This window comes from Calliphora vicina, chromosome 4 (assembly GCF_958450345.1).
Source record: "Calliphora vicina chromosome 4, idCalVici1.1, whole genome shotgun sequence".
Taxonomy (NCBI): Eukaryota; Metazoa; Arthropoda; class Insecta; order Diptera; family Calliphoridae; genus Calliphora; species Calliphora vicina.
The window spans coordinates 38,335,926-38,835,500 of NC_088783.1; the positions used below are offsets into that span (position 1 = coordinate 38,335,926).

Below are 499,575 nucleotides of genomic sequence, written 5' to 3' on the forward strand. Positions count from 1 at the left end.
AGTTAAGAAAACTAGATCATTCCATCCAAAAATTAATATTTTATATGAAAAACTTGCAAATTTTTAAATCCTTCATATCTTCGTAAATAAGCTCTTTAATGAGAAAACTAGCTCAATAAACGAAAGTTGGATTTTGGCCATTCTCACCCTCCAGTTTGGTGAACATTAGTAAAAAAATCATCCTGAAAGCCCTCTGAAGTTTTGAGATGCATTTACAAGGGGAAAAAATGCGTTTTTTTCAGTTTTTGTAAAAATTTTGCCATTAAAAAAATACTTTTGCGATTTAATTTAAAATAATAGAATTTTGTACGTAATTGTCGTTCTAATGAGACATAAAAAATAGAAATTGGTCAAAAAATGTTAAAGTTATTAAAAATTCGCCAGGCCATTAATGTGTCTCAGGCAACTAGAATAAGAAAGGTAGGAACAAAATTAACATATTTTGATAAATATTAAAATTAAAGCTCATTTTTACTTAAAATTTGTCCATATTTACTTGTATATGAGTTTTTGTCTTCGTAGGATACCGGTAACCTATTCTTAGGTATGAACAAAACAGTACATTTTTTTTAACGGTAGTTTCAAAACTCCATTTTCAAATTTTTAAAAATTTTGTTAAACAAATTTCAGAATTTTTTGATCATCTCATTGGGATTTGTTAAGAATATAATAGGGAATAAAAATGTGAAAAAATTATGATAATAATATAAAAATATTAATATCTCTTAAAGTTTTTCCGTACCTGCGATTTAAATTTTGAAATTTTCGAGAAAAACCAATTGTTTGGCAATTTTTAGTCGAATGAGCTCTATTTCCTTACTCTTATGAATTTTAAGCAAAACTTATACAGAATATTATAGTCCAGATAATTCTAAATATACTCTGAAACTTTTACTAAAATCGGAAAACGTTAACCCTTAAATCGTGAAGGTCAAAAGTCAAATTTTTCAATATTTGGAATTTTTCATGGAGAGATAGCGAAATACTCATATTTTTATCCAAAAATAAATAAAACCTCACAATCACAAATAATGAGTTCAAGTTGTGATCACTCATATTTCCATCAAAAAGTCGATTTATATCAAAACCTCCAAAAATTTTAAATCCTACCTAGCTTTCTAAATTAGCATTTAACTGAGAAAATAAGCTCAATCTGTGAGCACTCATATATCCATTCAAAAATCTATATTTTCAATGAAAACTCAACAAATCTTGAAACGTGAAATATAAAAAATCGTTGATGAATATCTCCTCAACATGCCTATTTATTCACCATCCGTAAACAATTATCTAAGTTAAGATGTGATTAAATAGCCAACTTGCTATCATTTAAAATATGATTCTTACCCAATATTCATTGATACAGAAATATATCAACTCCGTCTGTTCGCTTAAAATTACGCAGGATATCTATTTAAAATACTTATCCAGTTATCGTTTATTTCAAAAACCTGTCAAGCAACAAAAAATCCAAAATTGTATTATTGGGCAATTACTGTTTTGTAAAGGTAAATGCATCGCTTAATGCAAAAAAAATTAAATACTGACCCATATTATGGTGAAGTAAAGCCAAGAAATCCGTGTTTAGTGCAGAACGCAGTAAAGTGATATGCTTTATACTACTTATGTAACTTATGTTGTTTGACTGGTTTTTCAAAAAAAAAATTACATCTGTCTTAGGTTTACAACTCGAACTTTCGTATCTATTGTCCGTCGATGGTTCCCAATTCACCGATTAGTCAGGTTTGTATGATTCAGTGGTCGGCAAAGAGATAGCATCGAGCTTGGATTATAATATCATGTCATGCACTTCCATAGTGTATTGATATATGACCAGCTGATTTTTATTTATTCACATGCGTGTTATTTACTTGTCAATAACCGATCATGTTTGGTCTGGTGGCTATTAAAGCCGAGCACTGATGTACAAATATTTATAAACTTCTCCCTTTGCAATTATTTTTAAATTATAAAATATAATAATTAATTAACTGCATTTACCACTTATTTACTACTATAGACACTTATCATCTGCTTATTTATATAAAGTTGTTTTTTATTATTCCTCATCTCCGTTAAAACAATGTTTCACACCATCCTTGTTAGCCTTTGGCCACTCAGACAGCCCGAGCACAGCTGTGAACAAATACACCCAACCCGCAGCAAACGACAATGAATACATACTCTCACATCCGCGATTTGCAAAAAAAAAAGGAAAAACGAAGCATAACATGAAACACAATATTCAATAACAACCACATTATCAAACGGAAATACAACAAATGTGCGGCATTATCAATATGGCCGACCAAATAACGGAAATTATAGGACTCCCACTCGAACAAACAAACAAATAAACATGCATGCAACATTCAAACATGCAAACATTCGATCGAACAAACAAACAAAACACTTTTGCATTTCCTGGCCAAAGGACGAAACGCAAAATACCAAAGCCAATGAGTAAGAGTTTGTAGGAGAAAGTGCATTAAATCTTAACAGTTTTTCAATTAAAATCATAAAAATACCAAATCGACATTTTGTTCAATGACCAGGGTAACACATATGTACATCCAGCCAGACTTTTACATCTACATACGTATTTATATTTTTGTAAACAGACAAGATTGGTGTGATGTTATTTGTGTATGAGAGGAATGTGTTGCTATTTTTCTTTATTTTTTTTTGTCGCAGCTGGAGCATTTAAATTGCAATTTTAACCCTCATGCACCATAAACTATTTTGGGGGCTGGAGTATGTAGCAAGTTGTGTCCATGTTGTTTTGTAAAAAATATGTATTTAAGCAAGAGCTACAATTTGGTGGGTATTATTATTTACATGTATGAAGACGTCTTAAACGATATTGGTAACTTTTTAAATACTATTTAGAATTCTGCTTGATTACAAGTTATTTCTTTTAGTACATTAGTTGCGTTACTATATAATTTGTGTAAAATCAGCCAGAGAACACAAAATTATATACTTAATTAATTTTGGTGCAGAGATTGAATTTATGTATATCATGTCACAAGTCAAAGTTATGGACAGTTTTCAAAGATTTTAAATAGCGCTGTTTACGAATATATAGCAGAGATTGGCTATTGAGTTTTCCGACATCAATTTTCATATTTTTTATCATATTTTAAACCATAGGGGAATTTTGTAGTCGACCAATCTTAACTTTATTATTCCTAGTTATTTACAATTGATTTTAAATTGTTTTACATGAGCGTGGTACAAGCAATTGTGTGCAGTTAGAATTTCAAGAATAATTTTATAAAATTTATGACTGCAATATTGGAAAAATACTACAGAATATATGGTAAATTGTTTAATATTAATTTCAATAATAATAGTCATAAATTTATAACCATGTCCCGGCAAATTGTAAAACACCAATTACTTAAAATCCTAGTTAAAAGCACCTTAGGAAAAATGGATTTTTTCCTGGTGCTTATTAGATGCAGTAATGTAATGGTATAAGCCAACAGTTGTAAGTTAGAAAAAAACTATGCCAAAACAGAGATAAGATCTAAGGATTTTAAAAACAATTATCACTCCTATTTCAAATCCAATCACATTAAAAATGCGTGATCTGGCAAGATTTCTAATTTGAATATACTCTCTAACAAAATCTCTTTAAAAGATCTGCTCTCTTAAACCAGCATCTAGTTACTCCAATTTATCGATTTGTTAAAACAAAACTATCACACACATTCCTATAGACAAGAATGCATGCAGACCAGGGATGGCAAAGTACTTTTTTTGATACAATTCGAGTACAATGGTACAACAATGACTCGTTGGTACAATTTTAAAATTATATTTCAACTTAAAAATAATAACTACAGTTCATTTCGTTCTGCTTTTATTTTATCTACTATTAGTTAAATTAAATAAAAGCTTTTAGATTTTTCATAAAAAAATCGATATTTGGTGGGAAAAATGAGTGATCATAGATTATTGTCCTATTTCATCTAGGACCTCTTGTTAACGATCTGTGATTTTAGATTTTTCATATAAAAATCGATATTTGGTGGGAAATATGAGCGATCACAGATTATCGTCCATTTTCTCCTGGGACCTCTTAATAAGGATCTATGAGTCATTTTAGATTTTTCATATAAAAATCGATATTTGGTGGGAAATATGAGTGATCACAGATTATTGTCCTATTTCATCTAGGACCTCTTGTTAACGATCTATGAGTGATTTAAAATTATTCATATAAAAATCAATATTTAATGGGAAATATCAGTGATCACAGATTATTGTCCTATTTCATCTAGGACCTCTTGTTAACGATCTATGAGTGATTTTAGATTTTTCATATAAAAATCGATATTTGGTGGGAAATATCAGTGATCACAGATTATCGTCCATTTTCTCCTATGACCTCTTAATAAGGATCTATGAGTGATTTTCGATTTTTCATATAAAAATCTATATTTGGTGGGAAATATGAGTGATCACAGATTATTGTCCATTTTCTTCTAGTACCTCTTAATAAGGATCTATGACTGATTTTATATTTTTCATATAAAAATCAATATTTGGTGGGAAATATGAGTTATCACAGATTATTGTGCTATTTCATCTAGGACCTCTTGTTAACGATCTATTATTGATTTTAGATTTTTCATATAAAAATCGATATTTGGTGGGAAATATGAGTGATCACATATTATCGTCTGTTTTCTTCTAGGACCTCTTGTTAACGATCTATGATTGATTTTAGATTTTTCATATAAAAATAGATATTATTGTCTGTTTTCTTCTAGGACCTCTTAATAAGGATCTATGAGTGATTTTAGATTTTTCATATAAAAATCGATATTTGGTGGGAAATATGAGTGATCACAGATAATCGTCTGTTTTCTTCTAGGACTTCTTAATAATGATCTATGAGTGATTTTAGATTTTTCATATAAAAATCGATATTTGGTGGGAAATATGAGTGATCACAGATTATCGTCCTATTTCATCTAGGACCTCTTGTTAACGATCTATTATTGATTTTAGATTTTTCATATAAAAATCGATATTTGGTGTGAAATATGAGTGATCACATATTATCGTCTGTTTTCTTCTAGGACCTCTAGATCGTTAACTATGATTGATTTTATATTTTTCATATAAAAATCGATATTTGGTGTGAAATATGAGTGATCACAGATTATCGTCCTATTTCATCTAGGACCTCTTGTTAACGATCTATTATTGATTTTAGATTTTTCATATAAAAATCGATATTTGGTGTGAAATATGAGTGATCACATATTATCGTCTGTTTTCTTCTAGGACCTCTTGTTAACGATCTATGATTGATTTTAGATTTTTCATATAAAAATAGATATTATTGTCTGTTTTCGTCTAGGACCTCTTTATAAGGATCTATGACTGATTTTATATTTTTCATATAAAAATCGATATTTGGTGGGAAATATGAGTGATCACAGATTATCGTCTGTTTTCTTCTAGGTCCTCTTAATGAGGATATATGAGTGATTTTAGATTTTTCATATAAAAATCGATATTTGGTGGAAAATATAAGTGATCACAGATTATTGTCCATTTTCTTCTAGTACCTCTTAATAAGGATCTACGAGTGATTTTAGATTTTTCATATAAAAATCGATATTTGGTGGGAAATATGTTTAATCACAGATTATTGTCCTATTTCATCTAGGACCTCTTGTTAACAATGTATGGTTGATTTTAGATTTTTCATATAAAAATCGATATTGGGTGGGAAATATGAGTGATCACAGATTATCGTCTGTTTTCTTCTAGGACCTCTTAATAAGGATCTATGAGTGATTTTAGATTTTTCATATAAAAATCGATATTTGGTGGGAAATATGAGTGATCACAGATTATTGTCCATTTTCTTCTAGGACCTCTTAATAAGGATCTATGACTGATTTTATATTTTTCATATAAAAATCGATATTTGGTGGGAAATATGAGTGATCACAGATTATCGTCCTATTTCATCGAGGACCTCTTGTTAGCGATCTATGGTTGATTTTAGATTTTTCATATAAAATCGATATTCGGTGGGAAATATGAGTGATCACAGATTATCGTCTGTTTTCGTCTAGGACCTTTTAATAAGGATCTACGAGTGATTAGATTTTTCATATAAAAATCGATATTTGGTGGGAAATATGAGTGATCACAAATTATTGTTCTATTTCATCTACGACCCCTCGTTAACGATCTATGGTTGATTTAAATTTTTCATATAAAAATCGATATTTGGTGGGAAATATGAGTGATCACAGATTATTGTCCTATTTCATCTAGGACCTCTTGTTAACGATCTATGATTGATTTTAGATTTTTCATACAAAAATCGATATTGGGTGGGAAATATGAGTGATCACAGATTATTGTCTGTTTTCGTCTATGACCTCTTAGTAAGGATCTACGAGTGATTTTGTGAGTGATCACAGATTATTTTTATTTTTCCTCTAGGACCTCTTAATAGGGATCTATGAGTGATTTTATAAGAAACATTTTGAGTATATTTTTTTATGTTTGAATATACTTTTTGAATACTTCAGAATTCAGTTTTTAATTTGTGGATGACGCTCCTTACATTTTATAAGAAATACTGCAGAACTACCTAGAACAGTTAAAAAAATTAAAATAAGACTAAAACTAGACAGTTGATAGATTTTTAATAATTGAAAAACTAAATATTTACTTTAAATTTTAAAAACAATAAACCCAAAGTATAAAATTATACTGCTTGTATTTTTTATTTTATATTGTTTATTTCCTTAGTCATACAGATTTGCATTAAAACCACCTTTTTTAAAATAGCATATCTCAAACAATTATTGTATACATAGGTATTACCCACATGGTTTTAAAATAGACTTATAGACTACACCATTTCCAATTGTATTTCAGAAGTTTCTAATTGTATTTCAGAAATTTCCAATTGAATTTCAGAAATTTCTAATTATATTTCAGAAAATTCCAATTCAATTTCAGAAATTTCCATTTATATTTCAGAAATTTCCATTTATATTTCAGAAATTTCCAATTATATTTCAGAAATTTCTAATTATATTTCAGAATTTTCTAATTATATTTCAGAATATTCCAATTATATTTCAGAACTTTCTAATTGTATTTCAGAATTTTCTAATTGTATTTCAGAAATTTCCATTTGTATTTCAGAATTTTTAATTTATATTTAAAATGTTTCTAATTGTATTTCAGAATTTTCCAATTGTATTTCAGAATTTTCTATTTGTATTTCAGAAATATCCATTGGTATTGCTATTAGAATTTTCTGAAATACAAATGGATATTTCTGAAATACAATTGGAAAATTCTGAAATACAATTGGAAACTTTTTAAGTATAAAATAAAAATTCTGAAATACAAATGGAAATTTCTGAAATACAATTGGAAAATTCTGAAATACAATTGGAAATTTCTGAAATACAATTAGAAATTTCTGAAATATAAATGGAAAATTCTGAAATATAATTAGAAAATTCTGAAATATAATTAGAAATTTCTGAAATATAATTGGAAATTTCTGAAATATAAATGGAAATTTCTGAAATTTAAATGGAAATTTCTGAAATTGAATTGGAATTTTCTGAAATATAATTAGAAATTTCTGAAATTCAATTGGAAATTTCTGAAATACAATTAGAAACTTCTGAAATACAATTGGAAATGGTGTAAATGAAAAACTAAATGAAAAACTAAAACGTAAATATATAAATCCATTTAAAACACAGATACATCATACAGTAATTCAAAAGTGTTCAAACAATAAGTTTGTTAAATATAAAATATTCAAAGGAATTTCAGTAATAAAGAAATCTTTTTCTTGAAGTGTGTACTTTTATTGGCTGCCTATCTAATCCTGGCTGCCAGAAATCTCAACAAATTTTGTTTTATATATGTAAATCTTTTATTAATTTAAAATTTGAATATGAATGATAAACTTTAGCTCCTATGATAATATACTCATGTTAAAAAATGGAATTGAAATAATTCCACTTTAGTTCCACTTACTGTTAATAAAATCCTCACAAAAAATAAAATTCCATTTGAACTGGCAACTCTGCTGTGTTTGCCAAATATTTTAGTTGTTACACGGTCTCCTCTAATAGAATATTAAATATAGTATTAGTGCTAAATAAAATATTAAATTAATAAAATTTTAAACAGCTTTTGACAATTTTAAGAAATTAGTGTTTTTATTAAAAGAAATCAGTTAAAAAGAAGCAAAATTACCAATGAGATGTGTGAGTATGCAATAATTAAATTTTTGTTGCATTTAACAGTATTTATTTGTTGTTGTTCGAAACGTGTGTGTCGCGTGATGCTGTGCTTTGAAATGTGTTGTTGTTGTTTGTTATTGTTATTGAAAAGCATGAATGAGAGAACGAGAGCAAAATCAAAATAGTAAAAGCAGAGCAAGAATAAAAGTAAATGAAGTGTTTTTGTTTTTTTCTACACAAACAAAATCATTGTTTTGATTTGAATATGGCAGCATACTAGAGTTGCCAATTCTCTAGCTAGTGTTAATAAAATGGAAATCGGTTCGGGTATTTAATTTAAAGATAATAATGTAATAAATACATACGAGTATTAAGGAAATGTGAATTATATTTTAGGTGAGTTTATTATTTAGAAATAATAATTTTTATTTACTGAATTGATTTTCTTAAATTTTGAAACATGTAATTTTTAACAGAATATTTTTAAAAATCTAAATAAATCGATTTTATGGCTAAAAGATTTTATAAAAATCTGGAACTCTACATAAAAAATATAAAATAAAATGTTTAGTCTAATTTTTCAATTTATTATTTATAGTTTTCATTAATATTAGTTATAGTTAATTGAGTTTCAGGTCAGTTTTAAAAAATAATACCTATTTGTTTTTTTAAGCCAATATTTGGCTACACCTTTGTATGTATAGAATTTTCGGGAAAAATTAATATTTTTTTACAGAATACTTTTTTCGATTTTTACTGTTTTAACTAGTTTTTTTCCGTTTTCGTACACAAAAAATATTAAAATCTAGCAGGCATTTCAAGAGAAAATATTTTTCTCTTTTACTAATAAATAGTAAAATAAAAAATAGTTTTGTTCTGAATTCAATTTGGAAAAAATAATACAATTTGATTTAATTTTTTTTAAAATATTGACAATAAAACAAAATTAGTTTGGATTTCGTTCATTATCTTTGCAGAGCTGTAAATGAATCATTAATTTTTGAATTAATTCGCGAATTATTCATTCACTGAATTAGACAATTTTTAATTAATTCTTTTCACACAAAAATTAAATTTGAGTCAATTCAAATGAATTTGGTAAAAATTCATTTCCAATTCAAATGATGATTAATTTCCAATTCGTTTCTAATTCAAATTAGTTTGTCAAAGTGAATTGCAATTCATTTCCAATTCATTTGAATTGAATTTATTTTGAATGAATTAGCAATTCATTTCCAACTCATTTGAATTGATTAAAATTTGAATTGATTTTGTAAGTAAATCTACAGTAATAACTGTCGTTTTGTTATTCAACTAATTTTTTATGTAAAGGATAGTAATGCTTGCTCTCATTTTGTATATCACCTAGTATAGTTCCAAAGACAAAAAATTCTAAGATTTGAAATTCCCATGATATACTGGAATTGTCAGCTAGCGACAGAATGAATAAGAATTGAATTATAAGGTATTGGTTATTTGCTAAAATAATCTTAAGTTTTTATTTTTCATAGCTCTTGAATTTGATTGATTGCTTGATTTGAATGCTATTCATTGTTCTAATTTATTTGAATAAATTTAAAATGACTTGTAATTCACTATAACAAATTCATTTGAATTGGTAACGAATAGCAATTCATTTTACAGATTCATTTGAATTGAAAACGAATTGCAACTCCTTTTTACAAATTAATTTGAATTGGAAATGAATTGAAATTCATTTCTGCCCAATTCGTTTGAATTAATTCAAATTTAATACAATTCCTTTTTGTTGTGAAAATAATTAATTCAAAATTTAGCTAATTCGTAACGAATTAAATTCAGAAAAGAATGCATTTGTAGCTCTGATCTATTGTTTTTATTGGGTGTATGAGTTAAAAATTCGGATTTTTTTTAAATTTTTAACTTTTTTTTTACACATTTGTACAATATAAATTTATTCAAAGTATTGGTCATTGTTAGCTATGACCTTTTCCCATCTTTCTGGCAAAATATGCATTCCGATCCAAAAGAGCTGCACATCTTTTGAGACCAAGATCTAATCAAGCCAATATCGGATACTTTGTTCCAAAGTGAAGCATATCCCAGAGAGAGGATGGTCTGGACTATAAAGCGGGTGAGGCAAAACTTCGCAACCACTTCATTCTAAATACTTTTTAACAGGTATTGTAACATGTGGAAGTGCGTTGTCATGATGGAATATTACGGTTTCATGTCAGATTTCAGCAGCTCATAATAGATACGACACTGCTGGTCCCACCAAATGTAAGTTATTAAAAACAAAACCCGCGTTCAAAAGATTTTACCTGAAGATGCTACACAAAGAAGTAGCGAAAATTAACTTATTTTGACTTAAATTTAATCGAAAGACACCTTCCATTAGTTGATGTTGATAGAGGACCACAGGTAGACATATATTCAGAGCTCATGTTGGTCTGGGAATTACTAAACAAATTTAAGTGTATGTAAATTTTTGGAATAAAGTTTTTGAAATTAAAAAAATTAATTAATTTTCTCCAGAATTTTGCGAAATTGTAAGATGAATAATGAGTATTCTCGATTCACCAACAAATGTGGAAATAATGGTTTTCTATCAAAAATATATTAACAATAAAATAATTAGTTTTTGGTACAATTATGTTAAAAAAGTACATTTATAAAGGCTGAGTGGTACAATTTGAAAATGTGATTTGCCATCCCTACTGCACACACAAGATCTATATTATTACGCTCTTCTCTTTTAATTTGTTTACATTTTCCTGCTCTTATCAACAGCAAAAAAGCTCATTAAATGCAATAAAAGAAAATTCCAACAACAACACTAACGAATAAGAAGGCAAAATACAAGAAGAAGAGGAAGAATACAACAAAAATACTTACTCCGTATTCGTGTTTAGTTTGTAAACAACTTTTGCGGTGTGATTACACAAATTACGGTTGTTTTGCGATCGGTGGCTTTCGATCGGTTATTAGTCGTACTGATTTTTCTTTATTTTATTTTTTTAATATTAAACGAGATCATTTGCAGCATCAAGTGTAAACGAACCAGAAACAAAATAATTTAGTATTTTTTCGGTTGGTTTTGTTTTTCTTACAAAAATTAATAGTGGGTGTAGTATAATTTTTGCATGAAATCTAACGGCGGATATGAAGCAATACGGTTGGTTGATGTAGAAATAATAAAATACTAATAGTATAAAATTAAAAGAAAAATTTAAAAAAAAAATATTTGAAAAATTAAAAAGGGAATTTAAGCGAAGTTTCCTAAACAAGAAAAGAACATTTTTTGGATCTTATTCTTATTGGTCTCTATGCAGAGAGTGTATGCAAGAGTGTTTGTTTATTAACCGTGAATTAAATTTGCTGTTGTTGTATGTGGATACTTGCATACTTCATGTGTTCAACAGCAACAAAAAACCAGCGATGATCTTGAATCTTATTATTCTTATTGTTGTTGCTGTGTTCTACTATACATTCATGCAACCAAGTGGAAAAGTGAGTGTTTAATTCAATTAACAAGTGCATTTTCATTATTAAATAAGAATATTTAATTTTTTATAAAAAAAAGAAATACAAGTAGACTTTAATTCAGTTACTGCAGCAGTGTGTTTATTATTTAATTAAATTAAAAAGAAATCAAAAGTATTTTTGTTTGAATTAACAATTGTATTTGGAAGCTGAACATTTGGATAATTGGATTATAATACAACAGATTGTCATAAATTTGGTAAGCATTTTGCTTGATATACGAGAAATTATTGTTGTATATTGAAATTACAAATTAAATCCAGAAATATCAGGGGCCGAATTACCGCACTCGTGATCGAATGAACTATCGTATCGAAAAATAATTTCGATATCGTAATTATAACAAAATGTACTAAATTTCATGCTCGATATCGAATGCCGTAATAAGAAAATTACGATCGATTTTACTCGATATCGAATGCGGTAATTCGGCCCCAGATCTGTCTGATATTTTCTAAAATGAATGTACAGATTTAGTAATTGAAGTACTCCTTTCGTTTGTGATAAAAATAGGTATATACAGAATATATGTATTTGTAGATATATTCTGGAAACTTAGGCAATTCTAGGATCACTAAGACGATTAGTATATATCATAAAAGAATGAACCTATCACATTGTTTGTAATGTACATTAGACATGCCCTTTATAGATCTGTCTTGGATGGGTATAATTTTGTTCTTTAGTATGTATTGGGTGCATGACTTAGAAATGTAGGATTTACATCTTTTGAGCGCGGTTTTTGTTTTTAATATCTTATACATATTTAATTTTGAAGGGAACATATCTGTCATTTATTCTCACTTAGTTATTAAACATTATAGTGTAAACAACAATGTTTTTTTTTGCTTCGAACATGTAGAATTTTGTTCCAACGAATCGTCCGTCATATGCGGGAAGTTTTAAATTACTTCTTTAATCTGAAAAGTGCAGCTGAAGCACACCGTTCGATAGATGGTTTGTGCGGTTCAGAAGAGGTGATTTTGACACGGAAGACAAAGATCGCCGAGGCCAGCCAAAAAAGTTTGAAGACCAAGAATTAGAGGCATTACTCCATGAAGATTGTTGTCAAACTCAACAAGAACTTGCAAAATCATTGGGAGCTACACAAGCAGCTATTCAAAACATTTGCGAGCAGCAGGGTTCATCCAAAAGCAGGGAAATTGGGTATCATACGAATTGAAGCCGAGAGACCTTGAATGACGAGTTTGCATGTTTGAAATGCTGTTTAAAAGCTACAAAAAGAAAACCATTTTTGCACCGAATCGTTACTTTCGTTTAATTCATAACCCGAAACGTAAGAGATCTTACGTGAAGCTCGGTCTTCCAGACTAAACGACACAAAATGTAATGCTCTGTATTTGGTGGAACCAATCCATTATGAATTGCTGAAATCTGAACCAACTATCACAGGGAACCTGTACCAAACACAATTGATTGATTCGTTTGAAGCGAGGTTTGGCCGAAAAAAGCCCAGAATATAGGTCAGTCATGAAACCGTAATATTCCATCATGACAACGCTCGATTACATGTTGCAATACCTGTTAAAAACTATTTAGAATGAAGTGGTTGCGAAGTTTTGCCTTATAGTCCAGACCTCGCCCCGTCCGAATGCTATTTGTTTCGATCGAATCAGAATGCACTCTCTGAGATACGCTTCACTTCAGAACGGAGTATGAACAGGCATGATTCGTTCTTGGCCTCAAAAGATGACGCGGAATCCATATGTTGCAGGAAAGATGGGAAAAGGTCATAGCTACCAATGAATAAATTTATTTACATATCGATGGCTTAATATAAAAAAGGCGTAACTCGATTTTTTGTTACTTTACAGGAGAAGGAAAAAACTTAATAAAATCCATCAAATTTTACACACAAAAAAAGTTTAAATGCAATTTTTAATAAGAAGAGACATCACATTTTATTTCTTATTTAAAATTTTTTTTTTTATTTTAATGAAGTTATTTAATATAATTCTTTTTTCATTGATATTTTTTAAAATAAAAAATTAGTTACGCCCAAGGTCTATTAATAGACCTTGGTTACGCCTTTTTTATATTAAGCCATCGATGTATTTATTGCAAATGTAATAACCAAACAATTTGAAAACTTTTATCTGGTGGCGAAAAAAATTCCCTAAGGAGTTTGGTGTCCAACTATATGCATGAAAGTAAAGTGGTGGCTCTAGATATTTCTAAGGCATTCGATAGGGTATGGCATGGTGCGCTCTTATCGAAACTTATTGCTTTTGGTGTCGGTAACGACTTCTCTCAATTTTTATCGAGCTTTCTCAGAGATCGAACTATTGTAGATGGGATCTCATCAAATGAGTTCATGATTAATTCAGGGGTACCGTAAGGCTCCGTTCATTCTCCTACTCTATTCCTTGGTTTTCTAAATGACCTTCTAATTCAAACTTCCAACCCTATCTATACTTTTGCAGATGACAGCAACATTTGCCATTCATATTCATTCAATTATAGGCCAAGCCTTTCGCTGATTGGGACAAGGAGCCAAAACATGAATGATAGATGAGGAGCAGCAGAACAAAAAGTACTTTTTTGAAAATATAAAAATTTTGGAAAATTGATTTCTTCTAGAAGATTTCAGCCAAAATATTATAAAAATACCATAAAATCAACTTGTAAAAAAATTCGAAAAAGTACCTTTTGTTCTGCGGCTCCTCAGATATACTTAACCAAAATCTTGTGACAATCTCTGAAAGGGGTTATGCGAACAGAGTCGATTTTAATGCACGTAAGACTCAATATTGTTTGCTAACACACAAACGCATGACACAACATGTTGCTTCATCTGTTTTTATGGGTGGTGTAAATATTAAGGAATCGGAAGCTCTCTATGTTCTAGGCATGAGTATTCAGTGTGATGTTCGCTGGACAAAACACATTTTTCAAGTGTCGAAAGAAGCATTCAAGTGCCTTCCTTGGTTTCCTAAGAAGGTGTAAAAAATACTTAACATCATCTGATCTCCTTACTATTTGCGCCACTTATCTCCGACCCAAAATGGAATACAACTCTGATGTATGGGCCGGTGCTTCGAAACCAATTTTGGAGTTACTCGACCGCGTACAGGAGAGGGCGAAGGTGCTTATCGGTGACAGTAGGATATCCAGCTGTATTGATTCTCTGGAGCATCGTCGCAATGTAGGTTATGTTTCACTGTTCTATCGATACTACAATGGAATGTGTTCTGATGAAATTAGGGTACTTGTTCCCGATACCCATAGTTTCTTACGAAATATGCGTTCATCAGCGGGGGCTCATCCATTCATGTTCGATTGGTCAGTGGATCGCATAACACACTACAGAGAAAATTCGTTCTTTAGACGTACCGTCGGATCCATCTTGTGCAATATATAACAGAACTATTGGAAGGAATGCTTTGATATTTAACAAGAATATGCGGAATAACAAGATTTACAAATGCCAAAAATTGGTTAATGGCAGGAAATTTTAAATTAATGTGTAATAATTACTACATATTTAAATCATATTTTTCAAGTGTTTTTTTCAACACTTTTTCCCTTGGGTGTCAATAGTTTTATCTGTTTCATTTCCTAAAATTAATCCTCTCATATACACATTCAATTACTTGCTCAACAAACAATTAATTTGAATAAATTCAATATGAATTTTCCAACTCACTAAACAAATTAACAACAAGTATCCATTGGTAATTATTGCACTTAAATACACTTGTTTATACTTAAAATAAAAATTGAAACAATGAAAGACAGAAGAAAAAAAGCAGAAAAACTGAAGAAAAAAAGTTCAAACTAATTAAGTGGCAAATTATTTATTATTCAAATAACGTAGAGAGTTTTGAATATAATTTTGTGAATCTAAAGTCAATGCACCCCTACACACCAGCTGTGTGCAGTGGCATGATACGAGTACGCTTTCGAGTATGTGCCTCAACTCCGACATTACAAGTGGTGGTGTGCAATAAGAAAAAGAAGACTGCAACAATAATTGTAGCATTAAAGACACACACATGAATACACATAACACAAATACTAAAATAGTGGAGAGGTTCATTATGGAACTATAATAATCGTCGTAGCCAGCCAGCATCATCGGTATTATTATTATCATTATCATAGTTATCCAGATTCACTTCCACATCATAGTCATCATAGTCATCATCATTATTATGATGAAGATTTTCTCAAATGATGATGTTGTTTAATAATCCATAAAAGTTCATGTGTGTTGCACAGAATATTTATACTGTATCTACTGTATGTACTTGAAAATATTTATGCTCTGCCTTCAAAGTGGTTTGTTGGTTGCATGCAACCATACGCACAGAAGCACTTTATACTGGACTAAATAATTATGATTACATTCTCAACTTAACTCAACTCAACTCGTCTCTTCTTGTGATGTTGTGTTTTGTTTTTTCTGATCTGCTTTCAAAAGATGAAAAGATGTTGGAGATTTAATTTCATTTTGTTTTTATTAAAATAAATTCTAAAGTGTTGATGTGTTTTGTTGCTTGCTCTTTATGCCCAGACATTGAAAATTTTCAAACACTAACTATATTGCTTGGGAGTGTTAAGAAAATCAAATTAAATTCCAAATCACTTGATGCAAACTTAATAATGATGATAATGAATAATTTCAGAGATAATTATCTCGTATTAATGTGTTTAGATAGATATTTAGAATAGATAGATATCAAAATATTGTATAACATTAGTGAAAATAAGCAAAATTATTGGAAAATAAATACAAAACAAAAAACTAGATGACTAATGGTTGGTGTTTTCATTGCAATACATTTCTTTAGAATTATAAGTTATATATGGAATTTTAAGTAAACGAGGGGAGGGGAGACAAGTGTGTTAATATAAATAATAATTGTATAATAATATGATAAACTAAAAATTTATGACATTAGCGCCTATTTTCCAGAAGTCTGGTTATATGTTAACTTGTAGTTTCGAGGATCGCTTGACCCATATTTTTCAAGAATTTTTCCATTAAAGTAAGAGTTTATTTCATTCTTGGGATTTTATATCCCAAATCGAGCAGCTATCTGATTTGTCATCTCCGAATTTAAGGAAATTTACATCAGTTATTATCAGGGAAACCTTTCTGGAAATATGCTCTAAAAAAAGCGTTTTAAGTGCTTTTACATAATTTTTAACCAAAAAATATACTTTTATTTAAAAAAAATCAATACAATTCATTTCTATAAAGGTAAAGTAACATAAAATAAACAAAACTAACATGAACTAGTACAACAAAAAATAAATACAACATAAAAACAATAAGCTATGAAAAGGCCTCGAGAGGTATTTTTTGATGATATTTTATATAAATATAAAGTCACTTCTTCAATTAAGGTATATTGCAATAAATTAAAAAATATTGACTTAAATTTTCAAATAAAAATCGTTGTCTATTGGATCTGAAAACATTTTTAGACATAGAAAATGTTCTTTCGACATCAACTGATGTAGGAGCAAATTTAAAAGACAATATTTCTTTAACACTTAGAACGGTTAAGTTTGAATTAGAACTAAAATTTGATATTTAGATGGCGCTATTATTAAAATATTGATTATTTTACATTAAAAAAAGCCATCTATTTTTCAATTTTGAATTTTAAACAAAGGAAGTAAAAACCTGTAACTCAACAGCGAAAAATAAGTAAGACAAAATTTGTTTTAGATAAAGTCGAAATATGCTATTAAACATTAAAATATGCTCTAAAAACGCAAAAATATGACATAAATATGCTCTTATAACAAATATATGCATTTAAGGGTAAAATATGCAAAAATATGCACTAGCAAATCGATGCCAAAATTTTTAAATAGTTCTGAAACGTGTAAATATCTTATCAATGTGCTCATTAGACTCACCAGAAAAGACATGCATTTGCATATTTTGGTTTCCCTGGTTATTATGTATTACAAGTGTTTATCAAACCAAAAATAAAATAAATTTGAATCCAAAGTTTTCTGTCTGCTTAGGGATGGATTCGTTCTCCTACATTCCGAAATTTTACATTTCGCTCCTTATTGTTTTAATAACCACTTGATTATCCATAAAAGTACGAATTGGAGTTACGTTTTCAACCATTTATTGGGTGTATGACTTAAAACAGCTTTTACTTTAATACTTTTGTACAATGTAAATTTATTCATTCAAGTATTGGCCATTGTTTGCCATGACATTTTCCCATCTTTCTTAGTCTCATATTTTGAGGCCAAGAACGAATCAAGCCAATATCGGATACTCTGTTCCAAAGTGAAGCGTATTCCAGAGAGAACGTTCCGCTCTATCAACGATTCAGGCGAAAATTCTCAACCAGTTCATTCTAAATAGGTTTTAACAGGTATTGCATACTGAGGTCGAGCGTTGTCATGATGGAAATCTAGGCGTTTTTCGGTCAATAATCGAATCATTTGTGTTCGGTAGATTTTTAGCAGCTCATAATAGATAGGACCATTTAGTTCCCACCAATTACTGAAAATTATCATGGATATTTGGATGATTGTCCGGGCTTCACATACGTTCTCTTATGCTTCGGGTTATTGTAACGGATTCATTCTTCATCGAAAGTAATAATTCGGTGCCAAAATGATTATCTTTCAAAATCATTTCGGACATGCAAAATCGTCTTTCAAGATCTCTCGGCTTCAGTTCGTATGATACGCAATTTCCCTGCTTTTGGATAAATTCTGCTGCTCGCACAGTTTTTACAAGCTGATGTTGAGTTTGACAACAATTATCATGGAGTAATGCTTGCAATTCTTGGTCTTCAAACTTTTTTTGATGGCTTGGCCGATATTTGTCTTCCATGTCAAAATCATCACTTCTGAAGCGCACTATGTAATAAACTTAATTTAGCAATGTTGTTTATTCGATATTCACCAGAGGTGAAAACCATCGTGTCTGGTCTAAGCATTTCAAATACTTTACAAGTACAGTATGCTCTATTTCCGCCTATCACGAAAGAATATTTACTAAATACTCAACGTTTTCTTGGCAAATAAATTAAGAAAAAGCGACCAAATTTAAACGACTATATCTGGATATAACACTCTTAGTTGTCTGCGGAAATCCCTAACAACATCTATCACATCGATCGCATGCCTTTTTGCCTCAAGTTCGTGTAGAAGGGTAGATGGGGGCTTATAATTAGCATGGACTAAGACGAACATGCCACTTAAATCTTCGAATCAGTGTAGTGGAGTTTAGGTTGACATTTCAGTAATTTAAGGGCTGCAAACTTGCTTATGTTCATTCGAATATATGGTCCGTATTTTTGATGAAAATTGTTCTAACGGTTCTATACACGGGTTTACTAATCTCTGAATGTGATGGCGAGACTTTCTTCTGAGTGACAATGAAATTTGACAATGAAATTTTACATAAAAACCAACATTATTTACTGAAATCTCGGAGATAGACGGTTAAATACTTCTGGCATCACAATTAAATATTTTTGTAACCCTTAAATCCATCAGATTTTGCTTCTATGTTTGTTCCCCAATTTAATGAAATGGTTATAAGGAAAGGTTTTGTACGAATGAGAAAGCGGAGATCTATTCTAAAGAGTTTAACGAATTATGTACTTCTCCAAAGTCATAGAATATTTAGTGAATCACATAGTATTAGATGAAGAGTCTTACTATTCAAAGATTTTATACGCAGTGATAATTACGATTAAGATGTGCTAATTATGACTATTTCACACGCATCAAAAGCTTCCTCTAAAACCGTAGTCAGTACAATTTATTTTTGATATCTAGAATAAAAAAATGTTCAATGGAAGCCAAATCTCTTAAAATCTGAAGGATCACTTTACCCGATTAGAGGCAGTTAGCATTGTAGGGTTGGAAAATGGTGTGTGTTTGTCGGAGGCTTGTCATTATTCTTTCAAAGTCTTATATTAAACAAATGGTGAAATACCATTCAAATTATTCTTTCTACATTGTTCTAGTCGTACATTCTTGTTTATGGAAACATCCAGAGTATTCAGCGGGAATCGATTCCTGCAACCCTCTGACGGATACATGATTGGTTCAGATACAATTTTCATCAAAATTTATTCGTATTTATTTGTATAAATTTCTCTCCTTAGGGCTAATTTGCATTCGTAAGTCATTATCATATACTTATCTTTTGAAGCACGGATATCAAAATATTTAAATTTTGAAAGTGAAAGCATCCATTAACTTTTACTCTAATCCGTATGACGATTTCCTACTTTCAGATCGATGCTTATTTGTCACAACATCCATTTTGGGTTACTTTTACGAATTACTAGCTCAAGCGAAATACGACCACTATTGAATTCGCATAACCAGCGAAACACTAATATTGAAGTAAATTACAATTCTATTAATTTAATCCACAACGAAAATCATACGGAATCGTCATATGAAAATGTCCATTAATATTGAAATCCAAGATCAAAAGAATTTCAATGTGCAGTGCAAAGCATAATGAATATCAAAGTGCTGTAGTTTTTTATTTATAACAATGTATATTCTAAAGTAGCTGTTAACAAAATTATCTGGCATCATTGCTCATAACTGTAATTGCAATAACGCCTCTTTTTCTTGTTTATTATTTAACTAACACTCTCTTAAAGTTAATTTCTCTTTGCCTGTATGCTCTTTAATTTGTGTTGCACTTTTTTTAAGAAGAAATAAAAACCTGCTTCATATCTTTATTATGTGTTTTTTAAAGTGTTTCTTTATTTATATTTCTTTTTAAATCTTTTTTGCCGGTTTCATGAATTGTACGTCTTTGTTTTTTTCTGTCTGTCTTTTGATTTTATGCACACAACATTTTGTCGGTTGTCCCAGTTCTTTGAGCTTAATTATGGCATAATTAATTTTCAAATTATGTATAAAAATCTATGTATGAATGTGTCTGTGTTTTTTGTACTTTAATTTAAAAACTGCTTGGTAAACTGGTTGAGTTTAGGTTGGGGAGGGAAATTTGACAATCGGAAAAATTGTAGCAATGGTTGTGGAAAATTGTGGGTACTTTTTTAGGTTTATTTATAGGTACGAGAGTACTAAAGTACAATTTACAAAATTGCTATTACTTTTTCCCATCTTTCTGGAAGAATAAGGACTACGAGCCAATAGAACTGCCAAGAACGAATCAAACCAATTTCGGATAATCTGTTTCAAATTGAGGAGTGTACCAGAGAGAGTTCTGCATGGATCGAAACAAATTGTAGTCGGACGGTGCAAGGTCTGGACTATTGGGCGAGTGAGACAAAACTTCCCAATCACTTCATTATAAATAATTTTTAACAGGTCAAGATGGTTTTATATTCTGGTCGATTTTCAGTCAATGCTCGCTTTAAACGAATCAGCTGCAACTCGTATTAGATAGGACCCTTTTGCTTCCACCATATACAGAGCATTACCTTAGCGCCATGGATATTTGTCTTTGGTGTCGATACGGCTGGTTGGTCGGGCTTCACATACGATCTCTTACTCTTCGGGTTATCGTAATGGATTAATTGTACTAAATTCCAATATGCAGCACCAAAAAAGTACCATTATACCATAATGATCATCTCTGACTTATGAATGTATTTGTGTGTCTGCGTTGGAAAGCTTGTTTAAGTGTGTGGGCTAAATATCAATGACAGGAAGAATGTTTTAAGTGCATTATTTCTTTGCTCACTTTTTTCACAAGTTCTCAATAAAAAGGTAAAAACAATTTAGCTTATAAAAGTCACTTCATTTAAACAAATTCTACAATTTGTTCTCTTTATTTTCTTAATTCAATAATTACAGTACATAATTGCCATTCCTTGCATTATAATACAATTTTAATTCCTCAGCATAATTGTCACAATCACTTGATATTAGAGATTTGAAATTGGCTTAAGCCACCAGTATTAAATTGTTTATTTCCCTCTCCAATTAAATGACACAGCTAATTGTTCTATAATGATTAAACTGGCTTTCTTTCTTTGTAATTGAAGTTACATACATCCCGCATTTGAAATCAATTGGAAAATTGTAAACACTTTCTACCACGATACATTGGCATTAGTATGTTAATTGTTTTTCTACAATATTTTCTTTAGAGTTATTTGGCTATGGCCAGCAAGTTGCTACAACATGTGTTGCTAATAAGCATGAGGCAAACATGTTCCGTTCCACACATCCATACGACTGTACAAATAAATGAGTTTCTTCAACTTCAACCCCATTTTTTTCGAATGATTTGAATTGGTAGAAAATTTTACAATTCTTGTTTTACGTACATATGTATTTAGTTTACTTTTTCTTTTTTGAAATTTCCATTTTATCTTCTGACTATTTGCTTGTGGAGAGCTCATATGAAAGTTCAATAAAAAATTTCTACTTTATAAAAATATTTATTAGAATCATTGTTTATTGTTGCAATGAGTTGCAAATATTCTCGATACATTTGCAACACACATGTGTTGTTGCTATTAATGGCGGATGTTTAAAGGTATTAAATTATTATTTAGATTGTAAAATGACAAAATATTAGCATTAATGATTAAGAAAGTAATACCAAAGTGAAGCGTATCGCAGAGAGAGTGTTCTGCATCGATCGAAACAAATAGTAGTCGGACGGGACAAGGCGGGTTAGCCAAAACATTGTTAGGATGTTTTGACTAACCCGCCTTCATTCTAAATAGTGTTTAACATTCTAAATAGTGTTTAATGCTTGTTTCAAACGAATCAGTTACAGGTTCCGTGTGATGGTCTGGTCAGATTTCAGCAGATCATAATAGATCCTCACACCAAATACAGAGAATTACCTTAGCAATATTCGGCTTTAGTGTCGATTCGACTGGTTGGACGGCTTTACATACGATATCTTACGCTAACTGGTCAAAAATATGAATCAATGCTTCACCAGTAAATGGATAACAACGAAAGACAAATGTTTGTTTAGTGATGGAATCTTTCAAACAGGAGTAATCATTAATAAACAATACATTGATAAAATATTCATTTATATAAGCTGCAGAACGGGGTAGACTAGATGATGCTGTGCTGAATCAGCCGCTCTTACTTATAATCCTGGATGTTTGATCTTTTACGGGAAGTTATTATTATTTCCACTTATCGATTTACTATCTAATGTTCCTGGACTTAGGATTGAAAGGCCTCCGACATAAAGTATTCATGTAGGTTTCCTGTGAAACTTCCGAATATCGCATGTTTATCAGTAACAGCGGATTAATAGTGTCATCAATATTGTATGCTTCTAAATTCAGTACCCCTCACTGCGAACAATAGCTTAAAACCAGTCTTCTTGAGTTCGACTCCACCGCCATATGGAATAATGAGTGACATGTTGATATCGCTATGTTCTTCAAACCAAATGACAGATCAATCATTAGTAGGATTCTGGAATTTCATATCTAAATTTCAACACGAGGTTTCATTGGAATTTTCTCACTAGGGATGAGTCAAAATATCATGTAATTAGCAAGAATTTGAAAAGAGAATACCGGTTTATCTCTCTGACTTTGGTTTGGATACGAGCTCGTTCAATTTTTATTTAGATGAAATTACTCTTGTAAGTTGCAAATTGGTGGCGTTTACAGGATCCTCCATATCCATGGTTAAGGAACCTGGATATAAAAGAGGAACTTTCCTTTGTCTGAGACCGATTAAGCTTAAACCTCGAAGAATAGATTTATAAAGAATGATTATGGATTCACGAGCGACATGATTTTGTAGCTCTGTTCTTAAGTCTGAATGATAGAACAGTCATCAGTAGGAATTCTAAAGTTTCATAGCCCATCCGTTACTAAATTTTAGCATGAGGCTTCATCGGGAATTCTTCGAGAACACAGGTTTAACTTACAGGAATTAAAGCTATCTAATTATACGAGATCGTTCAATTTATAGTCGATGGCAGACTATCGGCAGTTACAAATCCCATCCTTGTTAAAATAACGTCAGGTGTTTGCTGATGTAGTGTTCGAGCACCTTCCGGGTTTTGGTGATATATTTTCCTTTGTCTGAGACGGATTATGATTAAAATGTTCATTCCTTATGCATTGTATGTTTGTTACGGAATCCTTGTTCTAATGCTATTACGTTCTTCAAATACTCTATGAGGGATTTTGAACTGCACCATAAAGTATTACTTTTTATGATAGCTCTATCATTTGGCTGGTTTGGCTCTATTCTTACTATTATATTGGTCCACTAACGTCTCCTAACTAAACATCAGGAGGATTGCATTTGAAGAAAGATATAGGTATATCATTGAACATTTTATTTACACTTTCCCTTTAATAAAGAAAGAGAAGGCTTTCCTTTAAGATATCACTTCTACAATTTTGGATACAATATTTGGAAGGTGTCATACAGTGACGATGTAATTGAATTCAATAAACAAAAACACGAGAACGAATCAAGCCAATTTCGGATACTCTGTTCCAAAGTGAAGCGTATTTCAGAGAGAGCGTTTTTCGGCAAATGATGGTATGGCCACATTTCAGCAGCTCATAATAGATAGGATCCTTTTTCTCTCACCAAATACAGACACTGCCTTAGCGCCATGGATATTGGGCTTTGGTGTCAATTCGACTGTTGCATTATGGTAATGGATCGTATTTCAAGGTCTCTCAGCTTCAATTCGTATGGTAGCCAATTTCACTGCTTTTGAATCAATCCAGCTGCTCCCAATGACGTTTTGATTTTGCAAGCTCTTGTTGAGTTTGACAACATTTTTCACGGAGTAATGCCTCCAATTCTTGATCTTCAAACTTTTTTGTCTGACCTGGACGATCTCGTTTTTCGTTCATTTTCACTTCTGAACCGAACAAACCATCTATCGCACGTAGAAACCGATGAAACACATTTATCATAAGCTTCGGTGAGCAATCGGTGTGCTTCAGCGGCACTTTTTTATCAAATTAAAGAAGTAAAGCAAAAAGCCGTTTTGTTTACACTGTAATATTCAATAACTATGTGAGAATAAATGACAGATATGTACTCTTCAAAATGACATAAAAGTTAAAAATAATAACCGCGATCAGAAGATACTCTATATATTTTAAGACATACACCCAAAACAACATACGTAGAACCATGCTTCCAATCTTCTATGCCTTTCCATTTTAGTAGAAGGAATAATGGTGAAGATAATACATCATCTACATATATAATGTTACCTTACGTGGACTAGATACGGAGTTCCTGATAAATGTTTCTGTCTAAAAAAACAAGAAGAGTTTTGAGCTACTGACTTGCAAACACGATGATTTGGTCTTAAATTTAGAAAGAATTCAAATAAGATTCCTGAGATTCTATTTGAAAATAAAAGCTTTCTCAACAATTGGAAGAACATTTTAAATGCGATATCAAATTAAATAGCCATAATTTTTAAATCACTTAACTTTGTGTTTGCTGGATAGTGATTCGCCCATTTAGAATGTAGTCATTGTTTTCTTAGATTGCAAATAAATTTGAGAAAAAAAATGGATGTGAAAGGTTTTGACAATTGGTAAAATATGTTCTGCATGGTCTTAAGATCGATAATATTTAGGATAGTTAACAATAGTTGTACAACATTGTGGCATGATTATTTTATAGCAGTGAAATACTCAGAGATAGAATGAAGCCATTTTAGAAGCTATTGGATGCTTTGCTATTATACGGTACCTCAACAATAACATTTCTTTATTCAGTTTATACTGTGTTTTTGAAAGCTAACAAGCAACTATGAAGAAGCAACAAATAAGTTTTTTTATGAATTCACTCTTTTAAATTAGAAAATCTCATTCCTTGTAACCTGTTGGGGTTGTCTTGTACTTCGTGTATTGGCATCGATGAGTATGAAATAAAGCAACCCATACCAAAGTCATCTGTTTAATATGTGTCGCCGTCTTCTTGGTTTCGTCTTTGAAATTGTCTTCATATTGGACTCCCACCATGAATTTTGTTTTGGAAATATCTTGTGGCAAAAAAGATTGCAATAAAAACAACAACAGCAATATTAAAACCAAGAATAATTTCAAATGTACGTTGTAGCCAGTTTTTAAATAAATTTCGGTTACAACTTTTATATTTTGCATGTTTAGTTGCTGCAAAGTTGTTTTATATGCATTACATGTTGTTCTTATTGCGACTTTTTGGCTCTGGGTAGATTTGCAAAAGGAGTATCTATCTATCTGTGCGTGTGATTGAGAGAGAAGGGGCAAGTTTATATAAGTATTACAAGCAACCAACTTCAATAGTACATTTTCGGCATAACTTAGATACAATAACAGAATTTAAATTAAATAAAAAAAGGTGAGAAAAATATTTATTTGCTCTTAAAACAAAATACTTATATATTGGCTTCAAAATTTATATTTTGAATGCGTGGCAAATTGATATCATTTCTTTCACTTTAGCTTTTGCACAGTTACGTATGCAGACATCTACAGCATTTTTGGTTTGTAATGCTTTTCCTGCCATTCTCGTAGCAGAGATCATTGTATTCAGGTGTTGATTTAGTTAATGGTGATTTTACATGTGTGATATTTATTTATTTGTTTTGTTAGTTTGTTTATTCAGAGGTTGTTCCCCCGGTATATTTTAGTTTTTGTATTTCAGTTCTAATTTACTTTATAATTTTGTTTACTTCGTATTATTTTCCTTTTCTTTTTGTCTGTCTGCTTACCTTAATTATTGTGTAGTTTTAAAGTCTTTTAATGCTTAACTTCCTTTATACTGATGTACAAATGCATTGCACAGTGGCACAAGTTATCTCTCGTCTCACCAAAAAAATACTTTGTTTACCCTCAACACTTTTTACACAAATATTTCATCAACGTCGATATAAGAAATTTTAGTTTTTTATACTAAAAATCGATTTTTGGTATAAAATATGAGTGATAACAGATTGAGATTGTTTTACCTAAATTCGCTGTATTTATGAAGTTATTAACGATTTAAGATATTCGAGTTTTTTATATATAAAATAGTTTTGTTTAAAAAATTAAAAAAATATTTATTTTGTGTGGTTTTCCACACGAGGGTGAAATGAGGGTTAATTGAAGATCAAATGTACGTAAAAAAGAGGTTTTATTAATAACATTTCTCTGTGCTTTCTCATAGCTTTTCGAGATAACATTAAATTTTATGTAAAAAAAAAATTATACAAATTTCGAAATTTACGAAATATGACTACTGACCGCCTTCTATAAAAAATAAGCCACAGTGCATCGCTTGCATTTTATGTTCATTATTGTGTGAATTCTCAACTTGCAAATAAAGTACCTATTTAGCAGAAGCAGTGATTCATTTTATTTCTTTAGCGAAGCATTGACCATGAAACCAAACTAAAGATCCACACAAAAACATTTAATACTTCATTTTCAACAGCAACTACAACAACAACAAATACATACATTTAGATCTTATTGCATTTCTAAAGCTTTATTTGGTCTTCAGACTGGTAAAATAGTCAGTCAGTCGTTCGTAATAAAATGAGACATATAACTCAGATGTGCATAGAGAGATAAGCATACTTACATAAGTACTAGGGTATTCATTCGACTAATGATCGTTCGATTAATCGAATAATTTCTTACGAATAATTATTCGAACAATTTAAAAATGGCCATTTTCGAATAACGAATAATTCGAACAATTTTATGTAGAATAATCGAATAAAACGAATAAATGTTCATATATATTTAAATTTATTAAATTGCTTAAAATTTTTCATAATTCCAAATTTAAATAAGTAATAAGACTCACCAAAATTGTATTGTTTCTGAAATTCGACAAATAACTAAAGACAAAGGGACTTTCGGTCACTGTAGATGAGATAGCTCCTTCTATAAATATATAAATATTACTGCAAGAAGTTACAATTCTAAAAACAAATCTTTCAAAATGTTTAACTTAGGACTTGAACCAATGAAAATAAAAGGTACGGAATAAAATATTTATTATTTAGCTGGCGAAATATTAGAAGAATCGCAATTAATAATCAAAATTTTAACTTAGATTCAAGTGGAGTTGAATGTGATGGAGAATGTGATTTTGAAACGGTCGTCGAAAGTGATATTGAGGATGACATTTATAATGATTACATTGAAATAGATGAAGGCCATGATCTTAAAATATATGTATATAAGTGATGTTATTAACCGCATACGTAAGTGTTGCAAAATATTTAATAAATCGAATGATAAACACAAATATTGCAAACTAACGTTTTGTTGCAAGAAAAGCAAGGAGTTCGTCTTATACATGATGTTAAACATCGTTGGACATCTTTGTCTAACATGGTAATAAACTTTTTGCGTATTTGTAAATGCGTCAATCATGCACTGCCTGACTTAAAATTAGCCACGTTCACTGACAATGATATCAAACTTTGGACAGATTCCCTTTATTGTGTAATTCCCCAAGACCACTTTATTAAGCAAAGATTCGGCAACGTTGATAGAGCATGATGTATATGTTATAAATAATTTAGAAATAGTGAATAATTAATTTACTAAAGAATTAGTTACTCAATTTAAAATCGGAATTAATGAACGACATAAAAAAGTTCTTAATACGTTTATATTGTAGTTATTTGAATTCAGAATCATGCCAAAACGGAAACTAAAGTGTTTGCTAGTCAATTGTTTTGTAGATTGTTCGGGAGTTATTCTGATCAGAATATTTCTGTTGAAATTTAATGATGGACTTTGTTTTCGAATGTTTTTTAAAATTATCAATACTTGAATTGTTAACTTTAACGTTACTTTTTGTTTTTCTTTAACAATAAAATATAAAAAAACCGACATCAAAAATTCATTCTTTAATGTGTTAAAAAAAATTAAATTATTCGAACAATTCGACTAATTTTAAACGTGTGTTCGAATTATTCGAACAAGTTAAAATCTCTTATTCGAATTATTTGTTTTATTCGAACAAGAGAAAAATCGAATAATTCGAATACCCTAATAAGTACCCACATACAACATTTTGTTGCATTCTACTTATACAAACTGTATTTATTTATACAGGCTAAACTGTCAATGTTAGACCATCAAGTGTCAGAATTAACTTAAAGATATTCTTAATAATTGTAGTGTTCTGCCTCTGTTTGATAGAACTTTTACTGTTTGTCTATACCAGCAAATTCTTAACGAGATGACGAGATGATAAGAGTTGTGTGTGCATGTTTTTTTGAAGAAGTTCAAGATCTTTTGTTAGCATTTGGTAATATAAGGCTTTTAAAGAACAGTAAATTTAAGAAGATAACTACAATTTAATATGTATATTGATGAATCATTCGCCAAATTGTTTAACTACACTTTCAGTTTCGGTAAAAAATCAAATAAATTTTGAAAAGTATTCAAGCTTAGGTTAGGTGGATGGATGGATCTGGAGATTCCATACCAAATCCGTTAAGTTTCAATTCCCATAATACCCCATTTTGTAACACCATATACTCTAATCGATTTTTGGTAAAAAATATGAGTGATGATCACAGATTGAGATTGTTTTACTTTTAATCGTAGTAATAGTGAAGTTTTTAACGATTTAAATTTGAGTTTGTTATATTAAAAATCGATTTTTGGTAAAAAATATGAGTGATCACATTGAGCTTGTTTTTCCTGAATTCACAGTATTTGCGAAGTTATTAACAATGCAAGATATTTGAGTTTTTTTTATACTAAAAATCGATTTTTCGAAAAAAATATGAGTGATCACAGATTGAGCTTGTTTTTCCTTAAATCCTATTATTTGCGAAGTTATTAACGATTTAAGATATTTGAGTTTTTTATACTAAAAATCGATTTTTGGTGCAAAATATGAGTGATCACAGATTGAGCTTGTTTTTCCTTAAATCGTAGTATTTGCGAAGTTATTAACGATTTAAGATATTTGAGTTTTTTTATACTAAAAATCGATTTTTGGTATCAAATATGAGTGATCACAGATTGAGCTAGTTTTTGCTAAATTCGCAATATTTACGAAGTTATTAACGATATAAGATATTTGAGTTTGAGCAATATTTACGAAGTTATTAACGATTTAAGATATTTGAGTTTTTTATACTAAAAATCGATTTTTGGTGCAAAATATGAGTGATCACAGATTGAGCTTGTTTTTCCTTAAATCGTAGTATTTGCGAAGTTATTAACGATTTAAGATATTTGAGTTTTTTTATACTAAAAATCGATTTTTGGTGCAAAATACGAGTGATCACAGATTGAGCTTGTTTTTCCTTAAATCGTAGTATTTGCGAAGTTATTAACGATTTAAGATATTTGAGTTTTTTTATACTAAAAATCGATTTTTGGTATCAAAAATGAGTGATCACAGATTGAGCTAGTTTTTGCTAAATTCGCAATATTTACGAAGTTATTAACGATTTAAGATATATGAGTTTTTTATACTAAAAATCGATTTTTGGTGCAAAATACGAGTGATCACAGATTGAGCTTGTTTTTCTTAAATCGTAGTATTTGCGAAGTTATTAACGATTAAAGATATTTGAGTTTTTTTATACTAAAAATCGATTTTTGGTGCAAAATACGAGTGATCACAGATTGAGCTTGTTTTTCCTTAAATCGTAGTATTTGCGAAGTTATTGACGATTTAAGATATTTGAGTTTTTTATACTAAAAATCGATTTTTGGTGCAAAATACGAGTGATCACAGATTGAGCTTGTTTTTCCTTAAATCGTAGTATTTGCGAAGTTATTAACGATTAAAGATATTTGAGTTTTTTTATACTAAAAATCGATTTTTGGTGCAAAATACGAGTGATCACAGATTGAGCTTGTTTTTCCTTGAATCCTAGTATTTGCGAAGTTATTAACGATTTAAGATATTTGAGTTTTTTATACTAAAAATCGATTTTTGGTGCAAAATACGAGTGATCACAGATTGAGCTTGTTTTTCCTTAAATCCTTGTATTTGCGAAGTTATTGACGATTTAAGATATTTGAGTTTTTTATACTAAAAATCGATTTTTGGTGCAAAATACGAGTGATCACAGATTGAGCTTGTTTTTCCTTAAATGGTAGTATTTGCGAAGTTATTAACGATTTAAGATATTTGAGTTTTTTTATACTAAAAATCGAAATTAGGTACAAAATATGAATGATCACATATTGAGCTTGCTTTGCCTTAAATCTCTGTATTTAAAAAGTTATTAACAATTTGAGATATTTGAGTTTTTTATATTAAAAATCGATTTTTCGAATAAAATATGAGTGACCACTAATTGAGCTTGTTTTTCCTTAAATCGTAGTATTTGCGAAGTTATTAACGATTAAAGATATTTGAGTTTTTTATACTAAAAATCGATTTTTGGTGCAAAATACGAGTGATCACAGATTGAGCTTGTTTTTCCTTAAATCGTAGTATTTGCGAAGTTATTAACGATTAAAGATATTTGAGTTTTTTTATACTAAAAATCTATTTTTGGTGCAAAATACGAGTGATCACAGATTGAGCTTGTTTTTCCTTAAATCCTTGTATTTGCGAAGTTATTAACGATTTAAGATATTTAAGTTTTTTATACTAAAAATCGATTTTTGGTGCAAAATACGAGTGATCACAGATTGAGCTTGTTTTTCCTTAAATCCTAGTATTTGCGAAGTTATTAACGATTTAAGATATTTGAGTTTTTTATACTAAAAATCGATTTTTGGTATCAAATATGAGTGATCACAGATTGAGCTAGTTTTTACTAAATTCGCCATATTTACGAAGTTATTAACGATTTAAGATATTTGAGTTTTTTATACTAAAAATCGATTTTTCGAAAAAAATATGAGTGATCACAGATTGAATGATCACAGAATTTATTAACGATTTAAGATATTTGAGTTTTTTTATACTAAAAATCGAATTTAGGTACAAAATATAAATGATCACAGATTGGGCTAGCGTTTCCTTAAATCTCTGTATTTACAAAGTTATTAACAATTTTAGTTATTTGAGTTTTTTATACAAAAATCGATTTTTTGTTTGAAATATGAGTGATCACAGATTCACCTTATTTTCATTCAATTCATAGTATTTGTGAAGTTATTAACGATTTGAGTTATTTGTTTTTTTTTATACTAAAAATCGATTTTTGTTATAAAATATGAGAGATCACAAATTGATCAGGATTTAAGATATTTGAGTTTTTTATACTCAGTGTAGGGTATTATATGATAGGTCTTGACCGACTAAACTTTCTTACATGTTTTTTTTATATAAATAAATTGATTTCTGTATTTATTATATGCTTATATTTAACTACAGCATAACTTTATATATTTTCTGTATTTTCTTATACTTACAGTTTAAATATCAATTTAAATAACAAGCATCCCCATCAAAATCTCCAAGACTGTGAAGTAGTGTATTTATTTGATCCTTAAAGTATGCAACAATAAATGTGGTCATCATGACAACAGACGAAGTAATATTGAGGTGAGTTACGATTGAACACACTAATACTTAAACTAATCTTAAACACACACAGGCAAATACACCACCACCAAACAAACTTGCTTATTTTTGTATCGACTACAGAGTTTTGCTAAAAAATTAACAATTGAGAACTAACAAATGAAAATTTCTACAATACTAAAAAATTTAAGTAAATGCTTGAGCAACCACATAATATGCTACGAAAAAAGAAACATTAAATATTTAAGTTACAGACTTGAATAGAAAACTTTTTTTTACCGAAGTCTATAGTCAAATGATTTGAGCAAAGAAAATGAAAATTTAACTGTCTTAAAACAGGAGTTTGCCTCTCCTTCTCTTTTATAATTTAGCTTTGTTACAACAAATAAGTCTGCTACTTTAAGCATTGTACTGCTTGATTATTGAAGCAACGAGGCAGGCAAGAAAGATTCTTAGCAAGAACATGAATGAATCTTCTTTAACAAATTGAAAACGTTGTAACTGTGTTTTATTTATTTGGCTGACATTATCCTTGGCAAACCACAAATATGCAACTATGGCTGTAAAGAAAACTAAATGAGGAGGAGTATAACAAACCAACAAAAAATCTCATCTTTTTCAATTGCAACCACATGTTTTATAAGCATTCTGAAAACATGTCTTCTTTTCGTTGCTTTTCTACACTTTCTCTTCATGCTGTTTCAAACATTTCGCTGAACTAATACAAAAGCAAACAATTGTTTCCCTTTCCTTATTGTTGTCGTTGTTGCTGCTGCTGAGTGTAACCAAATACTGCTGATCTTTTGCTTGTTAAAGTTTTTTGTTTGCTGCTCTATTCTTCTTTAGTAAATTGCAACAATTTGTTAACCTGACATCATCATTGTCGTCGATACATGTAGCTCTTGTTGTTGTTGTTGTTGTTGTATTGTTTAGTGGCAGGATGTTTTTACCACTTTCTGCTTACCCGCTTTTAAGGCTGTTTAAACTTGTGCTTTCTTCGTTTTTACTTAAGTTACAGCCAATTTTTTGTTTTTTTTTCCGCCATCTTTTGTTGTTGAAATTATGTGTTGTGGTGTCAGTGCGGCATTATTTTCTTACTCTGCTGATGCTTCTTGTTCTTATTTAAACAATGCGTCAATTGGGGCGTGTTGCATACAAAATACATTTAATTTGCTGACATTAAACTGACAACATTGCTCGTGATGACAAATTTTCACTTGAATTCCTTTTTGCTACGATTTTAACGAATTTGTGTGCGTTTTTCTTTAGAAGTGTTGAGATTTAATAGATAAATGACATGATTAAAATCAGAATTCAGTTATAGTAAATGTTTTTCATGGATTGTTTTCATAAACCAACAAGTAAGAAGCTTAAATTGTTATTAATAGCCAGATGGTTAAAGTAATTTTAGTGTTGAAAGGCATGGTGACATACATTTGGAACAGGGGGATGAAGAGAATGAATTAATTAAAAGGAGTATTGGTACTTTATCGTCGATCATTTGCTTTTGGAGTATAATAGCAACTTTGAATTTCATGCTGGAGTAAAGAAATCTAATAAATTGTAATACGTGATCTTATGATCAGTTATCGATCCTATCTCATGCCCAGAAATTTGACAGTTTGCCTTTGAATTTGAAAGCTCATAATCGTGTTTTTGTTTTTATGACTGATTTTATATGATCAGTTATCGACATTTGAAAGCTCATTATCGTGTAATTATTTTTTGAAATATTGTAGGGATCTTCTAACCAAATTCTAAAAATCAATAATATGAAGGTTTTTTAAATTTATTTTAATTTTTAATTTATATTGTTCGCATTTGTTTGAAATGTGTTGATTTAACTTTGCTCTAACATAATTTTGCTTTGCTTCCATTACATTTTCAGGCGCGACAAAGCTGCTGAGAATGGTGAAGAGTTTCGTGAACCACCTCCTCGAATACGCGGTCAAAGTACATATCTGGCGGTAAGTTTTGCACAAACATAAATTATATAAACAAATAATTTAAATTCACTTTTATTACACCTCATCATCTTTAAAGAGAATAAAATATTCTCTAAAGACATTAAAGACAATATGTATACAAGTACATAGTCATATTAAAGCAGCCTGCCTGCTTGTCTGTATAAATTGTTTGAATTTTTTTTATAAAAATAAACAAAATTGTTTAAGAAGATTTATGGACTCGAAATTTTAATAGACATTGTAGCGAACAATTTAAAAAGCCTCCTCCACAACCACCTCCTCGTCAAGAGATGGCGGACAGCTACTTCAGGGTCGTTAGTAACGATTTCTGCTTTACCTTAAAGTGAGCAACATTTAGTGGACATTTTTGTAGATTTAAATAGTTGTAGACGCCATTGGCCATTGCTGTAGACGTCGACAATTGTTGCAACTAAAACATTTGAACAAAAATTTTTGCGTTGCTCGCTGTCATGTTTTGCTAAAGAGTCACTCGCCGCAGCTACTTAGAATTTCTCATGTTTGTTGAAATTAATCTTGTGGGACTTTAGGGGAGTCGGTGGAGTACTCGCTTTTATTTATTACGTTATTCTTTTAGTACTTTGATTATATGTATTTAAGCACTTGATTTCTTTATGTGTGCGTGTTTTTTTTTTCATACTTTACAATTTTGCAAAATTTAACTTTATTAAGATGTGAAAAATGTTTGTGCTGCTTTTAGCAATGAAAAAATTATTCAAATATAGTTGATTGTTGAAGCAGATGTGTGGAATATTATGTATGAATAGAGGGCCATAGATTTCTTTAAAGTAGGAATAGTATAGATGCTCTCTTACATCCCTTACATGTGGACTCGTATTGACTCTCGCCTATAGTGTAGATTAAGTCTCGACTGTAGTGTAGACTATAGTCTCAAATGTAGTGTAGACTATAGTCTTGACAGTATAGTCTCAACTGTAGGGTAGACTATGGCCTCGACTATACTCTCGACTATATTTTGATTTTAGTCTCGACTATACTTTGACTACAGTCTCGAATATATTTTGAATATAGTCTAGATTATAATTTGACTATAGTCTGACTATACTTTGATTATAGCCTCGACTATACTTTGATTATAGCCTCGACTATACTTTGACTATAGTCTGACTATACTTTGACTATAGCCTCGACTATACTTTGACTATAGTCTCGACTATACTTTGACTATAGTCTCGACTATAGTCTCGACTATAGTCTCGACTATAGTCTCGACTATACTTTGACTATAGCCTCGACTATACTTTGACTATAGCCTCGACTATACTTTGACTATAGCCTCGACTATACTTTGACTATAGTCTCGACTATACTTTGACTATAGTCTAGACTATACTTTGACTATAGTCTGACTATACTTTGACTATAGCCTCGACTATACTTTGACTATAGCCTCGACTATACTTTGACTATAGTATAACTATACTTTGACTATAGTCTGACTATAGCCTCGACTATACTTTGACTATAGTCTGATTATACTTTGACTATACTCTCGACTATACTTTGACTTTAGTCTCGATTATACTTTGACTATACTCTCGAATATATTTTGACTATAGTCTAGATTATAATTTGACTATAGTCTGACTATACATTGAATATAGCCTCGACTATACTTTGACTATAGTCTCGACTATACTTTGAATATAGTCTCGACTATACTTTGAATATAGTCTCGACTATACTTTGAATATAGTCTCGACTATACTTTGAATATAGTCTCGACTATACTTTGACTATAGTCTAGATTATAATTTGACTATAGCCTCGACTATACTTTGACTATAGTCTCGACTATACTTTGACTATAGTCTAGACTATACTTTGACTATAGTCTGACTATACTTTGACTATAGCCTCGACTATACTTTGACTATAGTCTAACTATACTTTGACTATAGTCTGACTATAGCCTCGACTATACTTTGACTATAGTCTGATTATACTTTGACTATACTCTCGACTATACTTTGACTTTAGTCTCGATTATACTTTGACTATACTCTCGAATATATTTTGACTATAGTCTAGATTATAATTTGACTATAGTCTGACTATACATTGACTATAGCCTCGACTATACTTTGACTATAGTCTCGACTATACTTTGAATATAGTCTCGACTATACTTTGAATATAGTCTCGACTATACTTTGAATATAGTCTCGACTATACTTTGACTATAGTCTAGATTATAATTTGACTATAGCCTCGACTATACTTTGACTAAAGCCTCGACTATACTTTGACTATAGTCTCGACTATACTTTGACTATAGTCTCGACTATACTTTGACTATAGTCTCGACTATACTTTGACTATAGTCTCGACTATACTTTGACTATAGTCTCGACTATACTTTGACTATAGTCTAGACTATACTTTGACTATAGTCTGACTATAGTCTCGACTATAGCCTCGACTATACTTTGACTATAGTCTGACTATAGCCTCGACTATATTTTGACTAAAGCCTCGACTATATTTTGACTATAGTCTCGACTATACTTTGACTTTGGTCTCGACTATACTTTGTTCTATAGTTTCGACTATACTTTGTTCTGTAGTTTCGACTATACTTTGTTCTATAGTTTCGACTATACTATTACTATAGTTTCGACTATACTTTGACTATAGTCTCGACTATACTTTGACTATAGTCTGGACTATAGTCTCGACTATACTTTGATTTTAGTCTCGACAAATACTTTGTGTATAGTCTCGACTGTATTGTTGACTATAGGTTTGACTGTAGTATAAACTCTAGTCTCGACTATAGTGTTAACTTTAGTCTCGTCTATAGTTTAGACTGGTGTGAGTGTTGTTTATAATTTCCTGCGTACCTTTTATTGGCCACTACTGCTAATTCATTTAAGTAACTTTTCTGTTCTTAATTTTCTATTTGAACTATAACAATCCATAAGAAAACCTAGAGCACGTAAACAACTCATAAAATAATAATTCATATTCAACAAAATGATAATACCACGCACAAATAAAGCAAATGCTAGGAAGCATCTGGAAACAAATCGTTGTAAAAATAACTGCAAGCTAAAAAACAAAACCCAAGTAATAAAATAATAGCAACCATATTAAAAAGCCTCCTAAAGGAATACATAGAGTTCATCTTTTACATTTCTTAATTTTACATTTTATTAGCATTTCGGTAGGATAACAAAAAAAAAACCCATCCATTCCATGTGATTACATTAGAAACTAATGAAAGCTAAATGCAACAAAAGAAGACAGGAAAAAAAACTTTACAAAATAAATGTAGAAAAATAAATATTAAAAAATACCTCTGGGCACAGTTAATATTCCAACTGATGATGATGATTGTTTATTTAAGAAGAGTAACCAACAATTTATGATGGCACAGGCTGAACCACAACCATGGAACATGCATCTTAGGCGTACTGAGGCTAATATGTTATGTTTGTTATTGTCCAACAACACAACAACTAACTTAGCAATTGGGCAATAAAGTTGCAAGAGCTGGACAGAAAAAGAAACAACGAAAACTGTCATTTATTTTCATAATTTTTCATATTAATTTGCGAAATCACCTTAGGGGGTCCAATGATCTTCTATTTACCAACGTTTCATATTGTTGTTGTTGTTACTTTGTTAAAATTTTGTATGCGAGAATTTAACTGACACTTGACTCTTGTCAAACAATTTAAACATTGTTTTCATATGTACGTGCAGCATGCATATTTTGTTTTGTATGCTAAAGATACAATTTGATTGGTCAAGAATTGAAAAGAATTCCAAAAAGCACACATGTTTCTTGGGTAGTTGGCCTCCACGGATTAAATAAGAAAAGAAGAGGAGGGATTGGAGGAGAGTTTGTGAACTAGATATTCTTTTTAATCTGATGATATTAATTTAGCTAATATTGGAATAAAAACTGCAAGCGACGTTTAGTGAGAGAGAGTTACAAAAGCTGGTTTATATTAAGATTTCTAATGAGATATAAGAACATTATTATTTTCGTCCTAATACTTTAAGCTACAGAAATTTAGCATTTATGGAATACGATTCTCACGGATATGCAAACAGGAACTTGATTTAAATGTTCTTACCTCTTACTTATGTCTTTCTTTAATCTTGAAATTGATTTTTCCAAAGACAACCAGTAAGTTCATCTTTTTCGTAAACAGTGCCGCTTACTTAGATAATATATAAGCTGCTGTCGTTCATTAACACCTGGCAATATCTTCAGTCTTGTTATTCTTAATATTTAATTGTCAAGTCACCATCACATTGAAACTCTTTAAATCATAGCAACATTTAAGATTCCTAAGGATTTTCACTATAGAAGAATATCCATCAGATCAGACATTGTAGCTAGCTCTATTATCATTTGTATTGACTATTGATATGAATGAGTCTTAATGCTTAAAAGCAAGTATTTAATCAGTTCTCAATCAAGGACCCACTTCCGAGTTTTGGAAAATATATTTAGCTTTTTCTCCTAAGTTCATACTATTGAAAGAAACACTTGAAAACACCAATTAACTTATTAGTATTTAAAGTATAATCGTGGATGGGGGATATCGTATCGTATAATTGAAAGAACTCCTATTATTCGACTTTTTAGTTTTTTTAATACAATCGAGGAATAAGTGTGCCAAAATCCTTTGAGTCTTAACTCTTCCTATGTCAAAGTTTTGAAAGATCCACCATGATTTTGAGTACTCCACTATGCATTGAGTTCTTAATTAAAATTGATATAGGAATTTGAGAGACCAATAGCGCTTTATTTCTAAGTTTTCAACTCTCTTTCAGGATAGAGGATTTTAGAAAAACTTTACACTTTTACTTCGTAGGTCCCATTTAAAAGACTGATTGAGAAATCAGTCTACTATACTTTGGCTTCGTTTTTAGGATATTTAAATGCTTGAGGAATCTACTTTGATATGAATTGTTTGTACGGTGGACGTTTGATGAAATTACTATGATTTGACTCCTTAGACATAAAAATATGGACAAGGATCAACCACTAAGTGTTGAATTCCTAGTTGTCTTCCTAGAAATCCACTATTATTCCAAAAACTGAGAGAATCATAATGCTTTGATTTCTTTGAGCTTAATTATAAATGCACTTTACTTTGGTTCATTAGTTCACAAAGAAAAGATATTCGCAGTGGCTACCGAACTTGTTGCCAATCGACTGATTTGGTTGCACACATAGAATATTTCGGTTCTAGCTACAGAAAATCAATTAATAAGGAAACATTTTGGTTGAAGTAATCAAACTTTTGTTATCTCTTCTAAAATTTTGTAGCCACAATTGTAAAATTCGGTCACCAAGGCTAAATCCTTCGATTGACAACAAATTCAGTAGCAACTACGAATCTGTTATCTCTTTATAACAATTTAACGATTGAAGAAAATTATTTGAACGTCCTATTTTTCGATATCCAAATATTGTCGAGATTAGGGAGACTAATATGGTAGTATTCTTTAATACTCAACTCACTTTTCAGGAATTTTAGACCTTTGTACTTTTCATTATACTTCAATTTACACTGCCGATAATGACCTTTCTTCGAACACAATCCACTATGGAGGATGGAGACCAATATTCTTTTACTTCCTACTTATAATTATGCTTTGTCATATACCTCGTCCAAAATCTTAAATATTCACTATACTTTTGCTTCATAGATTCCAAACTTTTGTAAATTACTGAGGAAGTCTTTAGAACTCAATTGTACTTTGATAAAATATACTTTGATTCCTTAGATCTTAAACTATGACTGGGGATCTACCACTACGGTTTGACATCCTTGTTGATGATATACTAAGCTTGAGCATTTCCACATTCGAAACTAATTAAGCAATATGCTTTAAATTCAAACTATGATCAAGGAATGATACATCAATGTTAAGAATCATCCAAGGATTAAGAAAATCCATGGATGAAGGAAATGAAGATGCCTGCGCTGATAACCAACATCCGGCTTGTGAAAGAATAATTTACTTAGCAAATATCTAAGAAGGGGAGAACTATTCTACTTTGACTTATTGGTATTTAAATCACAATATATAATGAATGAATCCACGATTCTTTGAATTAGTTAGGCATAACCCCCGCTCGATGATTATATATCTCAATATATTGGGTTGAAAACTATGCTTAGTTCTCAATTTAAAACGGAAAACTAACAGATGCGCTATGGTTTGAATTCTCTCCCTCAAGTCTCACTACATACATATAAAGCGGAATCTGGAAAAAAACTCAAAAAATCACACATAGGAGTAGGGATGCCAGATTCAGATTCGCAAATAGCTGGACATTTGGCTTTAAAAAGCTGGACAAATCAAAAAAAAAAACTGGACATTAAAAAAATTACTGAGAAAATTTTAATTTTGGTTTTGTGTAAATAATTTTTTTCAAATATATTTTTAACTATTGTAATCAAAATATATATGTATTACACTGTGAGACAGTGAAAAAAAAAACTTGGAAAACGACCTAACCTCTAATTCAGAAGTTATTCGAAAAAAAGTTTTCAGTGATGTTCGTCAACATAAAGAACAGTAACTCAATCAGTTTTTGTCCGATTTTAATTTTTTAATGGGTTTAGAAAAAACTAATTACACTTTAAAATGAATTTGATGCATACATTTTATGAAAGTTTAATTCATTGCCTATCCGTAACTGTTAAAAATTTGTTTCAAAATAACTCTTACTATTAACTATTACCTACTAAAAAAAACCTTAAAAAATAAAAGTTGAGAAAAGTTCATTTTTTTTACTTTTTTTTTGGAAATTTTTTTTCCTCATACCAAAAACTATCGAAATGGCACAATAATATCGATTGCAAAATCGAAAGAATTAAAAGTAATAAATTAAAATTAAATACTAAAAACACTGCCACTTTATTTCGTTTTTGAGCTAACGGATTTGGCCAATTCCAAACCTTTAGAGATTTGTAAACAATTTTGAAAATCTGTACAAGATTCCTCTAAATTTGTTCGTATTAATATTTCAGCTCAAACCAGGTCCAATGACATTCGGTTGCTTTCTTTAGTATAGAGATTGTTTAAAATAGCAAAAACTCTTTCACAAATAGCGTTGCTTACTGGTATTGAAAATACGAAACATACAACTTTTCTAAAATTCTCGAATTCATTATTTTCACCCTTGATAAATAAAATAGAACCATATCATTTGACAAATCTCTTGGTATTTGTTTATAAGCTTCACGAAGGAGCAGTACATGTTTTATCGTTAGAAAGTTTTTCAGATATTTCAAACATTTTGAAAATCTTCCCAAGAAAATAGGACATTTTATAAATTTAAAAATGCTAATTTTTAAAAAAGAGAAGTCATCACCAATGTCGTAACGATTTTCTTCCGTCTTAAAAGTTTTATATTCATTAAGCGAAATTTTTTTTCAAAATGCTGTTAACTTTGGTGCCAAAAAATGTGTTATGTATTCTAGATTTGAGGCTATTCATAAGTACGGTCATTAAATCGAGGAAATCTAAAACTATACAAGAGTCAGTTGAAAATTCCTGCATTAGGTTTTGCATAAAATATAAAAATGCTTCTGATAATCCTTCACGTTTATATTCTTCTTCATTGGCATCATTAGCAGAAATTCCATATGACACGTATTCCCATAGAACTTCTTAACATTTGTTTTGTTCCTTTCTTCAAAAAATACATACACGTTTTTGCATATGTTCTTACTGTGTACTAATTAATAATAAGTAAATTTTCATTTATGGATATTCAATTTTAGCTTGAAACTGGACAGGCATCAAAAAAGCTGGACAATCCAGCCAAGTCCAGCCCGGCTGGCAACCCTGCATGCGAGGGTCTTTTCAAGTTACAGTAGGGTCTAGATATATAAAAATCAATAATAAATAATGAAATATTTCTAAAAATTCCATTCCGTAAAAATTAAAAAAAAAGTATTTCGGCGGGTGCTGGTGGCTACAATTTTTTTACAAAGACATTCCCCAGAAGTTTCTTTAAATTATGTATATAGTCATTGGACGGGCTTCGAGGGTCTTTTTTTTGGCAAGCTAAATAACATTCTTAGAAAAAAAAAATATCAGAATATAGGAGAGGCGCATAAATAAAGGATATACATTTAATAAAAGCCTATATCAATGTTTATCTATGTTTTGAAGTATGAATTTCTATATGGTAAAACCATTTAGATATATCTAATTTAGTAAAGCACTAAAATATAAAAAAAATTAACGAAAATATGATTCAAAATCTGTTGAACTTCTGGCGCTTCTGTCGAGAAAAAGAAACGTCCAATTGAAAAACCCATTTGTATTGGAGGAGACCAGATTGTCAGTTTCCGAAAAAACTTAGTTTTTCCAAATTCTGAAGATACCGATTTTCATAATTTTGTCCACCTAGATTTTGATTGGAACCACAGTGCGATGTGTAAAAACAGATTTTGTGGATAAAAGAACAGAAATAAAAAAGTGGATATATGTATATGAAACTGGCTTCATCATTAGAAGTTGGCTTTGCATTATATATAAATTCAATCCTTATATCTGACTGGGGATGTGAAAGACTCTGCTGATTATATTTTATAATTTTGTCTAATTTCCCTGCCGGCTTTTTCGCATGCCGCTTAACGCATTCATTGTATTTATATAACTCCAACTCTAAATTGTTTACTGTATTTATCTCATCTTTAAGATTTATATAAAAATTGTTTTGGTTGCCGTTGTTTTACTTTTTTTGCTGCTGCTAACGCTGACGTTGCAGTTTGCATTGTTGCATAGTCTTGTATGGTGAGATGTAAACACGCTAATAAATTTATTACCACATGCAATGCTGCATTTTTTGCATCCAAATAATATTTTTTTTGCTGAACATATTCTTGATTTATTTTTTTTTTTTGTTTCATTTTACAGAAAAACTGAGAATTTAAATTATTTTGCATTTAAATTTTTAAAGATTGTCATTATCTTAAATATTGTCTTTAGTTTTATTTCTGTTACTTGTATATTGTCTTTATATGGCAGTGATGTATTTACCGCTGCAACGAGGCAAGTGTCACATTGTTGCAAACAGTGTACAAGTGTCAGTAGTGTGTTTTTTTGTTGTTGTCGCAAGTCTCATTCATCTTTTGCATTTTGTATGACATTCGTTCGGTCAATTTCATGCTGTCAAATATGTTGTATTTTAGATGTATTACAACAATAAGAACATTTTTTTGTTTTTGATTAACAAGTCCGAGTGGGAATTTCTGAAATTCTGCAAGTTAATTTTTTTTTCTCTGAAATTGAGTTGTGGCTTTGTTAGTCTTTCTTTTAACAGTGGGACTTATTTAACTGACTGCTTGCTATTAATTTTAACATCCTTAAAGCCGGTTTGAAGGTTTTAAATGAATTTTTAGTTAAATGAGTGTTTAAATGAACTAGTAGAAAACAAAATCTATTTTTAAAAAGTCAAATATAGTTTTTTTTTTGTTTTTGCTTAGTTTTTCTAGCTTAATGACCACATCCATCATCTAAGAGTTTAATTTTGCATCTCTGCAGTCGGCTTGGGTTTTTCAAAAGAATTTCAACTATAGTTTTTACAACTAAATAAATGACACATGAAAAATAATTTCTTAATTTTTTTAACATAATGCAGCATTTTAAACAAAATTGTATACTTCTAAATATGCCAGCATTTATACACGTACGTATTCATACAAAGATTTCGTAATTCATAAATATGTTTTTTGAATATATTTTTTTTAAGTTTTTTATATTTTTTTATTTTATGTTTATGTTTAACATTTAACATGCTAACAGCCAACAGAAAATTTTACAATTATTTAACACAAATGTGCTTGGAATCAGCAAACGAAACAAATGCAAAACTTCATTCAGCAAAAAACATCTATAGATTTTTTTTGTTTTGCTTCTAATGTTTAAAAAAAGGTCATTTTTATATTTGTTAAGAGTCATGATTTTTTTTACCTAGACTGTAAATATATAAAGGGGATTTAATGGTGAATTATGAAATGCTGTATTTGATTTTAAAAGTTCTTTAAATATAATTTTTTATGTTTCAATGCGAAAAATTGACTTTACTCAGAAACTGCATTGTTTTTCACAACAGATTTTAATGGCTTTGTATTCTCTTTCTAATAAGTTATAAATAATAAAAATCAGTTGAGAAATATTCAGATTATTACAAGTTTTCTGCGACTATTAAGTGGAGAATAAAGACGATATAAAATGTTCAGCAACATAGTGTAAAATTAGTTACAGCCGGACCACCGGCTCATTAAAACATCGGTTGTCAAGATAATAAAATTAAACAACATCGTGCTACTTTTCAAAGGTCAAAGGTCAATCTTTTGAATATTTGTGATATTTTGTAAAACTGTAGTGCAAATGCTATTCTGTATTTATCGAAACTCTCATATAAATTAGATATTTGAATTGAAGAGAAAATAAAAGTAACCCTTTAATACAACTGAGTTCAAAAACATCCATGAATAAATAAATAAATTTGAATTATCAAATATCCTTTTCAAAACTCCATAACGTAAAGTTTTCAAGTCCATTTTGCAAATATTAAAACAAGGAAGTGTGTTTTAAGAATTTTAACCATCAAACCTATAATCTGTCACCATTTCACAGAAGTCACAGGATCAAAATATTTTGTAAATAAAAATTTCACATTTATTATCGAAATTTTGAGTTTGAGCTAAGTGTTCTAAAATCTTAAAGCTGGGATTTCAAAATAGGCAACAGTTTCAGATACTATGATGTATTTCAAATCATTCATATTATTATTTTAAAAGCAAATGTGAATTCAAAAAAATGGAAAAATTTCGATTTGAATTTTCAAATGCGTATAACTCAATAACTATGTCACTATGTTTTTGTATAGGCCTAATCCAGGGCATTGAATTAAATTAAAATATTTGATTTTAGACTAACCATAAGAAAATTGCAAACGTTTAAAAAATGTTGCATTTCTGATATGGGAAACTTTGGGACCCACATCACCGCTCCTGAGGTGTAATTGGGGTCAGTGTTCAAAATATAAACTGAAATATTTCTTTACTACGACTAATTGAAATTTCATGTCAATCAGATCAGCCAGTTAGAAATGGCAGATTTATTTCCAAAATATTTTGATTCTGCCCCATTGTGCAGTGCATATTACAATGATGAAAATGCAACAACAAACATAGCTACAACAATATTCTTGCTTATACACATTACAACAACAAATTAATTAACCGTAACATGTTAAAAATTATTTTTATTAAAAACGTTTATCGAGGTTGTCTCGTAATACACCGATCAAAGCAAATTTGTTTACAGGTAGCCCTGTACAAGAAATACAACTCACCAAAAAACAACACGGATTTTGTTTTTGTACAATAAAAATATATCCTAGCTGTCAAACAGCTACAAAAAACGGCTGAATTCCAAAACAGGTATGAAAAATAAATAAAAAAAAGTGAAATTTACTTTCACGGAGTGCAGCAACGAATTTTAAAATGTTTATCTTTTATTTTGAAACATTTGTACAATATAAATTTATTCAAAGTATTTGCCATTACCTTTTTCTATCTTTCTGGCAACATATAGATTTCGATCCAAAAGAACTGTTCATCTTTTGAGACCAGGAACAAATCAAGCCAATATCGGATACTCTGTGCCAAAGTGAAGCGTATCCTAGAAAGAGCGTTCAGCATCAATCGAAACAAATAGTATCGGACGGGGTACGGTTTGGATTATAAGGCGGGTGAGGCAAAACTTACCAACCAATTCATTCTAAATAGTTTTTAACAGGTATTGCAACATGTGGCCTAGCGTTTTTATGATGGAATATTACGTATTCATGTCTGGCCGCCTATTCAGGGAATTTTTCTGCCAATTCTCGCTTCAAACGAATCAGTTGCGTTCGGTACAGGATCCCTGTGATAATATGGCCTGATTTTAGCAGCTCATAATAGGATAGATGGGACCCTTTTGGTACCCCCAATTACATAGCATTACTTCAGCGCCATGGATATTTGGCTTTGATGTGGATTCGGCTGGTTGGCCGAATCTGATCATCATTCCGCAAAAATCGTCTTTCAAGGTCTCTCGCCTGCAATTCGTATGTTACCCAATTTCCCTGCTTTTGGATGAATCCTGCTACTCGCAAACGTTTTGAAATTGCTGCTTGAGTAGCTTTCAATGATTTTGCAAGCTCTTGTTGAGTTTGACAATAATTTTCATAGAGTAATGCCTCCAATTCTGTCCTGGGCGATATTTGTCTTCTGTGTCAAAATCACCACTTCTAAACCGCACAAACCATCTCTTGCACATTGAAATCGATGGAACACATTCACCATAATCTTTGGTGAGCAATCTATCATTTATTCACTTTTCCATAGTTTTATAACAAACCAATGTTATCAAACTGTGACAGATAGAAGACAGAAAACATATTGATTGAATAAACCTATTGCACAGTAAATTGTCCAACGATTTCAAATATGCTACTCTTAACACAATCAGATTTTTGGTTCTGAAGATATAGCCCTTCAAAGTTGACTGATTTTCAGTTTTCAAAAAAACAGACAATTTTGAAGTAATTTGGTCCGCTTTCAGATACAATATGTCGAAAATTATGTAGCGGATGGTCATTATTTGTCTGTTGATAGATATAGATTTATTAAGAAAAGATTAAACAAAAATTGTACTGTTTGCTTTGTATTTGTCCAGGTAAATCGATATTTTCCAACTATCCATTTTTTCAATGTTTCTCAACTTTGATGGCAAATAAAAAAAAAACTATCAATTTCTATATTTGCCATATTTTCAAAATAAGTTCTTTGATTATTCATTTACCTAATGCAAAAATTTACAGCTGCCCGTCCTTGCCCCATTTTTTGCTAGAGGTAAAATTTTGAAAAAAGACATGGTTTCAAAAGTGAAAAAAAACCAACTAAAACATTTTTTTTTAAAAAAAATATTTTTTTAATTTTTTCTGGAATAATTTTAAATCATAAAAGCCTTTAAAAAGAAACATAAAAAATCAAAAATTTTAGAAAATATTTTATTTTACTTGCCATAAAATTGAAATTGATTTTTCCACAAATTTCAACTTTGCTAACCCATAAGTAGGCACCTGAAAGGCGAAGTATTTCGTTTCATAGGCTGATCAATTAACTATCATATTCCATTTAAATTTTTAATCATTTGGTTCAAAAGTTATGATTTTTGCAATGAGAAAACTCAAATGACGCCACTTTGCGTCGCTTTTTTTGAATTTTACACATAAGAGTGTTTTACACACACAGCTATAGTTAAATCTTAAAATTTCATTATAATATAGCCTGATTCGAAAGAATTAAAGGAGGAGAAAATCTATCCTATTTTGAATTCTTTGGTGCTGATCGAATTATTAATTATATTTTTTCATTACTTCTTTGGAAGTTAATATTTCGCTTTTCAAAATTGTTATTTGTTTTGTTGTTTCACTAAGTCTATTTCATGTAGAGTAGGGTACCTGAGAGACTCTAAGTCTCAGGTGTTTTATTATTTTATTTGGATTGTATTGATAGTTCAAATATATTTACGTTATTTTTAATAAGAAATACAAGATAAAGAATCGATTTTTTTTCTCTTTACTAAGTAAATATAAGTAAAACTGCAAAAACATATGGGAACATAGTTACTTCAGTTCATGTACAAAACCAAACATTTTACACCAAACCCAGTTTAATTTGAAAATTATGTTTTATGCAAATCTACATTTTTATTAAAAAAATAAAGAAAAACTAACTTAAAATCTACCACAACAAAAAAAAAAACGTGTGATTGCCAATTGAGCAGAAATAAAACGTCGATACATTACGTTTGCTTAAACATAAAAAAAAATATTGAAAGTTTTATAGCAGCAGCAAATTAATGAACAACAACAAATGAACATAAAGTGGATAAACTAAAGTTTGTAGTAATATAAAAAAAACATTTGAAACGTCTAAAAAATGAACGCAAAATTAGTTGGAGGCCTGTTGAGTGGCCGGTCATTGGGGTTTACAAAATGAAAAAGCGATTTTTCTTAACAATTTGTTGTTTGTTGTATTGAAAATTGAATTGAATTGAATATTTATTCATTCATTCATTCATTGTCTCATACGGTTGTTTTGTTCGATGCCTTTCCTTATCGCCATCGTTAAAAACGCTTAATTGTTCGATAAATGATTTTAATTAAAAAAACTAAAATCAATTCTAAATAAATCTAAAAAGCAAATCAACATTTACATAGCAAAACATTTGTTGGTTTGTGAGATGTTTGAATTGATATTGATTTCCAATTGAGATTAAACTTGTAAATTGTTAAGTGCTCTCGAAAAAAAAAACAAAATGACATTAACTGACAATCATTTATCAAGTTCAGGTGGATTTGCTATAGAAATTTGGCGGAGGTAATGACTTAAAATGTTAATATAATGACTCTCACCAATTATGATATCCAAAAAGTAAACAGCAGGATCCAACCAGATTCTTTGATGAGGTAATGGATGCGTCTCAGATTCATCCTTGATAACTCATCTAAACACAAGATGAAGGGGGTAAGAACTACTTACATGTAAGCATATTGAAGTCGTTAGCAGTAACAACGTCGCGTCGGTATCAAAGAAATATGGACCGATGACAGAGCCGACCCAAATTCTAGACCAAACTGTGACTTTTTCGGGATGCATTGTACGCTCTTGCGGATTGGTATCTTCTCAAATTCGACAATTTTGTTTATTGACGTTCCCATACATCCAGAAATGGGCCACATCGCTGAATATGATGTTTTAATGAAAATTTCGCTCAGTTTGCAACTGCTCCAAGGCTCATTTAGACGGTGTAACTCGGACAAGGATGTTGTTAAAAACAACTTCCAAAGAACCATAAATTGTGCTCTAATTCAATATTTTTTTTGAAGGGTCTGCCAAATATTCAAGTTTAAAGCTTAATTATCTTTATACCATATAGAATCTTAACATTTTAACAACCTTCTTTCTTCATTTATTCTATGCCCTTGCAATTTGCTATAAACGTGCTAATTTATTCCATAAATAAAGACTCAGTAACATTTTTTTCCTTGCCATTTCAATGTATTTAGTATCCAGTATTTAGTGTTAAATATTTACTTTGCATTATTGTTTAAATAAAATTGAAAACAAAAAATAATAAAACTAAAATTCAAACTAAAAGTAAAAGGCCAATAACTCCATGTTTTTTTTTTAATTTTTTCCAAAACACTTCTGACTTGAACAGTCTTTGCCAAAGGCAAGAAAAAACCTTCAGAAGTTCAGCCAAAGGGAGGGTATACTAGTAGATAACAACTACTGAAGGTGGCTTTAGACGATACTTGGCTGGATGAAAAGAAAATATATTGAAATTTCAACCACAAGGCAAAAGAAAACTATGACGAAAAGTCATTACATTTTACACGATCATTGTGAAGTAAATGACAATAGCTTGACAGATCTTATATTACTTGTATGACAATGTAAACTGCCCTTTACTTTACTTTACATTTGTTTGATTATAAACTTTAAACAGGCTGCTTGCTCTACACAACCAAGTACTACTAAGTTTACTATTTCTTTTTTTTTATTATTTCGTTGTAATGTTTAATTTGTAAGTTAGTTTGTTGCAACTACAATACAAATACAATACAATGTTATAGTGTTGGTAAAAGTGTTACATTCCTTTAAAGACAAGAAAATTCAGTGGAAGAAAAAACCAAACTGAATGATGGGTAGACAAGTTTTTCTTTTTAATATTTGTATAGACTAAATATTAGCAGCTGTTTAGTGTAGACATTTGTTAAGTAAATACTTACATATTGTATTTATATATTAGTTTTTTTTTAGAGAGCTTTTAAGGTACTTAAATACTTTAGTTAGATTAGGGAAGACAATATGCTTCCACAATTAGTGTAAGTGTATTTTGACACAAAAATCATTGTTTTCGATATTTTGTATAATGAATGGATTGATGATATTTGGAAGGTATAACTTTTTATCACAAATACATATTTTTTAATAACATCCATAGATTGTTAGATTGTATGGCTTAAAAAACTTCAAGCTATTATCCGATACCCCTGGAATCTTCTTTTTTGTAGAATCACATATGTAAAGTTTGGTTTTTGCTTATACCTCATCCACTTATGAAGAGATTTGGTTGATTTTCAATAACATTATCTTTCGAGAATGATAATTCAAATATATGGTACAATAAATGGGTCTGTTCCATTTGATTATTACACAGATTTGTAACTTGGGTTCTTACTCATTGAAAAATTTCCCGGAAATGGCGATAATTTTATTGAAAGTTTTCTTCTTAAAGTTACAGTATTAATATTCGTTGTTTCCAAACGATTGATTCCATTATAAAGGATCTTCTAATAGGAACTTTCGAAATTTGACAGTTAGTAGCGGTCATATTGTTGAAACTTCAACTGTCGAATTGGCTTTCATTTATTCAGTTTGTTTTGCCAAATCACCATTGACGGATATAGCGTTCAAACACATGTGCAATTGATAAAATTGTTTTCTTTTTTCAAAATAGGTGTTCGGTCAACTTTTCACGTTCTTCGCCCATTTTACGGTCGCCATAAACACCCACTGAGAGACTATTCCCGTATCTGCTAAATAATTTTATATCCACTGGTTCAGCAAACAATAAACCAACACCCGTACGACGACGAAACGAGATCTGCCGAAAACATCGCCCCTGTTAGTGAGAGTGTACAGGAGAATCTGAGGCAGTCGATTTTGCGTCGCTCTCAAGTACTCGACCTTTCGCAGACCACAACAATTTTGTGGCCGTGGCTTGGACCTCAACCCGAATTATCATAAAAACATCATCTTCAGTGATGGGCCTCCCATTTCTGGACGAATGAGTACGTCAACAAACAAAATTGCCAATTAGGAACGATTCCAATCCACATGAGCTCCTAGAGTCTGCACTGCATCCTGGAAAAGTCAGTAGGGTTTTCTTAAGTAACAGGTCGATGTAAATAATCCACAAACTACAGCGGCTCTCAAAGCCAACATAACCCATGCCATCGGTCAAATTCAGCTTGATTTGTACTCCAGATTCATGAAAAATTGAGGATTTTGAATGCGCTCTACCTAGCGCAGCCGCGTGGTTCCACTGATTGTTCCCTTTGTGTTACCTGAAAAGAAGAAAGTAAAGAAGAGAGCGAGAAGTCAAATAAGAGGGAGGCAATAAGTTAAGTAAGAGTAGAGTTTATAAATGAAATTATACATAGAAGTTAGATGAGAGAAGAATTCAAAGAGCGCAAACCTTCATACGACAGATACAGGGCCACTATGAGGTTCTATTTGCATGTCCGGTCTTATTAGCTACCTGTTTGTCCTAATAAAGGCATCTATGTACCTTAATTCCTACCCAGATAATTCGGAAAGGTTGCTAAAAGAGCGTTTCCGTAAAAATCTGGCATGCAGATCATGCAAGTAGTGTAAAATGGTCTCTTCCTCCTCCTCATTTTGACAACTGCAGAAATCATGGTGAGGCAGCCCAAGTGCATTGTCCGGTGATCATCGCCACCATATTGCTAAGTCATATTCGTAGATACGACGTGCGTTTACAGTCCAACGCAAGTTCTTTTAAGATTTTTATAAAAAAATAAAACTTTAATTTGGTTATGATATTTTATGTCGACTTGAGTTCTTTGTTACAAAATATCGTTGTATCGTTTCCAAGTTCATATAAAAATATTTTTTCTAAATTGACTCGAAACATTACTTGAAGTTAGAAATATTTGACGATTGAACATCTAAGTCGATCCAAATTCCACTTTGACTTCAAATTTAAGAATCAAAATCAATTTTAATTTCTCTTATACATTTAACGATCACATCTTAAAACAACTTCCAAATCATGCACCAACATCAAGAGTTTCAGATTCCTTAATATTTGCACCGCCAATTAATACAAATGAAGCAGCATGATCTCTTTTACATTTGTGTGTAAAAATAAACCATTAAATCTTCCACTCATCATTCTTGTTCCGCCATATTATTCTCCGAGAGTATTAAATGGCCTATAGTTTAGTGAAAGCGAATGGCAAATGTTGCTATCTTCCGCAAACGAATACTTAGGCTTCAAAGTTTAACATAGAAGATAATTTAAAAATTTGAAATTAAAAGAGAGAATGGAGCTTTGTTATAGTGCGATCTCTGCAAATGCTCGAAACAAATCAAGAGAAAAATTGTCACCAACACTAGAAATAAAATATTTCGATATTTAAAATATTTACTTATATGAATCGAATGCTTTAGATGTCATAATCCAATCTTTCTTGTAAGTAATCCGCCTTCATTATACTCACAAGATTTTTATAAATGTTAAAACTCCTTTTTTCCCTCCCAGTACAGAAACTTTTTGATATAAAACAACTTTTTAATTGATGAGAAATTATTGCGATAATTTCTTTAACCCATCCACTTATTGAACCATACACATTACATTGAACTTTTCAAATCGTTAGTGGCAGCAAGACAAATAATATTATTGTTGTCAGTGATAAATTCGCAGTAATTCCCTTTAAAAACAACATTATTAAAGTGTAATTAATCCAGACGATTAACAGCTGTATATTAATTTGATCTTCTCAACCTTAAAACATACAAATAATTGATCGTATCTCTAAAAATAAAACAGAAATTTAATTCTTGAAAATGTCGTTTATGTTGTTTTATTAAACATGATTGCAGCTAAATAACGGTCGCTCAACATAAATGAAAAGGCGATTAAATTGTACGGAGCTAAATTATGCGAGGGTGACAATTTTCATTAAGAAAATGGGGAAATGCTGACATTTCATATCTTACAAATATAACTACAATCCACAAATTCTGATTAGCATAGTTTGTAATGACTGCTACTTACACTCAGCATTTCTTGAAAGTTATTTAGTGGTAATAAGTGTCCAAAAATTCAAGAAATATTTAATTTTTTCTCCATTTGTTTAATAAAGTGCTGCCAACCGAAAAAAGAGAGCAGTTTGGCAGCACCTGACAATTTAGTGTAAGTAAAAATGGAGCACAATTTAAAAAATAGAGCTTTGATGATCGTTATAATCGCTGCATTTGGAGTTCATAATACCCACATATGCATCCACAACGTATCACTGTGGGTGCGAATTCTGGGCTGGAGGCATCATTGAAACATACTTCTAGTCGTGGAAAATTTCGACAAAAAAGTGAGAGTTAGAGAGAGATAGTAATGAGTTTTTCTAGAGTTGCTATATTACCAAGCATTTTGTTATGAATATCTCTCTAATAGTTTAGTTTATTTACTTTACATCTTTGATTGTTCTCCGAATTCTCGATTCCCAATTTACCGACCCTCGCATACAAATCGAAGAAACAATTGATGAGCAGAAATTAACAGCAATAAATACTTGTTGAATCAGTATAAATTTATTTCAAATGTTCAATGTATACCACGCCACATCTAAGTGCCACATAATGTACAAAACAACTTGCATTACTATTCTCCACAGCACAAAAAGTACGTAAATATGTACAAACATTGGAAATTTTTTATGTTTTTTCTCAATGATATTGTTCTTGCTCCCTACACACTCAATTTAAACCCACTTTTATCGCATTGTTTTCAATCCACTCGTACGAACAACAGGAACATGTGAATCCACAAGCAACAACCAGACATTTATGCGAATAGTTTTTTGTATTTATGCAACTTGCCACAACAATGGCAATGATACATGCATAAATGCACCATTTTACATCAATAACTGCAACAGCTATGGCAACAGCAACAGCAATTGTCTAAAAATAGCCCATCTATGTTGCTCTTAAGTTAATAACTGCCGGTATTCATAAAATAGTTACAGCCAGCCAGATGATGACTTACAGGCTGCCTATTTTGTTTTCTGTTCACTCACTCATTCTCCCTGTCTGTACATTCGTCTGGCATTTTAACTGACAGACATTCAAATAGAGTTTCATGCGTACATCACAGCACAAGAGTTTGAGCCAGGACTGTGCAATGTTTTCATTTTTAGAGACGTTTGATCCATAACACGTAACATTTTGATGGGTTTGTAAAATTTCGGGCATGTAGCGACATGCATAATCATGCTTGTGTTTTCCCATACCTGTACTGTGGTTAGTAGAGTCAGTAGTATATGCTCCAGCACTTGAAAATACGAGGGAGGGTCAATAACACCGTGAGTTTTTGAATTTTCGGCCTCTTAACTGAAAAAGCAATACTGGTCCTATTAACAGGCATCTGTCAGTTAACTCCCGTCAAAATTTGAACATGCTGCGCCATTTAGTTTGTGTTTAACAGCTATTCAGACTTTCGCGTGACTGGAGGAGAAATTGCAAAAAAGAACCATCAATCAAATAAACCTTAGCTTGAGAAATACTAAGAGAACTCAGCACCATAAATTTCAATTTCAAAAAAGTAGTTTACTGAATTTCGTTGTGCTCATACAAGCTCAGAAGATGCCAAACGTTCTGGAAGCCCGAAACCATTGAAAACTTTCACGATATGGTGTTGGCTGATGGGAATTGAAAGTGCGAGTGATTGTGGAAGCTATAGGCATCTAACATGGCTCAGTAATTTCAATTTTGAATGATCACTTGGGTATGAGAAAGCTTTCCAGAAGATTGGTGCCGGGTTTGCTCACAATCGATTGGGTTTGTGCTATCATGTGACAACTTCGTGCCGTTTCGTAACCTTGGACGAAACGTGGATCCACCACAATACATCAAAGACCAAACAGGAGTCAAAGCAGTATGTTTATCTGGGTGAATCGGTCATCAAATTCCTATTTTGATTATAACAAAACTTTAGAAACGTTGGGCAAAGTGTATAGAGCTCAAAGGAGACTATGTTCAAAAATTAAACAATTTTGTATCCCAAAAACCTGTGTTTCATTCAAAAACTAACGGACTTATTGAGCCCGCCCTCGTAATACATATATTTTGTGTTTATATTACAAATTCATTGCCTTGCAACTCCTCTGTATTTCGTTAAGAATAAGCCTACACCCTCTGAAGGAACATGACGGGAAATAAAACAAAAAATTAAAAAAAAATTGTTGCAACACCAAGACATTGGTGGTGATGTTGTTGCAGTTGTTGCACATGCTGCCACAATCTACAGACAGCCAAACAAAAACAAAAAAGGAACAAACGCAACACCAACAATTGTTTCATTGCATGTGTAGCTGTTGCATGTAGTGTATCAAACTGGTGTGTGTTTGTAAATGTGTGTTTAAACTAAAGACTTGACAGCACACAACAAACAACATTGATGCCATCAAACAGATCAAAATCAAGTGAAGCATGCAGCCGCAGCAACAACAACAACTTTCAGAATTCGCCCAAACTAGATAGATAGATAGAAAATTCACAGCTCACTGTTCTTCTGTTCATTAAACTGTATGTGCAACGTTGGTTGTTGCATTGCCTTCACCGCACTACAGCGAGATAAAACTGAGCACGACGACGACGAAAACAAACGCCGATGCTGTTGACTTGAGAATACTCGAGAAGTCGAGTGTTGCACATTGCAAATGCGTGGCAAATTTTGTGGCATAAATGTACTATATTAGGCATATAGTATATAAATTTTATATGCATGCAGTGAGTTTGTTGTTTTTGCTGTTGTTAGTGGTGCCACTAGTGCCACTATTCAAAGGTTCATGTGATTTTTTTGTGTCTGAAGTTGCGTGATGTTTGTGAGACTCTGTCTCAGCATGTCAACGTCTCTAAATCTAAAATCTAGTATTTGTTTTTTTTATATTTTTGATTTTCTTGCTTCATTTTATTGAAGCTATTCCATGTGCATTTTTCTCATCTCTTTATTGTCATATGTTTTTGATAATTTTATTGTCGATCATGAACTTGTAAAATTATTGCAGCCATAAAGTTATAAAATACAAGTAAATACATATACAGAACACTCGAAAAAATAATATAGTTATACATTTAATAGGAAAATGTTTGGATTTTTGCCAGTGCCATTAAGGGTTAATTTTCATTATTGTGCTGTTATTATAAATACTAGACTTCGTGTTATATTTTTCTTAAGTTTCATCAAAATCGGCTCTAAAATATATCTTTGGTATCTTTCCATGAGAAATTCCAAATATTGAAAATTTTGACCTTCACGATTTAAGGGTTTACGTTTTCCGATTTTGGTAAAACTTTCAGACTATATTAACAATTATCTGAATTATAATTGGAATTGGGCTCATTCACCAAAATATGGCCAAAAAATTAGCTTTTCTCGAAAATAGAAAAATTTAAATCGCAGGTACGGAAAACTATAGGAGGTATTGTCATACTTTTTTCATATTTTTATTTCCTACTAGTTGATCGCCCCGGCTTCGCCCGGTAGCATTTACTAATGTTAGTTCTTCAAGTTTCTCCAACCCACTCACACCAGCCTGTTCTTATTTAGTTGACTGGACTCACAAAAAAAAGAATTTCCGAGTTTTACCCGGAATTTTTGAATTTTTTCCTTTACAACCAGCCAAATCGCTCCAGCCGTTCTCACGTGATGACATTACATACATAGACCATTTAATTTTTATATATATTATATTTTCAATAAATTGTTTAACAAAATTTTTGAAAATTTGAAAATGGAGTTTTGAAACTGCCTATAAAAAATTTAATTTTGTCCTTCATACCTGCGAAGACAAAAACTCACATACAAGTAAATATGGATATATTTTAAGTAAAAATTAGATTTTATTTTAATATTTCTCAAAATATGTTAATTTTGTTCCCACATTTTTAATAACTTTAAAAATTTTTTACCAATTTCTGTTTTTTTGTCTCATTAGAACGACAATTACGTACACATTTCTATTCTTTTAAATTAAATTGCAAAAGTAATTTTTTAATGGCAAAATGTTTACAAAAACTGTAAATGCATCTCAAAACTTCACAGATTTTTTTATTTTTTTTTAACAATGTTCACCAAACTGGGGGGTGAGAATGGCCAAAATCCAACTTTCGTTTATTAGTAAGTAAGTAAACCACGTTTTGACCATAGTATTTATCAAGCTTAGCCTCTATATGAGTGATGTTTTTTTCGCAGAAAATTATGTTAATGAGCAGAGAAAATTCACTTTTTTACAATTTCGTCTCAAGTCACGAGGTAGTCTGCTATCAATGGCTGTCAAACACAAACTAAATAACACAATAATTCACACACTTAAATTACACATTATAATGTATTAAAATGCAGTTGATGATAACTATAACAGCGCCTATGATAAACTAATTGCCACTACAACCTCTGCCACTATTTATACACAGCGCCATCTTCCTTCTAGTAGCTGCATGCGTGATCTTAACGGACAAACTAGAATGTTCGAATTCTAAAGCTATTAGTAGCTTCAATGTTAATGTTAGCAGGTTAATTATTTAGTGTTGTCATACTACAGACAATGCTAATAACTGCATTGTGACATGACATGATGAATGTTGCAAGCAGCCATTAATACTATACTAAGATCTGTGAATAAGTAATGCTAAAAGTAGCGACAAAGACTACAAAATAACTTAGTTTTCAATATATTTGCTGGAAATATTTTTTGGGTGTATTTTGATGAGTTTTTGTTCACATCAAGATTTTGTGATGTCTTTGCATTTGAGTATGTAGTTTAGAACTAGTGATAAAGTTGAATGATCTATTAAACGAATTTTACGTTGACTAATTTAAAACTCGTTTGTCCTTGTGTATAATGAAATCATGTGCAGTAGCGAACAGGCAAATTAAATATGTCAAACGAAAATTGTTTTCCATGCATTTCAAATGCACAAAAAGCTTCTGCAGGCTTCTAAAAAATAATTGAAAGAGTGCTCGATAATATTAGCTTTACACTATCAGAGTTTCAACGAAGACTCCACAAACAAAGATTCACCTTCGTTCTATATTCAGTTGGCCATCTCAGCTGAGAAATCAAAAGGTATAGAATGATGTGTGATTCACTTAGCTATTCCTTATTTCTCCATGGACTACGTACTAGTTGATCGTATTTAAATAATTGAATTTGAGAAACCAAATGTCCATCATTTGACCGCTTTTAGACGGCCTTTGGTGTGAATGAATTGGAAAATCCTATGACATACGATTTTAGAAAAGCATTTCGTCACCTAAGTTTATAATAGATTCAGCACAAGCTAAACGTAAGAAAAAGTTCAAATCATTAAACAAGGTGTGCCGAAATATATCACCCTATCAGAAGAGAAAGTACTATCAACTCAAAGTCACTGCATAGTGCTCAAATTACGCCGAAGTTGCCATAGGGTGTTAGTTATTTAACTAGTAGTTGTTACCGCTCAATGATGAATTGTCGCTGGGTATGATGGCTTAATGTCTCGATTTAAAAGCTACAAACTTCTTTCTTTAGAGCTTTTTCAAGTCACGATAAGCTTATGATCGGTGATCATGGCTGTCTTATTTCCATGATCCGTTATATAACTCAATAAAACATATGACAACTTTTTTTGGACTAGAATGCGGCAACTATTTTCCAATATCGTTCAAAGGTTCCGAAGATTCTATCAAAAGGCATTAGGCACTTCAATATTCGTTCAAAATGATAAGACTCTGGAAGCTCACAAACTGAATATTGAAAAGAGCACGAGAACTTATCACAAAAAGTTGTAGCCAAAACGATTGAAAATACCACCGCCTACTGCCTATTATTTTGATTGAATTGAACATTTTGGAGTTGGCCAAAATATGGATCTGTCAGGAAGGCGGCATTCTGTGAACACCACAATAAACCTTCTGAATTAAAGGCCTCCGCCTATGCCAATATGCCACAAACGATCCATGTCCACCAGCTTGTTTTATTTTATTTCAACATTAAAACCTTTGGTAACCCATTTATTTGTATATAGATTTGATTTCATTATAAGATATAACTGAACAACATTGGGTGAGTGTTGGAGGGCTACATTGTATTAAAATTTAAAGATTTTGCAAAAATTGACATCTTCATTACACAATAATTACTATAAATGATTTATAAACTTAAACCTAAATTATAGTCTAAAAATATACAACAATTTAGCTCTTAAAAAAATCAACAAAGCTTTTTCTGCATTTTGTTGATTTAAAGATTGTAAAGATGTCGAAATAAATAAAATCCAACAACTTTATTTAATTGCAAATATATTTGTTTTTCGAAAATTGCAAACCTTTAGGGCCATAAATCAAAATTAAATTAAATAAAAAGAGTTAAACACTAAAACAATGTTTTTTTTTCGGTTGTTGACTGAGAGTGACTGCCATGACATTTTTACCATTAATGTTCATTTTCATCTACCCCTCTTTTATATAGAAAGAAATATAAGGCAATTATAAGATTATTCATCATCATCATCATGATGTTGATGATCATGAGCTTAAACGTTTTTACAGGAAGTCTGTGATCACAATTTGAGTTTTTAATTTTTTTGTTTTGTTTGTCTTCGTCTTCTTTTTCTAAACATTTAACTGTCGTTGGTACTCACTAGGAAAATAAGCCAATCAACTAAAGTTGAAAATAGTTTTTTTTTTCTTTCTGGCAACCAATTTAAACATCTACTTGTTGATGATGATTTTATTGTAGATTATAAATTGAAATGAAGTAGAGGAGAAATATGTTGTATATGTATTCTACTGCCATCATTATTCAATAAATAAAATGAAATTTAACAATTTAAATCATATATATTTTTACACAGTTTCCTTGATATAAAATGAATTCTTACATTTCATTTATTTCATAAAAATTAAAACTTAATGCGATCAGTTGCGATCTAAATAAGATCTTTGCCAAAATTTGTGATGTATGAATTAATATGTTTTATATTTGAAAGAGCAGGGATCTTGGAGTGTCTTGTTTGACTTTTCCCAAAACTAATTTATTTTTATAAAGATATCCAAGCATTCAAACCAAACCGATCTTGTCGGTTTTCGATTTTAGTCGATACCTATTTCTTTATGTAAACTAACAGTTTAGACAGGCAATTGACTTCAATATATTGCCCAGCTTGATGTAAAACAAATCCAAATATCCACTTAAAGTTGATCCACGTTTGTGATCGGCGATCATGGCTCTCATATTCTCATGATTCTACAGATCATATGACAAACTGTTTGTGGTTTAAAAGAATTGCAGCTATAAAAACAATAAACAGTGTATGTGACTTCTTCTAGCTACATAGATGCTACTCCCATAACACACAACAAATACCCACTGCCAAAACTCCCCACAAACTATAATTTATTTAACACAATGTCTATTTATTGCAAGAGCATTGTCGTCTCCTTCAATTCATCATTATTCATGTTGGCGCTAGTTTCTATGTTGTATGTAGTTGTTTTGTTTTAATCGTGTGGCCATTTTCAAAAGGTGTCGTCTTCCAAATCTTGATAAATTTTCATTGCATTATTTCGTTTAATTTTATTACGTTTCATGGTTAAATTTAGACAATTTCTGTGGCTGTTGTTTGTTATTGCCTGCAACATGTCTTGTGTCTTGTCGTCTGCTCGATTCTGCCAAAATAATAAATATTTCAATTAAAAAAACCCTCCTCTTTGGCTGGCTGGCCTGGCTGTTGGCGGTTCGTTTTTGTTTAATTTTTATTTTGAATGCAAAAATTTGTCAAAATATATTTTATTTATTCTTTAGCTGTTCGTTTATGTCGCGAGTTGTATATGCATTTTGATATTCCAATTTAATCCCAAATACATAATTTTTGTTCTTTGTTTTAATGCACTTCATTGGTACGAAACTTTATGAAATGACAATGACAGGTGGCTTGAGGTATGGAATTTTAAAAGAATATATTTATGCTTGGAGTTGATTTTATTAAATAGAGACCACCAAAGTTTGCTGGTTATGAGAGAGATGGAGGAGACATGAAGTATGAATTATTATGCATATAATTGCAATCTGGAACAATTAAAAATGATAGGAAAGGAGTAGATTTTTTTGAAGTTTTTAGCAATCTCTTAACATTTAAGTTTTTTTCCATAACATTTAAGGATAATATCGGCTCTTCTACATCATTTTCAATACTTCTGCCGAGAACAGTAGGAGTTCTAAGGAGAACTGATATTCTTTTTGAGAGCTTTCAGTGTCTGTGGCTTGTTCATATACAGATTCAAAAAAACAATTAAAGAAGTCTAGAACGATCGCCAAATCTAGACATTAGTCGACTCGGAAATGCATCTTTCAAAATGTTCACAGTTTCACGCCTATCGAATCCACAAGTTCCAATTCAATTTTAATTTTCGTGAATAAAAATTAGTTGATCATGATCCTGTATCGCTCACTAGTCTTTGTAACCGTTTTATCCAAAGCGCACAGTAGAGGAAAGTAAATAAATATGTTTTCTAAACAGATATTCTACTAGTCCAAATCATCCAGATTTGTTTTTTTTTAAATAGAAAGACATTTTTATGGTCCGTAAAGAAGACCAAAAATGTGATTTTTGGAATGGCAATGGAATGTGTTTAAGTTAACACACCGGAATGAAATATTCTGATAGACTTTATAATCCAAATACTTAGTTAATAAAAAAAATAAAATTTTTTTATAAAAATATTTTCCGAAAAGACACAACAAAATTCCAAAAATATTGGATGTATGACTTAAAAATGCTGGATTTTTTTCAACTCTTTAGCTTTTATTTTATAACATTTATACAATATAAATCTATTTAAATTATTGGCCATTGTTAGCTATGACCTTTTTCCGTCTTTCTGGCAACATTTGGATTTTGCGCCAAAAGAACTGCTCATCTTTTCAGGCCAAGAACGAATAAAGCCAATATCGGATACTCTATTCCAAAATGAAACAAATAGTAGTCGGATGGGGCAAGGTCTGAACTATAAAGTTTGATTCTAAATAGTTTTAACAGAGATTGCAATATGTGACCGAGTCAAGCATTGCACAGTGCGGCAGAATCAAAATTTTTTGGATATAAATCTGTCATTTCTAAACGGCTGGTCCGAGGAGTATTTGAATTTAAGTTATTAAAAAGGATCCTACAAATGCTCCAGGGTCGGTACTACGGGGGCTCAAAGTAAGGTACCTTCGACATATAAAATTTTTAAACACGTGCCATTTTTTTGTTTTCCATCCGATTTGAAAGATTTTTATATTTTTGGAAAGCGCCCGGTAAGGCATGTGCTATTTATCTCTTAATTTCCGAGTTATAGGTAGTTCAAAATTGAAGTTTTATATTTTTGCCATACCTTGGTCGGCGTTTTTAAAAATATAGGGCGTAATATTGGACCGAATGGACTGAATTTTTTGTTAGTTAGTCAACTAAATTACTAAAGTAAATATGGATCCAAAAATAAACGATTTTCATTTAAAATATTCAAAAAATAGTTGATTTTTGCTGTTTTTTGGGCGAAATGGTGACTTAACTCTTTTTTTTATTAAAAAAAAAACTTTCTTTAAGAACATATAACAATTTTATGTTTTTCTGTAAGATATCTTTACGGAGAACATTTTGGTATAAAAAACATGTCCTATTTTTTGAATATGTCTCCCTACGCCCTTCGGAATTTGACCTATTTTTTCTGAAAATTTCAACTTTGGGCCACATGTTCTAAAATCTCAAAGCTGGGATCAGAAAACGAAAAGCAGCTCTGGAAACGTTGATGTGTTCCGCAATTATCCCCAAAGTATTTTCCCAGCCCCGAATGAAATGTGGACCCCATTAGCAAAATTGTAAAAAATTCCATTTTTGGGATTTTCGCTACAATTTTTAGAAATGGCCTTTGACCTTTGATCAACCAGCCGAAAAAAAATTTCAAGCAATATCTCAATTAGATTCAAAAAATAGCCACTTTAAAATTCCGTCCTTCAAAAATATACCAATTTTTCATACTAAAAATTTATTACAAATTTCTTAATATTTTATTTAACAAGAAGTCAATGGTTCTTAATTAGTCATATATGAAATGAAAAAATGCAATATTTTTGAAGGACTGAATTTTAAAGTGGAATATTTATTAATCTAATTGAGATATTGCTTCAAATTTTTTTCGGCTGGTTGATCGAGCTTCACATACCATCACTTACGATTCGGGTTATCGTAATGGATCTTTTTTTTTTTTACAGCGTTCAAGCATCATTTCGAACATGCAAAATCGTCTTCAAGGTCTCTCGACTTCAATTCGTATGGTTCCCAATTTTCCAGCTTTTGGATGAATCCTGCTGCCCGCAAACATTTTGAAATTGTTGCTTGAGTAGGTTCCATGGGCAGCTGCTCCTCAAAGCAGCTCACTTGGGTCCATTCAAATCTGATCCCATTGTGATCTTGATTGAGTAGCTCCTAATGATTTTGCAAGCTCTTGTTGAGTTTTACAACAATCTTCATGGAGTAGTGCCTCCAATTCAAGGTCTTCAAATTGTTTTGGCCACTTCAGGAACACATTCACCATAAGCTTTTGTGAGCAATCGGTGTGCTTCAGCGGGACTTTTTTCTAAATTAAAGAAGTAAAACAAAACTTCCCACAATTTATGCATTGTTGGTACAAAAATCGACATTTTCGAAGCAAAAAAAAAACGTTGTTGTTTATAATATAATGCGCAATAACTAAGTGAGAATTAATGATTGATATGTACCTTTCAAAATGACATATAAGTTATTAACAACAAAAACCGCGTTCAAATGATACGCCACTAACGTAAATCCCGCATTTTCAAGTCAAACACCCCATAGTAATATGGGTGCCCCGATAGACTAGTCGATAGTGTGCTGGAATATTAATCTGAGGGTTGGGGGTTCGATTCCCGCCAGAGACTCTGGGTGCATCTGCAGACAAACAAAACGATTCGTAGTTTGTGTTTGTTTTTTTTTATGAAAATAGTGTCTCATTACTCATTCGTTTCGCCGTTTAAGTTGAGGATAGCGAATATTGTGCTTTCATTACTTCGTAAATATCAAACCATAACTAAAAGTTGTCGGCATTTTCAAAATTTATAGCAGTTACCGATGGGGTGCTTTGTGTTTAGGTCTCCTTGTACTTGATTCTAAAGAAAAATAAACCTTTTTAAAGGAGTTACAAAAAAACAATCCATAATTTTCTAATTTCCTAACTTCCTTAAAGAAAACAAATATTTCCTCAAAAAAAGCAAAGCTAAATCATTAGTCTTATTTATAAAGATTTCCTCGAGCCTATGACTTGCATATTTAAAATCATATTTCCTATTAAAATTTAACCATTAATCCTAAATTAAATCTTGATTATAAATTTCCTTATTTAATCCAGTTTAAATTTAAACCAAGAAAAAACATTAATTTTCCTTGATCATTTTTCTTTCCAAGAAAAGCCACATTTATTTATTTATATTAATCGTGAAATAGACCTAATTCTCACATTACAATCTCTCTATTTTTTTGTTGCTGTTTGTAGCTGTTAAGTTGTGGTTTTGCAGTTGGTTATTTAACTCCTCGAAATTTATGAATCTTTAGTTCAATATAAAAGATAAAAACTCTTTAAATGGCCATTTATCATCATAGTGTTGTGTGTTTTCTGGTTTCCTTAGAAAAGGCCAACACATTTTTTTTAATAAATTACGAAAACCTAAAAGCGAAGAAGCATATTAAAGAAAAAAGTTCAATTGAAGTGTTGAAATCCTAATGGTTATTTTATGGTTACAGCGTTACTTAACAAATAACCCAAAAAAAAAAAAAACTCAGACAGACATTCTTACTATTTATTTCTTAGTTCATTTGTATAAATAGTTGCAGTTTTATTTAGTTGTGTGTGTCTTTGAATTTAAATAAAAAAAAATTGTACTCGTTTTATGGCATTATGGTATTGTAATATTGAATTTGAATTTAAATCGAACGTTTAAGTTTAAATGCAATTACGAGCACTTTAGTCTGCTATAGACTGGCAATCAAGGTGCGTTTTAGGTTAAACCATAAATTATCACCTTTTGATCTCTTTAAACGATTTGCATTTGCAGTCATTACGAACGTATAAGTAGCAATTGGAGTTTGAAGTTGGAGTAGTTTTTTTTCTATTTTAAAAACAAATAAATATTATTAATTGTGGAGTAAAAAAGCAAGGCTTATTTGGTAAAATGGTTAATTCCATTTTTTAGATTTTTTTAATTTTAATGTAAAAAGCTCTTGATTAACTATTTTCATTCACATTGTATTTTCTTTACAAAATCTGGTTTAATAATTCTTTGATCACTTTTATCTTATTTGTGTTTTAAGCAGTTAACCTATTTGCCAAATGAGGCTTACATATAAAGAAAATTGTAATATTTATTATGTGGTTTTGCAAAACCACTTTTTATCTATTTCTTCACCAATTGAAATTTTAAAACCTTAACATATGTTTCATTAAGGTTCAAAATGTTATTTCTCTTGGGATTTGTCTTATCAGTTTTGAATGTGTTTCAGTATGTCTGCTTGCTTGTGTCTCTAAATCAGTAGTTATCAGTAGCAATGTTGCAACATGCACAGCAGTCTCCTTAAAGAGTTATAATAAACAATAACCAAATAAAAACACTGTATCTAAAATCAATATTTTCCAAAGAAAATTTAGTGCCTGTCTGTAATCAGTGGGATCACAGATTTCAACACTTCTTGTTAAGAGTGGCATTCTATTTTTTTTCTTTAGTGGTGTGTAATCTAAGTTTTAATAAAAGATAATGGTGTAAAAAGAAGGACAAAATTAGAAATTTTTCTTAAAATTGTGTGTGCCACAGAAAATGTATTAAATTATGATTATTTTGTGTAGAAAATTGAGGGTTATGATGGACCATTTCTTCCTAGATTATGTAATTAATATAGTAAAATCGACAAGAAGGAATTTGTTGTAAAACGAACTAGTCTAAATAAGAAAAGTTTGAATAACTTTTTTTAAGAAAACTTTGAATTTTTCTGGTAAATTTTAAATTTTTGTGAGAAAAGCCTAAAAGAACCATCTGTTTGAAATAGTTTTCTTATGAAAAATTTGTTTTTGTGAAACAAATTTTTTTAATTAAAAACAAGTTTTTATTTTATTAATACAACCATTTTAGGTAAAAAGCTTCGATTTTCTATATTTTTTTTGTTGAAATATGAGTTTTTTGAAAATACCTTTTTTCTAACAGAAAACTAGTTTTTTATTATTGATTTAAAAATGCGGCATTTACAATAGATGGCGTATCTTTTGAACGCGGTTTAAGTTTTTAATAACTTAGATGTCATTTTGAAAGGTACATATCTGTCATTTATTCTCACTTAGTTATTGAACATTATAGTGTAAACATCAAAAAGTTTTGATTCGAAAATGTCGAATTATTTGCCAACAAAACTTCACATGCGGGAAGTTTGGCTTTACTCTTTTAATTTGAAAAAAAAGTTGCGCTGATGTACACCGATTGCTGTTCAAGACTTATGGTGAATATAGGTGAGATATAGGCTGTAGAGTTCAGAATTGCTGATTTTGACAAAGATCGCCCAGGTCAACCAGAAAAGTTTGAAGACCAAGAATTGGTGGCATTACTCCATGAAAATTATTGTAAAATCAACAACAGATTGCATAACCATTGAAATCTGCTCAAGCAGCAATTTCAAAACGTTTGTTTGCGAGCAGCAAGATTCATCCAAAAGCAGAGAAAGTGGGTGCCATACGAATTGATGCCGAAATATCGAATCATTACTTGCGATGAAACATGGATCCATTACGATAACCCGAAGAGTAAGAGATCGTATGTGAAGCCCTGCTAACCAAACGAATTGAAACCAAAGCCAAATATACATGGCGCTAAGGTAATTCTCTATATTTGGTGGGAGCAAGAGGATTCTATCTAATATGAGATGCCGAAATCGGACCAGACCTAAACAGGGAACCTGTAATGAACGCAACTTTTTCGTTCTGGGACACGCTTCACTTTGGAACAGAGTATCCTATTTTGGCTTGATTCGTTCATGGCCTCAAAAGATGAGCAGTTCTTTTGGCTCGGAATCCATATGATGCCAGAATGATAGGAAAAGGTCATAGCTAACAATGGCCAATACTATAAATTTATATTGTACAAATGTTTAACCCCTCGGGGCACGGAAATACATCTTGGTTAGCTCCAGACCTTGGTGTTGTGCTTCGAGGGGAAATATGGAGCGAAACCGGGGATCCGAGGTGCACGGACCTCTTTCCTGGGTAGGATTTAATATTTTTAAATTCGCAGCTGACTTGAGTCTTATCAAGTAGCTCGGGGATCCTAGGCCCCAGGACTCCGGTCCTGTAGGATCGTTGGTGAGGTCACTTTGGGTGATGACGAGCTGGCTGTGGTTTAAAACCCAAAGCGGGTAGAGGTTGGTTAATGTCTGATGTTTGACCTTATGGCATATTTCGGACAACCAATCTACTAGGTGATGTTGCTGAGTACAACATAGCCATGTAGTAGTAAGGTTGGTTGGCTTGATTTGATTTGAGAAATGTATTGGATTGGGCTTCGTACGTGGTACATTGGCTATGGCTTGGCCTCAGGTCGTTGTTAGTGGAGCGTTATAGGCGCGCACTTTGACAGTAGCGGCTATCTTGTTGACTAGCTGAGCTATGAGATGGCAGGGATTAGATAGCCCGAGCTCTCGAGCAAGGTGCTTGTTCATTTATCCGTGCATTCAATGTACGAAAAGTTGTAAAATGTGTGTACATTAAGTCATGCATTGGCGGTGATAGACGCATTGACTTCTATCCGTTGTTGGGAGCACCGTGCGATGAGGCCCCCTGGGCAGGTACGCACGAAAATCCTGAACACACTTGTACAAATGTTTCATAATAAAAGCTGAAAATTTGAAAAATCTCGCATTTTTAAGTCATACCCCTCAATAGTTTTTGTAAAACGATTTTTTTTTTCGAAAACATGTTTTATTATATTAAAATACCCATCTAAGGGAAAAACCTTTGATTTTCTATGTTTTTTGCTGGAAGATGAGTTTTTGTTTTTATTAAATTTTATTTGGAAAAATCTTTTTAAAGAAGGTTTTTTTATAATAAAAATTACTTTTTTTTAGTAAAAAATGGTTTCAAAATCTTTCTTAATGAAAAAGTTTTAGTTTGCGTAAAGCGATTTTTAATGAAAAATAGTTTGTGAAAATGGAATGATTTATTATCGATAAAACTTTTTAGTAAAAAATGTGTTTTGTGAAAAAGTTTTTTAACTTTTTATTTAATAAAAACACTAGGGAAAAACTTGTTTAAGGAAAATATATTTTTTAAGTAAAAATGTATGTGAATGTCAAAATAAGGTGCTTTAACTAACAAATTATTTTTAAGAGAATTTGAGATTGGCAATTAGATCCTGCTCAATTTATTGTTCGGACTACTTAGAAGCGTAGTAGAAGTTCTATATTTATTATCATTTAGTTTGCCATGTGCCGAAACTCTTAAGTGATCGTTAACAAGTATTATTTAAAATATGTATCTCTATATCTCGATAATCAACTAGTTTTATGCTAACTCATCTAAAAACCCAGCCATATTCAAAATCTAATATTTTCTAAAACTAAAATATTATGTGATAACAATGTGATAATTGATGTTAAAAAAATGCATTTATCTTGCTTTGCATTTTATCTTTAAAAAAGACTGCCTATACAAAAAAACAATCTTACCACTACAAAAATTAACCAAAAAAAATAAATAAAATAAGTCTCAAATTTCTTTACTTTAAACTAAGACTTGAACTCTAATTGACTTTATTGTTCGGCCTCTTCTACATACTTTGCTGTTCCATAGTATTCCTTTTCCTACTCAGACACACACATGGCAACAATTACATCCTCAAATGCCAGTTAAACTAATTTCATTTAACAACCAATAAATTTCAGCATTGCAATGTAATTAATGCTCCGCAAACTGTAAGATAAAATCCAATTTTCAAACCTTCATTAGCACCCAAGATCATGCTCTTACACATAGAGTCACTTACTCACTCACTCACTTACTTACTGTTCTCGGTCGGTAAGAAAGAATAAAATACACCATCATCACCACCACCACTCTTCCGAAAAAGAATCAAATAAACAAACCAGAATCTACCTCAACATAAAAACCATTTGGATAAGAAGATACAACGACGACAATTGTCGTATATTTTTGTTGTTATTGTTGTTGGTTGTATCGTAATTTTAGTAGAGCGATACAAGATCGATGTGTATGTTTTTTTTTTTTCTTTTTTTTAAGATCATAGACAGTACAGAAGTGCTCAACCGGTTTGTTATAAGGCAAAGTTTTGAGGAAAAATTTGCACGAAAGTGAGTGAGTTTTGGGGGGATGAGGATGTCGACTATTTGATGAGCTATCCAAATTTTATTAGAAAATAATGGATTAAACTCTTACTTAGCACAATTACTTAGAAATATGAACTAAAATAAGTCATAATTTGGTATCACTAAAATAACTAGTTCTATTTAAAGGCTAAAGGTCTTAATATTTCCAAGTGGGAACTAACCATACGAAGAAATTTGGACATAATTTCTTGGTATAAAGCATACATGTCGATTGATTTAATTCGAGAACGTTACTATATTATTACGAATTTAATTATTATGAATCTATCCAAATTAACTCCAAACGAAATAATAGTCGAAAATACGATCACAATCTCAAAATGATCCAAAAATGCAAAAATTGATCGAGGCGTCATATTATGGATCTATACAAGTAAGACCTAAACGAAACAGCAGTAATCAACATAACAAAAAAAAAATTGATTTGCTCACGATTAAATTCTTAATAGTAAAAACCGAACATGACGAATGTTCATTCAATTACGAATGCAGCAATTCAACGTTTCAACGATTCGGTGACTATTAACCGAATGATGATGATAATGAAACATGACTGATGATCCCAATCCAACGAAGAGATAATCACATGATAAAATACAGAAAATTTATAAGTTATCGGAATAGTTTACTTTTGAGAATATTTTAACAAAATAGTTGTGATCACAGTGGTTATTTCAAGATGATCCGTAACGAGCTATAACAGCAAATGTTCCACTGTTTCTTTGTCAAAACCGGACATGTCGGCACCGCGGTGCACCGTTAGAGTAGCTCTAGAGAATTGTAAATATTGATATCCAACCAAACCAAACTTGTTGGAAACTAACGTTTAGTTTCCAATAAAGTCAGAGATGTAGCGATCGTTTAAAGACCATAAGTCTTTCACGTTATCATTGGAGTTATATCCATCGTTGTCTTGAATTTTGAAGCTTCATAGTGTTACTCATTGGAAAAGTAATAGATGTCTAAAAATGGATCTAATCTAATTATTTCTAAAACAATTTTTTTATTAAGATGATCTTAATCAAACAAACGGATTCTTTTACCTTAAAACACGTACTTAGCAGCAAGCAGAAAGAGCAAGGGACAGCATAATTCCAACCAAATTCACTCGTGTACTGATCGGTGAAAGAAATATTTTAGGTATAATTGGAGATTTATCTATTGTTTTCCTCCAGTTTGGAGACACGGGATGTTGAGGATTGGAAAAGTTATAGAATGTTAGAAATTCGTTGATTTTCTGATCTTAGAAAGTCCTTGAAGACTCGGAATAGTTTACTTTCCAGAATAGCAGTCTTCTTTCGGCGAAATGTCTATCAAACAAAGCATACGCGTGTATAAATTTAAATAAAATTTATAGCCTGTTTCACCATATCGAATGAAAGATTTCGTTCGTATTCTAAGTTAAAGAAAGCTGATTCGTTCACATAAATATTAAGTTGGGGGAACCAAAATCAGTCTCCTTTCGCTTAGAATGCGAAGGAAATCTTTCATTCGATATTGTGAAACAGGCTAAAAATTTTTCTTCCTAAGAAACATTCCATTTTATAAAAATCAAACAAAGTTGGCAAAGTCCCATTACAGTGACATAAAATGAATTGTAAATTTTCTATATAGATTACAGGAAAAGAGGTGTTCAGAATTAAGCATACAAGGTAACGGAACTGATCGTTTTTAACTTGGTAAAGTCCAGAACCAATCCTTGTATTTGTAACCAACTAAGAAGACTCACGACCTCCGGACAGATGTAGAGGAAGGCAAGAAAAATAACATCCAAAGCATTGTTTTCGTTATAATTGTGGATATAACTCCAGTTTCTTGACTTTTGAAGACAGGAAGTGTTGTATATTAGAAAGATTTGAAACATGAACTTTCAAAATCTTTGTATCTTTAAGACGTAGGTTAGGTATTCAGGCAGCCGTCCAAACCCTTTCGTTTCGTACAGCTCACTTGGGTACATTGCTTGTTCCTTTTGTGGTACCTGAGGAAATAGAAGAAAGAGAAAGAAAATAAGAGGGAAATCTGTAGGTTGAGTGATTGTAAAGTTAGCCAGAGAAGATATAGATAGAAGTTGGAGAAGTTAGAGGAGAGAAGAATTTAAGAATTCAAATATCGCAGACAATCATGCGACAGTTGCTGGGTCACTATAAGGTGCAATAAAAGCGGAGAGATTGCTACAGGATCGTTCGCCGGACAATTACAGAAGAAGCTTAAGATAGTCTCTTCTTCCTCTTTATTCTGGCAACTCCTGCAAAAGTCGTGGTGAGGCAGGCCAAGTCTTGCAGCATGGGATTATAAGATGTATGTTTACTATTGCATTAGTATCCTTAAGCAGGAATGGTTCCTTTCAAACTCATAAATAATATTGTTGACCAAAGTCTTCTCCATGTTCTAACTCGCCATTACAAAGAGTCAACATAAATTTAATTTACTTGAAAATTACATATGTAATCTGATCGAATTATAGTAATTCTCATATACATCTCAATAAGCACCAAAACCCAAACAATTCAAGTACTTGAACAATTTGTTGGATTTTGACTTGAATGCTAATGCAATGCTACATGTACTATGTTTTAAACTTGAAAAATATTTGAAAAATTTAATTATTTTTCAAACAAAAAATATGGCTTGAATTTATACAACTGTAATTCAATTGCTTGACTATAATTCATGGCTTGAATTACACTTGTTTTCCTCTTGAATTCCAGTAAAAATGCTTATTGGGATAGTTGTAAAAAATTCATTAACAAAAAGTTATATTTTCGTCAAAGCTGCTGAGCAGTTTAGGTTGAGCAGTTTACTATATATAAGTTATATTTCCGAAATATCGTGGCATATTCCTTGTCCCTGTTGTACTACTGTTAATAGTCTCTGTTTACAACATCATCCCTAAATCACACCGCTAAATACCAACAACGTAGACTCTTTTTGGTTCTGTTAATATTTCTGAAATCTGGAATTCCTCCCGATTTTTCAATCACAATCATCATCCGAAGAAGTCTATATGAGACGAATAAGAAACGAACACTATTGAAGATCATTCGAAGATCACACTATTTAGCTAGACTGAGAAAACAGATTAGCTGTTGAATTGGTCAGTGCTTATAATCGATATTCAAGTTGTTCCAAAATTGAAGTTAAGGTGTTATAAAATATATTGATTTATCTATTATAAAAAAAATTAATTAATGTTTATTTTTTTATTTTTTTGTTTGTCTGTGACTTATAGAAGCCTAAACTACTGGACCAACCCTCTTGAAATTTTGACTGTATGTTTCTCTATATCTGGAAAGAAGAGATAAATTTCAAGTGGGAGTTGCACTTCCTATACAAAGTAAATAGTTATTATAGAATATATGCAGACCTATAATTGTGTCTTTAAACTTTATACGAATCAATTTCTTATCAGTGCATGTAGTCTAACCAAAAATGGGGCGGATCCAAACAGAGCGTATCACACCTTCCATACAAAGTAAATAGTTATTTTCGAATATCTGGAGAACTATAATCGTAAAAGTATCTAAACTTTGTATGAATCAATTTCTTATCACTGTACGCAGTTTGGCAGAAAATGGGCGGGATTGAATTAGTGGGCGTGGCACCTATCATACCAAGTAAATAGTTATTTTCGTATATCTGGAGTACTATAATTGCGGAATTCTCAAACTTTACACGATTCAATTTCTTATCACTGCATGAGGTTTAAACAAAAATTGAAGTGGTCGGAAAATGGGGTGAATCGCCTACCATACAAAGTAAATAGTTGTTTCTAAAAATCTTGAGAACTATAATTGCAAGATTCTTCAAACTTTGTCCGAATAGCTCTCTTATAATTTTATATAGTTTGACGAAAAATGTACGAAAATCATTCGATTGACTTCAAATTCGGTTGACAAACCAGGCCTAAGTCCTGGATACAATTATTAACACTATGTTCCAATCTAGTCAAACAAAAATGGTTCTTGTGTTATGTAGATCTTTGATATATTCCGGGACAGGTTGAAATCATCAATGCAAATAACGTTACTTATTAAGGCGATGCCAGAACTCAATCTACACCAGAGTTATAATCTTTTCAGTCTGCCCATGGACATAACAACACATTGGATCTACTATAGGGTAACAGCAAACAAAACCAATTCGATAAAAATAAAACTTGAGTCAAAAATTAAACAAATTTTTTGTATTTGTTTTAAATTTCTTTGCTGTTCTTATCTGTGAGTGAGGTTTTCAAACTCAACACAACAAACACACAAGAGAATCCGAACGAATTCACCACTCACACAGATACGAAAACCGAAAACGAATTCAACACAGCCGGCGTTAAATGAAGATTGTCTTGTTGTTGTTGTTGTTTTTGCTGTTGTTCCCTGGTGTTGTTGTATGTATGTTTTGGACGTCTGGCTGGTTGGTTTGGTTGGGTTTGTTGATTTGTTTTGCTTGATTGTGTTTTCTGAAGGGGTCTCTCGCAACTCCGCGAATTGTTTGGGTCTGCTAAGTCAGTCGATCGCGACTTTAGCTCATGAAACGTAACGAATGCGCGCGTGTGTTTTAAACGACAGCAACGATCGCTTGTGAACATAAATTTTTGTTGTTATTTTGCTGTTTTTGTTTTAATAAAGGTATTTTGGGCGAATGATTAATTGTTTTTTTTTTATATCTCAACTCTCTGTAATTTTCGCATCTTATGGATACGCGTTTTTAAGCAAAAACTAAAGTGTGTTAATAAACAACAAAATTAAATGAAATATATTTTAAAGTGTATTTAAAAATAAATAAATAACAAACATGTATGCATGGGAATTTCTGCAACATGATGTAATTGGAATGCATAATGTTTTAGAAGTATGAGAAAAGTTTCAAATAAAAATCTATAAATAATTTTTATAAAGCAAAAAATATATAAAGAAAAGTGTTTAAAAAGAGAATCTTGTTTAGTAGAGTTCTTTATTGAAAATAGTTTTATGTATAAAAATCCTTAAATGGCCTGTACAAGTTTGTCGTTGTTGTTAACGTCATTGTGTGTTTATTGTTTTACGTATTCAATACATGGCTCAAACAAAAGTTGTAGGAAATAATAAAAAATAAAAGTAAAACGACAAAATAATACAAAAATAAAAAAAGAAAAAAAAAACATGGTCATGTACCATGATCTAACCATTTATGGTGGAATAATCTAAAACCCCGGTCAAAAAAAATACAAAATAAATGAAAAAAAGTTTCCATAGTTTCTAGCTAGTGTCTGTCGATGGGCTTGCTGTTGGCTGCCTGGCCGTTGTGTCTTTCATTTCCTTTGTGTCTTTTTGTATTCGTTCATGTGCGCGACTCCTGATACTCAAGTTCAAGTTCAACGCTTCAATTCGTTTTCAATGCCGGTGTCATTTATAGCTTTATTCTGTTTTTTTTTTTCATTTCATTTATTTCGCAATTTTTGTTTTACTTGTTTTTTTGTAAAATGTTTGAGTTTAATAAAGAGTTAACATGATGATTTATTTTATAATATTTATAGTGAAATTCTAGCCATTTTTTAATTGTACTTCTTACAGATCTGTATAATATTTTCTTAGAAATAATTGCTAGAATTATAGCGATCTCTTTGTCAGCAAAAAAAAAAATAAAAATAAAAAAATTGTTCGTTTGATGTTAAATGATGCTAAAAAATTGTTTGTGCTAAAAATACTCATGAAATTGTGTGTGAATTTACTGCTTATATAAAAATAAGAGAGTTTTACAATAAATTTTTATGAAATTATGTAGCGTCTTAATTGGTTTTTGAATTTCATTACGCTGAAGCAAATTAAAAAATAAGTTTTATCGTATGTAAGTGTAAGTGTTTTATTAATGTATTTGTACGAGTAATACAGTGCCGTAACGAGAGGAATATCTTTGGTTTAAATGAAGATTTATTTAGAGTTTTCTAAAGATACACATATATTAATTATATTGAGCTCATTTCGGGTGAATTCCTGTTATTTCTTCCTCTCTGAGGACATCTGAAGAAGTTAACCCAGAAACCAAAACCTTTGCAACTTCAAAGCTTCCGTATATCACCTATATAAGGTCTAGTTTAAGATGCATTTAATAAATCCAGTCATTCAAAATTAGTTCGGTTTTAATTGGCAAAGGAAGCAGCTCTTTGATTATGAAAAAGACAACTTCATCTTAAACAAGTAAGAGAGCTATATTCGGCTGTGCCGAATCTTATATACCCTTCACTAAATTATACTTCAAAATAAAAATTTTAAATATTTTTAGGTAAACAGAATTTATTTTTTTCCAAAGTTGTTTATTTTAATTTTTGGAAAAATAATTTTTTTGTATTTTTTTTTTTAATTTTTTTTAAAATTTTCAAATTTTTTTTTTTAAATTTCAAATTTTTTTTTTTAATATTTAGCGAAAAAAAACTTTTGGTGAAAAAAAATCGGGTTAAAAAATATTTTTTTCGATTTGATCCATTGTAGGTCCAACTTACTATGGTCTTATATACGTCATTCCAAAGGTCTTTGAAATATCTATCATTAGATATCCATATTTTCTATATTAATGACTTAGTAATTCACATACAGGTAAAAAAATAGGTAAAAAATCGACGTTGTCCTGGTTTTTTACATATACCTCAGCCATTTGTGGACCGATTTTCTCGATTTTAAATAGCAACAGACAGACAGACGGACATGGCTTAATCGACTCCGCTATTTCTAAGGATCCAGAATAGTAAAATTAATTTTTTTTACCTACCTTGGTCTCCTTTTTTGCTAATAATGTATGCAATTATTTCCCGATTTTCTTGAAATATTTTGTATTTTATTTAGTAACAAATTTCTTAATAATCGTAATAAAATTTTTTTAAAAATCTTTACTGAGTCAAAATTAATGTGCATTCAAATTAAAAAAAAATAAAAATAGTATTTTTTTTTTTCGAAAAAAGTACTTACTTGATTTTAAATTATACAGAAAATAAGAAAAAGTATTTACATTTTTCTGAAAGATAATATCTCAGGAAATATTATAAAAGCAAAATAATATCAAAATTCGTATTATTACGTCGTCAGAGCCTTCCGAAATAGACCTATTTTTTATGTAAATTTCAAATTTATACAATATTTTCTCTAATCGCATAGCTGCTTTCAAAAAATTAAGAACTATTTTGTATGTCCCAATATGTTGTTCAATATCGTGCAAAGGTATTTCATAGCCCCGATCTTGTTGCCTTCAATATATTCAAAAAGCTAAAAAAAATCCCAATTTTGGGATTTTTGAAAAGTTTTTTGGGAATTGTGGGATTTGTCGTTAATATTTTACAAATATCTTTTTCACTTTTGGATTTGGATCGAAAGTTTCTATATAAGTGTAAAATTTCATTAAAAATGATTCATAAACAAAAGTTTTATTGCATTTTGAAAATTAAAATTTTCCAAAAAAAATCAGCTAACATTTTTTATTACCATATTTTTGAAAAAAACTCTGCTATAATTTTTTGTAATCATAAAAATTTTGTACATTTTTGAAAAGAGGACATATTTTCCTACACTTTGATATATAATATGTCCGATAGGAAAATCGGTCTATTCGTTTAGAAGTTACAGATTTATTTCCACTTTTATCAGTTCCCCAACTGTGCCATTTTAGTTTATTATACCCTACACCACCATAGTGGGGAGGGTATAATGTATTTGTGCAGATGTTTGTAACGCCCAAAAATATAAGTCCAACACCCACCTTAAAGTATACCGATCGACTTAGAATCACTTTCTGAGTCGATTAAATGATGTCCGTCCGTCTGGCTGTCCATGTAAACCTTATGCGCAGAGTGCAGTTCGCAATTTTGAAGATATTTCTATTAAATTTGGTACATATTATTTTTTTGGCCCAAGGACCAAGTCTATTGAAACTGACTGAAATCGGCCCATTATTTCCCCTAGCCACCATACAAATGTCCTTCCGAAATTGGACTTTATCGGTCATAAATGTTTAATTTATATATGTATCTCCACAAATTCCGCTCCAAATAAGTTTTATATATACAAAATTCATGTCGCCAAATTTTGTTACAATCGATCCATAATTAGTCATAGCTCCCATATAGACCCGCTTCCGAAAATCACTTTAACGTGCATAAATCGCTTAAAAATGTTGGTATACACACAAAATTGAACATAGTAAACTTCCATATAGACATAAATCACACGACCTAATTTCATGGTGATCGGTCCATAATTGGTCATAGCTCCCATATAAGCCCCACTTCCGAAAATCTCTCAAAAATATAAATTATTGAAATTTTAAAAGAAAAATGTTTTTTCTCTTTTACTTAGTTGTTTTTGTATGACTATGGGAACAAATGTGTAAAATTTTATTAAAATTGTCTTTGGGCCTTATTTTCTAAATCTCGGCTCAAGTGATATTTTTATATCCCCTTATAACCAACTAGGTAACCAGCTCTATGTTCCCTCTAGGCTAATGAATAACATTACAAATCCAGGATTTATTTAACCGGAATAATTGAAATAAAAACTTATCATTATTGAGTAAATTAGATTAATGTGCTGTTTTTCGATAGCGAACGATTGCTTTGAGTGGACGTTTTACATGTATTTTGTTTTTGTTACAATAACAAAACACATGTTAAATTTCCACTCAAAGCACACGTTCGCTATCGAAAAACAGCACATAATATTCTCAAGGTGACTTTTTTATGAAATTGTTCACATACTCACTCGTATTTCCAAATTACATAAAATATTTTAAAGTTTTGATACTCAAATTAATAACCACTCTACCCGATAAAAAAATTTAATTCACAGAGTTGTTTGGACACATAAATTTTACACATTTGATGCTGATATCATTTTGTTTTCTGGACAGTGATGTCATTTCAAACAAAAACTTAATTAAGTGTTAATAACAAACAATTTCGATTTCATAAAAAACGGTTAAAAACCAAGATAGGAAATCCCTGCCAGATGCCACCACACTGTATTTATTTACTCCTCATGCATTTAAATAAATCCATCATTAAAAGAAAAGAGTTTAACGTAAAAGACAACGTCAAAGACATAGATACAAGTAGAAGAAAAAGAACGCCAACGCATTAAATAAACTAAAATTATGATAAACACGAATTATTTAGTTAAATAATAAAAAGAAATAAAACATTTAAGAAACAAAAACCAAGTAAAAAACATTTTGAAAAAAGCGCATCCAACGCAAAAATAAAATAAAAATTATTATTATGTGCAGCTTTGTATATAAAAACTTTTTAAATACAACATCGGCATAGAAAATGAGTTGAACAACAGAAAATTAAGAAGAAAAAAAATAAAATAAAATCAACATTTTATTATCATTATAATGATGATAATGATGATCATCATCATACAACATTTATATAAAACACGTTGAGTTATATTGAGTCTTCTTGCCTGGATCCAGAGTCTTACTACAAAGACAAAATAACTTCATTATTAGATTAATAAACATAATAATGATCATTATCAGTTTTATTTTAACGATCAAGAATATGAATTGAATAAAAAGTGCAAAATAAAAATGTATAAATACATGATCATGTGTGTAGTGAAGCGTCAAAACAAATACAAAAAGATCGTTAACTTATGAAAAAAACAAAAACAAAATAAACAAATTTCAAAAAAAAAAATAAAACAATAACAAAATAAAAACTGACATAAAATCATAAAAATATAGCAAGAAATTTATACAATTATAAATCAAACAAAGGATTTAAAAGAGTGAAACTAACTGGCTGGCTTCATTCAGTTCTCATAATTCTAATGAGAAAAAATTTAAAAAAAAATCTGTGTATAATTTAATTATTAATTTGCTAATAAAGTTGGGAAAAAATCATTGTTTAATTAATTGTTTAATAAATTCAATTTACATATTTACATTTATTAATATTGTTTTTTTTTGAACTTTTGCAAAAACAGAAACTTTGCAATTGAATTTTAAATATTTATTCAGCTGGAAAGTGTAGTAATTGAATTCAATAGTTTGTTTGAGTTATTTTTTATTTTTTTTTTGTAAAACTAATAGATAAAAAATTTAAAAAAAAAATTATGTTTAAATATGAATGTAAATAAACAAATAAGGAAATAAAAAATGGTGAGATACATTTTTGAAGTGACACTCTACTGTAAGTAGTGTTGCATTATTAGTGATGTTTTTGAAAGGCAAACAGGTAGATTTAAGGAAATATTGAATTTGTATATTGATTTTGTCATTCGGTTTGTAACACATCAAAATATTTATCGGGTCTGCGATTAGTATATATATTCTGGGTTCTCCTAATATTCTAAGAAGATCTAGCAATGTCCGTCCGTCTGTCTGTCTGTTGAAAGCACGATAGGCTTGATAATTTTGACAATTGAATATAAAATTTTCGTTATTGGTTGAAATTTAAATACAAAAATTATCTATTCAATAATTAATAATACTTGATTAAATTATAAAATAATTGAAACCAGTTCAATATGTGATAAATGTTTGAATTGAAATATATTTTTTTCTGTGTAAGGGCATAAGTAAACCCTTCTTTAGGCTTTTTCTACTTAAGAACTTTCCCTCTTGACTTAAAAATGCGTGATTTTTACAATTTTTTTTCATTTATTTTGATTTTTGATCATTTTGTAATTTTGCCAATAAAGTCCAAAAAATATTAGGAGTATGACTTAAAAAAGCGGTATTTTTTCAATTTTTTTTCATTTATTTTGAAACATTTGTACAGTATAAATTTACTGAATGAATTGGCCATTGTTAGGAATGAACTTTTCTCATCTTTCTTGTAACATATGGATTCCAAGCCAAAAGAACTGTTCATATTTTGAGACCAAGAACGAATCAATCCAATTTCGTATACTCTGTTCTAAAGTGAAGTGTAACTCAGAGCGAGTGTCGATCAAAACAAATAGTAGTCGGACGGGTCAAGGTCTGGACTTCCCAACCACTTCTTTCTAAATAAGTTTTTAACAGGTATAGCAACTTGTGGCCTAGTGGTGTCATGATGGAATATTACGGTTGCATGTCTGGGTGTTTTTCCGCAAATGCTCACTTCAAACCAATCAGTTATATTCGTTACAGGCTTCATGTGATGGACTGCTCCTTTTTTTGGCCCAACCAGCCGAATCGACACCAAAGCCAAATATCCTTGGCGCTAAGGTAATGTTCTGTATTTTGTGCGAGCAAAAGGGTCCTATCTATTATAAGCTGCTGAAAGCTGAGCAGACCATCACATGACACCTGTACCGAATGCAACTGATTAGTTTGAAAAGAGCATTTGCCGAAAAACAACCACAATATGCGACCAGACATGAAACCGTAATATTCCATTACGACAATAATCGGCTACAATTAAAAACAAGTACCATTAGCTCTCTCTTTTAAGTAGCTCAATACCATTAAACATCCCTTTTCTTGATTCTTATTTCAATGAGAACCCAGCTAACGTTTACATTTCTTACAGGTCTATAAAAAATATGTTTTAAAAAAAGTACCAAACTATACACCAATTTGGACATTTTCGAACTCGAGTTGCAAATAGTACCCTGTTTGTTAAGTTTTGGGTGACTGGAGCAATCAATTTTGAATAAAATTTATTTTCTCAGTTTTATCACTTTGTTGGTACTTTTTCCCATTGAGAAACTATGATAAAAGTCTGATTTCGATTTGAAATTACAGAATTCTATTTAAAAAAAGTTTCATTGTCAATCTTAATATGCTCATTTTATTTAAAAACTCGGTTTAAATGAACTTGTTTAATAAACTTTAAGTTTAAACTACAGTTTAAAGCATTTTTAAGGAAGTTTTTAATATTTAATAACCAAGTTGTCGCATAATGTATCACCTTATTAAAAAACGCTTTAAATATTAAAAACAGTGGCAAATCTCAGTTCTGTTTTGATCAAAAAACTTATTTGCTCAATTCAAAATCGGTGTTGTAACATTGTCATAAATATTTTTTCGAAACAAAAACAAAATATTAATAAAAAAAATTACGACATACAATGATACAACTTTACGATACACCAATTGTTAATTGGGCAATTATTTCACTAACATTTTCTTATGAGTGTCTCCTTTTAACAGACAAATCATCAAAATTAAAAAAAAAATGTTTAAAATTCAACCGAATTTCGATGTTTAAGTATATTTATATTTTGATTTTCTTTTTGCCATGCTTAATTTCAAACATAAACAATAAATAAAATAAAAATAAATAAAACGGGCAAATGCTCATTTCAAACCAATCAGTTGCTTTCGTTACAGGCTTCATGTGATGGTCTGATCCTTTTTCTCTCACCAAATACAGATCATTACCCTAGCGCCATGGATATTTGGCTTTGGTGTTGATTCGGCTGGTTGGCCGGTCTTCACATACGATCTCTTACGCTTCGAGTTATCGTAATGGATCCATTCTTCATCGCAAGTAAAGATTCCATGCAAACATGATTTTCTTTTATAATTTTCAAGCAGCATTTCAGACATACAAAATCGTCTTTCAAGGTCTCTGAGCTTCAATTCGTATTGTACCCAATTTCTCTGGTTTTGGATAATTTCTGATGATTGCAAATGTTTTGAAATAGCTGATTGAGTAGATACCACTGATACCAACAATCTTCATAGATTAATGCCACTTCTTGGTCTTTTTTGGCTGGCCTAGGAGATCTTTGTTTTCCGTTTCAAAATCATTTGAGGGCATGGTCATCTCACGTGGAGGTGATGTGAACTGGCCACAGAGATCGTGCGATTTGAGACCGTTAGAATTTTTATTGTGGGATTTTCTCTAGTTGCAGGTCTATGCGAATAAGTCACAAGACACAGTGACCCTCAAAGTCAACATAACTTATGTCATCGGTCAAATTCAGCCTGAGTTATGTGCTAGAGTCATGGAAAATTGGACAATTTGGATGCTCGCCACCCGGCGAAGCTGAGACGAACATTTGCCCGATATATTCCTTACATAATGGCATCGATAGGCATTTTAAACGAGTACAAAATTCGATGATACATATCTCATACACACTTTGATGTATTTAAATTTAAAGTTAATAAGAAATAACTTTTTCTGCGATACCGAATAGTTGCTCGCCATGCTACTGAGTGCAAAAAACTTGTCTTTGTAAATAAAGTTTTTCTGTGTGGGGGACTACGGCCGCTCTTAGGGACTTTCTTATTCTCCACAAAATTCAGATAACAGATAACTAAAAATCGCAGCTATCGTCGTATTACTACTTTAAATTTACAACGGTAAATTCGATAGAAGTTAAATTAAAACATAAATACTTAAATTATTTTTTAAATATCATGAACATTATGTCACTCAAAAAGTGTCATTATGTCCATGGACTTTACGACACTTTACACATGGACATTATGACACTACCAAAATGACATAATGTCCATGAACATAATGTCATCTTTTGGAGTGACATAATGTCCATGGACATTATGTCAATGGACACTGTGACATGCCACCTTTATAATCCCTATTTTCGAATATTTCCAAAAAGTGGAATAGAAAACACATTTCCAGAGATTGAGATCTGGTTATCGTTTTTAGTAACAATATACTTCCGTAACGATATCGTTCCGATATAAAATAACATGAGATTGAGAAAATGGAGCTCAAACTGTAAAGGCTGGTTTGGGCTAAAAACATAAATGTTTACCAATTACTGGACATTCATTCATTATTTCAAAATCTACTTAATGAAACATTTAAATATCTGGTGACGCAATTTTATTTATTGCCAAACAATAAAAATTAAACAAATGTATTTTATCACCAAAAACATACAATAGATTTTATTTTATTATACCCAACAAGTATTAATTTCCCAGATAAGAATACAAACAAATGCAAATTGTACTATTTTTTTTTGCATGATTGGTACCTACAAAAGAAATAACAAATTATATTCTAGTAGTTTCACATGAAAAAAAAAAAAAACAAAATCAAAACACAATAATAGATAAAAATTCGGTCAAGTACGTTACAGGTACAAACTAAAATAAATATTTAGTTCTCCGTAAATAAATATAGAATGACTGACTAAATGGATTCATTACGAATTCTTAAATTAGTACTCAAAATGACTAAAGAAAACCACAATTCCACAGAACGAACAAAGTGACTCAAAGCTTAATATAAATAAATAAAAATAAACTCCCGCAAAATTAGTGAATCTTATCGCTTGATAATGATACGAGCAGAAATAGAAATTTTGCCAACTTAATTTGTTTGTTTTACAACTTTTTTTTTTGCTTGGTTTTGGATTGTAAAACTAAAGAGAAAACCATCAAAATAAAAAGTTTAAGTTGAACGTAACGCACAAAACAAAAAAAAGAGCAACGTATTAAAAAAAATAAATACTTTTATAAGATAAGATTTTAAAAGCTAAAAGAGGTTATAAACAATAATTAAAAACAAAATTGTTTATGTTTGAAATTAAGCATGGCAAAAAGAAAATCAAAATAAAAATATACTTAAACATCGAAATTTGGTTGAATTTTAAACACTTTTTTTAATTTTGAGACACTCATAAGAAAATGTTAGTGAAATAATTGCCCAATTAACAATTGGTGTATCGTAAAGTTGTATCATTGTATGTCGTAATTTTTTTTATTAATATTTTGTTTTTGTTTCGAAAAATATTTTATGACAATGCTAAAACACCGATTGTGAATTGAGCAAATATGTTTTTTATCAAAACAGAACATAGATTTGCCACTGTTTTTAATATTTAAAGCATTTTTTAATAGGGTGATACATTATGCAACAACTTGGTTATTAAATATTAAAAACTTCCTTAACCCTAGAAAGATAATCGCGTAAAATTTACGCATACTCTTTCACAAAAATTGTGGGTAATTACTGAAGTTGTTCTTTTGTTTTTGTTTTTTCTGATAATAAATATATATAAACATATTTAGAAATCGTGTATTTTTACTTCAGATATATTGAAAAAAGTAATCCACATTAGTTTATTTTAAATTAATCAACAAAATGCCACAATTTATCTTTCTAGGGTTAAAAATGCTTTAAACTGTAGTTTAAACTTAAAGTTTATTAAAAAAGTACATTTAAACCGAGTTTTTAAATAAAATGAGCATATTAAGAATTTCAGAACTAATAACTACGTTTTTTTCACTTCCGATTGACAATGAAACTTTGTTTAACTAGAATTCTGTAATTTCAAATCGAAATCAGACTTTAATCATAGTTTTTCAATGGGAAAAAGTACCAACAAAGTGATAAAACTGGGAAAATAAATTGTATTCAAAATTGATTGCTCCAGTCACCCAAAACTTAACAAACAGGGTACAATTTGCAACTCGAGTTCGAAAATGTCCAAATTGCTATACAGTTGGGTACTTTTTTAAAACATATTTTTTATAGACCTGTAAGAAATGTAAACGTTAGATGGGTTCTCATTGAAATAAGAATCAAGAAAAGGAATGTTTAATGGTATTGAGGTACTTAAAAGAGAGAGCTAATGGTACTTGCTTTTAATTGTAATTTTTTATTTTTATATAATAATGAAGGTATACACATTAAAGTAGATAACTAAGATGATATTGAATGAGTGACAAAGGAGATCTATAAGGTAAAATTTCTTGAATGCTACTTTTTAAACATTTATTCAATCTTTCTGACAACATATGCATTCTGAGCCAACTTTTCGTCTTTTAAGGCCAAGAACAAATCAAGCCAATATCTGATACTCTGTTCCAAAGTGAAGCGTATCCCAAATAGAGTGTTCTGCAGCGCTGAAAACAAATATAATTCGGACGGGCCAAAGTCTGGACTATAAGGCTTGTAGCCAATTATTGTCGTAATGGAATATTATTATTATTGTGGGTGTTTTTCGGAAAATGCTCATTTCAAACTAATCAGTTGCGTTCGGTACAGGTTCCATGTGATGGTCTGCCCAGATTTTAGCAGCTCATAATAGATAGGACCCTTTTGCTCGCACCAAATACAGAGCATTACCTTAGCGCCATGGATATTTGGCTTTGGTGTCGATTCGACAGGTAGGCCGGGCTACACATACGATCTCTTACGCTTCAGGTTATCGTTATGAATCCATTTTTCGTCTCATGCAATGATTTGCTCCAAAAATGATTTTCTTTTAAAGCGTTTAAGCACCTTTTCGGCACCTTTTCAAGGTCTCTCGGCTTCAATTCGTGTGGTACTTAACTTCCCTGTTTTTTGATGAATCCTGCTGCTCGTAAACGTTTTGAAATTGCTGCTTGAGTAGCTCCGAATGATTTTGCAAGCTCTTGTTGAGTTTGGCTGTCCTGGGCGATCTTTGTCTTCTATGTCAAAATCAGCAATTCTAAACTGCATAATCCATCTATCGCATGTTGAAATGGAACACATTCTAAATTAAAGAATTAACGCAAAACTTCCCGCATATGACTCTTTGTTGGTATAAAAATTTACATTTTCGAAGCAAAAAAAAAACTTTGTTGTTTACACTATAAGTGAGAATTATAAATTCACTTTCGTTAGAATTGTATAAATAAGTTTGTCATTCCGTTTGTAATTTCCACAATATAATTTACGACCCTATAAAGTAAAGGATCCTTATAGATAGAGGAGTCGATTAAGCCATGTCCGTCTGTCTGTTGAAATCAATTTTCTGAAGACCCCAGATATCTTCGGGATCAAAATCTTCAATAATTCTGTCGGACATGCTTTCGAGAAGTTTCCTATTTGAAATCAGCAAAATCGGTGCACAAATGACTGAGATATGAGGAAAAAAACCAGACAACCTCGATTTTTGACCTATTTTTGACCTATATCTGGATTACTAAGTTATTAATATAGCCAATATGGATATCTAATGATAGAATTTCAAAGACCTTTGCAACGACGTACGACCATAGTAAGTTGGACCTACAATGGGTCAAAAACGGAAAAAATATTTTTTAAACCGATTTTATTTTACCAAAAAAAAAAATTAAAAAAACGAAAAAAAAAAAATTTTAAATTTAAAAAAAAAAAAAAATATTAATTTTTTTACCAAAAAAAAAATAAAAATTTTTAAATTTAAAAAAAATATATAAAATTTAAAAAAAAAATTTTTTAATTTTTGTACAAGAAAAAAATAAAAAAAAAATATAAAGTTTAAAAAAAAAAATTAAAATAACAATTCGAAAAAATATAGCTAGAATCTTAAAGTGGTTTATATTAAGCTTTATTAAACTAAGTTTAAATAATTCTCCCCTGAACTGAATCACATTTAATGTTGGTTTAAAAACCTAAAAAATTTATTTCCTTTCAACTTACTTTTTTTATTGTTTTATTTATTTTTGTTGTATTTTTTTTTTTGTACAAAATGACGTAAGTATTTCGCAAATTATTTAAAGCTAAAAAACATAAACTACAGCTTTTTCATTGCAAATTGTGCGAATATGATTAAAATCGATAAGAGTTGAAAACATTCATTCTAAAATCATCAACATTTCAAGTTAATTTGTTAAAAATAAATGAGTAGTTTTATATTTAATTGTTAAAAAGGTTTTAATTTTTTTTTATTGTTTAAACAATTTAATTTAACGTTAAAAATGTTGTTTTTGTCATGAAAAAAACTAAAAATTTTTGTTGCTCCACTTTAGCAGTTCATTTAATTTTTGTTTTGTTAAAAAATATTTAAGCAATTACAAACTTTTAAGTTGTTATTGGTGGATATTTTTTTAACAAAACTTCAATTGATTTTTGCTGTTTTGCTTTTCTTATAGAAAAATATATTGATTCAGTTTTTACAAATATGGTATTTGGTGACTGGGTGTCTGGTCAGTTGTTTAAATTTTTAAAACTACAACTAAAACAGCAATTTTTTACAACTTCAGAGTGCCAAACTAAAGTGTGCTAAAACACATGTTTCGAGTGCTCGTAACTCACTTGAACAATTGTACCAAGTTCATTTATCTATTTATGAAATTTATTATTATCTTTTTGTGTGTTGAAAATCGCTTAAAATAATTAAAATAATTGCTTATAATTCATGTCTCGTTTCATGTCAAGACATGAAAATGGCGTGCTTTACAAAACATTGTTTATTTTGTGTTTTCAGTTGAAATTTAGTTGTTTTGTCTTTCTAACACAAAAGCTGAGATAATTTCTAAATTATATAATTGTTTATTGTTTTAAATAGCTTAAAATTGATTGAAAAATAGCTTTTGTTTTAGAGTGGACAAAAAACAAAAAACTAAATAAATAATTAGCAAGTGGGTGTGTTAATAAGGTTAAATTGATAAAACTGGTATTTGGTATTTTTTGATAAGATTTTACAAATAATACTGCATATTTTCATATATAAAGTAGACGGCACTCATGGCTACCAGAGTCCGAACATAGTTGGTTGTTTACCTGTAACTAACACAAATGTCAACGACGTTCATACAAATTCTTAAATAAGGAACAAAAATCATAATCAGTTTGTATTTTTTCGATTACAATTTGAAATGGTGTAGTTAGCATGACATTTATTTACATAAATTGGTTATTATATCCACAAATTTGTTCAGAAAAGTACTTTAATTTTAAAAGTTTGAATATACTTATTATTTAAAAATACCTAGTACGAGTTTAAGTTATTGATTACATTTTTTATTGACTATTGTAATGATAAACTTTATTTATGTTAAATTTTTCATTAAATAAAAAGTAACAATTTACAAGTAAACCACGTTTTAAGGCGGATATCTATAAATAGCACAGGGCAACAAAATCGAAAACAATTTAGATGCTTTTTAAACCACTGCACAATTTTTCATGTATCGTTGTTCCAGTAGTACAAATAAAAAAAAAGAAAATTTAATTTCCATGGAAGTTTTTTTAAAAAAATTTTAAATAAAATTGTGATTTTTATTACACGTTTCTCTACATAATTAATAATTAAAAAAAATTAAGAGCGTAGCTGCATTTTCCAATGTTTTATGCCGTTTTAAAAAACAAAAATTTCGAAATTTTCCTAAAAAATATTTTTTTTTTTCTAAAAAAAAATTATATTTCTAAACCGACAGCGCAGATTAAAAAAATGTTAAGTCTGGCTTAAACGTAATTTTATTGCGCATTTTCGGTTTTTTCAGTTTATTCAATAAACTAAACCTTTTTTGAGTTACGCGAATATATGTTGTGCAACCTCCTCCATTTTCGAAATAACGGTATATCTCGAAAATACGTTCTAACCTAAAAAAACGGTTAGCACAACTGAATTCAGCGTAGTCGAATTAGTTTAACCCGCTGTGTCAATTTCATGCACAGTGTAATTACTGAAAAACGATTAGTCCGATATTATTAAAATAAACTTAGAAAAGAAAACATTTGTGAAAATGAGCGAATTCACTTAATTGTGTATAAATTCTAAAAGAATCAATCGATTTTTATGACCGATATCTCATTTTGTTGCTATTATATGTGGCTTTGGAATAAAGCATTAAACCGTTTTCGGTTTTTCATGATTTTTTTTTTAAATTTTGATATTTTTACGTAAAAAATTTATTTTTTGCTTCAATTTGTTATTATAACTCCGAAAATACTGAGCAGATTGAAACGCAATATATATAAGAAAATTTGTACATAGCATGGGGAAAATGTTTTCAAAATTCAATCAATCAAAATAAGAACATTAACTACTCAATTTTATGTATAACAAACAAAACACTAACATTTTGTGAAAATGAGCGAATTCACTTATTTGGGAATAAATTTGAAAAGGATCAATCGATTTTTATGATCGATATCCCATTTTATTCCTATTACTTGTGGCTTTGCGATAAAGCAATAAATCTGAATTTTTTTTGTCGCTTTCCATTTTTCATGATTTTCTTAAAACAAAAAATTGCTATTTTCACGTAAAAAATATATTTGTTGCCTCAATTTGTTATTATAACTCCGAAACTACTGAGCCGATTGAAACGCAATATATATGTGAAAATTTGTACATAGCATGGTGAAAATGTTTTCCAAATTCAGTTAATCGAAAGAAGAACATTAAGTATTAAATTTTATGTTTATTTAAGAAAACACAAAAATTTTGTGAAAATGAGCAAATTTACTTAATTGTGAATAAATTTGAAAAGAATCAATGGATTTTTACGATCGATATCTCATTTTGTTGCTATTAAATGTGGCTTTGTGATAAGACAATAAACCTGAACAATTTCTACCGTTTTCGATTTTTCATGATTTTTTTAATACAAAAAAAATTTTTATTTTCATGTAAAAAATATCTTTTTTGATTAATTTTGTTATTATAACTCCGAAACTACTTAAACGATTGAAAGGCAATATAAAAACGGATTAAAGGCCATATAAATCTCAACTACTTTATGTTAATTTCAATAACATCGGCCTAACTCTTTTTGAGTTATCATTAATTATGTGGAGAAACGTCTAACAAAATTTGTAATTTTATTTAAAATTTTTTTTTTAAAAAAATCTATCCATAGAATTGAAATTTTTACCATTTTTGTATTTAGGTAGCCATGATGCATCAAATCCATATAATGGTTAATCGAGCCTTTTTTATTGTTGACCTGTGTAGTTGAAGGAAGTGGAATTCGGAAAATAAATTTTCTCGCAAATTTCTGTCGTAGTAAAATAGAGCTTAGTCTAAGAGTAGATTTCACATTTCATTGATTTTTAATACCAATTGCAATTGAAAAAATGCAGTTAGAGTTTTACAATAATAATTCAATTATATTACATTATTTTGGAATCTTGTATTCCACACTTATACTGTGTGTCATTTTCAAAGAATTTTGAAAATATTGTTTTAAAATTCCTAACACAACTTTTAACTAAGTTTAATTGCTTACGTTTAAACCTCGCCCTTAAACTATAGATTACAAGTAAATTGTTAGAAACCACCATATAATTATGCAAAATAAAATAGTTGTGTGTTAGAAACATGATCATATTTTACTTTTTACTAATAAAAATTTCAAGTTCAAGACAACTGATTAATATTCGTTATCGCATTGCTTAGGTGTGTGAATTAAAATGCGATCAATGCACTTTATTGGCAAATAACTATGAGTAAATGAAAGAGTTTAAATCATTTACAACTAAATAACTGTGGGATGGCTCGTATAATATACAGAATATAAACATGAAACGCCCCATATTAAAAAAGAAACTAAATTAAAAGCGTCATAAATAAAACATTTAACAACATTTTACAATTACATTAAAATAAACGTTTTACAATTAAAAAAAAAACACTATACTACGAGTACAATAATAAAAATCAGGTCATTGACTTGGAAACACTAAAACGTTTTGTGTTGTTAATATAAAAAAAGCAACAGCAGAGAACTTTTTTTTTATAAACTGCAGCAAAACATGCATAAAAATGCAAAATAATTGTCAACACTTAATGGAAAACCTCAAAAGAAACAACAATTGAAATGTTAAAAAGCAAAAAAAAAAATTTAAAATTCAACAGATACAATACATTTAAAGAAAGTCCCCCCAAAAAAATAAACAGCAACCACAAGATACTTGAGCAACTAAATGAAATCCCGGTTTGAAAAAACCTTTTTTTGACAGTTTTTTTTCTTATTTTTTTGGCAGTTTTTGTATTTTTTTCAAGACAACCTTAAAAAAATGTTAAAATTCTGTAAAAGAAAAAAGAACCGTTTCGTCTTCTTCACCAAGGGCATTGACTTCGATTTGACATCTTTAGCCGTAAAAGTAGCTCCAAACACAGACACACAATTGAAAAGTTAAGTTTTTTAGTACTTTAAGTGAGTGACCAACAAGAAAAGTGTACAATTCTAAAACAATAAAAGCAACATCAACAACATGCAACAATTGTTTGGTAAAATCAAGTATGAATTGTTATTTTTTTTTCCTTTTTTTCCTGAACTTATTGCATCATGGCTTTGATGCTTCCTTGTTGCATAAATGTTTAAAGGTTTGTTCTTTTATATTCTCCTTAAGAGGCAAAGAAGGTATGTGGATTTTTTCCTTGAGTTTGCAACATATTAGATAACACTGGGCAACAAAGAAAAAAGGTTAAGAATTCAGAACTTTAAGAACTTTGATACTATTGAAAATTGTACAATTTGAGAATTAACCCTTCACCAAATTATACTTTAAAATAAAAATTAAAAAATATTTTTAGGTAAAAATCTATGTTAAATAGCAACCGAACCGGGTTTATAGCGGATATATTGATGTATGAATCATGTATGTTAGATATTTGGGAGCTACGGAATGTTGATTTCAACATACTGACGGCCATGGCTATAACGACTCCGCTATATATTTGTTGGGTCACAAATGGAAAAAAGTAGAAATAAACAATGTAGCGACTTATCGTGAAGAAAATGTAAAATTCGAATTCATTTTAAAATTTAAATTATATACACGCAGAGAAAAAATATAGTTGGGCATGGTTACTGTAACCATTTCAATATTGTTACAAGTTTTTTAACTATATTATAGTCACAGTAACCATTTACATGATTGTGGTAACCATAATATGGTTAATTTACGATTCACATGATTGTATCAACCATATATATGGTTACAGTAAACAAATATATGTTTGTGACACAAAACAAAAATTACGAAAATTATCTATTCAATAATTTTTGTATTTCAAATTCATCCAATAACGAAAATTGTATATTCAATTGTCAAAATAATCAAATTCAAAACTCAAAATTCAAAATTCAATAGAAAATATCAAGAAATTTTGTTTTTGACTTAATTATAAAATAATTGAAACCAGTTCAATATGTGACAAATATTTGAATTGAAACGGTTTAAGAAATAGTTTTATCTGTGTATATTACCTTCAGCTTTAGTTTGATTTAGAATTTCGTTAGCTGAAACTTTTCGTACTCCATTTGATTTTACTGAATTAGAATCTGAATTAGTATCAAGCTTATATTCGTCTAAAATTAAGCAACAATATGCATTAAAGGGTTAAGTCATACACCCAACATAATAGTTTATTTGGCCATCGAGTAATCCCCAGTAATTGAAAATAGCTGCTCTTATTTTCGATATTAAAACAGTATTAAGTAGAGGCCCCAACAAATTCGCCTTACTCCCATAAATCATCCCAATTTAATTTTTTATTCCAGCCAATAAAACCTTTGGGCCATTTCTTTCGTTTGCGTTATCTCTGCGGCCCAACAGCGGTGATTGTCAAAATGTTTATGCTAAATTATCATACGGCAACATGTATAATAATACCTACACATTTACAACACCATCATGTATTCCCGTTTGCCCCATTCTCTTGTCTAAACATTGTTGCAGCTTCAACAAGTGAAACATGCGTTTCTCCACAACTGAGCAAATGTATGCAATGAGCTGTAAGGCTTATAAAATCACTTTGTTGAAGTAGTAATGCAACAACAACAAAAAAAAAATTAAATAAATCTGGAAAAAATCACATGCTGCGTTAGTGCCCTACAGACCATTCACATGGACAGAGGAAACAGATTTGTAACTTTAAAGAAACTAAGTATTATATTATCTTAAGGTTCTTCCTTTGATTTTGCTTATGATTAATACTCATATTAAACCCTCTTTAAGGATTTTCCTCAGAACTTTTTTTTATAGTACTTTGAAGTTCAGGAGACTGTAAGAGAATTAGTCTCCAGAATACCAAAAACTTGTTACCACTGGTTACTTTACTAGTTACTTAAACATATGGTTTCCCAAATTTTAGTCATTTTACCAAATAATTAATAAATTGGGGACAAGAAAGTGGTCAATTGTATATTTCTTTAAATTGGGGAGAATAAAGTACCAATTCATGGCACTACATATTAGGGATCTATATTTGAAACAAAAAGTCGACTTTTCGAACTTTCGACTTTTGGTAATTTATTTATTATTAATTTTCGAGCTTTCGACTTTTTTTATTTAAATCGACTTTTTGAACTATCGTAATCGATTGTTCGACTTTTTTCAGCAAAAAGTCGATTGTTTGAACAATCGTTTTATAGAATCTTATAGATTGCAAATTACCGAAAGAACTGAAAGGTAATATATCTCTCTTGTAGTGTTTTCTTTAAGTCTGTTTGACTCCTTTTAAAATTTATTTTATTCATTTATTTCATTTACAAAGGTGTTGTTGCATTTTGATTTGTATCCCTGGGCATCACCACCACCTTTAACCTTCGCTTTACCAATACCCACCCGGGTGACCACATCGTTTTTATTGGTCTAATATTTTTTTTAATTTTGTTTCGATTTAAATGAAATTTATACTCACTGAACAAATTTTAAGGTTCTATAGAATTTAATAGAAACATTTTAAACTTTTTATAAGGTTTTTTAAATTTTTTAAAATTTCATTCGTCGCATATATTTATAAAAGTGTAGTGTCACCCGGGTGGGTATTGTTAAACCATGTATATAAAAAACCTTTGGTAAAGCGAAGGTTAAGTTAAACCAACATGTTTCTTTTAATATTTTATTATGTATTTTCACAAAAAAAGAAAAAACAAAAAGAAAGAGGAAAAGGGAGTTTAATGCCTCAAATTGAAGATGACAATATTTCACGTACAGGGATTAAAAATCCAAAAGAGTGTGTTTGTATGAGCGAGCATGTGTGAATAAAATTAATGGCTGCCTATATATGCGTTTTTGCTTGGCAAAAGTTCAATAACTTTGTGTCACAATTGATTTGTTTTTAGGGTTTGGTTTGTTTAATGGAAATAAATAAATAAATATGTGCATTGTATTCAATAAATACACAATTTGTACTAAACATTAAACATAACTTAGGTTTGAGATATTTAAAACATTTGTATTAAGGAAGATTACAATACATTTACACCTATTGCTCCATTATGGATCTAAGGGGCACAGCTCAAGCTGAGTTTCCAACCATCCCAAACTTGTTATGCAGTCATTATGCACTCTAATGCAATTGAATATAATCCATTTCCTCGCCAACGCGGGACAATCCTACATGAAGTATTAAACGTTTTACTCCTCATGCTTATCCCTGCAAATCTTATAGAACTCTAAATCTAAATCCATCCTAACACGCAAAAGGCTCAATGATACAGTGGATCTTTGTTATTCAAAGTTATGAGTTAAAGTATGGTCAAATTTAAGGTTATGAAGTAAATTGGTTGTCAAATGAAAGGAAAATTGCTAACATGAGATACCCATTAACTTTTCATTCACAATAGTAGGTTTTGTTCGTAACAGCTGTCTATTGTTTACAAAATTACATCCAAAAATTTCACAACATGAGGAATTTTTTCACGTGAACAAAGTTGATGAACGAAAAATGGGAAAAGTGAACATTTTTCATGTGGAATATTGATTCGCCATAGGGGTGAAAATGTCAAGAATCGAGCTGTCATCCTTTGACATTTATTTAGTACAAACTTTTGAAAGAAAAGTCAAAAAAAATTTTGATTTTGGAAAAAAAAATCAAAATTTTTTTTATTTTTTTTTCGAAAGATTGAAAAAATAGTTATCAAAGCTATTTGGGACACATTTTGCTAAGAACAATAAGTAATAAGTTACATGGATATGAAAAAATACATTTTAGGTCAAAATGTCAAATTTTGAACCTCTCTAACTCAGAGAGTTCTTGATCGATCTTGTTGAAAACTTGTGCCTGAATTACTATCCAATAGGACTAACCTTGGTGCAAATTTCATCGGAAGAAATCGATTTCAAAAGTTGTTTCGCTTGACATTAAATCCCCCATCTATATGTTCCTTTCACTTCTGGAGGGAGCTTAGGGCCATAGCAAGGTGGTTCCAATAATCCCGATCGATGCTTGATTTCGTTCCAGTTCATCCGCAATCTCGAAAGCTCTATTATTAGTTGTGGCTTCCATGTATGAGCTGGTCTTCCAACTCGTCTGCTTCTTTGCGGGTTCCGGTCTAAGCATTTCTTGTCAATGTCATCGTCTTTTTTTCAGAGGGTATGACCTTTACATTGGTGTCAATAAAACTGACCTTGTCCAAAAGTGTGTTGTATTGCCAATTTACTTTAACTTTAGTTAATCTCAAATTTGCCAACCCTTTAGTACACCTAAAAATCCTGCGAATTTTCGTAGTGATCCATCTCATATTTACACAATTTCTTTTCTATGCCATGGTCTATATTTCTAAGAGAGAAAAGTTATATCTACAAATTCCAAATCTAGTGCTTAGTCTGGCAAGCTCAATGACTATAAAATGCTTTTGTATATTCCTGTTCTCTGGTACTCTTCTCGTCAAACTGTAAGCAGTAGTCAAGTCCTGTTTTTGCTCTCAGGAGTGAGTATTTAAAAGTGGCAATGATGTTTAGATTCTCAGAATTAATAATCCCACAGTTGCATAAAAAACATTTAATTCCAGCCAGCCATAAGCAATTTCTGAATTATCGGAATTGAGATCACCATAATCCAAACGATCGTGCACCTTGAACCGATCAGTACAAAAGTTAACACACTTCCTTCAACAGCAATGCCATTTCTACTGGAATCCTAGGATGGTATAAATGTCTTATAGACACTTTCGTGTATCATGACAGGGGACAATGACACAGGTATTTCCACTCCAAAACTATGATTGTCACTGAAATTGACAATGATTCCAACTCTTTCCAATGGCACGGTTAAAGAGCGAATGCCGAATTCTTCAATCATACAGTTTGAAGTTCAACTTACTATCCAGAATGATAAGATATTTTTGATTCTGTTAGTAAAATTGATCTCTGTTTAGTTCAAAACAATGGATCGATTTCCGTTTTGCTGGAATTTCAGGCAAAGACTGCATTCTACTCCAAAACTCTGAGTGTCTCTGAATTTAACAATGGATTCTAACTCTTTCCAATGGCACGGTTAAAAATCGACTATTGTATTCTTTATTCGTATAGTTTGAAGTTCAACTTACTATCCAGAATGATAACCAGATATTTTTTATTCAGTTTAGTTCAAAATTGATCTCTGTTTAGTTAAAAACAATGGATCGATTTCCATTTTGCTGGAATTTCAGGCAAAGACTGCATTCCCCAGACGATTTTGGACAGACTGGAGTGATTTTGCTCATGTTTTCTCGATATTTAGGCAAAAGAAAGAGAATTTATAAAATCAGTTGAGATCAGTTTTAGTTGACCTCCTTCTAATATTTGCATTCTGATGCGGAGATTACAGATTCGTATAAATAGCATCGTAATACCTATCATTATCATTTCACTTAACTAGAATATACGATAACTTGAGACAGTTTCATTCAATTCTCAATAGCCGATGAGCTATAAAATCCCATTTAGTTGCGAGTTACGCTGGTGTTGACCAACCATCATTGAACGTTCCTTTTCTGATCATCAATATATTGATTTCAATATTTCAATAACATTCTAAATAGGAGTAAGACCAAGTAGGAGATGCAACTTGATATACTCTCTCGGTCTTTACTCTGTCCGCACGTTATTGAAAGTAGGGACAATGGAAACAATGACAGAAGCGTTTCAGTCGGCTACTAGTAGGGTTTGTAAGCCGATCATCCGCAGATGCAGGAGTAAGCATGTGGAATCCTAAGATATCACACGTTAGAAGGACATGTCTTAAACTATTCAACGAGGAAAAGAGTCTGGGAAACTGGCCGACATACAAGTCCTCATTGAATCACTTTAATAACCTTACGATGAACGCCAAAAGGCTAGCCTGGAGGGACTTCTGTAGCGGAATGGAAGGATCCTCTGAGACTAACCGATTACGTAAAATTCGATCAACTTCTCCAGTTGTACCAAGCTATATTCAGAAACCTTGTAGCAGATGGAATCTGAATAATAAGGAGACACTTGAGGTCCTACTTGACACTCATTTCCCAGGCTGCCTTCCAGCCACTGGTAAGACTGTGAATGGGGCTGCTGACTCTGTTGTACAGTGTGGGGTTCCTACAAGGAAAAATTTCCCAGGAAATCCCGGGAATATTTGTTAAGAAATTTTCGGTAAATTTTTTTCGGGATTTTTCGGGAATTTCTTTATACGTTTTCTTCTTAAATTTGCAATATTCTGATTTGTTATAATGGCCAAATTTTCTGCTAATCGAATGATTCCATTATATCTATAATGAAGCATTACGGTTGAAATAAACGAATTTTTGTCACTCAACTACAATTCTTCAGCCACAGCAGAGCAAAAAATTCCCTGTAATTCCCGGGAATGAAGAGCTTTTTAATTTCCTCCCGGGAAGTGAAAAAGTCCCTAGTTCCGTGTGTTATCTCTGTTCCAGTGAACAGGGAAAGAATCCAAGACTTGCTCAAGTAAACTTGACGTGTGTGAACCAGCACTTACAAAAGTATCAAACATTGAATACTGAACATTTCTAACAATGTTTTCTTCATATGGAAATAATATTTCTAACATATTAGCATAGATTTTGTTTGTTAAACCTATAAAAATCTCTTCACAATAAATAATTAGCAGTTAAATTCAAATAAAAATTTACAGCAAATTTAATGACCGTTAAAAATAATTTCATGTTCATAACAAAATCAACTACAAAATGAAACTAAATTATTTTAGTTATGACCCTGAGTTAACAACTATTTATTTAGTTTCTTTTTGTGCTAAATGTTGTTAATTTTAATATCCATACAAAAAGCCAACAAACTTCAACAGCAATTCAAAGTTAAAATGGAAAACATATAAAATATTGTATTTAAAATGGCAAATAAAACTAAAATAATTCAACCATTGAGCAGTAAAGCGTGAAAAATTCTTTTGAGCCAAATCAACTCATTCAGCGAACTATGAAATTAAATTTAACTAAAAAAAATCGAAAGTAGAAATTTTTGTTTGAAACTAAAATATTTGTTTAATGAAATATTAAAACCGTTACTAATACATATTTGAACAAGCTGTATTTGGCATAATTAAAAGAAATCCACTCTACACCCACTCACATTTTTAAAAATCTACTGAATTTCCATAAATTATTTGATTGTCTATCAATACTTGTATAAAACAACATAAAATAATCATTTAAAACTTGTTATTTTATCTTATAAATAGAAAAAATAAAGTTGATTTTCACACATTTTTAGGTTTTTTTTTCTCCAAAACGTTCGATCTACAACTTTATACTCGTGCAACTTCTCTGTAACTCTTTTGCTACAATATTTAGTTAGAAATTAACAAAATGTGGGGGCTTAAATAAGTATTTCGTAATTTGAATATTTTTCTCGTGTTGTTTATTTATCTATAAGATTTCTGTGGTATTTGTTAGTAACTTTAAACAAGATAAACATAAATATACAATATTTAAAATATTTTGTTTGTTTTGTTTATTCATTTGATAATGGCATAATTTAAAATCCATTTAATACGCTCTAAAACTAGTAGAAAATGTGTTTAAATATTTGTTAAATTTATTCAAATTGTTTTTGTTATCTAAAATCTTACACCAGTAATATTAATATTCTATGGTATAAAAAAGGTTCACATATGATAATAAATATTTGTTGATAAAATAGTTACCAACTTTAACTGAAAATTGAATATATTTTATGCAAAATTAATGAATGAGCTGCCTAATAATGAAAGCAAATAAACAATTAAACTGCTATTTTTTAGATATATTAATTAAAGCAAATATAATTATAATAATTTTATGTATAAACAAAACATTCCTCCATTTTTTTTTGTTTATTTTCCTAAACCCTGTAATAATTTGACTAAAATGTTGACAAATATTTTTATAGCGTGCTTTGAAGTAAAAAAATGTTCAATGTGCGAAAAAATTCCAAAGAATATTTTACAAAAATAAGTGACAATTTTGAGTAAGGGGTTTAGTTTTTTTCCAATCTATTGGTGTATGACTTAAAAATGCGGGATTTTCAATAGATGGCGTATCTTTTGAACGCGGTTTTTGTTTTTAATAACTTATGTGTCATTTTGAGGGGTACATATCTGTCATTTATTCCCACATAGTTATAGAACATTATAGTGTAAACAACAAAGTTGTTTTTGCTTCGAAAATGACAAATTTTGTACCAACAAAGCGTCATTTGCGAGAAGTTTTGCTTTACTTCTTTAATTTGAAAACAAAAACTGCTGAAGCGCACCGATTGCTCACCAAAGCTTATGGTGAATCCATCGGTTTCAACGTGCGAGAGATGTTTTGTGCTGTTCAGAAGTGGTAATTTTGATACGAAAGACGAAGATCGCCCAGGCCAGCAATCTTCATGCAGGCATTACTGCATGAAGATTGTTGTCAAACTCAACAAGAGTTTGTAAAATCATTGGGAGCTACTCAATTAGCAATTTCAAAACGTTTACAAGCATGAGGATTCATCCAAATGCTGGTAAATTGGGTACCATACGATTTAAAGCTGAGAGACCTTGAAAGACTATTTTGTATGTCTGAAATGCTGCTTCAAAGTTATAAAAGAAAATCATTTCCACACCAAATCATTTCTTGCGATTTAAAATGGATTCATTATGATAACCCGAAGCGTAAAAGATCGTATGTGAAGCCCGGCCAACCAGCCAAATCGACACCAATGCCAAATATTCATAGCGCTAAGGTAATTCGATGTATTTGTTGGGAGCAAAAGGGCCCTATATATTATAAGCTGCAGAAATCTGGCCAGACCATTATAGGGAACCTGTAGGAATGCAACTGATTCTTTTGAAGCGAGCATTGGCCGTAAAACGCCCAGAATATGTAGCCAGACTTGAAACCGTAATATTCCATCATGACTACGCTCAGCCACATGTTGCAATACCTGTTAAAAAGTATTTAGAATGAAGTGGTTGGGAAGTTTAGCCTCACCCGCTTTATAGACTATACCATGCGCCGTCCGACTACTATTTGTTGCGATCGATGTAGAACGCTCTCTGGGATACGCTTCACTTCAGAACAGAGTATTCGAAATTGGCTTGATTTGTTCTTGGCCTCAAAAGATGAGCAGTTCTTTTGGCTCGAAATCAATATGTTGCCAGATAGATGGGAAAAGGTCATAGCTAACAATGGCCAATACTTTGCATAAATTGTACAAATGATGCAAAATAAGAGCTAAAAATTTAAAAAAATTATGCATTTTCAAGTCATAACCCCAATATTAAACTGTATTCCGTTAGAAGATTTCCTGTTTTGAGATTTATTTGTTACATTTTAAGGGACCTGTGAAGACCCTAATAAAAATTGGTAGCCTACCTTGAAACTTTGTAATAATATCTTTAAGAAATATAAAAATATAAAAACTCACACATTCTTATAGATATTCGCTCGCGAGAATTATCCCCCTGATATTTAAAAAATACTGCATATTTAGACAAAATTTTAAAAATTGTAGATTCATAAAGCAAGCCTAGAGTAATAGCGGCTCTTCTGCCAAAAAAATTCATAATTTTCTTAATTTTAAAATTCAAATTCGATTATTTTTAGATTTGTAAATGCTATTGTTTTAAAACTTTTTCATATGATTTTTTTATTTTTTTTATTTTAAACAATACTACCTAGGAATATTTTAATGAAAGCGGTTATGAATTGACTTCAATATTTAGAAAATACTGGCCCTAGTAATGGTAAAATTTTGAAATTGTAATTTGCCTGAGGCTATAATTTGAGGGCCCCTCATGAGAGATCGAGACCGTCATCACCTCTGCTAAATTAGACATAAATTGCCATTAGAGAGACTTCACAATGAGGGACTTAATCGTAGTTTTTTAATTTTCCACATGATCGTAATTTCTAACTTTTACATAAAATAAAAGTTATCGATAGCTTTAATTTTCCATAGAAAAGTTATCGATAATTTAAATTTTCTATAGAAAAGTTATCGACAATTTAAATTTTCTAAAAAGTTATCGAAAACTTAAAGTTTTCATAGAAAATGTATCGATAACTTAATTCTCTATAGACAATTTATCGATAAGTTAATTATATATAGAAAATTAATCGTAAACTTTAATTTTCTAAAAAAAATTATCGATAACTTTAATTTTCCATAGAAAAGTTATCGATAACTTTAAATTTCTATAGAAAAGTTCGATAACTTTAAATTATGTTAGATAACTTTAATTTTTCATAGAAAAGTTATCAATAGCTTTAATTTTCTATAGAAAAGTTATCGATAACTTTAATTTTCTATAGAAAAGTTATCGATAACTTTAATTTTCTATAGAAAAGTTATCGATAACTTTAATTTTCTATAGAAAAGTTATCGATAACTTTAATTTTCTATAGAAAAGTTATCGATAACTTTAATTTTCTATAGAAAAGTTATCGATAACTTTAATTTTCTATAGAAAAGTTATCGATAACTTTAATTTTCTATAGAAAAGTTATCGATAACTTTAATTTTCTATAGAAAAGTTATCGATAACTTTAATTTTCTATAGAAAAGTTATCGATAACTTTAATTTTCTATAGAAAAGTTATCGATAACTTTAATTTTCTATAGAAAAGTTATCGATAACTTTAATTTTCTATAGAAAAGTTATCGATAACTTTAATTTTCTATAGAAAAGTTATCGATAACTTTAATTTTCTATAGAAAAGTTATCGATAACTTTAATTTTCTATAGAAAAGTTATCGATAACTTTAATTTTCTATAGAAAAGTTATCGATAACTTTAATTTTCTATAGAAAAGTTATCGATAACTTTAATTTTCTATAGAAAAGTTATCGATAACTTTAATTTTCTATAGAAAAGTTATCGATAACTTTAATTTTCTATAGAAAAGTTATCGATAATTTAAATTTTCTATAGAAAAGTTATCGATAATTTAAATTTTCTATAGAAAAGTTATCGATAACTTTAATTTTCTATAGAAAAGTTATCGATAACTTTAATTTTCTATAGAAAAGTTATCGATAACTTTAATTTTCTATGGAAAAGTTATCGATAACTTTAATTTTCTATAGAAAAGTTATCGATAACTTTAATTTTCTATAGAAAAGTTATCGATAACTTTAATTTTCTATAGAAAAGTTATCGATAACTTTAATTTTCTATAGAAAAGTTATCGATAACTTTAATTTTCTATAGAAAAGTTATCGATAACTTTAATTTTCTATAGAAAAGTTATCGATAACTTTAATTTTCTATAGAAAAGTTATCGATAACTTTAATTTTCTATAGAAAAGTTATCGATAACTTTAATTTTCTATAGAAAAGTTATCGATAATTTAAATTTTCTATAGAAAATTATCGATAATTTAAATTTTCTATAGAAAATTATCGATAATTTAAATTTTCTATAGAAAATTATCGATAATTTAAATTTTCTATAGAAAATTATCGATAATTTAAATTTTCTATAGAAAATTATCGATAATTTAAATTTTCTATAGAAAATTATCGATAACTATAGTTTTCTAAAGAAAATATTGGCTAATAAATGAAAGAGTATTTTTTTTTTACCATAACACCAGGTTTTGGTAATGTAAACAGTGTAAATATTTATTCTCGAATATCTGGAAAACTGAGATTGAGAGTTTTAAGCCTAGTATGAGTGAGCTTCAGTGATCATAATAGTTGATCTCTCCACATATGATGGCGTAGGTTATAAGCACTAGAAATTGTTTTAAATTATAAAATCTGAAAGTTTAACTAAATTATAATGAAATTAAATATTCAACATCTAGGAAATATTTAATTATCTAAATAAATATTTATTTAATCTTTATTTCGCAAATTAGATAAGGTGATATTTTCTAAAATTAGCTAATAATTTAAACAATAAAATAATTTGCCAAAATATGCCTTTATTTACACAAATGATTTACACAAACATCATAAATCAATCTTAAATAAAATAAGAAAAGAAACGACCCTGAAATCTTAAATCAACAACAGCACGAGTAAAACTAAAGCAGGCAGGCATATTAAAAAAAAGGTTAGAAATTTTGTATTACTGTTAACAAAAAGATTAAACAGATAATCCGACAAATTATAGATTGCTTTGATTTGATTAAAATCAATTTAGATAGTTTTTTTTCAAGATTCATTTAAGTATTAAGAAACCTAAATGAAGCGTAAAATATTAGATTTTTTAAACCTAAATATAACTATTCTACAAAAAAGGTATCTTAACATCTCTGTGGGATACTTGTTTGATGGTACCAGCTTTTTGTTTACAAAATTTTATGAAGAAAAAAATATGGTAATTTATTAAATCAAAACATATTTAACAGTTTAATTAAACACATTTGTACAATTTCCTTTTTATTTAACATAAATAATAACAAAACAAAAAATAATAAATAACAATAATGATTATTTCTTAAAAAAATAAAAATTATTACTTTCAATAAATAATTCCGTTTAAGACGATTTAATTATTGAGGAAAAACAAAAAAAAAATCAGTAAAAAGATTAATTCATAAAAAAACCAGGGGAGTAGTTTTTTTCTTGTATGAATAAAATCGATTTGTTTTAAGTTGATTTGGACAGCTGGTTGAGTGCATTTAAGTTTTTCAGTCAGAGTTGGAAAATAATGTATTAAGCAACGATAATTTAACAAATTTCCCTCAAATTATAACTACTTGACAACAGCATTTTTATACTCACCTTTGATGGTGAGTATAATAATGACGGATCGAAGGACCAAAATTAAACTGATTTTATTTTCAAGGTATTTAATGTAAACTCATGAAACCCATTAAAGCAAATCTTGCCACTTATTTTAAAGTTTTAAAATGGATATGCAATCGAACCAGTAGTTCAAAGGACACAGATTTTTTTCCACTATTTTTTCATGGTTCGAATGACCAAAATTTAAATATCTGGGTTACTTAGTAGTCAACTGATACCATTATTCACTGACCAATTCAGGAATCAATTTACTTCAATTTTGGTCCTTCGAACCAAATCACAGTGGGGCTTTGGTTAAGTTGTTTACTTTATTACTCTTTTACAACACTGACATATTAAAAACATCCATACACAACTCATAAATATGAATAAGTATTAAACGCAACACACAACCATTTCGTACGCAAGTAAATAAATATATTGAAAAATGTTATCGCCTTCATAAATATTAATTGATTTATTGAACTATAAGCTGCGGTGGTATGCAATCAATAAAACTGCTGCATATTTGTACAGCATTTCGTAGACAACAAGTTGTATGTTGTCGTTGGTTATTGGTCTTTTTGTTGTTCATATTTATTTACATGCAACAGCATTTTACACACACTTGCAGCCGATAATAGCCATCATCATCATAGCGACAATGATGGCATGATGCCACATTCATATCTTAATAACCCCCTCTCACGGAATTTATAACCATGAAGATGGTTTTGTTTCTTTCTTAATGCTGTTAAGCTATTTGGGAATTTTGTTGTAACATAACTATATATCTTTTTGTTAATATGACTTGGGTTTGACTGCAAACCATTCCATTCTATTTAAATGTATTAAGTCTGTATACCGGTTTTAATATTCATTATCGCCACTACTGTCGCCTTTGCATGTTTTAATTCTCAGAGAAAAAGGAAGAAAATTTAAACATTTTGTTGGATTTTTATGGCTATTTAGTCGGTAGACAGACACGCAGTTTTTATGTTGACAATTGTCAACATTATTATTATTTTATTTACTCCTCAACCAACTGATGGTTTCAAGTGGACACTACTGCAAATCATCATCATCATCTTCATAGTTATCGGCTACTGACAGCTACACGCACATACTTATAGATTGGAAAGGTATATTATTCTTTTAGTCATTTTTATATTTCAGTATTTATGAGTTTGAGTTTAAGAATACATAAGTATATTTAATGCATTTCCTATAATCATTAAATAAATATTAATCATCGTAAATACTTTAGTTTAATATTTAGTTACACTGCTAAAAAATTGTTATGTCTCTAAACCAATATAATGTAATACTACATTTTAGTTTATTTTTTATCATTAATAATTTCTTTCTTATCTATGTAGAAAATCTCTGGAAATTCTTTACAGTAGTTTAACTTGTTTTCAAGATCTTATGCATAAATATTAGCTTAATTACACTAATTTGTATGTATGTCAATTGATTAATTATAATATTTAGACTTGCTCAATTAAAATATGTAAATATGGTAGGTGGGACTATCATTTGACGTTATTTAGTTTAAACAACTGGGACGAAACTAAAAACATCGATAAAACAAATTAATTAACCTTCTGAATTCGATAAAATTTAATGTTTTTGAGAATTTCGAAATTAACATTAGTTTAGTTTTAATGGGTGGGTTCATAATAAAGTTCAGATTATTTAATAGATCTAAAGTGAAATTTTTAATAAAGTTAGATCTTTTTATTTGATATTGTAATCTTTGATGCCATATTAAACCTAATGATTTTAAAGTTTTTTTCTAGAAATCCATTTCTAATCAAAACATCAAAGGATATCTCAAAAAAGGTATCTTTTGTTTAAACGATTTTTCTTAAATATGACCCATTGTACGATTAAAAACGTATATACAATTCAAAATGGGACAATTGAGGGTTCTCAAAATAATTGAAATTTAGAGATATAATTGAAAAAAAAAATGTTTACAATATAAACTTAAAAATATGTTTATTAGAGTTAGTTTGTGAGCATTTCTGAAGGTTTTTGCGTAAATAAAAATAATGGCGTCTTTTTTTTTTGGAAAATTTTCACTCCTTGTGGTGGTTCAACGCACCTAAAGACGCAGATTTTGAGCACATAAAAACGGTTGAATACATTACAAATCTGATTTCACCAAAATAAAAAATTAATACAATTGAGGTTTTTTGAATCCTTAAAAATAGTTCCAAAAACCCACAACAGGTGGGCGCAAATCTCATAAAAAAATAAAAAAAAATTTTAGACTTCTTAAAAATGCACGATGAAAAAAAGGCACTTGAAGCTTAGCAAAACGGCACCAATATTTCTATTACAACCCGTTAAAAGTTATGTTTTTTTCGAAATATCAGTACATGGCATTAACATTTGAAAATATTTTCGGCCAAATTTTGATTTCAATAAATCGATGGTTGCGGTCGCCGTTTGACACGTAGCACAATCCTGTTGAAAATACATATCGGCCGGACCAATGTCATCCATATTTTCAAACAAAAGATCATTGATAATGTTACGGTAACTATCTCCATTGACCGTAACGCGAGCCGTAAACCGCTCCAAACGGTGCATTTTTCTGGATGTAATGAAGTCTCTAGGGTCTCATGTGGATTGGTCTCACATCATTTGCTTAATGTGTTCATCGCTGAACACAATTTTATGATAAAACATTCCGGTATAAATTGCGCGAAACAATGGTTGATTTTCAAAATAAAGTTGGATAATTTGGTAACGTTGTTCAATCATCGAACTATTCATGATGATTTGCCTGTGTGTACTAGGGTGGCCCTTAATAAACGAAAATTAGATGTTGGCCATTCTCACCCACCATCCTGAAAACAATTTTAGGTAAATCGGTTGGGGTTAAGATGTGCCGCAAGCCCTCTGAAGTTTTGAGATGCATTAACAAGGGGAAAAATAAATTTTTTTCAGTTTTTGTAAAAATTTTGCCATTAAAAAATTACTTTTGCACTTTAATTTAAAAGAATAGAAATGTGTAAAAACAGAAATTGGTCAAAAAATGTGAAAGTTATTAAAAATTCGCCAGGCCATTAACGTGTCTCAGGCAACTAGAACAAGAAATGGAGGAACAAAATTAACAATTTTAATAAATAAAAAAATAAAAGCTCATTTTACTTAAAATATATCCATATTTACTTGTATATGAGTTTTTGTCTTCGTAGGATACCGTTAACCTATTCGCAGGTATGACCAAAAAAAATTAAATTTTTTTAACGGCAGTTTCAAAACTCCATTTTCAAATTTTTAAAAATTTTGTTAAACAAATTTCAGACTTTTTTGATCATCTCATTGGGATTTATTGAGAATATAATAGGGAATAAAAATGTGAAAAAAATTATGAAAATATTTCTTATAGTTTGTTTTTCCATACCTGAGATTTAAATTTTAAATTTTCGAGAAAAACCAATTATTTGTCCATTTTTTAGCGAATGAGCTCTATTTCCTTACTGTTATAAATTTTAAGTAAAACCTATTCAGAATATTATAGTCCAGATAATTCTAAATATACTCTGAAAGTTTTACTAAAAGTGGAAAACGTTAAACCTTAAATCATGAAGGTAAAAAGTAAAATTTTTCAATATCCCAACCGAATTACCTAAAATTTTTTCAGGATGATTTTTTTTACTAATCTTCACCAAATTGGGGGGGGGTGAGAATGGCCAAAATCCACGACCCTAGTGTGTACTGATCATAAATTTCAAAAAGTAAGCGCAGCATGAATTAAAAGAAAAAAAATATTTTTTTTAAAAAAAAAAATAGGGTGAAAAAATATTTTTACCGATTTTGACTTTTTGTAGGTCTGACTTAATATGGCGTTACATACGTCGTTGCAAAGGTCTTTGGAATATCTATTATTATTGTCTACATATTGACTTATTAATCCAGATAAAGATCAAACATAGCTTAAAAATTGAGATTGTCCTGGTTTTTTCCTTATATCTCAGCCGATTTTCTCGATTTGAAATAGCAGCAGAACCGGGTCTAAATATATCGGATATATTGATGTATTAATCATGTTACAAGTTATTTTTGGGCAGTGTTGGGGGCAAATTGGGGATTTTATTTTGTAAATGAGGATAAATAATTGGGTTTGGGGATATGGGAACAGTTGGGGCAATATTGTATGTTTTGGGGATTTTTGGAATTTTTTTGGGAATTTTTATTTTTTCGTTTTAGTTTTCGTATTTACTGAATTGTTCTATTTAATTTAAGTAAGAGTTTATTTTAAAATCGAAAGAAAACATTGTTCCACCTGGGAAAGTGAAGATTGGTCTCAAGGTATTTCTTATGGAATAAAATCTGAAATTTAAATGTAGATAAGGAGGTATTATTTTTTGTAAAAAAGGTAACATTTTGCAATTAAGTTGAAATAATAATTTTATCTGCTGCTCATCCTTAAATATCTATTTATTTATGTCTATATCTTTTATTGTTATTTTCACTAAAGTGTCCATTTGTCTGCCAGTTACGTTACTTTATTATTCTTACTTCATACTTCTTTCTTCTTTGATATTGTCTTTCTAGTTATCTCTTCTACGTCTTTGCAAAGTCTTAAGGCAACTTAAGAAAATAAATAATAAAAAAAAAACGAAAACAAACTAAAAGTCTCAAATGAAATCGATAATATTGTTTTGTATTGTATTTATTTACCACATTTGTGGACAAATAAACATAAATAAACAATACTAATACTGAGATACAACATTTGTATTTATTTACCACATAAATACAGTCAGTTACTCAGTCAGTCACTCAGTCGCAAGTATATAAATTTCTTGAGATAAGAGCAGCAAAACAAAAATGAGATGAATGCGTACAAAAACAGAAAAAATAATCATAAAAAAATAAAATATGGTTTAAGGTCAATTTTATATACAATTTATGATTTTTTTCGCTACTTTTTTTCAAAAGAATTTTTATGAATATTAAATTATGAGTTGAGGTAGGTTTGTTATCATTTTAATGAAATTCACAAATGTGTCTATAAATTTCTATAGCCTTCACCCAGAAAAGAGGGATTTAAATATTGGAATAAGATTTAGATATTAATGAAGTGTGTCAAACTGAAATACAATTCAATCCAACTTCCGGAAAGTTGTGGCAAATCTAAGGAAATAAAACAGGTTAGAGGTGTATATTATAATCTGGAGTGGCTTTCTGTAGCTGCCACCCCCTATAAACGCATGATATTTGATCAGTTTTTTCAATGTTAGTTTGAATGGAAATTTTTAGGCCTTCCACTTGAATAAATATTTAAAGAAAATGCTTTATATTTACTGATGTATTTTTTAATTATAGATAAAAAGAAACTTGTAAAATAAAACAATTAAAACAAACTTTAATAATAAATAAAACCAAATGTGATTTAAACAAAATTGTGATAAATTTAAATAAAACAACAAAAAAAATATAAATAAATTCAAGCTGACATATTTTCCATAAAATGAATGAAAGTAAAATTTATAACAGAAAATCAATTAAAAAATAATTCAGTGTAAATAATTATTAAAAACCAAAATGATTATTCAATTAAAAATAGAAACAAAATTGTTATAAAAAAAAATACCCACAAAACAAGTGAAAATTGAAATAAGTAAATCCTTGTGGAAAGATTTCAAATTGAAATAAATGAAATGCAAACTGAGATTTAAACGTTCGTACATGTTAAAAACAAATTGAAATGAAAGTAATAGAAGAGATTGTGTGAACAACAACAGCAACTAACAACATTTCGCTACATGGACACTTTGCTAGAGCAAAAACCGAAAGAAAAATGATTTCAATTTGTAATCTTTAAATCATAAAAAAAATAAAGAAACCAAAACAGACAGTTTCCCAAACATTAATCCTTGGAATTCAACAGAAAAAAAAATTCAGAAAAAGAAACCAGCTTGTTTAACATCAGCTTATTTGAATATGAAATTCAATCATTTTTATGGATTAACTTGTATTAAAACTGACAGTAGCCGGAAAATATACTCCATACTCCCATGTTCACATGATGCATGTTGTACAAGTACTTAAAATACACCATCATCATCAACTACATCATACACTTACTGTACAGTATTGCTGCTGCAATGAAGTCGAAATAAAGTGAATGTATGGAATGGAATGGAACATTCAAAAACGGTGGCTAAATTAAATGTCAACAAGATATCATCTGGTCATTATTAATACCATTTGTTGTTGGAACTGTTGTCGACAAGTGGTGCTAAAGTCTCCTCACACTCTTCATTATTCTACGTTCATTTGGGTTGGCGCTAAAGAAAAGTGAAATTAGAAAAAATCTAAAAAAAAAACATATATAAAATTTCTGGGAATCAAGTGATTAAACAAACTGCCGCAAAATGGTGAATGCTGTTATGGATGCTATAGCGGTATGTTGAACAAAAATTCAATTAAATTTTTTAATCAAACTGTTTAAATTAGTTTTAGTTATTAAGTTAGTTTCTCTAGAAAAGGATTCAGAAAAAATTATAGTGATGGAAAACACTCACTTAAACACTTGAGTGATAAACATTTTATTATACACTTTCTAGGAAATTTAATTTGTATTTAAAATATTTTTCTATTCATTGATATTTTTCTATGAAAAAAGGTTAAGTTATCGATAATTGGACAAGTTATCTAGAATTTGTTTAAAGGAAATTTCCAATTTATAATTTTATCTAGAACTTGGCAAATGTTCTAGAGAAAATTCACAAGTTATCGATAAATTGAAAATTTTTCTAAAGAAAATTGACAAGTTATCGATAAATTGAAAATTTTTCTAAAGAAAATTCACCAGTTATCGATAAATTGAAAATTTTTCTAACGAAAATTCACCAGTTATCGATAACTTGAAAATGTTTTTAAAAAAAATTCACCAGTTATCGATAACATGAAAAAATTTCTAAATAAAATTCACTAGTTATCGATAACATGAAAAATTTTCTAAATAAAATTCACTAGTTATCGATAACATGAAAAATTTTCTAAAGAAAATTCACTAGTTATCGATAACATGAAAAATTTTCTAAAGAAAATTCACTAGTTATCGATAACATGAAAAATTTTCTAAAGAAAATTCACTAGTTATCGATAACATGAAAAATTTTCTAAAGAAAATTCCCAAGTTATCGATAACATGAAAAATTTTCTAAAGAAAATTCCCAAGTTATCGATAACATGAAAAATTTTCTAAAGAAAATTCCCAAGTTATCGATAACATGAAAAATTTTCTAAAGAAAATTCCCAAGTTATCGATAACATGAAAAATTTTCTAAAGAAAATTCCCAAGTTATCGATAACATGAAAAATTTTCTAAAGAAAATTCCCAAGTTATCGATAACATGAAAAATTTTCTAAAGAAAATTCCCAAGTTATCGATAACATGAAAAATTTTCTAAAGAAAATTCCCAAGTTATCGATAACATGAAAAATTTTCTAAAGAAAATTCCCAAGTTATCGATAACATGAAAAATTTTCTAAAGAAAATTCCCAAGTTATCGATAACTTGAAAAATTTTCTAAAGAAAATTCCCAAGTTATCGATAACTTGAAAAATTTTCTAAAGAAAATTCCCAAGTTATCGATAACTTGAAAAATTTTCTAAAGAAAATTCCCAAGTTATCGATAACTTAAAAAATTTTCTAAAGAAAATTCACAAGTTATCAATAACTTGAAAAATTTTCTAAAGAAAATTCACAAGTTATCGATAACTTGAAAAATTTTCTAAAGAAAATTCAAAAGTTATAGATAACTTGAAAAATTTTCTAAAGAAAATTCACAAGTTATAGATAACTTGAAAAATTTTCTAAAGAAAATTCACAAGTTATAGATAACTTGAAAAATTTTCTAAAGAAAATTCACAAGTTATAGATAACTTGAAAAATTTTCTAAAGAAAATTCACCAGTTATCAATAACATGAAAAATTTTCTAAAGAAAATTCTCCAGTTATCGATAACATGAACATTTTTCTAAAGAAAATTCTGCAGTTATCGATAACTTGGAGAAATTTCTAAAGAAAATTCCCAAGTTATCGATAACTTGGAGAAATTTCTAAAAAAAAATTCCCAAGTTATCGATAACTTGGAGAAATTTCTAAAAAAAAATTCCCAAGTTATCGATAACTTGGAGAAATTTCTAAAAAAAAATTCCCAAGTTATCGATAACTTGGAGAAATTTCTAAAAAAAAATTCCCAAGTTATCGATAACTTGGAGAAATTTCTAAAAAAAATTCCCAAGTTATCGATAACTTGGAGAAATTTCTAAAAAAAAAATTCCCAAGTTATCGATAACTTGGAGAAATTTCTAAAAAAAAATTCCCAAGTTATCGATAACTTGGAGAAATTTCTAAAAAAAAATTCCCAAGTTATCGATAACTTGGAGAAATTTCTAAAAAAAAATTCCCAAGTTATCGATAACTTGGAGAAATTTCTAAAAAAAAATTTCCAAGTTATCGATAACTTGGAGAAATTTTTTAAAAAAAAATTCCCAAGTTATCGATAACTTGAAAAATTTTCTAATGAAAATTCCCAAGTTATCGATAACTTGAAAAATTTTCTAATGAAAATTCCCAAGTTATCGATAACTTGAAAAATTTTCTAATGAAAATTCCCAAGTTATCGATAACTTGAAAAATTTTCTAATGAAAATTCCCAAGTTATCGATAACTTGAAAAATTTTCTAATGAAAATTCCCAAGTTATCGATAACTTGAAAAATTTTCTAATGAAAATTCCCAAGTTATCGATAACTTGAAAAATTTTCTAATGAAAATTCCCAAGTTATCGATAACTTGAAAAATTTTCTAATGAAAATTCCCAAGTTATCGATAACTTGAAAAATTTTCTAATGAAAATTCCCAAGTTATCGATAACTTGAAAAATTTTCTAATGAAAATTCCCAAGTTATCGATAACTTGAAAAATTTTCTAATGAAAATTCCCAAGTTATCGATAACTTGAAAAATTTTCTAATGAAAATTCCCAAGTTATCGATAACTTGAAAAATTTTCTAATGAAAATTCCCAAGTTATCGATAACTTGAAAAATTTTCTAATGAAAATTCCCAAGTTATCGATAACTTGAAAAATTTTCTAATGAAAATTCCCAAGTTATCGATAACTTGAAAAATTTTCTAATGAAAATTCCCAAGTTATCGATAACTTGAAAAATTTTCTAATGAAAATTCCCAAGTTATCGATAACTTGAAAAATTTTCTAATGAAAATTCCCAAGTTATCGATAACTTGAAAAATTTTCTAAAGAAAATTCCCAAGTTATCGATATTTTCTAAAGAAAATTCCCAAGTTATAATTTGGGAATTTTCTATGAAAACTTTTCTAGAGAAAATTCCCAAGTTATCGATAACTTGACAAATTTTCTAAAGAAAATTCCCAAGTTATCGATAACTTGAAAGATTTTCTAAAAAAATCACAAGTTATGGATAAATTGAACATTTCAAATGTTAGCGATTAATTGGAAAACTCGGAATTTGCTAGAGAAAATGTTCAATGTTATCCATAACATGGAAAATTTCTCTAGAAAATGTTTAGTGTACGCTAAAGAAAATTCACGTTGTCGATAATTTTCTAGAGCAAATTTACAAATTATCGATAACTTGGAAAGTTTCTTTAGATAATTTTCAATGTTATTGTGAATTTTCTATAGAAAATTTTGAGTTAACGTGAAATTGTTTCTCTAAAATTTTAAATGTTATCGATAACTTGTGAAATTTGTTAATTTATTGATTCTAAAGAACATTTGCTTCAGAAAGTGGCCAAGTTATCGATCCTTGTGATATTTTTTTCAGAAAATGCACATGTTATCGATAATTTTTAACTTTTCCCTTAAACATTTTTATTGATAAGAATTTTCACAATCGAATTTATTTATTGTAGGGTTATACCAAGTCACTTCCCTCCTCCTTCTATTACTAAATTGTCATCATTTTGTCAATGTGGCCACTGCAACGACTAAGAAAAACGTTCTTTATCGTTTATTTTAATGCGGTGTCGTAGTTTTTCGATTTGTCTCTATTGTTTGTGGCACCATAAATTTGTTTCTTTCTATTAAAATATTGTAGAAAAACCAAAAGAGAAGAAAACGGAACAACAAAAAAATCGTCAGATATCATTTCGTGATCATGTTTATGTTATTATGTCACTGCCTTCAAATTTAGCATTAAACGCCTTTATAAAGTACTGTAAAATTAGCACAAGGCGTGGGAGCCTCTACACTTTTTTCTTTATTTCCAATTTTTTTTTTTTAAATATATTTTTTTTGCACACTTTAAACGGGCTTTGTAGTAGATTGTGGTTGGTGGCTCGATTGGGTCTGGGTGTCTTTTTAATGCTGTATTAACTTTATCTGGTCTGTAACCAGCAGCTGCTGTATAGCAAAAAGTTGGTGGTTTTTTTAAATTTGTTTCGTGTAATATAAAAATGATACATTATATTTTTTGTTCAAGTTGTTGGATTTTTTTTTAATGTTTTATTTAGTTAGAGTTTATAGAAAATAATGTTGACTTTTACCAAATTATTAAAAAAAACTAATTGAAGAGACGGTCAACATTTTGCATAGAGGGGTGCCAAAATAGTAAACTTTACTTTTTCTTAATGATTTAAAAAATGTGTGTTTTATTGAGAAATATTAATTTTTTTTGGAAAATTTCCGTGTTATCGATAACTTCGAAAATTTTTTTATAAACAAATTCTTTGATACCGATTAATTTGATAACTTTCGTTAAAAAATATGCATTAGCGATAACTATAGGAACATATTTCCTACACAGAGAAAATAGATTCGTATTTGATGCCTTACCTTAGTGACCATATTTTACAGTTGTTGCTACAAAATTGTAGAAGGGGTAACAAAAGTTTGGTTGACTCAATCGAAATTCTTCTTTATCAACTGACTTTCAGTTGATAGAACCGAAAAATTCTGTGTGTTTAACCGAGTCATTCGATTGTCAACAAATTCGGTTGCTACTACGAATCTGTTTTCTGATTTATTTCTATAACTAATTCAAAGCTAAAAAATCGATAAGTTTTCTAAAATCGTGCCATTTTTTGGACCATTCAGTTCATTTATAAATATGTTGCCTTGCACGTGAGTGTATGTTAGTTTCATAATGCTATTTTTTCTATTAAAAAAAATCTCTTGTCATGGTTAAGAAGTAATAGATTTTATTTTCTATACATTTTTCATACATTCGCTTCATTTTATAGTTTTAATTTTATGTTGCTAAAAAAAACCCAAAAAAATAGAAACAAAATAAAATTTGCTACATGAATTTTTCAACGTTTATGAGTGAGTGCTACCTCAGAAGGTCTCTTTCATGTAGCAATATGTGGCAGCAGTTGATTTTGACTGTTTTTTTTATAATTTTTTTTTTTTTGTAGTTTTTAGCTGGTTTAATGTCAACATGGTATTTTAAACAAAAAATTCAAATTGGTGTAAAAATACGTATACATAAGAACTGTATTAGAGTTACGATGATGGAGCAAAAAAAAAACTACAGATTTCTTGAAAAGAAAAACATGTAGCTACAACGCATTTTAAGACAAGTGTTGTTTTCAAAAAAAAAAAACCAAAATTGTGGCAGTTTATTTTCAAAATTGTTTGGTTTTTTTACAATTTGCATGTAATAAGCTAAGAGCGTAATAAATGGCAGCAGCAGCATTTAACATAAACTTAAACTTTTCAACATTTGTACTTGTTGCATGTCTGTTTATGTCTTGCCGCTGCCGCGAAATGTTTGTTTCTCGTTTTTGTTACAATTTTAACGCTTCTGACATTCGACATGCCTTAAAACAAGCCCTGCACTAAAATTATTTCTTATTTTTCAAAAATATTAAATAATTTTAAACTTGTTTTGTTTTCCACAAAAGATCTGTTGATTAATTGGCTTTTTAATTATTGTTTTTTATGATTTTTGTTCAAGCTTAAATTGTACATTAAGCTGCATATTTTAGATTTGAATTTTGATTTATGATTCATTAATTTTACAATAATTTTATGAGTAGCCTCTTTTATCAGTCTTCGATGGCAAACTACTTAATTGTTGTCTTTGAAAACTGAATAATAAATTTACTTACCTCTTATTTCGAGTTAAATTGTTATGAATTGATTATAGTCAAGGATGATGTTGCAAATATGCACTCTTGAGTATTGACTTTCAAAAGAGTCTTTAAGTCAATGGTTTTTGTTGAAGTAAATGGTTGGATGAATAACTTTATTGTTAGAAACTTAATTGATAGTTATTTTAATGATTGCTTTTTTTAGAAAGATCATCAAGAATTCTAAATGAGTTCTAATGTTGAATAAAAAATCCTATAATTATATATAAGATATTCTCTAGTTTTGACAATTTCGACAATTTTCATAGAACATTTTTTAGTTATCGAAAATTTTCTGGATGAAATTCTTAAGGTTGGGATTATTTTGTAAATTTTCTAAATAAAGTACTAAGGTTATAGATAATTTTGAAAGTTTTCTAGAGAAAATTTGCAAAATATCGATAATTTGAAAGGTTTATTTCTACAGAAAATTCTCAAGTTATCGGAAATTTTGAAAATTTTCTTCAACAATTTTCCATTTTTTTAAAAAAATTATGTAACGATAAATTTGTGAAAATAAATTTCTAGTGGTTTTATTAGTTTTAAAAGCTGAAAATTTCATAAAATATTTTCTAGTTATCGAAAAATTTCTAAAGATAATTTTGAAATTGTCGATAGCTAATTCTCAAGTTATCGTAAGTTTTGAAAAATTTCTAAAGTAATCGATAATTTTGAAAATTTGTTCAGAAATTTCTTAAGTTATTGATAATTTTGAAGAGTGTCTAGAGGAAATTCTCAAGTTATCGATAATTTTAAAAATTTTCTATAAAAATTTCTCAAGTTGTCGATAATTTTGAAATTTTTATTCAAAAATATTCAAGTTATCAATAATTTTCTATAAAAAATTTTAAAATTATCGATAAATTTGTACAAATTTCTAGTTGTTTGTTAATTTTATATCGAAAATTTTAAAATTTCGATAATTTTAAATTGAAAATTTGAAGTTAGCGATAATTTATCTAGTTATCGAAAAATGTCTGAAGAAACATTTCAATTATTTATTGATCATTTTGAAAAATTTCTATATAAAATTCCGAAGTTATTGATAATTTTGAAAAATGTTTATGTTGTCATTGACCCTATATTATTTTTAAAATAGGCCCTTTTTAAATTTTTTTTTGTTCAAAAGAAAGCTTGGGTCTATTCCTTTAAGACCTATTTGGTTGCCTAGTGGGATGCGAATGTGATATATAGCAAAATAAATGTTTTGTTACTCAAGATATAAAATTTTTGTTTTTTTTTTTTGGCAAAATCGAACTTTTTTCCAAAATGGTACCTCTTTTTTAAATTTTTTTTACTCAAATGAAAGCTTAGGTCCATTCCTTTAAGAGCTTTTTGGTCTCTTAGTGGGATAGTATCAAAATAATTGTTTTAACACAAAAATTGTATGTCTTGAGTTACAAAATATTTATTTTGATAGATAGACCAAAAAGTTCTTAAAGGAATGGAACTAAGCTTTCATTTGAGTAAAAAAAAAAATTTAAAAAGAGGGCTCATTTTGGAAAATAGTTCGATTTTGCAAAAAAAAGTCAAAAATTGCATATTTTGAGTTACAAAACATTTATTTTGATAGATATCCCACTCGCATCCCACTAAGCGACTAAATAGGTCTTCAAGGAAAATATCTGAGCTTTCTGTTGAGCAAAAAAAAAAAATTAAAAAGAGGGCCCATTTCGAAAAAAAATTCAACAAAATTTTTGATTTTGCAAAAAATGTCAAAAATTGCATGTTTTGAGTTACAAAACATTTTTTTTGATAGATATCGAACTCGCATCCCACTAAGCGACCAAATAGGTCCTCACGGAAAATATCTAAGCTTTATATTAAGAAAAAAAAGGCCCATTTTGAAAAAAAGTCAAAAAAGTTTTTGATTTCGGGAAAAAAAATATTAAAATTTTTTTATTTTTAAATATTTTTTTTGAAAGATTAAACAAATAGCTATCTAAACTATTTGGGACACATTTTGCTAAGATTAATAGGTAATAAGTTACATGGATGAGAAAAATCACATGTTTGGAAAAAATGTCAAATTTAGACCCCCTCTAACTCCGAGAGTTCTTGACCAATGTTGTTGAAAAATTGTGTCTGAATTACTATCCATAGGACTAACCTTGGAGCAAATTTCATTCCGATCGGAAGACATCGATTTTAAAAGTTGGTTCACTTGATGTGAAATCCCCCATATACAAAATTTTCAATTTATAGATAATAAAATTTGTTTGTTATTGAAATTTTTTTAGAAAAAATTCTCAAATTATCCATAATTTTAAAATTTTTTTATAGAAAATGTTCAAGTTATCGATACTTTCTGTAGAAAATTTTCAAAATTATCGATAACTTGAAAAATGTCTCTAGAACTTTTCAAAATTATCGATAACTGGGGAACTTTCTGTAAAAAAATTTCAAAATTATCGATATCTTAAGAAATTTCTTTAGAAAAATTGCAAAATTGAGAATTTTTTCTAATAAAATTTCAATAATCAAAAAATTTTAAATAGGAAAAATTCCCAAATTATCGATAATTTAGAAAATTTTTAAATTATATAAAATTTCAATATTTGTCGATATAAAATTTCTATTGACAATTTTCAAATGATCGATAAATTACATTACTTTTTTTATGTTGTCGATAACTTGTATGTATGTATAATAATTCGATATTACCAATCACTTCAATTTTAATTTGCCTGCTGCATTTATTAACTTAACATTACACTTTCTCTAGCAATATGCACAAATAAATATTTCAACAAATTACGATAAATGTTACAAAATAAATACAAAGTGTTGCAGTTAGAGTGCACAGAGATTAAACACAACAATTTTTTCTATTTATTCATCCATCCATCCATAAGTCTGTCTGGCTGTCTCTATCTATCCAACAATAACCATTCATCTATTAACCATCTATTGCATGAACAAAATTCATAATTACAATTAAATATTGATTAAGCGCCGACATTGAAAAGTCAAATCAAAATTTATTAATAATAATTTTAAACTAAACAATATTGAAAAATGTGAGTTTGTGTTTTGTAGTGTGAAACCATAAATGATAACGGACACACGCACACTCCAAAGCCAGCGGCTATAAGTTTCCATAAAACTCTAAAATGCATCGGACGGAGCGGAGCGCCAGTCAAATTCATCACTGTGGTCAGTCACTTGCTTTAAAATTAAACAAATATGTAGTACATACAATACAATGTGTGTATAAATAAATATTTCTTGGGATTAACATAAAATTTAAATAAATTTTTCGTTAAGCTGAGAAATTTTTAAAGCAAAGCGTGAAAATTAAAGCAAAATATTTAAAAATACACAAACAAATATTTTTAGATGGACAGGAAGACAGACAATAAACTTTTCAAACGAAACTGTCAATTGCATTTCTTGTTTGTGTAAAGCTAAAAATTTAAAATTTAATATAAAAAAAAAATTAACAAAAAACACTGCTGTCAAATGGTTTATGAATAATTTAAGTACCCGGTTTAAAAAGTGATTATTTTATGACTGTCAGGGCATTCATTGAATTACAAAATTTTATTACGATTTCCAAAGTGCGAGTTTATTCTTGAGAAACTGTATTAGATGAATGGTTGGTTGGCAGCTGAGGTGGTGTGCTGGAGGTGTTGGTGCCTCAGTCATTGTTAAGCTTTCTTTATGTTCATTAATGATTTTGCTGGCGACAACTGCAATATTGAAAATGATGACGGCGTCGACGATGACGACTACTTGAAATAGTCAATTGGGAATTTTATTTTATATTTCTGTTGTCATTTGTTTATTTATGAGATTTCAATAGACTTTGCCAAAATGGGTTAAAGATAAGTCAACAGCAGATTAATACAAAATTTATTTACTTCTACTAAATACTTTCAAAACTCAATTGAAGCTTGTGGCTGGGAAGTATGAAGTAAAGTCTGCTTTTACACACAGCAAGTTTACTTGAAGCAAGTCTCTTCTATTATCTTTTAAACTTGCTCGACTGTTTACGCACAGCAAGTCTGTGTTCAATTTTGTATGTCAAAACCTAATAGACGCCATAGTGAAAATGAGAAAACAAAAGAGAATTGAAGAGACTTCCCAGTACAAGCTGGGAAGCATAGACAATAACTAGATAGGTAACTGAGAGCCAAAAACCTAAGTCTATTGTCAAAAACCTAACTCATGAGAATGTATTGCATGTATTTTGTTATTGTATCACCCGTATGTGTGAAAAGAGAGTAATTTTTCAATATATATTACTCTCTCCTTCCGTTCTATGTGTTTATTCTATGCTGGGAAGTCTCTTCTCTCTTTCTTCTTGCCTCTCTCTCCTATAAACTCTAGACTTGCGCACAGTGTTGCCAGACAAAGTTTACCTTATGTCCCCAATCTGAAAGTCGATGTCCCCAAAAAATCCCCATTTCAAAATTGAAATCCCCAATTTTGTCACCATAAAAAAAATTAAATTATATTGTTAATACTAAATTTTACTATGTTGAGTATAACAAACTAAAGTTGCAATCTGGCATAATAACATACGACAAGCATTTTTACATCTATTTACCTCATTGTCAGTTTTCAAAATGTTGATTCATCGATTTTGGACAAGATGTCATTTTACTTTGAAACCTGCCAAAGAATTCTTGATGTTTATCCGATTTTTGTATGAATTAGTTTTTATAACTCCTTGAGAAATCAAGAGCTTTATAATATTCGATTTTTTATTCCAGAAAAAGAAAGTATATTTTGTAAAAAATGGACAAAATAAGCCATAATTTCACCGCATCGGAAGTGGAATCCATTTAAGTATAATTTAAAAAAAGCACTGAAAAACTCATTGTCGTATTAAAATAGAACTTAAAGATAACACTCTGCTACAAAGTAAAACTTTTTGTCAGAACTTGAAAAGCGACCCAATGGTGGTTGTAGGCCTAGGTGAGGGAATACTAAAACCGTTTTCAATGATTTTGAAACTTCCTCAAAATTTTGAGTTATTTTGAAAAAACTGTTTTAAGTAGTACTTTAGTACCTCTAACTCACACATTTTGCATATTTTTTTCGTCGTTTTTCAAATTCAACAAAGTTGTTTTACTTTTTTTCTATGAAAACCTATTTTTTTACACAGTGTTTTAAAGACAATAGAATATATAGAAATAAACATTACTTGTCGAAATCGGTTTATATTTGCAAAAGTTATTAAACTTTTTCGAAAAAAGTTCCAAAGAAGGGTATATTGAGTTAGAGCTGATGTTTGCAACGTGTAAAAATATTGTCCCAATACCCACCTTAAAGTATACCAATATGTTCTGGATCACTTTCTGAGTCGATTTTGCGATGTCCGTCCGTCCATGTAAACCTTGTAATCAAACTACAGGTCGCAATTTCAAAGATAATTTGGTACAAGCTCTTGTATTGCCCCAAGGACGAAGCCTATTGAATTTGATTAGCATGGGTACATCATTTCTCATAGCCCCCATACGATTGCCCTATCTGAAAATAGTTAAGCTGTCATAAATATCTTAGTTATATAAATATAAAAAACAAATTCAGCAAAAATAAGTTTTATATATGCCGAACCTGCCTCACCAAATTTACCATATAATGCCCACTTCCGAAAATCATTTTAATGAGTATAGATTTCTTAAAAATATTTCAAACTCAAATAAAATTCAACACAAATAGTTTTCATATACATATACAGAAGACATGTTAAGAACTAAATTTTCTTTATACATAGCAATAAAAATGTATATCAATGCATTGGTATAAGCTTTCATTCAAAATAAGTATTGAAATGCTATTAAAATCAATTTTTTTTTTTAGATATTCTTAACAAAAACAATACTTATAACTTACAAATGTATCAAAAGATACACGGTATTTTAAAACGTAATCAGTTTTCTTTCCAAACCCATTGAAAAATATAAAGTCGGACAAAAACTGACTAAAGCTGGCCCACACGGAATGATTTGTTCGCCTGATTTGTGATTGAAAATTTTCAATTACTTGTGATTTTTATCGCGCACATCCCCATTAACAAGTAACAAGATGTCGAACACGAACAAATCATAATCACAAATCACGCGTGTGGCCAGCTTAAGTTACAGGTCGACGATAAGTTGACGAACATCATTGAAAACTTTTTTTTTAGAATAAATTCTGAATTTGAGGATGTTTCTGAAATTTTTTGACATTTTTTTAAATACGAAGTCAAAAATTGGCTCCTAGAGAATGATTCAGCTTTCAGTGTTTAGCAAGAATTTAAAACAATTTAATATCTGTGAACGTTTGATGAAATCCTTTTTTAATTTTTTTATTATCAAAGTAGTGTCCTGGAAACGAAAAATCTAAAATTTTTGTGTTTTTCATCAAATTCTGAAGAAATGAAAGAAATAAAATATGATTATTTAAACAAAATATAAAACCAAATAGATTAAAAATTGAAATGTTTGTCAATAAATAGCTCTTCTGTTTTATTACTGGGCCAAGTACTCTACATTGTGAATACCGCTAATGTCTAAAAATGTAAAATCCCCAAAAATGGATGTAAATCCCCAAATTTTGTTAAAATCCCCAAATCCCTCCCCACGAAATTCTGTCCCCAAAAAATCTTGAAATCCCCAAATTGGGGACAAATCCCCACATCTGGCTACACTGCTTGCGCAAGAAAACTTACCCTGTGTAAAAGCAGACAACGCGTTGTAAAGATGCAAAGAGAATTTCAAATTATTTGCTGAATATTTTTATCCAATACTGGCAACTTCTGCCTCCTTCGATCTAGTTGTGTTTTTGTACACAAACTTATTAAATAAAATTTGAAAAATAATTTATTGTCATTTGTGACTAGATAGCGTAATTCCTAAAAAAAATACATGTAGATATTTTCTAGCAAATTTATAAGATCCAAAACTAACTAGAAGCATTGAAATTTCGATTCTCAGGTCTACACCATTTCCAATTATATTTCAGAAACTTCTATTTGTATTTCAGAAAATTCTTAAATTCCAATGGACATTTCTGAAATGCAAATACAAAATTTAGAAATATATGAAAATGGAAATTTAGGAAATTTAATCGAAATTTCCAAGATCTTTCGAAACAAACCCTCTTGGGAATAATTCTACAACTAGAACATTCCTTAAAGATTTATTAAAATGGACAAGTTTAGAATTAGTTCCAGGGAATAGTTATAGAATTTCTATGGTTTCTTTATTTATTTTATAGAATTAACTTTCAATTATCAATGTATCAATTCATTTATTTACTGTTACTTTAGTTACAAAGATTTTAAGCGCGAAACAAATTGTCAGCTCTATCAAAGAAAATGACTTTCAAATCGATCCATAAATAACACAGATATATAAAATCCTACAATTTAACTTTTATTTTAATTATTTAAATCATTTTTCATAAAGAAACACAAATTTTCACCAAAACGGATTTTCATTAAAAACCGAAGTTTCGCAATTAAAAACAAGTAAGAAAGTACCATATAATACCCTACACTAAGGCCCTAATTTTGTAAATCACGTCACAAAGTGATATTTTTTATATGGAAAGCAAAAACAAAATTTCAAAAATTTTAAAAATTTGTTTTTGTTTTATGTTTGAAATTTTGTTTTTGCTTTCCATATAAATATCACTTTGGTGACGTAATTTACAAAATTAGGGCCTAAGTAAAAGAGCAAAAACATTTTTCTTTTAAAATTTCAATAATTTATATTTTTGAGTGATTTTCGGAAGTGCGCCTTATATGGGGGCTATGACCAATTATGAACCGATCACCATGAAATTAGGTCGTGTGATTTGTGTCTATATGAAAGTTTACTATGTTGAATTTTGTGAGTATACCAACATTTTTAAGCGATTTATGCACGTTAAAGTGATTTTCGGAAGCGGGTCTATATGGGAGCTATGACTAATTATGGACCGATCGCAACAAAATTTGGTGACCTGTATTTTGTATATATAAAACTTATTTGGAGCGCAATTTGTGGAGATACATTTATAAATTAAACATTTATGACCGATAAAGTCCAATTTCGGAAGGACATTTGTATGGGGGCTAGGTGAAATAATGGACCGATTTCTGGCAGTTTCAATAGGCTTGGTCCTTGGGCCGAACAAATAATATGTACCAAATTTGATCGAAATATCTTCAAAATTGCTACCTGTACTCAAGGTTTACATGGACAGCCAGCCAGCCGACCAGACGGACGGACAGACATCGTTTAATCGACTCAGAAAGTGATTCTAAGTTGATCGGTAAACTTTAAGGTGGGTGTTAGACTAATATTTTTGGGCGTTACAAACATCTGCACAAACGCACAATACCCACCCCACTATGGTGGCGTAGGGTATAACAAAACATATTTTTTCAAACAAAAATGGCGATATTTTATACACAATATTATACCCTTCACCTTCGTAGGAGGGGTATATATAAGTTTGTCATTCCGTTTATAATTTCCACAATATAATTTTCCGACCCTATAAAGTATATATATTCTGGATCCTTATAGATAGCGAAGTCGATTAAGCCATGTTCGTCTGTCTGTCTGTTGAAATCAACTTTCCGAAGCCCCCAAATAACTTATATACATTCATACATCAATATTTCCGGAATTCTTCCGGCTCGGTTGCTATTTAAAATCGAAAAATCGGTTCACAAATGGCTGAGATATATGGAAAAAACCAGGACAACCTTGATTTTTGACCTATATCTGGATTACTATGTCATTAATATAGACAATATGGATATCTAATGATAGATATTTCAAAGACATTTTTCAACAACGTATATAAGACCATAGTAAGTTGGACCTACAAGGGGTCAAAATCGGAAAAAATATTTTTTAACCCGAATTTTTTACCTTTTTTTTCGCTAAATATTTAAAAAAAATGAAAAAACAAAAAAAAATTTAAGGCCCTAATTTTGTAAATCACGTCACCAAAGTGATATTTATATGGAAAGCAAAAACAAAATTTCAAATTTTGTTCTGTTAAGAATTTGTATATAAAACAAAAACAAATTTTTAAAATTTTTGAAATTTTGTTTTTGCTTTTAATATAAATATCACTTTGTGAAGTGATTTTCAAAATTAGGGCCTAAAATTTAAAAAAAATATCAATTGTTATAATTGATATTCTCCTATTGATCGCAATTCTGATTGTTTTCTTTTGTTACTAAATTGCTGATGGTGAAAATTTTCTCAAAATAATAAATTCAGAATTTACAAAATATTTTTATAAATCTCTTCAAAATGATTTACCCATGAGAAAATATACATACATAGAGCGGAAACTAGCAAAAAACTCAAACAAAAAAATTACTCAAAAAAGTTACACATTGTTTTTGTTTTCACATTTTTTTTTACTAATACATTCTCACCACTTAGGTATTTGACAACTGAGTTAGGTCTTTGAAAGGACAGTTTCCCCTCTATGTATATTTTCTCTATGGATTTATCTATTTCAATTCCAATTTATGAGTGTTAAATATGAAGTTAAAACTGCAAAAAGCATTAAAGGCTTAAAATATGATCATGTTTATTAATGTAAACGTTAACAAATAGAGTTAAATTTCTTAAGAGAAAAAAAAAATGAAAACGTGATCATGTTTTAAAACAATAAAATTAATGTTGTAGTCACTCGTAGTCATTGTAATAAATTATTTTGTAACAAACTGTTTTAGATCAGATGTTTTTTCTAGAGTTTATATACAATAGCTTCAAGAGTGTCTAGTTAAATGTGCTAAAATTATAATAATTCAACATTAATAAAAAAATGAGGTAATATTGCTATTTAAAAACAAAAAAGAAAAAGTAAATAAATTTATGGTGGCATATTTTTGCAACTTTGAATGTTAAATACCAGGTGTGACATAAATTAAAAGTGTAGGGGAAAATGAAAAAAGTCAGCAGAGAGATCAATTTGTAACCATTAGAATTAAAATCATGAGATTAAAGGAAGATACATATTAAAGGGAGGACTTTTAATATGGTTAAACAAAAAATAAAATCATGTAAAATTACACAGGTCAACAGCAAAAAAGGCTTGACTAACCATTATATAGATTTGATGTATCATGGCTACCTAAGTACAAAAATGGTAAAATTTTTCAATTCTATAATTTTTTTTAAAATCATTTGAATAAAATTATAAATTAGACGTTTCTCCACATAATTAATGATTCCTGAAAAACGGTTAGTCCTATATTATTGGAGTTATAATAACAAATTGAAGCAAAAAATATATTTTTTACATGAAAATAGCAAATTTTTTAGCTTTAAAAAAATCATGAAAAATCGAAAACGGCAGAAATTGTTCAGGTTTATTATTTTATCTCAAAGCCACATATAATAGCAACAAAATGAGATATCGATCATAAAAATCGATTCATTCTTTTCGAATTTATTAACAATTAAGTGAATAACATCACAATATTTATATTGCAAAGTGAAATTTAAAGTCTTGATTTCGCCACTCAAATATTTTGAGTGAAAATTAAAGTGGATCTTGTGGAGATCCTTTTTAATTACTAATTCCTCAGTAAGGTTAGTTATTTGAAGGTTTCTTATGAAACTGCTGATCTTTTTCAAGCCTTATTTGAATCACTGCAGCCAACTCTCAACAAAAACCTTTTTTAATGCCACTTTCAACAAACAACAGTTTTAATTTTTTGTTTAGTTGTATTCATGTTTAAAATAAAACTAGAACATTACGCCTGCAGGTCTAAAGGATACAATCATTAAAATTGTCTAACAGACTACAACTAAAACCGTTATTTTAGATCCAATATTCAAACACACACTCACAGCCAGTCTTCCAGTTTTTTTTTTTACTTTGAACAAAACGGCAACAAAGATTGATCTTCAGCAAATCAACGACAGCAAAATGAAACAAAAACAAAGTAGCAAGTGGGAAAAAAACTGAACGTAGCCAGCCGAACATGACTGACATGCATGTTATAATTAATGGCAACATTTAAATATGGAAATTAGTCGTCGTTTAGGTAATAAACATAAACATGCCACAATAATAAACTGCAGCAGCAACATTAAACTGTATCAAATTTCTTGGTACTGAAAAAAAAAATGAAACAAACCAAACCCAATATAACTTGCAACAAACCACAGCAACTCATATTGCATGACAGTGAAGTTTCAAACAATAGTTGCAACAACTTTTAAAGACAGACAGACATACAAAAAGAAAAACACACTGACTGACAATGATGATACTGCTGATACTGATGAGGAGGATGACGAAGATGATGATGCTGACAATGATTGTAAAGGGGCACAAATAATTTAGTCATATTCTTGCATATGTTGCATGCAGCAACATAAGTGTGAAGTATTATTATATAGACACTGATAACAACATCTTATTGTTGCTGGCAAGATGCTGCAGCCGCTGCTTAAAAACCACTTTAAAGGAACTTGCAAACACTTTTGAATACTTTTTTTTTGTTGTAAATATTTTAACAAAGTTTGTGGGTTGGGTGTGTGTGTGTGTGTGTGTTTGAAAATTAAACTGTTAGTTGGTGCAACATCCAACGGCAATGATGGGTCGTTAAAGATAAAGAGTTAGTGAAATACTTGAAAATAAGCATTTTATTAGGCTGTATTTAAAAAAGAAACTTATTCACGTTTTTGTTTAATATTTTGGGGCATGATTTTGTAGTTTTTTTTGTTGCATTTAGTTTTGTTTATCAAATCTAATAAATAAACAGTTAATTCAGACGAAAATGATTGATTAAAACAAGGTCAAATGGCTTATGGTGGTGGCATAATGCATTAAAATGTGAGATTTTTTTAGTGATTGATTGTTGAAGACATGTGGAAACTTGAAAATATTTAAATACAATTAAGAAAATTTATTTTATGAGTTAAAAAACGAGGGATGCAAAGGTAATTTTGGTAATACAAATTGTAGTAGCCTTTTAAAAAAAATTTCTGAAAGAGTTCTGGAAACACTAGAACTTAAGTTTACAAAGTCTTGTAGAATGCATTCAGTGCTAGACTATAGGGATGAATAAAAAAATGTCGATCAAAATGAATGAATTTTTTATCAATAATATTTGGTATATAAAGAGTGAGCAAAAAAAACCTTATACTTGTATTAAGTTTTATAAAACTTAAACCGTTCAATATAAAAATTCACAAAAATACGTAAATTATTCAAAATTCAAGTTCATTAAAAATGAAAATATTGCCATATTATTCGGTATTTAAATATTTATCCACATTTTCCGGAAGTCCTCCAATTAAAGATGTTAAACTTAAGTGGACGAGGTGGCCCAGTCATGGCCTGGGATACCATTCATGTGTTTATTAAATCCTTTTTACCTTTCTTCAGCCGATGGACAATTGGGTGGATTTGACTCCAGTGGTACAAAATTTACATTATTGTTTGAATACCACTCAAGAGCCTTTTTTAGTAGCATGATGCAAAATCGGGCCACAAATATGATGACACTCTGTGCTGTTTTAAGAAAGGTAAAAGCCAGTTTTGTAGACACTCCGCAATATATACATATTTCTGTGTTTATCGTGTCTGATATCACAAATTATTGCCTTCTTTTGCCACAACTGCAAATGGTTTGCCACACAATAAACTTCTTGGGGAATTTTGTTTGTTTGAACATTATCTCGTCCATCAGTCATATAAAAATCTTGACCCGGAACTTGTGAAAAGTCTGATACTTAGTACATAAGCTTCATCATCCATCAGATAAAAGGTATATTTCTTTAAATAAAATTTTACCTCAGTTTATTCTTTCGTTCTTTATCTTCTAAGTTTCTGAACTAAACCCAGCATTAGCTTTGGCTCTGAATGCAAAAGAACTTTACGAGCTGCTTTTCTTATAGAAGTGTTCAGTGCTCTTTGACTTCTTTTGTCTTGCCAATATCTGTTAGACCTTTTTTCTTTTGATCCAGGTTTTCTGTGAATTCTTCCTTATACTTTTAAAACAGTGTGATGACGAACCTTCAGATTTTTTGCTATTTTGTTGAAACTCCATAATTGATTTTTTGGAAAATTTTTAAATATTTTTTCATGTACTTTTTTTCCGGCGACCATTTTCACCGAAATTACAGTTGTAAATGAATGATTTAGAAAGATAATATCTGACATATTTTTAAAAGCTAACATGATTCAGAAAATAATAACGAATTGATAAGCACTTGCCGAAGAACGTGTATTGCGTAAAAACCTACGGGTTTCGGTAACAAGTTCCCTAAATATTCGAGTTCAAGTTATTAAAATGGGTCCTACAGATAATCCAGAGGCGGCGTTAGGGAAGCTCAAAGTAGGGTACCTTCTACATGTAACATTTTTAAACACATGCCATTTTTTCCCATCCGATTTAAAAAATGCGTGTGCTAATTATCTCTTATATTTTCGAGTTATAGGCATTTGAAAATTGAAATATAAAAATGTTGCCGTACCTTGCTTTTTTAAAAATATTGAGCGTACTTTTGGACCGAATGGACTCGAATTTCTTTTGTTGGTTAGACAACTAAATTATGAATAACATATAAAAGATTTCAGAGCAATATCAATTATGGATCCAAAAATAAACAATTTCAATATAAACATTCAATAAATAGTAGATTTTTGCTGTTTTTTGGGCGAAAACTTATTTTTTATTAAAAACTAGTTGACCGCCCCTGCTTCGCCCGGTAGCATTTACTAATGTTAGTTCTTCAAGTTTCTCCAACCCACGCACACCAGCCTGTTCTTATTTATTTGCAATTAAAATATCTAAATTTGTATTGCATACTTTAGGGAGCTTTTTTATTACAGTTGACTGGACTCAAAAAAAAAAGAATTTTCGAGTTTTACCCGGAATTTTTGAATTTTTTTTCTTTACAAACCATCTCCTGAAAATTTCGAAACGAATAAAAAAAATTAGCCAAATCGCTCACGTGATGACATAACATACATGGACCATTTCAAAATTTGACCTATTTTTTTTACCAAAATTTCAACTTTGGTCTACATTCTAAAATCACAAAACTGGGTTCAGAAAATGGAAAGCAGCTTTGGAAACCCTGGTGAGTTCTCTATTTATACCCAAATTATTTTCCCAGACCGAAGGAAATGGACCGTTTGGGCTAAATTATATGAAATACCATTTTTGGAATTTTCGCTCAAATTTTTAGGAATTGCGGGATTCTCTTTGACCTTTTGACTAGTTTTTTTACACTTTGTTATTTAGAATGACAAATTTAAAAAAACTTTGAAAATTTCATTTAGTTTTGTTAATAAATAAAAAAAATTTAATAGGATTGCAAATATTAGGAACAATTTGATCCACATTTATTCCGTACTATTTTTTTTTTTGTTTAGATAAATAAATTTTTGGTATTACAAAAAAATTTCAAGTCAATATCTCAATTAGATTCAAAAATATGCCACTTTAAAACTCAGTCCCTTAAAAATATTGTACAATTTCTTCAGTTAAAAATCCTGTGTTTTAAAGAAAACGACTTTTAGGAAAATATATTGAAACTAGGGTACATAAGCATTACTATGAGGACAATATTGTGAAAATTAGATAAGCAGTTACAAAGTTATATACAATTGTATTTGAGCTTTATTATTCTTATATAAAATTTGAACTTTGAACATCAATAAAAAACAAACCAAAGCGAATTTAACCATAAATGAGGAGCCGCAGAACAAAACGTACTTTTTTGAATTTTTTTAAAAATTATTTTTTTGGTATTTTTAATATTTGGGTTGAAATCTTCTATAAAAAATCAATTTCCCAAAATTTTGAAATTTTAAAATTTGTTCTGCGGCTCCTAAAATAACCTGAGTACCAACTTTTAAGAAATTTGAATGGGTTTCGATGCCTTGTTGAAATTTTTAGTTCCCTCCCAATAATAAAACCCCACATTTTCTTTTCCATTAAACTTTATTCCAATTAAAGATCTACACCCTCATAAAACTTTTCCATTAGCTCATGATTCACTTTACCAAATTCCCATTTCATGCGAGGATTAGAATTATCACAAGCATTACCACGTACCGACATTTTGCCATTCTTTTCCACGGCCTCCAAACAATTCACACCCGCCTGACCATGAACCAGCCACTGGTGTTCCACATCATAAGCCCAAAATTGATTACCACCCATTTGATGGCAAGTCCACATCAATACTTGGACATTTGGTTTAACACTCTGGACATCTAGACAGAGAACATTGTCATGCAAACGTAACTCACGATTGGGGCTTAAGACCCAATACTGATTACTTTGTGGATGAGTTTTATTTTCAGCACAGTAGAATAGACCCACTTTACTATTACTTGCACCATTGAGGGTGTCGAGACAGTAATTGGGAAAGGCTTTACTTTGAATGGCCCCCGAAGCATAATTTTCCTTTTCTTTGGCTGGATAGTTGACTAGTAAATCGGGAGCAATTTCATCTAAATACCATTGGAATGATTTGCATTGCAAAGAGTCTCTTAAGGCTATTTGTTTAGATAAATCACCGGCATCTAAATTGTCATAAAGTGAGGGATTGCGCTCATAGAAATGGTATTTGTAGTCATCCATCCAGACCTCAGCAACACGTTTGTGATTCTAAAGGCAGAGAAAAATTAAGCATTTTTATATTCAAATTTTAAGAAAACACTTACCCTGGCCACGAAATTGTAATCCCTTGCACTGGGCCTGGTTTCCATGGGTCCACGAAATACATGACCTACCCGGGAGCAGGGCACATCAAATAACAAACCGCCGCACATCCAAATCTTAAAACTCAACTCATATTGTTCGGCTCCCCAAATATCCAAACCCTCATCATAGCCACCCAGCTGCCAGAAGAAGTCCCGATTTATGGCAAATAAACCACCCATCATAATGGGATTCGGATAAGGTTCTGTTTCATCAGCTGAAAATTCAGGCAACTGAGGCATTAACTTATAAATCATGTTCCAATCAAAAGCTCCTCTTAAAGCAGTCTTAACTGCTTCCGTATAGGCAAATGTGGAATGACTTATGACATCCACTATGGGAGAGGTGGCTATTTTGGGGTTGAGTGCAATTGGTTGCAGCAAAGGAGGCAACCAATTGTAGCCACATTCTATGTGAGAATCAAAGAACACCAAAACATCACTAGTGGCTTCGCGGGCCCCAGCCAAACGGGCTCCAATAAGACCCGTGCGTTCTTCTAAACGTACAATTTTCACCAAATTGCCAAAGTGTTGTGAGATAAACTGCTCGAGTTCTTCTTTCAAGTATTCACGATCACTGCAATCATCTACGATGACTATTTCTTTTAATAAGTCAGCTGGAGAACGTCTGACGATGCTGTAGAGCGTACGCAACAACACGGAAAAGTATTCATTGTAAAATGGTATGACTACGCTGACGGTGGGTAATTGGGCCAAATATGATTTTGATAAGCAGCTGTATGATAAGAAGAAAATGGTAAAACATTCAATGTTCAAACAAGTAGGTATCTGATAGATAGCAATGTGAAAGTCTAGCTAAAAATTTAGTTTTAAATAGCAAATGAATCTGCCTTCTGCCTTACCTCTCATCCCTAACATCCGCCACCGAACGATTAACCGAAATATAATCCGATAGCAAGCCATTGAAACCATTCTCCATAGACACCTTCTTTTCCATTTCTCTTAACGAATCATTGCTCAAATACGCCGGTGTACCTTGTTCTCCCAAACCAACACGTTGCAAGTCCCCCATCATCGCTTCAAAATCTTCCCAATCTCTAAATGGTCCTTCGGCTTTGGGCAACTCAAAATAAGTTTTATTTATTTGTAGCTTGTTTTCCTCGCGCATGCGATTCAAATCCAAATGTGTCCAATTTTTAGGTATTGGAAATCTTTTGGGATGAGGCTGTGGTGGTTTTGGCGGGCGATCTGTTGCCGCCTTGAAAGCATTTATAGTTGGTTCTGTTATATTGTCACCATTTGGATCTAAATGCTCTTCCCCGGTCAATGCTGGTTTTCTCAAATCCATTACTAAAACCCCAGTTAAAGCCACAAATAATGCTCCCAAAGCATAAAATATCGGTTTATGAGATGGACGTTTGGCCACGCGTCTTTTCATTTTCATTTATTTTTTTTTTAATATTATTCGGTATTTCTTAGGTTGTTTCAACAGAGACGTGTACTTTAAGACTGTTATGTTAAATTTTTTTAGTTTAATTGTATACATAACTATTGTTTTATTTTTGATTCTTTTTTTTGTTAATAATTTGTAATTATTTTAAAAGCATTTTGTTGTGTGTTTTAAGTGTATATTTATCTTTTTCTCTAAAATATTGTTCTAAAAAACAATGACGTCTTTATTGATTGATAACATGCTAGATACAATTATGTTAGACACTTGCATTGACATCATTTTCTTTATGATTTTGATACTGATAATAAATATAAGAGAATTCATTTCAATACTGAAATGTTGCAGGCACAGATTCGTTGTGAAAACCTAATACTGAGGCTTAATCAACAAAAATGTGCAATGTCAAATTACTTGATTTCAATTTATATATTTCTGGGTCATTTGACAATAGTTTGTTTGAGTCAATTGTTTACTTTATATATCGCATGTAATCGACAGAGTAGACACTTTAAACTTTTATTGTGATGCACTTTAGAAAGTAGATATTTTATCGACCTGAAGTAATCTTTTGGAGAGTCATTTGTCAGTAAGTGTCCAAAAAAAAGACCGTCGAAGCCCGTCCAATGACTACATACATCATTTAAAGAAACTTCTGGGGAATATCTTTATAAAAAAATTTTAGCCGCCAGCACCTGCCGAAATACTTTTTTTTTAATTTTTTATTTATTATTGATTTTTATATATTTAGACCCTTCTGTAACTTGAAATATAGTAAATACAGTTCCTTTTAAAAACTTAGTTTCAGAAACACATGAAAACGTATTTTTTTTATTAATGTTTTTTATATGTATGTATATCTAGACCCTACTTTAAAAAAAGTTTATATAGATCTTTTAAATTTTTTTTTGGAATCGGAGATACCAATTCTATATAAAAAGAGCGCCAAATAATTTTGTCCACCTAGATTTTGATTTGAAATCACAGTGCGAACGTTTATCGGCAAATGATTACTTCAAACGAATCAGTTGCATTCGGTACACGTTCTATGTGATGGTCTGGTCAGATTTCAGTAGCTCATAATATATAGGACCCTTTTGCTTCCACCAAATACAGAGCATTGCCTTAGCGCCATGGATATTTGACATTGGGGCTTCACGTACGATCCATTATTTATCGCAAATAATGATTCGCTGCAAAAATTGTTTTCTTTTATAGCGTTCAAACATCATTTCGGACAAAATAGTCTTTCAAGGTCTCTCGTCTTCAATTCGTATGGTACCCAATTTCCCTGCTGCTCGCAAACACTTTGAAATTGTTGCTGGAGTAGCTCCCAAAGATTTTGGAAGCTCTTCATGAAGTAATACCTCCAATTCTTGGTCTTCAAACTTTTTTGGCCGGTCTGGGCGATCTTTGTCTTCCGTGTCAAAATCAGCACTTTGATACCGATGGAGCATATTCACCATAAGTTTTGAAGACCAACCGGTGTGCTTCAGCCGCACTTTTGTTCAAATGGAAGAAGTGAAGCAAAACTTCCCACATATGACGCTTTTTGGATACAAAATTTTAAATTTTCGAAGCAAAAAAAAACTATTTGAATCCCCACTTTGAGATTTCTTAAAAAAAATTTGGGAATTTTCCTTTGGTCGATAATTTTAGTTTCTCTGCAAAATTTTTATTTTTTAAAGATTCTCAAATTTCAATAATGAAATTTCCACTTTGAAATTAATAGTTTAACCCCCATTTTCTCAATATCTGGTTATCGTTTTTCGTAACGATAAACCTCCAATTAAAATTTTTTTGTATGAGAACTGTCAGTTTATCGTCACGATAAAAAATAACCAGAGATTGAGAAAATGGTGGTAAGTGTAAATATTAATATCCCTGAAACATAATTTTTTATTTTCCTTTAGACGATAGTTTTAAATTTTACTGTAAATATTTCCCAATAACATTTTTGGAATTAAATAAAACAATATTTTTATTGTGCTTTTATCGTTAGTTTTGAACATAGAGAAATACACATAGAACGGAAACTAGAAAAAAAAGAATTACTCAAAACAATCACGCATACGCGTGTTGTTTTTTTTATTTTGTTACATAGTTTTTTTTTAATAAAACATTCTCACCAATTAGGTTTTTGTCAAGTGAGTTAGGTCTTTTACAGCAGAGTTTCCGATCTATGTATATTTATTTATGGTTTTAAATTCCATGTATCGTTTTAAAGATTCTTAAATATCAATATTAAAATCCCCTTTTACTTAATTTAATTTAAAATTTAATTAAAAACGAATCAGTTGAGATCCCGACATTTTAAGAATTTAATAAAAAAAAATAATTTTTATTTTCCTTTAACCAAGCATTTTAAATTTTATTGAAAAGTTTTCAAGATTACCAAACTTCAATATTCAATATTTGGGATTTTGTAAAAATTTTAAGGAATTTCCTTAAAGAAAAAACTGAAATTTCTTCGTTAATTGAAATCCCTATTTTGGGATTTCGTATAACATTTTAGGAATTCCGTGAAATCATATTTGTTTTATTTTCCTTTAATCAATACTTTATATGTAATTTCATTTTAATATTTATGCTTTTAAAGATTCCCAAACTTCAATATTGAAATCCCCACTTTAAGATTTTTTTAAAATTTTTTTAGAAATTGTCTTAAAAAACCTTAAATTTATTATTTTCGCCCATAATTTTGCATTTTTCTGAAAAAATTATGGTTTTAAAGAATCCCAAACTTTAATACTGAAATCCCCACTTTGGGATATTATAAAAATTTTAAGGAATTTCTTTACAAAATATAAAATTTGTGCTTTTATTCAATAATTTTAAATTTCACTTAAAAATTAATGGACTTTTAAGATTCCCAAATTCCAATATTGAAATCCCCACTTTGGGATTTTGTAAAAATTTTAAGGAATTTCATTAAAAATATAAAATTTGTTTGAAATGCTGAAATTTTTTAGTTTCCAAGAATGAAATCTTTCTAATTTCCAAAACAAAAATTTTCCCCAGTAACGAATTTTGAAAAACTTTTGTATAATTTTAATGATAACTTTAAAACATTTTTTCATTCATAAAATTTTTGTTTATTAAACGTGAATTAAAAGTCAACATTTTTCATTATCATTTTTCATTTGTTTTCATTACAGCTTTTAAGCTCTTTGGCAACTGATTTGGATATTATGCTAAATGACCTAAGGTCATCGCCGAGTTCACGTCTGAGTTCAAACTCACACCATTTGCATACACGTTCCACAGCCGGCTATACGCCATTTTCATTAAATATTGGCAACAGCAGCAGTAGCAGTCACAATACAACAACAAATCAAAGCAACAGCTATTTGCAAAATGCTGCAATACATAATAGTGCCACCAGTAATTATCCAGGGAGCAATGAACAAAAAATCAATAGAGATGAATTTGGAGGCAGTGAATGCAGCAGCAATGATTACAACGACTACAATGAGTATCGAACAAATCACAGGCAACTGCAACAGCAGGAGACACAACAGCAACAACAGCAGCTAAACAAAGATAATCAAACATCAGCATCATTATTAGTGACAGTGAAACAAGAAAAACTTAATCAAACTTTAAGTGCAAATTGTAATCAACAGCAACAACATTTCAATCAAAATCTAACAGACAATGGCAACTATAACAAGTGCCGGCAGCAGCAACAGCAACAACAACACAGATATAGTGATAGTAACAATAACAACAATAATGGTGTTGCCAGCACAAGTGTGGGGAAAAATAATACAACAACCGGAAGCCTTGCCAATAGCACGGATATAACAGCAACAACAACAAAAGCAACTACAACTAGTTGTACACCATCCTCGTCGTCGTCATCTTCTTCATTCCAGGGATTTTCAACAGATGTTACTCGCATTTCCAAACTACCATTGTATACGTATCAGCACAAACAATTGCAACAACCACAAACGTTGCACATCAAGTTGCTGCAACAACAACAGGCCACAAAAGCAATAGCCTCACAAATCACCACCACAACGTCGGTGGCGGCCTCAACGATGACGGTGACTACGCCAGATATACAACAAAATGTGGTCAATAAACGCACTACTACTGGCAAGATGAATGATGGTAACAGCTACAATAACTATGGCAAGAACAACAGCGGCTGTGGCAAGAAAAAAATTAATTGTGGAAATGCCACATCTAAAGCCGCATGCACTAGAACCACCACAACAAATCCATTAACGACCACTTCATCTTCATCTCTAGATTTTAGAATAAAATCAATAACATCATCATCAACATCCTCAGCAATATCAACAGCGGCTTCGACAGCCGCAACTGGTAATTCAACTCATATTTATAAAATCAATTCATCATCATCAGCCAGCAGCAGCAGCAACAGAAATACCAGTAGTAATACAACATGGTTGCAATCATCGTCAGCCTTAGCGTCATCATCATCAGCAGCCGCGGCTGCTTCATCATCAAGTTTTCTCAGGTGAGTAACAGAGCCTCAGCATTAATTGTATGTGTGTTTGATTTTTGTTTGTCATCATCCTCCTGTAATCGAGGCACATTGGCCATAATTTTTATGCTGCACATGCAATCATTGCATGAATGTTGATTGCAACAAATAGTTGAATTGATTTTGTGTTGTCTTTCCCGTAGTTGCAATTCATATCTAGTAATTGGGTTAATTTCATGCGCATCATTTCTTGGCACTTTTATCAATAATTATATGATGTTTGTTGATTCACTCATTCATTCACTCACTCACTCAGCCAGTCTATTTTAAATTGCTGCTGCTGTAGACTTTAGAAAATTGTCATTAAAGTGCCGTAACGTATAATTTGCAATATGTCGGTTGTAGTTTTTATAATTTACTTTCTTAACTTGTGGCAGCAACACCCGTAGTTTCAGTTAGTTTTGTTTTGTTTTTTGCTCTATGTGAGAAACATTTAACAAAATATTACACTTGACATAGAATTAAACGTATGTTGCAGCCAGAATTTTAATGTTGATCACAGTTACTAAATGCTTCTTTTAGATTTTGTGCAATAATGTCTTAAATTAAAGTTAATGGAGTTTGATTTTATGTTGTGATAAGTTAAAAAAATTAATTGTTAAATATACCCAACAAATATCTGGTAAAGAGGTGACATTACTGATTAACATACTTTTCAATATCTGCCACATACCAACTCTATTACTTAGAGATATTTTAGTAATGACTGCTTTATAATCGGATTTATAAATAATTGTACAATAAAAATTTATTCAAATTTTTGCATTTGTTAGCAATGACTTTTTTCCATCTTTCTGGCAACATATGGATTCCGAACCAAATTAACTGCTCATCTCTTGAGGCCAAGAACGAATCAAGCCAATATCGGATACTCTATTTCAAAGTGAAGCGTATCCAAGAGAGCGGCTTCTGCATCGATCGAAAGAAATATTAGTTGGCCGGCGCACGGTCTGGACTACAAACCGGGTGAAGCAAAACTTCCCACCAGTTCATTATAAAAACTTTTTAATAGGTATCGCAACATGTGACCGAGTGTTGTCATGATGGAGTATTACAGTTTCATGTCTGGCCGCATATTCTGGGTGTTTTTCGGCCTCTGCTCGCTTCAAAAGAATCTGTTCAATTCGGTACAGGTTCCCTGTTATGATCTGGCCAGATTTCAGCAGCTCATAATATAGATAGGTACCTTTTACAGCCACCAAATGCAGAGCATTTCCTTAGCGCCATAGATATTTGGCTTTGGTGTCGATTCGGCTAGTTGGCCGGTCTTCTCATAAGATCTATTACGCTTCGTATTATCATAATCGATCAATTTTTCATCGCCAGTACTGATTCTGTGCAAAAACAAATTATCTTTTATAGCGTTCAAGAATCATTTCGTATATCGACTTTCAGGTCTCTCAGCTTCAATTGGTACCGAATTTCCCTGCTTTTGGATGAATCCTGCTGCTTGCAAACGTTTTGAAATTGCTGCTTGCAATGATTTTGCAAGCTCTTGTTGAGTTTTACAACAATATTCCTAGAGTAATGCCTCCAATTCTTGACATTCACACTTTGTTGGCTGGTATGGGCAATCTTTGACTTCCGTGTCAAAATCACTACTTCTGAACCGCGCAAAGCATGTCCCGCACGTTGAAACCGATGGAACACATTCACCATAAACTTCGGTAAGCAATCGTTTTGCTTCGACGGCACTCTTTATACCCTACACCACCATAGTGGGAGTATCTACACAAATTTCGCTCCAAATAAGTTTTATATATACGGAATTTAAGTCACCTAATTTAATGATGATCGGTCCATAATTAGTCATAGCTCCCATATAAGGCCCTCTTCCAAGAATCACTTTATCGAGCATAAATCTCTTAAACTAAAAATTCTACAGAAATAACTTTCATATAGAAATAAATCACACGACCTGATATAATGGCGATCAGTCCATAATAATTCATAGCTCCCACATCATTCACAATCATTCAAATAAATTATTGAAATTTTGAAAGTAAAATGTTTTTGCGCATTATCTTAGTGTAGGGTTAAATTAAAGATGTAAAGCAAAACTTCCCGCATATGACGCTTTGTTGGTACAAAATTCGACTTTTTCGAAGCAAAAAAAAAAAACTTAAAAACCACGTTCAAAAGATACGCCATATATATTTTTGAGGGACCGACCACTAGCCCCCATTTCAACTACTGACCCATGTAAATACTAGAGTATCCAAACCGAAAACCGGCCAACCGGTTTTTTCGTCTTTGTAAAATCGACCTGTTTAAACCAATTTTTGTACCGGTTTTAATGAAATACTATTTTTGAAAAACTTTGATACCATTTTAAAAAATATTGTTTTATTTTATAGAATATTATAGCATTTGACAATATTTCGTAAAAGATATAAAATAACTGCATATAGATGAAGCCTTAAGAATCAAAAATGTTAAATTTCCAACGATTTAGTGCACAATTCCTAACATATTTTTTATTTATAAATAAATCTAAGTAAACCTTTTTCATATTGAATAAAAATTTAATATAACCCGGTTTTTTTAAGACAAAAACCGAAAACGTTTAACAGGTTTTTTAAAAGACAAAAATCAAAACCGATTTTTTCAAAACACACACTTTTTCGGTTAAACCGGAAACCGGTTTTTTGGACACTCTAGTAAATACAAATCAATTCAAAATCTCCTCAGCAAGATACCACTTCACTATGGTACATCCAATCGTATACGAGCGATCAAATTATTTCCAAAATAAAATGTTTCTAAAACACTGTGGGATTTAAATACAAAATGTCATATTTGTTATCTGGATCACATCTGTCGGTATAGCATTAGCTCTGAAGTCGAATATTTTAACTTAATAGTTGGTAAAATCATTAGATAAAACTTTGCCATTTCAACAAAAATAAATTAAAAAGTCTTTAAAGCAAAACCCGCTAATAGGGGAGTCAGACGGCATGTATTGCTTGTGTATTGGGACATGTATTCGATACATATAGAATTCCATGTGTATGTCAAAATTCACGTTATACTTACGATTCATAATTCCCATGTTCAAACGTACATATGTAATTGCATGTGACATAACCTCTATTACTTTATATGTTTGTTGTTTTTAACAATATATTTATTTAAAACATTTTTAAATCACAATATATATATTTAATGCAATGAAATTTATTTTGTTATGATTTTTCGTTACTCTTTTTTGTTTTTTTTTTTATTTTGTACTCACACAGTGTTGTATTTCAAAATACACACGAAAATAGAACATGCTCTAATTGCCAAAAATGTCACGAGTAATACACATGTATTTTACATACACAAAGTTTCATATGGATCACATGGTTGTATATGTTTACATATGGAAAAATGTCCCAATACATGGCACAAAACACTAGCAATACATGCCGTCTGACCCCCTTTAATCAAGAGACTGACAGAAATGGAACTTTTGGGTTATTGAAAAGCGATAAATTGGCAACGCTGGATATTGATGTGGGTGGATGTCAACAAATGGGAAACTGCTCCATTTTTGTGTACCCTCTAGTTTCGGTGATCACAATTGTCACCTAGATCGTGTGATTTAATACCACTAGAATTCTTTTTATGGGCTTATTTGAAGTCAAAGGTCTATGCCAACAAGCTCATAACTACTCGTGCATTGAAGGACTAAATTCAGGGTCGCTTCAACAGAATTGAAAGTATGTGTCAGTGAGGCCATGTAGGACATTTGACTGGTGTGTTATTCCATACATAACCCTATACTCTGTACTTTATAGCGGTATTCACAATGTAGAGTACTTGGCCTAGTAAAAAAGCAGAAGAGCTATTTATTGACAAACATTTCTGTTTCTAATGTATTTTGTTTTTAGTTTTTTGATATTGTGCTCTTTTACTACATTACCAGGCCAAGTACTCTACAATTGTGAATACCGCTTATGATTTAAAATATAAATAACAATTATAGAAAAAGATTGTTTTTATTTAATTAAAATCATGCGTAAATTTTGGGACACCCTTTTGCTATGAAGTTTAATATGACCATCATATGATGTATTTGCCTTTAAAATGAAAAATTTCCTTCCTATTAATTAAGTCTGACCCCAAAACGAATTTTGCCAAAACAATTAATCTATTCTCTGGTCAATATTATCTTTAAAAAACAAACAATACAAATCAAGAATCAATTCATTTCATTTAAAAAAACATATTTCTCTATTTACAATTTCTTTTATAATATAGGAATTATAAAAAACGTCTATTTTATTTATTTGGAAACAAAAGAATTTAGTACAATCTAAAATAACATTTCGTATTTTTGTAATTAATGTTTGTTATACCATGACCCACGGCCTCTCATTCTTGGTTTAACAATGTTGACACAACATGAACTTTTTAAATAAACTTTTGTTTCAAATAAAACATAAAAAAATGACAATTCCTTACTTTTTTTATAAAATTGGCAAAGGATAGATATGTAGGATGTGTGAGTGTATTTTTCTACATTTTTAAAAATGTATAACCACAGAATTCAATCAATAAACCACGTTTTCAACTGAACAATTCATTTGAGTTGTTTTTCTCAAATTTTATTGTCTCTTTATGAGTATTTACTATGTATGTATAACTGTGTGTGTGTCTGTTGAATTTCTAATACAAACACATGTTTAATGTTCAAATATCCTGGTTTTTTGGCGAGACTTTTACCTTGTTTTACCAGCAGCTCTCGGACATACATGCAGACAGGCATAAAGATACCCGAAACACACATGACCAACAAGTAATTGATGCTGACCCCAACAACCACAGCAACATCATCATTTTGTAACTCTTCATTTACTCTATGCTCCACCTCCTCCTACTCTAACTTATGTGGCTGTACTCTGCTGTAATTTGGCCATGAACCTGTAGTTTTCTAAATGTTTTTTTTTTTTGGAAACATGTTCAATTGGAAAAATGTTTACATGTATCTCACCTTCTAAACAGCAGGACTTTTAACCATATTTTTGTATCTTTATCTGTGTATTTAGTTATTTGAGTTTATGTGTGTGATGTTTTTTTTTTTTAAACATGTCTGCTGTATAGTTTTCTTCTAGAAAAAAAAAAAACTGTTCATAAAAAATTCATTTCAAACTACAAGTAATAAAACACTTCCTTTATAGCATTTTGGGTGGGGTTGGTAGGAAAGGAGCCGAAAATAAAAAAAGTGTGGTTTAACACGGAACTTAAATTAAGAAATAGTTATTGTATACATAGATAAGAAAGTTAAAAAGAATTTAAAGAAAATTTGGAAGGTTTTCCTGAAGAAACTTAATTAAGAAAGCTATCAATAATGTTTTTAAATGACAACTAAGCTTTTGGTATTATTTCATATTTGTACAAATCTTTTATATAAAAGAAGTAGTGAATTCTACCAACTGGAAAGTTGGTCTTGAACGTATTAATATTGTAGTAAAGTCCACTTGGCACCAGTGAGTATGACGACAAAATAATCGGCCTGTGACTCTACGACTAAACAATTCGTAACTCTTTTCGAAAAGAAAATGTTTCGAATTTGTATGCTTCATATATTGTCATTGAAATAATTACACAATAGCTCTCCTGAACTCCAGTCTACTATGGGCTCTGGTTTTGAGACACATAATGGTGGGTTCTGGCACCAATAGGGAAACAGAGTTTCATTGAGTAACATTAAATCCTTTTAACAACTGCCTGTCAGTCAGAAATCTCTGATATTAAACCTGTTGCTAACTAGTCTAATATTTTGATATATGAAAATCATCGGATAACAGGGCAATAGAAGATGTTTTTTCCATATCTAGCTTAAAAATTATAAAATTTGTTTAAGCAACATTACATTACATTCATTAATGGTACATTTTCTGTTTGTGCCGACCACTGGTCTAATGTGCAACGACTAATCTAGAGGCTGTCAGAATAGGAAAGAGGAGGAGATGTAGTAAATCAGTTTTATCCATGTCCCATATTTTCATTTCGCGTCCATTAAAAATTGTGCTTTCATCATTGGACTGTACTTCATTGATAACGAGGCTGATCAAACACTGTAAATTGTGCTCGATATCCCGACATGATAACAGAGTTCTTTCTGCCCAAATTGGATGATATTGATGAGGTGGACATGGGGTGTCAAAGAGATCGTGCTACAAGTCATAATATCTTTAAACAATTCAATCACTGCATGAGACATATCCTGGTCGTAAACTCTTTCGTATCGATGATCACAATTGGACTCCAAGATTGTGATTTAACATCTTTGGATTTCTTTGTATTGGGATATTTGAAGTCAAAAGTCTATGCGAACAAGTCCACAACCACGTGTAGATTGAAGCAGAAAACTCAATGTTACATCAACGAAATTTATGCAGAAAGATCATAAACAATTTCGAAAAATGAAAGCGTATGAGGCAGCAGAGTTGTGTAGGCCCTTTGACCAATGTGCTTCTTGGAACAGCACTCAGGGGAGACCCTTACTCATGCAAAGCATTGAGTTGGAACTAGGTTATGGGAGTGAAGAAAGAGAGAGTAGTGTTAGTAAATATTCGATTTTGACGAGAAAGACTTCAGCGAGAATTTTTTCCACATTTTTTTTATTTTTAGTTTTAAACGAATATAAACTGCGAAGATACATCCGGAGTCTTTGAGAATTGAACCGACAACTCCCAGATTGATATTCCAGCATACAATTGTCTAGACTATCAGGGCACATACGGACAGTACGACTAAAGAAAGAATTTTGTTTTACGGTCCACTGGCCAATTGACCACAAAATAATGAGTTCTTAATGAAAAAAGTATATTATGTAAAAATCTGCGGGTATCAGGAACAAGTCCCCTAATTACATCAGAACACATTCCATTCTCGTGCCGTTAGAACAGTAAAACGCAACTCATACTGTAACTGTTCTCTGCTTGAATGTTTCTTTCGGCACTTTAAAATGTATTGAGGGTCTAATTGAACAATAATTATTACATCCATGAATAAAGATAAAGCGATATGATCTGTCGTTCGTTTTTGTGTCAACATGCTACATTGAGTCTTTCGAGCATTGGAAGCGATTCTATTTGTACAATCCATTCAGGGATTGTCCCGATTAAGGGAATCATTCATGTTTAGTCTCATTGCCTCAATCTTCGACAGGCTTGGTCTTAGGGTGGCCCGATAGACTAGACCGTAGTATGCTGGACTGTCAATCTGGGGGTTGCGGGTTCGATTCTGCAGATAAGCAAAACGCTTCGCAGTTTGTGTTTGTTTTTAAAAAAAAACTGAATGAATATGTACACAGACAAGCAGATTCGTGATAGCAACCGAATGATTCTACCTTAGTGACCGAATTTTACAGTTGCGACTACAAAATTTTAGAAGGGACAACAAAAGATTGGTTGCTTCAACCGAAATTCTTCTTTATCAACTGATTTTTTGTTGATAGAACTGAATCATTCGATTGGTTGCGAATCGTTCGATTGGTGTGATCTCTGGGAAAGATCGATATAAATCTAGAGAAGTTATTGCCGTCACCAAAAGTAATAATTTTTAATAAAAGAGCACCACCATATCACACCCTATCGAACGCCTAGGAAATATGTAGAACTACCACTTTTCTTTTGCCAAAATAGTTAATGGAACAACACCATCTTCTTATAGGAATGCTAGCTAGTCTCCCACAGAGAGATACCCACACTGGCGGTCGTCAAGAAAATTGTTGGACTCCAAATATTTAATAAGCTGTTAGTTTATCATACTCTTCATAACTATGAAAAGTGCACAACAAATTGCTATTGAGCGGTAATTTTCAGGTAATTCTCCAGTTACATTAGCAACCTTCCCACATACTGGAAATTCGCCGGCACTACATAAAGTTTTGAAAAGGTTAACTATTGGACGAGCCAGCGTCGAAGATCACTGATTCAAGGCCATCACAGGTATCGTCTGGCCCAGGAGACTTATTTACGTTAAAATGCGAGATTATTATTGCTATAAAACATCCTTTTTCTATTTTCTATTAAAATTTAAAACTAAACAAACTAAATCTCACTCCAAAACAAATCCTTCACCACATTTCAAAATACATTTACTTAGACTTCAAGAACTTAAACCTTTTTGGAAATCATGTAGGATTTAAAATAATTATCACGAGGATACAAAACTAACATAAAGTTATTACACAAAGCAGACTTACTTCAAACTACTATTACTTCTAGTAACTAAATAAATGAGGTTTAAGTCTCAAGCTTTAACCAAAAACCACCATCTTAACATTCAACTAATTTTGTATATTTGCGCCAACAAATAAATTAATTAGATAGATTTTAGATGATGATTATATTAGAGATGATGATTATGAGTAGGTATGTAAAAGATAATGATGATGATGTTATAATAAAAATAATGACAACAATGTCGACGACAACCACAAGCCAAACAACACCTGTAGAAATCCTAATTAATCCTGGGGCAAAAGCACTTTGTGTTAATAATGAAAACAACAAGAGCAACGGTAAGGACTCATATACTTTTTGGTTATTTTTTGTAAATAATACAAAAAATACAAAAGCGTAGACAAGGCAAGGATTACAACTAATGACAGTCATAATGTTGAGCAGGATAATAGGAAAAAGCAAGAGTGTTTGCACTACTTGGCAATAAGGAATTATCAATACCCCTTCTATTTTACAACTATATTGACAGAAAGTTTCTAAAGAACCCCTTTTGGATACTGTACCCCATTAAATAGATAGTTACAGATCAATAAAATATAAATCATAATGTGCTCCCTAAAGTGGTGAACCTCCTTCAAGAGTTCGAACTTTATATTATGGTGAAATCGTATCAGTATTTAGTTCTTTTCCATACTAGCCCCCATATTCATAAATCATTTATAAATTTATCAAATGATTATAAAACAAAATTTTGTATGGAACTTTTGTTTTCTAAAAGTTAGATATATTTTTTTCATGTAAAGTTTAACAATTACATTTGCCTTTAGTGCCTTAATGTAGGGTATTAACAATACCAGCAAACAAACTTCACCACATACTCATGCTCCTGAACTGAATGAAAAATTAAGCAACTTGAGATAAACTAATTTTCAAAATGATCCAGTCAAACATAACTGTAACATACTCCCACAAATATAGAATAAATACTATATTCACAACAACAAATTGTAACCTCCCTAGCTTAAGTTAAAACCCCAAACTCTTTAAATCAACAGCAAAAACAGGCAGAAACCCTTTTTAACCCCCATGAAATACCAAAAGTGAAAGAAACAAGAAAAGTTCTTAATTTTTTTTAATGCGACCTTCAGAACAATATAAATATTAATTTTGTAATGGTGTTTGTACAGTAGTAGAGTAATAAATACACACCACCACAACCCAACCATAGAAAAAATTTTACACTTATGTATGTGTATGTATATGAGGAATGGGATCATTTAAATTAGTATGAGAATTTTTCACTTGTTAGGAAAATTGCCAAAATATTTTGGACATTAAATTTCACATATATGTATCAGAGAAACATTCGAGAGGACCCACTTGAGGGGTCGGTGGAAGCGGTGTAAAGTAGGACACCGCAGACAAAACTTTTTAAACCCTTGTTTATTTTCAGAGTTTCGTCCAAAGATTTTTATATATTTATAGAGACCATGATTAGGACTTGAAAAAGAGAAACAGCTATTTATCTCTTATAGTCACCAGGTTTTATCACAATTTCGGACCGTTTGAATAAATGTGTTTCCTTTTACACAACAAATAAAAAGGTTACAAAGCAATATCTTTTACCATTCCAAAAATCATCGATTTTAAAAAACTGTTACTAGTCTTTGCTTCCTATAAATAAGTCTATTATAATGTTTTTATATATTTTTTAAGGCATCTCAACAGGGATAGTTTTAACACAGAAAATACCTAAAATAGATTAATAGGGGTTTTTCTGGGTCCTTCCGAATTTAACCTGTTTTATATTGAACTTTTGAATTTAGTCTATGTGTTCCAAAATCTCAAAGCTAGGATTCCAAATCGGACAACAGTTTAAATTCTTTATGGCTTAAATTTTATAAATTGCGATAATTGGAATGTTTTATTTGTTTTACCAAAATTTGATATCTGCTTCAACATTTACATTTGTAAATGTTTGTCGGCATAACAAATTTCTTTGGGATATGTTAACGAACAACATTTTTATTGAATACGAGTTTGGATCAATAAGTCCTCGTCTATATTAATATCCGGGCTCTTAACTGAAAGGGCAGCACTGCTCCTGTCAACAGCAATCTTGTCAGTTGACTCCTGTCAAAATTTAAACAATCTGCGTCATTTACATAGTTTGAGTGTCACGGTCATTGATAGCAGTCTATCTCGTGACTTGAGGAGAAATTGGAAAAACATTTATTTCATGTGCTCTTTAAGCATTATTTTTACGGATTTTTTTTCATAATTATTTAAAATTTGAATTCCCTATTATATTCTCAATAAACCCCAATGACATGATCAAAAAATTCTGAAATTTGTTTAACAAAATTTTTAAAAATTTGAAAATGGAGTTTTGAAACTGCAATCAATTAGGTTAACGGTATCCTACGAAGACAAAAACTCATATACAAGTAAATATGGATATATTTTAAGTTAAAAATCCATTTTTTCCCCTTGTAAATGCATCTCAAAACTTCAGAAGGCTTGCCTTAACCCCAACGTGCCTTAACCCCAACCGATTTACCTAAAATTTTTTCAGGATGATTTTTTTACTAATGTTCACCAAACTGAGGGGTGAGAATGGCCGAAATCCAGCATTCGTTTATTAAGGGCCACCCTAGTACTCACATATGTAATGAGTACCCATTTGTGAATTATTCTAGGAAATGCTCCCTCTTCCGCCCTATTCTTCGGATTAGTGACTATTCCTTGTTTCCAAACCTGAAGAAATGTCTCGGCGGAAAAAGATTTGACTCCATGACTCGATAACCTCGACAAATCTTATTTTTTGGAAGAGATACAAAAATTGGACAAAGCGCATAGAACTCAAGGTAGACTATGTTGAAGAATAAAAAAAATTTTATCCAAAAACTTGTGTTTCGTATTTATTAATTTACTCCGAATACCACTAAAATTAAATCATTCCGATTACATGGAAAAATATTCAAATCAATATTTTGTACTAGTCCAAAAATAGCTCACTATAAAGTTGAGTATTACAGAAATTTTTAATTCGATAAATTTTTTGTTAAAAACCCATATACAAATCATTCTACCTGGAATAAATAAATGCAAATGTACAATAGTTTATTAGTTTTTTAAATATTTTATTGCAGAGTTTAATCCAAAAATGTGTCCAATTTTTAATAGGGATCCTTCACAGGTCCTTTAAAATAAAACATATTTTATGTTGAAATTTCGGATTTTTACTATTTGTAAAAATGTTGTCAAGCTATTGATCGGGAAAATTTGTGTTTGGAGAAGTAATTAAATTATTTAAATGTAGAATACTGTGAAATTACAAAATACTTATTCCAATGAAAAGTTTTTGTATAAAAGTGTTTTGTATAACAGTATTTTCTATAGAAAATTTAGTGCAAATTATCTATATAACAGTATATTCTATAGAAATTTGACTGTATAACAGCTGTTTCTATACAAATTTGTCTGTATAAAAGTTTTTTCTATCAAAAATATTCTGCATATCAGTTGTATAACAGTATTTTCTATAGAAACTTATCTGTATAACAGTATTTTCTATAGAAAATTGTCCGTATAAAAGTCCTTTCTATAGAAAATTGTATGCATAAAAGTTTTTTTTTATCAGAAATGTTCTGCATACACTACCATAGTGGGGAGGGTATTATGCGTTTGTGCAGATGTTTGTAACGCCCAAAAATATTAGTCTAACACCCACCTTAAAGTATACCGATCGACTTAGAATCACTTTCTGAGTCGATTAAACGATGTCCGTCTTGTTTGCTGGCTGGCTGGCTGTCCATGTAAACCTTTTGCGCAGAGTTCACGTCGCCATTTTGAAGATATTTCGATAAAGTTTGGTACATATTATTTTTTCGGCCCAAGGACCAAGCCTATTGAAACTGCTGAAATCAGTCCATTATTGAACTTTATCGGTCACAAATGTTAATTTATAAATGTATCTCCACAAATTGCGCTCCAAATAAGTTTTATATATACAACATTCATGTCACCAAATTTTGTTACGATCGGTCCATAATTAGTCATAGCTCACAAATAGACCCGCTTGCGAAAATCACTTTAACGTGCATAAATCGCTTAAAAATATTGATATACACATAAAATTCAACATAGTTAACTTTAATATAGACATAAATCACACGACCTAATTTCATGGTGATGGGTCCATAATTAGTCATAGCCCCCATATAAGGCCCACTTCCGAAAATCACTCAAAAATATAAATTATTGAAATTTTAAAAGAAAAATGTTTTTGCTCTTTTACTTAGTGTAGGGTATTAACTTTCTTACTTGTTTTTTATAGAAATTTGTCTGTATAACTGTATTTTTCATAGAAAATGTTTTGTATAACAGTATTTTCTATAGAAATGTTTCTATATATTCTCTATAGATAATGTTATGTTCTGTATAACAGTAGCTTCTATAGTAAATTGTATGTATAACAGTATTTTCTATACAAAATGATCTGTATAAAAATATTTCTTACAGAAAATTGTCTACAAAAAAGTTTTATCTATCAAAAAAGTTCTTCATAACAGTTGTATAAAAGAATTTTCTATAGAAAATTATCTGTATAACAGTATTTTTTATAGAACATTTTCTGTATAAAAGTCTTTTCTATAGAAAATTGTCTTTATAAAATTATTTCTATCAAAACATTTTCTGCTTAACAGTTTTTGCTATCAAATATTTTCTGTATAACTGTTTTTTCTATCAAGAAGTTTATGTATAATAGATGCTTTCTTTGCGCTCTGTTTTGCCATAACTCAGTCCTTACAGCTGTGTGCGAGTTCGAAAGAGTATCATATACCCGCAACATTTTACAAATGATGATGGTGAAAGGCTTCTTTGTAAATAAGTTGAATGTGTTAGGAAAATTTGTATATGGCGCCATTTATTAATGTCACGCAATATATTGTATATATGTAGTTGCTGTTGTTGTTGGTTTTACAGTTTTTTTTTGTTGCTTTTTGGTGAAGAACTTTAACACTCAACACTTCAACTGTTCATATAAGCGTCCGTTTCGGGTTGATATACTAACAAACCAAGCAGTAGTCGTACGTCGGATAATAAAATATAGGCTGACAGTATTTCATTAGACATGGCTTTCATACTAAAAAAACAGACAGACAGAAAGAAAGACGGACATACCAACATATGAAACAACATGTAAAACTCTAACTTTTTGTCTGTCTGTCTCTATACGTTTTACATTTGTCACGTTTGTCACTTTTCCTACTACTATTTTTTTGGGAAAATTTATGAGTATCACCAGCTAAATTTAATGCGTCAACTTGACGCTACCCAACGAGTGAAAAGAAAAATAACCGAAACTAAATTATAAACAAAATAAGCAAAAATATGTTTATTTTGTATATTGTATGTTTTTTTGGCATTAAGTAATCTTATAATTTACATGTTAAACAATGTATGTATAATTTGGGGTATATAACACCATCATGCATGTCAGCCTAAGTGTGGGTTTGCTTCATATAATTTTGTCTAGTTTGTCTTGGATCAAATGACATGATTATATCAACAATATCAACAACATATGGAGGGAATGATGAAAATATTTCTGTTTAACAAGCAGCCAATATAATTAGCCTTAATCTATGATGATGGGGTGAGAGAGAGTTCCATAAAGAAAACTTTGCTTAAGCAACAGGAAACGGAAATAAAGCTTTAAATCTTTATTTGTAAACGAAGAAACATCAAGTGATTAGTTCAGTTATATTGTCATATATTCTTTTGTACAAGTATTTCCTTGAGAATTATAAGTAATTTTGATTTTAACTTAAATTTCTTAAACAACGACACATACTTGTTCAATAACTTTGAAACATTTTCTAAAGAAAAGTTTAAAACTGAATATGTAAATTAAATTAAATTCTTTGTTGAAGAGTTAGATTGTTTCAATATAATGAATTTGTTTTGTCAGTAACTCTCCCAGTAAAAATGTTTGTTACCAAGTAATGCATTAAACACATTCAAGACAACGGGCTACACGACTACACGAACACAAATTCAGCTGGCTTCAGTTGTAGACGTGTGGCAACTACTGAATTATTTTAAGACAGCTACAAAGTAAACAGCTGATTTATAATTCAGTTGTGCCACGTTAATAAAAAAAAATAACCATACAAAATTCCAAAGTAATTAAGATTCAAACAATTATTTTGATTCCATTTATTTCATTATGGTTATCAGAAACTTCTCTTAATTAATTAAAAAAAAATATATATTTTTAAGCACTAATTTGATTTACATTTTTATTATATTAGCAACACTATTTCTGTTTTGTAGTTGACAAAAATAGAAATTAGCCTAATTCAGCTACATCGGCATGAGTAGTCGTCAAAATATATATATAATATATATAAATGTGTGTATTTTATTTTTGACAGATTGAAGTTGGTAGCCTGCTGTCTTGAATGTGTTTAATGCATAATGGATTAAAATGCACTGACTCTTCAGTACCTAAAAATTAGCATTTTATGTCTTTATTTTATCCCTATCAATAGACGCAACTACGTACGAGGACAATTAATGACTTAAATAAGCCATTACTTGTATGCCCTTTAAATAACTAGTTACATTAATAACTCATTGATAGTATGGAATTACAGATGTCGTTATGAGTAAAAACGGAGAGTTGGCTTAATTAAGATACAGAAAAGCTATATCGAAATACAATACGACGGGCTACTGGTATAAAGCTGCCTTCTTATTCGTAAAATATTTTTAACTAAATGAGAATTATATTGAGTTTTGCAATATTGCAGTCTGATTACAATTGGAACCCGACTGTCAGCATACCACAGCAAAAGAGAGCGCGACTGTCAAAATGTAGTTTGATTATAAAAAATACACAAAAACGTTAATTAATTTTTAAAAATATATCCCTAAATTTCAATTATTTTGAGAATTCTGAATTTTATATGTGTTTGGAAAATGCATCCTTTATGCAAGGACGATTTTCGGTTTTGATGAGTACCGGATTTCTAGATAAAAACTTTAAAATCTACAATTCATTAGCTACAATTCCCACTCTTCTATTAAATAATATGAATTTTGAACCTACTAAGGGGGTCAAAAAGTCCGTGCCTTTTTGAGTGAAACACACGTTTTGGATAAAAAATTATTTTGTTTTTCAACATGGTCTCCTTTGTCCGAAGTTTCTCCAAAAAATAAGATTTGTCGAGGTCATCAAAATAGGTAATTTTTATGAGAAGGTTTCATCGTTGGAGTCAAGCCACTTTCCGCCGAAACTTTTTTGCAGGTTTGGACACAAGAAATATCGGGAACAATCGGGGCCAAATCCAGATAATATGACTGCCGCATTTGCTCACGATTGTGAGCAAATGCGGCAGTCATATTGCGGAAAGCTTTCTCATACCGTAGTGATCATTCAAAATTGAAACCACTTAGACATGATTTTTTTTCAATTGTTTTTGGTGTAGAGACCTCAATGGGTCGTCCAGAACTTTCGGCATCTTCCGAGCTTGTAAACCACTTGTTTACCATTGAAATTGATGCTGTAGATATCCCATAATATTTATCAAGTTTTGCCTTTATTTGAGTGATGGTTTTTTTCCGCAGACGAAATTCACCTTTTTCCAATTTTTTCTCAAGTCACGAAGCAGTCTGCTATGAATAGCTGTCAAACACAAACTAAATGACACAGCTTATTCAATCAACTGATAGGAATGCCTGCTGACAAGAGCAGTGTTGCCCTTTAATTTAAAGGCCGGGAAATTCAAAATAGTTTGAAACATGGATGGTATTTTCACATACTTTTATGAATTTTAAATCGGCGTTTGTACTCTAGTGGCCAATGATCCTGCTAAAAATCATGAGAAGACAAATTCGTTGACACAACCGTATTCGAATTATTCAATTTTTTTTGAGATCTAGCAACAGAAAGACAGTTCGTAAAGATAAATTAAAATAATAAAAAATTATCACCGCATCTAAAATTTTACAGCCAAGACTGGAAATTCCGCTGCAAAGACTAAACTGTTTTCAAATGTATTCAATGTATGTTTATTACAATTTATTAATAAGATTTCTTTAACACAGAAATTCATTTTGCGCATGCACCCCAATTGTGTCACAAGATAAGTTGTATATTGATTTTGTCATTCAGTTTGTATCACTGAATATTTGTCCTAAATATTGAACTATTATTGGTTTAATGCAATCCATTAATAAAATAAGCATTCTAAATAGACAATATGGATATCTAATGATAGATATTTCAATGACCTTTGCAACAACGTATATAAGACCATAGTAAGTTGGACCTACAATGGGTCAAAATCGGAAAACCCGATTTTTTTTTCACCAAAAAAAAAATTGAAAAAACAAAATAAAAAATTTTAAAACTTAAAAAAAAAATAAAATTTAAATTTAAAAAATTTTAAAATAACAATTCCAAAAATTTTTTTTTTCAAAACTAAAAAAAACAACTTTGGAAAAAAAAATAAATTTTGTTTACCGAAAAATATTTAAAATTTGTATTTTGAAGTATAATTTGGTGAAGGGTATATAAGAATCGGCACAGCCGAATATAGCTCTGTTACTTGTTTATTTTATTCTATTTAAATTTGAACTACTAACCAATAATCCATTTGAGCACTCAAATTCAATAATAAATCGATACGTAACAATTGGGTTTATGGCCGTATTACAATTAACCAACAAAATATGAGCTTAAAATTCAAACCTAAAAACCTGATTAAAAGTAAAAAAAAAATATATTGACATAAAAAATACTCCATAGTAAACTTTAATAAAAACTATCTAGTTGCAGCAATAGCAAATGTATATACAGGCCACATAAACAGGGACTATGAGGCACTTACAAGTAATTTAAAGCACTCAGTGCTACATACATATTCATGGTATTCATTTACATGACATGAGCACAAGTGAGTGTTAATAAATCGTATTTAATTGATTGATAAAAATCGAGGAAATACCACATCACATGTATTACATTGTGTATTATTTGTTGTTGCTGTTGTCATTGTTGTAGTTGTTGTACTTTATATATGTATATGCAACAAATGCAACGCATTGCTGCCAGTTGAATGACTGAAAGACTTATTATTTGTTTCATGGCTAAATGGGGCGCATGTGCAGCATTAATAATTCTACATAAGTACGACCATGTACGTATGTGCCTCAGACACCTCATTCGCTCACTCATTCACTGTACAACTCGTACAATTGCCTTTTTTCGCTATAATAATTCCCAGGATTGAACTGAGTAATGAAATGGCTTGTATGTATGTTGCATTGGTCACTATAACATTCACCAGCAAAATATAGAGACAAGATCGATGGTGTTGCTCTGTGCACTGTTGCAAGTACTCGTAGCAAATGGCAAACAACATATAATTTTTCACTTAAACGTAATTACATGGTGGCATGCAAAATATTCACTAAATGACTGCTAAATAATCAAATTTAAAACTACGTACTTACGTTTTTTCCTACCACTACTACTTGACCATTATTTTAAACTATTTAAAATTAATAATAAATTTCCCAGTTGGACTTTGCTGTTGGGTTTCTTAAAGTAATTTTTCTTTCAGTGGTTACTACTGGCTGTCGAAGTGTATATTTATTTTGGTCCCCCTTAAATAATCGCTTGTTGTTTTTTTTTCAGTTTGAGTGTGGGTTTTTAAATTAAATTAAAATATAATTTATTTTAATTATTTTGTAAATTAATATTTATGTACGCTGGTAATAATGGCGAGATGCTGTTGTAAATACAATTTATTTTATACAAATTTATTTGAAACGGAAACATTTCCAGGTTTTTGTTTTGTTTTAACATAATATAATGAGGTAAAATAATTAATTTGCATTTATAGTGTTTCACTGAAAAGTAGAGCAGTAGTGTGATTATTAGTCGGATACAAATTTATATGGATAAAAATAAAATTTAAACTACCTAATGGAAAACCATCTAGTATTGGATACCTTAATTGTCAAGTGGTTTATCTCCCTAAAACACAAAATAGAAAAAAGTGAAACATAAGTTTGTCGTGATACTACCTTCCTCAATTTGAAAGAATCAGAAAAGTAATTTTAAGGAAAATTAATTCAGTGTTTAATACTTTGACATTTTACAACACTGTGCAATATTATGATCTGGAAGAAATTTGGTTGTTCCGAAAAGTTAGTTTAAAATGTGGTTATTGGATAAACTTTAAATAAATGGGCGATTTCATGTCAAGTGAACCAACTTTTGAAATCGATGTCTTCCGAACGGGATGAAATTAGGTTTCAAGGTTTTTCCTATTGGATAGTAATTCAGACACAATTTTTAGAGAACTCTCTGAGTTAAAGGGATTTAAAAGTTGACATTTTGGGCAAACAGATGTTTTTTCTCATCCATGTAACTTACTACCTATTATTTTTAGCAAAATGAGTCTCATTTAGTTTAGAAAGCTATTTCTTCAATCTTTGGAAAAAAACAAATTTTTTGATATTTTTTCCGAAATCAAAAATTTTTTTGAGTTTTTTTTCAAAATGGACCCTTTTTCTTTTCCTTGAAGACCTTTAGTTCGATATTATTAAAATAAAATTGAAATTTACATAGCCTTTAATCTCATAAGTTTGGGAGTTATAATAACAGATTGAAGCAAAAAATATATATTTTACGTGAAAATAGCAAATTTTTTTGTTTTAAAACATCATGAAAAATCGAAAACGGAAGAAATTGTTCAGATTTATTGCCATATCACAAAGCCACATGTAATGGAAACAAAATGAGATAACGATCATAAAAATCGATGGATTCTTTTCGAATTTATTCACAATTAATTGAATTCGCTCATTTTCACAAAATTTTAGTTTTTTGTGTGATATACATAAAATTGAGTAGTTAATGTTCTTTTTTCGATTGATTGAATTTTAAAAACATTTTCCCCATGCTATGTATAAATTTTCACATATATATTGCGTTTCAATCAGCTCAGTAGTTTCGGAGTTATAATAACAAATTGAAACAAAAAATATATTTTTTAGGTGAAAATAGCATTTTTTTTGTTTTAAAAAAATCATGAAAAATCGAAAACGGCAGAAATTGTTTAGATTTATTGCTTTATCGCAAAGCCACATGTAATATAAACAGAATGAGATATCGACCATAAAAATTTATTTAGTTTTTTTCGAATTTATTCACAATTAGGTGAATTTGCTCAATTTCACAAAATTTTAGTCTTTTGTTTGTTATACATAAAATTGAGTAATTAATGTTCTTCTTTCGATTGATTGAATTTTGAAAGCATTTTCCCCATGCTATGTACAAATTTTAATACATATACTGCTTTTCAATCGGCTCTGTAGTTTCGGCGTTATAATAACAAATTGAAGCAAAAAATATATAGTTTTTACGTGAAAATATAATTTTTTTTGTTTTAAAAAAATAAAAAATCGAAAACGGCAACAAATCTCAGATTTATTGCCTTATCGCAAAGCCACATGTAATGGGAACAAAATAAGATATCGTTCATAAAAATCGATGGATTCTTTTCGAATTTATTCACAATTAAGTGAATTCGCTCATTTTCTCAAAATCTTAGTTTTTTTTTTTGTCCTTAAAATTGAATACTTAATGTTCTTCTTTCGATTGATTAAATTTTGAAAATTGCGTTTGAAACGGCTCAGTAGTTTCGGAATTGTAATAACAAATTGAAGACAAAAATAAATTTCTTAGGTGAAAATAGCTAATTTGTTTTGTTTTAAAAAATCGAAATGGCAAAAATTGTTCAGTTTTATTACCTTATCGCAAAGCCACATGTAATAGGAACAAAATGAGATATCAATCATAGAAATCAATGGATTATTTTCGAATTTATTCACCATTAAGTGAATTCGCTCATTTTCACAAAATTTTAGTGTTTGATATACATATGTACATAAAATTGAATTCTTCTTTCGACATAAAATGCATATAGTACTCGGTGGTTCAAATTTTGCGGATATACAGTGAGCCTCAAAAGTGAGTAAACACCAAAAATTATTTGATTTTTTTTTAAGATAATTAAAGTCCTAAATTCTGTTCATAGATTCAAATTTAAAAGTTTCGGTTTGTGGGAGATTTAGTTGAATAATAGACTTGGTTCTGAAAAAAAGATTTAATTCGGAATATAATGATTTTTATGATCCGAAAAAAATCAAAAAATCACTGGTGTATACTTACTTCTGAGGCTGTGTGTATATTATTTTTTTTTAATTTTCGGGCAGATATCAGCATAATACCATGTATATTTGCTGTTGGTGTCGATTCGGCTTGTTGGCCGGGCTTCACATACGATATCTTACGCTTCGGGTTGCTGTAATAATTCCATTTTTCATCGCAAGTGCAAAAATTATTTTCTTTTATAGCGTTCAAGCATAATTTCGGACATACAAAGTCATCTTTCTAGGTCTCTCGGCTTTAATTCGTATGATACCCAATTTTCCCAATATTTAAATCAAATTTGCAAGGATTTACAAGATTTTCATGTCTGAGGTGCCGTACTTTAAGTTCCGAAAGCGCCGCTACTGATAGGTTTTCATGGTTCGTTGTCAAAAATATGACCTGAGTGGTCCGCTTAATTAATTCCACTGGAAACTGGTTATTTTATAGCAAAACCTATAAAATTATTAAAATGATGTGGCTTATTAACTTTAACAATATCTAATCATTTCAATATCTTGCAATGAACGTCCCAATTCTGGTTAGATTACATCTTAAATTTATTTTCCCCCATACAGGTTTACAGAATTCTTTCTGTGTCCATATAAACTGCTACCTAATAACTAAACCATTGAACCTCTCTAATTGCAAAAAAAAAACAAAACAAAATCTGTTAACAGCATTATGCAAAAAATATCAACAATAATGAGTAATATCTCGTTGAATTTTATAATTAAACCGGAAATCCTCACAACTACAAACGAATGAAAAAAACCATAGAAAAAAGTAAAATATGTTCACGTAAAAAATAACAGAGCATCTGGTCATAATTTTACAAACAATATTAAACCGATCTAGCAAAAAGTTGCCTGGTATCTAGTTAAACACGTATGTAAACTATATTTTACACTATTTTTTACATAGTGATTTTTTGTTGTTGTTATTGTAATTTATCCATTTTCCTAGATTAATACTTGTATAAAGAGTTGTTTCGGCGTCCAAGTAATTGATACTTTGGCCCAATAAGTGCAGTCATATTCACTTTTGTATAAAAAAAATAAATGTTTTTGCAGCAGTCTGTTGCTGATGCATGCGTCAATAAATTTGCTTTAGAGCTGGCTGGTCTGCACAATGTCTAATGAAAATACAAAATATTTATGTATATGAATGTAGTAAGTTATTTTGTATGGATTGGTTTGTCTGTTTATCAACATGTCATATGATACTTGAACATTCAGCAATACGAGAGTAATATTAACAGAAATTAGGTCAATAAATTATTATTAATTGTTGTTATGACCACATTACTTTGTTAATGGAGCATTTCTCATATTATTTATTCATGATTGGTTCCTTTTTTTATTTTTTGCTCTTTTAATTGTGACACAAATTAAAATATTTAATTGCGCTTGCAATTCTTTTAATTAATTGTAACATTATTTTTTAAAATTGTTTTTTTGTTATAGTATTGGCATAGCGGTGACCTATTTACAGAGACAGGGAAAAAGAGTGTATTTGAGAATTGTTCTTTTTACTGCAAACCCACTTTCGCTAAAAAAAAAATAAACAGAATATGATAAGCCCGACCTTGTGTTACCGTATATTTATTAAAAGTATACAATAATATAAGTAGAAATTAGCTCAATTTATAGATTACAAATCCTTCGATATTATTCTGCAGAATATAAAAAAGGTTTAAAACATTAGTGAAATTATAAACGAAGAGCTTTTAATCATTAATGGAAAATGTGAGTTTTTCTTTGTACAAATTAAGCTTTAGCATAATTTCTGGCCTACTTATATTGAAGGTTTTATCTTCTGTCTACTTGCAAAATTTCAGAGATTATTCTTTAAAAACAACCAAGATATTTAAAAAATAAAGTAATTGTCTCACACTGCGTATGATTAATATTAACAACGACTTATTTTAATGAATTTCTTATAATTACCACAGTTTTTAAACGATTGCAATGAATAAGGTCTCAAATTAAAGCCAATATTTTAGGGACTTAACCACACCAAAATAGAGATTTAAAAAAAAAAATTTTAACAAAATCTTAATTCGTAAAAAATATTTTTCTTTTAAATATTTTATTTCACATTGATTTTAATATTAATTTTAAAATGTGTGTTGTTTATTTCTAGTAAGTTAAAATTTTGATTTTTTTTATCGAACATATTTAACAATTAAAATGTTAGTTTCACACTGCGTATGATTAATATTAATAATGACTATTTTTAGAGAATTGCTTATAACCACTACAGTTTACAAACGATTTCAATGAATAAGGTATCAAACTACAAATTTAAAACTATAAATTTGTTTAACAATATCTATATTACAAAAAAAAATATTTTTATCTAAATATGTTTTAATATTTTCTACAAAATTTAAATTATTTACACCAAAACTTCTAATTCTAATAACAATTAAACCTTTCTACGCTCCACTACCTTATTATGTGTCTTGTCAATTTTAAGTAAGTTAAAACTTTTAATATTTTATTTATTTCTATATTTTTTTTGCGACGAGCTTAAGCTTATAAATGACCTAATTTTAATTAATTTGTTTTATTTATATTATTACTTTCCTGAATTTTAACTGCCATTTGCGGATACAACCAACTAGTGTTGAAAAGTCTAATCATGATATATCAATTTTTGCAAAAAATTAAAAATGTTGTGCATTTTTTGAAATTAAGTTTGAGCATAATTTTGTATCCTATTTTCAATACAGTTTTTATTATCTATCTTTATGCAAAGTTTCAGCCAAATGGCTTTAAAGATAACCAAGATATTTAAAAATTAAAATTTTTGTTTCACACTGCGTATGATTAATATTAATAAGGACTGTTTTTGGTAAATTGCTTATAATTTCTACAGTTTTTAAACGATTTCAACGACTAAGATTTCAAACTAAAGCTAATATTTAAGGCTTTTAACCTCACTAAACTAGACATTTAAAACAAATAATTTCTTAAACAGAAATTAAATGCAAAAAATATTTTTTTTACGATTTTTTTTTTATTAAAAACTCCTTATAAAAATTCATATATTTCTTATATAAAGTTTTCAATTTATGTGTAGTAAACTAATGGATATTGTCTTGCTCATAGTTAGCTGATATTTACTAATATGTATGAGAACTACCATCAAATTGATCTTTAAAACTTTGTTTCTTTCTGTAACTTAAAGATATTGTTAACAATTCTGAAATTCTCATCAATTCACTACGATTCCATTGTATTTTTATTTTCAAATCTCAAAGTTTTCAGTTTTAAACAAAATTTACAAATTTGTGTATCATGTGTCTCATGACAGTCAACATTTTGTATATGCCATGTTAGCGAAACTAAAAAGCTGGCAACAGAAATTTAAATTTAATTGCAACATTACGACATTTGACTTCTGACAATGTCTCAGGAGTGTAAAAAAGGCAGCAAGCAGCATGAAAGAAATTCAAAGTAGAAACAAAACAACACAGAAACAACAATTGAGACTATTATTACTCAACTAAGTATTTTTTTGGTTGAAAGGCTGACTGGCTGGCAGTTTGGTTGGTGTCGGTGGCACATTGAACCAAACACTGTGGTAATAACAGCAGCAGCAGCAGTAACAAATAAATAGTGTAAGAGTTGTTGTGCTGTTGCACATGCGCATACAAATAAATATGACAAATGTTTAAGCAGTTGTTTTACCTTCAATGTGGCAGTTGTATTTTTGTATTTGCAGTTTCGTTTTCATTTTTATTATTATTATTTTTCAGACAAAATGTTAAAAATACACATTCGCCGGTTTGGTTCCTCTGTTCAGGCTTCCGTCCGTCCGCCTGAGAGTGTGTCATTTTGTTTATGGTTGGATGGTATTGAGTTCCTTGACTATTTTGTTGCATGCTCCACAAAATTACAAAATATTTACTATAGATTTGATTTAAAGTTTTTGTTTGTTTGTTCACTTCGCAGCTAATAACAACAAATAGCAACAACAATATTTTATTTAAAAATAAAAACAACAAAAATGTTAATAGTTGTAGTTGCTGTTTCTCAAAATGTTTTGTTTGTTTATTATTGTTAAGCAAAACGAAAAATTTGCTTATTTGTGTCACTTGCAACTGTCAATTAGTGTCAAACTACCAATTTTATTGTCATTGCATGTTTGACAAGTGTAATAGTCACTCGTAGTAATAATAATAGAAACAAAATGTTTATGCTGTTTGTTGCTATTTTAGTTTCATTGCTGCTAGTTTAAGGCCTGAAAGTGAGTGGTAAAATATTTGTTATGCCACTAACAACAACAATACTAACAATATGTACTCGTAATTATGTGGCAAATAAATAATAATAATAATAAAAAACATCCAACCAATCAATTCACAAGTTTTAACAGTTGTTAACAAATTTTTAGTTTTTATGCCTCACTCGCTAATAAATGATTTCCTTTTATTTAAAACCATTTTTAAATAGTTGCAATTAATTATTTCGTTTATTTTTATATTTTTTTTTTTTGCTAACAATTTGTTTCCATATTATATTTTTGTTCATAAAATTAATTATTTAACGGCATATAAAGCCGTTATAGGGTGTCATGTATTTAAAGTTCGATGACCTTTTATGTTTGCAATTGTTTTTTTTTTTTTTGTTTTATTTGTGTTTGTCTGGTGTGTAATAAAATGCGTTGGCATCACTCTGCATTCTAAATTTACAAGATTGCGAAATGGCAACGCTTTAACAAAGAATAATTAAAAAAAAAACATTAAAGCTCAGTTATAGAAATAAATAATTTGAAGAGTTGCCTATTTATATTAAAACTATTTTCCTTCTTTCCCGTGCTAATGAAATTTTAAGTTAAATGCTTTTTACACTACAATATTTTGTATTATCATCAGGTTTTCATTCTTATGTTCGATTTCTGATATAGAGATTATCTGGAGGATAGGGCCAATTATGGACCAATCCACATAAATTTTGGTAGAAAGATTTAGGTTCACATAAAATTTGTTTATGTCCAATTTCATGACGATATTAATTATTATAAGACACTTATGAATGTTCAAGTCATTTTCTGAGAGCGACCTTGTATGGGGATTAGGGAGAAATGTTGACCGATTATCGAAATACTTTTTGGTATAAATTCAGAGTACTTTGAACTAATTTATGCAAAAATTTTACAGTATTTTCGCATAATCAACATATTGTTACGTTTTAACCTTTTTAAAACGCTGGTTTATTTCTTTTAAATAAACCAGATAATTTTGATTGCAAATAAAAGCCATTTAGTAGTTTGAAAATTGTAACAACTCTTTATTTATTTAAAATGTACAGCAACAGAATTAAATAGTCACTCAATGTTTTTTTTATACACGTTTATAAATTCGCAGAAATACAGACACATTTTATAATGTATACGAATTCACTTGAAAAACACAGCACTCAGTTGATGTTTATTCGAAAAGCGTCTCTGATAAACTCACTAACGACTGCAACCTCTGCCACTATTTATAACACTACCATCTGCACTCTAGATTGCTCTTTAACTGTCTATAGCTTTCTAATACATACGCCATCTGTGGTGTACTTTCTACAATGTTTTTTAACTGAATATTCGAATTCGAATATACGGTCGCAGCAAACAGCGTTGCCATACTTACGATCAATGGTCAACTGAAAGCTTTTATTCAATGTTAATAATGCCCACAGATATGTTACAGTTTGCTATTGCAGCACTGCTATTAAAAGTAGCATTATACTACTTTTAAATCAGCCGTTAAAATCGTTATATTTGAATTCAAGTACAATTTCGTAACAATATTTATGACTGCTCAAACAGTATTCCTGGAAATTTGTATGGGCCTATGTGAAATCATAGATCGGTATTGCCCATTTTGAATACCAAATACACTTTATTAACTGAGAGTGATTGTGGAAAATTTCAGACAGCTAGTTCCTTTCCTTTGGGCCCTATCGTGATTTCAACAGACAGACAGACGAACGGACATAGCTAAATCGTCTTATGGCGGTCTGCGACCAATAATGGACCGATCGCCATGAAATTATGTTGCGTGATTGCTTTCTATATGAAAAAAACGTTGTTGTTTACACTATAATGTTCAATAACTAAGTGAGAATAAATGACACCCTTCAAAATGACATATAAGTTATTAAAAACAAAAACCGCGTTCAAAAGATACGCCATCTATTGTAAAACCCCAATTTTTAAGAAATACACCTTAATGAAAAATCCCAAATGTTCCAAAATTTTTCCTTTGAAAAATTGTGTCAGTATACAAATAATTATTATATTCGTTATATCGAGCCCTTAGCGCCAAATTATCGTAAGCGACAAAACACAAATTTTACAGGAGAAGGTTTTTTCGATTATTTTGAAATTTATACATAAAATTAAAAATTTTATGATGCGATATAATATAATTTCGTTCATTCTATTTGTCTATTTTTCAAAAATATTTATAACTTTTGACAATTAAATTATTATCAGCAATTCCGCAAATCCCAAAAAATTTTTGAAAAATCCCAAAAATGGAAATTTTTAGTTTTTTGGATATAATATCCATACCATGGTCAGAGTTATCGGAACCCTTTACAAAATAATTAAAAGCATATTGGGCCATCTAAAATCGATTACCATATTTTGATATCGAATATGCGATTTGAGAATTTTTGCCCTAAATTTTAATTTTACATAAAAAAATAGGTGTTTTTTGAATGGACCTGGTCCATTTCGTTAAGAAAAATGTTTAATTTTTTTTCAATTAAAATATTTTATGAAAACTTAGCTTTCAAAAAGTATAAATTCCTTATACATCCTTTTAGAAATTTTTTGAGATAACTTAAAAAGAAAAAAAGTTATTTTTTCCCAAAAATTAGCGAAAAATCGGCTTTTTAAAATTTTTTAAATTAAAATGCATATAACTTTATACTTAGTCATTTTTTTAAACAGTTGTTTTTCTATTTGACATACACATATGTTGTTATTCTAATGATGGAAAACTGGAGAAAATCGGAATCAAAAAACTGAAGTAGGTTGGGTAAAAATGTTGAAAATTTAATTTTCAAATGCGAATATCTCCTAAGCTATAAGAGATAATTGATAACTACTTTTGTAGCGCTCGATGAAAAGATTTTATATATGTAATTTTTTTGAAATCGATACACAAACGAAGAAATATGATCGTTTTAAAAATGTATCATACCCGAGTTGTCCTACTTTGATGAACCTTGGTCGCGCCCTTCGTGGGCACAACACTTCTTCCTTGCGCATGTGAAATTTCATTCAAACCAATCTAACCATTTAGAAGTTACAGATTTATTTCCCTCTTTTTTTTCTATACCACTATGTGTCGCTTACGATAAAATTCGTTTACTGTAAAATGTAAACATTGACTTACGATAAAATCTTACCTCCTATAATTTTGAAGTTATAAACAATTTTGATATACTGTGAACGCTAAAACATCAGTCGGTCCATAACATTTTAATTTTTGCAATAAAAAAAAAAAAATTTTAAATGTCGCTTACGATAATTTGGCGATAAGGGCTGGATATAATTATAATTCGTAATCAGACCATTTATGAATAAAAAATCCCGGGAGTTTTTTCCCATTGAATTTGAAAAGGAAAAATGGGAAAAAGCAAAAAAACTCCCAGGGAATTTTTATTCATAATTGGGCTGAATATTAATCGCTTTAATGTCGATTTGTTTGTGACCCCTATAAAAATTATTTTTTCCTCGATTATTCAAATAAATTTTATTGGATTGACAATCCTAGTGGTGATACAATTTAAATAAAATAATCAGTGTCAATAAATGTAATAAATGTAATTGAAAGAAACTTTATTTTACTTATAATTTTATCGGATGCTGTAACATTAGATTTTAAAATATAAATAAAGCAATTAGATTGATAAATTTAAGTTATTTTAATGGTCTTTCAAAGTTCAATGCTTCTCCCAATTTCTCAAAATATCTGAAATTTACATAATTTGTCGGTTGTTGTTCCCACGTAATTATCCGGTATCTGCTGTTGTTATTTTTTCGTATAATTGAAGAACTTGGCATCTCTATATATTTTTATAATTTTGTATTTATATTTTTTGTTAATAAATTCAATTGCTTTATTATCTTTGTTTTACTTTTACAAGTTATGTGCTGGTGCAAAAGAGCCAACATGCAGTATTTTTGTACCCTACACCACCATAGTGGGGAGGTTATAATGCGTTTGTGCAGATGTTTGTAACGCCCAAAAATATTAGTCTAACACTCACCTTAAAGTATACCGATCGACTTAGAATCACTTTCTGAGTCGATTAAACGATGTCCGTCCGTCTGGCTGGTCGGCTGGCTGAAATTTGGTACATATTATTTTTTCGGCTCAAGGACCAAGCCTATTGAAACTGGCTGAAATCGGTCCATTATTTCACCTAGCCCCCATACAAATGTCCTCCCGAAATTGAACTCTATCGGTCATAAATATTTAATTTATAAATGCATCTCCACAAATTGCGCTCCAAATAAGTTTTATATATACAAAATTCATGTCACCAAATTTTGTTACGTTCGGTCCATAATTTGTCATAGCTCCCATATAGACCCGCTTCCGAAAATCACTTTAACATGCATAAATATCTTAAAAATGTTGGTATACACACAAAATTCAACATAGTTAACTTTAATATAGACGTAAATCACACGACCTAATTTCATGGTGATCGGTCCATAATTGGTCATAGCATTCCGAAAATCATTCAAAAATATAAATTATTGAAATTTTAAAAGAAAAATGTTTTTGCTTTTACTTAGTGTAGGGTATTATATGCTCGGGCTTGACCGACCATACTTTCTTACTTGTTTTAATATTTAGATGTTCGAGTCACTCTACAATTTGCTATTGAATGTAATATTAATCAACATGCTTAAATGTTTATCAAAACTTAATTAGTGGGCATAAATATTAGACATTAGTAGATTTGAATCTCAATTTACATACACAACTTGTCTCACAAATGCCTCACGAATCATTCGTTTCTAAATATCTAGCTAGACATATGTTAATAGTAAAGGAAACACACTTATGACAACAAAAAACACACCTAATGCACGAACTATTCGGTGTGGTTTCACAAATCGTCAATCATACACTAAATTTTAGTAGTGACTAAAACGACCAATAGCATCGGCTTTTTACATGTAAACAATGAAACCGACCACTACACATTGTGGCGTATTTAAAAACTTTCGAATCACCTGTGTTACATGAAAATGTAAGGCAACAAATATTCTTTTAATACCTACAACATTTTCAATTCTATTATTTTCAATTTTCCACAGCAATTTTTTCTCTACGCTTTTTCATAAAAGTTCATTGCATGGAGGTGTTGAATTCATACACAACTTTTTTTCATTCTTGTTTTATATAGTATTTTTTGTCGTCATGTAAACAGGCGTTTTATTGCTGCCAACGAGAGCAAATGAATAAAATAAAATAAAAGTAGAAGTAGATGGATAAAAAAAAAATTAGTTGCAAATAAAAATTTGCAACAAATAGAAACCGTAATAAAATAAATAATTTATACAAAATATAAATGAGCAACAATTGCTGCAAATTGCTCTGTGTAGCAACAGCAATAATTGTCTGCAACACACATCATAACACATGTTTGAATGTCACTTTTTAAACTCCACCTAAATCTGTCACATGTGGCAGGAAACTGTCAATAATAAGTATTGGAGCAACCAACAAAAAAATAAACAGATATGAAACTAGTGTAACTGTACAAAATTAGAAGGAAATTAAATGCGAACAAATAAGTTATGATTGTTAAAAGAAATTTATCTATTTCTGGTTACAACACCCTACTTAAAATTGGGAATTAGGCTTTTTCTTCTTCCTGGATTCACTACAGATATTAATTAAACAATGCTTTCCGATAGATTGACAGTAGCGTAGTAATTTATTAATCAATGGTTTGTAGGTTCAATTGCTACACAAAAAATTATATTTCAATTCAAACATTTATCCTATATTGAACTGGTTTCAATTATTTCATAATTAAATCAAGTAAAAAAACTAAATTTCTTGATATTTTCTATTGAATTTTGAGTTTTGAATTTGATTATTTTGACAATTGAATATACAATTTTCGTTATTGGTTGAATTTCAAATACAAAAATTATTGAATAGATAACACAGTACAACACATGATTTTGGGACTCAATTCTGACAATTGCACGTGAAAGTAACCCCAAAAATAAGAACTTCTGCATCATTAGTTTTGTCAAGTTGGCTGCCGTATTAATTTAATGGCCATACGAATTTTTTTTCCTCAAGGTGGATTTTTATCACTTTTTCTATATTTTAGCACGGTTATATCTCGTATACCGTACGGAATATCTCTTTTGTGGCTGAAGCAAAGCTGTAGATATTGAATAGTAGAAAAAAAGTACGGAACATACCTACCCGAAAAAGATGCATCCAGTGCCTTAAAAATCGCCAAAATGCCCATTTTTTAAATTTTTTAACAAATTTTTCAACTTTTCAATAATTTTTGTATTTGAAATTCAACCAATAACGAAAATTGTATATTCAGCTGTCAAAATAATCCAATTCAAAACTCAAAATTCAATAGAAAATATCAAGAAATTTAGTTTTTGAGCAAATGAATACTTGATTTAATTATGAAATAATTGAAACCAGTTCAATATGTGACAAATATTTGAATTGAAACGGTTTAAGAAATAGTTTTTTCTGTGTACCAGAGATCCTTGTATTTTACAGGTTTGTTCTAATTACACGGCCAACAAATTTTTAATCCTCAGATCAGAGTATACTTTTCTAAAGGTTTGATCTGCTCTGAATCCGAAACCTTATAAATTGCCCATCACATCAGGTTTTTGAGATATCCTCGTCTGAAGTTTAAAAAAACCCCGTTTTCGCCATATTCAAGACGTAATAACAGCGCGAATTCACCTTTATTTATAAAAATTTATTATGTCGTCTGAAAGTTCTACCAATTGACTTTCAAAATAAAGTTTTAACCTCTGTTATATTTTGTTCCTTCTTTGAAATATACTAACCTAAAGTTTGAACAAAAAAATTGGGTACCATACGAATTGAAACTGAGAGACCTTGAAAGAGGATTTCGACTGTCCGAAATGATGCTTGAACGTTATAAAAGAAAATCAGTTTTGCACCGAATCATTACATGTGATGAAAAATGGATTCATTACGCGAAGACCGTCCAACCAGCCGAATCGATACCAAAGTCAAATATCCAAAGTGCTAAAATAATGATCTGTATTTAGTGTGAGCAAAAGGGTCCTAAATATTATGAGCCGCTGAAATCTGACCAGACCAAACGCAACTGATTCGATTGAAGCGAGCATTGGCTCGCATTGGATTGAACGACCATAATATGCGGCCAGACATGAAACCGTAATATTGCATCATGACAACGCTCAGCCACATGTTGCAGTACCTGTTAAAAAGTATTTAGAATGAAGTGGTTTATAGTTCAGACCGTGCACCGTCCGACCACTATTTGTTTCGGTCGATGCAGTACGCTCTTTCTGGGATACGCTTCACTTTGGAACAGAGTATCCAATATTGGCTTGATTCGTTCTTAGCATCAAAAGATAATTAGTCCTTTTGGCTGGGAATCCATGTGTTGCCAGAAAGATGGGAAAAGATCATAGCTAACCGTTGCCAATATGTACTTTGAATTTTATATTGTACAAATGTTTCAAAATAAAAGATAAAAATTTTAAGAAATCCCTGCATTTTTAATTGAAACTTTTCAAGAACTATTTAAAAACTGGGTGATTTTCATACAAGTATTTTAAAATTGTTTCTGTATCAGGGCCTTAGGTTTTTGACAATTACGTCTCGTGTCTATGTTGCCCTATGGTTTCGACTTTTTTCAAATATTGTTCTCGACTTTTTAAGATGAACAGAATTTTCCAATGCGTAGAATTTGTTTTCAATTCAATAATTTATATAATTTTATTGACTTATAAAAAGAGTATTCTTTTTAAATTAAGATTTATAAACAAAGCTAGCCCGTAAATTTTAATTTCATTGGTGAATAAAATATATAAAAAAATAATAAATAAAGTCTTGTAAAAAAAATTCCCAACAGTAGCGCTCAACAAATTTGCTACTGCTACCATTTGTTTAAAAACTTTTTAAACTCATTCATTTAACCACAATATTTTGTCATTAACAAAACAATTTATTTAATAATAACAACATGTTTGTGAAAAAAATACAATTTTTTTTTGTAAATTATTTTGTATTCGAAATTAATAAATTGTATCGATAACATTGTCATTTACTTACAATTTATTAGCGCAGACACTGAATTGTGATCGGCATCCGAACACGCGTTTAATTGTTTAAATTTATTCAATTTATTTCAGTCATCATAACTTACAAACAAAAATACTCTAAAAAATTCATTCATTTATTGCGCAAAAATGGGATGTCATTCCCATTTTGGTTCGATTGAGGCTGGAAATTGGAAGATTGTGTGTTTTCAATTCATTCATTTAACGACATGATCAATCAAATACAAAATGTTGTAATTTTGTGTATGTTTTGCACACGATTGACTGAATTGTACAAAGTATTTAATGCGTAACCATAAAGTGTGTTTGACAAACTTGCTTTAATTGATCAATTGAGTTCAATTAATCGTAGAAGAAAATTGTTGCAAATTTTATTTATAAGGCTGTATCGGTTTTTGATCATGGGTGCTAAATTTAAGTTTGACAAACAGTAGCAAGATACAAAAATCTAGACATTGTTTAACTTACAGCAATTTCCACTGACCATTAAAAGTCTCAACAAAGAAAAAATATATAAAGATGCCTCCTAAAATAATGTACCTCTATGATTAAAATGCAAATTTATAAACAAATTTGGCCGGTTGTCCAATATTTTAATAAATAAAACAGTTCTAAACATTACGATCGTGTATTGAACATTTTATTTTTTTTTCAAAACACAAATTTCCATTTAGATACATCAATATATCGGGAATTCTCCCGGCTCGGTTGCTATTTAAAATCTAGAAAATCGGTCCACAAATGGCTGAGATATATGGGACAACCTCGATTTTTTGCCTATTTTTGATCTATATATGGATTACTAATTCATTAATATAGGCAATATGGATATCTAATGATAGAAATTTCAAAGTCTATTGCAACGATGTATATAAAACTATAGTAGTTTGGACCTACAATGGGTCAAAATCGGGAAAAATATTTTTTTGCCCGCATTTTGTTTTTTAAATAAAAAAATGTTTGTCATAAATTTTTTCTCACTAATAAATTAAAAATTTTTTATATTAAAAATTTTCAAAAAGAAGAAAAAAAAGTTTTTAAAAACTATTTTAAAAATTTTAATTTTGTTTACCTTAAAATATTAAAAATTTATATTTTAAAGTACAATGTGGTATAAGATTCGGAACAGCTTACTTGTTTTCATTGAAATTGATAACTTAAAATTTAAATTGAGAAAATACTAAAGTAAATTAAGAATTTAAATTTGAAATTGAAAGAATTGTAAATGAATGTAATAAATTTAAATTTTTTTATTTTAAAAATTAAAAAAAATTTTGAAAAAAAAAATAAAAAAATTGGTTTTTTTAAAAAAAAATTTTGTCATAAATTTTTTCTCACTAATAAATTTAAAATTTTTTATTTTAAAAATTAAAAAAAAAAATTTTCCAAAATTTTTTTTTTTTTTAAAAATTTTAAAAAACCAATTTAAAATTTTAAATTTTGTTTACCTTAAAACATTAAAAAATTGTATTTTAAAATACAATGTGGTATAAGATTCGGCACAGCTTACTTGTTCTCATTGAAATTGAGAAAATTTTATATGAAATTGAGAACTTAAAATTGAAATTGAGAAAATTCTAAAGTAAATTAAGAATTTAAATTAGAAATTGAGAGAATTGTAAATGGAATCAAAAATTTAAATTTTAAATTGAAAAAATTCAAAATAAAATAAAAAGTTTAAATTTTAAATTGAGAGAATATGAAATAAAATTGGGAATTTTAAATTCAAAATGATACTCAATATCATTTGAAATTGAGAGAATTCTAAATAATTGAGAATTTAAAATTGAAATTGAAAACCATAGAGATAATTAAAATTACTTGTTTTCACATAGTTTTATTTACTAATACACTTCGGTTTTTGACAACTGAGTTAGGTCTTCGATAGGAGAGTTTCAGCTCAATGTCTTTTTTTTAAAAAACCGAATTCTTAGAACAACAAAATACATGTTAATCAATTGATTTTGTTGTTGTGTCAGCTATAAAATTTGGTAGAGAGTAAACAGTTTTACTCTCAATTGCGCCTCTAGTTCTACTCTATGTTCTACCCTATGAATTTAAATTTTAAACTGAGAAAATTTCACATGAAATATTAAATTAAAAATTAAAGAAATTCTGAAATAAAGAATTTAAATTTTAAATTGAGATAATTCGAAATAAAATTGAGAATTTCAAATTGAAATTGAGAGAATTCCAAACGAAATAGGGAATTTAAAATTGAAATAATTCTTTAATTAAGAATTTAAATTAAGAGACATCGTATTTAAATTGAGAATTTCAAATAGAAATTGAGAAAATTCTAAATAAAGTTGGGAATTATATTTGGAAATTGCAAAAATTTAAAACGAAATTGAATATTTATTTAGCTATGACCAAAAAAAGCTACAATTTACTTGATTTGTAATATGTCATGGCGAGAACGGCATGACCTGACAATGTTCAGAGTGACACTTGGAATAATGTACTAACACAACAAGAACTAAGAATGTTTAACAGTGTAGTCGTATTTCACATTTCATTGACATTTACAAAAAGAAAGAAACTACTATATTTGTCAAGCAAGAAGCAAAAATTCATAAAGGACGAATAGCAACCAATTCTACAAAAACAATGAAACACGCAACATTCATAACATGCTAGTGTTTCATATTTTTTATCTTTTCGTACGGAGTATGTCCTTTTAATTTTTGTGCTAGTGGTTTGTATTGTTTGGCTCTGGGAAGGTAGTTACCTTTTCAGATGATTTCGCTGTGTGTGGGTCATATCATCAGCATTATCAGCAGCCATTGCCATAGTCCTTTGCCAAAACGTACTGTGTTTTTTTTTAACATGTCACTTGGGTTTCGTGTTAGCAGTTGCTGGTGTTGGCTACCGATGTCATGATGAGTTCGTTTATTTTGTGGGGTTTTGTAAAACAAAACACATTAATTGCTGTTCATAAATCAAAAGCATTGCCAGTAGTAGTAACTCCTGCTTCAAAATATTTATTCAATTTATGGTGTTATAAGAACATTTCAATAGAATATTTGAAATGACTTTAAAAGTGAAAGGAAGAAAGTTTTAAAAGAAACAAAATAATAATAAATACTACAATATAAGTATACATATATTTTCATTTCATAAATACTGAGTCTCCATAAAGAAAATTGTTTGCAAAGGACAACCACTCATAATGCGTAACACTGTGCTAAAATGTTTTTGAATTTTTTCTGGTTGCTTTGTGTCTGTGTTTTGGAATTTTTATGTTATTATGTTGGTAATACGGTAACCAAGGTATTTTCAAATATATGAGAGTCCTGTTGTTGGCATTGCCACATTGTTTTGTGGCTTTATACGTTCAGGATTTTTAGTTCCGCTTTAGTTGTCACAACAAAATGTTGGGAGAAGAAAAAAACACACTTTATATAGTATGTACTTTAGGGTGGTGCCAACTAAAATACAAGTTTCATCCATTCTAAGATTCCATTTCACAATATATTTGTCCTGGGTTCATTATTTGGTGAGCTGGACCAAGGTATGCAAATATCCTTTTTAAGGTTTTTATGATTTTTTTTTTGATATTGATAAAATTTACCTTTTTATCAGACACCAGGACAAAGAGTCCATATTCCCAAACTAAACTTTCATTTTAGTTGAGAATATGGAACCTTCTTTTTCCTCTTTACAAACGGGCCACCCTAATATCCATCCATATATTAGAATGTGTGTGTTTCCATATGGACATAATGGTTCATATTGCGGTACTATTTGCTTTGGGACCCACCACTACTAATGACTGAGGGTGAATGAAACCTCTGCCTGTTTGGCTTCCATAGTGTGTGTATGTCCTGTTCGGGATATGGTGACAACTGTAGCATTTGCTGCAAGTGCCAGTAGTAGTTAGTGGTGGTGGCAGTAGTGTGTGCGTTAGTTTGTCAGAGTGTAAAAATGTTGGTAATGATTTATATTGCATTTATTAAATGTTTTCAACAACAATTTTTTCCCACTTTTTCTACTTCTTTTTGTTGTATTATAAAACCAAGAATTTTTATAACCACCCATGTGGTAGAAGTAGACTTTCGTTGCATAAAAACTCACAACACACATTGAAAAATAATCATTTATGAGTACAATTTAAAGGTAATTTAAGGCCCGAGTAAATTATTTACGATGAAAATATAATTAAATATTTTAATTATTTATGTTGGACACATTTAAACGTCCGTACGGTCATATACACTTGCTGTGTGTGTACGTGTTTGTTTTTTTTTTTGTGGGATCAAGCAAAAAATATATGAAAAATATTTATGAAATAATAAATATTTAAGATTCCATACAAATAAATATATGAAAAGTTGAATGGGTGGAATGATGTGGTTTAAATTTAAGGAAATTCGTTAATTTTATTTAAGAGAAATACCAAAAATCTAGACTTTAACATACCAGGAATATTAAGGACTAGCTGACTCGGTGCGCTTCGCCCCCCAATTAAAAGAAAGAAATAGTACTATCAAGTCTCACTTTGTGAATCTAATTGTAAATGTCTAATTTCATATTTCTGGGTCTATTATTATAGAAAATGCAAAATGTGTTCCTAATTTTAAATTTTTAGATTTATTATTATAAAATATTCGTACCATTGCAATAAGGAAATAGTACCATTGATATCATTGAATAAAATAAAAAAAAAAAGTTATATTCACCCCTATCGCGAATCAATATTTCACATGGAATATTTTCCCTTTTCCTTTTTTCGTTCATCAACTTTGTTCACATGAAAAAATTCCCCTTGTTGTGAAATTTTTAGATGGAATTTTGTAAACATTAAACAGCTGTTACAAACAAAATCAACTATTGTGAATGTAAAGTTCATCGTGATATTCCCGATAGCAATTTTCCCTTCGAGGGAAATGAATATTTCAGATTACAAATGTTTCAATATTTTGCAAAAAAAAATCCTTTAATCTATTTTTAAACAAAGAAATAGTTAAACATTCTTTAAGTCGTTGTGGTAAACTATTAAATTCCAGACAACCGATATAATCTACTCTCTGTTTGGTGGTTTCCAAACGACATTTAGCAATTCTTAAATTTGAGTTATTTCTTGTATTGAAAACATTCTGATTTCTTAAAAAATCAATACTATGGTGACCAATTTTATGGAGCACTTTAAAAACGTACATTAATAATTGCAATTTATACATTCCATATATAGGTAAAACATTATGAGCGATATCTTTATACAGTGATAAGGTTGGATACATACGAGGAAGATTGAACACAGTTTTTAAAGCTTTCTTCTGTAGAATTTGTAAAGACTTTAATTCAGTGTTCTTTTTAAATCCGTAAATCATTATTAAGTAATTGAGATGGCTTTGAATTAATGTTTGAAAAATTATATATTTAGTTTTTCCATCAAGTGTGTATTTCATTTTAAATAAAATTCCAAGTGCAGGAGATATTTTGCTTTGTAGATGTTGAATGTTATGATGCCACGTTAAATTGTTTTGGTTATATACTCCCAAATATTTAACGGTCTCTACTTCCATAACTTCCTTACCATCTATAAAAATAATGTTGTTGTTGTTTCTATTTGCCTGCGGCCTGAATCTTATTAGCTTCGTTTTATCGGCATTTATTGTTTGTACTTTTATTCAACCTAGCAAACTCTGAAATTAAAGCTGCGTCCCGTTCAACAAAAGTTTTAAAAATTAAGTCCTCCTTGTAAGGGTAAAAAATGCACAAATCATCAGCGTACATAAACATCTTCCCGTTAAGACATAGATTATTTATATCGTTTAGATAAATAGAAAACAATAAAGGGCCTAAAACACTTCCTTGCGGCACACCATAATCAACATTACTCATCGAACTTCTACAAGCATTTATGTCGATAAGTGAAATAATTTAAAATGTTAAAAAAGTACCATTCGGAGAAAAGTACCAATTTCCCTTTTCTTCCTTGAACACCCCTCAATTTTGAAATTTAAATATATTCCATTTTACCAAAATTGTTTATGTCTCAAAATATTAAAATCTGTGTTAATGTGCCCAAGAATAAATATGTTTTAAAAAAAAGTACCAAACTGTTTACCCGGATTTGGCCCAATATACACCTTGGTGCTCGAGTTCCAAATAACACCAACGTTAAACGTTAAAAAAATTATCAAAATTGGCTTAATAATTTCAAATATAATGTATTTTCCCGATTTAATCCCCTTTTTCGTACCTTTTTTATCCCCATTGAGGTTGTAAAATTTTATTCAAATAAATTGCTGTAACGTGGTGGGAGCTCATAATAAAATATTCGTATGTCTATGTCAAATTATAGAAAAACATATTTTATGAAGAAGTACCAAAAATAAACACAATTTTTATCCCTTAAGGGTTCGAATTTCCAAAAAGTACCAAACTTATATTTTTTTATATTTTTTGATAAGTAAAGAATACGATTTAAGATTTGTTTCTATGTTTAATGGTTTAAAAGATACATGGGTTGCCAAAAAAGTACCAAAATACAGTTTTTACCCGTTTTCTCCCTAAAAGATTCGAATTTCGAAAAAGTACCAGACACCTGTCAGCTTATTTTTTAAATGGAGTAACATGCAAATTTAAGTTTTTTTGTATCTTTATTAGTTTTGAAGATATAAGGTTACCGAATTTACCCGTTTTTACCCTTTTTACCCCCTAAACGTTCGAATTTCCAAAAATCCCTTCTTAGTGGATCGTTTTGGGGAGGGAGGAACACACAGTTAAAATTTCATGATTCTAGCTTCACAACCACGATTGAATAAACAAAAACATTAAAAATAAACAAAAATAAAAAATTATAAAAAAAATTATAAAAAAAATTAAAAAATAAATAAAATAAAAAAAATTAAAAAATAAAAATAAATTTAAAAATTTTTTTCAAAATATTGGAATTTTTTTTAAAATTTTGTTTACCTAAAAATATTTAACATTTTTATATATATAGTTGTCTTAGCTGTTTTTATTAAATCTGGTTTTATCAGACTTTTCTTAAAATGTAGAGTATTCGGTTTTTAGATGACGGAGAACCATTTTAGAGCTCGGTAGCATCATAAATGAAAAAAGTATAGTTGTGCCGCTCTGAAATTTTGAAATTCAAAATTACAAACAAAATATATGCAAAATAAAACCTAATGTTCATAACTGCATGTTCTTATAAAAATCCAAATTAATTAGTTTCGAAAATTTGTATTGAAAACAAAAAGTAAATATTTTAATTTCTAGCTTTTCTTAAAACCAGATTAAGTTATTTCAATTAATTTGTTAGGTTAAGATATGTATGTGTTTGTTTTTAATTTGTACATGAAATCTCACGTAGTGTCAATGAAGTTTATGAAATCTACATAAAAAGATCTCTGGAAAATTATTAATCAAATATTTCTTAACACTACACCATTTCCAATTCTATTTCAAAAGTTTGTAATTTAATATCAGAAACTTCCAATTGAATTTCAAAAAAATCGAGTTAAATTTCAGGATTTTCTAATTGCATTTTCAAATTTTCAATTTATATTTCTGAAATTTTAAAATGTTTATCAGAATTTTCTATTTGTATTTCAGAAATTTATAATAGAAATACAAATGGAAATTGCTGAAATACAAATAGAAAATTCTGAAATACAATTTAAATTTTCTGAAATTTATTTGGAATTTTCTGAAATTCAATTAGAAATTTCTAAAATACAATTAGCTACTACTGAAATACAATTAGAACCCTCTAAAATACAATTGGAAATAGTGTAGTAATGGAAATTTATAAGCTGGTTGCTGAATATTTCCTTTAATCGAAATTACAAATAATTCAACCTAATTTCTCATAAAAAAAATACTTTTTTAAGTTATTTATTTAAATTTATTTTACTTGTATTCCCAGCTTTATATTCAAATCCATATCTAAGCTGTTATTTGATTTACAGCATTAAAACTGATTAAAAATTTTAAAGACACGAATTTTTTGTAAAAAAAAAAACTAAAAACCAATTTTTTTAATTACGTAAAATTATTAACACAATAATAATGTGTGACAAAAAATATTAAACAAAATATAAATTCATAATTAAAACAAGTGCAAAATAGTTTCTCAAACTAAAATGAGACTTTCGCACAGTTTGAATACATCATGAACATTAAAGTGAAGTGGGTTTTTTATTTCAGATTTGTGGCTAGATTTTGGCAATTTAGTCGCCAGTCTTGTTATAACTATGGTTTTCCATATTAAAAATGTTCATGTAGGTTGTCACAGCAATGTCGATTTGATTAATGATAATCCCAGGCGAGTGCAACTATTTAAAAAGATACAAGAACCCAACAAATGAAACTTTAGAGGAGACACAGACAGATAGTTATAGAGATAGACGTATATAGATGGTTGGACTCAGTAGGGAGGGGGTATGAGCAGCACAGTATGAATTAAAGATAAAATTTTAAAATCATATAAAAATAGTTTAGTTGGTTTTAGTGTTTTATTTTTATTTCTTTAATTTTTTATTTTAACATTAATTTCAAAATGACACCCAATATTAATGTTATGTAAAATATTTATAATTTCAAATAAAATTACCACAACTCTTGTAAGTTTTCCCAATTTGTTGTTGGCTCCATGAAAGCAAAAATTTAAATTGTTATTTATTTTAGCATAAATATTGTTAGCAGAAAATGAAAGAACATTAAAAAAGTAGCCAGCCATTGAAACCCTTATTCAATCAATAAGCAATAAGGTAACAAACACACAAAATAATCTTGTAGAATACCTTAAAAAAGCCATAAAATCAATTTGTAAACTCACCCTTGCCTGGTATGACGACTATCAATACTTAACCAAAAAAAAAAAAAATTGAAAAGCAAGAGACAAACACCAACCCAATATTTAGGGCCATTAAATTTAATACATTTAAGCCTTAATAAAATCCACCTCCTTGACAATCATGTGCTTTTTTCTCTGCTTGGTTTCTGGCCTTCAACAAGACATTTTATGAGCCCACAAGGGTCACATTAGAAGTCAATGTTTAGACAAAAAATAAATAGAAAAGGAAAAAACTGTTAAAGGAAATCAACTAACAACAGGTACAATTTGTAAAAGATTTTCACTCTCATCACCCTCCCCTTACTTTTACACCCAAACATACAACATAAATACACAAAAGGCAACCGGAAAACTGCAATCGTGACAATAGAAAACTTTTCACCATTAAATTTTGTTGTAACAAAACAACAATAAAAAAACGAAAAATCACTATTACAACAACAAAAAACATAGAGAAAAGAACAAAAAAATGCGAAACTAAATAAAAGAAATCTAATCCATTACTCAACCCCAAAACAACTATTACAACAAAACAAACTGTGATAAAAAACAATCACACCAACAACAACAATATTAACAGTAGTTGCCAGCTTAAATCGTTTACATGTTTGAATTTATGTCTCTTCTAATAGTGGAGTTTTATTTAAAGCTGTTAAACAACGAACGGCTCGGAAACGGAAGGAAAATTGCAATTCAAAAGGCGAAATGAGAAAAACAAATTGCTTCAACATTTGTATCCCCACTAAAGTTTTTTTTGCGTGTTATAGACTTATTTCATGTTAGCGAACTATTTTCTAAGTGCCCTATACAGGGTCACACCGAACAACTTTTACCAAACTATGTATTTTAAAATAAAACAAATCTATGTATTAAATATAATGATTTGAAATGAGATTGAAGGCAGTAAAATATGTCTAAGCACTCTACTTAAGGAATTAGTTAAAATAATAAATGTTTTAGATTTTGCAATAAAATTGGCCATTTGTATATATGTATGACGATCGATCCACAACAGTTCTGTGACCGAACAATAGAAATTAATATTTCTTAAGCTATTCTATACATAAATACATATATTGTACTTTGGGAAGATATATACGAAAAACTCCGTGCCTTTTTGAATAAAACATAGGTTTTAGGATAAAAAATTATTTTTGTTTTCAACATATTTTCCTTTGAGTGCATAGCAGAGCTGTAAATAAATCATTCATGCACTGAATTCTGTTAAAATAAAAAATTAATTAAATGAAATTTGAGTCAATTCAAATTAATTTTGTAGAAATTAATTCCAATTCAAATGAATTTGTAGAAGTCAAAGTGAATTACAATTCATTTGAATTGAATTGATTTTGAATGAATTCAAATGAATTAGAAAAACGAATTAGCAATTTATTTCCAACTCATTTGAATTGATTTATTTTGTAAGTAAATCTACAGTCAGCAATTTCATAAATTATTAATTCCTTCTTGAATATCAAAAGTGTTTTGCCGTTTAGCGTATTCTAAAATAAATAGATATGCTCTTGAATTTGATTGTTTGCAACTCATTTTTGATTTCATTCATTTAAATTGCATTCATTGCTCTAATTCATTTGAATGCAATCAAAATCAATTCAATTCAAACGAATTGTAATTCAATTTAACAAATTCATTTTAATTGAAAACGAATTGAACTATTTTTACAAAAAACTTGATTTGAATTGGAAATTAATTGAAATCCATTTCTGCCTAATTCGTTTAAATTGATTCAAATTTAATTCAATTCTTTTTTGTTGTGAAAAGAATTAATTCAAAATTTAACTAATTCGTAACGAATTAAAATAAAAAAATAATGATTCATTTACAGATCTGCTGCATAGAACATTGTTCAACAATTCTCCAATTTGTGTATCCTTTCCAAGGTCATGAAATAGGTATTTTTTATGAGATAACCCAAAAAAATGTTATCGTAAGTAACACAACATTTGCCATCGCGTGGTGCTAGGGCCAAAATTTGGTTATAGCCCTAATTACACAGCCTTTTTCAAATAGGTTCTACTAGAACAAACTCGAGCATTCGTGGAAAATTATTTGGCTGACAAATGTAGAAGAAACGAATTAGACAAAACTGTGACACGAAGGGGTATTATTCGTTGCAATATCAAAGGTGTTAAATGAATAGGAAATAGGGTGGCCCTGTTTTTTCACTTTTTGGAATTTCGAATGCCGTTTTAATAAACAAAAATTTCTAAATTATAATTTTTTTTTTTCCTAAAAACAATTTATATTCCTGAAACGACTACGCAGATTAAAAAAAAGTGTCAGTCTTATTTAAAGGTAATTTTATTATAAATTAATTTTACATATGTGCTTAATATTAGTTTGAACAGTATTTCTGACTTCTTCTTAATATCGGTTAAATAATATGTCCAAACATATTCAGCCCTATCGGCAATAAAATGTGAAATTTTGTTCCCATGAAATATCCATTTCCCTCGAATGCAAAATTGCTATTGTGATATTCCCATGAACTTTTCATTCACAATAGTTAATTTTGTTCGTAACAGCTGTTTATTTTTTACAAAATTCCATCTAAAAATTGCACAACAAGGGGAATTTTTTCACGTTAACAAAGTTTATGAACGATAAAAGGAAAAGGGAAAATATTTCATGTGGAATTAATCAGCAGTGCATAATAGCTACAACCGTTAGAAATTAATTTTTAATACTCGAACACAATTTTCTGAACTTTCGTTTATCAAATTTTTAAAAATGTATAATTTTGGATTTAAGATATGCATGAAATCATAGAGAAAACTAGAAATACATAGATCGAAAATTGAAAAAATTTACTCAAAAAATCACACAGTTGTTCAATTCACAACTGACGTTGTACAGTCGTATGAGTTATAAGTCGTCTGAATCTACAATAGTTGTACAAATGTTGTTGATAATTTCTATATAAATATTTTGTACAACACCTACAACATTTCTACATATGTTTTTCGAATGTTGTATGAAAATTTAAGTGTTACCAAAAGTTCATATTTATACATAATCAAAAAAATTTGTTAATTTTGGTGTAAAATAACAACCAAACGGTAACACTGAAATCAGTTGATTTATTTAATTTATGAAAAACCATAATTTGTTTTAAAAATTTGTCAATTGTTTGCATTTTTACACAATTCAGTCAGACATTAGTTTGATATTGTTCGCTGCACTATTAATTTTACATATTAATAGACTATGGAATGTTTTGTTCTGATCTGTTTCTTTTGGCATCTTCAAGGCTTGACAAGGTAACATACGATTTTGCTAAATCTGTGTTTACAACCACAATAGTTGTATCATACAACGTACAACATACAACTACATTGTGAATTGGACAAGTGTTTCCGATCTATGTTTATTTATATATGCATGAAATTTTATGAATTTTTTGCTATCGAATTTTAATTGCTAAACAATTCTTATATTTTACATTTAACTTTTAATTTTTTAAATTTGTTTCAAATAAAATGCGCAACCTCTAAACGTTATCGGATTTTGCTCAAATTATCTGCATTTGATTTTGAGATGACGGAGAACAAGTTTAGTCGAAAATTCGAACGTGTTATTTTCAGTTTTCAGTCCAATTTTCTCATGATAACTAAGATTACCTGTAAATATTATTATAAAAACCTAGTATTTTGTCCATTTTTCCATAACACTACTCTTAAATTCCAATTTTTTAAGCTTTCACTAACAATTATTTTTCAAACTTCCATATATATTCTACTCTTTTATTTTTATTAGTTAAGGACACCCAAAATTCGTCTTAACTCAATACTACCACTTTCTGGCTTTATACTTCTATCTTTTCTATTTTAGTTTATTTTCCTGTCACTTTTTTCTTTAGTAAGTAAGCAAGTAAAATGTTATTGGAAAAACATTTTTATGACCACACAAATGCTTTAAATATTGCAAAAGGAGGTAGTAAAAAACATAAAAATTTGGGGGGGATTATTTTTATTTAACTCGTATAAATTGTTTGTTCCTGCTGTGGAAATCAAGTGTGTAAATTAGTTTTTACTGGTAGCACGTGACAGTGAAAGTTTCACTTTTTTGGGAGAGACATAGAAATAAGGATCAACAGTTTATTAAGACAAGCTGAAATAAAAAAAAAAATAGAAGAAAAAACTTAAGAAAAATGTAAATTTTTAAAAGGTAATTTGAGCAAAAGTTTTTAAAGTACAAATATTTGTTAGAGTATACAAATAATATAAAAGAGACATGATTAATTAATTACATAAATTATTAATTTTTCCAATATTTAATATAATAATATAATATAATGAAAAAGCTCCTTAATTAAATGTATAAAATGTTACCAAAGTTGTTTTTCTTTCTTTTCTAATAAAACATATTTGGAAAGCACCTGCATATTAAATTTATAAAAATATTTAAAAAAATGTTTCTCTAAATTTTGTGAAACTCTTTCTCATGGGCTTTTGTGCAGTCATTAGTTAATGCGACTTTTTTGTTCTGATTATGGCCCTAAGTATATGAAACAATTATCTAAATTAATTCAATTTAATTGAAAGAAGATATACGTTAAAAATATCAAGCATTTAATGTTGGTTTCTATGACTCATCATATCAAATCAATAATTTTACGCCTAAAAGTATGTCATTTAATTTAAAATTCATAAAAAACTTAAATTTGACTCATCATCCACATTCTGATAACATCATCCACTTAAAAACAACAAACAATATTTTATTATATAAACTCCTTAAAATATGCTACAAAAATAATAATATTTTATGCTTTCTATATAAAATACTTTAAAAACCAACACAAATATATTTTTTTATGCTTTCATCTCTGTTTTTAAATATTCAATGACTTTATTATGCTGATTTTGAGATTTTTGTTTATTTTCTTCCTCTTTTTATTGGTCTAGAATGGTGACAATTCTAACAGATTTTATTTTGTGTTATTTCTGCCATATTTTTTCTTGATTTTGGTTTTTATTTCTGTTTGTTTTGTATAATTTTTTGTTTGAGCTTGTTTTATTTGCCCAAAAATAAATATAAATATAAAAGAATAGCAGTATAATTTAGCTATTTACATAGTTACACATAAAATATAAATAAATATTTTCATAAATACTTTGTGGTCCAAAAAAGCAGCCATTGAAATGAAAAAAAAGAATAAATTTGGCAAAAAAAAAGAACAAAAAAAACAAAAATGTCACATTTAAAATAAAGAAAGGAACATGTAAACAAAGGATCTTATAACCAGGCATCCTACTGTTTCTTCAAAAATAAAAGTTTTTTTTGTGCTGGTTTTTTGTTTTGTTTTATATATATTTCATTTCCATAAAAAAGAGGTTCATTTAAGTTTCTTTTTTATGCTTTAATAAGCAAAAAAAAGGTTTTTTTTTAAAGTGTGTGGCTAGCGATTGTTCGTTTAACATTTGAAAAACTGTCAAAATTTATGTATTTTAAGCAAGAAAATTGGCCATTCAACACCATTTCAAAAATTGTCATAAAAAAGTTTTCTTTTCTTCACTTGTTTTGTTTTGTAAGGGGGAGAAATGTAAATACACATAGCTATTTATGTAGATTTTATGTTAAAAATATGTTTATAAATATTAAAACAGTTTTGTGACTGGATTCATTTAAAATTCTTAAATTTTTTAAATGTTTTACTAACAATTTTATGTTTCTTTTCATTTTAGGTGAGTGCTTTTTAAAGATGTTTTGAATTAATGTAAGTAAAATGCTAAAATTAGTTCGAAAAATCAAAAATATTCAAAACCCCAGCAATTGAAAATTTAAAATAACTTGTTGAATTTTCCATGTACTTATTTCATTCTTCATGTTGCTTGTAATTTAAATTGAATATGCTATTTAAATAAACCCTTTTTGAAGGGTTTATTATGCTCTATACAAAGGCAGAAGAAGTCCATTATCAAAAAAAATAGTTTATAATTTGGCAATTTTCCACATATTAAACTTTAAATAAAAATAAAACCCCTTTTCTGTAACAATTTCTTTTGTTAAACATATATAGAGAGAAAATACTTTAAATAAATGACCAAAAAAATCAAGTTTTGCCCACTTCATTCAGTAACCCAATGATGTCAAGTGTCCATCTTAAAATAACTAAAATTCTGGCAAATACAAACATAATACTTCAAGACCCATACCCTCTATTACTTGCTAACTGTTGGGGTAGATTCGCTTAAACATTTGGAAACTTATCAAAATAACGATTACTGTTTATTTAGTTTAACAATTCACCCCATTAAGAATTGGCTGGGGTTTTATTTATAAGCAGAAAAAGAAAATAGAAAATATCAAAACAGACAGCAACTCTCTTTCAATGTACTAATTAAGTAATTGGTTTTTCTAATTTTTGCTGGTCATCTTTGAATTCAATGTAAAGAGTGGGTGACTGGTTGCGTAAGACTTTTCCAAAACTTATCAAAATGTGAAGCGTTGCTTTAATTTGTAGCAATAGAAACAAATACTTTCTGGATACTTGTATTAACTATTAGATAAAACTTAAGCTTTAAGTACATACAAATATTTGTTGTCTTTATTGTTTTAATCGTTATTTATGCCACATTCCAACCATCCAACCACTATCGCCGTTCATGCCTTAGTAATTAACTTTAGGCCTCATTTGATTAGAAAAAGTTTTTGCTTAAGAGTCGTTAAATATTGATAAGATTTCTGGCTGTTAAGCTTGTGCTAAACGTTTCTCATTATGGATAATTAGATTGAAATAAAGTTATTGTATAATTTTACTATAAAGATACTTAAATAGAAACAAATACTTTTGGGAGATTTCCTCAGAATCAAAGGTAGATCTGTGTATTAATACAGGTTAAATGTCTTCCATATAAAATTCAATATAAAAACTAAAGAGTTTTGTGAACAACGCATTTTTAAACTTTGGCGTATACTTTATATTAATCCAACATTTGCTTGTTTTAAATTGTAAATTTACTTCTCCAACACTTTTTAATACTTCACTAGGTTTATAACATTTATTTATTTATTTACAAAAACGAACCAAAATAAACATTTACCCAAAACGTGAGTTGAAATACTAAAAATAAGTAAAAAAAAAACTAAATTCAATGTCTTTAAGACACCCACAAACTCTACCTCTACAACTCTGCTAAAACATGCAATGGTGTATGTTAAAAAACGATAAATTGTTTGGGAAATTGAATAGATTAGCACTTCAGGGATGTTAAATATTAAATAAAGAACGAAGATAGATAAAAACAAATATAAAATTTCAAAGTGATATAAATAAATTAGAAACCAGCAAATAATTTAAAAATAAAAAAGTCTTAAGTGGTTAAAGGTAAACTTCCCAAAAAAAATACCAAAAATTAATATCCAAATCTTTCGAGACTGAACAAAACTGGTTAAGAAAGATAGTTTTAGTTATCTCTTAAGAAAACATTTTATATAATTTTAAATCGTATTAATTTACCAATATACAAAATTTACTTAAAAAAAATTCGAATTTTTTTTTTTTTTTTTGAAATTATATTTTGTTAAAAAATTTTATTAATTTAAATGGCTAGTTTTATGGCATTAAAAACCTTTAGTATTGGCTTTAATATTAGACCTCATTCATTTGAATCGCTTAACAACTATTGTAATTATAAGCAATTTACCAATAAAAGTCATTATTAATATTAATCATACGCAGTGTGAAACAAAAATTTTAATTTTGAAATATCATGTCTGAAATTCTAAACTTAGACACATGATTTAATGTTTAATTAAATTAGGCTAGAAACTATGCCAAGGCTTAATTTTTACAAAGAAATTAGAACAGTACACCTTTATAATAAATACACAGAAAAAACAGATTCGTGATAGCAACCGAATTTGTTGCTAATCGAATGATTCTATCTTAGTGACCGAATTTTACAGTTGTGGCTACAATATTTTGGAACGGGTAACTAAAGTTTGGTTGCCTCAACTGAAATTCTTCTTTATCAACTGACTTTCTGTTGTTAGAACTGAAAAATTCTATGTGTGCAACCGAATGAATTTTGATTTACTCTCTGAGGCAAAGTTGTAGTAGCCCTTGTCATAAAAAAGTGTGAACATATAAAATCAAAAAAACTTCATCTACAAAATCAAAATCGCCAAAAAATTTAAAAACTTCAATTAAACATACCAGGGTGACCCAATAAGTCCGAGACTTTTTAAATTTCCCGGCTCTTAACTAAAAAGGGCAACACTGCTCCTGCCAACAGGCATCTGTCAGGTTACTCCTGTCAAAATTTGAACAAGTTCCGTCATTTATTTTGAGTTTGACAGCCATTGATAGCAGACTACCACGTGACTTGAAATGAAATTGGAAAAAAGTGAATTTCGTGTGGTCACTATGCATTATTTATTAAAAAACACCACCACTAAAATAAAGTCTAAGCTTGATAAATACTATCGAACTCTGTCCTATCAATTTCAATGAATGCCAAAGGTTCTGGACGGCCAGTTGATATCCGAAACAATTGAACAAAATCACGATATGGAGTTGGCCGATCGGAGATTGCAAGTGTGAGAGATTGTGTAAGCCATAGGGATCTCAAATGGCTCATTGGTTTCAATTTTGAATGATCACTTGGATATGAGAAAGCTTTCCGCAAGATGGCTGCCGCTTTTGCTCACAATCGGGTGCACAAAAGGGTAAACACATGAATGAGGCTACGAAATGCTCCCTCTTCAACCCTATTATTTTCAAACCTGAAGAAATGTTTCGGTGGAAAGAGATTTAACTCCAACGGTGAAATAAACAATACCTATTTTGATGACCTCGACAAATCTTATTTTTGGGAAGGGATACAAAAAGTTGGAGAAACGTTCACAAAGTCCATAGAGCTCAAAGGAAACTATGTTGAAAAAAACCTAATGGCAGTTAAAAGTTAGATATAAAAATAATTGATTCAATTTAGTTTCATCATGAAAAAAAGATACTTGATATTGACAAAATCACATGTTAAAGTTTTAAAAATTTAAATTTTGAAGCAAATGTCTTAATTTTTGACGAATATTAAAAAAAAAAAATAGTAAAAAATATTTATTTTTTTGTGATTTTGTTAAACTTTTTTGTTTGAAATTTCTGTTGTAGTGAGATTAAAAGCCTTAACTATTGGCTTTAATTTGAGACCTCAGTTATTAAAATCGTTTAAATACTGTAGAATTTATAGGCAATTTATCTAAAAAAGGCATTATTAATATTAATCATACGCAGTGAGAAACAAAAATTTAAATTTTTAAATATCTTGGTTAGTTTTACAGCCAAATGTATAAAATTTAGCATGTAGATAGACGATAAAGAGTTGTATAAAACTTGATTATAAATTAACCTAAATCTTAATTTCTACAAAGAAAAAACTCAATTTTTCTATGAATGATTTATTAATATATTTTGATTTTACCAGACAATAAAAATTTATTTAGGTTTTCACTAATATTTTAACACGTTTTTTAAATTCTCCAGAATATTTAATATAAAATAAAGCTCTTTAAATCAAATGATTTGTAATATAAAAAATAATATAAGACTCAAATTTCGAGAAAACAAAACGATTTAATCAATTAGAATAATTAAAATTGTTATTGAATTATTTATTGAGTATTATTTCAAAAGCCCTATGAATTTTAATTTTTTAAAACCACTACATTTAATCACTTAGCTATAAATTCTTGTTCACCTGATACTCATTACAATAAAACAGGCAATCATTAATAATAAAACTTTTGCTTTTTATACAAAAAACATCCTGTTTGATATAAAATTCCGGAATTACAAATTATGATTCCACCACTAAAATTTGCAGAAAAAATTCATATATTTGTTTTTTTAATTTTTAAGACTACTAAAATTTATGTTTTTAGAAAAAAGTTTTCTTTTTCACTTTGCATTAACCACATGTTATAATTTCAAACACAAAAAAGAAACACCCATTCACCCACATGCACAAATACATAAATAAATTTAAATGAGCATGTGTGTGTGTGAATTGGATAAAGTTTTTGAAAAGTAACTGGCGCTAAAAACCATGCTAAACATAAAATAAAAATTTAATCCTCTTAGAAAACTCTAATGGAATTTATGTGTTTTAATCCACATACATCTACACTCACTCACTCACACACATATGCAGACACTATGAGGAGATGTGTGTGTCAAAATGGGAAATACATTTGGGGTTCTCACAAATTGTGATGTTTCACAGAATGTTAAAGAATGACTTCATTATTTATCCAGTTAAAACTTTAATTTTGATATTCTACACTACACATTTTTTAGTAACTTTACCTTCCTATAATTATCTTGTATTGATTCTATAACAACTTCTGGGTAATGCGTTAAGTAATTCTAATTCAATTTGAATCCTAACTAAGGCATTTTATATAACTTTGCAATGTGTTTGTATTTCTGTATCTTTTCGTATGGATTGCCAAATCTTCGGAGCCAACAGTTTTCCTCGTGTGTGTGCGTAGATCACTTACCAGTCAACATTTGGAAAGTTAAATTAGAATGTGTGAAATTTTTAACATTTTGTAAAAATTATCATATTTCAACCAAAGTTAAAACCAATACATTAAGTTAATTCCTACTACGCTATAGATAATTTATTAAGGAAAGTTTCTGCACGTAAAAATAAAAATTTTCATTAAATTCACTCCTTCACTTCTCTGCTTTTTCCCCGAAAGGGGAATATATATTTATTTTACTTCCACTTTTCTGTTGTAGCTCTTGTACAATTGTACAACTAAATATGCAATGGTGAATTAGCAAAATTGCTACTCTAAAGCGTGTTTGTTATTTAAACATAAATTTTAATGTTGGTTTTTATTTGATGAAAAACTGTAGAAGGGGCTGGTTGTATAAAAACATTTTCATTTTAAAATGAATACCAACAATTTTTGGGGCAAAAATGCGAACAAATTTATTTTTAGTTTTTATGCAAAAAAAAATAAAAGCTTTTAACATTATTTAAGATTATGATTCATGTGTGATGTTAAAAGATTAAAAAGATGAACTTTAAACAAGAATTATACATTTAGTTGTCAATATGTACGTGCAGAAACAAGCCCACACACGCAATGGGTTTTGCGAAGCTGGCAATGAGATTAACAGATTAGAGAGTAAAACTAGCAGTGAATGATACTAATTGAAAAATTCCATCAATCCAAGTATGTGATTATAAAAATGTCGTAATAACAAATATCCAATATTTCACAGTGAGTAGAATCCAAATATTTTCGAAATAAATGTGTCAATTCTTACGGGCTGTTTTGCTTGGTCATTGCTTCAACTTAAAGTTGGAAAAAATTCCCAAAATTGGGATATTTTATAATTTTTGCCGTAAAGTCGAAATTTTGTTTAGGAGTGGTAAAACTATCTCTATTCCTTAAGAAACTTTTAGATAATAAAGAGTAATGAAGATTTTCCGACCGAAAAAAAAAGAAAATTCAACAATTCGCCAACTTAGTGAGCAAACGTGCTAAGTCCATTTAGAATAAGTTAAACTGTGGTATGATCAAAATTGAGATATTATTATCTCATTCAAATGGAAAAATAATACAAACAAGCAGAGTACGGAAATAAACAAATCGAAACGTTTGCTATCGTTTGTTTTGTTCTTTTCAGTGAGTAAAACAAAAACCAAACATAAACAATGAGAATGATTGTGCTATTTTGTTTTGTATTGTTTTTTCTCGTGAGCGCAAACTGTACATTAATATAAACATACGCAGCTAGAAAAGAAAAGAGTAAGAACAATATAGAAACATTCTGATAAAAAACGTTTAACAAACGTTTGGTAATTGATTTACTCTTTATAATAGAGAACACAGTACAAAAAAAAAACAAAACGAATAAAAATACGTTTCTCTATCTGTTTTGTACTCAAATGTACGATTGTAACGGTAAATTAAATAATGCAGATGAGTGGAAAGCCAATCGTTTTGTTTTCTCTCTTTGTCACTTGAAAAGTTTTTGTTTTGTTTTTGCTCATGTACAATACAATTTAAAATTTTCGATTTGTTTTGTACATTTTGCAAACGTTTGCGAAATGTTTTGTTTGTTTTCATACTCTGCAAACAAGTATTTGACTGCATTAACAGATTTCAAAACTATTTATTGGTACGACTTAAAAATGCGGGATTTACAATAGATGGCGTATCCTTTGAACGCTTTTTTTGTTTTTAATAACTTATATCTCATTTCGATGGATAAATATCTGTAATATATTCTAACTTAGTTATTGCACATTATAGTGTGCAGAACGAAGTTTTTTGCTTCGAAAATGTAGCATAATATGCGGGAAGTTTTGCATTACTTCTTTAATTTGAAAAAAAAGTGCCGCTGAAGCACTCTGATTACTCATAGAAACTTATGGTTTGTGCGGTTCAGAAATGATGATTTTTGAGACGGATGACGAAGATCGCCCATGCCAGCCAAAAATTGTTAAGACCAATAATTGGAAGTATTACTCCATGAATATTGTTGTAAAATTTAACAAGAGCTTGCCAAATCATTGGGAGCTACTCAAGCAGCAATTTAGAAACGTTTGCAAGCAGCAGGATTCATCCAAAAAAACAGCGAAATTGGGTACCATACGAATTGAAAAAGACCAAATGATGCTTGAACGCTGTAAAAGAAAATCATTTTTGCACTGAATCATCATTTGCGATGAAAACTGGATCCATTACAATAACCCAAAGCGTATGTGAAGCCCGGCCAACCAGAATCTACACCAAAGCCAAATATCCATTTCGCTAATGCTCTGTATTTGGGAGCAAAAGGATCCTATATATTATGAGCTGCTGAAATCTGACCAGACCATCGCAGGGAACCTGTACCGAACGCAACTTATTCGTTTGAAGTGAGCATTGACTGAAAAACGCTCAGAATATGCGAACAGAAATGAAATCGTAAAAAGTTTATACACCATTTCCAATTATATATCCGAAATTTCCAATTGAATTTCAGAAATTTAAAATTATAATTCAGAATTTTCCATTTATATTTCAGAATTTTCCAATTATATTTTAGAAATTTCCAATTATATTTCAGAAACTTCTAATTGAATTTCAGAATATTCCATTTATATTTCATAATTTTCCATTTATATTTGAATTTTTAATTAATACTTAAAAAGTTTCTAATTGTATTTCAAAATTTTCCAATTGTATTTCAGAAATTTCTATTTGTAATTCAGAAATTTCTATTGTTCTATTTTCTGAAATACAAATGGAAATTTCTGAAATACAATTTGAAAATTCTAAAATATAATTGGAATATTCTGAAATTTCTGAAATATAATTGGAAATTTCTGAACTTCAATTGGAATTTTCTGAAATATAATTAGAAATTTCTGAAATACAAATAAAAATTTCTGAAATACAATTGGAAATGGTGTAGAATTGCTGGGAAGTTTTTTATAGTCAAGACCTTGCCCCGCCCGACTACTAATTGTTACGATCGATGCAGAACGCTGTCTCTGAGACGCGCTTCACTTTGGAACAGAGTTTCCGATATTGGCTTGATTCGTGCTTGGCCTCAAAAAATGAGAACGTTTTTTGTGTCTCCTGTAAAATAAATCAAATTTTTTACACGATTGTTTTGGACTTGAAAAATATGTATATTGCTTTAAAACATGCTTATCTAAAAAGAAATATTTATACAAATCTGTCGTAAATTGTGTCCTATATTTTGAAAATAATAATTTTGAAATTACGGTCAATGGCGTTCGCCAAAACTGAATGAACTACCTCAGTAATATGTCAAAAAATGTATCCATTTAAAAGAAACTTTTGTAATTGTGTTATCACGAGAAATCACCCAGAAGAATCTCCTCGAACATGCGAATTTACACTTTTGGATTTACTGTTATCGGGCTATGTTAAGTCCTTAGTTTATGCCAATAAATAGAGTAATGTTAAAAGCGCTCTGGAATAATATTCAACGCAAAATTGTCACCGATCCGGTAGATATGTGTGAAAAAGTGGTGAAGAATTTGCTCAAAAGCTCGATCGCTACAAACGAGATTGCGGTGCTCATATGAACTAGATCGAACTCCTTGTTTAAATTTAACAGGCGTTCTAAATTTCAGCCCGATATAACAATTAAATAATCTGTATTTTATTTAAATAAACATTTTTATGGAAAAAATAAGTACCATTAAATTCCCTCTTGTGGGTTTTTAATATACTCATCATTCGTAGTTCATTAATTAAGAAACATATGTCTCTAATTGCACTGATTAAGAAAAAGATACTCCCCTTCATATCCCCCTAAATATCTATAATAGTATGAGTTAAAAAAAATAAATTCATGTGTCTGAATCAATTTATGAGCAACTTAGAGGAAAACAAGCTAATTATAGATAAGAAAAAGGAATATATATATTCTATATTTGAGAAATATAAACATATGCGAATTTTCAAATTCATTTAAATTTGAACATTTAGCTTATTAACGTTTTTTCGATGCTTAGATTGCAAAATTTTAATCCGAAACAGCTCAAGAAACGATATGTATCCGGTTTGAAATGAGAATCGTTCGAATTTATATCAATTATTTATTAATATTTCGAATCAAATTACTCAATAACTCTCTGGTTACAACGAATTTCTCTGATCCTTTGTTTACTACTACTTTTCTACCCCCTACTGTTGGCTCCCTACAAAACATGTTTGTATTAATTTTTCATGCCATAACTAATTAAAACCTCACAAATCAAGACAATAAAAATTTGTTTGTTGTATAGACATACAAGTATTTTCATTTTCTTTTTAATAAATTTTTTATTTCTTTTTATTGGTTGTCATTTTTTTTTTTTTTTTGCAACAAACAAAACCCATCCTACCATCATTTCGCTTTCAATATTTTACAAGTACGTAACAACGTATTTCATTTATAAGTAAATTGTTGTTATTAGTGTCGTAAAACTACTTAATGACCATAAGAAATTGTTGCCGTCATGTGTTGCTTTGGTCTGAATTTACTGTGACCAGCCACTAAGTTTTCCTTGGTTCAATAACCACAATTTACCCAAGTCGTGGAAAGAAGTGGACAAGAAAAACGACGCCACTTGTGGCTGCCTGCCTGCCTGCCTGCCTGCTTGGGTGACAAACCATTTAGTTAATTTCGTTTTAGGTGAATCAACTTTTGTCAAGCAGTGGTCAGTCAGCTAGTACGTACTTGCTATTGAAATGCAATGAAATATAAATAAATTAAAAATTTTATAATAATAAAAACGAATATTGCATGTGAAAGAGCCTAAGAAAGCAGAAAATTTTTAATTTAAAATGTAATATAGTGGGGGAAATTTAAATAGGGGCATCAACTGAATTATGAACATTTATAAGAAAACAAAATTATTGATTGAGTTGCAATGACATCAGGATTGCGCATAAATAACATATTTATTCATGGACCAATACGGCATGTTTACAATACCAAACAAACATTTTCAACATGGAGTATTTGTGTAAAATTTCAGCTTATATGTCATTTTGAAGGGTTCAGATCTGTGATATTTTCTCAGTTAATTATTGAACATTATACTGCAAACAACAAAGTTTTTTTTTGCTTCGAAAATGTCATAAGCGTCATATGCAGGAAGCTTTGCTTAACTTCTTTAATTTAAAACAAGTAAGACAGCTATATTCGGCTGTGCCGAATCTTTTAAAAATTTTAAATATTTTTAGATAAACAAAATTTTTTTTGTTTCAAAGTTGTTTTTTCCATTTGTTTGTTTTTAAAATTTTTTTTTTTTAATTTTCGTTTTTTTTTGTTTTTTAAATTTTTTTATTTTTAATATTTAGCGAAAAAAAACTTTTGGTGAAAAAAAAAATTCGGGTTAAAATATATTTTTTCCGATTTTGACCCATTGTAGGTCAAACTTACTGTGGTCTTATATACGTCGTTGAAAGGTCTTTGAAATATCTATCATTAGATATCCATATTGTGTATTCTACTGACTTAGTTAGTAATCCCGATATAGGCCAAAAATAGGTCAAAAATCTAGGTTATCATGGTTTTTTCCTTATATCTTAGCCATTTGTGAACCGATTTTCTCGAGTCGGAGCCGAAAAAATTCCGAAGATATTGAGGTATGAATCGTGTATGTAAATTATTTGGGGGCTTCGGAAAGTTGATTTCAATCGTCTCCGCTATCTATATCCAGAATATATATACTTTATAGGGTCAGAAAATTATATTGTGGAAATTACAAACGGAATGACGAACTTATATATACCCTTCTCACGAAGGTGAAGATTATAAAAAGTGCCGCTGAAGCACACCGATTACTAACCGAAGCTTATGGTGAGTGTGTTTCATCGGTTTCAACGTCCGAGAGTTGTGCTATTCAGAAGTAGTGATTTTGATACGGAAGATAAAGATCGTCCAAGCCAAAAAAGTTTGAAGAGCAATAATTGGAGACATTGCTCCATGAATATTGTTGTCAAACTCAACATGAACTTGGAAAATCATTGGGAGCTACTCAAGCAGCAATTTCAAAATGTTTGCGAGCACAAGGATTCATCCAAAAGCAGGGAGATTGGATACCATACGAACTGAAGCCGAGAGTCCTTGAAAGACGATTTTGCATGTCCGAAATGATGCTTGACCGCTACAAAAGAAAATAAATTTTGCACCGAATCATTACTTGTGATGACACGAAGCGTAAGAGATCATATTCGAATCCCGTTCAAACCGCCGAATCGATATCAAAGCCAAATATCCATGGCTCTAAGGAAATACTCTGTATTTGGTGGGAGCAAACGCTTCCTATCTATTATGAGCTGCTTAAATCTGACCAGACCATCACAGGGAACATGTACAGAACGCAACTGATTTCGTTTAAAGCGAGTATTGGCCGAGAAACGACCATAATATGCGGCCAGATATGGAACTGAAATATTCCATCATGACAATGCTCGGCCACATTATGCAATACCTGTTAAAAAGTACACAGAGAAAACAGATTCGTGATAGCAACCGAATTTGTAGCCAATCGAATTTTCTACCTTAGTGACCGAATTTTACAGTTGTGGCTACAAAATTTTAAAAGGGCTAACAAGAGTTTTGTTACTTTAACCGCAATTCTTCTTTGTCAACTGACTTTCTGTTAATAGAACCGAAAAAGTCTATGTGTGCAACCGAATCATTCGATTGGCAACAAATTCGGTTGCTATCACGAATCTGTTTTCTCTGTGTAGTTAGAATGAAGTGGTTGGGAAGTTTTGCCAGACCTGGCCCCCTCCGACTAATATTTGATTCGATACAGATACGCTTCACTTCAGAACAGAGTATCCGAAATTGGCTGGCTTCGTTCTTGGTCTCAAGAGATAAGCATTTATTTTGGCTCGGTAACGGTAGTTGAGCTGAAAGTGTATTTTAGGGATAACAGTAGCTTAGCTGTAACGGGCTTGTTTGCTGAATATTTGCCATCAAAACTGATTTCATGAAAATCTAAAAATTCATATTTATAAGAAATTATGCTGCCCTTTAACAAATTCCAGTTAGTGTCATTTAATCATAAGTCAACATTGACCACTGTTAACCAACCATTAACTTTTGCTGCACTTCATACACAATTTAATACCGCAAAAAACTTTTGTAAATAAATAAATTCGTCATAAATAAATATTTAACGAAATTTATTTATAAAATAAATTCACTATGATAAATATTTGTATCTTGTGTGTCTTTCATACCTGACCTGATGTTAATTTTTGTTGCATTGTTTTCATGTCATGTTTTATTTGCAATTGTTGTAGTTTTGTTAAGTCTTCCATGACCAAAATAAAAATATATTTCCCCTACCTTTTGGAATGTTTCTTTTTTGCAAGTTTAACATTTTTATAAAAGTGACATTTTTTCCTTATTGTCATTGTTGTTTTTGAAGTTGTTGCTGCTTATCTGACTTTATAATTTTGTTGTCTTGTTTTTGTTGTTTCTTTTCCGTTGATTTCATTGTCGTTGATAAAAATGTCCACCTCTTTTATGGTCGCGGTCTGCTGTGAATTTGTTCATTCCTTAACATGGGTTTTTTTGAAGTTGTAATTTTTTTTTTTCTTCATTTACAATATTTTTAGAAAAAATAAAGTGAAATATTTTGCTGTTGCTGTTTTTTTGTATGTTTTATTTGGTCTTGCTACACATAAGTTGTTTTTGTTGTTTGTACATCTACGCATTTGTCTAGAGTCTTGTCGGATTGTTTTACTTGCACCACATATTTAATAACGATTGTTGTTTTCATTGGTTTTTGTCTACTATAGATTTGCTACAAATATATATTTCGCCGAATACTGCACTGTCATGTTGAGGTTGTTTAGTTTTTTTTTCAGCCCCACTAGTGGGTTTTTAGAATAGAAGTTACATTTATGAAAAGGAATTTTTGAAATGGGTTTACAAGGAACTCTAAAAAAAGTTTCATTAAGTATCTCTTTGACCGATTTTTACCTTATTCAGGAACATACATACTGCAACTTATGGTTTTATATTCAAGAATTTAAAAAAAAAAATCAAAAAAGTTTCACTAACTGGAGGAAAAGGTACCACCGATTGCATATGTACTTAAATTTGTGATTTTAGATTCATTAATAAAAATAATAAAAAAATTCCATTAAATTTTTTCAATTTATTTAATATGTTTATACTAAAAAGTAATGGTTTAGATTTTTCTCTATTTTTCATAAGTTCTCACAAAAAACATGATACAATAATTGTATAAGGTAGAATCACTAGGGAGAGTTTTCAATATTTAGCCCTATAATGTCAAACTTTAATTTTGATTTTTTTCATATTTTCTTTTGTTTGACGTTACAAGAATTGTATAATTGAGAATTTATTTTCTACTGGGTGTACCTTATATTGTTGTATCATGACAAAAAATATATACATACTTATCACATTGGGATTCACAACTGCAGGCGTATCTTTTAAACGCAGTTTTTGTCTTTTATAACGTACATGCCATTTTGAAGGGTACATACATATCTGTAATTTATTCTCACTTAGTTATTGAACAACAAAGCGTCATATGCCGGAAGTTCTGCTTTATTTCTTAAATTTGAAAAAAGTGCCCTGAAGCATACCGATTGTTTGCCGAAAGTTATGGTGAGTGTGTTCCATCGGTTTCAGGATTCATCCAAAAGCAGGCAAATTTGGTACTTGCAAGTAGATTTTGCATGTCCAAAATGCTGCTGGATCGCTATATAATAAAATAATTTTTGCACTGATTACTTTCGATGAAAAAGGGATCCATTACGCCTGGCCAACAAGCCGAATTGACACCAAATCCAAATATCCATGACAACGCTCGGCCACATGTTGCAATATCTGTTAAAAATTATTTAGAATGAAGTGGTTGCGAAGTTTTGCCTCACCAGCTTTATAGTCCAGACCTTGCCCCGTCCGACTACGTTTTGTTTCGTTCGATGCAGAACGGTCTCTCTGGGATACGCTTCACTTTGGAACAGAGTATCCTATATTGGCTTGATACGCTCTTGGCTTCAAAAGAAGAGTAGTTATTTTGGCTCGGAATCCATGTGTTGCAAAAAAATTAATAAATTTATATTGTACAAATGTTTCAAAATAAAAGCCAACAATTTTAAAAAATCCCGATTATATCGAGTCCTTAGCGCCAAATTATCGTAAGCGACAAAACACAAATTTTACAGGAGAAGTTTTTTTTTGATTATTTTGAAATTTATACATAGAATTAAAAATGTTATGATGCGATATAATATAATTTCGTTCAAGCTATTTGTCTATTTTTCAAAAATATTGATAACTTTTGACAATTAAAAATCCATGGAATACTTTATAGAAAAATATGACAATAAATGTTTTTTATTGAATTTTTGCATAGATACAAATTTTTCGAATTGAAATTAAACTTTTATTTATAAATAGTTTTTAATGAAATTTCACAATTATGTAGATTTTTCTATTTAAAATGGAAAAATAAAAACGAATTTTGAAATTTATTATCAGCAATCCCGCAATTCCCAAAAAAGTGTTGAAAATTTCCAAAAATGTTTGAAAGGACCTGGTCCCCTCTGTAACAACAATTTTTGAAAGGACCTGGTCCCCTCTGTAACAACAATTTTGAAATTTGTTTTCCTTTAAAATATTTTATGAAAACTTAGAAAGTAGAAAATCCTCTTAGAAATTTTTTGCGATAACTTAAAAAGAAAAAAAGTTCTTTTTTCCCAAAAAATTAGAGAAAAATCAAACCAAGAAATAATATCGTTTAAAAAATGTAACATACTTTGAGGGCCCTTGATCGCGCCCCTGGTGGGCCCATGAGGTCCATATTCAAAACTTAAAGTCGGCAACACTTCTTCTTTGCGCGTGAGAAATTTCATTTAAACCAATCTAACCATTTAGAAGTTACAGATTTATTTCCCTATTTTTTTCTATACAACTGTGTGTCGCTTACGATAAAATTAGTTTACTGTAAAATATATACATTGACTTACGATAAAATCTTACCCCCTATATTTTTGATGTTTTTAACAATTTTGATATTCTGAGAACGCTAAAACATCAGTCGGTCCATAAAATTTTAATTTCTGCAATAAAACAAAAATTTTAAAAATGTCGCTTTCGATAATTTGGCGCTAAGGGCTCGATATATCCATTAGATTATTCATACGACTTCTAGAAGATTGCGCTGTGTATATAAATAGTAACACCGAGTTGTGATTGAGTCAGTGTATCATAGACGCTGTTAGAGTTAAAATCAACCGTATTACCAGTGTGTGTTTAAAGTGTGTACATTAAAAGAGAGTGGTTATTTGAAGTGTAAATACTGAGTTCTTACAATTTTAAAACTACTTAGCGCTTTTACTTTCAATTACAAATAAGGAATAGGAACTACAGATTTTAAAAGTTAAACACGTAAAAATATAACAATATAAAATTTCGAATATTTTCTGCAAATTTCGGTTCCGATTATCGGTTATAGCTAAATTTTCAATTGTTTAGTCAAAATTGTTGTTGGAAAACTCTCAGATAAAGTATATAACTAAAAACAAAGATGATTCTTCTAGAAGAATGCAACCATCTAATCATGTATTGGAATATTCTCTCCCTTTTTCGATATTTTATCCCCTATCTCGTCTATAGAGACCACAGCCAATATGGCTTTATCCATCAGACCATTCGGGAGAATATTGCCTGCTTAAGTATTGCAGCAGATCGCTCGTTTGAACATTCAATCAGTTTTACACTGCTGTAATATTATCCCATCGATTCATTGAAGATACAGCGAGGGACCTCCTTGATAACTCTGGGGAACACTCCCATCAGCAGCCTTCGCAGTAAGTCCCAATTTATATGGTAAATGCAGCAGTCAGATTCACTTTGATCACTAAAAGCACGACCCTGAATTTTTTTATAAACTATTACATACCACTTTTATTTATTGACTGAATTATCTAGTCTATATTAGCGTGCATTTAAAAAATAATTTATAAATTACTTTACCACTAATTTCTTGCTAATTATCTTTAATTAAATTAATCAACAAATAAAAGTATTTAAAGAAAAGCTTTCTATTTTATCACAATAAAGATTTTATATACTGACATGTACATAGACTAAAAGTAATTGCAATTATTTTTAGATATTTAAGTTTATTTAGCACCATCAAGCGATTTAATCTTAACAAGATCTACAACAAAACTACTAAATTATACTTAGACAGAGACTGAGAGACAGACATACAACTGACAGCAACACAAAAAGACGGAAGGAAGAATAAGTAAATTAATGAATGAATGAATGGAAAATAACAAAACAAAGTAACAAGAGGCAAGCAGACCCATTAACCCACAATTCCATAAAATACTAAAACTACTCACATATTTACTGCTAATACTCTGGTATGTATTTACAAAACATTAACTAAGACTCTTTTGGATTTTTTTCCTAAAAAATTATATTTTAAAAAAACTATAACTATTCGTAGCTACACCATATAAATTTGCTGTGGCATTAAAATTAGTGTTTACTGAAGCATTTTCTTGAAACATGCACACGGTGGCAGTGTTTAAATTTAGTATAATTCTTTTTTCTTTTTTACATTTTTTAATTTTCCCTACATTTTTTCTTAATGTTGACATTAGTTTTGTCGGCCTACAATGAAATCTACTCCTACTGAAAGAAGAAGTCTCCTCAACTGCCGTTTTTTTGTTATTACTTAGTTGTGTAAATACACAGACTGATGGACGGACTTACATTCTTACATCTTCCATTAATATATATTTTAGTTCTTGCTTTCTTTTAATTTGACCAAATTTCCGCATTGTTGTGTTTGCCAAAATTATTTGGAAAAAGAAAATTTGTATTTTCTTTTGTGGTTCATTAGAAAGACACTAGCTATAGTTTAACGTGCTGGAATTTTTATAGTTGAACACTTAAAATAATAAAAATTACCAGCATAATAATAATAAAATCGTTTGTTTATTGTTTTAGAATAATTTGTGTAATGCAACATTATAATTGCAATTTTTAAAATAAGAAACATTTATTCAGTTTCGTTTGAAATAATAAAAGAGACTGCCTCAGTGCAACACATATTGGAATTGGATAGATTCGATGCTCTTAAACGTCTTTATCTACGTGGAGCCAAAGATTCCTGGTTTATTATGAATATAATCGTTCTGTATTATCCTTCGGATTCGGAGACCCTGCCGACCGTCTATTCACATGTTGCAATTTACAACATTTCCTTGTCATAGAAAGATCTTCTTAAAGCTGTAATTGAATTTTTAATGTCTTTCTCTAAATGTTGCCATGAAGAACTCCTGGCGTTATTATTTTTAATGATCGTAATCGTTCCAGGTTACTCTCAGAATTCTGAAACACTTCTTGGCAAACAAGTAGAATAATTGAATTGAAGCTCATTCAACGTTTTTTCCTAAATGGCGTCAAGAAAGCTTGGTTCATTATGACCATAATCGTTCGGGATTATCCTTAGAATTCCGAATGGTTTCCAATATTCCATTCGATTTGTATGGCTTGTCAGGCTCCAGGACAGTGGATCCAGGTCAGCGATACAGATACTACATCCAGTATAGCTTCATCAAACGGGTTATACAGCTGACTTATTGTCTGCTTATTTAGCGATGTAGATTGCTCATTTACACAGTTAATAATTTTAACATGGCCGCGATTCTTCATGGAAACTCTCGGAAACACTTTAGCTTATCGGCACCATATTCCAATCTGTATGAGATATGATGTACTTTTGCCACTACTCTGAGCGATGCAATTTATAATATTTCATTGTCATTGTTTTGGTAAACACATAGAAATTTCGACATGAAGATTAGGGTGGCCCTTAATAAACGAAAGTTGGATTTTGGCCATTCTCACCCCCCAGTTTGGTCAACATTAGTAAAAAAATCATCCTTAGGTAAATCGGTTGGGGTTAAGACGTGCCGCAAGCCCTCTGAAGTTTTGAGATGCATTTACAAGGGGAAAAAATTCATTTTTTTCAGTTTTTGTAAAAATTTTGCCATTAAAAAATTACTTTTGTAATTCAATTTAAAAGAATCGAAATGTGTACGTAATTGTCGTTCTAATGAGACATAAAAAACAGAAATCGGTTAAAAAATTTTAAAGTTATTAAAAATTCGCCTGGCCATTAACGTGTCTCAGGCCACTAGAACAACAAATGTTGGAACAAAATTAACATATTTTGAGAAATATTAAAATAAAAGCTCATTTTTACTTAAAATATGTCCATATTTACTTGTATATGAGTTTTTGTCTTCGTAGGATACCGTTAACCTATTCTTAGGTATGAACAAAAAAAAATAATTTTTTTAACGGCAGTTTCAAAACTCCATTTTCAAATTTTTAAAAATTTTGTTAAACAAATTTCAGAATTTTTTGATCATCTCATTGGGATTTATTAAGAGTATAATAGGGAATTAAATCGTGAAAAAATTATGAAAATATCTCTTATAGTTTTTCCGTACCTGCGATTTAAATTTTGAAATTTTCGAGAAAAACCAATTATTTGGCAATTTTTAGGCCAATGAGCTCTATTTTCTTACTCTTATGAATTTTAAGCAAAACTTAATTAGAATATTATAGTCCAGATAATTCTAAATATACTCTGAAACTTTTACTAAAATCAAAAAACGTTAACCCTTAAATCGTGAAGGTCAAAGGTCAAATTTTTCAATATTTGGAATTTCTCTTGGAAAGATTTTGAAATGTTCGAAATGTTGTATATTTTTGGGCCGATTTTGATGAAATTTAACAAAAATATAACACAAAGCCTAGTATTTACAAAAGCAGCAGAAAAATTAAAATTAACCCTATATAGCACTTGGTGTTAAAATGACCCCAAACTTCTAAAACCATAAAAAATTATGATTTTAAAAGTTTGGTGTCATTTTAACCCCAAGTGCCATTAAACGTTAATTTCCATTCTTGTGCTGTTATTATAAACCCTAGAGTTTATGTTATATTTTTGTTAAATTTCATCAAAATCGGCCCAAAAATATACAACATTTCGATCATTTCGAAATCTTTCCAAGAGAAATTCCAAATATTGAAAAATTTTACCTTTGACCTTCACGATTTAAGGGTTAACGTCTTCCGATTTTAGTAGAAGTTTCAGAGTATATTTTGAATTATCTGGACTATAATATTCTGAATAGGTTTTACTTAAAATTCATAAGAGTAAGGAAATAGAGCTCATTGGCCTAAAAATTGCCAAATAATTGGTTTTTCTCGAAAATTTCAAAATTTAAATCGCAGGTACGGAAAAACTATAAGAGATATTTTCATAATTTTTTCACATTTTTATTCCCTATTATACTCTTAATAAATCCCAATGAGATGATCAAAAAATTCTGAAATTTGTTTAACAAAATTTTTAAAAATTTGAAAATGGAGTTTTGAAACTGCCGTTAAAAAAATTAAATTTTTTTATTCATACCTAAGAATAGGTTAACGGTATCCTACGAAGACAAAAACTCATATACAAGTAAATATGGACATATTTTAAGTAAAAATGAGCTTTTATTTTAATATTTCTCAAAATATGTTAATTTTGTTCCTACATTTCATGTTCTAGTGGCCTGAGACACGTTAATGGCCTGGCGAATTTTTAATAACTTTAACATTTTTTGACCGATTTCTGTTTTTTATGTCTCATTAGAACGACAATTACGTACACATTTCGATTCTTTTAAATTAAATTACAAAAGTAATTTTTTAATGGCAAAATTTTTACAAAAACTGAAAAAAATGCATTTTTCCCCTTGTAAATGCATCTCAAAACTTCAGAGGGCTTGCGGCACGTCTTAACCCCAACCGATTTACCTAAAATTTTTTCAGGATGATTTTTTTGCTAATGTTCACCAAACTGGAGGGTGAGAATGGCCAAAATCCAACTTTCGTTTATTAAGGGCCACCCTAATGAAGATGTTGTTTTCCTTAGTGGATCCAAGGATACCTGGTTTATTAGAACCGTAATAGTTCTGGATTATCATTCGGACTCCTGCAACCATCCAATATTGTGTAGGAATGTAAGACGTTTCAAAATTTTCTATGAATTGGTACAGGTACAACATGCAGTATATCTTCATCAAACAGGTCTTTCAGACCTGTTCAAATAATTTTCCAAAGTGGATCCAAGGACACCAGGTTTATTAGAACCGTAATAGTTCTGGATTATATTTGGGACTCATCCAATATTCTGTAGAAATGTAAGGCCTTCCAAAAATTGTGTCTTATTTGGAAGGTCTGTCCGGTACAGAGGCAACATCCATTATATCTTCATCCAATAGGCCGTTCAGTAACTGCACGCAGAGAAAAAATATAGTTGGGCATGGTTACTGTAACCATTTCAATATTGTTACAAGTTTTTTAACTATATTATGGTCACAGTAACCATTTACATGATTGTGGTAACCATAATATGGTTAATTTACGATTCACATGATTGTATCAACCATATTTATGATGAATAATTTTATGGACCGCTTTGGCTGCTTTTCAATAGGGTATCGGATAGTTTCGGAAAACATATTTCAACCATCACATGGATAGGAGGTTTGAGAAAAGACCAACAAATATGTAAAAAAAAATCGATATAGTCTTTTTATTTATAAATCGAGAATATATCTAACATATAGGTACCACATGTTCGCATATCGTTATATCATTCATTCTCGATCATTCTGATTAAAAAAATCGATCTTGTGCCATTTAGACTTTATAATCATTTGAAACTTAAATTTCGAAAAAAAAAAAAAAAAAAATTATTTTTGGAAGGAGTTGCAAAATTTTTCTTAAACCACCTTAAAACGAAACGCCTCTGCTTTTGCAAAACCCAAAAAAAAAATCCAACACACATCAAGAATTTTTATAATTCACCAATGTTCCTTTAATAAAACAACATAATTGTGAATTACAACAGATGAACAAAAAAATTGTATACAAAAATAGCAAAATACTCAAGAAATAAAAAAAACAGTGGGACTTTTGAAAGCCAAATACTACAAATTCATGAAATGAAACGCAAAATATTTCATCCACGTTCCAAAAAAAACAGGCAAACCGGCTTTTTGCAAAATAATTATGGGCAAATGAAGAAGAGTTTTTCATGATAAAACGCACAAAAACAGAAAAAAGAAATTACAAGCACTCAAATACGCATTTTATAATAATAAAAACAACAACCACATTAATAAAATAATAAAAAAACGACACAAAACAAAAATAATCGCGATCATCGTAATAAAACAGCAGCTACATGAATCATGTAAGAAAACTATCAGCAGCAATAGCAACTTTTCAAGAAAAATCCATCCATATAAAAGTAAAATTAAAGCTCACAGATACACACAAACACACTCATAGACATTATTGGATGGCCAATATCCATGTGAATAAAAACGATCAGTAAACAAAACACAAACAAATGAATCAAACAATAACAACATAAAAACTAAACAATGGACGGATAATAAAAACAACAATATTAACAACAGAAATAAGCGAAAAACTCTCTCGACCACAATATGGGCGAAGAAAACTAACGATGACGACGACGACAAAGACAGCGAAGACGATGATGACGAAGTTTGCTAAAGACGAAATTTGCACAGTGGTGCAGATAGAAAAATTAATAGTTTTAATTAGGAAAGTGCGATTTATCAAATAATTAAACATTTTGATTAATAAATATACTGATTAAACAAATCTATTATTAATCAACTAATTTGATTTTTAAAATTTCAATATTTTTGTTCAGAAAAATTAAAAAGAAAAAAATATAAAATAAAACTACACACAATTTTAATAACTTATTTGAAATCAATATTTATGAACTTTTAACAATCAAAATAATAAGTATTCAATTAATTATGAAGACTGTAAATCTGAATCGATTAATCGCTCATTCCTAGTAATAGTATTATAACTGCAGCGATCGTTCCAAAATTTGGAATATTAATAAAGAAGTAGTTAAGCTATCGCAATAGTATTTGGTAGATGACACTTTTTAAAACTAGTCGGATTCCAGCCAGAGGAATCAGATCCTGTTGATGAAGGACAAAGTTCTGAAAACCTTGCTACAATATTTTGGAATATTCTTTTTTTAAGCACTTTAATTTAAAAAAAAAATGAGAAAACAAAACTTAACTCCTTCTATTTATTTAAAATTTTTACCGATCGCAGTTTGAAACAGTTACAATTTACTTTCCTATAAATCCAAACCACTGTTACACCAAAGAAAATATTAAAGTGTGCGCGAGTACGAAAACGGCCGCCAAATCCAGTCATGGCTGGCAAATGCACAAGTTTACACTACTACTATCTTAAAGCACTTGCTCGAGTGTGAGTGTATGTATATGGTGGTATCCAATGGAACCTACTACTTACGACTGACTGACTACTACTCGCTCGTACATACAATTCAGCTGGATCATTTTAAAGATTTAGTCGCCGAATTACTTTCAAACCGAACGAATGCGTCGCCGTCGTTGCTGTCGTATCTAAAGTTTTATTATAAATATTTTTTTTAACAAATAAATACAAAAGAATTATAATAATAACAACAACAACAAAAAATAGCGCAATTGTATTCTTTAGAATTGTATACGAGTGATCACTAACAAAAAAAAAAAAGAAGTAAAAGAATTAGCTGAAGAAAAAGAAAATAGATAATTAAATAGATTTCTAACAAACAAACGTGAAAATATCTTAAACGGTAGTAGTTAAAGTTGTTTTTCTCATTTTCAACAAGAATTTTGTTGTTTATTGTGTTTTTGGTATGAGATACAAGATCGTTTTATTCGCACTATGGCTGGAGAGATGGACAAGTGACCATAATAATTGGAAAAACTAGCAAATGTGTTATTGTTAAACGTGATGGTATTTATTAATGTGGATTATGAGGAAATATGCAGACAGTTGGAAAGAAACATTTTTTTCCAGATTTAAAAAAAAAATAATTTAATAAAAGTTTCAAAAAATTAAAATTGTATTTTTAAGACCCATTTACGCAGCTGTTTTTCAACAAACTACTTTAGTTTACAAGATTATGGAAATATTAGCGCCGATTTCGCATTATGTTTCTCTTACATCTGATCTTCAGTTAGAAAAGCATTAACAAATGTATTTAAAGTGGGATTGTGCTGGGAAAGTAAAATGGAAGAGAACTAGTTATGAATTAGTTCTTCTTTGGAAGTGGGAACCAATTCAATTTCATTCAGGTTAAGTTTTCGCAATTTTTAACCAAAAGCAATTACATCATTTGGATGAACATTTGTTAGACTGTGTTAGTTTCGTAGACTGGTTCTTCAGATGTAAAAACAATTTCGAGTTCTAAGAGCAAATGAACTTGTTCTGATATTTTTTTTTTGTTATTGTTTAAAATTCATATTTTCTACAATTGGGCAAGTTCTGTAATATGTCCTCATTTCACAATTTTGATAAAAATGTCCAGACAAAATTTTCAACAATAATTTCTCAGCATAAATTATTCGTTTCATGTAAATCATCCCATAGTCTAAATTAGCAAAAAAATTTGATAAGTTTGATTGTAGTCTATTTCCAGAGAAGAATGAAACAACACACGATATCCATATTGCAAGTTTTTATTCAGATTATAGAAACACAGACCATTTAGGTGCAATATTTTGTACCTGAAATAATAGGCAATCGATTTTAAAACTATCGTCTTTAACACTAATCAGACTTTTGAAATTAATACTTCATTAACACTATCGGCTTTAACCCTCTAATGCCCAAGTATACCCAAGGCACTCATCGTAAAAATGCCAATAAATGCAAATAAGTATAACTGATTTTGTATTTCAAAAACTCATGTAACAGTTGCTAAAGTGAAATATTTTAGTTTGAAGTGAAATATCAATTGTATTTGCATTAATTGGCATTTTGCGATGAGTTTCTTGAGGCATACTTAAGCATTAGAGGGTTAACACTAATCAGACTTTTAAAATGTTTGAAATTAATACTCCATTAACCAATAGCATCAAATTTCAACATTAGATTTAAGTCTATTAACAGGGAAGGTCTAAATAAACCCTCTTAAATGGTTTCCATATTGCTGCATTTGTGACCAACTGATCTTACAAAAATACTCCTTTTTGTGCTATGAAATTCTGGGTAAGAGCTTGATATGAGACTAGAAATCCAGTCCACATAGGAACAAGAGTTTGTACCGGTAATATTAGGCAACTGATTACGTTTTATACAAATTGTTACGTTTTTACCTTTTAAAAACGGTGGTTTATTTCTTTTAAATAAACCAGATACTTTTGATTGCAAAAAAAAATACTAGAGCTTTCAATGTTAATGTTAGTAGCTTAAACATTTAGTGTTGCCATTCTTACAAACAACATTTAGAAGCATCTACCGATGGACATGTTTATGTTGCAGGCAGTCGTTACAGACCGTTAAATTCAAATCGGATCATGTGTACAGATCGATGCTACACCGGTGGAAGAACAATTTCCATTTGTATTTAAATTTGTTAATGATTTATATAACATTGTGATCGGCAGTTTGTTGGACCCTTTATTTAGGCTTTTTAGTCCTCTGTGTTTGATTCGGAATAGCCAAGTGCTATTCAGTTAGCCAAGTGCTAATGAATTCTAAGTGATGACTTTTGAAATTAATCTTCAGTTTATAAATTTGAGTTCATTGACACCTGTGCAACAAAATATTGTCTCCATATGATGCAGAAAAAATAACTTTCGTAGCCAACATGTTCGTTTTTATAGACATGAATGTTTAGGGTTTTTATACCCTTCACCATGAGTGGCAAGGGTATATATAAGTTTGTCATTCCTTTTGTAATTTCAAAATTTTTCATTTGCTAATACACAAAGTATATGTATATTAGAGTGCTCCAAAAAAATAAAATTGCGAATTTTGACCGTCCCCCCCTCTAGAATTGTTCTATGTATTGTAGAAACACATTGTGTAAAATATTAGGATGATAGGATAACGTTAACTGGTGGCGCAACGACGCTGAAGTTTTGAGGTGCATTTACAAGGGGAAAATATGAAATTTTTTCAGTTTTTGTAAAAATTTTGCCATTAAATAATGACTTTTACAATTTAATTTAAAAGAATCGAAATGTGCACGTAATTGTCGTTATAATAAGATATAAAGGACAAAAATTGGTGAAAAAATGTTAAAGTTATTAAAAAATCGCCAGGCCATTAACGTGTCTCAGGCCACTAGAACAAGAAATTTATGAACAAAATTAACATATTTTGAGAAATATTAAAATAAAAGCTTATTTTTACTTAAAATATATCCATATTTACTTGTATATGAGTTTTTGTCCTCGTAGGATACCGTTAACCTATTCGCAGGTATGACCAAAAATATTAAATTTTTTTAACGGCAGTTTCAAAACTCCAATTTCAAATTTTTAAAAATTTTGTTATACAAATTTCAGAATTTTTTGATCATCGCATGGGGATTTATTGACAACATAATAGGGAATAAAAATGTGAAAAAAGTATGTCAATACCTCCTATAGTTTTTCCGTACCTGCGATATAAATTTTGTGATTTTCAAGAAAAACTAATTTTTTGGCCATATTTTGGGGAATGACCAGAATTTCCTTACTGTAATGATTTTTAAGTAAAAGCTATTCAAAATAATATAGTCTAGGAAATACTAAATATAGTCTGAAAGTTTTACTAAAATCGGAAAACTTTAACCCTTAAATCGTGAAGGTCAAAGGTAAATTTTTTCAATATTTGGAATTTCTCATGGAAAGATAGCGTAATATTATATATTTTTGGGCCGATTTTGATGAAACTTAAGAAAAATATAAAATGAAGTCTAGTATTCACAATAACAGTACAAAAATGGAAATTAACCCTTAATAGCACTTGGGCTCCAAATGACCCTCATCTTTTAAAATCACGAAAAACACATTCATTTTGATCCCAAGTACTCTTAAGGGTTAATTTCCAGTTTTGAACTGTTATTGGGAATACTAGACTTCATTTCATATTTTTCTTAAGTTTCATCAAAATCGGCCCAAAAATATATAATATTTCGCTATCTTTCCATGAGAAATTCCAAATATTGAAAAAATTTACCTTTGACCTTCACGATTTAAGGGTTAAAGTTTTCCGATTTTAGTAAAACTTTCAGACTATATTTAAAATTACCTGGACTATATTATTCTGAATAGCTTTTACTTAAAAATCATTACAGTAAGGAAATTCTGGTCATTCCTCAAAATATGGCCAAAAAATTAGTTTTTCTTGAAAATCACAAAATTTATATCGCAGGTACGGAAAAACTATAGGAGATATTGACATACTTTTTTTCACATTTTTATTCCCTATTATGTTGTCAATAAATCCCCATGTGATGATCAAAAAATTCTGAAATTTGTTTAACAAAATTTTTAAAAATTTGAAATTGGAGTTTTGAAACTGCCGTTAAAAAAATTTAATATTTTTGGTCATACCTGCGAATAGGTTAACGGTATCCTACGAGGACAAAAACTCATATACAAGTAAATATGGATATATTTTAAGTAAAAATAAGCTTTTATTTTAATATTTTTCAAAATATGTTAATTTTGTTCATAAATTTCTTGTTCTAGTGGCCTGAGATACGTTAATGGCCTGGAGATTTTTTAATAACTTTAACATTTTTTCACCAATTTTTGTCTTTTATATCTTATTATAATGACAATTACGTACACATTTCGATTCTTTTAAATTAAATTGTAAAAGTCATTATTTAATGGCAAAATGTTTACAAAAACTGAAAAAATTGCATATTTTCCCCTTGTAAATGCACCTCAAAACTTCAGCGTCGTTGCGCCACCAGTTAACGTTATCCTATCATCCTAATATTTTACACAACGTGTTTCTACAATACAGAGAACAATTCTAGAGGGGGGGACGGCCTGTACCTAGAAAGTTTTTTTCGTCCATACAATCTTGGAGCACTCTAATGTATATATTCTGGATTGTTATAGATAGCGAAGTCGATATAGCCATGTCCGTCTGTCTGTCTATATGTTAAAATCATCTTTCCATAGCCCCCAAATAACTTGCATATATGATTCATACATTAAAATCGACAAAATCGGCTCACAAATGGCTGAGATATAAGGAAATAACAGGGACAACTTCGATTTTTGGCCCTTTTTTGATCTATATCTGGATTACTAAGTCATTAATATAGACATTATGGATATCAATTGATAGATATTTCCAAGTCCATTGCAATGATGTATATAAAGCTATAGTAAGTTGGACCTACAACGGGTCAAAATCGGGAAAAAATATTTTTTAACTAGAATTTTTTTTCATCAAACTATTTTTTTTGTCATAAATTATTTTTTCAATTTTTTTTTTTGAAATAAAAATTCTAGTTAAAAAATATTTTTCCCGATTTTGACCCATTGTAGGTCCTACTTACTATAGCTTTATATACATCATTGCAATGGACTTTGAAATATCTATCAATTGATATCCATAATGTCTATATTAATGACTTAGTAATCCATGTTTACCTAAAAATATTTAAAAAAAATTATTTTACAGTATAATTTGGAGAAGGGTATATAAGATTCTGCACAGCCGAATATAGCAGCTTTCTTAAGCTACGTATACACGGTTGTCATATTCTTACAATATTGTCAGAAAATGTTCAATAAATGGTTAACACCCATATGTTTCAACATAAGTTCTCATGGTTGTGTTAACCATTTTATGTGCATGTTCTGACAATATTGTAAGAATATGACAACCGTGTATACGTAGCTTTACTTGTTAATTTCAAAATTTTTCATTTCACGTCTCTGCAAAAAATTTTAATCAAAATACCTATTAATATTTTCAAAACAACAAAACTTAATAAAAATTCTATAAAATATAGTAATTTTTGAATTAATTAATTAAATTCACTATAACATTAAAGGATTTATTAAATTGTACGTAATTAAAATTCACCACCACTTGTCCATCTCTGACCAAATCATTAAAATATGACAACCACAAAAATACTAAAATGCAAGAATAAACAACAACAACAAACTACTACACAGCTTACTCCTGTGATTCATTGCAAATTTATTCGGGAATATTTTACGATTTCTCTCCCATTATTCACTCTCTGTGATTAAGCCACACACAAACAAACATATATGCACAAATGAAATGACCGATTGTTTTGATTTTTACAACGGTACTCAATAAAATGTGATACGAAAAGAAAACAAAGCATAAAAATAAAATTCACCAAAGAATTTGCAAAACAACTCAGTATTAAGGCTAAATAAATGATAAATTGAAGTTTATTTGCAAACAAAACAAAAAATAAATAAATTTATTAAGTTTTCAAGTGTTAAATGTGCTAATAAAGTGTTAATAATGTTCATTAATTAAACAACAACAAACAAACGTACAAAAATATTATATAAATTTATGTTAATAGCAAAAAAATTTGCAGCAGAATTGTGAAGTTTTTGAAACGTGTAATGAAATAAATTTTGCAAAGAAAATCATAAAAAAATAATCACTAAAATAAAGATTAATTTATAATCAAGCATATTTTACATTTAAAGTTTTATTAACTAAAGAAAATAATAATTTTATTATCAAAAAAATCAGTTTTTTTAATGTGCTTGAAACCATGAAAGAAAATTGGCCACAACCTAGATATTTTTTATTAAGACATAAAAGTGTCTGTAGAAATAATAAAAAATTAAATATTAAATAAAAATGTTGTTTGCATATTCATTCAAATTTTTTTGTGTAATGTTTATTGTTTAACTGTGCTATTAATTTATTTTTGGTGTCACTTTGAAACCCTTCAACATTTTTCAAGATACCAAGAACATGTGTCATTTTTGAAACTAAAATAGTACAAAATAATTTATTCGAAAAAGTGTGTAAGACTGTATTTACCACAAACTTTGCTGGTTCATTTATCACTTTTTACTTAAATTTTATTTTTACATTTAAAATACCCATTTTTTTCTACTAAAATCAATTTAAAAGAAATGTTTACATTCACAAGTGTTTTAATTGTTATTAAAAATATATATGTATATTTTTGCAGTTTTATCGCAAACATAATAATTAAGCAATCGTTTTTATTTGATTAATAATGAGTGTTTTATTTTAAAAGAAATGTTTATCAATTTGAGTGATTAAATCGAAATAAATATATTGTACAAAACGAGAAAAATATAGATATAGAGTGTTTTAAAACATTTTAAATTTGCTGCAGTATTTTATATGGAATTTTATAAAATAATGACGACGACCACCAGTCTGGGACGTAATTTTTTCGAAAAATTATTTAGTTTTCGGTATGTATGACATGTGTTTCTTATTTATTTTAAATTGCACATTTAAACATCATTAAAATAAGATTTAGTGGCTAATATGGCTTTTGAAACTAATCAGTGAAGAAACAAACTATTAAACTAATCAAATAGAAACACAATTGCAGCGGGGCGTTTTTATGTTTTAAATAATATTAGCGGTAAGAGCAAAATATGCACAATTATAGAGAAAGTCTTTAATTGGTTGTAAAATTAAAAATTTTAAGCTTATGGAAAATCCGGTAACCAGTTAAAAGATCGGAAAAAGCGGTTTTTAATGAAATTTTTTTTTGTTGAAATAAGTGTATTTTACCCCATACATATAAATATGTGGTGATTAGATTAATAATTTTGCGTGAATAATTGAAATAGTTCCAATACAAGATCTACTCCCGAAAATAAGTCAAACGATCAATTTACAAAAACATTCAAAATCTCTTTGACAAATATTGATATGTATGTAAAATTCGATACAAATAAATAAGACGAATCCGCTATTCATTGGTGGCAAAGCATCAATATTCGGCCGAAACAAACCGATTGCTTTCCAAGGAACTACATATGTATATCACGTATAATTTAATTTTCTTTTTATACCCTACACCATGAGTGGCAAGGGTATATACCAGTTTGCCATTCCGTTTGTAATTTCTACATTTTTCATTTCCGACCCTATAAAGTATATATTCTGGATCCTTATAGATAGCGGAGTCGATTAATCCATGTAAGTCTGTCTGTCCGTCTGTCTGTTGAAATCAATTTTCTGAAGACCCTGATACCTTCGGGATCCAATAATCTTCAATAATTCTGTCAGACATGCTTTCGAGAAGTTTGCTAATTAAAATCAGCAAAATCGGTCCACAAATGGCTGAGATATGAGGAAAAAAACAGGACAACCTCGATTTTTGACCTATATCTGGATTACTCAGTCATTAATATGGACAATATGGATATCTAATGATAGATATTTCAAAGACCTTTGCAACGACGTATATAAGACCAAATAAAATATTTTTTAACCCGAATTTTTTTTCACAATAAAAAAAAATTAAAAAACAAAAAAATTTTCAAATTTAAAAAAAAAAATTAAATTTTAAAAGAACAATTCGAAATTTTTTTTTACAAAAAATGAAAAAAACCGCAAAAAAAAATAAATTTTGTTCACCTAAAAATATTTAAAAATTTTATTTTGAAGTACAATTTGGTGAAGGGTATATAAGATTCGGCACAGCCGAATATAGCTCACTTACTTGTTTTTAGAGGTACAGTACCCACTCTTATTAACATTTTGAATCTTCGTCTTAAATAATCCTTATTACAAATGTAACGGGAAAATATGTCACGTTATAAATGTCTCGTGCTAAAACATACCAAGCCTGATGTCTGATTATTTCTTAACCTAAAGTTATACTGTCTGTTAAAATGATTTTTGTATGACAACTGTCTCTATATCTTTAAGTTAAAAAATAACTAGACATTGTGAAATTATTCTAATTTAGTTTACAAAAATCGATTTAAACAATTATGTTGCAATTCGAATATTTTTGAATTTTTCTAGATGCAGTCGAAAACGAGTTCTATATTTTGTCGCGTTCTGGACCCCATGTTTATTGCTAATATATTGAAAGCAACAAAACCACAAAATCTATTTTATGCGCTTAAATAAAGCTAATAAAATAAGTACTATCCGAAACATGACATAAAATGTTTAGATTGCCTTATTTTTATGGACCGCGTAAATGTATACCAAGTAGTGTAAGTCCTTTTTTGGGACTATTTCCTGCTACTGTGTTTTGTAGTGTACTTTTTAATTATTTGTATTATTTTAGCTCTATCAATCGATTTATAGCTTGTATTGCCACAACAATTGAAATGATTTAAAAATGATTTAATAATTTATTGAAAAAATAAATTTTAGTATAACTTTTATGCAATTGAATAAAAGAAGTGTTTCCAAATTAACCAACCAGATTTTCTGATGAAAGAATTGATGAGTCTCAGCTTCATCCATGATAACTCATCTAAACACGAGAGGAAAGGGATTCCAAGAATATGTTTTCTCAAGGTTAGAGCCGGACAATAGCTGTCTTCGTTTCGACAGCTTTTACAGTAGTCGTTATGCCGTAGGCACAATCTTCTAGGATGTGTGGATTCATTAGTCCACCTGTTCTGTACAGTATCATGTCTCTCAGTTTCTGCTATACAACCATCATACATTTTGCAAGGGAAATGGCTGAAAAGGGATTAATCGCCTCCACAGCTATATTCGTTTCACTTCTGGCCAATTCGTCTGTAATACAATTACCCTGATTTCCATCGTGTCCAGGGACACATATAAGCGTTATCCTAGATTGTATCGCTATCTCATTTAGGGATACCCGGCATTCCTCGGTTTACCTAGATGTAGGGAAGATACCAGCTATTTCGTTATCGGCAGCCTTGCTATCAGTAAATATACAGATATCTCCAGATATTCGATAATACCTCAGTCAGTTGGATGCACGTTTTATGTCGGTAATTTCCGCCTGAAGAGCAGTGCACGATCAATTTTACTCGATATCGAATACGGTAATTCGGCCCCTGTATTTTCCTTAAAAGCTGACTTAACACATGTGCATACTAAGCCAGCGACAGTATTGCCTTTATTTTGAAATCAATGATCGGGAAAAAAGGAAATTGTCTTTATTTTTTAAATACACATAAATAATTTTCAGGAACTAATTAAGATTCGCAGCATTTAATATCAATTTTATTTATATTTTTCATTATAAACGTCTATTATAAACATAATTGCTATTGCATTTATAAAATCTCACAATATTTCAAGTTAATATTTTATGCTTTACTGCATTGGTAGTAATCAATCAGTTTTATATGTTTGTTTTGTTTTTGTTTTTTTACTTTAAATAATTACAAAATATTACTTGTAACTTTATAAATTATTTTTTATTTATTTATTATTCATCGTTGAACTTCTTGCAAAATTTACTTACATCACGTAATTTATTATTTTGTGATAATCGCAAAGAGATTGTGTTTTGTTTTCACAATTTCTATTGCAGATTGCTACAAAAATAGCAAATATATCTTGTTTATTGTACATATTTATATTTATATGTTTTCCTTTATCATTTAAATGCATTATGAGTATGTGAATTTCTTTAATATTTGCAAAATACATAGTGGCAGGCATGTGATAAATAAATAAAGGCGCAAATTTAGTAGGGATAACCACATAAAAGAGCATAAATACTTCGGAATAATAATAATAATAATTAGAGATGAATAACTGTGAAATTATAGAAAAAGTTTACACTTATTGAAACATATTAAAATACATTGTGTAGAAGCGTATATTTACAGCATAATACGCTTTTACACAATAAATGCTTAAATTACTACACAAATTGCTAGAAAAACAGTCAACTACTTGATATTTTATGTATGACTGCATCAAGTAGTTTTGTAACGTAGTTAATTATTACGCTGCAGTTGCGTACTTTTGTAAAATAACGCGTTTTTAACGTAAGAAAGCAAAATAAATAATGTTACTTTCAGTTTTTCTGCTCTCTACAGAGAATCTTTAATGATTAAAGCTGTTGCAAAATGTATGTTTATACCTTGAGGGAATACCCCTAATATCTCTTCATATAATTTATACGTTTTTATAATGAAATTTTTAATTTTTACAAAACACCATTGTATAAATCATACAGACAGCTAACAGGCTGGCACTTTGCACACATTTTACACAAAACTTGCTCTACGACGTGTAATGAAGGATGAACTATGAAAATGAAAATTACACATTTTCTTTTTGATAATGATACATGTAACAGTGTACACAATGTACATTGGTGCAGTGTAGTGTAGTGCAGTGCTTTACACTTTTCACCACTTCACACCATCTTATAAAATATTGTAAAGTATTGTTAAGACACGTATAGTAATTATATGCATATTTTCATGTTAAAATTAACTACAATACTTGCAGCAATTACAATAAAAATTTATATATTGTCTATATTGCATAATAATTGAATTGTGCAACACCTACAATCTACTCCTCTGAATGAATGGAGCCATACGTATGAATACAAATAAGTACTTGAATTTGTTAGTATTTAACTTAGTCTTTCATTTACTCATTATATTGTGTGTGCTGTTTTTTTTTATTTTTTTGTTTCTTAATAATACTAAATAATTATTACTTACTTATAAAATTAAAAATTTATACAAATGATTGTCTGTATGATTATGAGAATTTCAGTTTTCATACATATGAGTTTTATTTGCTTTCTCAAAAAATGTTGGTAACTAACTAATTTTCATGTAAACTAGGTTTAAGATAAATTTGATTGTTAACAAATATTTTAAATTATATGTATGTTTAAAATGTATGAAATTATATAATTATGAACATATTTTTTTTAACAAAGTAGTTAAAATAAATTACATTTAATTATACGAATATATTTTATTAACACAATTTAACAAAAAATTAAAATTTATTATTAAATTACAATTAGTTTCTTTAAACAATAGTAATTTGCTTTGTTTATACCCTCCACCATGAGTTGCAAAGGTGTATATAAGTTTGTCATTCCGTTTGTAATTTCTACATTTTTTATTTGCGACCCCATAAAGTATATATTACCGATCGTTTTAGATAGCGGAGTTGATATAACCATGTCCGCCTGTCCGTCTGTATGTTGAAATCAACTTACATACATGATTCATTCATCAATATATTCAATAAAGAGCCCGTTCGGTTGCTATTTAAAATCGATTAGACCCAAAAATGTCTGAGATATAAGCAAAAAACCTCCACTACCTCGATTTCTGACCACTCTTTTACCTATATCTGGATTTTAATATAGATAATATAATAATTGGATATCTAATGATGTATATTTCAAAAACCTTTGTAACGACGTATATAACGCCACAGTAATTCAGACTTGCAATGGGTTAAAATCGGAAACAATATTTTTTAACCCATATTTTTCATCAAACCTATTTTTGTCCTCTCTAATAAAACTTTTTCATCAAAAAACATATTTTCCAAAAATAAAAAAAAAATCCTACAAAATTTAAGAAATAAATTTTTTTTTTTAATTTTTTTCCAAACAAATTTTTTTTACCGCAAAATATTTTCAATAATTGTTTTGAATTATACTTTGGTGAAGGGTATATAAGATTCGGCACAGCCAAATATAGCTCTCTTACTTGTTTTGAATGCAACTGTTTTTAGAATTGCTTTAGTATTTTGTAGCATAACTATTAATTAACAATGTGTCAATTATTTTCCATACTACTTAATTGAATTTCTATTCATTATTTCAAATAAAGTTGTTTTAAATAAAGAAGTGCTAGTTCCAAACGGGGAAGGTATGCTAAGCGCCATAAATATGTCTTCTAATACATACGCTTAATTTTTTTTTTTTTTGAAAATCTCATGATATTATGTCGGTAAACTTCTGGAATTTCCTTATAAGATTTCAAATTATTTCAGAACAGACGTGAAACCCATTTTTTTCCAATCGAATGATTCAATTATATAGCGTTTTTGGGTTTTTACAGAAAAGACATTTGAATTTTTCAGCCACAATATATAAATTCGAGACTGAGTCATTCGATTATAAACAAATGAATTGTGTGTATTTCTACTTAATACAAATTGAAATTTTAAGCTCTTTGCTTCCAAACTCTACTTCCACTGATCTTCGGCAGGATATTGCATTTGGCAATATCTGGTATGGCCAATCCACTTTCATTTTCTTCTCTGATTTCTATATCTGTTGGTTTCGTTTTCCACCTTTACAGCAGGTCTTGAATACTTATACACATACAAAATTGTAGACTTTTGGAGATTGAGTTAGACTTCATTTAACCCTTTTATGCAATATTCGAATTTTGTCGGATTCTGCCAAGATTCTCTGTACTCTTATGGAATATTTAGAATTGTTTAAGTTCTGTTTAAGCTGTTGCTAGAAGCTCCAATAATACAGGGCAAGGTCTGGACTGCAAGGCAAAACTTCTCAACCACTTCATTAAAAAAAAGGTTTGTAACAGGTATTGCAACATGTGGCTGAGTGTTGTCATGGTGGAATATTACGATTTCATGTATGGCCGCATATTCCAGGAGTTTTTAGGCACCCACCAAATACAGATAATTACCTTAGCGCGATGGATATTTGGCTTTGGTGTGGATTCGGATGGTTGGCCGGGCTCCACATTCGAACTCTTACACTTCGGGTTATCGTAAAGGATTAATTTTTCATCACAAGTAATGATTCGGTAAAAAATTATTTTCTTTTATATCGTTCAAACTTAATTTCGGACAAGCTAAATCGTCTTTCAAGGTCTCTCGGCTTCAATTCGTATGGTACCCAATTTCCGTGATGCACGTTTTTGCAAGCTCTTGTTGAATTTGAAAACAATCTTCATGGAGTAATACCACCAATTCTTGGTCTTCAAAATTTTTAGGCAGGCCTGTTTGATATTTTTCTTCCGTGTCAAAATCACCACTTCTGAAGAGCACAAACCATCTCTCCCACTTTGAAACCGATAGAATTAAAGAAGTAAAGCAAAACTTCCCGCATATGAAGCTTTGTTGGAACAAAATTCGAGATTTTCGAAGCAAAAAGACCCAATAATAAAACAATTGAATTTTGAGCAATTAAAAGTACGATAATGAAAAGATCGGTTAAATACCGCTTTTGTATTACAAACCATTAAGTCCCAAAAAGACACTATGTACTGAGGATGATCTGTAATCACTTGCTAAATACATCGTGAGGTTTTGTCATCTCGAATGTGGAAAATTGTAGAATTATGAACGAAGTTTTTACAAATCATAAAAATATTCGCTCAAAACTTGTTTAAAAACTCTATTGTAGTTTTTGAACCAATTATTTAACTCCAACTAAATCAGTTTTGTTATTACCATATTAAAAATTATTCCAGACATTTTTTAACCTAGTAAAGCCAGGATATAATCGACTATATTTCAGAATGAACGATAATAAACTACAAATGGTCATATACCTTCGCCTCTTGCTAATGTCTTCTTCGTTATTGATAATGTCCATTATGAATTTCAAGGGATAATTTTCAAAAACTGTCAATAAGTTTAGTTTAAAATACGACATGAACGAACTTGTTGATTGTTAGGTGACAGCTGACTAAGGCAAAACGAATCAAGAAATAAAGGCAAAGAATACAACGCTGAAAAATATCGTAAACTTCGTCTAACTCAATCACAGTAAAAACAGAAATAATATTAAAGAAAGCATTGTTAATAAAAGTCCTTTATTCTATTTCTGTAAACTGAATAATTCTGAATAATTCTTGAAAGTAGGAATCAAAGAATCGCGAGATTATTATGAAATTATTGAAAAACAAATAGTACGATTGTAAAAATTGCTCCCTCACTGTTCTGTATTTACATATTATCATTGATATATTTCCTTTAGAGTACCTTCCCTTTCCCCTTACAATAGATTCTATTGTCACCCAGTAAAAGCTGTCAACAATACAATATTAGAACATTACAATTCGACACATCTTCTCATTATGAAACGCATCGAAGCATTTAAATGCAACAAAAGCTATTTCAGCCAAAAGAATCACATTGTATTATTTTGTAGCTAGTGGGATTGTTCGAAATGTGTTCAGTTCTATTCTTTTCTATTCAACAAACTCATTTTAGGCGACGACACAAAAAGCAAATGTATTAGAATATTTCAGTTTTCACTATGGCTTGAAGCAAAAAATCTACAAGAAAACAGAATTTATTGTAATTTTCTTTTAGATTTTTTAGTTTTTCAATTTCCATTTCAAGTACATAATTTTTTTTTATTCACATGCAACAAAACTTTCCTTTTGTGTGATGGATGGATAGTGGCAGTGAAGTGTGGTAATGTGCAACAACAAATGTTTTCATATTGTTGTGTTGTTTGTTAAATTGTGAATTTTTTTTCATGGGTTTGTATGATGATCATTTTTATCGCTGTGTTTGCTAGTTGCAAGTAGATCTTTTAATTTGGCTTTGCTTTTGTAGGTTCTGTAGATTTTTAGCTGCATGTGGTTGATTATTTGAATTTATTATTATTATTTTTTTTTTAATTTAATAAAAAGAAAAACAAAATTATATGGTAATTTTCTATAGAAAGTTTTGTTCTAAAAACATATATATTTTTTTGCAATTATATGCAAATTTCTTGGGCATTTTTTATAAGAAAAAAAGATATGAAAATGTTTGTAGAAGAAAATTAAAAGGATTTGAAAGTTTTGCGGAAATAGCTAGTAATTTAAGAAATTAATAATATCAGAATTAAATTGTTAAGCGCTTATAAAGAAAACTTTTGCCAGCCTCTGATTTACTATTGGAAACCTAATATATTTCTATACTACAACATGCTTAAATTTCACCAAATATATGAAAATATCTTCAGGTTTCTTATATGAGAGTAAATGAAGAAATCACCACGAAACTATTATTAGCAAAAGATGAATAATTTACATTAAATTTCAAATCCACATTTTTACTAATTGCTCTCCCCATTCAATTTCGTATGCATAGCTGTCACAATTCATTTACATTATATTTCTAAATATACTATGTATTTCTAAATTAAACCAATTTCCGCATAATTTCTATAATCCATCTTAATTTGCAGCAACTTAAATATTTTCCTCCCAATATGTCACATCTATGAATGTGAATTTAATGGATGCTGCACTTACTTGCTGTTGCATTTCGAAATATGTAGACAAAAAAAATAACAAAATTTGCCTCAAATTACTTTTTTTGTCATCAATAATATGAACAAATTCTGTGTGTCAGATAAGTGTCAGCAACATTTTGCCAAATCTGCACTTAAAACAAAAATATCAGTATTTACGAGGTGACCGTAAAGACGAAAAATAAAATGAAGCAACCGAATAATGAGAAACATGCATTTGCTTGCAACAAAAACAGCAGCAAAAACAAATGTTATTAAATACTACACTTCCTGCTACTGGCGCAAGAATGTTTCTGAAAAGTGCCATTAAATTTTGTGAAGGAAAACTGGGAAGAGGCCAGTATATCGATGGAGACAATTTGTGGAATGTTCTTAAGACTTCTATGGGGGGAATTATTTGTCTCATTTAGAAAGTTATTTATGATCTACATTGTGATTATGAGATTGAAAAATAAAAATCGCCAAAAAAAATTCTTTGTCAGTGTGTCGTAAAATGTGCCAGTGCAAATCGTCAACGACATTTTCGAGCAAGTGTCGGCTTTCAAATTTGGTTATGGACGTTTCCATAGGAAGGTCAACCTGTACCGAAAATGTAAATGTTAATAAACGAATGATTTTTTCAAAAATTTTGTTAAAACATTTTTATAATATGTATTTGCTGCTAATTTTGGCCTGAAAATTTAAAATACAAATCCAAAAGAATTGGGGATATATTGATTTTGTATGTAACACATCGAAATATTCATCACAGACACTAATTCTAAGACGATCTAGCCATATCGAGCCCTTAGCGCCAAATTATCGTAAGCGACAAAACACAAATTTTACAGGAGAAGGTTTTTTTTGATTATTTTGAAATTTATACGTAGAATTAAAAATGTTATGATGCGATATAATATAATTTCGTTCAGGCTATTTGTCTATTTTTCAAAAATATTCATAACTTTTGAAAATGAAAAATTTTTAAAAATTCAAATGCATATAACTTTGGACTTAGTCATTATTTTTAAACAATTCTTTTTCCATTTTACACATACAGGAAAACTGGAGAAAATCGGAAAATATTTGGATACGCTGTTATCAAAAAACTGGAGTAGGGTGGTTAAAAATGTTGAAAATTTAATATTCAAATGCGAATATCTCCTAAGCTATAATAAATAATTATAGTGCTCGATGAGAAGATTCTATATGTATAATTTTTTGAAATCGGAACTCAAACCAAGAAATAATATCGTTTTAAAAATGTAACATACAATCTAACCATTTATAAGTTACATATATATTTCCCTCTTTTTTTCTATACCACTGTGTGTCGCTTACGATAAAATTAGTTTACTGTAAAATATAAACATTGACTTACGATAAAATCTGATGTTATTTCTGATGTTATTAACAGTTTTGATATTCTGAGAACGCTAAAACATCAATCGGCCCATAAAATTTTAATTTCTGCAATAAAACAAAAATTTTAAAAATATCGCTTAGGATAATTTGGCGCTAAGGGATCGATATGTTCGTCCGTCTGTCGAAAGGAGCTTACTTGCTGAAATTTTCCACAAAAACTCTCTGTGGATAAGGTATTGAAAATGGGCAATATCAGTAGATGATTTCATCTAGCCCCCATACAAATGTCCCCCGAAATACTGTTTGAGCAGTCAAAAATATTTTGATTATGCGGCAATCCTAATAAAATTTTGCACACATTATTCCTAAGTACTCTGAAATTATACTGTAAAGTATGGCGAAAAGCGGGCAACATTTGTCTCTAGTTCCCATACAAGATCCCCCTCAGAAAATGATTTGAACATTATAATAATCAATATCATGATGAAATTGGACATAAACAAGTTTTATATGAACCTAATTATTTCAACCAACTTTGTGAGGATTGGTCCATAATTAACCCTCCCCCCACATAACCCCTATATTAGAAACATTTTTTATTGTCTCATATTGATGGTGGGTAGGTATACAGCCGAATGTAACACTTTTACTTGTTCTCGTTAGTATTTATAGTTTACATATCTCATGAAATATTTCTATTAGAAACAATAAATAAGCAGAAAAAGATTTTGTTTATTTTATAATGTCGCGTTCTTGTACGTAAGTCATATTTTGTTATCAGTTAATCGTGATTGTTTTAATCAATTGTCTGAAATTGCTATTACAGACCTAAAACAGTGATTTTATTTAAAAGAAGTGGCTGAAGGAAAAAGAGAAGAGTCAGTGTTATACCTGTGAACCGTGCAAACTGTGGCAAAGGCTGAAAATGCATTACCACTGGTTTTAATTAAAGAGTTAAAGTTATTGAAGTACTATATAAAAAGTATGTCAAATAAAAAGTTTTTGTTGAAATTACTTACCTTATTACAAAATGGGTAGGGTAAATATGGCGCGTGCTAAATCATACTAAAGGTTATAAACAATACCAAGGATAGCTGCCGTTATACCTAAGATAGCGTTTTAGCTTGACTTTCGTTACTGCTAAGCTACCGTTACCGAAATAACTGCTGTTACTTACTGTTACTGAAATAATCGTAAATAGCGTTAATTTTTAATACCGTTACCACTATTTTATAAATAATTTTAAATTATGAAGAAACGGAATTTACAATAGATGGCGTATCTTCAGAATGCGGTTTTTGTTTTTAATAACATATATGTCATACATATCTGTCATTTATTCTCACTTAGTTATTGAACATTATAGTGGAATTTTGTACCAACAAAGCGTCATATGCTAGAAGTTTTGCTTTTCTTCTTTAATTTGAAAAAAAATTGCCGCTGAATTGAAGCACACCGATTTTTCACCAAAGCTTATAGTGATTGTGAGAGACGGTTTGATCGGTTGAGAAGTGGTGATTTTGACACGGAAGACAAAGATCGCCCAGGCCAGCCAAAAACGTTTGAATACCAAGAATTTGAGGCATTACTACTTGAAGATTGTTTTCAAACTCAGCAAGAACTTGCAAGATAAACTTCAAGTTGGAACAAAGTATCCGATATTGGCTTGATTCGTTGTTGGTCTCAAAATCTGAGCAGTTTTTTTGTACAAATGTTTCAAAATAAAAGCTAAAAATTTAAAAAAAATACCACATACCTCACCCATGGGGTTACCCCCATTATCAACATGTACGCAGAGAGAAAACTGATTCGTGATAGCAACTGAATTTGTTACCAATCGAATGATTCTACCTTAGTGACCGAATTTTACAACTGTAGGTACAACATTTTGAAAAGGGTAACAAAAGTTTGGTTGCCTCAACTAAAATTCTTCTTTATCAACTGACTTTTATTGATATAATCAAAAAATTCTATTTGTGCAACCGAATCATTCGATTGGCAACAAATTTGGTTGCTACTACGAATCTGTTTTCTCTGTGTAGTTATGTTTTAACCTGCTTGATCTAACAAATCACTTGTAAGACCAAACAACATCAAACAAATTTGTGCTAAAAAAAGTGGTAACTTTTTTTTGAGTAAATATTTGCCATGTGTGACCATAACTTTAGACTCTGTCATTTCGTTTGTTGAAAGACTGCTCCATTATGAAAATGTTCTCATTTGCACAGACAAAACATATTCATAATAGTAACCAAATTTGTTGCCAATCGAATGATTCTGCCGTAGTGACCGAAAAATTCTATGTGTGCAACCGAATCATTATATTGACAACAAATTCGATTGCTATTATACATGCATACTGACAAAGAAGTGCTTTTGATTTCCGGTTGCTTTTCTGCTTGAGTACCGCCGAAGTAGATGTCCTGTATGTCTTTTGTAATCCCGAAATCCCAAGTCATTCTTAATGTAATACTTTTGACATTACTTCTGCCAGTCTTCATGCTACATTAAAGTTCGGTATTGAATATTTCTCTATTCCATGATTTTAAATAACGCAAGCCAAAAACTTTTACTGTGCAAATGAAGTACATATAAATATGTATGGGAGGTGTCACGCCCACTAATCCAATCCCACCCATTTACAGTCAAATTATGTAAAATTATAAAATTTGTATTTTTTGTACTGAATAAGTTAAGGCTATTTTAAATTATTTAACCGTAGCGAGCAGAAAGGGTATTTGAAGGGAAAAGTTAGACAACCTTGGTTTTATGATGTGGTTCTCTTATTTTGAATATGAAATATTTTTTGTTATAGTTATTTAAAATAAATTCTGTTCATATTTTATTGGTTTCAAAACACAGTCACTGTTTGTATCACAAACAAGACCATTTTATTTTTATAACAAAAACTGTGTGTTCCATATACAAAATGTAATTTTAAACAAATATGTTTTTTAGATTTTTTTTGTAAATTTTTTTCGCAATGCTTGACTTATTTGATGAAGATGATGATGATACATAAAATTTCTTGGAACTACTTTAGGTTGTTTGTTGATATTTTTGGTTTATTTTTATTTTTAAATTACTCTTTTTGGTTTACAAAAAGAACAAATTGTAATAAATTAAACAAAAAGTAATCAACATGTTGCCAAAAACTGCTGAAAGTACTAAATAAAAATATAAAGTTTAAAACTAAAAAATGTACACAAAATGTTCATCAAATTTGTGTGTTCTGTTTTAATAGTCATAATTAAACTATAAAACAACTAGAAAACATTTGTAGTGGAAAAAAACACCTTAGTCTAATTGTTTTAATTAAAAATAATAAGTTTTTGTTGGGAAATATAAAACAATTACTTTTTTATGGCCAAACCCTGCAATTAAAAGAGTTTAAAGCTTGTTCTTCTTCCTTCTTTATTTTGACCATTTTGTTACTCTGGATATTTAGTTCAAAACAAAAAAGTTCGGTTATAACAACAACAAAAACAATTGTAAACAATTTGAATTCATACATTTTATGACTGGATATTATCGTTGTTGGCTTTTTGTTGTTTTAATGTTGGTTTTCATCTAAATTCATTATTTTATTTTGTTCCGTCGTCTATATAGATGAGAGTAAGTTTGTTAGAACAATAGCTAGAGAGACGGACAGACAGACGGACAGATAGTCTGTCAGAAATTTTTGCTAATAAAATTTATCTTCCTGGTTTTTATATGTTTGTTGTTATGGCTGTATTTTTGTTTAAAAGTAGAGTTATAATTACTTGGGGATGAGCTGGTTTTTGCAATTATAATTTTGTTCTTTACTTCTTTTCCTCTCATTATTTTTGGTGTAGTTTTTTTTTATTTTGGTTTCAGTATTACATTCTGTTTGTGTTCTTGTATCTGTTTCGACAGTTAATAATTATTTTTTATGATTATTATTTAGCGAGAGATGCTACGGATGTTGATAATAAGTTTAAGTTTTTGAACTTTGACGTTGGTAAGAGTCTAATAATTGTTAATTTCTATTATTGTTCTGAAACTTATAAATGGGTAACAAAAGTTGCAAAAGGTTTTATATTTTTAGTATGTTTGTAGTTTGTTCTTAAGATCATAAATATTTATAGAGGCTGTAGTAGGAAGTTAGATAATAAAATAAAAGTGGGCACACTTTCATATATCTTTTGACTTAAATTAAAAATAATTTTGTTGCGAATTAAGGTTCTTTAATTTTATGTTTTTTGAACTAACATTTGTAAACATATTAAGAAAAATGTTTCATAATAATGTCAAAATTATGACATTTTTGTTAGATATATAAAAAAAAATGTGTGAAACTTTTTTTAAAAATTCTATTTTTGCATATTTGGAATTTTTCTTTAAAATACAGCGAATTATTATGTGTATTTTATTGCTGGATTTTGATAAAACTTCAGAAAAGTCTGTCTCTGGATTTACGAATTATAGTGGAAAGAAAAATATTGCAATTAACCCTTTTAAGACTATGGAACCAAAATGGTCCAAAAAGTTTGCACTAAACTCCATTTCCAATAAGACAAATTCATTATCTTATTCAAAGGCTTTTATTTTAATAGCATTTATTAATTGCTCAATTAACTCATAACGGAATAAATTCATAAAAAGTCCCAAAAATTCAAGTACTTGAACATTTTGTTGGAATTTTACTTGAATTCAAATGTAATAAAGAATGTTTTAAACTTGAAAAATATTTGAAAAAATTAAATATTTTCAAACAAAAAACATATGGCTTGAATTTATATTTCCTTTTTACTGGAAAATGCTATTGAAATAATACTATGTTCAGACATGCACCTTAATTGCGCAATTAGGAACATTTACGCAATTAAGGCCTTATGAGCTCAATTTATCATACAAGAACTCAATTAATAAATTGCGCAATTAATACTTAATTGTATCATAAAGTGTAATAAAACTATTGCTTGACTATAATTCAAGGTTTGAATTAAACTTGCTTTCCACTTGAATTCCAGTAAAAATGCTTGTATTTTTAAAACTAAACAGAAATATTTCACGATCCAAATAAGGAAATCTTGGCTAAACGCGACAAAACTCAGAAAAATTAAACATTTTCCGAATGAGATAATAATTTTTTAAAACAATTTTTTTAAACTAGAGTGAAGTAATGTTGGTGGTTGTCATGTTAAAATATTGTGTTTTTATACAATCTTTAGAATGATTTCGCACGCGACATGTTTTTAATTCACGTTTTCTAATAAGGATTACTTCAAGTAAGTTCAACAAAAGTGGGTTTATGACTTAAAAATGTAGATTTTTTTTAATGTTTAGCTTTTATTTTGAAACATTTGTTCAAAATAAATTTATTCAAAGTATTGGCCATTGTTAGCTATGGCTAGGGTTTTTAATTTCCCGACCTTTTTTGATTCCCGGGAATCGGTAAATTTTTTCCTACATTCCCGGGTACCCGGCTATTCCCGAAATATATAATTATACTGTAAATTAGGAATATTATAGCCAAATTCATATAAAAACTTAGTGTTATAATTATTAAATAACAGAGCTTCGAATTAATTAATAAAATTTGAGCTTAATTCACTAAAATCTTAATCCGTAATTAAAAAATGTCAGCCTTTCATTCCATAAAGCCATTCCTAATATTTAATTTTTTAGATTCATTCCAAAGCCTTTGTTTAAACTGAATTAATTTTAAGGTTAATTAATAACAGAATTTATTCAAACTTTGCATGATTAAATTTTTGTTAAATCAAATCATTTACAAAATTAATTGAAAAAATTGTCTTTTTGTACTAGATTTTAATTGAAGAAAAATTTAATCCATTAATAAATTTTTGAAGCTATTTTGTTATGGATTTGAAGAAGAAATTTAAAGAAATTAGAATGATTCAATAAGAAATAAATTCTATAAATAATGAATTCTCTTTTTAAATTTTCACGAAAAACCCCAAATAAATAATAATAATAATAAGCGGTATATTATTGCCAAAATATAAGCGAAAAACTTTTCACTGTTTTTTGGTGAAAAAAACAGAGTTCTAACTTGTTTTCTATATATTTTCGTCAGTTTATAATTCTCGGGATTCCCGACTAAAAATCCCGGGAATCGGGTAGTGAAAAATTGGCAAAAGTCCCGGGAAATTTGTACCGGGAATTCTCGGGATAAAAACCCTAGCTATGACCTTTTTCCATCTTTCTGGCAACATATGGATTCCAAGCCAAAAGAACTGCTCATCTCTGTTCTAAAGTGAACCGTATACCAGAAAGAGCGTTCAGCATCGATTGAAACAAAGTCGGATGGGGCAATGTCTGGACTATAACGCGAGTGAATCAAAACTTCCCAACCAATTCATTCTAGCTACTTTTTAGAAGGTATTGCTTACTGTGGCTGAGCGTTGTCATGATGTTAATAGTCTGGGTCTTTTTCGGCAAATGCTCGCTTCGAAAGAATGAGTTGTATTCGGTACAGGTTACCTCTGTATTTACTCCCACCAAATACAGAGTATTACCTTAGCACAGGCATGGATCCACAGGAAGGGAAAAAAGAAAATTTCCCTGTCCAAAACTATTATTTTTATAACAAGAAATATAATTTTTATATACAAAACAGGAAAGATATTGTAAACATTTTTCCATTTCCCTCTAAACCATTGAGTCAGATCCGCGCCTGCCTTAGCGCCATTGATATTTGGCATTGGTGTCGATTCGGCTGGTTGGCCGGGCTTCACATACGATCTCTTACCCTTAAGGTTATCATAATGAATTCATTTGTCATCGCAAGTGATGATACGGTGCAAAAATTATTTTCTTTTAAATACTTTTCCAGCAGTATTTCGGACATGCAAAATCGTATTTCAAGGTCTCTTGGCGTCAATTCGTATGGTAACCAATTTCCCTGTATTTGGATGAATCCTGTTGTTTTAAAATTGCTGCTTGAGTAGCTCCCAATGATTTTACAAGCTCTTGTTGAGTTTGCATAAATAATGCCTTCATTTCGTGGTCTTCCAACTTTTTTGGCTGGCTTGGAAATCTTTGTCATTCGTATCAAAATCACCACTTTTAAACCAATGGTGATCTATCGGTGTACTTCAGCAGTATTTTTTTAAATTTAGGGAGTAAAGCTAAACTTCCCGCATATGACGCTTTTTTGGTACAAAATTCGATATTGCAATTACTTAGTGAGAATAAATGACAGGTATGTACCCTTTAAAATTACATATAAGTTATTTAAAACAAAAATCGAGTTCAAAAGCTACACCATCTATTGTAAAACCAACATTTTTAAGTCATGCACCCAATATATAAACAGTATTTCAATGTTTTTCATTCTTTTTACAAACTTTATTGGCTGTTTTAATTTTTCCCAAGTATCGCATTGTTGCTTATGAAAACGTTTGTTTTTGACTTACGATTGCGAACGCGACACACATGGAAAATCAAAATATTTTTTTTTTTATTTAAAGTCTCTAAATATGAATTATATTTTTAGCTTTCAAGTTAATTTTGTCATTATAATTAGCTAAAAATTCATTATATTATAAAAATGTTTAACTATAGTGTTAGAGAAAGTCATTTTTGGATTAATATTTAAATTTTTAGTTCCGGTGAAGCTTTCTATTAAAATGCCCTAACGACAAACACCGCACTTTTATTCGATTTGATGCCATTACTATTCCTGAGACTTTTGGCTGTTGAATTCCATTTAATTGTGAGCTTTTCTATATATGGCCCTGGTATTCTTGTCTTCTTTGATGTTTATTTTATAATTGACCAATATTCTTCTAAATATTGCAATTTTGAACAATAGAATTGTTTTCATTTGTTACAAAATCGCTTTTGTTGTCTCCATACATCAGCATGTCCTTTTCATAATGACAACTGAATACATCTGGTTAAAAAAGAGATCTGCTGGATGGTTTTGCTGATTATTTTGGTTTTCTATTCCTAACTTACGAGTTCGCTGTTTGACATTCTGAATAATATTTTGTGATTGCTTGATTCAATATGCCAGTAAAAAAAATAGGATGAAAGTATTGAAATCCTTGGAACTAAAATGTTAATATGTATTTTCAATTCACTAATTAACTTGATAAAATTGACATTGATTTCATTTTTTATATTTTTTTATGTAAAAAATATACAAACATTTTTTAAAAACAAAAAAGTATAAATAACCTCCTTAAAATTAATAAAACTTTTACTTTCTGCTCTGCTGCTGCTGCATTTACTCCAGAGAATGGCTTTTGTTGTAAACAACAATAACCAACATTTTAAAAATTTGTTTGCTAACAAGCTATAAAGTTTTAATTTTCCAAATTTTTTCCATTTTAGTTTGAAGGGAGAAAATTTAAAATGGTTTTAAACAAACAATATAAAAGCAAAAATAAACAAATTTGTTTATTTTGTAGCCGAAAAAATAGCTTTACATACAACGGAAACGGAAGTTTTAAAACAAGTTCGTACAACAAAACAGCACAACAACAACAAAAACTGTAAAACAAGTTTCTTCAAACTCCACTGAGACAAGGTGGAGTTCATAATGTAGTTACTAAGGACATAGACAAAAACAAAACAAGTCTAAGTATAAGGAAAGTTGTTGTTTAGAATAAAGAAAAGAAGAGAAAGAGCTAAAAATATATTTAGAGAGTAAGGAGAGTTTAGAATGTCTACAAATATTTTGATTAGAGTACAAGTGTTTTGTTTACAACCTGAAAATTGCCAAAGGGATTTAAATTCCATTATTACCTACACAACAACAAAAATAAAACTAAGTTTTTTAATACTAAAGGAATTTCACAAGAAATATATCTGTGTTGTTATTAAATATCTTTTTTGTTTGTTACTATAAAATAGTTGAAAAACTAATTTCATAATTTCATCATGATATAATTAAATAATTCTTTGAACTTTGTTTTTTTTAAAAAAAAAGCTCCAAAAATTATTAAAAATATTAAATCCCTCCCTTTTGCTGTAATTTATCTATATGTTGTTGCTATTGTTTGTTTATGGCTTGTGGTGTTTCATTTGAAAAGTTTGTTGAAGAAAAAAAAAAACTCCAATGTATGGCTCCACATTGAATTGTAGAAATTGTATGTTTTTTTGCTGTTTCTTTTTTATTATTTTGTTTACTTTTGCTGCTCTGCTGCTGTATGATGACTTTATGTTTCTCTGGAGGCAAATTCATTATTCTTTTAATTTTAACTAGAAATATTTATGCAAAATATATGTGAGAAAAATATTAATTACCCTGAAACAAAATACATACATATTGTTATACTTTAAAATAGCGCTCAGTTGCGCCAAGAATGTCTTAATTCAAAAAAATATAGTTTTTAATAAAATAGCTTTATTACAAAATACGTATTCTTTAATCCATCAAGGGCCAGATTATCTTAGTGGTAAAAAAGAACAATTTATAGAAATTATCTTATTTTAGATTATTGGGCTAAAAATAAAAACATATAATTTGTTTTCTTGCTCTTAGTTACTTTTAATGTCATTTGGTCTGTAATATTCATTTTTACATATTTAAATCATGATTGCATACATCTAATGAAATCTTTCTATCGACAACAAATTTATGAAATAAAAGTAGGAGAGCTATATTCGGCTGTACCGAATCTTTTATACCCTTCACCAAATTATATGTTAAAATAAAAATTTTAAATATTTTCAGGTTAAGAAAATTAAAAAAAAAAAATCTAATTTTTTTAAAAATTTATTAGTAAAAAAAAATTATAACAAAAACTTTTTTTCTTTTAAATTAGTGAAAAAGAAAAAAAATTGTTAGTGACAAAATTTTTTAAAAAAAATATTTTTCCCGATTTTGACCCAAAAGTCTTCAAAATATCTATATATATATCCATATAATCAATAGTAATGTCTTAGTAAAGATATAGATCATATCTCAGCCATTTGTGAACGCTTTTTCGATTTTAAATAGCAACCGAACCGGGTTTATATCGGATATATTTATGTATAAATCATGTATTTAAGTTATTTGGGGGCTACGACAAGTTGATTTTAACATACAGACGGACATGGCTATATAGACTCCGCTATCTATAACGATCCAGAATACTTATGTATATATACCCTTGCCACTCACGGTGAAGTTTATAAAAGCATAGAGAAATAAACACTCGATTACGGGTAAACTTTTCATTTGATTTTTTTCGTGTTCTAATGTCGCGTTCTTGCACCTAAATCATCATTTGTTATCAGTGTTCCGCAACCGCTGAAAATATTAATTCAAATCAAAATTTATTTATACGAATCTTTTTTTTTGAAATTACTTGAACTAATCACATTATTCTACTTCAGTTTAAAATAAATCGCTTTAAAAAATTATGTTCCAATTCTACGATTTCAGTTATATTTTTTGTCGCGTTCTTGATCCAATCTAATATATTAGAAACTACAATGCGACAATACCTACATTTGCACCTCACACAGAGTAACTAAAATACTAGAGTTGGGTTGTTTATGAACGAACAAGTTCAATTGAACAATTCAGTCAAATGAACAATGTGAAGTTGTTCAATATCTTGTTATTTTTATTCACTTTATTCCTTTTGGACATCTGTCATAACCAGGGACATAACTGTTATAACCAATATTGGAAAAAATACTGAAATAATTGTTTATCAAACATTTTTGAAAAATGGTCTCTGAATAACAGTTAAAAATAACCAATATTATTTTGGTCTTTGATAACCATTATAAACGATTTTTATTTTATTTGGTCTTCAATAACCATTATGAAAGATTTTTATATTTTTAGGTCTTTAATAACCATTATAAAATAATTTTATTTTTTGAGGTCTTTGATAACTATTATTAAAGATTTTTATTTTTTTGGTCTTCCGTAAACATTATGAGTACCAACAAAGTTTTTTGGTTGCATGGACCTGGTTTTCTTGTATTTTAAAATAGAGAAAGATAAATTGGTTCAGAATTTCATAAGAATCAAGAATATTTATGATTATAAACAGTTTTCTTTTAAAATGTGCAATATGTGGGAGCTATTACTAATTATGACCAATCGGCATAAAATTAAGTGACATGTCTTCTGTATATATGAAACTTATTTGTGCTATATTTTATTTGAATACCAACTTTTTTAAGAAATCTATACTCGTTAAAATGGTTTTCGGAAGTGCGCCTTGTATGGGAGCTATTATGGACCAATCGTCACAAAATTTAGCAGTGAGAGTTCGACTTATATAAAACTTATTTGTGCCGAATTTGGTTTGGATATCTATATAACTAAGATATTTATGAGGGATTATCTATTTTCAGATAGGACAATCGTATGGGGGCTAGGAGAAATAATAGACCGATTCTAACCAAATTCAATAGACTTCGTCCTTGGGCACTATACTATGGTGGTGTACGGTATAAATATTTGTAATGGCTGCAGTCTATCGAAGGCCAAAAAAATAAAAATCTTTCATAATGATTATTGAAGACCAAAAAAAATAAAGATCTTTAATAATGGTTATCAAAGACCTAAAAAAATTAAAATTTTTCATAATGGTTATAAGGAGTGAGATCGAAAAATTCTTAACATACATATATGTTTATAAAAAAGAAACCACTAAACTTACAGCTTTAATTTTTTTTTTATTTGATTGAAATTATTATTACAATTTACAAAAAAATTTATTTTTATAGTTTTAATCACTAGTGATGAAATTTTGAACCTTTTTCGGAAACCCTTCCATTAACGTTTTTATAGTGCTTTCTGTCACTTTGCTCGAACATGTAGTCCATCTCCGTTTAAAATCTACCACACTTTTGGACACCTTTTTTGTACTCTTCAATTCTCTTTTAACAAGAGCCCAATATCTCTCCACTGGCCTTAGCTCCGGGCAGTTTGGAGGATTTGCCTCTCTTGGTACAAATACCACATTATTGTTCTTGTACCACTCAAGGGCTTGTTTGCCATAGTGACAGGATGCCAAGTCAGGCCAAAAATAAGTGGACACATTATGAAGTCTTATGAATGGAAGCAGCCTTTTTTGTAAACATTCCTTGATGTAAATTTCGGTATTTATAGAGCCCGTTGTAACAAATGAGTGGCTTCTTTTGCCGCAACTGCATATTGCTTGCCATACCAAGAACTTTCTGGGAAATTTTGTCTGCTTTTGGGTCCTAAACTTTTCTTCAACATTCCCTCGAGCATCAGCAACATAAAATTTTTGACCTGGAAGTTGCGAAAAATCTGCCAGAACATACGTTTCGTCATCCATTATGCAGCAAGAATATTTTTTTATAAAACTTGACTTCAATTTCCGTGCTCTGTTTTTGGCCTCTAAATTTTTAGTAGCGTTCCTGTCAGGAACTTTTTGAGCCTTGTATGTTTTTAAACCTGCATTAGCTTTAACTTTTCGTACCAAATAGTCCGAGCACTGAGCTAACCGGGCTGCTTTCCTACCGGATGTGTTGGGAGCTCTTTTGAAAATGCGTTCTATTTTTTTGGCTTTAGAAACATCATGTGGACCATTCCTTCTACCTGAACCAGGTTTTCTATCAACTGACAAGTTCTCCCGGTACTGTTTAATAACATTGGAAACAGTTTGACGGCAGACCTTTGTATGCTTGGCCAACTTTTTGTAAGACCAAGTTGGGTTTTGTTGAAAATATTTAATAATTTCAGTACGCACTTTTTTCTGGTCACTCATTTTAATCAGATTAACAAAAAAATTAATATAATTGACATTACACATAATAACTGACATGTTTTTCAAAGGTAACTTGATCAAAAAAAAATTCAAATAATACTTGGGTTAAAAAATGTAATGAAAAACGTGTGTTAAGAATTTTTCGATCTCACTCCTTAATAGACAAAAATTTGTTTGAGTTATTTATAATTGTTATTACGGGACCTATTTTTTTGCTGTTATTTTTTCTATAACCAATTGCTTATTTAAAAAAATAACAGTTATTTCGGGTCCCTGGTCATAACTGTATATGTTTGAAACTTATGTTTTGAAAATGCTTTTAAATGGGATTTATGTTGTTTGAATTTTATATAATTCCTTCTTCTTTTATTTATTATTAAAATCAAATTTATTTTTCCAAAAGCAGAAGTGTCCTGTTCGTTTCACTTTGTTCAGTCAAACACTACAGAATAGAAGTGAACAACTGAACAAAAAGAACGAACTTGTTCATTTATTTGTTCTGAACAAAACCGACCAATCAGTAAAAAGAACGATTATGCCCAACTCTATAAAATACTGTCAAAAACGGCAAGAAGAATTAAAATATTAAGACTTCTTAATTTGTTCACTTCAAAGGCGCATTGACCGTGCAAATGCACTTAACGATTTTACAATATTTTTATTTTATTAGGAACTTCAAAAGTAAAATGATAAATGAACTTTTTAAAGAATTTAAAATCATATTCATATATAAATATTTATTCTGAAACAACTATTCGTCATCATACACTCTTTCTACGATGCATTCTGCTTCCATGGTAGGTCATTGAAAAATATTCCCATAGAACTTTTCATATCCAACCAAGTAGGGTAAATCTTTTATTTTTTTCATATTTATTGAGACCTACAATATTTATGAAAAAATAGATAAGGGTATAGTAAAACATAGTGACTTCTTTATGCACTAAACATGGATTTCTCCGCTTTGCTTCCCCATAAAACGGGGTCAGTATTTATTGTTTTTTTTTTTTAATTAAATGTTGCATTTACTTCTACAAACCCGTAATCACCCAATAACTCAATTTTGGATTTTTTGTTGCTTAACTGGTTTTTGAAATAAAAAATTCAATTGATTTTTCCCTGTAATTTTATTAAGTTTAAATTAGTGAAGGCTGGGATTTCGATTCAAATGTATGTCCAAATTTAATTTTAATAAAACAAGTTCATAATATTATAACCCTGATTACAAACAACATATGAAACATTTGTCAAAGGTCAAAAGTTTGAGCTGATTTTAATTTTCAAATTAAATAAATATGGTAGTAGTATAATTGTATTATATTTGTGTAAAATAACATTCTGATTAATAGTAATTGCTGCCCGTTGATAAACAGCTTCTGTTTCCATATTTTCTCGTTAACTATTAAGTTTATTTAAAAATATATTGCACATTTCAACTGTTTACAAATGTACATTGATACAAACGTTTTAGATTAATGAAATGTAAATGCAAATGGAAATATAAAAATGACGTTTTTATAGCCAGCCGTTTGTTGTAAAAACGTTTGCATATACAATTTATTCACTTTGATTTGACATGAGTTTAATCAGACAATTTCATTAACAACAATTGATTGTGTATGTAAATAAATAACTGGGTACTACATACTAAGTACATATTTGCCAATAATTGTTAGTTAAATGAGTCAGATTCTAGGGAAATAATACAATATAAGAAAATTGAATGAACACAACATATGATAATGATAGTAAATTAAATGGAATTGTAAACCAATGTCAAGTGTTCCTCATTAGATTAACACAATTTCTATAAAAAGGGGTATGTATATGGGGGATTTCATGTCAAGTGTACCAACTTTTGAAATCGATGTCTTTCCATCGGGTAGAAATTTGCACCAAGGTTAGTTCTATTGAATAGTAATTCAGATACAATTTTTCAATAAGATCGGTCGAGAACTGTCTGAGTTAGAGGGGTCAAATTTGACATTTTGTCCAAGCAGGTATTTTTTCTTATCCATGTAACTTATTATATATTGTTCTAAGCAAAATATGTCCCAAATAGTTTAGATAGCTCTTTCTTCAATTTTTCAAAAAAAAAAATATTAAAAAAAAATTTCATATTTTTTTCAGAAATCAAAAACTTTTTTGACTTTTTTTTAAAATGGATCTTTTTTTTCTTAAAATAAAGCTTAGATATTTTCCTTGAAGACATATTTGGTCGCTTAGTGGGATGCGAGTGGGATATCTATCAAAATAAATATTTTGTTATTCAAGAAATAGAAATTTTGAATTTTTTTTGCAAAATCGAATTTTTTTCCAATATGGACCCTTTTTTAAATTTTTTTGCTCAAAGGAAAGCTTAGATCTTTTCCTTTAAGACCTATTTGGTCGCATAGTGGGATGCGAGTGGGATATCTTGATGCAAATTTCATCCCGATCGGAAGACATCGATTTCAAAAGTTGGTTGACTTGACATGAAATGCCCCATATATTTGATTAATACAAACTTGAATTATGAATAAATGGCATTACTAAGCACAGAAAACAGATTCGTAGCAGCAACAGAATTTGTTGCCAATCGAATGATTCTAGCTTACTAACCGAATTTTACAGTTGTGACTACAACATTTAAGAAGCGTTAACAAAACTTTGGTTGTTTCAACCGAAATTCTTCTTTATCAACTGGCTTTAATTTGATAGAACCGAAAAATTCTATGTGAGCAACCGAATCTGTTTTCTCTATTTATATATTAAATCTCTCAAACTAAAATTGATCTTATAGGAATTTAAATAATCCCAAATATTATGATATGTATGTACTGGTACATATACACAAATTGAAACAATTTAATGCTATTTTTATATCTTCGTCTACTGAAATGTTTATTTTTAGTATTCTATTCTTAATTTTATTGCAAACAATTAAAACAGAATTTTATTTTCTTTATTTTTCTTCTCTTTTCATTTGATTGCCTTTAATCAATTTATTTATTTTTATTGTTTCTTTGTATCTTTCTAGGTAAGTGTGGCTATCCATGAAAACAAAAAAATACAAAATTGTTTGGGATTTTTATGATCTAATTGCACGTAAGTTGAAATACGCTCAAATAACAAATGAAAAAAAACAACTTGTTGCCAATGAATTTTATAGCAACAAGTACAAAATAAATATCTTCAATTTTTTGTTAGCTGTAATTAAAAATAAAATGCACTCAATTAAATGTTTCAAAATAAATAGATTTCAAAGCAATAAAATGAAAAACAAAGTCAAAGTCAATTGAAAATGACACAAAGAAGTAAGTTGTTGTTATTTAGAACCCCCTGTCACATTCTAATGCACCCCAGAGACACCAAACTGGTGGTGATATTAAATCTCAAAAAAAAAAAAAAGAATTCCCAGGAATAAACTGCTAAAACAGCAAACTGCCCTAAAAATGTGCAAGCAACCGTTCAACAATGAATACTACAAGTATCGAATTGTCTGTCATCCACGCATATTTATGGCTCAATGACATGACATGTAACATATTTTGCGTGTCACTTGACTATTTCAATGTTTTTTTTTTCATTTGCGAATTTTTATGTCACCAATTGTCTGTCAAGCCATACAATGTGAAAAATTAAAACAACAAAATTATGAACTCACTCGGGTAGTAGGTGAAATTTCAATACTTTGTTTTTTGTTTTCTTTATAAAATAATTTTTTTGTTTGCAATTTGAATTGTTGATGAAAATTATGTGTGTAGAAAGTTAATTGAATTTCGTGTTGGAAAATCATTTATTAACTTACGGAAATGACTTGAAAAAATTATGAAGCTTAACATTTTAATGGCTGCAGAAAAACAAATAGCGCATTTACACGTTCATATTATTCGCTAGTTTTACTAATAGTAAAAAAAAATAAGTATTAACTGGGCTAATTGAATGTTGTGTTAATTGCTTTTGATTTTTATTAATTATATATGAGTTTTATATTTGTTTCTTTTAACCATATTTTAATGCCATTGAACAGTTAGTTTTTAATATTAAATAAATTGCAGCTGCAGCAATTGTTTTCACAAAATTTTATTTGGATTTTTAAACAGCCATAGGTGGGAGTCATATTTACGAGGGCTACACTAGTCATAATTAAAAAAAGAATTTTCATATCACATCGATATTATAATGAAATCATAACGTCATACAAAGGCATTTTTAACACATGAATCACACCATATACATATGAGAGTAATGGCTCTAAATAGTAGAACTGCATACTACGATATCCTTTTTAAACAACTTTAAAATTTCAGGTATAATATTTTTACTTGCAATTATGATTGAATCCGCACAAAATTCGTAGGTGTGATTTACTTGTATATAAAACTTATTTGTTTAAAAATTTGTCTGGATATTTAAAAAATTATCTTGATGACCAATAAAGTCCCATTTCGAGAGCAATCGAGTCAGTAAGTTGACTCGATCGGTATACTTTGCGGTGGGTGTTCGACTAATATTTTTGGGCGTTACAAACACCAGCACAAACGCATAATACCCTCCCCACATAGTAATATAGTGTAGATCGATGCCTTAATATAAAAAGGCCTTAACTCGTGCTATTTTAAGTCGATATTTTTATCAAAACAAACGAAAATCTGGACTTACAAAAAAAACACGAGTTAGGGCCTTTTTCTATTAAGGCATCGAGATGTATCATAATGACACGGCCTGGACTATAAAGCTGGTGAGGCAAAACTTCCCAACCACTCCATTCTAAATAGTTTTTAATAGGTATTGCAACGTGTGTCAGAGTCATGATGGAATATTACGGTTTCATGTTGGCCCCATATTATGGGCTCAGTAGCTCATAATAGATAGGACCCTTTTGCTACCACCAAATACAGAGCATTACCTGAATATTTGGCTTTGGTGTCGATCCGGCTGGTTGGCCGGCCTTTAGGTACGATCTCTTGCGCTTCGGGTTATCGTAATGAATCCATTTTTCATCGCAAGTAATGATTCGGAGCAAAAATTATTTTCTTTTATAGCGTTCAATCATCAAAGTCTCTCGGCTTCAGTTCGTATGGTACCCAATTTTCCTGCTTTTGAATGAATACGGTTGCTCGCAAACGTTTTGAAATTACTGCTTGAGTAGCTCCCAATGATTCTGCAAGCTCTTGTTGAGTTTTACGATAATCTCCATGGAGTAATACTTCCAATTCTTGGTCTTCAAACTTTTTTGGCTGACCTGGGCGATCTTCGTCTTCCGTCTCAAAATCATCATTTCTGAACCGCACAAACCATCTCTCGCACGTTGAAACTGATGGGAAACATTTACCATAGGCTTTGGTGAGTAATCGGTGTGCTTCAGCTGCACTTTTTTCAAGTTAAAGAAGTAAATCAAAACTTCTCGCATATGACGTTTTGTTGGTTGGTACAAATTTGACATTTACGAAGCAAAAAAAAAAAAAAATGTTGTTGTTGTTTACACTATAATGTTTAATAAGTAAGTGGGAATAAATCCACCTATTGTAAATCCAGCATTTATAAGTCATACATAGAATAGCTCAAGTATAAGTAAAAAAGTAAGATGGCTATATTCGGATGTGGCGAATCGTATATACTCTTCACCAAATTATACTTTAAAATACAAATTTAAAATTTAATTTTTTTTAAAAAATTTAAAAAAAAATTTCGAAATTATTTTAAAATTTTTTTCAAAATTTTTTTTTAAATTTATTAGTGAAAAAATTTATGACAAACAAATTTTTTGGTGAAAAAAATTTTTTTTTTCAGTTTTTTCATTTTTAGGAAGAAATTTTTCGAATAGTTTTTAACATTTTTTTTAAATTTTCTTTTTTTAGTTTTTTTAAATTTTGTTTTAATATTTAGCGAAAAAAAAAACTTTTGATGAAAAAAAATCGGGTTAAAAAATTTTTTTTCCGATTTTGACCCATTGTAGGTCCAACTTACTATGGTCTTATATACACGTCGTGGCAAAGGCCTCTGAAATATCTATCATTAGATATCCATAGTGTCTATATTAATAACTGAGTAATTCAGATATAGGCCAAAAATAGGTCAAAAATCGAGGTTGTTCTGGTTTTTTCCTCATATCTCAACCATTTGTTGACCGATTTTGCTGATTTTAAATAGCAAACTTCTCGAATGCATGTCTGACAGAATTATTGAAGATTTGGATCCCGAAGATATCTGGGGTCTTCAGAAAATTAATTTCAACAGACAGACACGTACATGTCTTAATCGACTCCGCTAGCTATAAGGATCCAGAATATATATACTTTATAGGGTCGGAAATGAAAAATGTAAAAATTACAAACGGAATGACAAACTTATATATACCCTTCTCACGAAGGTGAAGGGTATAAAAATAGACCAGAAATTGAGGTTGTCGCGGATTTTTCCTTATATATCAGCCATTTGTGGGCAGATTTTCTCGATTTAAAAAAGCAACCGAGCCGGGAGAATTTCCGATATATTAATGTATCAGTCATGTTTGTAAGTTATTTGGGGGCTACGGAAAGTAACAGACGGACATGGCTATATCAACTTCGCTATCTATAACGATCCAAAATATACATATATATATATACTTTGTCTGACAGGGGTCGCAAATGAAAAATTTAGAAATTACAAATGGAATGACAAACTCATGGTGAAGGGAATAAAAAAGAAGAAACTAAATTTTTACTTAATTTGAAATTTAAAGCAAAAGAAGATTATGAGATGAAAAACTAAAAATGCAATTTGACTACATGAAGTTTGTAGTTTCAAACGTATATGGATATTATCATGTGTTGGAAATTGTTTCCACATAACTTTCTAAGTTATTAATACAAAAATCGTTTAAATAACAGGTCATCTCCGTTTTTATGATTAGATATTAAAAAAGAAAACAATCTCAACAAAAAAATTTTGTATTGTCTACTTTTAACTCACAATGTTTAACAAAAAACTAGAGCATAGTTTTAGCTGCTTCAAGAAAAAAATAACTTATACTAATTTATAAATACCACACACATTCCCAACTATACTTTCCCATTGTTGTTATAGCTGTTGCAAACAAGTGCGACTAATGCCCCCTAAAGAAATGGAGTATTTTGTTACAATTATTCTACATGCATTATTTTCTAGTTTTGTTTAACTTTACAAGCTGTAAATGTGTGACTATTTTTCTGCTGCTATCAAAAGAAATCATACAACAACACCCTTAATGTATGCTACATTGTTTTTTTTTTCATTATTTTTCTTTTCTGTATTATTTAGTGTTTTTATAAATCCAAACATATTTCATGGCTCTGACTGTATTCATTGTATTCATGTTTTCTAATCATGAAAATGTACTTTTTTGCTTTATTTTTTCTACCACACTCTTTTTACAATTTTTTGCTAGATTTTTTCATTATTTCTTTCTTTCTTTGTTTGGTTGATTGTGGCAAAAATGAGAAAAATCACATTCATTCTTATGTGATTAGTATTTGTATTTAATGAATTAATATACAGTTTTCATACACGTATCATCTCGTTTTATGAATAATGACAGTCTTTGTTGTATTGCAGTATTTATCATACAAATTTTTTTTATGAATTTCGAATATATGTATGTATTTATTACTGGATAAAATATTGGATTAATAAAATAATAATTTTGTGACAGTTTTTATTTTGAGTAATATCGAATTATTGTTAAATTGTTTATGTACATAAGCATATGTTTTGGGGGTTTATCACAATTTATTGCGATAATTACAGTATTAATGTTATTATATTTGATATTTCTACATATATTATTAATTCGCTTATTTTGAAAATGTATTCGATTGAGTTGACGGTATAAAAAAATCTATAATATTTTCATTTATGCTTATAGATCGAAACTACTGCCATAACTAAAAATCTAATCTTAACTTTTTCATATTTCAGTATAAAATGTGACTAAGTCAAAACCATTGACTTGTTGTTGAATAAGAAAATTTATCAAAAAAAAATCTGAAAATGTGCAATATTTTTGAAAGACTGAGTTTTAAAAGTGGCATATTTTTTAATCTAATTGAGATATTGACTTGAAATTTTTTTTGTCAGACCAAAAACTAACTTATCTAAACAAAAATAATTAGTTCGGAATAAACGTGGATCAAATTGGTCCTAATATTTTGCAATCCTATTAACATTTTTATATAAATTTTAGTTTTAGAAACTCAATAAATATGTAATAAAAAATTTATTTATTAACAAAACTCAATGAAATTTTCAACATTTTTTAAATTTGTTATTCTAAATAACAAAGTACAAAAAAACTTGTCAAAAGATCAAAGGGAATCATGCAATTCCTAAAAATTGGAGCGAAAATCCCAAAAATTGTATTTTTTACAATTTTGCTCATAGGACATGTGGCCCAATGTTGAAATATTCGTAAAGATACCTTACAGAAAAACATAAATTTGTTATATATCTTAAGGAACGTTTTTTTTTTAATAAAAGCAAAAAATAGCAAAAATCTACTATTTTTTGAATTTTTAAATTGAAAATCGTTTATTGTTGGATCCATAATTGATATTGCTCTGAAATATTTTGTATATTATAATTTAGTTGGGTAACTAACAAAAAAAAATCGGTCCAAAATTACTATTTTTAAAAAAGCGAACCAAGGTATGGCAAAATTTAAAAATTTAAATTTTGAAATACCTATAACTCGAAATTTATAAGAGATAAATAGCACAAGCAAGTTGAGCGCTTTCCAAAATATAAAAATTCGGATGGGAAACAAAAAAATGGCATGTGTTTAAAAATTTTACATGTCGAAGGTACCATACTTTGAGCCCCTATAGCGCCGCCCCTTGAGCATTTATAGGGTATAATAATAACTCGAATACTCCTTGGTTAAACCCACGTCAAATTTTATCCCGATGGGAGCAGCCGTTTAGAAATGCTTGATTTATTTCCAAAAACATTTTGAATCTGCCCCACTGTGTATTGGATCGGTATAGATAGCGGAGTTAATATAATTATGTCAGTCTGTATGTTGAAACTTTCCGAAGCCACCAAATAACTTACAAACATGATTGATACATAAATATATCGGAAATTCTCCCGGATCGGTTGCGCTTTAAAATCGACAAACAAATGGCCGAGATATGTATAAGAAAAAAAAACCGGGACAACCTCTATTTTTGGCCTATTTTTGTCATTAATATAGACAATATGGATATCAAAAGATAGATATTTCAAAGTCCACTTCAACGATCTATATACGGCAGGTTGGACCTACAATGGGTCAATATCGGAAAAAATATTTTTTAATCCGAATTTTTTTTTTAACCAAAAAAAATTTTTTTCATAATTTTTTTTTTCAATAATAAATTAATTTTTTTTCTAAAAATTAAAAAAAAAAATTTGGAAACAATTTGAAAAAAAAATTTGTATTTTAAAGTATAATTTGGTAAAAGAGTACATAAGTATTGCTCTCTTACTTGTTTTTGCCAATTTCTATACCTCTTCATCTTAGTCGTCTTCTCAGTTGCTTTATTATTTACTCAACCTTTTTAATTCTTCGCGAGTACCCCATTGTGGCTACCATTCTTCTTTCGGCGCACGTTTTACCCATCTAAATATACATGTTAAAATAATAAAAACTTTTGTTTTTGAAGAAAGATAGTGAACGTACTTTTTATAGTTAAAGATTGAAAATTTTGTTTTCAACTTAAAGCTTGTGTATTGTTAAATTATAGATTGAAATTATTAAATATTCGCTCGAAAATATTCACGTTTTTATTCTGTATTAATTAGAAAAAGTTTATAATAATTGTCAATTATAGTCGACTAATAATCGTAATTCAATTTTATTCGAATATGTCTACGATTATTCCAACGAATATTGTTGTTATTAGATTAATTTTAAAAAAAAAACAGAATTGTTTGCTTTTTTAATATTTCCTGCACTTTTAGTGTACGAAAATTATTTTGGAAGTGTATTTTCCGCTAAAAATAAATAGCTATTTAAAGCGTTAAGAAAGCTCGTTCAGTATACAAATTTACTTGTATCTTTTTCCTAAAACTACCTGTAAAAGTATCTTAAAAATAAACAAACCAAAAGATACTCACAACAATAAAGCTTTCACTCAAAAGCTTTAACAATGTGGAACATAAACAAAAAGCCGGCAATAACACAAGCAAGCACACAATAAACAAACGTGGAATGTGTATTTAAACAAAAGTTTTAAACAAATTGTGGATTTTAAAAGAAAATCATTTTAATAAGAATGTTACATGAAATTCTTAGAAAACAACAAGAAATTCCAATTCAAATTTAACGTATTTTTTTCAACAAAATTTAATTGTTAATTAATATGCATGAATAAATATTAAACAAAATTTAGCTTTAATGTATAAATCATACAATAAAAATAAAAACCAAGCCTTTTTTTGTATCTGGGAAATACATGAGAAAACATTGCATATAAGAGAGTGTGTATAACTATTTGCTATGAATTTCGAGATCATTTTATAGTTTTGTATCCGTGATTAAATTCTTGGTTGTTGTAGTTGTTTGTATCTCAAATGATTAGTTCAATATGTCTGTCTGTTTGTTTATTTGTTTTGATACTTTTGTTGTTATTATAAATTTATAAAGAGCAGCAGCAAGAAAACAATAACAACAACCACAATACTCATACCATATGTTTTGTAATTTTCACTTATGAGTTGTAGAATTTTATAGTGCGGTTGTATGGCTGGTTAGTTGTTTACTGTTTTTTTTTTTGTATCCATCAGTATGTTTGTTTGTATTAAATTTATCTTATAGTTTGTCATGATACTGATGTTGTTTTAATGGATCGGTTTTGTTTTTGCCTGTGCCTGCCTTGTCTTGTCTCTTTTACAAGTAGCATGTATATTTATTCGTTTGTTCGTGTGCGAGTAAAAATGAGTGACTTGTCTTGTTTTACTTTTCTTTTTTTTTGCCTTTTACTCAGTCCACGTCCATTATTTGCCCTGATGAAGATGCGTCATAATAATTTCTTTTGAAGTATTTCATATAGACTTTTTCATATTGTAACTGACAGATACAATCTCAAATATTCACACAAATACAGGTTCTATAGTACATTCATACAAACATAGTGTGCAAAGTGTTTATTTTTAAAAACAAAGAAGTTGTAGTTGTAAAATCAAAAGAGAAAAACGTTTAACAAAATGTAAACATGTAAAGTGTAAAGTGAGATGGATTAATTTGAGGATTTCTGCAAGTATCTAGAAGTATGTTTGCATATGGAACAATTTTTTTTTTTGCTTAAAACATAAATACATATTTTTGACATTAATTTGTATAGAAAATTTATGAGTTTATTTGTTTTCTTTTATTTTTGTTGGTTTTACATTCAACATATTTTTAATGGATTTTGCAAATTTGTTAAATGATCAACAAATTTAGGGTAATTTGAGGTTATTTGAGGAAAAAAGAATACTTTTTGCAATTCTTAAAATGTATAAAAAGTACTTTTTGCTGAACCATCAGACATACATATTTTTAAATTGTGATAAATCACACATCAATATGCAACACATAATTAAAAACAGGATACAGATTCAAAAATAAAATTGCCAGTGTGAGATTTTAAGCATAAATATGAATATTATCCGTTGGCAACGCTGCACAATAATGGGGTCGACCAAAAAACATGTGTTGATAAATCTGAATCTTCTAAACTACTGATCCGATTGGAAATTAAATGAAATGATATATGATATATGAATTTATATATAGAACGTATGGAAGAAAAAAAGATGATTACCTATTTCACTAATGGCATTTTATGACTTAAAAATGCGTGATTTACAACAGATGGCGTATCTTTTGAACCCTGTTTTCGTATTAAATAACTTATATGTCATTTATTCTCACTTAATTATGGAACATTATAATGTAAAGAACAAAGTTTTTTTTTGCTTCGAAAATGTCGAATTTCCGTCCAACAAAGAGTCATATACGGGAAGTTTTGCTTTAGTTCTTTAATTTGGCAAAAAAAGTGCCGCTGAAGCACACCAAAGCTTTTGGTAAATGTGTTTCAACGTGTGAGTTGGGTTTTTAATTTCCCGACCTTTTTTGAATCCCGAAAATCGGGAAATTTTTTTCTACATTCCCGGATACCCGGCTGTTCCCGAAATATATAATGATATTGTAAATTATTAATATTATAGCCAAATTTCATATAAAAACTTAGTGTTATAATTATTAAATATCAGAGCTTTGAATTAATTAATAAAATTTTAGCTTAATTCACTAAAATCTTAAATGTCAGCCTTTCATTCCATAACTCCATTCCTAATATTTAATTTTTTAGATTCATTCCAAAGCCTTTGTTTAAACTGAATTAATTTTAAAGTTAACAGAATTTATTTAAACTTTGAATGACAAAATTTTTGTTAAATCAAATCATTTACAAAATTAATTGAAAGAATTGTCTTAGAGCCAGTTTTTGACTTCGTATTTAAATATGAATTATATTTAAGTTCTATTTAAATACGAAAATGAGTTTCTCAGTGCTTTTTTAAATGATACTTAAATGGCCAACGTTGGCCATTTAAATTCTATTTAAGTTTCATAAACTACCATATGTTTTTGACAGCTGACTTTTGTTGTTTGGTTTTTTTTCACTCTATTGTAGTGAAAAAAAACCAAACAACAGCGTCTTGCTAAAAACAGCGTCTTGCTAAAACTACAATTCCGATGCGGGGCAATTGGAGTTTCTTTTGAGCATGTTCCTACCAACAATTTTATTGTTTAATAAGCTTTTATTTCTTATTGGGCAAAATGTATCAATTTTTGTTTTGGTTGAACAGCTGTTTTAAGCAAAACTATCGATAAATTTTTGATATTTAGTAGTGCTTTTATCTTATTTAAATAAGACAAATTATGTAGCACTGAAAAACTCAAACTGTATTTAAATACAACTTAATTTTAAGTTAAAATTAACTAAATACGTATTTAAATAACAAGTCAAAAACTGGGCATTAAACCTTTTTGTACTAGATTTTAATTGAAGAAAAATTTAATCATTTAATAAATTTTTAAATATATTTTGTTATGGATTTGAAGAAGAAATTTAAAGAAATTAGAATCATTCAATAAGGAATAAATTCTATAAATAATGAATTCTCTTTTTAAATTTGCATACGAAAAACCCCAAATAAATAATAATAATAATAATAAGCGGTCTATTATTGCCAAGATATAAGCAAAAAACTGTAAAAAACTTTTCACTGTTTTTTGGTGAAAAAAATAGAGTTCTAACTTGTTATACCCTACACCACCATAGTGGGGAGGGTATTATGCGTTTGTGCAGATGTTTGTAACGCCCAAAAATATTAGTCTAACACCCACCTTAAAGTATACCGATCGACTTAGAATCACTTTCTGAAGCGATGTCCGTCCGTCTGGTCGGCTGGCTGGCAGGCTGGCTGGCTGTCCATGTAAACCTTGTGCGCAGAGTACAGGTCGCAATTTTGAAGATATTTGGATAAAATTTGGTACATATTATTTTTTCGGCTCAAGGACCAAGCCTATTGGATATCTCCACAAATTCCGCTCCAAACAAGTTTTATATACACAAAATTCATGTCACTAAATTTTGTTACGATCGGTCCATAATTAGTCATAGCTCCCATATAGACCCGCTTCCGAAAATCAGTTTAACGTGCATAAATCGCTTAAAAATGTTGGTAAACACACAAAATTCAACATAGTTAACTTTAATATAGACATAAATCACACGACCTAATTTCATGGTGATCGGTCCATAATTGGTCGTAGCCCCCATATAACCACACTTCCGAAAATCACTCAAAAATATAAATTATTGAAATTTTAAAAGAAAATTTTTTGCTTTTTTACTTAGTGTAGGGTATTATATGGTCGGGCTTGGCCGACCATACTTTCTTACTTGTTTTCTATGTATTTTCGTCAGTTTTTAATTCCCGGGATTCCCGACTAAAAATCCCGGGAATCGTGTAGTGAAAAATTGGCCAAATTCCAGGGAAATTTGTACCTGGAATTCCCGGGATAAAAACCCTACGTGCGAGAGATGGTTTGTACGGTTTACAAGTGGTGATTTTGACACGGAAGACAAAGATCGCCCAGGTCAGCCAAAAAGGTTTGAAGACCAAGAATTGGAGGCATTACTCCATGAAAATTGTTGTCAAACTCAACAAGATCTTGCAAAATCATTGGGAGCTACTCAAGCAGCAAATTCAAAACGTTTGCAAGCAGCAGGTTTCATCCAAAAGCAGAGAAATTTGGTACCATACGAATTGAAGTCGAGCGACCTTGTGAGATGTTTGAACACTTTGAACACTACAAAAGAAAATCATTTTTGCACCTAATCATTAATTACGATGAAAAATGGATCCATTACGATAACCCGAAGCTTAAGAGATCGGACATATGAGGAGCCGCTGAACAAAAGGTACTTTTTAGAAAATTAAAAATTTTGGGAAATTGATTTTTTCTAAAAGATTTCAACCCTAATATTATAAAAATACCAAAAAATCAATTTGTAAAAAAAATCAAAAAAGTACCTTTTGTTCTGCGGCTTCTCATATGAGAATTCTGGCCAACCAGCCGAATCCACACCAAATATCCATGACGCTAAAGTAATTCTCAGTATTTGGTGGTTGCAAACGGGTCCTATCTATTATGAGCTGCTCAAAATATGGCCAGACTATTGATTCGTTTGAAGCGAGCATTTGGCCGAAAAACGACCAGAATATTCGGCCAGACATGAAACCGCAATACTCCATCATGACAATGCTAGGCCACATGTTGCAATACCTGTTAAAAACTCTTTAGGAAGAAGTGGTTGGAAAGTTTTTCCTCAACTGTCTTATAGTCCAGACCTTGCCCCATCCGACTTCATTTGTTTCGATCGATGCAGAACGCTCTCTGTGGGTTACGCTTCACCTTAAAATAGAGTATTCGAAATTGGCTTGATTGGTTCATGGCCTCAAAAGATGAGCAGTTCTTTTGGCTCCGGATCCATATGTTGCCAGAAAGATATCAAAAAGTCATAGCTAACAATGGACAATACTTTGAATAAATGTATATTGTACAATAGGGATATAACTATTGGCCTTTTTTGCAAATATGCAAATTGGTATAGCATAGGCGAATAGAGCATTACAAAATATGAAAAATTCATTAAATATTTTCAATTATTTTGAAATACAATATAATTTATTTTAATAATAATTGCGGACATACTTCAAAATATAATTTTTCAAATAAGGGAAGTATCCCTCACATTTGCAAAAAAAAAATTTGTTATATAATTTTTCAGAAAAAAAAAATATTGGTTTATTTTAGAAATAGGTGTTGGTGCGTGATGTTTCTGATTCCATATGACCTAAAAAATGATTTTCATTACTTATACAACATTGGCCATCATGTGGTGGTATGCCAAAAATTTCGCCAAAATCAGTTATATCCCTATTGTACAAATGCTTCAAAATGATAGCTAAAAATTTAAAAAAATCGCGCATTTTTAATTCATACTCTCAATAAATATTCAAATATTCATTGTATCTAAGGAATGATTTTAGAATCTATTATAACACAATTTTTATATTTTTTCATAAACTTTCGTGTTAAGTAAACCCACCTTTTACTCAAACTCATTTTAAAAGAATATCCCTAATAGCGTTTTTGTATAAATATGATTAAATGCAAGCCTTTTTACAAATATGACCCAGTTTCATTACGAGCAATTCCAAAACTATAAATAATAAGTCTTATTTAAATGAATAAAAAAAAACTGGCACAATTTTTGAAAAAGCAAAAATATTTATATGAATTTTTATATGATTTTCCAAACCATTAAATATCACAACGTTTTGCTGGCTGTCTGTCACACCCACCACACAACTATAATAATTGGGATAAATGAACAAAACTCAGCAACAACAAGAACAACAACAAATAAATTAAAAACGACAAAAACAAATGGAAATCGAATCAAACCAAATAAATATTGCCAACACATGTTGCTTCTAAAGTGACTGACTACACAACAACTCAAATGAAATTATACAATAAACAAAAATATTTTGCAAAAAGTAATAAAAAAAAAAGTTTCAAATGCATTAATTTTCAATTCAGTTTTCAAAACAAATACTTGTTTGAGAATACAAAAAACAGCAGCCACTTTATAATAAAAACATATTCGTACATTTGAATCTTTAAGATTAAAGACTCAAAAGAGGCAGAAAAAAAGAAAATAAGAAAAAACTAATTAACCCAAGTGAACTTTTCAACTTCTTATGATTAGTCTGTCAGTCAGTCAGCCCGGCAGGCAGTTTGTCGTTCTGCCTGTTTTATACCAGTAAAACTAAACAAATATGTATTAAAACTTCACAAACTGAGTTTGATGGTTTTCTTTATGTTTTCTTATTAAACATACAAAAGTATTTGAATGTTGACTGCTGGCAAAAGCAAAGTATTGACACTGTTGTACTCTAATCGTCAGCCAGTCAGTCAGTCATTCTCACTCTTGACGGTCTGTTATAGTCATTTAAACATTTGAATACACAAATCATCAAACTTTCAATCATTCATAATAATGATGATGTCTCTGTTTCTCTTTAGACCCTGTAGGGGAATTTATTTTATTTCATTCTACTTTTACTTTCTTCTTTAGAAGCTGTTTTTTATTATTTCTATTTGTTTTGTTTGAATTCATTTTTAATTATAGCATTTTTGAAATTTGTTCAAAAAATTTTAATTTGTAAATAAACAAAACATTGAATTAAGTTGCTAAAAGTGTAAAAGAGAAATGATACTCTTCTTTGTCTGCTGGATTTGAATTGCAAATAAATTATTAAATTCTATAGCATGAGAGACAATTTCCTGATAAAAGTATTGTGAGTGGTAAATTAAGGAGTGGACACAGGAATGTCAATTTAGCAGTTTTGAAGACCGAAATTAAATGTAAAGGATATTAATACCAAAATTGTATTATAAATAGATAAGAAGATTTTAACTGAACCAACAGTTACTGTCCCAACTTTCTTTGTGAACGTCTCACAATGGGGTCAATCGGAAGAAGTGTTAGAGGAGAACATATTCTTTAAGAAAATTAAATTTGTGACCAATCTGTTAAAATATAGGGTACGATTTACTTGTATAAATATAAACAGATTTCAATGGTATCACAATAATTTTCAAAATTTTAAAATAATGTTATATTTTTAATGAGTAGTAGAAAAATAATTTTGAAAAAATTAATTTTATTATAATTATCATGGTATTGATAAAATAAAAGCTATTGAAAATTTTACTATTTTTAAAAAATCAGTTTGAAAGTTGAATGTCTATAAGTATTGTTTAACATTTTAAAAATGGTGGTTAATTTCCTTTAGAGGAACCGGATTCTTTCAAATGGCAAATATAAGCGTCAAAAATTAAACAAAATAAAGTCAATGTAAATATAAAAATTTAAATATAAATATCTTGAAGAAATATCTTTACTTTCCTTTTTGCTTTATAACAAATGAATAGTCTATCCGTGATATCGGGCGCAAGACTTTGTGACCTTGGCGTCGATCTCATTAAGTGATGTACCACTTAAACCTCTCAGTTGATGTTGAACTTTTCAACGAATTTTCAAAAGCTGTGGAATCAAACTTCAATCAAATATGGGCATTTTCATATATAAGTTTACCGGGATTCAAAATTCAAATTCAAATTATTTTTTTAACATTACATTAAAATTGTACATTATATTGTAATATAATGAATTTTCAGCTAATATTAGTTGTTATAATGAGAAAATTTGCCTAAAGACTTTAAGTGTGTATATGTATCTACTGGGTGGTTTTAAAAAATCGATGGCGGATTTTTTTGGGGGGCACCCCCCTAAAATGTTTCATTTTGTTAGATATTAAGATTGCCAAAGTCTGAGCATGATTGAAAGATGTTAACACGTGCCACTGGGGCCTCAAAGTTTTGAAAATCTCGATTTTTTGGCAGTTTGGCGACTTGTTTTTGTTGCTCATCCTTTTTAAGTAATTGGTTGTAATCTGTGATGAGCTTGACTCCTCGCTATTGTGTAGAATGTAAAATATTGTAAACAGTATGGCCTTTAATTTGTATTAATGTATTACACGGGCAAATAGCTTTCGCCGTTCCAGAGATATGGGTCGCCGAAGTCGCCAAACTGCCAAAAAATCGAGATTTCAAAACTTTGAGGCCCCAGTGTCACGGGTTAACATCTTCCAATTGTGCTCAAACTTTGGCTATCCTTAAATCTGACAGAAAGAAACATTTTAGGGTGGTGCCCCCAAACAAATTCTAAAATTTTTTTTTACCCTATGAGATAAAACCACCCTAATACCTGACATTAAAAAAATTAACGCTATACCGTAGCAAACATATTTAAATGAAATGGGATTACAAAGTACAAGTATTTGTCCATAATATGCAATAATAATACAAATAACGCATCTTCGCATTTTTTTTTAACCATATGTGATAAAATCTACTTTTGACGTTTTCTCTATAGTACTCATATTTATTGTTTACATATTTATTAATGATCGCATACATCTTCTGAAATCTTTCGTTGAACAACTTATTATTACATGTTCCAATGTCGGTACCATACTCATCGTTTGTTATCAGTACTCCGTGATTGTTCTAATCAAGTGACAAAATATAGTTACTGCTACAATAATCACCCTAAACAATTAAATTTGATTTTCAAAGTGTGTTTCGTTCGCTATTGTATTTGTAGATTTTTCGAAAAACGAATACTATTTTCATTAACCCGATTAACACGAAGTCTTGTTATGCCTTAACTAATAGTTATATTGTCGGTTAAAATTATTTTTGTATGAAAACTGTCAGTATAACTATTAGTTAAAACATAACCAGACTTCGTGTTACTGGGGGTAAATCCTATTTTTCTAATGTGCTAAATTCGCAATTTAAATATTTTTGAAAAATTCACGGAAATTTATTGTTAGAGGATAAGGTAGTTCTAATTCGCATTTCACTGGTTGATTAGATCAGATCTTCAGGAATCCTTAAAATTATACACCGAGTGAGAATGACAAAGTTTCTAGCTTCATTTGTCAAAGATTTTAAAAAAATATTAACAATATTATTTTAAGATATATAATGTTCACGTTCCAATGTGGCTTTTGAAACATCGTTTGTTATCCACGATCGTTCTAATTAAGTGGTTTAATATATATTTTCAGAATGTGTCGCGTTCGCTATCGTAAGTGTTTTTCAAAAACAATTTTTTTATTATTATTTTAACATGCATATTTAAAAGGTTAAATTCACATTATTCAACTTTAGTTAATAAAAGCCAATTCTATGTTCCAATTCGCTAATTTTTTTCTGTTTTCTAGATTTAGTCGATAACGAATTCTATTTTTTAGCGTTCAGGAAGCTAATATTTTGGAAACAACAAAATCTTTTACAATTAAAATAGTGCTACTAAAATGCTTTCCTTATGATTTCCTTATTTTTTCGTAATAATGTCGCGTTCTAGACAGTGAAAATGTGCATTATTCAAAATCTCATATTAACAATGTCATTCAGTTAGAAAACATATCGTTTTGAATAAAACGTGCAAAACTATACATAAAATATGCAGAAAAAACCTTTTATATCATGCTACAAAATAGTTTAACTCTTTTCCAGAACAACAAAACAATGAGAATATTCATGCTCTATGCATAAATTCAATCTCACAGATACGAATACTCAACTTACAATCCACAACACTGAAAGAGGAAAAAAAATAATCAAAACAAAATAAGAAAAAAATTACGAGACTTGAAAATTTCATAAAAACAAACACAAACACACACGATTTCAACCACCATGTGAGGTTTTTGGTTGAGTTTTTTGTAAATTTGCTCCACAAATTCCGTACTATAAGATACAATACAAAACGTACGTACTCTCCCCGGCATTCAGACAAACCAAGTGGAAAGAAACGAGAAAATTTTGTGTAAAATACACCACCACCACTAGCCAGCCATGGATGGATGGATGATTGGAACGGCAGCATGTGCAAAGTTGCCTTTTAGTTTCTCTGTTTTTTTTTTTTTTTTTTCATTTTCGGTTTTATTTTGTATTTCTATGTTTTTATACCAAACAGCAGAAAAGTATCGTAAGTTAAATTTAGTTGCGTTTTAGAATCCACACCGTGCGGTTGCTTTTCAAGCGGAACGTTTTGTTCGTGGCTCGATTTCTTTACTTATATTTATGTGTCTAGCAATTGTATCCAAGAGATATTTTATTACAAAAAATGAAAAAAAATTAAAGTATAAAAAACACAACAAATAAGTGCAAGCTTTTAAATGAAAATTGCAGCAAAAATTTAAAGTGTTTTCAACTTTATAAAAAATTTAAAAATAAAAGTGAAAAACTAATTGAATAATATACAAAATTAAAATAAATAAAAGTATTTATTTCAAAATTTTATGCTGAGTGTTGTTTATGTGTGCGTTTTTTCATACTCATTACATTCGAACGGAAATTGCAAATCAAACAAAATATAAAAAAGAGTTTTATTTATTTAAAACTTTAAGTTTAAATTAAGCTAAACAACAAAAAGTTTTCATACATACACAAAATAAATATTTGAGTGTGCCAAAAAACGAGAAAAAATAAATAAATAAAAATACAAAATAAATAAATACAACAACAAAAATAAAAATAAAATAAATAAATACGACAGCAACAACAACATAAATTGTGTTTCTTAAAAAAAATTTGTGTGAGTAACAACAACAACAACGTAAAGAATATTGTGTTATTGCTACGACTGCCCCTTCACAGAGCTGAAAAGGAATTAATTCATTAATATTTTAAAGTCATTAGTGCATTAATAAAATAAATATAAAATAAATATTCAGTTTTTCTTTATACTTAATTCATGAAAAATTAATTTTAACAATCGATTATTGTTAAAATATTCCGATATTTCCTTTGAAAACCAAAAAATTCCCATAGACTTTTTCTTAAATGTTTGCAAACTTAACGTAGTTTATTTTGAGAGTATAATTCCTCAGTATAGAAATTCCCATAGACTATTTCTTAAAAAACCAAGAATTGTTACCGAATGATAAAATGTCTCGGATGAAATGTTTATTCAATTTCAAAATTGCAATCTATTTTGAACTAAAGATTATTGCATTTTATTTAACATCAGTTTAATTTTATTTTTTCAATACAATCCAAAATTTTTACTTCAACTGTTGGTTTATTGAAAATCTTGTTTTAAATCTTCCAAATACACAAATGAAGATCTCTTTCCATTTTTAATATGTTATGAGGAACTTATCATCCGTTATATATGAATTTTAATGGAAACATTTGATCATTAGTTATATCCAATTTTCAATTTCGAATTTTGACTATTTCATAATCTAACAAAGTTTCTAAACCTTTCTTTTCTTCTTATGTTCCTATAGAAATTATGAAAAACATAGAACGTTAGTTGTTAACATAACAAATTTTTTAAAGGATAAAATAATGAAAAACTTTAAAATGTATTGTATACTATCCCCCCTGTAACAGAATTCGATTCCGATCGTAAGTTGAAGTAATTCCGTATTTTACTTCTTCAGAGATAATAAAACGAAAATTTATTTCAGAATGAATCCAGTTCAGTTTTCTAAATGGAATTGACCATTGTTTTAATGTACAAATCAAAATCGGGAAAACATAATTATTAAATCATTTGAAATTACCAAATTCAATCGGAATCTAAAGAAGCTAAAACAAAATCGATAGGAATAATAACTTGGGAATTGAAACCATGTGTGACAGTCCTCTATATTGTCTTTTAAATACTCCATTCACTTCAAACTAGGGAATTTCAAAACAACACACTTCATTCGTAAAAAATCTCATTGATAAATTCAATTGAAATTTAGTTTCTAAATAAATATTAAGCACTTTCTAGTACATTTGGTGGTATATTAGTCCCAAATAATTAGCATTAGTGTAATTTTTAATAAATTAAGTGCTTCAAGTCTCTTCCAGCAACTGAATTGTGAGAGCTCTCATTTTTGTTAAAGAAAATATTCCGTATTTTTTTCGCAGTTTTTATACCCTTCACCTTCGTGAGAAGGGTATATATAAGTATGTCATTCCGTTTGTAATTTCCACAATATAATTTTCCGACCCTATAAAGTATATATATTCTGGATCCTTATATATAGCGGATTCGATTAAGCCATGTACGTCTGTCTGTTGAAATCAATTTTCTGAAGACCCCAGATATCTTCGGGATCCAAATCTTCAATAATTCTGTCAAACATGCTTTCGGAAAGTTTTCTATTTAGTAAGCATGTAAGTTGGACCTATAATGAGTCAAAATCGGAAAAAATATTTTTAACCCGAATTTTTTTTTTCACCAAAAAAGATTTAAAAAACAAAAAATTTTAAAATAACAATTCGAAAAATTTTTTTTTTCAAAGATATGAAATAAACAATTTTGGAAAAAAAAAATTTTTTGTTTACCTAAAAATATTTAAAATTTGTATTTTGAAGTATAATTTGGTGAAGATTCGGCACAGCCGAATATAGCTCTCTTATTTTTTTCATTATTTCTCCAGTCTTCTCACAAATAAATTGTGGTATTCCAATTAGCATTAGTAGTTCTATAATGCTTTTGAATTCTTTATCGAAGTAATTACTTATTTAATTGTTAAATTTGTTTTTAATTAAAATCCATTTGAAAAGCGTTTTTTACATAATTTTTATTCATTCTTTTTTAAAAGGTTAAAATAATAAGTGTGCACTAAATGTTTTCAAATTGAATTCAGAAATGATCATTTACTACAAAATTTTTCATTGAAGTTTATAAAATTCCTTGTGAAATTGAGAATTTCCATTTTAAGTTATTAAATTGAAATTGCAATAATTTCAAATAAAATGGAAAATTTCAAATTTTAATCAAGAGAGTTACAAATTATATTAAGCAAATTCGAAATAATTAGTTATTTCTGAATTTCAATTGTAATTTTTTTCAATTTTAAATGGAATTTCTCAATTTTAAATTGATATTCTTAATTTAATTTGGATTTTTTCAATTTCAACTTCATATTCTCAATTTCATTAGAAAAAATTTCCAATTAAAATTAGAAATTAGCAATTTAATTTGGAATTTTTTCAATAACAAATATAATATTCTCAATTTCAATTAAGAATTATGTAGTTGAATGAACTCTATTTCAGAGAATTCTCAATTCAATTCTCAAAATCAAAGTAAATTTGAATTCCTTTGTATTCCATAAAATCATTAATTACGAATTAAGTCGCAATTTTAATTCTTAACTACTTCAAACCGATTGAATTCATTCTTCTTCTTAAGCATTAATACCATATTGAATCAACTAATTTTTCTTTAATTCAAATCAATTTAACGTTTTCTTTTTGTTTAATTTTCTGATTTTATTAAAAAAATATAAACTATCACTTGATGGCGGGATTTAGAAAATAAGGCTTAAAATGTTTTCAGTTTCGATTAGATTTGAATAAACAAAAAATTAAGCCCCTAATTTTATAAGTCACGTCACCAAAGTGATATTTATGTGAATAGCAAAAACAAAATTTTAAAAATTTCTTTTTGTTTTATATACAAAATTATGAAAATCTTGAATTTTGGTGCAGTTGTTCGGTTCAGAATTTGTATATAAAACAAAAACAATTTTTTAAAATTTTTCAAAATTTTGTTTGTGGGAATTTTCCAAATGAAATTGAGAATATGAAATTGAAATTAAAAAAAAATCCAAATTAAATTGAGAATATCAATATGAAGTTCAGAAATTCTATTTAAAATTTAGAAAATTATAATTGAAATTGAGGAATTCAAAATTATAGAAATTCTACTAAAATATGTAAAACTTTTTGAAGCTAAAAAAATTGAGGATCTCTTTTCCTAAATCCCGTCGTCAAATGATAGTTTATATGGAAAACAAACAAAAAATCAAAAATTTCTAAATTAATTTTTGAGTAATGGTTTTATGGAATGAAATCAGGTCATTTTAATTAATGTTTAAATTAAGATTTATGTGTACAAATTGAAAAACTAATTCAAATCTCTGATCACGAGCGATAGTAAACTTCACTGTATCCAAAAAAATCTTTCTGTTCTATTGAAGTACAACTAATTCTAACTAATAATATTGCCTATCTTTCAATATCAGGTCAGATCTCGCTAACAGCCTATTTGCAAAAAATTTTACAAACATTGTTCCGAATCGAATAAATTTCAAATAACAGCGAATCACTGTTGACCTGGATGACGTTTAACACCGAAGCGTGCTTGAATTAAGACCATAACTTAAATGGTAAAACATGTTTATGACTTAAGTATTTGCATCTTTGGTTTTTGAAAGTTGTGTAAAAAAATAAAAATATTGTTATATAAAATATTTAAAAATTTATTGGTAAATATTTTTTCTTAAGATGCTGGGAAAATAATATTTTTCATTTAGTTGTTAAATTACAATTTTAAATGTAATTTATTTATTTGGGTATTCCCAATAGCAAAATATTTAAATTAAATTATAGACAAATAACATAGGAAATTCCTAATAAATAAAAGAAAAACTGAATATTTAAAATGTAATTAAACCAAATTCGCTTTAAAAGAAAACTCCATTTAGAGAATTAATTCCTTTTCTAACTCTGCAAACTCCAATCCGTTATACAGCTCTCCTCGCTACTTACTCTATGTGTATTTTGTTGTTTTTATTATTTACTTTATATTACAACAACAGTGTGTGTGTGAGTATTTATAAAAACGTAGTGGGGAAGTGGGGTAAGGAGAGGAGTCAAAGTATTGCATTGCAATAAATATTTAATAACAAAACAAAAACAACAACATATCTACATATATGTATAAACATTGCTAGTATGAATGTATTGTAGTTGTAGCAGTACTCGTAGTTGTTGTTATTAAAAATATATATGTATGTAGTATATGAGTGTAGAGATTTTAAAATGACGTCTGCCAAACAAACAATTAAAATACAAACAACAAAAACAACAATACTATGTTTTATTTTGTTGTTGTGAACATAAATACTATTTGTTATTGACCGTACAGACCGTTTGTGCAATGCAATTGTATTTTAATTGCGTAAATGTTTTTGAAAAAATTCAACAAATGATTTTTTTTTATAAATAAATTGACTTTTATTATTATAATTTTTTTAATAATAATACAATAATAGACAATTTCTTTCTGTATTTAATTCTTGTTTAAAGTTAAACAAAAATTGCTTAATTTATTTGTAAAAGTAATTTAATATTTTTTAATACATATTTATTATGTATTCATATGGATTGGACTATGAATAATTTTTGTAAAAACAAAAACATAAAAAATCACATACCTATTTGGCTTTTTGTTTTGTTTATTTCTTAGAAATTGAAATGAATTTGCAAAAAAAAACGAAATAATAAAAAAAACTAAACATGAAATGAAAAAAGCAAAACAAAAAATGAGTCATTGAACTAGACGTTCGCTGGGGTCTAATAAATACAGCATAATATTATAACCATAAACATAAAATAAAGTAATTTTAGCCATAAAAAATTGGTTTTATTAAAAACGCATTACAATTTTCACATTTGAATTGTAATTGTTAGTTGCAATGAAGTAAAGTGAATTAAATTAAAAACTTAAAAAATTAAAAAAAAAAAAATATAGGTATTTTTGAAAATGATTTTTTCTACAAAATTTTTTCTTGTAAAAATGTTGTTAGATTTTATTCAAAATCTAAATATTTTGTTACTCACTGTAAAATAATTTCTAAAAGTTGAAAAAAAGAAAAATAAACAAAAACTAAAAAATGAAAATCAACAGCTAAAGGGGGAAAATCTAGAAAAAAGTATTAGAAATTAAACAAATAGAAAAATCATACTCTTCAAAAGAAAAAGTTACGGTCTGTGATTTTTTATGTTTTGAGAACAAGAACAAATTTTTGAAAAAAACAAGAATAAATACAGAAAAAAATTATAAAATATAAATAAAACTCATACAAAGTCTACAAAAATCAAAATAAACAAAAAAAAAGAAAAATTAATTACAATAACTAAAAAATATCATTATGTGTTTTATATAAAAAAAATAATAAACAAATCGTCATGAAATTATTTACTTTTAAATAATTAACAAACTTATTGTGTTGGAAATGTGTATATAAAAAATTTTTACACGAAATAAAATAAATAGCACTAATTCCCCGTAATAGCGGTATGATTTCTGTTTAATTTTGTTCATTTGAAATTATTTTTTTTACCCATTTTATTTCTTTTTGTATCACACACAAATCTTAGAGCTTTTTTAAGAACTAAACATAAAAAACTGGCAATCGTTTATAAATCTTTGAAGTAATTTTAAATTGTATCTTTAATACGCATTTAATGATGTCATCTAAAAACCATTATTATTGCTTGTCTTGCTGCTCGGCTCTCTTCTGTAGATACTGGTGCCGAATGGAACTACAAAGTTTCATATTTATTTATGCTTGATTACCCATTAAATTGTTACAACATTTTCTGATTTTTTTTGTGTTTCTTCTATTTTCTATTTATACAATATGTCTGTGTCTATATTTGTATTTGTAAATCGAAATATTGATAAGTTTCTGATGGTAGATGTCAGCACAGTGATGTGGAATAAGAATAATTTGGGACAAAAAGTTCAAATTAAATGTTCTTAGTGATAATATAAAGTAAACTTACTGCTCAATTCTTCCTAGAAAATAAAATGATATGTTTCTGAGAATGATTTCCTAGAGATAAACATGATCAGTCAATGATCAATCTTCATTAAGACACAATTTATCATTTACTGCTCAATTTTCCCTTAAAAAATATGTTTCTTAACTGTTTTTGATACATTTTCCATGGCGAAAACCACGATCAGTTTCTGATTAATTTTTCTACAAAAAGATGATATTTTTCTAATAAATTTTCAATAAAGAATAATATCAGATTCTGATAAATAAAACACGATCGGGTTCTGATCAGTTATTCCTAAAGAATAAATGTGCAGTTTCTGATAAATTTTTCCCCAAAAATTAAACTTTTTTATCTATTTTTTATAGAAAAAAACAGGTCAAAAAATATTTTATTTTACAATTTTCTTTTTTATATTAAAACTTTTCGGAATTGGGGGACCTGAATAAATATTATAAGTTTTTGATCGATTTGTCTTTAAAAAAATTTTTCCTACAGAAAAACATGATCTGATCTAGTTTTTTTTTTTAAGAAAAATCTTGATCAGTTTCTAATCTAACTTTTCCTAAGAAAAACTTGATCAGTTTCTGATAAAATTTTTCGTAAAAAAACTGATCTTATTTTCTTAAAGAAATAAATTGAGCAGTTTTTTATAAATTTTTCTTAAAAAAAAAATATGATCAATATCTGATCTAATTTTTCCTGTTTCTGATAAAAATTTTCCTAAAAAAAAATGATCAGTTTCTGACAAAATTTTTTCTATTGAAAAAAACTGATCTAGTTTTTCGTATTGCAAAAATACCTGATCCGTTGATAAAATTTTATCTATAGAAAAAAAACTGATTCGTTTCTGATCAAACTATTTCTAAAAAAATATGATCTTATTTTCTTAAAGAAATAAATTCATCAGTTTTTTTATAAATTTTTCTTAAAAAAAACATGATCAATAACTGATCTAATTTTTCCTGAAGAAAAGTCTTAATTAATTTCTGATTAGTTTCTGATAAAAATTTTTCTAAAAAAACGTTCAGTTTCGACAAAATTTTTCCTATAGAAAAAAATGATCAGTTTACTAATCACCTGTTTCCTATGTTAAAAAAAAAACCGATCATTTTATGCTCAAATTATTTCGTATTGCAAAAATACCTGATCAGTTTTATTTTCCTTAAGAAAAAAACTGATCAGTTTCCGATAAAAGATTTCCTATAGAAAAAATAATTGATCAGTTTTGGATAAAATAGAAAAAAAAAATAATAATATTCCTAAAGAAAAAACTGTATAGTTTCCGATTAAATTCTTCCGAAAAATAAAGACTGATCAGTTTCTGATCCAAGTTTTACAAAAAAATACTATCAATTACTGATCAAATAGTTCCTAAGAAAACACTGATCAGTTTCTGATTAAGCTTTTCCTTAACAATAAACAAAATAATAAATTTCTTATCAAATTTGAAAAATAATGAAATTTTTCTATCTAAATAACAACATTCAAATACATGTTTCCTAATAACAATTTAGATAGGATTTTGTTACATTTTCCAAACAGAATTCTTTAAAATTCTTAAACATTATGAGGCAATAAAACATGTTTAAGGCTCTGGTAAGAAAAATTGCCACCTTTTGCACCAAATTAATAAATATTTGTGAACTTTGATCACACTTTCATTGCTTACCATGGAAAACCAATTAATCACAATTTAACTAAAAGTGACAACTTTACGACGACGTCTACCCCAGTTAAACCCATTTATCGAATACAAATAAACTATTTTCTTTGTTTACGTAGTAGATACCAACATTACAGTGGACACAAAAACCTAAATACCTCACTATAGTTTTGAAATTGTCACTAAAGAGATAGATAAAAAAAATTATTAAATTATTTGTGTTTGTGCTGTTGAATTTTACCTCAAATTGCCTTTTCATGTGTATGGTTGGAGATAAGAACTACACAGCAAATTAGTTGCAGTTAAAACCAAAATGAAATTGTATAAAAATAAGGTAGATTAGAACATAATGGTAAATACGTGTGGTACAAGCCTTAAAAACACTCTCAACAATTGAAATTATATTGATAACGTTGGTTTTTTGTTTTCGCTAGAACGGCTAAATTGACAATAATCGATAGCTGGTGTTTTGTGAATTGGAAACGAGACAAAATTGTCTTATATTAATAGCAAAATGATTATGAAATGCGTAAGAGTTTTTTTGATTTTAAGTGGAGAATTGTTAAACAGTGGGCTTTGCAAATAAATATGGTATAAATAAATAATTGATTTGCGTTTTAGGGTACAGTGAACTTTGTTTCTCTCCTGATAAAATTATTGTGCTTTATTATAAGAATCTTAAGGATTTTACCTTCAGTATCACCTCTTTACCACACAAGTTACTGCTTAGAATATTCTTTTTACCAAACATATTCAAACATATTCCTAAAAGCTCAGAGGAATTTACACTTCCCGTAACCAAATTATTTACTCTTTATTCCCTTATTATCCTTTTAACATTTCAAAAAAACATCAACCAAACTTCACTTAATGTATGTATATGCCTTAATAATCATTTTACCATAATAAGATTATTTCCTGGGTTTTTTTATGAAGAATCTAATGAGCCTTCATAATTTCCATATAAATTTTGATTATTACCAAGACTTTTCTACAAAAGAACACGAAGTAAATGAATTACACATTTTTTTCTTTGCTAATTTTTCCTCAATATTCACACAGGCTTAACAATTGAGATACATCAACCCAAAAGGGAAGTGTTAGAGAGTGAGTGTTAAATCGAAAGGGCGTAAAGAGTGTGGGGTGGTTGTGTTTTTTTCCTTGTGACATTAACAATTTTTGTTATACTTCATTAAATTTTATTAGTCATAAAAAGCAGTATTGTAGAAATGGCATAAATTATTCTATTACCCGAAGAAAACTGGAAATAGAAATATCAAAATAATTATTAAGAAATAACATATTTATTTTTGTTTTTTTTATGTTTGTAATTTACATATATGCAAATATGTTATTTTATTTATTTTGATTTGTAAATTTAAGTAGTTTTTTTTTCAATTATTTTAATCGTTAAATACTGCTATCACTGTCAAAATATTAATGATGAGTTAATGATATTCTTGATAATATTATTTCATAATATTTATACCTGTATGGTCGTCGTGTTCATGTGTGTGAGCGGTTTTTTGTTTAATAAAATTCATTAAAAATTTATACACATCATTATTTAAACTACTTGTCTGCACGTATTAAAAGCACTTTTAATAGTGGCAACTTCCCAACGTTGTTGAAAAAATAAATGTTCAAATAAATAAACAATGATGGTGTGGAATACAGTGGGTGTAAAGATTGTAAAAGTAAATCCCATCGGTATAAGTACTTACTGGTAATGATCTTGAATACTATTCTAAATAAAACTGAAACCAGAACCTAAGAAGAATACCGACGATGGTCGTAGCGTAACAATAAATGGATCCCTAATTAAAAACCAAAATATCTCCCAATAAAATGTCTAATCAAATTTTTCCTTAAGAGAAATACTGATCAATTTCTGATCAAATATTTAAAATAATTAGATATTTTCTATAAAAAGAATAAATTCAGATTCTGTCTGTGTTCATAAAAATATTTAAATATTTATTTTTTTTTTTAAATTTAAAAAACTTTTTTTTTTGCGGAAAAAATATTGTTAGTTCAAATTTTTTTTTTTAAAAAAATCGGATTAAAAAATATTTTTCACGATTTTGACCCTCTGTAGGTCCGAATTACTATAGCGTTATATACGTCTTTGGAAAGGTCTTTGAAGTGTCTGTCATTAAACGCAGAGAAAAAATATAATTGGGCATGGTTACTGTAACCATTTAAATAGTGTTACAAGATTTTTAACAATATTATAGTCACAGTAACCATTTACATGATTGTGGTAACCATAATAAGGTTAGATTACGATTCATGATTATATCAACCATATATATGGTTACAGTAAACAAATATATGTTTGTGGCAACCATATTTATGATGAATAATTTTATCATATGTTGTTCTTAGATTATGATAAGCCTTAAGCCGAGAGCACCATAATATGATAAGTCTTTCATCATATGAATGGTTGTCACAAACATATATTTGTTTACTGTAACCATATATATGGTTGATACAATCATGTGAATCGTAAATTAACCATATTATGGTTACCACAATCATGTAGATGGTTACTGTGACTATAATATAGATATAAAACTTGTAACAATATTGAAATGGTTACAGTAACCATGCCCAACTATATTTTTTCTCTGCGTGTAGAAATCCATATTGTATATATTATTATAGTAATCCAGATATGAATACAAAAATCGAGGTAGTCGTGGTATTTTGCATATATGTATCTCAGATATTTGTGGGTCGATTTTCTTGATTTTAAACCGAACCGTTACTATAGCGGAAATATTGATATCCGAGCCATATACGTATGTAGGTTATTTGGGGGCTACGGAAAATTGATTTCAACATACAGACGGACAAAGCTATATCGATTCGCTATCTATAACGATCTAGAATATATACACTTTATATACACAAATGAAAAATGTAGAAATTACAAACGGAAAGACAAACTTATATATTCTCCTGCCACTCAAAGTTGAGTGTTATTTTAACTCCAAGTGCCATTAAGGGTTAATATCCATTTTGTGCTGTTATAACAAATACTAGACTTCATGTTATATTTTTCTTAAGTTTCATCAAAATCGGCCAAAAAATATATAACATTTCGCTATCTTTACATTAAAAATTCCAAATATTTACCTTTGACCTTCACGATGTAACATTGTCCGCCTTTAGTAAAACTTTCAGAGTATATTTAGAACTATCTGGCCTATAATATTCTGTATAGGTCATTGGTAGGCAAAAAGAAGCATTTAAAGAATAAAATATCCACAACAACATCAAGAAACTGAATGAAATTTGTGTATTTTTACGCTCTATTACGCTCTTTTATTCACATTCGGGTTGTTTTACGAAAATCATCGTAACCTGAACAATATGAACGCCTACCATGGGTATAGGTTTTAGTTAAAATTCATAACAGTAAGGAAATTCGTATCATTCGCCAAAATATGGCCAACAAATTAGTTTTTCCCGAAAATCGCAAAATTTAAATCGCAGGTACGGAAAATCTGTATTAGGTATTGTCATCTTTTTTTTTATATTTTTATTTCCTATTATGTTCACAATAAATGCAATGATCAAAAAATGATCAAAAAATTCTGAAATTTGTTTAACAAAATTTTTAAAAATTTGAAAATGGAGTTTTGAAACTGCAGTAACTATTTTAAGTAAAAATTTTAAGTAAAAATGAGCTTTTATTTTAATATTTCTCAAAATATGTTAGTTTTATTCCTATATTTCTTGTTCTAGTGGCCTGAGACACGTTAATGGCCTGCGGAATTTTTAATAACTTTAAAATTTTTTAACCAATTTTTGTCTTTTATATCTCATTACAAAGAAAATTATGTACACATTTCGATTCTTTCATATTAAATTGGAAAACACTTTTACTGTTTTCACGAACTTTAACCCTCGTGCCAATTTTTAACCGATCGAGCTCAAAATTTTGTAACATTTTTTTTTATCCTAACCTCACACAAAACTGCATTCGTTTTTGAAACAGATGAGTTTTCAATTTTTCTGAATTTTATCCGAAAGAACTTATTTGAGCTACTGAAAGAAAAATCTTACCTATGAAATTTTAAAGGCAATATCTTCATCTATAATATGGAATCAAAATAGACCTTATGTATTGGTCAATTATGTGTGTAAACTTTAACAAAGTTTTGCATTTTTTTCATAATTCTGAAAAAGAGTTAAATGCCATCATTAGGTAATGTTAGCAAAAGTCAAAAAGTCTCCTTTTTATAGAACATCATTCCATAATACATCTACACAAAAAATTGCTTTGCTTTCCTCTGATTTCCTTTATATAACTTACACATTTGCCACGTTGAGCCATTTAAACATTTCCATGAATATCCTTTCACGATTTAATTTCTTGATATATTGCAAAATTTCACAAAATGTGTAACTTTAAGCACATATTGATATCTCGGTAATCTAAAATTTACTTTTATCTGTTTATAAAGTTCATCTTTTAGCCCACTGTTCTTTCATGCAAGTCTGAAAGATTAAGAATTTTCTGCTATGTTACGAAATCAAGACATTATAAATATTTATAATTACAATTACTTTGCGATTATTATTTTTATTATTTCTATAATTTCAGAAGCACTCAGAACATGTCATGAATTTTGATTACAATAATTTTTTTGTTCATTTCAAAACCATCATATTCTTAGACAACTCATACATAATGATGACTTTATATGGTGGACTTGTTAAATGCCTTAATAAGAAATCAAAAGGCAGCGGCAATAGCCCAGGAAAAGTGTGTGGGACTCAAACTCACATATTAACACGTGTGCAAGCAAAACCCAGTAAATATCTGCCGACAAAAAGTAAAAAATCTTTTATGAAAAGTAGAGAACGTAATTACAAATGATTCTTAAAATATATGAGTCAGGAAAACTGGTAAAAACAAAGTTGTTTATAATAATTTTTTGTATAAGGTTTATGTGTTTTGGCAAACGGAAGTTGCTCCCAAATAACAAAAACATAAAACTTTATCAGTTTATTATCTGTGAATCTTCTGCCACGTCTTCCTCTGCTTTTTTGTTGTTTGCTTTGCCTAGGCTTAGGGCCTAATGAAGTAAGAAAATCTTACTCAGCATGATGTCTTTTAGAAAAATACCCATATGTATCATAAATTAAAAAACCTCCAACATAAATTCAATACAACAATTATTTAAGAAACCAAAAAAAAAGGAAATAAAATTTCTTATAACTTTGAATGTATGTATATCAAGTTTTCAATAAATTTCGTAGGTTTTTTTTGTCAGTTGTGTTTAAGATTTATTAAGCCTTTAAATTTATAATATCAATTTATGTTTTAGGCCAATTTAGCTTACAACTAAACAACAAACAACAATTTTAACACCCACTGAAACCCAAACAAACGCCTTAAACCAACTAACCAACCAACAACCAGTCAGTCAGTCAGCCAAACCAACATTAAAAAACATAAACTATCTACTCCACACATACGAAACGAATACATACAAATAATAAATTAAATAAAAAGTTATTTTATTATGGAAATAAATTAACAAAAATGTTTTTTTTTTTTTGGATGAAAAAAAGCGTAGTTATTTATTTAAGAGTTGGCGTGATTTGTTTACAAAACATGCATAAATCTAATGAGAAGCATTGATTTAAACGCCAACTTATTAATTTTCAAACAAAATACATACATTTTACCAATCAATTTAATAAGCCAAAATTTTGGGTAATAAAATCTATTGAAAATCCTACAGAATTTCAATATAAAAAGAAAATTTTCCGAGTGGGCAGATTTCTCATACTTTCATTTGAAGGTTTTTTAGGTTTAAAAATAAAAAAAATTTAATAATTTTATTTAAAGTGGCAGTAACTATGTATTATAAAGTTCTTAATATTTAATTTACTCATAAATAACGGCTATTAATTTGTAGTATGTAAATGAATTTGTATGTAAATGTATGAGCGGGTTATCTTCACGTAAATCCATTCAATACATTCAATGTTAATCAAACCGGTTGTTTTTCTTTTTTGAGTGCTGTTATTTTGATTTTCCTTCATACATAGACCGACACTCAAACTGACTGACTGATAGACAGACAGACATACAATTTTATTGATTGCGTTTAAAGTCAATCTAATGAATGCAGTCATGCATGCATGTCTACATGCATCAACTTAAACTGTGTGTTATAAACAGTTTTGTTGCTTATATATATACGAGCGACCGAGTATTAGAGATGAAACACCTTGAGAGAGTCAATACTGCAACCATTTTTAAATAAATATTAACTTTGAATTTTGTTGATTTTTTTTATTAATTTGACAGATGTCAATATTGGCTTGATAATGAGGGGGAATGAAATTTTTTTTTAATAAACTTATGTTAATTATTGTTTTATATTGTAGAATGTTTCGGAGTTTTTGAAAGGTGGCAGATCATATTACTTGATAGTTATGTAGAAATATTAAAGAGGAGAAACTTTATTAACATTGAATATGTAAAACAATTAGAAAGATTCAAATAAATATTAAATAAAAGTTTTTGTGAATATGTAACTGAATATATGTGTCAATTAAACCAGCTGGAAATTGTTTATGTTTCTGCTTAATTTCCCACATACTTTGACCCACAAGAAAAAAGATTTGTCAACATTTTTGATTTAAAGAGTGTTGGGTATAGTAAGAATATGAAATGTGGTCTATATGGATTTATTTTGTCCAGTTAATTTTTGTAATTTTCTATATACTTCGTTGACTTTCATGTTTTTTTCGGGTATATAACCGATCATGTTCACCCCCGGATCACTGGTCAATCGTAATTTGTAATGCAACTATTTTACATTGAGAAAAATGCAGATGCAAATTTGACAGTCGAGAGGAGAAACTTTATTTAAAAATGAATATGTTAAAAAGTATCTGTAGAAAGATTAAGCTAGGAGTTCAATTTGAAAATTTCGTAACTTTTTGAATAAAATATTGGGTGTATGACTTAAAAATGCGATTAAAATTTATTAAAATTTTTAGCTTTTATTTTTAAATTTATTCAAAGCATTGCCCATTGTTAGCTATGACCTTTTCCCATATTTCTGGCAACATATGGATTCCGAGTCAAAATAACTGCTCATCGGATACTATGTTCCAAAGTGAAGGATATCCCAGAGAGATCGTTCTGCATTGATAGAAACAAATATTAGTCGGAAGGGGCACGGTCTGGACTATAAAGTGGGTGAGGCAAAACTTCCCAACCACTGCATTCTAACGAATCAGTTGCGTTCGCTTCAAAAGTATCAGTTGCGTTCGTTACGGGTTCCCTATAATGGTCTGGTCAGATTTCATCAGCTCATAATAGATAGGACTTTTGATCCCACCAAATACAGAGCCATGTATATTTGGCTTTAGAGTCGCTTCGGCAGGTTGGCTGGGCTTCACATACGATTTCTTATGCTTCGGGTTATTTTAATGAATCCATTTATCATCGCAGGTAATGATTCGGTGCATAAATGATTTTTCTTTTATAGCGTTCAAGCAACATTTCGGACATTTTGTCTTTCAAGGTCTCTCGGCTTCAATTCGTATGATACCCAATTTCCCTTTTTTGGATGAATCCTGCTGCTCGCTAATGTTTTGAAATTGCTGATTGAGTAGCAGATCCCAATGATTTTGCTAGCTTTTGTTGAGTTTTACAACAATTTTAATTCTAGGTCTTCAAACTTTTTTGGTAATTTTGCTGGCAGCCCAAAGAAGCATTTTATTTCATAACATAGTCTTCATTTATGACTTTACATTAAGTCCTTTGTTTTTCCAATTTTTGTTATTCCTTTCAACTAAGAGGTTTTCTCAAAATATTTAAAATAGGTAATCTAAATGTAATATTTAAATTACTCCCTATTAATTTCTTTAGGTAAAAGGCGCTAAGGGATATAACTGGAGAAAACGGAAAAGTTACCAGTTACAAGTCCAATTTATGGTTTTTAGCATTGGCCACCTTAAGGACTTGGATTATCCGGTTATCCAATATCTGAACCTCTCTTGTTATGGTACAACCCCGACGAAATTCAGTTAATCACTTTTTACCATTGAAATAGATGGTGGAGAGTCCCCTAACTTTCGATGATGGCGTTTTTTTAATCAGGAATGCATTTGTATATAAACTAGTGTTCGGCATAAATCCACATTTGTTCTATATTGTAATCTGATCAGATATTGATTGTATTTTTTTTTCTCTTATATGATAATTTGTAAGAACATTGTTGATATTCCTATTGTTTAAAGAATTTTCACGCAGGGAAAATATGTACATGTTTACCATAATGATTTCAACATTTCTAAAATCTTTTTAACAATATTATGGTTACTGTAATTATGTTTATGATTGTGGTAACCATAATATGTTTATGTTACCATTCAAATGATTGTAGCAATCATTGTAATTAATTATATGTTTGTGGCAAACATTTTTATGATGTAATTATTCACCTTATTGTGTTGTTCTCTGATTATGGTTATGGAACAATTATATAATGATAAATCATAAACATGATTGCCGTAAACATACATATATTTATTTACTACAACTATATATATGATGGCTACAGTCAATGGTAACATACAGGTGAGTGGTAATATAAACATATTATGGTTATCGCAATCATATAAATAATTACAGTGACATAAGATTGTTGAAAAACTTCTAAAAATGTTTAAATTGTTATAGTAAACAAGTTCAACTATATTTTTTCTGTGGGTGTAATTTCTCTTCGTAAAGTAACACGTAAAGTCTTATCGTTCAAAGCTATTTTTACTAATTTACATTAAATTCAAATTATTTGCTCCTAAAAAGTTTCATTCAATTTCCTTCAATTATATATAATACCCTTAATCTCTCATAATATTGCTTTAACAATCTCTTTTAAGTACTTTTTCAATACATAAATTTTGCTTAACCATCCAGATATAGTATGAAAATATAACAAAATATGAAAAAAAAGAAAAGTTCATAAGTTTTCATATTTTCATAATAAACAATGGCCAACATTGTTTAAATTATAATGAAACTTTTTTTCTAAACGAAACCTCATTTATGTGGGTAATGTTTATGTCAAGATAAAAAAACCAACTAAATTTTAAGCCAAAACATATGTTAAGGCGGTTTCTTTTAAAGTTTTTTTTTCGAGTTTTTTTGAATGTCTTATTAATTTCCAACAAAAATTAAATGAAGCAAACACCCTGTATTTTATATAGATAACCACAGAAAAACTGCACCTAAATTTGGTTACATAAAACTAAACATAAATGCATTAAACAACAACAACAAAATGGCTTAAACTGTGGTCAGTATTATGTTTAAGGAAAAAATAAAAAATATGTGAACACATCCATACATGAACTCTCACTCTACTGAAAATGGCGAACATAAGATAATTATGAATTTATTTATCTTTTTTTTTTAATACATGCATATCTATTTATCTACTAGTTAATCCTCTCAAGAGCTGCCAAGAGTTGAAAGAACTCATTTGTTGTGTTTTTAAGCTTTAGCATTTGTTTAACATCATTATATTTTAAGAGACTTTTGTATGTTTTATTATTTCTGTTTAATATTTGTTTAAGCCAAAAATGAATTTTCAATATACAAAATATTTTCGCGTTGGGAATTATGGCAGATTTTAGTTTTACTTTTATGGCCATTTTTATTGAATTTCAATATTGCAATGTTATTTTTAAATGTGGGATTATAGAAACAAATTGCAGCCAGTCGTTTGTCTGTTTATTGCATTCAGGTCTTTAGTGTATAAAGCCTGCCAGCATGCAGTATAAGTGCTTAAATGAAGTTTACAGTAAGGCGAAGGAATGCAAAGTTATTAAAATTAGCATAGGTTTTTTATTTGTCAGTTGGACCAATAAAAATTGCATTTACTTTTATAATTTTAGTTTTATACTACAGTTGAATGTCGAGATTTATATGCCAGCGCCATCTTCAGACAATTTCCAGAAAGATCTAGCACTGATTTACCACATATTAGTGGTATTCATAACATATTAAATGTTCTGGTATTATTATTGGTAAACATTTTTTTGACATTGCCTCTGGTTAACAGACATTGCCCCATATTTTAAAATCTTTTGATTTAATGACTTCACTCCTTTTCCTCTCTGTTAACACTTCTGATCACAGTATATTAAAGCACTCGTTGTGGTTTGCCTTATATAGAGTTGCAAGAACAAAAAAAAATATTATTTGTACTTGTACAAGGTTATCTGCCTTGCCAAAGTTTTATGTAAATCTTGATTTGAATTGAAAACAATTTGTAATTGAGAATTTAAAGCAGCATAAAAAAGATCTTATAAATACTAAATAAGTTACGTAAAAGAACTTAAAGAATACGTAAATGGCAAATTCTTAATTCAAGGGAAATTTTAAAGGTTAATAAAATAAACCATTCCAAAACAGTAAATGTTTACATAAATAATTTCAAATAAAATCGAAAGTATTAAGAATAAAACATCAAAAACACATTTTCAAATACAATTTGACTAAAGCTTTATTAGTGAAATAATTCATGCTATATTGCTACATGCTACTCAAACGATGTTTTGTGGATTGATATGTCATCTCTATGTTATGTCATTGCAATGCAAACAAATTGTTGTGCTGTGTCATAAAAAATTGGGTAGAATTCTTTATGACATAAGCATTTTTACAGGAATTCAAGTTGAAAGCAAGTGTAATTCAAGCCTTGTAATTCCATCCTTGACTTTATATCAATAGCATTCTCCAGTAAAAATTAAACATAAATTCAAAGCATACATATGTATTTTGTTTACAAAATATTTAATTTTTTCTAATATTTTTCAAGTTAAATTCCAACAAAATGTTCTTGCTTTAAAGCTCAGTAACATGTATTGTAGTTGGCATGTGTCGCACCTTCACTAACCTTTTATTAGCAAAAATGTATAGAATGTCATCTAGATAACTGTGTTTCAGTGGAATTCAGGAAACTATTAACAAATGATCCGTTGTTTTCTATTATTTCTTTTTCTTTAATATTTATATGACGACTTTTTATTTAGCTATTGCTAATTTCTTATAAACTTTCATTTGAATACTTTCGATGAAAAGTATTTCAAAAGAAAGAATTCTTTAAATGTAATTGAAAACCACGTACTCATGGTCAGCAGCATGATCTCAATTTTCTAATTGCATGCATCTAATAAATAATACAATTACATAAAATCATCTTACAGAACATTTAACTAGTCGATGATAAATTATAAAAAGCACGTATTTTTTCTTCGTTCTATTGTTAAAAATGTGGCACAATTTATTTGACTTATCTTCGGTATAGCCTTTCCATGCCATGTGGAACATGACATGGCCTGACAATGTTTGGAGCTAAAATTTTTGATTTTAATTCTTGAAAATACATGCTAGTCTTAGGCTCAAGTCGGAACATTAGGTTCAGTTCAATTGCGGCCTTTAAAAACCGGTTTCTGTTGGATCCTACTTAATAATATTGGGAGTATGACTTGAAAAGGCGGTATTTTTTAAAATTTTTAGCTTTTATTTTGAAACATTTGTGCAATACAAATTTATCTAAAGTATTGGCCACTGTTAACTATGATCTTTTCCCATCTTTCTGGCAACATTTGGATTCCGAGCTAAAAGAACTGCTCATCTTTTGAGGCCAAGAACGATTCAAGCCAATATCGGATACTCTGTTCCAAAGTGAAGTGCATCCAAGAGAGAGCGTTATGCATCGAACGAAATAAATTGTAGTAGGACGGGACAAGGTCTGAACTATTAGGCGGGTTAGGCTAAACTTCCCAACCACTTCATTATAAATAGTTTTTAACAGGTATTTCATAATGTAGCCGAGTGTTGTCATGATGGAATATTACGGTTTCATGTCATTGCATTGGCCGTTTTTCGGCAAATGCTCGCTTCAACCGAACAGGGTTCATTTTTGTAACACGAGCTCCCACCAAATACAAAGCATTACCTTCGGCTGGATGACCGGGCTTCACGTGCAGTATCTTGCGCTTCGGTTTATCGTAATGAATCCATTTTTCATCGCAAATAATGATTCGGTCAAAACTTATTTTCTTTTATAGCGTTCCAACATTATTTCGGACATGCAAATCGTCTTTCAAGGCCTCTCGATTCAATTCGTGTGGTACTCAATTTCCCTACTTTTGCTGCTCGAAAACGTTACGCATAATCACACACATTTTAAAAAGCATAGAACGTGTTTAAACATGACCATGCATTGTTGTTTTTTCTTAAATATATACTTCTTTAAACCCCTAAAGTAAAATTTTACCTAAGGATTCATTTGAAACCCAAAGCAAATACAATTATTTTTGAAAAAATAAACTCTACTCTGTGAAAGAAAATATTTTACATAAATTTCATTTTAAACACTCATAATTTTGCGCAACAAAAATTACGAAAATCATGCCACTATTTTGTTTCGTATTTCTTGCATTTTGCTCATAAAACGCAAAATGTTGTCTTGTACGTGACTTGCCACAAGTTGCATAAGCTTATAGATGATGATGATGGTAAGGCGATTTTTTCGAAAGGCATTCTGTAATTTTTTTTTTACAGACAGCAACCATTGAACCATCTCTAGTGTTACTGGCTGGTAGATGCCTGCAAATAAAGAAAATTAATACAATTTTAGAGCAGGAAATACTTTAACACTGCCTGGCTGGCTGCTGCAGCCAGTATCTTCTTTAAGATCTGCATGCTTTTGTAGTCGTTGTTGCAATTGTGAGCACGATTTTAAAAGAAGAATCTGTTCTAAGGTCGTATTTAAAGTATAAAAAATAACAGAAAATAGTAGCCGAAAAGAATTTAAAGAAAACCCTATAAAAACATGACTTTTTTGTGTATAGGATCGGATCAACTTGAATGGAGCTTAAAAGAAAAACTGGTCTTAAAGTTTGTTTTTCTTGTCGTTTTTTTTTTTTTTTGTTTCGTTACCATGATGACCATTTTATTCATTTATTTCTTTACGTGTTACGTTTGTTTTTCTTTCCTCTTTCACTTCGCACTGTAACGGTAACTGTAGTTTCCTGTTTCTTACAACTTGTGCTGCTACTGCTGCAGCCACATTTGCAACCCATCCATCTGTATGAAGATGGTGCAGTCCAAAAAAAAGAAACAAGAAACACACCAGTGCAGTGGCATGGCTCGTTAAACTTTTTACTGTGTTCAGCGCGTGTTACAATTTCTCTGCTGCTTTTTTTCTTTAATATTTTTGGAATGTTTCTCTTTTTTGTAATACTTTTTCTTATGGGTAGTATTATGTTTTTTGAAGTATTTTCTTATTTAAAACATTCTTACTACTTTCTGAATCGATAAACACTCGCTCCAACTGGTTGTACGTAGATGAAAATAAAACTTTAAAGAGAAAATGAAACAACCAGAATAAAGTAAATTTTATAAAGTATTTTTTAACCAGTATGTGGCTTTAATACATTTAAACCTGTTTATTTATTCAGTTTTACCATAAAAAAACACACCGCTCAAGTTTTTTTCTTCTTTCAATTCGAATAAATAAATAAATGAAACCATTCAACCACCTACAATTTCTCTGTTTTTATTTTCAAAACGTGAAAAATTACTACAACATTTTGTTTACATTAAATGCAGTTTTTAGACCCACATCTAAATTAACCAATTTGACCTGATTTGTTGCTGCACATTTAGAAAAAAATACAATAAGAAACAACAAATATTCAAACGTCTATAAAAAATTAACACCTTAGTACTTGCATATTTGTTTGGTTTTTTTTATAAATACAGTCATTCATTTATTTATTCATTCAGAAGAAAAATATATGCATTGATAGTCAGCCAATTCATTTAAAATAAATTTAATTCAAATTTGCATTTTAAATGAACGTGTAAATACTACAAACAGTGATGTGTAATTAAATAGCATTTAAAAGATTATATCACAAAGTAAACTGATACTAATTAATATTAACCCAACACACGGTCTATTATTGCATCCAAATTAGTTTACTCGTCCCCAGGATATAGCGTTCTGAAACAATCCCCCATTATTTCATTTATAAATTTGATTATATACCCACAACCTGGCAACCCTAACAAAAAAATGTTCATGGACATTCCTACAATTTTTTTCCCCAATTCAGCAGTTACAGATAGCCCATTATACATTTGTATTTATTTTGATTTAATTACTATTTAATACAAGTTAGCTATGTTACGGTAACCTGCCAATTTGGTGTCGTAGTTCAGGAGTTTTTACATACTACTCTGACAAATTTAATATCCTAAAACTCCAAATTTCTGCACACTCCTGGAACTCATGCTTCTTAAAAGGTTTAATATCCCCGGAGTTATTAAATTGTATGTTACCCCCAGAATATTTGAATATTTATCCTATGGCAACCCTGGAAAATAAAATTTTTCGATAGATCAATATGTTCCCCAGTCATAGCCTATGATTTCACCCAAATCAGTCCACTGGTTTCAGATATAAACAATCCCGCAAATGTATTTCTTTATAAATTTGAAGATTTATCCTGGCAACCATGGAAATTTAATATTTTGAAAGCTCACTTTGTATCCTATACGCGAACACAAGTTCCATGAAATTTGGTGCCCTAGTTCAGGAGATATGATCCATTACACATTTTCATATCGTTTACCTCTTATTTTATTACAGAAGACATGGCAACTCTGGCAAATAAAATTTCCTAAATCTCCAAATTTCTGCACACCCCTGGACCTATCGTGCTTCTTAAAAGGTCCAATAGTTTTCGCGTTATTAGAACGTTATTTTACCCCTGGATTAATTTGAAAAATTACCCTATACCCATAACCTGGCAACCCTGGAAAATAAAATTTTTCGATAGATTAATATGTCGCCTAGTCATAGCCTATAATTTCATCCAAATTGGTCACTGTTTCTCGAGATATAAGAGTTTTAAAAAAGCCCGCATTTTTGTCTCCTTTTTAAATTTTAAAATTTCTTCTATACCCACAACCTGGCAAGCATGACAATTTAAATATTTCGAAATGTCACTATGTATTCTATACACGAACACAAGTTCCATGAAATTCGGTGCAATAGTTCAGGAGATATGGTCCATTACACATTTTCATATGGTTTTCACCTTATTTTATTACAGACGACATGGCAACTCTGGCAAATAAAATTTTCTAAATCTCCATATTTCTGCACATTCCTGGACCTATCATGCCTCGTGAAAGGTCCAATATTCCCGGTTTTACTAGAAGTTTATATTACCCCAGGATTGATTGGAATATTTGTCTTATTTCCTGGCAACCCTGGAAAATAAAGTTTTTCGATAGATCAATATGCCCCCTAGCCATAGCCTATGATTTCATCTAAATTGGTCTACTGGTTCCCGAGATACAACAGTTTTAAACAATTCCGAATTTTTGTATATTTATAAATTTTAAAATTTATCCTATAACCACAACCTGGCAACCATGGAAATTTAAATATTTTGAAAGCTCACTTTGTATCCTATATGCGAAAACAAGTTCCATGAAATTTGGTGCCCTAGTTAAGGAGATATGGCCCATTACATATTTTCATATGGTTTTCGCCTTATTTTATTACAGACGACATGGCAACTCTGGCAAATAAAATTTCCTGAATCTCCAAATTTCTGCACACCCCTGAACCTATCATCCTTCTTAATAGGTCCAATAGTTCCGGAGTTATTAGATGTTTACATTACCCCGGGTTTAATTTGAATATTTACCCTATGCCCATAACCTGGCAACCCTGGAAAATAAAATTTTTCGATAGATCAATATGTCCCCTATCCATAGCCTAAGATTTCTTCCAAATCGGTCCACTGGTTCCCGAGATATAGCGGTTTAAAACAATCCCGCAATTTAGCTGATTTACGTAGCATGGCAACCCTGGAGAGACCTGGTGACAGCGCCATCTATTGAGCGACATGATTTTTTATCGACCACCAAAAAATTGGCCGCCCAACAGATGGCGCTGTTATTAGGCCGAAAAAAGGCATTGCCATCAGCGATCAAATGCAAATTTCTTTTGAGGCATTGCCAGATCAAAATTGGCATATTAACTGCATTTGTAACGACTTTTCGTAATTCAAATGGGAATTTAATGCTTTTAGGTGGTAAATGAAGGATTTTTAAAAGGTTTTTTGGGGATTTTTAAAGTATTATAAAGGGAATTTAAGTATTTTCAAGGGTTTTTCAATAAAAGGCTTATTATTATATTAAATAAATAAAACACTTATTTTGAATGAATATTAAGTAATTTATTGTTATATTTTCTGTATTTTACAGGTTTTAATTGACTTTTAAAGAGTTTTCTGGCTGTATATAATTTGCTTAGTTGATGTTGATGTTAGTGTTTAAGCTGCTGCAGTTTTGAAGTAATGAATCCTTTAAGCCTTTATTTGAAGCTGCATATTTCCTTAAACTGTTTTTAAACGGCTTTGAAGGAACCTGTAAAGAAAAATATAGATTTTATTGTAGCTTTTTTATAGAATATAAGAAAGTAGTTTTGTAAAATAATTAATTATAATATTTATAATAGTTTTAAATGTTAAAGAAGTTTGAAATAAAAATATTTATCCCCTGTTCTGTAAAGTGAAACCTAGTAGCGTTTTCTTTTTTAAAAAGAATTCACATATTGTGGTGTTTAGTAAATCGAATCCACATGATTTTTTCGTTTTAGTTTTGAGTAAACAAACCTGTCTCAATGTATAAAATCGAGCTATTTGATAAATATTTATTTGTCAATTATTCGATTTTGAAAATGGGCCGTTTTCGAAATCACTCTATTTACAGAACAGGGGCGTTAATTATGATAAGAGACAGATTTTGTGTTAATAAAATTATGTATTTTAGTGTGAAAATTATGGTTTTTTATTTAAATGAAACATAGGAGAATTATATTGTTTACTAGCTTCGTTCGCGCAGAAAACACTCCTAAGGAAATACCTAACGGTTGAAACTATTTATCAGTTTTTCCAATTAAAATGCCTATTTTATATACCATAATTTTGAAGGAGAGCAGATTTTTTATATAAATATTTATTTTGTTTAGAAGAAGTACCAAAAATCAGTTAAATTTTGTTTTCTTATTAGGCCACAACATTTGAGATGTTACTAAAAAGAGATCAATTCGATTTTAATTTTATTTCTATCTTTAATACTTCAGAAAATAAATTAGATTAACAAAATTACCAAAATTAGATTTGTACCCGTTTTACCCTTTAAAAGTACAATTATCAAAAAAGTATAACACACGTTATTTTGCTTCTAGAATTTGGATTCCATCTGTCTAAATTTCGGAGATATTAGGTTACAGATTTTAATAGTTTTTACCCTTTTAACGATGGAATTTCATAAAAGAAATCCTTCTTAGTGGATCTGCTCATGGAAACAGGTATCTGTGCACCGATTTTCAAGTCTCTAGCTTAAGGCCTGATTCAGAAAAACGAAAGAAAAATAATTTTAATTTTTTTTTTTTGAAAATCACTCAGTTTTTAAATAATTATTGAGTGTTTTTCATAAAAAAAATTTAAAATTTGTTTTTTTATCGTGTTTCTGAATCAGTCTCTTAAGACGTTTGGACTGGGCGTTGATGAGTCAGAGATTGAGTGATTGAGTAAATCAGGCTTGTATATTTATATATATACTATATAGATTATTTCCAATAAATTTGAGCTATTTCCCTAACTACCACTGTAGTATATTTCTTTCAATGCGCCTGTGGTCTTACTAAAATCTGAAAATATACAATTGACTGTCGATTTTATTTAAAAATAGTCTACATATTTCTATTGTTATGTCTTGTTTCTTGCGTTTCTTGCATCTAATTATATTTCTATGCAATATTCGACACCTCTCCTCATGGCTTCTTTCGCACACACCTTCCTTTCCCCATCTCTTTCAGTGTCTACCAAGGAAAGCCCTTCAAGTTTATGGCTTCTGAATGAAGTTGTTGAGCGTTTTAGTTTTATTAATGTTCCGTTTGAAAATGTTGTTTTAATTTTCATGTGTTTTTTTTTTCTTATTTGTCGAATTGGGAGAAAAAATTACTTTTCTACGTGATGTTTAAGTAGAAAAATGTTGAATGTTTATTTATTTTAGTGTGTGTATTTAAAAATAAATACGAATAGATAGAAATACTAATTCAAATACATGGAATTAATTCGAACCATATTAAGTTTAAAAAGAACTACACCAAAGGGGAGGAAAGTTTAATGACGATGAACCGATAAAAAGAGGTCTTAAATAATTAAACATCTGTTTAAGGTGGCGTTTCGGAGCGTTTAAGGTGGCAAATAATGGTGGTGGTAGTCGGGTATTAAGTTTAAAGTAAGTAAAGAAAATTCTTAGGAGAATTTATAGAATTTTAGGTGGGTACTTACACAAGTTGTTAGCAAGTTTATGTTGTAGAAATAAAATTGTTCAAATAAGTATAATTCAGTCAATAGATTTTAATGTTTAAATTACAGGAAGAGAATTAAACATAAATTTTATGTTAAGCACTTAAGTATCGTAGATGATTTGTTAAGTTTTCATAAAAATGAAAAGCAAACAGCTGTTTTATGTGTTTGCCAGCGATAATAGAAATATAAGTATTGAGGACCCCTAAAAGATGCTGTCATCGTCTCTTAAAGAATGGGTTGAAGGTTCGATTCCCAAATCCCTATAATAAGTTAACAAAAAGAACATTTCAGGATTGTATAAGACCGCTTTTTTAATTGGTTTGTTACCCATATTTTGATGCAATACAAAATCAATTTATCTTTATCTTTTTTTTTAAGTAATTATACAAAATTAACAAATGTTTTTCAGTGACAACAACTCAAACAAAACAATTTGATTTTTCTTATATTTACAATACGAAAACAAGCATCCATTTACAATTATTTGTACTTTTACAACGCTTTTAAACAAATACATACTTTGTGTTTTATAATCACTCCGCATTTATGGCATACAAGTATTTTTTCACTTGTTGTGTTGTTTTTTTTTTATCAATTTCAAAAATTTAATTTCAAAGCACAAGTGCATGAAACTAATATTGAAAGCACTCGAAATGATAAAGAAAACTAACAACTTCAAATTGTAATAATGTTGATTATAAATGGAAACCAAAATACTAGTTGTGGTCGTTTTTTTTTACACAATTTATTTCTTTAAGTTTTTCTGTAAATAAGTAGTATTACTTGGGTTTGCAAAAAAAACTGAGAAAAAATTACTAGATTTACAACTTTTCTTTTATTTCAAGCCTTTGCAAAGAAAAAATCATAGAAAATATACAAAGAAAAATTCACTAAACGTAACGAGGAAAAAATCAGCTAGAGCAATAAATAACAAAGAAAAAGTTGTATGCTGGTAGCAGCAGCACGGGCAAGTGTTGTTGAAATCCCAACAAAATGTTTAAACAGCAAGTTTTAATAATTTCACGGCACCTTTACAAAAAAAAAAATACGAGAAAATACAAAAATACATTTTGGTCCTTCGATTCAGAATCCAGTGAGTCCGCTCTTATAACCATCAGGGACAGAACGATATAGACTATTCGGATGTACACAACACGAAAGTGAATGAATATCGTCAATATCATAATCAGAAAATTCGGTTTATGCAACATTACAATGCTAAACATTTACTAATGTTGCATGCTCACTTTAATGCCGAATACTGCTTTAGAATCAAACATTTTTAGAAAAAAAAAACATTTTTTTTTGGAAATTAATTTTTATTAATGTTAAATGTTTGAAATTTTGCATATAGAAAGTCAGCAAAAACTTAAATATTTAAAATTTTTAGAAAATTTAAAAAAAAATATTTTTCAAAAAATTAATATTTTTGTGAAAACGTAGATTTTGTTTAAACGTTTTTTTTAAATGGCTGATTTAGTGAAGTTAAAAGCCTTGGCTTTAATTTGACACCTCAATCTTTGCAATCGTTTGAAAACTCTAGTAGTTATGAGCAATTCAACAAAAACATTCATTATTAATATTAATCATACGCACTGTGGAACGAAAAATTTTAATTATTAATTATATCGGTTATTTTTAAAGACAAATATCTGAAATTTTGCAAATGGTTAGACAATAAATACTTCAATAAAAATAAGCTATAAACTAATGGCGTTTTCTTTTATGACACAAAATGTTGCCAACATATTTTGTACCATTTCTTAAAGATTACCCATACCCTCATAATGTTTTACATTTTTAACGATACAATAGAACAAAAACCACTACCATTTATGCAATTTTCTTTTATGTATCTTCTAAATGTTGTAAAACTATACATTTTGCTGTTTAAAAAGTGCTGCATTTCTAACCCTTTGATAAAATTGAGGGTGAAACGTGTTGCATATCTTCGGGGTTTTAGGGCAACATTATTTGAAAAGAACACGTTATACCATTACTAAACTACATTTTTTTTTAGAAAAGAACACAGAAAAGGGTAAAAGGCAGAATAAAGGCACCATTTATGACAGAAAAGAAAACGCCATAAGCTAAAGCTTAAATTTTATAAAGAAAAGACTCAATTTCTATGAACGATTTATTAATATTTTTTCTATATGAGGTTCATCATTAGATTTTTCGACATTAATGTCATGTATCAGTTAAAAGTAATTAGTTCATTAATATGCTTAAGTTTATCGCGAAAAATTATAAAAATCAATAAAAAAAATTAAAGAACTATGCATTTCCTAACTTATCAACCTTTAACAACAATCCAAATCAATCAAATTTGTGGGCGTGAAAATCTTATGAATTCTACCCCCATAAAACAAATTAAATAAATATTAAATAACGAACACATTTCTTAACATTTTGTAAAACTTGGCCGATTGTGTGTAAAAAACACAACCCACAATCAAAATTTTACTGCCACAAACAAACCCATTCATTTTACAAAAGTGTGAGTTTTTTTTTTAAATAATTTATAGAGAAAGATAGAAATGTTTAGCTACGCACCCCACAAATTGTTTTTAGTTATTGTTTCGCATTAGTGCACACATTAATAAGTTGGCATTTGTTTTAATTTTTTGAAAACTTAATGAATCTAGGAAAAACAAAATAAAAAATGTAGAATAATACACTCATCGCCAGCAACATGAAATTGATTAATAACCCGTTCACACTGCGTTTAAATTACAGGCTGTAACTTATTAGCGAAATCTAAATGAATCGTTCCAGTGATTTTTAACATTATGTTGAATAATTCAAAAATAAAATTTTACTGACTAGTAAATTTATTTATTTATATTGCTTTGAAATTTAAAAAAGTTATTGAACATACATTATTTGTAATAGAAAAAACAAAAAAAAATCAAAATGTGATTTAAATTACGAAAACTGTATTTTCAATAATTTTTTTTTTAATAAAGTTCAACCAATTACGATACAATATAGTTTTTTTCTGTAAAGCAACAAACCATAGAGAAATATATAGAGAGCGGAAACTCTCTTGTCAAAGACCTAACTCAGTTGTCAAAAACATAAGTGGTGAGAATGTATTAGTAAAACAATCTATGTGAAAACAAAAACAACACTCGTATGTGTTTATTTTAAGTATTATTTTTTTTGGTTTAGGTTTTTTTCTAGTTTCCACTCTATGTTTATTCATCTTTGGAACAAAGCATAGAGAAATACACATAGAGCGTTAAACTAAAAAAAAAACTCAAACAAAAATACTCTCAAAAAATCACTCATATTGAGTGTTGTTTTTAATTTCGCATATTTTTTTTAATAATTTATTCTTACCACTTAGATTTTTGACAACTGAGTTAGGTCTTTGACAGAAGAGTTTCCCATCTATATGTATTTATCAATGGAACAAACCATATCATCCATAAAGCAATTTTCACTCATGAAAAAAAACTAAATCTTAACTTGTCCATTAATTTTGCGTAGCAGCCTGTTGTAGGGTCTCATTTTTATCACACACTTCACTTTATTTTCTAGTCGTGAGCAGCAACAACAACAAAATACAAGAACTGAAAAATATATGCGTCTATATGTCTGGCTACTTGAACGTTTAAACTGTCATAGAGTTGTCATTATACATATATTGTTGCTGTTGCTTTAGAAATATTGTTGTCATTTTTGCTGTTGCTGCCGCTGAATGTGAACTGTTTAAATAAATTTCATTTTATTTTTTTATTTTATGATAATTATTGCAACATTTGTATTCTTTGCTTAACTTTTGCTTATTGCTGCTTGACTTTTTTTATTTATTTGTTTAAGGTTTTTTTATCAACAAAAAATTATTTTTTTTAGAATGTCAACTTTTTTTGTATGGTTTTACTCAAAGAGGTGTTGCTAATGATGAGTCAGTTAATGTGCATGAGTACCGTCGTGTTGTTGAGTAAGAGACAATGTATAGAAAATATCGAAAATAAACACAAAATATAATAGAAAACAACAATGAAATTAAAAATTCATTAGAATAAAATATTGGGAAATTAATGATTTGAATAAAAATTTTAAATTAAATGAATTTCTTTAGTTTTTAATTAATAGTTTTAATTGCTTAATTTAATTAATGATATTCAATGAGCCTTCCACGTCATATGCGGGAAGTTTTGCTTTATTTCTTTAATTTGAAAAAAGTGGAACTGAAGCACTCCGATTGCTCACCAAAGCTTATGGTGAATGTGTTACATCGATTTCAACGTTCGAGAGATGGTTTGTGCGGTTGACAAGTGGGGATTTTGACACGGGAGACAAAGATCGCCCAGCCCAGCCAACAAAATTTTAAAGACCAAGAATTGGAAGCATTACTCCATGAAAATTGGTGTAAAACTCAACAAGAGAGAGGATTCATCAAAAATCAGGGAAATTGTTAACCATACGAGTTGAAGTCGAGAGACCTTGAAAAACGATTTTGCATGTCCGAAATGATGTTTGAACAGATCCATTATCCATAAGTGATCGTATGTGAAGCCCGGCCAACCAGCCAAATCGTCACCAAAACCAAATATTCATGGCGCTAAGGTAATGCTCTGTATTTGGTGGGACCAAAAGGGTCCTATCTATTATAAACTGCTGAAATCTGACCAGACCATCACAGGGAACCTGTACCGAACACAATTAATTCGTTTGAAGCGAGCATTGGCCGAAAAACTCCCAGAATATGCGACCAGGGATGAAACCGCAATATTCCATTATGACAACGCTCGGTCACATGTTGCAATAACTGTTAAAAACTATTTAGAAAGAAGTGGTTGGGAAGTATTGCCTCACCCGCTTTATACTGCAGACCTTGCGTCGTACGACTACTATTTGTTTCAATCGATGTAGAACGCACTATCTGCGATACGCTTCTCTTCAGAACAGAGTATCCGAAATTGGTTGGATTCGTTCTTGGCCACAACAAGTAAGACAGCTATATTCGGCTGTACTGAATTTTATATACCCTTCACCAAATTATACTTCAAAAAAAAATTTAAAATTTGTTTGGGTAAACAAAATTTTTATTTTTTTTCCTAAGTTGTTTTTTTAATTTTTTTTTAAAAAAAATTGTCGATTTTTTTTTAAAAATTTAAAAAAATTTTTTTTTGGTTTTTTCTATTTTTTTTATTATTTAGCGAAAAAAAACTTTTGGTGAAAAAAAAAATTTCGGGTTAAAAAATATTTTTCCGATTTTGACCAATTGTAGGTCCAACTTACTATGATCTTATATACGTCATTGTAAAGGTCTTTGAAATAGCTATCATTAGATATTCATATTGTCTATATTAATGACTTAGTAATCCAGATATATGTCAAAAAATAGATAAAAAATCGGGGTTGTCCTGGTTTTTTCCTTATATCTCAGCCATTTGTGGAACGATTTTTTAAATAACAACTGAGCCGGAAGAATTCCGGAGATATTGATGTTTGAATCGTGTATGTAAGTTATTTGTGGGCTTCGCAAAGATGATTTCAACATACAGACAGACGGACATGGCTTAATCGACTCCGCTATCTATAAGGATCCAGAATATATATACTTTATAGGGTCGGAAATGAAAAATGTAGAAATAACAAACGGAATGACAAACTTATATATACCCTTCTCACGAAGGTGAAGGGTATAAAAAATGGGCAGTTATTTTGGCGAGGAATCCATATGTTGCCAGCAACAATTGCCAAAGTTTCATCTATCTGGAAATCTAACGAAATTTTCTTCTAGCAGTTTTGTTTCGAAAAGCTATAGAGAATTGTTTCTTCTCTTCATATCATATTTCAAAACCTTTTAGCTAATGTTTATACGTAGCTCAATGCCTGATCAGTCATGTTCATTACAACTGCTTTCTTTGTACATCATACAAATTTTCCTGTCAGATCATATCTTTTGCACAAACCATTTATCTTTTTCCATTTTGCCCGGCTGATTTTTTTCGCCGTTTCTTTTTCTGTTGTTGTTCTTCATTATTTCAACCACAAATATTTCAATCATCTTTTACGAACATCCCGTAATCTTGCATCACACAAATAATTGCTGCTGTTTGTTAAACTGAATGCAGTAGAAAAAACAAACCCAAAAAAAATAAAATAAAAAAAAATATATCTACATTTCACATCATTCATTGTATGAGGAAGAATCCTAAATAGTTTTTGAATGATTGCCATTCACTTTGTGTTGCAAGTAGATATTATATTTTTAAAAAAACTTTTTTTGACATGTGTTCTAGTATTTCTTTTTTTTAGAAGTAGAGTTGAAAGAAACTTTATCTTGAGTTGTTGGAAAAAGTATATATTTTTTTTAAAAAAGAGCTCGTTTGTTTGGTAAATCTTTGTATAAAAAAACAAAGTAGGATAAATGTTCCGTTTTTTTATTTTTTGATATGAAAGACAGACAAGACAGTAGTAGTTAGTGGAGTGATTTGTAATCTGATAGTATTGATTTGAAGAAAGGAAGCAATGAGGTAGAAAAAACTATATTTAACCACAGGCTGTAGTTGAAAATTAGGAGTATAGAAGGAAAAAAGAACGCAAATAAAAAACAGGTGTTATTTAAGAAACTAAGCAAATAATTTATTTGCAAAACCCAAAAATTAAATAAAAGAAACTAGTTACTTATTATAATATTTAATGAATCTCTTATATATTTTTCATGTAATTAAAATCACAAACCTGACTATCAAATACGATTTTTTAAGTTTCCCAAAATCCCTTAATTAACACAAATCGTTAAGTGAACTCTATTTTTATTTTTTATTTAAAAAGTAATTAAATTCTTATGTGGCAAGTATATAATACTCATTTACATAGAATATCGTAAAAAAACGAACATATTTAAAAGTCTATAAAAAATGCTGCTGAATAATGTCAAAACATGAAATGGGATTAGCTGGTTGCCCGTAATACTCCTCGTAATAATAATCCAGCCAAGAAGTGTGTGGTAAATAAAACAAAAGTGGGGTGATGAAACATTGAAAACCATAAAAATCAAATGGTTGCTAAAAACAAATATGTATGAGAAAAAGAATACTTGAAAATACATAAAAGGCGATTTTTATGAGGTTTTAAAATATAAAAAATACACACACGAATACAATTTGTATTCAAGAAGGTGTTGCCAGATGTAATTTGAAGGTAAATGGTGTTTTTTAAGCCCGATAAAACTTACGAAAGGGTAACGCTCAGTCAAATCATTATGTATAGTTTGAAGCTTAAACAACGCTACCAAATTATCCAAATTTACTTAAAAAATCAGTCATCTATTCGCCCAACTTATAGACGACTCTTTTATCGCAAAATTATGTTCAGCCATGAGGATAATTTTTGGCTTAAAATAAATTACAGCATATGGAGTGTCAACAATCCATTGCAGTCTCCATTACACCCAGAAAAATTCACAGTTTGGTGCGGTTTACACGCTGGTAGCATCATCGGACATTATATCTTCCAAAAATGAAGGCGGAGCTTGCTTTACGGTCTAAAGAGATCATTACCGCACCATGATCAATAACTTTTTTATTTAAAAAAATGGATGACATTTATCGATTTATTGAAATCTAAATATGGATATAACTTGATTTCGAGATAGAGGGAGATCTCGAGGGAGATATGACACCGCTCCATTACTTCCTGTGGATCCACGTGAATTCACTGGTTTATGACACTTTGGAGGTCAACAGTGTTCGTGTTATTCGTGAAATACGGCCAGCAATGCTGGAAAAAGTGGTCCAAATTGGACGTCCAGAATGCGATTCATTAAGAACAGCTGCGGTGGCCATATGCCCTAAATAATTTTCAAATGTTGATTTTTCGAAAAAAAAAAATTTTTTTGGATTGAAATTTAATTTTGTGTTATTTCAAGTTTTATCGGGCTAAAAAACACATAATAGGTCATTGATATTTTTAAAAAACGTGTTTCGCCTTATAAAGTAACGGTAACGCTAATTTTAATATTTCGGTAACTGTCTTTTAGCTGTAACGATATGTTGGCTTATTTCGAAAACGGTATTTCAGCGTTAACGGTATTTGCTGGTTTTTCGGTAACGGTTCTTAATAATAACATTAATTTCATCCTGAACTTTCAACAATTTAAAAGAATTTGGACAATGGTGATATTTAATTATATTTAGAGGTTGATCTAGAAACACTACCGGAAAACCATTTTCAAAAATCAAAAAAATTATTTGTTAACAGTGATTTTCATACAAAAATTAAAAAATTGGTTTCCAGTAGTGTTTCTTAATCAGGCTCTAAATACAATAAAATACCAAATTTAAGGGCCCGTTTCTGAATCAGTTAAATTTTGAACCACAGTGTAACGGTAGCTTAACGTTAACGTTAGTCAATATTGCTTATTTCCATAAAATAATACAAAAAGAGGTTAAAGGGCAAATCGTTTGTCAATAACAACTTACCTTAAATTAATTAATATTAAACAGCTTTAATTTCCAACTAGAGTTTGAATACTGAAACAAAAATAGAAAAGAATTACAGTTTAATAAATATATAAACATTTGCTAGCTAAAATAGTTACATATATTTAAGTATATAGATTTTAAAACAACATTAAAAATATGGCAACTTATCTAACCTCCGTTTTCTTTTATCATTATTCTCCTCACAAAGAATCTCGACTTGCAATCCTTTAATGTCAAATTAACAGAGAACAAAAGAGCACGAACATAGAGATTTAAAAAAACAGGGTTGCAGTTTCAATTTCATAAAATGTTAAAAAAAACAAAAGAAGGATTAAGAAACACAAAAAATACAATAGTACCAAGTAATTTTTAAATACTTTATTGTTAAATAAAACTTGCTGCATAAAAAGGACATCACAAATATGAATAACTTTAAAGGACATGAACTAGTATTTACAAATCCACATGCATGTAAAATAAATCCCCACACTTGTCAAAATATAATTGCCGGATTTCCGTTGCTCTTTTTTTGTATACAATATAATATTTTTGCCTTATTTTGCATAAATTCTACTACATTAATTTGTTAAACGGTAAATATGAGTAATTTTTCTCTCCTCTCTACATCACTCTACATAGTCCTGCAACAATGTCCTTGATATTAAAAAAAAAAACATAATAATTTATTATAAATGTGCGTGATTCAGCATGTGTAACACGTTTTACTTTAATACTCGTGCTTATATACAAAAATACGAAAATAAAAGAATGAAAGAGATTTTGTTTTGGAAAAGAAAACGTGAATCAAATTACATGACCGTTTATTTCAAGTTTTTTTTGTGTGTTTGTGTAATGTAACTGACCATTTGGCCTTTAATGTAGTATGAATGAGGGAGTATATTAAAGCTGGCAAGCCGACCCCTTGGAGGGCAGAAATAAGAAACCAAAATATCATGATACCTTAAATAAACTTCTACAGCTGTAGGACTTGAACTTTATGTTTTCGTGGTGAATGTAGGAAATTATACTCAGGAAGATAATAATAAAAACATTGAAATAAAACATACAAATATATTATAAAGTTTCAATAATTTATCAGCCCAATTATGAATAAAAATTCCCCGGGAGTTTTTTCCCTTTTCTTATTTTCAACATTGAATAGGAAAATGGGAAAAGGGATAAAACTCCCGGGGAAGTTTTATTCATAATTGTACTGTTTATGAAAATTGGTACATTTTAGAATTGTCACATAGAGACAATTCTGACGAAATCGAACTGACGCTTCAGTGACGTTTCGTTTTGAATATTCTAAAAGTGGTCATAAATTAGTTAATTCGTTTTATCAGTAATTTTTAATCAGTAAAATTAAATGACAAATTATCAACATTTTATCACAATCAATAGATCAGTTAAATCAAATGTCCTCTTTTGATATGAAATTGAACTACAGATTTCAAATAACAGACACACACTTTTCGCAGGTTATATATTATTGCAATCTACAGAATCTTATTTTTTGCATTTTTCAAATAATGATAAGTACGTTTAAAGTATACTTATTAATATTGTCATGACTGCTAAAACTATATGAAACTATTTACTGGACTGAACGAGCTTATAAATACATACATCAATTTGAGGGTGATTCTAATAAAAGAATTCACATGAAAACTAAAATGCAAGAAAAAAATATTAAAGTTTTATGTGAATACACCGTTTCCTTTTGCAAGTTAAATGTGTGGATTCCATTTAAAAGTTTATATTTTGGTATTTATTTTTAAAACATGTAAAAGCCATGGTCGCGCAAACTTTCGATGGAGCTAATCAAACATTTAAAAATAGAAAATTAAACGGTATGAAGTGTACCAGCTATTTAGACAGGATTTCAAATTGAAAATTATTTGAAATTAAAAACTTTGTCAAATGTCAAACGTTTGAAAATGATTTGGTAAACATTTGAGAATTATAGACTTCTCAACAAAAGCTATGGTAAATATTTTTATTGTCAAATCGAAGGTTTGTCAAAGATTCAAAAAATTTTTACATTGTCAAATGTCAAACATTTTGTCGATACTTTCTCAAACATTTCTATTGTTACGAAATTGCACTATCAATTCTAATTTATTGGTCTGTAATGGCTGCTTGAAATATTCATTATGTTTTATGTGCAATCAAAGAATACGGTTTATTAAAAGGAAATAAACCACCGTTTTTAAAAGGTAAAAACGCTAATGCGAATGTGGAATATTTTTATGTGCTGTTTTTCTATATCGAACGAGTACTTTGAGTGGAAATTTAACATGTGTTTTGTTATTGTAACAAAAACAAAATACATGTAAAACGTCCACTCAAAACGCTCATTCGCTATAGAAAAAACAGCACATTAATGTTTTATTTAAAAATGTATAGGAAATTGTGTAATTTTCTTTGGTGAAACTTCTACCGTAAAACTTCTACCCAGCATGTGCGTGATTTACCCACCAATTCTTTTATACAAATTTATTTTTTTACACTATTTTTTGAATGAAATTCAGTTCACACGTTTCATTATTTCCAACGATTTGCTTCATTCCTCACAACAAAGCCATACACACTATTTCAACCCCATTTAGAGTTTTAGTGGACTCTAACATACACCAAAATATTCACAATGTACTCGTACAATTGGTTTGTATAAAGTTAACAACCATTTGTGCAACAACATGACATTAAATCAGAGTTCTTGACATTTGCTGAACACACTAACAAATTTTTATTTTTCTCAACTTCTTTACAATTTTCCAAAAAAAATACGAACTAAACTAAATAAAATATTACTTTTAACGATTGAAAATCTATTTTCCCAAAAGTTTTTCCTTTTCAAACAATTGTTAGTATGAGTTTTTTTTATCAAATGTTCTATGTTAGAGTATCTATGTAAGTATGACAGAATAATAAATATGTATGGATGGATGGATGGGGATTGTAATATTTTGCAACTGTTTCTATGCGATAATTTGCTCTACTGCTTTTTAATAACTGGGTGTGGTTTGCTGTTTTGTTTGTTTGGCTTGGTTCTATTCGGTTCTGTTTCAATTCAATTCATTTGATTTGGTTGAGTTCTGATTGTTATACTATGTACTTGCTACTGTATATTTTTGCAAGAATGTGTGTCTGTTTTTAGTGGATAATTTTATAATGCCTTAATCATCTTATTGACACGCTGTTTATGGAATGATTTACTATATGACAATGGTTGGGTTACATACATTCGTATATGTGTAAAAAACTGTCGTGTGTGTGTAATATGTACAATATTATGAAAATTTGATGGGTATATTTGTAAATTTTACACATGACTGTTTTAGAGGATTATAAATTTATATGGAAATTAGATAAATAAACATTTTGAGGAATTTATTTAATGAAATTTTTCGTTATGGGTAATTGCTGGGGGGTAAATATTTTATAAAGTTTAAAAAATATTATTAGAATTACCCCCATTAACACGAAGTCTGGTTAAGCCATAACTAATAGTTATACTGTCGGTTAAAATTATTTTTGTATGATAACTGTCAGTATAACTATTAGTTAAAACATAACCAGACTTCGTGTTAATGGGGGTTAAACATGCAAAGTTAAAGAATTTAAAAAAAAAACATACTTAGAACTGTTTAGTCAACATAAAATTTCCAAAAATTGCTTTCTAAAAATGAAATTTACAATTTTATTATGGGATTGAAAGAAGACTTTCAATATTCTGAAATCCGTAAAATCCGACATCAACTGCTCGGCCCATTTTGGAAAAAAAGTTCGATTTTGGAAAAAAAAAGTCAATAATTGTATGTCTCGAGTTACAAAATATTTTGATAGATATCCCACTCGCATCCCACTAAAGCATTATTTTGAGAAAAAACTAATTACAAAAAAAGGGCCCATCTTGAAAAAAAGTTCGATTTTGCAACAAAAAAGTCAATAATTGTATGTCTTGAGTTACAAAATATTTATTTTGATAGATATGCCACTCGCATCCCACTAAACGACCAAATCGGTTTTCTTTTGAGCAAAAAACCTTTTTTGCATTTTGAAAAAAAAGCTCGATTTTACAAAACAAAAAGTCAAAAATTGTATGTCTTGAGTTACATCACATTTATTTTGATAGATATCCCACTCGCATCCCACTTAGCGACCAAAAACCTCTTATAGAAATGGACCTAAGCTTTCTTTTGAGCAAAAAAAAAATTAAAAAAAGAGCCCATTTGAAAAAAAGTTAGATTTCGAAAGAAAGAAAGAAAAAAGTCAAAAATTTGATGTCTTGAGTTACAAAATATTCATTCCACTAAGCAACTAAAAGGGTATTCAAGTAAAATATGTATCTAAGATTTCTTTTGAGCAAAAAAAAGTCAAAAATTTTATGTTTTGAGTTACAAAGCATTTAATTTGATAGATATCCAACTCTCTAAATGACCATATAGGTCTTCGAGGTAAATATCTTTTATCTTTCTTTTAAAAAAAGGACACATTTTAAAAAAAATAAAAAAAAATGTCAACATTTTTTTATTTTTTTTTAATTTTTTTTCGAAAGATTGAAGAAATAGCTATCTAAACTATTTGGGACACATTTTGCTAAGAAAAATAGGTAATAAGTTACATGGATGAGAAAAAACACATGCTTGGCCAAAATGTCTAATTTTGACCCCTCTAACTCCCGATCGGAAGACATTGACTTCAAAAGTTGGTTCACTTGACATGAAATCCCCCATATATATAGCAAAAAATCAGTCTGAGTTTTCAAATTTATCCTGTTGCATAGAATATTAGTATTTTTTTGAAAGCATCAAATGAGTCGAGGGAATAATACGGAACTTTTGAATATGAAATAGTATAAACAAATATGATCGCAACAACTTCTCCATTCCTGAAAAAAACATTTCTGAAATCTTAAACATTTGAGAACGGATTACTACCAAATCCATAATTTTATAAAATTAATTCCATGAAATATTAAGCATTTGAGAACGATTAGTTTAACACTTGAATATAATAGCAATCTCAACAAAAATATTTGATCTATATTTGAGAAATACTCTTTGTCTCAACTTCTTCTCTAATGTATTTAAAATTTGATTTGTAAAGAAAGGGATGTAAATTAGTTCATATTGTTTAAAATGCTAAGAATAATTTGAGATTATTATTTGATATCGAAATGAGCAACTACAATGATTTCTAGTGCTGTTTTTTAAATCAACTTCGAATTAAAATTAAATTCAAACCTTTTTTAAGTTTGAGGAACCTTTGTATAAACCAAACTTATATAAAATAAATTTGAACATTGTAGTTTCAATTCGTAAGTATTTGTCAGAGCTGTAAATGAATCATTCTTTTTTGATTTTAATTCATTATGAATTAGCTAAATTTTGAATTAATTCATTGAATTGAAAAAATGAATTGAATGAAATTTGAATCAATTCAAACGAATTAGGCAGAAATGAATTTCAATTCATTTCCAATTCAAATGAATTTGTAAAAATGAGTTGCAATTCATTTACAATTCATTTGAATTGAATTGATTTTGAATTAATTCAAATGAATTAGAAAAAAGAATTAGCAATTCAAATGAATGATTCAAAAATGAGTTGCAATCAATCAAATTCAAGAGCAGATCTCTAGGGGGAATGAAAGATTTCTCCTACCAAAATGAAAATTTCCAGTACAAAAATTTAAAAGCCTTGTCCTGTATACGCGCCTGATCAATGAAAACATGGTGTTTGCAGTTTATTTCTTCAAGAAGAACTGATTTTTATTTTGAAATACGCTGAACGACATAACATATTTAATATTCAAGAAGCAATTAATAATTTTTGAAATTTTGTGACCCACGACCACCCAACAACAAACTTTTTGCTAATATTTATATTATATTTATTTCAAAAAAATAAAACTATCTTCCAAAAATAATCAAAAATCAGGAAAAATAACAATGTATGTAGTTCAAAACACAATTGAGTTTCATAAATAAGGCTAATTAGATTTAATTAGAATACTTCATTCACCTTAAACAACAATAGCTTTTCAAAATTATCATCTGAAAGAGATCCACGTTTAGGGATGTTTAGAATAGAGGCGTACGAAAATAATCTTTCAATACCAGCTGACGATGGTAACGGCGCATTATATTTAAAGGAAGACTCTTTAACCGTCGATTAATTATACTGCATACTTAATGACATTGAAGAATCTGCTAAATATGCTGCGAATTTCGCGTCGGAGTTGCAAATGAATTGCTAATTTTTTTTCTAATTCGTTTGAATTAATTCAAAATCTTGTTCAATTCAAATGAATTGTAAATGAATTGAATTAATTCAAAATCAATTCAATTCATTTGAATTGGAAACGAATTGCAATTCATTTTTACCAAATTCATTTGAATTAATTCAAAATCAATTCAATTCATTTGAATTGGAAACGAATTGCAATTCATTTTTACCAAATTCATTTGAATTGACTCAAATTTCATTCAATTCATTTTTTTGTGTGAATGATTCGCGAATTAATTCAAAAATGAGTGATTCATTTACAGCTCTGGTATTTGTATAGCAACTTATTTTATGTATTCTGGATTTTATGACACTGACAATTTTATAAAAAAAAAAACTAAAAATTTTAACTTTTATTTGTGAAATTTTTTATTATTTTTTTTAAATTTTGAATATTTTATCATTAACAAAAAATTGTTTGGTCTTCAAAATTTGTTATCTAAGAGTATTGGAAATGATTCGGCATCAAATTCAGATATTTGGTATTTTTTTATTTTTCAAATCAATATTTGTTATTAAATTTAAAAAAATTCTTTATTATTTTTTGAAAACTAAAGATTTTAAAATTTGTTTTTTATTAATTTATCTGGTTTGCTCTCTAAACAGCCACTTTTTAAAATTGGTTCTCCTTCATACCCTGTCTTCAAAAAATTCCTAACATTTCAACCCTTTTATTCCAATATAATTTACTACTGCCTTTTTACCTCCGTCTCCACTTTAGACCATGATTTATGCCTTAAAGAGGATTTTTTTTAGCCATGTAGACTTTAAAATTAAGAATAAAATATTGTAAACACAACAAAAATAAAACAACAAATTCTTTATTTTTATATTTGTGTGTAAAACAAACCAGCAAATAAAATAAACAAGGCAAAGTCCTTTACAAAAAGGACATTTCAGTTGAAACTCGCTAGTATTTGTATGACTTTAAAAAGCCTTCCCCTTTAACATTTTAAAGCAACAAGGGTTTGTTACAACTAATATGTTGAAACATCTACCAGTTGTCATTGAAATCTATACAGAAATTGCAGAAAAAAAATATTAACAGCCAAGGTTAGTTAAAGAGCACCAGGTTTTGATTTGTACAATTTCTGTATATATTCAAGATTTTATATCTTCAAAACTAAAAATTCCATTAAAACTTTAGGTTTTTAAGTAATTGTCGCAATCAATTGTTTTAGTATTAAGAAAGCCTGTGCTACTTTTTTAACTTAGACTGTAATCTCACATAAATATTTATATGCTTTTCCCTTTTAATGTTTTGACAATTTTTAGCACATTTGTCATTAACATTAGCTCTTTCAATGGCTATACATTTCAGACGTTTCATTTGGTTTTTTTTTTCAATTTTCTAATTTAATCATAAATTATGACTCTGGCACGTGTAACAACCCACCATCATCCAAACAGCCAAAAACAACCAGCCGCACATTTAAGAGCAATTGAGTATCAAAACCCAAGCCCACAATTGTTTTACACACATTAGAAAAACAAAAAAAGAATTATTTTTAAACAAAAATTAGTTCATAAAATGAAATTTGTTGGTGTGTATGATGTTTTAGGGGTTAAATTAAACTCACACTAATTTCGAAAACAAAAAAAAAAACATACAAACCCCAACCATATTCTCTGTTGTATATTAAGTAGGGTTCGGGGTAGAAAGAGTTTTATTGAAAAAAAATCTATTTTAAAAATTCCAATTGTTTAACAGCATTTTGCTTAACTGTCAAATATGACAATGTTCACACTTTGTTATTTTTAAAATTAAATTGGAAAAAATATGAAAATAATTTTTTTATTTAGGGTCTTAAATCCTTCGTCAATAACTTGTAATGAGTATTTAATTGATTTTCGATGGAACACTTAAATTGAACAGATTGTCACTGAAATAAGGTTTTTTTTCTTGATTATTCATAATTTTACAGCATTAGTAAAAGATGTTTTAAAATAAAACATGTTGGGGCATAAATTTAAAGTTTTGAAAAAAAGCTAAATGAAAAATTTGCCAGTAAACTTTTAATAACGTTAATTTTTTATTTAAAGAAATCTTCTCAAATGTCAAATAATTTAAAATAGCGTGTCTTCTGTTTAGATTTGAAAAACATTTGAGATTTATGTTTGATTTCAAACGTTTAAATTAATTTGGTATTTTTATAAATCTTTTTTTATAAGTTTGTCATTCCGTTTGTAATTCCTACATTTTTCATTTGCGACCCCACAAAGTATATATATTCAGGATCGTTATAGACAGCGGAGTCGATATAGACAAGTCCATCTTTCCGTCTGTATGTTGAAATCAAATAACTTACATGATTGATATATACGCTATAGTCCACTTAGATTGCTATTTAATATCACGACTTTTTCACACAAATGTTTTTCATCAAAAATTTGTCCTACAAATTTATTTTCATCAAAATTTGTTAGTAACAAAAATTAAAAAAAAAATTCTAAACATTTTTTTTTCATCCCAGTTTTTTTTCTCCAAAAATTGTTTTCAATATTTTTCTTAAAGTATACTTTGGTGAAAGATAAGATTCGGCACAGCCGACTTTATATTACATTTTGTAAACATAAAATTAATATCAAATTGAGAATTACTTGAAATCAAACTCTTTCGCAAATGTTAAAAGATAATTTAGAATAGTTTAAGAATGATTTGCTGAATGATTCTCTGAACTCAAATTGATATTATATCAAGAATTTAATAAACAAATTAAGGGTTTCTGTTTAGTTTTGGAAAACCTTTGAAAATTATGTTTGATATTATTTTAAGAGTTATTTAAATACATTTTCAATCCCTTATAAAAAAACTTCCTAAAATTTTAATGAATTGAGAACGTTTTACTATAAATTTCAACATGTTTTAATACTAAACACTTGAGAATAATAAACTCTATTCGAGAAATACTTTTTTTCTCAAATGTATTTTAAAATATGATTTATATATACAAATTTTAGAAAATAATTCAAGTATTATTTTTCCAACCAACTCAATATTATATGCAAAATTCAAACATCTATTTAAGTTTGAGAAACCTTTGAGAATTACGTTTGATATCAAATGAAAATATCATCACGTCTTCAACGATTGTTGGGATTTTGTTCGAAAAGTTAGATAAAATAAGTTTAAATGTTTTTTTTCTTAATTTTTTGTATAGCAAAATTAAGAATGATTTGTGTTATTCTAAATTAAATATATTGATATTATATCATGAAATTAAGAAAAAATGGAGAGTGTAATTCAAACTTCTGTTTAGGTTTGATAAGTTTAATTTTTTTGCATTTAAATCGATATTAACTATTTGCTCCATACTAAGCATTTTAAAAGTTTAATAATAAAAGTGTTATTAAATACCATTTTATTATTAAATTTCCTATAAATAGTCACGATAGTTAATTTCCCTTAAAACAATAAATAAAGTATGCATGTAATTGAACTAATATTTTTTTTCTTTTGAAAACCAATTTAATTAATAGAACATGTCCATGTAATTGAACTAAAAATAAAAAATAAAAACAATTGTTAAAAATAATTGCATTATTACATATTGTTAAGGCTATTAAAACTAATTGTTGTATTCAATATCATGTTGGAGTTTATTTAAATAAACCAAAAATGGTATTAAACAAAAAGTACAACTCACGAATCTATAATTTAATATAATTTACTTGCCAGTTTTGGTATTGGATGTAAAAACAAAATGCAATTTATGTAATTAACAAATTTTGTTTTCAGCTATTGCAAATGAGATAATAAATGCAACATTGTTTAGCAAAAAGGAAAATAATATGATTGCAATTTGATAATAAATGAATTGGAAAATTAGATAAAAGTTCAAATTAGTTTCACATTAACTTTTTTGTTTTAAATATTAAATTTCATAAAAGTTGTTTAATACTAGGAAAATATATTCACTACAACTTTCATCAGCATTCTTGGTGTTTTTTTGGGTTAAAATGCAAACATTTCAAGCTCTATTCTCGTACTAGTCAGATTTATAGGTTTTGGTCTAGGCTGAATTAATCAGAAAAACAAGAAAACATATTGAAGTTCTAACAAAAATCGCAAAAAAGTCGAAACCTCAATATTTTGTTTTAACCTTCGATTTTTTAAAAGTCGAACTGTCGACTTTTTTAAATTTTTGAATAGTCAACTTTTGGACTTTTTCTTTTTAGGAAAAGTCAGTTTTTTGTCATACATTAATATAAACAGATATGATTACTAGATTTATTGATGAGAAAAACCCATTTTTTTTAATTTTTACAACTCAACTTTTTTCAGTTCGACAACTTTTTTGGGAAAACGTAATCGATTGTTCGACTTTATTCCGAACAAAAAGTCGATTTCAACTTTTTCAACAATCGACTTATAGAAACCTAGAACGAACCTATTATGTATTGAGTAACAGAATTTGGGTAGAAGATAGATAGCTATGAAATTGGAAAGAAAATTTATTAATTTTTGTTTTTATTAAAGACAAAGTTGTTAATATATTTAATTGTTTTTAATAATTTAATAGTCTAGTCATTTTCATACAACTTTCTTTATAAATCTCCTAAACAAATTCAAGTTTACTTCAAACAATTTCAAAATAACTCTGCAAATTCAATTCAAGTTTAAATGCTTTCGTTCACTGAACCATATTATTACAATATTTATTTTCAATATGTATTATTAATTTTACATACAAAACAACATAATTGTACACAATACTGATGCATTGTGGTTGTGTAAAAAAATTGTACAAAAACATATTTATTTGTAAATAAAACAATTTAAAAATTTTAAAAAATACACACAACTAACTGACTGGCGCCAAATATTTGTTTGCCTTAATTTTAGCCATTGAACCACACGCTGTTTGCATACTTAATTAGCTTGGTTCGTTACAAATATGAAAGAAATAAAAATAAATTAAATGATCATTAAATTGTTGAAAGAATCTTAATGTTTTGTAAACTTTTAAGTTGTAGACTCCTTTCCCATTTGTATTAAAGGGAAAATTTATTGTCATAATGAAAATGTTTAAGACAAGGTCATATATTTATGAAAGCTGTCACAGGGTACAGTTAAATGAAATAGTATTCGTTCAATTACTTATTAAAAGTCAGTTTACATTGTCCCAGATTTGTCAAAAACTATATGTAGAAGATTTCGATTGGGAAATTAATAATGAAACCATCTGATTTGAGAGAAAATTCGAATGAAAATTTTAGATCGGATGCATTTGTATGCAATCAAAGCAAAATGCTAAGAGCAGTTATTATTATACCCTTCACCATGAATGGCAGGAGCAGGCACGGCTCCAGGTCAACCATTTAGGGTGGGAAATTAAGTAACATTTATTTTACATTTTCTTATACCGGGACAACATCGATTTTTTCCCTATATTTGATCTATATCTGGATTACTAAGTCATTAATATAGACAATATGGATATCTAATGATAGATATTTCAAAGTCCATTGCAACGATGTATATAAGGCTATAGTAAGGTCCAAATGGTTCAAAATCTGAAAAAATATTTTTTAACTCGATTTTTTTTTATCAAAATTTTTTATTTTTTTTAATAAATTCGTTTTTCAAAATTTTTTTTTTTAAAAATTAAAAAAAACCTTTTTAAAAAAATTAAAAAACAATTTGGAAAAAATTTTAAAGACAATTTAAAAAGGTCCAAATGGTTCAAAATCCGAAATAATATTTTTAACTCGAATTTTTTTTTTAATAAATTCGTTATCCATAAATTATTTTTTTAAAAATTAAAAAAAAAACCTTTTAAAAAAATTAAAAAACAATTTGGAAAAAAATTTAAAGACAATTTAAAAAAAAAAAAAAAAATTTAAGTATAACTTGGTAAATATAGCTCTCTTACTTGTTTATATTAAAACTTTTTGGGATTCAGTTGTCAAAATCGGGAAAAATATTTTTGAACCACAGCTTAGAGGGCAAAGAAACTAAGTCCCTTTTTAAATATTTAACTGGGAAGCTAAAAACACTATGTTTGGTTTTCAAAATTTGTTTAAATTGTTAATGCATTTTTCCCCTATTTGTGTTAAAGTTTCGAATAAAAAAAGTTGTGCATTTGAGACCTCTCGCATTTACCTATTAGCATGCCAGTTTTAAAGTTTAACAACAATTTCTATAAACTATAATTATTTTATTTACTTTTTTGTCTAAAATATTCATACAGCAGCAAAATAAATAAATCTCCATTAATTGTATAAAAAAAAAACGGAAAAAATTACATAAAATTGTTTTCTCCCATAATTACTTGTATTTGTGGTATATTTTTGGTCGATTTCATATAAACGAGTAAATATTAGATGTCTAAACAATTATTGGCTAAAAAATCGAAAGTGATTAATGGTTAAACATTTTCACAACAGCAGCAGCAAGACAGACAGACATTTAACAGATCATTAAAAAAGATATTAGAAACAGAAAGAGAAGAGAGGGAAAACACTGGAAAGCCAACTAACAATATCAACAATAATTGGTATTTAAACAAAAAGAGAAATAAATAAATACTACAATTTACACAAAAACTTAGAGGACAAATAAATAATAAAAAAAATAATAATAATGAAAAAGTGAATGACCAGATTGTTTAAACTAAATAAAATAAATTGAAATCAAATAAGTATTTTTGAAATTTCTTTATATACATGATTACATCAAATCTTTATAAAATGTCTTACGCATTATATTTTTTGCTCATTAAACAAAATTTAATTTTCCTTAGAAATTATAATTTTTTTTTAATATTTATGTAATTGTTAGTTTTTAAATGAATACATTTTTAATGGTTATTTAATATAATTTTAAATGGAATTTAATAGATATGAAATATACTTAGCATATTAAAGTGATGATGACAATATTGTCATAAATGACAAATGTTGTCATGTGTTTTTTTTAAGATGAATGTTATTAAAATAAAATTTTAATATTAAGAGATATTAAATGTTTTTGTTACGATTATTACTTTGTTCAGACGTGATTTGCAAATATGATTTTCGTTTTATTTTGGAAAGTATTAGAAAAGAAATGTCATTAAATTTTATGAATTATTGCACATATTGCAAAGAGTTTTTGATAGATATTAAAAATAGAAATTGTTAGCAAATTGTAAAGTACATATTATTTGTTTGTTTAAAAAATTTCTTAATTGAAAAGGATTTTTAAGACGAAACATACACAGCTTAAAATAAGTGTTTAAATTTTTGGGGCTTAACCCTTTCGGGACGAAGTTTTATTTTGAGAACCAAAATACATATGTTCTGAATACTCAGAAATCCTGAAATCATCCTTTTATCCTGGGACATATAATCCCAATCAATCAATGTTCTTGATGGGTGATTCGAAATTAAAAAATGAATAAAACATCAGAATATTATTAAATTTAGATGAAAGTACACATTTATTTGCTTATTTATATTTTAATAAATGTAATTGGGGATTTAATTTGCAGAATGGTCCAAAACACTTGTAAAGCAAAGAGTTGTTGCAGCCTGAGCATATCATCTTTGTATACTTTTCGATACCAAGTGAAGACCAGATGCATACTGGTCAAATAAAAAAAAAGAAATGGGGAAAGTCGGGAAATATTTGGACCATCTGATTTCAAAAAAGTGGAGCAAGATGGGTAAAAATGTTGAAAATTTAATTTTCAAATACCAATATCTCCTAAGCTATAAAAGATAATTGATAGATACGATGAAGTTTTATATAGTGTTAGACTAGGAGATTTTTTATATGTAAATTTTTTGAAATCGGAATCCAAGCGATGAAATAGAATCTTTCTAAAAATATAAAATACCCGAGGTGACCTAATTTGGGATCCTCTGCCTGCGCCCCTGGTGGGTCCATGATGTTCAAACTCAAAACTTGAAAAATAATTGCCTCTGATTATTTAATAACAAATAATCTATAAACAGTTATGATGTCACTGTAAAGAAGAATAAAGAAAAAGTTCCAATAATTACCCAATTTGTATTCTCATTCACTTAGAACTCATTCACTTTGCTCTATTTCATATTTCTAGATATATTATTGTAAAAAATTCAAAAAGTACCATTAGAAGAACGAAAAAATACCATTTGTTCTCCCTATGTTTGATTCTAACTTCACTCTGAGGCACATCAGCTAATTTATATATCGATAAGTTTAATAATTTATAATTCAAATCTTTATTCAAAATTTAAAAAAGTTTCAAACTGTTCCGGATTTGTCTACAATATATTTGAGTTTTTTATACTAAAAATAAATTTTTGGTGTAAAATATGACTGATCATAGATAAAATCACAGTATTTACAAATTAATTTACGATTTAAGATATTTTTGGTATGAAATATGAATGAATAAAAGTGGAATTTGGATTGAATTTTTCTACACGTTTACGTTTGCGGGAACCAATGTTTAAAATTTTATCAAAATTGGATTCATAATTTCGAATAAAATAAAATTTATAGGAAAACATGTTTTTATGAAAAAAGTACCAACATTTTTCGAATTTCCAAAAAGTACCAAACTTATATTTGTTATTTTTTTATAAGTACAGAATATTATTTGATATTGATTTCTATGTTTATTGGTTTAAAACAAGTTTTTACCCGTTTTCTCTCCTAAAAGGTTCGAATTTTCTAAGTAGATAAAGTTGCAATTTAAATAATTATTGGATCTATATTAGTTTAGAAGATATAAGGTTACGGAATTTACCCGTTGTTACTCCCTACACGGACGACTTTCCAAAAATCCCTTCTTACTGGATCTACACTGGGGAAGGGGAACGTATAGTCCAAATTTCATCTGCCATTTTCACGATGTCTGCATTTAAATTTATACACAAAATTTTCTGTTATGTTTTTTTAAACTCACTCAAATTTATTCAGTAAATTGTAAACTTATGGTTTACAAAATGTATTATGGAAAAAAATCCTATAATCAAAACATAAATATTTAAAGCCTCTCGAATATTTACTACGAACCTTGAGCTCTTCACTTACTACATAAAATATATGTATATAAATCGAAAGAAGAAAAAATCACCACCCTCATTACTGCCACAATATGTCAACTGACAATTCAGTGCAATTCCCCCAAAGAAAAATGTTTGTCTTTACATTAAAAGAAGGGTGACTTTTTTTTAACATTCCAATATTTACAAATTTTTTCCAATTGTTTTTTTTTTTTGTTTTATTTTCCTTACATTTGTGGAAGTGCATACGAATGGCACAGACCACAAATAATAAGATAGAGAAAAAAACAGTAGAAATATTATTTAATATTCATCAAACATAAATAATAAGCGATCAAATTTGACACCTCCTCTGTGCGATATGAAAACTCATAAAACAGCAACAAAAAAAATATCAATTTCAATATGAACAACAATAACAACAGCTACACAAAATACTTGTACTTGAACATGTGTGGTGAGTTGAGTATTTCTCTCTATCTTTCGCTAACACAATAAGTTTTTTTGAAATTAAATATTCAAAAATATGAAAATAAATACGTTTTGAAATTTATACGAATTGTTACTTAAAGCAAGGGCAGTGGAGTGGGAGGGGGCAAAATTTACATTAAATATTATAAATACACCATAAAAAAAGTAAATATAATGCCATAAAACGAAATTAAATAAATATGAAATGTGACATAAACGATGAAATGAAATAAATGCAAAATGATTGACAAGTGTTAAAAAATTCAATAAGTTTGTTTTATTATGAATGAAGCCTTAGTAAATATGTAAATAAATTTATACAAAATAAACAATAATTAAAAATGACTAACTGCATAAGGAAATAAAACACATAATGATATTTTAGCACAAAATAATGTACTAAAGTAAAAAAAAAATAAAAATATTTTAAAATAAATTTTCAGATCCTTCAAGAAATATAAAAAAATTTTGGAAAAAGTATATCAAAAAAAAGACTATAAAAATGCTTAATTAAATAAATAAGAAAATAAAAAACAAAAATACAACAAACCACAAAAATGTCTACCGATATTTTAAATGATTCCCTAAACTCTCGCATTACTGCCACCACTAACAGCAGCAGCAAGAGTAACAGCACACAAATCAGTAATGACTGCCTAAACGATAACTCCAAAGTTGAAGTTATTGTTATGGGCAAATCGGACAAAACTTTAACAAAAAACATAGATGCCAAAGATGATTCCCTAAGAAAACGCACCTCCCTTATCATAGTACCCCAAAAGGACTCACCCGATGACGACTACGAGGTTTCCATAACACACAACATGAGTTCTTCCACCATCGACAATGAAAACTGCAATGAACTTATTACCGATGATAGTAAGACCCTGGAGAAATCATCTAACAAATCGTTAGAATCTTCAATCTGTTCCAATCACTCTTGTACCGATGAAGAGGATTTAAATGAACATGATAAATCAAAACTAAAATCAAATAATCGCAATTCTATGGCCAGTGTTGATAGCTGTGTGTCTCGCTCCAACAGTTCAGCTACCACAACATCCTCAACAACTTCTTCGAAGTCCAGCTCCTCGGGAGATGATGTCATACTCGATGATGACTATCAAGATTTGGAAAATGGCAATATTATTGATGATTTGGAGGCGGACAGAAAGAATTGTGTTTCAAATGCCTCTTCCTGCATAGATGACTATTCTCTAAGACAAAAGTATGAGAACTATGTAAATGCTAAAACACAGCAAGATGCAGCGAATGGTGGAGGTAATTCCACTGATGCCGATGAGGGTAATATTGATGATGGTGAGGAGGATGAGGACGAAGAGGATGATGATGATGAGGCTGTGGTGCGTGAGCATAATGAGGGTTTAGATGATGTGGATGCTCAACCACGTAGTTTACCACCATGTGATGCTTTGTTAAGTCCTCAAGAGGCTCCCATGGGTAGACGGTATGCTGAAGTAGCTCAATTTAAGGGTAACAAACGGTAAGTTTATTTAAATTTAACAAAAGAATACAACAACAAAAATCATATAAAAGTTTGTTTTTGAAATTAATGAAAAGAATATTGCAGAGAATTTCTAAAGGGAAATATAATTTTAGAAATGGGAAAATTTAAAAAATAAAAAAAATTACAATTAATGTAATGAGACCAAAAAATCCAGAATTCTGAAATCTTTATATTTGTATTTAACTTTTTGATTTTTTTCTTACCCCCATTAACACGAAGTCTGGTTATGCCTTAACTAATAGTTATACTGTCGGTTAAAATTATTTTTGTATGAAAACTGTCAGTATAACTATTAGTTAACATATAACCAGACTTCGTGTTACTGGGGTTAGACTTTAATATAATTTACATTTCATGTTCAAAATATATAATACTTTGAAAAGAAACATTAACGTTAAAATCCACTCACAAAGTCGCCTACAACCATAGAGAATAGACATAGAGCGGAAACTCTCCTATCAAATATCTAACTCAGTTGTCAAAAACCTAAGTGGTGAGAATGTATTAGTAGAAAAATCTATGTGAAAACAAAAACAAACTCGTATGTGTAATTATTTTGAGTAATTTTTCTAGTTTCCGCTCTATGTTTCTCTATGCCTACAACTTTTAATCCATACTAATTGTTTTTATTAAAAATGTGCAATTTTTTCAAGTTTTTAGGTTTTATTTGTACAATATAAATTTATTCAAAATATTGGCCATTGTTAGCTATGATCTTTTCCCATCTTTCTGACAATATATGGATTCTGAGTGAAAATAACTGCTAATCTTTTGAGGCCATGAACGAATCAAGCCAATTTCAAATACTCTGTTCTGAAGCGTATCCCATAGAGAGCCTTCTGCATCGATCGAAACACATAGTAGTCGGCCTTGCTTCAGAAGAATCAGTTGCGTTCGGTACCGGTTCCCTGTGATGGTATGGCCAGATTTCAGCAGCTCATAGGGCCCTTTTGCTTCCATAAAATTCAGAGAATTCACGTACGATCACTTATGCTTCGGGTTATCATAATGTATCCATTTTTCATCGCAAGTAATGATTCGGTGCAAACATTATTTTCTTTTATAGCGTTCAAACATCATTTCAGACATGTAAAATCGTCTTTCAATGTCTCTCAGCTTCAATTGCTATGGTACCCAACTTCCCTGCTTTAGGATGAATCCAGCTGCTTGCAAAAGTTTTAAAATTGATTAAGTAGCACCCAATAATTTTGCAAGCTCTGGTTGAGTTTGACAACAATCTTCATGGAGTAATACCTCCAATTCTAAGTCTTCAAAATTTGTTTGACTGGCCTGGGCGATCTTTGTCTTCCGTGTGAAAATCACCATTTCTGAGCAGCTCAAACCATCTCTCGGATATCGACACCGATGGAAAACATTCAGCAAAAGCTTCAAATTAAAGAAGTAAAGCAAAACTTCCCGCATATGATGCTATGTTTCTACAAAATTCGAAATTTTGGAAGCAAAAATAAACGTTGTTGTTTACGCTATAATATTCAATAACTAAATGAGAATTAATGATAGATATGTACCCTTCAAAATGACATATAAGTTATTAAAAACTAAAACCGCGTTCAAAAAATATGCCATCTATCGTAAAGTCATACGCCCGATAATTTATTCTGAAGCTACACGCAGAGAAAAAATATAGTTGGGCATGGTTACTGTAACCATTTCAATATTGTTACAAGTTTTTTAACTATATTATAGTCACAGTAACCATTTACATGATTGTGGTAACCATAATATGGTTAATTTACGATTCACATGATTGTATCAACCATATATATGGTTACAGTAAACACATATATGTTTGTGACATCCATTCATATGATGAAGGACTATGTTGCTCTCAGCTTAAAGCTTATCATAATCTGAGAACAACATATTAAAAATTATTCATCATAAATATGGTTGCCACAAACATATATTTGTTTACTGTAACCATATATATGGTTGATACAATCATGTGAAACATAAATTAACCATATTACGGTTACCACAATCATGTAAATAGTTACTGTGACTATAATATTGTTAAAAATCTTGTAACACTATTTAAATGGTTACAGTAACCATGCCCAACTATATTTTTTCTCTGCGTGTAGATTTATTTGGTTTAATTTCGTATAAACATTTAAATCTAAACATGTCAGCATCTTTTTCGTATAAAGAATCCATGGGTAATTTTCGAGTATTCAAACTTCCATATCATATATCAGAATTCGCATTTAGTTTAAAATATTTTACGCACAAGTAGTCATGTTTTTCCTGTCGACTTACTGCCTGTTTATAGAACACAATCGAGTAAGTAGAACGAACATTTATGTGTTTTGTTATTGTAACAAGTTAAGTTTTTAATTTGTTGTTCAGTTTCTCGATTGTGTTAAATAATACGGCTGTGGAGTCCAACTAATATTGGGTTTTGGATTCGACCAAAAATCGGCCTATTGACCGAATACTTTTATTAAGATCATAGAATTAAAAAATATATATTTCTTACTCGTAAATGAACTATTATCAAATTTTTGATTTTTTAGTTCCACTTTTTTAATTTCAAAGTGGAATTTTGGTTTTGTTAAAGATGAATATTTTTAATAGCTAATAAATAAGCTATTATTATAAAACTTCTAGACAATGTTGATAATTGCTAGTTTAGAGCTTAATTTCACTTAAATTTTTAAAATTCCTTAAACATTTGCTCTCTTTAGTAACAAAAATCGATTAACCTCTCTTGCCCCTCCAAAACAATTTCCTTACAAGCCTTTCATCTCATTTGTATCAGCTAAAACTTTTAAATTATTAATAATTCAATTATATTTTAAACGAAGAGACAGACAACAGCATCAAAACATCAAGCCAAGTACACAATCACTCATTAACCAAACAGAGCAAAAAGCATATAGAACATGAAGACATTTACAACATGTTTAACATTTCTAACACGGCTAATTGACATGGCTGACAATATAGGCCACATTGTATAAAACTGTAGAATAAAACTTTGTAACAAACTTAATAATGTTTAAAAGAGACAGACAACAATAATGATGTTAAATTAAAATAAAAATGAAATAATTGTAAATGAAATAGAATGGAATCTAAAAAAGAAACGTACAATAAACTTTTATGTTTAATTAATGTAGTTGAGCTTTAAAGAGCATTAACCAAAAAAACAATAATGTTACTCTATAAAAAGCCAGAAGACACAAACAAAGTGATGATGCCGGAATGGGGGAGGTAGATTTTTTAATGGTGCAAAACACAGAGAGGGTAGTTTTGTGGAGGTTTTACAGATACACCTAGAGAAAAAATGTAGTTGTGCATGTTTACTGTAACCATTTCAACATGTTTACCAGTTTTTTTTTAAATATTATAGTCACAGTAAATATTTTTATGATTGTGGTAACCATAATATGGTCGCAGTAAATAAGTATATGTTTGTGACAACCATTTTTATGATGAATCATTATAACATAATATGTTATTCTCTGATTGTGGTACCCAAAAGCCGAGAGCAACATAATATGATATACTTGTATTGATATATATGATTGATACAATCATGTGAATCGTATATTAACAATATTATGGTTACCACAATCATATAAATAATTACTGAGACTATAATATTGTTAAAAAACTAGTAAACATGTTGAAATGGTTACAGTAAACATGTACAACTATATTTTTTCTCTGTGTGTAGAGAGTGAAATGGGGGTTTTGTGTTATTTTGATAACACGGAAACTGTATTATAATTATTTAACAAAATACGTGTCTAAAACTTTATTTAGGGCAACAAGTTGTATGTATGGTTTCCTTTTTTCTGTATATTTTTTTAGTATTTTTACATGTTTTCAACCTTAAATGATGTCGCATTTAATTATAGAGTTTTTTAGGTTTTTTTTTTAAATTAATGAGATTTGTTGCTGTTTTAATGTAGTGGTATGTTTGGGGTGGTTAGAGTTCAATTAAAGTATATAAAGGCAATTAATTAAAGAAATAATTTCATATTAATTGTTATATATAGAGAAAATTTACCATGTCACATACAAATCGTAATTCATTGTGTCAACTAAAGTTGATTTTATTGAAATGAGTTTATAATTTATGTATTAGTAGAGTAACCTAGTAAATTATCTAAATATCAGACATCTACAAAAATTACAAAAGCATTAAATGTGTCATAAATACAACAGTTTTATGAAACTGTGATTTACTACACTCCAGCGAACTTACAATGAAAACAAACATAGTTAACATATCTTGTAAATATGCAAGAATGACAGATTAGTGTTTTCAACTAAAAAATACATGATTAAATGAATTGACAGGAATTTAAACTCAAAACTAAATTTTGTAGTAAATATTAGCCAAATTCATTCAAGGCTGTCGCCTTGACTTTTAAATTCATTTCAGTGCAAACAAAAACTTAAAATTTGGACAAAAAAACTTTGATCAAAGAACTGTTTGCATAATATTTCCAAATAATGTGACACAGCTCCACAAATAGTTCAAACGTTAAATTTATGATTTAATCAAAGATATACAAATTCCTTAACTGTTTTCAGAACTAGTTCCATATCTGATAACTTCAAACAGAAATCACCAATACACGAACTAGTCCTTGTGCTAATTCTAAGAAGGTTAGCTTCACTTTAACAAGTTTGGATGTTGACAAGACGAGCTACAACCCTTGATTAATAAACTGGTGACAAATCCGTTCTGCAGCACTAGTTCTTAACTGCTTCTCAGAACTAATGAAAAAACTAATTAAAATTTGGAAAAACAAATTGTTAAAGAATTGTTTGCACAACCATTCCAAATAGTCTGCTAGTGCTGCAATTTTACTAAACCAAATTTTATGATTCAATCAAAGAAATTATAAAAAATTACTGAACTGCTTGCAGAACTAGTTCTATACCTAATCTCAAACTGAAATCATTAAAAAAAGGACTAAGTCTTGAACTAATCCTCTGAATGTGTGTTTGTTTTCTTCGAAATATTTCCGATGATGACGAGGAGAAAAAAATCATTGATTAAAGAACTGATGGCAGAATAATTCTGCAGAACTAGTTCTAAAGGGGACAATTTCACACAAAAACCTCAGTGCAAAAATACATTGACTACTGGCTGTAACTAGTTCTAAAACTACACCATTTCCAATTGTATTTCAGAATTTTCTAATTGTATTTCAGAAATTTTTAATTGTATTTCAGAATTTTCCAATTGTATTTCAGAAATTTCCAATAGTATTTCAGAAATTTCCATTTGTATTTCAGAAAATTCTAATAGCAATACCAATGGAAATTTCTGAAATACAAATAGAAATTTCTGAAAAACAATTGGAAAATTCTGAAATATAATTAGAAACTTTTTAAGAATAATTTAAAAATTCTGTAATATAAATGGAAAATTCTGAAATATTCTGAATTTCAATTAGAAAATTCTGAAATATAATTGGAAATTTCTAAAATACAATTGGAAATGGTATAGTACAGTTTCGCCTGTATTGTTACAATTAATGCTTTATTTGGTTTAAAACATTTCTTTTTACTTGGTATTACTTAATTATTTTCAAACCACTTCAATTCTCCTTTCAATACCTACATATTTATTATTTCCAATGACTGTGTAAAAATTTCTTTAAGACTTTTTTTTTCTTTTATTTATAAACAAACACATTAATATTTATGTACCACGTGGAAGAGTTCACACATTTCATTTCGAAAATTGTCACACATTTTTAGTACTAAAAGAAGAGCTATTTTCGTTTTTATGGTAAATTTTGAAATTCAAGTATTTATTTAAAAAAAGTCACCAAAAACAAACACACTCATAAAAATATCTAGCTGAAGGTCATTGATTCTTACACAAAATCCGCTTGTATTTACGAAATGTGACAAGAAGAAACTTTAAAATATTGGGTGATTATTGGAAATTATGAAAGCAAGATTTGTTAAGAATTATTGTATGTGTAGTATTCGGAAAAAAAGAAATATTATTGCATGAGTTTTGGTAAATTATGAACAAAATTATTAAAAAATCGTAAAAAAGTTCTTCCAAATAAAATTAAAATATTATTTATTGTGGCTTAGATATTTTAATAATTTATTTGGAAAACTGAAATTATAAGAGAATAGAAATTTTAATTTTTAGGGCATTAGTTTTGAAATATGAGATTTGTAAGACGCATTTTAGTCGTAACTATAATTCAATGATAATCTTCATTTCAATATTTAATAGTCAAACATTTGACACATAAACGTAGCCGCTATATTAAACAAATATTTACTTGATCTTAAATGACGTTTATAAGAGAAAACAAAGCCAAACAATACAATAATGATCTTATATTGTCATATTCTCTAAAATTACTCTTTATTTAAATAAATATTTCTTCAAAGAAAAGAGAAATGCTTTTTTCTAAATTATTTCAACAAATGTGAACGTATTTTCAATATTATTTTGTATTACCTTATTAGACTTAATCTTGCCTTCCTCGAATTGCTACCGCCCATTACAGTTTACAGTTATACAGATATTATGCAAGTATTTGAAAAATATTTATTTTTTTCTCATAGAACTATTTATTTGTACAAGTCAAATGAAATTGAAAAAAAAAAACATACAAAAATGCAATAACAGCCATAAATAATTTTATTTTGCAGTTCATAAAACTAAATAACTAAATATGTAAATTTGTCTAACACAATTTACAAGTCTACTACAAGTTCTTTTTTTTTAAAAAAAACGTCCATCCCGTCTCATAAAAATTCTTAAACATACTTAATTTTTGTATAAATTTGTTTTTGTTCTTTATTGGAAACAACAAAATGGTTTTTTACGATGATTATTTTGTTTATTTGTTGTAATTTTTATGAATTTTACGCCAACAAGTTGCTTGAAAAAATAACAACTAAAAAAAAATAAATAAATTTTATTTTTATGCATCAGATGTGACCCACATTTGTTGCATTTTTTTTTGTTGTACGCCTCTGCGTGTTGTAGTATTTATTGTTTTTATTTTTTCGTATTTTACTTCGATTTTCTTTTTATTAACACCCTATTAAATAAAAATTATAAAGTAGATGTTTCTTTAGTTTTGTGACAGTGTGAAATGTAAGTATTAACTTAAATTCTGCATTAAATTAATGGAAATAAATTTTCAGAAAAAAACAGTTATTGATTCCAAATTGAATCTTATTTGTACATTCACGATTAAGTCAAAGAACTGATAAAAATTGCTTAACCATGTCTGACAATTTCAAATAGAAATCAATAATAAAAAAGTAACTACTCCTTGAACTACATATAAGAAGGTGTGTTTGTTTCCTTAGAACTAATTCCGATGACGAACTAAAATCATTGATTGAGGTAGAAACAGTTCTCAAGATACAAATTTTAAAACAAAAACCTCAAATCAGCCAAACTAGATCGACTACTGGCTGTAAATAATTCTTGAACTTGTTTCAGTTAATTCTTTATTTTTATTTAAAATATTTAATTTCCACCAATAGCAGAACTTATTTTCAAACCAATTTGTTTAATTAATCATTATAATTTTGATTTATTTAAATAAATTTCTTATTAAAGAGTGCTACGATAAAAAAATTAACTTGTAAAATAGTTTAATAAATCGTGATTTATTTAGAGTTTTGATCACGCTGATCACGACTGTCATCTTATTTTTATTCAGTATTTTTTGACAATTCATCATGGAAAGACTCACACTTCAGCAAAGTCTACTATTATTTCAGCTGTATTATAAAAATCAGGGTTCTGTGAGACATGTTTTTCGTGCACCACGATCATTTTGGTGAGCAGCTGATCGTAAAATATCACTAATCTCGATTTTTTCTTTGGAATTGTGTGAAGTCAAAGATTTTCATCGATAACTCAGCTACATGCAGAGAAAAAATATTGTTTGGCATGGTAACTGTAACCATTTACATGATTATGGTAACCATAAAATGGTTAATTTACGATTCACATGATTGTATCAACCATATATATGGTTACAGTAAACAAATATATGTTTGTGACAACCATTCATATGATGAAGGACTTATCATATTATGGTGCTCTCGGATTATCATAATCTGAGAACAACATATTATGATAAAATTATTCATCATAAATATGGTTGCCACAAACATATATTTGTTTACTGTAACCATATATATGGTTGATACAATCATGTGAATCGTAAATTAACCATATTATGGTTACCACAATCATGTAAATGGTTACTGTGACTATAATATAGTTAAAAAACTTGTAACAATATTTAAATGGTTACAGTAACCATGCCCAATTATATTTTTTCTCTGCGTGTACGATTCAAGACTTCGAAGCTAAAATTACAGAAAAAGTGATGGAAATTTGGACATACCGAACGAATTTCCTCCATCATAGTCACCATTTAAAAGATGAGTAAGGGAGAATTAACAGTTTAATATCAACTCTAATTTGATTTATTATGGTAACGCACAGTGGGGCAGAATCAAAATTGTTTGGAAATAAATCTGGCATTTCTAAACGGTACATCCGATCGGGATAAAATTTGACATTGGGTGTAGCCAAGGGTTATTTGAGTTTAAGTTATTAAAAAAGGCCCTACAAATAACCCAGGGGCGGCGATATGGGAGCTTAAATTAGGGTACCTTCGACATTTAAAATCTTTAAACACGTGCATTTTTTTTGTTTTACATCCGATTTCAAAGAGTTATGGATTTCAAAATTTAAATTTTAAAATTTTGCTATACCTTGGTTCGCTTTTTTAAAAATATAGGTCGGACTTTTGGACCGAATGGACTCGATTTTTTTTTGTTGGTTAGACAACTAAATTGCGAATAACACACAAAAGATTTCAGAGCAATATCAAAAACTAGTTAATTTTTGCTGTTTTTTGGCCGAAAAGGTGACTTAACTCTTTTTTTATTAAAAATAAACATTATTTAAGAACATAGAACAATTTTATGTTTTTCTATAAGGTATCTTTACGAAGAATATTTTGGCATAAAAAACATGTTCTATTTGTAATCCTATTAAAATTTTTATACAAATTTTAGTTTTAGAATCTCAATAAATATTGATACGTTTTATCTTTTACAAAACGTTTGGTTTATTTCCTTTAAATAAACCGGATACTTTTGATTGCAAATAAAAGCCGTTTATTAGTTTGAAAATTGTAACAACTCTTTATTTATTTAAAATGTACAACAACAGAATTAAATAGTCACTCAATGTTTTTTTATACACGTTTATAAATTCTCAGAAATACAGACAATTTATAATGTATACGAATTCCCTTGAAAAATACAGCACACTTTAAGGCACTCAGTTGATGTTTATTCAAATAGCGTCTCTGATAAACTGACTCACTACTGCAACCTCTGCCACTATTTAATCTGCACTCTAGATTGTTCTTTAACTGTCAAAATTCGAATATTCTAGATCTTACTAATACATACGCCATCTGTGGTGTACTTTCTACAATGTTCTTTAACTGAATATTCGAATTCGAATACAGCGTTGCCAACTTACGATCAAATCAACTGAAAGCTTTTATTTAATAATGCCCACAGATATGTTACAGTTTGCTATTACAGCACTGTTATTTGAAAGCATTATGCTACTTTTAAATCAGCCCTTAAAATCGTTATATTTGAATTCAAGTACAATTTCGTAACAATATGTAATATGTAATAAAATCTTTATTTATTAACAAAACTCAATGAAATTTTCAACGTTTTTTAAAGTTATCATTCTAAATAACAAAATGTAAAAAAAAAACTTGTCAAAGAGGCAAAGGAAATGCCGCAATTCCTAAAAATTGGAGCGAAAATCCCAAAAATGGTATTTTTTACAATTTTGCCCATGGGGTCCACATTTCCTTCTGGGCTGGGAAAATACTTTGGGGATAAATAAGGAACACAGCAAGGTTTCTAAAACTGCTTCCCGTTTTTTATCCCAGCTTAAGAATTTTAGAACATGTGGCCTAAAGTTGAAATTTTGATATAAAAATAGGTAAAAAACATTCCGCACGTGTTAAAAAATTTTACATATCGAAGGCCTCCCCTGGATCAGTTGTAGGGCCCATTTTAATAACTTAAACTCGAATATTACTTGGTTACGCCCATGTTAAATTTTATACTGATCGGATGAGCCGTTTAAAAATGCCAGATTTATTTCCAAAAAATTTTGATTCTGCCCCACTGTGTAACGGTGTTTTAGGGAAAACGATTTTTTCACTAGATGTGTTTTAGCGGTAACGGTATTTACTATTACTAGGATCGCCTGGTGGCCAAAATTCGACCAGTTTTAGATAAAAAACCTTTTAAACCATATCGACCCCTTTGCGCGAAATTAGAAATTTAGTAATAATAACGATCTCCTGTTAAATTTGGTTTTGTAACATACGATAATTTCACGCAAAGGGGTCGATATATGTTTCAACAATATTGGTGGACATAACATAACATACATAAAAGTGTACCACACAAAAACGTGTGGCCTATTTATATATAAGATTTCGGTGAACTTCTATAGATTTCAGTAAGCTGAATTAAGGATTATGTTTAATGAAAGGTATTTAAAAGGTAACTAAATTTTCAATTATTTTGGTAACGACAGTTCAGCGGTAACGGTAATTACAGTTATTTCGGTAACGATATTTTAGCAGTAACGTTATTCGAACTGAAAAGATAGCCTAAGTTGATTAATATTATTTAAATTAGATACATTTCATTAATTAATTATAATTTCAGTAAAATTTATTTCAAATATCGTTCATAAGCTGTTTTAAAAAGTCTTCGGTGACATTTCTAGACCAGCTGTTTATTTATTTTCGAAATTTCGAATGGTTAAATATATTGCAGCTCTAAGTAATTTAGATCTTGCAGTTTAAAATGCAGAGCACTAATAATTCGTTTTCGTCCGTATTTTCTATGATGTATTGCTTTTTTCCATTTCAACTTAATGGCTGCCATGTTCGTTTGTTGATGCGTCTTTTTTATGTTTTTCTTATACTTTTTATTCTAAAAATTTTTCGAAATTACATACAATATAATAATGACTTGAAGAAAGAAAATTAAATACAATTTGCGGTTTATTGGCATAATAAATGAAGAATGAATGCACAATTATTTATGAGCCATTATAGTGTAAAACAATTTTCTTAGTATTTTTTTGCCATTTAATAGAAAATAAGCATTTTAAACATTTATATGTTTATGAGTTTTTATGAGTTTTAAAGGGGATTTTAAACACATTTCCATATACATATTTTGCATTTTTATTTATGTTGTCTTCTCTACATTTCAAAATGCATTTAGGTATTTTTTTTATTATTATTATTTCTATAAATTTGTGTTTAACATACATATTTTCTATTTGTATTTATAAAACTATAAAATTTATGTTTATGTGCAGAGAAATACAGTTTATTTTATAATTTTTTAAATAAACTTTTAATTAACTTGCTGACTGCTGGCTGCAGCGTTTGCCAGTCTTCGTGAGGGAATGTTTGCTGAAGTTGTAGAAATGAGTTTTTATTGGTTTTTTTATGAATTTGAAAAATAATGTGGAAAAAATTTAGTACAACTTCCTAGTTTTATGTTTACTGTAATTACAGGTTGTAAAATGTTGTAAATTATGATATAATAAAGTGACACACAAATTGTTATGTATTCTTCTATGTAATTATATATGGTGCAATTTTATGTTCGAATTTTGATTATTTAACTGTTTGGAAAATTTTACTCAAAAAATCGTATATAAAGAAATATAGACAATTTAAAAACAAACTAAAATATTGTGCTCTACAAATTCCTAATATTAAAAAAATTACACATTTTGCTTTAACAAATGTTTCCCAAAACATGCTTTACCCAATAAAACTGAAACAATCTCAAATTCATTGCCACTGAATGATTAGATTTTGATTTAATGCAAAATTAATAGCTTCTAATGTAATTTATGACAATGAACTTTCAAATTAAAAATCTCTTTTTTTCATTTATCTTATATTTTATAAAAAATACATACATATTTGAAAGAGTACATGTTTGAATTATAGACAAGTCAACCCTCATAGCAAAAAAATGTATTAAAAATTTGACATAAAAATCATTAATCATGTTAAAGTCTGTTTTGCTCTCGATTAAATTGAAGTTTAAATGTCAAATTGAAATATGTCACAAATTATACACTTGACATATGATCCACATACCAAAAAAAATAAAACAAGCAACATAAATATTTTAAGAGATTTGGGTGTAATAATAAAAAATTTAAACAGAAATCATAAATTATATTACATAAAATACAATAAATTAACAAATCATTTATTTGGATAATAGAGTGCCCTGTAGGACGAAATTTTATAGGAATGTCACTCAAAAAATTAGTATGAATATGATGAATAGGAGAAAAGGAAGTTCTCTACCCAATATTAAAATCTCAATATCAATATACTTTGAATAATACTTTTTATAAAAAAAAAAATTGTATGGACATTTTATTTTATATAACCTTTTATAAAATTAAAAACTGATTATGAATCAAATGGTAATTATTTCAGTCAAATTTATTTCAAATACCGTCCATGAACAGTTTTGAAAAGTTTTGGGAGACATTTCCAGAGCAGCTGTTTATTTATTTTCAAAAATTTTAATGGTTTTGATCACTGTTACAGTTTGGTGGCATTAACTTTGCTCCATAAAAAGATATTTTGTATATAAAAGTCAAGGTTAGCTACCGTTACCGCTAAGCTACCATTGACCAAAATAACTGCAATTATCGTTACAATTTTTTTTATTTCAATACTTGACTATATTGAAATCTACAGAATTTAAATTAAAATTTATAATAAAATACCGCCTTTGTCAACTTATTTTTAATTTTTATTAAAAACTAGTTGACCGCCCGGTAGCATTTACTAATGTTAGTTCGTCAAGTTTCTCCAACCCTGCCTGTTCTTATTTATTTGCAAATAAAATATCTAAATTTGGTCTACATACTTTAGGGGCTTTTTTATTACAATTGACTGGACTCAAAAAATCCGGTTTTAGTCGTAATTTTTTAATTTTACTTCTTTACAAACCATCTCCTGAAAATTTCGAATCGAATAAAAACAAGTAAGAGATCTATATTCGGCTGTGCCGAATCTTATATAATACCCTTCACCAAATTATACTTTAAATTAAATTTTTTTAAATATTTTTAGGTAAACAAAATTTAATTTTTTCTTAATTGTTTTTAAAATTTTTTTTATTTTTTTTAAAAAAAAAGTTTTTTCTAATTTTTTTTTTTTTTTAAAAAATTTATGACAAAAAAATTTTTTGATGAAAAAAAATTCGGACTAAAAAATATTTTTTCCGATTTTGACCCATTGTAAGTCCAACTTACTATAGCCTTATCTACATCGTTGCAATGGGCTTTGAAATATCTATCATTAGATATCCATATTGTCAATGACTTAGTAATCCATATATAGATCAAAAATAGGTCAAAAATCGAGGCTGTCCCGGGTTTTTGCTCATATCTCCGTCATTTATGGACCGATTTTACTGATTTTAAATAGCAAACTTCTCGAAAGCATGTCTGACAGAATTGTTGAAGATTTGGATCCCGAAGATATCTGGGGTCTTCAGAAAATTGATTTCAACATACAGACGGACAGACAGACGGACATGGCTTAATCGACTCCGTTATCTATAAGGATCCAGAATATATATACATTATAGGGTCGGAAATGAAAAATGTAGAAATGTAGGTGAAGGGTATAAAAAATCTGCCAAATCGCTCCAGCCGTTCTCACGTGATGTTACATACATGGACCATTTCATATATAGATTTAATTCAGTAAGAAATATTCGAAATTAATTTTCATTAAAATAATGAAATAAATGAAAAATAATTTTTTTGGGTAATTTTTAGTAATAATTTAACTCGGGATAAAAATATCGTTACCGAAATAACAACAAATACCGTTGCCGAAATAACCAGTTAATCTAAATTAGCCTTACTGTTTCGAATCGGTAGCCAATCTTCATAAAAGTACAACAAAATATTTGTTTCCATTTTGGTTGTAAAAAGTTTTATTGTGTTAAAAAACGGTTATTTCATGAAAAAAATTTTCTTTGGTGAAAAACTGTTTTTTGTATGTAAATAAACGATTTAAGACCTCCGACATTTATGGGCCGATTTTGTTAATTTGGATTGGTTCTTTCGAAAATTATTCTTTGATGAAAATCCGGGTTTTTCGTTGAAAATAAATTTTTGTTAACAACTAGTTTTCTTCGGTTGAAAAACGGTTTGATGGTAAAAAAAAGTTTTTGGTGAAAAAACGGTTATTGGGTGGAAAACGTTTTCTTTGGAGAGAAAAAGTTTTTAAGTGAAAATTAGTTTGAAGCGTTTCTTTTATAAAAAGCGGTTTGAAGTGAAAATATTGTTTTTAGATGGAAAACTCGTTCTTTGTTTTTAGGTGAAAAATAACGGTTATTTGTTGAAAAACTGGTTGTTAGGAGAAATATTTATTGTTACAAAAATGCAAACTCAGTTATACGTCGTCCCTTTAAGGTCCAATGTTGATGGGTCCATATTTTATACATATAGGCTTTAAAAATCGTTACAATCAGGATAAGAAATACTTAAATCAAAACTAGATTAAGACGGAATTTATAGCGATTTATGTATATTCTTATACAATAAAACAATAGTGTATAAGCATATACAACATTATTTTTTATTGCATAATAAGAATCTACATAACTGATTCTATATGTGTTCAAAATTTTATGAAATTCTATTTCCACAAAGTGGGTCAAAAGATCAATTGAAATATTACTTTTGTTCTAGATGTCTACTAACACAAAAATGTTAAACTCAATTATTTCGAAATGGCAAACAAAATATACACTATGGCTTTATTAAGGGGACGATATTATATATATTTCTTATATATTTTTTAAGTATATATTCTGTTTTGTTTTTATTTGTTTAAAATAACTTCAATAATTAATTTTACAAATTTTTCGGTGACCTATTTCTATTAAAAAATGTTGATTGTGTTGGCCACTGTCTTCATTATCCAGTATATGGCTATTATCCAATACCTTTAAATTGGTTGTAGATCTGGGCAATTTGATTGGGTAAAGGCTTGACTTAGAAATGAAAGCAAATCATTTGAAGATAATCTTTAGTGGAAGAATTTGTATCACAAAATATGCATCTCAGTTGACCCGGCAATAATATTTTAGGTAACTTAGAAGTTGAAGGATTTTTTAATCCTGATTAATACTGTTCTGGACTATCTCATAATAAAACTACAGCCCAGGACCTGTGCCAAGTCTAAAATGATCAAACTTATTTACTACTTGAAATGCTTATACCTTTTTGCCCTTAACATTCTTTAAAGGCGTTTATATCTGAACGTTGTGACCATTTTGGAAACATATTTCCATTAAAATGTGTAAATAAGTTAAATTCGGTTGATTTTAAATACTTAAATTGAAATGTGTGGGGTGTTTTTCTCTCCCTTGTGAACTAAGACACAAACTGATTTCAAAAACTCGAATGAGTATTAATTCTGTCATATTTCTCAAATATTATATTATACCATTAAAATGTGTGTTACACTTTTTATGGAAACAATCCTTAGACTCTTAAAAATCACTATTACTTTGCCTTGAGCTTAAAAATACATTTCAATCCTCTTAAAACTTTGTTTCCATACTACTCTTAGGTCGTTTGCCCTAAAAATAAGAAAAACTTTTATTTTTAACATCAATTAATAATTAAATTCGATTTTTGTTATAAAACAACTAAACAAAAAAAGCACTACAAAAAGCTTTACAAATAAACAAATTTCCCAAACAACATCCAAAAACAAATTTTAAAAGCAAAAACTCTGTTAAAAATAGCCTGAAGCTAGTAAAACCGCCCAAAAATAAATTGAAATAAGTTTTTTTTTTCGTTTGCAAAAAAGAAAATCCTCAAAATTTGTTGTAAATAAGTTTCATTTTATTTTTGCTGCTTGGCCATTCAAAAAAAAAACTTTTAAAATAATTTGAAGAGTTGTGTAAAAGCAAAAAATAAACAACAAAGTTAATGAAAATGCAATTGACATTAATTGAATTTTTGCGTTTTGTTTTTCTTTTTGCATTTAATTTAAGCGCACTTTGCTTGCAATTACTTGAAATAGACATGCATCTAAAATCTAGTATTTTTTTGTATTTTTGCTTACAAACAAAAGTGTACTTGCACTTTTTTTCTGAGAATTTGAATTTTTATTCAAACAGAATTTAATGTAAAAAAAAAAAGAAATAAGGTTAAGGATTTTGTTCTTTTATAAACTTGAACAAAGTAAACAAAAAATTTGGTTGGTAAATAAGATGAACTAAAAAAAGTTTTAGTTCTATAGAAATGGGAAAACAAAACGGAGAATAGAAAAAATAAATTGAACAAAAGTATTTGCTTTTCAATTTAATGTAAAAATACATACGTACATATTTTATTTAAATATTAATGTGTTTTCTATCACAGTTTTTCAATCAAAATACAAATAATGGAAATAAATTTTTTTTTTAAGAAAAAGTTTTTGCTTTACAGTGGCATCGGCTATAATTTTCTGTAAAATTAAAAGAAAAACAAGTAAGAAAGTACGATCGGTCAAGCCCGACCATATAATAACCTACACTAAGTAAAAGAGCAAAAACATTTTTCTTTTAAAATTTCAATAATTTATACTTTTGAGTGAGTTTCGGAAGTGGGCCTTATATGGGGGCTATGCACCGATCACCATGAAATTAGGTCGTGTGATTTATGACTAAATTAAAGTTAACTATGTTGAATTTTGTGTGTATACCAACATTTTTAAGCGATTTATGCACGTTAAAGTGATTTTCGGAAGCGGGTCTATATGGGAGCTATGACTAATTATGGACCGATCGTAACAAAATTTGGTGACATGAATTTTGTGTATATAAAACTTATTTGGAGCGGAATTTGTGGAGATACATATATAATTTAAACATTTATGACCGATAAAGTCCAATTTTGGAAGGACATTTGTATGGGGGCTAGGTGAAATAATGGACCGATTTCAGCCAGTTTCAATAGGCTTGGTCCTTGAGCCGAAAAAATAATATGTACCAAATTTCATCGAAATATCTTCAAAATTGCAACCTGTACTCTGCACACAAGGTTTACATGGACAGCCAGCCAGCCGACCAGACGGACGACGGACGACGGACGGACATCGTTTAATCGACTCAGAAAGTGATTCTAAGTCGATCGGTATACTTTAAGGTGGGTGTTAGACTAATATTTTTGGGCGTTACAAACATCTGCACAAACGTATTATACCCTCCCCACTATGGTGGTGTAGGGTATAATTAATAAACTTACATTTATTATTTATTAAATTAACTATGTCAATGTCAATTATTCTTATAATTTTACGATCCTGACAGATTTTACTCAAGTTCACCCAAATTGAATTTATTTCTATGAAAACTGGTACATTTTCTGCTGCTGTAGTACTTTCTTTTATGATGGGTTCCATTGTATTTATAACTTTCCTTTATTCTTTTAAACAATAAAATCTGTATGACTTACATGCATTTTATATGTTTTACTTTTAAAATATTTGTTTGCAAAACAATTTTTTTTATTCCTGATAAAATGTATTTTTGAATATTAAAACTTTGTTTTGACAAATTTGTTTTTTTTTTCTTCTGCATATTCGTATTAAAAGTTTTTCAGACGTTTTCTGTTTAAACAGGATTGAAAGTCAAAGTTGAATATAAGAAAGTAAGAAAGACATCATGTCGATTATTATTATAATAACAAATGTGTCTTCAGTATAATGTTTTAGGTAAATAATGGAAAAAAATAAGAAAAACAATTTTACAATTTTCTTGTTTATATGTTAGCTTAAGTAAATAATGGGAGTAGTTAAACTTTGTTTGATTAACTTAAGTTAAATGACAGTTTAACTAAACTCGGTTTAACTATTACGTATTTTCTTAAAGCATTTCAAAACAATATAGTTCACGCATTAGTCGCTCTGGTGGACTTGCCACCAGATCTTTACAAAATACATGTGATTTTCAAAATTCACTATCCTATAGAAATGTTTATTTTCATTTCCATTAAACCTATTTTCCTCCATGTTATAAACAAAATCAAAAAGTCATTGTAATACAAAAGAAAATAAATAAATTGCAATACTTAGCAAATAATTATAAGCTAAAAACTCCCTTGAATTTAAATTGTTTTAAATCATACCAAACAATCATTAACTTTTTGCATAATTACTGAAAACAATAAAAAAAAACATACACAAATCAAAAGTTTATTGCCACTTAAAGAAAAAAAGAAAATGAAATTGAAATTAAGCAACGTTAAACAGGGGCTTAACTCACAAACAGGCAAAAAAGCATAAGTTGCTCAATTAAACTTCAAATAAAACATGATGATGATGGAAAAAAGCAGCAACAGCAGAAAACTTTGTTTAATTAACATAAAACATGCAAAAACATGGAAACACATGAAGTTTCCTTAAAAATGTTTTAAAAAGAAATAACAACAAGTGTTTTTCCAAAAAAAACTTATTAAATTTTAATTAATATTGAAATATTTATTAATTTTTCTTGAATTTCTTTTAATTTCTAGATCCTCCGATTCCTCTACAATAACGGCAACATCAGCCACAACAATTGCCACACATCACACAGCAACAGGAGCTTTGTTGCATCAACAGCAACAAAATCAATTTCAAACAAATTTAACAAATAGTACAGCGACTTCATCATCAACAACAACAGCCTCCTCCTTAAATAATCATCATCATAACAACAACAATAATAGCAACAACAACAACATAAGCAGCAGCAGCTTAAACAACCATCAACGTCTACCATTTTGTGGTTTAGATTCCATTAAAGGAAGTGACAATAATGGTGGTGATGGAATTGCTGGTGGCAGCGGCTGCTTGATGGGTGGTGGCGGCGGAGGCGGCAAAACAAATTTAAGTTTCGATTTAAACGGCAGCATTAGCTCTCATACACACATGGGTATGCACACAATGATTCACGGTGGCATGCCCCTCGATAATGCTTCGGAACAGTTTCATTCGTTGGATGCCAATGATAGTTCATGCTGTGGCGATGGACAATTTGAAGATGATATGCAGGCGTTATTGCCAAAATGTTCACGTCTATCGAGAGATGAATTAAGTCAGGTAGGTGAATGAAATAAGATGATTTTAGTGAAACAACAAACGTATTCAAAGCTGTTTTACTGTTTATTAAAGTGGCACCAACAAAACTTTTTGGTTGTCTAACTGGCCGGGTAACTTATCATAATTTTAAATATATTTTTTCCATACAAAAAAAATATATTTAAACATTGATTGGCCTTAACTATGTTTAAAATTATGATAAGTTACCCGGCCTAAAAGGAAGATTTAGTTTTGTTAGAAATTTAATTTTGTTTAATTATGTCTGTATTAAAGTAAAATGTATACAAACATATTCCTTGTTTAATATTTAATTTGTACATGTTTATAAAAGAAAACTTAACCTAAATTCGTAAAATTAACTCATTTAAGGGTCATCAAAAATTAATAAAAAAAAATTCGGATTTATCTAAAATAGTCTAAAAAGGCAAACACGATTATAGAAAAAAAATATTTTTGAGAGAAAAGGAAAATAAAGGAATTTAGGTATTTAAGTGAAGTTATCAACCAATTGATTAAACAAGACCTATAAAAGTTCCGAATTTGATTATAATTTCTTTAAAATATCTCCAATCCTCACGAATTATTTCCAAAATAAAAAAATTCTAAATTACTTTGTGATGTACAGTGGTTAAGGTTAGTATGGAATATTCAAAGATTTTAGGTTAGGTTCCATACGCAGCCACTTTTCAAGCAGTTCAATCAGGATACTTATTCGACATCCATTGTTTCCTAGGTGAATCAATGGTTGCGTCTCAGATTCATCCTTGATAACTCATCTTAACACGAAAGGAAAGGGGTTAAAATGATAATAAAGTATTTTTTGCTTCGAAAATGTCGAATTTTGTGCCAACAAGGCGTAATAAGCTGGAAGTTTTGCTTTTCTTTCATAATTTTAAAAAAAATTACCGCTGAGGCACACCGATTGCATACCAAATATTATGGTGAATGTGCTCCATTGGTTTCAACGTGTGAGGGACAATGATCGGCCAGGCCATGGAGTTCAAGCATTGGAGACATTACTTCAAGAATATTGTTGTAAAACTCAACAAGAGCTTACAAAATCATTTGGAGCTACTAAAGCAGCAATTTCTTAACGTTTGCGAGCAGCACGATTCATCCAAAAGCAGGGAAATTTGACCTTGAAGGACGAGAGACCTTGAAGGACGATTTTCCATGTCCGAAATTAAGCTTAAAGCTTGCGATGAAAAATTATTCTATTACTATAGCCCTAAGCGTAAGAGTTCGTATTTGAAGTCAGGAGAACCAGTCGAATCGACACCAAAGCAAAATATCCATAGCGCTAAGGTAATTCTATGTATTTGGTGGGAGTAAAAGGGTCCTATCCTATTATATTATGAGCTGCTGAATTCTGACCAGACCATCACAGGGAATTTGAACCGTTGCCAACTGATTCGTTTAAAGTGAGCTTTGGCCGAAAAACGCCCAGAAAATTCCAGGTTATGAACACCACTTACAGAAACAGACTAATGTTATAAAACAATCCAACAAATACAAATTGATATAGAGGAACTGATATAGAGGAACTGAAAAATACAGATATTTATCAACCTATAAAGAATCCATTTCATTTATAAATGGTGTATTTGAATATTTCAGTTCTTTAATACCAACATAAACTCATACACATACAGAAGTTCTTTTACTCATAAAATTAAAAAAATAAGGAAAGAATATACTCTTTTTTACAACAATTTAAACAACTGGTTCATAAAATAAACAGTTTATTCATAAAACTCAATACTAGAACACTCTACTATGTCTTTATCTTCATTTCACTACCATTTTTTCTTCTATTTTATGCTCCATAACTGGCTAAACACAAGTGAAGAAATAGGAAATGCGTGAAGGTGTGTGTAAATACATCAAAGCCGGGTATAACGAATGTATAATATCAAGCGTTTTCATTTATTCTTGGTATTTTTTTAAAATTTCAGAACGCTTACTTATTTTTATTCCACTGTTTATTGTCATACTTAATTTAAAAAAAATATTACAATTTTGTATTTCATTCTAAAATAAATTTTCAAAATCCTAAAACTCTCTTCTATTTGCCATACTTGAAAACACTTCAATTACAAAATTTTCCATCCTATAATCTTAAAAGAAGAGGATGGAAAGACGATTACCTCTTACTATTCCCTATATCGTAGTAAAGAAAAATATGTTCTTTATTATTCATATAAGATATTCGTATTCGTTATACCAAGCTTTTTCTGTACTTCTTCCTTGAAGTTGAGGTATTTGTTTTGCGAAATTACTCATAAGCCAATGTAAATAACAAAACAATGAAGACAAATGTGTTTGTATGAAGTCTAAGAGAGTATCTCCGGTTGTGTGAGTGCGATTTATATGTAAATATAACAACAATAAAATGGGAGGAAAAGCGTTGCATACTTTTAGAGAGGTCTTAAGCTAAATAAGGAATATTATTTTAAATTTATTTACCTTGAGGGAAAATGATAAAGTTGTTGTTTTTTATAACATTTTCTTCATTTCATAAAACACAACAAATTGGGTTTTCTGTAAAGAGAAAATAAAGAAATATTTGTTGAGTAACAGAAATTAAATTAGTTTTTAAAGTTGTTATTTTTACATTTTTGCAGCAAATGAAATGAATTGTATAAAATTTACTAAAACATAAAAGTTAAAATAATGAAAATTCTCGATTTTTGAGTATTAAATAAAAAAATATCCAGGATAGCTTTTGAAGTTATTTGATATGCATAAAAATTAATCAAAAGTTTATTGATATGCAAACATCGCTATATATTTCTCATTAGTATTTACACAAGACTTGCATACACTTTTTTTGCTGCAAAATTTCACATGGTTCTGAACTATTTTATAGATGATCCTGCCATTGCAACTAGGTCACAATAAAATAAAGGCCATACAACAGGCACCAGTACTAAAGGAAGAGTATGAAGGGCCATTCCAATTAATATGTTTATTTTTTTTTCGTTTTTTAATGATAAAAATTAAATTTTGTTAGATAAATCACTATTTTCGACTATTGCCTGAAGTAGGGTACCCGTTTATATTGGTTTAAAAATTTGTTAGAAAATCTTTGAGAAATATTACAAAAAATTAGGCTCCATTATTGTAAAAATTTTGACATTTTTCAAACTCATTTCAAAATTTTGACTTTGATTATTTTTGACGACTAGGTGGATTGAGATATTGCCAAAAAACATTTTAAATGTTATTTTAAAATTTATTAGAAATAAAGATATTTGAAGATATTTGCGAATAACAAAATAATGTCAAGGTAAAAAACGAAAATTTTAAAAATCAATCTTAAATATCTTTTAAACTATAAGACATAATTTACTGAAATAAACAAACATTTTATTACCATGTCGCTTACTTTATAACTATGTTTCAAATATGCCCATAGTTGTACAAGCTGAACAAAGTTTTCCTAACCCGAGGTGGTCGTGTTCCAACTGGGTGGTCTCAAAAGCCTATGTTTCATTTCAATCGGACGGGTTGTATAGAAAATTCAGATTTGTTACCACATATTTTAATCGACCCACTGTGTAACAGTTGTAGCAGACGAGTATGTATTTCATTCTGTTTATAATGTATTTCATTGAATATAAAATATTCAGAAATATTTTTTCCAATATTTTCTTTAATTTCATTCAATTTAAATGAATTGAAGCCCTATTAAGTTAGTTTATTTAGAACCTAGTTTTTATATTGTAAATTTACCAAAAATCCAATCCCTTATAATAAACCAAATTCATCTCACTCTATTATTTTCACTTTATTTAAAAAAATAAGAACAAAAAAATCTCATGATGAATGCAGAAAATACTATGTATAAAAAGCATTATAACAAATAAACAAAAAGTGAAAAAAGTACCAGCCGACAATTACATTTTTCATGCATCAACACATTGCAACTGAAATAAATATGTTGGTAACACTTTTGCTACCAAAAAACAAAACAAAATATGTACAAAAAAAGTTAAATTTAATAACGAATGATAAAGTATGCAGACTGGAATTTCTACAACAAATCCATACAATCAAACACATTAGGAAGCACCAAAAAGAGTTTACTATTTGAAGCTGACTTAAAAGGTTAAACTAATACCAAACAAGTTTCAATAAAATAAGTTTACATTCAAAATAAAATTAAAAAAAAAATTACCTAAAACCTTAAACTATTTTTTCGGAGACCCTCCTAATAAACCTGAATCTATTCACGTACATTGCAAGAGTTTTATATATGAACATAATAAATAAAATGTGTAAATATGAATAAAAATAAAATAAAATACATATTCAAGGAGACGTATCACAAAAAAAAAGTACAAAATCATACCACATTCAACAATGTCATGAAGCCTTTTGGCAATATTTTTGCTGTTTTTCTCTCTATAGCCAAGTACAATATAAATATAAAAAAAAATATTTCAAGAACTTTTCCCTTTTTTAATAAAATTCGTTTGGGTTTTTTTTGTAGCTTTTTATTTCCACTCAACACGAATATGTTTGTGTGTGTGTCATTTTATTTGATTTATTTCATGCAGTGCAAATTACTTTAAATTTGATTTTCCTGCTGCATACTTTTGGGTGTTCGCTTTTTATTTTATACATTCATTCTTACATATGAATGGCTTTTGTTTTGTATAGTTAAGTGTGTAAGTTTGCTTACAATTACATTAATACATATTCTAGGATTTTTTAAGGATTTATTTATATGTTTTCTTTTCTTTTTTCAATACGCGTAAATAAATTTTAAGTATATATACTTTTGGTCTTATTTTTTTCTGATTTTTTACCTTATATTTTGTGTATATTTTTTTCTATAGAATTTATTTCTTGAGATTTATTTGCTTTTAAAATTTTCAACAAGGTAATTTAACGTATTGAAGCATCTATAACAAATCTTCGTATAATTCTCACACACACACTCTCACATACATTGTTGTGATGTAATGTGGGAGTGTAAGTGTGTAAAATCTATTACATCTACTTTTATTTGTGGCGGAGTTTAAAGGAGTGCATTCTTTCTATAAAATAAATAATTTCAAGTAATTGATAAAAACATATTAAAGGATTTTAGAAAATGAAATGTGTTAGAATACAGTTTCGACACCCTCTAGTTAAGAAAACTTTGTTCAGCTTGTAACTAGTTCAAATATGGACAAAATTAAGTACAAACTTTCCAAAACGTAATTTGTTCATGTGGAAGAAAATTAAAATATTTCTTTACAAGTGGTACAATGTTAACATTTGTAAAATCTAGCACCACAAAACCTTTATTTTGGCTTGACTGCCATCGGGTGGACTGCTATTTTTTTTGTTAGTTAGAAAACTAAATTACCATTAATATACAAAAGATTTCAGAGCAATATCAATTATGGATCCAAAAATAAACCATTTTCAATATAAAAATTCAAAAAATATTATATTTTTGCATTTTTATTAAACAAAAAAAAACTTTCTTTAAGAACATATAAGAATTTTATGTTTTTCTGTCTATTTTTCGAATACGTCGATTCTACGCCCTTCAGAATTTAACCTATTTTTTCCAATTCCAATTCCCAAAACTGGGATCAGAAAACGGAAAGCAGCTTTGGAAACCTTGATGTGTTCCCTATTTATCTCCAAAGTATTATTTTGGGCAAAATTTAAAAAAATAAAATTTTTGAGATTTTCGCTCCAATTTTTAAAAATTGCGGGATTCCCTTTGACCTTTAGACAAGCTTTTTTATACTTTGTTATTTAGAATGGCAAATTTAAAAAACGTTGACGATTTCATTGAGTTTTGTTAATAAATAAATATTTTATTACATATTTATTGAGTTTCTAAAACTAAAATTTGTATACAAATTTTAATTGGATTGCAGAAAATTAGGAACAATTTGATTCGAATTTCTTTTTCTTTAGATAAGTTAATTTTTGGTGTTAAAAAAAATTTAAGTCAATATCTCGATTAGATGCAAAAATATGCCACTTTAAAACTCAGTCCTTCAAAAATATTGGACTTTTTCATATGTCAAATTTTATACCGATCGGAATAAATTTTGATTCTGCCCCACTGTGCTCACGTTTGAATGGTGGAATCAACGAAATCGTTTTTGTATCAAAATACAACAATCCACTTAATGGTCAAGAATGGCGACCAATAGAAGGATATTGGTCAATTAGAAAAGGACTTTAACTAAGAGAGGAATGGAATATTTAAAAAGAAAGTGGACTTTGATAGACAAATTGGGACGAATATTCATTTATTCTTATTAAAACAGTTTCTGTACAAGTTTTATTATATCAATTTAATTCTTTTAAATGCCCTTTTCACATGTGTGCATTAGAGTGACAGCCGATTTTTTTTTTTTAGATTTCAAAGAGTGCCGGGTGGAATATTGTGACACTAGGCCTAAATGTTAAGTGCTGAAAATTTGAGCCAAATCGGGCAACGATTTCTGGACGCGCATCGAGGTCAAAGTTCAGATATATGCAAAATTTTACTGTTAATATGGAATAAATAGGTGAAACTCGTTAACTTTCTGCATTGTTTTCTAGAAATATGTAGATTTATTTATATTAATGAATATAACATTAAAAAAAAGTTTTGGAAATTAACCATGTATCTCCTTTGGTTCAAAATGACCCAAAAACTGTATTATCGCCAAAATTAGAGAAAAATGCAAATTTTTCAGTTTTTGAAAAAAATTTGCTACTAAATAAATACTTTTGCAATTGAATGCAAAAGAATCGAAATGCGTACGTAATTATCGTTGTAATGAGATATAAATGACAAAATTTGATTAAAAAATGTTAAAGTTATTACAAATTCGCCAGACCATTACCGTGTTTCAGACCACTTGAACAAAAAATTTAGAAAAAAAATTTAGATATTTCGAGAAAAATTAAAATAAAAGCTCATTTTTACTTAAAATATGTCCATATTTACTTGTATATGAGTTTTTGTCTTCGTAGGATACCGTTAACCTATTCGCAGGTATGGCCAAAAAAAATAATTTTTTTTAACGGCTGTTTCAAAACTCTATTTTCAAATTTTTAAAAATTTTGTTAAACAAATTTCAGATTTTTTCGATCATCACATTGGGGTTTATTGACTTCAAAATAGGGAATAAAAATATGAAAAAATTATGTCAATACCTCTTACAGTTTTTCCGTACCTGCGATTTAAATTTTGCGTTTTTCAAGAAAAACTAATTTTTTGTCCATATTTAGGCGAATGAGTCCAATTTCCTTACTGTTATAAATTTTAAGTAAAACCTATTCACAATATTATAGTCCTTGTAATTTTAAATATGTTCTGAAAGTTTTACTAAAATCGGAAAACGATAACCTTTGAATCGTGAAGGTCAAAGGTCAAATTTTTCAATATTTGGAATTTCTAATGAAAAGATAGCGAAATGTTACATATTTTTGGGCCGATTTTCATGAAACTTGAGGAAAATATAACATAAAGTCCAGAATTTAAAATAACAGCACAAAAATGGAAATTAACCCTTAGCAGCACTTGGGTCCAAATTATTCTCAACTTTTAAAATCAAGAAAAACACAACCATTTTGACCCCAAGTCCTCTTAAAGGTTAAAATTCATTTTTGCACTGTTGTTGTAAATGCTAGACCCCAATATATATTTTCCTCAAGTTTCATGAAAATCGGCCCAAAAATATGTAACATTTCGCTATCTTTTCGTTAGAAATTCCAAATATTGAAAAATTTGGCCTTTGACCTTCACGATTCAAAGGTTATCGTTTTCCGATTTTAGTAAAACTTTCAGAACATATTTAAAATTACAAGGACTATAATATTATGAATAGGTTTTACTTAAAATTTTAACAGTAAGGAAATTGGACTCATTCGCCTAAATATGGACAAAAAATTAGTTTTTCTTGAAAAACGCAAAATTTCAATCGCAGGTACGGACAAACTGTAAGAGGTATTGACATAATTTTTTCATATTTTTATTCCCTATTTTGATCTCAATAAACCCCAATGTGATGATCGAAAAAATCTGAAATTTGTTTAACAAAATTTTTAAAAATTTGAAAATGGAGTTTTGAAACAGCCGTTAAAAAAAATTATTTTTTTTGGCCATACCTGCGAATAGGTTAACGATATCCTACGAAGACAAAAACTCATATACAAGTAAATATGGACATATTTTAAGTAAAAATGAGCTTTTATTTTAATTTTTCTCGAAATATCTAAATTTTTTTTCTAAATTTTTTGTTCAAGTGGTCTGAAACACGGTAATGGTCTGGCGAATTTGTAATAACTTTAACATTTTTTAATCAAATTTTGTCATTTATATCTCATTACAACGATAATTACGTACATATTTCGATTCTTTTGCATTCAATTGCAAAAGTATTTATTTAGTAGCAAATTTTTTTCAAAAACTGAAAAATTTGCATTTTTCTCTAATTTTGGCGATAATACAGTTTTTGGGTCATTTTGAACCAAAGGAGATACAGGGTTAATTTCCAAAACTTTTTTTTAATGTAATATTCATTAATATAAATAAATCTACATATTTCTAGAAAACAATGCAGAAAGTTAACGAGTTTCACCTATTTATTCCATATTAACAGTAAAATTTTGCATATATCTGAACTTTGACCTCGATGCGCGTCCAGAAATCGTTGCCCGATTTGGCTCAAATTTTCAGCACTTAACATTTAGGCCTAGTGTCACAATATTCCACCCGGCACTCTTCAAAATTTTAACAAAAATTTTTTTCCATACAACTGATTGTCACTCTAGTGTGCATACACCTACATTAAAAAGCAATAATAGAAAAATGTGTGTGCGTATGAGTAGGATATTTGTAACATTTATAAGTTTAAGTGCATCCCTTGAGGTTTTATTTATTTGCGTTTCACATGTCGTCTGAGTTGGTTTCAATGCTGCGAACATACATATATCGAAACAATCCCACATACGTTGACGACAATTTACTCTTCCTTGCTCTCACAGCATAAAATTTTGTTTGAAAACATGTTGTATTTTATGCCCTCCAGAATTTTTTTTTGCATTTCCTGGTAGTCGCTCACTCCTTTCCAGCCAAGCAGAAACACACACACATACTCTAGTTATATTTATAACACATATCCCCGTTATTTATAGGGCTAGAGGAGGAAATCTTGTCTGTTTTTCGGTTATTATTACCCACTTGTGTCTGTTGCCAATACCACCACACACTTTAATAGTCTTATAAATTGTATGTATGAGTATATGTTTGTAGGTATGTGTGTATCTGTGTTTCATGTCATGATATGTGTAATTTATTTGTAACATGTGCGTAAGTAGCATTTATACTCGTATTTACATCTGTTTGTTTGTTTGTTTGATTCTCTGCATAAATTTGTTACTATTTTTTTGTAAGGCTGAAAATTCCTTACATTGATTTCTATTATTTTACACTGTTAGATGTTTTTTATTACAAATTAGGGTGGTTTTCCAAATGTATTTGTCAAAAAATCTATTTTTATTGGTTTCCCAAATAAAATATTACAATTTAAAATAAGCAGCAAAAAAAAATCGATTTCAAATAAAGATAAAAGTAGAAAATTGAATTCAGCATTAAAAAAAAAATAAAAAAGAAACATTGATTGGTAGAATTTTTAAAGTTTAATAAAAACACCAGGGACCGTAACGGTTATAAGTGATATCAAACAAAGTTATTTTAAAACTGTTATTTTGTGACTTTAAAAATTATTCCACGTAAAAAAAAAATTCGCATGAAACTCATCATTTAAGGAGTTTTATTTTTCCTGTCAGAAAAAAAAAATCATTTGAGGAGTTTTATTTTTCTCGTCAGAAAATAAAACTCATTTTAAGTAAATTGACACCTAAAGCTTGCCGCTGGTCAGATCATTACAATTTATAAAGCACCTTGCATTGCAATTGAATAAATTTTCATTAAAATAAAATCAAGTGGGATTTTAATTTATTATTGTTTCATTCAATAAAGAAAAATACTGAAAAAATAAAGGAAATACTGAAATTAAGTAGAAAATATACGAAAAGAGTTTTATTTTATGACGGAAACAATAAAACTCCTCAAATGATTTTTTAAAGGAAAAATAAAACTCCTTAAATAAGTTTATTTGTATGACGACTATTTAAAACTCCTTTTCAAGAGTTTCATGCAAACTTTTATTTTTACGTTGAAAAATAACTGTTAAATGTGGAGTTGAGATTATTTTTTTTAATAGCACCATAGACTTTGAAAGAGCACGTTGAGCACGAATCTATTGGTATATAACAGTATAGGTCTCCGCTGACTCTAACATAGAGAGCTTTTGTTTTAAATTTTTGCTGGATAACCGTTATTTACGGTCCCTGAAAATCACTGAAAATAGATTTTCTTATTAAAGAAAAGTACAGCATTTGTCTAAAAATTTTATATTTCTTAAGTGAAATATAGAAAAGTTTGCTCTTATGGGAAATATGATTAATTTAAAGCATAATTTAAAACAAGTATACGCCCCAGAAAACTTCATTTTAATACCCCCATTAAGTATACGAGCTGCTGCACCACAAAATACCACACAGTGGGATCGATCGGCAAAAAGTGGGAATAAATCTGTATCTTCGAAGCTACCAGTCCGACCAGTGTTTAGAAGATACCGATTTATTACCGCTTCCTATCGAACTACCCCTCTGTGGAACAGTTCATTCAACTTCCATATGAATATGCAAAGCATACAACTACTCTATATGACAAATAATCATGTCAAGCATGACTTGCAAAAATATCCCCTTTTTTGAAAAATTTTCAATAGCCAACAAACAAATAAAACCATTTATCAAAATTTAACACACACATACTATAAACTCTCCTACAAAAGCTTAGAAACAATAAATATTTTGGGTTTGTATTGCGAGTGCATAGCCTTTTGAAAACTCGCAAGATATTTTAATTAAATATGCAGAAATTACAAAATCAGCAACAATGGCAATAACAATTAAGTACTACAAACAATACGAAAACGAATACAATCTAAAATGATTATAATGTCTATCTACTACACCCTAAAAACAACAAGTTTTTAACACTCACTTTTGATTTCCTTCATTGCCTGACACAACACCACAATAGCAATGAAGCAAAATGTGGTATTTTGTATTCATTCGTTCGTTCATTTTGCATGACACTTTAGTAATTTACAAAATATGTATCAGAATCTAAAGAAGCAACCATTTTTCCTATTTGCATAACTAATTATCTACTAAATTGATTTGTCAAATTGTTTGGTGCCACATGCAACATTGTTTAAGTTCACATTTAGGTTGGCTGTGATGATATTAAGACAGCAAAAACACACGCAGAGGTTTAATTGGGAGTCCCCTATGCCCGACTGTGTGTTGTCTCTGTCAAATTCAGCAAAATTTTCCCATTACGCTGTAATGAAAGTATTTAAGTGAGTATTTAAATTAACTTTTTTTTTTGTCATCTTCATGTACATTTATATGTTTGTGTTTAATAGTAAAGGAATTCCTTTTTGTTGTTTGTTTGTTTCCTTTATTTAAGTATGATAAATGTTGTACGTGTTTGGGAAATTACAGCATTATGTCAACCAGTCTATAGTTTCTCACTCAAACAACAGTGTGTCAAAAGATTAATTGAAATTGTTGTAGGATGTTTGAAATTTTTTTCTAAAAAAAATAAAGACGAACGGACGTGTGACAGAGTCCATTTCAAAGTTTTTTTGCTTTATTAAAATATTTAACTTTTTTGCCACGTGATTTCATTAACGTTAATAGTAGACCATTCTGGGAATCATATTGAAGAAATGTCAAGAAAGTGTGTAAATAAGTTTTGATAAAATTGACAAGTTGTTGTTTAAGAAAGAAACGTGTAAACGGTTTTATGGGAATGCAAACATAACTGTTGTATTTGGAATAATAATAGCAATAATTATTACATTTTGAAACTCTACTCTACATAGAATAGAGTAAACTCGACTGTACTCTAAACAAACTAAAGTAAACTCTAGACAGTAAACTCTAGCAAACCCTACTCTAGACAATCTAGACTAGAGTAAACCCTACTCTAGACTAACTAGACTAGAGTAAACTCTACACTAGACAGTCAAGTATATACTAGTCTAAACAATACTAGAGTAAACTCTAATCTAGATAGTCTAGGCTAGAGTAAACTCTAATCTAGATAGTCTAGGCTAGAGTAAACTCTAATCTAGATAGTCTAGGCTAGAGTAAACTCTAATCTAGATAGTCTAGGCTAGAGTAAACTCTACTCTAGATAGTCTATACTAGAGTAAACTCTACTCTGACAGTCTAGACTAGAGTAAACTCTACTCTAGACAGTCTAGACTAGAGTAAACTCTACTCTAGACAGTCTAGACTAGAGTAAACTCTACTCTAGACAGTCTAGACTAAACTCTACTCTATATAGTCTAGGCTAGAGTAAACTCTACTCTAGACAGTCTAGACTAGAGTAAACTCTACTCTAGACAGTCTAGACTAGAGTAAACTCTACTCTAGACAGTCTAGACTAGAGTAAACTCTACTCTAGACAGTCTAGAGAAAACTCTACTCTAGACAGTCTAGACTAGAGTAAACTCTACTCTAGACAGTCTAGACTAGAGTAAACTCTACTCTAGACAGTCTAGAGAAAACTCTACTCTAGACAGTCTAGACATTAGTAAACTCTACTCTAGACAGTCTAGGCATTAGTAAACTCTACTCTAGACAGTCTAGACATTAGTAAACTCTACTCTAGACAGTCTAGACTAGAGTAAACTCCACTCTAGACAGTCTAGACTAGAGTAAACTCTACTCTATACAGTCTAGACTAGAGTAAACTCTACTCTATACAGTCTAGACTAGAGTAAACTCTACTCTATACAGTCTAGATCAGAGTAAACTCTACTCTAGATTAAACTCTACTCCAGTAAATTAGAGTAAACTCTACTCTATACAGTCTAGACTAGAGTAAACTCTACTCTATACAGTCTAGACTAGAGTAAACTCTACTCTATACAGTCTAGACTAGAGTAAACTCTACTCTATACAGTCTAGACTAGAGTAAACTCTACTCTATACAGTCTAGACTAGAGTAAACTCTACTCTATACAGTCTAGATCAGAGTAAACTCTACTCTAGATTAAACTCTACTCCAGTAAATTAGAGTAAACTCTACTCTAGTCTAGTAAACTAGAGTAAACTCTACTCTAGTAAACTCTACTCTAGACAGATTAAACTAAAGTAACCTCTACTCTAGTAAAATAGAGTAAACTCTACTCTAGTAAACTATAGTAAACTAGAGTAAACTCCACTCTAGTAAACTAGAGTAAACTCCACTCTAGTAAACTAGAGTAAACTCTACTCTAGTAAACTAAATTAAACTCTACTCTAGTAAACTAGAGTAAACTCAAAACAAACTAGAGTAAACTCCACTCTAGTAAACTCTACTCTATTAAACTTTACTACAGACAAACTAGAGTAAACTCTACTCTAGTAAACTCCACTATAGTAAACTAGAGTAAACTCCACTATAGTAAACTCCACTCTAGTAAACTATAGTAAACTATAGTAAACTCTGCTCTAGACAAACTAGAGTAAACTCTGCTCTAGACAAACTAGAGTAAACTCTACTCTAGACAGTCTAGATTAGAGTAAAATCTACTCTAGATAGATCAGAATAAACTCTACTCGTTTCTTAATTCAATTAACAGACAATCTATTCATGTTAGCTCACTTGTCTAGCAATAAATTTAAAAACATTCAGATATCAAGACACATAAATCACCAGATCGATTTCTTTTCACTCTTGAATTTACTTATAACAAATTTGAACTTAAATACCACATAAATTGCAGCATGTTTTAATGAAATTGTATAATAATATTCCACAAAACAAAAAAACAATTTACATTTACATAAAATTAACAAGACAAGCAAAAAAATAAAAGACACAAAAATATATGTGTCTTTCAGAAAACATAAAATAAACATCCTTAAAAGCATCATCATCATTTGAAATGTAAATAAACATTTAAATTTGCATAAAACAAAACAAGACAAGACACCTTGAATAAAAACTAAAGACCACAACCCAGTGAAAAAACAACATAACCAGCTATATACGTAAAATATTAAATTTTATGCAAATCTAAAAGACAACTACAGGGAAAAGGGACACACAAAAAATCAATATGTGAACAAAACAACATTTAAATTCAATGTTTAAAACATTTACAAAATTCTGTTTGTTTTTGGAGAATTGGTATTAGAAGCAGTAAAAGAAGGAGAAATAACAAGTAAGTTACAATTGATAGTAGAGGTAGCAAACGGAGGTACCAACTGCTGAAATTGTCAAGCACAAGGCAAGAGAAGACACAATGAAAAAATATTTTTACTTCTCAAATACACTTTAACTAAATTGTCTATAAACAACAAGAAGAAATATACAGAAAAAATATACAAATGTATTAAATAAGCAGCTATAAACCTGTTCAGGATAAAGGACATAAGAAACACAATTACATAAACAAATATATTCACATATTACACCATTTCCAATAGTATTTCTGAAAATTCCAATTGAATTTCAGAATTTTCCAATTGTATTTCAGAAATTTCAATTTGTATTTCAGAATTTTTAATTTATACATAAAAAGTTTCTAATTGTATTCCAGAATTTTCCTATTGTTTTTCAGAAATTTCTATTTGTATTTCAGAAATTTTCATTTGTATTGCTATTAGAATTTTTGTGAAATACAAATGTAAATTGTATTTCACAGATTATTACAGATATGAAACAAATGACAGTTGTCAAAAGAGTTTTCAATGTTGTGATTTGAAGATCGAGAGAAAAATACCATTTTCAATAGGCAACCAGTGTGAAATATATTTGTCCCTCTTTTCAAAACACAACCATTTTGACATTTTCTTTTGTTATTTTACTATTGAAACCAGCTGATTCATATCAGTATAATTTGTGCTTTTTATGTATAAATTAAAAATTCAATACAAATGGAAATTTCTGAAATACAATTGGAAAATTCTAAAATACAATTAGAAATTTCTGAATTACAAATAGAAATTTCTGAAATATAATTGAAATATTCTGAAATATCATTGGAAATTTCCGAAATTCAATTGGAAATTTTAGAAATATAATTAGAAATTTCTGAAATAGAATTGGAAATGGTGTATTAGGTATAATAGACTGTACCTTATTTGGCGCTTTTCCAATCTTCGATGCCTCCAACAATTTGTTATCCGCCATCTAAAAACCAACGTTATCCGATTTCATTCAAATTTCCAGCCTTTGGTTTTTAGGTGGAGGAGTAGAATTTAAAAAATTAGGAGTATCGAAAATAAAAAACGTGCAAAATAAGGGCCAACCTAATGCAGAACATACAACAAGAATTAGCAAACCAAAATAACCGGAAACTAAACTAAAAACCACACAAATATACAGACAAACTGCAACAATAAAGATGGCTTAAGTATAGCATGGTGGTGACAACAACTACTACATTCAAACATACACACACTCACACTATTAGCAAAAAGGATATGGAATATTGTAAAACAATATTAAACAGTAACAGCCACTACTACATTAAAACATAAATGCTTGAGAATACAAGTAAAATATTATACAAGTGTGAGTCTAATACTGTTGTATTTATTATAATAGAAGAAATAGAAATAGAATACAACCAGACATGTTGGTTTCTAGTTTTGGCAATGGTATGCTTGTGTTCCAAACCATATAGATTTCATTTCCATATGTACGTCTGTAAACATGTCTGCATATGTGTACAAATCGACAAAGCAACAGGAAACCCAATACTTTTTCTATGGTCCTTTGAACATCTTTTGTTGTTGTTTATTAAAAAGTCATGCTCACACTTGCTCTCTTAATATTAAATACTAAAGGATTTATATATGTAAAAAAAACTAGCATATTGCTTAAAGTAACATGAAACCATATTCTTCATCATCACCGCATCAACATCTCCTTTAAATTTCTATTTGTGTTTCTGTTTTATTTTTCTATTAAAGGCTACAAGACACATGTAATACTGTTGATAGTTTTTCAGTTGACTCATTTGGGAAAAGGAAATAGTAACGCATGTCTGTCTGTCTAACTTTAGATGTCACTCAGTGTCAACTTCAATATTTATAAAATATTTATAAGAACCCAACAAAAAAAAAACATAAAATAAAAATATACAACATCAAAGGAGTAAACTCCAGACAAAGTTTAATGTAAACAAAAGGACAATATCTACTAAGTTTGGGAAAAATGAGATTAGAAGTGTGTTTTATTTATGTGGACAATAGCAACGGTTTTAGTGTCCTTATTTTAAGATACACACAATTAAGACTTTAATGTATTTGACAGATAACTATAAACACTAAACACTATTATCTTTGTATAGCAATATTTAGTATTAATTTGTTGTCTATAATTAAACAGTTTAATTATAGAATTAAGTTTGTTAAGTTTTTATAGCTTAAATATTTAAAAATAAACTAACAGATTTACTCATAATAAGTAAGTAAGAGTGTTATGTTCGGCTGTGCCGAATCTTGTATATTTTTCTGATATAGGGGTTATATGGGGGGTAGGGTCAATTATAGACCGACCCTCACAAAAGATGATAGAAAGTTTTAGGTTCATATATCAAGTCATTTGCCGAGGGCGAGCTAGGGACAAATGTTGCCAGATTTTCGTCATACTTAACAGTATAATTTCAGAGTACTTAGCACTAATTTGTGCAATATTTTATCAGAATTGCCGCAAAATCAACATATTTATGACTGTTCAAACTGTATTCCGGGGGGACACTTGTATTGGGGCTTGGTGAAATCATGAACCGATATTGCCCATTTTTAATACCAAACAAACCTTATCAACAAGGAGTATTTGTGGAAATATCGTGTTTTCAACGGACAGACAGACTGACGGACATAGCTAAATCATATTAAAATCTTAGGAGAGCCCAGAATAAATATACTAATGTAGGTATTCGATACATATTTTCATGTGTTACAAACGGAAGGACAAAAAAAGTATCAAATATATGGGGGATTTCATGTCAAGCGAATCAACTTTTGAAATCAATGTCTTCCGGCAAATTTTCAACAAGATCGGTCGAAAACTCTCTGAGTTAGTGGGAGTCAAATTTTGACATTTTGGCCAAACATTGTTCTTAGCAAAATGTGTCCCAAATAGTTTTTCAAATTTTCAAATTAAATCTTTGTTTTAGATTTCCATAGAGTTTCTTAGACAATCTTAATCAATTGATTCAATTTTAAACTGTCTAATACTTCAATTTTTTTTAGTAATTATTAGGATTCAGAAAGTCAAAGAATTCATGTGCCCAATCAGTAGGGAGAGGATGTTCTGCATAAATTTCTCTAAATGATTCTATTCTACATGTAGATTTAAAAACCATTTTTTTATCGTGTTTAATTTTTTGGTGAAAAAATTTAAATGGATTTTGGAGCATTCATCATGTATTTAGGTTAACATCTAAATAAATTCGGCTTCAAAAATTTAAATAGAATTATCAAAAAGCCTTACAATAGTTGAATGATTTTTTTTATTTAAGGCTGTGGCGATTATCATTGGGACTCATTGTGCTGGACTATCAATCTGAGAGTTGCGAGTTCGATTCCTGCCAGAGACTCTGGCTGTATCAGCAGACAAGCAAAACGCTTCGCATTGCTTCCTCTATCTATCTAATATCTTCGTTAGAATTTGTGTAAATCTATCAACGAACAATGAATGCGAGGTTTTCAATGGATCTTAATATTCTGAACATTTGTTTAATTTTATATTAATGGTAAACTGTCAATGCCCAACTATAACTGTCTAAAGCAAACTTAAGTTTTTTTTTATATTTTGAAAATGTATCCAAAATTTTGTTAAGAAATTGTCCATAATAAATAAAATTTTGAAATGTTATTTAAATTGTTTACGTATTTTTTATTATTTGTTAAATGTTGATATTTGTGTTTTTGTATTTTTTTAATTTAATTCAAATATACGGAAATTAAGCTCCTTTAAATCCACGAAAATTCAATGAAGATAAGGCGATTATGGGTATTCTAATTTTTTCTTTAAGTATCTTAGGCCAATTATCATTGGACACTGAAAAATAGTAAAATATAGAGATGAAAAATTACAATGCAAACAATAAAATTATATTAAGAAAACAAAATAATTTAAAAAAAAGAAAATTTGCAACAAAAATATGCAGTTATGAGCTAAATATGCCAAAATATGTTATTAAAAGCAAAATATGCTGTAAAGAGCAAAATATGCATTAACAAATCGATGGCAAAATTCTTAAAATTGTCTGAAACGGATAAATAACTAACTCATATGTTTATACGAAGCACAGCACAAAATATGATATTGCATACTTTTGGTTGCCCTGGTAATAAGTTACATGGATCAGAAAAAACACCTGTTTGTACAAAATGTCAAATTTTGACCTCCTCTAACTCAGAGAGTTCTCGACCGATCTTGTTGAAAAATTATGACTGAATCTATGCAATAGGACTATCCTTGGTGCTAATTTCATCCCGATCGGAAGACATTGATTTCAAAAGTTGACACAAAATCCCCCACATATATAAACAGGTTGAGCTAGAAGGCTAAGATCACACAGTATGATCAGTTGACAATATGTTGGAAGAGATTTCACAGTATCATAGTTCTTCTATATAATTTTTTATTTCAGTTAAATTTAAAAAATGCATCAAATTCGTAAAAACATTAGAAATCCCAAACACACTAAAATCATGAATCATATTGGTGATTTCAATCAATAACAAAAGACTTTTTCAAAAATACCCCCATTATTTAATTAAATGCTCATTTATCTCAGTCTCTAACAAATTCATTTAAATTTAAATTAAAATAAATTTTCCTCAGCAACAACAATTGCTATAGAAATTTTACCTTTAAAAAAATCTCTAGACACTACAATGTACACTACACGTATCTACAATATATATATTTATATATCAATTCAGCTAGCATGCATGTGCCTGGCTGATCGTGTTTATTGGAAAGTTTTCAAGTGTCATGCTGGTGTCTGTTACAGTTTAAAATTTCATGGTCAGGGTTGTGCCAAAAAAAGAAATTCTATGAAAGTACTAATACTAAAAAAAATACTATAAAAATAACTATACATGAATAAATAAATACTCGTATAAGAAAGACAAACAATAAAAAGTTTACAAGTGCAACAGACTGTTGCAAAGAAGCAATTTAGGAATTTGTTTCTGTTTTATACTCCCTTTCTCGGCGCTCTTAATCTTGAAAATAAAGTAATTTCGCTTTTGCACTTACGTTTTTTACATATAAAAACGAGAAAAATGCTAAGAAAAGAAAGGTTTTGGGAAACTACATATATGTAGATATTTGTAAGATGCTGTTGTTATTTCTAGAGAAGAAGAGTAGTTTTCCAATTTAGTAACAACAAATAAGCAAGTAACAAGTTACAAGTGAAATGTTATCTGTAACATAAACTATTATAGTCGCAAATAAAAGTTGTTGTTACTGTTGATATGTCGTCGTCTGCTGCTTCCTTCTCACTGTTTTATTGTTTTCCTTTGGCTGTTAATGTTGTTGTCACATGTTGTCTGTTGCTGTAAAATATTTAGTACTTTGGTTATGGCCACCAACATGTCGCATTGCGCACCTAATTCTTTTTTTCCTCTGCTTTTTTTCCTCTACAGAGCGTTTCTATTCAAACCATAATTCTATGAAAATGAAATTCCCACAAAAACCATGGCATTCATTTGTTGTTGGTTTTCATAGTTCGTGCGTGTCTCTTCTTCTTCTGCTGCTTGATAAATGTTGTACTTGTGCCACTGGGGAAAATTGTTCTTTAAATATTTTATAACGGTGAAATTTTCCAACTGCAGTTGTTTTTATGAATGTATGTGTTTCAGTGTTTTAGCGCCTAGCACGCGCCTTCGTCTCTAGGGTATTGCTATAATGTTGCTGATGTGTAGCATACATATTTTCAGTTGCACAGTGGGTAGGCTAACAAATATTTTCTCCAACAAAAATTTATTTTTACGTTTTTTCTTGGATTATTTTAAATTGCAATTAAAAGCAACACCATTTTAAACAAGTTAGAGAGCCATATTCGGCTGTACCGAATCTTCAAAATAAAAATATTAAATATTTTTAGGTAAACAAAATTAATTTTTTTTCTAAAGATGCTTTTTAATTTTTTGGAAAAAAAAATTTCTTCGAATTGTTTTTAAATTTTTTTTTTTAAATTTTAAAAATTGTTTTTTGTTTTTGTTGTTTTTTAAATATTTAACGAAAAAAAACTTTTGGTGAAAAAAAAATGGGTTAAAAAATATTTTTTCCTATTCTGACCCATTGTAGGTCCAACTTACTATGGTCTTATATACGTCATTGCAATGAAATATCTATGATTAGATATCCATATTGTCTATATTATTGACTTACTAATCCAGATATAGGTAAAAAAAATAGGTAAAAAATCGAGGTTGTCCTGTGGACCATTTGTGGAACGATTTTCTCGATTTTAAACAGCGACCGAGATATTCCGGAGATATTGATGTATGAATCGTGTATGTAAGTTATTTGGGGGCTTCGGAAAGTTGATTTGAACAGACAGACAGACAGACAGACGGACATGGCTTAATCGACTCCGCTATCTAAGGATCCATAATATACATATATACTTTATAGGGTCGGAAATGAAAAATGTAGAAATAACAAACGGAATGACAAACTTATATATACCCTTCTCACGTAGGTGAAGGGTATAAAAACACACTTATATTACACCATTTAAAAATACACTGGTAATACGGTTAATGTAAACTCAAACAGTGCTTACGATATACTGACCCCTCAGCAACTCGCAGTTACTATTTATATACCCATCGCCATCTTCTAGTAAATTCTAGAATTATCTATTTCCTGCTTCATACTTGTTATCAACATTGTTTATATAACGGTATTATATTGGTAACTGTATTTCAGCGGTAACGCTAATTGTAGTCATTTAGGTAACGGTAGCTTAGAGCTGACGGTAGTTGAGCTATAAGGATATTTTAGGGGTAATGATATCTTAGCGGCAACGGGTATTATATAAATTTGTGTTACGAGTCACACTTCATTCCCTATTATTTATTTGTTTCAAATGTTTGAAATTTTTATTTCACATTTCCTTTTAATTTGTCTCACTGTATGTTCACCTAATGTTTTATTAAAATTCTAATATTGTATCATGTTTCGTTGCATTGCGTTACAAATTTCTATTGATCAACCAACCAACATGACTAGTTATAAAAAAGCACCTTGTTCTCGTAAGCTTGTGAATTTTTTAACAGTTTCACAAGTGCAGCTAGTAAAAAATGTATATGTATTGTAGTTAGTAGAAAAATTATTTTATTACAACAGCATTTTAAATTATTACATTGCAAGTTACAACACAATGTTTCAAAAAGGCAGCAAAGAACAACCTTAAAAGTATTAAAAAAAATGTCTATAGAATCATGTGTAAATTTTCCAGAACCTTTCTGAACATTTTCTTTTCATGTCCTTTTATAAAGGGAGTACCAAAATTGTTTCAAAATTTCTATTAAATCGAAAATATAGTTTATCTATTGTTATTTTTTTGGAAAATAGCCTCCACGGCTTGTCGAAATTTGTCATGATCATGATGTGTCCGAATTTCGTTGATATAGCTTTGAGTTTCCTTCAAATACATCAAGGTGAAAATATGCTTCGCTTGGGAACTTTCCTTATTTTTTTAACAATGAAAAGGTGTTGTTCTCTCATTTATATATGCATTATTACTAACCCAAAACTGGCAGCTGTCAAACTGTTTTTTTTATACCCTTCACAATATAATTTTCCGACCCTATAAATTATATATAATTTATAGGGTCTGTCTGTTGAAATCAATTTTCTGAAGACCCCAGATATCTTCGGGATCCAAATCTTAAATAATTCTGTCAGACATGCTTTCGAGAAGTTTCCTATTTAAAATCAGCAAAATCGGTCCACAAATGGCTGAGATATGAGGAAAAAACCAGGACAACCTCGATTTTGTACCTATTTTTGACCTATATCTGGATTACTAAGTCATAAATATAGACAATATGGATATCTAATGATAGATATTTCAAAGACCTTTGGACTTACAATGGGTCAAAATCGGAAAAAATATTTTTTAACCCGAATTTTTTTTTTCGCCAAAAATTTTTTTTTTTTTAAATTAAAAAAAAATGTAAAATTTAAATTTTTTTTTTTTAAATTTAAAAAGTTTAAAAAAAAATATAAAATAACAATTGGAAAAAATTTTTGTTTACCTAAAAATATTTAAAATTTGTATTTTGAAGTATAATTTGGTGAAGGGTATATAAGATAAGAATATTGCTCACTTACTTGATTTTTTGTTTTTGGTTGACAAATTTACTGTACTGTATGTCATCAAATTCAAATCTTACATGAACATTCATCATGTTTATAAACATTTCCATCAGTAGAAACTTCTACTTATCAACAATCATTTGATCATTCTGGAAATAGAACATTCTAGTTTTGTCCGTTAGATAATTCATGAAACTAATTGAAGATGGCACTGTGTATATAAATAGTAATAGCGAGTTGCAGAGCGGAGTCAGTATAATGTAGACGCTGTTAGAGTTAACATCAACCGTATTACCGTTAATTTAATTAAATAAAGAGTTGTTGCAATTTTTAAACAATTGACAGCTTTCATTTGAAATTCAAAGAATATGGTTTATTTATAAGAGAAATAAACCACCGTTTTTAAAAGGTAAAAATGTAACAATACTTTTAAATAAGTTTTTTTTCATGTTCAGTGAAAAAGCCAGAATTGTGTCGAACAATCGATTAAGTCAAAGAGTCGACTATATGAAAAAAATCGAGTAATCCAAAAAGTATTTTTTTTTTTGGAAAAATTTAAAATTAAAAGTCCCAACAATCGATTTAGTTATCTAAAAAAAAGTCGGATAAGTCTTTTATTTTTTATTTTTGTTGTAAAAATTTAAGAATTATGTTATCACAAAAAAGTGTACTAACTAAAAAAATTTGGAATATTCGAAAAAAATATTTTATTACTTAAATTTTTTGTTGTAACAATTTAAAAAAAATCAGGAAAAAGTGGAACAATTGATTAAGTAATGCCAAAAAAGTTTATATTCGACAATATATAGTCGAAAAAGTTGACTATTCAGAAATCGCAAAAAGCCGATTCAAATATAGAAAGTCCTTAGTCCCATACAACGTCTCTCTCAGAAAATGACTTGAACACTCATAATTGTCTTATAGTAAATAATATTGTGATGAAATTGGACATAAACAAGTTTTATATGTACCTAAATCATACTACCAACTTTTGTGTGGATCTGAAGACATAGTTTGCCACCAACATTATATCATGTTAAATAGGAAAAATTGTCAGTTACGATGAATTTTTTTCTAAATCTGTATTTAATCTATATTTAAATTTCTTGGCCCCTTAATTCCTTCAACATTTCCCCTCCCTGTCCTAGACACATGTGTATGAATTTGTGCATTTGGCAACAAAAAACCACAACAGATTTTGTCATGTTCATTGTACTGATTCTCAGACAGTCTCAACAGCAAAATATTTTTATGTAGAAATCAACCAAAACCACACATAAACATGAGGATATGTTTGTAGTAAATGCCAGGAATATAAAAATGTTTGCTCTATAACTCGTAAACCACAAAATGCTAAAAAGAAATAAAAATTACAAAAAAAAAACTAAACAGCACTTGAAAATGGCACGAGATTTTGGAATGGAAAAATTTTACACATGGTCCTTCGTTTACACTAAGGAGCCATAAAATGGCCAACAAAATAGTTTTGGAATGACCACAATCAAGCAGCAGCATATGAAGAGTAAAAGTATGAAAATACACATGATATGAACACTCCATGGGTGGTTAAAAGTTATTAAATATAAAAATACATTTCCATAAAATAAAGTTAAAAATATATTAAAGATTTCTTAAGACTTAATTATGAATAAAATAAAGAGATTATTATAGTTTAAGAAAGAAGCAAACAATATTAAATATTTTTAATTACTTACAAGCTATCTTTACTCTTTATTTAACATATTAAAAACTTGGTTTATAAGTTTGAAAACTAACAAACAATTTTCATATCCTTTTTAACAAAAGGAAGTAATTTGAAAACTTTTAAGAAAGCATCTTAAAACTCAAAATTAAGCCTAGACGGAAACGTATGTTTCCATTAAAATTCATTATTTCAATTTTCTTTGCAAATAAATAAATCATGTCAATTCAAAAAGAAAAAATAAAACCAAAACAAATGCAGCATTTAAACACATCCTTTTCAAGGATACACAATAAATATAGAATGAATTTAATTGTACAATTTTATGATTTACTGCACTCAAACACATTCATTCATTCACTCCCGCCAGCTCTTAACTATCTGCCCTGTAAAACAACTAACGTCAACTCTTAAAACCAAAGGAAAGAGAGAAAAATGCTTCAACAAATACTGGCTGCATGTTTGTATATCAAACAGCTGTTATAGCCAAGTTTATTGATTTTTGTTTAAAGCAAATATTTTCAATATCATGAAGAAACCCTTATGTTTCCCTACATAAACTTTTATTTATGAATATTCAACAGTATTAAAACGATAAAAGTGTCTGTGAAAAAATTAAAAAAAAACAAAGTTTTATGCAGGAGTTAAACACATTTTTTAAACGGGGCTGTAGGAGTCTTTTTTTGTATGAAGTAGTAATACTTTTTAAGTGTTTTGTTGTTTGTTTTTTTTTACAACTTTATAACTGACAAATTTGTATTGATTGTGTTAAAGGAGAGAATAAAAAAACACAAAAGTGTTGTAGACAAAAGACAGCAGCAGTTTATTTAGCAATACTTGTATTGCAGTAAGCAACATATGTTGCATGTAATAACGTCATCAGCATCATCATTATTCTTTGTAAATTTTTTTTAGTTGTATTAACCCCTGCATTAATTCACCACATTTACAATAATGGTTTATTAAACAGTATTCCCAGTAAAATGTTGCATTATCTAACATAAAATGGTTATAAAACGTTACCACTTATAAAGGGTGTCTCGAGATTTAGACAAGATTTTAGTTAAATGGAAGACACAGTTTTATTATACCCTTCATCTTCGTGAGAAGGGTATATATAAGTTTGTCAATCCGTTTGTAATTTCTACATTTTTCATTTCCGACCCTATAAAGTATAAAGTATGGATCCATATAGGCAGCGGAGTCTATTAAGCCATGTCCATCTGTCTGTTGAAATCAACTTTCCGAAACCAACAAATAACTTACATACACGAATCATACATCAATGTCTTCGGAATTCTTCCGTCTCGGTTGCTATTTGAAATCGAGAAAATCCGTCCACAAATGGCTGAGATACATATAAGGAAAAAACCAGGACAACCTCGATTTTTTACCTATATCAATATGGATATCTAATGATAGAAATTTCAAAGACCTTTGCAATAACGTATATAAGACCATAAGTAAGTTGGACCTACATTGGGTCAAAATCGGGAAAAATATTTTTTAACCCCAATTTTTTTTTTCACCAAAAGTTTTTTTTTACTAAATTTTAAATTTTTTTTTTAAAATTTAAAAAAAAAATTAAAATTTATAAAATTAAAAAAAAAACAAGTAAGAGAGCTATATTCGGCAGTGCCGAATCTTATATACCCTTCACCAAATTATACTTTAAAATAAATTTGTTTAAATATTTTTAGGTAAACAAAATTAATTTTTTTTTTTAATTTATTTAAAAAAAAGTTTTTTCCAAATTTTTTTTTAAGTTTTTTTTTTTGAAAAAAATGTATGACAAAAAACATTTTTTGATGAAAAAAAAATTCGGGTTAAAAATTATTTTTCCCGATTTTGACCCATTGTAGGTCCAACTTACTATAGCCTTATCTACATCGTTGCAATATCTATCATTAGATATCCATATTGTCTATATTAATGACTTAGTAATCCAGATATAGATCAAAAATCGAGGTTGTCCCGGTTTTTTGCTCATATCTCCGTTATTTATGGACCGATTTTGTTGATTTTAAATAGCAAACTTCTCGAAAGCATGTCTGACAGAATTATTAAGATTTGGATCCCGAAGATATCTGGGGTCTTCAGAAAATTTATTTCAACAGACAGACGGACGGACATGGCTTAATCGACTCCGCTATCTATAAGGATCCAGAATATATATACTTTTTAGGGTCGGAAATGAAAAATGTAGAAATTACAAACGGAATGACAAACTTATATATACCCTTAAAAATTTAAAAATACAATTCGAAAATTTTTTTTCCAAAAAATTAAAAAACAACTGGAAAAAAATAAATTTTTATTACTTAAGAATATTTAAAATTTTTATTTTGAAGTATAATTTGGTGATAGGTATATAGATTCGGCACAGCCAAATATAGCTTTATTACTAGTTCTTTATTAGATTTTTTTTCATAGAATTAAAAAGTACTCAGGATAAGGTTATTTATAGAAAAGCACAACGAGCAAATGACGTCATCGATTTTTTGGGTACTTTTTTTGACCGAAAATTCGTTGAATTAATGAACGGGTTGTTGTGGGCTTAGACTTGAATGGTGTTGAATCACACTATCTAGGGAACCAATACTAATAACCGAAACGATATAGCAGTAAATGTCTCATCAGTTAAGGATTAAAATTTGCATCAATTGCTTGACCAGCCTCATTTTCGAATATACAGTCCAATCCGAACTAAACCGAAATTTTTTATCGATTTAAAAATTTAATATTTTTCATTTTTAAATCCAGTTCTTATCAAATATTTAACATTTTTAACAAAATCTTTGAGAAAAATAGTCAAAATCTAGCAATTTTTCCAACTCAAATCAAAATTTTGACTTTAATTATTTTTCACAACTAGGCGTTTAGAGTTATTGCCAACAAAAAAAACTTTTTACTTGTTTTTTTTATTCATTGAAACTTGGCTGGTCGGGGCGATCTTTGTCTTCCGTGTCAATATCACCACTACTGAAACAAAAAAAAAATATCTCTCGTACGTTGAAAACGATCGAACACATTCACCATAAGCTTCGGTGAACAATCGGAGTGCTTCAACGACACTTTTTTTCAAATTAAAGAAGTAAAGCAAAACTTCCCGCATATGACGCTTCGTTGGTACAAAATTGACATATTTGAACCAAAAAAAGCGTTGTTGTTTACACTACAATGTTCAATTACTAAGTGAGAATAAATGACAGATATTTACCCTTCAAAATGACATATAAGTTATTAAAAGCAATAAACGAGTTCAAAAAATATGCCAAATATTGCAAATCCCGCATTTTTAAGTCATACACCCTAATAAGAAGATAGCAATATGTGTATATGAAGTTCAGATTACATTTTACAAGCGAATTCGATTTTATATTTTTCGTAAAATGTGATCGTGTAAAGGAATTTTTCCGGGCACTTGTTTGTGATATTTTTTTATTGGTTTGAAAGGAAATGTGTACTGTGGGTGTGTTTAATAAAACTTTTAATTTTAATATCTAAATAAGACATTTTTAATTTGTCTCTGACATATGCATAAATTTTCGTGTCTTTTAAGCATAAATAAATTATTTTTTCCCATGAAATTTATCAATTTATTAATATTTTTTTCTATTTTTATCATTACAGGTGAGGTTTCCTAAAAAATATCAAAAAATCTACTTATACCAAATAAAAATACAAGTGAGTTGTTTTAAATTATTAAAAAAATACAACTTTAATAAGTCTGTAATAGCTTTTCCTTAATATTTCAAATAATTTAAATAAATCCTTTTGTTTGCCAACGACAAGGATATAATTTGATCATAACATTTATTTTTATTTACCATTTGTTTACTTTAATGTACTTTGCAAATACCAGCCATCAATTGTGGTTAAACACTTGAGATCCTGGTAAATAAAAACATTTGCCGTAGAAAAAAAACTGAAAAAAAAAACTAGAAAGTAAATTCTATCTAAACACTTTCTTTAATAATATGTAAATATTATAAGAACGTTTATATGTAAATACGAATACAATACAATGGCAGGAAAAACAACCCCATTTCAATTTGAAAATTTTATAAAAATAAAAAGTATTTTGGGGAAATCTTTACTGACATTTGCAGTGGCTCAAACAAAAATAAACAAAATCTGTTATAAGACCAAGAAGTAAATGAAAAATAAATACACAAATTTCAAATAAATAATCATACAGATGCATTCAAGCATTTTAAATAATAAAATCATAATAATATAAATACCAACTACTAAAGACTACTCTACTCCATGTGATTACTGCTGTTGATGACATATACGAGGTTTAAGCTAAATAATTTGAGGAACTCTCTAAGGAAAATACAATATTTTCTGGAAAATTGTTTTAAATTATTTAAGGCTCTTTTTTCTTATATAACCTCTAACCAATCTCGTGTTTTTTTAAGTTATGTTGAAATAATATGTTTATTATGAGTTTCCTCATGTAATAATATCAATACTTTTGGGGTTGTTTGCTTTAAATCAATTTCCTGTTCTTCTTTTTTTTATTAAAAAATTTATTTGTATTTTAAATTTGTATAGCAGTCGGCTTTTTACGCTTTTTTTATTTCAAAATTAATATTTGTAAGGAATTTTTCCTTTCCATTTCATTTTGTTTAACCACTTTATTTGTTTTCTTTTTGCCATATAAGAGACTATTATTTATATATCTGCCTTTTATATAATCTTTATTATCCTATTGCATTTTCCTGGAGTTTCTTGCTGTGTCTAATACTTTAGATAATTTGAATAAGGCAAACACATTTGTTTCTAACAGAAGAAACAAATGAAGCTAAACGCTAGTATTTAACTATCAGTTCAGTAACAATGTGTTAAGCAAAATATTGTTACGTTTTTACCTTTTAAAAATGGTGGTTTATTTCCTCTAAATAAGTGGTAAATAAAAGCGATCAGTAGTTTCAAAAATATTTTTATTTAAATTAACACAGCTATTTAAATAGTCACTCCCTTTTAATACACATCCTTTAAAAACAGACTTTATAATTTACAAAAATACACTGGTAAAACAGTTGATGTTAAATATAACAGCGCCTATGACACACTGTTTCATTCACAACTCACTGTTACTATTTATATACACAACGACATCTTCTAGAAGTCTCACTGAGAAAAACTAGAATGTTCTATTTCCACAATGATCACCTGGAGCTTTTAAAAGCTTAAATGTTAATAATAGCAGCCACTCTTATAAACAATGTTAACAACAGCGTTTTATCAATATTGTTGATAAGTAGAAGTTTCTACTGGTGGAAATTTTGATAAATTCAAATTGATAATTGATAAATATAATTTGACAACAACTATAAAAACTTTAAATTTTGGTTAAAAAGTCTATAGATTTTCAGACAAAATCATTACTTCACATTTTTTTTAAAAAAAATTAGAACAACATTTACAATTTCGTTCTGGATGCTGCAAAAATAATCCAACCTATTTTTACTCAAATACCTTGTAGTGTTTCACAAAGGTTTCTTTATTACACAAACTCCTTTTCTTGCACTTAACATTGAATTTAATTTTGATTTGTAGTTTTATTCCTCCTTCATCTTAAAATTCTTCTTACACATAATTTCATTCTACTTGTCTTACAAATAAATTTGAATACGAGTTTTTCTACACGCAGTTTTTCCTTCGTACTCGTTCACTTATAAGAGATTCACAAATACTTAAACTTTAAGACATGGAGGGATTATATTTTATATTTTATGGTTATAATGTTAAAAATCCTTAAAACAATATTTTTTCCTTTATGATTTATGTTGTGTTTTAAGTAAAACTTTACATTTGTTAAGTTAAAGAATAAGATGTCTTAAATATTTGTACATACTTACATACATTATGGGATGTCTGTCTTATGTGCTGGATTGTGTATGTCTGCAAATATATAAGCAAATGGGAATGGGAAATATAAGTAAAATGTAGAAAAAGTGTGGGAATTTATATGAATCATCATGAAGATTAATTATATTACTTAAAAGGCCTTTAAATATAAGTATGTATTTAATTATTTAAAAATATTTTAAATGAATCAATTTTCTTTTTAAAGTAATTGAATATTATGTTAAATTTAAAAATATTGTTACGTTTCTACCTTTTAAAATCGGTGGTTTATTTCCTTTAAATTAACCGGATACTTTTGATTGCAAATAAAAGCAGTTTAGTAGTTTAAAATTGTAACAACTCTTTATTCAAATGTACAACAACAGTTTAAACATTCTATTTTAATACATCAACTTATAACACAGTTGATATTAACATTTGATGTTAACTCTAACATAGCCTATGATAAACTGAATAACTACTGCAACCGCCTCCACTATTTATACACAGTGCCATCTTCATTCGAGTAGCCTCATGATTGTTCTTAACGAACAAAACTGGAATATTCGAATTCTAGATCTTTCAATGTTAATGTTAACGAAACCACTAAACATACAGTTTACAAAAAATATTATTTTTATAGTTCTAATCAATAGTGATGAATTTATGAACCTTTTCCAGAAACCCTTCCATTAAGGTCTTATAGTGATATCTGTCACTTTGTTCGAACAAGTAGTCCATCTCCGTTTAAAATCTAACACACTTTTGGACAAATTTTTTGCGTTCTTCAATTCTCCAATTTGGAGAATTTGCCTCTCTTGGTACAAATATCACATTATTGTTCATGTACCACTCAAGACATTGCTTAACATAGTGATAGCATGCCAAATCAGGTCAAACATAAGTGGACATATTAAGAAGTCTTATGAATGGAAGCATTCTCTTTTGTAAACTTTCCTTGATGTAAATTTCGGTATTTATAGAGCCCTTTGTTGTAACAAATGTTTGGCTTCTTTTGTCGCAACTGCATATTGCTTGCCATACCAAGATCTTTTTGGGAAAATTTTCTGCTAAACTTTTCTACAACATTCCTTCAAGCATCAGCAACATAAAAATATTGAACCGGTAACTGCGAAAAATTTTCCAGAACATATGTACGTTTCGTCATCCATTATGCAGAAGGTATATTTTTTGTATAAAATATGACTTCAATTTCCGTGCACTGTCTTTGGTCTCTAAATTTATAATAGAGTTCTGTCAGGAACTTTTTGAGCCTTGTATGTTTTTAAACCTGCATTGGCTTTAACTGTTCGTACCGAATAGTCCGAGTACTGTGCTAACCGGGCTGCTTTCCTACCGCATGTGTTGGGAGCTCTTTTGAAAATGCTTGCTATTTATTGGCATCATGTGGATCATTCCTTCTACCTGAACCGGGTTTTCTATACCGATACTGTTTAATGACATAGGAATCAGTTTCACGGCAGTTTCACGGCAGTGTTTGTCCAACTTTTTGTAGGACCAAGATGGGTTTTGTTGAAAATATTTAATAATTTTAGTACGAACTTTTAATCATTTTAATCAGATTAACAACAAATTGACATTAAACATAATAACTGACATATTTTTCAAAGGTAACTCGATCAAAAAGAAATCAAATAATACTTGGGATAAAAGTTTTAACGAAACACGTGTGTTATGGTTTTTTCGATCGCACTTCTTATATGACTTAAAAATGCTAGATTTTAGCTTTTATTTTGAAACATTTGTTCCATATAAATTTATTCAAAGTATTTGCCATTATTAGCTCTGAGCTTTTCCCATCTTTCTGGCAACATATGGATTCCGAGCCAAAAAAAAACTGATCATCTTTTGAGGCCAAGAACGAATCAAGCCAATATCGGATACTTTGTTTAAAAGTGAAGCGTATACCAGATAGAGCGTTCTGTATCGATCGAAACAAATAGTATTCGAAAGGGGCAAAGTCTGGACTATAAGGCGGGTGAATCAAAATTTCCCAACCACTTAATTCTAAATAGTTTTTAACAGGAATTGCATAATGTGGCCGAGAGTTGTCATGATGGAATATTACGGTTTCATGTCAGGCCCCATATTCTGGTCGTTTGTCGGTAAAAGGTCGCTCAAACGTATCATTGCGTTCGGTATAGGTTCCCTGTAATGGTCAGATCAGACTTCAGCAGCTCATGATAGATTGAACCCTTTTGCTTCCAACAAACACAGACCTTAGGGCCATGAATATTTCGCTTTAGTGTCGATTCGGCTAGTTGGCCGGGCTTCTCGTACGATCTATTATGCTTCGGGTTATCGTAACGGATCCATTTCTCATCGTAATAATGATTCTGTGCTAAAATTATTTTTCTTTTACAGTGTTCAAACATAATTTCGGACGTTCAAAATCGTCTTTCAAGGTCTCTCGGCTTCAATTCGTTTAGTCTCTAATTTCCCTGATTTTTGATGAATCCTGCTGCTCGCAAACGTCTTGAAATTGCTGCTTGAGTAGCCCCAAATGACTTTGAAAGCTCTTTTTGAGTTTGACAACAATCTTCATGAAGTAATGCCTCCAAATCTTGGTCTCCAAACTTTTTTGGCTGGCCTGGGTAATCTTTGTCTTCCCTGTCAAAATCACCACTTCTCAATCGAACAAACCATCCTTCGCACGTTGCAACCGATGGAACACATTCACCATTAGCTTTGGCGAGCAATAGGTGTGTTTCAGCGGTCTTTTATTTTTTGCTTCAAAGAAGTAAAAATAAATTTCCCCCATATGACGCTATGTTGGCACAAAATTCGACAGTTTCTAAGCAAAGAAATGTTTTGAAATTGCTGATTGAGTAGCTCCCAACGATTTTGAAAGCTCTTGTTGAGTTTGACTACAATCTTCACGGAGTAATGCTTCCAATTCTTGGTCTCCAAACTTTTTTGGCTGGCTAAGGCGATCTTTGTATTCCCAGTCAAAATCAGCACTTCTGAATCGAACTAACCATCTCTCGCACGTTGAAACCGATGGAACACATTCACCATAAGCTTTGGTGAGCAATTGCTGTGCTTCAGCGGCACTTTTTTTAGTTAAAGAAGTTAAGCAAAACTTCCCGCATATGACACTTAGTGGGTATAAAGTGGGTAGCAAAAAAAAAACTTTGTTGTTAAGTCATACACCCAATAATTATTACCATATTTATGTTATCTGTTCTGTTTGTTATTACAAAAATTTTGCACTATCAAACAAATATTTGCTGAATTAATATTTACATATCAAATAAATACTTAATAAAATCATCCTTAATGAATTATATATAGAAATATTATGTGTTAAATTTAAATAAATTTATTTTCATTTAAATAATTTCCATTATTCAAACATTTCCTCTGTACTAATTCAACAAATAGACATGCTACCAACTTAATTAGTAAGGAAATCCGTTTTTAGTAAAAATAGCAGCAATAGAACTCTGTAAATGTATTAAAAAAAAAGAAAACTAAAACAAAATCCTTTCAACCAACATTAAATGTTGCTGATGGCAACCTCTTATTTGTTAAATTAAAAAGTACAGGAAACAACAAACCCAACTCTGGAATACAACAAAATTACAACAGCAACAAACGTAATGAAATAAACAATTCCACTGACATAAACAAAAACGAACAACAACAATAACATAAAAATAAGGATGAATAAAAAGAAGGAATAACATGGGTTACTAAGCCAACCGCACTCATCATTACAATTCAACTGTAAAGCAAAACTGTTGATGGCTCTAACTTAGGATACGAAATTTAAGGATGATGAGTGTTGCTGATGATAAGTCTGAAAATGATGGCGACGATGATGATGATGATGTTGCTATTAGCAAGCAACATTTGATGCATTTCATGTGCAAATAAAAACCCTTGCTTTATTTGAAAATTGTTTTTTTGTAATATTTATTTTTAGTTCATTGAAGCGTTTATTTTCAAACAAATCAAAAGGATTTTTAATCAAAATTTTGTTAACTAGATTTCAGCTGTACACTTTTAATAAACCTAATTACAGAGTTTGAGTCAATAAACTTTGTTAAATTAAAGTCATTTTGTTAGCAAGTTGCTACTAGGGTGTGTTAATAAAAATTAACTATTTAGCTTTAGTGCAAGCAGTTTCAGTAATGTTTTTGTTTAAAAATTTACACAGACTAAGATTAGTCTAACACCATTTCAAAAAAAAAAAACAAGAAAGAGAGCTATATTCGGCTGTGCCGAATCTTATATACCATTCACAAATTATACTTCAAAATACAAATTTTTAATATTTTTAGGTAAACAAAATTTTTTTTATTCCAAAGTTGTTTTTTCATTTTTTGGAAATTTTTTTTTTCGAATTGTTATTTTAATTTTTAAATTTTTTTTTAAATTTTAAAAAAAATTTTTGATTTTAAAATTTTTTTTTTCTTTGATAAAAAAAATTCGGGTTAAAAAATATTTTTTCCGATTTTGACCCGTTGTAGGTCCAACTTACTATGGTCTTATATACGTCGTTGCAAAGGTCTTTGAAATATCTATCATTAGATATCCATATTGTCTATATTAATGACTTAGTAATCCAGATATTGGTCCTGGTTTTTTCCTTATATCTCAGCCATTTGTGTACCGATTTTGCTGATTTTAAATAGCAAATTTCTCGAAAGCATGTCTGACAGAATTATTGAAGATTTGGATCCCGAAAATATCTGGGGTCTTCAGAAAATTGATTTCAACAGACAGACGGACATGGCTTAATCGACTACGCTATATATATAAGGATCCAGAATATACATATATACTTTATAGGCTCGGAAAATTATATTGTGGAAATTACAAACGGAATGACAAACTTATATATACCCTTCTCACGATGGTGAAGGGTATAAAAACAAGGAAGAGTGCAAAATCTGGTATACCCACGATGCACAGTGGTTCAGAAACGTATTTTTTTGGCAATAATTCGGTATCTCGGGAACTATTAGAGATATTATTACGAATTCACATGATTGGAGCTGAGGTGTTTTCGAGTTGATTTGCAGTTGTTCAGCTTCCTAGGGGTAATGGGGGCCAGAACGTGGCCCCTCAAATTTTGTCACCTCTGGTATTAAATTTTTAAAAAAATCGCCAAAAATCCATTTATGATCCGAATGAGCTGAAATTTAAAATATAAATAGTCCTTGAGAAGATCTACTAAAAATACGCTTACACATGTAGGTTATCTCTATTAGTTGAAGAGATATTTAGGTTTATTGAAAAAATTCTAAATAAAATACAAACAACTTGCTAAGAGTCATGTCGTCCCTATAAAAACTTGCACTCATCCAAATTTGGAACATTTAAAAAGTCCGTATTTTTTACGTTTTTTTACCAAAAAAGTGCCTATATTTTTTCTTTTGTAGAATAAAATTTTCTTCGGAACTATATACAATTTGTATATGATCCGAAAAGAGAACTTAATGGAAAAGCGTGTAAACTAAAATTTGGCTCACTTAAACGGACATAACACTCCCTAGAACTATCCAAACTTGGCCAAATTAAAAAAAAAAAATTTTGGTTTGAGTAAAAAATTTTAAAAAGGCAAAGCATCGATCCTCGAAATAGCCCCCTATTTGTATACTTGCAAAGTTTTTTTTACTATCACACGGTAAATAACGTCGCAGTAGGCAGTTTTCTAAAAAAAAACTGAGTTTTTGGAACACATTTTCCCCGTTTCAGGAATTTCGGTATTTGAAAATAAAAAATGTCAAAAATTATAATGCCATTGATTTAAGGACATTTGAGTCTATATCAGTTCCAAATTTTGTTATGATATCTTTAACCGTTTAAATTTTACATTAATTCAAATTTTATATTTTTCTTCATGGAAAATCACCATATTATAATTTTTTTTAGTTTTTACATTTTCTAACTTTGGATGCATGTTACTTTTTATAGGGATGATATAACTGCCTCCAAGTTGTTTTTATTTTATTTAGAATTTTATCGCCAATATGGCTGATGCTGTTAAAAAAATTTCGACCCTCCCTTGGCCCGCCATATCTAAAAAACCAAAACAAGATCGAGCAAAATTAAAAAAAATAAATCAATAAACCTAAATATATCTTAAACTAATATAGATAACCTACAAATCTAAGCGTATTTTTAGTAGATCTTCTCAAGTACTATTTATATTTTAAATTTCAGCTTATTCGGATCATAAATGGATTTTTGGCGATTTTTTTAAAAATTTGAGACCCGAGGTGACCAAGTTTGAGGGGCCACGTACTGGCCCCCATTACCCGTAGGAAGTTGAACAACTACGAATCAACTCGAAAACACCTCAGCTCCAACCATGTGAAATTTCGTAATAATATATCCAATAGTTCCCGAGATACCGAATTATTTTTTTAAAAAAAGCTGTTATTGCATGCGCAATAACATGCTTGTGAAGCAAATTTTTCCTAACTTTTTCTTGGTTTTTTGTACCGGAATTGCTTAGGGGTAAAAACGGGCAGCTGAATTTTTAATAAATCGTTAGCTGAGACTTCAGGCTTTAATTCGATATAAGTCTCGGGCTAGAGGTCGTTGGAGATCAATAGGCACAATCCATAGAAGTTGTAGAAAATAAATATTTTTGGACAATTTATAGTAGTAAAATTTTTTTTTTTAATTTTCAAAATTTTTTTTATTTGCATATATATCATTTATAACATCCAATTCTATAAAAAAAAATCATTATAGTGTCATTACAAGAATATTTTAACAGCATGAAGCGATAAAAGGTAGCATATATAATACGGTCATTTCAAACGCATTCACTTAGGTCACCTTTGAATGTCTGTGGACAAAAAAGTAATAAAGATATAAGCCTAATATTTTTGGTACATGATAATTAGATTGTGAAAAAATCAGGTAGATCAGAAGACATGAAAAAAATTAATTAATGCCGCCCTTGAACCAGTGTGCGATATTGCCCATTTCCAATACCAATCAAACCTCATCAACAGAAAGTTGGAAAGAAGCCAGATAGCCGCTTTCCTTTGGGCCCTATCGTGCTTTCATATAAAAGATAGACGGGCGGACATAGCTAGATCGGCTTAGAATCTTATGAGGATCCAGGATATAGATCTTTCTTTTTTGATGGTGGGTATAAAAATTTGTGAAGCAAAGTGTTAATTTTTGAAAATATCTATGTAAAATCTGCTTCTAAATGTTATTAAATTTGGCTCAAATTCCCTGCTTTTGGTTTTTAGATGCAGGAGAACAATTTTTGAGCTTTTCGAATATCCGGAAAAAAGCGGAAAACAAGAACCACTCTAAATATACATTAGTATTATGTCTATTAACATATTACCTCTATTATTTTCAATCGGAAATGGTGTTCTTAAAATCCTGCATCCTGTCTTCTTTAAAACCTTCTTTTCCATGTGTAAACATTTTGTCATGTCACTTCCAACAGCTGTTACAATAAACTCTGATTAGTGAGTTTAACATTTTAGTTTATTACATAAGTAAGTATTTAACACTGTTTGTGCTGTTGTTTTAACACAATTTTTCTTAGATTTACTCTGTTCTCTTGATATTTTGTAAACTATTCCTTTTTTCTCTACATCCTTGCTTACTTGCCAAAGTATTTAATCTTGTCATGCCAAAAAAAAAAATAGAAAAAAAAAATGAAAATGTCCAAATTTTCTGTCACTAACATTTGTGTCCTGTCTGTCAGTCTGCTTCTACTCGGTCATCGGCCATTTATTCTTCAATGTGTCTTTATTTTTGTAGTTTTGTCTCCATTTCTACTGTGATTTTCTTGCCCTGTGTTTGTTTGTTGTTTTGGCCTCCCCAAAAATAGAGTCCCCTTTTCCAGTTTTGAATTGCTCTGTTAGCTGTTGGGAAATGGAATAATAAATGTTTTTTAACATGAACCAAATTAAATCATGATATTTGTCTTTTCTTCCCAGCTAAATTCGTTTAGGGATGCTTTGTGAAATCAAAGCAAAAGAAAATTTAATTTCAAATTACATTTAAAATGCATAGAAATTAGTCAATTGTGCATTTGGAAATAAGAGAGATTTTCCAATGAATATACTAAAGTCTGGCATATTTAATAAATATGTTTAAAGGACTAGCTAAAACGTACTACAAATTTACCAACTTAAGTGTCGAAAAAGCATTACAACTCATAATTTTTATAAATATGGTACGATTTGGTGGGATTTTCAATGCAATTAAACAATCCATCAAAGAAGCCCACTGACCACTCCTCCACATTTAAAAAGGGGATAACATCATGGAAAAGGTCAGGCATCCCGCCACCCCCTAGGAGAAAAACTGGTAACAATCAAAGATCAGCAAAGTTCCACACCACTACACCAAATACACAGAGGGCGTTGTTTCTAGGCAACGACAGATGGCAGTCCCATTATCCTAGACCAGCTACAGCAGACCAATCATCTACTTAGCTGGAACAACAACCGTTTAAACTGATACAAAAAATAACAATGGATCTCCAATAATTAGGACAGTGCAATCTACATGGGAAATACGCGAAAAAACAAACTGCAACAATTCGTATAAGATGGAGATGGTTTGTGAAAGCCAAATGGGGTAAACGAGAAAAAAATGGTATTGAGGTTCCTTTGAAAACTATTTATATGAACCTAAATATTTCTAAAATTTTTTGTGAGGAACGGTCTATAATTGACAATATGGGGGGTATGACTTAAAAATGCGGGATTTTTTAACATTATTAGCTTTTATTTTGAAACATTTGTACAAAATAAATTTATTCAAAGTATTGGCCATTGTTAGCTATGACCTTTTACCATCTTTCTGTCAACATATGGATTTCGAGCCAAAAGAACTGCTTATCTTTTGAGGCCAAGAACGAATCAAGCCAATGTCGGAAACTCTGCTCTAAGGTGAAGTGTATCCCAGAAAGAACGTTCTACAACGATCGCAGCAAATAGTATTCGGACGGGGCAAGGTCTGGACTATAAGGATGGTGAGGCAAAACTTCCCAACCACATCATTCTAAATAGTTTTTAACAGGTATGGCAAAATGTGGCCGAGCGTTGTCATGATGGAATATTACGGTTTCATATTCTGGGAGCCAATCCTCGCTACAACCAAATCAGTTGCGTTCGTTACAGGTTCCCTGTGATGGTCTGGTCAGATTTCTGCAGCTCATAATAGATACGACCCTTTTGGTCTCACCAAATACAACTGGTTGGTTGGGCTTCATATTCGATCTCTTACTCTTCGGGTTATCGTAATGGATCCATTTTTCATCGCAAGTAATGATTTGATGTAAAAATAATGTTCTTTTATAGCGTTGAAGCAGAATATCAAACATACAAAATCGTCTTTCAAGGTATCTCAGCTTCAAATCGTATGGTACCCAATTTGCCTAATTTTGGATGAATCCTGCTGCTTGCAAACGATTTGAAATTGCTGATTGAGTAGCTCCCAATAATTTTGCAAGCTCTTATTGAGTTTGACAACAATCTTCATGGAGTAATGCCTCCAATTCTTGGTCTTTAAACTTTTTCGGCTGGCCTGGGCGATCTTTGTTTTCCGTGTCAAGATCACCACTTCTGAACAGCACTAACAATGCAATTATTGTGGGGACTTTTTTTTGTAAACAAACATAAACTGCGAAGCCCTTTGACTTGTCTGCAGATGTACCCAAACTCTCAGATTCAAAGTCCACCAGAGTATCATCTAGTCTTTTGTTGGTTGACTTGGTCGATGTTTGTCTTCCATATCAAAATCACCACTTCTGAACAGCACTAACTATGCAATTAGTATGTGGACTTTGTTTTTTTTAAACGAACATAAACTGCGAAGCCCTTTGGCTTGTCTGCAGATACACCCAGAGTCTTTGTGGGAAATCGAACCCACAACCTTCAGATTCAAAGTCTAGCACAGTATCGCCTAGTCTATCGGGGCAGCCAAACTTGTATTTTTCTATAACTTATGGGTAGAAGAAATTATTAACCAGACTACTTAAATATCTACAAACTTTGTGAATATAAATATTTTAAAATCTAAATTACAAAGCACTATAATAGTTCACAGAACATTTCACCAACAACAGGAAATGCCATTGAATTATATTCTCCCTAGCCATCTAAATTTTACACGTATGACTGACTGACTACACACCCGATAAATACAGTTGAAAAGAAAAAGTTTGGGTTTGTGGCATCTAAAAAATAAACAAAACTGATCAACAAACAAAAACTTTTCCTTTCAACCCAATATTTAGCACTTAGCAGAGATAAGCAATGAAAACCCAGTCAGTCGCATAAATAAAAGAAAATTCTAGGATAATAGTGACAGAGAGAGAGAAAAGGACGAAGACTGCGACAAAAAAGTAAAAGTAAAAGTTAAAATGCAGTCAAAAATCAATAAAAACGCCGGCCGGCATAAAAACGTTAAAACTACAAACTCATGCTTTAGAGAACAAACTAGACACTTTTAAAAAAGAAAATATCATAAACAACCACACAATACTTAAGAGTCAGTTAAGGATTTACAGAAAAAAGAACTGAAATCTAAATTTCACAACATTTTTGGTTTGAACTCATGTTGGTGTTTTTGTTAACTGGTGATTTACGATTTATTTCTCTGTGCAGCCACATAAATATTGCAAAAAAAAGGAAACAAAATAATAAACAAGAGAAAAAATCGCTAAACAAGTGAATTTGTTAAGTGTAAATAACTGAAGATGAATTTAGTATTCCTTCCTTCACACCAAGGATACGAATACATTTTGTTACTTGCAAATAAATACCAACATCCATATGAGTGTAAAATTCTACAGCTTCTTTTGTTGTGTTGAGTAAGTGTGTTTTTGATAGAATAGAATATTTTGTCTGTGTCACTGTCATTATGTCCTGCAGGCAAACATCCTTGTTTTCGTGAGTTCCCTTTCAAGTGCATTTTAACATTCTATTTTTTATACATCTTCATCTTTCCTACTGGTTTTTCATTTCTTTGTTACTCTGTAAGCATTTTCAGCTTCCTTTTTCTATTTTACACCATGATTGTTTGTTCATAAACCCGTATTGCTGACATCTTGAAGTGAATGAAGTCTATTTTATGTTCACCAAAGTTTTAATATGCTTAAAGCTTTGCTCTATTCTATCTTCATATATTTTTTATAGAGAAGGCGTTAGAAACGCCCTTTTCTAAATTTTCTATTTGTTGGTAGTCTGTCTACCCAAACATTTTTCAAGTAATTCACAGGCGTTTCCCTTCATGCATTTGTCGTCTTTTGGCTCTTTATTTCATAAAGTGCAAAAAAAAGACAAAAAAACCGAACCTGCAGAAATAAACGGAAATTTAGTTGTGTTTTGTACGTTAGCAGTTTGAACTTGAAATGTAATGGAATACAGGAAAAAATTGTGTTGTTGTCTATTTGAGTTTTTAGTGCGTGTTTAATTGAAAGGAAAACATTCCTTTCGTTGCGTTTCAAAACCGGAAAAAAAAAACGAAAAGTTGCAGACAATTTTATTCAATTAATGTTAGAATTGTGTGGAAATTAATTTGATTTTAACAAACACTTAGAGTATTTGAATGATTTTTAATGAATTTGAAAAATAGAATAAGAAGACATAAAGGTGGGGTAAATAGAAATACAGTGGAAACATTACATAAAATCACTGTTATTTATCTAGTTTCAACGTTTTTTGTGCATATAAATTTTGAATAGTTGGTTTTCCACCTCGTCCAGACAACATTTGTAATAGGAGAGTCATACTTTCCAAAATGCGTACGACCATACAGTGTCCATACCTATCAGAAGTCTAATAGATTTGCATTCAAAGGAATGATAGTCTTGTCCCGGATCAGTAATGGCCAAAGAAGCTCGGATATTCCTCAAGTGATAATCAAAGACTATCCTATTAATTACATAATTTTCTTAATAACTTTTGTTCAAAAATAAACTGTTTCTGGAACAATCTGCAGATAATTCAATTTAACAAATGCCCTCATATCCATCTGGACCAGAGAAAGAAAATATTTCGTCTTCAGTGTATACGAACTGATTGCCTGCGTTACGTAAGACTGTCTACTTTGAAGCAAATGGTGGTCATCTCCAGACCAAGTTCCCCAATTCATTTAGCAGCTGGATTAACAACCGTCTTAAAATCCACGCCCATACAACTGCTGAAGTAGCTACAACGTAGGAAACCCGTAGCTTTCTGAATAAAATATTTTTGGTCGTAAGCGATAATAGTTCAGTTCCTTTCCAGAGTTGTTAAGTTCCACACAAGCTTGAATATTCCGCAAGTGCTAATCGAAGACTATCTGTGTTCCGTCTCCCAATTCATCGATCCTACTCGATAATCCAACTAACGGGATTTGAATCTTCTTCCATACTACAGTTTTGTTCAAAAGCTAAATGTTTCTGTCACAATTTTCAGACATTTCAATTAACCAAATGCTTTCATATCCATCTGAACTAGATAATCCATGCGGTCGAGTAAACATTTCGACTTCAGTATATATAAACATTTCGGAAGACTGTTCACTCAAATGGTCTTCATCTCAAGACAAAGTTCCCGATTCGTTAAGCAGCTGGATCAACCGTGATAGAATCATCTTCAAACCATTAGTGAAGACTAAGATCTCGTTGTCACGTTTCACAATTAGATCTTCGCTCCAAGTTTCAACCGGCCAAAGATTTTCAACTTAGGGATAGCCCTATTAACTAGTTGTTTTTTTACCTGCGAAGAACTTATAATGACAGTGAACCTGTTACAACAACAGCAATTAAGATCTCGTTATCCCAGTAGCACGTGGATATCAAGCATTCTTTCTAGTGTTTTCAGTAAAAATGGTGACGTACCAATTACTTATAAATGTAGCTTGATTTCTGACTACTGCTAAAGATTCTAAACAACCATGGCATGATGGCACAATCTTCTAATATCAATTGTTACAGCAATGCTGGAAATTTGCCATCTGACTCTACAGAATTATAATTCACAATTTGAATTCCACATTTTTATGGATTTCGGAGGCTATAGGTTGTTTTGATTTGATCATATTTCTTTCAATCCCGAAACTTTCAATAAGTAGTTCCTATAATTCAGTACTATTTTCTGTAATATTATCAATTAGTGTCATCAGGAAACCTGGCGTACCAATACCTATAGATATTACCTTTCGTGGACCTTAAAACTCCCATGATTCCCTATTCATCCTTTCAGTTACACTTTTGGAAGTATGTTCCACGTTTGTGTTGGTAATCACGGTAGCTCTTTTGTTTCCTCTCAGTACTGTTGAAAAGTTCCCTTTATCCTTTCTTAGATACATCAGTGTTGGAATTGACTATGGCTGTTGAAACTATTTGCAGTGGTAGATTAGAAAGAGTCTCTTAGATCAGTAATACTATCTGTAAAACTACAATCTGGTGTCATTCGGAACCCTGGCGTATCAAGATCTTTAAATAGTTCCTTTTGTGGGCCTTAAGTCTCCATTGTACTTTTTAAAACTCCCATGATTCCCTCGTCATCCTTTCAGTAATTCTTTTACAAGTATGTTTCAAGTTTGGATAGGTAATCGTTCTAGCTCTGTAAGTCTTGATTCCACACTGTACTGTTGAAAAGTTTCATGTATTCTTCCCTTAGCTACATCAGTGTTGGAATTGACTAGGGCTGTTGAAGTAGTTTGCAGTGGAAGCTTAGAAAAACTACCCTATGGTATTATCAGAAATCCTGGCGTATCAAGGTCTTTAGATAGTACCTTCCGTAGACGTTGTACTTTGAAAAGTTTCCTTTGTTCTTCCCTTAGCTACATCAGTCTTAATAATTCACTGGGGCTTCTGATGTAGTAGCTTAGAAAGTGTCTCTTAGATCAATATACTTTCTGTAAAGCTACCTTCTGGTATCATCATGAACTCAAGCGTATCGTGATCTTCAGATAGTACCTTCCGAAAACCTGAAGTCTCCATTGTACTTTTTAAATCTCGCATTATCCTACTAGTCACACCTTTAAAAGTGAGTTTCAAGTTTCTGACGATAATCCTCCTAGCTGCGCAAGGCTTAATTCCTTGTAACACAGTAGAAAGTTTTATTTATTCTTCTCTTAGCTACATCAGTGTTGAAATTGACTATGGCGGTTAAAGTAGTTTGCAGTGGTAGCTTACAAAGCGTCTCTTAGATCAGTACCACTTTACGTAAAGCGACCTTCTGGTGTCATCAGGAACCCTGATGTATCACGATCTTTTGATAGTATCATCCGAAGACCTGAAGCATTCATTGTACTTTTTAAATCTCCCATGATCCTACTAGTCACACTTTTGAAAGTAAGTTTCAAGTTTGTTACGATAATCCTCCTTTCCTTAGCTACATCAGTCTTGAAATTATTTAGGACTGTTGAAGAAGTTTGCCGTAGTAGTTTAGAAATCGTCCCTACTAGTTATCATAAGTTCAACTATCTGTAATATTACCACCAGGTTTCCTAATGACACCTGGTGGTAATATGATATTTATATAATTCCTTTTGTCGACCAGAAGACCATTGTACTTTTTCAAGTTCCCATGATTCACTTATTATCCTTCTAGTATTAAAACTGTGACGACAAACGTCCTAGATATTCCTAGCTCTGTGAGTCATGCTTCTATTTAACACAGTTGATAAATTTACTTTATTCTTCCCTTAGCTACTTCAGTACTGATATTCTTTAGGGATATTGAAAAAGTTTGCAGTGGATTTCCCTAGGATTTCTTATGCGATTGTCATGTCTAGTATGAATATAATCCTATTATGATGTCAAAATTGGAAATATTTATGTGTTTTCCCTTAGATTTAGCATCCTGGCCGTTTCACATATTATGAATCAGATTCAGATAATTTTATGAAGATATTCCATTCATTTTATAAATTCTCAATTTCTTAATATTCTAGAGACATTTCAATTATTTTATTACCTATTGCATTTCCATTACATTAAAACTATAAAAAATTTAACAAAAGTATGTCAGTTTCAAATAAGATTTCTTTTAATACAGTCTCAGTGAGCTTCTACAAAATAAAAACTAAAATATTTAAGTACAATTGAAAAATGTACATTATTTTTAAGTACGAGTATATAAAAGTATCATATATCCGGTCTACTATATACTAAACACATGCACTTATATAAGAAAAATATTATTTTTTTCTTCATTTTATTTCAAGAAAATCAAAATGACAAAAACCATTAGGAGAAAGAAGCAAAATATGAAATAAATGATGAAAAATCACTTGTTTCAAAAACAACAACGAAAAAGCTTTTACAATAAAATCTTCAACTCAAATATACTCACTCTTACATTAAATAAATCATAATGTATGTGAATGTTAGTTAAAACGTCTTTAAACATCAAAATCTCTCAATTCAGGATCATAGGACTCGTTATAATGGTTTCTTTCTGCTTTATGTTGCTTTTTGTAAGAGCTAAGGAAAAACAATTTGAAAAGTGTGTCTGGCATCAAAATGAAACAACAATAATTCGCCTGCCATAAAGCTTAAAATGTGGAAAAATATAAAATAACAAAAATCATGATGCTGATAATTTTTGATGACTTTCAAACACACAACTAGTCGTTGTCGCTTTTGAGAGATTTTTTTAAATCATCAAAAAGCAACACGCCTTTTTTGAGTTGTTAATGCAAAATTTTCTTTTTGTTTAAAAAATTTTGTATTTATTTATCCAGTCTTGTTAAATACACAATATTTTTTTCTTTTTTTCCTTCTTTAAATGGTATTTGTTTCAGAGCTGGTATTATTTTACATCAAACAAATAAACAAACAAACTGCTCGAAACCTAAAAATGCACAGACAGAGGATTACCTTGGCATTTATGTACGAATATGAGTACAAGTTTGTTTCTATGTCGGTCTGTCTCTTTATCTATCTTATTTTATTGTCTGTCGGTCTGCCTGCCTGCCTGCCTGCCTGTTTTTTATGTTGTTTACGAGAGTTTTTCAACGTTGAAATATTTAAACAAATGGCTGATTTTTATGCTGAGTTTTTTTTTCCAACTGTTTTGCTAATAGAACCTGCTATTTAATAAGAACATTAGAATAAACAATACTTAAGGTGTAATACACTCAACTTTGCTCTTCTTAGCTTACAAAGGGTAACCACAAGTCATTAGTTTTTTAAGAGAAGAATCTGGGAAAAGAAAAAACTTAAAAATTTAAAACTGATTAAAAGGTTTTAACCATAAGAGGATTAATGTTGAAGGATTTTGTTTATAAGCTCTATAAAAATCGGGTCAAACCGAAAAGCTGTTTAAAATTGTAGGCATTACCCTTTAAATTATTATAATGGATAGCACTGATGAAAAAGTATAATATCGAATTGGTTTTGAGCTCTTAAGGAGATAGTAACTTCTTTACATTGTCTCCAAATTCGCTTAAATTATAGTCATTTTGGTAGCTTATGTTTTGTCGATCACTTTACAACCAGACCTTTTAATATCCACCATCAAAATTATTGATTTTGTCATTCCTCATAAGATTCTAAAACGATCTAGCTATGTCCCTCCTTCTGCCCATCTTTCTGTTGGAAACACGATACTTTAATTTACGATTCACATGATTTTATCAACAATATATATGGTTGCAGTAAACAAGTATATGTTTGTGACAACCATTTTTATAATGAAGAATTTACCATATTATGTTGTTCTCGGCTTTTGGATACCATAATCTGAGAACAACATATTATGTTATCATAATCATTATACAAATGGTTGTCACAAAAATATACTTGTTTACTGCTACAATATATGTATATGATTGATACAATCATGTGAATCGTAAATTAACCATATTATTGTTACCTCAACCCTATAAATAATTACTGTGACAATAATATTGTTAAAAAACTTGTAAAAATGTTAAAATGGTTACAGTAAACATGCTCAACTATATTTTTTTCTCTGGGTGTTTATAACATACAAATGCGGGATTCACAACAGATATGATAAGATATGCCATTCTTTTGAAGGTTACATATCTGTCATATCTTCTCACTTAGTTATTGAACATTATTGTGAAAACAACAATGTTCGAGAATATCGAATGTTGTGCCAACAAACCGTCATTTTAAAACCAGTGCCTTGGTTTGTGCGTTTCAGAGTGGTAATTTCGACACGGAAGACAAATATCGCCCAGACCAGCAAAAAAAGTTTTAAGTCCAAGAATTGGAGAGCTTGTAAAATCGTTGGGAGCTACTAATCAGCAATTTCAAAACATTTTCAAGCAGCAGGATTCGTCCACTAGCAGGGAAATTGGGTACCATACGAATTGAAGCTGAGAGACCTTGAAAGACGATTTTTTATGTCTGAAATGTTGCTTCAACGCTATAAAAGTAAATCATTTTAGCACCGAATAAAAATTAATCAATTACGATAACCGAAGCGTAAGAGATCGTATCCAAATATCCATTGCGCTAATGTAATTCTCTGTATTTGGTGGCAGCAAAAATGTCCTATATTTTATGAGCTACTGAAATCTGACCAGACCATCACATTTAACCTGTAACGAACGCAACTAGGCCACATGTTTCAATACCTTTTAAAATTTATTTAAGGACTGAGATCGAAAAAATCTTAACATACATATATGTTAAAAACCTATTTTGTGCTACACTATTCTCTTTTAACAAGATCCCAATATCTCTCCACTAGCCTTAGCTCCAGGCAGTTTCGAGGATTTGCATATCGTGGTACAAATACCACATTAATGTTCATATACCACTCACGACCTTGCTTACTATGGTCACAGAATGCCAAATCAGGCCAAAAATAAGTGTACGCATTAAGAAGTACATCCTCTTTTGTAAACATTCCTTGATGTAAATTTCGGTATTTTTAGAGCCCTTTTTTATGTCCTAAACTATTCTACAACATTCCCTCGAGCATCAGCAACATAAAAATATTGACCCGGAAGCTGCAAAAAAATCCAGAACATACGTTTCGTCATCCATTATGCAGCAGGTATATTTATACCCTACTCCACCATAGTGGAGTAATACCGATCGACTTAGAATCACTTTCTGAGTCGATTAGATGATGTCCGTCCGTCTGGCTGTCCATGTAAACCTTGTGCGCAGAGTACAGGTCGCAATTTTGAAGATATTTCGATCAAATTTGGTACATATTATTTTTTCGGCTCAAAGATGAAACCTATTGAAACTGGCTGAAATCGGTCCATTATTTCACCTAGCCCCCATACAAATGACCTTCCGAAATTGGACTTTATCGGCCATAAATTTTTAATTTATAAATGTATCTCCACAAATTCCGCTCCAAATAAGTTTTATATATACAAAATTCATGTCACCAAATTTTGTTACGATCGGTCCATAATTAGTCATAGCTTCCATATAGACCTGGTTCCGATAAATCGCTTAAAAATGCACACAAAATTCAACTTTCATATAGACATAAATCACACGACCTAATTTCATGGTGATCGGTCCATAATTGGTCATAGCTCCCATATAAGGCCCACTTCCGAAAATCACTCAAAAATATAAATTACTGAAATTTTAAAAGAAACATTTTTTTGCTCTTTTACTTATTGTAGGGTATTATATGGTCGGGCTTGACCGACCATACTTTCTTACTTGTTTTTTATAAAATTTGACTTCAATTTCCGTATACTGCCTTTGGCCTCTAAATTTTTAGCAGAGTTCCTGTCAGGAATTTTTTGGGCCCTGTATGTTTTTAAACCTGCATTGGCTTTAAGTTCTTGCCCGAATACTAAGCTAACCGGACTGCTTTCCTACCGCATGTGTTAGGTGCTCTTTGGAAAATTCTTGCTATTTATTGGCTTTAGAAACATTATGTGGACCATTCCTTCTATCTGAACCAGGTTTTCTATCAACGGACAAGTTCTCCCGATATTGTTTAATAACATTGGAATCAGTTTGACGGCAGACCTTTGATAGTTTGACCAACTTTTTGTAGGACCAAGTTGGGTTTTGTTGAAATTATTTAATAATTTTAGTACGCACTTTTTAACAACAAATTAACATAATTGACATTAAACATAATAACTGATATGATTTACAAAGGTAACTTAATCAAAAAAAAATACTTGGGTTAAAAGTTTTAATGAAAAACGTGTGTTAAGAATTTTTCGATATCAGTCCTTATTTAATTTACAATGAATTCTTTAATGGAGTGGTTTTAATTTTATTTTGAAAATTAAGATTTTAGATTCAACAATTAATTTCCTTCAGTTGCTTACAGATATTGTAGAAATGATTTTTAGGGTGTTCACATTAAAACTAAATGATTTGATCTGTTTATTTGATTATATCAATAACCTGCCACAGAGTTCCCAAAATGAGTCAATTTAATATGTTAAAGTGTCATGTTTCTTTCATATCAACTGTTAGAATTAGAACCGGTTCTTATACCAATGAACCAATCACGCGACCAGTTCTGTAGCAGTTCCCTTCCCTCTGTGGAAGTCTTCCTTCATATTTGTTTACACTTGAGTGTTTAAGTAACAAGCTAAGGAAATGTCATAAGTGTGTCAGTCATTTTTATACCCTTCACCTTTGTGAGAAGGGTATATATAAGTTTGTCATTCCGTTCGTAATTTCTACATTTTTCATTTCCGAACCTATAAAGTATATATATTCTGGATACTTATAGATAGCGGAGTCGATTAAGCCATGTCCGTCTGTCTGTCTGTTGAAATCAATTTTCTGAAGACCCCTGATATCTTCGGGATCCAAATCTTCAATAATTCTGTCAGACATGATTTCGAGAAGTTTGCTATTTAAAATCAAATGGCTGAGATATGAGGAAAAAACCAGGACAACCTCGATTTTTGACCTATATCTGGATTACTAAGTCATTAATATAGACAATATGGATATCTAATGATAGATATTTCAAAGACCTTTGCAACGACGTATATTGTAGGTCCAACTTACTATGGTTTTAGTAAGTTGGACCTACAATGGGTCAAAATCGGAAAAAATATTTTTTAACCAGAATTTTTTTTTTCAACAAAAAAAATTTTAAAATTTTTTAAAATTTAAAAAAAAAAATTTTAAATTTAAAAAAAAAAATTTAAAATATTTAAATTTTTTATTTGGAAGTATAATTTAATGAAGGGTATATAAGATTCGGCACAGCCGAATATAGATCTCTTACTTGTTTATATTGATATTTTGCCAAAACTATGATAAGCTCTGTTGGTATTATAACAGTTTATACAAATCTGTTTATAAAAGTTTTGAATTACAGAATAATTTCAACCTTCAAAACCACCCTTATTAGCAATAAATTTCACTTGGCATGGCAACTCTTCACCTACATTTCATTGTATTATTTTAAAACCAAAAAAAAATATAAAAACATTTGAATCCCACCAGACATTGTGGCATCAAACGGAAATGCATACTTTTTCCAGCAAAAGCTAAAGGAGTTCATATTTCAACGACTCACACAAAATAAATGTTAACAAAAAAAACTCTCACTTTAAACAAAACAAAAATTATGAAAATATGCAAATTTTTACAGCAAAAAAAATATATTTTCATATTTTATGATACAATAAATAAAATAATATACATTTTATTTAGAAAAAAAAAATAGCAAGAAAGAAATTTAAAAACCAAAACACCAGCATTTTTCAACCTAGAGATTACCCTCGTATATTTAACATAGATAAACCATACAAATGTCATTTTGTTGTCACTAACATTTAAAGTCTAGCTTTTTATATGATATATTTATTCTGCTCAGTGAAAATGGGAAAAAAAGAAGAAAATGTTGGTGGTTGTCGTCTTCTCAATAGCTTTAAGCCATGAAGCACTTTTTCTTTCCACTAATAACGTCACTGTCACACTGCTTCTTATTATTTATTTTATTTGTTGTATGTTGCCCTCCATCGTGTAGATTTGTTGATGTTTAGGTTGTTTTTTTTTGGTTTGGTTTGTTGCTGTTGTTGATTGTTTTTTTGCGAATGCAAAAAGTCATAAATATTTTGCACGCTTCAATTGACACGCGTTTGGTGTAAACAATTTCATGTTGTTGACAAAATATCTAGAATTTGCTTTTTATATTTTATTTTTTTTGTTCGCAGAAGGCCTGGAGAGATTGAGCACAATTACACAGGGATGGATGAGTCAGTGATATTAAACATTAATGCTTCAAACACGTAGACTACACAGCCTACCGTTGGCGGCAATCGTCGCTACTTAATTATAATGAAAATGACAGCAACATCGTAGTCAGCTGACATTGAAGTTTGACGTTTCGATTCATATTTTTATAGTCGCCTACGAAAATAGAAATTAGCTTAAGTTGGCCACAGCGGCAAAAGGTCGAGTAGCTGTGATGGCGTCAAAATAATTGTCGTCATATAATCGTGTTTATTTTAATTTTGACAGACTGTGGTCGGTAGCCTGCTGTAGCCTATGTGTTAAAACGTAACACTACAAGTGTCTCAAAACCCAAAGCATGATAAAATATTTGACGGGAAAACGGAACCACTATTTTCAAACAATGTTTATTGGATCTTAGATGAATTTTATAAGGGCGAATTTTATACAAACAGTAAATAATGATATTATATTGAGACATTATCTAAACTGAAGCTCATTTATTGAAAAAAACTTTGGTTCAATTGAAAGAGAAATGTAGATTTTTTAGTTGTAACGCTTTTTCATCAAATATTTCGACAATGTGAACGTACCTTAAGTATTTCTGTTAAAATGAGCCTGAGTTTTTAAAGGTTCTTAAAATATTTTGTAACTTAGTAACTAACGAATCTCTAAGTACTTCAAAAAGTACCTTTTACCTCGATAAATAAATTAATGTTTTCCGTAAAACATCGTAGTTTAAAATTTTGTTTCATTTAATTCCCATCCCTGCTTATACCGCTCGACTATGAAGTGTGAGAATATGTCTTTCCTATCCATCTAATAAGAGTGGGTGTGTTTGTTTTTAAGCATTTTGGCATTGAGTTTCGTACGAAATACAACTGACTGCGGGTATCAAAAGCCAACGTTAAAATATCTTTTTGATGATGTTTAATGATAAAATAACAGAAATCATAAAAAAAAATATCTATTTCATTTTTATCTGCATTAAAGCGCTAGAGGTAGTGAGTGAGGATACAGTAATTTGCATAAACAATTTAAAAGAATTTAAAGAAACAATTTATGAGCTAAATATTTCAACTAATATAAATACATACTTTAAATACGTTTAGCGATTTAAAATCATTTAAAGTTCATATGAAATGTAGACAAAGTTTACTTTCTTAAAATTAAGCTCTAAAAGTAGCTTTATAAATATATTCCCCATGCATATTCGAGATGCTTTTTGCATATTTGTTTGCTTATTTTTTCATTTTTTAAGCATTTTTGATTGCTTATTTATAAACAACGGTTACGGTAATTATTTGCATCCAATGCAAATCGCCCTTTGTAAAATAATGATTTAAAATGCTACTGTGTAAGAAGTGAATTGGCACAATATTAGCATATTAACTCATTACTTGGCAATGAATGTTCTTACTGGGGGTTGGATTTGAATAGAGAACTTCGACATTTTTCTAGATCGAGATATATTTGAGAAACAGTATTAAAATCTGCCTACCGCAATTTTTTAACTGTCTGTTGCTCGATATCGAAAAAAATGTTGGTCTAATTTTACCGTTCGTAACATTGCGCGAACAGTTACGAAACCATTAACTTAGGATCGTTTAACCGAGGTCAACTCTGTTTCTTAGACAATATCAATATCATGGAGAAAATCAAAACTTATTTACTCTGGAGATGAAAACCTTACTTTAATCAAAAGTGCAAAATAGCAATCACGTCCAAAGAGGAAGCATTTAGAATCTGGCGTAATAATAAAAAAATATTCGTGTGTCAATGTGCTAAGTCGTGAAAAATATCTTCTCAAGCTGCGTATTCGAGCTAAAGTTCTTACTGCTCCCCGTGGCAGTGAATAATTCCTGTAACTTTTTTATAGAATAAATTATAGTATTTGCAAATAACTCGAACTTCCCAGAAAGCCCCAGCTCGAAAGAGTATCAGTAACTATGCCAAATATATTCTTTCGTGATCTCGTATTTAAATCAGTTCTACAGGATCTCAACATAAGCTGGGTTAAGCAGTGATTTTCTACGCTAGATCATCCATCATGCGGGTGAATTTTCTCTATGTTGAATGCTAATGTAACGCCAATTCCTAAAAAGAGAGAAGCTAACAACACTGAAATTTATCACCCAATAGCAATTTTCTCTGCATTTGTTAAAATTATGGAATGAATGGTATATTTTTGTGAAATATTTGAAGTCAAACAATTCACTTAGCGAACACCAGTTTGGCTTTTGTAGGGACGCATTTTAGCAGTCCATTCACCGTAAAGCGCTGACTTTAGATGTGTCCAAGGCGTTCGATAGAGTCTGGTCTAGTGCACATGTATTGAAACTTATTGATTTTCGTGTTGGTTATAATTTCTCTCGATTTATATCAAGCTACTCAGATATCACATTGTAGAAGTTGTTATAGATCAAATCTGGAACTACAGATCATGTTAGATGGCATAAATATTAAAGAATCGGAATCTATTGATGCGCTGGACATGAGAATATTCAGCAGTTGAATCAGGCATCACTAGTCGAAAGAAGCATTCAAGTGTCTCTTTGTAGGAAATAATTCACTCAACAACCTATAGCCAACCGAAAATGGAATACAACTCTCATTCATGGTAGGGCCTTTGAAGTATACAGCCCAATTATGCATAAAAATTCCTCGGGTGTTTTTTCACTTTTCTTATTTTTAACATTGAATTTGAATAGGAAAAATGGGAAATGGGAAAAAACACTCGGGAAATTTTTATTCATAATTGGGCTGATAGTTTGGCGTTGCTCGACCGCGTACAGGAGAATGTGCTAATCGGTGATACTGATTAAATAGAGTATCGTCACAATGTGGGTTGTATTTCACTGTTCTATATACAATGGAATATATTCTGTTTTAATTAGGGATCCCAATACCTTCAGTTTTAACGATCATCCATCCATTCCACTGTGGTTCCAAATCAAAATCTAGGTGGACAAAATTATTTGGCGCTCTTTTTATATAGAATTGGTATCTCCGATTCCAAAAAAAAATATTTAAAAGATCAATATAAACTTTTTTTAAAGTTACAGTAGGGTCTAGATATACATAATAAAAAATTAAAAAAAATACGTTTTCATGTCTTTCTGAAACTAAATTTTTAAAAAGATCTGTATTTACTATATTTCAAGTTACAGTAGGGTCTAGATATATAAAAATCAACAATAAATAAAAAAATATTTCTAAAAATTCCATTCCGTAAAAATTAAAAAATATAGTCATTGGACGGGCTTCGACGGTATTTTTTTGGCAAACTATATAACATTCTTAAAAAATAATATCAGTATATTTTAGAACCAAGTATAAAGGACTATAACAGGAAAATGGAGAGGCCCATAAATATAAGATATACATTTAATAAAAGCCTATATCAATGTTTATCTATGTTTTGAAGTATGAATTTCTATATGGTAAAACCATTGAGATATATCTAATTTAGTAAAGCAGTACAATATTAAAAAAAATTAACAAAAATATGATTCAAACTTTGCTGAACTTCTGGCGCTTCTGTCGAGAAAACGAAATGTTCAATTGAAAAACCTATTTGTATTGGAGAAGAGCAGATTGTCAGCTTCCAAAAAAACTTAGTTTTTCCAAATTCTGAAGATACCGATTTTCACAATTTTGTCCACATAGATTTTGATTTGGAACCACAGTGCATTCGTAGTCGCTTGGATAGTGGATCGCTCACACACAATACTGGGGAAATTCGTTCCTTAGCAGTTCCGTTAGTACGTGGAATAAACTTCCTGCATAAGTCTTTGCTGAGGCTTATCTACCCCATGATGAAAAAATCTTTTTTTTTGCTGAAGCAATATTTCTGTGATTCTCAAAAATAGTTTTTTTATCAAATTATGAAGAAACGTTAAAATGCAAATACAGACATAAATCCATTTATATAAACAATTTTATAATTTTTGAATTTGTTTTTTTCATTTAGAATCTTCCTAGTTTCTTCTTTACACATGAAAAATAAAATTTTTGGAATTCTATATCGAAATGATATAGAACAGTTTATATATATAATCGTTTATTAGATCTCTTACGATTTAAAATGTAAGACTTTAAATAAAGTTTGGGTTTCTATAATTCTCATTCGCTTTATAGTTTTATTTGTATTTATCAATAATATTTAAATTGAGAATTTAGCACATTAAAACCAAACCCTATTAAAATTAAATTTTGTATTCATTGGATCATAAATATGGTTGGATCATAATATGATTACTTCAGAACATATTATGATTAAGCATGACAATGATATAACGGCTATATTTGATCATAATATGATACTAATAATGATCATAATTGGGGTATTCACATGGTCTGCTATTTGGTCATATTGTTATAATGTCCTAATATATTATGATAGTTTAACCTTCGCTTTACCAAATATTTTTTATGTACATGGTTTACCAATACCCACCCGGGTGACACTACACTTCTATAAATATATGCGACGAACGAAATTTTAAAAAATTGAAAAAACCTTATAAAAAGTTTAAAATGGTTCTATTAAATTCTATAGAACTCTAAAAGTTGTTCAGTGAGTACAAATTTCATTTAAAACGAAACAAAATTAAAAAAAATATTAAACCAATAAAATCGATGTGGTAACCTGGGTGGGTATTGGTAAAGCAAAGGTTAAACAAAGTTTTGTTGTGTTTCAAACAAAAAATTTCTAAACTAATAAGACTATTTGAACTATGTTTATTGTTTTGTCATAAAATAATACTTTTTTTGTTTAAACCACAACAACAACTATTATAATATATTAGGACATTATGACAATATGAGTAATAGCAGACCGTGTGAATACCCCCAATATGTTGATAATTTTACCACAACCATTTTGTTTCTCTGCATTTTGGTACCTATTTAAGAACAATAAAACATTTGTTTAAGCCCTTATCATAGTTTTAAGGTGGCAAAATAAATAGCGAAAGAGTAGAATATTATTTTTTGTGTAATTTTTTTAATATGACCTCTAAAAATTCCCCATTGAAATACCCCCTTATAATGCTTGTTAGACTGTAATAAAGGCTTTTATGTCAAAACACCGAAAAAAACACAAAAGTATAATTGGCAGCAGCTGTGTGAACATAACAAAAATTAGTGAAAATGACAGTGACTACAAACATAAAAAACCTCATGCTAAAACACTAAAGAAAAGTTTAGCAAAAAAAAAAAATACAATTGGCAAACTTTTCAACACAGAAATATTTACATCCTCCCAAAAAAAGGAACACAAAATAAAATCCTTTTTAAACATGCTAACAATGTACCAGTAGAAAGTCAAAAAATTTATATATTTAAGCAGAATTTATAAGCCGCTTTACAAAGTTTCATTTAAAAATTATATAAAGCGAGAAAGTGTTTAACTGATTGTTAATAAATTTAAAATTTTTGTTTCTTTTTATTTTTCTATATATTTTTAGTCCCGTACATCTCTGGTGTCTAGTTCAGATGGTGGCATATTGGCTGAGGGTGAAACCTCAAGTGAAACGTCACGGGGTTCGGATGATTCACCACCATGCGATTTAAGTCTGGTCGAACGTTTGCTGTTGACACATCCAGTGTGGTTTTTACCCGGCATTCAACGTTCTGGAGCTGTGCATTTTTTGCAAGGCAAAGAGGAGGGGGTAAGTCAAAACAATATTTAAAATAAGCTGATATATTTTTGCTTAACTGAAATTAATTAGCAAACTTTTTTTTAGAGCAACCAAAAATTTCTTTGTTAAATATGTTAACAAAAGGCATTTTTTAACATGTCACAAAAATTTATTAGAGTTTTTGTGTTTGGCAAATTTTAGTAAAATTCATGTAGGTTAGAAACCATTAGAGTTACGGTGTTAGCAACTTCAAAGGCAGGTTTTTTTTAATTAGAGATATTTATAATTCTCACTTTAAACATTTTGGAAAAATTTTTATATGAAAAAAATGAAGTGAGTGGATTTAATAAACTAGGGTTTTAGTTTGTGGTTAAAAATGTTTATAGAATAACTAAACATTTCTACATTTATATGGATAGCAGTCTCTGTAATAAGTGCCTAGTAGTCCACTTTCTTTATAGAATCCAAATAGATGGAATCGTTGAAGTTTCCATTTCAAAATTCTATGTCTTATGGGATAATGTTCTGTTTGTGCCCGCCACCAGAGACTTGCGCCGACTAAATTTCACACGGCAGCGGCTGACTCCCAAAAATTATCGGCGGCGGATCAAAGCCGTCTGTCAACCGACTAAAGAATAACTACTCAAATTCTAAAAAACTAAAAATTTGAAAAGTGAAAATTTTATGAAATTATTATTGAACTTTTTTCAAAACGGCGGCTATTTTCAAGCCGACTTAAGCCGAACAAATTTTCGGCGGCGGCGGTTTTTAAAATTTATCAGCAGCTCGACAGCCATTTGGCGCCCTTTGGCTGCCCACCACTGATCTACATATTGTCCTGTAGTATATATTTTTTGTGTAATTAATACATAAATTATTTGATTTAATTTTATTCCATATTGTATTTCAATTAATTATAAGTGATATAAATATTACGTTAAACAAAATTTATAATAAAAAACACCCAAAAGAATAACAGAAAAGAGAGTTTGTTTGTCATTTTTGTGGTCAACCACAAATTGCATTTAATTACAAACACAAAATAACAGAAAAACTGTAAAGAAAAAAATTAAATTATATAATTTTATATCGTTTTAAATATAAATCTCATGTGTTTTTAATTTATATTTTTCATTCATTCGCTTTTTGCTAATAAATTACATGGGAATTGTACAAAAATACATTTGCTTATTGTCACATACATTTGCAGTAACGTCTGTAACTCGTATACATTTATAGAATTAATTTTATTAAATTCGATTGCATTAATTATGCAAATTTGTAATTCATGTTCAACAACATTTGAATAAAACGCCTGCAATCGTCATTCATAGCCCAGCCAGCCACATTCGGCACATATGTGGGCTGGCTGGCTTGTTCATCTGCATTTAAATTGAAAATAAGGAAAAAAAATATTATATTTGAATTCTATTGAACATGTTGATAATGGGGAATATGTATGGAATTTTAAAGTATGGTAGGAATTTCATTTGAAATAATTGATATGTGAAAAACATACATAGTTGTCGTAGTATCGTAATAAATCATAATGCAATGCCTGTTGTTTAAATATAAAAACATTTCTACTTTATTTTAATTGAAAACATATTTATTTTATTAAAATTTAATTATCTGAAACTAATACAAAAAACTCAAAGCTAATTGCATTTAATTTTAACTAATTGTTTGTGGACAAATTGCCGAGACTGCATATTGAACATAATAATAAAATAAAATTTATTAAAAAAAAGGCCTTTAAATAATAAAATTATCTAACTATTGGCGACAAGTGCCAGTCAGGTCATGCTATGCTCTTCCAACACACTCGGCATGACATAACACGGAAATGCCGGACATATAAACAAAGTAAATACCTAAAAATTCTATTCAAATACATATTCAGAAATCTTCGATAATTATGTTTGATATTGTTAATTGTAAACTTGTTTAACATGGCGGAAAGTGTAAGAGCAAACATTGTCAAGCCATGCTGTACTCTTCAAACACACCAGACATAACATAGGAAGGAAATTTTCATGGGTCATCATTGCCTAGATACATGACATGTATGACACATTTTTTCTTTCATATCAACCTAAAATTCAATTCAAATGTGAAATTCATACTTATGTTTAGAAACCTTTGAGAATATATGTGAATCTGATGAAATAACATTATTTTTCAAATGTTTGACTTTCTATTTGTTAGCTTTTGATGATTGTAACTTATTTCGTTCCATTTTAAAGCGTTTTTATGAAAATTATGAATAAGTAGTTAATGTAACTAATTAATTTAATCAAATAAATGTTACACCCTTTCACATCTACCTAGTCTTTTTTTATCGTATTCACAAATTGCTGTAAATTTTTGCTGATTGAACAAATTTCCATAAAGTCTAATTTATACCTACTTGTATTATATTGTTTCGGTTTATTTGTACTGTTGGCAGTATTTACACAATTTGCAATCAATTAACATAAAATTGCTATTGTAATTGTTTTTGGGGTAAATAACTTTACAAATCTGTGTTCAACACCGAACCACACAAACAAAAGCATAATGTAACGTAAATTAAGGCGACAGTGTAGTGACAGTGAGGTAGAAAAGTTGTGAAAATCAGGGAAAAAAATTAAAAAACATATGCACAGAAAGGTCCTTCGGGACCAAAAAATAAGTAGCAAACTGCAGAAAGCAAAAATGTCGTGGAAGACTGAAAAGGTCGCGTGATAGAATGAAAAATTATGCTAAATAATGAACTGTCGAATTAATAAATGTAAATACAAAGCTTTTGGTATTTAATGCAATTGAAATTATTTGAACTAAATAATTTGTATTACAAACGTGACGCGTAATAAATATCGCATGCCAAATCTAAATACTAAAGGTTGTACGAATGCAAATACATTTAAATATGACAACTATCAATCAATATTTTAGAAAAAAATCTCATTTTTTTTTTAATTCAATCTAAAAATAATTATATTTTTCGTCGCGTTCTTGATCCAATGTTTATTGCAAATATATTGGAAACAACAAAACTTGCCTATAGATTTCTTTACATTTTTTACTTCAAAGGCGTTCTTGACCCTGGAAGTGCCCATATTTGAATACAGGAAGAAATTTCTATATTCATTAACTTATTTTACATTCTCAAAAGGAACACATTTCCTTTTGAGAATTGACATCCAAAATAATTAGACACTGGTCGTTCATAGTTTGATTTTTGTTATGAAAACTAATAAAAAAACATCTAAAAAACGAATTAATTTTTTGTTTGTCACGTTCTTGATCCCATGTTAATTACTTATACATATATTCGTAAGTAATTAGATTTATTTCACTTAAAATGCCTACGAATGTTGGGTTTTTGGCCTTGGAAATGCCCAAATTTAAAAAATTTCATATAAAATGATAAGTGGATGTTTTAACCTATTGCTTAACTTTATCTATATTAAGATCATTCTTTATTAATAAAAATCTGTGACCAATATTTAAAAAAAAAATTTCCTTTTTGGAATTGACATCTTAGAAGTGTTTAGACTTTGTTTTTTGTTCTTTATCTATTCCCGTACGTACGAATGTCACGTTATTGGCCCTATATTTTAATACAGGAAGAAATTTTAAAAATTCCATATAAAATGACAAGTGATTATTTTAACTTATTCTTTAGTTTATATCACATTCAGCCCAATTATGAATAAAAATTCCCCGGGAGTTTTTCCCCTTTTCTCATTTTTCCTATTCAAATCCAATGGGAAAAAACCCCCGGGGAACAAACTCCCACGGAATTTTTTATTCATAATTGGGCTGAATATGTTCTTTCTTTATTAATAAAAAAAAACTGTGAATTCCGATTTTCAGATTTTGCATTTTTTTATATGCAGCTGAAAACGTATTCAATTTTTTGTCGCGTTCTTTATCCCATTATTATTGATAATAAACAACAAAACTTGCCTTTATACATATTTCTTTATTTTGTTCAAATTAAAGACGTATGAATGTCGCGTTCTTGGCCAGGTAAATAAAGAAAGAAATTTTAAAAATCTTCTATAAAATTACAAGTGGATATTGAAACATATTCTTTAATCTATTTTTTTACCTTTTAAGAATTTACATCCAAAAAATGTAGGCACTGGCCGATTACAGTTCGTTTTTTGTTACAAAAAACACTATAAGTGTCCTACGTTTGGTATGAGTAATATTGATCTAAATAATAATTTGAGGATTTCTCAAGAGTGCGAACTGATTGACGAAATATTGAGAAAACCATTTATTTTGGAACTTTTTTCAAATATTTCATTTATGCAACATTCCCTGAAAGCTAGTTAACTTTTATATGCCACTGTAGAATAAAAAAATAAACAATTACAAAATCCAAAGACAGATTCGGAACAAAAGCTTTATAAAATAAACCCACTAATGCTCACATACATACGCACTAAAACCCATACATACTCAACAAAAACAATTACAATAGGTGCGTGTTCGCAAATGATTGAAACTCAGCCATACTAGTGTTTATAAACCGGTTAACCGGTTAATCGAAAAACCGGTTTTTCTTCGAAATTTCGGTTTTTTGCGAACCGGTTTTTAAAATGTTGATTTTCGGTTAACCGGTTTATCCGGTTTTTATCACTCGGTTAACCGGTTTTTAAAATTTAGGTTTAAAATTAAGAAATCTCATGGTTTTGTGTATTTTTTATATTCATTGTACAAACATTATTGGTCTGATTTGAAACCTAAACTGCTGATTTACAATATAAACCTATTTAGATTGATATTTTTAAGAAGTAAAATGATTCTAAATAGTAGAGGACGATGAGTTTACTTAAAAGCTTGAGTTTACGATGAGTTTACATAATCAAACTATAAAAATTAAATTCCGCAGAATTCTAGAAGTTAAGCAAAATCTTAATAATGATTCATTATAAACTTAGTGATGATTTTACCAAACGTCAAGTTGAATTTGATGTGCATACTTTCTTTCAATCAATTTGACTTCATTAGTGTGTTTTGTTCTTAAAATTTTATTTTATTATTCATTTCGTTAGCTTAGTGTACAAAGTCCTTTTCAGAAATAACAACATTCCAAAATCCATAATTTGAAATATTTTGAAATCTGATTCCATATCAGAAAAATTTAATGAATAAACCAATAATTAAAACCAGGGACGGAATATAACTGTTATTTTTTTATTTCAGATAAAAAGGTTACGAGGAAATTCCTTTTATTTAATATTGGGAATTTTTAACCATTATCATTGCATATATATTATTTTGGTTATCGTAACCAATTAAAGTAAGAAATATTTTTTTTTGGTTATAAGTAACCATTATATCAACCAAAAACTAAAAATTCAAGAAAATATCTCTCCACAAATGTATAATAATAAATAAAACAATCGACAATATATTAAAAACCATTATTTGACTCATAATACAATAATTAAGCAGTGGTGTAGTCAGCACAACAGTTGACTAGCAGCCGGAAGGTTGTTAGTTCAAACCGCAGCCACGAACTTCCATTTTTTGTAAATATGTACATAATTCTAAACAAATAACTCTCGAACAAAAACAAGTACTTTATTTAATTGTCAAATTCCCCTTATTTTTCGGCTTATTTAATATTTATGAATTAATTTTTTATTATTATAACCAAAAAAAAATAATTTTTTTTGTAATGGTTATTTCTAACCAAAAAAACTTTTTGTTTGTTATAATGGTTATTTGAAACTAAAAAATCTTTTTGGTTGATATAATGGTTACTTATAACCAAAAAAAAAATATTTCTTAATTTAATTGGTTACGATAACCAAAATAAAATATATCTTATAAAAATGGTTAGTTATAACCATTTTATAAATTCATCAATATAAATGGTTAAAAATGATTTTTTTGTCGTTTATCTTATAATTGTTACGTCCCTGATTAAAACAAGTATATTATATATTTAGTAACATATTTATACTCAATTCCATTTGACTGACATAATAATTTTGAAATTTTTACAAAATAAAATGGACTTAGCACTTTTGTATATTCATAGGTATTTAATATTAACCATTCCTGACTACTAAAAACTACAAATTTTAAAGCTGTATATACTTTATTGGACATTTTATGTTTTCTACATATATATGACGGTTAACCGGTTTAACCGGTTTTTTCGATGTCGGTTAACCGAAAAACCGGTTTTCTAAAAAAGCCCAATTTTCGGTTAACCGACAAACCGGTTTTTTAAAAAGTCGGTTTTTTATAAACACTAAGCCATACACAGTCAAGCAAACATGGAGTAATTTTAAGGAATGTCTGTACAAGAACATGTGTGTAGTAGGGTGGCCCCAAGGTCTAAAATGGTTCTATGTCATCTAAAAATCCTGACAATTTAAGCAAAATCGGATGACGTTTTTTAGAGGTTGCACATGTTATTTGAAATTTCGAGTTTAGAATCAAAGTGCCAATATCTAAATCAGAAATTAAAAAAAATATTTTTTTTAAATTTATTAATGAAAAAAATTTTATGGCAAACAATTTTTTTAAAAATTTATTTTTTATTTTTAAATTTTTTTTTTATATCCATATTGTCTATATTAATACTTAGTAATCCAGATACAGATCAAAAATAGGTCACAAATCAAGGTTATCCTGATTTTTTCCTTTTGTCTCAGCCATTTGTGGGCCGATTATGAAGATGCATGAAATATGTATGTAAGTTGTTTCGGGAATACATGGTTTTTAAACGAAACTTAACAAATTTAAAAAATTGTTTTCGATTCTGATAAATGCTAAATGTGGATTAAACGTTATAATTTTAGCAATTGTATCTATATTATAGGTTAGCATGGGGACCGATTTTAAATTAGAGAACTTAAAGAAAATTTAGTTTTTGGTCACAAATATATCAAAATTATTTCTTTGAAAAATATTTCGTAAATATTTCCAAAAGTGGAAAATATGGTCCACCCTAGTGTGTGGGTATGAATGTATTGTTATTACTTGTATGTAAACGAATAGAGCTCAGAAAACAATAGAGCCAACCAATGAATAGGAAGAGATGAAGAGCAAAAAGGGTACTGAATATTGTAAATAGAGAAAAACCAGATTCATTAACGCATACCGCAAAGCTTTAACGAGTTGCAATGAATACCATGGAAAGTAAATATGGAAAAACGTGGTGAGCAGTTAGGGTAGGGAAGAGAGAAAAGGCAAATATGCAACGAAAAAAACACTAAATGAGAAAATACTGCAAACAGCAAAAAAAAAAAAAAAACAAAATCAAACATAGGGGAAAGCCTTTAGAGTAGAAAATAGAGCGGTTAAGGAATTTATTAGGAGTATTCATATGTGAGTGAACTGAGTGCTAAATAAGTACTTAAGTAGATATTTTGACAAGCTCTTGCCAGACGACACTAACTGTTAAGTGGCTCTGCAATAACTTCCTTCTCTTAAGTTAAATAAATACTTCCCTAAATGTAATGTAAACAAAATCAAACTAACTACACTTTAGTTGCCTTAGAGAAACTAAGGTAATTGTTTACTTTAGTTAGAATACCTGGGATGAGTAAAGTAACCAATTCACTACTCTTTGCATTACAAAGTATTCATATGTGTCAAATGATCCAGAAATATATAAATTAGAGTCTGGTAATTAACTAGATTATGGCAAAAATTACTGTGTAAAAGGAAAACTATTAAAACTGAAGGATTATTTAATATATATATCCAACAAAATAATATAAATATTTTGATATTGACTTGTTTACATTGCTGTGAATACCCTTAATATGTGTTAAATTATTTGCATACCATAGATATGACTGCATTGTAATTTATCTTTGTGGCAAAAAAAATGTTCATTCAATACTCGTTTTTTTCCATAGATAACGAAAATCATTCTTCTAGGGTGTTTTGGAAAACAAAATTGTTGAAATAATGAAAAGGCGAAAAAACTAGCAATACCAAATGAAAATAACACAGGAAATAGCGAAAAAAAGTGGAACGTTATTTTTTTTCACATTTTAGTATAGAATTTGAAAAGTTTAAAATTTGTTTTCAAATAGTAATAGATTACGAAATAAAACCCAAGCAAAAGTAGTGGAATTTCTGAAAAAAACTGAGAAATAATGAGTAACAGCATCGCAAGCAATTAATTTTAAATTGAGTTGTCATAAAATTAATTCTTTATCGATTCCAAGTCATAGAAACGGAATTTGTACTCATAGCAATAATTTTATTGATGTTCTTTTTATGTATTACCAAAAATATATAATTTTATATTCAGCTCTATTTGGGAAAATAATCACCTTTTTTGCGCGGCTAAAAGTTCCAGTTTTTATAAATGATTGATTGGTTTATTAGATTGATTCGATCGTATATATAGATTTTCTCCGTTCTGGCAACAGAAAATCAGTTTGCAAACATGCCTAACGATTGAAGCATCCACCTCATCTAAAATTTTATAGCCACAACTCGAAAATTTGGGCATTAAAACTAAATAATTCGCTTCGCAATAATAGTTTCAACAATATGTTTCCAAAGCAGCCACAAAACTCATTAAAGTCTTGGTGATTAAGAGTTAACTTGGAACTTGTCGTTGCCAATATATTAGCAATAAAGTGTGATGAAGAATGCGACAATATATAGAACTGCATCTAGATTGATACGCTAAATCATTGCTATTGTTATGTTTATAACATTCAAAGTTCATTAAGTTTTAAATGTGCATTTCTACGGTAAAGAACGGGACATTTCTATGCCTTTGAAGAATAAAAAATAAATCACAAGAATTTGCAAAAAGTAGGTTTTGTTGTTTCAGCATATTATCAATAAACTGCGATCAAGAAAAAATTGAACTGCATCTAGAAAAATGCAAAATATTGCAAATTGGAACTAAAATATATGGCTTTGTATACACAGAAAGAATTAAATTTCTGATTCAATCAGACAAAATTTTGTTTGAATTAGGGGACCTATCACAAAATTTGTAAATTCAAACAAGAAATTTTGCAAAAATTTGATTGAAAAAAAAACAATATTTTTTCAATTAAAAAAAGTATGATATTAAATAAAAAAGTTGTTTGAATTTACAACAGAAATTCTTTCTGTGTATTGATCGTCAACATGTTGCAATATTTCCATTCATTTTATACAGCCTTTAACAGGATTTTGCACGCGACAAATTTTTCCGTCAGATTTGTAATAACAATTAGTTTAAATAATTTCTACACAGAGAAAAGAGATTCTTGGTAGCAACTGAATTTATTGTCAATTGAATGTTTCTACCATAGTTACCGAATTATTTTTAGGTGTAATGCTCAAATTTCTCTTTTTCATAGCGTCTTCTCATCTGATTTATCGCAATAAAAGCATTTGTTGTTGAAAGAGGATACACTTACGATAGCGAACGCGACACATTTTTAATATCAAAATAAAAATATTGTTTGATTTTTATACACAATAACTTTATTAGTTAACACCACAAAATTTTGATTTTAATTAAAAATTTCATTCACTTGATTGAAACGATCGTGGCGTACTGATACCACCAAGTGATGATTTAGGTACAAGAAAGCGACATTAGAAAAGCTTTGTTTGACATATGAAAGTTAAAAAAAATGAGTAAAAAATAAAGACAATTTTTATCATATACTTTTCACCAAAATGTTATCAGAAAAATATTAAAAATCATTTTTGATAAAAAAAAATAATGAACAATTTTTTTTACAATAATTTTTGTGAAAAAATTTGGAGTAAAATCAAAATTCTGGAGGAAAAAAAATTAAATGAATAAATTTAGGTAGCTGTTTTTGGCTTATAACTCAGCCATTTGTTGGCCGATTTTCCCGAATTTAAATAGCAACCTAAGTTTGACTATAGTGGATATATGTATTTATGTATCAATCCAGTATGAAAGTTATTTGGGGACTTCGGAAAGTTGATTTCAACATACATAGACTCCGATATCTTTAACGATCCAGAATATATATACTTTATGCATGAAAAATGTGGAAACTTACATCTAAGCCATTGGCATTCATGGTAAAGGGTATAAAAATTATTAAATATTAATATACAATAATTTTGTGGGTGTTCTTATTGTTTATATGTAAAAAGCCGATTGTAATCTGCTTCTAAGGGTATGACTGATAATAATTGGTGTATTAGGTGTGTTTCTTTTAAATGAGACATTAATTCACCATGATTTCAAACGAATAGCTAGTAATGTTTAAATTTTCTATTAAACATCAATTGAAATGTACAAAAATCAACATGTCTAGCATTTTAAAAACATTTTTTTGAAACAAATTGTTTAAACACTTTTAGTTTAATAAAGAACGAATCAAAACTGAATTTTAATTTTTCCAAAAAAAAAAAATATAAAACCAAAAGCATAATGAAAAAAAAAATCCCACTAAGAAATCCTCTTAACCTTTAAAACAAAAAACCCCCAAATGGAAAGAAAATTCTAAAGGAAACCAAACAAAAAAACCTAAGATGAGATTATGAAAAAAATGCACTACAAACTCAATCTCATGCTTAAACTCGTAAACGGCAGCGAAACAATGATGATTTTCTAAATGCAAGGCCACAAAACCATATGCGGTCGAATTGTGTAGAGTAAACTAAGGACTAAAGACTAAAAACTCCCTCTATTATGTTATTTTTATAATGAAAACATACTACTGAAGCTACTAAAAGAAAAAAAGGCAAAACCCTTGAGGGAAGAAAAGGGATTCTATTGCTAGATTTTGTAGAAAGAAAAAATTGCCAACCAAATTAAAGCTGATGATGGTGGAATTGTAAGTTTTGTAAAGCAAAGAAATTGTATTACAAGAATCCAGTAGACTTTGCACAGCTGAACATTTGGTTTTTTCAAAGCATAATTTTCACAAGGCAGCAACAATTTAAACAAAGAATATAAAGAAAATAGAAAACGGAATTGTTCCCTGGAATAAACTGAAAATAGAAAGTGTCCCGCTGAGCATTATTTCAATGTTTCAACATCTTTATGAAAGGTTGTCATGTTACATCAAATATATGTTTTTTTTCCTTTAGTTTTTTTCCAAGTATTGGGATTTTTTTCTATTTTTTTTCTATTATTTTCTTGTGTTCTTTTTCTACCAACATAATAAAGCTCATTTTACCAATTTGAATAAAATATGAGATTTTTATTATTGGCGCAATGTAAACTAATGGCATCCAATGGGATCATAATGAGGATACAAAAATTATCCAGTAACCCAAGTATATAGAGAAGAACAGCAACTTTGATATGCAAATAGAAAAACAAACAAAAAAAATGGTTGGGAATTTTATTAAGAGTGTATTAACACTAAGTGGGGAATATTGTGGCGTGGCAATATATAAATGCATGAATAAATAGGGTCATATTTATTGTGTAATACAGAATAAACACAACCAAAAAGTTTCACATTACAAAACCTTTAAAAAGAATATTTTTTCACCAAAACTTTTCTTTAAATATATACAATATTTAAATTATTAAAGAATTTAAATTGTTTTACTAATTTTTCTAATAAACTAACTTCAATTTACCTTTAATGCAAATAAATCAATTAGCAAAACATAAATGTTGTCTACAACTCCCTTATTCACATCTGTGGTCAACTATGGACATTAGGATAGCCCTTATTTTGTTCTCGATTAGACGCTTATTTACAAAGTTATTGAGGATTTTGGATTTTAAAGTTTTTTCATATGAAAAATTAACGAAATATGAGTCATCACAGATGGAGCTCTTTTTCTCGTTTAAACACTTATAGACAAAGATATTAAGGATTTAAGGTTTTTGAGTTTTTTGAGTTTTTTCATATGAAAAATCGATTTTTGGTACGAAATATGAGTGATCACAGATGGAGCTCCTTTTCTCGTTTAAACGCTTGTAGACAAAGTTATTAAGGATTTTAGGTTTTTGAGTTTTTTCAAATGAAAAATCAATTTTTGGTACGAAATTTGAGTGATCACAGATGGAGCTCCTTTTCTTATAGACAAAGATATTAAGGATTTTAGGTCTTTGAGTTTTTTCAAATGAAAAATCAATTTTTGGTACGAAATTTGAGTGATCACAGATGGAGCTCCTTTTCTCGATTAAACGCTTATAGACAAAGATATTAAAGATTTTAGGTTTTTGACTTTTTTCATATCAAAAATCGATTTTTGGTACGAAATATGAGTGATCACAGATGGAGCTCCTTTTCTCGTTTAAACGCTTGTAGACAAAGTTATTAAGGATTTTAGGTTTTTGAGTTTTTTCATATGAAAAATCGATTTTTGGTACAAAATATGAAAAATCGATTTTAGGCCAGAAATATGAGTGATCACAGATGGAGCTCCTTTTCTCGAATAAACGCTTATAGACAAAGTTATTAAGGATTTTAGATTTTTGAAGTTTTTCATATGAAAAATCAATGGAGCTCCTTTTCTCGTTTAAACGCGTATAGACAAAGTTATTAAGGATTTTAGGTTTTTGAGTTTATTCATATGAAAATTCGATTTTTGGTACGAAATACGAGTGATCACAGATGGAGCTCCTTTTCTCGAATAAACGCTTATAGACAAAGATATTAAGGATTTTAGGTTTTTGAGTTTTTTCAAATGAAAAATCAATTTTTGGTAAGAAATTTGAGTGATCACAGATGGAGCTCCTTTTCTCGATTAAACGCTTATAGACAAAGATATTAAGGATTTTAGGTTTTTGAGTTTTTTCAAATGAAAAATTAATTTTTGGTACGAAATTTGAGTGATCACAGATGGAGCTCCTTTTCTCGAATAAACGCTTATAGACAAAGATATTAAGGATTTTAGGTTTTTGAGTTTTTTCAAATGAAAAATCAATTTTTGGTAAGAAATTTGAGTGATCACAGATGGAGCTCCTTTTCTCGAATAAACGCTTATAGACAAAGATATTAAAGATTTTAGGTTTTTGACTTTTTTCATATGAAAAATCGATATTTGGTAAGAAATATGAGTGATCACAGATGGAGCTCCTTTTCTCGATTAAACGCTTATATACAAAGATATTAAGAATTTTAGGTTTTTAAAGTTTTTCAAATTAAAAATCGATTTTTTGTACGAAATATGGGTGATCACAGATCGAGCTCCTTTTCTCGTTTAAACGCTTATAGACAAAGTTAGTAAGGATTTTAGATTTTTGAGTTTTTTCATATGAAAAATCGATTTTTTTACGAAATATGGGTGATCACAGATGGAGCTCCTTTTCTCGATTAAACGCTTATAGACAAAGATATTAAAGATTTTAGGTTTTTGACTTTTTTCATATGAAAAATCGATTTTTGGTAAGAAATATGGGTGATCACAGATGGAGCTCCTTTTTTCGATTAAACGCTTATAGACAAAGTTATTACGGATTTTAAGTTTTTGAAGTTTTTCACATTATAAATCGCTTTTTGGCACGAAGTACGAGTGATCACAGATGGAGCTCCTTTTCTCGTTTAAACGCTTATAGACAAAGTTAGTAAGGATTTTAGGTTTTGAAGATTTTCACATTAAAAATCTATTTTTGGTACGAAATACGAGTGATCACAGATGGATCTCCTTTTCTCGATTAAACGCTTATAGACAAAGTTAGTAAGGATTTTAGATTTTTGAAGTTTTTCATATGAAAAATCGATATTTGGTAAGAAATATGAGTGATCACAGATGGAGCTGCTTTTCTCGATTAAACGCTTATATACAAAGATATTAAGAATTTTAGGTTTTTAAAGTTTTTCAAATTAAAAATCAATTTTTGGTACGAAATATGGGTGATCACAGATGGAGCTCCTTTTCTCGATTAAACGCTTATTTACAAAGTTATTAAGGATTTTGAGTTTTTTCATATGAAAAATCGATTTTTGGTACGAAATATGAGTGATCACAGATGGAGCTCCTTTTCTCGTTTAAACGCTTATAGACAAAGTTAGTAAGGATTTTAGGTTTTGAAGATTTTCACATTAAAAATCTATTTTTGGTACGAAATACGAGTGATCACAGATGGATCTCCTTTTCTCGATTAAACGCTTATAGACAAAGTTAGTAAGGATTTTAGATTTTTGAAGTTTTTCATATGAAAAATCGATTTTTGGTACGAAATTTGAGTGATCACAGATGGAGCTCCTTTTCTCGATTAAATGCTTATAGACAAAGATATTAAGGATTTTAGGTTTTTGAGTTTTTTCAAATGAAAAATCAATTTTTGGTACGAAATTTGAGTGATCACATATGGATCTCCTTTTCTCGATTAAACGCTTATAGACAAAGTTATTAAGGATTTTAGATTTTTGAAGTTTTTCATATGAAAAATCGATTTTTGGTACGAAATATGAGTAATCACAGATGGAGCTCCTTTTCTTGATTAAACGCTTATTTACAAAGTTATTAAGGATTTTAGATTTTTGAAATTTTTCATATAAATCGAAATATTTTTAAATATTGACTCTTTGAAGTGGCAAAACTCGAAACTTCAAATAAAATGTTCAAACTATAAACATGATTTTGCTGAAAGTTTCATTATTTCGTTTTTAGACGACGAAGAACAAATTATGACCTTGTAAACATTGAAAATTTTAAGAATTTACAAATAAGGCCCAACCTAATATTCACAGTAAAATCGCTTTTACATTAATGACCAACAACGTTCACATGTATTTAGTGAAAGAAATGCATGAATCAGTCAGTCACTAAATGGACATTAAAAATGTGAGTAAAACAGCTGCTGCTAATTACATTTTGTGGTGAACAAACACAACAAATAAACCTGGAATCCTAGACGAGCTGTAAAATATGCAACACATACATGATTTACGTTTAAAATTCAGTTGGAAAAAAACAGGAACATGGATTTTAGCAGGTTATAAACACCATTATAAAGACTTTATACAAATGCCAACATCAAGCGTCGTGCATTATTTAATATTTAATGATAAATAAATTGATGTAAAAATAAAACCTCCCCCACACCACTGTTAACTACCAATAGTCCGTCTCTTATAGAGGACAACCACAATCAAACTCTCTCTTTATGAAAATAAAAAAAACGTTAAATTGCTCTACCTCCCTTCTCTTTTTCTGTACTTAACCATTATGTGTATTGCAGCTAGGTCTTTATCTTGTACATCAATATGTTATATTTATCGGTTTTATTTTAATTTTTTTCTGTATATTTTGTGCACAAATTTCGATGATGGATGATTGGAGACCAGGTTTGACGTTAAACATGTGCTGTCCAGACTGTATTATAACAAACAATAACAACATCAATTACCGTACCAGTCATTCACTGATTCTTTGGGTCCACACTTCTCTAGTGGTCTATCCCATTGAAACCACCCTTAAATGTAAATCTTTTCGCTTTTTTTTAGTTTTTATACCACATATATTGGCTATGCGTTTAGTAAGCTTGAGGTAGAGGGGGTTAACAAGCATAGAAATTAATTGTCCGTACAACATTGATTTTGCATTCAACCGCAAAAAAATACAAAATAGAATAAAGGCATTAGTATACGTACTCGTCTACATGTGTTATGGAATGTGTTGTTATTGTAGCATCTTCCTATTTTTACAACATGTGGCGCCACTCACTCAAGTTCTTGTGCTTTTAATCTGCCTCTCCCTCCAAGTTTGTCTCTTTTTTTTTTGCTGTTCTGATGAACAGATTCATCTTTGTTTTTTTGTTTGCGTTTTTGTTTTAAAAACAACAATGATTGATTTTTAATTATCGCATATTTTTCCAATTGTAATTAAATACTTGTGTGTGTTCTTTTTTTTTGTTTGTCCTGTGGTATGTGCTATTCTGTTCTGTTCCCCCAACCCACAATTTGTTTTATCGTATGGTATTTCATATTGATTGAGAGTCTTTTTTGCTGTTTACAAACCAACCACCCTCTCATTCCCATTTGTCATGTCTTAATGACATTTAACGACAGAGATTATTGTTGTGATGGCCATTACGAAGGTAATCAAATGCTTAAATAATTATTTTGTTTATTGATTACTTACAGCATAGTTTGCGTAATTTAATATATACAGGATTTATTGCATACTTTAAGGATTAATTTAATAACCCAGGTAACTTTCCTATAAATTATGTAGCACTATTGTATTGGAAATAGAAAAATACAGTATCTGGTTGAAAATAAAGGGAATGAAAAATAAAAATTGGACTCTACAGTATTTATGCTTAACAAGGTTGCGACAATTTTGGAAACCAAATTTCGTAAAATAATTGCAGAGCTTTATAATTACCAGATTGTTCCGAAGTTTGTAGCTCAACCATTACAATCAAAATGAAGTTTTTCTGTTTGCACTTTTCTGCGCGGAGGTCCAGACGAAAATATCACGAAATTACAAAAGCCTACGCCAGGTCAAATTCCAAAAGAATTATCTATTAACAGGGTATATCATAGGCCACATCATCTATAGGTGTAAAAATGAATTTTGTTTTAATATTTTTTTTATTAAAGGCCTCTACAACTTCAATTGCATTTGTGTTGTGAAGTTTGCAAACTACTCTTCGTTTCGACTTGCTCTATAAAGAGCCAACTGAAAGTTTTGTATTTAATTTACTATCGAGTATGAGAGATATCGAGGGTCCTTTTATCAGTTTTATATGGAGAACAATACCAAGAAATTGCGAAGGTCTTCGATAGAGCAACGAAACCAAAACACCTATCAAAAGACCTCTACTAGTTTAAACCCGATAGTATACAAATCTTTGAGTATTTTCTAAAATGAAACAACTACTTCAAGTATTATAAATACTATGTTGTCCATTCGACTGCAAATTTGTACAGTTTTGGAATTGGTTCTCATTCTGCCTTGTCTCTTCCTGGATGCAAAATAAAAAAAACTCTCGAGAAATATTTAATTTAGTGTCAATGTATAGAACATTGAAGCTACAAAAAAACTGCAATATGATCATGACTGCAAAATTGTAAAGTTTTTGATATGCTTTTCATTGCGCCTTGTCGATTTCTGGATGTAGTATTTCCACTGGGTTAAGGAGGCCCCAGATAATAGACTACAACTTTACGACTTATATATCCAAGTTGAAGATCTTCAAATGATCTTAAATTTGTTATTGTAATGCTTATTAAAGAGGTAGCGAAGATCAATGAAAATATTTTTTTTTCAAATCTCAGAAGCTGAGCTGATCCAAGAGAAAATTCAGTTGAACTTGACATTTGACTCTACTAATGCTTTCGAAACTAATCTCGTTTGGAAATGAATGCACGAGTTTTGTATGGAGTTTCCTTCCTGGACGTTAAAGGACTGCAAGTTAAAACATGTCAATGCTGCCAAGTCCCAAAGTTTTTGAAGTATTTTCAAAGAACAACAACACAAAGCTACGAAACCTCAACACCAATCAAAAGGCCTCTGCTAATTTAAACCCGATAGTATACAAATCTCTGAGTATTTTTTAAATTTAAACTGTAACTTCAAGTGGCATGTCCACACGACTTCAAAGTTATTTAGTTTTGGAACTGGTCTTGCCTCTTCCTGAATGCAAAACTAATTGCTTCGAAACTAATATCGTTTGGAAATGAATGCTCGAGTTTTTTTATGGAGTTTCCATCGTGAACGTTAAGGGACTGCAAGTTTAAACATGACACTGTTGCCGAGTCCAAAAGTCTTTGAAATATTTTCAAATGTTTTTTTATTAAGCTGCAGGGAAAGCGGAAACAAGATCACACAACTTTGCGATCACATCAACTCATAAATTAAGCAGTCTTATCGTTTAGCAAACTGGAAGGATGTTTTCTGAAAAAAAGTCATATTAAAATTCGGTGTTCCCTTGACTTGACCTTTCTTTCACATTCTCTCCTTTAATTTTCATGAAGGATTTATTGGGAATCACTTCGAATTCAATAGAGCCTATCCTTCTAAGAACAAACTCTCGAGATTAAATACGACAACTCACTTAACCATGACGCCGTGGCGATATTTGAATTGAACCAGATTAATTTTAATACGTTTTAAACTCAGTGTTGTTTATTGATCATATTGAGCAATATACGATATCAAGTCCTTTCGCACATATCAAACGTTTGAGAAAAAGTTAATTTAGGAATAAAAGTTTTTTCAACAAAAAGGGATTATTAATTTAAAAGCTTATTCTCAATTGGAAAAATACCTTAATTCTTAAATTTTTCTCAACATTTGTTTCACTTTACAATTATGTAGAAATTTATTGAAAAAATACTATTTTTCAAATGTTATTTCAAATACAATTAAATATTTGTTTTGAGATTGACTTGACAAATAGCTCTTTTGATACAATTTATTAATTATTTTAATTCAAATCAGGTTTTTTGTTTTTTTAGGTTTAAGAAACCTCTTAAATTCAATAGAAATAACATAAATTCTCAAAGGTTTTTCAAACACAAAGTCAAGCCAGAATATCAAAGGTTTCTCAAACCTAAAAGAAACTGAAAAAATGATTTGAATAAAAATTATTAATTAATTATTTCAAAAAAGCTATTTGTCAATTTGATATCAAAAGTTATTCTCAAGTCAATCTCAAAGCTACATTTTAAGTTATTTTATGAAATGGAAATAACATACATTTTCAAAGGTTTGACTTTGTCTTTGTTGGTTAGGAGCCGGAATACAATGCAACACTAGTTTCAATCGAAATATTTTGTAAATTACAAATCCTATTCGAAATTAGTATAAAAACTCGCTACAAACATTCAAACTGCCTGCAAGTTTTAATTTGGATATGCTAAACCTTGTACACAGAAGGGTGATGGATCTTAAGTGAATTTTAGATATTTCCGGTACTATTGATGTTCTAGAACATTGTGTGTATGATTTTAGTACGTAAGATTTTCAGTGCTGATAAGAGGCCGTCAAACTTGAAAGATTTGTTGATATCCGTAAGAAAATAATTCATCAATTCAAAAATTATTGACTTGGACAATTATATAGAAATTTATTGTGCTAAAAATTATATTTAAAAAACAGTTTATTAAAGACTATATTTTAAAATTTTTGCCCAAAATATTTAAAACTTAAATTTAGTTGTAAGTAAATTAACTAAAAACTAAAAACAAACATAAACATAAATAGAAAACCCTCAACACAAGTGCAAAAATAAACAAAAATCCTTTCAAACGATTAAACACATCAAACATGAATTTGGTGAAATACAACTACCCAGGCCAGGACAAAACCACAATAATACAATAAACACATTTAAACAAAATAAAACACTTGCACAATTTTTTTAAACAAAATATGTAATTTAAAAAAAGGCAGCAGGAGTAAGGCAGTCAGATCCTTTGTGTAACTTTTACCACAAAAAAAGCAGTGAAAACATAAAAGCATATTTTGTGCAAAAACATAAAGTTATGCAGACATATAGAGAAATATTTATGTGTGTAAAGTCACAGACACAACAGACATATAAAAATAAACAAAAACAACAACTACAACACATGAAAATAATAAAAAATGTCATCAGCAACAAAAGGCCGTTTTGTGAAATCATCTATCAGTGGCCAACCATCATCATCATAGGCCATCAACAGCAACATTGGCAATAGTCATCATCACATCATGTTGTTTGCCCCCTTTTTGCACCCACTACTGCTCTCCACACTTAAGCAACCTCTGTAATACCACGACCACTGGCAGCAGCAGCTGTAGTAGCTATAGCAACAACAACAGCAATGTATTTTAATAGTCAACAACAACATAGAGACAGACAGTTTTATGTTGCTGATAAGCTGCGTTTACAACCCAAGCATGCAATATTTATGTTTGTGTTTGCATGTGTCAAACAATAAATAAAACATTATGTGGGGGTTATTTCATGTTGAAAGGAGCATGAATTTAAATTGAAATTGCATAAACTTACAGATATCTAGAAGTTTTTGGACTTGGTTTGGCTTTATTTCTCAAAAAACAGAAGACACTTAAAATATCATGATTATTAAATAAATTTAAATTTATTTGTGGGGAGTATCACATCAAGATTACTATGACTTTAAAACAGCAAAGCTGTAAGATCATTTTGAGGAAAATTTCGAAAAATCTCAGCTTTATCGATCTTTTTTAAAACATTTTCCAAAAATAATTATTTTTCCAATCAAAATTGATATGAAATTGAGTATGGTATTCAATCAAAACCTTTATCAAATGTCAAACGTTTGAGAACGATTTGATAATAATAAATAGCCGGGTTTGCTACGAGGGTGCTCTTAACTGGAAAGGCAACACTTCTCCTTTCATATTTCAGTTGACTCCTGTCAAAATTTGGAAAAGCTGCGTCATTTAGTTTGTGTTTGACAGCCATTGCTAGCAGACTACCTCGTGACTTGAGCAGCAATTTGAAAAAGTGAATTTCATGTGCTCACTATGCATTATTTGTTGCGGATAAACACCATCACTCAAACCAAGGCTAAGCTTGGTAATTTATATGGAAACTCCGCACCCTCAATTTCAATGGTAAAAAAGTGGTTTACTGAATTTTGTTGTGGCCGCACAAGCACGAAAGATGCCGAACGTTCTGGACACCCAGTTGAGGTCTCTACACCCGAAACAATTTAAAAAAAAAATCATGATATGGTATGTACAGTTTCCATGGCAAAAATCCATGAATTAGACTACGAAATAGCCCCGAGTGACTATTTCTTGTTTTCATATTTTGAAAACTAAAATAATTTTTTATCAAAAAAACCTGTGTTTCATTTATAAAGGCACGACCTGTTTGATCCATATTAGTATGTTAAAATTCAATTTTCTGCAATTTTTCAAAAATTTATTTTCAAATTATCCTCAAATGTGAAGTTCAAACCCAAATTACCCCTTACGTTTGATATTAAGTATAAATACTTAATAACACTTTTCAAACATTAGACTTTCAATTTTTTTTTAAATTTATAATATCCTGTTGATTTTGGTTTGAAAAACCTTTGAGAATTGCCTTTGATATGAAATATCACAATTTTTCAAACATTTAACTTTCTGTGTATTGGGATCTATGACGTCTGGCTGGCTGATGAAATCTAAAGCCGTTAATAATTATTTTTATGGTATGTCAATCCGACATTGTAACAATTTCATCATATATAAGCCTTTGGTAGAATTTTATTTTTCATGTTATAGCTTTACAATCACTGCTCCCTTACTCAATCCACCATAAACAAAATTGTTATTGTTGTGGTTGTCTCAGTTTTATGAAATATTTTGTTAATGAAATATTTATCAACAACATGAAATTTCAAACCCCTACCCAAAAACAGCTGCATCCAAAAATTCAAACATCATTCAATAGAAACCTTTCAATCTAACTAATGGACACCCAAGAGCTGTCATAACAAACATTGACATTAGTTGCATTTATCAAACTCCAACTCCAACTTTTTTGCTCCCAATCTTTCCATTAGCTTGCTGCTGGTGATATTTTTATGTCATAAACTTAATAATGTCACTAACATTTTTATTATATTTTGTATTTTACCCCTAGTATGTGTCTGTTTAAATTGTGTGTATAAAATTTTTATTTTGTTAGAGTACTTTAATATTTATTGACATAATAATCAGGGTATAAAAACATAGCTGTCTGCTGTTTAAACGTAATATTATTATTTCTTTTATTTTCATTTTAACAGGTTAATAAAAAAACCAACTCCTCTGAGTTTATTGTTAAGTTATGGCCATTTTTTCAGGGAGTTGTTAAAACTGAAAAGTTATTATTCATAAAATCTGATGCGTTTAATGCGTTCTGAGTCACAATTGTCAATTGGTCCCAGTTGTGTCAATTTGCGGAGTTGAAATTTTTATTGTGTAAAATTGTATTGTAAAAAAGTTACGAGAAAAGAGAGTTTTTTGCAGTTTTTTTATATACATATATTATCAGGGGTATTTTCTTTTTTAGTGCTCTACAGAATTAGCTTTTTTAGTTCAGGACAGTTCAACAAATATAGGACAGCCAGTAAACAAAAATTAATGGAAAAGAAACTAATCAAAATTGTATACGTTTCCTCAATTTAATGTAGAATCCCTTTGAAGTAATATTGTTCTCTCAATTTAATGTAAAATATTATTCTCAACTCATTCTCAAACCTAAAGACAATTTTAAAAATAAAATTTTTTTTTAAGAAATTTGAAAATTGTAATCAAATTTCAAACATTATTCTCGAACCCTAAACAATTTTACGTTTGAGAAAATGTTATTTTCTCCATTTATTATCAAAGTTTCTCAATTCATACTCAAACCAAAAATTTTATTTCATTTTTAGAAATAGTGTTTGAAATAGTTTTCCAATTTGATGTAAAATATTATTCTCAAATCGTTCTCAAACCTCACGAAAACTCTGAAATGTTAATATTATCATTTCATATCAAACATAATTCTCATAAGGTTTCTCAAAACCTAAACATAGTATAATTTTCACGTTTGAGAAAAATTATTTTTTTTAATTTAAATATAAACTGTTATTCTCAATCAAAAATTAAAATTTTAATTTAAAGAAGATATAAAACAATGGTATTTTCTCAATTTGATACCATTTCAAATTATTCTCAAACTAAAAAAAAAACATTTGAAAATTGTTGTTAAATTTTAAGTTAAATAGTATTCTCAAATTATTCTCATGCCAAACCTAATATTTATATTATATATATAATTATAAATAAATAATTATGTTATTTTAATGTGATATCAAATATAATTCTCAAACCCTAAACAGAGGTATAAATTTTACGTTTGAGAACATTTTATTATCTCAATTTAATATGAAATATTCTCAATACATACTCAAACCAAAAATTACATTAAATTTTTAGAAATATTGGATGAAATAGCTTTTCAATTTGATGGAAAATATTATTCTCAACTAGTTCTCAAACCTAACGAAATCTGAAATGTTGTTACTAGCATTTGATATCAAACGTCTGAGAAAAGAATTATTAAAATTAAATTTGTACCAAATATTATCTTAAACAGAGGTAAAAATTTCACGTTTGAGAAAAATTATTTTTTTTAATTTATATATCAAAATATATTCTCTTATTTTGGGAAATATAGTTTAAAAAGTGGTATTTTCTCAATTTAATGTAAAATATTTTTCTCAAATAACTCTCAAACCTAACAACAACTCAGAAACCATGTTATTTTCATTTAATATTAAATATAATTCTCAAAAGGTTTCTCAAATCCTAAACAATGGATGAATTTAATGTTTGAGAAAAGAGTTATTCTCAAATCCTTCTCGAAATTTTCTCAAACTTAAAGTAATTTTAATAATTTTATTTTAAAACCGTTTCTTTATTTCGAACAACCACAAATTGTATCATAAATAATTATTTATGTTCCTCATTTATCAATCCATATTTGAAAAATATCTGAGAATATGTTTTAACCTTTACCAATACCCACAACTTCGTTTTTATTGGTTTAATATTTTTTTAATTTTGTTTTGATTTAAATGAAATTTATACTCACTGAACAACTTTTAGAGTTCTATAGAATTTAATATAAACATTTTAAACTTTTTATAAGGTTTTTTAAAATTTCATTCGTCGCATATATTTATAGAAGTGCAGTACCACCCGGTTGGGTATTGGTAAACCACGTACATAAAAAAACCTTTGGTAAAGCGAAAGTTAAGAACAATTTGAGAATATTCCTCAAATATTCTTTTTTGGTTGAGAAGACTATTAAACTCAAATGTTTATCAAGTCGGTATCAAACGTTTGCCATTTAGGAAAGCCTTTGTTTGTCATATTGATATACTGATTATCAATATGACAAACAAAGGAAAATAGCTACGTTGAGTCACAACTCAAAACCGAATCACCAAAGAAAAAAACAAAACTTTCAAAACAATTTCTTCATTGTCTGGTGAGATGACTTAGGAAAAACAAGTAATAATGATAAAAATACAAGTTCATAAACTTCGATCAAATAAAATAACAAGACGAATCATTTCAAAATGAATCTGCATTTACTCCAACCATATGTCTATATCTCAAATCTATTCAAATTTGTTTGACATCCGGAATGATCTACATTTGTTTAAATTTGACAACTCCACAACTAAAATTCTGAAAGCTTAACACAATTTATATTAACTTTCAAAACTTGTGCAAATCATCTGCCCACTGTCTTTAAATATTTGACTAACAATCCGCATTTAATTTCCATTCAAAAACTATAATCACAATTGTTGATACCAACTCTTTTTTTAAAAAATAACAGTTTTTCAAACAACTTTAGCAAACAATGCTTCAAACGTCAATTTCCGTTAGCGGAGATTGAGTTGAGGCAAATGCTTAAAAAACAGACAACAAACACATTTCCGAAATAATTATAATCATCATCAGCCACATCAAGCTCATAAACAAACTTTAATTCTTCAATTCAAAAACAAACTTTAAAGGAACACAGAAAAAAATTGCAATCGCCTGCAGTTAATTTTGCATAAATACAGACAGCAAAAATACTTTATAATGTACTGTAAGTGCAGCAAACAAATGCAAAACCTATAAAACTGAACCCATACTCCAATATTCCTTCTCAAGAGTTAGACGAACAACAAACAAACAAACAATATTCAATCTTAAAACACTAACATGACAGCTCTGTAACTAACTGTCAGTTATGATTATAATGTTGCCATTTGTGCAACCACACAGTTGTAAGGAGGCATCGTTTGAAGGCGATGGAGTCTTAGTAGTACAGAGGGTAGTTATCGGCAGCTGTTTGAAGCATCTCATTTTAAAGTTAAAGTTATGAACTCTTTGTTGTTGCCCACCTAGTTTCCACAAAGTGCTGTCGGCTATTTGACTAAACAACATCAAATGACGTTTTTTTTTTGTGTTGCTGATGGTTTCGGTTCCTGTTGTTGAGGAAAATAAACTTTGAGCATTATAGACATGCAGTCGTATGGGAATATTGTGAATGTTTTATACTTTATCATCGTGTACTACTACTATTTCTGTAGCAATTCATATTTTTATTTTAGTTAAGGACATTGATGTTTGTTTATGTTGGTTTTTCGATAAAGCAACATTTTCGTTTCTTTTCGATGTCTTTTTTGTGAAGCAACACAAACTTACTTCATGTTTTATGAGAGTTTCAATAGGAAACCCAATTGGAAATTGAGAGGCAAGTCTTTAGTTTGAAGAGTTTTAAGTAAGGATTTTTTTTTCTAAAGGAACGGTTGTTTTTATACTATTTTCTAAAGGAACGGTTCCTTTTTCACTATTTGCAAAAGAAACCGATCCTTTTTTAATATTTTCCTAAAGTAAACGAGTCTTTTTTCAATATTTTCTTATGAAACCGATACTTTTTTTAATTTTTTTCCTAAAGTAACCGATTCTTTTACCACTATTTTCTTAAAAAACCGATTCTTTTTGTCACTTTTTTCTAAAAAATTCGGTTCTTTTATAAAGGAACCGATTATTTTTCCAATATTTTCTAAAAAACCCGGTTCTTTTTTCACTATTTTCTAAAAAATCCGGATCTTTTTCCACCATTTTCTAAAAAAACCCGGTTCTTTTTCAATATTTTCTAAAAACCCAGTTCATTTTTCACTACTTTCTAAAGAAATCGATTCTTTTTTCACTATTTTCTAAAAAACACGGATATTTTTCCACCATTTTCTAAAAAACCCAGTTCTTTTTTCACTATTTTCTAAAGGAACCGATTCTTTTTTCACTAATTTCTAAAAACCCGGATCTTTTTTTTCACTATTTTCTAAAGAAATCAATTCTTTTTTTATTATTTTCTAAAAAAAAACCCGGATATTTTTCCACCATTTTCTAAAAAACCCAGTTCTTTTTTCAGTATTTTCTAAAAAATCCGGATCTTTTTACACCATTTTCTAAAAAACCCGGTTCTTTTTTCAATATTTTCTAAAAACCCAATTCATTTTTCACTACTTTCTAAAGAAATCGATTCTTTTTTCAATATTTTCTAAAAAACCCAGTTCTTTTTTCAATATTTTCTAAAGGAACCTATTCTTTTTTCACTAATTTCTAAAAACACTATTTTATCCACTATTTTCTTAAGAAACCTATTCTTTTTTCACAATTTTCTAACATAAAAAAACAGGATCTTTTTTCAATATTCTCTAAAGAAATCGATTATTTTTTTCTAAAATACACGGTTCTCTTTCTACTATTTTCTAAAGCAACCGATTATTTTTTCGCTATTTTCTAAAAACCCGGTTCTTTTCCACTATTTTCTTAAGAAACCGATTCTTTTTTTCACAATTTTCCAAAAAACCCGGTTCTTTTTCACAATTTTCTAAAAAAATCCGGTTCTTTTTCCACTATTTTCTAAAGAAATTGATTCTTTTTCCACTATTTTCTAAAGAAACCGATTCATTTCTTAATATTAGCTGAAAAACCCGATTCTTTTTTCACAATTTACCAAAAAACCCGGTTCTTTTTTCACTATTTTCTAAACAAATCGATTCTTTTTGCACTATTTTCTAAAAACCCAGTTCTTTTTCCACTATTTTCTAAAGAAACCGATTTTTTTTAATATTTGCCGAAAAACCCGATTAATTTTTCCACAAATTTTTAAAAGAACCTGTTCTTTTTTATTTTGTTTCACTTTTTTTATGAGAATCGTTTATTTTTTCACTATTTTTCAAAAGTGCTATTGACCAGAGATTTCTTTACGCAGATTAAATGAAAAAGTCCGAGGTATTCTCAGAGTTCTCAGAATGGTAACTGTGGATAAACAATCATCATGTCACATATCATTATCTCAAAAATTTCCAACTGGATTAAAACTATGTATGTTCATTTTCCCATCGATGATTTTCCTGCTACTTTTGTATAGCAAGTATATACAATAGTTTTTGCTATTTCCTTGTGCTATTTTATAAATTTTCGTTTTTAGTTTATGAATAAATGAACAAAAACTCTTTTGTTTAGTTAACAACATTTCTTTAAGGTAAAAATAACTATAAAAACTAAACAGTTCTCGAAAAGTGGAACATCTAGTTCGGGTCATTAGACTTTCAATAGAGTTGTTTTTCAAATGCTAAAATCTAAATAGAAAAAGAACATACACACACAGAAAAAACTAACATTTGTTTAGAGGTTTTTGTTCTATTGTGTTGAGTTGTGGTTTTAAAAAATGTTCTGGAATCCATATGTAAGAATCACTTGTAGGTGGTAGACGTTGAGAGCTGCCGTCTTAAATGGTTTCCTATATCCGTTGCTCGGTTGACTTAAAGTAGTGGTTTTTAAAATGGTTTTTTACTTTAGTGCTTTTAAAGTGTTTAAGTGCAAGCATACTTTTAGGCTGTTTTAGATAAAAGTTGTTAACAATAGTGTTAAATGTAATAAATAATACTAAGTAATACTTTTTTAGAACTTTTATATAAAATAGAATACATATATTTAATTTTAGCCAAATTTAGCTTATCTTTCTCATTAAACCATTTAATTTAAAAAAATCATTAACATATTTCTAGTTGCTTAAATATCTTAACTTAATTATAAAACATACCTTAAGGCTGACCTCCCTTCACCTTACTCAAGCTTATCTTTGTCTTTAACCTTAAATTTTCCTTTGATATTTAATGAAATTCAAATGTTAAATAAAAGTATTTCTTCTTTGTTGTTTAAGTAACTTTTACTAGAGGTAATTAACAAAATAAGTTGCTGTTGCATATATTCATCAGGTTTTATGTTCACTCAACATTATTTGTAAACAAAGTAAATAAAGGAAAACCTTTACGAGCCACTGTTTTAAGAGGTATTAGTCTAATAGGCTTATCTACTTAACAGCAGACATATTGTGGTAAAATAACCAAAACCAAAGAAGACAAATATAAAAGCAAACATTGGAAAAACATTAATATTTGAAAAATAATGAAAAATTGGTAATTTTTTAACAAAAAAAAAAATATAGGAAACCTCTTTAGTAATGGCAGTGGGGTAAATTATTAATTAAAAATAAAAATTAACCAGAGAAAGGGCAATAATATTTGTTGTATATTACAATAACAGAAATGTTGGAAAACGGAATTGTAATAGATTTAAAATATTAAAAAATATTAAATAACTGTTTACAATTAGGGTTCTATTAATTGACTTTCGAACAACCGCACAACCATTATCTCAAAAAGTCAAAAAGTCGACTTACTGAAAAAAGTCGTAAACTTGTTAAAAAAAAATCGAATATGCCAGATTGTTCCAAAATGATTTAACTTTTAATATATGATTTTTAGACAAAAACTTTTAATAATATAATATGGAATAACCTTTTTTTCACCGATTCTTTTTTTCACTATTTTCTAAGCCGATTCCTAAAAGTAAAGTTTCTTTTTGCAATATTTTCTAAAATAACACTCTGCTACAAAATAACACTTTTTGTCAGAACTTGAAAAGCGACCTAATGGAGGTTGTAGGCCTATGTGAGGACATACTGAAACCAATTTCAAAGATTTTAAAACACCCTCAAAATTTTGAGTTATTTTGAGAAAACTGTTCTCACACATTTTTAGACCGATTTAAAAATTTTAAACAACCATGGGAAGGTAAAGAATTTGGCTTTCATAAAATGTATGCATACAATATGTATTCCAAGAAATTGTATAAGTTTTTATAAAAAGTTCCGATTGCATTCTTATTTTTTTTTTGCGTAATTTTAAATTTTTTTTCTATGAAACCATATTTCTTTTTGCACAGAATTTTAAAGAAAATTTCATGTAGACAAAAACGAGACATTAGCTCTGTTCAATAACTATATTATATTTCAAATGTTTTGTATTATTGTTTATTTATTTACAATTTTATTTTTGTGGTGAAAAAATGTCAAAAAAGAATTATCAATAAAATTGAAGAAAATGTGAGTATTTATACATTTTAAAAGGAATAAAATAAGAAAATTGTGTGTATAAAACAATTGTTACTGGAAAAGCGTTCATTTTTACTATTATTGAGAATTTAAGAGAGTAATTTTGTAAATTTTGATTTTATTCTCTCGTTGCAAGTATTTACTGGGAAGTAAATGAACAGACCTATTATTTGTTAAAATCGGTTTATACTTGCAAAAGTTAATAAATTTTTTCGAAAAATGTTCGACAAAATTTACCTTGTAAATTAAAACTTTTACAAATATTTTTTTTTGTATAGTTTTTTGTTTTTTTTTTTATTCATATGGGCTGGAGGAGAAAATACGAAAAAACGATTTAATGAAAAGTTGAATAACTTTTACAATTTTACTCCGATTTGAATAATTAAACCCACGTTTTGTTAAGAACTAAATTTTCTTTATATATTGGTATAAATTTGTATAAGCTTCTATATCCAAATAAGCAATGAAAAGCGACTAAACTCAAAAAAGTTGATACATTTTGTTTTTCTTTTAGATATTCTTAACAAAAAGAATAGTTATAACTTATAAATTTGTAAAAAAAATGCACGTCATTTTAAAACTCGTTAAAAAATTTAAAGTCGGACAAAAACTGACTGAGTTACAGATCGATAAGTTGACGAACATCACGGAAAACGGTTTTTTCAGAATAACTTCTGAATTTTAGGGTGTTTCTGAAATTGTTTGACACAATTTTTAATGTACTCAGCAAGCCCTATAACCCACGCTAGGTCGGTTTCCAAGTTTTTTTCCATCGTAGCTACACGGTGCTACGATCGGTTATTTTTTCAGTATTTTCTAAAAGAACTACTTTTACTGCAAAAATAAAAAAAAAATAGTTTTTAATAAATCTGGTAATCACATATATATTTACATTAAATTAGGATTTAAAAAAGTCGTAAAGTCGACTATTAAAAATCGAAGAAAGTTTTTTTATTTATTACCAAATAATGATGTTTCAACAGTCAATTATTCTAAAAATTATATGAGTCGAAATGTGGACTATTCAAAAGTCGCTTAAAAGAAGTTGTGATTATATGAAATTATTGGATGTATGACTTAAAAATGCGGGATTTTTCAAATTTTTAGCATTTATTTTGAAACATTTGTACAATATAAATGTATCCAAAGTATTGGCCATTGTTAGCTATGATATTTTCCCATCTTTCTGGCAACATTTGGATTGCGAGCCAAAAGAACTACTCATCATTTGAGGCCAAGAACGAATCAAGCCAATTTTCGATACTCTGTTCCAAAGTGAAGCGTATACCAGAGAGAGCGTTCTGCATCGATCGAAATGGTCTGGACTAGCAGCTCATAATAGATAGGACATTCTATGGCTGGGTGTGTGAGCCAATATAATTCTTTAAATATGTTTTTCATTTGAGAATTTTTTTTACCAAAATAATGTAATATTTATTGAAGCATTAACATTACATTATTTTCAATTAACTTAACTGCTCTTTAAATCTTTTAAATACTTCAAATTTATCATAAAATACTTTTACGAAAATCAAGTATTTGTGATAAATATTTTAAATATATATATAACTCTTCATTTAAAATTGAGTAAAATAAAATAAGTTTCAGGCCTTTAGCCACAATTACTATTGTTTGATTGTTGTGCAAATACATGTTGTACATATATAAATTCCATGTAAAATTCCATATCATCAAGCTGACGCAGACATCCAGAAAAATATTTAAAATATTCAAAAAACGCATTGATTGTATTGATTATAAATTTTACTCGTATCGTCATAGACAATCAAATATTAAAGTTTGGAAAATTTGTATAAATGTGTAAGAGAAAGAGCGATTTAAATGAAAATCCTTAAGGCTATAAATTTACACACAGACTTATTATAAATTTCAACATCCATACACACATACATATGTAAATATGTTTGTAGTATTGAGAAGTTATCAAAAGAACACAACCATAGATTTCCGCTTTAATAAATTTTACAATGTTATAAATGTATACTCATACATTCCACACACTTATATAAATAGATACCCTGCAGTTTCAAAACTTCTGACAACTGACTTACAATAAACATTACGTGGAAGTAATTTAGTAATGACTGTGAGTATTAAATTATTTAATAAGAATCTGAATGAGTGGATATATAAAGACCACTGAACGAATTTATTATGAATTAGCACTAGATACTCAAGGTAATGCAGGTAGTAACTGCATGTTAAAATCTTTGATAAAATAAGCAAATATAAAGTTGATACAAAATGAAAATATATCTATCTCTCCAAAACACTATTATAGTTTTAAATTGTCACAACATTCACCAACAAATTGATTGGCAAATAGTTATTCAGAAGGTGTGAAATGATCTCTTCACAATAACAATAAATTTGCCAGTAAATAGCCTTATAAGTATATTTTTGAGTAACTATTGGTAATTCCAAACTTAATCCTCAACTCAGAACTAGTTCCCTGAACTGCAGGGTCTGTAATGGTCTCCCTATATATAGTGTGATTGAATGCATGTGCTGGAGAAACTGTGAGAGTGAACAAGAGTGTAATGAAATAATAATATAGAGTTGTATCTATTGGCATCTTGTATGCAGACAACGAACTATGGCTGCAAGCATTAAACAAATATATAGACTCATTTTATTTTTATTCTTTTACTCTCTTTCTAGTTTTTGGTTTCCTGTAGTAAATTTAACTAGTTGTATGGCATTTTAAAGCGAAAATTGTTAGGATCAATGTTGCAATTGTGTGGCATCAATTGCATTCATTTGGAAGTAATAGAATTGTGGTAAATATAGGGATTTGCAAACTAAATTTTAAAAAGAGCATGTAGAGTATTAGTTTGCTTTTAGAGAATGTAATGTAAATATTAAAGCCTTAAAATAGGCAGTAAATTTGTTACTATACAACAGGGATGTAATATTTAATATTCGATACTATTTCATATTCAAAAATGCCGTAGTACTCTCGCGACTTATTTTATATTTTTAAACTATTTATATTTTAAGAAGAGGACAAATTTACACTTTCTTTTATATTAGAAATGATTTATGGCCAAAGTATTTTCTATAGAAAGTCTTGTATATTGCAGTATTCTCTATAAAAAATAGTTTTTAGAAAATACTCTTTTTTTCTAAATATAAAATATCTTGTTTATAACAGTATTTTCTATAGAAATATTTTGTATAACAGTATTTCAAGTAAATTTTTAAACAATCATGTAAAGGCGAGAAATTGTGCTTCCTAACCAAATATAAATCGTTTTATCTGCAACAAATATTGTGAGTTATTTCACAAATAATATGTTAATATTTTGATTTTTTCTTATTTTTCGACTTTGACTTCTTTTCTTTATAAATGTTTATATGAAAGCATATATTAAATATATTTAATATCTGAAGACAGTTTTGTCCTGAATACAACAGTGTTTTAGTTTTTCAAATCGGTTGAAAATTGTAGCATCTGTTTGACTTTATCTTCACATCGAACTTAAAATTAATATTTCTTATCGCCGCCTAAAACTATACTATGGAAAGTACAGAATGTTGAAAACTTCATAGCTACACAATAAAAATCATACATACTTTGTAAAAACTTTCACAATCTTCAAGCTATTTTAATAAAATATGTCTTGTTTAATTCAAAATAAAATACTCGTTAAAAATATTGAAATGTTTTATTTACTGAAAAGGAAAATCTTCAAAAACTGGCACCAAAAACAATAAAAATTAACAACAAAAATTAAAATATCAAGTGTTCATAAACCATTTAAATATAAATGAAAAGCTAATACCAAGAAAGTGCCTGGTATTAGCTGTTCATACCCAGGATATGAAAAACTAGAACTTTATCAACTCTTTCTATACACTTAACTTAACTCTTTCTATAATATTTAAGCAAATTTAAAACCAAAATGAAATATAAAATTAATTTTAAAATACCCTTTGGCTGTAACACAAAAAAAAACAACAACCAACTGTGATTGCTAAATAATGTAATGGAGTAAATTTTGTAGCAATTCCTTTATTAAGAAAAAATTTAACATTCATTTAACACACATACCAACAAAAAAAAACAGCAACGTCGAGTAGTTTGGCAAATCTGTAAATTTGTATTTTGAATTTATGCAAATTCTAGAGCTGGTACGAATTTTAAACCCAAAAAAAACTTACAAACAAACATGAACACAAAACACAGTTTGAATGTATGGACATTTTACTACAAGTACTTTCCATGCATGAATGAATAATTTTGACAGTTTACTATATAGACAACAACAATATTTGCATTTACCAAAAAAAAATATTTTTTTCTTTTACTACTTCTGTCCTTCTCATTTGCACAAATAAAATTTTTAAAAATGAAAAATAAAAAAATTTCAATACTAAAGCACTATTTAACATTTTCCATATTCAGTTAACGTTTCCGTTTTGTTTTGTTGCATGATTTTTGTTTTCTCGTTTTAAATAATGTTCGGAATTTGAATAGTATTCTGAAGTAAATTTTCATATAGAAAAATTCAAATTGTTTAAAATTCAAAACATGCTGCAAATGAGAGCATTATTAAATCACGAGTGTGTAGGAGTGAAAAAACAGATTGCTAAAAAAATAAGGTTAAATCCTTGAAAATATGTTTTTTTCTATCTCTTTAACAGTTTTCCTTGTCAAAAAAATCCTTGCTTGGTTAAGGAAATCCTTTTGTTCTTTTTGCAAAGTAACGGAAGTGTTTGTTAAATTACTTGCTATGGTGTCTACTTTGGCAATTTCTTCGTTGAGGTTCTTTTTGCTGTCAAAGGGTAGCATAGCATTATTGAGTGACATCACTTGGTAACCACTTGCTGGTATGTTGTGACACTTTTTGACATTTTGAAGTGTTTGGTCAAAAAATAACAGCTCTTGATAACATTATAATGTGTGTAGGGTTCATAAGGTCACGGAAGCAAATTGATTGATACGTAATTAAGTATTTATAATTGGTGGATGAAGGACAGTATATTAAAAGAAATATTCAATAATTTGTACAATAATATGACAGACTTATGTACTAAAATAATTAAACGAATAACAAGACAGTGAAAAACTTGTGTATAACAGTTTTTTCTATAGAAAATTGTTTCTATAACAGTATTTTCTGCGGGAAATCTTGACAAACTTTTTTATAGAAAAAACTGTTATACACACATTTTTCAAGAGAAAGAACTGTTATACACAAATGTGTCTATTTATCCGAAGTAAGAACTGTCATACACAGAAAAAACACAAATGTTTCTATAGAAAAAACTGTTATACACAAATGTTTCTAAAGAAAAAACTTTTATACACAAATGTTTCTATAGAAAAAACTTTTATACACAAATGTTTCTATAGAAAAAACTTTTATACACAAATGTTTCTATAGAAAAAAATGTTATACACAAATGTTTCTATAGAAAAAAATGTTATACACAAATGTTTCTATAGAAAAAAATGTTATACACAAATGTTTCTATAGAAAAAATGTTATACACAAATGTTTTTATAGATAAAACTGTTATACACAAATGTTTCTATAGAAAAAACTGTTATACACATATTTTTCTATAGAAAAAACTGTTATACACATATTTTTCTATAGAAAAAACTGTTATACACATATTTTTCTATAGAAAAAACTGTTATACACATATTTTTCTATAGAAAAAACTGTTATACACATATTTTTCTATAGAAAAAACTGTTATACACATATTTTTCTATAGAAAAAACTGTTATACACATATTTTTCTATAGAAAAAACTGTTATACACATATTTTTCTATAGAAAAAACTGTTATACACATATTTTTCTATAGAAAAAACTGTTATACACATATTTTTCTATAGAAAAAACTGTTATACACATATTTTTCTATAGAAAAAACTGTTATACACATATTTTTCTATAGAAAAAACTTATACACATATTTTTCTATAGAAAAAACTGTTATACACATATTTTTCTATAGAAAAAACTGTTATACACATATTTTTCTATAGAAAAAACTGTTATACACATATTTTTCTATAGAAAAAACTGTTATACACATATTTTTCTATAGAAAAAACTGTTATACACATATTTTTCTATAGAAAAAACTGTTATTCACATATTTTTCTATAGAAAAAACTGTTATTCACATATTTTTCTATAGAAAAAACTGTTATTCACATATTTTTCTATAGAAAAAACTGTTATACACATATTTTTCTATAGAAAAAACTGTTATACACATATTTTTCTATAGAAAAAACTGTTATACACATATTTTTCTATAGAAAAAACTGTTATACACATATTTTTCTATAGAAAAACCAGTTATACACATATTTTTCTATAGAAAAAACTGTAATACACAAATTTTATTTTAGAAAAAAGTTATTTAAAACAGTTTGAAAATATAAAATTAGCCACGTGAAATAGTATCAACAAAATACGATCGTATCTACTTTTCCATGCATTATTTCAACTGACACCACGGTTCATTGGATCGTATACTTAATATTTATTTAACTCACATTTCTTTTGGTAAAAACTGAAGTAAACTTTTAGGAGCTTTATTTAATTGTTTCAACAAATTGTCGCCAAGCACTCAAGCAATTAAATTAATTAATACAATAATTCAAGAAAATATATTCAAATAATATAATATATAATTAAAATAAATATATATAAAAGAACTTACCACATTTTCTTGGTTTTATTAGCCTTATTTATACCTGCAAATAAATACAATGTTTATTAAAAAATAAATTAAAATCAAATACGTAAAATATAACGCCATAAAAAATAAAACCTAAATTCATAATTGTATAGGTATTAAATTTGTTACATAGTAATTTAATTTCAACTTTCAATAGACAAAATAATTTAAAATTCTTTTAACAAACTACATTAGTTTGTCACATTTAGCTCAACACATTTGTATTGCAAATTGATTTCAAAAATATATTTTCAATATTCCATTGTATTCATACTTCTTATCGCTTTGTAAACAGCCACCTCCCTCTCAGTTAAAACCGAACAGAATTCGATCATTATTCATTGCAAAGAATTTTTGCAATTGTAATGCATAAATAAATTCAGAAACTTTAAAAGAACAGTACAGAAAACAATACAAATTCATTTAAGTTGTTCGTATGTACAAATTGTGTATTGTTTGAATATGAATTTTTGAATGTATTCAAACGATATGAGAAAATTAGTAAGGCTGTTCATAGTATAAAATGCAAAAAATAAATACAGAAAATCGGTTTCGGTATACTCGAAATATGCAAATTTAAACTTTTGTTAAACTATTTTAAAACTCTTTACTTAGAACTGTGATTAGTACAACTGTTTGTATTCGTGCATAAATTTTCATTTAAGCACATAACGAACAATTTGCAAGTATCTGCATGATGACTGTAAACAAAGCAGCAAAAAAATCCAAAGTTTTTTTTTTGTTGTCATCTATATTTTAACAATCTACTCAATGCAGTAAAAGGACAAGAAAATCATGGATGTATATAAAAACTATTAGGGTAAGCACAATAAGAAAATTGAAGAAAACATTAGATTTTTTTCAAAACAAACAGTAATTTTTAAAAAATTATTAAAATTTTCTATTTAACAACAATATAAGTCATAATATAATAATATAAATAAAATGTCTATAAGTATTTAAATTTTAAAAAATATTTATCCTTTAAATAAGCACCAGCTTAATATGGAAGCATATTCCTAGACTTCGAAACAGTTGTGACCAAACGACAAAAAAAATTATAAACGAAACAAAAAATACAATACAAAAACTGTTAAAATGGTAACAGCCAACCCAACCAAATGAGGGTCTTAAATGACTGTATTTTGTGTGAATACGGGCATAAAAGAAACATACTGTATGAATATTATGGTCAACATTTGGTTAAACCATTTATAACAAATGATTGTTTGTTGTCTTTCACAAAAATGTCTTTAATACGATGAACAGTCATTATAAACAGTAAGGAGTAGAAATATGGTAACGAAACATTTACATATTTGCAATTTTTTGACATAAGGGTTTAATATTTATGTTGTATATAATTTTAATCATTTTTAAAATATGTGAAGTCGATATAACCATGTCCGTCTGTCGGTCTGTATGTTGAAATCAACTTTCCGTAGCCCCCAAATAACTTACAAACATGATTGATACATCAATATATCGGAAAATCCTTCCGAGAAAATCGGCCCACAAATCGCCACCGGGACAACCTCTATTTTTGATATAAATCGGGATTACTAAGTCATTAATATATAAACAATATAGATATCTGATGATAAAGATTTCAAAGTCCATTACAACGATGTACATATATTAGGCTATAGTAATGTGGACCTACATATAGAAAATATTGTGTATAACAGTTTTTTCTATAGAAAATATTGTGTATAACAGTTTGTTCTATAGAAAATATTGTGTATAACAGTTTTTTCTATAGAAAATATTGTGTATAACAGTTTTTTCTATAGAAAATATTGTGTACAACAGTTTTTTCTATAGAAAATATTGTGTACAACAGTTTTTTCTATAGAAAATATTGTGTACAACAGTTTTTTCTATAGAAAATATTGTGTACAACAGTTTTTTCTATAGAAAATATTGTGTACAACAGTTTTTTCTATAGAAAATATTGTGTACAACAGTTTTTTCTATAGAAAATATTGTGTATAACAGTTTTTTCTATAGAAAATATTGTGTATAACAGTTTTTTCTATAGAAAATATTGTGTATAACAGTTTTTTCTATAGAAAATATTGTGTACAACAGTTTTTTCTATAGAAAATATTGTGTATAACAGTTTTTTCTATAGAAAATATTGTGTACAACAGTTTTTTCTATAGAAAATATTGTGTACAACAGTTTTTTCTATAGAAAATATTGTGTACAACAGTTTTTTCTATAGAAAATATTGTGTATAACAGTTTTTTCTATAGAAAATATTGTGTATAACAGTTTTTTCTATAGAAAATATTGTGTATAACAGTTTTTTCTATAGAAAATATTGTGTATAACAGTTTTTTCTATAGAAAATATTGTGTATAAAAGTTTTCTCTGTAGAAAATATTGTGTATAAAAGTTTTCTCTGTAGAAAATATTGTGTATAACAGTTTTTTCTGTAGAAAATATTGTGTATAACAGTTTTCTCTGTAGAAAATATTGTGTATAACAGTTTTCTCTGTAGAAAATATTGTGTATAACAGTTTTTCTTTAGAAAATATTGTGTATAACAGTTTTTTCCATAGAAAATATTGTGTATAACAGTTTTTTCCATAGAAAATATTGTGTATAACAGTTTTTTCCATAGAAAATATTGTGTATAACAGTTTTTCCAATAAAAAATATTGTGTATAACAGTTTTTCTATAGAAAATATTGTGTATAACAGTTTTTTCTATAGAAAATATTGTGTATAACAGTTTTTTCTATAGAAAATATTGTGTATAACAGTTTTTTCTATAGAAAATATTGTGTATAACAGTTTGTCCTATTGAAAATTGTTTGTGATCTGCGCTTTTCAATATTTCAACTGAATACACTGTTCATGGGAACGTATACTTAATATTTATTTGCTTCATATTACTTTTGATACAAATTGAAGTAGACTTTTAGGGGCTTTATTTAAATGTTTCTTAAAATTGTTGCGAAACTATAGAATTAAAGGAAAATTAAGACGAATAAGCAATAATTCTTCAAAATATTATATCAAATTAATAATAAATAACTGTGTATAACAGATTTTCTATAGAAAAAGTTTTGTGTACAAATTTTTTCTGCAGAAAACAGTTTTTCTATAGAAAGTTTTATTCAAACATGTTTCTATTGAAATTTGTGTGTATAACAGTTTTTTCTGTAGAAATTTTTATGTATAACAGTTTTTTATAGAAAAGTTTGTATATATTGTGTTTCTTCTATAGAAATGTTTGTATGTAACAGTTTTTTCTATAGACAATTTTGTGTATAGCAGACTGAAAATTAAATATGAGAAGTATGGGGTTAAATAAAATATATAAATATGGTAGCGAAACATTTAATTGAAACTAATTGTCAAACAAGGCGTACTATTTATGCAGAGTAAATTTCAATGAGTTTCAGAATGTGTTTTTTTTTTAAATTGGCTGTATTGCCGAACGATCGACGTGGTGCGAAAAACTTCTTGGACTTAAGTGCCACAGACATACATTTTATTTGGATGATTATTTGATCACAAGATTTATCAGAGCCTCATTCCAGAATCCTGCTATTTGAATCTCCACCTCTGTTTATTGTAACAAATTGTCTTGTTTATATTGTTGTTGTTGTTTTATCTGTAGCAGTCATGTTCACATTCACTGTGGCAACTCAAATTGGCAGTCATATGCAAACTGTCAATATGTGCTTCAATGTGGTAGGGGCATATGGTGTCAGTCATATGTATGTGTTGACTCTACAATGTGTTGAGTAGAGGTTTAATTTTCGAAATTTATGCTAAAATGCCTTTGGAGGCGCATTAATCTGAAATTAATGGTTTATATTTTGTTTAATTTATATGTACTTTTATATGTACAGTTAATTGTTGGTCAGAGGTTGTCTAGTAAATATTGAAATATCTATTGTTTACCAGAGCTGTAAATGAATCATTCTTTTTTGATTTTAATTCATTATGAATTAGCTAAATTTTGAATTAATTCATTGAATTGAAAAAATGAATTGAATGGAATTTGAATCAATTCAAACGAATTAGGCAGAAATGAATTTCAATTCATTTCCAATTCAAATGAATTTGTAAAAATGAGTTGCAATTCATTTACAATTCATTTGAATTGAATTGATTTTGAATTAATTCAAATGAATTAGAAAAAAGAATTAGCAATTCAAATGAATGATTCAAAAATGAGTTGCAATCAATCAAATTCAAGAGCAGATCTCTAGGGGGAATGAAAGATTTCTCCTACCAAAATGTAATTGAAAAGCCTTGTCCTGTATACCCGCCTGATCAATGAAAACATGGTGTTTGGAGTTTGTTTCTTCAAGAAGAACTGATTTTTATTTTGAAATACGCTGAACGACAAAACATATTTAATATTCAAGAAGCAATTAATAATTTTTGAAATTTTGTGACCCACGACCACCCAACAACAAACTTTTTGCTAATATTTATATTATATTTATTTCAAAAAAATGAAACTATCTTCCAAAAATAATCAAAAATCAGGAAAAATAACAATGTATGTAGTTCAAAACACAATTGAGTTTCATAAATAAGGCTAATTAGATTTAATTAGAATGCATCATTCACCTTAAACAACTTTCAACACCAGCTGAAGATGGTAACGGCGCATTATATTTAAAGGAAGACTTTTTAACCGTCGATTAATTATACTGGATACTTAATGACATTGAAGAATCTGCTAAATATGCTGCGAATTTCGCGTCGGAGTTGGAAGTGAATTGCTATTTTTTTTCTAATTCGTTTGAATTAATACAAAATCACTTCAATTCAAATGAATTGTAAATGAATTGAATTAATTCAAAATCAATTCAATTCATTTGAATTGGAAACGAATTGCAATTCATTTTTAACAAATTCATTTGAATTAATTCAAAATCAATTCAATTCATTTGAATTGGAAACGAATTGCAATTCATTTTTACCAATTCCATTTGAATTGACTCAAATTTCATTCAATTCATTTTTTTGTGTGAATGATTCGCGAATTAATTCAAAAATGAGTGATTCATTTACAGCTCTGTTGTTTACACAATCATTATTATATTTGCTGGCTTCTAACAAACAATATAAAACATACATATAGTATAAACAAAAGCCATCTACAAAGACTTATCTTGTTACAAACAAGCAAATTATTTTGGCAAATTTCATACACACATGAATGTATGTAGGTATGTTTATTTAGTTTTCTGTTTAAATTGTTTATATTGTAATTAATTTAACGGATATTATGGGAGTCTTGATGATCATATTTTATAAATTTAATGAGTTTTGTTGTTGATGCTGCTGTTCAGTGATGTGTAATTTACCTCCGGTTTAACAGATACCAAACGGATATTGTTACCAACACTACCACATACACCCAGCTTTTGTTTATTCTTGTTTAGCCCAGCAGTTAAGCAAGTAGTCAATGTATCCCTTAAATACAGTAATTGTCACAAATTTCTTATCTTATCAAGTATGTGCTCTTTCTAGAGCAGATAGAAGACAATTGGTTACTTTATACATCCCAAGTAATCTAGAGTGAAGACAATTGTCACTTAATTGTCTCTAAGTAATCTGGAGTGTAGTCACTTTAAATGTTTTGTGAGTAATACGTACAAACTAGTTTTATACAAATTGTGGTGATATAATTCTCATAGAGTTTATTTTAATTTTAGCTTTAGTCACTTTTGTGTCTCTTAGTATCCTACAGTGAAGTCACTTTAAACGTTTATTTTGTACTGCACTTTGGAAAGCAATCTATTGGAGAGTTGTCAGAGGAAGGTTTGTTAACAAGCAATCCTTTATTAGACTGTCTATGATATGTCTTTTTAGCTGACTATTTGAGGTCGATTAGCACCCGTACATGTTAAAATAACTAGTTATGTAGCTGCTCAAGTAACCAGGTTGGTAGCTAGTTGACTACTTTGAACCAGCTATCAGACAATCTTATTGTAATCAAAAAGGGTAAATTGATCCCCTGCTTAGGACATGCTCATGTTAAAATAACTAGTAGCTAGTTCCCACCCTATATGATGGGAAAAATCTCTAGTTCGGGGATGTCTCCTAGAACTGCTGGGATATTAGTGCATGTGTGTTGGTCTACGAAGGTGGGTGTAATTTTGTGCGTACATGTTTGTATGCATGTGAGCTGGTCAAAGTCATTAATTTTTCAAAATAACAATAATAGAATTTAATTTATGTGCCATAAATTTAAACTCAATATTGTTTTTGTACACAATTTTAGCACTTAATTTTTATGTTATTGATTCGCATAAATATGGTTTTAATAAATTTAATCTTTATTAAAAAATTAATTTAAAAGCATTAAAAATCTTGTTTATATTTTCCATTTTCCACAAATCAACAAAGAGCCCAGTTACAAAGAAGCAAAATATTTAAGGAGTAAAAATCTTACCATTAGCTATTTTTCAAAATGCAATTTACTTTACTTTCCATTCCAAAGACTCGTTTAAATGGCAGTTGTGTTTGCAAAATTCAATTTATGAAGTATATTTTCTATAAGTTTATGGCTTTTAGTATTGATATGATATTATACGGTATGAGAAAATTGCAAAAAAGTCTTTTTTGTATACAAACTATTAAGTATATTTTCTGCCTTAAGGCTTAATGTATTCGGTATACTTGGATGATAAAGTTATAAAATAAGATTTAAACTCAATTGTTAGTAGTTTTTCTTATGAAATGTTATTATGCTACTGTCACTAAAGGGTATTGAAGTTATTATATATTGCTCATACGTCTGGTGGCATGTATATGAAAACTAAATTAATATTAATCATACGTCTGGGGTGACAAAAAATAAATATATTGGAATAGAAGCAAAAATAGAGTTTTATGATTTTTGCAAATATTTAATAAAATTTACACATTTGGATATCAATTTTTTTACAAAAAAGGGTCAACTTAATTGTAAGTATTGTGTGAAAATTATAAATTGGTATTTCAATGTGTTCTCAGTTTAGGTGAGGAGGATACAGTCTGGATATCTCAAGTCTAAGCCACATTGAGACTATTGTGTAATTTATTCAATTAAACGTTCGACGTTTAGAAACATGGGCCCTAATTTTGTAAATCACGTCACCAAATTGATATTTATGTGGAAATCAAAAACAAAATTTCATAAATTTTAAAAATTTGCAAATCAATTCCTGAATTTTGGTGCGTTTGTTCTGTTCAAAATTTGTATATAAAACAAAAACAAATTTTTAAAATTTTGTTTTTGCTTTCAACATAAATAGCACTTTAGTGATTTGATTTACAAAATTAGGGTCTTGGTCTCTTCAACAAAGCTTCTAGGGACCCCTAGTTAAGGTTGTTGAAGAGGAATATGTCTGGTATAAGGGCCCTCCCGAAGTGTCTGGATTTAATTCTGGAAAAAGCAGGACGGGCGCAGAGAATATGGTCAAAGGTTTCGCTATATTCCTCACATGTCCTACATTCATTAGATTCTGCGCAGAGCATTTGATATAGTGGTGCTCTTAAACCAGAGTTTCCCCTAAAAATGCGTACCACCCCACTAATCTCGAATTTACTCATTTTGAGCAGGTCCCTCGTCCTATCATCTTTCGGATTTTGTTGGCCCCGCCCAATGTTTCTTTAGACCAAAGAGTCACATGAGCTTCTCTTTTAAATTTTACCAATTTCGCTCTTGTTGCCCTTAACGATATCGCATAGACCAAATTTGTCTCAACAAGTTCTATTGCTCTGATGGCAAGAACATTAAATGTGTTTTGATCAGTGTTAAAAAAAACTAGACTACAAGTAGCAGTAGCAACGAAAAAACACAAGTAGTCTAGTTAAAAAATTAATAAAAACTCGGAGTCAATAATTACTACTACTACTGCTACCTTCACATTTTGGTAGCAGTAGTTGTAGCAGTACTAATAAAAGACAAATTTAAAAGTAGCAGAGTAATTTATTTTCTATTGCTACCTTAAAAAAGAAAAAGTTTTGATGTAGCAGTCATTAGTTTTTTATTAATTCTGCTACTTTTAAAATTTAGTAGTAATAGAAGTGGCAGCTAAGTAGCAGTTGAGGTAGCAATAAAATAAGTCAAAAATAAAAATCTTCAGCCAAAAAATTATATTATGTGTTGTTGTTGTGAATGTATATTTGTGTATGTTGGTCGTGTTGTAAACAAAAGTTCGGCTTTTTTGTTGTACACACAGAAAACACGATCTTTCTGTTAGCAACACGAACATCTGAGACGAATAAAATCGAATAATTCTTTCAAACTCTCTCAAAACAAAAACAACACACAGTGTTTAATTCTGTCAATTTTGGTGTTATGACTGAAGATTTTCTTTTTTGACTACTTTTATTGCTACCTTAACTGCTGCATCAACTGCTACTTTACTGCTACCTTAAAAATTAAAACTCGATATAGAGCAGTAGCAATGATTTGTATTTTTATGCTACTACTCCATTTACAATTCATGTTTTATTACTACTGCTCTGTTAAGAGTTTTATATTTTGAAGGCAGCAGTAGTTTTAAAAAAACAAGAAAACGAAAAAAGACAAATGCTACTGCTACCACTACATACACTTTTTTGAAGCAGTAGTTGTAGCAACAGTTAAAAATTTGTTAGTTAACGTAGCTTTTTAAACACTGTTTTTGATGTTATTGTAATTTTTCTATAACAACTGACACAATTTTCAATCAAAAGTAGGTAATTTAAGATATTTTAGTACATTTATAGTCTAGTCAAATGATGGATTTAATGGGAAATGAAATAAAAATGGACATAATCTAGTGTTTTATATATAAACTCTAAATTAATATTAATCATTCGTCTAGGATGACAAAAGCAGCAATATACTTAGTGAATTCACAAGGTATCCATCCTATCATTTCATATTTTCAAATTGTTCTAATATTTCACAATGGTTTAAAAGTGTTTTTATTGCCTATATACTAAATGTCTAATCCTCTCAATACACTGTTCAACAAATTAAGACTTTTTGATTGGAACAGAATAGCGACACTATAATAATGAAAGGACATGTTGAGTAGATCTTATTTGTGAAATAAACTTATACTATAGCTGGTCTGAGTTTTTTTTTGTGGAGAATATTCTTATTGTCAGAGGTATATTGTGGCTTTTTATGGGAATCATTTTTGTGGAAGATCTTAACCCTCTCTTTATGGGTCAATTTGTCCATTTTTCGAAAAAATCAAAAATTCGAGAAAACCAAAAAAAGTCCTTTCAAAAAGGACTTTTAAGGACTAAAATATTCTACGAACATTTTTGGCGGAGAATTTCAGTGGGGGTCATCAAAGACACCAATGTTGCAAATAAAGCTCTTTACGCTTAATTATCAAAATTGAAGGCCAATTTATACAAAAAATTACTATAATGTAAATTTAAATTCGAGATAAATAAAACATAACAGGAAAGTTTCAGTTCAATCACGATTCAAAAAATCGTTTTTGAAAATCTTTCATTTTTGAAATTGCTCGATTTAGAGAACCGGGGGGATGTTAATGCTAAGCTGAATATTTATTTCATTTAGTTGCAAATGACCAAATTTAACCTTAAACTTGACAAAATAAACAAAAACTATTTTAGTCAAATGCATAAATATTATTTATTGAATGATTTCATAACAACTTACAATCCAATATCTATTGCATTTAAATCTCAATAATCAAATTCTACATATTGTGGCCTTCAAAATAAACATTTTGCAATACAAATTTTTTTTTAAATAAACAAAACTCTCTTACAAATATCATATTGACCAAACAAACCATCTAAAAACTAAATTTATGCATAAAATTCATATGAATTGGCCCTTACTACAAGTATTGCAAGTTATTTGAAATGATTTCAATAAATTTTCTTAACAAACATAAATTTTCACATTATTGCAGCAGAGTTCTTTCATACTTATAGTCTAAGTATAAGGTCTGCATACAATAAATTCCAGTCAAATTGTATTTAAAGTAAACATATTCTGGCATTTAGTACTTACATATTTGCATATGAGTCTTTTCTAAATGCATATGCCTGTTTAAATGCTGATAATTTGTAGACTCCATAATTAAAAGCTATAAAATATGTAAACATTTTTAAGGTGGACATCATTATTTGCAGTTGAATAAAAGAAACATTTTTAAATAAACATCCTAGACTTAGAAATATGCAAAATAAAATGAATTAATGAATTTATATGTGTACACGCAGAGAAAAAATATAGTTGGGCATGGTTACTGTAACCATTTCAATATTGTTACAAGTTTTTTAACTATATTATAGTCACAGTAACCATTTACATGATTGTGGTAACCATAATATGGTTAATTTAGGATTCTCATGATTGTATCAACCATATATATGGTTACAGTAAACAAATATACATATGTTTGTGACAACCATTCATATGATGAAGGACTTATCATATTATGTTGCTCTCGGCTTAAAGCTTATCATAATCTGAGAAAGATTATACCACAACGATTTCAACATGTTTACAAGCTTTTTAACAATATTATGGTCACTGTAATTATGTATATGCATACGTTAACCATTCACATGATTGTAGCAATCTATATATATAAAAGAGTAACGTTACTGACTGACCGACTGATTCATCATCGCACAGCCCAAACGACTGAAGCTATAATCATGAAATTTTAACTGTGGGTTCCTCCCTTCCCAAAACGATCCACTAAAGCTGAAACGAACTTTAGCTTTAGAAACGTAGCTTTAGAAGGGATTTTTGGAAATTCGAACGTTTAGGGAGTAAAAAAAGGGTAAATTCGGTAACCTTATATCTTCAAAACTAATAAAGATACAAAAAAACTTAAAATTGCATGTTACTCCATTTAAAAAATAAGCTGACAGGTGTTTCGTACTTTTTCGAAATTCGAACCTTTTAGGGGAGAAAACGGGTAAAAACTGTATTTTGGTACTTTTTGGCACCCTATGTATCTTTTAAATCAATAAATATAGAAACAAAATTTAAATCGTATTCTTTACATATCAAAAAATAAAAAATATAAGTTTGGTACTTTTTATAAATTCGAACCTCTAAGGGATAAAAATTGTGTTTATTTTTGGTACTTTTTCAAATATGTTTTTCTATAATTTGAAATAGACATACGAATATTTTATTATGAGCACCCACCACGATACAGAAATTTATTTGAATACAATTTTACCACCGCAATGGGTATAAAAAAGGTACCAAAAAGGGGATAAAATCGGGAAAATACATTTTATTTGAAATTATTAAGCCAATTTTTATAATTTTTTTTAACATTGGTTCCTGGATTCATACAAAAATTAACTAACAGGGTGTTATTTGGAACTCGAGTGCCAAGGGCCAAATCCGGGTAAACAGTTTGGTAGTTTTTTTAAAACATATTTTATCATTAACACAGATTTTAATCGTTTGAAGCCTGTGTATAGCATAAACAATAATGGCAAAATGGAATATTTTGAAATTTAAATTTTGAGGCTTGTTGAAGGAGGAAAAGGGAAAATTGTGCTTTTCTCCTAATGGTACTTTTTTAATATTTTAAATTATTTCACTTATCGAGATTAAAGTCAGCTGATATGTATCTGAGTGAAGTTAGTGTTAGGAATAGAGGATAATATTTAGGTACCAAAATGTGAGAACTGAACTATAGGTACTTTTTTATACCCTTCACCATGAGTTGCAAGGGTATATATAAGTTTGTCATTCCGTTTGTAATTTCCACATTTTTCATTTGCGACCCCATAAAGTATATATATTCTGGATCGTTATAGATAGCGGAATCGATATAGCCATGTCCGTCTGTGTGTTGAAATCAACTTTCCGAAGCCCCCAAATAACTTACATACACGATTCATACATCAATATCTCCGAAATTCTTCCGGCTCGGTCGCTATTTAAAATCGAGAAAATCGGTCCACAAATGGCTGAGATGTAAGGATAAAACTAAGACAACCTCAATTTTTTACCTATTTTTGACCTATATCTGGATTACTAAGTCATTAATATAGACAATATGGATATCTAATCATAGATATTTCAAAGCCCTTTGCAATGGCGTATATAAGACCATAGTAAGTTGGACATACAATGGGTCAAAATCGGAAAAAAATATTTTTTAACCCAAATTTGTTTTCATCAAAATTGTTTTTTTGTCATACATTTTTTTCCCAAAAAATCAATTATTAAAATTTAAAAAAAAAATTTTAAAAAAACTTTTTTTAAAAAAAATTAAAAAAAAATTTTTAAAACATAAAAAAAAAAAATTTTGATATTGTTTAAATAAAAATATTTAAGAAATATAAAAATATATTATTTGGTGAAGGGTACATAAGATTCGGCACAGCCGAATATAGCTCTCTTATTTGTTGTTCTTCTAATGGTACTTTTTGAATTTTCTATAACAATGAACTTAGAAACATGAAATTAAGCATATATGGTCCTATGTGACTGGGAATTCTAGGGGTAGACTTTTTGGTACTTTTTCTTTATTCGAATGGTACTTTTTGTAATTTCTTCACCAATGAACCTAAAAACGTGAAATTAAGCTTATATGAACCGGAGTGAGTGGGAATCCACAAATGGCTGCTTTTTGGTACTTTTTCTTTATTCTAATGGTACTTTTTGAATTTTCTGTAATAATGGACCTAGAAATATGAAATTAAGCAAATATGGTCCTAAGTGAATAAGAATTATAGGGGGAGACTTTTTGGTACTTTTATTTATTCGAATGGTACTTTTTTGAATTTTCTATAACAATGAACCTAGAAACATGAAATAAAGCTTGTCATATATATGATTGTAGTTGGCTCTATGAACTTATTCAATAAACATTTAGAAAAGCCTGTAAACAACTTTAATTGTTTATCTTTATTTATTATTAAATATTGTCCCAATAAATTACATTACAACAATTCCTTAATTTCTACCATTATCTCCTAATGAAATTTGTTATTATCCTCATTTATTGAGCTAAAACATACGGCCACAGAAGATTGAATTGTTTCTGGTTTGTTTTATGTTTTTGATTTTTAACATCCGTTTTTTTTCTAGTTTTTAAACAAAGACATACTATTTCTAGAGCTCTTTATTTCATTACCAAGACCATTTAAGACGTTTTGCAATTTTCTTTTTAGTTTTTTTTGTTTATGACTTAAAACAAATTGCATTTCCGGCAAAATATTCTTTATTTACAGACAATACAAAAAAAATGTCATTTGAACAAATACCATTTCGAAAAAAAATGTAGTAAATTTCCAGAGAAATAAAGCAAACCAAAATATCGTTAACGGAAATTAAATCAAGGATAGACGGTCATACTTCATGACAAGGAATTTAATTTTTGTTCTTTTTTTTCTGTTAACATTTTTTAACAATCTGTTTTAGTTGTTTGCTATGTCCCTGCTTCGATCTTTTTTTTTCTTCTAATAAAATCACATTCCAATAGATTGCATTTTATAAAGTTGCCAAAATGAGCACAAAAAAATTTAACGAATATATTCGAATAGAGTTTGAAATAAAAGCCAATTTTACACGTACAACACATTTGCCAGAAAACGACGACCATGTTAAATAGATACTGGCACAAGAACGAACAAGTATTATACTGAAATAAAATAAGTACATACATATAAATTTATGGGTATAACAGGAATGGCAAACTAAAGTTATAAAAAAGGTACTAAACCGCTTTAAATAAGGTACTTTTTTTTGCCTGAAAATATAGTTGATAAATTAACATAACGAAGAAATATATAACGGCAGAAATATGACCAAAAAACAACTTCTAGAAGATTTTATTATTGTAGTTTTAAGTTAAGGTAAGCTGGTATGTCAAAATAATGTTACGAATTTGCATTAGCGATTTGAATTTAACAGTCTGTAACGACTGCCTGCTACATTAATCATGTTTATAAACATGTCGATCAGTAGAAGCTTCTACTTATCAACAATGTTGATAGCATGCAGTTATTAGCATTGTTGGTAAGTATTTCAAGCTGCTAGCATTAACATTGATAGCTCAGGAATATCCATTAAGAACAATCATGAGGCTACTCGAATGAAGATGGCACTAAGTAGTGTATGCAGTTCAGTAGTTAGTTTAGTTTTATAGAGTGAATGTTTAAATTGTTGAGTAAATTAAAATAACTAAAGAGTTGTTACAATTTATAAACTACTAAGCAGTTCAGTAGTTTATAAATTGTAACATAATTGTAATCAAAAGTATCCGCTTTATTTAAAGGTAATAAACCACCATTTTTAAAAGGTAAAAACGTAACAATACGAATTAAAAACATTGCTATACAAAATCTTGTGTGTAACATTATTTCCCATAGAAAATCGTGTTTATATTTAATTGTATTTTCTACAGAGAACCTTTTATATTACTGACTATATAACTTAGAAATGCGTGATTTTTTCAATTTTGTAGCTTTTATTTTGAAACATTTGTACAATATAAATTTATTCAAAGTATTGGCCAATGTTAGCTATGACTTTTTACCATCTTTCTGGCAACATATGGATTCCGAGCCAAAATAACTGATCATCTTTTGAGACCAACAACGAATCAAACCAATTTCGGATACTCTGTTCTGAACTGAAGCGTATCCCAGAGAGAGCATTTAGTACAGGTTCCCTATGAATATCTGGTCAGATTTAAGCAGCTCATAATAGATAGGACCATTTTGCTGCCACCAAATACAGAGAATTACCGTAGCGCCATGGATATTTGGCTTTGGTGTCGATTCGACTGGTTGGCCGGGCTTCATGTACGATCTATTACGCTTCGGGTTATCGTAATGGATCCATGTTTCATCGCAAGTAATGATTCGGTGCAAAAATCAATGTCAAATTTAATGTATCGTATATTACCCAATTTTCCTGCTTTTGAATGAATCCTGCTGCTCGCAAACATTTTGAAATTGCTTATGGTGTAGCTCCCAATGATTTTGCAAGCTTTTGATGAATTTTACAACAATCTTCATGGAGTAATGCCTCCAATTCTTGCTCTTTAAACTTGTTTGGCTGGCCTGAGCGATCTTGGTCTTCCGTGTCAATATCACCACTTCTAAACCTCACAAACCATCTCTCGCACATTGAAACCGATGGAACACATTAACCTTGTTTAGCAATCGTTGTGCTTCAGCGGATCTTTTTTTTAATTAAAGAAGTTAAGCAAAACTTCCCCCATATGATGCTTTGTTGGCACAAAATTCCACATTTTTGAATCGAAAATCAGAAAAAAGTACTATTTTCCGAACAGAAATTTAATTTTCCATCTCTGCTGTGTATCTATTTGCTACACTCATTTTCTAACTTTATTTTATGCTACTCTATTCTACCATAATCAAATCATTATGACCTTTATAGAGTTGTTATGTGTGGAGAATATAACATTATTTACTCTACTCTACGTTATGTTATGTTCTAGTCTGTGCTGGATTTTTAACAAAATAATAAAAATGAAAGGGGATTTAACGTGTGAGCATATATGAGTAATAAAAATAAATTTTTATTTAATTTTGAACATGAATGAATTTTTTTCCTATATATATTGCAGATTAGATGCTTATGATTTAATAATATCATTACACTTTTAAAGAATTTACAATAAAAATTAAATCTTTAGAATAAAATATAAGTTTTTGCGAAAAAAAAACATTTTATAAATTAAATGAGCTAATTGTATTCTGGCTCAAGTTAAACTCTTTTTGTAATGTAAAGAATATCAGAGTAAAAAAGTAATGCATACTTTAATGCTTACTTTACTCAAAGAATTGTTGTTGCCTATCCTTAAGGTATGCTATTGTTATTGTCAATGAATTCTATAGAATTTTCTTATCAGCATAGAACAAAAGTAATTACAAGGGAAAAATTACAAAATTATTAATTGTATGTCAACATATAATAATTATAATTTCCAAATTAAATAAAAGACATCATATTAATTGAAATCTCAACAAACTCTTAAAAACTTCTACAAAAACACTTCAAAGTACAGAAACAATTATAAATTTTGGTTAAAATATGTTAAAAACATTTAAACAACCCAGCTGTTCTGGCTAAGTGTCCCGAACTAGTGATTGGTGTCACCACTGGTTACAGAATAAGCTAAGTGACTAGTTATTTTAGTATGTGCGTGTCATTTGAAGTCATTGACCCTTCATAAATTACAATGACTCAATTCTGCATTACATAAGTACACACAGAAACAATTCTATCTAATAGACTATTAATGGTGATTAAAATAACTAATTTCTTAAGTACTGTACAAAAAAGTTTAAATTGACTACACCCTAGATTACTTAGGCACACTAAAGAGACAATTGACTTCACTCTAGATTACCTGGGCTGTATAAAGTACCCAATTGACTTCTTTCCACAGTACAAAGACCACATATGTAGTTACATGACAAATTACCCAAAAATATATAAATTGGAGTCAGCTAAATAATTACACATTAAAAAGAATTGTGGTGTAAAAGGGATCCATGACTTGTTTAGAAGAACTGCTGAGGACAGCCTCTTGTCCTAGCTAGCACCTGGCATAAACATGTCAACAGTTTTACAATGATCAGTTGTTATACCCTTCACCTTCGTGAGAAGGGTATATATAAGTTTGTCATTCCGTTTGTAATTTCCACAATATAATTTTCCGACCCTATAAAATATATATATTTTGGATCCTTATAGACAGCGAAGTCGATTAAGCCATGTCCGTCTGTCTGTTGAAATCAATTTTCTGAAGACCCCAGATATCTTCGGGATCCAAATCTTCAATAATTCTGTCAGACATGCTTTCGAGAAGTTTCCTATTTAAAATCAGCAAAATCGGTCCACAAATGGCTGAGATATGAGGAAAAAACCAGGACAACCTAGATTTTTGACCTATATCTGGATTATTAAGACATGAATATAGACAATATGGATATCTAATTATAGATATTTCAAAGACCTTTGCAACGACGTATATAAGACCATAGTAAATTGTACCTACAATGGGTCAAAATATATCTTTTATCCCGAATTTTTTTTTCACCAAAAAAAAAATTGAAAAAACAAAAATAAATTTAAAAAAAAAATTTTGGAATTTAAAAAAATTTAAATTTAAAAAAAAAATTAAAAACAATTCGAAATTTTTTTCCAAAAAATTAAAAAAAAACAACTTTGAAAAAAAAATAAATTTTGTTTACCTAAAAATATTTAAAAAATAAGTATAATTTGGTAAAGAGTATTCGGCACAGCCAAATATAGCTCTCTTACTTGTTTAAATTTCAATTCAAAACAACAAGAGCAAAGCAATCATTTAAATTATTGAACAAGTATGTATTTAATGCTTAAGTATATAAATCATTATTTTATTTTATTTATCAGAAAAAGGACACTTTCTTTTAACAATATTTTCTTGCAAAAGCGATTAAATTATTGTCTATAAATGACTTGTAATAAGATATTTGAATAAAAGCTAAAAACACATACAACCACTTACACTTCAGTGTCTGTAAAGTTTTTAATATGCAAAATTTTTCACAATCAAAAGTTAAAATTCAAAAGCAACTAACGAAAAAAATGTATATATATTGAAAGCTGTAGACGAAAATGTATCTGAAAAAAATGTAGAAAATTTTATAGCTGAAGATGCTAAACGACAGACAGACTTCAAGTATTTGTTGCTTTAACGACAGACACTTTTTAAACATTAATTTTATTTTTTATAATTTTCTTCTTTCATTCTTGTGCAAAAAAATGTATCAAGTATTTAATACAAACGAAAAAAATAAGAAAGAATGAAAGCATACACGTATCAGGGGAACAAGTCTCGACCGGAAAACAAAACATAACAAAAGCTAAGACCTTTTATTGTTGCCGCTGCTGCTTTGGTGCTTTTAAGGGCAGCAGAGCCCCCAAAGCTGTGGCAGGCGGGGTCAGTCTTGGTATGCGTAAGAGACATTAAGTAATTTATGGACAAAATGGTGATAAATTTATGAGCAAATCTTTAACGCTACATTTAACGTTTGTTTTCGCCGTCATACATGAGGAGGAACAAATATATTACTATACATAATTGCATAATAGAGTGTGAATAAGATAAAAATAGAGAGAATAGACAGTTTGGAAAAAATTAATAAGTCTTAGAGGGCTATTTTTGCTACTTAATACTATTTTACATAAAAATTTGCCAGATTAAAAACACAAATAAATGAATAATTTAAATGATCTGAAAAGAAGAAAATAAAATTTTAATTAAATCATATTTTTCCTTTCTTTACAGAACTTCATTGTACGAGGTTCCAGTCAACCAAACACAATGGCAGTATCGGTGCGTTTGCCACCAGACTCTGGGCCCTACATAGAACACTATCTCATACAGTCTAATGAAGGCATTTTGTGCTTGGAAAGTTCTCGTTTTAAATTCGATTCCATACCCTCGTTAATAGCCCATTATGCCCAGTGTTGTGATGAATTACCCGTACAATTGGTTTTACCAAGAGCCTTGCGCGAAGCCAAAAATCGTCAGCAGCTGTCATCGTTGGCGCTGTTGGGTCAAGAGTTTTGGCGTTATCCTATGTCGAGTCCCAAGCAAAACGAACAAGAGGCTAATTTCTTAGATGCCAAATCACCAAATTCCATGACCGAAACAAGTGGTTTGGGCACCACCATTTTTAGTAATTCCGGCAATTCGAATTCTGGCGGCAATATGCAGTCGCACAGTAATAAACTATTTAGTCCCATTACCAATGTAACTGGCCTATTTAGCCCCGGCACTCCTTCGGATACAACCAGCAGCATGAGTTCCTTCACCACCAGTGGCGGTCAACACATGCAACTAATGTCTCCCGAATCGGTGGATTCGGTTATTTTAACCATGTCTCCCGTGGAAATGAACAATCAGCGTAATGGTGTTTTAGGTTTAGGTGGCAATCCCACAGATATTATTAATACTTCAACAAATAATTTAAGTACTTTTAAGTCCAGCATAACGACACAACAAAATAATTTTAAAAATTCTACAAAAAATATCATTGAGCAGGAGATAAGAACACAAAGGCCCAAACCGCCAAACACTTTAAATTTGGATCTAAGAAAACCGCCAGCTCCTCCTCTACGCTGGTCCAAACCTCTATCACCCAACAGTCCCCTGCCGCCAGATGTAAGTGCAGCCAATAATTTCACCGTTACTACAACTGTTACATTTTCGGTGGATAATCCCACGACACCACAATTTGTGGAAGTAACCACTCCAGCAGCTAATAATGCTTTAACCTCGGTCATGAACTCCAACACCACGTTTCAGACCTTTTCGAAACGTCTCTCGCCCGAGGGAGAATGTAAAGACACGTTATCCTCACAAGGCTCATCGACCGGCAGTCGACATTGGCAATCTCACAGCAGCAAGGATTCCACAAATAGTCAACGCAAAATATTGTCACCCTGTACACCAACTGGCAATATTAGTGGTAAATCGCGCAAGTCTAAATTGCGCAAAGAATCGAAACACTATCAGGAATCGGATATTTTGGAGAGTCCTGAAATCTATTGTCGCAGCACTTTACATGATAAGATCAGTGATTATGAGGATTTATGGTCACATGATCCTAGCGACAGAACTGGATTGCTGACCAGTTTTAAGCCGCCAGATGGTCAGCAAGGAAAGCGACCAGATCTTTTGGCTGAAACACGTAAGTTTTAAGAACAATTTAAATTTTTATTTAAAAGAAACAACTACTTCAATAATTCCAAATTTGTTTGCAATTATTAAAAGTTGTTCAGCAATTTTGTCAACAAAGCAATCTTTTGCTGTTCTTATTGTTACACTTTAATCTAATCACCTTATTTTTTTTCCTTCCAGCCACAATTACCTCTTCCTCTACCAACATGAATGTAGCAACAACACCTGCCGTTTTAACTTGCCCGTCTCTGACAACAACTGCCTCGGATTCTCTCAATACAAACGAGACTACATCTGATACTCAACAATTGCTCAAATTTTCCGAAGAGTCTAAACCTCGCTCTAGAGCTGGTCTTATCTTGCCAGGCCTAATGAGTCAATCGCTATCCGAGGATCCCGTTTTCAAGGGGGAAACTACCGAGGGAGATACCACACCAACCGCTCAAACACCAGTGTCGCGTAGCAAACAAGGCAGCCCCTTCTATGCTGAACCCGCAGATGCTCTAAAACAAGCTGGCATTACCACGGCCAGCATTTTGAGACGTTCACAACGTGGTCCCCTACTACCCGCTAATCATCGCCATTCAGAGCCTCCTAAAGGAGGTTTTGTACGTACACCCATGTGTCCTCTGTTGCAGCCAGCGGAAATCGAAAAAATTGCCGGCAGTCTAGATGAGTTGAAAAAGAAACAACAGCAATCTCAATTGGCCCAGCCACAACAGCAGCCCACAAAGCGAGCCAGAGGACGTTTCGAACAATGGCAGCTTGATAGTAGTTGGGAGTTTATGGGTAAAGCTGATGAAAATGAAGCCGACTACTATGGTGATTATGATTCGGCGGATCAGTGGAAAGAGGGCGGCAATACAAAAGACAATCATAATAAGGAAAATTCTTTAAATCGTGAAGCCAACAAAGAAAATAAACAAAAACCTTTGACAATACATCAGATTATAGCAAAACGTTTGCCAGATCTTAATTTACCCGAACTGGTGAGATGTTCAACTCCGCCACAGCAACAACAACAGCAGCATCAAGCTACTCAACAATCACATCCAAATTCCCACAAGCAATCCAATGAATACAACGGCAGTCAAAAATCTTTTGATGGTCCCACTAACACTTGCAGACTCTCTTCGTACGACAATGTCGAGCGTAATTATGCTCTCAGCCAGTGTTTCTTCAATGGCTTGGACTCGGCTCAATCAGATGATGGTACGGTATTCTCAGAACCTTGGGATTCATCACAGTGGGATTCATTTATACCTCAGGACGGTAAGTAGTACTCAGTAATCAAAGCAACTATGTTTATATTATGTTAATTTTATCGCTTGTTTTAGATACGACCATTAATTCCGATACCATACACTTGTCTAAATGTCGTCCTGCTTTGTCAGAAGATGATACGATTATCGAAGAATTAAGTACCAAAGATTTAAATAATCAAGATACATTAAAACCGAAAAAGTCGAGTGGTAAACATGCTACAATTTTAAGAAATCCCAGTATACGCGATAGAGAAATTTTATGTAAGTAGTATTAAATTAAGGTTATTTTGATGAAGTACAAATTATTGAAGAATATTTGTTTAAACTAAAATTGGAATGAAAGGACTTGGATTAATTGTTCTCCGTAATTCGAAAGATTTCGAGGGAATCTGTAAACTATTTGTGGAAAATGTAGGGACGAACATTTATATCCTGATCGTTGATACAAATTGATTTATTTTTACTTTCAAAATACTGATTGATCTGTTTTTAAAGGGGGAAAACTTAGTAATCACTGTGTAACTAATGGATTTAAAAACAATGAAAAATTATTTTTTGGGATTTGTAATTATTTCACATCTTGAATGTACTTCTTCTAATGTTTCTCTAACATTTTAAAATTGTGATTATATTCAAAACTTGTATTTCTTGTCTCTATGTATTTTCTTTATAAAAGTTTTGGTTTCTGTATTCGGACAAAATTTGTCCTAACCCGAAACCGAATATTCGATTGGACTCTATTAGTTTGTAATGTAAAGAGCATCACCTTTCTATAGTAATATAACATCAGAATCATCTTAGTTTCTCGGAGCGGGATCATTTAGAAAAACTTCATGGTGGATGATCTTCTTACAGGATCCACTACATCTGAAATGTGTTTGAATTTCGCTAGTCTCAATTAATTTCAAATACTACTGTAACACCAAAGAATTGACTAGATTGGTATAGATGGATGGCGGGTCTTAATGCAGGAGAACTAGGCTAATCAATTGGGAGTTCCATGTTCATATTGATGTTTATGATTACAATACACTGTTTGATTTGGAACTGGACATGCACTCCAGAATATGATCTTCTTAGAGTTTACTACCTTATTGAATCCACAATATCTGTCAATGATCTCTTGTAAAATTAAACATTGTTTAAACACCGAAGAATTTACTAATCCAAGTTGAAACAGCAGGGTCTAAATTTAAGATAGAAAATCTAATAATCTACTCCTCCGAATCATTACTGTCAGTATTTAAGAGCGTTTGTGATTACAGGACGTCTTCAAGACATCCTCAATGATAGGTGTATGACAATATATATTCATCGACGACATATGAGTGACAGCCAGAACAAATCGTCAAAGACTTTTTCGAACAAATTCAAGACAATATCGCACTACTTTTCGTCAACATTCAAGTCCATAGGGTACCACTAGAAGCGCAACTTAGAGTAAGCTGAGAGTAAAATAAATACTCTCTTCACACGTACTTGTGATATGTGAATTCAACATACTTGTGAGAAAATTAAACACATAAAAATACTTGAAATTTTAACTTCGATATTCCGATTAAATAGAGACCGAACCACTTTATTACACTTCTGCACAATATTTGGCAATTTTTTTGAATACTTTGCAGGACACTTTTATTTCCACAACACATTAATTTTGTTCAAATGAAAAAAAATATTTTTATTAATTTTTGACACTTAATTTTATTTGTGGTGGAATTTAATTTATAGAATTTAGAGTTTCAATTTTTGGCATTGAAAATAGAAGAAAATTTAAATAAATTAAAATTTAAACATTTTTATACAACTCTGTGTGTCTGGTGAAAATTAAAAAGGCACCAATACAATATCAAAACTATCTACTAATACATTCTCACGACTTAGGTTTTTGACAACAGACTTAGGTTTTCTCCCTCTCAGCAACGCTTCTATGGATATATTATTCCATGATTCAAGTCATTGTCTATCATCTTGTCATCAATTGTCTTTGATATAAAACATGTCTTACATATATCGTCAAAGACAATATCGTCTACGACGATGTTTCCAACAAATGGCTGAGATTTAAGGAAAACCCGGTTTTTGGCCTATTTTATCTATATCTGGATTTCTGTCATTAATATTTACAATATGGATATCTAATGGTATATATTTCAAAGTCCATTGCAACGATGTATATAAGTAAGTTGGAAATACAATGGATCAAAATCGGGAAAAATATTTTTTAACCGGAATTTTTTTTTAACAAAAAAAATTGTTTGTCATACATTTTTTTCACTAATAAATTTAAAAAAAAAATTTAAAAACTATTTCGAAAAAAAATTTAAAAGAATTTTTTAATTTTGTTTATCTAAAAATATTTAAAATTTATATTTTAAAGTATAATTTGGTGAAGGGTATATAAGATTCGGCACAGCCGAACATAGCTCTCTTACTTGTTATTATTATATTCAGCCCAATTATGAATAAAAAATTCCGCGGGAGTTTGTTCCCCGGGAGTTTTTTCCCATTGAATTTGAATAGGAAAAATGAGAAAAGGGAAAAAACTCCCGCGGAATTTTTATTCATAATTGGGCTGATTATGTAGAGAAACGTCATGATATTGTTAAAGATTTCCATCCTATCGGTTCCACCACATCTTGTAAACTTAAACATTGGCACAATACCAAGTTGAGACAGTAGGGCAGAATCTTAAGCGTATGAAATATTTCTTCTTCTTTATTTACTCATCCGTTATTCGGATATTAATGATCGTACAATTCAATGTTTATAAATATACATATCTATACACTTTATATTTTGATGTTATGCTAAAATGGTCAGCTCTCGGTTCTTTGCGGCGTGTAGGAGAGTATTTACATCGCTATATCCTGTCCAGTCCTGAATTTTTTTCAGCTATGATGTTTCTTTTCTGCCTCTACCACGTCTTCCTTCAATATTTCCTTTAAGTATTCGCTGTAAAATGTTGCATTTATTGTTCCTTAATATGTGTCCTAAGTATGAAGTTTCCGTTTTATTATAGTTGATATTAGTTGTCGATCGACATTCATCCTTCTTAATACATCATCATTTGAGGCTCTGGTAGTCCATGGTATTTTCAGAACTCGACGGTATATCCACAGTTCGAAGGCCTCCAATTTCCTTTCTTCTGAGGCTTTACTGACATTATTTGTGATATCCAGGTCCTAAATGTTAATTATGATTACTTCCCAACGTTTTTCTCTAAACCAAGGATCATCATTATTGAATGATATAGCCTACCAGTTGCCAACTGTAATACTATTTTGGAAACGGACAACGTAACTTTAGTTCGGTTGCCATCCACAATAGACACATTAAACATTGGCGCAATATCAAGTTGGGACAGTAGGAGTATGAGATATTCTAGCTCGATTTCTGGGTACCACAATGGTTCATAAAATCTAAGTTTTTAAGATGAGATTCAAGTAGATTTTTCTAGATATCTTCATTCAATTGTTCACGTCAAAGTTGTATGTAGTAAAATCAAAACCGTTAACATTGCGGATTTTAAGTCCTGATGTGATATTCAAAGATCCTATTCTATTTCTGTATCATTGGCACTTCTTCGGCCACATTTTAGATTACCAATTGTTTACAAAACAACTTTTAAACGAAAACTGACTCTGAATTCATTTTGATATTTTCATCATTATAACCAAGGCATATTTAAACCAGATGGCAGTGTTATTATTAGCGAGGCCTCAAGCACTACGACCCATAGGATATTTTGTGCAGCAGACGGCAGTGTTACGCCAGCTGGCTATTTTTTTGCTCTAATCATGTTATGCCTTTTGAAATGTCAAAAACTTGTTTACAAAAATTGTTAAATTTGTTAAAAGATTAACAAGATTATTTTATATTTAAAAAGTGAGTTTTGTCACCGCTTTATGTAATTTTAAAGAGAGCGTTTTTGTGATTTTTTTTATTACAATAGAAGGAATTATACAAACAAAAATTACTGTTGTTCTTGTATTGTGTAGTTATGCTGCCACCTGGATAATACATCTTGATTATAACCACAGAATAAGATAAACATAGAAAGAAGCATGACTGAAAGACAAAAACCTTAGGTATGTTGTCAAAAAAAAATAAGTCTTGAAAAACACATAGAACTGAAGGAGAGAGAAATACTCCTTCCGTTCTATGTAGTTTTCTATGCCTATGACTATTAACCAAAATATCATGACATTATTTTCTTTGTTATAATTGAAACAATAAGGCTGTGCTGCTCACAATAATTCTGATGTCATACGAACATATTCTGCCAAATTATGAATAAAAATTCCCCGGGAGTTGTTTCCCTTTTCTTATTTTTAACATTAAATTTGAATAGGAAAAATGGGAAAAGGGGAAAAAACTCCCGGGGAATTTTTATACATAATTGGGCTGATTTTATTATAAAGTCTATTAACTAAGAAGAACTAAGAATCCTGAATTTATAAAAACAGAAATCCTTTTCCGCTTATATTACATTTTATGCAACTTGTATGACAAACCAAAGGAAGGAAGTAAATAATTTTAAATAGTTTTTTTTTATAATGGGAAAAACCAATTCCGTTTGCTCAAAGTCCATTGCATAAATTATGCATTTAAAACCCCCTTCTTCTCTATCTATATCTCTCTCCCTGGCCCCTACAGCCAACTAAGTAAAATACTTACAAAAAAGCACCGCTTAATTCATTATCAATTCGTTCATATGTCTCATAAAGAGATGACGTAATTTGAATGCACAATTTCATATTCAATTGCAAGTGTTTATTAGTTTTTAATTAATTGATAGAGGAACATTGACATGATAATTTATTTAATTTATAAAAACAACAACAAAAAAAGGCAGATGTTTCTGACACTCACACACTTTTGATCACTGATTACAGTTATGTTATTATTATGTACTGGATTGTGAGAGAAAAAGAGAGGAATATAAGAGAGAACTTATAGATTAACATAAATATGTAGCATGATTTGAAATTACAAGCATGACTTGCCAAAGACATTGAAAATTAAAAATTCAAGTACGGCCGTCTCAGCATGATAATCCAACATAATGAAAATGAAATGAAACATATTAAATAGTTTTATGAATTACAAATCAGAAAAGTGCCAAAATTTGGTAGGAATAATTTTGGAATGGGGTTGCTAAAATGGCTATATAATCCAGGGATTAAGAGAAAATTGTTTTCCAATTACGATTTATATATGATTCATTTAGTAACTTAACATAAATATTGCAAATTTAACAAAAATTGGCTCAATAAATTAGAGATTTAATATCTGAATGTTATCGGATACTCAATGATATTTAAACTAATTTGAACAAACTATTTAAACAGAATAAATACAAAGAACGGAAGTAGAGAGAAAAAAAATTAAACAAAATTACTCTCATTTCACACATATAGACAATATAATAACAAAATAAATGGCAATACATTCTCAGGAATTTGGTTTTTGACAATAGACTTAGGTTTTTCTAGTTGTCATCTTTAAATATTTAGGCATTATCAAATTCTATGTATTTACATGTTTTAATTTTGAGTTTAATTCGTAGGATTTCCTTTAATATAAATAAAACTTATAACCTTAAACATATTAAATTTAACTTCATATAAAGACAATAATCGCAAATGAAAATGTCCTCTTTATAAAGTAAATTGTCGAAATAATCAATAATAAATATAAGAATATTAAATATATTTAATGGATGAAAGTAAATATTTACTATTTGTGTAAAACAAAACAGATCATGTGATCAGTCTTCAACTATAGTTCTCAAAAACACAAAAAAATCTCGTGTTTGCATTTACTTATTTATAAACATTGATATTTTTAAAATCAATTTCATTATAATCAATGTAAATTTCAAATGTAAATTTACATATGTGCGTGTGAGTAAACCAAAAATTCTATGACATCTTTTTCAACATGATAGTGTAAACAAAGAAGCAAATTGAAAAGTATCAAAACAATTTCCGTTTTTAATAAATGTAATTTAATACACTTAGAAGAATTTCTCAAACTATTAGGTGATTCAAAATTTAAAATTTTTAAATGTAAACAACAACAATTATTAATATATGATTTTATTAATCAACAACAATAAATAAAAAACATCAAAACAACACGTTTTTAATAATATTATTTTACGTAATGTTTTTTTTTACATTTTACACTGTGAAAAAAAGTAATTGAGTTGTTAATTCTAGGAAGTTGTTATAAATTTCACTTAGCAGGTGAATTTTTACCTGCCACCAACCTTTGACCTTGGCGGCTTCAAATCAGCAATAGTTCCGATATGTAATACAAAAATATTGTGGTTTATTAGTACTTTAGTACTACTACCTACTGACATCCTTTCTTATTATCAGTTGTTCACACAGGCACAAAGTCAACAGTACAGTGAAAGATTTATATCTGGCCTGTAATTCACAGGACAGACTTTGTACTAATATTTTGTGTCACTCAGTATTGTAAACTTAAGGTAGCTAACCTTAAGAATTTTGATTCGGTCGGTTAAAATTATTTTTGTATGAAAACTCTCAATTTAACTATTAGTTAACACATAACCCGACTTCGTGTTACTGGGGCTAAAAGGATAAACATTTACAATTACACTAACTGTAATTATTTCGGCTATATTGTTGTTGGTTCACTTCGGTAACTAGAACGCATACACTAAACTATTACTCGTTTCAGTTTGGCATTGAGACCAATTTGATGAAATTTTCACTTTTAGAACTAGTTCTATATAAGTTTTGCGGATCCAGTACATGTTATTTGGGACCAATTCTTTAATCAATGATTTTGATTCGAAAATTATACTCATGGAACTAGTTCTAGAGAAGCTTTACAGGGATAACCCAACTTTTTAGAAACCAGTTAAAGAAATTTCAAAAAGTTTGCAAATAGCAGTATTCATCTAAAAGCAGGGAAAATGGGTACCATACGAATTAAAGCTGAGAGGCCTTGAAACGGTAAATGATTTTCAACAGCACGCTATAAAAGAAAATCATTTTTGCACCGAATCATTACTGGCAATTAAAAATGGATCCATTACGACACCCGTTTGTGATCGTTTGTGAAGCTCGGGCAACCAGCCAATTCGCTCTGTATTTGGTGGAACCAATAGAGTCCTATCTATTATGAGTGAACACTATGAACTGCTCGATATCGAGGCTCACTTGGCCCATTCATGGGTCAATGACCCTCATGGGGCTATTACGGGCTAAGTTGCGTGCTCTGATTTCAGTACTTACTGGGCACTGCTTGATTGGTGCGCATGCTAGGATACTGAACACTCCATATAACGACTTCTGTAGAAGTTGACATGATTAAGACGAGGAGGAAACTGTGGAACATCTCCCATCGGGGGTTTGGACTGCGATAATAGGCAGTCATTTTTTGCACGGCCTAGCTGATCTATCTACTGCGGATGTCAGGAAGATATATTCGTTCATTCGTGCTTCTGGTTGGTTCGGCACTGAACACAATTCCGACATTTGAGGATCGGATATGGTTCCGATAGAGATCTAAACGAGATTTTCATGAAATTAATTATTTAGAACAAATAATAATTTTTAGTTTTTGTTCGCACCCCCAACTACGATAACGATGTTAGATCTTGTAGCGCCAACCTTGAAAGTCATTGTTTCAGGATGTAGTTAACAGACGAGCTGCATTTAGAAATTAAGAAGCCCGAGTTTTTGAGGCAACTCTGAAGTGTGTGAAAATCCATTGCAACCACAATGATTTTAAGATTTCAAGGAAGAGGGGGGATTGTTCCATATTTTTCGTCGATAAAAATTATCACCATGTTAGACTCACTGAAGTTCGAAATCGTTCTGTGATGGAAGACTTTTATGGACCATGTAATTTCGAAAAATCAATGACTACCACGCTCATTAAATTTAATGATTTTGGCGAGAATAAGATATTAACATTTGTGATATGTGTTTCCAAGAATATGATAACACAATTGATATATTAAAGGGGAAGTTCAGTGATCGTGCAATCTCGAGGAATGGTATCATCGAATGTCACCTTGTTCATAGGATATAACGCCGTTGCAATTATTTGTATGAGGCTACATTAAGTTATTGGTTTATGCTAACAAGCCATCAATATTCATTGGGAATTCGTAATTTACAACCAAATTATAATACAAAGCATTGATCGTAGCAAATGTACTCGCTGCGATCATATGAACGATTGAACCATACTGGAATTGGTCGTTTCCGTCTTGAAATACTATTTTTGGCTAGAATAACATAATATTAACATTTGTGTTGTGTTTATCCAAGAAAATTATTGATCTATTATTGATCTAAGTTCGGTGATCGTGTAATATCAAGGAATGCTACCTTGCTCATTTTAGGGGTAACGTTAAGTTATTGATTTATGCCAACAACTTTAAAGAAGCTCGGGATTAATATCGAATTTAAACGGGAATATACAATACTACAATGAATTGATCATAGCCAATGTAATCATGGTGATCATATGAACAATAACGGTTTTCATACTTATGTATTTCATACTGAAGTGTAACAAAAGCGCAAATTTTCGATTATGATCGTGGCAGATCACTTATGACTATTTAGATGAAGAAAGCTAGATAACTGGGAATTAATACATACAATTATGGGAACAATTAGTTATCTATATGAAAACAAGGAACATAAGAAAATAAACTCATTTTAAGCGATTAAGGAATCATATCGGAAAGGGACATTTAACAAAAATTAAACCAAAAAAACTTATATCTGGCTGCCTTTCTAAACTAAAAGCTGCAGACACTAAAATGATACGAATAAGCTGATCATATCGGAAACTCAGATCTATATTTAACAGTTTATCTAATACATAGTAACCTTTTCTCTCCATGTACCAGCGCATGTACAAGTATTTTTCTGTTTATTTTTCTCAACTTACGCACCCTGACCTAAAATTAGAATTTTTTTCAATTACTGCAAAAAGAAATAGAAATTATTACGCACATGATTGATTAATTTTTAAAAATTACAGCAACAACAACAAATTTATTGATTAAACTCAAAATAATTACAAAGTTTTATTTTATTTTACTATTTGCCAGAGAGAACTGATTGAATTTTGGATTTATTTATTTAAAATGTTCTATTGTGTCGTCCGTCTGTCTAACACTGATAAGTAAGTGTAAATTTGTTTGTAATACAATTTTTTGCCTTTAAATTGATCGTGTGCCGTAATAAATAAAAGGCAGAGCAGTAACAAGCAAGCAGCACGAGCATGTTGTAAAGCAATTCGACTTTAGTACTATTTTGCTTTGATTTTTTATTTATTTTCTTTCAATATTTCATTCTAATCAGCGTTTTATCAATAGTTAGAGAGAAGACTACTGTATACTACATACAGCGACAATTAATAAGACTAAAGCATGAATAATAGTTTATTGCGTCGCAAAATTACTTTGTTGTAGTTGGTCGTACTCGTAACTATTTGAAGTTTATTTCTTTTACAATTCTTTATGCTTTATGAGTTTCTTTTTTGTTCGTCCACATTCCTTGTGAGCTGGTTTCATCTGTGCATTGCTGTCGTATCGTTGTAGAAACGTTTTGTGTGTTAAGGCAAAACTATAATTAGGTCCATAAAGTTCACATAGATTGAAATTCTGCAATGACTAAACCGCTGCAAACTAGTTTCACGCATTTTATTTTATTTTATTGTACTCGTATTTGATAAAGGCACTTTTACTGTTTGACTAAATGATTCTGCCAGCTGCCGCCCGCTGCCTGGTCTGGCCTGTTTGTGTATATTTGCTCTGAAAACCATACACAGTCATTTACATGGATGTTTTGGTTTAAATATTTAATCTAATTTTATTTTATGTATTGTAGCTTCTATAATAATATTCTTGTATGCTTAGAATATTGTTTGATTTGTCTACATTTGGAGGATTTATGTATATATGTATGCAAGTTATTTAAAGAGTATTCAATAAAAGATGGGGAGAGAGATCACTGATCATGAACCAACTATTTCGATTGATTTGATCGTTGATTTGAGCTAAATTAAAAAATTCAATATTTTGTACGCTCTTTTAGTTCAGTAGTTCGAATTATTGTTAAGGGATTGTGCCAAAGAGAGCTGTTAAAAGATTTTCGAAATTCTTTATCATCAATCGAATCGCTTCTGACTGTATCGATCACACAGACATTTGATAAACATACGTCAAGCTTCATTATCAGCATGAAATACTCATTTAATAAGAACTTTCAAAGAATCCCCGATTTAGTTTTATTTGAAAGATTCAATTGTTGGAATTCTTTTGTCATTTAATTCGATGGTCAAAACAATACTGAAGGTTGAGAATTTTGATTCAGAAATTCAGATCATACTATGATCAAACAGCATCAGTACTTCCTCCAAATCTATTTTGCAATAGAAAGAACATGTTGGTGCTTTGCATTATTAATAATAAATCTCCTCATTTCCGAGTCCGTGTAATTCTTTTTCCATTTCTTTAAATCCCATATTCAAAACGCAACTGAGGTTTTAGAATTTTTTCCAAATACGACATTTATGCTCATTGGTTCAGAAATTTTACCAAAACTCAGATCATACTATGATCAGTAATTGCTCCAAATCTATTTTGCTAATCCTTCCTAAACTAGAAAAAACATGTTGATGCTTTGCATTATTAATAATAAATCTCTAGATTTATAATAATTTTATATTTCTGTGCTAAAATTTCACTCACAATCGATCAATTTGACATTATATCACGAATATATGATTCGTGATCAAATGTTTGTATGTCATACTTCAAATTATAGCTGCTATTTCTGCTATTCCTTTTAATATCTTAATAGATGTCTTGGCTTTTAATAGTCTCATTAATTTGTTTTCTTAAAATCTTGTTTAAAGTTCTTTGTTGTCATTATATGAAATTAAACACACTAGTTAAACACCAATTTTATTTAAATTTATATTTGAATTGTAGCAAATATTTGTATTTACTTAATTAGATAAAAAAAACAAAACTATAAAAATGTATTACAAGGGTACACGATTAGAAACATTCGCAATTTATTATAACATTCAAGTTAAATAATTATGAATGTACGAATATTTACAAAGTCAATGGACGGAGGCAAAACCGTTGCCATGTAAAAATGCCATTGTTTTTAATCTAAAACATTTTAAAAAACATGTGTGTGCTTATAACACTATAATAGATTTGAAGATAATATAAACTATTTCCCTATTTGGCAAACATTTTAAATTTCAGATAGAAATAATTAAATAATATTGTGTGCTACGCTAAATTATGTTTTTTAAATCCCCTCTCATCTTCTTGTATTCTGTATGCAAACCATTTAGTTATAATCATGTATTAAAGACTCAAACCGCATAGTTAATAAGAGACGATCGTTTTTTTAAATTGGTTTAAACTTTCTTTTAGTCGAATAATTATTCTAGCATGTTATTTATAGTAATTTCATTATTGAGATTTAGATTAGTTTTATGGAATACGAAACTTTAGAATATGAATTTTGTATTACATGAATTGAATAATCTCTCCCTATCCTGAAAAATAGTTTTCTCGATTTGAAAACATTTGTAAGCTTCAACAATATTTGAACGATCGTATAAGTATAACGTTTCCATAGCCTTGGAAAAAGAACGTCTTGTCGATTAGGTACGGTTCCACATGAATATAAGATATCTTTTTTATAGAGCCATCTTTTCAAGGTTGGGAACAATTGGTGCTCGGCAGAAGCCAGGCTACAGTGATTAAATTTAACTATGGAACTAGATATCTTTATATGAATACCCCTAGCACGCTTATAACTATCTATTCTTTGGGGCCAATTTTCCACCACTGTTCGACATATTTTGACCGGTACGTTGCCAATTTTGGATTCAATATTATTCATGAATTCCAATTAAGTTATTGGCTTGTCGACAATAAACATACGACGTTATCAGATTTAGAAGAAATAAAATGGTATTAAATCTATTGAGCGAGGTGGATATTCGACCGGACAATTTCTCAATGATAGATCAATTGTGGCACAATCTTGTTAAAACCAGATATCACTGATGTATAGTATTCCAATATGGAATGACAGAAAACGTCTTTTGAAGCACATCTGATTTGAGCATGAAGATAATATTTCGATGAAATACAGGGGCCAAATTACCGCATTCGATATCGAGTAAAATTGGGATTATCAGCCCAATTATGAAAAAAAATTCGACGGGAGTTTTTTCCCTTTTCGTTTTTATACCCTTCACCTTCGTGAGAAGGGTATATATAAGTTTGTCATTCCGTTTGTAATTTCTATTACCCCACAAAGTATATATATTCTGGATCGTTATAGATAGCGGAGTCTATTAAGCCATGTCCGCCTGTCTGTCTGTCCGTCGGTCTATTGAAAACAATTTTCTGAAGACCCCAGATATCTTCGGGATCCAAATCTTCAACAATTCTGCCATACATGCTTTCGAGAAGTTTCCTATTTAAAATCTGCAAAATCGGTCCACAAATGGCTGAGATTTTGTACCTATATCTGGTTTACTAAGTCATTAATATAGACAATATAGATATCTAATGATAGATATTTCAAAGACCTTTGCAATGTCGTGTATAAAACCACAGTAAGTTGGACCTACAATGGGTCAAAATCGAAAAAAATTTTAATCCCATTTTTTTTTCACCAGAAGTTTTTTTCGCTAAATATTAAAAAAAAATTTAATCCCATTTTTTTCACCAGAAGTTTTTTTTCGCTAAATATAAAAAAAAAATTTAAATTTAAAAAAAAAAAATTAAAAAACAATTCCAAATTTTTTTTTTGCAAAAAATTAAAAACCTGCAAAAAATTTTTGTTTACCTAAAAATATTTAAAATTTTGATTTTGAAGTATAATTTGGCGAAGGGTATATAGATTCAACACAGCCGAATATAGCTCTCTTACTTATTTTAACATAGAATTTGAATAGAAAAAATGAGAAAAGGGAATTTTTTTCGAAATCATTTTTCGATACGATAGCTCATACGATCTCGAATGCGGTAATTTGGCCACAGTACTTTCTTTCAAAATTATCCCAATATACAGAATCGAAACTCTAATATGCGATAAGCCAGTTGGATTTGCGATAATTCAATTAGATTCACGCGGGATTGAAGATATTTAAACTGAGATTTTTATCCGATAGTTTTCAATGAAGAATTTATCACCAACCCTATTCACCCTTTAAGAGCAAACATTATACGCCCTCATAACAGCGAGACCTTTCCGCTCAGCTGCATGTCCCTGTTCGGAAAGGTCTCGGTATTCAACAGAGGAATTCCAATATTAGATTATAGTATTTCAAGATCTTGGATTGCCCTGAGTCCTTATCAAAGTTTGAACCTCCACCGTTTATCCTCAACGCAGAGTTTAGAGTCAAATGTAACGCCAAACGCCATCGAATCCACCAGCAACCAGTTTAACAAGGTAAACAGTGTTTTGATCCTGTTATCAGAATGAATGAAGCATGTCACCAAACTGTTATTCATTAAAATAAGGTTTCACTGTAGCTTTGAAAATCTAATAGATACCCTTCGGACCTGTAATCCAATTAGTAAAAACATATGCTTTATTTATCCAATTCTGGATATTGAGCTTCCAAGATAGTCTCCTGTTTAGGATGATTCCAAGACATTTAGATCTATCCTTGATTTTCAATCCATTTTGTATCGACTGATAGAACAAAGGAGTTACGAAGTCGATAGAACAAAGGAGTTACGAAGAGCTCAAAATTAGAATGTCTCGACAAATTATAATTCCTGGAACAATTTGGAAGTTGAGAAAAGTCTCAATAGTTACTTGAATATATAAGCGAATATTGTCATATTTTCGCTATTGAACAGCGCTTTTAAGAACCGCGCGTTTATAAATCCTATCCATTTTCCAATACATTATTCTTAAAACCTCCAACGTACCAAATTTCAGAAATTTTATGAAAATATGTTTATAAAAAAGCCAGGGAAATTTAAATCCAAGTATTTCCAGTAAAGCATAAACGATCAGGGGTGTTACTCTGTAATTCGATTTAAAAATAGTTTAGAAATCGACTAACGGAATTCATACATTGAAGATCGTATTCATGAGAATAGCGATAAGTGTCAAAACATTAAACAGAGATTCTTAACAGCTTGATAGGTTCACCATACTTTTGCATATTCTAGCTTATAACAAGAATATTTGTAAAAAATATAAAAACTGATATGAAAAATACTGTCACGCTTCCAAATGCTAGACATTTGACCTCTCGAGAAAAGACAAGCGCACGCCAGCCAACAAGAGAGCGGCGCCTCCATAAGGAAATCAACTGCTACAAAACACAAAAAAGATCTTTGAAAATCAAATCAAATAATGAAAAATGTATAGTAAATTTGTTTATGTTTATGTTAGTAAACGATGCTACTTGAAAAATAAGCAATTGAGTCGTACGTATGTGGAGTTATCATCATCCGTAAATATTTGCATAGAATGTTTTAAAAATAGAACATAAAACTCTGAAGGCAAATAAACAATGAATGAAAATTATTTATTAAAATAATAATATGAAATGTATGACGAAAGAAAATAAAAGGGTACAAAGCGCGTATTATCAGGAAAAACCAAACGGACATCATACATTATTACAAATAGAAACATTGTATGTAAACAAACCCAAACTCAAGACGCTAAAAATAAACACAATAGGATTTTTAAAATAAATATAAACAATTTATGTTTGAAAATCATTATTACATTTGGAAACATACATAGTTATTACGAAACGTAGTACATTACATTATGATTTTTTACTACTTCCGGGTTATTCCTTAAAACCAATAACATTTTTTATGATTTGAAATTTGACTTTTTAACTTCTTATAATAGCTTCCAAGCCACATTTTTTAGTAATAAAGGTTTTTCCAGCGAACAAAGGAAACTCTCCTTTTAGCAACGATCTTTTTTACTGTTTCCATATAAAAACTAAATTACGTTTTAGTTTTTTTACAAATCCTTGTCTCTAATAACCTCGATTTAACGAACGAACTTTACTTTTCATAATGGATTAGTGAGTACAAAAATTGCTGATGCAATAATTTGAATCGATTGAATAAGCTGTGTAGTTTGTTCCGAACTTAAGTAATCTCAAAAACTGATCAGTTAACAATAGATCTGTAGGAGAGAAAGAGCCTAACTAAGTAGTTTATAGGCATAGAAAATAAAAGTTCAAGTAAATACATAAATGTTGTATAGTTTATAAGAAATTAAGATACATTTTTTGTAGTTTCCCTTGTATGCACTTGTTTCTCATTGCTGATATAATAATTTAGTGCTGACTAAGTTTGAATCATGCACTTGCAATTTCCTTTTAACCTAGATTTTATTAGCCTTTTGTAGAATTGAACAAAGTCCAGCTTAGTTAAAGTATGTTTAACAATAGAGTTTATAATCTTAAGCCTAAGATTTCTGAGAATGTAGTGCTAGGATTATAACAGGTAATCGATACTTTTATATTTTCTATGCTTTTCGACTGTTGTAAACTCATAAATACAAATATTTGCACAACTGTACTTCAAATCAACTAATCTCCTTAGTTAGTATAGCATAAAACGCGTGCCATCTAGTACCTGGCTGCCATAAGTCTCAAATGCTATGATCATAATCAATGTCATAAAATTACCACCACCTAAAAGAGAGCATGTAATACGCAGGCGTTATCATTTTATCACACGAAATAAAACACACACACACCCAAACAATGAGAGCCAGAAAGTGCTAGAGAGTGATCACTAATGTAAATAATATTGTAAACAGAGAAGCCAAACAGCTAAACTACCGTTACACTATTGATAACGTTGTAAATAGAGAGCATAAGAGAGAGGGAGCGTAGTGAGAAAACCTTGTGTCTCCGTTTAATATAAACCATTATGTTCTTTGGAATATTCAAGCAGTTTACTACTCGTCGTCGTATAGATAACATCGAATCCGAATAATTATTTAAGAAATAAAGTGTAGTGTAAACACTACATTAATGTAAAGAAATAATAAGAACGTTTAACAACGCGTATTTAAATATTTGATTTAAGTTTACGTAATTTTGTTCATTTAAATAGTTTTTGAATATCACTTAAACATTGGCCGTACAAGTATTTTAAACGGTAGACGATACGTTCGTCTTGATTTGAATTTTTGCATAGGGGGCGCGTGTGCTCATGAGAAACTTTCGTTTTCGGCAATTTGTATTATCCGGTAAAAACCGCTATCACATCAATCATGAATTGGTTCAAAAAGTCGTTGCCTGCAAACCACGAGAACCCTCATAGACAGCAAAAACACAAACGGGTCAAGAAGACTTCACCCAGCAATTTAAGTAAATCGCAAAGTTTGCCACTGCCAAACTCAAATGACTGCAATTCACAGACAACCAAAGTATTAACAGTGGCCTCATGCCACAACATCGAAATCGTTGATCCCGAAATATTCTTTCAAGATCCCGATCATGTGCGGAATTATAAAGAAGAGGCCGTGTTCTTGCAAATCATGTCCGAATGGGAGATTGTAGAGAATCCCTCAAGGATGATGGATAATTTCTTTTCGGCTGACTTTGATGATGAGCTGCTGCAAATGAAAGCACAACAGCAGCAAGCGGAAGCAAGCACTTCAAACGAGCCGGCAATAACACAGACCGTTTTACATGAATCATGTGATGATAACGAGATGAAGAAAAGCTCAAAGAAAAGCAGAAAACGTTCGTATAAACGTTCACTGACTGAAATATTCTTTGCTGATAAAATTGAAGTTGGTTTACTGCCACCAATGAAGACATCGTCATCATCTAGTAGCCTCTACATAACACCAACATCTTCGCATCCATGTTCGCCCAACTTACAAAAGAAACGTAGACGTTTAAGGGAGGAACTGTTGCAAGAAACCCTTATCGATCCGTCCACCTATACCATAGGTATTATTAAAGACTGTGCCATAGATCGTTCGCAACTTAAGACTGAAGCTTTAGCTAGTTCCATAATGGGAGCCATTGGCAAATGCCCGGCCAGGGACAAAACGCCCGGTTCATCCATTAAGGATCTCATCAAAGAGACTGGCGATTACTGCCATCCCATCAATAGCTGTGATCATTACGATATCAAGCAGTTTTTTCGACTCGATGATAATGGAAACATCCTTTTAAACATTAGTCATATTGAGGAAATAAAAGGATTTGGTTTTGCCAGCGCCGAAGACAAACGTCTGTACAAACGTTATGTGGGTGAAGGTTTTACAGCGGAAGAGGACACATTTTGTGTGCGTAAATGTTGTATGGAGATTTTAAAACGGATGTTAACGTTAATGTGGAATAATGTCAAGTGTAAGTTTAAGATGACAGGCAGTTCAAAATCAATCTGATCTAACAGAAACCTTTTAAAATCTTTAAAACTTGTGTCCCATATTCTTTCCATTAAATAATAATTTAGTAATATGTATTTTGAAGAATCTTCTTAATTAATTAATAAAATTTGTTTTTCTGCTTTTAGGTCATCCACGAAATAAAGTTAATATCTGCAATGGCGGTCCCGGAGACACCGTACGATCCTACACTCTCCAATTGGCCGCCGATCAATGTACTACTTTTGCCCGCAACATTGAAAATTTCATTTCATGTACAAAAGAATCTCGCGAAGCTGCACCCCAGGTGGTCATGCGCAATATGCGACAATTTATGAACGGCATGAAAAACTATTTGGTCAAACATGGCGAAGGCAAATTCCATCAAGAAGTCGAAACTGCTCGATCCAGACTAAAGTCGGATGAATTTTTGAATTTGGATGCCATTCTAGAGACTGTGATGCATCAATTGGTTGTGCTGCCACTACGAGAACATTTGTATGGCATGTTTGTGGACTACTACACGCGATCGGAAGATATCCAGCTGTTGGCTCAAAACGTTAAATATGCCTGTGGTCGTTCGGCGGCTGATTTTGGTATAAGAACCACAGTGACCCCACCCTCTTCCACCTCATTGCAAATCATATCAAATTTATTATTACGCCTGCAAGAAGCTGAATTGCCACTGGAAAAATTGGAATTATTTTTGTGTGTTATATCAACGATATTTGATGCTACTGGCTGTCCCAGGGGACAACAGTTGGGAGCAGATGATTTCTTGCCCATTTTAGTGTATGTTGTAGCTAAATGTGGTTTTGTGGGAGCAGAAATAGAAGCTGAATTCATGTGGGGTTTATTGCAACCCACTCTGTTGAATGGAGAGCCGGGCTACTACTTAACGGCACTGTGTAGTGCGGTGCATGTTTTGAAAAGTTTTATGGCTTCGGAAAACGAAAGTGGTTCGGGATCATTGGATGTAAGTTTTAAAAATAGCAATGAAAACAAAGAGAATTTTTTATTAATTTCTATATTTTTATTTTATTTACAGTGGCGTTCTTCTTCCTTGCCAGCCTGCTCTTCTGTTTTGAGAGTCATTATACCCGATGAATGCAATGGTTCTTTACAAACCCGCACCCTGCCCGTTAGACCTCATACCACCACCCGTGAAGTATGCCGCATTATTGCCCACAAAGCCCGCATCACCAATCCCCAAGACTATGCCCTATTCAAGTTGGTCGATGGCGAGGAAACCCTGCTTAATGAGATTGAATGTCCCCAGGACATAAGATTGGCCACCAAAGGCAAACATTGCATGCTGGCCTACAAACGTATTGATGCCAAAATTGCTTGGCCCACTGCCACACAACCAAATTTTAATTAGTAATTCTTTTCAACCATAAAATACATGACTTAATTAAACACAAAAATAATAATGAAAATAAAACTAAAGATCTTCTTTAGAATTTCCAGAAATGTTTGTCTTAATTTTAAGTTAACAAAGCGTTTGCTCAAATTTGCTAAATTTTTTGTAGATCTGTAAGACTTTTTAAGTTTAAGTTGTACTAAAAAACAGTATTTAAAATAAGTTTTAACCAGAAAAACAAAATTATTTCGTATAGAAATGAAAGAATCCAATTTCTCTAAAGTTCCGAGATGAACACTGTAAATTTTTTTTCCATAAGTCTAAAATCTAACAAAAATTTAAACAAAAATATCATTAATATTTGAAAAATATTAAAAAAAACCCAAAAACAAACCCGAAGTCAAAACGAACATAAATAATAATAAATAATTTCTAAACAAAACTCTTAAAACTTTTTTGTATATTATTTTTTCAGTTTCAGAAATTCGCGTTTAAAAAAATGTTTAATTTTGCAAAATTCTTTAAAGTTTATGCTTTGTATAAAGACTGTTTCGATTGTTAGTTTTGTTTCCTTAAAGTTGTCTTCTTTTTTTTAATTGTACAAAAAAATATTAAATTTTAATTTTAACATTAACATTTTTAAATATAAGTTGTATTATTTTTTGTTTTTATTACTTTTATTTGTTATTTTTATATTTCTTTTATACTGTCTTGCCTACAATTGTTTCTTTACTCGTTCTTTTCTCGTTGTAATATTATTTCTGCTGTCTCATATTCTAGTTTAATTATTTAATATTAAATATAATCGAATAAATACTTTAAAAATCATGTATCGAATACAAAAAAAAAATCATGTTTTTTTCTTCTTTTTAAAATGCCAACCAAACGAGCGAGCAATCATTATTTGTGTATATTTAAAAAATATCATTCATACTCATACTCGTATTCAATTTCAAAATTTGAATTTCAATCATTCATTTTCATCCATTTAAATTAATAAATTAATTAAACATTATATTATACATATATTATACATATTTAATCAAATGTATACATACTTATTTAATCAAATAATTTAATCGATAATTATTCTTAATAATTTTGTCATAAAAGCAAAACAAAAAAATTCAAAATCATATAAATTAAATAACAACAATAATAACATGAAAAAATAATAATAAAAACAAATAAATTTTTAAAAACTCATGTAACCACATACAAAAAATATATTTGATGTTTTATTTCAATAATTTATTCAAAATAATAGGATTCCCAACAAAATCTGTATTCCAATTGGCCTCAACTTCATTTCGAAAAAATCTAGCGTTTAGAATTATGTAAATAATTATATTTCTTATTTTTATAAGAAAACTTTATTTGCTATTAAACAAAATTATTTAACATTCTTATTTACCTTGAGTTTAGGCAATACAAACACGAGTGTGTACTTCAGAATTTTTGAAAAGTTCACTTTTATCAAAGCTCTCCTCCATTATTTATTACGTGAGTGCCAGTTATCAGCAACTAGCGCAAACACAATTTTACATAAATGTATTTTTAGAATTAATTTCGTAAACATAATTTTATACATGGGCCTTACTATTTTATAAAGATAATGGAATGGCTTTATATGTTTTCATTTACTTTTTACATAGATTTTTTTAGAATTTAAAATGTTTCAACCGATTTGAGGTTGAATTATCTAATCTATATTTGCACACACGTGTTGAGTTTTCGTTACGGAAATACAATAATCAAATACAATACATTAACATAAGCAAAGAGTGGAAGAGAGCAGGGCATGTAAGAGAGCAATAATTAGCAATTAAATAAATTCATAATGGCGTTTCTTGTCAAACATCATTAGAATCTCCTTTTTGATGTTTTTGTAATAAATAATTTTTCATAAATATGTTCTTTTACATATATTACATTCGTATAATAATAATTTGGTTACACATTTATCACATCCACGTAAATATGTATTTAAATAGTAAAACATATTTAATGTTTACTTCATGTTGACACAAATAGAACAATTTAACATCCACTTGTTACATTGAAATAAACAAATGACCAGGGAAACCGAAAAATATGACCTCAAAATTAAAAAAATTTGCTTTAAAAAAACAAGATCTGTAGAATTTTTTAAAGATAAGAAAATTATCGATAACTTTTATAGTCTAAGAAAAGTTATCGATAACCTTAATTTTACATAGAAAAAATTATCGATAACTTTAATTTTCCATAGAAAAAATTATCGATAACTTTAATTTCATTTTTTATTTTCTATAGAAAATTTACTGATAACATTCTAAAAAATTTAAAATTTATCGATAATTTTTCTATAGAAAAGTATTGTTATCGATAATTTTACATAGAATATTGAAGTTATTGATAATTTTTCTATAAGAAATTACAGTTATTGAAAAACTTTCTTGAGAAATTTGAAGATGTTGGTAATTTGTCTATAGAAAAGTAGAGCTATCGATAACTTTCCTATATAAAACAAGTAAGAGAGCTACATATGTATATTCGGCTGTGCCGAATATAAAAATTTTAAATATTTTTAGGTAAACAAATTTTTTTTTTGCCAAAGTTGTTTTTTAATTTTTTTTTTTTAATATTTAACAAAAATAAATCGTGTAAAAAAATCGGGTTAAAAAATATTTTTTCCTATTCTGACCCATTGTAGGTCTTTGGTCTATGAAATATCTATCATTTGATATCCATATTGTCTATATTATTGACTTAGTAATCCAGACATAGGTCAAAAATCTAGGTTGTCCTGGGGGCAAATTCTCGCACTCGTAATCGAAATAAATTTCGAAAGCTTATTAGCGTTCGAGTAAAAACTCGTTCGTTATCGAGCACAATCATTATAGTTTTCTACACATTTTATTCGATTTCGAATAAGAGAATCCCAAAAATAAAAAAAACCTCGCACATTCGAATAAGTATTCGATCGCGTTCGACTGCTGTAATTACCCCCCTGGTTTTTTCCTTATATCTCAGCCATTTGATAACCGATTTTCTAGAGATATTGATGTATGAATCGTGTATGGAAGTTATTTGGGGGCTTCGGAAAGTTGATTCCAACAGACAGACGGACATGGCTTAATCGACTCCGCAATCTATAAAGATCCAGAATATACAAGGTGGCGCAAAAGTAAACTTGAAAAACTTTGATTCTTCTTGTGGATTATTTTTATTTGGTCTTTTAGTTTTTTTTACATCAAGTCGAGAATATGATGTCATGTAAATGGCCGCCGCCACAGTTGATTGTCATTTGAGCCCTTTTTATGGCATTTTCCATCACTTTGGCCAAAACTTCCGGCGATAGGTCCTCACATTCTTGACGGATATTGTCTTTAAGAGCTGCAAGAGTCTGAGGCTTGCTGACATAAACCCGCGACTTCAAAAAGCCCCACAAAAAGAAGTCTGGAGCGGTCAAGTGCAAATCGCCAAAACGGGAGATTAGGAGCCCGGGAAATGCATCCTTCAGAATATCGGTTGTGGCACGTGCAGTGTGTGCCGTTGCACCGTCCTGTTGGAACCACATGTTTTCAAATCCCAATTCATCAAGTTGCGGCAAAAAGAACTCGTTGATCATTGCTCTGTAGCGCTCACCATTCACAGTAACCGTTTGGCCCGCGACGTCTTCGAAGAAAAATGTCCGATGACTCCTCCTTCGTGGGTTACACGAGGATTTTCAGTGCCCCAGAAGCGTAAATTTTGCTTATTTACGTACCCGCTAAGATGAAAATGGGCTCATCACTCATCTGCGACGAAATTCACGTTGTGCCAAAGTCACCGACCGATTATTGGTCAAATAAATAGTCAACAATATTCCGCGTTCTGGAGCTGTGTAGCGTAACATTGTTTATTAACGTGTATTTCGCATGTGTTTACTACACAAATGTCAAAACATAACTGACATTAGGGGCCAATCGCAAAATTTATAGCATTTTCTGATAGGAGGATTACTTTTGCGCCACCTTGTATATACTTTATAGGTTCGGAAATGAAAAATGTAGAAATTACAAACGGAATGACAAACTTATATATAACCTTCTCACGAAGGTGAAGGGTATAATTACAGTTATTGACAAACTTTCTTGAGAAATATCTGTATCAATAACTTTTATTTTCTTTTGCCAAGTTATATATAATTTTCAGTAGAAAAGTTATTGATAACATGAACTTTCAATAGAAAAGTTATCGATGACTTAATGCTCTATATAATAGTTATCGTTAGCTTTACTTTTCTATAGAAAAGTTATCGACAACTTTAATTTTTCATTGAAGAAATTATCGATAATTTTTATTTTATTTAGAAAAGTTATCGATAACTTTAATTTCACACAGAAGAAATTATCGATAATTTTTTTTTCTATAGAAAAGTTATCGAAATCATTATCTTTCTATATAAAATTGTCGATAATTTGTATTTTCTATAAAAATATTACGACATAATTATTTTTTTATAGAGAAGTTATCAGTTATTAAAATTTAATTTTTACTTGAACCGCAAAACTGTTTTATTATTTAAGGCATTTAAAGACGACAATACTGAGTATTAATATTTGTCAAAAACTCAAGTATCATAATAGAACCAACAAGGTACAGTTATTAAAAACAATGTTCTCAATTATACATTTCCTATAATATCAAACAAAAGAAAATTACAAAAAATATCAAAAGGAAATGTCTAAAAATAATTTCAAACATAAATTCATTAATAATTGAAAAAAAAATTATAACCGATTATGGCCAATAAGTTAGGTTGTTGAAAAAATAATAAAAATAAAAAAAATAGAAAAACTATAGTTTTTTAAAGAAATATGTACTAATTTCAATTAAAACATCAAAAATGTATAATATATCGCAATAACTAATTAAAAAAGGTAAGTTTTTAAATACATAGTTTGACGTTTTAGGGATGAATATTGAAAATTCTACCTGGTAACTGATTGAACTATGTGTATCGGGTTGTATTTATAAATACAAATAAAGTTGGCAGAAAACATGAAAAGTATTTTCGAAACGATTTTAATTTTATTTTGAAATCTATTAAATACTGTATGGTCGTCTGTAAATACCTAGAATCATATTTTGAGGTCTAATTTTATAAAAAAGAAACCACAAATAATTACTTTATAAAATTTAGCGTTTTAAAATATAAAGTTATAGAAAATTTAGGTTTTAAAATACGTACATACTTCCGGTGATTGGGTACTACTGTACAAATAAAAAGTGCTGCCAAATTAATTTTATTAACTGCAGTTTTTTGTCATGACTTTCTTTTTGCCTTCTGTTATTATTCCCCATTTTCGTAACGTTAACAAATATTTCACATTGAATTAAAAAAAAGATATAAAACAAAAGTAAACAATGGCCTAATGAGAGTTTTTAAAAAGTAAAGGGAAGTAGTTTACATCTACAGTGACCCAATGAGAAGATAATGAAATTTGTATTTGATAGGTAACATTCTAATATAAGTGATTTATTAGAGAGATAAATAGTTGCACTAATATAAATAGTTTTTTTTAATTGATCATAGGTAGCTACAATATAAAAATTTATGTGCTAACGAGATGCTAGATTTAGCAGTACGTTAGTATGTATTAACATTTTGTTAAGAATAAGATGTATGATAGATACTGATAAAGCCCATTTATGAATAAACAGCCCAATCATGAATGAAAAATCCGCGGGAGTTTTTTCCCTTTTCCCATTTTTCCAAATTCAATGTTAAAAATGGGAAAAGGGAAAAAACTTTTTCATGAATGATTGAGCTGAAAAATTCCCCGTTGTTTTTTCCCTTTTCTTATTTTTAACATTGAATTTCAATAGGAAAAATGGGAAAAGATAAAAAACTCCCGGGGAATTTTTATTCATAATTGGGCTGTATACGTATTTAAATAAATTTGAGAATTTTCCAATTTTGAGGCCAAAAAAGATTTGTGTGTAATCAATAATCTCTAATACATGTTATTTCGTTGTTGGAAATTATAAAAACAGTGACTTACCTTGCTAACTGGCAAGAGTTTAGCCGCATATATGTAAATTTACCAGGGTCTTGACTTAAATTATACATACACTTTAATCAAACCGTACTCACTTTCATTACGACACTACGAGTAATTCACTACCGCCACGAAAACGATTTTCTTCATTATATTTCTTGTTACTTTAGTAAAATATTTTAGACATTTTGTTCATAAACATTTAAGAATAATTATTTTATCACATTTCATTTTATATCACAGCTTTTCTATAAATTTTTACACACACGTGTTGCATTTAGCAATCCAATAAGACAATGACCGCAAAAAACATAAACAAAACAATGCAAAATAAGAAGAGAGCTAAAAATGCAGAGAGAGCATGTTAAACTATTACGTAATTGTGAGCGTACGATTGCTTATTTTTAATGCAATTTTAATAACAAAATCGTTTATTCCTGTGGTTTTTTCCTAAATATTATTACTCTACAAACATTTATTAACACTTTTATTACATTTATTTAAATGGCACAACAAGTTTATAATTTTTTTCAACGAAGCAAATCGATGCACTTGTTACTTTAAAATAAAGAAATGACTAATAAAAGGAAAACTGAAAAAGAGTAGTAATCAAGGATTAGAGTTGCAAAAAACACACGTCAAAAATTAAATAGTTTAAAAAGAGATTTAAACGTCGTTTAACCTAAATTATCGTTAGATTTTGTTGTTTCGAATAAATTACAAAAAAATAGCTATATTTTAAAGTATTAATATTAATTTAATTAAATATAACAAAAATATTACAAATTATAAACTAAACCTCTTTTTTGTAAACTGAATCCAAGTAACGTTTATGTTTTAAAATGAATTTACATATTTTGGAATTCTGTAAATCGAAACCACATATTTACTCGTTTTACTATCGAGTAAACAAACGTGTTACAATAGGCAATTAGTAGCGCACGTCTCTTGCGCAATTTTTGTAGATATCAGAGGTAAGGACGGATTAAGAAGAAGAAAATGTTTAAAATTTGAGTACAAATTTGCTTGTATTCGGCTAGTTGGTTTGTTCTTTCATTTTTATTATTCAAAATGAAAAACAGACTTGCGCAACTAAATTGCCTAATGTAAAACGGGTCTTTCAGAACATCAATTTCAAGAATATATATTCGTTTTTGAAAACGCTCGATAGAAAGTATGTTTTATATATGTATTTTATACATAATTATAATTTTCGAAATAATGTAACTCTTGAATATTTTTGCTTTGCAAGTTTTTAAAATTTTCGAAAACTTAACTAAAACGAAAATTTACCAACACTTTTGTTCTTTAATCTGAAACTAACTGCGAGAAAAAGTTTTTTTTTTTTGATACGGAATAAACTAAAAATCCTTTTGTGAACTGAAATATTTGGGAAAAAGAAATTATAAATAAATTGTTGCAAACCATTTCGAAAAATTGCCGTTACATTAATTCTAACGGTCTTAATTTTGCAAAATTTATCACTTCCGCCATTTTTTAGTACATTTCTAAAAAGTACTGCCAAGTTTTTACATCAGCTGTTTTTGACATGTCATTCATTTTTGCTTTCTGTTGTTTTTCCTACACTTTCGTAATGATACTTTCATAATTATTTTTTGCTCGTAGTATTAGGAAATATAAAATAGTGTTTTTAACTAAAAATCCCAAACTTTTGAATGAACTTTATTAATGTTTGTGTTAAAAACGGATTAGCTGAATTTAAAAAATCATAATGCTACTGCAGTGTTTGGGAAAGTGTACACGTTTGACTAGACCCACCATCAAATACACAACAAGTGGTTATGGACAACATCAGCAATGGAGATCTTTTACGATAAGGCACAATAATAATATATCAGGGAAACTCCATACAAACATTAAGGCAAGGGGTCAACTATTGACCACACCACTTATCAGACAAAATGTGTGGTTAGTAAGATTAAAAAATACGGCGCCAGAGCTAAGAAAGGCAAAGTCTCCCAAAGTTAAGCTAAAGAGAAGTGATATTATGCGTTTAATGAGTTTGGCGAAATCAGAAAAATTAGTTTTAGCAGGTAGAATGATTATTTGGAAAATAGTATGGCTTAATTGAAGTAAAAATTAATATATATTTTGTGTATTCTAGCTGCCATTGGTTGTCTGGTTATCTCCTCAACTATAACCATGAGTGTACCCTTTGCATTGGGTAAAATTTTGGATATTATATTTAAAAAAGAGGGAGCTGATGGCGAAGAAGCTTTAGATAGACTAAAACATTTTTCTGGAATTCTATTGGGCATATTTGTGGTAGGCGGTTTGGCAAATTTTGGCAGAGTTTATTTGTTCAACAGTGCCTGTAAGTTTTTTGGTAAATATTTAGGGAATGCTGTTTTAAGGTCTGTTTTTTATTTTAGCTTTACGTATTGTGCGTAATTTACGTTCCAATCTGTATAGATGTATGTTGCATCAAGAAGTGGGCTGGTTTGATAAAAAAGGCACTGGTGAGTTGGTTAATCGTTTGGCTACCGACACTTATTTGGTGGGTAACTCTTTGAGTCAAAATCTATCGGATGGTTTACGTTCAACTGTAATGGTTTTGGCTGGCACAACAATGATGGTAAAGAAATGCGAAAAAAATAAAATATTCAGTTAGTTGAAAATATTGCTTTAATTTTAGATTTACACATCACCCCAATTAGCTATGATAAGCACCTGTGTGGTGCCTTGTGTGGCAGGGGTAGCTGTAATATATGGTCGCTATGTGCGCACAATAACCCGACAATTGTTGGACAAATTGGCCGATATATCCAAATCGGCTGAGGAACGCCTGGGCAATGTTAAAACCGTGAAAACATTTACAAAGGAGGAACAGGAATGTAAATCATACGATAATCTGTTAACACAGGCTTTAAATATTGGCTACAAAGAAGTAATGGCCAAGGCTTTATTCTTTGGTGTGGTAAGTTTTCATTTTATATTGAAACCATTTCTTATTTATATTTAAATAAAATTTTGTTGACTGCAGACGGGCATGTCGGGCAATATAATCATTGTTTCGGTGTTATATTATGGCGGCACTTTGGTAGTGCAAGATGCCTTAACTATTGGTGCTTTAACCTCATTCATATTATATGCTGGCTATTCGGCCATCTCCATTAATGGTCTGTCCAATTTCTACACAGAATTAAATAAAGGTGTAGGCTCGGCTCAACGTATTTGGGAAATATTTGATCGTAAATATACTATTCCTTTAAATGTTGGCATATTGCCGGAGACAAAACCGCGCGGTGAAGTTGTATTCGATAATGTTAACTTTAATTTTCCGGCCCGGGCGGATAATGTAGTTTTAGACAATTTTAATTTAACTTTAAAACCGGGACAGACAACAGCTATAGTGGGGCGTAGTGGTTCGGGTAAAACCACCATAGCTACCCTGTTATTGAGACTATACGATCCTTTACAAGGCAGAATTCTATTGGATCAGGTGGATTTGAGAGATTTAAGTCCGGCCTGGTTAAGAAATCATATAGGTGCTGTGAGTCAGGTGAGTAAAATTGAATATTTCTATGAAATTTGTATTTGTACAAATTATTTATTTTTTTTAATAGGAACCTGTGTTATTTTCTGGCACAATAAGAGACAATATTTTATATGGTTTGAATGAGGGTCAGACGATAAGTGATTCGGAATTTGAAGAAATTGTGCGTAAAGCTCATGTTGATGAATTCACTTCTCAACTACCTCAAGGTCTCAATACAATGGTGGGCCAAAGAGGCATGATGTTAAGTGGTGGCCAGAAACAAAGAGTAGCCATTGCTAGAGCTTTAATAAAGGTACATCGTTGGAAACGTCTTTATTTATTTTATTGACAAACCTTTTTTAATTTTTTCCCACAGAATCCCACCATTCTCATATTGGATGAGGCGACCAGCGCATTAGATTCCGTTTCCGAAGAACTAGTACAAAACGCTCTCGAACAATTAGCGAAAGGAAGAACTTGTCTCACTATAGCTCATCGTTTATCCACCATACGTAACGCTGATTCCATAGCGGTACTCGACAATGGACAAATCGTCGAACAGGGACGCTATGAGGAGTTAATAGGACGTGAGACTAGTACGTTTAAGGAATTGGTTAAGAAACAAGCGTTTCTTATGAACTCTTGATGACTTTATAATATGAAACTAATGTTTTAGTTGACAACTTGTTTTTTTACATTAGCCAATTGTTTTTAAGTTTATTTATGTTATAGAAATTTTTTTGTTTTATTTTTTTGAAAAGGTACACAAGTTTTAAAGGTTTATTGTTATACAATTAATTTTAACATGCAGCAAAATGGTTGTTAATTTTGTTGTTAATAAAGAGAAAATAAGAAAATAAATTTTGAAATAAAATTATTTATTAACAAGTTTATAAGAAAGTTTAAAATTAAGATTTTAAGAGAAAAAATTATCAATAGTTACAGTCAAAGTCAAAGTAAGTTTCTTAAGATTTCAATAAGTGTAACTACGTGCACTCGCGCTAATATGAACTAATTAAAACCAGGCCAGTTCACTTTTGCAAGATTGTTTTGTATTTGCGAATGGCATCTAATTCCCATCTACAGCTAGGGAAATCCCCAAATTATTATGCTGTTGAATTAGAATTTAGCCACTTCCCTGTTGATTTAGATTTCAAATCTGTGTAGATAGATAAAATACGTTAAAAAGGAAAAATAAGCTTTTCATATTTCAAAGCTTTTGCACAGTAAGTTCATATTTTAGAGTAGCCCATGGAAGTAAAAAGTGTTCACATTTTGGGGTGTTCATATTATCGCGAGTGCACTGTATATGTAGTATATTAAAAGTAGAAACATTTTGATATTTTAACCCCAAGTAACACGAAGGCAAATTAATAGTTATACTGACAGTTTTCATACAAAAATAATTTTAACCGACAGTATAACTATTAGTTAAGGCATAACCAGGCTTCGTGTTAATGGGGGTAAGACGATATAATTTTAAATATTTTATGACAAATTTATAAAAATTGGTTAATTTATAAAATAGTTTCTTATGATTGTATTTCAGGTATAAAAATAGTAATTTAGTAAAAATTTAGAATTGTTTAACCAAAATATAATAAAAATCTTACCATAGCGTAAGATAAGCACAGTGGTTCCAAATTCAAATCTAGCTGGACAAATTTATTTAGAGGCTTTTCTATATCGAGGGCTTATTAAATTTTTCCAATGCTTTTTTTCATAAAATTTGTATTGTGCTATCTAGCTATAGAGAAACATAGAGCGGAAACTAGAAAAAAACTCAAACAATAAAGTTACTCAAAATAATCACACATATGAGTGTTGTTTTTGTTTTCACATAAATTTTTCTACTAATACATTCTCACCACTTAGGTTTTTGAAATTGAATTAGGTCTTTGACAGGAGAGTTTCCGCTCTATGTCTATTCTCTATGTATCTAGCACACAAGTTATTTTGTTAGTAAAAAAAGTGCTATCTACATAACAAATATTTGTGTATAAAATAATAAAAGTAGTTTTTAATAAAAAACTACATGACCAGGTAGCTATTTACTAATGTTAGTTCTTCAAGTTTCCAAAAATGTATTTTATTATGAAAAAGTGAGAAGTGAAAAGAAGGCAATATATTAAGGCCGACAAACGATATTCGTTGTCTATCGAATATGGACTATCGAATGTAAAATTCGTATTATAAGTTGGCATTGCTGTCGAAAATTTCGTTGTGCATCGAGTTTTTCAACGAACACAATTTTGCTTTCGACACTGCAAATAAAATTAAAAAAAATTGTTGAAAATGTAAGTATTTCTTTTTTTATATTTGTTTTTGGTGGACCAAATACCAGGTCTAAGGTTGTAAGCAACGAATGTGCGCCATAATACCAAACTACAGTCGAAAATCGAATTTAGTTCATAATAGGCTCCTAAAAATTAAAATTTTCGAATTTTTTAATTTTTTTCTTTACAAATCATCTCCTGAAAATTTCGAATCGAATAAAAAAATCAGCCAAATCTTTCCAGACGTTCTCACGTGATGGAATTACAAACATGGGCCATTTAATTTTTATATATTTTTTTGTGTTAGTAGACATCTAGAACAAAAGTAATATTTCAATTGATGTTTTGACCCACTTTGTGAAAGTAGAATTTCACCAAATTTTGACCACATATAGAATCAGTTATGTAGATTCTTATTATTATAATAATGGTGTATATGCTTATACACTATTCAAACCTACATTTGAAACGTTCTGAGAAAGTCAGCAAGTTTTTTTTTAAAGACCCACGTAGACAGCTTCCCACAAAAAGAAATTCTGTGGAAAATTCTCGAAAGCAGATTAGTTTTATGTATAAACTTTCTAAAAACCACGAACTTCTTCACGTATGTAGAACTATGTCCTATTCAACTAAACAATTGGAAGTATTTACAAGAATTGAAAGAATATCATTATTTTTATGATAATTTAAAACATGCGGGTAAAGATTAATTGTTTGTTGCATTGGAAAATGGTTTAATATAAAATTAATTAAAAATTATTTCAAATTCTTTTAACATGTATCTTAATATCAACTTGTATAAACTGCTATCTAACATATAAGCGCGAATATCAGGAATTAAAAAAACATTAACATATGTAGGATTTAGACGTAGTTTTTAAATAAAATTGTAAAATAAATTTTAGAAAAAAACAGTTTTTTCGCTCTCCTGTAAAATATTGATTTTGCTAATAGCACTATTTGAATATAAACCCTCGATATGTATTTTTAAAAAAGCTCTATGTTACGTATTTTTCAATTTACTGTACGGTCTAGATATAAATAATTTCTAAATTAAACAAGTAAGAGAGCTATATTCTGCTGTGCTGAATCTTGTATACCATACACCAAATTATACTTTAAAGCTCATTTTAATTAATTTAGGTAAACAAAATTTAATTGAAAAATATTTTTTTTAAATTTTTATTTAATTGTAAAAAAAAAATATTAAGGTTATTATTTCACTCTGATTTTTTTAACACTTGGAACAAATTCCACAAAAAAAAAATAATTTTTTTTTTCTTGTGGTTGTTGTGTAAAAGTGTAAAAAAACAGAGTGTAATTTTAAATTTTTTGGTACTGAATTTTTTTTTTAATTTTTAACGTCTTTTAATGACTTAGTAATCCAGATATAAATCAAAAATAAAATCCATATAAATGATTAAAAGCAAAACAAAATAAAGACAAATATTTTCATTCTCTATTTGAATTAGAATTGAATTAACAAATATTAAAATTTAATCATCGAGTTTTATAGGAATTATGGAATGACTGAAATTTTTTGTTAATTCTGAATTAAGATTTTAGAGAATTAAGCTCAAATTGAATTTTTTCGAAGCTCTGGCTAAAACAAATGAACTATAAGTTAGGCATAAATTTGTTAGAAATATGAACGAAGATTTGTTCTCTTCTCTCATGAAAACCAAAAGAGCAATTAAAACACTATTTTTCAATGTTTGAGAGCGAGTTGTAAGCTATTATAAAAAATATATTACTCTTTATTCTGAAGACACACATTTTTAGAATTTTGTCCAGCTAGATTTGGGGATTGGAACCACAGTGGATAGAGACGAATGTTAATTGTCAAAAACCTGAGTATGTTGACAAAAGTCTAAGGTATGAGAATATGTTAGTACAAAAATATATATTATTTTGTTATTGTAATTCACGTATGTGCAAAGGCTTTTAAGTTGATTTTATGAAATGTGTCTCGTCTCTATAGTCTCTTATTTATAATCGGAAATTTTGTTTTATAAACCTTTTATAAATTTAAAAATGAGGGTATGTAGTCTACTTTATGCTGCTTACATTATATGTTGGTCATTTTTAAGAATACCACAAGCAATTAGATCTCTGATAACATTAGGCAGGGAAATAACATAGAAATTTTCCCCCTCGAAAGCGGTAACATTTTCGCATTTAATAACATCATTGTTTGGAATTAACAGCTCAAGTTTGGCCACAAGTTTATCATCGCAATCATGAGGCAAGCCTAAAGTAAATGACAGACACATCATTAGGAATTTCGTTTCAAATGTATACAAATTTAAATAATGCTTCATTACCTTTAATTTCACAATCGGCTGTATAAATGGGATAGGTAAATTGACGTGGATAACGACGTATGTCTTCAATGGGTACTATGGTTATATTGCCATAATCTATGAAGTGTATAGAGGGATGACCATCACCGACAGCCTCTAAACAAACACCACGATACCATAAACCATCTAAACTGTAGCGGGCAATACAAAGTTCATCAACTCTAAATTTTAAAATAAAAAAATGTTATATTTTCTTTAATTTATAACCTACAAACCCACAAATTACCTTGGCGTATAAGCCTCTTTGGTTATAGATTCAGCATAAGACTGTAATTCTTTTTGGAATTTTTGTATTTCTATAACATACGGTTTGATGGTGCACGATATACAGCCAGAACTCATTAACGAATTGTCCATTATATAAAATTCCACATTATCACCACTGGGTAACACTTTTTGTTCCAAATACTAGAAATTAGACAAACTAATAATAATATCATAAATTATTTTATTACAAATTCTAACTTACACCACGATTACATATTTCATTTGTATTTTGCGGTTCTGTGGGTTTCGATAGCTTTACAATCATTTTATTTAAATTTTGCTGGGTACTTTCATCAATTAGTTCTACGGCAAAAATTTTATTTTCTTCGCGAAAATCTTCTGCTTTGTAACGTATCTCCACATTGATATTGTGCAAATAGGTGTACATGAATTTGCGTATTTCTTGAGTCATGTGCAGATCGGGAACATCTTTTAGTAGAACCGGTATGGCATGACGTGGTTTTGCAACAAACTCCTCGGGAGCTTCAAACAAATCATCCAATGTCATTTGCTCCAAATTACCATAGTCCACAAAGATAATTAAAATTTTTTCGGGATTAATAACTTGCAGAACCAATGCACGATTGAATTGATTCTCAAATTTAGCAATTACCATATTACCACACTGAGGCATAGCTTTTAAAGGTGGCAACATTTTGCCAATTGCTTGTAAAGAATCTATGGTATTGAAATAACTTAAATTAGCATCATAGGTTTTGGAACGTATGAAAACAACATTGGTTTTGGAAATTGCTGTTATGGTAACTATATTGCCACTACGAGGCATATTTTCCTGATCATTATTAGTTGCTGGTGGAATTTTGGAAACATTTGCAGATGTAGTTGATGTAGTCGTACGTTGTTGTTCTATGGTTTTAGGCTGTTTTCTGACAGAAGTTGCAGAATTTGTTGAGCAACTTGGGAGTTCCATTGCGGTTGCGATTGGTTGTTTATGCTTTGTTGTAGGACTTTTTGAACAAGTCGGGAGTTGTTTTTGCGGATTTGTTTCGTTGCCTTTCTTTGATTTCTCTTCAGTAGATCTGAGAGCTTCTTTGTTTGTTTCCTTGGAACTTTCTAGAGACTTTTTGTCAAATTGCTTTTGCTTTTTAGGTGGTGGTGTTTTTTGCAGATGTCTTTAAATGAATTTATATGTTTTTAAGTAAAAGTAAATAAATTAAATTTAAGTTTTGTTGTAAAAAATTGGTGTTTTAGTAAAATCGTTTTAATAGTGAATAAATGGTTTTTTAAAGAAAACTCTGTTTCTTAGTTTAAAAATGGTTTCTGAATTCTTTGTAAAAATTTACAAAAAAAAAAACATTTAAAAAGCAAATTAATTTTTTGTTGATTTTTTTTTCTTATGTAAAGTAAAAGTGTAAAAAAAGTTTTTTTTAATAAAAAAAACTGTTCTTAGTGAAAAAATATTTTGTTTAGAGAAAAAAGTTTTTTTTAAATTTTTATGTGAAAATATGTTTTATTATGAACTAAACGGTTTCATAGTGAAAAACGGTTTCAAAGAGAAATTCGGTTTCTTAGTGAAAGAATGAAAAAAAACGTGATTTTAGCGAAAAACGATTTATTTGTTTCTTAGTTAAAATCGGTTTTCTTAGTTAAAAATTGGGTTTTTAGTAAAAAAAATAATTTTTAAATGAAAAAAATGGCTTTTAGTGAAAAAACTGTTTTTAGAAGAAAAAAAAAATTGTTTAGAGAAAAATCGGTTTTTAGTGTATACTTACTTGGGTTTACCACAAATATAACGATGCTGGGGCCAATCACTTAACTGACATTCAGTACTGCAGTAGTGTTGAGAGCACCGAGCACAGACATTATCACACGCGTAAAAACAAACAGAACATTTAGCAAAATCCTTCGGCATTAGACCACCTTGTTCTGGTTTATGCATGAATTTGTTTGCAGAGCCATTGTAAGTACCAGACGATTCGGAATGTTTTTTATCGATAAATTTCTTGGTTTTCTCCGGCATGCTTTAAAATAAAGAAAAATAAGAATAAGTAAAAACAAGTAAGAGAGCTATATTCGGCTGTGCTGAAAATACAAAATTTAAAAAAAAAGATATTTTTCAAAATTTTGTACATATTTTTAAAAAAAATTTATGAAAGAAATTTTTTTTTTAAATTGTTTTTTTAATTTAAAAAAAAAATGGTGAAAATAAATTGGTGAAAAATTATCAAAAAGAAATATTCCTTATTTAATATTAATTCACAATAAATAAATTGAATTCATATTTTAAAAATACAACTCTGTTATTGATTTTTATGTCGATTACCAAAAAAATACATATACATACATTACTCGTTACCCAATATTTTGCCAGCACGAATTCATATAAATATATTTTTGGGGAAGTACCCATTTAACTAAATTTACACATCAAAAACATCAGCACTTACTTTACATAGGAACGACCATTGCGATAATTAAATTTCTTATCATTGGACATTTTATAGAGACCCTGGCGCTCCAAGCTATGTGCATCGTCCACTAAAAGCTTTAACGGAAGACCGCTGTCAACTGTAGTTGCATTGTTGGTATGTAATACAGAATCTTCCTTGACGTGGGGACGAGGGTGTTGTTTGTTGGATGTACGATAGCTTCGATTTTGATAATCAATGCCAGTGCTAAGTGGAGGTACCGGTGCTAAATTTCGATTAATTTTGTTTCTCTCCATATCTGATGACTTTTTATTCTTATTTTTGCCAACCAATATTTGAAAACCATAGTTATTGTGCTCCAATGCACGAAAAACCGCTTCCATGTCGCTTAAATAAAAATTTTAGTAGCACATTAACCAAAGCGAAAAATATTTAAATAAAATGAAACTTACGCCACTGTAGCTAATTCCACAAAATAATAATCATTCTTAGTGCTGTCTCTGACTGTTCTAACTTTACCATGTTTTGAGCAAATATTGTGCATGGCTGTCTTTGTCATGTCCGCCGGCAAGTTTCTAAACACCAAAGTGGGAAAGGCCTGGTCGTCTTTTTTGTCTGCATTGTTGCGTTTGCCACTTTGTAAAGCCTGCTGTCCCGGCTGTAATTCAGCATCGAGTTCTGCTCCTGGGCCAGAAACATACTGGTTGAATTTGGTGTTTTTATAATCATTTTCCATAGGATTCCATTTATCAAATTTGTGATTTAGTTCTTCGACACTCATAATGCGTTCTTTTTTTTTGTTTAGTTTTTATTTTTTTCGATTAGACAAACTGCAGTTAATAAAACAATAGGCCAGTGTTGTCAGTATTTTTTCAGTCCTCATCCCCAGTTAACGTTTTTTTATAGCCAAAACTCCTCAACAGCATGATACCACAGCCAATTATGAAGTGGGCTTTATACCAAACCTATTAACGATTGTGGACGGGTCCTCATAGAATTTGGTAGTATGATTTAGATATTTATAAGTTATTTTAATTATTGTTAAAATTATGAAATAGTGATGCAAATTTCAAATACCGCGCTGGCTGGGGAAGGAAATTTAACGATAACTTATCGATAGTAAAATAATTGAAGTATGTTCAGTTGTAAAAGCTGCCAGATTGTTACTAAAATATGTAATAAATTTTAATATTAACGATTATAGCTTATAGATAATAAATAAACGAATATCCGTAAATTTATTTAATTTGTATATTTTATTATACCCTTCAATTTCGTGAGAAGGCTTAATATAAAAAAGGCGTAACAAAATTTTTTTTCAAAAATATCAATAAAAAAAGTTTATATTAAATGACTTCATTCAAATAAAAAAAAAAAATATATTAAATGAGAAATAAAATGCTATGTCTCTTCTTATTAAATATTGCATTAAAACTTTTTTTGTGTCTAAAATTTTATGGATTTTATTAAGTTTTTTCCTCCTCCTGTAAAATAACTAAAAATCGAGTTACGCCTTTTTTATATTAAGCCATCGATATACAAGTTCGTCATTCCGTTTGTAATTTCCACAGTATAATTTTCCAACCCTATAAAGTATGTATATACATTCTGGATCTTTATAGATAGCGGAGTCGATTAAGCCATGTCCATCTGTCTGTCTGTTGAAATCAACTTTAAAAGCCCCAAATAACTAACATACACGATTCATACATCAATATCTCCAGAATTCTTCTGGCTCGGTTGCTATTTAAAATCGAGAAAATCGGTCCACAAATGGCTGAGATATAAGGAAACCATAGACAATATGGATATCTAATGATAGATATCGCAAAGACCTTTGCAACAACGTATATAAGACCATAGTAATTTGGACCTACAATGGGTAAAATCGGAAATAATATTTTTTTTCAAAGTTTTTTTTCCTAATTAAAAAAAAAATTTAATAAAACAATTCGAAATTTTTTTTTAAAAAAAAATTAAAAAACAACTTTGAAAAAAAAATTAATTTTGTTTACCTAAAAATATTTAAAATTTGTATTTTGAAGTATAATTTGGTGAAGGGTATATACGAATATAGCTCTCTTACTTGTTAACTTTACTATTTAAGATTTATAAAGGAGATTTATAGAAAAAAATATAATAAATATGCTGGGATTATGGAAATTAAATTAATCGTTTTTAATTGCTCATATTTTTTTACGTTTTATCAAAAGTATACTTTGGTGAATGATATATAAGATTCGGCACAGCCGAAACTAAGAGATAACTGTCCAGCAATTTTACATTTCATTACTCAGAAGAAATTACTTTTACATCAAATCATTTCATTAATTTCTTATTTTATTATTTTTATTCAGCTCTTCTTTTTTTCAATAAACTACCTAATAAATCAGATATAGCGGGTAATTCAGGCACAGATTGACTATGAAGATGACTGCCAACTGCCAATTTATTATGGCTACCCTGCATGTTACGATGTTGTGGAAATGTGGGCATCAATTTAGGATCGCATGCTTTAAAATTATTAAATAATAAAACAGATTATTTATAATGAAAGTAGTGTAAGTACGGTAATTGATAATACCATTGTAATAAATATTTATTACTTACGCAATGGTGGTTCCTTGAAATAACTGCTATGTAAACACTCCTCAGCTGTGGCTCTTTTCTTGGGATCATACATGAACATAAAATTAAGCAATCTCAAACCTGCCGCCGATAGATACTGGAATTTCACTTTTAAATTGTTGTAAGGGTGCTGTTTTAAACTGAAATTTTGTAAAGCCGGCATTTTGGCTAAATCTGGCCAAATGGCTTCTGAGGGAGTACCCAACAAGTCGATGATCAGCTCAAGTTGAGCTATTTCGGTATTGCCGGGTAGCAAAGGTTTATGTGAGAGCAGTTCACCCAATATACAACCAACCGCCCACATGTCAACGGCTGTTGTTTGTGTGGTTGAGCCTAATAAAAGTTCTGGCGAACGATACCATAATGTAACGACCTGAGGAGTCATAGGACCTGATGGCAAGCCAAATAAGCGTGCCAAACCAAAATCAGCTAGATAAATTGTATATATGTATGTAAATAGTTAATATGTTATAAAATTATGAATATATCTTACCTATTTTAACACATCCCTTGTCTGTCATTAATAAATTCGATACCTTCAAGTCGCGATGTATAATGTAACGGGAATGCATATATTTAAGACCTTGCAAAACCTGTAAAATTATGCATTTTACTTCCGATTCTGAGAATGGCTGAGACATATTATCCAAGAGAGAAGCTAAATCTTGTTCACAATATTCCATAACTAAGAAAATACTGAAACCAAGTTTTTAATCAACAAAGCCGTAAAACACAGTGCATAAATACACAACATACCTTTCCAAACTCTTGCCTACCACCACATCGACTAAATTGACAATATTTTCATGTTTACATGTCTTCAAAATGGTGATTTCTCTTAAACCACTTACAGGTAAACCGTCTTTTTCCTGATCCATACGCACCTTTTTTAAAGCCACTATTTCATTGGAACGTGTGTCTCTGGCGCGATCTGTAATAAATAAAAACAGAAGTATTAAGAGGTAGACAAGATTATTGATCCTTGATTATCAAAAAGCAACACTTACAAACGATGCCATATGTGCCTTCACCAATGCGATTCAATTTTTCAAATTCTGTCACTGCTCGACAACGTCCGTGCTAAATTGTTTTTAGAATTAATATCACATTATTTATATTTAAAATTTGATTGTTGCTCTTACCACATCTCTTTCCTTTATTTCCGTCGGGTCACCTGTTTTTATAGATATGAGAAATCCTTTACGGGTTACGGGCGCTTGAGGGTCTGCTGGTCTGATTTCACTCATTTCTTAAAAGAAAATTATAAATTTTATAACTTTTCCTGCTTGCAAATAATTAATTCAAAGAACCTTTGCTCATATTTTAACAAATTGTTTACATTTGTTGTCAGTGGTGTTGGTAAATGAAAATGTACTAAAAATTAGTACTAAATGGCTACTGTTAAACTACCAGATTGTTTTTTTTTCTCATTTGAGAAATGTGCGTTTATATTTTTTGTAATACATATTTCAAATTAATTTCGAATTTAATTTCATAATTAAAATTGAGCAGTATTTTTGTTAGGTTTTAATCAAATAAGTAATGATAAGGGTATAAATCAAGATTATGACAAAAGCTTGTATTTTAATTATATTTTTGTGTTGATACATCTCGTCATTATAAGCATAAAAACGTAAAAATGCTCTCTCTTAAGGCCCAACTATAATATGCATAAGCTAGTTTAAGGTAATGTCAAAACCGAACCAAAAGTCTGTCAAATGCTTAAGGAAATCCTTGTATAACCAAACAATCAGACAAGGACAAAATGAAATTTTAATATTCTTAGATCTCTAGTAGAATCCAGTAGATTCCATAAACGTACTTGAAATACGTTATTTCTTATTACGCGTGGTGTCGGGGCTAAATGTATACAAAAGAAAAAACATTTTAATCTGGCATCACTTTGTTCTACTAGTTAATGTAACACATCTGGTCACTCTAACAACTCCACGTGCAGTTTGTTTACAATTTTATGCAAGTGAACAACTGAAAACGTTAATTTTTCCAATTTCATAAAAAATTAAATAAAAAAATACTAAAATTTAACTGAAATATGTCTCAGGAGGAAGGTAAGTTTGGGATAAATAATACACCTACAAAAGCATTATAATAACATTTGATATTTTTACAGAATTTTCAAAATGGCTGAGACGCAAAGAAAAATCATTCGAGGAAAACCTTAAATTTGCCATAAAATCATGGCAGTCCGTGGAATTTACCCTGACGTCGAAATACGAAATGGTATTGCAATGGCTAGCTGAACAAGAACATTTAACTAATGAGCAAATACTAGAGGATGATTTTAAAGAGTTGCTTAAGCTACGCGCTCAACCAGGTTTGATAACGCAACAAGTTAAAGCAGATTTTGTGGAATGGTTATTGGAACAGGCCCAACAGAAAGCCGACAATACAAAAAAATGGTGTAATTTACTGCAGTTTTTAGTGGAATTTGAGTTGTTACAAGATTTATACAGAATGAATTATGAACTACAATGTCGTGTGTATGGAATGATCTTCAGCAGTTATGAAAAATATTTATTGACTGTGGAACAAAGTGATCAACAATTTCTAAATACATTTGAGTCGGAATTTTTTGCCTCTGTGCTCAAGGCTCTCAAAGAGACCATAAAACGCTGTGGCGATAGTGAGTTATATGAAAAAGCATACACCGAATTAACCTTGCAGCCCTTGGCACAAGTTTTGTTGGTGTTGCGTTCATTTAAAGTAGATTTTTTTGAAGAGCTTTTAGAAATCGAAAGCCTGTTGTGTGTCGAAATGGAGGATACAGACATAATAAACCGTATTTTGAAATTAGCCTTGCCAGTAAGACTATTAAGTCTCGAATGCGCTATAGTTAAGCGTAGAGGCGTGGAAAGTTTTCTTAATTTATTGCTAAATGATGTCTTTAAGAATTTCTTCGAAAATTGTGACAGTGATATGGATCCATCTTTATCATTAACCGTGGCCGCTTATGTTATGGAGATGTTGGGACGTCATGATGTGGGTTTAAATGTTAAAGTTAACGAACATCAGACAGCTGTTAAATTTTTGGGTGTACAAATTTTTGAGGCTGTAAAAATGAGAAAAGGTTCACACTTAAAGGAGGTGCTGATGTTACTGTGTGCTGCCTTGCGTTTGAATCCGTTAATATTGGAACAAAATGTTTTCGAAATTACAGCTTGGATGATTTTGGCCCCCAAATCGGGTGAGAAAGAGGAACAGGAGTTATTCGAAGAGTACTTGGTGTTGTTAATGGACATGTTTAGACGTTTGAGCAGAGCCGAAAAGTTTGTTACAAATCTCCTAAAGGCCTTGAATGAGCATTTAAAATCTACCAACCTAAGCACAAGCAAAAAACGTAAAGCTAAATCGGATTTGGAGACACCACAGAAGAAGAAAAAAAAGTTGTCAGAAAACCATACGTCAGAGCAAATGGCTCAAGACTTTTCAAAATATTTAAAGATATTATTTCAAGATTTTTTCAAACCCACCTTAACCAAAACATTAAATGATAGCAATCTAACTGCTACAGCTTCATTTTCAAAATTACAAAACTTTTGGCCCAGCAATCCTGTGGGTTTGTCGTTCTCTAAAATCATTACGGGTCTAGTCTCGAAACCATCTTTAACCATATGGAAATCTTTATTGTTTGCCTTAAAAGAACTTATCGAATCTTTGAAAAGCACCAACGAAATAAATGAAAATTCTTTATTTCAAATAGATTTTCAGGCGGCTCTATTGTCACAGTACTTTGCTGGCTGTAAACTGGCCGAACAATCTGAGAAATTTTTGTTGGAACTGCAACAGCAAAGAGCGTTTACTTTAGAGATATTGAAATTATTTGGACAATTTTTATTGGAAAAAGAGCATCAGCCACGTACTATGAGCGCATTTTTAGAGTTGGCTTACTTTGCCTCAAACTTTGATTTGCTTCTATCCTACTATCGTCCTGATGGCTGTAACCATGAGACTCTCCATCCTGTGCAGGCGGTCGAAAATCTCCATAGCTTTCTTACGCCCGAAGAATGGATCTTAATACAGCAACGTGTTTTGAATTTTGGCAAATCCTCCTGTAAACATTTGTTACATCGTCTTAAAATGCAAAAATCCCAGGCAGCTCTTTTACTGTTGCCATCAAACAAAGAAAGTTTGTGTTTAAAATCCACCGATACGGAAATCTTAAATTCCCTTTTAATTACCCCTCAGGCCAAATGGTATTTACATCAACTTCAAAGATCGGAAAAAGTAACCATTGCTCAATATTTTATTGGCAAACCTGAACTTTTACACCTAACCTTTGATGATTTGGAACTTTTAGAATTTGTTTCTTTGGCTGCTTATGAAAACATTTGCAAATCCTTAAACTCTAAGCACTCGCTGCTGAAATCGTTGTCATGTGACTTTGACAAGGTACGTCAATGTGTTGAGATAACAGCCAGTGAATTATTAATTAAGGAATTGATTGATATCGTTATCAGTCGTTCGAAAGAAGAATATAAAGTTAAAAAACTGTCGGTGGAGGATATCAAAATAAGTTTGGACATATTGTCTCGCTTGCCGTTGGGACAATTGAGACGCCAGCGTAAAACTATAATATTTGCTTTGCATTTGTGTTTATATCGTGATTTGAAGGCGGCACAAGAGGATGAATTAGCTCTGCAGACTTTAGAGATTATGAAGGGTAAGTGATTTCTACAATTGTGTATATATATTTCAACATGATGGTAACTTATAATACGATTTGTATAGCCTTCACCATAAGTGGCAAGGGTATATAAGTTTGTCATTCCGTTCGTTATTTCTATATTTTACATTCATACTGGATCGTTATTGATATAGCCATGTCCGCCTGTCTGTTTAAGTAAACTTTCAAGTTGCCATTTAAAATCGAGAAAATCGGCCCACAAATTGCTGAGTTTTTCACATTTTTTTTCACGAAAAATTTTAAATTTTTTTTTAATAAAAATATGTTTTAAATTTTATCAATATTACAATTTCCTACAGATCTTTTGCATTTTGGTCAACAAGTGTTAATCTTTAAATACTTGCCAACATCGTTATTGCTCAAACTATTACCCGCTGAAAATTGCTGGGAACTCTATGAGTTCCTCTTTTCCACCGTTAAAAATGAAGAAAAAGGAACAGAACAATTTTTACAAGGTTTAACTGATCTACTCAGTAAATCGCAGTCATCTTCGGGTATAAATGAAGAACAACGTAAACTACTGTTGGCGGCTATAGAAACGCTAGCTTCACTTAGCGGACCAAGTGCAAAACACATGCGCAAACACTTGGATGCCTTGTTGAAAATCTTTTCTGACTATCTACAAAATCATTTTACGGAGACCAGCGATGGCACCTCTAAAAAAGACAAGAAATTTGTGCAGAAAACTTTGGCCGGTTTTGGGCCCTATGCTTCGGCTATTTTAACAAAAGCAGCCAAGCCAAAGGAACCCACCAAAGCCACGGAGGAATCTAAGGAAACCGAAGAGTTTAAGCTTGAGGTGGATGAAGATTTCAGACGTATTAGCAAAATTTATATAGGACATTCGGTAAGTTAGCTGTTTTTTAAGCTAAAATTAGTTAATAATTTGATAAATTTAAATTCACAGATGGATTACCGCAATCCTCATGCTATACGTTTAATGCAAGTGGCTTTAAATCATCGTGAATTGTTGCATTTAGATCAAGATGAAATAGAGTTTGTTTTAACCCACTACTGGTCCCAAATTAATGAGGATCTAAAAGAAAAAGCCTCAACAGAGCAACAAAAACTTTGCACTAAAACCATAGAATTAGCGGTAAAAATGATAATTGGCAATAAAACCAATGAGGATTTATTGCTGGTACTTAAAACTATAGCCAACAATGTAGAGGAAACTAATTTCTCCAACATCTTAAGACTATTGACTTTAATAGCCAAATGTCCATTTAGTACTATAAAAGGAGCAGTAAGTTTTATTTTGTATTAATTTATGTCAACAGATTTTGAAACAAATTTTCTATCATAGATTTTCAATGAACAATATAAACAAATTACGTTTGATATCACCTTACGCTTGGCCAGAGATGAGCAACAGCATTTTAATGATTATGATTTAATAGTAAATCTTTTAAATTGTCATCAAGCTATTCTTGATAATAAAATGGTAAGTGTTATTTGCATATTTAAGTGTTAAGAGAAGATTTTCATAACATATTTTATTGTTTTACAGATTCCTATTTCAACCGATACCATGGATAGTATTTTATCATTTCTGATGGATATTAACATTAAAAAGTTCCGCCTAAGCGATACAAATCTCAAAGTTTTTCACACTCTTCACCTGGCCATAACCGAAGTTTGCTCGTCTCTTATAAAATATCGTCATATTTTACTGATGGATCGTGTTCCCCAGTACATGCACATCTTTAAAGATCTTTTACAGGCAATTGTGTGGTATAAGAGTGAGCGCCAAAAGGACACAGCTTTGCCCTCAAACGAAATAGATGATTTGTCGGAATTGGCTATGAAACTGGAAGCTTTAATGCATTTAATTGGTCAACATAGAGTGGGTGTTAAAAGGGTGGCACCATTTGTTTTGACATTCATTATTAATTTGATGGTGGCTAATAAAAGACCTACTACTTTATACAATAAGGTGAGTTAAATATTGTACATTTTTAAATAACCTATTTTTATTAATATAATTTTATTTATTTTCTTGTTTAGATCAAAACTCATATTGAGAATATTTGCTATGAATTGGTGGGTATTTGTGATCACCGTGTGGGTAGATTTATTTTACGTTGTTCCAATGAAGCTGGTCGTCAATTGTATGAACTCTTAGTTAAGGATTATCAAAAATATCATAAATTCAAGGGCAAAGTGTAAACTTACATTGTGTTTAATAATGATCGTGAGAATGAGATTTTATGTGTCTTTTATTTTAATTATGTATAATAATAAATTTTTTGTTGCACAAAATTTGTTTTTTTAATTTCTCTAGTTTTTGTTTGCAGTTTGATTTTTACATTTTTTTCATAATTAAAGGAAGTTAAACCTATCTTTAAAAAACATAACATATTCTTTTTATACCCTTCACCATAGGGTAACATAGAGACGAGACGGAACTGTCAAAAACCTAAGTCTGTTGTCAAAAACCTATCTCTCGCAACAACAAAATACATGCTAGACAATGTATTTTGTTGTTGTATCAGAAATATTATTTGTTGTATTTTTGTTTGACAAATCGGAGTGTCTCGTCTCTATGTATAATTCTCTATGCCCTTCACCATGAGTAGCAAGATTATATACATATAAGTTTGTAATTTCTACATTTTTTCTTTGCGTTCCCATATATGTATATATTCTGGATCGTTATAGATTTGGTGTCGATATAGCCATGCCCTTCTGTCAGTAAAAATAAACTTTCCGTAGCAGCAAATAACATGATTCATACATCAATATATCCGCTATAAACCCGGTTCGGTTGCTTTTTAAAACCGAGAAAGTGGCCTACAAATGTCTGAGTTATAAGGAACCAGGACAACCTTGATTTTTTCAACGACGTTTATAACATCTATAATCGGGAAAAATATATATTAACCCGAATTTATTTTCACCAAACAATTTTTTTCGCTAATAAATTAAAAAATTTTAATTTTAAAATTAAAAAAATTTTGCCATAAAATTTGTTTCAATAATATACATACATATTTACTAGAGTGTCCAAAAAACCGGCAAATTTTAAAAATCGGTTTCCGGTTTAACCGAAATAGTGTGATTTTGAAAAAAACGGTTAAACAGGTTTATATTAAATTTTTGTTGAATATGAAAAAGGTCTCCTTAAATTTATTTTTATTTCTGGACGCTAATAGGAAATGTGTTAAGAATTGTGTACTAAATCATCGGAAAATTATAATTTTTTAATTCTATTATAATATAATATTATAATAATATTTTCAAATGCTACAGTTTTCTATAAAATAATTCAATATTTTTAAAAGTGGTAAAAAAGTTTTTCATAAAATGAGCTTTAGAAAGTATATTTCATTAAAACCGTCTTACAAAAACCGAAACCGGTGTAATTTAAAAAGATGAAAAAATCGGTTTTGGATAATTTTCTCTAGAAGCTTAGGTTTATTGAAAATGTTTAAAAACAGTATTTAAATAGGGAAATTTTTTAAGATATCGGAAAAAGTACCATTATTTACCCAATTTTACAACTTTCAATCGATTTCCGGCACGTGTTCTAGTTATCCGTAACGAACAAAATAAGACCCATCCAAAGCAAATCTATTTTTAAGGGCATGTCTAATGTACATACATCGTATAGCTGAATCGTATAGAATTTTACGGAAAATTCTAAGAAATTTTTCCCATAGGTCTAAATAGGATTTGATTTTAGACTCTAAAATCAAATCCCATCTTGCTATTTTTTTCACATGTTCATTCCTCGCTCAATTCATGTATTTGCATTGCAAATGCATCAATGACGATTGTACTAAAAATATTTAGTTTTTTGCGCGGTTTTTTAGTAAATGGTCGCTTGTGAATTGCTATCATGTTTTTTTTACTATTCTGGTCATGAAAGTGTTTAAACTGAAATATTTATTAAAATTTAATTTTAACATTTCATTATTTTGTGTTTTTAAGAAAGTGTAGTGTGATGTGAATGTTTTTTGTTCGATTTAGTCATAAAGTACGTGATTATTAGCTTTTTAAAATACTTTTTACATTAAGATTTACATACATACATGTATGTAAATCTTAAAATTTGTTGAACACATTAGTGTCAAAATTTAAATTTTTATGTTTTATCCCGATAATTTAGATAAAAGGTAAGATTTTTTATAATAATATTATTAACAAGACTTCAAATAACGTATCATGCGGCGATATTTACTTTCACATTCCGAGTTATAGGACATTTAAGAAAACTAAACTAATTATAGCCGGTGTTCGGCATACCACAGATTTTAAAACCCATCCGCCCACAGAGTTTAAAATCTTTCCGGCAGTCATGAAATCAATTCTATGCGAAGCCGGTGTTCGTCATACCACAAAGATTAAAACTCTTCCGGCCGGCCTAAGGCTGTAGCCGCTTTTCGACTACCAATAACAATGAGAAATTATTTGTTTATTGTAGCAGTTAAAAATACTGCACAATTTACTGCAACATTATTTCTTAGTGAATACCTATTTAAATACAAATTTCTTCCTTAAACATCACAGAGAATTTATAAAATTCCACATTCAATTGGGAGTTTTTACTACTCAAACATACATATGAAACTATAATTTTCTATTGTTAATAGTTTGGAAATTTAACACGGAAAATGTAACATAACCTTTTTATTGAAGGACAACCTAATTAAATGAAACATCCAATTAGACAAAAACAATAACAGGTAAAAAGAAAACTATGTATTCCCTAAAACCCAAAGAAAAATAAGAAAATTAAATGTGTATGCTATTAAACCAAAAATCAATACATTTCTGTGTACACTATTTATTTAGTTAAATTAAATTTGCAGATTTGAAAAAAGATTACCTTAAGCTTTTAAGCAACATAAAAAACATATAGGTATACAATTGAATTTTTTTATAAATTGACCAGCAATTATTTTTCTTAAATATTTATTTAAATTCCAAGACATTTTAAATATAAGTTCATACATAAGTAAATTAAAAAGAAAATAACATAAATTAAATTTGTACTTTTTTAATGGTCGCCAAACTTATGCAAATAGGGAACACTTTTCACAAATGGGATGGTCAGCATCACCGGAACCACTAAAATTAGTTAAAAGAAATGCATATATGATTTAAAATTTAACCTCTATTTGACATTGCTCTTGTATATACTTACAATATAGTAACACAAGCATTACATATAAATTCTCCACACTCCGAGCAAGAAAAGCCGCACTCCTCACACAATGGCTTTTGACAATTAATGCAATCACTTTGTACATATGTGTCGCGGTCACAACACTTAGCTTTGCGACGTACCCACAGAAATTCCTCCTCCATATCTTCGGCACCTTTGGCCGTTTCAATCTGGCCATTGCCAAACAACACCACCAATCTTGATAGTGGAGTATTTTTATTGTTCATGGATTGTATATTATTATTATTGTTAATGGAGCGAGCCGCTTGGAATAACAGCTTTGTGGTTTTGGCTGGAATTTAAATTGTAATAATTAAGTGCCTATATATCAATGTTAAAACCTACCATGTATTGCTTTCATTTTATTTTCATCGTGAGAATCTACGATTTTTTCATTAACATGCATTTTGGTCTGCAAAGTGTATGGCGATTCCTCGGAACGCATTCTTTTAAGGCTAACTCTCTGCATTTCGACTTGATTCTTTAAAAGCTTATAGGAATTTGTATTAAATTCTTGTGTAGACATAAAATTTGGATGGACACAAAATAAAATTGTTTGTAAACAACGTAGTTGATAATAATGGGTAATGATTTGCATGTGTACTAAAAGTACCAAAAATATCTACTGTGCTTTATGCAAATTTACTAAATACACTTAGGGAATTTATTGGTGTGGTAGATTCAGTAATTTTTTACACTATTATCACTCATCAGATCAGAGCTTCAAATTAATTAATTCAATTTGAGTGTAATTCACCAAAATTATAATTTAGAATTAAAATATTTATTTGAATGATTCAATTCATAACATTTATAAATAATTTCTTAAATAGTACGTTTTTTTTTCTTCATATTTTATGTTTTCAAATCAAATATGTTTTGTAAAAGATCTAACTCTGTTGAAAATTATAAGAATCGGTCCATGATTTCTTCTAGCCCCAATAAAAATTTATTTCCGCAATATTGAGCTATAGGTCTACGAATGCCTACAGAATTGCAGTATCCAAAAGTCTGGAAACATAAGTTTCATTCTAAAAGAAATCATAAGACTAAATATTTCGTGGATCGGCCCATATAAGGTCTACTTCCGAAAATCAGTTAATCATAAATATCTTTATCATGCTAAAATTCGACAGAAATAATATTCATATAAATAGAAATACTGTACCGAATTTGCCCATAATTGGTTATAGCTCCCATATAAGGACCATTTCCGAAAAAGATATTAACCTTAATAAATATCTAAATCATATCGATATCAAAATAAAATTATACACATATCAGTAATTTGTATCTAGTTATCATACTAGTTGATTTTGTGCATATCTGTCCTTATTTGACCATAGCTCTCATATAAGGTCCACTCTCGAAGTTCGATTGGAAAGGAATGGCTTCAATTTCCATTAGATTTTGTTCTACCTTCGTTAGATTAAAATTCATTCTATTAATTCGCAAAAAATAAATATTTTTTTTCTAATTTTGAATTGGCAATGTTTTGCTTAATAAATCCAAAATTAAGTTAAGATGTTAATTAAAACTTGAAGAAACCCATTAATATTAAACAAAGTAAATTTCACGAAAGGTGGTTTTATTATTTGTTTAGTTTTACTCTTTGTGAGAAAGCAAAATACTAAAATAATTCCACTTTCGATCTGAATAGAATTCTGTGACAGCCGTAAACAATCTCGAATTTTTGGAATATTTTGAATAATGAACTTGTTATTGGTCTATTTGGGTTAAATCTTTTTTCTTGTATGGCTCTTCTGCATTTGTTTTGAAGCTTTAAGCATCTTTTGGAGAAAGTCAAGTTCAAAAAAATTCACATAAAACTAAGGAAAATAATTCCCGGGAATTCTTGTACAATTTCCCGGGATTTCGAGATTGAAAATTTTGTGGAATTTCCGCATGATTTCTACATTTTTCATTTGTGACCCCACAAACTGTCCATAGCCTCCAAATAACATAAATACAAACACGATCGATACATCAATATATCGGGAATTCTCCCGCTCGGTTGCTATTTAAGATCGAGAACATCGGCCCACAAATATCTGAAATATAAGGAAAAAAACCGGGACAACCTCGATTTTTGGCCTATTTTTGATCTATTATATCTGGATTACTAAGTTAATATAGACAATATGGATATCTAATGATACATATTTAAAAGTTCATTGCAACGATGTATATAAAGTTGGACCTACAATGGGTCAAAATCGGGAAAAATATTTTTAACCCGAATTTTTTTTCATCAAAAATTTTATTTTGTAATTATGTAATTATTTTTCCAAAAAAAAATGTTTTAAAAATTAAAAAGAAATAAAAAACAATTTCGAAAAGAAAAAATTAAAAAAAAAACTTTTTTATAAAAAAATTTCGAAAAAAAATTTAAATTTTTTTTTTACCTAAAAATATTTAAATAAAAAAATAATTTTTAAGTATAATTTGGTGATGGGTATCTAAGATTCGGCACAGCCGAATATAGCTCTCTTACTTGTTTTTTACTTTTTTCCATTTTTAAATGTACACCTGGTAAATATTTACTCAAAAAAGCATGACCACTATTTTAAGTGCAAAGTTGTTGACGTTGTTTATTTATACAATGGTTTTGTAAATGTAAACAGCTTTAAATAAAATAAAACTAAATATTTGTCCTGAAGCTGTTCAAAGAAACAGAGAAATTAAAATACATGTATTTTATTTAGTGGTTACGTCTTTTTTGGTATGAAATATTTGTTGTACCTTTAGTTATAGGAAATTCGATTCCTCAATAAAACTGTATAATATAAAAAAAACGTTTTTTTTTTCAAATCAGCAAAGCTAAATTTATAACATCTATAAATGTTATGAATTTATCTCCAATATATCATGTCATAAATTTTAAATAAACATCTATCAAATACTATATTTTCTCAACAAAGAAAAAATACATGTTTCACCCTCAAAAATCCCTAAAAAATAAACTATGAATTCCATAATAAAATAAATTTTACAAAAATTAAATTATATTAATCAATTTAAAAAAAATATGTAGTAGCCGTATTCATGTATTGCTTTAGTAAGTAATTACAATAAATTAACATATTTTATGGTATTAATCAACTAAAACGAACTGTAACAGAGAATAGAATTTTTACGAGTGCCTCTATTGTTGTATTTATTTCTTTTTTAATATAGAAGATTATAAAGATGGGAATGTATACAGACAAAATTAAAAATGTCTATGAAAAAGATACATTTTTAAACTCTAATTTTAGTGAGTAAAATAGAAGATACCGGAGCATTGAAATGATTTTTAATGCACCATAATATGTAGATACGGGACTAAATACCCTAAAAACGAAAGCAAACAAAACAAATATGTTGAATGTATACATTCTTGCTACATGCTACAATACAATAATACACTTAAGCAGACAGATAGCGAGTCTATTACACACATAGATACACAAAAATATAAAATATAAAAAAGAAATTAAAAAAAAAACAACAAATCACATAAACTAAAAATAACAAAAATAGAAGTGTTCTTAAAAAAATTTATATTATTTTAAATGAAAATAAAAGAACCGCATTTTTATTCAGTGTCAACATAATGAGCATGTTTGAACGTCTGTCTAAATGCGCCCGTTCTTTCTCAGTCCGTCCATCTATCTATCTGTCTCTCAAAGTGTGTGTATGTTCGTGGAAAATATCATAAAAAAAGATACAACTCAATGCAACAACATTTTTTAACACCTAATATTTGAAGAGGATACATAGGAGTACATATTCAATAGATATACAAAGATACATTAACTAGAAATTATAATATAATTAGAACGCGAAAGAACTAACATAACAAATAAATTGTGTGAAATATTAAGGAATTTAACGAATATTAAATGAGCTAAATTAATCTACTACAAACTATATTAATTATCTCTTTTGTATAACAAAATCTTTTGTACTGCACTTGCTTACAATGTTTATTCCATAAGGGTAGCAGCCAATTATCATAGATGTGGGTACTGCTCTAGTTATGTCAGCTCTGCAAATTCATTTCAAAAATATTTGTTGATTTCTTTTAAACACAAAAAATATTTCAATAATGCACAGTGGTCAATTACAGCTGAAAATATTTAAATTATTTCATTGCTTTAATTGAATTTTGGCACGCAAACAAGGAATGTATTTTCTGAAAATCAACACAAAAATTCTGAAGCAATACATAAAGGAATTTCTATGTTACAGTGGACACAGCTAATAAATTTTTAATATTTGGTATTGGAATATATAGGATTTGCCATTAAGCCACCTCTAGCACTAAAATAGACTTTCTACTCGACCACCATTACCATTAAAATTTCATTACCGAAATAACAACAATTACCGTTACTAAAATAATCAGAATACCGTTATTTTAAATTATGAAAATACTAATTCCCGGGACGGGAAATCCAGGGAATTCTGCAAAATGTTCAATCCTGGGAAATTGTGCGAGATTTCCCGGGAATTATTTTCCTTAGTTTTATGCGATGTTTTTTCAACTTGACTTTCTCTAAAAGAAGCACAAAAAAATGTAGAAGATTCATACAACAAAAAAGATTTAATCCAAATAGACCAATAACAAGTTAAAATTATTTCAAAAACTATTTCGATCGAAAGAGGAGGAATTATTTAGTATTTTGTATTTTTACAAAGAGTTAAACGAAAATTTTTGGAATAAAACCATTTTTGGAATGGAATTTTTCTCAATATTATTGGGTTTTCTTAAAGTTTAAATTAACATCTTTACTTAATTTTTGATTTTATAAACAAAACATTGCCAATTCAAAATTAAACAACAGGGGGTTACTCCCTATTGCGATGCGAAAGCAATTTCGATGCGAAAGGTAAATGCGTTAAGAATACAATTTTGTACTCTGTATCGTCTACGCAAACGCTTTCGCAAAAAGAAGCAATACTGGTACCACAAAATAAAAAATAGAGAAGAATGACAAAATTAAATGTCAAAACTTGTAAATAAAAACATTTTAAACTAATTTTTTGTGCGATGCGAAAGCGCAATAAAGGGTACCAATTGTACCATTTTTCTTTCGCATCGCAATAGAGAGTAACCCCCCAGAGCTATATTCGGCGTGCCATATAAGATTACCCTTCACCAAATTATACTTCAAAATACAAATTTTAAATATTTTTAGGTAAACAAAATTTATTTTTTTTCCAAAGTTGTTTTTTTATTTTTTTGTTAAATTTTTTTTTTAATTTTTTTTGTTTTTTTAAATTTGAAATAAAATTTTTGGTGAAAAAAAAAATTCGGTTTATAAAATATTTTTTCCGATTTTGACCCATTGTAGGTTCAACTTACTATGGTCTTATATGCGTCGTTGCAAAGGTCTTTAAAATATCTATCATTAGATATCCATATTGTCTATATTAATGACTTAGTAATCCAGATGGTTTTTTCCTCATATCTCAGCCATTTGTGGACTGATTTTGCTGATTTTAAATAGCAAACTTCTCGAGAGCATGTCTGTCAGAATTATTGAAGATTTGGATCCCGAAGATGTCTGGGGTCTTCAGAAAATTGATTTCAACAGACGGACAGACAGACATGGCTTAATCGACTCCGCTATCTATAAGGATCCAGAATATATATACTTTATAGGGTCGGAAATGAAAAATGTAGAAATTACAAACGGAATGACATATTACAAACGGAATACCCTTAACCTTCTCACGAAGGTGATGGGTATAAAAACATATTTTTTTTTTCCGAATTAACAGAATTAATCTAACGAAGTTAGAACAATATGTAATGGAAATTGAATCCATTCCGATACAAATGACGAATGGTGACAGGTTTGTACATATATAACCAAAATTGGAAATCGAGTCAGTTTATCTCCTTATATTAAATGTTTATTGAATTTTTTATTTGTATCCAATTACATTTTAAAACCAAAGAAATTTTTTTAGATTTTTAACGAACCCTACATTCTTAAAATTTAATAATTTGTTCTTGGCGGGAAAAGAAAAACTCTAAAGCGTACATATCTGTCATTTATTCTCACTTAGTTGTTGAACATTATAGCGCGGATTCAGAGGGGGTGAAATAGGAATTTTCATATAAAAATTTAAAAAAAGATAAATGTAGAACAAATTTTAATGTTTTCCCCGCCCTAATGGTTGACTTGGATCCGAGCCTGTTATAGAGTAAACAACAACGTTTTTTTTGCTTCGAAAATGTCAAATTTTGTGCCAACAAAGCGTCATATGTGGGAAGTTTTTCTCTACTTCTTTAATATGAAAACAAAAGTGTCGCTGAAGCACACCGATTGCTCACCAAAGCTTAGGGTGAATATGTTCCCTCGGTTACAACGTGCGAGAGATGGTTTAATCGGTTCAGAAGTGGTTTGACACGGCCAGCCAGAAAAGTTTGAAGACCAGGAATTGGAGGCATTACTCCATGAAGATTGTTGTCAAACTCAACAAGATTTTGCAAAATAATTGGAAGCTATTCAATCAGCAATTTCAAAAAGTTTGCGAAAAGCTGGATTCATCCAAAAGCAGGGAAATTGGGTACCATACGAATTGAAGCCGGGAGCCATTGAAAAACGATTTTGCATCTCCGATGTTTTAACTCAATAAAAGAGAATCACATGCGATGAAAAATGGATCCATTACGATAACCCGAAGCGTAAGATATCGTACAGAATCGACACTAAAGCCAAATATCCATGACGGTAAGGTAATGCTCTGTATTTGGTGGGAGCACAAGGGTCCCATCTAATATGAGCTGCGGAAATCTGACTAGACCATCAGTTCTTTTGGAGTGGAATCCATATGTTTCCAGAAATATGGGAAGAGGTCATAGCTAACAATGGTCAATACTTTGTTTATATGTATTGTACAAATGATATTGACAAAACAATGGAAGCTTAGATTTCGTTTTTACAAATATTGTCTGGCCCTTTTAGTTTTTCAGTATTTTGTAGGATAATTGGAATCTCCAAACTCCTACATAACAAATTCCAAAGCAACGAGAGTTTTTTAAATCGAATTTCAAAATGTAGAGTATCAAACCAAATGTTTATGCTTCGGATTTGCTGACCTTTACGAAATTTCTTCAATGACTGCAGGAGCAAAAGAAGGCCACGATTAAATTCCGAAAATGAAAATCAGTAGATCAGCACAGTTGTCGATTTAATCACAGCAATTGTAACTAACGATCACTGTTGAAAACAGTAATCGTAAAATATCGTTAAGATATTGGAATATAGTCTCAGAATATATTCAATTTCTTGCACCGCAAAATGCTTGTGAGTTAAATTCGATAATCCAGATAATACGTGTCCCGATATGTCAAAAATCTAAGCGAGTAGTTCAGCACTCTTTTATCTCCGTGTTTATTGCTTAATTAGAAGGGGAAATAGTAGATAAGTGACCTTGACGATCTGGGAATATCAATAGCCGCACAACAATTTTCGTTTTCTAGCACAACAACCGATTTGGAACGATTTTGTAATACAAACGTGTAAGCTGTTGTAACACATGTAATTTCTTAAACCCGGTGCTACAGAAATTTTAGAAATCAAACCACGATCGAACAAGTCACATTAAACACAATTGAATATGCACCACATCACCTGATTGGCTGATTGTAGGGTACACAAAAAAATTCATTAAAATCTATATGGAAAGCAAATAAATTGTATTTATACCTATATATTTTCCTTTGTGATCAGTTCTGATAATTATGAAACAAACAACTTTAATTCTTCCCTGTGAAGAAGAGTCAATCAATTCCCACTCATGTGTTATTTTACTAAATAATTTATGTGAGTTTTTTACACTTCAAATTTATTTTAAAGGTATTTATTTGCTTTTTTCCCTAAATGTTTGTTTATCTTAGCGAACAACACCACAATAAAAAATGTAAACAGAAAAAATACAAAAAACAAACTGAAATAATTTAAGAAAAAAAAAAACCGAAAAAAATTCCAAGGTCAGTAAACCTCCATGTGCTCATCTTCTTTCAGTGTGTTTTACTATATGTACAAAATGCAGTCAGTCAGTTAGACATTCAGCCAGCCAGGCAGCCAGTCATTTAGTTAGTAAAGCAGATTAACATAAAGTCGAATTCTCTTTCGTTGTTTTATTTCTTAAGTTTTTTATTTATTTATTTTTTTATATCTAGAGATCGTATTCGTAATGTGGTTCTTACAGCTAAAAAAATGTAAAACGAAAACGAATCTTATTTTTTAATTTCTAAAGAAAAAATGTTCAACTGATATAATAACAGAATATGTACATAGCACCATTTACACCATTTGCAATTTTTTTTCCTTTTGCAGAAATATAGAAAAAATACCAAGATTTTTCAAAATATATTTAATAATGTTGCTAACATATGTGTCTTTTGCTCCTGGGTTTCTCTTAATGCATGACATTATTTTCTCATGGCCTAATTTATTCACAGGACATCAACTCTTAAATGTTCTCACAATTTTTAAAATATACATTGAGTAACAATACAATGGGTCCAAAAGCAGTTTCGCAGTTTAAAAAATATTTTTTTAATTTAACATTTTAAGTGAAAAATTAATAACAATGTTACAAATTATGAACTATATTACAACAAAGTATTCACTTTTACGTTAGGTTTAAGAATAAAAAGCAAAATATGTTGTCCTTTGAATCTGGAAACTTTTAATTTTTTGGAATTGGAATTTTTTCAAATTTTCAGCTTCAATTTTGAAACATTTGTACAATATAAATTTATTAAAAGTATTGGCCATTGCTAGCTATGACCTTTTCCCATCTTTCTGGCAACATATGGATTCCGAGTCAAAAGAATTGCTCATCTTTTGAGGTCACGAATAACGGGTACCCTGTTCCAAAGTGAAGCGTATCCCAGATAGAGCGTTCTGCATCGATCGTTAGAAATAGTAGTCGGACGGGGCATGGTCTGGACTATATAGCGGGTGAGGCTGAACTTCCCACCCACATCATTCTAAATAATTTTTAACCGGTATTACAATATGTGGCCGAGCGTTGCCATGATGGAATATTACCGAATATTCTGGGCGTTTTTCGGCAAATGCTCTCTTCAAACGAATTAGTTCAGTTTAATAAAGGTTGCCTGATTTCAGCAG

The 499,575-nt window shown here is 29.5% G+C and overlaps 7 protein-coding genes and 1 long non-coding RNA gene across 14 annotated transcripts; 4 read left to right on the forward strand and 4 right to left on the reverse strand.

Moving 5' to 3' along the window:
- The first annotated feature begins 11,590 nt into the window (after positions 1 to 11,590).
- On the forward strand, positions 11,591 to 34,223 carry LOC135959235 (uncharacterized). Its single transcript, XR_010576517.1, has 3 exons — positions 11,591 to 11,982; positions 32,092 to 32,222; positions 34,090 to 34,223. It is a non-coding gene; the product is annotated as an uncharacterized LOC135959235 (long non-coding RNA).
- Positions 34,224 to 109,552: 75,329 nt separating this feature from the next.
- Positions 109,553 to 462,335, forward strand: spri (sprint). 7 transcript variants are annotated; one of them, XM_065510259.1, is made up of 10 exons: positions 109,553 to 110,515; positions 136,489 to 137,822; positions 328,429 to 328,996; positions 356,776 to 356,829; positions 385,600 to 385,803; positions 439,651 to 441,058; positions 441,229 to 442,320; positions 442,386 to 442,574; positions 459,895 to 460,721; positions 460,794 to 462,335. In XM_065510259.1, exons 1-10 carry the CDS (start codon positions 110,486 to 110,488, stop codon positions 461,124 to 461,126), a joined length of 6,039 nt encoding a protein of 2,012 aa, XP_065366331.1. In that variant the 5' UTR covers positions 109,553 to 110,485; the 3' UTR covers positions 461,127 to 462,335. The 7 variants fall into 7 exon arrangements, with proteins under 7 accessions (XP_065366331.1, XP_065366332.1, XP_065366335.1 ...); XM_065510263.1 differs by lacking the exons at positions 109,553 to 110,515; positions 136,489 to 137,822 and adding exons at positions 207,604 to 207,777; positions 214,152 to 214,335; XM_065510264.1 differs by lacking the exons at positions 109,553 to 110,515; positions 136,489 to 137,822 and adding exons at positions 207,608 to 207,716; positions 214,152 to 214,335.
- Positions 131,165 to 133,332, reverse strand: LOC135956544 (N-acetylgalactosaminyltransferase 4-like). Its single transcript, XM_065507076.1, has 3 exons — positions 132,783 to 133,332; positions 131,884 to 132,655; positions 131,165 to 131,827 (listed from the first exon to the last, which is right to left on the reverse strand). The coding sequence occupies exons 1-3, from the start codon at positions 133,322 to 133,324 to the stop codon at positions 131,165 to 131,167; spliced, it is 1,977 nt and encodes a 658-aa protein (XP_065363148.1). The 5' UTR covers positions 133,325 to 133,332.
- A 6,394-nt stretch (positions 462,336 to 468,729) lies between the features above and the next one.
- Positions 468,730 to 471,513, forward strand: LOC135957186 (ATP-binding cassette sub-family B member 10, mitochondrial). Its single transcript, XM_065507879.1, has 7 exons — positions 468,730 to 469,191; positions 469,263 to 469,472; positions 469,531 to 469,733; positions 469,794 to 470,075; positions 470,142 to 470,660; positions 470,725 to 470,949; positions 471,013 to 471,513. The coding sequence occupies exons 1-7, from the start codon at positions 468,870 to 468,872 to the stop codon at positions 471,280 to 471,282; spliced, it is 2,031 nt and encodes a 676-aa protein (XP_065363951.1). The 5' UTR covers positions 468,730 to 468,869; the 3' UTR covers positions 471,283 to 471,513.
- vret (vreteno) lies at positions 471,321 to 478,756 on the reverse strand. Its single transcript, XM_065507878.1, has 7 exons — positions 478,385 to 478,756; positions 477,951 to 478,319; positions 477,276 to 477,524; positions 475,745 to 476,675; positions 475,502 to 475,683; positions 475,237 to 475,436; positions 471,321 to 475,163 (listed from the first exon to the last, which is right to left on the reverse strand). The coding sequence occupies exons 1-7, from the start codon at positions 478,711 to 478,713 to the stop codon at positions 474,976 to 474,978; spliced, it is 2,448 nt and encodes an 815-aa protein (XP_065363950.1). The 5' UTR covers positions 478,714 to 478,756; the 3' UTR covers positions 471,321 to 474,975.
- A 1,498-nt stretch (positions 478,757 to 480,254) lies between these two features.
- On the reverse strand, positions 480,255 to 481,860 carry Cdc10 (cyclin-dependent kinase 10). Its single transcript, XM_065507195.1, has 6 exons — positions 481,703 to 481,860; positions 481,568 to 481,640; positions 481,317 to 481,491; positions 481,054 to 481,256; positions 480,543 to 480,989; positions 480,255 to 480,445 (listed from the first exon to the last, which is right to left on the reverse strand). The coding sequence occupies exons 1-6, from the start codon at positions 481,805 to 481,807 to the stop codon at positions 480,282 to 480,284; spliced, it is 1,167 nt and encodes a 388-aa protein (XP_065363267.1). The 5' UTR covers positions 481,808 to 481,860; the 3' UTR covers positions 480,255 to 480,281.
- Positions 481,861 to 482,527: 667 nt separating this feature from the next.
- LOC135957936 (uncharacterized) lies at positions 482,528 to 487,527 on the forward strand. The gene is made up of 7 exons (XM_065508783.1): positions 482,528 to 482,629; positions 482,692 to 485,241; positions 485,565 to 486,112; positions 486,173 to 486,511; positions 486,572 to 486,709; positions 486,776 to 487,201; positions 487,273 to 487,527. The coding sequence occupies exons 1-7, from the start codon at positions 482,614 to 482,616 to the stop codon at positions 487,432 to 487,434; spliced, it is 4,179 nt and encodes a 1,392-aa protein (XP_065364855.1). The 5' UTR covers positions 482,528 to 482,613; the 3' UTR covers positions 487,435 to 487,527.
- A 2,638-nt stretch (positions 487,528 to 490,165) lies between these two features.
- On the reverse strand, positions 490,166 to 491,006 carry LOC135957714 (apoptosis regulatory protein Siva-like). The gene is made up of 3 exons (XM_065508507.1): positions 490,781 to 491,006; positions 490,415 to 490,727; positions 490,166 to 490,338 (listed from the first exon to the last, which is right to left on the reverse strand). The coding sequence occupies exons 1-3, from the start codon at positions 490,959 to 490,961 to the stop codon at positions 490,284 to 490,286; spliced, it is 549 nt and encodes a 182-aa protein (XP_065364579.1). The 5' UTR covers positions 490,962 to 491,006; the 3' UTR covers positions 490,166 to 490,283.
- Positions 491,007 to 499,575: the final 8,569 nt, after the last annotated feature.

Excerpts from the sequence above, each read along its gene's own strand:
- spri (XM_065510259.1), top strand. The coding sequence starts at position 110,486 with ATGGTGAATGCTGTTATGGATGCTATAGCG. Across the intron at positions 442,575-459,894 it reads ACGCGATAGAGAAATTTTAT|GTCATCCACGAAATAAAGTT; the intron begins GTAAGTAGTATT and ends TTCTGCTTTTAG. Across the intron at positions 460,722-460,793 it reads GTGGTTCGGGATCATTGGAT|TGGCGTTCTTCTTCCTTGCC; the intron begins GTAAGTTTTAAA and ends TTTTATTTACAG.
- LOC135957186 (XM_065507879.1), top strand. The coding sequence starts at position 468,870 with ATGCTACTGCAGTGTTTGGGAAAGTGTACACGTTTGACTAGACCCACC. Across the intron at positions 469,473-469,530 it reads TTATTTGTTCAACAGTGCCT|CTTTACGTATTGTGCGTAAT; the intron begins GTAAGTTTTTTG and ends TTTTTATTTTAG. Across the intron at positions 470,076-470,141 it reads AGGCTTTATTCTTTGGTGTG|ACGGGCATGTCGGGCAATAT; the intron begins GTAAGTTTTCAT and ends TGTTGACTGCAG.
- vret (XM_065507878.1), bottom strand. The coding sequence starts at position 478,713 with ATGAGTGTCGAAGAACTAAATCACAAATTTGATAAATGGAATCCTATG. Across the intron at positions 475,437-475,501 it reads AAAGAGGCTTATACGCCAAG|AGTTGATGAACTTTGTATTG; the intron begins GTAATTTGTGGG and ends TTTAAAATTTAG. Across the intron at positions 475,164-475,236 it reads AGCCGATTGTGAAATTAAAG|GCTTGCCTCATGATTGCGAT; the intron begins GTAATGAAGCAT and ends CATTTACTTTAG.
- LOC135957936 (XM_065508783.1), top strand. Across the intron at positions 486,710-486,775 it reads CTATTCTTGATAATAAAATG|ATTCCTATTTCAACCGATAC; the intron begins GTAAGTGTTATT and ends ATTGTTTTACAG. Across the intron at positions 487,202-487,272 it reads CTACTACTTTATACAATAAG|ATCAAAACTCATATTGAGAA; the intron begins GTGAGTTAAATA and ends TTTCTTGTTTAG.
- LOC135957714 (XM_065508507.1), bottom strand. The coding sequence starts at position 490,961 with ATGTCTACACAAGAATTTAATACAAATTCCTATAAGCTTTTAAAGAAT. Across the intron at positions 490,728-490,780 it reads TAAAATGAAAGCAATACATG|CCAAAACCACAAAGCTGTTA; the intron begins GTAGGTTTTAAC and ends TTTAAATTCCAG. Across the intron at positions 490,339-490,414 it reads AATGCTTGTGTTACTATATT|TGGTTCCGGTGATGCTGACC; the intron begins GTAAGTATATAC and ends AACTAATTTTAG.
- Cdc10 (XM_065507195.1), bottom strand. The coding sequence starts at position 481,807 with ATGAGTGAAATCAGACCAGCAGACCCTCAAGCGCCCGTAACCCGTAAA. Across the intron at positions 481,641-481,702 it reads AAATAAAGGAAAGAGATGTG|CACGGACGTTGTCGAGCAGT; the intron begins GTAAGAGCAACA and ends AAAACAATTTAG. Across the intron at positions 480,990-481,053 it reads CAAGGGATGTGTTAAAATAG|CTGATTTTGGTTTGGCACGC; the intron begins GTAAGATATATT and ends CAATTTATCTAG.
- LOC135956544 (XM_065507076.1), bottom strand. The coding sequence starts at position 133,324 with ATGAAAATGAAAAGACGCGTGGCCAAACGTCCATCTCATAAACCGATA. Across the intron at positions 132,656-132,782 it reads GCGGATGTTAGGGATGAGAG|CTGCTTATCAAAATCATATT; the intron begins GTAAGGCAGAAG and ends CTTATCATACAG. Across the intron at positions 131,828-131,883 it reads ATTACAATTTCGTGGCCAGG|AATCACAAACGTGTTGCTGA; the intron begins GTAAGTGTTTTC and ends CTCTGCCTTTAG.